Source organism: Loxodonta africana, chromosome 17 (assembly GCF_030014295.1).
Source record: "Loxodonta africana isolate mLoxAfr1 chromosome 17, mLoxAfr1.hap2, whole genome shotgun sequence".
NCBI lineage: Eukaryota > Metazoa > Chordata > Mammalia > Proboscidea > Elephantidae > Loxodonta > Loxodonta africana.
This window is the reverse complement of record NC_087358.1, coordinates 59,839,668-60,416,383: the sequence shown is the minus strand read 5'-3', so window position 1 is coordinate 60,416,383 and position 576,716 is coordinate 59,839,668. Positions and strand designations below refer to the sequence as shown.

Here is a 576,716-nt window from a genome sequence, read left to right as displayed (position 1 = left end):
ACCATGCAGGCAAGAAGACAATGGAATGACTTATACAAAACCTTGGGAGAAAAAAATTGACAGCCAAGAATTACATATCCTACAAAACTCTCTCTCAAATATAATGGTGAAATTAGGGCATTTCCAGATAAATAGCAGTTAAAGGAATTTGTAAAAACCAAACCAAAACTACGAGAAATACTAAAGGGAGTTCTCCAGTTAGAAAATCAATAAAACTGCTGCCATCGAGTCGATTCTGACTCATAACGACCCTACAGGGCAGAGTAGGGCTGCCCCATAGAGTTTCCAAGGAGCGCCTGGCGGATTCAAGCTGCTGACCTTTTGGTTAGCAGCCATAGCACTTAACCACTGCGCCACCAGGGTTTCCAGAAAATCAATAACATCAGACAACAACCCAAGAGTAGAAAACAGGACAGAACAACCAGATATCAACCCAGATAGGGAAGTCAAAAAACAAATCAAAGCTAAAACACTGAAAATGGAGAAACAGAGACCAATACTCCTCATGAACATAGATGCAAAAATCCTCTACAAAATTCTAGCCAATAGAATTCAACAACATAAAAAAAAAAATTCACCATGACCAACTGGGATTCATAGCAGGTGTGCAGGCATGGCTCAACATTAGAAAAACAATTAATGTAATTCATCACATAAATAAAACAAAAGACAAGAATCACGTGATCTTATCAATTGATGCAGAAAAGGAATTTGACAAAGTCCAACACCCATTCATGATAAAAAACTCTCAGCAAAATAGGAATAGAAGGGAAATTCCTCAACATAATAAAGGGCATTTATACAAAGCCAACAGTCAACATCATCCTAAATGGAGAAACTCTGAAAGCATTCCCCTTGAGAATAGGAACCAGACAAGGATGCCCTTTATCACCACTCTTATTCCATATTTAGCTGGAGGTCCTAGCCAGAGCAATAAGGTAAGAAAGAGAAATAAAGGGCATCCAAATTGGTAAGGACAAAGTAAAAGTATCCCTATTTGCAGATGATATGATTTATACACAAAAAACAGCAAAGAATCCACAAGAAAACTACTAGAACTAATAGATGTCAGCAAAGTATCAGTATACAAGATAAATATACAAAAATCAGTTGGATTCCTCTACATCAAAAAAGAGAACTTCAAAGTGGAAATCGCTAAATCAATGCCATTTACAATAGCCCCCAAGAAGATAAAATACTTAGGAATAAATCTAACCAGAGCTGTAAAAGAGCTATACAAAGAAAGCTACAAGACACTATTCAAGAAACCAAAAGAGACCTACATAAGTGTAAAAACATACCTTGCTCATGGATAGGAAGACTCAACATTGTGAAAATGTCATTTCTACCCAAAGCGATCTACAGATGCATTGCAATCTTGATCCAAATTCCAACAACATTTTTTAACCAGATGGATAAATGAATCACAAACTTCATATGGAAAGGGAAGAGGCCCTGGAAAAGTAAAAAGCATTACTGAAGAAGAAGAAGAACAAAGTGGGAAGCCTCACACTACCTGATTTTAGAACCTATTATACCACCGCAGTAGTCAAAACAGCCTGGTACTGGTACACCAACGATACATAGACCAATGAAACAGAATTGAGAATCCAAACATAAATCCATCCACCTATGAGCAGCTGATATTTGACAAAGGCCCAAAGTCTGTTAAATGTGGAAAAGACAGTCTCTCTAACAAATGGTGCTGGCATAACTGGATATCCATCTGCAAAAAAAAAAAAAAAAAAAAACAAGACTCATACCTCACACCATGCACAGAAACTAACTCAAAATGGATCAAAGACCTAAATATAAAATCTGAAACGAAAAAGATAATGGATGAAAAAATAGGGACAATGCTAGGAGCCCTAATACATAGCATAAACAGAATATGAAGAATTACTAACAATGCACAAACACCAGAACAGAAACTAGATAACTGGGAGCTCCTTAAAAATCAAACACTTATGCTCATCAAAAGACTTCACCAAAAGAGTAAAAAGACAACTTACAGACTGGGAAAAAATTTTTGGCTATGACATATCCAATCAGAGTCTAATCTCTAAAATCTACAAGATCCTGCAAAACCATAACAACAAAAAGACAAATAACTTTTAAAAAATGGGCAAAGGATATGAATAGGCACTTCACCAAAGAAGACAATCAGGCAGCTAACAGATACGTGAGGAAATGCTCACGATCATTAGCCATTAGAGAAATGTAAATCAAAACTAAAATGAGATACCATTTCACCCTAATGAGGCTAGCATTAATCCAAAAAACACAAAATATTAAATGTTGGAGAGGCTGTAGAGAGACTGGAGCACTTATACACTGCTGGTGGGAATGTAAAATGGTACAACCACTTTGGAGATAGTTTTGGCACTTCCTTAAAAAGCTAGAAATAGAAGTGCCGTACAATTCAGCAATCCCACTCCTTGGAATATATTCTAGAGAAATTAGAGCCCTCAAACGAATAGATATATACACACCCATGTTCTTTGCAACACTGTTCACAATAGCAAAAAGATGGAATCAACCTAGGTGCCCATCAACAGAGGAATGGATAAACAAATTATGGTATATACCCACAATGGGATACTATACAATGATAACGAACAATGAGTAATCCATGAAACATCTCACAACATAGATGAATCTGGAAGGCATTATGCTGAGCGAAATTAGTCACAAAAGGACAAATATTGTATGAGAACACTATTATAAGAACTTAAGAAAAGGTTTAAACACAGAAGAAAACATTCTTTGATGTTTAGAGGGGTGGGGAGGGAGGGAGGGGGAATTCACTAACTAGACGGTAGACAAGAATTATCTTAGGTGAAGGGAAGGACAACACACAATACAGGGGAAGTTGGCACAAGCAGACTAAACCAAAAGCTAGGAGGTTTCCTGAACACAACCAAACACTACAAGAGATAGCGTAGCAGGGGTAGGGACTGGGAACCATGGTTTCAGGAGACATCTAGGTCAATTGACATAACAAAGTTTATTAAGAAAGTGTTCTTCATCCCACTTTGGTGAGTGGCATCTGGGGTCTTAAAAGCTAATGAGCTGTCATCTAAGATGCTTCAGTTGGTCCCAACTCACCTGGAGCAAAGGGGAATGAAGAACACCAAAGACACAAGGGAAATATTGGACCTAAGAGGCAAAAAGGGCCACATAAACCAGAGACTCCATCAGCCTGAGACCAGAACTAGATGGTGCTTGGCTACCACCAATGACCACCCTGACGGAGAACAAAACAGACTCCCTGACAGAGCAGGAGATAAGTGGGGTGTAGAACTCAAGCTCGTGTAGAAAGACCAGACTTAACGGTCTGACTGAGACTGGAGGAATCCCAGAAGATGCAGCCCCCAGGCTCTCTGTTAACCCACAACTTAAACCATTCCCAAACCAATTCTTCAGCCAAAGATTAGACTGGACTATATAACATAAAATGACACTCATGAAGAGTGTGCTTCTTAGTTCAAGTAGATACATAAGACTAAACGGGCAGCTCCTGCCCAGAGGCCGGATTAGAAGGCAGAAAGGATATGAGCTGGTTGAAGGAACACGGCAAACTCGGGGTGGAAAGGGGAAGCGTGCTGTCACATTATAGCCATTGGAACTAGGGTCACATAACACTATATGTATAAATGTTTGTATGAGAAGTTAACTTGAGCTGTAAACTTTCACCTAAAGCACGATAAGTAAGTTAAAAAAAAAGAGAGAGATTTGAGAAAACACCAACAACACCTGGAAATAAAACAAAACTATTCAAGACCCAGCCCTTGCCTTGTGACCTACTTCTGGTATTGGGTCACTGATTTGATTTTCCATGTGGGTGTCCTTGTCTTTTTTTTTTTTTTTTAACCAGGATGTCAGTCCCTAAAGAATTGAGATTCTGCTTTGCTCTTGTCAGTTGTCTACTAGAGATGAAAACCCTGCATCGGAAGCTCCTTTTAGGTACCTTGCTACCTCGCTACCTCCTAACAGACTTCCCTGATGTCCACCTGGATCTGGAACTGTTTTCTGTACCTACATTTTGATATCTAGGCTTTGACTATATACTGGGATACTTGTTAATAATGTTGAATCCCATCCATACTCTTTGCATCGACTACTAGTTTTAGCCCTCATTGCTGTACACCGCTTTGTCTGCTGTGCTGTATTTACAGATGAACCGCTTGAAAACATGGATGGAATTACATATTATTCCTTTTTGTAACCTCAGGGTCTGTTACGATAGGAGCTTGATGCACACTGTGATGAAGATTCTCAAAGATTAGGGGACATAGTTCTTGTGAATGTAAAGGATACACTATAATTAGAAAAAGGAATTTAAGATTAGGGTAGAAAAAGTGGAGTGCAGAGACAGAGGAGATGTTTTTGCAATCCTGGGGGACAGATAAAGGAAACTGGTGGTGTTCATATCCTGGTTTTAGTACTATGGTCAGAGGAAATGCAATGCTCAGGTTATGGGGAGGAGGGAGCTTAACAGGGTCTGTGGCTTGGCATGAAATTATTAGGAAAGGTTATTTAACCCCTGGGTACTGGGGGGAGGCTTGAGAAACATCTACTCTGATACACTGACGTCAGCTACTGTAACCTGTAACCCATGCCAGAACCTCAAGTCACACAGTCTGCAGGATTTAGGAGACTGAAGGCAAGAGTCAAAGCCCCAGAGTTAAATGTTATAAAAATCATGGATAATTAAATCAGACCACACACACACACACACACACAGACACACACACACACACTCTCTCTCTCTCAAACTGCCCAGAAAACCCAGTCCTGTCGAGTCAATTCCGACTCATAGCACTGCCCCATAGTTTCCAAGGAGCACCTGGTGGATTCGAACTGCCGACTCTTTGGTTAGCAGCAGAGGAAGGAAATCCTTAAAGGTGTCTACTTAGCAGCATCTAGAGTCTTAAAAACTTGTGAGCAGCCATCTAAGATACTCCACTAGTCTCACCCCATCGAGAGTAGGAGAGAATGAAGAAAACCAAAGGCACAAGGGAAAGGTTAGTCCAAAGGACTAATGGACCACATCTACCACAGCCTCCACCAGACTGAATCCAGCACAACTAGATGGTGCCTGACTACCACCACTGACTACTCTGACAGGGATCACAATACAGAGTCCTGGACAGAGCTGGAGATAAATGTAAAACAAAATTCTAACTCACAGATAAAGACCAGACTTACTGGACTGACAGAGACTGGAGAAAACCTGAGAGTATGGCCCCCAGAGACCCTTTTAGCTCAGTAATGAATTCACTCCTGAGGTTCACCCTTCAGCTGAAGATTGGACGGGCCCATAAAACAATACGAGACTAAAGGGGCACACCAGCCCAGGGGCAAGGACTAGAAAGCAGGAGGGGACAGGAAAGCTGGTAATAGGGAACCCAAGTTCAAGAAGGGAGAGCGTTGACATGTCGTGGGGTTGGTAACCAATGTCACAAAACAATATGTGTACTAATGGTTTAATGAGGAGTTAGTTTGTTCTGTAAACCATCTAAAGTACAATAACAAAAAAAAGAAGAAAATGAAAAGGCAACCCATAGAAAGGGAGAAAATATTTGCAAATATTTTCTGATAAGTGACTAGTGTAAAAAAAAATCTACTTAGCAAAGGATGGCAAATACAAAAGCAGATTGGCAATTATTGCCACCTATGAAATTTTTTTTTTTTATGCTGAGAATGTCATTGTTACTATAGTTGGTAAACTGCTTCTATTATTGTATTTTTATGCAACTAATATATGCATTACACTTTTTTTGCAAACTGCACAAACCCCCACACTTTATTTTCATGAATGTGGTATATCAACATTTTTTTTACATGTTGCTGACTTCAATTTCGATTTTTTTTTTCTGTCCAATGAATTTAATGTTACTGGAATAAAACTGATCTCGTGGAAACTTCATTTAAGGGAGGAATTTTTCTAAACCAGGTGCAACCAATGTTGAACTGAATGGGCTCATGATGGAAACTGGATGCCACATTGAAACCAAAGAGAATGAAATGCACAAAGAGCTAGAAATTAGTAAGTGAGAAATGATCCTAGGACAAAAACTATAACAGCAAGATGTTTATATTTAGTGCTTTCATAAATCTTAAACTGAAACATAGTTTTTGATAATCAATGTCTTTGAAATTAAGAAATGAAAGTCACCAGAAGAAATTGTGTTTTCGTCTTAAATAGGCCATTTTAGCTGATTCATTCATTATCATCATCATCATCTGACTCCTGGAACCCTTCAAAGTGTGATTGCTTGTCACTATCATCATCGAAGTATCTCAGAGTTGCCTACGATGCTCTTCTGTAACTTCTGAACTGATGTCACTATCATCACTGCCTTTGGCATCTTCAACTTCATCATCAGTATTCTGCTGGTACACAATCCCAGACTTTCTGAAGCTGTTGTGGATGGTTTCTGAGGTTATTTTCCCCCAAGCAGAATCCACTCACTTGTAGACTTCCGCAACCATCGCCCACTTCAGTCATCCTGATGGTGTGAACTCATGAACCCTACACTGCATCCATTCATCCTGCTTTTTTCTCATGAAAGTCTTGGACAGGTGGTTGCCTGCTACATCTAGCAGCAGCAGCTTGCAGGTAAGGCCACTAGGGCATGACTGCACCAGCTGAGTTAATATAAATTTGAACTTTTTTGTCTTTGTGAGCAGCCATGACAATGAAAATTAGTAAAGACTTCTACAAAAAGCATCCCCCCCACCACCCAACCTGGCCCTATAACATTTATCTCCCCATACTTTGCTAATCACAGCCCATCCATCCCTTCTTATGACAGTGAACAACCACACTGATAGGTGCGATAACTCTCTTGAAAATCACCGTGGGCTTTAATTTCACCCCACTCACAGTGCAACCAAGGACTACAGTGAAGCAAGCCCCAGTGGTTGTAACAGCTACAGTTTTCCTACCAGAAGCAGCTACAGTCCTGGAAGTCAGAATGTTGAAAGACATTGGAACTTGTTCCATATTAATTACATCCATCGCAGGGACTGAGTTCAGAGACTTCTTTGGTGATGAATTCGCATAAGTTGACCACCTTTTGCTCCTTGTCATCCGGAAGTTGCTGGCCAACAGTGGTTCACATTCTCATGGAACTGCTGTTCCTTTTCATGAATTTAGAAGGCCAGGTGAAACCCACCTTGAAATCTGGGATTCCTATTTCATTCACCAGAAGCTTCACTTTGCTATGAACTTCGGCAGTAGAGACAGCTTGATTTTGTTCCCTTTGGGAAATAATCCACTCTTTCAAGTTGTTCCCCACCTCAGGCCATTTTGGGCCCACGACGTGTGTGTTTTCGAGGATTCATTTACTCCAGCTCTTTTTTCTCTTCTGTCCGTTTGTGAATTATGACTCTCCAACCTTGAACTCTCTTGCTACTCCTCTGTTGCTTGTTTTTTTCTCCCTCAGACGACTTTCAGTTTGAAGTTGGCTGGGTGGAACTTGTGTTTAATTCCTGCCATGATCCTAAAGGAATCTAAGATTTAGATATATAAACTGAAAAATGTGCACAGTATAGTCGATAACTGTCTAGTTGTAGTCAAGAGATCATAAAGTTCAAACGTGAGGTGTGCAAGAAGCAAAATCTTTTTATATACTCAAACATATGTCTAAGGTGACTTATGATCATTGATCAAAGACATTGGCAATAATAGGGCAGAATTAGACTATGAAAAAAGCAGACCTAACATAGCTTAAAGGTTTCACTTAAGATGATCTGATAAGGTTTTCCAGTTCAACTGCTGGGCCAAGATCGATGGTTGATCAGTTTTGCTTTGTTTACTCCTTCAATTAAAAGCCAGAGTCAGAAGAACACTGTGATAATTACGTCAGTGCAGATTGAATCGAGATTCCTGTTGAGAGCTACTCGATGGCATTTATGCTAATACAAACTTTGCTTTGTTTGTGCTTCCAGTTGGTAGCACGATTTATGGACACGCTTCAATAGGTTCAAAGTTTCGACTGATGGCTCAAAAGTGCTGGGGATATAACTATCGACTTAATAGAAACAAAAGCACAGTCTCAATTGTTTATTTTCTGATTACTGGGATACTACCAAACTCAATCCATGACTTCTTGACCACGGCTTATACCTTTATTATGCAAATATGATCAAAAGTAACATTTTTGGACTATTGAATGAGGGTGAATGAGGCTGAAATTCGTTTCTGGAAACGTCACAAGACATGTGCAGCATATGCATGGGCGCACTATGCCAGAACTGTTTAATGTCATTTATGCACATTATCTGTGTTTGTTTGTGTGGGCACCCTATTTGAGAAAAGTACAGTATTTTAGAAAATGTACAAATATTTATAAGGACTTTTATATATTTGTTGCCAACTTTAGTCCTCATAATCTAATTTTTTTCCATAAAGTCTTAGGGTTGTTAACTGAAAATTCTCCTGCCAGTGGTTGTTTTTTAGGATTCTTTCTAGTCATTATAGTCAGGAGGGACTAATGTACAGTAAGTTTTTCTAGGAAATATAGGGGTATTTCTTTTTTTAATTTTTATTGTGCTTTAAGTGAAAGTTTACAAATCAAGTCAGTCTCTCACACAAAAACTTATATACACCTTGCTACATACTCCCAGTTGCTCTCCCCTTAATGAGACAACCCACTCCCTCCCTCCACTCTCTTTTCTTGTCCATTTCGCCAGCTTCTAACCCCCTCTACCCTCTCATCTCCCCTCCAGGCAGGAGATGCCAACATAGTCTCAAGTGTCCACCTGATCCAAGAAGCTCACTCCTCACCAGCATCCCTCTCCAACCCATCGTCCAGTCCAATCCATGTCTGAAGAGTTGGCTTTGGGAATGGTTCCTGTCCTGGGCCAACAGAAGGTCTGGGGGCCATGACCACTGGGGTCGTTCTAATCTCAGTCAGACCGTTAAGTCTGGTCTTTTTACAAGAATTTGGGGTCTGCATCCCACTGCTCTCCTGCTCCCTCAGTGGTTCTCTGTTGAGTTCCCAGTCAGGGCAGTCATCGGTTGTAGCTGGGCACCATCTAGTTCTTCTGGTCTCAGGCTGAGGTAGTCTCTGGTTTATGTGGCCCTTTCTGTCTCTTGGGCTCATAATTACCTTATGTCCTTGGTTTTCTTCATTCTTCTTTGATCCAGGTGGGTTGAGACCAATTGGTGCATCTTAGATGGCTGCTTGCTAGCGTTTAAGACCCCAGACGCCTCTCTGGGGAGTATTTCTGATTGCAGTAATGCCTGAGATATGTCTTGAACACTAATAGCAAAGTTTGTCAGATTAACCAGATAAGAGGCAATACTTCAGGCAAAGAAATATGCACAAAGGTGCAAACAGAGCAAGCTCTGTTCAGCACTTGCAAGTAGATAAGTGTTGTTGGAGTATAAAACAGAATGTGGCACTCCTTGAGTTTTCTGTTGTTGCATAAAAAACTATTACAAACTTAGTGGCTTAAAGCAACACGCATTTATTAGCTCAAGGTTTTTGTAATTCACGAGTCTATCATGTTTTAGCTGGGTTCTCTGCTCTGGGTCTATAAGGCTGAAATCAAGGTGTGGGCTGGTTGAGTCCTCATTTGGAGACTCAACTAGGAAAAAATCTCCTTCCAAGCTCCCTCAGGTTATTTGCAGAATTCATTTCCTTGCAGTTATAGGACTAAGGCACCTATTGTCTTGCAAACTGTTGACCAAGGGCAACCCTCAGCTCCTAGAGGTCAATCTCAGGCACTTGCCATATGGCCTCCTTCATTTTAGCAGTGGAGAACTTCCCGCCTGTTGAATCCCTCTTTCCCTTTAAATCTGACTTCTGCAACCAGCAGGAGAAAACTCTCTGTTTTTAAAGGGCTTATGTGATTAGGTTAGGCTCCCCTGGATAATTTCCCTATCTTACAGTCACAGAATAACACCAGTAGGCAGAGGCCAGGGTGCTTGTTATGGATTGAATTGTGTCTCCCCAAAAGTTAGGTTGAAGTCCTAGTCCCTGTACCTATAAATATGATCCTGTTTTGAAATTGGGGGTTCCTTTTTTGTTGTTGTTGTTATGTTAATGAGGCCATAAAGACTAGGATGAAAGTTGTGTTATAAAAAGAGCAGAATAGATGCACACATACACATACACGGAAGAGACTGCATATTTACAAGCCAAGGAACCAAGAAACATCTGGGGCTACCAATAGAAAAGGATCCTCCCCTAGAGGTGATGCTCTGATTTGGACATCCAGCTTCCAGACTGTGAGACAGTAAATTTCTGTTCATTAAAGTCACCCACTTGGGGTATTTTGTAGTTGTTGTTATAGCAGCATTAGCAAACTAAAGGGCCATCTTAGAATTCTGCCTACCACAGGGAGGATATTGGGAAATGGCTCTGAAAAAGGAGAGTTCTAGATGCCTCATTTAAATGGATATTGACTATATAATGGATGTCTAAATTAAGGAAAATCGGATGGCAAAGGCTAGGAAAACCACGTTAAATAATGTATGTCACTGAAGCAAAAGTGAGGTGTTTTGCCTCCAAAAGATGAGACAAATTCAAATTTTGAAAGGCTTTCAGAAAGAATGGCTTGTATTTGTTTACAACAGAGGGCAGAACAACAGACAGTGGGTGGAAGTCACAGGTAGAAGCAACGCTGCCAAAACAAGAAGCATTGAAATTCTCTGCATTCTTTGTGTTTTAAAAAAAATGCTCTTAAAAATATGGATTCCTTAGGGGGCACTGAGCTTCTATTAAGGGTGATGGAAAAATCTAGATGTGGATAGTGCTGATTGATAGTTACATAACATGATGAATGTAATTAATGTCATTGAATTATACATGTAAAAAAAATGTTGAGATGGCAAATGGTTTGTTACTTATCACAAAGAAAAACAGTGTTCAGAAAAATATTGATTCTTGGACCTCACCCAAAACTGTGGAACCAGAGTCTCCGGGACCAGAGCTGGTGATCTCTAAATGTCTCTTGGTTGCATGACTCTTCCTGTGTATTATAGACGTGGTCCACCACTACTGCTAACACCGCTTTTTTCTGGATTTCTGTTAAAGGGGACTCAAATCACATTGCAGGCAAACTTTCTAGACTCCTTTGGAAGGAAATTGTTATGAAATATATGGATATAAGAAGATTCAGTGACTGGGCTGCTCTTTTTTTCAGTCATCGAAATGAGATATTGCATCAATTAAAAGAAAGGAGCACATTCTCTAGAAATTTCCTTTCTCTGAGGATTCCTGCTGTACCCTGATAGAACTAATGTCCTTTCATGGAAAAACTTCCTCAACTCAGCTTCGTGATTTTAAGAATTCATGGCTTCGTGGCCAGTGTCTGGAGTCTTAAAAGCTTGCGACCGACCATAGTGAGACTTCTTCCTCTAAAATAAATGGACAAACAAATATCAGAGTGCCAAATTCTACCTCCCTCCACATTTGCATCTAGGTGCTGTATTTGCCTTGTTCTAAATATAGGCCTGACAAGACCCATCTAGAAAAAAATGCAATTACACCTATAATGCTGTTCTTTTTTCCACATCTAGAAGCGATCCTATTTTATAGTCTGTTTCTAAACTACATAGACTGAGCTCTTTTTTTATTTTTCAGATTCTTATACACAATGCCGAATTTTTAGATTTCTACTTCTGAAGCAATTTTTAAAATTGACACTAGCATAATATTTGAGTTTTCATTCTTCCAGAAGCCATCAAATTACACGCACTGAAATTCTCTTGCCTTGCATCCTGTACTCATCTTTACAACACACAAAAAGATTTTTCAGTAAAGAATCTTATTTCCTTAGGTTACCTGTTTTCCATAATAATACTAAAAACAGTTTCTGTGGAGTCAATTCCAACTCCCAGTGGCCCCATGTGTGCAGAGTAGAACTGCTCCAGAGGGTTTTCAAGGCTGTGACCTTTTGAAAGCTGATTGCCAGACTTTTATTCCAAGGTTCCTCTGGGTGGGTTCGAACCGTTAGACTTTCAGTTTGTAGTCCTGTGCTCCAATTCTTGGGCCATCCAGGGACTCCTTTTCTATAATAGCCTCTGTTTTTTATAATAACAACAAAACAGCACCAGGGTGCGGTGGTTAAGACCTACAGCTGCTCACCAAAAGGTATGCAGTTCAAATCCACGAGCCGCTCTTTGGAAACCCTATGGGGCAGTTCTATTCTGTCTTGTAGGGTCACTATGTGTTGGAATCGACTTGATAGCAACGGGTTTTGTTTTGTTTTTTTTTATTTTGTTGCAACTAATGGGCAGTTCTGATTATGATATTAAGTAAAATTTGGCACTCTATTCTGAGAAATCTATCAAATTCTATAAATCCATAGAAAGTAAATAAGAAGTTTACATAAAATCATATATAAAATAGAATGTACCCTTTCGTTTTGGAGGCAGGAATTTAGAGCCATTAATTTTCTGATTAATCATTTGGGCTTATGCCTAACCCTGTCGTAGAGGCTGCTGATTCTCCACCCTCAGGTCAGAGAGGCTGCTTGCCATGAGTTAAATGTTATGTTGTGGTTACTTGCGAAATGCTAACAGCATTGCTGTAGGCCCTCCCTTCTTGTGTCCAACCTGATGGCACCCATGGGTCCAAGTTGTGGGTTTCAAGGGCATGGCTTCCACTGCTTTTCCAACTCCATCCTGAGGATAGCCATATTTGGCTGTTATCTCTGGTCCTCACTTCATCGCCATGACTTGCGTGTATGTGTGTGTGTGTCCACGATACAAAATTAGATCAGGCTTGAGGCACTTGAGAATGTCCTGTTCACTGACCATACATTTTAATGAAGCATATAATCCAAACTTGAGTTCTGCTCAATTATCTGGCTCCAAAAAATTGTTTACTTTTGTGGAAAATTGTCAGCAGTTACAATTCAATGGCTTTTGCTTTTTTTTTTCTCCTTGGCTGTATATCTAAGCTATTAATTTCTTTTTAGTTCTTATTAGCGGCTGTAACATTACATGCCTGGTTGTGGCATGCTTTAAAATAAATCCTTCAATTTAATTTCTTTTATTTTTTATATGCTACTACGTATAACTTTTTTCATATTATTCTCTCTCTTTGTGCAAATACGTGCAAAGTTATCTTCCTCTTTTGTAAGCAACCAAACAGTTCCTTATTTCAAAAGCTCTGCCACATATTAAAGGGGGAACTTTTTTTCCGCCTGAATTAATTTATGTGAATAAGAAGTTACATCAAGGCCTTCTTGTTCAAGAGAGAGTGTTTGTGTTAACAAATTTCAAGAGGGAGAGGTAAAAGGAACCACTTGGGAACATATTTTACTGCTAACATAGCATTATGTGTCTTATGTTATTGACATTTCACACTTGACAACTCAACCTGATGAGCCTGTTCGATAGCATAGCTAGAGTTTAACATAAGAGAAAGAGTGAGTCAGCATGTCCTAAAATGCATTCTGTAGAACTATTCCATAAGATGTTGTCTTAGTTTCCTAGTGCTGCTGTAACAGAAACACTGCAGGTGAGTGGTTTCAGTGAACGGAAATTCAGGGCACTAGCACTGGCTCTATGGGAAGCCTCTCTCTGTGGGCTCTGAAGGCAAACCCTTGTCTCGGGTTCTGTAGTGTTTGTCTCAGCTTTCCTTGGGGATCTCCATGTGGAGTGTATTCCCCCATTTGTTCTTGCTTCTCTGTGTGTAATGCGCCTTTTTATATCTTGAAAGTGAGTAGGTTTAAAACACACCCTACACTGACCTGGCCCCATTAACATAACAAAGAAAACCGTGTTCCCAGATGGGATTACATCCACAGGTATAGGGGTTAGGATTATAACACATATTTTTCAGGGGCACAATTCAATCCAGAATAGATGTTAATAGTTGCTATCCTCAAAGGGTTCTTTCATCCAAAAAATTGGGAAGGAGTGGAGTAAACAAAGTTAAACAAGTCACCTTCTTCTGAGGTACCTTGGGATGAGTCAAACCTCCAACCTTTTGGTTAGCAGCTGAGTGCGTTAACCGTTTGCCCCACCCAATGACTTAAAGTTTCTTTACAACATGACTTTTAAGAGCCTTTAAACTGCCAATACGTGCTATATAGCAGCATTTACAGTCCATGTTTGTTTTTCAGTACATCTGATAGGACTGGTGTTCTAGAAAACACACTTTGAGAACCTCTGGAGTAAGGGATGAATTCTTGGCCTAGAACATGGTGTAGCTTGCTATAAAGTTAGTTGGAGGAATGTTGAAAATATTTTAAAGTTGTATATATTTTAGTGGCATTCTCGGATCCACACTGAAAAAAACTTGATAAAAAGTTTTGAAGGCCTAAACTGTCCATTTAATGAGTTAGCTTCCAGTTATTGTTTAGACAAAGACAGGTGAGCCATGAAGTGTGTGGCCCATTTTGAAGGTGTGACACAAACCGGGTCAACAACAATCCTCCCAGCAGCTGCTGCCTGAGAATGTCTAATGAGGCTCACAGTGTCATTATGCTGTGTGTTAGTTTCCTACAGCTGCAATAAGAAATTGCCACAGATTTAGAGACTTAAGACAACAAATTTATTCGTAGGCCAGAAGTCTAAAATCAGTTTCACTGGACCAAAACCAAGGTGCCAACAAAGCCAAGTTTCTTCCAGAGAATCTAGGGGAGAATCTGTTCCTTGCACTTCCAGCTTCTGGTAGCTGCCGGCATCCTTTGGCTTGTGGCTGCATCTCTCCCATCTTTGTCTCCTCTTCTGTCTGTGTCAAACCTCCCTCTGCCTCTCTTGTATAAGGAACACTTGTGATTGAATTTAGGGTCCACCCAAATAACCCAGGATAATCTCCCCTTCTCAACTTCCTTAATTTAATCATATTTGCAAAGATCCTTTTTTCTATGCAGGGTAACATTTGCAGGTTCTAGGGATTGGTACCTGATATCTTTAGGAGCCACTATTCACCACCGCTACCAGTTACTGTTGAATTGAGTTCAACTCATGGCAACCCCGAGTGTCAGAGTAGAACTGCACTCCCTCCGTAAGGTTTTCAATGGCTCATTTTCTTCCAGAAGTAGATCACTAGGCTTTTCTTCCAAGGCACCTCTGGGAAGACTCAGGCCTCCAACCTTTCATTTAGCAGCAGAGTGCGTTAACTGTTTGCGCCACCCAGGGACTGTACTGCTAACATAATCCCATCTATGCCTATAAACTGGTGAAGCCAAGGTCATTTACGTTACAGAACGTGCAGACATGTTAGCCACACACTAAGCTTTTACTCCTTCACTGCAGCATCTTCTGGGATGTCTCTCCAAGGCTGAGGGCTAAGACACTTAGCAGGAGTGTGCACATTACAAAAGTCACCTTTCTCTCTCATTTGTTTTCCCTCTTGCAGAGTAAGGCATGGGCACATGTACCATTTTAGGAAACATCATTGATTCTGTAATTTTAAGAGGAAGTAGGGTAAGGTCAATGAGAGTGGAACGTAGAAGTTGGCTGTTTGGAGCTGGCCATGGGCTTCGGAAGAGGATATCCTGAATTTTAAGGGGTCTGTGTTCTCCAGTCTAGTTCAACGGGGTAGGAAAGCAGGCAAAGATGCAGAAAAGAAACTCTAGAAAAGCTTTTGACTGGAGTAACTCTCCGTATTTTCTTTTTTGCAAACCATTGCAAAGCAATAGGCAATAGGCAGGATTCAGATTCACCTAAGGTGAGAAAACTCAATAATATGTACTCAGATACTCAGAACATAAATGGGAGAAAAATTGAAGTTGTTTCACTTCTTTCTCCTTCCTCCTAATTCCACCTCCTAATACACATACTCACACTCACATACACTCACACACTCACACTTACACATTCACATACTCACACACACACACTCACACACACACCATCTCTGAACATTCCTCTGCCCTCCCCAGTAGCTGAGTGTCTATAGAAGCAGGGAGAAAGACTTTGGGGGGAGGGACAAGAACTACCTCCCAGTTGCTGTCGAGTCGATTCCAACCTATAGCGACCCCATAGGACAGAGTAGAACTGCCCCATAGTGTTTCCAAGGCTGTAATCTTTACAGAAGCAGACTACCACATCTTTCTCCCACAGAGCAGCTGGTAGGTTTGAACCACTGACCTTTCAGTTAGCAGCTGAGCACTTAACTACCACACCACTAGGGCTCCTTAAGAACTACCTAGAGAAGTAGAAAGCCCATGGACTCTAGATTCTTGGTCCTGCATTTGTTAGCCATCTGAATGTGAGTAAGTTAGATCCTGTGTTTAATTCTTAGTATCCTCATTTGTAAAATACTGCATGATCTACCTCATGAGGACATTGTGAGGAACAAATACAATATATGCATAATAAAGTACACTGTGAGCAATGCAATGCTACATGGATGTTCATTATTTGTGTTGAGTGGGCAAAATTTGGGGGCACCTGAACAGAGCGTACAGAAGAGGCCAGAACTTAGAATCCCCCTGGGTGTGGGAGATGCTGGCAGGAACTCTGATTGGAGAGACAGTGGCTGGTGCCAGAGAAATAGGACTGGCAGGACTGGAAGAATTAGCTGGATATTGAGAATCAGAGAGGCTAGATATTGAACACAGGACAGAAGTGACAGACAAATTACAGATGTCTTAAGTAGGCTGGAATCATTCATTCGTTTGTTCCACAGAAAGGTATTAGTCCAGAATCTAAGATTTCAAAGAGTCTAACGTGGAGAAGCAGTAAGAGTACAGTGGCCAGGAGCCAAGGCTGTGGGAATATACAGACCTGGGTTGAAAACCAGAATCTGTCACCTACTAGCTATAAGGGGCCTTATCGAAGCTGAATATTGATAGCTATAAAATTGGGATAACAACACTATCTGCCTCACAAAATTGTTTGAAGTTTAACTGGAACATATCCAGTTACCTTCAAGTTGATCCCAACCCATGGCAACCCCCTGTGCTGGGTAGATCTGTGGTCCCTTGGGTTTTCATTGCTGTGAACTTTCAGAAGCAGATCACCAGACCTTCCTTTCTCTGGGTATACTTGAATTGCCAACCTTTTGGTTAGTAGCCGAGAGCTTAACCGTTTGCACCACCCTAGGACTCCATCTGGAACATAGCAGGTGCTTAATAAAAATTTGCTAGTAGCAACAGCGGTGGTGAAGAGGAGGCCCTGCTCACACTTGTGTTCTGTGTTTGTGCGGCCAAGGCTACCAAGTCTAGGTTTGCCTCAGATGACTAGACAGAGTTTAAAATGTGCAAATAGCTTCTGATTAAAGCAGGAGCAGAGCGGGTAGGCTTCTTAGCATGCTTTTTGGAAGAAAATGGAAAGAGAAGATGGTGGAGGATTGAGGTTGGGAGTCAAGGATAATAGAGAGTGGTTTGCTCCTAAGTAGGGCAATAAAAACCAAAACCAAACTTGTTACCGGCAAGTCGATTCCAACTCGTAGTGACTCTATAAGACAGAGTAGAACTGCCTCAAGGAGTTTCCAAGGAATGGCTGGTGGATTTGAATTGCCAACCTTTTGGTTAACAGCCAAGCTCTTAACCACTGCACCACCAATGCTCTGAGTAGGGGTGTACAAGTTGCTAAAAGAAGACAGGGAGGGTTGCTTTCTCCCATTTCTTCCAGTCTTGCACTTTGGGCGTTGTGGACTATTGTATGGAAAGAAGGGAAGGAGGGAGGGAGGGAAGGAGAGAGAGAAAGAAGGAGGGAGAGAAGAAGGAAGGAAGGAATCAAAGAAAGAAGGAAGGAAGGAAGGACTCATGAGCCTATCCTTAGGATTCTAAAGTTGTTACTCCCTCCTTGGCTGTCTTCCTGCCTTGGAGTTTATTTATAGACACACATAGGAAATGCTCGCACACTTGACAAAGGTTCCCAATTTGACCAAGACACTGGCCCCTGCAGGCAGGTAGGCTCTATTCTATTTGATTAGTTTCTCTAGAACACATACAGGCCATGAAAATCTTTTTCTGCTGCAGGATGGCAATTGGTGCTGATGAGGAGACCGTAGGCTGGGAAACAGAAATGAATTTAGTAGTTTTAATAATTCTTTTATCCCCCCTCAGAAATAAAATGAAATCTTTGATTTCCCTTCAGTACAATTAATGATAAAGTATAGCTTTTCAAATTATAAAAGATAATGTTGGTCAATATAAACCAACATTAATATTTTATTTCTTAAATATTCCTTAAAGAATAACAGCCTGTGTGAGAATTTTGAATAGTCAAGTTAAAGTTATTTTAAGAAATAGTTATTTTCAAAAAAATACTCATTTGGTAGAAACCATTTTAGAAATACTGCTTAAAACTGAAAAAGTTTAAAAGTTTTAGCATCCTGGTAAAAACAATGCTATGTAATTGGTAAAGAATCATTTTACAGTGTAATAGTTCCCATGATGTGTTGTTGAATAATTCAGATAAAAATAAACATGAACCTTGTTCATTTAACTTTAAACTTTTAATCTCAGCTGGAGAAGTTGGATCCAAATGTCTTCATAAAGGAATGTTACATCATTCTCCCTCTACGGTCTTGACAGGTAGAAGGGAATTGCTAAATTGTCCCCGGAGCCTAACATCCAAGAATAAAACTTCTAAGAAACATTAGTTAAAATATTTCCTGACCCATGGCACAGAGAATAAAAGAAAAATTCCTCCAGACACAGAGCTTGGTGTAAAGAGCTTGAAGAACAATAAAGGTCAGCAAAATCATTGTCCATTTCCCTTGAAAAACACACAAAGCCCAGGAATAAATACCAGGAGAAAATTAAACATGAAAAAGAAATCAAAGGGTAATGATTCTTACTGTTATAAAGTGGACTTAGCAATAACCCTCACTTGCCCAGGGCAGCTGAGAATTTTTACCAGATGAACTAATAATAAAGAATTCTGGCTATTATTACTTTTATGGGAAGAGTTGATCAGTTAAAACAAGATCAGAAATTGGTAAGTGGTTTACATTTATTCTCATTTTTGTATAAGAAAGATGTGGACAGGAAAAATAAAAATCCTGAAGGGACCTAAAAAGAAAGAAAAGAAGATACAACTTTCCAAAAAACAAAACAAAAACCAGAATGAAGGCTACTAGAGTGCAGGATACATGTAATATTTCCAGGGCTTAGAACAGTGGAGATTCACCATATACATTCAAATGCAACAACAAAAATGGAGACAGTAGAATAAAGAAGTCGCCAAGAAACATTAGCATACTAATGGAAAAAAAGAAAAATAAGATGAATATAGCAGCACTCACAGAAAATGTACTGGAAAAGAAAAAGCACACAGGCTCACTTATATATAAGAAAACAGTAATTGTAGGAAATATTTAGTCTGAGGGGGAAATCCAGAGAATAAGAGATGAGAAGCTACATGGATCAAAGAAGAGGACAAATAACTGGACTCAAAAATTTTAGAATGAGTAGGAAAAATAATTCCAAATGCCAATTTCTTTTGAATAATTAAGATACTAGAGAAATATCTATATGTTTAAGTTTTTCAATAAAAAGTCCTGTCATATAATGAGTGAGAATCAGAAATAAAATTAGGAGAAGATGTGTAATTTTTTATACTAACACAGACTCTCATATCGCTCATAAAACCTACTGTGTTCTAGTTTAAACAAATAAATAAATTAAGACAGAACAACCAGAATGGAAATGATGAGCATGTTCATGCACTGTGAAGAATGTAACGAATGTCACTGAACAACTTGTGTAGAAATTATAGAGTGGGAACTTAAACTGCTGTGTAAGCCTTCTCCAAAAACACAATAAAATATTATTAAAAGAAAAAAAAATGTACTTCCCAGTAGCACTCAAGGCATCTAATAGGGAAAGGATACTATGGTATTGCTTTTTGAAGGACTGACTCCCACACCTAAAGCATTAAATTATTTCAGACCATTAAGATGCCCTTTTACTTCTCATGGACTCCAGACTTCCTGAAGCCATGAAGGTTGGACAAACCCCTGAAACTACTGCCCTGTGATAGTCTTTAAAACTTAAACCAAAACTCTCCCCTGAAGTCTTCTTAAAACCAAACAATGGTTTAGCTTAACTAGTAAAAAATGTCTACCTTGAGCATTATCCTCTTTGAGGAACTACCTATAGGGAATCAAATTAACAACAGCAGCTCGAAAGACTAGATAGGGACTTTAGGGGGCAGTGAATTTATGTTAATGGGAGGAACAACTCAGAAAAGGAGGGTGAGAGTGGTTGTACAATTCAAAGAGTGTAATCAATGGCACTAATGGGTACATGTAGAGACTGTTGAATTAGTGTGTGTGTTGCTGTATATGTTCTCAACAACAACAAAATAAGTTTAAAAAAAAAAAAAAGATGCCCTTTTACATTAAACCTGTTGCAGTCAAGTTGATTCCTTGTCTTAGAGACCCTATAGGATAGAGTAGAACTGCCCCATAGGGTTTCCAAGGAATGGCTGGTGGTTAGCAGCTGAGCTCTTTATTGCTGCTTCACCAGGCCTCCTTCTCTGTAGTGTGCATTAGACTAAGTTATTTAATAGGAAATAGTGAGGCAACAGCTACACTGTGTTGAAAAGGTGGAGGTTGAGGGTGGGGAGCAGTCATAAGTAGTGCAAAGAAAACCTAATTCTAGAATAGTGCCTCAATTTTTTAATCTGTTATATCAGGATAATAAAATCTATCCATCTCTTGGTTTCTCACTATGAAAATCCAAGGAATTGCGACCCAGTATTGATGGCATGGAGCCCTGGTGGCACAGTGGTTAAGCATTCAGCTGTTAACCAAAAGGTTGGCAGTTCAAATTCACCAGCCACTCCTTGGAAACGCTATGGGGCAGTTTTACTCTTTCCTATAAGGTCGCTGTGAGTCGGAATCGACTTCACGGCAATGGTTTTGGATTTTATTGATGGCATAACCCCTCTGGGCGTATAGCAGGGGCTGCCTGGGTATGCTCCAGATCTGGTGCCTCTGGTCCTCCATTCTAATCTCTTTCTTTGCCAAGCTTCCACGTTGCTGCAGCAGGGGTCAAGGCTCTCCTGAGATGCCCTCTCTCTGCTCTCCCAAGTGGTGGAGAGCTCCCCCTTACTGCTTACCACATGGTAGATACCAGCATGTGAATTTTAATGAGATATTCTGACATTTAAGGGATATTAGGAAGAAAACATGACTCTGAGAATAACGTATAACTACTGCACAGGTCCAGACCTATCCAAGAGCCTTCCTGGGATTACTCCCAAACTCTCTTCTAGCCATCCTTCTTGCAGCTGTCTGTGTCAGTTGAGTCCTCTAGGAAGAAGATGTGGAGATGGGGTTAGGAGTGCAAAAAGTTCATTGGGAATAAAACCAATTGCTGTTGAGTCAATTCCGACTCATGGTGACCCCATGTCTGTCAGAGTGGAACTTTGCTTCATAGAGTTGTTGATGACTGATTTTTTTCAGAAGTAGCTCACTAGGCCTTTCTTCCAAGGTGCCTCTGGGTGTACTCAAATCCAGGGAATGAGACCTGGGAAAAGAAAAGAGAGGAAGTGGGGTTGGGTTGAAGAGCCATCAGATTGAGATGCAAATCTGGCAAAGTCTTTCCAGTCCAACGGGAGCTCAGAGCAAAGTTAGCCTTGAGGGGAGTCCAACTTTGGGCAGAAACCACAGTCTTGCTTAATCCTTGGCAGGTCCACCTCCAAAAGTGCATGATCATGGCTCAAAAGCTGAGGGTGACTTGAAGGAGCTAACAGCTGGAAGCTAAATATACTCAGCTCATACTCACTCCTGCTCACACAGTTGGGCAATGAGTCTTTCTTGAAGGGGGTTCTGAATGATGCACATTCCCTTGTCTGCCACAAGGCTTAGCACCTCCAGGCACCCACTCCAAGATCATCAGAAATGCTTCAGCATTACCTTGCCTCTATTCTAGCCAAACTGACCTCTGGTCCCAGAGAAAGGAAAAGTCTGATGCCTGCTTCCCATGCCTCTCCCCCATATGACCGATATGTGGATGTCCATTTCCCTCAGAGGAAACCCTATTGCCACCCACAAGGATGTTGCCTGGCCTACAGCCCTAATAAGACAATCACACAAAAGTCTGATATCAATATATTTTCCAAATATGGGGCATATCAACAACTAATCCAAATGGCATGTTGCCAAACTTAGTAAAGTTCCTTATCAGTCTCTTTTCTTCAGGAAGGTAACAATCTTTAGAATCCAGTTGTACCCAGCAGCACCCTATTGAAAGAACAATGTAAGTGAAAGTACTTTGAGATGCATTTTCTGTGTAAATGCAGGACATTATCATTATCTATGTAATGCCAGGAAACCCTGGTGGCTTAGTGGTTAAGTGCTATGGCTGCTAACCAAAAAGTGAGCAGTTCGAATCCACCAGGCATTCCTTGGAAACCCTATGGGGCAGTTCTACTCTGTCCTATAGGGTTACTATGAGTCAGGATTGACTCGACAGCAAGGGGTTTTGGGTTTGTGTGTGTGTGTGTGTGTGTGTAATGCCAAATATTTATGGATGTATGAAAAAATGCTTGACTGGATTTCTCACTTTCCTTTTAAATATAACTATCATATACTTTCAAATAGTGAGTATTCCACAGGAACAAGCCAAAGTTTATGTACAGTTACAGCATTTTCTGATTGTTCCCCCGAGTAGTACATCTTTAATATGGATAATCAAAAACTCAAATATAGATTATTTTCCAAAAGGCTATTGTAAAACATTTGCTTGGAACTCAAGACATATTTCCTGTTGAAAGAGTAGCCTGTTAAAAACCCATTGCCACTGAGTCAATTCCAACTCATAGTGACCCTACAGGACAGAGTAGAATGGTCCCATAGAGTTCCCAAGGAGCAGCTGGTGGATTCAAACTGCCAACCTCTTGGTTAGCAGCTGAACGCTTAACCACTGGGCAACCGGAGCTCTAAACAATGCTATAGATGGTATTTACTTTCTTGGCTGAACTGTCAAAAGGCAAAGAACCTGGAATTATATGGAATTACTTTTCTTCTATTATAAAATACATTTAGAGATATTGTGCGTACCAAAACATTTTTAAATAGAAAAATGACTCACCACACATCCAATACAATTCAACACGACTATTTAAAATATTAAAAATGGCCCCCAAATGGAAACAAGAACTGTTTAAATAAATAAATAAAAGGAGGAGGCCAGGGGCTTAGAGGGTGGACTTGAGAAGGCTAGACAAGTCCACCTCCCCCCCGATCCTTACCAATTTCTGTTCTTCTGGACTTTCATTGTTCCTTATTTTTCCAGTCCCTCTCCATTGCCTTATGAACACAAACTCAGGCAAGTAGGGGAGTGGTGGGAAGAGCAAAGAAGCAATGGAAATTTCCCTTCTTTCTTTCTTCCCTCTCTTCCCTTCCTCCAGTTGCATCTCTCATCTCCATTTTTTCCTCCTCATTCCCCTCCATCCTCTAATTCTTCTCTCAAAAGCCTTTTTTATTCTTCTTCCTGGAGCCATGTCAACCCCAGGCCTCCCCCACCCCCCACTTAGCATCATTCCCTATGTCATGTTTCCATCTTTAAATTCTTCTCCAGTGTATCCTCTTTCTCCATCCCATGGCCATTGCCTGGATTCACGGCCTCTCACCATTTCTCATTTGCAACCCAAACGATTCTCCCCACCTCTACTCTTATATCCTCCCATTGATTCTCCATTCTGTAGCCAATGGCACATTTAATGACATTATTCTCCTGCTTACAGCGAGTTGCCCTCAAGTTAACCCCGACTCATGGCAACCCCATGTGTGTCAGAGTAGAGCTGTGCTCCATAGAGTTTTCAATGGCTGATTTTTTTGGAAGTAGATCACCAGGCCTTTCTTCCAAGGTACCTCTGGATGAACTCAAACTACCAACCTTTCATTTAGCAGATGAGCGTGTTAACCGTGTGCACCACTCAGAGACTCCACTTTCCAGCTTAAGGATCCCAGTACTTTGAGATCAAATCTAAGCTCTTTGTCTTGGGCTCCTGCCGACTTCCTGAAGCTCATCTCCATGCCGTCCCTCCATACCTTTCATCTGATTGATTCCTTCCTTCACCCTCAGCCTCGGTTGGGCAGCCCTTCAGGCTCCCTGCACACTCAGTGCATACCTCTAACGTATCAATTAATTACTGCCTTCTGTAGGGTTGCTATGAGTCGGAATCGACTGGACTGCAGTGGGTTTGGTTTTGGTTTTTTGGTTTCTCCCACTAGATGGGAGCCACCTTGAGGCGGACACCATTTCTAATATGTTGCTATTAGTTGCCGTTGAGTCAATTCCGACTCCAAGTGTGTGGGGTAGAATTGCTCCATAGGGTTTTTAAGGCTATGAACTTTTGGAAGCAGATCGTCAGGTCTGTTACCCGAGGTGCCTCTGGGTAGGTTGAAATTACCAATCTTTCAGCTCAGCTAGTAGTCAAGTGCTCAAGACTTTGCGCCACCCAGGGACTCCTCATCTGTAGTATAAACCCCTTGCCATCGAGTGAGTTCTGACCCACAGAGACTCTATAGGACAGGGCAGAACTGCCCCATAAGGTTTCCAAGGCTGTAATCTTTATGGGAACAGACTGTCACATCTTTTTCCCTCGGAGCCCGCTAACCTTTTGGTTAGCAACTGAGTGCTTAACCACTGCTCCACTAGGGCTCCTTATCTGTAGTACAGTGTTATAGAATTAAGTCCACTCCGTTGGCAGTTTCTGACCCAGTGACAAATAAAGAGAGGCCCTGGGACATGGTGAGTACTGACCAGCAATGACAAAGGGTAAGAAGCAGCAGTATATGTGAGAGATGTGTCACTCTGGATGGCAAAGGACCTTCATTAGCATGAGGGAAGGGGACCCTGAGGGGAAGAGGGCAACTCTCAGCAGCTGATGGCGAGAGAGGGTCACGCTTACAGCAGCCCTGCTGGTGCACATACAAGGAACTTGGGCTAAATAGGGCACAGATAAGCCAGGAACTTCCTGTACCTTTATTTTAATGTATCACAACCTAAACAAAAGCAAATATTAAAAATCAGTGTCCTGGCCCTAATGCCTTAGGCTTGCTTATAAGCACCTATGAAAACAAGTGCTAAATATATATCTTGTTTAAAACAAACAAACAAAAAACCATTGCAATGCAAATCTTGTGAGAGAAACTTCTTAGGATACCTTGCTAAATCAAATACATAATATAAATAAAATTATGGAACAAGCACTGCACCATCGTGCTTAACAAGGAGTATTAGTTAAGACTCCCTTTTGCACTGGAGACCTCTTTCAATCCACAAAGCTTCATTCCTTCCAGGCAAATCTTGCCCTTAAAAAATAACACCTTTGACAAGAGCTGCAAAATTAGCCCCAGATTCTCGGTAACACTTATGCCTGCCTAAGAATTTTTGTCCTTAGGAGTTGGTGGTGACCATGCGTTAACTATGTCAGGCCACTAGGGAAACACTAATTTACTAATTCTGGAGGGGAAAGTCTTTTTTGCTTTTTTCCCTCTAAACCTGCTGACCCACAGAAAGAACAACAACAAAAAATCAATTAAGGGCTACATAAATATGTAATTTAATATAGGTTTCAAAAAGAGAAATAGAAAATGTTCCATTTTGTACTTTAGTACAATGAATATTTAATAAATACAGCAAGGAAGACTTTTGTTCTTTCTTTTGGTGGTGAGAATGGCAGAGGATAAGGAAGAATGAGGAAAGGAATAGACCGAGGGAGAACAATTCAGAGACGAATAGCCACAGGGAATTTAATAATCAAATTGGAAGCTGGAGAAAGACAAAAGCAGAGCCCAAAAGTGTCAAGCTTTGGTGGTTCGCTGTCTTGGTTATCTAGTGCCGTTATAACAGAAATACCACAAGTGGATGACTTTAACAAAGAGAAATTTATTTTCTCACAGTCTAGTAGGTTACAAGTTCAAATTCAGAGCTTCAGCTCCAGGGGAAGGCTCTCTCTCTCTGTTGGTTCTAGAGGAAGGTCCTTGTCCTCTCCTCAATCTTTCCCTGGTTGAGGAGCTTCTCAGGCACAGGGACCCCAGGTCCAAAGGACATGCTGTGCTCCTGGTGCTGCTTTCTTTGTGGTATGAGGTCCCCCTGTCTCTCTGCTCACTTCTCTCTTATATATCTCAAGAGATTGCCTCAAGACACAATCCAGTCTTGTAGATTGAGTCCTGCCTCATGAACATAACTGCTGCCCATTCTCCCTCATTAACATCATAGAGGCAGGATTTACAACATATAGGAAAATCACACAAAAGGGGAATCATGGCCTAGCCGAATTGAAACACACATTTTGGGGGGAACATAATTCAATCCATGACAGTGACTAAATGTGATGTGAGAGAAGAGAAAGGTGTTGAGAATGAAGCAGAAGATTCAAATATCAGTAGATGATGGTGGTGCTAACTCAGATGAAAAGCACTGAGAGAAGAACAAGGGACAAAGGAAGAGAGAATACTGGGCTCCGTTTTGAATATGCTGTGTTTGAGGGACCTGCAAGACAGCCCCGTGGAGGGAGAGTTGAAAATACAAGACTCAAACCTAGGGACTTAAATTTGGAGGTCATCTCCTTAGCTATGGCAACTAAAGCTTTGTGAGTGAAAGGAAGTAAGTGTAAGGTGAAGTGCAAAGAAAGAAGAGGCCAAAAGTGAATGCTGGAGAGTGACTTCATTAAAGCGTTGCAAGAAGTTTTTAGTGAAACAATGCTCCATTATTTTGCAATATTTTGGTTTGACGTTTTGCGATACATTGATGCAAGGGTCTGTTTCTAATTTGATTTATAGCCCTCTGTTGTTGTTTTAATAGCAAACATATCTGACAAAAATGCACAGAATCAAATAGAAGGAGTGCATCACTGGCTGCACTATGAAACCATACTTGTTTTTCAATCCTATACATCAACTATGCAGAAGTTTTTGTTGAAATTCAACTGGTCAATTTCTGTCTTCCCTGATATCAATCAGTTGTTCTTGCAAATTAATTGGAAGGAGTTCTATTTTTATATTTTTAGCAAATGGGTTCAAAGCCCACTGTAACTCTCATCTGCATAACTTTTAAATTGGTTGGAAAATAATATTTCCAGGATTTTTAGATGTGTAGATATGAACGTTTTAGTAGATGTTGTGTTTACATTATCAGGCATCAAAATCACGTAACAGTGGGAAATATTGCCAAACTTCTGTTTTCAAAAATGCTCTCTCCATAATACAAGGTTCTTTTTGAAAGTAAGCAATTCTCACTCACAAGCTGACTTCATATTTGATTAGATGAGTTTCCGCTCAGACTGACAGAAGAGCATTTACTCGAAGATCGAATCTGCCATTTCATCTCCCTTGGCTTGCACTCCTGGTATCATCTTCAATCTGTAGCTTCTTTGCAGTGATTTTTAAAACCATTTGTCCAGTTTGCGCAGGTTAGTTTATTTAAAGCTAGATATAATCCGTAACTCCATGTAAACAGCAGTGTGTGGCAATATGCTGAAAGCCAGTGAATGAAGGAGACTACAAAAGGTCACCTTGCTCGTTATGGATTTCTCAGTCTTCGCCCAGAATGCTTCACATGCCTGACAAGACGCAGAAGGAGCAGCTTCTCAATGCTGGTGAGGTAGAATTTGGAGTTTAGGTCCTGTTAAATTAGGGGGCTTGGTAAACCTGTCTATATTTTCCATGTAAATGCCAGAAGAACAAATTTAGGAATAAAATCCATATCTGGTACAAATGGCTATGCTCTAGAACTAAAAGATGAAGTGAAATATATCTGCTATAACACAGCCTAAAACAAACAAACAAAAAAAGCATCTACAAAACCAAGGTGGTCCAGCAGTGATTTAACTGCCTGCCAGGACAAAACTAAATATTCTTCAGAGGAAGATAAGAGAATCCAAAATATCTACAATATATCTATAATACCCAGCATCCCATAAAAGATTACTAAATGTGTGAAGGAGCGAGAAAATGTGACCGATTGTCAAAAGAAAAACAGTCAATAGAAATAGACCTATGTTGGAATTCTTAAATTCTTTAAAATAATTTTAATAAATATGTTAAAGAATATATAAGAAAAGATGGTTATAATGAGTGAAAAAATGGAAAATTTTAGGCATAATATGGAAATATAGTGTCTGAAATTTAAAATTCATTGAATATGGCAACGTTGCTTTTTGAGATACTGATAATGTATTTATAACGTACCATAGTTTGCTGGGTTCTTCCTTCATTGTTGGGGCTTGTTGTGGATTGAATTGTGCTCCCCAAACTGGTATGTACTTGAAAAAGTTACCTTGTTTGGAATTAAGGTATTTGAATATGTTATCAGTTAACATGAAGCCATACTGGAGTAGAGTAGGGAGGGTCCTAATGCCATGTGAGTGGTGTCCTTTTTAAAAGAGGAGAAGGACAGAGATGGAGGAAAACAGCCAAGTGACCATGAAATTATGCTGCATCCACAAGCCAAGGATCACCTGTGGCTACAAGAAGCTGTGAAAGAAAGTATCTTCCCAAGAGCCTTTGGAAAAAAATGTGGCCCTACAGACCACTAGCTCTAGAACAGAAACCCTGGTGGCGTAGTGGTTAAGTGCTATAGCTGTTAACCAAAAGGTTGGCAGTTCAAAACCACCAGCTGCTCCTTGGAAACTCTATGGGGCAGTTCTACCCTGTCCTATAGGGTCGCTATGAGTAGGAATCAACTTGATGGCAACAGGTCAATGGGTTTAGCTCCAGAACTGTGTAACAATAAACGTCTGTTGTTTGAAGACCACCACCCTAAAAAAATGTAGTATCATGCAAAAAAAAAATTTTTTTCAGGGTAGGCTTATTGACATATTGGACACAATACACGGAAGGATCAGTGGCTTTGAAGAGAGGTCAGTAAAAAGTATCCAAACTAAGCACAGAAAAAAATTAAAATAAAAATGTACAGAAACTCATGAACAATGGGATCTTATCAAGCAGTTTAATATAGAAATATAAACATAATATATAAAGTTCAGCAAATCTCTAGCAGGATAAATGCAAAGAAAATTATTCCTAGGAACATTACAGTCAAACTGCTGAAAGACAAAAATAAAAAGATAAAGGGATAAAATTTTAAAGCAGTCAAAAGGAAAAAGACGTATTACACACACATACACACACACACCCTAGAATGATGTTAAAAACAATGGTAAACTTCTCATCAGAACCAACAGAGGCCAGAAAACAGCAGAATGACACCTTTAAAGTATAAAAGGAAAAACAAGCATACAAACTTTTAGCTAGAGTTCTAAATCCAGTGAAAATATCTTCCAGTTATAAGGAAGAGATTTAAACATTTTCGGATATATAAAAACTGAGAGGCTTATTGCCAGCAGACTTGTAGTATAAGAAATGCTAAATGAAGTTCCTCAAGCTGAAGTGAAATGTTACCAGATGGAAATCACATCTACAGGATGGAATGGAACATACTGAAAATGGTAAACATGTGGGTAAATATAAACGATTATTTTTATTTATTTCTTAAACTCTTCAAGCAAAAGGGGTGTGTGCTGGATTGTATTTGGTCAACATGGTACCACCACTCCCACGTGAAGCTACATTTCCTGGAGTCCCCTTCTCTGTGTGGTTCTATGCTAGAGACACACAAGAAAAGAATTTTCCTGAGATCTGGAAGGTATAAATAAAGCAGGCCATCACTCTTGAAAGGCTGTGGTGGTCAGATATGTTGACAGGTGCAGAGATAACTGGCAAGTTTCAGTTTGTCCTCATCCTCCTGTTCTGTGTCCAGCTCATCTACCCAATTGCTGGCCCTCCTGACCGACACTGGCCCCAACTCCAGCACCAAGCACTTGACTGTAGGCTCAACAGAGGCAGCAGCTGCCACAGAGGTGGTAATTTCTATAGAAGATCTTTTCACGAAATCCCTCTCTGTGGTCTCACTTTGCAAAGTGATCAGAAATGCATGGCTTTTCCGATTTTTCCGGAAGCTCCATCTTGTCCACCCACACCAGTGCTTTAGACAGACATGCTTAGTGCCTATTCTCTGATCCTCCAAACTCTCCCAACCAAAAGTTCAGCAGTTTGGATCCATCAGCCACTACTCCGAATCCCTATGGGGGCTGAATCAGAATCGACTTGACGGCAACAGGTTTGGGTTTTGTTTTGTTTTTAGATGCCTTTGGTTATAATTCCATTTGGGAATGGACTGTCTTCATTATGTTAATGATTAGTGTAGGATGTATGTTGAATCAATCTCTTTTGAGATATAAAAGAGATTAAACAAGCAAGCAAGCTAGCAGAAATGGGGTAAGATAGATGCCAAAACACATGGAGATCTCCAAGGAACCAGGAAGCAGAAGCTGAAAAGACAAGGGCCTGCCTCCAGAGCTGATGGAGAGAGAAAGCCTTCTCCTAGAGCCAGAGCTCTGAATTTGGACTTCTAGCCTCCTAAGCTGTGAGAAAATAGATTTCTGTTTGTTAAACCCATCCATTTATGGAATTTCTGTTATTGCAGCACTAAATAACTAAGGCAGGCTGAACTGGGAGCAAGCTGGATTCTTATCAATAATAAAACGCATGCATCTTCCTGTAGGGCACATTTTCCTGTATGTGGGAGGGAGCCAGCCTGGAGCTGTTTAAAAGCAGAGCTGCCTAGAAGGCCAAAAAGATCCCATATAGAGAGTATGTGGGGGTGGAATCCAATCCCAGAAGCTGAGATGAGACATTAAGTGGTCAGTTAGAAGGGAGGCTTTGGCATGGCTGAAGTCAAGAAATTTACAGTTAGAAGTCCCCAGCAAGAAGATCTTAAAATGTACCTGCAGAACCACTCATGAGACCTAGAGCCAGCAATTTGCCTCTATCAAGTCCAGATGGAAGCAACACCAGTTACAACTGCACCCTCCTTGTAAATCTGTATTCTTTCCCTCCTAATCCACTCTCTCCTGGGCTAATGAGTCAGTAGACCAAGGTGGACCAAGGACAGACGAGCCTGCCTGAAGGATATCTGAGCTGGGGGAGAGAAGATTTCACTTAAAAACATTTTGGAGTTTGGATTATTATCTCTTGTAATTACCGTAATGAGACAGATCCTGTGACTGAAAGGGACAGGAAAACCCATGCCTGAGATTTCTTTCATGGGCAGGGAAGAATTAGGCTGCAGAGCAGATACAAAGGGACAGTGTATTGGTCAGGGTCCAATACGGAAAATAAATATTCTACATATTTAAACCAGAGGCGCTTTATCAGGGAATTGGTAACATACATGACAGAGTTACTGAGAAGCCAAAGAGATAACAGTCGGGCAACCCAGAACTACCCTCTCCCCACCTAGCCTAGAGGGACAAAAAGAAAAAATGATGTTACTAGAGCCTGGTATGAACTGGAGCAGCCACAGTGGACTTGTCTTCTAGAATCTTGAACAGTGCAGGACATGCGCCTATTTCTGGAGAACATGCCTGAGGCGGAGAGAGCAGGAAGAAATACCCCAGATCATCCGTTTATCCAGGTGTCACTGTTCCACTAATGTTGTATATTGGTTCAGTCCAGCCTGAGTCGATTAGTAGCCTGGGAAATATGGCCTGAAGTGGTCAAGCCACTAAGAAATAGAGCAAATCTGGGAAACGCAAGTGTGGGTTTGAAACTAAAAGGACCAAGAACTGACACAGACAATGTGAGTAAAAATAAAGTTGTTAATAACTGTACTATATGCAGTCTAGTTCAAAGCATGAAAACGTATATTGTTGCTCTCTGTGGTAGGCAGAATACTTCCCTCCCAAAGATGTACATGTCCTAATTCCCAGAACCTTAGATGGCCAAAAGGATTTTACAGATGTAATACGGGTTATGGACCTTAAGGTGAGGCAGTTACCTTAGATTATCTTAAAAAAAAAAAAAACAACCCTTTGCCGTCGAATTGATTCTGACTCATGGCAACCCTGTAGGACAGAGTAGAACTGCCCTATAGGGTTTCCAAGGAAAGCCTGGTGGATTCAAACTGCTGACATTTTGGTTACCAGCCAAGCTATTGACCACTGCCCCACCAGGGTTCCTAGGTAGGCTCAATCTAATCACATGAATCCTTAAAACTGGCAAGCCTTTCTAGCAGCAGTCAGAGAGACAGAAATGAAACAGAAAAAAGAGGAGGGATTCAAAACATGAATGGATTTGAGGGTGGAGGAAGGGGGCCATGAGCCAAGGAATGCAGGCAGACTTGAGAAGCTGGGAGTGGCTCTCAGCTGATGGCCAGTAAAGAAACAGGGATTGGGAGTTGAGCCCAAGGTGGCTGCTTAGTCAGACACACCATAACGTCACCCTACAACAAAGACTTACGAAACCAATTGAAACAGATACAGATGACTATCTTGGAATCCTGATAATCAAACGGAAGAATGAAGAATTAGAGCACGGAGTGAAAGGAGGGATTAAGTGAAAACAGCAGACGAGGAGATTTATGGATCATTGGTACCTGGCCAGCTAGCCTGGCACAGTATAGCCATCTTGAGGCAAGGCAGGCAGTGTCCCTGGGTGAGGAGCACAGGAAGGCAACTCCGTGGAATTCACAACAGAAAATACAGATACTGTGTAAAAAAAAGAAAAAAACAACTTGGAATGAAACAAGGTGAGCAGGACTCGAACAAGATCTAAAAAGGGAAAGAGTGGGAAGGTGGATGAGAGCTCCAGTGATCAAGGTGACCACAGAGCAGGGAGGGAGCCAGGGACGGGACTATCACCAGTGGTCGTGCCTGATCATTTGGACAGGAAACCCTCACTGAATAGTAAAACCATAGACTAACAACTAGAGATCCCACACCCAGCCAGCTTCCATGTAGCTCTCCCTATCTCCTATTTAATCAGGCCTAGCCCCAAGTGCCTGGTGCAGGCTGACAGGAACACTCCCACATCCACACCCAGCAACAGTCAAGCCAGTTCACTGTGCCCCTGCCAGGTCACCAGTGGCTCATTCCCATAGCTCCCACCTTGTGACCACCAACACGCTCCCATTCCTCCCACCCAATGACCTGAGGCACATTGTCATGCTACTGAATTGGTGACTGGCAGCACACTCCCATACCCCCTGCCCAGCAACCAATGCCCACTACATGGTGACCAGTAGGTGGGCTTAATGTGCCTACTGCCTGACGACTGACCAGGTAGGCACATCCCCTTACCAGCAATTGCCTGGTGCATCCCGACAGGCGCCACCCACAGCCCTGCCCAATGACAAGCAGGTGATCCCTGTGCTTTCACCCAATGACTTCCCAGCTGCGACGTCACTCATCCAACACCCAGATGGGTCCCACAGGCAGATCTCACATGCACAGAGACCCCTCAATCTCCCCCCACCTACTGAGATGCCAATTCATTTTTGCACAGAGGGCCTATCCCATCCATTTGGGTAGCACTGCCTCCCTATGGCTATGTCTGTCCTACCCTGCTTTCCAGCAGCCACACTGGTAGCACAAATCTGGAAGGACTGTATGGTCCCACAAGAGCTGTGGAGGTACACTCACCACCCAACACTTGCCACCTTATATAAGGGAAAGGACTTGCTCTCACACAGCCACTCAATCCTGTAAAATCCTGTAAGATAGATATACCTAAGGACAGAGGACCCACATATAGGTGTGACCCACCTTGGTGAGAGGAGATCACACCCAGCCAACCACTAAAGTCATACATAGATTGGTACCACAAAACAACAACAACTAAAATAATACAAAGGAAGAAAGGCATTCTAAAGACAGAGAAGAAACAAAGCTCCTGATATACCAAAACAAAGCATAACAAAAAATCAGGACAAAACAAACACACAATCAATAAAGAAATATATAAATGAATCAAACAATACCTTAATGCCTCAGAGACAACAGAAATAACAAATTATATGAAGAAACACAAAATGGCTCAAGCAAGTGAGCAAAATAAAGGAACAGAAAACCTTCCTGAGGAATAGCTGATAATAGAAATACCTGATAAGGAATGTAAAAGATTTATATTTAGGCTCCTCAAAGAGATCAAAGAAAACACAGAAAAAAACCTAGAATAATTTGGGAAAACAACACAAAGCAAAATGACAAATTCAATAGACAAATAGAAATCATACAAAAGCAACAACTAGAAATTCAGAAGATTAACAATAAAAATATCAGAAATAAACAACTCAATGAAAAGGCACAGAGGTAGAATTGAATCCATGGAAGAATCAGTGACATAGAGGACAAATCCCTTGATACTAATTTTTTTGAGGAACAATCAGAAAAAAATATTGAAGAAAAATTAAGTAAGTCTAAGGGTTATATGAGACATCGTTAACAGGAATAATTTACACGTAGTGGCAATTCCAGAAGGGGAGGACAGAAAAAAAAAGTACAGAGAGAATTTCTAGAGATATAATGGCAGAAAACTTCCCAAATATCATGAAAGATGAGGTTTTCATTCAGGAAGTTCAACAACCCCACACAGGATAGACCCTGTCTTGGATATCTAGTGCTGCTATAACAGAAATACCACAAGTGGATGACTTTAACAAAGAGAAATTTATCCTTTCACCCAGGAGCCTAGAAGTCAGAAATTCAGGGTGCTAGCACTAAGGGAAGGCCTTCTCTCTCTTTTGGCTCCAGAAGAAGGTCCTTGTCATCAATTTTCCTCTGGTCTAGGAGCTTCTCGGAGCAGGAACCCTGGGTGCAAAGGACGCATTCTACTCACTTCTCTCTTTTATATCTCAAAAGAGATTGACTTAAGACAAAATCTAATCTTGTAGATTGAGTCCTGCCTCTTTAACATAACTGCCTCTAATCCTACCTCATTAACATCATAGAGGTAGGATTTACAACACATAGGAAAATCAAATCAGATGACAAAATAGTGGACAATCACACAATACTGGGAATCATAGCCTAGCCAAGTTGACACATATTTTTGGGTGACATAATTCAATCCATGACAGATCCCAAAAGAAATTCACCAAGTCATAATCAAACTTTCCAAAACCAAAGACAAAGAATTTTGAGAGCATCTTGCGAAAAGTGAAGTATCTCTTATGAAGGGCATCAGTAAGACTAAGTGCTGATTTCTCGTCAGAAACCATGCAGACAAGAAGGCAATAGGATGGCATATACAAAGTCCTAAAAGAAAAAAATTGCCAATGGAGAATCATATATCCAGCAAAATTGTCTTTTAAAAATGAGGGCAAAACTAGGGCATTCCCAGATAAGCAGAAATTAAGAAAATCTGTAACCACCAGACCAGCCTTATAAGAGATATTAAAGGGAGTCCTTCAGACAAAGAACCAACAACACCAGTCAACAACCTGAGATAAAGACACACAACAGCACCATCCAGGAACCAAGACAGGTAAAGACTCCACAAAAGAAAAATAAGGCTGCAAAACTGAACACAGAGAACCAGAGATGTTAAACTATAAACAATGACAACTTCAAAACAAAAGGGGGAATAAATGGTGTAGTTATAGAGAACTCCCATATAGAGAGGAAGTCAAGGTGATTTCAAGATGCAACAGACGGTTTTAGCACAGGAGGATAAAGGTAAACTCCAGGGTAACCACGAAGAAAATTAACAAATCTACTCACAAATATGAAGAAGAAGAAAACAAAAAATTCTCACTAAACACAAAAACAACAATAACAAATGGTAGGAAAATAAATCCATATACAAAAAAAAAAATCTCAGCACAGAAAATTAAGAGGAACAAAGAAACTGTTAACACTACACACACACACACACAACTATAACAAAAATGGCAGCAGTGTATTCATACCCATTGATAATCACACTGAATGTAAATGGATTATATGTACCAGACAAGAGGCAGAGAGTTACAGAATGGATTTAAAAGAAAAAAAAAAAAAAAAAAAGACCCATCAATATGTTGTCTGAAAGACACACATCTTAGAAACAAAGACATAAGTAGATTCAAAATCAAAGGATGGAAAAAATACACCAGTCAAACAGTAACCAAAAGAGATCAGGAGTGGCAATATTAATTCCTGACAAAATAGACTTTAAACCAAAATTCTTTATCAAAGACAAAGAAGTGCATTATATAATGATTAAGGATCAATTCACCAAGAAGACATAACAATATTAAATATTTACGCACCCAATGCCAGAGCTCCAAAATATGTAAAACCAACTGTAACAGAATTGAAAAGAGAAGTAAACAGTTCTGCAGTAACAGTACCAAAACCAAACACAAACCCAGTGCCGTCAAGTCGACTCCGACTCATTGCAACCCTATAGGACAGAGTAGAACTGCCCCGTAGAGTTTCCAAGGAGCACCTGGCAGATTCAAACTGCCGACCCTCTGGTTGGCAGCTGTAGCACTTAACCACTACACCACCAGGGTTTCCACAGTAACAGTAGGAGACTTTAACACAGCACTTTCAATGACAGAACAACTAAAAAGAAAATCAACAAAGATATAAATAACACTATTAATCAACTCTACCTCATAAACATATATAGAACACACTACCCAACAGCAGCTCAATACATATTTCTTTTCAATGCACATGGACCAATCTCTAGAATAGACCATATCTTAAGCCAAAAACCAAGCCTCAGTAAATTTAAAAACATTGAAATTATACGAGCATCTTCTATAAACATAATGCTATAAAACTAAAAATCAGTAACAGGAAGAGCAAGGAAAATAAACAAAATGGAAACTAAACAACACAAACTAAAAAACTACTGAGTAACAAAAGAAATAAAAAATTAAATTAAAAAATCTTAGAATCAAATGAGAATGAAAATACAACATACTAAAACCTTTGGGACACAGCAAAACAGTGCTCAGAGGGAAATTTATAGCAATAAATGCATGTATTAAAAAAGAAGAAAGGTACGGAACCAATAATTCCACCTGACAACTCAAACAAATAGAAAAGGAAAAGCAAAAGAAGATCAAAGCTACCAGAAGAATAGAAATAGTAAAGATTAGAGCAGAAATAAATGAACTAGAAAACAGAAAAACAATAAAAAGAATCAACAAGACTAGTAGTTGACTCTTTAAGAGGATCGATCAAATTGACAAACCACTGGTCAAACTGACAAAGAAAAAGAATGAGAAGATGCAAATAACCAAAATAAGAAATGAAATGGGTGACATTACAACAGATCCAACTCAGATAAAGAGGATCATAACAGAATATTATGAAAAATTGTACTCCAACAAATCAGAAAACCTAGAAGAAATGGGCAAATTTCTAGAAACACACTACCTACCTAAGCTAATAAGAATAGAGGTGAGGTAGAAAATCTAAATAGACCCATAACTAGAGAAGATATGAAAGGTATCATCAAAAAGTACCCCCGCACCAAAAAAAAAAAAAAAAAAAATTCTGACCTACATGGCTTCAGTGGGGGAATTACACCAAACATTCAGAGAAGAGTTGACACCAATTCTACTCAGTCTTCCAGAAATAGAAAAGGAATAAATATTCCCTAATTCATTCTATGAAGCCAGCATAAGCCTGATACCAAAGCTAGGTAAAAACATCACACACACAAAAAAAACTACAGACCAAAATCCTTCATGAATATAGATGCAAAAATTCTCAGCAAAATTCTAGCCAACAGAATTCAACAGCATGTCAAGTAAAACATCATGATCAGGTGGGATTTATACCAGGTGTGCAAGGGTGGTTCAATATTGGAAAATCAATGTAATTCACCATAAACAAAACAAAGGAAAAGACTCATGTATGCAGAAAATATATTTGATAAAATCCAAAGCCTTTTCCTGATAAAAATGCTCAGTAAAATAGGGAGAGAAGAGAAATTCCTTAACATAATTAAAAGCATATATGCACAACCAACTACCAACATTATTCTCATTGGAGAAAGGCTGAGAGCTTCCCCCTGAGAATGAGAAGGAGACAAGGATGCCCATTTTCACCACTCTCATCAATATTGTACTGGAAAATCCTAGCCAAAGCACTAAGGCAAGAAAGGGAAATAAAGGACATCCAAATTGGAAAGGAAGAAGTAAAACTATTCCTATTCACAGGTGACATGATCCTATACATAGAAAACCACAGAGATTCCACATGAAAGCTATTGGTTTTAATAGAAGGATTCACAAGTGGCGGGGTACAACATCAAAACACAAAAATCAGTTGGATTCCTCTACACTAACAAGATCTCTGAAAAGGAAATCAAGAAAAAAAAATACCTTTCACAATAGCCCCCCAAAGGGTAACAGACCTAGAAATAAACCTCACCAGGGATATAAAAGACCTATACAAGGAAAGCTATGAAATATTACTGCAAGAAACTAAAAGAGACCTACATAGATGAAAGAAAATTCCATGCTCATGGATTGGAAGATTTAACATTGTGAAAATATCAATACTATCCGAAGCAACCTATAGATATAATGCAATTCTGATCCAAATCCCAACAACAATCTTTACTGAAATGGAAAAACATACTGCCAACTTTATACAGAAAGGAAGGAGGTCCCGAATAACCAAGGCAATATTAAAGAAGAACAAAGTAGGAGGCCTTATACTTCCTATCTTGAAACATACTATACAGCTACAGTCATCAAAATAGCCTGGTACAGATACAATGACAGACACATAGACCAATGGAACAGAATTGAGAACCGAGAAGTAAATCCATCCATCAATGGACAGCTGATTTTTTACAAGGGGCCAAAGTCCATCCAATGGGAAAGAAACAGTCTGGCAAAACTAGGTATCTATTTGCAGAAAAATGAAACAGGATCTATACCTCATATCATCCACAAAAACTAACTCAAAATGAATCAAAGACCTAAATGTTAAAGCTAAAACTAGAATGTTCCTGGAAGATAACAAAGGGACAAAATTATGGGAACTAATTTTTTGCAGAAAAAGACTATCAAACACAATTACAAATGCATGAACAACAGAAGACAAATTAGATAACTGGGACCTCCTGAAAATTAAATATTTATGCTCATCAAAAGACTTTATCAAAAGAGTAAAAAGAGAACCTACAGACTGGGAAAAAAATATTAGGGAACGACATATCTGATAAAAGACTAATCTCCAAAATATATAGAAACCAACAACTCAACAAAAAAAGACACATAACCCAATCAAAAAATGGGCAGAAGACATGAACAGACTTTTCACCAAAATGGACATTCAGGGGCTAACACATGAAAAAATGTTTGCAATCATTAGCTACACAACCCCTTGCTGTCGAGTCAATTCCTACTTATAGTGAATCTATGGGACAGGATAGAACTGCCCTATAGCATTTCCAAGGCTGTAAATCTTTACAGAAGCAGACTTACCACATCTTTCTCCTGTGGAAAGGCTGGTGGATTTGAACCACCCACTTTTTGGTCAGCAGTCAAGCATTTCACCACTGCGCCACCAGGGCTCCACCAGAGAAAGATGTGGCAGTTTGCTTCTGTAAAGATTTACAACCTTGAAAACCCTATGGGGCAGTTCTGCTCTGTCCTATACAGTTACTGTGAGTCGGAATCAACTTGACAGCAATGAGCATTACCTATTAGACAGATGCAAATCAAAGTTTCATTGAGATACCAATCTCAAGCTTACAAAACTGGCAATGATCAAGGAAAAAGAAAACGACAAGTGCTGGTGAGGTTGTGGGGAGATTGGAACTCATACACTGCTGGTGGGATTGTAAAATGGTACAGCTACCATAGAGGACAGTATGGCACTTTGTCAAAAAGCTAAAATAGAAATACCTGATGATTCAGCAATCCCATTCTAGGTATATACCTTAGAGATCTAATAGCCGTGACAGGAATAGACGTATGAATACCTATGTTCATCGCAGCACTATTCACAATAGCAAAAAGATGGAAATAACCTAAGTGCCCATTACCAGAAGAATAGATAAACAAATTGTGGTACATGCATACAATGGTATATTATGCAGCTCAAAAAAATAATGATGAGTTCTCAAAACTTATTATAACATGGATGAATCTGGAGGATATTGTTCTGAGTGAAATAAGTCAATCACAAAAGGTCAAATATTACGTGGTCTCATTTTTTTATAAAAAGACAAGAATAGGCATATACACGGAAAGCAACATTCTTTGATGGTTACCAAGGATGGGGGGGGAGAGAGGGGGACTCACTTTCTATTGCCACTCCTGCTCTTTTTTGGTAGCTGTTTGCTTGATATATTTTTTTCCATCCTTTGATTTTTAATAAATTTGTTTGTTTTTAAGGTGTGTCTCTTGTAGACAGCATATTGATGGATCTTATTTTTTATCCATTCTGTCACTGTCATGGATTGAATCGTGTCCTGCAAAAATATCTGTCAACTTGGCTAGGTCATGATTCCGTTATATGATTGTATGATTGTCTACCATTTTATCTTCGGATGTGATTTCCCTATGTGTTAAAAATCCTGTCACTATGATGGATTAGTAGCAGTTATACTAATGAAGTCTACAAGATTAGTGTCTTAAGCCAATCTCTTTTGAGATATAAAAGAGAGAAGTGAGCAGAGAGACGTGGGAACTTCATACCACCAAGACATTAGTGCCAGGAGGAGGGCGCGTCCTTTGGATCTGGGGTTCCTGTACTGAGATGCACCCAGACCAAGGGAAGACTGATGCATCACAACGACCTTCCTCCAGAGATGACAGAGAAAGACTTCCCCTGGAGCCGACGTCCTGAATTTGGACTTGTAGCCTACTGGACTGTGAGAGAATAAGCTTCCCTTTGTTAAAGCCATCCACTTGTGGTATTTCTGTTATAGCAGCACTAGGTGACCAAGACAGTTACTCTCTGTCTCTTTATGGGTGCTTTTAGGCCATTTACATTCAGTGTAATTATTGATAGGTGTGAGTTTATTGCTGTCATTTTGTAGTGCTTTTTTTTTGTGGTGCTGATGTTTCCTTTGTTCTTCTTACTCTCCTGTGCTGAATTCCTTTTGTTTGTGGATATTTTTTTCATTTCTTTTGTTTTTGTAGATTTTGTTTTTAATGAGACTTTATGTTTTTGTTCTTTATTTCGATGAGTAGGTTTGTTAACTTTCTTTGTGGTGACCTTGAAATTTATCTTTAGCTTCATAGGTTTGAACCAGTCTATTATTACTTGGTATCATCTTGCCTTCCTCTCCATTAGAAAGTTCTCTACCCACACCATTTATTCCCTCTTTTATTGTCCTGACATTGATGTCACTTACAGATTAACCTCTCTGGTTCCCTGTTGTAATTCTTTTGGTTTTGGATAGTCCTTGAGAATTCATTTCCTAGGTTGATATCTAGCTGGTACAATCTTGTGCCCTAGATTCAGGCTGTGGTCTGATGTTGTTTGTTCTCAGACTGATGGACTCCCTTTAACAATTCTTCTAATTTTGTTTTGGTTTTTACATATTCCCTTAATTTCTGTTTATCTGGAAATCTCCTAATTTCACCATCATATTTGAATGAGAGTTTTGCAGAATATATTATTCTTGGTTGACAGTTTTTTCTCTCAAGGTTTTATATATATCATCCTGTTGCCTTCTTGCCTGCATGGCTTCTGCCAAATAATCAGAGCTTAGTCTTATTTCTTCTCTGTGTGTCACTTTTCATTTTTCTCGAGCTGCTTGCAGGAGTCTTTCTTTGTCTTTGGTTTTAGGGAGTATGATTATGATATGCCTTGGTGATTTTCTTTTGGGGTCTATCTTACATGGGGTTCATTAAGCTTCTTGGATGGTCAGCTTTTCATCTTCCATGATATTAAGGAAGTTTTCTGTTAGCAATTCTTCAATGAGCCTCTCTGTGTTTTCCACTTTCTCCTCCTGTTCTGGAACTTCGACCACTAGCAAATTTTTGCTTTTGATTCTCAGGGTTTCTTCATTTTTCTTCATTCTTTTTTCTGATTTTTACTCAGAGTTGTATCCAAATGTTTGTCTTCAACTTCACTGATCCTGTCTTCCATCATTTCAAACCTGTTCCTCGCCCTTCTATAACACTGTCCATTTCTGAAATCTTGTTTCTTTTTTGAATTTCTAACTGTTGTTTTTGTATGATTTCTAGTGAATTGATTTTGGCATTTTGTTCCGTATTATTTTCCTGAGCTTTCCTTTTTTTTTTTTGTCTGTATTTTCCATGAATTTGTCTATTTTTCCCTTATTTTTGTTTGCTTTTTGCTTCAACTGTTTGGATATTTCTGAATATTAGAGATTTGAATTCCCTATCAGGTCATTCTGGTACCTTTTCTTCTACTGGAAAGTCATTTGTTTTATTTTGGATACCTACTGGAATGATCCTGTCCTGTTTTTTTTAAATATGTTTTAATACTGTCTGCTGTCTTCAGGATATTCAGTAGTTATTTCCTTCTTTGATTGATTGATTTCTTTGTTTCATCCTGCTTTTTTTGTTTTATTTGGCTATGTTTCAGCAGGCAAGCTGTACATTCTTTATTATTTGCTCATCTGTAGGCACAATACTTTTCACCTCCTTGTCTAGTGGGCAGGGCCAGTTGCTCAGCTATAGTGCAGTAGGCAGGTCCAGCTGAAGGGGAGGGGCTGGGATAGGTTGTTTGTGGCACATAGTAGGGCCAACAGGGTGGGCTGGGAATCAGTGCAGCACAGGTTCTGCCTGTGCCGCTCAGCGGTGTGATGTTCAGCGCACAATGCAGATATCCAGGTAGGAGAGGGGAGGTTGTGATGTGTGGAGCTAAGATGGGTATGGGAGAGAGGAGAGAGAAACAGGAGCCAAAAACAAACAAACAAAAAACTGCTAAGGGAGCTTGTTGTTGGAGTAGAGAAATGAGAAACCGAGAATGGAGAAAAACAAAGGGGGGGGAGAAAAGAGAAAGAGAATAATAATAATAAATAAATAAATATTAGAAAGCCTTTCAAGAAGAAGCAAAGATGGTACATGGAGCCAGGTGTTTGACAGAAGGGAGGGGAAGGTGGTGTGAGGCACGGAAGAAACCCAAAGAACCTGAAAAAAGCAACACCAGCAACAAACAAAGGGAGTTCCAGGAGCCAGCCAGTGTGGGCGGGGCAAATCCAACTGGCAAGAGGCTGAAGCCAGTTCCCCTCAGCCAGAGACTGCAGCCAGCAGGAAGCAGAGGAGGCTGAGCAGCAGGGGGCAGAAGGAAAGGTGTGGGAAAGCATATATTGTTGGCTTCCAGGTGCTGTGACTTCTGCTGGGAGCTCCTGGAAGCTGCTTTCCTGTACTTCCTGTCTTAGTCATCCAGTGTTGCTATAACAGAAATACCACAAGTGGATGGCTTTAACAAGAGTTTATTCTCTCACAGTCCAGTAAAATTCAGGGCACTGGGTTCAGGGGAAGGCTTTCTCTCTGTTGTCTCTGAAGGAAGATCCTTGTGATACATCAGTGTTCCCTTGGTCTGGGAGCATCTCAGCACAGGAACTTCAGGTCCAAAGGATGCGCTCTGCTCCCAGCACTGCTTTCTCGGTGGTATCAGGTCCCCATGTCTTTCTGCTTGCTTCTCTCTTTTATATCTCAAAAGAGATTGACTTAAGGCACTATCTAACCTTGTAGACCTCATCAGTATAACTGCCACTGATCCATCTTGTTATATCACAGGATTTACAACACATAGGGAAATCACATCAGAAGGTAAAATGGTAGACAATCGTACAAGCAAATCATGACCTAGCCAAGTTGACAGGTATTTTGGGGGGACATAATTCAATCCATGGCACTCCCTGTCTGCTGATTTCCGATGTGGGCCAGGCGAATCCAAGCAGCACGGACCCTGTACTTTTCAGCCAGCCAAGCGACCCATAGTCAGCTATGACGTGGGGGAGGTCGAGCACGGGGGAGAAGGATGGAGGGTAGGAAACGATATATCGCCAGTTACCAGGTGTTCTGTCTCCTGCTGGGAACTCTGTGAAGCTGTTTTCCCGTTCTCCCTGTCCGCTGACCTCCGACAAGAGTCCAAGATGGCGAATCCGTGCTGTGTTAGCTGATAGGGAACCTCTGCACATATCTCTCCTCGCTCTCTTTTCTCTGTCAGTTTCTTATTCTATTTGGTGCTTGGCTGAGTTCTTTATCTCTTCATTTGATGCTTAGGGTTCAAAGATTGACATTTGTCTCTGTTTTACTCAATTTTTCAGGTCTTTGCTGTGGAAGGACAGCATCATGCTTCTGTCTATAGCACCACGTTGGCCAGAAGTGGGGGAATTACATTCTAGATAGTAGACACTTGATATTTTTGTGATGGAAAAGGCAATACCCAATATGGGTTAAGTCTGCACAACTTGACCAAGGTAAGTGATGACAGTTAGAAGTATACAAGGATAAGATACAATTTTGGTAAATGCTGTAACATACAGAATTTTGCAACAACAGTAACAACAATGAAAAAATATGTGTGTGGTTACATAAGTAGCAATGTATGCATGTATGTGTATAGGAAGGGACATGTGAGTATATGGGTGTGCATCTAGAGCCGATGTACATACATGTTATTGTATGCTGCTTATATATTCATATATATAATAAAGCACATAGGGGGCACAACTGTGGACACTTTCTGTTGTTAGGCATCATCGAGTCAGTTCTGACTCGTAGCCACCCTATGGACAACAGAGCACAACACTGCCTGGCCTTATCCCACCGTCACAATCACTGCTATGCTCGAGCCCCTTGTTGAAGCCACAGTGTCAGTCCACCTCGTTGAGGGTCTTCCTCTCTTTGACAGACCCTCTACTTTACCAAGCATGATGTCCTTCTCCAGGGACTGATCCCTCCTGATAACATGTCCAAAGTATGTGAGGTGTAGTTTCACCATCCTTGCTTCTAAGGAGCATTCTGGTTGTACTTTTTTTTTTTTTTTAAGTTTTTGTTGTTCTTTATGCAAAAGTTTACAAATCAAGTCAGTCTCTCATACAAAAATTTATATACACCCTGCTATATAACCTTCCTAATTGCTCTCCCCTTAATGAGACAGCCCGCTCTTTCCCTCCACTCTGTCTTTTGTGCCCATTCCACCAGCTTCTGACACCCTCTGCCCTCTCATGTCCCCTCCAGATAGGAGATGCCGACATAGTCTCAAGTGTCTACTTGATCCAAGAAGCTCATTATTCACCAGCATCTTTTTCTGTCCCATTGGCCAGTCCAATCCCTGTCTGAAGAGTTGGCTTTGGGAATGGTTTCTGTCCTGGGCTAACAGAAGATCTGCAGGCCATGACCACCAGGGTCTTTCTAGTCTCAGTCAGGCCATTAAATCTGGTCCTTTTAAGAGAATTTGAGGTCTGCATCCCACTGCTCTCCTGCTCCCTCAGGGGTTCTCTGTTGTATTCCCTGTCAGGGCAGTTATCAGTTGTAGCTAGGCACCATTTAGTTCTTCCGGTCTCAGGCTGATGTAGTCTCTGGTTTATGTGGCCATTTCTGTCTAATGGGCTGATAATTGCCTTTTGTCCTTGGTGTTCTTCACTCTCATTTGGGCCAAGTGGGTTGAGACCAATGGATGCATCTTAGATGGCTGCTTGCTAGTGTTCAAGATCCCATACACCACTCTCCAAAGTGGGATGCAGAATGTTTTCTTAATAGATTTTATTATGCCAACTGATCTAGATGTCCCCTGAAACCATGGTCCGCAAATCCCCACCCTGCTATGCTGGTCTTCAAAGCATTCAGTTTATTCAGGAAACTTCTTTGCTTTTGGTTTAGTCCAGTTGCACAACCTCTCTTGTATTGTGCGTTGTCTTTCCCTTCACCTGAAATAGTTCTTGTCTGCCATCTAATTAGTGACTACCCATCTGTCTCCCTCCCTCTCCACCCTCGTAACCATCAAAGAATATTTCTTTTCTGTTTAAACTATTTCTCAAGTTCTTATAATAATAGTCTCATACAATATTTGTTCTTTTGCAACTGACTAATTTCACTCAGCATAATGCCTCCATGTTATGAAATGTTTCACAGATTCTTCATTGTTCTTTATTGATGCATAGTATTCCATTGTGTGACTGTACCATAATTTATTTATCCACTCATACGTGGATGGACACCTTGCTTGCTTCCATCTTTTTGTTAATGTAAACAGTGCTGCAATGAACATGGGTGTGCATATATCTGTTCGTGTAAAGGCTCTTATTTCTCTAGGATATATTCCAAGGAGTGGGATTGCTGGATTGTATGGTAGTTCTATTTTTAGCTTTTTAAAGAAGCGCCAAATAGATTTCAAAAGTGGTTGTACCATTTTACATTCCCACCAGCAGTGTATAAGTGTTCCAGTCTCTCCACAACGTCTCCAACATTTATTATTTTGTGTTTTTTGGATTAATGCCAGCCTTGTTGGAGTGAGATGGAATCTCATTGTAGTTTTGATTTGCATTTCTGTAATGGCTAATGAGCGTCAGCATTTCCCCATGTATCTGTTAGCTACCTTAGTGTCTTCTTTAGTAAATTATCTGTTCATATCTTTTGACCATTTTTTAATTGGGTTATTTCTCTTTTTGTAGTTGAGTTTTTGAAGTATCATGTACATTTTAGAGATCAGGCACTGATTGGCAATGTCATAGCTAAAAACTTTTTCTGTCTGTAGGTAATCTTTTTACTCTTTTGGTGAAGTCTTTGGATGAGCATAGGTGTTTGATTTTTAGGAGCTCCCAGTTATCCAGTTTTTCTCCTGCATTGTTAGTAATGTTTTATGTACTGTTTATGCCATGTATTTTTTTTTTAATTATGCCATGTATTAGGACTCCTAATGTTGTCCCTATTATTTCTTCCATGCTCTTTATTGTTCTAGATTTTATATTTAGGTCTTTGATCTGTTTTGAGTTCGTTATTGTGCATGCTGTGAGCTATGGATCTTGTTTCATTTTTTTTGCAGATGGATATCCAGTTATGCCAGCACCATTTGTCAAAAAGACTCTTTTCCCCATTTAACTGATTTGGGTCCTGTGTCAAATATCAGCTGCTCATATGTGGATAGATTTATGTCTGGATTCTCAATTCTGTTCCATTGGTCTATGTATCTGTTGTTGTACCAGTACCAGGCTGTTTTGACTACTGTGGCAGTATAATAGGTTCTAAAATTAGGTAGAGTGAGGCCTCCCACTTTGTTCTTCTTTTTCAGTAATGCTTTACTTATCCGGGGCCTCTTTCCCTTCCATATGAAGTTGGTGATTTGTTTCTCCATCTCATTAAATTATGTCATTGGAATTTGGATCAGAATTGCATTAAAACTATGGATGGCTTTTAGTAGAATAGACATTTTTAAAATATTAAGTCTTCCTATCCATGAGCAAGGTATGTTTTTCCACTTATGTATGTCTCTTTTGGTTTCTTGCGAAGTGTTTTGTAGTTTTCTTTGTATAAGTCTTTTACATCTCTGGTAAGATTTATTCCTAAGTATTTTATCTTCTTGGGGGCTACTGTAAATGGCATTGATTTGGTGATTTCCTCTTCAATGTTCTTTTTGTTGGTGTAGAGGGATCAAACCGATGTTTGTATGTTTATCTTGTATCCCAATACTCTACTGAACTCTTCTGTTAGTTTCAGTAGTTTTCTGGAGGATTCCTTAGGGTTTTCTGTGTATAAGATCATGTCATCTGCAAATAGACGTACTTTGACTTCTTCCTTACCAATCTAGATGAGCTTTATTTCTTTATCTAGCCTAATTGCTCTGGCTAGGACCTCGAACACAATGCTGAATAAGAGTGGTGATAAAGGGCATCCTTGTCATGTTCTCAATCTCAAGGGGAATGCTTTCAGACTCTCTCCATTTAGGATGATATTGGCTTTTTGCTTTGTATAAATGTCCTTTATTGTGCTGAGGAATTTTCCTTCTATTCCTATTTTGTTGAGAGTTTTTATCATGAATAGGTGTTGAACTTTGTCAAATGCCTTTTCTGCATCAATTGATAATATCATGTATTTCTTGTCTTTTGTCTTATTTATATGATGGATTAAATTAATTGTTTTTCTAATGTTGAACCATCCCTGCATACCTGGTATGAATCCCACTTGGTCATGGTGAATTATTTTTTTGATATGTTGTTGAATTCTATTGGCTAGAATTTTGTTGAGGATTTTTGCTTCTAAGTTCATGAGGGATATAGGTCTATAATTTTCTATTTTTGTGGTGTCTTTGCCTGATTTTGGTCTTAGGGATATGCTGGCTTCCTAGAATGAGCTTGGGAGTATTCCGTCCTTTTCTATGCTCTGAAATACCTTTAGTAGTAGTGGTGTTAACTCTTCTCTGAAAGTTTGGTAGAACTCTGCAGTGAAGCCATCCAGGCCAGGGCTTTTTTGTTGTTGTTGTTGGGAGTTTTTTGATTACCTTTTCAATCTCTTCTTTCATTATGGGTCTATTTAGTTGCTCTACCTCTGTGTTAGTTTAGGTAGGTAATGTGTTTCTAGAAATTCATCCATTTCTTCTAGGTTTTCAAATTTGTTAGAGTACAATTTTTCAGAGTAAGCTGATATGATTCTTTTAATTTCAGTTGGGTCTGTTGTAATATCGCCCCTCTCATTTCTTATTTGGGTTATTTGCTTCCTCTCCTGTTTTTCTTTTGTCAGTTGGGCCAATGGATTATCAATTTGGTTGATTTTTTCAAAGAACCAGCTTTTGGTCTCGTTAATTCTTTCAATTGTTTTTTTTGTTTTTTCTTTCATTTAGTTCTGCTCTTTTTTGTATTATTTGTTTTCTTCTGGCGCCTGAGGGTTTCTTTTGTTGCTCTTTTTCTGTTTGCTCAAGTTGTAGGGATAATTCTTTGATTTTAGACCTTTCTTCTTTTCGTATGTGTGCATTTATTAATATAAATTGACCTCTGAGCACTGCTTTTGTTATGTCCCATAGGTTCCAATAGGAAGTGTTTTCATTCTCATTGGATTCTCTGAATTTCTTTATTCCATCCTTAATGTCTTCTTTAATCCAGTCTTTTTTTGAGCAGGGTATTGTTCAGTTTCCAAGTGTTTGATTTCTTTTCCCTGCTTTTTCTGTTATTGATTTCTACTTTTATGGCCTAATGGTGAAATATGCTTTGTAATATTTCAATGTTTTGGGTTCTCCTAAGGCTTGCTTTATGACCTAACATGCGGTCTATTCTAGAGAATGTTCCAGGTGCGCTAGAAAAGAAAGTATACTTGGCTGCTGTTGGGCGGAGTGTTCTGTATATGTCTATGAGGTCAAGTTGGTTGATTGTGGCATTTAGATCTTTTGTGTCTTTATCGAGCTTCTTTCTCGATATCCTGTCCTTCACCAAAAGTGGTGTGTTGAAGTCTCCTACTATTATCGTGGAGCTGTCTATCTCACTTTTCAATGCTGATAGAGTTTGTTTTATGTATCTTGCAGCCCTGTCTTTGGGTGCATAAATATTTAATACGGTTATATCTTCTTGGTGTATTGTTACTTTAATCATTATATAGTGTCCTTCCTTATTGTTTTTGATGGATTTAACTTTGAAGTCTATTTTGTCAGAAATTAATATTGCCACTCCTGCCTTTTTTGATTGTTGTTTGCCTGATATATTTTTTTCCATCCTTTGAGTTTTAGTTTGTTTGTGTCTCTAAGTCTAAGGTATGTCTCTTGTAGGCAGCATATAGACGAATCTTGTTTTTTAATCCATTCTGCCACTCTCTGTCTCTTTATTGATGCATTTAGTCCATTTACATTCAGGGTAATTATGGATAGGTATGCATTTAGTGCTATCATTTTGATGTCTTTTTTTGTGTGTTGTTGACTGTTTCTTTTTCCCACTTAATTTTATGTGCTGAGTAGATTACCTTTACCTATTGTCCATTCATCATATTTGTTGTTGGTGATTTTCTTTCTGCTGAGTCTCTATTTTTTTCTTGTATTTTATTTCGATGAGTAGGATAGTTTGTCTCCTTTGTGGTTACCTTATTATTTACCCCTATTTTTCTAAATTTAAACCTAACTTTTATTTCTTTGTATTGCCATATCTTCCTCTCCATATGGAAGGTGTATGATTATATTTCTTAGTCCCTCCTTATTATTCTAATGTTGTCTACTTTTATATAATAATACTGCTGTTACCCTGTTTTGAGCTTTTTTTTTTTTTTCATAATCTTGCTTTGGTTTTTTGGATTTCCCTGTCTGGGTTGACTTCTGGTTGCTCTGCCCAGTGTTCTAGTCTTGGGTTGATACCTTGAATTATGGGTTTTCTAACCAAAGAACTCCCTTTAGTATTTCTTGTAGTTTTGGTTTGGTTTTTACGAATTCCTTCAACTTGTGTTTATCTGGAAATGTCTTAATTTCACCTGCATATTTAAGAGACAGTTTTGCTGGATATATGATTCTTGGCAGGCAATTTTTTTCCTTCAATTTTTTAAAAAAGTCATCCCGTTGCCTTTTTGCCTGCAAGGTTTCTGCCAAGTAGTCTGAGCTTATTCTTATTGGCTCTCCTTTGTAGGTGACTTTTGGTTTATCCCTCTCTGCTCTTATAATTCTCTCTTTATCTTTGGTTTTGGCAAGCCTGATTATGTCTTGGTGACTTTCTTTTAAGATCTACCTTATGTGGAGTTCGATGAGCATCTTGGATAGATATCTTCTCATCTTTCCCGATATCAGGGCAGGTTTCTGCCAACAAATCTTCAACAATTCTCTGTGTATTTTCTGTTATCCCTCCCTGTTCTGGTACTCCAATCACTCTTAGGTTATTTCTCTTGAGGAAGTCCCACACGATTCTTAAGGTTTCTTCATTTTTTTTAATTCTTTTATCTGATTTTTCTTCAAACATCTTAGTGCCAAGTGATTTATCTTCAAGCTCAGAAATTCTAGCTTCTACTTGCTCAGTTCTACTCCTCTGACTTTCTATTGAGTTGTCTACTTCTCTAATTTTATTGTTAACCTTCTGAATTTCTGATTGCTGCCTGTCTATGGATTTTTCCAGCTTATTAAACTTTTCATTATGTTCCTGAATAATCTTTCTAATTTCTTCAATTGCTTTATCTGTGTGTTCCTTGGCTTGTTCTATGTAGTGTCTCATTTTCTTCCTGATGTCTTGAAGGGTTCTGTATATTAAACTTTTGTGTTCTGCATCTGGTAATTCCAGGAATCAACTTTCATCTAGATCCCTTGATTCTCTGTTTTGAGAGATTGTTGAGTTGACATTGGTCTGTTTCTTTATGTGATTTGATATTGACTGTTGTCTCCAAACCATCCGTAAGTCACTGTATTAGTTTATTTTATGTTTGCTTACTGTATCATAGCTTTTTGCTTTGTTTTGTTTTGATATGCCCAAATAAGTTGCTTGAGTGAGCTAGCTTGATTATTTTCGCCTTTGGAGCTCTGACATCCTGTCCCCAGATGACTAGAGGTGTTATTAGGTATATCGGCCTAGGAGTCCATTCACTTTTCTTGTATGAATTCAGCTCAGGTGCCCTAGTACCTGATCATCAAGTGTGTGGTATAGGCCCTGACCTACAGCCTTTGACAGGCAGGGGTGATTGGTGTACGTACCAGTGTCTGGTTCCAGCAGGGGCTCATGCTGTGAGCAAAGCAGGGGGCTGAGAATTGTCCTCCAAATGTCTCTGAGGAAAGCATGTCCCTCTTTCCTAGAGTGTACAGGTTGTTGGGTTCTGCAGATGGACCATTGGCACCCAATTCTTCTGGTTGTAAGGACTGGGAGGTACCAGTTATCCTTAGACCCCTGTCACAGGTGGGCTGGTGAACTGAGTGGAGCTACCAGTTCTTAGGCCCCTGATGTGAGTAGACGAGGACCCTGTTTAATAGGCAAAGCTGTGTCAAACATCAAACACCCACCTCTTCACCACACAGCCTAAACAGTTGTAGTCTGCCTACAATGGTCTATTCTCCTGAAATAGGCCCACACAGGTCCATGTAGGGGGGAAATTACTCAAAGTCCATGTACCGTTTATGGCTGGATAGGAGCCACCTCTGTCCTGAGCTCCCCTGGTTAGTGGAGCTGGCAAGTTATCTTTTCCCCCAGTTGTGAATTTATTCCTTCTACAAGGCTGGGAGGATGGCTCTAGGCACTCAACAGGGACTATCTCAAGCCCAGGGAAATCAACAGCCAGTGAAGCTGGCTTTGGGGTGGGGGCGTGGTAAAATATATGCAAGCCTTTAGGTTTTGCCGAGAGCGCCATTCTTCTTTGATTCTGGAAGTGTGAGTAGGCTATGTGGCTGGCTGCTTCCCCCTGAGGAAACTGCGGCCAAAAGCTAGTATCAGCCCACTGCAGCCAATCCCAGGAATGGTGCCTGAGGGCTCCCGGAGATTCAGATGCGGTAACTCATACCCGCTTATGAACCGTCTTTTCCTCCCCCTGCTGCTAAGTTTGTTTTGTCACTTTGGCTTTGATGTTCAGGGCTCATAGATTCACATAAATATACTCCATTCACTTGTTTTTTCAGGTCTTTGTTGTAAGAGGGCTTGCCAGAAGCGTCTGTCCATTCTGCCGTCTTGGCCCCACCTTCCTGGTTGTATTTCTTGAAAGACAGATTTTTTCCTTTTTTTTGGCAATCCATGATATATATTCTTCACCAACATCACAATTCAAAGGTGTCAATTCTTCAGTTGTTGATTATGGATCAGAGTAAAATGAAAGCCTTGATGACTTCAGTCTTTTCTCCACTTATCATGATGTTGCTTATTGGTCCAGTTGTCAGGATTTTTGTTTTCATGTTGAAGTGTAATTCATACTAAAGGCTCTGTTCTTTGATCTTCTTCAGTAACTGCTTCAAGTTGTCTTCATTTTCAGCAAGGAAGCTTGTGTCATCTGTATAATGAGTCTTCCTCCAATCCTGATGCCCCATTCTTCTTCACATAGTCCAGCTTCTTGGATTATTTGCTCAGTATACAGATTGAATAAGTATAGTGAAAGGATACAACCCCAATGCACACCTTTTCTACCTTTAAACCATGCAGTATCCCCTTGTTATGTTACTTCCCAGACATAACTAAACACCTTGTGGGTTTAGTTTACTGGGCTTGAGACCTTAGAACCGTAGTCTCAGGGGACATTGTAGTCAACTGGCATAACATAGTTCATAAAGATATTGTTCTACATACCTAGTTTTGTGTGTAGCATCTGGGGTCTTAAGAGCTCACGATTGGCCACTTAAGATAAAACTATTGGTCTCTGTTCATCTGAAGCAAAAGAGAAGAAAGGAAACCAAAGATTCAAAGAAGAAACTAGCCTAGGGAACTAATAATAGCTCACACAAATCACAGCCTCATCTATCCTGAGACCAGAAGAACTAGATGGTTCCCAGCTACTATCAACAACTGTTCTGACAAGGGGCACAATAGATGATCCCAGATAAAATGGGGAAAAATGTAGAACAAACCTCAAAGTTTCTTTAAAAAAAAAGGCCAAACTTACTGGATTGGTAGAGACTAGAGGATCCCCTGAGGCTTTCTCTCTCAGATGCCCTTTAAACTTAGAACTGAACCTAGTCCTGGAGGTCACCTTTCACTCAAATAATAGATTGGCTCATAAAATAAACACTTTCACCTGTGTGTACTGTGCTTCTTTAAATAATCATCTATATGAGACCAAACAGTCAACATTTGCCATAAAGCAAAGATGAGCAGGTAAGAGGGGGGAGGGAAGCTAGATTAATGGAAACAGAACAACTAGAATGGAAATAATGAGAATGCTGACACATTGTGAAAAATGGAACCAATGATGCTGAACAATAGGTACAAAAAAAAAAAAATAGAAATTATTAAATAGGAACCCAATTTGCTATGCAAAGTTTCACCAAAAATACAAAAAAAAAAAAAGAAAGAAAGAAAGAAACTGGGATTTCAGTCTATAAGCATAAAAAGCTGAATGAGCAAGGAAACAGACTCTCCTCTAGAGCCTCAAGAAAAGAACACAGCTCTGCTGACACCGTGATTTTAGCCCAGAAAGACCCATGTTGAACTTTTGACCTACATGACTGTAAAATATATATATATATATTATTATAAGCTGCTAAATTTGTGGTTATTTGTTATGACAGCAGTAGAAAACTAATGCATTCTCTGAATTAGTTTCCTAGAACTACTGTAACAAATTACCACAAACTTGGCAGCTTAAAACAACAGAAATTTATTTTCTCACAGTTATGGAGGCCGGAAGTCTGAAATCAAGGTGTCAACAGGGCACCACTCCCTCCAACGGCTCAAGGAGAGGCTGTTTCCTTGCCTCTTTAAGCTTCTGGTGACTCCAGGTGTTCCTTGGCTTTTGGCTCCCTAGTCTGATCTCTTCTCCCATCTTCAAATGCCTTCTCCTCTGTCTGTCTTAAATTTCCCTCTGCTTTTCTCTTATAAGGACAATTGTCATTGGATTTAGGACCCACTTGGATAATTCAGAATGATCTCATTTCAAGATTTTTAACTTAATTATATCTGCAAAGATTCTTTTTCTAAATAATGTCATATTCACAGGTTCTGGGGATTAGGATGTGGAAAAATCTTTTGGGGGTCCTCCATCTCATACACTATAGTCTGCCTTCTGGTCCCCCACAAATTCACATCCATCCTACTTCAAAATACATTCACCTCATTCCAACATCACCAAAAGTCTCAACCCATTATAGCATCAACTTTGAGTCCAAAATGTTATTTAAATATCATCAGCTCAAAACTCCAAAATCACTTATGACACCAAAAGCATGAGCAGCAAAAGACAAAATAGATAAATGGGACCTCATAAAAATTAAATACTTTTGTTCATCAAAGGACTTTATCAACAAAATGAATGACACAACCATGAATTTGGGATAAAATTTTCAGGAACCATATGTCCAAAAGGTTTAATATCTTGTATATAGAGAGAAAGAGACCCTGTTTCATGCACATATGAAGCTGTAGTACCTCACCTTCATTCTTCTCCTACTCTGTCCGTCACATGGTCTTGGCATAGTAACACTTTTGTCAAATTAGCACAAGCAGTAGCAAGTGCGACCAAGATGACTAAATGTTGGATTTGTCGATACATCAGAAAGCTACTTTGGCTTTATGTTCCTAACCAAGATAGGTCAAATATCTTTCACGAGTTCATTTACCTAGCTATAATTGGCTAAAGCATTTGTTTACTATTTTTGCCCAGGGAATATGGCTTATCGCCATATCCCTAAAGAGAAGGAGGGATTTATAGCCAACACAGCCATTATCAAGGAAGAAGTGGTAGCACTGTGTGTGGCTCAATTAGCAGTTGCTCAGACCAAGCAGAACTTGCCCCCTCCTCTCCATTGTCCTCAAAGTGCTGGGTATGGCTCAAGCCAGCCAAACCCAGTTTACTAACCTACACGCAAAAGAAAAAAAAAATGCAATTTGTCTTACTGTGCCTGTGCGCCATGTAAACTATATAGTCCATAACGTTTGTATGTACTTCCTTGTGGGAGACGGTATAAAAGGTTCTGCCTCCCTTTGTTCAGGGAGCTTGATTTGAGGTATATACCTCCTTGCTCCTTGCTTGCACACTTGCAATAAACACTCTTCTTTCCTCCTCACCTTGGTGTGTCTTTATTGACAAAAAGCCACACCAAGCAGGACCTGCTTTGGGTAACAATATGACCCAGCAATCCCAATGCTAGGTATATATGCAAAAGATTTGAAAGCAGGAATAAAACAGAATTCTGTGTACTAATGTTCATTGCAACACTATTCACAACAGCCAAAATGTGGAAACAACTGAAATGCCCATCAACAGATGAATGGATAAATAGAATGTGGTATATACACACAATAGAATACTAAACCAAGCCAAACTCATTGCCATCAAGTCTATTCTGACTCATAGTGTCCCTACAGGACGGCCCCATAGGGTTTTCAAGGAGCGGCTGGTAGATTCAAACTGCCAACTTTTGGTTAGCAGCCATAGCTCTTAACCACTGCACCACCAGAGCTCCAATGGAATACTACTCAGCCATAAAGAGAAATGAAGTCCTGATACATGCCACAATATGTATGAACCTTGAAAACATCATACTGAGTGAAGTAAGTCAGTCACAAAAAGACAAATGCTGTGTGGTCTCACTTCTATGAAATAGGTAAAAATATAGAAACAAAAGCTTATCAGTGGTTACCAGGGAGGAAGAAGGAGGAAAGGAGGAGTTACTGTTTAGCAGGCACAGAGTATATATTGATGGTGGTGGAATAATTTAGAAAAGAATAGTGACAATGGTCGCACAACATGAAGAATGAAATCAATGTCACTAAATTATACATGTAAAAATTGTTGAATTGACAAATGTTTTGTTCTATATGTTTGAACTACAATTATATAAAAAAAAAAAGTCCCAAATCTTATCACCTAAATCACGTATGAATGAGACTGGGTATGATCTATCCTGGACCAAAATTTATCTCCATTTGTGGGCCTGTGAAAATAAAAAACAAGTTATCTGCTTCCAAAATATAATGGTGAGACAGTCATAGGATAGGCAGTCCCATTCCAAAAGGTAGAAACTAGGAGAAAGAAAGGGGCCACTGGTCCTGAGCAAGTTTGAAATCTAGCAGGGCAAACTCCATTTGGTTTCAAGGCCTGATCCTCTATAGCTCAATGTTCTGCACTCTGGTCCCATAGAGAAGCTCTGCCCTCTGGGACTGTGAAAGCTCTATCCTCAGAGTCATTATTTCTTTTTCTTGAAGGTTAGCACATATTTCCTGTGAAACAGCTCTATCAGCCTGTTTCCTACCTGTGGGATTTTACAAGTTGGACAGCCCTCTTTCACTTTGTCTTGTCTCTGCCCCCTTCAGTCCAAGCTGCAAAGTTTCTACTCACAAAACATTCTCAAAAACATTGTAGATTTCCTGTGCATGTCATGGGTCCATGGGTCCTCCACAGATCTTTTCTAGATTACCCTATCTCTATTCCTGGCTTCTGCTGAGATGGTTGAGAAGATACATGAATCCTATGCCTAATCTCTTCAGCAAAATGTTCTCTGGCCATATCCTTGGCCCTCTCTCTAAAGTACACTTACCCAACAGTGAACTTCCTAATTTTATCATCCTTTGAAATGTGGATAGGCTAAGAACCTATCAAATCATCAAGTGTTAGTTGCTTTTTGCTTAAGAGTTCATTTTTCAATTCACCTCTTTCCTCTCACGTTTTACTATAAACAGCAAGAAGAAACCAGGTTGCACCTTCACCACTTTGCTTGGAAATCTCCTTAGCTAAACATCCAAACTCTGCTTACAAATTCTGCTTTCCACTCAACGGTAGAACAAAATTAAACCAATTTTCTGGTACTTTCTTAAAAGGATCATTTTTCCTTCAGTTTCCAATAACATGTTCCTGATTTCCTTTTGAGACCTCACCAGAAGCACCTTTAACATTCATATTTCTACCAATATTCTGTTCATAATAATATATGTATTTTCTAAGATAATAGAAGCTTTCTCTACTGTGTTCCTCACTCCCTTCTGAGCCCTCACCAGAATCGCCTTTAATGTCCATATTTCTACGAACAGTCTCTTCACGGCAATCTAGGCATTTTCTAACATGTTTCTCAAAATTCTTCCAGTTTTTGCCCAATGTCCAATTCCACAACCATTTCCACATTTTGTAGTATTTGTTTCACCCTCCATGACAAAGATGCAGTATGCTGTGTTTGGGAACTTGTTTGTTCCATAGATCAACTTGGGAAATATTGGTCTACAACCCCTCTCTCCATTTTTTAATCTTTCATTCTCTTTTCAATCTACTAGGATCTTACTTCTTTCCCCACTCTTGCATTAAAACTACTCTGGAAAAAGCCATCAGTGGCTACCTTGTTTTCTGATATATTGTACTATTTTAGTTTTCATCTTAATTGACTTCTCTTTGTAATATTTGATGACCCTGTTTTTGTTTGTTTGTTTTTGTTGTTTTTAAACTGTCTATTCTTGGCTTTGTTGACACTATGATATCCTGGTTCTAAATCTCTGGCTGCTTCCTAGCTCCTTTTATTCATCTCTCGACCCTAAACATGTGCACTCTGCAGAATTCTGTCCTAAGCTTTTCACTCTGCATGTTCTCTCAGAGTGATCTCCTTCATTAGTTCAAAAATCAAAAGCTGGAACTGTGCTACCCACTGGGGCTTCAGAGATTAAAGACACTGATCCTGCCCTCAAGATGCCTATAGTCTGTGGGGGAGACAGAATATTAATAGAAGGTTCTTTATAATATAGTGGAGTCAGTGGCAAGAGAAGGTCAGAGTCTATATAGGAGGGCAGATCATAAGGGCCTTCTTTGACTGTGAAGGAGCTTGGAATTAATTTTCAGAGTAGAGGGGAGCCAGTAAAAGATTTTATGCACTAGGGTGACATGATTAGATTTGCATTTTAGAAAGATCATCCTGGAAATGATGTGAAGAAGAGACAAGGGTGACAAGGTTGGAGAGCGGAAAGCATTAAGAGGTTGTTGTGGCAAACTGACAAGTTAGGATGGAAGTCTGAACTAGGTCAATGGCAGGTCGGGGTCGAGAAGAGGGAAGAAATTAGATGGATCTGGATATTGACAAGATTTGGTTATTGTCTGGATATTAACAGTAAAAGTAAGAAAAGACTTAAGGAGGATCTAAGGTTTCTAATTTGCCTAATGGGTTTAAATGGGTTACTATTTACTGGGGCAGGGCCCCAATGGCACAGTGGTTAAGCATTTGGCTCCTAACCGAAAGGTTGGCAGTTGAAATCCACCAGCCACTCCTTGGAAACCCTATGGGGCAGTTCTACTCTGTCTGATAAAGTTTCTATGAGTCGCAATCTACTTGATGACAACAGGTTTTTTTGTTTGTTTATTTGCTGGGGCATGGAAAAAACAAGTTTTTGAGGAAGAAAAGATGAATTCAGTTTTGAGTTTAAAAAAAAAAAGGTACCTGTAAATCATTTAGATTAAGGTTTCTCTACCTAGGTACTGTAAGAAGCCCGGGTGGTGCAGTGGTTAAAGCAGATCAGCTGCTAACCCAAAGGTCAGTGGTTCAAACCCACCAGCCACTCCACAGGAGAAAAGACCTGGTGATCTGCTTCCATCGTAGTCTTGGAAACCCTATGGGGTAGTTCCACCCTGTCCTATAGGGTCGCTATGAGTTGGAATCTACTTGATAGCAAAGGTTTTTTTTTTTTTTTTTTTTTTTAGTAGCTAAGCAGGCACATTAATTCTTTTTAGGACCTTAGGGAAATCTATGAATTCAGAAACAGACTGTTCAATTACTACCTGACATTGGTCAGATAATGGGTTGTTCTAAATTCATGGATTTAAATGTGTCAAGGAGAATTCATTCTTCTTGGTGGGACTAGAGCTGATGTCTTTTCCTACCCTTTTATTGTTTTCTATAATAATGAAACAAATGTATGCTTATAGTAGAAATATTTTGAAACATAAAAAGGATAAAGAAGAAATTTATAATTATTCATAAATTGACCACTCGATGTAACCTATATATTTGTAACCATATTATACACTTTTAAAAAGTTGGTATGGTGTTAAATATGCGGTTTTGTTTTCTAGCCTTTTACGCATCATACATGGAGGATTTTATCAATGTCCTATCATTTAATTAGTTTTCAATTAAAACAATTGAAAACAATTAGCTTTCAATATTATAAATAACGCTGCACATTCTTGTATCAAATCTCTGATAATGTCTGTCTATTTCTTCAGGCTAAAGTCCTATAGTCCCTGGGTCGTGCAAAGGGCTCACACGCTCAGTTGCCCACCAAAAGGTTAGCGGTTCAAATCCACCCAGAGGTGCCTTGGAAGAAAAGCCTGGGAATTTTCTTCCAAAAAAACTTCAACCATTGAGAACCATAGAGAACATAGTCCTACTCTGACATGCGTGGGGTCGCCAAGAGTCGGAGTAGACTTGAGGGCAACTTTTTTTTTAAAGTCATAGAGGGGTACCGAGTGATTCTAGGTCCTTGATACACGTTGTCACATTGCATCCCAGAACGGCTGTACCACTGTACACAGCCACCAGCAGTGTTTGAGAAGGAGCCTCTTAACCATATTCTTACCTTTAACTTAAATGTTTTTTTTAATCTCTCTGTGCAAACATGTGTTACTTCCGCCTTAAGCTGGGCAATAAGATTTGTGCATTTGGCCGTCTTCTAAGGGGGCAATGCCCATTGTTTCCGGGGGAAAGGAAACTGACTCTGGGCTCACTTGCTGCCAGGCCAGTCCAGGCCAGATCACTGTGGAAACGCTATGGAGTCGGCTGGCACCCCACACCACATTTATACTCAGTTGCCTCCCGCAATCGCCATTGCCTTAAAAACAAGCAAACAAACAAACCAGTCGTCTGAGTCCACTCGGGATCATGGGAATCCCCTGTGTATGAGAGCACAATGGTGCTCCAGAGGGTTTTCAACAGCTGTGATTTTTCAGAAATGGATGATCAGACCTTTCTCCCCATGTCGGGGGCGGGGGGCGGGGGGGGGGGGTTGGGAATCCAAGCAGCCAGCCTTTCAGTTAGTAGCAAATTGCTTAACCCTTTGAGTCACCCAGGTTCTCCTTTCCCTGCTTTGTTGTTGTTGTGTGCTATCAAGTCAATTCTGACTCATAGCAACCCTATAGTACAGAGTAGAGCTGCCCCATAGGGTTTCCTAGGCTGTGAGTCATAATTGACTCCATGGCAACAGATTAATCTTTACAGAAGAAGCCTTGGTGGTGCAATGATTAGGCGCTTGGCTGCTAAACCATAGGTCAGGGGGTTCAGAACCACAGGAGGAAAGAGTTGGTGATCTGTTCCTATAAAGATTACAGCCTAGCAAAACCCTATGGGCCTATTCTTCTCTGTCCTGTAGGCTCACTATGAGTCAGAATCAACTTGAGGGTACACACCAACAACAACTTTATGGGAGGTTCCCAAGTCTTTTCTCCTCCCTCCGAGTGGCTGGTGGGTTCGAACACCTGATCTCACGGTTAGCAGCCAAGTGCTTAACCATTGTGTCACCAGGGCTCATTATTCCCCAGTCTTAGGGGCACCCGAAAACAAAGTCATCTTTGTGCTTATCTCCCCCACTCCACCCTCCCACTCCATCAAATTTTGCTCTCAGGGAAGAATTTAGTAGGTGATGGATAAGGCCAAATTCCTTATCCACAGATAGACATTTTAATTTTGCTTTCTTTGTTTTACTCGCAATCACAATATGTTTCTTATAGCATACATATTCCTACACTTCTTGAGGTTACAGCTGACATCCCTGAATTGAAGGACTCCACTAACCAATAGTGAGAGGTGTGGTAGGTACATGCCTCTTCCTAAAACCTGAATGACCATGTAGGAACAAAAACCATTTGCTGATTCCTGAGGCACCTCTGGGTGGACTTGAACCTCCAAACTTTCAGTTAGCAGCTGAGCACATAACCATTCACACCACCCAGGGACTTCCTCAGAACACAGAGAGGGAGTAAACAGGTCCACCTCAGGGTGTCAAGCAAACCTGTACTTTGCTGAGAGCTGTTTGCTTTGCTTTGCTTATTTTTCTTGTTGGAATGGTGATTGTGGTGGTGGTGGAAAATATTCTTTCTCTTCTTCCGCCTTCACTCACATTTCTTCCTTCCTTTTTCAGATTACAAAAATAGCACGTGGTTATTTTAACCTGCTTTTGTTACAACAGACATATGTTTCTTTTGTAATATAAAATAATACCAAAGGAAATAACAAAAGTTTCCCTATTAACCCATGGCCCACCCCTCTGAGGTAACCACAGTTAACAGAATGGTATGTAACCCTCCATGCCTCCCTGCACTCACACAAAAGGACCAATGGGAGCACACGTGGGGGCTTGTTCCTTTCGTTTCCTTCTGGTATTATGCACATTACTCTTCCTGTGTTAACAACAGGTCAAGTCAGTGCATACAGACTAACTTACTCCTCCTCCCTTCTAAAAACAAACAGCTTTTAATTGAACAAAGTAATAGATGCAGCTGGTACACAGGGTAAACAGTGCAAAAATGTATACAGTGAAATGTTAGTTTACCCCCGCAACCTGGACTCTCAGTCCTCCTCCCCAGAGGCAACTGACTACAGAAACAGGATATTAAGAGGAATTTGTTCCCTCTCTCGCTGGAATTGGCAACTAGGACCCACAGCTTTGACTCCACATTCTAAAGAGTACTGAGAACATGCAGGGCTGGACACTGTCCTAAGAGCTTACCAGGACCGGCAGAAGGTGCCTTCCTATCAATAGCAGGCGCCTCACCTAAACACGCTGCCGAGGAGTTGATTCCAATTCATAGCAACCCCGTAGGTCAGAGTAGAACTGCCCCATAGGGTTTCTAAGGCTGTAATCTTTATGGAAGCAGACTCCCACATCTTTCTCCTGTGGAGTGGCTACTGGGTTTGAACTTCAGCCGAGCACTTAATCACTGTGCCACCAGGGCTCTTTAGCGCCCCACCTAACTCCCTAATATATAGAGAGGAGAGCTGGAGGTCACCAGTATTCAGGGCCTTGAAGGGGGAGAAGAGGCAATTTTCTCAAACATAACAGGCTCTTCCTACCCCCAAGAAGGGAGGTTCCAAGCCGGCACCACCTTTCCCCATGGCTGGAGTCCCCGTGAGACAGGAAGACTGTTGTGTACAGCCAGAAGGGGGCCAGAGGGCTGGAGCTGCAAGGCCCATTCCAGGAAACTGTGTGGCTGAGAGGCCATGTAGGGGGCTCGGAGAGCCTGGACCTACATCTCACGAAGACAATGTGTGACAGTGCCACACAGAGAACAGTAATGACAACCCAAGTCAGCCAGGGAAACAGTGACAAGCTACAAGGAAAGGATTATAATTGTGTCCAGGTAAGTAAGGAGATGTTTGTCCTTTTGTCCTTGGGTGGCTTGACTACTGGGTGCCTAAATGTTGGCAGTTTGAGCCTACCCAGTGGTGCCTCTGCAGAAAGGCCTGGCCATCTGCTTCTGTAAAGATTACAGCCAAGAAGTTCCTACAGAGCAGTTCTACTCTGTAATGCCATGTGAGTCGTAACTGACTCCACGGAAATGAGTTTACAGACCCTTTGCCTCAGACGTCCTCCCTGTCCTCAATAAGAGAGGATTGAAGGCAGTACCACCTTATAGGGTGCAGTTTGGAAATTCGTAGGGATATTTTTTTGGAGTTTTCACAGTGTAATGGGGGCATTGCAGGCACTTAACGGTCAGGCAGCAGGGACGCTAGAGGATTTACAGTGCACATACAATCTCTTACAACAAAACTTGTCCCACACAGTTACTCAGTGTTCTCCTCAGTCATGTAAGCGAGAAGACTGTACATAATTGTCTGAGAGTAGGATCTAACTGTCAGGACCCCTGGTGGTGCAGTGGTTAAAGCACTCGGCCGCTAACCCTTTGTTGTAAATCTGAACACAAAGATATTTTTCAATATTCTAATTACACACTGAATTTTCCAGGAACCCAATGTAGGGTGAGTCAACGGAAGATTTTAATTCTCTAATTGTTTGCATTCTGAACTTTACAAGAGTTGTTACCCATTTCACAGCAATGCCTCCCGTGGCCTGAGTTGCCAGTGCAACCCTCTGTGTCAATCTGCCTTTGTGGCTGTCAAAGTTGCAGGGATTCTATGTAGATACACAACTATGCTCATTTAGACCTTCTATCACCAAAACCCAGACCCACTGCCGTAGAGTCCATTTTGACTCATAGCGACCCTGTAGGACAGAGTCAAACTGTCCCACAGGATTTCCAAGGCTGTTTTTTTTTTTTTAATCTTTACAGAGGAGCCACTCAGTTCTACTCTGTCCTATAGGGTCGCTATGAGTCAGAATCGACTCGACGGCACTGGGTTTGGTTTTTGTTTTTTTTTTTTGGAATCTTTACAGAAACCACATCTTTCTCCTGAGGAACTGCTGGTGGGTTCAAACCACTGACCTTTTGGTTAGCAGCCAAGTGCTTTAACCACTGCGCCACCAGGGCTCAGGACCCCTTATCAAAATATTTAAAAATAATGTTCACCATATTCAGTTCAATTTTTTCTTCTCTTAAATTTATGCATATTGATTATTCCTACAGATATGCATCCGGGAGTCCCTGGGTGGCACAGTTAACGCCCTCAGCTGCTAACTGAACGGCTGTAGGTTAGCGTTCAGCCAGAGATGCCTCGGAAGAAAGTTCTGGTGACTTACTTTTGAAAAACCAGCCATAAAGACCCTGTGGAGCACTTACGGGATTGCCTTGAGGCAGGGTCGGCTTGACGGCGACGGGTTCTTGTGTGCCTCTGTTTTGTCATGTAGTGCTACCTAAGTGTTAAAGCCCTGGTGGGGTAGTGGTTAAGAGCTTGGCTGCTAACCAAAAGCTTGGTGGTTCGAATCCACCTGCTGTTCCTTGGAAACCCTCTGGGGCAGTTCTACTCTATCCCATAGGGTCACTATGAATTGGAATGGACTCCGCAGCAATGAGTTTCGTTTTGGTTACCTGAGCGTTTATATATTAAAATACATATTTTTAAAATAAATTACTTCCGTTTATATTTCCCTTAATTAAGGTTGGAATCCCTGATGGCATAATGGTTAAGAGCTATGGCTGCTAACCAAAAAGTCGGCAGTTCGAATTGACCAGGTGCTCGTTGGAAACTCTGTAACTCTATGGGGCAGTTCTACTCTCTCCTACAGGGTCGCTATGGGTTACATTAAGGTTAGGATATTATATTTATTTTTTAATTATGTATGTAGGGAAATTATGTTGTCTAGGAATTTCATTGGGGATGGTAAAGACAGCATAGGAGCCCTAATGTCACAGTGGTTAAGCATTTGGCTGCTAACTGAAAGATCGACGGTTCGAAACACCAATGGCGTTCAGGAAAAAGATATGGTAGTCTGCTTCCTTAAAGATTTACAGCCTTGGAAACGCTACGAGGCAGTTCTGCTCTGAACTATAGGGTCTCTATGAATCGGAATCAACTTGATGCAGTAGGTTTGGTTTTGATTTTTGAAAGGCAGCATTACTTGGTATTTGTTATAAAAGAGGTGTGCCGGGTGTGTGAGTCCCTGGGCTAAAGTGAAGGAGAGAGGGTGGTGGAGGGAGGAAAAGCCCAGATGGCTCACCCTTGGTTTGCCGAGTCCCTTTAGCATTCATCAAGAAGAGGGAAGGAGTTTGGAGGAGTTTTAAGTAGAAAAGATTTCAGCTGAAAGTGAATAGAATTCTCTGGAATCCTTCCACTAAGGAAGGGTAAAGAGCAATTCAACAGCATGATTGAAGGCAGTATTTGGGGAAAAAAAGCCAAAACAACTCTTTAAAAATCCGCTGAACTGATGGGAGAAAGGGAATCCTGGTAGTGTAGTGGTTAAGTGCTACGGTTGCTAACCAAATGGCAGACAGTTCAAATCCACCAGGCACTACTCGGAAACCATATGGGGCAATTCTACTCTGTCCTATAGGGCTGCTATGAGTTGGCATCGACTCCACAGCAGTGGGTTTGGTTTTTTTTTTTTTTTTGAAATGGGAGAAAATTGTGGAACAGAGCCTCAAATTAAAAAAAAAAAAGACCTAGTGGACTGGTTGAGACCGGACGACTCCCCAAGACTATTACCCTGAGATAGTCTTCAAACCTTGAGTATGTTGAATACGAAAATTAGCAACAGATAAAAAAAAAATTTTACTTTAATTTGAGGTTTTTCTTACCCATAAAAATCAAATATTCACTTTAAAGAAACCCTGACCCAAATCACTCCAGCTGCTTTTCTTCCCCCCAAAGTTGCAAATCCTTCCTTTCTTATTAGAAGCCAGGCTTAGTAAACTGGAATCTCCAAAGACTCAAATTAGAGGGGCAGAGACTGTCTTGTGAGCTGACATCCATTGATACCAGTAAAGGGGGAGAATGGGGTACAATCAATCATGCTAAAATTATCCAAGAGTTGTTCTGTATTTCTCACGCCTTCCCGCTAACCAAAAAGTCGCAGTTCGAATTCACCAGCCGCTTCTTGGAAACCCTATGGGGCAATTCTAGAGGTGGCAGAAGGTGCCTTCCTACCACTAGCAGGCACCTCACCTAAACCTGCTGCCTTCCAGTTAATTCCAATTCATAGCAACACTATAGGTCAGAGAACTGCCCCATAGCGTTTCCAAGGCTGAGTCTTTGCACAAACAGGCTGCCACATGTTTGTCCCATGGAGTGGCTATGGATTCCAACAGCAGTTGACTGCTTAACCACTGTGCCACCAGCGCTCCTTAGCACCCCACCTAACTCCCTAGTATATGAAGAGGAGGGCTGGAGGTCACCAGTTGCTTTGAGTTGAAATCAACTTGACAGCAACAGGTTTGGGGTTTTTTTTTTCCTTCTGTTCCTAAGTCCTACAGTACCTAGCTTTTTCGAAGCACTTGCTTTTTCTGGAACCAAAATGGCCTTCCTGTATGCATATAGGAAACCCTGGTGGCTTAGTGGTTAAGTGCTATGGCTGCTAACCAAGATATTGGCAGTTTGAATCCGCCAGGTGCTCTTTGGAAACCCTATGGTGCAGTTCTACTCTGTCCTATAGGCTCGCTATGAGTTGGAATCAACTCGACGGCAGTGGGTATATGCATATGGAATAACTGCTTCAGAATAAATTTTATGCTCCAATTTCATTGAACTTTGATTATTTTTAACAAACTGAAACTAACTCCTGAGGTCACCTTGTAGCTAAATAACAAATTGGTTCAAAAAATAATGAATATCACCTGTAAGTACTGTGCTCCTTTAAAAAATAACCTATATGAGACCAAATGGTCAACACTTACTTTAAAACAAAGACGAGACTGTAAGAGGGCAGGGAAACTAGATGAATGGAAATGGAACAACCAGAACAGAAATAATGAGAATGTTCACACATTGTGAGAACGTCACTGAACAACTTGTGTAGAAATTGTTTAATGGGAACCTAAACTGCTCTGTAAACCTTTTAAACTGCTCTGTAAACCTTCCCTGAAAACAAAATTAAAAAAGAAAAACAGTCGTCTGGTTCTCAGAGTTAGCTTTTGAAGCAGTTAGTAAATTTACATTTTAATATTAAATATATTTGCTAATATTTCTATTGCTCTAGTGATGATCAGTGAGTTTGTCTGACATTCTTTTAGGTGATGAGGAACTACGCTCTTTCTTTCCTCTTGGCTCCCACTGCCAACTATAAATATAAATGAGTGCTAATTATAACTACCACCAGCACCACCACCCACTGCCGTCAAGTCGATTCCGACTCAGAGTGACCGTATTGGACACAGTAGAACTGTGCCATAGAGTTTCCAAGGAGCTCCTGCAGGCATTAAAAAAACAACGTCGCCACTGAGTAGATTCCAACTCAGGGACCCTATAGGACAGAGCAGAACTTTTGGCGCCACAGTGGATGAGAGAGGGGCTATTAACCAAAAAGTGGGCAGTTCAAATCCACCAGCCGCTCCTTGGAAACCCTATGGGATTTAGAATATTACATAAACTTAGTTGATAAAGCAGTGGCAGGGTTTGAGAGGACTGACTCCAATTTTGAAACAAGGTCTACTGTGGGTAAAATGCTATCAAACAGCATCATGGGCTGCACAGAAATCTTTCATGAAAGGAAGAGTCAATCGATACCGCAAACTTCATTCTTTTCTTATTTTAAGAAATTGCCACAGCGTACCCAACCTTCAGTAACCACCACCCTGATTGGTCAGCAGCCATTGACATCGAGGCAAGACCCTCCACCAGCAAAAGGACTATGACTCGCTGAAGGCTCAGGTGATGGTTAGCATTTTTTAGCAATAAAGCATTTTTTAATTAAGGTATGTACTTTTTTTTTTTTTTTAGATATAATGCTATTGCACACTTAATACACCACCAAAACCAAATCAAGCCCATTGCTGTTGAGCTGACTCATAGCAACCCTATAAAACAGGGTGGAAGTACCCCATAGGGCTTCCAAGGAATGGCGGTGGATTTGAACTGCTGACCTTTTGGTTAGCAGCCATAGCTCTTAACTGCTGTGCTACCAAGGCTCCTAATAGACTACAGTATAGTGTAAACATACCCATCTGGAACAAAAGAGAATGAAGGAGGCTAAAGACTCAAAGAAGAAACTAGTGCACGGGACTAATAGCTCACATGACCCACAGACTCATCTAGCCTGAGACCAGAAGAACTAGATGGTAACTGGCTACCCCTACTGACCATGCTGACCAGGGACACAAGGTCCCAGATAGAAACAGAGAAAATGTAGAATAAAACTCAAATTACTGAAAAAGGCCAGACTTACTGGACCCGAAAGAGACCAGAGGTACCCCGAGATTATTGCCTTGAGACACCCTTTGAGCTTTGAACTGAAGTCACTCCCAGTGGTCACCTTCAGCCAAATAATAGATTGACGTATAAAACAAACAAGGTCATCCATGCATACTGTGCTTCCTTCAGTAATCAACTGTAGGAGACCAAACAGTCAACGTTTACCCTAAAACAAAATGAGAAGCTAAGGAGGGGTGGGGAAACTGGATTAATGGAAACAACAAAAAGAATGGAAATAATGAGAACGTTGACATATTGTGAAGAAAGTAACCAATGTCATGGAAAAATCTGCATAAAAATTGTTAAATGGGGACCTAATTTGCTATGTAAGCTTTCACCTAAGATACGTAAAATATTTTTTAAAAAAAGGTAATGGTAAAAATAATAAAAATTGATAGAAAGTGGCACAAAATGACAAAATTTTAAGTATAAAAGAAAAAGCCCTATCTCTTAAACACAACAAAGGTAGCAGTGATGCCAATTACCAAATATAACAGTAGAGCTGTCTTTGTATTATTTATAAACCTCCTTATTTTTTTTTATCCTTGGTTTGTCGTACAGAATCTGGTACTGGTGGTAGTAATGCCAGTTGTTACCAGTCTTGTCTAGTTGGAGACTTGTTAAGGAAGAATGTGGTAAAAAGAATATTACCATTCACTCAAAAAATACTTAACTAGCACTTACTTTGCCAAGCAGTATGCTAGGCATTTGAGATATAGCGGTCAGTCAGACAGTCCTCCTGAAGCCTAGGTTCCAGTGAAGGCAAACAAGTCCCTAGGTAGTACAGACAGTTAACAAGGTCATCTGCTAACCGAAAGCCTGGAAGTTTGAGTGCCTCAGAAGAAAGACCTGGTGATCTAACTTCTGAAAAACCAGCCTTTGAAAACCCTTTGGAGCACAGCACTACTTTGTCACAGGCGAGTGGCCGTGAGTCTGAATCGACTCCACTGGTTAGTTGCCATGGAGTCAATTCACAGAGTATAACTGCACTTTGTAGGGTTTTCAAGGCAGTGAACTTTTGGAAGAAAATCGTCGGGCCTGACTTCCAAGGCAGCTCTGGGTGGGTTTAAAATGACAAACTTTATGGCTAGTAGCCCAGCACTTAGCTGTTTGCACCACTCAGAGGCTCCTGTTAAAGGTTAAAGAGGTACTGTGACAGCAAATGGAAACCCTGATGGTGTAGTGGTTACGAGCTACAGCTGCTAAGCAAAAGGTCAGCAGTTTGAATCCACCAGGTGCTCCTTGGAAACCCTATGGGGCAGTTCTCTGTTCTATAGGGTTACGATGAGTCGGAATCGACTTGGCAGCAGTGGGTTTGGTTTGTTTTTGGTATAACAGTGATTAGTACCAAGAACAGCCAGCCACATCTCCCAGGCAAGAAGCTCCTGCAAGGCTTCAGGGATGACAGATTGCATGTATCAGAGCCCTTGCCATTTAGGGTGACAAAAAGCTAAGTTGCTTCCTTGTATACACTGAAAGGTGTTTACTTATCACGGATTTCCAAAGGATTAGCTCAGCCCTCACTGACTCAAGGGTTCAAACTAGGACTCTTTTTCTCTGTCTCCAACATTGGTTTTGATTTTCTTCTTGACTAAGGAAGTCTCTCCCCCCATGGTGGTGACCATCAAAGAATGTTTGTGTGTGTTTAAGTGTGTATGTAACCCTTTTTTTAGAGTAGTGTGGTCTCATTCAATATTTGCCTTTTTGTGATTGACTTATTTTACTCAGCGTAACGTCCTCCAAGTTCATCTATGTTGTGAGATGTCTCATGGACTCATCACTGTTCTTTACCATTGCTCAGTATTCCATTGTGTGTATGTACCATAATTTGTTTATCCGTTCTTCTGTTGATGGGCACTTAGGTTTTTCCATCTTTTTGCTGTCGTGAATAATGCTGCAATGAATATGGGTGCATATATGTCTATTCATGTCACAGCTCTTATGTCCCTAGGGTGGGATTGCTAGATCATATGGTATTTCTATTTCTAGCTTTTTAAGGAAGCAACACTCCGTCGTGATATACTTTTATACTACTATACTGTGCTATACTTTTCCTTTCCTAATATTTTGCTTTCTTTGAAATTAATAATTATCTTTTCTGCTTGTTTGTTTCATTTTCATACAGTCGTCATGAACTCAGTACATTCAAGCCCGGTAAGGGTTGTGTTCCCTCTCCATGATAATCCCTAGGGAAGTTTGTCTTCTTAAAGAAGTCTCTCTCTGAACCCTCTGACCAGCTCCCATGGAGACTGGTGGACTTTTGACCTGCTGCACAGCTGTCCCCTTTGTGTTTCTTTTTGCTGTCATTCTTGAATTCTTTTTCCCTCTCTTATATGTTGGATCTCCATTTCGTTCCAGGTCCCGTATTTTCCTCATTCTTGGTTTACTCCATTTCTTCTTTTTTTGATTGTGCTTCAGATGAAGGTTTACAGAGCAAATTAGTTTCTCATTAAACAATTAATACACATATTGTTTTGAGACATTGGTTGCCAACCCCATGACATGTCAACACTCTTTCTTGACCTTGAGTTCCCAGTTACCAGGTTTCCTGTCCCCTCCTGCTTTCTCATCCTTGCCCCTAGGTTGGTGTGCCCATTTAGTCTCATTTTATTTGATGGGCCTGATATTTGGCTGAAGGGTGAACCTCAGGAGTCTCTTCAGTACTGAGTTAAAAGGGTGTCCAAGGGCCATACTCTAGGGGTTTCTCTTATGGTCTCTGTCAGACAAGTAAGTCTGGTCTTTTTTTTTTTTGTAAGTTAGAATTTTGTTCTACATATTTCACCAGCTCTGTCTGGGACCCTCTATTGTAATCCCTTTCAGAGTAGTCGGTGGTGGTAGCTGGGCATCATCTAGTTGTGCTGGACTCAGTCAGATAGAGGCTGTGATAGTTGTGGTCCACTAGTCGTTTGGACAAATCTTTCCCTTGTGTCTTTGGTTTTCTTCATTTTCCCTTGCTCCAGATGGGTTGGGACCAGTGGAGTATCTTAGATGACCACTCACAAGCTTATAAGACCCCAGATGCTACTCACCAAAGTAGGATGTAGAACATTTTCTTTATAAAGTGTTATGCCAATTGAGTTAGATGTCCCTTGAGACTATGGTCCCCAGCCCTCAGCCCAGTAATTTGGTCCCTCAGGCAGTTTGGATGTGTCTATGAAGCTTCCGACTATAGGATCGCTTTGAGTTAGAATCGACTTGGCGGCACTGGCTTTTGGCTTGGTATGAAGCTTCCACGATCTTGCCTTGGTCAAGTTGTGTTGGCTTCCCCAGTATTGTGTACTGTCTTGTCCTTCACCAAAGTCATCACTTATCTGTTGTCTGTTTAGTGTTTTCCCCTCCTCACCCCTCCCCTCCGTCAGAAACATCAAAGATTGTTTCTTTTTGTATGTAAGCTTTTTCATGAGTTTTTATAGTAGTGTTTTCATACAGTATTTGTCCTTTTGTGATTGACTTATTTCACTCAGCATAATGCCCTCCAGATTCATCCATGTTGTGGGATGTTTCACAGATTCATCCTTGTTCTTTATTGCTGCATAGTATTCCATTTTGTATATGTACCATAGTTTGTTTATCCATTCATCTGTTGATGGGCACTTGGGTTGTTTCCATCTTTTTGCTGTTGTGAACAATGCTGCAGTGAACATAGGTGTGCATATGTCTATACGTGCCATGCCTTCTATTTCTCTAGGATATATTGCTGGATCATATGGTATCTCTATTTCTATTTCTAGCTTTTATCATTTTCTGAAATGTTGTACCATTTTGCACTCCCACCAGCAGTGCATAAGAATTCCATCTCCCCACAGCCTCTCCAAAATTTGTTATTTTCTGTTTTTGTTTTTTTTTATTCCTGCCAGTGATGCCAGGGTGAGATGGTATCTCCTTGTAGTTTTGATTTGCATTTCTCTAATGGCTTTTTTTTTAATGGCTACCGATCTTGAGCATTTTCTCATGTATTTGTTAGCCTTCTGAATGTCTTCTTTGGCAAAGTGTATGTTCACATCCTTTGCTCATTTTTTAATTGGATTATTTGTCTCTTTGTTGCAGAGCTGTTGGATTTTCCTATAAAAAAAAATTTTTTTTATATATAGATTTTAGAAATTAGACCCTTGACAGATTTGTCATAGCCAAAATTTTTTTCCCAGTCTGTAGGTTCTGTTGTTACTGTTTTGGTGGAGTCTTTCCGTGAGCCTAAGTGTTTAATTTTTAGAAGACCCCGGTTATCTAACTTATCTTCTGGTGTTCGTGTGTTTTTAGTTATGGTTTGTATCTTGTTTATGCCATGCATTATAGCCTGTAGTGTTGACCCTATTTTTTCTTCTATGGTCTTTATCATTTTAGGTTTTATATTTAGGTCTTTGATAATTTTAAATTAGCTTTTGTGTATGGAGTGAGATATGGGTCCTGCTTCATGTTTTTGCAGATGGACATCCAGTTTTGTCAATACCATTTGTTAAAAAGACTGTCTTTTCCCCATTTAATGGATTCTGAGCCTTTGTGGAAGATCAGGTGACCACAGATGGATGGATTTACATCTGGGTTCTCAGTTCTGTTCCATTGGTCGAGGTTTCTGTCATTGTACCAGTACCAGGCTGTTTAGACTACTGTAGCTGTGTAGTAGACTGTGAGGTCAGGTAGTGAGAGTCCTCCTACTTTATTCTTCTTCAGTAGTGCTTTACTTATCCAGGGCCTCTTCCCTTTCTATATAAAGTTAAAGATTAGTTTTTCCATCTCATTAAAGAATGCTGTTGGTATTTGGATAGGGATTGCACTGCATTTGTAGACTGCTCTGGGTAGAATTGATATTTTCATAATGTTGAATCTACCTATCCTTGAGCATGGTATATTTTCCCGTTTATATAGGTCTCTTGGTTTCTTGCAGTAGTGTTTTGTAGTTTTCTTTGTATAGGTCTTTTACGTTCTTGGTTACATTTAGTCCAAAGTGTTTTATTTTTTTAGGGACTATTATAAATGGTACTGTTTTCCTGATTTCCTTTTCATAGTTCTCTTTATTGGTATATAGAAATCCAACTGACTTTTTATGTTTATCTTCTACCCTGCTACTCTGCTAAAATCTATTAGTTCCAGTAGTTTTTTTGTGGAGTTTTTGTGTTCTCTGTGTATAGTATGATATCATCTGCAAATAGGGAGAGTGTTACTTCTTCCTTGCTGTGAAGGTTAAGATTGTGTGTCAGCTTGGCAGTGGTTTGGCAGTCGTGTGATGGTGTGGTTACTTCCCTGTTAAGATCTGATGTGTGGTCACCCCCGTGATGGAAACTGCTATGAGTAGCCTTGGTTGAAGGAGAATTTCCTTGGGCGTGTGGCCTGCATTGAGTGTAGATGGAAGTTTTGGTAGGGCACAGGGGCTTCTGCTCATTCTGGATCCTGTAGCTGGCTCCTGTGTGTCTGACCTCTGGCTCCTGATACTTGAGCTAGCAGCTTACCTGCAGTCTTGCCTCCCAATCTTGGGATTCATCAGTCTTTCACAGCCTGTGAGCAAAAGCCCTGCACTCTAACCTGACAATCTTGGGTTTGCAAGCCCCTGCAGTTACGTGAATCAGGAGAAGCCTCTATCTTGATCAACAGACTTGGGACACTACATCCTCTACAACCTCATGAGCCATTTCCTTGATATAAATCTCTCTCTCTATATATATTTATATGCTTTACTAGTTTTGCTTCTCTAGAGAACCCAGGTAAGACACTTGCCAATTTGGATGCCCTTTATTTCTGTTTCTTGCCTTACTGCTCTAGCTAGGACTTCCAGCACAATATTAAATAGAAGTGGTAATAAAGGGCATCCTTGTCTCATTCCTGTTTTCAAGGGGAATGTTTTTAGCCTCTCTCCATTAAGAATGATTTTGACTGTCGGTTTTGTATAGATCCCCTTCCTTATGCTGAGGAATTTCCCTTGTATACCTATTTTACTGAGAGTTTTTATTAGCAAGGGGTGCTGAACTTTATCAAATGCCTTTTCTACATCAATTAAGATGATCATGTGATTTTTTTATTTTACTTGTGTGATGGATTAAGTTGCTTGATTTTCTAAAGTGAAACCATCCTTGCATACCTGGTATGAACCCCACTTGGTCATGGAGTGTTATTTTTTTGATATGATGCTGAATTTTATTGGCTAGAATTTTGTTGAGAATTTTTGCATCTATATTCATGAGATATTGGTCTGTAATTTCGTGTGTGTGTGTGTGTGTGTGTGTGTGTGTGTGTGTGTGTGTGTGTGTGTGGTGTCTTTGCCTGGTTGGAAGTATTCCTTCCTTTTCTATGTTCTGAAGTAGTTTAAGTAGTACTGGTGCAAGCTCTTTGAATGTTTGGTAGAATTCTCCAATGAAGCCATCTGGTCAGGATACCTTTTCATTCTCTTCTCCTGTTATGGGTCTGTTCAGATTTTCAACCTCAGTTTGTGTTATTTTATCTAGGTAGTGTGTTTCTAGAAATTTGTTCATTCCCTCTAGGTTTTCAAATTTGTTGGAGTATAATTTTTCATAAGACTGTTATGATCATTGTTATTTCAGTTCAGTCTCTTGTAATGTCCCCCATTTTATTTCTTATTGGGGTTATTTGCATCCTCTCGTGTTTTTCTTTTGTCAGTTTGGCCAGTGGTTTGCTGATTTTGTTGATTATTTCAAAGAACCAACTTTTGGTTTTGTTGATTCTAATGTTTTTCTCTTCTCTATTTCATTTATTTCTGCTCTGATGTTTACTATATCCTTTATTCTGGTGGCTGTGGGCTTCTTCTGCTGTTCTCTTTCTATTTGTTTGTGCAGCTAATGTTTTGATTTTGCCCCTTCTTTTTTGATGTGTGCATCTGTTGCTAAAAATTGACCTCTGATTGCTGCCTTTGCTGTATCCCAAAGGTTCTGGTATGATGTGTTTTCATTCTTGTTTGAGTCTAGGAATTTATTCCATTTTTGATTTCTTCTATTACCCGGTGGTTTTTAAGCAAGATGTTATTCAGTTTCTATATTATTTGATTTTTACCCCTTGCTCTTCCAGTTATTTTTTCTACTTTGGTGGCATTGTGATCACAAAAGATGCTTTATATTATCTCAGTGTTTTAGATTTTGTTGAGGATTGCTTTGTGGCCTAAGATGTGGTCTATTCTGGAGAAGGTTTGTAACAATGTCTTGGGGGCAGTGTCTGACCTCTTCCAACCCCACAAGGGGGGGAGGAGAACCAAGGTAAATAGCTCAAGGCTGATCCCTATGAAATGGAGGTCAGATATGCCTCCTGTCTCTGCCATCCCTACCAATTTTAATACTAACTCTACAATTCAGGGTCAAGTACACTTAGGATACCATTCTTCCATCAGGATAGCCTCTTCCCAGCTGTACTCACGGGCACACCTCCCCCTTGCCCTCAGTCTCTACCCCAAGGCACTGAGCTTTCTCTCTTTATGGGCCAAGAAGCCCACCATGCCATACCCTGCTGCTGGGTCTCTCCTTTGGCGGTGGTGGGCCCTTCCTCCCTGCCCTGGAATTGGCTCTATTTTAAGGAAAAACTGACCAATCCCCTTGGTAGGCCACAATTACTCTATCACATAATCAGCTGGGTGGGAGTTACAAGCCCGTGGCAAGAAGGCCACACATAAAAGTAATTAATTGCACCGCAGGCTACCCCCTGGCTTTTCTAGCCATGGTTCTTTCATATTTGGAGGATAACTTCCCCCTCCCAATCATTTTAACTCTCCAAAACAGTTATTAACAATTAGTCCTGCAGTAGGACTAAAGAGTCCTAAGGGTGAGATTGCTTAGGTACCAGCCATTCAGGTCTGCTGCAGGTGTTCATCTGATCTGGTCAGCTTCTCCAAAAGTCATTTCAGCTTCACCCTTTCTGGCCTCTAGTAAAATAAACTGAGAGAAGATTATTCCTTTGCTCTGAGCCTCACGGCGTATGAGCACAGCGAAACTTTTAAGGGACTTTAGTTTTGGCCTTGTACTCTGATCCAGCAATGCCTCCCCCTTTGTCCACTCTTTTATACTTACAGCTTCTACAATTGCAGTTTTTATAATAACAATTAGCCTTACAACAATCAAGTCACAGCTGAATCATATAATTCTATCATCATCTTCCCCATCCTCTCTTCCCCAGAATCATCAGGAAAAGAGAAATCTATTCAGAGAGGATTGTCCCTTGTCCCCCTCATTTAAGTAAGCACACTCAGGACAGCTTGTAAGCCAGCTACTTTATGTCTTCATCTCCCCCCAGCCTCCCGTTTTAGATAGCCAATGTTTAAATTGCTTGTCCCTATCAAACCAGTTCTCTGAGGAGCCAAGTGTGTTCTTTGGTCTTGAAGAATCTTCATTTCCAGTTGGAACTTTGAGCATCTGCATCCACACAGTCCAGTCCAGAGCAAGCCATCAAATTGCAACAATTTATACCTGCTCATGGTGTCAGACATCTCTCTCTTCATTTGGGCTCTGGTCAGCTCATCCCTAGCCATCCAATCTAGGTAACAATAAGTAGCAGCCTTAGGCTGGAGAGTTCACACACACCTCCTGGCACTTCACACAACCCCTTCACCCACTTTCAACCCTTGCCCTGTTGGGCTAGCTCAACAGTTCCCCCCCCCCCACCGTAAACTTCAGGCGTCCAACTACTCCTTTTACTTCTGATCAGCCAGTCCTTCCACTCTCTCATCTCTAGCCCCCGTGGGCTGGGTGAATGGGTGCCAATGGAACATGTCTAAATTCAGCCCATCTCTTTATTGCTCCACTTCCCCCACTTCCACTTATTGAGTATACCCAGGTCTGCACCACAACCAAGCAGACCAAACTGTGTACTCACTGCCTCCCTTTAACTTCCAGTTCTGGAAGGGGACTCTCTTTAATGGACCCTGTCTTTTCCTGCCTTGATGCATCTAACAGCAAACCACTAGTTTGAAATTCAAAAAGCAAAACAGTCACCTTTTTTTCCTGTATGTTCCTCCTTCAAATGCAAATCTTTTGTTCTCTCAACAGTTCTGGGTGGTTCTGCATGTCTTTTCAAATGCAAATCTGGGTGGGACTCAGGTTTTCCACCTAAGCCCCCACTTTGCACACAGCTACCATCTTGAAACAAAAAACCTGTGTTTCTCTTGGGCAAATCCTAGTTCCCCTTTTAGCATATCCAATCAAGTACTGGCTGAAGGTAGAGTCACATGCTGTCTGTAATCTCTAATACTCAACATTCATTTCTACCACACATTTAGGTCTGCTTTACAACACTAAGCAGGAGAAATATTCAATATCCCCAGTACATGCAGTTAAATACATAATCCTAAACACATAACCCTTTTTAAAACATTCTGGTTTCCTCTTCTCTATTTGACTATCTTCCCATTCATATGCATATGGCCTTGGGCTTCTGGCTGGATGGAACCAGAATACCCCGGCCACCCATTAATCATCCTGTTTATCTGGCCTGGCTTTGACGCCAGGCCACTCCAGGTGGACCTTTTCTCCCCTCAGCTATATCATAATCTTATCTGGCCTAGCTTTGGCCCCAGGTCTCTCCAGCTGTAGCTTTTTAGCCATTACAGGTAGCTATGACCAAAGTAACCACTTAAGAATCAAAAGTTTCACTTCCCAAGCCCCTTCATTCTTAAAGTCCCATGCTTTCATGAGTCTGCTGCCATTGTAAAGAATCCCACTCCTGGCACAAACTGTAAAAGTTGCTTGGGGTCAGTGTCTGACCTCATCCAACCCCACAAGAGGGAAGGAGAACCAAGGTCAACAGCCCAAGGCTGATTCCTATGAGACGGAGGTCAGACATGCCTCCTGTCTCTGCCACCTCTACCAATTCTCACACTAACGGTCCCTCCCACAGCACTCTCTACTGGGTTCAATAATTCATTGCAATGGCCACACAGAACTCAGACCATACTCATAATTATTGGGTTTATTAGGGAAGTAACAGTTACAATTCAGGCTCAAGTACACTCAAGTACTCATTCTTCCATCAGGATAGCCTCTCCCCAGCTGTGCCTGCAGACATACCTCTCCCCGGCCCTCAGTTTCTACCCCAAGTCACTGAGCTTTCTCCCTCCATGGGCCAGGAAGCCCACTGTACCATCTCCTGCTGCTGAGTCTCTCCCATTGTTTTCTCCTTCTTTGGGGGTTGTGGACTCTTCCTCTCTGCTCTGGAATTGGCTCTCTTTTAAGGCAAAGCTGACCAATCCCCTTGGTAGGCCACAATTACTCCATCACACAGTCACCTGGGTGGGAATTACAAGCCCAGGTTAGAAAGACCACCCACAAAAGTAATTAATCACACCACAACTTTCCATGTGCATTGGAAAAGAATGTGTACTTAACTGCTGTTGGGTGGAGTGTTCTATGTATGTCTGTGAGGTCAGGTTGTTTGATTGTGGCCTTTAGATTTTCTGTATCTTTGCTGAGTTTCTCTTTAGATATTCTGTCCTTTACTGAGAATCATAAAAAAAAACTGAGAATCATGTGTTGAAAGTTCCCACTATTACTGTGGAACTGTCAATTTCTCTTTTCAGTGCTGTTGAAGTTTGTTTTATGTATTTTGGAGTCCTGTCATTGAGTGCATGGATATTTATTAAGTCTATGTCCTCATGGTGAATTCACCCTTTAATCATTATATAATGTCCTTCTTTGTCTTTAATGGTGGATTTTGTTTTGAGGTCTATCTTATCTGAGATTAGTATTGCCACTCTTGCTCTTTTTTTGGTTGCTGTTTGCTTGATATATTTTTTTCCATCGTTTGATTTCTAATATATTTATGTCTTTGCTACAAGGTTTCTTGCAGACCGCATATTGATGGGTTCTGTTTTTTAATCCATTCTGTCACTCTCTGTGTCTTCATGGTGTATTTAAGCTATTTACATTCAGTGTGATTATCGATAGGTGTGAGTTTATTGGCATCATTTTGTAGTGTTTTTTTGTACTGCTGATGTTTTCTTTGTTCCTCTTACTCTCCTGTGCTGAATTCCTTTCGTTTGTGGATTTTTTTCATTTCTTTTGTTTTTAATAAGACTTTATGTTTTATATTGATGAGTAGGTTTGTTAACTTTCTTTGTGGTTACCTTGAAATTTACCCATCTTCCTAAGTTTAAACCAGTCTTTTATTACTTGATATTACCTTGACTTCTTCTCCATTTGGAAGTTCTATACCTATAGCATTTATTACCTCCTTTATTGCTTTTGACATTGTGTCATTTACAGATTGACCTTTCCAGTTCCCTGTTGTAAATTTTTTAGTTGTGTTTTACCCTTGAGAGTTTATTACCTAGGTTGGTATCTGGTTGATCCTCTCCTGTGTCCTAATTTCAGGTTGTTGTCTGATGTTGGTTGTCTTACTGAAGGACTCCTTTGAATAATTCTTGTAAGTCTAGTTTGGTTTTTACATATTCCCATAATTTCTTTTTATCTGGAAATGTCCTAATTTCACCATTATATTTCAGTGAGAGTTTTACAGGATATATTATTCTTGGTTGGTGATTTTTTTCTTTCAAGGTTTTGTATATGTCATCCTATTGCCTTTTTGCCTTCACGGTTTCTGCCGATTAATCAGAGCTTAGTCTTATCGTTTCCCATTTGTGTATTACTTTTCGTTTTCTTGAGCTGCTCTCAGAAGTCTTTGTTTTTAGTGAGTGTGATTATGATATGTCTTGGTGATTTTCTTTTGGGGTCTATCCTATATGGGGTTTGTTGAGCTTCTTGGATTGTAGGCTTTTCATCTTTCATGATGTTAGGGAAGTTTTCTGTCAACAAATCTTCAATGATCCTCTCTGTGTGTTCTGTTTTCTCCCCCATTCTGGAACTCTGATCAGAGCAAATTTTTGTTTTTGATTGTATCCCATGTTGTTCTCAGGGTTTCTTCATTTTTCTTCATTCTTTTCCCTGATTTTTCCTCAAACAAAATGGTATCCAAGGATTTGTGTTCAATTTCACTGATCCTGTCTTCCATTGTTTCAAATTTGCTCCTAAAACAATATCAGAGCAAATTTTTGCTTTTGATTGTATCCCATGTCATTCTCAGAGTTTCTGCATTTTTCTTCATTCTTTTCCCTGCTTTTTCCTCAAACAAAATAGTATCCAAGGATTTGTGTTCAATTTCACTGATCCTGTCTTCGATTGTTTCAAATTTGCTCCTCAAACATTCTATTGCACTGTCCGTTTCTGAACTCTTGTTTATCTTTTGGACTTCTAATTGATGTTTTCTTATGATTTCTAGTTGTTTATTTTGACATTTTGTTCCTGTATAATTTTCCTGAATTTTTCCTTTGCTTTGCTTGTGTTTTCCCTGATTTTGTCTGTATTTTTCATGATTTTATCTATTTTTTCCTTATTTTTGTCTGTGTTTTCCCACATCTGTTGGGGACCCCTGAATATTAAAGTTTTGAATTTCCTATCAGGTAGTTCCAGTGCTTTTTCTCCTACCAGAAGGTCATCTGGTGTTTTATTTTGGTCGCTTTCTGGAGCTGTCCTGTCCTGTTTTTTAATATGTTTTAATACTGTCTGCTGTGGGACATTCAGGAATTATTTTCTTTATTGATTGTAGATTTGTTTGTTTTGTCTTGCTCTTTTGTTTTATTTGGTTATGTCTGGGCAGGTGGGCTGGGTGTGCTTTGTTGCTTGCTCATCTGTGAACATGATACTTCTCACCACCTTGTTCAGGTGAGCATGGCTGGTCCCTCAGCTACGGTGCAGCAGGGCAGGTCCAGGGGGAGGGAAGCACAGGGATGTGTCATTTGCAGTAACTTCTGGGACCAGCAGGGTGGGGTTGGGGGCACTGCAAGGTGAGGTCTAGTAGTCCGCGCCTGTGCCACTTGGGGTTGTAAAACTTGGTGCACAGTGCAGATAAGCAGGAGGGAAAGGAGAGGATGTGACGTGTGGAGAGCTGGCCAGTGGGGGCGGGGCAAATCTGGGCTTCAGTGAGGTGGTGTCTCTCTGGTCGAGCAACTGTGGCCTGTTGGAATGTGGCAGAGGCCGTGTATGGGGAAGAAGGGTGGGTAGATGGGAAACCGTGTATCCCTGGTTACTTGGTGCTCTGTCGCCTGTTGGGAGCTCTGTGAAGTTGCATTTCTGTACTCCTTGTCCACAGGCCTTGGTGGCAGAGGCCTCATACAGGGAAAAAGGTTCGGGGTGGCGGTAGGGGGGGAGGGGAGAAGCGTGCATCCCTGGTTACCGGGTGCTTTGTCTCCTGTTGGGAGTTCCTCGAAGTTATCTTCCCTGGTATCACCTGTCTGTGTTCTTTGGTGGCTGAGGTCCAAGATGGTGAATCCATGTTACACTAGCTGGTAGGGGACTTCCACTCTTTAGCTCTCCTCATTCTCTGTTCTCTGTCAGCTTCTTATTCCATTTGGTACTTGATCGAGTTCTTTATCCCTTCGTTTGATGTTCCAAGATTCACATTTGTATCTGTTTTACTTAGCTTTATGGGTTTTTGCTGTAGAGGGGCGGCATCATGCTTCTGTCTATAGCACCATGTTGGCTCTGCCTCCTACTCCCTTTCTTCCTGAGAAAGGGTGCATGGTAAGTCAATCGTTTTTTTAGATTTGTATGTCCAAAAATGTCTTTATCCTGCACTCACTCATAATTAATAGTTTGACTGGGTATATAATCATAGAAAATAATTTTCTTTCAGAATTTGAAGGTATTGTTTCATTGTCTTCTGGCTTCCACTACTGGTATAGGGAGGGCAAATGGCTTCCTGGGGGGAAATATAATATATAGCAAATATACTCCTTGTTATAATGTACCCAGATATAAATAAATATACAGCAAAAAGTGCCATTTTTATGCATAAGTGCCATTATGCATTCAACATTCATTTTAAATATCATAACTCAGTATAAAAATTAAGTAAAAAATTCCCATGTTGGTATCTTTATTATGTCCCAGGTGCCTGAGGTTATATTGTGTCTGTCTTTTCCCCTTAGCTATGACTTTGAAAGTTCATTGCCCTTCTGATTCTTAATTCTTAATATGAAGCCTGGTTTTCCCTCTGGAAGCTAACAAGTTCTGTTCTTTGTCCACAATTCATTGCCTTGGGCTGAGCCCTTTTAATCTGGGCACTTGCTTACTTCATTTCAGGAAAAATTCCTTGAATTTTGATAATTCACTGATTTCTGTGCTTTTTATTCTGTTCTCTCATTCTGGAACTCCTATTTTTCCATACGCTGGACCTCCTAGACCAATTCTCTGTTTTCATCTTTTCCTTTTCTTAGCCTTTTTGCTCCCCTTTCTGGGAGATTTACTCAAAATTATCTCCCAATCCTTCCATTAAGTTTTTTTTTTTCCTGCTATAATGATTAGTCTTTACAAATAACTAACTTTTCACTTTAATGATTCTGTTTGAATTTAATCTACTATTCTTTTTTATACTACTTTAGTTGAAAAATTAGCTCATTAATTTTCGCCTCAAAGCTCAGTATAGTTTTAGCTCCATATCACAGGCTTTATTTAATTATTGTTCAATTCCAAGTATTTCCTAATTCTCATTTTCTTTTTTAACACATGATGATTTAGAAGCTTATCTATTTTTTAAAGTCACAAAATTTTATTTTGCCTTAATTGCATTAAGTCAGAAAATGTGTTCTATATTCTTTGATATTTAAGGCTTTTAATGTAATTCATTTTTTAATGTTCTGTGTGTACTTGCAATAATCGGTACTCTGCAGCTGATTTTTTTCTTTTGTACTTTAGATGAAGGTTTACAGAACAAACCAGTTTCTCATTAAACAGTTAACACACATATTGTTTTATGACATTGGTTAACAACCCCACAACATGTCAACGCTCTCCCTTCTCAACCTTGGGTCCCCTGTTACCGGCTTTCCTGTCCCCTCCTGCCTTCTAGTCTTCTCTGCAGCTGATTTTTGCTGGGCTTTTGTTTTACACATTCATCAAATAGTTTTGCTGTTCAAATATCCTGCATGTATACTGAGACCACTTTAAATTAAAATTACTGGCATGCTTTTTTTCTTCATAACAAGAAAACAATGTATGTTCAAGCCTCAAACCCATCTGAGTTTCAGGTAGAAGCCACAAATTCTTAGAGGAAATAAAAATATTCTACCTGAATTAAGCAAACACATGTGATTTCCTGCTGTCTACCTTTGTTTTTCTTTTCCTAGTCCATTAAATGCGTAGTCATTTTTCAGTCCTAGCTTTATGCAGGGGTCTTCGATCCACTCCCCTGTCCTGTTTGTTCCCCCTACAAGCTGTAGGAAGGAGCTCTGGTGGTACAGTGGGTAAGTGCTTGGCTGCTAACCGAAGGATTTGCTTGCTGTTCAAACCCATTAGTTGCTCTGCGGGAGAAAGATGTGGCAGACTGCTTCCATGAAGATTACAGCCTGGGAAACCCCATGGGGCAGCTCTACTCTGTCCTGTAGGGTTGCTGTGAGTCAGAATTGACTCGCTGGCAACGGGTTTGTTTTTTTGATTTAACAAGCTGTAGATACCTCGGATTATAGATGCCCCCAATGCATCCAGCAGCTTGGTGATTCTTTACATTCCAGACTTTCTCCATCTTCATTCCCAGTTGTAGAGAAGTTTCTCTACTTTCTTATAAGCGTACACATTCATGTTAAAAGTTGCTTTAAAATATTTTGTCCAGCATTATTAGATGTTTTATTGTGGGAGGGTTTTGAGATCTGAAAGCCTTGTGTGTTTAATTCTGCTACTTCTCCTTTCTTCTCTCTTTTATTAAACGTGTCATTTTCTTGTCTTGATCTCTTTTGTTTCATGAAGGTTGGGTCTTCTTGCACCCTTCTTAAGCATGGCAAGCAGTATTTTTTTAACTGGTTGCTGTAGTAAATTTTCAGTGATTTTCTTACCTCCTGAACTGACAGGATGTTATTTTCTTTGTTCCACAGTATTTACTTAATAGACTTCCTTTGCCCCATTTCATTATCCTTGAATATAGAATGATCTATCTAGACCTGGTGGTTGCCAACAGACAGATGGGTCAAATCGTCTTTGGCCTTCTTGTCTACCCACTTGGGTGTGGGTTATGATCCTTTCACCTACCTTAAGGTCTAGCAGGTTTTGGCTCTTGTGGTTCTACTGGATTTAGAGGGAATATTTTCTATGAGTTGGAACCAACTCAACAGCACCAAACAACAACAATCACATAACTCTCCCATACTCTGAATAGATGGCATTCAAGAAAAATTACAATTCCAAGTCTTCTCAGGGCTGCTTTTCCTGCTCATATCCTTGTCTAAAAACATTCCTTGATGTAAAGGGGCCATCATCTGCTCTCTTCCTTTCTCTTTTGTCCAATTTCCTGCTCTGTTTTATTTTTGTGGTTGCTGTGGATGGGGGAAGTATCTACAAATTGTTTTACAAAGAGGTACTGAAGGGGGTGAAGAGGTAGGACAGCCTTAACAGCAAACAGAGAGGACTGTTGTCCATCTTTACAACTGGAATGTGTGGCTTGTTGATAATCTCCTTTGATTCTTGCTGAAAATGCATATTCTTGGGCCCTTTTCAGACCTACTGACCAGAAGCTGGGGTGATGAAGCCCAGGAATATGCGTTTTAACAAATTCTCCAGATGATTAGAATGCACACTAAAGTTTGGGAACCACTCGTATAGACCTCCAATTTTTTAGCCAGGGTAGACAGCAAGAAGGGATGAAGCACCTACCTTCTTTCAATTGTACATCTTGTGGATGGATTATTAATTGCTTTTTTCCATCCAGTTACATTAGTGTGGTAGATAAAAAATATTCCTCCCAGACTCTGGAAATACTTGACAGTCCCAGTTTTAGTTATGTGATTTTTTTTTTTTTTAAGTATGTGCACGGATATTTTGGTGAGAGTTTCGAGAATTATGTAGAGGCTGTGATGGATGTCTTTTTAAAACCAAATACTGTTGGTTCATCTTTAATAACACTGCCAATACCCGTTCTTTCTCATTCACTTCATTGCCACCAGTAGGGCTTCCATTATTTCAAGCAGAGGCTATTTTCACCACCACAAGCCCAACTAGGTTAGAAGTCTGCTTCAGCCCTTAAGTCCAAATCTTCAACAAGATGCACAAAGTCCTACCCAGCCCAGCTTCTTTCTCTTTCTCAGTCTCCTCTCCCATCACTTTCTTCTAAGCACCTATCACAGGGTTATACATATGGTGATCGATTTGTGTTTAAAGACTGTGGTCGTTCTAGAATTAGCAAGGCATCAAACAGAAAGTGAAGCCTTCTGCCTTCTTTTTTGTTCAGTGTTTGTTTTTCATAACTTGATTCAAGCTCTGGCTTTGTCAAATCACTCCTGACATTTTGGAGAGGCATATAATTATATTAGGCTTAGTAGGCTTTGTGGGAGAGCTACTTCTGCTTTTGGAACTTATGAAAGGGAGGCAGCCTTGGTCAGTGCCCTATTCTTTTCTCTTAACTGTTGCTGTTGTTAGGTGCTGTTGAGTTGGTTCTCTCTACTTCTCTGCTGGGTTCAATAATTCATTGCAAGGGCCACACAGAGCTCACAGACAATACTCATGATTATGGGGTTTATCAGGGAAGTAACAGGTTACAACTCAGATTCAGGAACGCTCAGGATATAGTTCTTCCATCAGGACAGCCTCTTACCAGCTGTGCTCACAGGCACACCTCTCCCTGGTCCTCTGCCTCTGCCCAAAGGCACTCAGCTTTCTTGCTCTGTGGGCGGGGAAACTGCGTGGTCTCTCCTGCCAGGTCTCTGCCATTGCTTCTTGCTGTCTTCAGGGTTACAGCTCGTTCTCTTTCTCAGCCTCCTGGTTCCAGGAGCTTCTTAATGCAGGGATCCTGGGTCCAAAGGGTACTCTCTCCACTGCAGGCTGTTCTTCCTTAGTGGTAGTGGGATCCTCCTCTCTTTCCTGCCTCTGGGATGGCCTATTTCAAGCCCAGGGGGATGGCAAAAACTGACTAATCCCCTTGATGGGATACAATTATCCTATCACATAGTCCTGCCTAGTCACTTGGGTAGGGGTTACGAGACCATGGCTAAAGAGGCCACTCGAAAGTGATCCATCGCAGATTGTTAATGAGTCTTCCTCCAATCCTGATGCCATGTTCTTGTTCATATAGTCCAGTCTCTTAGATTCTTTGCTCAGCATACAGACTGAATAAATACTGTGAAAGGATACAACTCTAATGCACACTTTTCTTAACTCTAAACCATGCAGTATCCCCTTGTTCTGTTCAAACGACTGCCTCTTAGTCTAAGTACAGGTTCCCTGTGAGCACGATTAAGTGTTCTGGATTTCCCATTCTTTGTGATGTTATCCATAATTATTATGATTCATAGTTGAATGCCTTTGCATAGTCAATAAAACACAGGTAAACAACTTTCTGGTATTCTCTGCTTTCAGCCAAGATTCACCTGACATCAAGCAATGAAATCCCTTGTTCCATGTCCTTGTCTGAATCTGGTTGAACTTCTGGCAATACCCTGTCGATATACTGCTGCAATCATTTTTGAATTATCTTCAGCAAAATTTTCTTGTGTGTGATATTAATGATATTGTGCAATAATTTCCGCATTCTGTTGGATCACCTCTCTTTCGAATGGGCACAAATATTGATCTCTTCCAGTTGGTTGGCCAGGTAGCAGTCTTGCAAATTTCTTGGCATAGACGAGGGAGCACTTCCAGAGCTGCATCCATTTGCTGAAACATCTCAGTTGGCATTCTGTCAATTCCTGGAGCCTTGTTTTTCGAGAATGCTTTCAGTGCAGCTTGGACTTCTTCCTTCAGTATCATCAATTCTTTATCATATTGGCTGAACACCAACCAATTCTTTTTGGTACAGTAACTGTTTATTCCTTCCATCTTCTTTTGATGCTTCTTGCCTTGTTTAATATTTTCCCCATAGAATCCTGCACTATTGCAACTGGAGTCTTGAATTTTTTCTTTAGCTCTCTCAGCTTGAGAAATGCTGAGCATGTTCTTCCCTTTTGGTTTTCTAAGTCTGGATCTTTGCACATGTCATTATAATACTTTGTCTTCTCGAGCTGCCCTTTGAAATTTTCAGTTCAGCTCTTTTACTTCATTAATTTCTTCCTTTTGATTTAGCTACTCAACCTTCAAGAGCAAGTTTCAGAGTCCCTTCATTTTTGTCTTTTGTTTCTCTCCTGTCTTTTTAATGATCTCTTGCTTTCTTCATGTATGATGTCCTTGTCGTTCCACAACTTGTCTGGTCTTCGGTCATTACTGTTTAATGAGTCAAATCTATTTTTGTGGTCTCTAAATTCAGGTGGAATATACTTGTCATGGATTGAATTGTGTCCCCCAAAAATATGTGTATCAGTTTGGCTAGGCCATGATTCCCAGTATTGTGGATTGTCCACCATTTTGTCATTTGATGTGATTTTCCTATGTGTTTTAAATCCTAGCTCTACAATGTTGATGAGATGGGATTATCGGCAATTATGCTAATAAGGCAGGACTCAATCTGCAAGATTGGATTGTGTCTTGAGCCAATTTCTTTTGAGACATAAAAGAGAAGTGAGTGGAGAGACAGGGGGACCTCATACCACCAAGGAAGCAATGCTAGGAGCAGAGCACGTCTTTTGGACTTGGGGTTCCTGCTGGGAGAAGCTCCTTGACTAGGGGAAGATTGATGGCAAGAACCTTTTCCTAGTGCCGACAGAGAGAGCTGGTGCCCTGAATTTGCACTTCTAGCCTACTGGAATAAATTTCTTTGTTAGAGCCATCCACTTGTGGTGTTTTTGTTTTAGCAGCACTAGATGATTAAGACAATACTCAAGGTCATACTTTGGCTCTCATAGACTTGTTCTAATTTTCCTTAGCTTCAATCTGAATTTGCATGAGCTTTTCCATCGTCTTTTTTCACACATGTAGTCAACTTGATTCCTGTTTATTCCATCTAGCAAGGTCCATTTGTACAGTGGCCATTTATGTCGTTGAAAAAAGGTATTCGAAATGAAGAAGTCGTTGGTCTTGTAAAATTCTGTCATGTGATCTCCGGCATTCTTTCTACCGCCAAGTCCATATTTTCAACTACCAGTCCTTCTTGTTTCCAACTTTCAAATTCCAATCACCAGTAATTATCAATGCATCTTGGTTGAATGCTTAATCAATTTCATACTGCAGAAGTTGGTAAAAATCATTAATTGCCTCATCTTTGGCCTCAGTGGTTGGTACCTAAATTTGAATAATAAGTCATATTAACTGGTCTTCCTTGCAGACCTATGGGCACTATTCTATCACTGACAACATTATACTTCAGGAGAGATCTTGAAATGTTCTTTTTTTTTTTTTAAAATAATTTTTATTGTGCTTTAAGTGAAAGTTTACAAATCAAGTCAGTCTGTCACATATAAGCTTATATACACCTTACTCCATACTCCCACTTACTCTCCTCCTGAGTCAGCCTGCTCCCTCCCTCCTTCTAATCTCTCATTTTGTGACCGTTTTGCCAGTTTCTAACCCTCTCTACCCTGCTATCTCCCCTCCAGACAGGAGATGCCATCACAGTCTCAAGTGTCCACCTGATACAAGTAGCTCACTCTTCATCACCATCTCTCTCCAACCCATTGTCCAGTCCCTTCCATGTCTGATGAGTTGTCTTCGGGAATGGTTCCTGTCCTGGGCCAACAGAAGGTTTGGGGACCATGACCGCCGGGATTCTTCTAGTCTCAGTCAGACCATTAAGTCTGGTCTTTTTATGAGAATTTGGGGTCTGCATCCCACTGATCTCCTGCTCCCTCAGGGCTTCTCTGTTGTGCTGCCTGTCAGGGCAGTCATCGGTTGTGGCCGGGCACCATCTAGTTCTTCTGGTCTCAGGATGATGTAAGTCTCTGGTTCATGTGGCCCTTTCTGTCTCTCGGGCTCATAGTTATTGTGTGACCTTGGTGTTCTTCATTCTCCTTTGATCCAGGTGGGTTGAGACCAATTGATGCATCTTAGATGGCCGCTTGTTAGCATTTAAGACCCCAGACGCCACATTTCAAAGTGGGATGCAGAATGTTTTCATAATAGAATTATTTTGCCAGTTGACTTAGAAGTCCCCTTAAGCCATAGTCCCCAAACTTCTGCCCTTGCTCCACTGACCTTTGAAGCATTCAGTTTATCCCGGAAACTTCTTTGCTTTTGGTCCAGTCCAGCTGAGCTGACCTTCCGTGTATTGAGTATTGTTCTTCCCTTCACCTAAAGTAGTTCTTATCTACTAATCAGTAAATAACCCTCTCCCACCCTCCTTCCCTCCCCCCTCGTAACCACAAAAGTGAAATGTTCTTTTTGATGATGAATGCAATGCTGTTCCTCTTGAACTTGTCATTCCTGGCATACTAGAACATGATTGTCCAATTCAAAATGGCCAATACCAGTCTATTTTAGCTCACTAACAGGATATCGATGTTTATGAGTTCCGTTTTATTTTCTAAGATTTCCAATTTTTCTAGATTCATACTTCATACATTCTACACTCATGTTATTAATGGGTATTTGCAGCTGTTTCTTATTTTGAGTCGTGACACATCAGTAAATGAAGGTCTCATCCATGTCATTAAGGTCGACTCTACTTTAAGATGGCAGCTCTTCCTCAGTCATATTTTGAGTGCCTTCCAATCTGGGGGGCTCATCTTCTGGCACTATATCAGACAATGATCCACTGCTATTCATAACATTTTTCACTGGCTAATTTTTGCAGAAGTAGACCACTAGGTCCTTCTTCCTAATCTTAGTCTGGAAGCTCTGCTGAAACCTGTCCACCTTGGGTGACTCTGCTGGTATTTGAAATACTGGTGTCATTAGCTTCCAGCGTCACAGCAATATGCAAACCACCACAGGAAGACGAACTGACAGACGTGTGGGGTTTTTCTTACTAACGACATAAATTGTGTTCAAATAACACTTGTTCTACAGAATAACTGAACAGGTGCTCGACTTGTGTTCTTTCTGACATCTTGAGTACATATACATACATACATGCATATACATACACACACAAACACATCTGTATATTCTAAGGTGAGTTTTCCATTTGCAATGTAGGAGATAGTAATAAAACATGTAGAAAAAAAAAAAAGACAAACGAAGAGGCTTTCAAGTACTGCTTGAAAACACTCATATGAATGCTGTGCGAATGAATAAAGGGGAAAGCTCCCGTAATCTCGTGTATATTTTCAGCTTCTGAAAAAGTATTTGAAGCAGCGTAAAGAGAACTGTATTATAATAAAACTGAGCCATTAACCAGAGTTCAGTTAAGGATCGGAAGAGTCACACCGACAAAGGATTTTACAGGGCCACTGGGGGACAAGTGGAGACAGGCCTGGTGAGTCCAGGTGAGCAGTGCGGCGTGGAGGGCGCAGGTGCAGGCGCGAGGAGGGCAAGGCGCGCACCCAAGCCGAGGGCCCTCCCAGCCCAGCGCTCGGCCGCGCCTGCCCCACGGTCCGCCCCGGCGCCCTCCGCCCCCGCGGGCCCAGCCAGGCCGCTCGAGACTGCTGAAGCGGCCGCTCCGGGGGAAGGAGTTTCCGGCGGACTCGTGCGGTGCCGCTTCCTGTCCCCCTCGCCGCGCTGCCTCACGCTGCTTGCCCGGGACGCGGCTCGTGCCCCGGATCCCTCGCCGTGCCCTGCAGCGCCCCCAGCCCCATGCAGTCCCGGCTCCTGCTACTCGGGGCGCCCGCCGGTTGCGGCGGCTCGGCCACACGGCGCGTGCGTCTGCTCCTGCGGCAGGTGGTGTGGGGCAGGCCAGGCGGCGATGGGCGGCAGCCAGAGATCAGAGGGCTGCACGCCGGGGCGGGGGCCGACACAGGTAACCCTGCCGCCCCTGCGGTCCCTGTCGCTTTCCGCGCGCCCTCGCGTCCCTTCCTTGCTGCCTCGCTCCACTTGGGAAGGATCGCTGCGCGGGAAGCCTGGATGGAGGTTCTAGCCCTGATCTCTCTGTTAAGTGCTGTGTGACTCCGGGCAAGACGCTTGCACTCTCAGGGCTTTTAAAGTCTCATTCTGTAACCCGTGGGGCCTGGACTAGGGTCCTAGACGACCTGGAATACTGCTTTTTTCGCTCCACCCTCCCCCTGCTACTTTCCCCCCCACCAGAATCCAGACCTGGGTTATATTACGTGCTGAAGATTACGCATTGGTCGTCGTGAATGGTTGAAAGTGCCCCCAGTCCTGTGGGCCTGGAAGCAGTGTCGTACATTGTGCTGGCCAGGGGTGTCTGTCTTAGAAGGGTACACACCAAAGAACCCATAGTGCACGGTGTTTTAAATGTCCACAGCCTTTCCAAGTTTTACAGGAGTTTACTTTCTTGCAGGTTCACATATCCTAAGAGCTGTAAATCGCAGCCTAATTTAGTTTAAACAAACAAACAAACAAAACCCTGACTTTACAGTTTGGGAAGTTAAGACCGAGAGGGAGAGTTGCCTTGCTGGAGATCACAGAGCTGATTAGTGCCTACAGAAAATCACATAGTCTGATTTCTAAGCTCAAGTGTTTTTTGGCTGTTTTTAGGAATCCTTTTGGTTGTGTGTTGGGGTTAGGACATGTGTGCTGGTTAAAGGATGGGATGTATGTTGTTGCTCTTGAATGAATGGTAAAGGGATTCTAGGCAAGATTTTGTCAATGTCATTGTTTAGAATAACAGGCAGGTTTTCACTAAGAAATTGTAGGCTCTGTTGTTCCTGTTGCCCACTCCTTTCCCCAATTCCCCAAATCACTTTCCTTGCCAAGAAATGAGTGAGTATAAATCACATGTATTTCATTCATTTGATCATTTCTTGAATACATGCTTTTTTCTGGTAAAGAGTTGTGATCTCAAATTTGCCTTTCTTGATTACTGTGATTTTCATGGTGTTTGTTTTTTATTCTTTGTGTTTTTGTTTGTTGCTCCTTTGTCCTTGAAGGCAGAAGTCAAGGACATCAATATACAGCAATCTGTAACTTAAATTTTGGGTTGAACTCTTTGGATTGGAGTCCACTTCTGCACTCTCTAGCTCTGTGAATTTGAGGGTAGGTTACTTTACTTTGTGTCTCAGTTTTCTCAACTGTAAAAGGGGAATGTTGTTGTTGTTAGGCGCCCTGGAGTCTGGACTCATAGCAACCATACAGGACAGAGTAGAACTGCCCCGTAGGTTTCCAAGGAGCAGCTGGTGCATTTGAACTGTAGACCTTTTGGTTAGCAGCCGAGCTCTTAACCACTATGCCACCAAAAGGGGGATCAGAAGAATATTATTTTATAGGGTTATTGTGAGGATTTAATTAGTTAACAGAGTCCCTGGCACATATTAATGTTCAATAAAAGCCTACTTTATTCTATATTTTTAGCTATGTGAGAGTTAATCTGTTTCCTTGGCTTTAGGAGAAATGAAACTAGTTCCTTTTAGGTTCAAATCTGTTAGAACTATCTGGTAGGCAGATGGAGCAGAGTTAATTGATGTGAACTTTTTAAAAAATAAAAATGGTTCTTCGTACTTGAATAATACATGTTGATTGTAAAAACATTAGAAATGCAGGCAGGTGTGAATTTTTAAGGCGGTCCTTGGGTAGCACAGATGATTAAGTACTGTGCTACTGACTGCAAGATTTGCGTTTCTACCCAGAGATGCTCTGGAAGAAAGGCCTGGCGATCTGATTCTGAAACATCAACAGCCGTTGAAAACTCTGTGGCGCACAGTTCTACTCTGAAACACGTGCGGTTGCCATGAATCGAAATCAACTTGATGGTAGTGGTTTTTGGTTTATTATATAGGTATTGGTGATTAGTTCTAAACGCCCCCAAAACTTGTGTTATGCCCAGCAAATCAAAGTAGAGGGTTTGCTTCAAATGTGAGAGTTATGGACACAGTCTGGACAACATATTAACTTCGACTCAATCATTGGCTCTGGTGGAATCAGATCACAAGGAATAAGTTATGTTAAACCTGTTGCACTGCTGCTGTGAAAATGCACAAGGTTGAAGATATGAGGATAAATGCACTTGGAAACTCACCAGAGATGTGAACTCAGATAAGAACAGCTGAGAGCCAAGTGAACAGAAGGCAAGCTCTAGGTTAGCATCAAGTCACACACAGACGAATTTAAAATAACAAGTAGCAGTAAATTGTAATGGATTACAGTTTATGTTGGAAAGATACCCTCAGCTGCACTCATACTTGTGACCAGTAACTCCCTGTTTTCTCTTTGCATGTAATTGACGTTGCGTTCTGTGCCTGTAATTGAAACTGTTGTCCTCCTAGTTTGGAAATAGAGCAGTAGGGTACATAAACAATACGTGCAGGTTACGTACTGTTCTTATCTGTCCTGTGTTGTATGTTCCCAGAGGGTAGATGTCTTATTTGTTTTTTATATTCCTTTTGGTGCCTGTCAGTCCTTTGCCCTAGTAAGCGTTCAGTGGTTTACTGTGTTAAAGTTCATACAGAGAAGGAATGGAGAGGCTGGAATTGCCTTGATGGCTCTCAAGATAGGACCTTTATGAAGCCTGATAAGCAGAAGGAAGAGAGGGTCCTTTATTAAAAAAAGCAAGCAAACAAACAACTAAAAATGCTTTTTATCCTTTGTTATCAGGTACTATCCATAACTTGTAAATTCTTTATATTTCTTTACACTTCAATTAAGAATCTTGTCTCTTGGTTTTAGGACTAAAGAGGTAAACAAGGAGGTTATTTACTGTAAAGAGTTTTCAATAAAGAGTATTGGAGTGTTTTCACAGATGGAGCCAGGCCAGTTGGGTCAGTAGGACTCTTGAGTTTAAGCAGATTCAGATATGCCATAGGTCAGATGAGAGTCCTGAAAACATAACTCCAGGTAAACGCACACTGGCATAGTTAGGCCTGTCCCTTAACACCGGTGTTATTAAAAGGGCTCACTGTTTTTTCTTTGACTCTTTTATGTAAAATAAATTTGTTTATAAAGGTGTTTTTAAATAGTTTTTATACAAGCAATCTATGTTCGTTATAAAAAAGTGAAAAATACAAATCCCCTAAAGTATAATCCTCCCACCTAAATTCATAATTTTTAAATTTTTGGTGTTGATCCTATCAGATTATGTATCTATAAAATATGTATCCTTTAAAAAAAAATGGGATCACATCTGTTTTATATTTTCAGCCATTATTGTGTGTATATTAACATGTTGATAAATACTGTTGTACATGATCATTTTAAGTAGGTATTAATTAGGTTGATATATTTATCTATATAACTTATTTTACCAATTTTCCTTTCTTGGATTTTTAGGCTGTCGAATATTAAATATATAACACAGTACAATAAATATCTAATATTTAAATATATAAACACAACAGTAATGTATTTTTTGGTGATTTTTAGATTATATCCTTGGGCTACAGTAGAATTAAATAGTAATAAGTGACTTTGGGGAGGAGTGACTTCGAAATGACATAAAGAAGAACTGTACAAGTCCCTAAATGGTTTAGATCATAGCTCTGTATTTACTAGGTATTGAACCTTGGGGAAATTTTTAACTTCTTTGAACCTGCAGTTGGCTACTTTTGACCCCGAGCACATTCTGAACCTGTTGCGTAGTATTAAAGAATTTAGCAGTAAAATCCTGGAACGGTTGTAACCTAATAAATTGTTTAGAAGACCTGTATAAGGGTACACAGACTAACATGGAAATTTCCAAAAGCTTTGGTATTTTGTATAAAAAGTAGTCAATGGTGAAAACTAAACCAGTGATTCTTAACTATGGGTGATTTTCCTTCTCTACCCGCCATGACCCCAACGGACATTTGGGAATGTCTGGAGACACTTTGGTTGTCACAGCTGGGAGGGAAGGGATGCTACTCCTATCAGTGGGTAGAGACCAGGGGTGATTCTAAATACAATGCACAGGACAGGCTTTCACAAAAAAGAATTATGTGACCCAAAATGTCAATAATGCCACTCTTGAGAAACCTTGAACTAAACCAACTATATTGTCAAAGCTACAGATCATTGAATTGTGAGTATATTTCACAGAGTTGAGCATCCCATGGTATGTATATTCATTAACAGAATCTGTAGTCTCTGATATGTAAAGGATTAAGAGCATTAAAACCACATTTTACGAGAAGGGCTTCCACAGGTGTGCCTGAAATATATAGTTGAGAATAGCGGTGTAAGGATATTGGTAACAGAGCAACCAAGAGTGAAATAAGACAGTCATATAAGAAGTCTGAAGAATTACTAGATATTATCAATACCAAATAAAATGGACTGTGACAAAGCTATATATTGCAAGGTTTGTTGATTAAACGTTGAAGAAAGAATCAAGTCTTCTTAGTATACGGCCTATGGCAATGGCCATAAAGGAAAAGATACAGTTGTAGAAGATATAATTGGTAAAATTGTATATGAACAACAGCAAAAAAAGTGATCGATGAATCAAATTGCACTATCAAATAATACTTTTGCATAAAATAAAAAGAAAAATTTGCTATATAAAAAAGTGATCAAGGAATTCTTTTGGCTTAATGAATTTTGCTCTGAAAACTACTTGTTTGATGAATATTTATGATTGTTAGTATTGTTCTGATTAAAATGTTTTCAGAATACCTTCAGGGTCAAAATGTCCTATGTTCCTCTCTGAGCTTGTATTTGTAAAATGGGGATGGCTACATTTGCTTTGCTTGCCTTTACCTTATAAGAATTGCTGTATTAGCAAACATTTGGTTATAAATGGCAGAAACGTGCACAGAAAAATGTATTGATTTGTTCACAGAAGTAGGAAGCCCAATGGCTTCGGATCTGGCTAGATCTAGGCAGTTCAGGTGATGACTTTAGGGCTTGGGCCCTCTCTGCCTTACTGAATATGCTTTTCAATGCATTGGTTTCAACGTCAGGCATGCCTTCTTTGGGTGGTAGCTATGATGGTTTTACCAACAGCCCCGGGCATTCATTGATCTTAAAATTCAGTGTCAGAAGACAAGGAACATATTTTCCTGAGAGCTCTGACAAAAATCCAGGAGAGACCTCTTGCTGGCCGGTCTTGGATCATATGTGTTGTTTCTGAAACAATAATTATGGTCAGAGGGTAGAGTGTTCTGGCGAGACTTGTGGAGGGGTTTGGTGCAGGAGTAAAGGTTGGTGTTGGAATGAGTGATATAAACTCTACACTCAAACCAAGTGGCATGGGTTCTCCTCAGGATAGAGGGATTCTACTATTAAAAGAAAGGGAAGGAACAATGCGCACATAAAACACAACAGCTGTCCACTGAAAATGACCTCAAATTCAAGTGAGTGATGTCTGAAGGGGTTTGTTCAAAATCAAGTGCTGTATAAGAGGTATTACTAATTTTTAACTTGGATATAGACATTACTTTTCTAGAAACTTTTGGGAAATTCCTTTAAATTAGTATTATTGCCAAGTGATAAAATTAAGCTCGGTAACTTTAAATGTGGCCTACGTTTAATTTCGTTTGGAGGGCCTTATTTTTGAATAACAAAATGCTATGTTCTTGTAGACTGAATAGTGGTCTTCAAATATTTTTCTCATTATCTCCTAAAAGGATTTTGCAAATATGTGTTTATAAAATTATAAATATTAAACTTATATTTATAAACTATTTCTATATAATTTATATTTTTGCAAATATATTTTTATAAAAATTCGTATATATTTTTAGGTTGATACCTAAAAGCTTTCATGATATGTATAAATAGAAGTTATAAAGGATATTTTCAATGTATCATAGATATTGACATTAAAAACAATTGTTATTGCTAGGTGCTGTCAAGTCAGTTCTGACTCATAGCAACGTGTATGTACAACAGAAAGAAACACTGCCAGGTCGTATGCCATCTTCATAATCATTGCTATGTTTGAGCCCATTGTTGCAACTACTGTGTCAATCCATCTCGTCAAGGGTCTTCCTCTTTTTTGATGACCCTCTACCTTACCAACCATGATGTCCTTCTCCAGGAACTGGTCCCTCCTGATAAACATGTTCAAAGTACGTGAGATGAAGTCTCGCCATCCTCTCATCAAGGAACACTCTGGCTGTATTTCGTCCAAGACAGACTTGTTCATTCTTCTGGCAGTCCATGGTATATTCAGTGTTGTTCTCCAACACCATAATTCGAAGACATCATTTCTTCAGTCTTCCTTATTCATTGTTACAACCCTCTTTTTAGTCTGTCTTTGAAATGGAATAAAATATCCTATTAATTTGTTAGCCACTGTCTGTTTTGAAAGCAGATAAAAAGCTCTTCACCTGTCAGAAAATTTGGATCGTTCCTTTGTCTCCTTGAATTTGTACTTCAGTTAAACACTTCCTACTCATTTTATCTTAATGTATTTTTATTCTTGAAAGTATTTTATCATACTTTTTTGCAACAGAAAAGTCTAGGTGATAAAATGTTTCTGTCATTACAATTATTAGTGTATAATCATCCAAAAGATCATCAATATATTAAAAATTTTGTTAAAAACTGTTATTTTGTAGAAACATACCTATTGACGGTATGAGTAGAATTTCTCCCAGCTGAATATTAATTAATATAGTTGGTATTTCCCAGTTGAATACTATTGGTAGACTCCAAGGAATTTTGATATAGCAGTATCACTTAGTTCTTTGTGCTAAGTTATATACCAAAAATAATATGTTGATCTATTATTGAAAGTATTGTTTTGATGCTCTATCACTGACAGCTTGATTAGGACCACCTTCAGTTTTCTTGGTAGCAGAGAATTGGAAACCACCTGTCTTACACAAGGATGTCATATCCAGCTGCTAGAGTCACTGCTGCCTCAATTTCTAGGAGGTTCACTTAACAGACTTTAGCAAAATTAATAAAATGGCTGTATCTGTTACATTCTTACTTAGAGGCTCCTTGTTTAACTTAGTGCACTCAGAAAGAGTTGGTAAAATAAAACTATTAATTTCAGCACACGTTTGTCAATAATATTTGCCAATTGTACTTGCCAATATAATATTGTTTTGAGAAAATATTTTTGCCTTATCACATGTTTAATTACCTTTTTGTTAAATTCTTAAAGTTTCACAATTAATAAAGGTAAGTCAGTATTGTCAAACCAATGAGCCAAATGAGACTTTCTGACAGAAAATGTATTTTCACCTTTTATTTCGTATGAGTGTGTTAGTATATGTTTTAAGAAATGTTACAAAACCATGGAAAAATAAAATATGGACCACATTTTGTAAGCTAGATTACTAAATTCAGTAAAGTCAAGAATAAAGGAATCTAGTCATTATATATTTACAGTATCTATTTGAAAATAGGAAACACTGGTGGCGCCGTGGTTAAGAGCCTCGGCTACTAACCGAAAGTTAGGCAGTTTGAATCCACCAGGTGCTCCTTGGAAACCCTATGGGGCAGTTCTACTTTGTCTTTTAGGGTCTCTATAAGTCGAAGGAAACCCTGGTGGCGTAGTGTTTAAGTGTACGGCTGCTAAACAAAGACTTGGCAGTTCGAATCTGCCAAGTGCTCCTTGGAAACTCTATGGGGCAGTTCTACTCTGTCCTGTAGGGTTGCCATGAGTCGGAATCGACTCGACAGCACTGGGTTTGGTTTTTGGTTTTATGAGTCAAAATCCTCTCGATGGCAATGGGTTTGGTTTGGCTTATTTGATAATATATAATAATGCAGTTCTTTCATATTATTTTTAATAAAGTAATATTAATTAAAGTAAGTTGTTTATGTAATGGGGACTATGATAGAAAGCATGGTTTTTTTAAATTAAGCGTGTATTGAGCTTGTTGATGGCATTAGGGAATAATTAAATCAAAATCAGAAATAAATTCATCAATTTCTTTAGACACTGAGCAAACTTTTGACATTTTATTTAGTGAAATTAAAAACTAATTGGTTCAGCAGCTGGCATATAATTTTTTTATAATAAGAGTTAGGAAGTAGAAACATCTTATAAGATGAGGAATGACTAATTGGAACACATATTTCATGGTATAATTTGTTTGAAAATGAGTTTTTAACTGTCTTATTGAAAGATACGTGTCTGATCTGAAAGAAACATTTAAATGTTTTCTGTGTGGTGTTTATCCAATATCTTGTGAAAAATTTGGTAGCACTGAAAACCATTTTAGGTATAGTCAAATAAGCGTCAATAAATGTGTACTGCTTGAGGTGTTCAGAGGTGCTTTTTTTTTTTTTTTTTCTTCAGCTAATGACATGTTCTCAAGATAAGAACTGAGAAAACCTGGAAGATTTGGCTTGCCTCTAAGTATATGAAAAAGCCATTTCTACCTCAATTTTTGCAGTTTTGCTTTGCTCTTTGAGCTCTCCCATCTTGGGTTATTTTGAAAATACTCTCATTTTCCCACTCTGCAAGATACTATACCTGACACAGGCCAACACAGACTAAAATATTCTAGTCAGTTCTAAATAGGTACACTTCACTTTATATATATACATATATATTAAAAAAAAACTGTTGCCATCAAGTCGGTTCCAACTCATAGTGACCCTAAAGGACAGAGTGGAACTGCCCTATAGGGTTTCCATATATATATATATATATATTTATTTATTTATATATAGAATTTATTTTACTTTTGTTGTTGAGAATATCCACAGCAGGACAAACACCAGCTCAACAACTTCTATGTGTACAGTTCAGTGACATGAATTATATTCTTCAGGTTGTATAATATTCTCACCCTCTACACTTCACTCTTAATATAAGTGTGTAAGACATGGAAAAATAAGTCCTAGGCAGGCTTATGTTGATTTGAATAATTTTTAAAGGAGGCTTACCCCAGATCATAATTTAATATGTCCCCTTGTTTGGTGCCCAGGAGCAGTGCATCAAGTTAAAATAAGTGAGGGAAGGGCTATCCTGCCAGTGCCTATGGGAATGGAGAAACTACAGGCCAGTTCTCGGTCAGATCCGTTTTAGGGAAGAACACATGGAAATGAGAATCTGAAAACTGACCCGCTTAAGACTGCCATACTCTTGGAAAGTGTTCAGGTACCCTAATTCAGAGACCACTGTTGTGGAGGAGACATAATCATTGTAACATAGTGTGAACAATGCTGTTACAGAACCATAAGCCAGGTACCATGCTAGCAGAAAGATGGGAATGGAGTGGAAGTGGAGATGGTGCTGAAGTTAAGAAGGGTCAGGAGGGAGATGAAGATATTTGGGTAGTAGTTGTGAGTTGTGTAAAGTGAAAATACTGTGAGAGATGTGGAAGGCCTTCTAGGATGAGGGAATAAAGTATCAAGACAGGAAAGAAACAAAACAACGTTAGGTTGCCGAGTTGAGAGGTAAGGCCTGAGAGGACATGAGCTAGACTGTAGAATCCACTGTGTCCAAGAGTTTGTCCTTTATCCTGTGTTTTTTTTTCAAACCTTTTAAAATCTCGTTTTGTACTACCATTTTGCTTAGTCTTCTGCATCTACGCCAGCTAGGCAGGTTTTTGTAGTCCTGTACTCTCTGTAATTTGTATTGTGTGTTTTCAAATTTCATAGTTTCTTTTTCCTTAAGGTTCTGGGATGCATCCCCGAGGAATGGGGTTGGAGCCCCTGCACTTGCCCTTCCCCTCACTGTTAGAAGCATTGCTGTAGGTAGTAGGGAGTTACACCCTTTAAGAGACAGAATGCAGTTATCAGATTTGCATTTCAGATTGATCACTTTGGGAGTATGTCGGCAGACTGATTGGTGAATACAAAGTTCAGGGAGAGAAAGTAGTTAGGATATTGTAATGAACCTGTTGCCCTTGAGTCAGTTCCCTCTCAAGGCAACTCCATGTATTTCAGAGTTCAACTGCTCCATAGGGTTTTCTTGGTTGTGATCTTTACAGAAGCAGATTGCCAGGCCTTACTTCTGTGCTGCTGCTGGATGGGTTTGAATCATTAACCTTTAGGTTAGTAGTTGAGCACAAACTGTTCATGTCACCCAGGGACCTTGGATATTGAAATAGTTCAGGTGAAAAATGATGAAGCCCCATAGTAAAGGAATTGAGAGAAAAATTAAAGTAGCAGAGTCTTTATTGTCTGATTGGATATGGAAGTTCTACAGAGTCTTGGAGAACGCCCAGGTTTCTGTGGCGGGGGGAACCTGGATGGGTGACGATGTCAGTTACTGAGATAGGAACACAGGAGGTGCAGATGGCAGGAGATAGTTGGACAACACGAAAGAGAGCATAGAGAGATTTATTTTTCTCATGTTGAAGTTGAGATGTGTCAGGAGTATCTAGGTAAAGTGTCCAGTAGGCTTCTGGCTGGTATGAAACTCGGGAGGCAGATGTGAGCCAAAGTAGACACTTAGAGGTAATTGCACAGAGGTCAGAGATGGGCCATTGTATGAATTAGGGGATGTGTAGCATGGCAATAGAAGAAGGCCAAGAGCATCACCCATTTAAGGTAGGGTTGGTAAATGCCCATATGAATGTCATGACTCCTCCCCATTGCCTACAGCACACATGGCTAATTGATCACTGACCTATTTTTCAAGGAGTCCAATTTCCATTGTGATTTCTTCTTTGGATTTTTTATAGGTGTGTTGCTTGGTTTCCAAATATTTGGAGATTTTCTAGTTACCTTTTTGTTATTGCTTTTTAATTGCATTGTGTCTGAACAGCATACTTTGTATGATTTCAGTCCTTTGAAATTTTGTAAGACTTGCTTTATGGTCTAGCCTATGATTTATGTTGGTGAATGTTTTATATGCATTTAAAAATATGCATTCTGCCATTGTTGGGTCTAGAATTCTACAAAGGTCTATTAGGTTGAGTGCTTAATGGTGGTTTTCGAATATTCTCTCCTTATTGCTATATCCTTTTCTTTCTTTTTTTTTTTTTTGGTCTTCTTCCACCATCAATTACTGAGAGAGGTATGTTAAAATATTTAGATATGACTGTAGATCTGTCTATTTCTACTTTTATTTCTGTCAGTTTTTGTTACGTGTATTTTGAAGTTCTATTATTAGATACATATACTTTGGGGATTGTCGGGTCTTCCTGATGAAGCGACACTTTATCACTATGAAATGTTTGTATTTATCTTTGATACTACTATTCCTTGTCTTGAAGTTGCTTTGTCTGATACAAACTTTAGCCTTACTAGCTTCATTATGATTAGTATTTTATAGTATTTTTTTTCTCATTCTTTAACTCTCAGCCTATCTGTGTTGTTGTATTTAAAGTGCATCTCTTGTAAGTGAGGTATGGTTGTATTTTTAAATGGGGTATTCAGGGTGAGCCAAATAAGCAAAGACTTATTAGAAGGCAAGAGAGTGAGCCATGTGGGTTATGCTGGTTATTTTCCATTCGCCTCTTCAGATCCTCTGTCTACCCTTCTTCACCCTGCTCTGTCCTGGGAGGGTGGACTTAAATGGATTGCACCAATGGGCTCCTGTGCCTTCTGACTTCTGGAAGGCACTGGAAAGAATTTGGAGAGTGGAAAGAGTGAGGTTGAGGTATTTACTCCTTCCTTGCCAGGCCTCCACCATAGATTTCCTGTATTCTGCCACAAAAGATCACAGGAGGCCTTCTTAATACAGTTATTCTCTGCTTGCCTTTGTCCCTTGCCCTGAAGCAGGCCTAGGAGCTGTAATGGCTTTCTGTTATCATTAGTCCCAGAGTACTGCACTATTGTTGGTTTTCCTAAATTCTGCCAAAACCTAAACCAAACTTACTGATGTTGAGTCAAATAGTGACCCTATAGGACAGAGTAGAACTAAGTAGGGTTTCCAAGGCTGTAAACCATTTTTTTAAATTAATCATTTTAATGCGTACAATTCAATGGCGTTTAGTACAATTCACAATGTTGGGCAAGCACCGCCTCTGTCAAGTTCCAAACCATTTTCATCACCCCAGAAGAAAATCCAATACCCATTAAGCAATTGCTTCCCATCTTCTCCTACCCCAGTCCCTGGCAACCACCAATATGCTTCTGTCTCTGTGGATTTACCTATATTAGATATTTCATATAAATGGAATCATAGAATATGTGACCCTGAGTCTGGTTTCTTTCGCTTAGCGTAATGTTTTACCATGTTGTAGTGTCTATCAGAACTTCATTCCTTTTTATGACTGAATAATATTCCACTGTATGTATGGAATGTATACCACATTTTGTTCATCCGTACATCCGCTGAGGGACACTTGGGTGGTTTCCACCTTTTGGCTACTGTGAATAGTGCTGCTGTGAACAATAGTGCTGCTTGTACAAGTTTTTGTTTGAACACCTTTTTTAAATTCTTTAAAAAATTTTTTTTTGTTATAATATAGATGAAGATTTATAGAACAAACTAGTTTCTCATTAAACGGAACATATATTGTTTTATGATATTGGTTAACAACCCCATGGCATGTCAGCACTCTCCCATTCCAACCTTGGGTTTCTTATTACCAGCTTTCCTTTCCTCTCCTGCCTTCTAGTCCTTGCCCCTGGGCTGGTGTGCCCCTTTAGTCTTGTTTTGTTTTATGGGCCTGTCCAATCTTTGGCTGAAGGGTGAACCTCAGGAGTGACTTCATTACTGAGCTGAAAGGGTGTCCGGGGGCCATACTCTAAGCGTGTCTCCAGTCTCTGTCAGGGTAGCAAGTCTGGTCTTTATTTGAGTTAGAATTTTGTTCTACATTTTTCTTGAGCTTTGTCTGGGACCCTCTATTGTGATCCCTGTCAGAACAGTCAGTGGTGGTAGGCAGGCACCATCTGGTTGTACTGGACTCAAGTCTGATGGAGGCCGTGGTAGACATGGTCCATTAGTCCCTTAGACTAATTTTGGTCTTGTATCTTTAGCTTTCTTCATTCTTCCTTGCTCCCGAAGGGGTGAGACCAGTGGAATATCCTAGGTGGCTGCTCACAGGATTTTAAGACCCCAGACACTACTCACCAAAGTGGAATGTAGAACATTTTCTTTATAAATGATGTTATGGCAATTGAGCTAGATGTTTCCAGAGACCATGGTCCCCACAAGCCTGTAAATCTTTACAGAAGCAGATTGCCAAACCTTTTTCTTGTGGAGCGGCTGGTGGATTTGAACTGCTTACCTTTTGGTTAGCAGCTGAGTGCTTTAACCACTACACCACCAGGGGCTCAAACTTTGCCCACATCCTTTTAAATTATTCCATTATTATAACAATAAAAACAAAAACCTGTTGCTGTCGAGTTGATTCGGACTCATAGCGGCCCAACAGGGCAGAGTAGAGCTGTCCCCAGGGTTTCCAAGGAGCACCTGGTGGATTCAAACTGCTGAACATTTGGTTAGTGGCCGTAGCTCTTAACTGCTGTGCTACCAGGGCTCCTCCTTTACTATACTCTCTTCAATTACCCAAATTGAATGTTCTACCTGTTTCTTGCTGGGACCCTGGTAGATAAATGAATATTTTGAGAAGAAGCATTTTAGTCAGTGGGACAATTCAGTGCAAAGGCTGAAACGGATGTGTGTTTGGCATATTCAAGGAACACTGAGGAGACCAGTGTGGCTGGAATAGAATAAGTGAGGGGAAGACTGTCAGTAGAAGGTGAGGTCAGAAAGGGAGCCAGATTAGGAACAGCTTGCATTTGAACAGAAGGGTGACGTTAGTGGATTCCTGTTTAATTAGGATCTCTACGGCTGTTTGGTTGAGAATAGACTGTAGGGGAGGAAGGGCTGAAACAGAAGATGTGCTAGGAGGTGAGAGATAACAGTAGTAGAGAATGTGGGGAGAAGTGAGATTATGTCTTAAAAGTCAGTGAGATTTTCTGATGGATCGGAGTGAGAGAGAAAAATTAAAAATGACTTCAAGCTTTTTGGTTAGAACAACTGGAAGGATGAAGTTGCCATTAGCAGAAATGAGGTACACTGCGGGGGGATTGCGTTTTGGTGGAAAGATCTGAAGTTCAGTTTTGAATACGTTAAGTTTGAGCTACCTATTAGACATTCAAATATCTGTTGGATATCCATGCTTGGAGTTCAGAGGTCTGGGTTGGAGATATATATTTGGGAGCCAGCAGTGTATTACAAAAAACAAAACAACAAACCCATTGCTGTCAAGTCGATTCCAACTTATAGCGACCTATAGGACAGAGTAGAACCGCCTGTAAAGTTTCCGAGGAGCGTCTGGTGAATTTGAACTGCCAACCTTTTGGTTTATAGCTGAGCTCTTAACCACTGCGCAGCCAGGGCTCCAGCAGTTTATTAGTTGCATTTAAAGACATAAGCCTGGGTGAACTCATCAAGGAGCAACTGCAGATACAGTAGAAAAGAGGTGTAAGAACTGGGCCTCAACACTCAGTGTTAAGAAGTTGAGAGAAGAAAAAAAAAACAAAGAAGTGGACTCATTGAGGATTCACCAGTGACACAGGAGGAAGACAGAGAGTGGTAAAACCCTTCATTGTGTAAGTCTTGTTGGGAGGCAGGGCCTTGACTGCACTAGACACCCTGGCAGTCAGGCTGTGTGGGTAATAACATAGACTTGGCCAATTAAATGCCCCACCCAAGGCTGAATCATGAGGGAGTTACGCAGAGGCTGCAGGAACAGTTTATTTATGGCAGTGTCCAAAGTCCAATGTTGTCAATGTCAAGAACAACATAAAAAGACATAACAACAAAATATAGTGGGAGAACCTTGACTAAATTTTGAATTAAAAAAAGCAACTATATAAGACATTTTTGGGACAATTGAGTAAATTTGAATTAATCCCGGAATTACAGATAATTTTCTTAGGTATCATATTGGTCTTATGTTCATATATGAGAATGTTCTTATTTATTATATGTTCTGATGTCTTTAAACTAAAGATGAAGAATCATAATTTCTACAATGTAAGATAAAAGTCAAGTATATATGTTTATCTAAAGAGATAAAACAAGTGTTCCAAAATGTTAACAGATAAAAGATATGTAAGTGTTCATTGTAGTATTTTTCTAGCTTTTCTGTAGGTTTGAAAAATATCAAAAAGTTCAGGGAAAAATACTGTCCACTGATAGTGGTGTCCTATGGTATGGATATAGTGGCGGCAGTAGCAGTATCTCAATAAGTTTTTTCTGGGCTGTGACTTTGACTTTGCTTCCTGTTGCTTTCTGGACTCTTTTTCTTTTCATTGTGCTTTAGGTGAGAGTTTACAGTACAAATTAGTTTCTCATTAAAAAATTTATACACAAATTATTTTGTGACATTGGTTGCAAGCCCTGTGTTGTGCTAGCACTCTCTTCTGTTCCCTTTCCACCTGGGTTCCCCGTGGCCATTCATCCAGTTTTCCTGTCCCTTTCTGCTAGTCATTGCTTTTTGGCAGGTGTTGCCCATTCGGTCTCATATATTTGATTGAACTAAAAAGCACATTCCTAACATGTGTTCTTGTTTTTTTTATAGGCCTATCTAATCTTTTGGAAACCCTAGGGTGTGGTGGCATAGTGGTTAAGTGCTATGGCTGCTAACCAAAGGGTCGGCAGTTCGAATCCGCCGGGTGCTCCTTGGAAACTCTATGGAGCAGTTCAACTCTGTCGTATAGGGTTGCTATGAGTCGGAATCGATTTGACGGTACTGGGTTTGGTTTGGTTTGGCTTTTTGGTCTAATCTTTTTTTTTTTTTTTAGCTGAAGGGTGGACTTCAGGAGTGGTATCAGTACTGAGTTAGCAGGGTGTCTGGGGGCCATAGTTTTGGGGGTTCCACCAGTTTTTGTCAGACCAGTAAGTCTGGTCTTTTTTGTATATGTATGTGGATTTAAATTTTGTTCTACACTTTTCTCCCGCCCTGTCCGGGACCCTCTATTGTGATCCTTGTCAGAGCCGTTGGTGGTAGTAGCTGGGCACCATCTAGTTCTTCTGGGCTCAGGGTGGTGGAGGCTCTAGTTTATGTGGTCCATTAGATCTTTGGACGAATATTTTCCTTGTGTCTTTGGTTTTCTTCATTCTCCTTTGCTCTGGATGGGATGAGACTATTAGATATATCTTAGATGGCTGCTCGCAAGCTTTTAAGACCCCAGATGGTACTTACCAAAATAGGATGTAGAACATTCTCTTTATGAACTGTATTATGTCAATTGTCCTAGATGTTCCCTGAGTCCATGGTCCTCAGCCCCAGCAACTCTGCCCCTCAAGGTGTTCGGATGTGTCTAGGAACTGTCTATGACTTTGCCTTGGTCAAGTTGTGCTGATTTCCGCTATATTGTATGTTGTCTTTCCCTTCACCAAAGTTAACACTTGTCTACTGTTTAGTTAGTGATTGTCCCTCCCAATCTCTCTCCTCCTTCGTAACCATCAAAGATTGTTTTTTTTCTGTGTGTAAACCTTTTCTTGGGTTTTTATAATAGTAGTCTCGTACAATATTTGCCCTTTTGTGACTGGCTTATTTTACTCAGTGTAATGCCCGCCAGTGTAATGCCATCCATGTTGTGAGATGTTTCACGGATTCATTATTATTTTTATCGTTGTGTAGTATTCCATTGTGTGTGGACTGCTTTTAGAATCTGGGCCTCTAAGTAACCCATGATTCCTGTGAGCTATTTCATATAGCTACTGTAACAGAGGTCCTTTAACCTGCTGTAAAGGACCTCTTTAAAGTGTTGAAAAGCAAAGATGTCACCTTGAAGACTAAGGTATGCCTGACCGAGGCCATGTTATTTTCATTCACATCATACGTATGTGAAAGCTGGACAGTGAATAAGGAAGACCGAAGAATTGACGTCTTTGAATTATGGTGTTGGCAAAGAATATTGAATATACACCATGGACTGCCAAAAGAACGAACAGATCTTTTTTGGAAGAAGTACAACCAGAATGCTCCTTAGAAACACAGATGGTGAGACTGCATCTTACATACTTTGGACATGTTGTTAGGAGGGATCAGTCCTTGGAGAAGGACATCATGCTTGGTAAAGTACAGGGTCAGCGGAAAGACCCTTCATGAGGTGGATTGGTACAGTGGCTGCAGCAGTGGGCTCAAGCATAACCATGATTGTAAGGATGGCGCAGGATTGGGCAGTGTTTGTTCTCTTGTGCGTAGGGTCGCTATGAGTCGGATCAACTCAACAGCACCTAACAACAACAACAATTGTAGCAGAAACTCTCCAATGTCCATTTATAAAGCTGTTTTGGGATGGGGTTTCTGTACAACAGTTAAATGAAACAGCTCATAGTATAGAGACAAAATTAAATGAAATAACATAAGGTAATGTGTCTATAACAATATTTGCCACATAACCAGTACTCAATAAATATTTGCTAATCACTGGACCGCTTCAGAGGAAAATTCCTTTGATTTGTATAGTTGAACTCTAAATATACATGCATTCTGTTTTAAAAATTATACCTGTGTTTTACATAGTGTTTCTATTTTTCTCTCAAATGTTTTTATATTTTGGTTTGCAGTTTTTACTTCGCTGTTTGACATTTACAAAACTGTCCTCAGTAAACAGTGATTGCTTGCCTGCTATTTAGCTGTCTGTCTTCACCTGAAATTTTCTGTTGGCTACATACCTTGTATGTAGGCTTTAGCTTATTTTGTGGAATAAGTTGAGGCAAAAACATGCCTTTGTATAGATAAATACTGTAGACTACCCCTTTATGAATGAAAACAAAGTTGGCACAGTGGTTTGGACACTGACTCTGGTATCATGTCAGATATTTTACCATCACCATTTTACATTTAGGAATTCCATTAGACAGAGTGAAGGGTGTCACAGTGGCAGATCTCCTGGCTCCTAAAACAAACAAAAACCGAACCCGTTGCCATCCAGTGCTATATTACTTTCTGGTAGTTTCATTTTATTATTCCTTACTGTCTGTCTCCTACATTTGAATGTGAATGAACCAAAGCACGAATTGTGCTTATATTACTCATCACTATGTTCCCAATGCCTACTGATTTGTAGGATTCTTTTGTATATTCTGAATTATAATTTTCTGTCTGTTACTTTTTTTTTAACTTTGTTTATTCTGTCTTATATACTACCACATATAGTAGTGTTAAGTTTTTTTTTTTTTTATTAATTTTTATTGAGCTTTAAGTGAACGTTTACAAATCAGGTCAGTCTGTCACATATAATCTTATATACACCTTACTCCATACTCCCACTTACTCTCCCCCGATGAGTCAGCCCTTCCAGTCTCTCCTTTCGTGACAATTTGGCCAGTTTCTAACCCTCTCTACCCTCCTATCTCCCCTCCAGACAGGAGATGCCATCACAGTCTCATGTGTCCACCTGATACAAGTAGCTCACTCTTCATCAGCATCTCTCTCCAACCCATTGTCCAGTCCCTTCCGTGTCTGATGAGTTGTCTTCGGGAATGGTTCCTGTCTTGGGCCAACAGAAGGTTTGGGGACCATGACTGCCGGGATTCCTCTAGTCTCAGTCAGACCATTAAGTCTGGTCTTTTTATGAGAATTTGGGGTCTGCATCCCACTGTTCTTCTGCGTTCTCTGTTGTGCTGCCTGTCAGGGCAGTCATCGGTTGTGGCCGGGCACCATCTAGTTCTTCTGGTCTCAGGATGATGTAAGTCTCTGGTTCACGTGGCCCTTTCTGTCTCTTGGGCTCATAGTTATCATGTGACCTTGGTGTTCTTCATTCTCCTTTGATCCAGGTGGGTTGAGACCAACTGATGCATCTTAGATGGCCGCTTGTTAGCATTTAAGACCCCAGATGCCACATTTCAAAGTGGGATGCAGAATGTTTTCATAATAGAATTATTTTGCCAATTGGTTTAGAAGTCCCCTTAAGCCATAGTCCCCAAACTTCTGCCCTTGCTCCGCTGACCTTTGAAGCATTCAGTTTATCCCGGAAACTTCTTTGCTTTTGGTCCAGGCCAGTTGAGCTGACCTTCCATGTATTGAGTATTGTCCTTCCATTCACCTAAAGTAGTTCTTATCTACTAACTAATCAGTAAATAACCCTCTCCCACCCTCCCTCCCTCCCCCCCTCATAACCACAAAAGTATGTGTTCTTCTCAGTTTATACTGTTTCTCAAGATCTTACAATAGTGGTCTTATACAATATTTGTCCTTTTGCCTCTGACTGATTTCACTCAGCATAATGCCTTCCAGGTTCCTCCATGCTATGAAATGTTTCACAGATTCGACACTGTTCTTTATCGATGCATAGTATTCCATTGTGTGAATATACCACAATTTATTTACCCATTCATCCGTTGATGGACATCTTGGTTGCTTCCAGCTTTTTGCTATTGTAAACAGAGCTGCAGTAAACATGGGTGTGCATATATCTGTTTGTATGAAGGCTCTTGTATCTCTAGGGTATATTCCGAGGAGTGGGATTTCTGGGTTGTATGGTAGTTCTATTTCTAATTGTTTAAGAAAACGCCAGATAGATTTCCAAAGTGGTTGTACCATTTTAGATTCCCACCAGCAGTGTATAAGAGTTCCAATCTCTCCACAGCCTCTCCAACATTTATTATTTTGTGTTTTTTTGGATTAATGCCAGCCTTGTTGGAGTGAGATGGAATCTCATCATAGTTTTAATTTGCATTTCTCTAATGGCTAATGATCGAGAGCATTTTCTCATGTATCTGTTAGCTGCCTGAATATCTTCTTTAGTGAAGTGCGTGTTCACATTCTTTGCCCACTTCTTGACTGGGTTGGTTGTCTTTTTGTGGTTGAGTTTTGACAGAATCATGTAGATTTTAGAGCTCAGGCGCTGGTCAGAGATGTCATAGCTGAAAATTCTTTCCCAGTCTGTAGGTGGTCTTTTTACTCTTTTGGTGAAGTCTTTAGATGAGCATAGGTGTTTGATTTTTAGGAGCTCCCAGTTATTGGGTTTCTCTTCGTCATTTTTGGTAATGTTTTGTATTCTGTTTATGCCTTATATTAGGGCTCTTAACATTGTCCCTACTTTTTCCTCCATGATCTTTATCGTTTTAGTGTTTGTTTTTAGGTCTTTGATACACTTGGAGTTAGTTTTTGTGCATGGTGTGAGGTATGAGTCCTGTTTCATTTTTTGGCAAATGGCTATCCAGTTATGCCAGCACCGTTTGTTAAAAAGACTATCTTTTCCCCAAGTAACTGACACTGGACCTTTGTCAATATCAGCTGCTTATATGTGGATGGATTTATATCTGGGTTCTAGTAGTGTTAAGTTTTAATGTTATAAAATATTTTGTCTTTTCCTTTTTTTTTTCTTATTTAAGAAGTCCTTCCTAAGGTCATCATCATGCCCTATATTTTTCTAATTATTTTATATTTATTTATTTTTTATATCGTTTTGAATTTATTTTTGTAAGAAGTGTGTGGTGGAGCTCTTACCTTGATTTTTTTTTTAAGAAATAGGTAGACATTTGTCAAGTTACCATGAATTATGTAATCTGTCCTCTTCCTCCATTGTTTGTTAGAAGGATGTCTATCAGACCCAATACTGAGGGCAAGGCTTGTAATGAGAACTGAAAATGTTCTTGTATTCAGTAATTACTACTCAACATCTGTTCTGTTAGGAGGCCAAGAAAATATAGTCCCCCTCTCCCCCAGGAAGAAAAATAACATGTATAAAGGCATTTTATTTGAAAATACGGTGCTGTAATTCTTCATGTTACAAACTATACTGTAGGGTTGGTTTTGGTAGTACATAACGTCACTCTTATATTGATAAGCAATGATACTACTAAAGAAAATCTCCTTTAGAAAGTAGCTAATTTATATTTTTCTGCATTAGTGAAATAGGGCAGGATCATCAGTCAGCCAAATACCTTGAAGTAAGTAGAGTTGTAATATGAGAACCTGATGAGCACCTGGTTTTTGAGGACATTAGGACTTAATGGACTAGTGATTCTCGAATTTGCATTGGAAATCACCCGGAGGGCTTGTTGAAACACAGTTCCTGATTCTGTGGGTGATAGTGGTGTGGTTATTTACTAGTGAGTCAGCCCTGGACTCATGGCGACCCCGTGCGCAACAGGGTTGCACCCTTGTGATCCACAGGGTTTTCACTGGTTGATCTTAGGAAGTAGATCTCCAGGCCTTTCTTCCTAGTCTGTCTTAGCCTGGAAGCCTCACTGAAACCTGTTCTACATTAGAGCAACACACAGGCATCCACTGACAGATGAGTGGTGGTGGTTGGGGCCCGAGAATTTGCATTTCGAGTCCCAAATGATGCTGAGGCTGCTGGTGTAGGGACTGTCCTTTTATCACTTCCACAGACTTTTTGGAGACAAAGAGTTGATAGGTGGAGGGGGTAAGAGTAGGTATAGTAGGCTATGGAGGAGGTTTGCAGCCCTTTGGATTTTTGTCCTCAATATGTTTTGCCTGGTCTTATTCTGGCTGCTAATTTTGGGCTTAGCAACAATTTTGTTTTGTATGTCTTCCTAATCTTTCTCAATTTACTACAAAAACCAAAAAAACCAAACCCACTGTCATCGAGTCGATTCCTACTTATAGCGACCCTACACATCTGTAATAAATTTCTTCATCTATAAAAACTTTTTCACAGATTTATAAATTTCCTCATCTGTAAAATATCTGTCTCATGGGGTTATTTTGGAAATGTGTACTTAGAAGATAGTAAGCATTAAACAAGTGTTGGCTGTCACTGTTATTCTTATTACCATCCTGATTTATGGTGTTAGTCTTACGCCAGCATACCTCATTAGCTCTCAGCTGGTGATGCCGAGAGATGTGTTTTGCACAGCTACTTTTTCTGCGTGTCTCTGAGTTCTTTCCAAGCATAGATCCAGGTGCAGATGGCATTAACCTGCCTTTTTTGCTGTTAGAGAGAGTAAAGCTTAGAAAGACTGTTTGGTTTAGTGTCTAATCTTGCACTTCAGAAGATCAGCTACAGATTAATGTTACTTTAAAAGAATTAGAGGCTTTTAGAGGTTACTGAGAATTTACTGTTCTGTTCTGCGTGTTTCAACTAGGAATTCTTGGCATATATGCCACTGGGAGTTTGTCCTTTTAATGTACCTAGAAATATTGAACTTTTAGGTAGTTTTCTGGAAAACTTGAAATTGCATATAATAAAAACAAAGACTGGTAAAGATGCAAAAAGTTTGAAGGTACATGTCAAAATTTCACCCTATTGATGCTTTGAATAGTCTTAAACAAAATGCATCCTTTTAATCGTTGTTGACCATATTAACATTATTGTTAATGAAAAAAAAAGCTGGATAATATATTTGATTGTATTTTATCTTTTTCTTTTTTCCTAAGCTAGCATTTAAAATGTGAATATCACTGATGCCTTGTTTCTCCTTTATATAACTTTGGATAGAAGTTTGAGAGCAGAGTCTCTGGTGCCTGACATAGTTAGATGTGTGGAGTGTTTTGGTAATATCCCCATGGGGTTTACATTAGCTTTACCTTAAGTAATTTGGTCTTTATATACTCTTAGAATTTCCTGAATAATTGTGGTGAAACTCTGGTGGTGTAGTGGTTAAGAGCTACGGCTGCTAACGAAAGGGTCTGCAGTTGGAATCTACCAGGCGCTCCTTGGAAACCATGGGGCAATTCAACTTTGTGGTATAGGGTTGCTATGAGTCGGAATTGACTGGACGGCAGTGAATTTTTTTTTTTTTTTTAATCTATGGAGCCCTGGTGGTGTAGTGGTTAAGAGCTTGGCTGCTAACCAAAAGATCGGCAATTCGAATCCACCCGCCACTCATTGGAAACCCTGTGGGGGCAGTTCTACTCTGTCCTGTAGGGTCACTGTAGGGAATTGACTCGATGGCAGTGGGTTTGGGTTTTTGGTTTTGTTACCTATAGGTCTCCAAGCCACACCTGAGAGTTTATGCTAATAAGATGACTCAGGTGGGGGCTGGCCAGACGAGAAAGACCACCTCATGATATCAGCTAACTTCAGAGGAGGGGGGCAGGACTCAATCAATCATGCATATATAATATTGTTGTCGTTAGGTGCTGTTGAGTCAGTTTCGACTCACAGTGACCCTCTGTACCACAGAACGAAACACTGCCCAGTCCTGTGTCATCCTTAGAATCATTTTTATGCTTGAGCCCATTGTTGCAGGCACTGTGTCAGTCCATCACGTTGAGGTTCTTCCTCTCTTCTGCTGACCCTGTATACTTTACCAAGCATAATGTCCTTCTCCAGGGACTGATCCCTCCTGACAACATGCCCAAAGTATGTAATACACACTCTTGCCATCCTTGCTTCTAAGGAGCATTCTGGTTGTACTTCTTCCAAGACAAATGTGTTCGTTCTTCTGGCAGTCTATGATATATTCAACATTCTTTGCCAATACCACAATTCAAAGGCATCAGTTCTTCTTCGGTCTTCCTTACTCATTGTCCAGCTTTCACATGCATATAATGTGGTTGAAAATACCATGACTTGGGTCAGGCACACCTTAGTCTCCAGGGTGACAAAAACCCAAACCCGTTGCCTATGTAATGAGGTCCCATTAAAGGCTCTGGACATATATGCTCTCTGGGTTTCCTGGCTGGTGTAGACATTGATACAGCTGGGAGGGTAGCATATTTCTTTCTGGAACATGGAAAATCTGCGTTGGAAACCCGTCCCAGACCTTGCCCTATGTATGTCTTCATTTATATCTTTTTTGCTGTAGTAAAAATGTAATTGTTAGTATAGTGCTTTCTCTTAAGTTCTGTGAGTCATTCGAGCAAATTATTAAGCCCAAGGGAGTAGTAGGAGCCAGCAGGTCAGAAGTAAGGAGGGCTGTTGATCCCTGACCTTGTGGATGGTATCCTGAGGAAGTAGAGGGAGCCCCTGAATTTGTAGTCAGCAGGTCAGAAGTGGAGGTGTTGCGGGGACTTTCACACTGTGGCTGGCATCTGAGGTCTTGGACAGACTTGGCAGTCCCTAGGACTGTGCTCTTTATCATGTGAGGTCTGACGTAGCCCCGGGTGGTCAGGGTCAGAGGAACAAGTGCTGCATGTGCAGCTGGTGTCAGAACAGAAGCGGTAGAGGACTCAAAAGTGGGGGTTTGATTTTTATCCTTGCAGTCCCTCTCTGTAGGGGTCCCTGGGTGGCGCAAGCAGCTAAGGGGTCAACCACTAACCAAAAGGTTGGCAGTTCAAACCCATCCAGAGGTGCCTCAGAAGACAGACCTGGCAATCTGCTTCCGAAAGGTCATAGCCTTGAAAACCCTATGGAGCGGTTCTACTCTGCACATATGGGGTCACCATGAGTTGGAATTTACTTGACTGATTGACAGTAGCTAACAACAAAAATCCCTCTCTGAAGGCCAGAAGAACCATTGCTGGGAAAGGCACAGTGTGAGGTTTTCTTTCTTGTCTCTTATAATGGTTGTGTTTTTCTTATTCTCTTTGTAGGTGATACAGTTAATATTGGAGATGTAACCTACAAGTTGAAAAGTCCTAAGAGCCCGGAACTAGTGCCACAGAACTACAGTAAGAAATATTCATTTATTTATTTCAACTTTTTTTGGGGGGGATTTTCAAACATACTCAAAACTAGAGAGTGTAGTATAAACCCCTGCTTCAACGTTTATCAACATTATGGCAATCTTGTTTTACCTGGCCCATTTTTTTTTTGTTGTTCTGAGGTATTTAAAACAAATCTCAGATGTCTTAGCACTTCACTCATAAATATTTCAGTAGAAACATTTATTTTGAGATTGAGAAACAGTGATTTTTGAGAATCATCCATGTTGCTCTATCTATCGGTTTTTAATTGCTGAGTGGTATTCTATTGCATACATATATCACAATTTGTATATCCATTCTTCTGTTCATGGACGTTTGGATAGTTTCCATTTCTTGCTGTTATAAATAAGGTGCTCTCAACATTCCTGTACAAGTGTTGTGGTCATAAGTTTTCCCTTCTATTGATTAAATAACTAGGAGTTGAACTGATGAGTCATAGGTAGATGCCTATTTAGCTTTATAAAAAACTGCCAAACAATTCTTTAATATAGTTGTACCATTTTATGCTGTGACGAACAGTATTGATCTATACCTTTGCCGGCATCAGTGTTTCTAGTCTTTTTCATTTTACTCATTCTACTAGGTTTCTGGTTACTAGGTGTTAAATGGGAACTCATTGTGGTTTTTTTAAAAACACTTTTAAAACCCTGTTGCTGCCGAGTCGATTCCAACTCGTAGTGACCCTATAGGACAGAGTAGAATTGCCTTATAGGGTTTCTACGGAGCGCCTGGTGGATTCACACTGCCAACCTTTTGGTTAGTAGCTGTAGTTCTTAAACACTACGCCACCAGGATTTCCAAACCCATTGCCGTCGAGTTGGTTCTGACTTACAACGACTCTATAGGACAGAGTAGAACTTCCCTATATGGTTTCCAAGGAGCCCTTGATGGATTTGAACTGCTGACCTTTTGGTTAGCAGCTGTAGCTCTTAATCACTGAGATATAATTCATACACCATAAAATTCACTTTTTAAAATTGTATAATTCACTAGTTTTTAATATAGTCACAGAGTTGTGGAACCGTCGCTACTACCTAATTTTAGAACATTTTCATCATTCCTCAAAGAAACCCCGTACCCATTAGCAGTCATTCCCCATTCCTTCCTCTCCCCAGTTCAAGGCAACCATGGAGCTACTTTTTGCTTCTATGTATTTGCCTATTTTGGATATTTCATGCAAATAGAGCAATACCTGGCCTTTTGTATCTGGCTTGTTTCACTTAGCATAATGTTTTCAAGGTTTCTCCATGTTACAGCATGTATAAGTACTTCATTCCTTTTTATGCTAGAATAATACTACATTGTATGGATATACTGCAAGTTGTTTCACCATTCACTCATTGGTGTACATTTGGGTTATTTCTGCTTTTTGGCTATTATGAATAATGCTGCTATGAATACTCAAGTACAAGTATTTTTGTGGACATGTTTTCAATACTCTTGGGTATACACCTAGGAGTGGAATTGCTGGGTCATATGGTAGCTCTCTGTGTAAGCTGTTTTCCCAAGCAGCTGCACCATTCTGCTTTCCCACCTGCAGTGTGTGAGGGTTTCAGTTTCTCCACATCTTAGCCAATACTGGCTGTTGTCTTTTTTCATTATAGCCATCCTACTGGGTGTGAAGTGGTATCTCTTTTTGATTTGCATTTCCCTAATGACGGCACTGGGGTTAATGACTGGCAGTGCTGTTACTTCTTTGCTCAAAATCCTGTTACTTCTTTGCTCAAAATTCCTTAGAGGATCTCTACTACCTTAAGAACAAAGATCACCCCTTAGCCTTCTTGATCTCGTCTCAGCCTCACCTCCTGCCATCTCCTTCTCCTATTCTGTGTTCCAGGCGTGGGGCACAACATAGAATAATTTCTGTTGATGCTTATGATTCTTTGGCTAAACTGTATGTTCCTCCAGAGAGACTTTCTCTTTCCTCTAACCTAAAGTTCCACTGTCTACCTCCCGAAATGTCTTTGTAATCTGTCCTCTCCAATTGGCCCATTGTTCCTTTTACTATATATGTTTTCAAATCATTTTCTCAGTGGTTGCCGCTATGGTTACAATTAGTACTTTAACCTAAAACCATCTTTTTCAGATTAATACTAATATAATTTCAGTAGTATACAAAAACTTTGCTCCAATAAAGCTCTGTTTTCCTTCCATCTCCTCTTATACTATTATCGTCATACAAATGACATCTTTATACATTGTATGCTCATCGACACAGTTTTATAATTATGGCTTTAATGACGTTTTCTTTTACATTAGATAGGAGAAGAAAGGACTTGCAAACAAAAACACATTTATTCTCTCTTTATATTTACAATGTGTTACCTTTACAGGTATTCTTTATTTTTTTGTGGATTCAAGTTACTGCCGAGTGTCCTTTCCTTTCTGCCTGAAAGAAGGACTCCCTTTAGTATTTCTTGTAGGGGAGGTGTGCTAGCAATTAATTTTGTCAGCTTTTCTGGGAATGTCTTACTTTCTCCTTTGTTTTTGAAGGATAGTTTTGCTGGATGTATGATATTTGGTTGACAGGTTTTTTGTTTTAGCACTCCAAATATGTCTTCCCACTGCCTTCTATCCTCCATAGTTTCTGGTGAGAAGTGAGCTATTAAACTTATCTGTGTATTTTCCGGAAACCTTGGTGGCGTAGTGGTTAAGTGCTACAGCTGCTAACCAAAGCGATGGCAGTTCGAATCCGCCAGGTGCTCCTTGGAAACTCTTTGGGGCAGGCAGTTCTACTCTGTCCTATAGGGTCGCTGTGAATCAAAATAGCTCGAGGGCACTGGGTTTTTTCTGGTGTATTTTCCTTTAATTATTTAGACATGGTTTCTTTTGAGAGATTCTTTTGAGAAGTTAGGGCCTTCTTAGTGCTTTCCTTGACATGGGGCCTCCTATATTCCCAAGAATATATTGGAGTTTTTCAAAGTCCTCTGTGGATATCTCATTCCCAGTTTTTCCTCTTTTAGGCTCCACTGACACGGTGTTTGGTCAGCCTCTTGTTAGCCCCATCTGTTACTATTGCCTTAGGTGGCTATGATGTTAAACAATTACTGCTGATTTTTTTTGACAAGCTCTGGGATAGTACTGTTTGTAAATGGTGAGCTCTTAGTTGGGTCAAAGAAAGAAAAACTCTGAGAATGGGGCATTTCAGGGAGTTGCCAGGCATGTCAAGTAGTGAGGTTTCTCTGGTGTGTTCTGTCTGACTGTCTGTCTGCACTGCACATGCAGGCAGAATGTGCCTTATACTTCCAGCCAGCCATAAAACTGCTAGGAATGAAGCACGTACACCCATTGACATCAACCATTCTGTGGGTGCTATGGTCATCTGTGATTAAGCCAGACACCTGAGACACTAACGCAGTGTTTGCAAAGTGAAAGCCATTAGCATTCTTTTTAGAAGGCAAACATTAGACAATAACAACAGATTCCCAAAGGAGAACTGCTTACCCTTCTCCAAGTTACCCATGTCTGTTCTGTGTTGCTGGGCCACTCTGGTTCAGGTCAGATGCTGTGTTTACTTCACCGCTGCCTCTGCTACCGCCACGCTGCTGGAGGGTCTGCAAGGCTCCCAAGGCTCGTGCTCTGGCCACTGGGTCTCACTGGCCTCTACGCACTGGCAGGAAGACCCCTGCACAGGATCTCCAAGCCGCTGGGCCTTTCTAAATCCAGCTCTTGCTATGTTATCCAGACCTGCAGGGCTTTCTTGCCATGTGCTACCCAGGCCCCTGCTGCCCAGGGTGGAAGGCATGCATCCCCTGCATGGGGCACACTTAGGCCTCTCTTATCCTGCACAAGCAAGTGTTACTGCTCTTTTAGCTCCACTGACACCTCTTACCCAGAGGCATCTGGCTCTGCCCTTCTGTAGAAAGATTCCTGCACGGGGCACGCTCAGGCCTCTGCCCTGCATGGATAAGTGTTATAGCTCTTTTAGCTCCGCTGGCAAGCCTCCTGTTCAGAGGCGCTCAGTTTCGGTTCTTGCTCTGTGGACCGCCAGGCCTACCTGCAGCTGCCTCGCTTTGTGGGCCCAAGCCCACCGCAGCCACCTTCCATCTTGTCCTGGCTTCTGTGCTATAACTCTCTCTTCTAGGTCTAGGAGGTTCTCAGTGCAGGGACCCTGGGTCCTTGGTCCAAAGGATGCACTGTATTCCAGAGTCTTCTTGATGTTAGTGAGGTCTCTCTGAACCTCTGTGGGATTGACACTTACATAAGGCTACTCCTTGTAAATTTTAAGGCATGGTCCATCCTCCAGGACCACAAACTTGTCAGTTCCCTTTGTAGGCTACAGATCACTCAATTTGCATAGGAAACTGACCAATCCCTTGCACGATTGTGGCCCAGCCAATCATTTTGTGGGAGTTACAAGACAATGGCTAGAAAGGCTGTATAATACTGATTCATTTTACTGCATCTGAGGTGGGCCTTTTGGGGAGCTACAACACTGTTCTGTCCCCTTCAGTGTCTTCCAGGCACCTGGCTTTCATCTTGATTGTGGGTTGTTAGTTTTTAAGATCACCTCAGAACCAAGGAGAAGGGGAGGGGAATAGGGCAAGGTGAAACTCCACAAATCCCACTGTTCTTACCAAGATTCATCTGTTTTTCTTGAATAAATGTTCCTTGGATTGTTGAATGCCTTTGATTAATTTCCAGAGTTCTGAAAAAGTTGATATTGACAATTTTTGCTGATGTTGTCATTGCTTTTATGGAGAAATAGATTTTCAGAGGTTCTCACTCTAGCATTCTAGTAGTTCTCTTTTCGTGTGGTTTTAATTTATATTTCCCTGATGAGTAATGATATTCAAGATCTTTTCTTTTGCTTATTGGGCATATCTTCTTTTGTGAGGTATTTGTGTGTTGTCCATTTTAAAAGATGATTTGTTTGTTTATTGTTGATTTGTAAAAGTTTTTTTTTTTTTTGTGTGTGTGTATGTTTTGGATATAAGTCCTTTGTCATATATATGCATTATGAATACTTTTTCTCAACCTATTGCTTGCCTATTCGTTGTCTCAATGGTATTTTTAAACCATGGTCTGTTAGATGAACGAACATATCTGTTTTGGAGGAAGTAGAGCCAGAATGCTTCTTCGAAGTCAGGATGATGGTGAAACTTTGTTTCACTTACTTTGGACATGTTAGTAGGAAGGACCAGTCTCTGGAGAAGGACATCATGCTTTGTAAAGCAGAGGGTCAGTGAAAAAGAGGAAAACCTTCAGTGAGACGGACTGACACAGTGGCTGCAACAATGGGCTTGAACATAGCAAGAATTGTGAGAATGGCGCAGGACTGGGCAGTGTTTCGTTCTCTTGTACATAGGGTCACTCTGGGTCGGAACGGACTCAATGGCATCTAACAACAACAAGATCCTTTGGTTAGAAGAAATTTTTTTTCTCTATGTGCCTTGTCTTTGAAATCTTTGCCTATTCCAATGTTGTGAAGATATTCTGCATTTTCTCCTAAGACCTTTTTAGTCTTGATAGATTTTTTTTTAGTGTTTCTCAGCCACAAGAGCCTCTTTTAGCGTTTCTTTTACTGTATGTCTGCTAAATACAAATTCTCTTGGTTTTAACCTGTCTGGGAATGTCTTTATTTTGCTTTTATTTTCAAAGGATATTTTTGCTGGCTATGGAATACCTGTTTTTACTTTTTTTTTTTTGGAGTACTTTAAAGATATTGTCCCATTATTTTTAATGAAAAATCGCCTGTAGTTTTTGTTGTTGTCGTTCCCCTGTTTGTAATTTGTCTTTTTCCTCTCTCTTCCTTTAAGATTTTGTTTATTTTTCCACCAGTAGTTTGGCTTTGATATACCCGGGTGTGATTTTCTTGGAATTTATCTTTTTTGGGGTTCTCTGATCTCTTTAGTCTGTAAGAAAGCCTGTTCTGTTGACCTGCCGCTGGCCTCCGGAGGCCACTTCAGTGGAGCCCAAGAATGCCTGAGAGGGATTTACTTACCTCAGCTCTCTTGGCCTAGCACCATTCTTGAGCACCTGCCACCTTCGACTAGATAAAGACCTAGATTGCCTTGGAGGAATTTCTGTTACTTCTTCTGTTTCACCTCTGCCTTCAGTGGGCTGTTGCCTTTCACTGAGATTAGATCCAGTGTGCTTCAGGAAGGATAGCTCTCAGCTTCTGCCTTGCCTCTGCTTTTCAGTATGTGTGCCTATGTACTCGATGAAGGCCAATGGGAAGGAGTAGGTGGGTAGGTTCAGATTTCCCTATGACTGGAACTTCGCAGTATACTGATCCATCCTGGCAACCTGAGCGTGGCCATTGTCAGTTTGTTAAAAGTTTGACTTGTCTAGCAAGAGGCCATCTAAGATGCATCAATTGGTCCCAACCCACCTGGAGCAGAGGAGAATGAAGAACATCAAAGATACAAGGAAAATATCAGCCCAGGAGATGAAAGGGCCACATAAACCAGAGATTCCATCAGTCTGAGAACAGAATAACTAGATGGTGCCCGGCTACCACCGGTGACCACCCTGACAGGGAACACAACAGAGAGTCCCTGACAGACTCCTAAAATTCTGGTAAAAAGACCAGACTTAATGCTTGACTGGAGAAACCCCAGAAGATGTGGCCCCCAGACTCTCCCTTAACCCAGAATTAAAATCATCCCTGAAGCCACCTCTTCAGACGAAGAATAGACTGGACTGTAAGACATAAAATGATACTCATGAAGAGTGTGCTTCTTAGTTCAAATAGATACATGAGACTAAATGGGCAGCTCCTGTCCAGAGGCGAGATGAGAAGGCAAAAACGGACAGGAGCTGGTTGAATGCACATGGGAAATCCAGGGTGGAAAGGAGGAATGTGTGGTCACTTTATAGGGATAGCAACGAGGGTCACATAACAATTTGTGTATAAATTTTTGTATGAAAAACTAACTTGAGCTGTAAACTTTGACCTAAAGGACAATTAAAAAAGAAAAAAAGTTTGGCTTACTTCTCACACATACATGTATAGCAGATTCTTCCCCTTTCTGCTGTTCCACCAGAGGTAAAAGTTAGCTGTGGGTCTCTTCCCTCCTCAGAAGGTCTCATTACTTTCTAGAATTTAATTCATTTATGTTTCTTTGCATCCTTAACTATGTGATGGGTTTTAAGAAACTGTGATTTTTATAAATTAACTGGCTTGTTCTGGTTGTTAGGGTGGAAGTGAAATTCTCTTGTGACTTTTCATCCTAACTAGAAGTGGGAGTCAGGAACATTTATTTTTAATGTCTGTTATTTAATGGCTATGCCTCATCATATTATCATAATAGGCAGGTTTCCTTTTCTGGAGGTGAGGTTAGTATCACAAATTCTTGTTATAATTCTCTGGAGAAAAATTTACGAAATGGATCTGTAGTATCTTACATGCCATGGGTATATGATAATTGAGAGAGAAAAAAATATAATTTTTCGTGATTTCTGGGCCTTTTCTTATTACGAACATAGCTAACTTTTTACAGTAAACTTCAGAGATGGGTAAGGTCCATGCTTGATAGCCAACAGCAAAACTCTTATGTAGTTTGAGTTCTTAGGGAAATCACTGCTTGGAGACAGATTATGTTTAAAATTTTGACTGTACTAATTTTTTGCTGTGTGACTTTCTGTAGGTTATTTAATGACTCTGAGTCTCAACCTTGTACATATATTGTATATAAAAGAAATAGCATATGTGAAACGTGTAGGATAGTGCCTGACATATTAAAAACAACAAGAGCAACAACAAAAAACCCATTGCCCGTAGAGTCGATTCCGAATGATAGCGACCCTACAGGAGAGTAGAATTGCCCCATAGGGTTTCCAGGGAGCGGATGGTGGATTCGAACTGCCAGGCTTCTGCTTAGCAGTCAAATGCTTAACCATTACAACACCAGGGCTTGTAGTGCTCGGTAAGTGTGAGTCCTTGCCACACCATTCCCCAAGCCTCCTGATTCCTGTTTCATTTCCCATTATTTAATGCCATGTCACTGTTGAGTTTGGGGATTACTGAGGGCTGCTGTGCTTTACCTTGAGATATGCTAAAAAACATTTACTCTTCATACAGTGTTGCCCTTATAGAATGACATCTACTATGCATTCCATCTAGATTTTATTTTTAATTTTCCATCATTTGGGTTGTTTGCAGGATCACAAAGAGCAGTAGGCTCTTCAAATAGGTTTCAGTTTCCTTTCGAAGATCAATCCTAGTGTGTTTCCATGGTGGAAAGAAGGTTGGTCTTTTCTGTCTCACTGAGACATGAAGCATAGTAATTGCCTGACATCTCCAAACAGGATAGCCCTGTCCGTCTCTTCTTTTAGCTTCTAAAATGGCATCATCTCCTATCTGGAGTCAGCTGAAATATTTTGTCATAGTCTCAAATGTTTAGTTATTTGGGGGATTTTCTTATCAAGTGGGAGAATTCACAAGAATATCTGTACTAGCTTTAAGGGTTCAAGGAATCTTAGGATAGCGTCTATTTTAAAACTTTTAAGTATAGACTTACAATGAATGTATATTTATTCTTTGCAAATTACTGAGGGACATTACAAAGACTGGCTGGGATCAAGTTCCCAAATGTTAAAGTTATCTGTTTCTAAATATAGCAAAACTCTCACTAATTGTCACCAGAACAAAACAAAACAAAACCCATACCCAAAACAGCAACAAAACCCACTGCAATGTTTTCTCGTTTACATACTTTTAGTTTTTATTACTGTTTTCATGCATCTTTTATGTAATAAAAATTTTTCTTTTCCTGTGTGTTTCGTTGTTAGTAGATGTTCCTTTGACATTTACCTGAAGAGAGCTTACATTAAATGCAGCTGGATGGGCTGTAGACTCCAGTTTGCATATTTTGTGCTTGCTATCCATTCATCATTGTTCCTACTATATTCATAATATCAAAAAGTATCTAACGTATTTTCTTTTGTATATGAAGATGATGGTACTGACCATCATCACTAGGATATGTTTTTCCCGGTAGTAAATTATTACATTGTCCCTAGTAGGCTTTCTTATAAGCAACCATATCTATCTTTACGAAAAAGACTGTTATGAGTTCCGTTAACTTGAAATGGGAGAAGAGGCTGAGCTAAATCAACCAAGGTCTGAAGTATCTGCATATACATTATGTGGTGGCCACATGTTGATCGGACAGATATTTTGTATTGTATAGTACATGTCTTTGTGCATTCCTTTACTGTATTATGTTCATGTAGTGTATCTGTTTAGCTTATTCTCCCTCTCTTAGGTACTATTTCCAAAATTAGAAAATTAAAATTGTTTGGCTTCACTCTTGCTGTAACATGTTTGCTTAGAGAGCATGGGTTTTGGTTATGAGGGAACTCTGATAGTTTTTTTTTTTTTATTTTCTATTTAGCACTCAAAAAAATATTTTAGAAATGGTGTTTGTTGAAGTTTGATACTCTATTGCTTTCCTTCCAGTATTTATGCCTCAAATTAGCTAATTCTAAAAGGATTTTTGCTTCTTGAGTATTTAATACTTTGAAATACAACATAAAATAATAGACTTTTGTTGCAGGAAGCAACTTGAGCAATTATTATTCTCATTAAAACCCTCATTTTGTAGCCAGGAAAGTGAAAGAAAGAGGCCAGAAGACAAATTAGTAGCAAAGCCCAGATTTCCTGACTTCTGTTTGGTTTTCCTTTTACAGTCGGCTACAGTGTCTCTGGCTACTTTGTCTTGATTTTTAGAATAAGTCCTGGAATAGAAAGAAGGATAGTATGAAAAATCTGGAGCTAGTTGAGGCATGGCAGTGCTATTTTATTCTACTGTTACCAAAGTTCTTACTCAGAGCACTGAAAATCACTACTGTCTTATAGCAGTAAAGAAATATAAATCATAATATTAAAATATAAACCCTGATATTCATATTTAACATCTATTTAATAGATTGGTAGAAATTCTGCTAACTGCCAGAAGCTATAGACTGGAAATACTCCTCAGTGAACATCTGAAATTAAATTTAAAATCACACAGAAGTAGTATTATCTCATCACAGTACAATGTCTTAATTCATTGAGAGTCTGATTGAGATAATGGTCATTCAACCTGTTTCTGTCTTCACAGTATCAGGCACAGCAGGACAGCTTTCTAGCTCACACACCTAGCCCAGCGCATGGGCCATTATAGACACAGGAGTTGGCTTGCTCTTCAGTTTTTCTGTTATCTAGATCTTGTCACCGCCTGCCTTCACTATTAAAACTTCCATTTATCATCTGAGTCCCAAGTCTCTCACTTGGCAGTGCTGAAGTGGATAATTGAAGCTCTTTTGCCTTTTTGTGTGAAAGCTGAATCCCCAGGCTTAGACGAAATTGGCAGTTTTTGAAAAGGGATTCTTTCATGTTTTTGTGCTTGAAGTGAAGCTATATTGTATCAAAGGTGGTATTTCTTCAAGGGTTTGCCGTGTGAGGTGGCGCTGCAGGCTAGCCGGTTTTCAATAGATGATCTCAGAGTGATATTCCGGCTTCCTTACATAATCTGTTGTAGTCAGTGGACCAATTAGATGTGAGGTCATGTAAGGTTTAGGGGACACACTGAACTCTTTTCCAAGCAACCAGGGCCCACAAAGATTTTCTGAGTCACCCCATTGTTGCTCTGAAAATGTTGAGTTTGGGCATAAAGTCAACAGGATGAGGGTTTTTTTCTTTTGGGGGAGAAATTTTCTCTTTCATTTGTAAATAACTTTAAGAGGTTTGAGAAACTTGTCAATGTCATAAATGACAGAATAGCCTGGAAAAACACTGTAACTTTTGTGTGAATATAGATAATGCAGAACAATCATTGCAGCTACTTGTCGCTTTTAATGAATTAGTGACAGAGGTTATAGAAAAGGGCCCTGGGGAGGTATTACCTAAGATGCCCTTACCTAACAGACTCAGAGCTTGGAATTAGTCTGAGAAGCGAGGCCCCCAATCCTTAAGATCTGCCTTATTGTCTGTAGTTGCACAATTTGCCTCTCGTTATTAGGGATTTTACGTTAATAAAAGGATAACCTTTGAGATTTCTTTAGAAGTGTTTTTAGGAATACAACTCTCAAAAGAAACAGCGCCATCAGCTTTTAAAGCAGTTGAACATGCCTGGAAGTCACCCATGGAGGCTCTACAGCAGTCTTTATTAAGTGCCTGATCTTAGTGAATTTAGTCTTCTTTCTCCCAGGCACTGTCTGCCAGATAGATTAAAATTTTATTGCTATTTTGTTTAATTACTATTGCTGCTTCCTGTTACTTTGTATAAAATTATTGAGCAGTGTCGTATGTTAAATAATCTTCTTTAGATCCACTAATGAAATTGTTTAAATGAGAAAATTCAAGTAGTAAATCCCTAACTTAAAAATTATATTTTTACTGTCTATATAACACATACACAGTGGTTAATGTGATTGACTGCTAACCGAAAGATTAGCAGTTCAAAACCTCCAGCGACTCTGTGGAAGAAGGATGTGCCAGTCCGCTTCCGTAGAGATTTACAGCCTTGGAAACCGTATGGGGTCGCAATGAGTCAAAACTGACTAGATGGCAGTGGGTTTGGGGTTTGACAGAGTATTAATAGAAGATTAATATTCTTAACATACATATTTATCTTACAAATTGATAAGAAAAATCACGTCATCCAGTAGAAAACTGGCAAAGGATTTAAATAGGCATGTCACAGAAGAGGCTTCCAAATGGCCAATAAGTATATGATGTTCTAATCCTATTTAATAGTTGTCGTGTGCTATCAAGTCGAATCTGACTTATAGCCACCCTGTATGACAGAGTAGAACTGCTAGGCTGTAATCTTTAGGGGAGGAGATTGCCAGGTCTTTTTTCCTGTGGAGTCTTGGTAGGTTTGAACCGCCGACCTTTTGGTTAGCAGCTGAGCACTTAACCGTTGTGCCACCAGGGCTCCTTGCTTAATAGTTGTTGTTGTTAGGTACCGTCGAGTCAATTCTGACTCATAGTGACCCTATGCACAAAAGAATGAAACACTCCCCAGTCCTACACCATCACCACAATCGTTGCTATGCTTGAGCCATTGTTATAGCCACTGTGTCAATCCATCTTGTTGAGGGTCTTCCTCTTTTTCACTGACCCTCTACTTTACCAAGCATGATGTCTTTCCCAGGGACTGGTCCCTCCTGATAACATGTCCAAAGTATATGAGACAAAGTCCTGTCATTCTCGCTTGTAATGAGCATTCTGGCTGTACTTCTTCCAAGACAGATTTGTTAGTTCTTCTGGCAGCTGATGGTATATTCAATATTCTTTGCCCATACCATAACTCAAAGGCATCAGCTCTTCATCAGACTTCCTTATTCATTGTCCAGCTTTCACATGCATATGAGGCAATTGAAAACACCATGGCTTGGGTCAGGCGCGCCTTAGTCTTCAAGGTGACATCCTTGCTTCTTAACACCTTAAACGGGTCTTTTGCAGCAGATTTGCCAAATGCAATGTATCCTCTGATTTCTTGACTGCTGCTTCCATGGACGTTGATTGTGGATCCAAGTTAAATGAAATTCTTTTTCTTTTGTTTTTTTTTTCTTTTTTACTGCACTTTAGATGAAGGTTTACAGAAAAAAGTAGTTTCTTATCAAACAGCACACACATTGTTCTATGACATTGGTTAACAATCCCACAACGTGTTAACACTCTCCCTTCCTCAACCCTGGATTCCCTATTACCAGCTTTCCTGTTCCCTCCTACCTTCCAATCCCTGCCCCAGGGCTGATGTACCCTTTTAGTCATGTTTTGTTCCATAGGTCTGTTCAACCTTTGGCTGAAGGGTGAACCTCAGGAGTGACCTCATTACTGAGTTGAAAGGGGGCCCAGGGGCAAGTCTGGTCCTTCTTTTTGAGTTAGAATTTTGTTCTACATTTTTCTCCAGCTCTGTTTGGGACCCTCTATTGTGATCCCTGTCAGAGCAGTCAGTGGTGGTAGCCAGGCACCATCTCATTGTTCTGGACTCACTTTGGTGGAGGCCGTAGTAGATGTGGTCCATTAGTCCTTTGGACTAATCTTTCCCTTGTGTCTTTAGTTTTTTTCATTCTTCCTTGCTCCCAAAGGGGTGAAACCAGTGGAGTATCCTAGATGGCTGCTCGCAGGCTTTTAAGACCCCAGATGCTGTTCACCAAAGCAGAACATAGAACATACTCTTTTTAAACTATGTTATGTCAGTTGAGCCAGATACTTCCCGAGATCATGGTCCCCACAGCCCGCAGCTCACCAATTTGGTCCCTCAGGGAGTTTGGTTGTGTCTATGGAGCTGCCATGACCTTGCCTTGTACAGGTTGTGCTGGCTTCCCCAGTATTGTGGTACTCTATAACCCTTCACCAAAGTTGCCACTTATCTATTGTCTATTAAGTGTCTTTCCATCCCCACCCCTCCTCTCCCTCATAACCATCAAAGATTGTTTCTTTTTGTATGAAAACCCTTTCATGAGTATTTACACTAGTGGTCTCATACAATATTTGTTCTTTTGTGATTGCCTTATTTCACTTGGCATAATGTCCTCCAGATTCATCCATGTTATGAGATGCTTCACAGATTCATTGTTGTTCTTTATCATTGTATAATACTCCATTGTGTGTATGTACCACAGTTTGTTTATCCATTCCTCTGTTGATGGGCATCTAGGTTGTTTCCGTCTTTTTGCTATTGTGAAAAATGAAATTCTTGACAACTTCTGTCATTTCTCCATTTATCAGGATGTTGCTTACTGGTCCAGTTGTGAGGATTTTTGTTTTATGTTGAGGCGTAATCCATACTGAGTTGAAAGGGGGTCTTTGATCTTCATTAGTACATGCTTCAAGTCTTCTTCACTTTCAGCAAGCAAGGTTGTGTCATCTGCATATCACAGGTTGTTCAAGTCTCCTTCCAGTTCTGGTGCCACGTTCTTTTTCATATAGCCCAGCTTCTCAGGTTATTTGCTCAGCATACAGATTGAATAAGTATAGTGAAAGGGTGCAACCCTGACGCATAGCTTTCTTGACTCTAAACCACGCAGTACCCCCTTGTTCTATCTGAACAACTGCCTCTTGATCTATGTACAGGTTCCTCATGAGCGCAATTAAGTGTTCTGGAATTGCCATTCTTCACAGTGTTAGTCATAATTTGTTACGATCCACAGTTGAATGACTTTTCATAGTCAATAAAACACAGGAAAACATCTTTCTGGTATTCTCTGCTTTCAGCCAGGGTCCATCTGACATCAGCAATGATATCTCTTGTTTCATGTGCTTAATAGTTTAAAAAAACCCAGTGCCGTTGAGTCGATTCTGACTCAAGGGAGATACAAATTATTAATAAGGTACCGTTTCTCATATATCAACTGGACCTGGGATTTTGGGACCCCTTTTGAGGCAACCTGATTGTGTAGCTCAGGGCTAAAATTAAAATGTATTACAGGGTTGCAGGGAAATGGGCATTATCATATGTTGCTGGTAGAAGTATGAATTCATACAATTTCTTTTGGAAAGTAATATGTTGTTGTTGTTAGGTGCCGTTGAGTCAGTTCTGATAGCGCAAAAGAACAAAACATTGCTGGATCCTGCGCTGTCTTCACAATCGTTGCTATGTTTGAGCCCATTGTCACAGCCACTGTGTCAGTCCACCTTGTCAAGGGTTTTCCTCTTTTTTGCCAATGCTGTACTTTACCAAGCGTGTTGTCCTTCTCCTGATAACATGTTCAAGTATGTGAAATGAAGCCTTGCCATCCTCACTTCTAAGGAGCATTCTGGCTGTACTTTAAAAAATATTTGTTCGTTCTTCTGGCAGTCCTTGGTACATTCAGTATTCTTCATCAATACCATGATTCAAAGGCATCAACTCTTCTTTGGTCTTCCTTATTCACTGTGAGGGTTTCACATGCATGTGCAATGATTAAAAATACCATGGCCTGGGTCAGGCACACATTAGTACTCGAGGTGACATCTTTGCTTTTTAATACTTTAAAGAAGTGTTTTGTAGCAGATTTGTCCAATGCAGTACATCCTTTATTTCTTGACTGCTGCTTCCACGGGCATTGATTGTGGGTCCAAGTAAAATGAAATCCTCGACAACTTCAGTCTTTTGTCCATTTATCATGATGTTGCTTATGGGTCCAGTTGTGAGGATTTTTGTTTCCTATAAGTTAAGGTGTAATCCATACTGAAGACTATAGTCTTTGATCTTCATAAGTAAGTGCTTCAAATCCTCTGCCTCAGCAAACGAGGTTGTATCACCTGCATATCACAGGCTGTTAGCCTTCCTCCAATTCTGATGCCGCGTTCTTCTTCATATAGTCCAACTGTTGGGATTATTTGGTCAGCATATAGATTGACTAAGTATGATAAAAGAAAAGTAATATAGCAATAACTATTAAATAAAACATAAACATACATTTTAATGTGGGAGTCTCTTTTTTAGGTTTTATCTATTTAAAAAAAAATCAGTATATAAGGGCATATGCACACAGTACTTGTTGCAGTCCGTGGGTATTTTTGGTAGTGGCAAAAACTAGAAGTAACCTGAGTCCATCAATAGGGGACTGATTGAATACATTATGACACACCCATATTATGGAATCTTCTGCTGTTATTCAAAAAGAATAAATTAGATTTATATCTATAGACCTAGAAGATATTCGTGTAATATTGTTAAATAAAAAGTGTAGATTGAAGAGTGATTCTTATTTTTTTTAACTTGGGACACTGTTACACGTGTGTTATATGTCTGTTTGTATACAGAGAAAAGTGTGGAAGGATACAACCCACGCAGGGCTTTTACTTTGACCTCCTTGTAGGGCCATTGGGTTAGAAGTGAGATTGAGAATGGAAGGGGTTGAGAAGGGAGATCATTTATTTATTTATTTTTTACAATTTTTCCTTAGTTATAGTAAGCATGTATTAGATTTGTAATTTATTTTGTACACCTACTGGAACCATCTTGGCCTTTTTTTTTTTTGTATGTTTTTGGTATTGTCTGCTGTCTTCAGGACAGTCAGTATTTTCTTCGTTTCTTGATTGTAGATCCCTTTGTTTCATCCTGTTTTTTGTGTTATTTGGTTATGCCTGAGCAAGCAGGCTGTGCATTCTTTGTTGTTTATTCGTCTGTAGTCACGATATTTTTCACCTCCTTGTCCAATGGGCAGGGCCAGTCTCTCAGCTGTGGTACAGCATGGCAGGTCCAGCTGAAGAGGAGGGGCTGGGATGGGGTGTTTGTGGCACGCACTAGGGCGGACAGGGCCAGCCTGGAATCAGAGCCAGGCAGGTTTCAGTAGGCCATGCCTGTGCTGCTTGGGGGTGTGATGTTCAGTGCATGGTGCAAGTAGGCAGGAGGGAGGGGGAAGGCTGTAATGTGGAGCTAATATGGGTATGGGAAGAGGAGAGAGAGGAGAGAGAAACAGGAGCCAAAAACAAAGAACCCCCCCAAAAAAAAGAGTGCAAAGGGAGCTTGCCATTGCAGTGGAGAGATGAGAAACTGAGAAATTGAGAAAAAAAAAAATAGAAAAGGGGAAAAAGAAAAACAAAGTAAGTAGATAAAAATTTGGAAAAAAAGAAATGAAAAGAAAACCCCCCAGGGGTCCCACTGGTGGGACACAAAGACCAGGGAAGTGGTTCCCAGACTGTGCAGTATAACCTCACTAGAGGGGGTATAGATGTCACACAGCAATAGGTATTCAGGAGACAGGAAAAGAATATAAGTATAGAGAGATGAGAACTGAGAAATGAAGAAAGACAGGAAGGAAAAAAGAGAAAAAGAAAGAAAAAAGATATGGCCCCAGGGATCCCACCCACACGGGTGTACAGATTGGGGGAGTAGCTCCTAAGCTGTGCAGTGCAGCCCTGCTAGAAAGGGCTGCTAAAAGAAAAAGAAAACAAACAAAACAAAACAGAACAAAGAAGAAGAAAAAAAAAAGAGCCCTGGGGATCCCACCAGCATGGTGTCGTGGGCCAGGGGAATGGTTCCCCAGTCTAGAAAGGCTTCACAACCTTTCAAGAGGAAGCAAAGATGGCCCATGGAACCAGGTGTTTCAGAAAAAGGAGGGGTAGGTGGTGGGAGGCATGGAAGAAACCAAAAGAAATGGAAAAAAGCAACCCCAGCAACAGACAGATGGCATTCAAGGAGCCGGCCAGTGTGCACCGGGTGAATCCAAGTGGTCCAGGACTGAAGCAGTTGCCTCCTGGCCAAGAGACTGTGACCAGCAGGAAGCAGAGGAAGCCAGGGGTTGGGGGTAGGGGTGGGGGTTAGGAAAATGGGTGCTCTGTCTCCTGCTGGGAGCTTTGTGAAGCTGCTTTTCCATACTCCCTGTCTGCCGATCTCTGATGTGGGTGGCATGAATCCAGGTGACATGGACACCGTACTTTCTGGCTGGCCAAGCCACTGCTGCCAGTCAGGAAGCATGGCGGTAGAGCAGTGGGGAGAGGATGGGGGTTGGGAAAGTGTGTATCTCTGGTTACCGTGTGCTCTGTTTCCTGCTGGGAGCTCTGTGAAGCTGCTTTCCCTCGTTTCCTGTCCATCAGTGGCTGACAGGAGTCCAAGATGGCGAATCCATGTTGCGGATGGGGAACCTCTGGACATATCTGTCCTCGCTTTCTGTTCTCTGTCAGTTTCTTATTCTTTCTGGTGCTTGTTTGAGTTCTTTATCTCTTTTGACATTTTGAGTTCTAGGACTGACGTTTGCCTCTGCTTTACTTAGTTTTTCAGGTCTTTGCTGTGGAGGGACTATGTGGTGCTTCTGTCTGTGGCGCCATGTTGTCCAGAAGTCCCTAGATTTGTAATTTAAATAATAACAATTAAAATGTAGAACCATGTTTAAAAATTCATTAAAATAAAGAATGCATCCCATTTATAACTTGTCAATTGCTTTTTCTGTAATCTGACTCATAATAATGAAAAGTTCATGCTTTGTGTTTAAAGAGTTTGAACTAGTTTGACAGGGTCTGAAAATTCTTGGTTTTTCTAAGATGCGTTTATAACCAAAGATCATTCCTTGATTTTATTTTATGTTTTTGGCAATCATTGTCTTGTCATGAATATAACTAGCTATACTAAGACCAACAAAGGTGTCTTCAGTAAATTTAACAACAGCCTTACAGATAAGCACTTTAGTAGACTAAGTTGCAAATTAAGTTCTGAGTGTTAAATTGTGGTCTATTGATCAGCAAACCTTGCTTGCTGAAAGTGAAGAGGACTTGAACACTCACTGATGAAGATCAAAGACTACAGCCTTTAGTATGGATTATACCTCAACATAAAGAAACAAAAATCCTCACAAATGAACCAATAAGTAACATCACGATAAAGGGAGAAAACATTGAAGTTGTCAAGGATTTCATTTTACTTGGATTGGCAGTCAACGCCTATGGAAACAGCAGTCAAGAACTCAAATGACATATTGCATTTGGCAAATCTGCTGCAAAAGACCTGTTTAAAGTGTTAAGAAGCAAAGATGTCAACTTGCTTACTAATGTGCACCTGAGCCAAGGTGTAGTATTTTCATTTGCCTCATATGCATTGCAAAAGCTGTACACTGAGTAAGGAAGACCAAAGAAGAATTGATGCCTTTGGATTATACCATGGACTGCCAGAAGAATGCACAAATCTGCCTGGGAAGAAGTATAGCCAGAACGCTCCTTAGAAGTGAAGATGATGAGACTTTGTCTCACTTACTTTGAACATGTTATCAGGAGGGACGGGTCCCCAGAGAAGGACACCATGCTTGGTAAAGTACAGCATCAGTGAAAAGGAGAAATACCGTCAACGAGATGAATTGGCACAATGGCTGCAACAAGGGGCTGAAACATAGCAACGGTTGTGAGGATGGCTCAGGACTGGGCAGTATTTTGTTCTTTTCTACATAGGGTTGCTATGAGTCGAAATCAACTCTTCAGCACCTAACAACATAACAATATTGATCAGCCAAGATATTCAAATATATGTCACCCATCATATTGCTCCTTCTTCAGTATGCCACAGTTCTTCTCTACTTCCAGTATAGTTGTCACTACTTTACAATGTGGTTTTTCAAAAAAATTGTTAAGTATAACTTTTTGTTCTCATTGTAAAAATAAAATATGATCCATGCAGAAAACTTGGAAAACACTGAAGAACACAAAGGATAAAACCCAACTCATGCATTATCTTAATGAAACACACTGTTAGCTCTTTAATATGTATTATTCTAATCTTTTTTAAAACAGTGTTACTGAATATAATTTATGTAAGATAAACTATATATATTTATTGTACAGTTTCATAAATTTTGACGTGTATACAACCATGAAACATCACCACAGTTAATATACTGATCAAATAAATTTATCACCCCCCAAGGTTTACTCATGCCTCTTTATGGTTACTCTCCTGGTTTTCTTACCACCTGGGAATCACTCATCTGTTCTCTGTCACCATGGGTTTATTTGGATTTTTTAGAATTTTATGTGATATATAATATGTATTATTTTGTTGTTGTTTAGCTTCTTTCATTCAGCTAAATTATTCTGAGATTCTTCAATGTTGTATGCGTCAATAGTTCATGCCTTTTTTATTGCTGAGTCATATTCCGTTTAATGGATATGTTACAATTCGTTTATCCGTTCACCCGTTGATGGGACATTTGGATTGTTACCAAGTTGGGGTTGTTGCAAATAAAACTCGTATAAACATTCATGTACAGGTCTTTGTATGAATATGTGATTTCTTTTCTCTTGTGTAAATACCTAGAAGTGGAATAGCTGGATAATACAATAGACGTATATTTAACTTTTTAAGAAACTGCCATTCTGTTTTCCAAAGTGGTTGTATCTTACATTTCTGCCAGCAATGTATAAGAATTTAGTGCCTCTGCATCCTTGCCAACACTTGATATGATCAGTCTTTTTAATTTCAGCCATTCTCATAGACCTGTAGAAGTCTCTCATAGTGGTTTGAGTGTTCATTTTCTTGTGACTGATGATGTTGAGGATATCCTGGTGTCACAGTGGTTAAGAGTTTGGCTGCTAATCAAAATGTCGGCAGTTCAAATCCTCCAGGCGCTCCTTGGAAACCCTATGGGGCAATTCTACTTTGTAGGGTCGCTATGAGTCGGAATTGACTTGATGGCAGTGGATTTGGTTTTGGGTAATGATGTTGAGCATCTATCTATTCATGTCTTTATATGCCGTCTGTTTATCTTCTTTGGTGAAGTGTCTGTTCATATCTTTTGCCCATTTTTTTTCCATTGGAATATTTGTTTTCTTACTTGAGCTTTGAGATTTCTTTAAATATTCTGGATATAATAACATCAGATATGAGTTGCAAATATTTCCTTTCCATTTGTGGTTTGTTTTCTTTATTCTCTTAACAATGTCTTTTGAAGAACAGAAGTTTTAAATGTGAATAAAGTCCACTTTATCAGTTTTTACTTTTATGGTTCATGATTTTGCTGTTTCTAACTCAAGGTCACAAAGAATTTTTCTTCAGTTTTTTTCTGGAAGTTTTCATGGTTATAGATTTTTATTTATGCTTATCATCCATTTTGAGTTAATTTTTGTATATGGTACAAAGTGTGGATCAAAGTTCCTTTTTTTGCATATACATGTTCCAGCACCATTTGTTGAAAAGACTATCCTTTCTTCACTGAATTAATTTTTGTGCCTTGTTCAAAAATCTGGAAATATTGTGGGTCTATTTCTAGACTCACTATTCTGTTTCATTGATTTATTTGTCTATCTATCTTGACGTGAACACCTCACTGTTCTGTTACTGATTACTGTAGCTTTATAATAAATCTTGAAAGCAGATAATGTTAGTCCCCCATTTTGGTTTTTTTTTTTTTTACAAAGTTGTTTTGGCTATTCTGAGCACTTTGTATTTTCACATGAGTTTTAGAATCAGCTTGTCAATTTCTACAAGAAAAGCCTTCTGGGATTTTGCTTGAAATTGTGTTTAATCTGTAGAGCAATTTGGGGATAATTGATAATAATATTGAGCCTTCTGACCCATGTACAATGTGTATCTCTCCTTTATTTAGACCTCCTTTAATTTCTCTCAGCAATGTTTTGTTGTTTTTGGTGTATAGGTTTTGCATGTATTTTGTCAGATTTATCCTCTGAGTATTTCATATTTTTGATGCTATTGTGGATAATATTGTTCAACTTCAAAATAGAAGTACAATTGATTTTTACATATTAACCTTGTATTCTGCTACTTGTTAAACTCATTTATTAGTTCTAGAGCTTGCTTTTATGATGTCACATTTTCTGTATGAACAATTATGTTATCTATGAATAAAGGCAATTCTAATTCTTCCTTTCTAATCTGCATGCTTCTTATTTCTTTTATATTTTGCCTTATTACACTCACTAGTACCTCCAGTATAATGTTGAATAGAAGTGGTGAGAGGGAATATCCTTGTCTTATTTCTGATCTTAGAGGAAAGCTTTCTGTCTCTCACCGTTAAGTATGATGTTAAAAAAACAGAAACAAAAAACCAAACCCATTGCCATCAAGTCAATTCCGACTCATAGTGACCCTATAGGTCAGAGTAGAACTGCCCCATAGGGTTTCCAACGAGCGGCTGGTGGATTTGAACTGCCAGCCTTTTGGTTAGCAGCCATAGCTCTTAACCACTATGCCACCAGGGTTTCCAGAGTATGATGTTAGGTGTAGGTTTTTCATAGATTTCCCCTTTCAAGTTGAAGAAGTTTTCTTCTGTTCCTAGTTTGCCTAGAGTTTATCATCAGGAAAGGATTTTGGGTTTTGTCAAATGCTTTTTCTATGTCTATTGTGGCTTTTATTTTTTAGTTTGTTAATATGGTGAATTACATTGATTTTCAAATGTTAAACTAACTTTGCATTCCTGGGATAAGCCCCACGTAGTCAAGATGTGTTATTGTTTTTATATGTTACTGCATTTACTTTGTGAAATTTTTGTTTAAAATTTTTACATATATGTTTATGAGGGATATTGACCTGTAGTTTTCTTGTAATGTGTCAGGTTTTGATATCAAGGTAGTGCTGGCCTCATAGAATAAATTGGAAAGAATTCCTCCTTTTCCGTTTTCTGGATGAGTTTATATAAAATTGGTATTTTTCCTTAAATACTTGGTAAAATTCACCAGTGAAAGCACCTTGTCCTGGAGTTTTCTTTGTGAGAAGGTTTTTAACTACAGATTCAGTTTCTTTCATAGATACAGAGTTATTCAAGTTATCCCTTTCTTCTTGTGTCAGCTCAAGAAGAGCTTATTCTTGTTTTTCAAAGAATTCATCCATTTTATCTAAGTTGTGGAATGTGTTGGCATAAAGTTGATTACAGTATCTCCTTATTATTCACTTAGTATCTGTAATATCTCTAGTGATATCCTCTCTTTCATTTCTGATGTTGATAATTTGTGTCTCTTTCCTGATTAGTCTGGCTAGAGGTATAACAATGTTATTGATCTTAAAGAACCAACTTTTGATTTTATTGTTTTTTCTCTATTGCTTTTCTGTTTTCTATTTCATTGATTTAAGTTCTGATCTATATCATTTCTCTTCTATGGGTTTTATTTGCTCTTCTTTCTCTAGTTTCTTAAGACAGAAGCTGAAGCCATTCATTTGAAACCATTTTTCCCCTGATGTAGGTGTTTAGTGCTGTACAGTATCCTCTTTAGTGGCATGATACAAGTTTTGATATGTTGTATTTCACTTTCATCCAGTTGAAAGTCCTTTATAATTTATTTTTTGATTTCTTCTTTGACCCATGTATTATTTAGAAGTGTGTTATTTAGTTTCCGAATAGTTGGTGATTTTCCAAAGATCTTTCTGTTACTAGTTTCTAATTTAATTCCATTTTGGTTAGAAAACATACTTTGTATAACTTGAACCCTTGGAAATGTGTCTAATCATTAAAAAAATGACTATGTATACACATATTATTTGAGAAAACATGATTCTGTATATACTATTTTTTGACCCTTTTCACAAAGCAATGTATTGTGGAAACTTTGTCGTGTGAAGTATTTCCTATAGCTTGATTTTTTAAAAAGTGATTTCATTTTTAGTACAAATAATACTTTTATGTGATTCAGAAATCAAAACAATATATATAGACATGAGAAATCATATTTTCACTCCTGTTCCCATTCATATTTTTTCCCAAATTATTGGTTTCAAAGGAATCTGTCCTGTGACGATGCAAATACAAGCAAATATCCATGTATACTCTTATTCTCACCTCCCTACCCGAAAAGTGTACAACTTGACTGTCAATCATTGTATATAGATACGCTCTAATTTAATTAATGTTTTTTATATCGATGTATTTACCAATTAATAAATAAAACCTGAATACCTGCTCTATGCTAGGTACTTTGCTGTCCAGTATTATACTTCTTATTTAGTTTTGATTCCAGCCATATTGGATCAGACTCATCAGCCCATTTCATAGATGAGGAACCTAAGTTTTTATATACATGCAGTCCCTGGGTTACGAACATCCAACTTACGTACAACCTTTAGTTACGAACCAACCCCTATAAAGCCTAATATATATAAAAGTCAAGGTACGTACAATGATTCGTAATAGCAAACAGGTGCTACTTGGTGACACACATGAAAACATTATTATTGCTGTATTATTGTGTTAAAGATGTTTTAGTGCATCTGAAAGTGTTTCTTTAATGTTTTTTATGCATAGAAAGGTACTTTATATACTGAGATGAGCATTTGACTGATGTTAAATACGAACCATACCTAACTGTTCCGACTTATTTGACTTAAAGACAGATTTAAGAATAGAACTTGTTCATAATCCAGGGACTGCCTGTATATGTATTGTTTTCCTTTGACATCTTCTTAATCATAAGGACCTTATTGTATTTGTTTTTGTGTTATTGGTGCTGAGCATATAGTTGATCCTCCATAGATGTAGTTGTGTGAATGATTTAATTTCTTACTTCAGTTAGCTTATGTTGTAAGTAATGAGGACTCTGGTTCCAGACCCAGTATATTTGGCCTGTGTTCCCATTTCCCCCCTTTGGCATCCAGTATGTCCAACTACAGAATGATACGGTATAGGTGACAGGTGACAGTTTGTAGGTGAACATGCACTTGCAGTGAGATTAACTGTGATTCTTTTGACAGCTCATGTTTTGATGTGGTAGACGGAGGGAATGTAGGAGAGTGTGACAAATCTGAATTCAGATACTGCGTGAATGATTTCGTAGGTGATTGTGGTGAATAATGGCAGCCCTGGTGGCACAGAGGTTGAGTACTTGGCTGCTAACTGAAAGGTCAGCAGTTCAAACCCACCAGCTGCTCCATGGAAGAAAGATGTGGCAGTCTGCTTTTGTGAAGATTACAGCCTAGGAAACCCTATGGGGCAGTTCTGTTCTGTAGGGTTGCTATGAGTTGGAATCTACTTGATGCCAATGGTGGTGAATAAATGAACTGTCATGGGAAAGTACCTAACACAGCCTGTTAGGAATATGGTAAATATTGGGTTCCTTTCTCCTTTATTTCTTCAGAGTGGGCATTAGGTCCAGCAGTAATTTGAGTGTAAATCCAGAAACCCAGCCGTGACTACCAAGTCCACACTCTGTAGCGTGGTGCTCAGGGTGCACACAGATAGCGAACTCAGGGCAAAAGTCATCTTTGCAGGGGGAGGATGGGGCTTTACTATACTTGCATACCTGGTTCTCATTGCCCAAGTAACTGAACAAGACACTTATAATCCTCATAATAACATTACTCAGTAAGTTTTATTACCTCTCTTTGGAAAATGAGGAAACTTAAGCCCACAAAATTCAGAATACTTGTCCAAGAATAAGAACACTGATAAGAGGCAGAATGAGGATTCACAGCTAGGTCTGTCTGGCTTTAAAGTCTTTTTTTTTTTTTTTAATCTTCCCATTTTATTATTTTGCCTCTTGGGATGCTAAGAAAAGATTGCTAGTTTTGAAGGATTTATTGTAATAAAATTTGAACTGTGCTTAATTTTCTGAAATTTTCATTTAATCTTTTGTGGAGAATTTGATTCTGTAAAGGGAAAATTATAATTTAGAGTCTTTTAATAAAATTATTTGAAAGCCCTTGAATATGCCTGGGCAAAAGTAGCACCTATTACCCTAGGGCTCTAAAAATAGCAACATGAACAGATATACGCACACCTACGTTCATTTCAGCACTATTCACAATAACAAAAAGATAGAAACAACCTAAGTGCCCATCAAAAGATAAATGAATAAACAAAATGTGGTGCATAAAACATACAATGAAATACTGTACAGCCGTGAAGAGAAATGAGTTCCTGAAACATCTTACAACGTGGATGAACCTGGAGAACATTATGCTGAGTGAAATAAGTCAGTAGCAAAAGGACAAATATTATGACCTTACTTTTAAGAAGTGAGAAGAATAGGTAAAGAGACCAGTGATTATTAATGGTTACCAGGGATGGAGGGGGTGATAGGGAGAATCATTTTATAGGTAATCCGTTGCTGTTGGGTCTGTTCTGACTCATAGCGACCCTATGACAGGGTAGCACTGCCCATAGGACAGAGTGGAACTGCCCCATAGGGTTTATGGAAGCAGACTGCCACATTTTTCTCCCACAGAGCAGGTGGTGGGCTCAAACTGCCAACCTTTTGGTAAGCAGCTGAGTGCTTAACCACTGCACCTCCAGAACTCCTCCCCTATTTTATAGACAGTAGTGAATTTTTGTTTATGGTGATGGGAAAGGTGGCATCGAATGTGGGTAAAAGTTGTACTACTTGACTAATGTAAGTGATACCACTAGGCTGTACATAAGAAAAAGGATGAATTGGCAAATTTTATGTATAATTTTCTAATAACAACAACAACAACTAAAAAAATCGGGAGTGGGGCTATAGCTGTTGCTTCTACTTAGGCATAACCAGCTATCTCACTGGACTAGTTTTCTTAAATGATTAGGTCATGGTCTTGTAGGACAATCCAGTCGGTTGGCATATCCTGTTTTTAAAGGTTCTATTCTCCCAGCTTGGTGAGTAATGTCTGTGGTCTTTAAAGCTTGTGGGTGGCCATCCAAGGTACAACAGTTTGTCTCTACTTGTTTGGAGCAGTAGAGGAAGAAGGAAAGCCAAGAATCAGAGAAGCACCTGGGCTATAGGACCAATAGCCTCTATGAATCACTGCCTCCTTTAACATGAGACCAGAACTGGGTGGTGTCCAGCTACCATTACTGAATGTTTCAGTCAAGCGACATGATAGAAGGATGCGGATAGAAAGGGAAAAAATGTGGAAAAGAATTTCAAATTCCCAAAGAATCCAACTTACTGGACCCATTGAGACTGGAGGAACCCCCGAGACTATTGCCCTGGGGGATACTTCAAACAAAAAAAGTAAAGGATCTCATCCTTAGGCATTGCACTTAAAAAAAAAAAAATTACTTGTATGAGACCAAAGGGACAACAGTAAATGTCAAGTATAGATGAGAAGTTTAGGGGGTAGTGACGCTAAATTAATGAGGGGGAAAAACTAGAGCAGAAATAATGAGAGTGTTGACACAAAGTAAAGAATGTAACCAATGTCACTGAACAGTATGTGTAAAAATTATTAAATAGGAACATGTTTTGATGTGTGTATTTTCACACACACACAAATAATTAAAAAAACATGAAGACTAACAAAAAATAGTACATATTTTTAAAAACAAATATTGGCTAGGAATTGAATAAGAAGTGTAGCTCAACATAAACCAGATGTTTTATTTTTTACATAGAAAGGGAAATCATGGAATATAGGATCAAGCTCTCTGGTATTATTTTGACATCAGTTTATTATTATGTGGACCTCTGAAAGGCAGCCTTTTGTGCCTGAAAACACTGCAGTCTTGGAGATTGCTCTCATGCACCCGGCCATGTTTATATGAGGCTATGCATGGCAGTTTGGCAGTTTGTTTTGCAGATGTCCCTAATGTACAGCCTTAAATCTTGTTTCTATTTCTGTCATCCTTTTAGTATGACTCATGTTTTCATGAGGCCATCCTAAAAATACAGGTAGTTTCAAGTATTAATGTGAAATACACCATAGATATCACGCACCCAGACCCGGTGCCGTCGAGTCGAGACATCACGCAGCACTATATAATGCTTTCTTTCAGTTGTTTAATGCAATTTCTTGACAAATTAAATATGGGGGTGCCGTTCATTGGTGAAATCCACTATGTCAAAATTTGAATAAGTGAAAATGGGATTATTTTGGAGAAATGAGTATTCTAGTGATATAATGTAAATAACAAAATGAGTTTGAAATTTTAGTAACAGGAGTAAAACATGCTATCGTTGGTATCACCAAAAACAAGAGCAATAATACGAATGGCCAGAAAAGACATGACTTATTTCAAACAAGTCCACTAAATTTGATGTAGCCCTGAATTAAGTAGGGTCCACAGTTGTAGGGAAAGTCTTGGACCTGAAGGTAGAAACCTGTTGAAAGTTTTTGAGTGGGCAATAGGACATAGTGGCTTGAGTGCAGGCTTTGGAATCGGGTAGCTTAGGTCCAAACATAAGCCCTTACCATTGTTGTTGTTGACTTCCAGTCGATTCTGACTCGTAGCACCCCCACGTGTACAGAGTAGATAGAACTGCTCCATAGGATTTTCAAGGCTGTGAACTTTTGGAAGAAGGAATCCAGGCCTGTCTTCCGAGGTGCCTCTAGGTAGGTCTGAACTGGCAGCGTTCTAGCTAGTACTTTTGTGCTTAATTGTTTAGACTCTTACCAGCTGTGGACAAATGATAATACTTTTACAACTTAGACTTTCTTATTTATAAAATGGGGGTAATGTGTATTCAATAAACTGGGAGCAACACTTTCTCTGGGCTCAGTCGTGACTAGGAATTGCTCATTAATGGTGTGCAAGTGGAAGGAAGATGTGGCAGTCTGCTTCTGTAAAGATTTCAGCCTTGGAAACCTTCTGAGGCAGGTCTTTTCTGTCCCGTATGGTCACTATGAGTCGGAATTGACTTGACTGAAGGCATTGGGGTATAATGGCTAATGATGTTGAACTCTTTTTGTGTGCCTGTTGGCCATTTGTATTTCTTCTTTGCTTTTAAGAGAAGCCCTGGTGGCACAGTGGTGAAAACACTTGACTGCTAACCAAAAGGTCAGCAGTTTGAATCCACAGGCCACTCCATAGGAGAAAGGTGTGACAGTCTGCTTCCATAAAGATTACAGCCTTGGAAACATTATGGGGCAGTTCTATTCTGTCATATAGGGTAGCTATGAGTTGAAATTGACTTGACTGCAGTGGGTTTGGTTTTTGGTTTTATTGTGAAACCACTTGATAGATTCCTCAAAGGTGCAGGTCTTAGAACAAGGTTTCTCAGTCTCTTTTTCATTATCACTCCCCTAAAGAGCCTTTTGGAAACCCTGGTGACATAGTAGTTAAGCGCTGCATCTGCTAACCAGAAGGTCGGGAGTTCAAATCCACTAGGCGCTCCTTGGAAACTCTATGGGCCAGTTCTACTCTGTCCTATAGGGTTGCTATGAGTCAGAATTGGCTTGATGGCAGTGGGTTTTTAAAGAGCCTTTTAGGCATTTTTCTCTTTAAATTTCCCTCCCCATCTCATGAAATTTTAATGCTGCAGATACACTATGTGTGTTTATGTACTTTCACTTTAGAGAACCACAATCCGTTGTAATATTTAAGAATTTTCTTCACAGCCTCCTCCAGGAAACAGTTTTTGCCCCATTGGGAGGTCATGCCCCTGTTAACACAGTCTCTGGGGATTCATAGAGGGCAGCAGATATGCCAACCTTGGTATGAGTCTCCTGATTTTCAGATGTGAAAACACTTGTTTTGGGGAAATTATAAGATGCTTTACTGTGACCTCAGTTCTTCCCACCACAATAAAGAAAATCAGAAAATTATGTTTTATTTTTTTCCAATGATTAGCTTTTTGGAGGGGAAAAAACATATTAGTTTTGTTTTATGTTTCTTCTTTTTTTTGTGCACAGTAGCATGCTGTCAGAAAAAAGCAACAACAAAGAAACAGAACTTTAGTCCTAGGCAAGCTTTCTTAGTTTGACCTTTGAATTCTTTTTATGACCTCTTTGGGTGATTAAACGAAGTTAAAAAATTATGGAATATTCAGTACATACAAAAGACTGTGATGTATATATTTGTGTGTGTGGTGTGTGTTTATCCCTCCATGCATATGTGTGTATATGTATTAAAAAAAAAAAAACAAAAAACCCGTTACCATCACGTCGATTCCAACTTACAGCGACCATATAGGACAGAGTAGAACTGCCCCGTAGGGTTTCCAAGGAGCGCCTGGTGGATTCGAACTGCCGACCTTTTGGTTAGCAGCTGCAACACTTAACCACTACACCACCAGGGTTTACAATGTATATGTATACATATCTGTGCAACATCATAATAAAACAGATAATGTAACCCACACCCAGCTTTAAGAACTAGAATATTACCAGTACTGTAGAAGCTACCCATGAGATTCTCTAGGTTCCGTGCCCACCCTCTCAATATTCATTAACCTGAATTTATCATTTCCTTGCTTTGTTCAAGCACTCTTTTACCATATATGTATGTATCACTAAAAAACATAATTTGCTAGATTCTGAGCTTTATGAAAATGGTAGCATTATGTGAGTTATTTTGCAATGTAATTTTTTCATTCAGTGTTATACCTTTAAGAGTTAATTATATCGTTAGGAGTAGCAGTAGTTCATTTTGTTGCTATGTAATAATATTCCACTGTGTGCATTTTATCCATTCTCCTGACTACAGTTTTATTTCGAGCAGTGGTGCTGTGACTGAACACTTTACCTCTCTTCTGATGTACAAGGGCGAGAGTTTTTCTTGTGTATAAAAAAAAAATATAGGGAGTGCGTCATCGAGTGATTTTTTAGGTGGCATCTTGTAAGATTTTGTTAATTCGAAGAACATTTATTAGATGCCTAATGGCACATACAACGTCTGTGAGGAGCTGTATTTTTTTTTTTTAATGAGACAAAATTTTTTGTCCTCAGGCATGAATGAAAGCTTGAATTTTTTTTTAATTGTACTTTAGATGAAGGTTTACAGAGCAAACTAGTTTCTCATTAAACAATACACATATTGTTTTGTGACATTGTTTGCCAGCTCCGTGACATGTTAACACTCTCCCCTCCTTGAGCTTGGGTCCCCCATTACCAGCTTTCCTGTCCCCTCTTCCCTTCTGGTGCTTGCCCTTTGGCTGGTGTGCCTGTTTAGTCTTGTTTTGCTGTCTAATCTTTGGCTGAAGGGTGAACCTCAGGAGTGACTTATGTGCCGAGTTGAAAGGGAGTCTGGGGACATACTCTGGGGGTTTCTCCAGTCACTGTCAGACCATTAAGTCTGGTCTTTTTTTGTGTGTGTGTGTGAGTAAGAATTTTGTTCTGCATTTTGCTCTGTCCTGGACCTTCTATTGTGATCCCTGTCAGAGCAGTTGGTGGTGGTAGCCGGGCACCATCTAGCTGTGCTGAACTCAGTCTGGTGGATGCTGTGGTAGTTGTGGTCCATTAGTCCTTTGGTCTAATCTTTCCCTTCTGTCTTTGGTTTTCTTCATTCTGCCTTGCTCTGGATGGGGTGAGATCAGTGGAGTATCTTAGATTGCTGCTTACAAGATTTTAAGATCCCAGACAGTACTCACCAATGTGGAATGTAGAACATCTTCTTTATGAACTACATTATGCCAGTTGAGCTAGGTGTCCCCCAAGACCATGGTCCCTACAGCCCTCAGCCCAATAATTTGGTTCCTCAGGGACTTTCGATTTGTCTGTGGTGCTTCCAGGACAAGTTGTGCTGGCTTCCCCAATATTGTATACCGTCTTTCCCTTCACCAAAGTTACCACTTATCTGTTCTCTATTTAGTGTTTTTCTCTCTCACCCCTCCCCTACCTCATAACCATCAAAGATTGTTTCCTTTTGTGTGTAAACCTTTTTATGAGTTTTTATAAGTAGTGGTCTCATACAATATTTGTCCTTTTGTGATTGACTAATTTCACTCAGCATAATGCCCTTTAGATTCATCCATGTTGTGAGACTGCAGATTCATCGTTATTCTTTATCGTTGTGTAGCTTTCAATTGTGTGTACATATCATAGTTTATCCATTCATCTGTTGATAGGCACTTAGGTTGTTTCCATAGTTTTGCTATTGTGAATATTGTTGCAGTGAACATGTGTGTGCATGTGTCTATTCGTGTGATGGCTCTTGTTTCTCTAGGATATATTCCTAGGACTGTGATAGCTGGATCATATGGTATTTCTATTTCTAGCTTTTTAAGGAAGTGCCATGTTGTTTTCCAAAATGGTTGTACCATTTTGCATTCCCACCAATAGTTCTTAAGAGTTCCAAACTTCACACAACCTCTCCAACATTTGTTATTTTCTGTTTTTTTTTGATTTGTACCAGTAATGTTGGGGTGAGATGGTATCTCATTGTGGTTTTGATTTACATTTCTCTAATGGCTAGTGATCTCAAGCATTTCCTCATGTATCCATTAGCCACTTGAATGTCTTCTTTAGTGAAGTGTCTGTTCGTATCCTTTGCCCATTTTTTAAATTGGATTATTTGCGTTTTTGTTGTAGAGGCTTTGGATTTTCCTGTAGATTTTAGAGATAAGATCTTTGTCAGATTTGTCATAGCCAAAATGTTTTTCCCAGTCTGTAGGTTCTCTTTTTACTCTTTTGGTGAATTTTTGATGAGCATAAGTGTTTAATTTTTAGAAGATCCCAATTATCTAGCTTATCCTCTGGTGTTTGTGTATTGTTAGTTATGGGTTGTATTGTGTTTATGCTGTATATTAGGGCCTCTAGCGTTGACCCTATTTTTTCTTTTATGATCTTTACAGTTTTTGGTTTTATATTTAGGTCTTTGATCCATTTTGAATTAGTTTTTGTGTATGGTGTGAGGTATCAGTCCTGTTTCATTGTTTTGCAGATGGACATCCTGTTTTGCCAGCACCATTTGTTATAAAGGCCGTCTTTTCCCCGTTCGATGAACTTTGGCCTTTTGTAGAAGATTAGGTGATCTTAGGTGGATGGATTTACGTCTGGCTTCTCAATTCTGTTCCATGGGTTACGAATGTTTTTTTAATGAGATAGAAAATATTTTGTCTTTAGGTACGAATGAGAGGAGTTTGAATACATTTCATATATATATGTGTATAAACTCAGTATGTGTATATATGTATATATATGCATATATATACACACACATATATATAAAACTGATTTTTGACTAAAATATTAGTAGTTCTTATTTGAATTCCTTGAAGCTTACTAGCTTTTCATTAGAAATTGGTTATGTATCTTTATCTATCAAAGTAATTTTTTCTCAGAATGCAGAAATCCAAATGGATATAAAACAATTTGTCAGAGACCCCAGGGCGGTGAAAAAAAACTGAAGTCTTATTTTCTTTAGTTTGGCTCACTGAGAATTTCAGCTGTGGTGAATTGGTAATCATTGGTAGTTCTTAGGTTTCAGTATTAACTATTTGATGCTATATGTCAACTTTCCTCTTTAACTAGCGCCTTTGAATCAGCTTTAGTAATGCACAGGCGAATTAGTTATAAATACGCATATACATACATACATGCACACATACAGATGATGAGGTGGGATAAGGGAAGATGTAAACTTTATCATGGGTTGGATTTGTTTGTTCGTTTAATTGGCAAATTGTCTGGAAGGCTACTTTCCAGCCAATTATGATCTTGAAAGTTGATGAATACAGGCCAGAAAAAATAGATAGACACATCTACTATATTGTATTAGTTCCTGGTAGTATTACATGACTTTCTGTTAGCTGTGTGAAGGAGGACTTGGTCCCTTTCAGCTAATGAGGAGTTGAAGGTCAGTTAAGCACATTTCTCAAAACTCTTTTTTTCCTGTCACAAGATTAAGTTATTAGTGCTGTTATTCAACTTCCCATCCAGGCAACCGGGTTAAAACATGAATATTTTTCTAAATACTATATAAATTATTGTTTAGAAATAACTGCCTAGGCATACTGTGAGCACTTTGAGGGCAGAGACACAGTCGTGTTTATCTTTGTATCTTTTATGCCTGGCGTGTTGTGGCTTCTTAATATTTGGTAAATTGAATATGCCTATTGAAAGACTGTTGGAAAATTTTGTTAAATGTGTTCTGAGAAGTGTTCCAGTGTACTTACTCTAAGTATTCCCAATGTGTCTCCTTAGAGAGTATAAACGTAATTCTAATAGTTTATGCTTAGACAACTGAATTTGAGGAAACAATTTACCTGCTTAATTTTTTTTAAGACTTAGTTCTACAGTGGTGCCAACCTACCCTTGTGAGAGCTACCTTGTGAAAGTCTAGATTTTAAGGGGGAAAATGAAGGAAAATTATGATTAATTTACATTAAAAAAATGTTTAGACAGAAGAGGAGCAGATTGACAGGTGATGTAATAGTAGCCTTAGAAGGGCATTGTGTGGAGTAGTCTTCTATTCCTAAAAGGCTTAAATTCTGAATTCTAAAGAAGTTGTTTAGGTCATTTAAATCCACACCGACTTTTCTCTAAAGTTTGGGAGATTCTACAACCCATTGCTAACTTAAGTTACAATATTGTTTTCTCTTACATTTTTAAAGACTACGATAATCATTAACCATCTAGAATGATTTCATGGTTTCCCCTTATCCCCTTTTTAGAACAAAGGGAGTGGACTATAAATCTGTGATAAAGTAATGATACCAATTCCTCAAGCTCCCTTGAAAATCATTTTTATTACTTCAATGACACTTGTAGGTGATTGTTAAATGTTACTTCCAAACTTTTAAGTGTGCGATTATGTGATTCTTTGTGATATTATAAACTTTGTCCTGTTTTAACATTGGTAGTAATGGTTTTATTGTAAAACAGTGTGAAAATTCTTTTTTTTTTTTAAATGTACTATCTACATTGTTTGTAGATGCATACTATAAGTAATAGTCTAACTTGCATTTTACATATTGTAAGTAATAGTCTAACTTGCATTTAATTTGATCTTTTTTCTCCCTTAAAGTTTCAGACTCTTTGGCTCAATCTGTAATTCAGCATTTAAGATGGATAATGCAGAAGGATCTTTTGGGGCAAGATGTCTTTCTAATAGGACCTCCTGGGCCTCTTCGACGCTCTATTGCTATGCAGTACTTGGTGAGCAATCAACTCTTGTGAAATCATAAGGATCTTAATTTTGGTGTTGTAGAGTAAATAAATTTAAGGTTAAGAATTTACAAAAACACTGTGATTAGTCATTATTTGAAAAAAACATTAATATCAAAGGGTGATTTATTTATAAGGGATTTGGAATAAGTCATTTGGGAAGCAAGTTTTTGCTGAAACTAGAAAGTCCTCCACTTCTAGTAGAAAAGAAATATAAATTCAGTAAATGAGCAGCAGATAGAATGAGCAAATCTGAGATCACGAATCAAAACTTAGTTTCATACTACTCAGGGAATGTTCTCTTGTCTCTGGTCCACATTTTAAAAAGCTAGCCAATTCTCTTGACTTTTTTTTTAAAATAATTTTTATTGTGCTTTAAGTGAAAGTTTACAAATTGAGTCAGTCTCTCACACAAAAACCCATATACACCTTGCTACACACTCCCAATTACTCTCCCCCAAATGAGGCAGCCTGCTCTCTCCCTCTACTCTCTCTTTTCGTGTCCTTTTTGCCAGCTTCTAACCCCCTCCACCCTCTCATCTCCCTTTCAGGCAGGAGATGCTAACATAGTCTCAAGTGTCCACCTGATCCAAGAAGCTCACTCCTCACCAGCATCCCTCTCCAACCTATTTGTCCACTCCAATCCATGTCTGAAGAGTTGGCTTCGGAAATGGTTCCTGTCCTGGGGCAACAGAAGGTCTAGGGGCCATGACCACCAGGGTCCTTCCAGTCTCAGTCAGACCATTAAGTCTGGTCTTATGAGAATTTGGGGTCTGCATCCCACTGCTCTCCTGCTCCCTCAGGGGTTCTCTGTTGTGTTCCCTGTCAGGACAGTCATTGATTGTAGCCGGGCACCATCTAGTTCTTCTGGTCTCAGGATGATGTAGTCACTGGTTCATGTGGCCCTTTCTGTCTCTTGGGCTTGTAATCATCTGTCCTTGGTGTTCTTCATTCTCCTTTGATCTGGGTGAGTTGAGACCAATTGATGCATCTTAGATGGCTGCTTGCTAGCGTTTAAGACCCCAGACACCACTCTTCAAAGTGGGATGCAGAATATTTTGTTAATAGATTTTATTATGCCAGTTGACTTAGATGTCCTCTGAAACCATGGTTCCCACACCCCTGCCCCTGCTATGCTGGCCTTCGGAGCATTCAGTTTATTCAGAAAAGTTCTTTGCTTTTGGTTTAGTCCAGTTGTGCTGACCTCCCCTGTACTGTGTGCTGTCTTTCCCTTCAACTAAAGTAGTTCTTATCTACTGTCTAATTAGTGAATGGAAACCCTGGTGGCGTAGTGGTTAAGTGCTACGGCTGCTAACCAAAAGGTCGGCAGTTCGAATCCGCCAGGCGCTCCTTGGAAACTCTATGGGGCAGTTCTACTCTGTCTTATAGGGCCGCTATGAGTCGGAATCCACTCGATGGCACTGGGTTTTTGGGTAATTAGTGAATACCACCTTCCTTCCCTCCCCCATCTCGTAACCACAAAAGAATGTTTTTTTTTTCTCAGTTTAAACTGTTTCTCAAGTTTTGTTTTTGGGGTCAAGTTCTTGTAATAGTGGTCTTATACAATATTTGTCCTTTTGCAACTGACTAATTTCACTCAGCATAATGCCTTCCAGGTTCCTCCATGTCATGAAATGTTTCACAGATTCCTCTCTGCTCTTTATCGATGTGTAGTATTCCATTGTGTGAATATACCACAATTTATCCATTCATCCGTTGATGGGCACGTTGGTTGGTTCCATGTTTTTGCTATTGTAAACAGTGCTGCAGTAAACATGGGTGTGCATATATCTGTTCGTGCAAAGGCTCTTATTTCTCTAGGATATATTCCAAGGAGTGGGATTGCTAGATCGTATGGTAGTTCTCTTTCTAACTTTTTAAGGAAGCGCCAAATCGATTTCCAAAGTGGTTGTATCATTTGACATTTCCACCAGCAGTGTAGAAGTGTTCCAGTCTCTCCACAGCCTCTCCAGCATTTAGTATTTTGTGTTTTTTGGATTAATGCCAGCCTTGTTGGAGTGAGATGAAATCTCATTGTAGTTTTGAACGGCATTTCTGTAATGGCTAATGATTGTGAACACTTCCTCATGTATCTGTTAGGTATCTCAATGTCTTTTTTAGTGAAGTGTCTATTCATATCTTTTGCCCTTTTTTTAATTCGGTTATTTGTCTTTTTGCAGTTGAGTTTTTGCAGTATCATGTAGATTTTAGAGATCAGGCACTGATCAGAAATGTCATAGCTAAAAACTTTTTACCAGTCTGTAGGGTGTCTTTTTACTCTTTTGGTGATCTTTGGATGAACACAGGTGTTTGATTTTTAGGAGCTCCCAGTTATCTAGTTTTTCTTCTGCATTTTTAGTAATGTTTTGTATACTGTTTATGCCATGTATTAGGGCTCCTAATGTTGTCCCTATTTTTTCTTCCAAGATCTTTATCGTTTTAGATTTTATATTTAGGTCTTTGATCCACTGTGAGTTAGTTTTTGTGCATGGTGTGAGGTATAGGTCTTGTTTCATTTTTTTGCAGATGGATATCCAGTTATGCCCTCACCATTTGTTAAAAAGACTGTCTTTTCCCCATTTAACTGTTTTGGGACCTTTGTCAAATATCAGCTGCTCATACGTGGATGGATTTATGTCTGGATCCTCAATTCTGTTCCATTGGTCCATGTATCTGTTGTGATACCAGTACCAGGCTGTTTTGACTACTGTGGTGGTATATTGGGTTCTAAAATCAGGTAAAGTAAGGCCTCCCACTTTGTTCTTCTTTTTCAGTAATGCCTTATTCATCCGGGGCCTCTTTCCCTTTCATATGAAATTGGTGATTTGTTTCTCCATCTCTTTAAAGAATGTCGTTGGGATTTGGATCGGAATTGCATTAAATGTATAGATCGCTTTTGGTAGAACAGACATTTTTATAATGTTAAGTCTTCCTATCCATGAGCAAGGTATGGTCTTCCACTTATGTAAGTCTCTTTTCATTTCTTGCAGAAGTATAGTGTAGTCTTTTTTGAGCAGAGTATTGTTCGGTTTGCAAGTGTTTGATTTCTTTTCCCTGCTTTTCCTGTTATTGATTTCCACTTTTATGGCCTTATGGTCAGAGAAGATGCTTTGTAATATTTCAGTGTTTTAGATTCCGCTAAGGCTTGCTTTATGACCTAATATGTGGTCTATTCTAGAGAATGTTCCATGTGCACTCGAAAAGAAGGAATAGTTGATTGCTGTTGGGTGGAGTGTTCTGTATATGTCTACGAGGTCAAGTTGGTTGATCGTGGCATTTAGATCTTCCGTGTCTTTATTCAGCTTCTTTCTGGATGTCCTGTCCTTCACTGAAAGTGGTGTGTTGAAGTCTCCTACTATTAATGTGGAGCTGTCTATCTCACTTTTCAATGCTGATAGAGTTTGTTTTATGTATCTTGTAGCCCTGTCATTGGGTGCATAAATATTTAATATGGTTATATCTTCTTGGTGTATTGTCCCTTTAATCATTATGTAGTGTCCTTCCTTATCATTTATGATGGATTTAACTTTGAAGTCTATTTTGTCAGAAATTAATATTGCCACCTCTGCTCTTTTTTGATTGTTGTTTGCTTGATATATTTTTTCCATCCTTTAAGTATTAGTTTGTGTCTCTAAGTCTAAGGCGTATCTCTTGCAGGCAGCACATAGATGGATCTTGTTTTTCAATCCATTCTGCCACTCCCTGTCTCTTTATTGGTGCATTTAGTCCATTTACATTCAGGGTAATTATGGATAGGTATGAATTTAGTGCTATCGTTTTGATGTCTTTTTTTGTGTGTTGACAGCTGTTTTTTCCCACTGGATTTTATGTGCAGAGTAGATTTTCTTTGTATATTGTCCTTTCCTCATATTTCTTGTTGTTGATTTTGTTTCTGCTAGATCTGTATTTTTCCCTTCTATTTTATTTTGATGAGTAGGATACTTTGTCTCCTTTGTCGTTACCTTATAATTTCCCTCTATTTTTCTAAATCTATAACTAACTTTTATTTCTTTGTATTGCGGTATCTTCCTCTCCATATGGAAGGTCTGTGATTACATTTCTTAGTCCCTCTTTATTATTTTAATGTTGTCTTCTTTTATATAATAACATTGCCGTTACCCTGTGTTGGGCTTTTCTTTTTTTTTAGTCTTGCTTTGTTTTTTTTTTTATTTTCCCATCTGGGTTGACTTCTGGTTGCTCTGCCCAGTGTTCTAGTCTTGGGTTGATGCCTGATATTATTGATTTTCTAACCAAAGAACTCACTTTAATATTTCTTGTAGTTTTGGTTTGCTTTTAACGAATTCCCTCAATTTGTGTTTATCTGGAAATGTCTTAATTTCACCTTCATATTTAAGAGACAGTTTTGATGGATATATGATTCTTGGCAGGCAATTTTTTTCCTTTAATTTTTTAAATATGTCATCCCATTGCCTTCTTGCCTACATGGTTTGTGCTGAGTAGTCCGAGCTTATTCTTACTGGCTCTCCTTTGTAGGTGACTTTTCTTTTATCCCTCGCTGCTCTTATAATTGTCTCTTTATCTTTGGTTTTGGCAGGCTTGATTATAATATGTCTTGGTGACTTTCTTTTAATATCTACCTTATGTGGAGTTCGATGAGCATCTTGGATAGATATCTTCTCATCTTTCACAATATCAGGGAAGTTTTCTGCCAACAAATCCTCCACAATTTTCTCTGTATTTTCTGTTATCCCTCCCTGTTCTGGTACTCCAATCACTCGTGGGTTATTTCTCTTGATAGAGTCCCACATGATTCTTAATCTTTTTTTAATTCTTTTATCTGATTTTTCTTCAAATATATTAGTGCCAAGTGATTTATCTTCGAGTTCAGAAATTCTAGCTTCTGCTTGCTCAGTTCTGCTCCTCTGACTTTCTAATGAGTTATCTAATTCTGTAATTTTATTGTTAATCTTCTGAATTTCTGATTGCTGCCTGTCTATGGATTTTTCCAGCTTATTAAGCTTTTCATTATGTTCCTGAATAATCTTTCTGATTTCTTCAGTTGCTTTATCTGTGTGTTCCTTGGCTTGTTCTGCATATTGCCTCATTTCCTTCCTGATGTCTTGAAGGGTTGTGTATATTAAATTTTTGTATTCTGCGTCTGGTAATTTCAGGAATGCACTTTCATCTAAAAGATCCCTGGATTCTTTGTTTCGAGAGCCTGTTGAGGTGATCACAGTCTGTTTCTTTATGTGACTTGATATTGAGTGTTGTCTCCGAGCCATCTGTAAGTTATTGTATTAGTTTATGCTTGCTTACTGTGTCGTAGCTGCTTGCTTTGTTTTGTTTTGGTATGTCAAAATGGGTTGCTTGAGTGAGCTTTCTTGATTATTTTCATCTTTGGAGCTCTGGTGTCCTGTCCCCAGGTGACTAGAGCTGTTATCAGGTATATCAGTCTAGGAGTCCATTCAGGTTTCTTGTATGACTTCAGCTCAGTTTTCCAGGTAGCTGATATGAAGTGAGTGGTACAGGCTCTGTCCTACAGTGTTAGAGGGGCAGGGGTGATTGGCGTATATACCGATATCTGATTGCAGCAGGGGGTCATGCTCTGAACAAGGCAGGGTGCTGAGAATCGACCCCCAAGTGTCTCTGAGGAAAACACGTCTCTGTTCCCTAGAGCGTGCTGGTGGGTCAGCTCTGCAGAGGGACCATGGGCACCCAAAGTTTTTGTTGTAAGGACTGGGAGGTACCAGTTATCCCTGGACCCCTGTTGCAGGTGGCTGGGCGACCCAAGTGGAGCCACCAGTCCTTAGGTCCCTGATGTGGGTAGGTGAGTACCTTGTTTAATAGGCAGAGCAATGTCAAACGTCAAGGAGCGATCTCTGCACCGCACAGCTGAAATGGTTGGAGTTTGCCAACAAGGGCCCATTCCCCTGAAATAGGCCCACACAGGTCCATGCAGAATGGAAGGGTGCTCAAGGTGCACAGACGGCTTATGCCTGGACAGGAGCCGCTTTTGTCCTGAGCTCCCCCAGTTAATGGAGCTAGCAAATTATCTTTTCCCCCAGGTCTGGGAGGATGGATCCAGGTGCTCACCAGGGTCTATCTCAGGCCTAAGGATTGAGCTACTGAAGCTGGCTTGAGGGGGCGGGGTGCGATAAAATGTAAGCAAGTACTTAGATTTTGCTGAGAGTGCAGCTCTCCTCAGGTTCTGGAGGTGTGAGTGGGCTGTGTTTCTGGCTGCTTCTTCCTGAGGAAGCTGCAGCGGAACGCTAGTACCAGCCTGCCGCCTCTGCTGCTGCCACTGCTCCAGGAATGGTGCCTGAGGGCTCCCCACGATTCAGGTCTGGTAACTCTTCTTTGCTTCTGAACAGTCTCTTCCTTCCCCTGCCCCTCAGTTCCTTGTCTAAGCTTGCTGTTGATGCTCAGGGCTCCCAGCTTGTCACAAATATACTCGTTTCACTTGTTTTTTCAGGTCTTTGTTGTAAACACGGCTAGATGGAAGTGTCTGTCTATTCCGCCATCTTGGCTCCACCTCCTCTCTTGACTTTTTGGTGTTACGCAGTCTTTAAAGGGAAACAGGTTTACAGAGCATCTCTTATGTGTTAGGAGAGCTCCTTTTTTTAAAAAAATAGAAGTTCACTGCCCCAAACTAAAACCATTCCCGAAGCCAACTCTTCAGACAAAGATTAGTCTGGACTATAAGACATAAAATGATACTAGTGAGGAGTGTGCTTCTTAGCTCAAGTAGACACATGAAACTAAGAGGACAGCTCCTGTCTGGAGGTGAGATGAGAAGGCAGAGGGACACGGGAAATACAGGTTGGAGAGGAGGAATGTGCTGTCACATTATAGGGAGAGCAAGTAGGGTCACATAACCGTGTGTGTAAGTTTTTATATGGGAAACTCACGTGAAATATAAACTTTCACTTAAAGCACAATAAAAAAATAAATAGATGAGAAGTTCAGAGAGATTAAATAACCTCACTCAGACTTTATCCAGTTAGTAAATGATGAGGCTAGACTTCAGATCCCTTATTGTTTTTCCTTTCTCCTTTCTGACATGCTATCCTCTTAAATGTTTGCAGTTTTCTGGAAATGTTGGAGTTATATGGAAATGTTCAAATCTCAACCCAAATACAAATTTTTCAAGATTTTCTACTACTTAATCAGCGTTAATAAGTACTGGTCTTATGATTTGAAGAAGAACTCTGTCAGATGAAATTGTTGTGTTCCAAAGATACCTTTAAGACAAAAAAAACCTTCCTTAGATCTTCCTTGTATTATGTGGTATTAAAGAATTGATTTCTGTACTGTTGAAGTTTACTTCATGCACTCTTTTATTTCAGCGGTGAGTTTATTTTGGTACTTTAAAAATCAAGAGAGCAGGAATGATAAAAATACAATGGACAAATCAGAGCCTAACTCCCACCAGCCCATGCCTTTCATATCTTCTGTTTATTTCAAGAACCAGTCTGGGAGGTATAATATGCCATTGTAGTTTTATCCTTTATTAATATACCAAGGGAAATGCCTTGTCTAAGAATGGAGTTAGCTAGACTATCTAGAATCTCTTTAGTTCAAAGATGTGCCTTCCCTACCACACTGGTTTCAGACATCACAATATCTCTCCAGGGCTTTGTTCTTGGCAAAGCACTGAGGTTTGTTGGAATGAGAGGGACTAAGAGATGATAAAGGTCTGTTGGTTAAAAAAGGTAGCACGTCTCTAAGTGTGAAGACCGTGTCCTTTAAAAAACAAACTTTAAATTGTGAGCCAGAGCTGAGGCATCTACTGACTGGAGATACACAGGATGAGAAGAACACTCAGTACTAGAATAAGCTGCCTTTCGCAACTCTGCAGTGAGTACTACTGCCGTGGGTATACGGTTCTATGCCTAGCAATAGCAAGAGTAGGCAGGGTCTTTAAAGGCAGAACTTTGGGGACAAGCCTGCTTGAAGCAATGAGAAATTAAATAGAAACAACTCGATAAAAAACCCATTAAAAACACATTGCTGTCGAGTCGATTCTGACTCATAGCGACCCTATAGGACAGAGTAGGACTGCCCCATAGAGTTTCCAAGGAGCACCTGGTGGATTCAAACTGTGGACCTTTTGGTTAGCGGCCATAACACTTAACCACTAGCCACCAGGGTTTCCAAACAACTTGATAGTTGTTTTTATTTTCTATTTAACTTCTATAAATGGGCTTTTGTAGATAGTTTAAAACAAACAAACGAACGAATGAACAAAAAAACACCTCAACAGACCACTGCTGTCTCCTCTGTCTACCACTCCTGGTGTTTGTTGATTTTTCATACCTCTTTTGTGAAACACAAACTGACGAGATCTTGGTGCTTGACATGCCTGATGAAGAATCCAAGGAAGCTGTCAGGACTGAGGATAATGATCACATTACTCTGAAGGTGCCAGTTCATGGTGTTGCCATGGTCGATTTAACAATAAGCTACATATTGCTTTGCCAATCACAGAAGCCTGTTGTGAGTGCCATAGTTTTTTAGTGAGACTCTGTCAATTAGTGAAACAGATATGAGGTATCTGTTCCATAAACAAGAAGGAGGTATCTGCAAAAAAGAGAACCTGCTGCTTTACTCCAAAATTGTGCTCCCACAGATAATTCATTCTTGGTAAGAAAATTGTGATGTGGTATCACATCTTCACCACTGTGGATTTTCTTAGTTTTAAATATTTCCTCCTTTCCAAACATACTTGAAGTTATGGGTTCATGGGAACAGGCGCTTTTTTTTTTTTTAAATACCGATAATATATTTTGATCAATGTCAAGTGAAGATGGAGTGGAGGGGGAAAAAAAAAAAACCTCATTCTGTGAAAATATCCCTTTTCTCCATTAATGGCATGCTCATTCAACTTTATCTTTAATTAATTTGCTCTCCTGATTAATAAAAGCATATCATATGCTTATAGTTTGGGGGAAAATCAAGTAGTAATATTTGAAAAGAATTCTACATGAGTCGTTAAAGTTTTCCAGATCTATTTTTGATTATTATTACCTTGTAGCATTTGGTTCAGTAGAAGTAGAGCTCTGAGAAGATATATACTTATTTTGATTAATGCTAAATTTATTGCATTTATTTCAGTGATGAGACGGAAAATATTTTAATCCAAAATTATATTTCGAATGCTATTTTCTACGGCACTTGTATTGTTGGTAACTTGGTCTGAGTCATATGTTGGGGATTTGATTTTACTTTTGGAATAATTTCACTCTTCCTGTACAGGAGCTGACCAGACGGGAGGTTGAGTACATTGCCCTGTCAAGGGATACCACTGAAACTGATCTCAAACAGCGTCGAGAGATCCGCGCCGGCACGGCTTTTTACATTGATCAGGCAAGTTCCTACCACACTCTAGCACTTGACTGTTGACATCAGGTCTATATGAAATTGTGTTTTAAAGTAGAAAGAGAGTACCCATGTAATAGTGAAAGCTAGATGTTCTGTGCTCTCTAGACAGATTTAATTTAGTCGTTTTGGTTTCTCTGTTCTCAGAAATGTCTTCTTTGTTTAGTACTAAATGAGAAACTCTGAATGAATCTAATGGTTCTAAAATGTTAGCTGAAAATCAATATGTTGATTTCTTAATTTTCAGTTGTGTCCTACTTCTTGCCTATAGAAATTTAACTTTGTTCTCCAGAATTAAAAATTTTGTTCTCCAGAATTAAGAAGATTTTAATATAAGAAATTCTCTAGCCCATTTATTAATGTCTTCTTGATTCAAAGGTCAGTTCAACAAAGGTGTGTTAAATGTAATGACACTAAATATATATTGCTAGGAACTGTGCCTTTTTGGAGAAGGGTAGGCCTTAGATATAGATTACCAACTAAAATAATGTTTTATGAATATTTAATGAAACTTAGTATACATTTTTTCTACTTTGTTGCTTAAAATATTGAATATTGCTCTTAGTTAGAACAACTAACAGGGATAAAAGGACAGAGACTATAAATAAGCAATTAATAGAGAAAAGATTTCAAATGTCCAATAAATTCATGAAAGATGCTTGACCTTCTTGATTACAAAAATAAAAATTAAAACAGTGATGAGCTATTATTTTGTCTCTCACCTCTCAAGACTGGCTAAGTTAAAAAAATGTGGTAATGTCCAGTGTGGATGAGGAAGAATGTATGAGGAAACAGAATTTCACCATTGATGTGAGCATAAAATAATGCCATTCTTGCAGAAAATTTGACAATATCTATCAAAAGGAAAAAAACTGCACGACATGTATGGACCCACGAGTTGTGTTTTGAGCAATTTTTCTTACAAATAGGTTCACACAAAGCAAACAGATTATACCTACAAGGATATTTACTGTAGCATTGTTTAAAATTGTATAAAAGTATAAATGAAAACTGTAATGATGGACATTTAGGAAATGATTAGATAAATAACGGCATGTAGAAGTCTCTGTAACTATTAAGCAGAATGAGATAAATCTATATGTACTGATATGGAAAGAAGTCTAGGATGTTTTAAGAAAAATGAAGTTGCAAGGTGGTATATATAGTATGATCTCATTTTGTGATAAAAAGAAAACAAATGTATACATGTTTGTGTATATACATTGAGAATTTCTGGGAGAACACACGGGAAGCAATTAAGAGACATTATTCCTGCAGGCGTGTGACTAGGAGTCTGTAGTGGTGTGAGGAGGGGACTTGTGTAGTTCTTTAAATCTGAAGCTTTTACCATGGGTATACTACTACTTTATAATTAAAAGAAATTTAATTGTATAAAAGCACTGAGTGAAAGGCTGGGGAACAGGATATTCACATAGTCTCACAGATTACTTACTAATTTAAAAAAAAAATTACAAAAGGAAAAATGTTCTTAAAACTGAGAGATTTGACAGCCACAACTTTAAGTAATGATGATCAAGTTCAGCACTGTATAGTGGGAAAATCCGAGAATTTCAGATTTCCCACAATTGAAGAGTAACTCTTTGCGGATGAAGCACAGAAGTAGGTTTTAAAGCAATTCGTTTTATTCACATGATGTCAAGATTTCACCTCATAGATTGCTTCAAATTAGAAATGGGGAAAAATTTACCTTTGCAATGGAGAGATCTGGCATTTGTCCCTTTAACCAAGTCATCACATCTTTAACCAAGTTGTCGATAGTGGGACAAGTTTACTTGATGTGCCTCCTGATGTGATTCAGTAAGAGATTTATACCACTGTCAGTGTAGTATTCTTGCCAGAAATGTTTAACATTAACAATCAGACAAAGCTAGAATGTGCAATATTCTATAAGACAACAGCTTGGATGCTTAAGAAAATTCAATGTCATGGAAAGAAAAAACAAGCAAGAACTGTTTCAAACTAAGAGGTTGGGAGGGACAATGAATTAGTCTTTTCTAGTGATAGAAGCAGCACCAAAAATCACATGATAGAATTCTACAAGTTAATAACAATGAGTTATTCATCAGAAATACCTTTTTCCCCCTGAGGGGCCAAATTACTGGGTTGAGGGTTGTGGAAACCATGGTCCCGAGGAATATCTAGCTCAAGTGACATAACATAGTTTATAAAGAAAATGTTCTACGTTGTACTTTGTGAGTAGTATCTGGGGTCTTAAAAGCTTGTGCACAGCCATCTGAGATACTCCACTGGTCTCATCCCACCTGGAGCAAGGGAGAATGAAGAAAACCAAAGACACAACGGAAGGATTAATCCAAAGGTCTAATGCACCACAAGTACCACAGCCTCCACCAGACACAGTCCAGCACAACTAGATGGTCCCCAGCTACAACCACTGACTGCTCTGACAGGGATCAATAAAGGGTCCCGGATGGAGCTGGAGATAAATATAGAACAAAATTCTAACTCACAAGAAAAGACCAGACTTACTGTCCTGACAGAGACTGGAGAAACTCTGAGTGTATGGCCCCCAGACATGCTTTTAGCTCAGTAATGAAGTCACCCCTGAGGTTCAACCTTCATCCAAAGATTAGACAGGGCCATAAAACAAAATGAGACTAAGCGGGGCACACCAGCCCAGGGGCAAGGACTAGAAGACAGGAGGGAACAGGAAAGCTGGTAACAGGGAACCCAAGATTGAGAAGGGGAGAGTGTTGTCATGTTGTAGGGTTTGGTAACCAATGTCACAAAGCAATAACTGTACTAATGTTTAGTGAGAAGCTAGTTTGTTCTGTAAATCTTCATCTAAAGTACAATAATAATAATAAAAAAAAGAAATACCTTTTTCCAACAACACAACTGACAAGCATACACTTGAGCATCCCCAGATGGCTCACACAGGAATCAAATCTACTATATCTGTGGAAAGAGACAATAGAGAAACTCAATATCATCGGTAAAGACAAAGCCAGGGACCTACTGCAGAACAGACCATCAATTGTTGTTGTGTAAGTTCCAGTTGAAGCTGTAGAAAATCAAAACAAGTCCACATGAGCCAAAGTATAGCTTTGAATACATCCTTCCTGAAATTAGTTGCCATCTGAAGAAGAGATTTGAGACACTGAACACTAATGACTAAAGACCAGAAGAGTTGTGGAAAGATATCAAGGAAATCATACATAAATAAAGTGAAAGATCATTAAAGAGACAAGAAAGAAGAAAAAGAGCAAAATGAATATCAGAAGAGACTCTAAAACTTACTCTTAAGTGCAGAGTAGCTAAAGTGAATGGAAGAAATGATGATGTAAAAGAACTGAACAGAATATTTCAACGGGCAGCTCGAGAAGACAAGATGAAATATTATAATGAAATGTATAAAGACATGGGGTTAAAAAACGAAAAGGGAAGGATACATTTGGCTTTTCTCAAGCTGATAGAACTGAAGAGAAAATTCAAGCCTTGAGTTGCAATACTGAAGGGTTCTATGGGCAAAAAATTGAACGATGGAGGAAGCATCAAAAGAAGGTGAAAGGATTACACAGAGTCACTGTACCAAAAAGAATTAGTTGACATTCAACCGCTTCAGGAGGTAGCATGTAATCAAGAATTGCTGGTACTGAAGGAAGGTGTCCAAGCTGAACTGAAGGCGTTGCCAGAAAACAGGGCTCCAGGAATGGACAGAATACCAAATGAGATACTTCAACAAACAGATGCAACACTCGAAGCGCTCACTTGTCTATGTCAAGAAATTTGGAAGACAGCTGCCTGGCCAACCGACTGGAAGAGATCCATATTTGTGCCCATTGCAAAGAAAGGCGATCAAACAGAATATGGAAATTATCAAACAATGTCAGTAATACCACATTCTACCAGAATTTTGCTGAAGATAATTAAAAAATGACTGAAGCCATACATTGACAGAGAGCTATTAGAATTTCAAACTGGATTTGGAAGAGGACTTGGAATTAAGGGTATTATTGCTGATGTCAGTGAGATCTTCGCTAAAAGCAGAGAATACCAGAAAGATGTTTCCCTGTGTTTTATGGATTGCTTGAAGGCATTCAACTGTGTGGATCATAACATATTATGGATAACGTTACGGCGGATGTGAATTCCAGAACACTTCATTGTGTGCTCGTGGAATCTGTACATGAATCAAGAGGCAGTTGTTCAAACCGAGCAAGGGGAATACTGCGTGGTTCAAAATTGGGAAAAGAGGGGAGCAGGGTTGTATCATTTTACCATACTTAAATTCAGTAGGTGCACTGAACAAATAATCTGAGAAGCTGGACTATGTGATGAACACAGCATCAAGATGGGAGGATGACTGTCTAACAACCTGCAGTATGCAGATAACACAGCCTTGCTTGCTGAAAAGGAAAAGTTTGAAGCACTTACTGATGAAGGTCAAAGACTACAGCCTTTAGCATGGATTGAAAATGAAAATCCTTACAACTGGACTGATAAACAACATTGTGATAAATGGAAAAGAAATTGAAGTTGTCAGTGATTTCATTCTACTTGGATCAACAATCAATGTCCATGGAAGCAGTAGTCAGGAAATAAAATGACATATTACATTGGGCAAATCTGCGTGGAGACCTCTTTGAAATTTCAAAAAGCAAGTATGTTACTTTATTGACTAAGGTGCACCTGACCAAAGCCGTGCTCTTTTCAGTTGCCTCATATGTATGCAAAAGCTGGACGATGAAAAAGAAAGAAGAAGAATTGATACTTTAAAATCGTGGTGTTGGTAAAGAATAATATACTGTAGACTGCCACAAGAATAAACAAATCAATCTTAGAAGAAATATAACCTGAACGCCCCTTAGAAGTGAAGATGGCAAGCGAAATTTTGTTTTGCTTAGTTTGGACACGTCGTCAGGAAAGACAAATTGCTAGAAAAGGACATCATGGCTGGTAAAGTAGGGAGCAAAACGAGAGAAACCTTCAGTGAGATGAATTGATGTAATAGCTGCAACAGTGGACTCAAACATACCTAAGATCATGAAGATAGTGCAGGACTGGGCAATATTTTGTTCTGTTTCATATAAGGTTGCCATGAGCCAGAGTCAACTTGAGGACAACGAACAAGTATAGATAGTCGGTTTTTTTTAAAATAATTTTTATTGTGCCTTATGTGAAAGTTTACAAATCAAGTCAGTCTCTCACATAAAAACTTATATACACCTTACTATATACTCCCAATTACCCTCCCAGCAATGAGAAAGCCCGCTCCCTCCTTCCACTCTCTCTTTTTGTGACCATTTTGCCATCTTCTAACCCCCTCTACCCTCCCATCTCCCCTCCAGACAGGAGATGCCAGCATAGTCTCAAGTGTCCACCTGATCCAAGTAACTCACTCTTTATCAGCATCCCTCTCCAGCACTTTGTCCAGTCCAATCCATGTCTGAAGAGTTGGCTTTGGGAATGGTTCCTGTCCTGGGCCAACAGAAGGTATGGGGGCCATGACCACCGAGGTCCTTCCAGTCTCAGTCAGACCATTAAGTCTGGTCTTTTTACAAGAATCTGGGGTCTGTATCCCACTGCTCTCCTGCTCCCTCAGGGGTTCTCTGTTGTGGTCCCTGTCAGGGCAGTCATTGGTTGTGGCTGGGCACTATCTAGTTCTTCTGGTCTCAGGATGATGTAGTCTCTGGTCATGTATCCCTTTCTGTCCCTTGGGCTCATAATTACCTTGTGTCCTTGATTTTCTTCATTCTTCTTCGATCCAAGTGGGTTGAGACTCATTGATGCATCTTAGATGGCCACTTGCTAGTGTTTAAGACCCCAGGTGCCACTCTTCAAAGTGGGATACAGAATGTTTTGTTAATAGATTATGCCAATTGACTTAGATATCCCCTGAAACCATGGTCCCCAAACCCCTGCCCCTATTTCGCTGACCTTTGAAGCATTGAGTTTATTCAGGAAACTTCTTTGCTTTTGGTTTAGTCCAGTTGTGCTGACCTCCCCTGTATTGAGTGTAGATAGTCATTTTTGTTTGTTTTGGTTTTTAGATTCTAGGTTCTATATTAAAAGTAATTAAAAAATTTAAAATAATTTAATAGTTAAGTTATAAGACAAGTAATAAATTTAGCAAACATATTTCTTCTGTGATGCATATTTTTTACAGGGGAGTTATTTAAGAGCTGTTTGTGCTCATGTAAATTATCTGTAAATGCCAATAGGTAACACTCATTACAGGTAGTTATTTTTTTTATCTTTCTTTCTAATCCTGTTGTAGAGATTTTTTTCTTGTAATCAAGGAATGGAATTGCATTCATCATTTTTTAAATTCCATGATCTGTTTTCTTTGTAAGTGCCTTTTTGAATATGAGCTTTAATTTCTATTTTGGTACTATTGACTTTAATTCTTAATTTAGTGATATTTATTTCAAACCACATAATATCCACATGATTAAAACATATTTACATTCAAAATATTGTATTTCTTTTTAGAATGGACAACATGCATTTTTCACTTGGTAAGAAAAGTAACAGGTTAATCCTAATTTCTCCTTTTAGATAGTTATCTGTAACAAATAATTCATCATATCTGAACTTTTTATCAAGCTCTCTGGACTAGTGGATAGAGTTGCTTGATCAAGCATGTTTAATTTTTTAAAAATTTCATATTGGATTGATTTTCAAAAATATGTGGTCTGATAATCCATAAGCTTTTTTTTTATATTTAATTTTATTTTAGGTGAAAATATACTTGGCAAACCCACTCCCATTTCACAGTTTCCAGATTTAATTTTCAGTGACATTTTGTTACATTCTTCACATTGTGTCAGCATTCTCACTATGTCTGTTTTAGTTGTTTTACTTCAGTTAAACTCCTTGCTCCAACCTTCTCATCTCAGCTTTAAAATAGGTGTTGACGATTTGGTCTTATATAGATAATTTTTTTGTTTTTAAACACAATACTCAAGGGTCACAGTCTTTACTCTTTGGGCTAAATTGTTACTTAGTTTGAAGTTGACTTCTGTTTGAAGAGCAACTCAGGACCATAGTCCTCAGGGAATCCTCTAGCCTCAATAGGTCCAGAAAGTCTGGATTCTTTAAGAATTTATAGTTCTGTTCCACATTTTTATCCCTTTTTTTATCAGGCCTCATCTATTGTATTCATGATTGGAATGTTCAGCATTGGTAGCGGGGCACCATCTAATTCTTCAAGGTAGAGGAGGCAGGGTCTTAGAGACAATTAGTCCTATAGTCTGGTTCCTTCTCGGATTCTTGGATTTCCTTCTTTCTCATTTGTTCCAGACAAATAAAGACCAGTAGTTGTAACTTAGATGGCTGTTTGTACACTTTTAAGATTCCAGACATAACTTACCATCCTGGGAGGTAGAGTATAAACTTTAAGGACTATATTATGCCAATTGATTGGATTATCTCACAAGACCATGGCCCTCAGCACCCAAACCAAGAGAACTAATCCCCTGAGGTGATTGGTTGTGTCTAATTAGTATCAGTATCTGTAGCCCTCCCCTACTTTTTTTGTTTGTTATTGTTGCAGACCCATACACAACCTAGCATTTGGCCATTCATGCCTTTTCCCTATGTGCAGTTGGTTGACATCAATTACATCAGTCATGCGATACAAATTTCACCTTTCCCATTTCTATAAAGTTCTTCTCTGTCTGCCCCTCCCCGCCATAACCACTAATGAATATTAGTTTCTGTATCACCTATTCATATCATTTCATAAAAGTGAGAACATACAATATTTGTCTTTTATGACTGACTTATTTCATTCAATGTAGTGTCCTCCAGATTCATCCACATTGTAAGATGTTTTGGGAACTCATTTTTTTTTTTGATTGCTGAGTAGTATTCCATTGTATGTATGTACCGCATTTTATTTACCCATTCATCCGTTGATGGGCACATAGTTTGTTTCCTTCCTTTTGTTGTTGTGAATAGTGTTACATTGAACATATAGGTGCGCATATGTCTGTTTGTGTCACTTCTATTAGATCCTTAGGGTGTATACCTTAGGAGTAGAATTCCTGGATCATATGGCAGCACTCCCTCTAGTGTTTGAGGAACTGCCAGACTGTTTTCCACAACACACAATGGCTGTACCGTTTTGCATTCCCACCAGCAATGGATGAGGGTTAGAATTTCCCCACATCCCCTCCAATACTTGTTATTTTCTCTGTGTGTGTGTTTAATCTTAGCCATTCTACTGAGAGTGAAATGTTATGTTATTGTGGTTTTGGTTTGCATTTCTCTAATGGCTAATGACGCTGAACATCTTTTCATGTATTTGTTGGCCATTTGAGTATCCTCTTTGGTGAAATGAACCCAGATGCTTTTAATGCTTTTTTAAGCTTACCTGAAGTTTTAAGCTACTAGACAAAAAACTGAAATATTGTAATTAATTACAAATGTTAAAATGTAAGATACTGGATTTTTGAAAATGCATACAGCTCTTAATCTTTTACATTTTTGCTCCACATGGTGTTTAGAAATACACAGGGGTTGCATAGCCCCATCCCCAAATGACAAGATTTTTAAAGAAATTTGCCCCTTCTTTCTCTGCTCCCTAAGAAGATAAGAGTGAGTAGATGGGTTAGTGAGTCGCTGGGGAGAGGGGGTTAGAAATTGAGATAACAGCTTCAGTAGAGGCAGGGAGATAGGAATATATTTAAATGACTGTGAGAGAACTGGCTTTGTTTTATAAAGTATGGATTAAAAAAATTTTTTTTAATTAATTTTATAGGTGGCTTGATTGCCTCAATGCAAATAATAAGGGAAAGAAAGTAGATTTTAGGTGTTCGTTATTAAAACTTATTATTGAAACAGATTAAAACTTGTGTTATTCAGAAATTTCGGAAATGGCCTTATTTTAGATAACTAAATTTATTGAGTAGCTAAAGATTTATTTATTGAAACATAAAAGCACAGTTAATTAGATAAAACTTTATGAAATGTTACATTCCTCTTGCCATTCTAAAACGCGTATTTTCTAATTACATAAATTTCACAATGTATAGAACAGTTGAAGTACTATATAAATATGTGGTAGGAGTTTATACTTTTATGTGTTGTCGGTGAATCCGGCTCATTATGATAAACATCACTTATTTCCTGTGCTGTAATACACTGAACCTTGGGGTATATACAGGTCCTCTCTCTAAATTGTTTCAAACTATTTTTTCAGGTTGCTTATCCATTTTCATATTTTTCCTTTCATCTTATTTCCTGGGAGTTAATATTCCTTACTGTGGTGTCCATAAGTTGATCGTGTCAGTCCCTTGCTTGAAGCCTTCCTATCACACGCAGAATAAAACCCAAACCCCTTGGTATGGTTTCCAGACCCTACAGGATCTAATCCCTGCCTACGTCATTGCCTTTCACTCCTTCCCTTGGTTTCTAGCTTCCAGCTACTCTGGCCGTCCTATTCTCTTAAAAATGGACCAAATGCTTTTCAGCCTCATAGCCTGTGTACTTGATATTTCCTCTGCTTGGTATGGACTTCTCCCAGTTCTTTATATTCCTGCCTCCTCATTATTCAGGTTACAAATTCTCTGAACATCTTAGCTAAAGTAGCTGTTGGCCATTTTCACCCCCTTTCCGCATTTACCACAGTCATATTACATTATGTAATCTTCTTCAGAGCACTTATTACTGTCTGAACTTAACTAATCATTTCTTTGTTTCCATGTTTATGATGTGTCTTTCCCAGTCAATGTAACTGTTCTGCTCCCCTCAGCACTTAAAAACAGGTGTCTGGAATGTAACTGGCACTTATATTTGTTGACAGATTTATCATTTGGATCATCAAGCTTGTTGTAATTCTAAGTAAATTAAGAATAAATAGGTTCTGGATAGGGCTAGGGGGCTTTCCTACAGAGAAGGTACGTCTTTTTGGCATCTATTTTTAAGGCATCAGAATAGGTGATTCCCATCTGGATTCTAAATAGATGAAGTTGCCAGTTGTTTACCAGCTGTTTATCCGTAGTCATGTGTTTGTTAGACTAAAAAGCCTTTACATGTATTTCACTTAGAAATTCTTTTTGTTTACTTAATATTCTTAACCACTGAATTTGATATCTGGGTTCAGGGAGAGGCAGTATCTTCCTTCACTGTCAGATGATGCTGTAATCTAGGGGCCAGAATGAAAAACCTAGGGGTAGGTGAAAAAATACCTGTGGCTGTCTGGTGGGCACGGGAGGAAGTGTGGGGCTTTCAACGTGCTTGACATCGTATGCACATGTGGCTGATGTCCAAGTTACTACTAATTGGAATTTCAGCTGGAAACCTTGGCACAGACTCCCAAGTCCAGAGTTGGGGGTCATGGCCTTTGATCTCTTCAATACTCTCATGTAGAACTAAGGATGATTGATGACACATTGAAGGCTTAAACTCAACTGCTACCCTTTAAGACCAGAATTGGGATAATAATAATACATAGTAGGAAATTTATTTGTATTTTCTTCAAAATAATATTTTTTCTGATTATGAAAGTCATAAATGATTTCATAGATATAAGTACATATGTATATTTATATTTATTAATTTAACAAATATTTATTGATTGCCAGCTATTATGTAGGTACACTGAACAAGAGGCAAAAAAGCCCCTGTCATCACAGAGCTTCTATTTTAGGGGACGAAAATAAAATAAGCATAACAAAGAAGGACAGTATAATAAATAATTGCTAAAGAGCATAAGAAAAAATATAAATATTACTTTTTCTTCCAAGACTGTCAGTATGAATATTTTCTGTATTTCTTTCTATGATGCCTATATGTAGATCTATTTATCACAGATAATAATTTTTACAAAAATGGTATACCATGTATATAAAGTTTTATAGCCTGCTTTTTTTAGAAAAAAATCTGCCGTTTTATCAGGTACATCTTCCTATGACATTAAATATTCCTCAAAACTATGATTTTTAATGTCATTACAGTATTTCATCAAATAAATATGTCATTATTGATTTAATGTTCCATTTGGTCCATGTTCTCATGTTTTTGGTCATTGAGGTCTTTTCTAAATTTTTGCTATTATAAATAGCACTTTGATGAATACCATTTTGCTTGTATCTTGTTATTCTCTCTGATGATATTTTCAGACTTGAATTCCTAGATATGTAATTACTAATCAAAAGGTGTAAACATTTTCAAGAGTCTTGATGTATATTGCCAAATTATTTTCCAGAAAGGGTTTAAAACTCACACTCTCATCAGTGCAGTATGAGTATCTCACGAAGTCTCACCAGTATTGACTATTTTCATGTCTCTACTTTGCCAAACTGAACAGCCAGTCTTTTGGTTAGCAGCCAAGCACTTAACCAGTGTACCACCAGCGCTCTTTGTTTTTTTTAACAAATTTATTTTTAGGCTTTTTTGTTGTTGTCGTGACTATACACAGCAAAACCTACACGAATTCAACAGTTTCTACTTGTATAATTCAGTGACATTGGTTATATTCTTCAAGTTGTACAACCATTCTTACCCTCCTTTTCTGAGTTGTTCCTCCCTTATTAACATAAACTCCCTGCCCACTAAGGTTCCTATCTAATTTTTCGAGTTGTTGTTGTCAGTTTCATCCCGTATAGCATAATGGTTAAGTGTTCAACTGCTAACCAAAATGTCCACAGTTCGAATCTACCACCTGCTCCTTTCAAGCCCTGTGGGGCAGTTCTCTGTTCTATAGGGTCGCTGTGAGTTGGAATTGACTTGATTGGGCAGAGGTTTTGGGTTTTTTGAGTTTTTAGATAGATCTTAAAAGAGCATAATGCTCAAAGAAGATATTCTTTACTAGTTAAGTTAAACTATTGTTTGGTTTGAAGAAGACTTCTGGGGATATATTTGGTTTAAGGTTTAAAGATTATCTCAGGGTTGTAGTTTCAGGAGTTCATCCAGCCTCCATGGCTCCGGAAAGCCTGGAGTCCCTGAGAATTCAAGATTCCGTTCTGTGTTTTCTCCCTTTCGATCAAGATTTTTCTATAGAATCTTTGATCAAAATGTTTAGTAGCCAGACACCATCCAGCTCTTCTGGCCTCATGGCAGAGGAGGCAGTTGTTCACGCAGGCAATCAGTCATATGTTCCATATCCTCCTCCTATTCTTGACTCTCCTTCTTCCTCTATTACTCCAGGGAATAGGAGTCCATGGTTTTAATTTTCATTAAAAATTACTAATCAGATTGAATCTTTTATTTTTATTGGTTATTGTACCTGTAAGATGTCAGTGAATTGAGTGGATATAAAAAAAGGACAAAGATATTGTTGAAATTAATAAGTTACAGTTTATCAAGAAAACGTTGAAATTTACACCATGCTTATCCATGTAAATATTTGCTGTAACTTATCGACTTCCTGGTATGAAAATACTTTTATTTTTTATTCTGATGTTTTGCTAGGCAGATCATAAATTATGCTTTTATAAAGAAGAATTGGTTAAAGAACAGGAATATGGAAATTTATCTGAGTGGTATTGTGACTCCTGTGGAGAAAAAAGGAGACTAAGATTTTTGCCACAACATTAACTCTCATTTGTCTTAGAAGATAAAACCAAAAAAAACAAACAAACCAACCAAACAAACAATCCCATTGCCATTGGGTTGATTTCGACTCTTAGTGACCCTATAGGACAGAATAGAACTGCCCTATAGGGTTTTCAAGGAGTGGCTGGTGAATTCGAACTGTTGACCTTTTGGGAAGTAGCCATAGGTCTTAACCACTGCACACCAGAAGATAAAGTAACCTGAAAAAATGCTAATTCGTTGGTATTGTAACCTTTTAAAATCAATCACTGTCCTTAGTTTATTTCTTAATTTGTTACCATTCTCCTCATTAGCTCTGTTTAATGCCATATGACTACAAAGAGCTCAAGAGGATGGCTGTGCAGTCAACATACAATTGCTTTCATTACTCAAATATGAGCCAATAGGAATTAATTAAGCTGCAAATAAATTCAGTTTAGATTCTGGTTGAGAGGAGATGAATGAAACCACAACCAAACCAGTTGCTATAAAGTCAGTTTTGACTCATGGCGAGCCCATGTATATCAGAGTAGAACTGTGCACCATAAGGTTTTCAATGACTGTGATCTTTTGGAAGTAGATTGCCAGGCCTTTTTTCCAAGGGGCTTCTTGGGCGGATTAGAACTGCCAACCTTTCAGTTAGTAGCTGAGCGCTTAACTGTTTGTGCCACCCAGGGACTCCTCGAGAGGCAATAAAGCCCCTCCCTTTTTTTAAAAACAAAAAGGTTACTGTTTTTATTTTTAGTAAATGATCTCACACTGAAGAGAAGAGATACTCTATTTCCAAGATAATTTGGAGAGTAAAACGCCAAGATGGAGAAAGTTCTTAAAATGATTTTCTTTAACTTTTTCTAAACTAGGAGCACTTTTCACATTGAAATCTTGTCTTAACTTGCTTGACACAATACTGTGAAGTTCTGTAATGTGTGATATACATATTTAACATTAAGTATAACATATATTTTAAACAATTAAATAATATCCTAATGAATTCTTTTCTGTTTTGCATCATTCATGATTCTCCCATAATTTTTGTAGGAAAAAAACCTAAGAGTTAACTCTTTTTTAATTTATAAACTTTTTTTTAAACAGTAAAATATATAATGAAATTTGCCATTTTAACCATTTTTAAGTATACAATTTAGTAGCATTAATTATACTCATAATGTAGTATGTCACTATTTGTTTCTAAACCTTTTTCATCACCTTAGCAGAAACTCTGTACTTGTTAAACATTAACTCCCCATTACCCAGTCCCCTTCCACTCATGGTAACCACTAAGCTATTTTCTATCTCTATGCATTTGTCTATTCTAGATATTTCTTATAAGTGGGATCATACAATATTTGTCCTTTTGTATCTGACTGATTTTATTAGCATAATGTTTTCAAGGTTCATCCATGTCATAGCATGTATCAAAACAAACAAACAAAACCTCAAAAAACCTGTTGCAGTTGAGTCAATTCCGACTCATAGCAACCCTATAGGACAGAGTAGAACTGTGCCATGGAGTCTCCAAGGAGCCCCTGGTGGATTTGAACTGCCGACCTTTTGGTTAGCAGCTGTAGCGCTTAACCACTACACCACCAGGGGGTTTCAGGGGAAAAAATTACTTGTAAACTTAATCTCATTTGTGGATGTTCTAATCATTTTTCATATGTATCCAAGGTTGAAATTACAAAGTTGTATTTTAGAAGTTCATCCATAAATTAAGTATTTGGAATTCAGAAAGCCTCTCCTTACAGAAACAAGGCTATAAAGACTGGCTAAAATTTGGTACTTGTACCAGATACTTTGTAAACTGTGGAATTATTAAAATATGTCCAAATTGCCACTTGGACAGTTAGAACAAGTCTTACTGTGTTTACTGTGGCCTTTGTGTTAGTCAGAACTCAGGCCTTGGCTTCTTAACATGTTGCCATCATACTCAGGCCAACTCTTATCTACTCACAAAGTCTTAACTCTGAATAATTTGTTATTCATTAAAAAAATCAAGGAAGGTGAAAAGAAAACTAGCTTTTATTGAGGAGACTTATGGCTTTCTAAGTGCTTTATATTATTGCATTTAATCCTCAAAACATTCTTAGAAAGGAGATGACTTCTACATCTTAACCCAAATCTGCATCTTACAGATGAAATATTCGAGGCTTAGGGGTCTGTGGTCATACAACTGATAATAGCAGAGGTGGGATTTGAACCAGAATCTTTCCAGTTCCAAAGCCAGGCTCTCTACTATATTGTTACTTTTCTGAAACACCACTGCTGCTGCTGTTGCTGATAGAATTTATATTATAACGGAAGCTAATGGTTTTTTAAAGGCTTATTAGATGCTCTTTTAATGTTCATCACAATCTAATTATCTACCATCATTAGCCCAGCTTTAGAAAGAAATGGAAGTTCAGAGAAGTGAACTGACCAACTTAAGTCACCCACAGCCAAAAATCAATCTGAGCCTATTTTGATATTTTCAGATAAAGAACTCAAAATGTAATTCTTTTTGATTTGTTTCTTTCCTTTTTTTTTGGCTCACTCAGTGCTGTTACATGATAGCCATTTTGAGTAAATTTGAAGCCCTTTGGAAGCTATTTTCATTAAATAGTGGCTACACTAACAGTCATTTACATTCTACTTTAAAGTTTTTTTCTAGTATTGCTTTGATTCTTAAATAGTCACATTGTACAGCATCCCTTAAGTATATTTTCATTTAGTAAATGAGGACACAGGCATCCAGATTGTCTGTGCAAGTTCTTATATGAAATCAGAAACAAATCTAGAACAGGGGCTTAAGCAGGTCTTGATTTTAGGTCATGCAGCTGCTTTTAGCTTGAAATTCTTCCTGTCCACGTGCTGAGTTGCTAAAACTGTGACATGACGTGGCTGGGTCAGGAGAATCTTGCTGCATTTTTTCTGATTTCTGTTTGAGAAAATTAGGTCTCTGGAAGTTCTTGAAGTAGCTTGAAAGACAGGAAAGGATCTAATGGTTGATCTAGTTTCGATTTTGAGGAATAATCACAACTTTTCATTCTGAATAAAATATCTGTGTCCTGTTTCCTTATTTTTTTTTTTTAGAATTGGAGAAAAGTTACACCACAGTTATTTAATAATCCATATAGAAAAATTAAAAAATATCTAGCTTAAATCTCTCATGCTGACAGTTAAACTTATTCTATTTTGTTCTTCTAAGAAGTGTAGGCATAGATAACTATCATCCTTCGTATAAAAGTTCTTCCTGAGCTTACATAACAGCATCATTTCACTGAGTGGTTGTATTTTTATTCCATGTACACTAAAACCTGCTGTGAGCCAGTTTTGTACCAGTAGGACATGGAAGACAGGCTTTTCATCCTTGAAGATCTTATAATCCTACTGGGGAGATGAAACACCTATGTGAGAGACCTGCGGAAATGTCAGTGACGTGGTTCCACCCTTAGATGCTGAGCAAACAGAGCCAAGGGGCATAGTATGGGCATCAGTACAAGGACAGTTAGATGCTTGGGCCTCTGTTTGGCACAAAACTGGTAACTTTGTTTTTTCCTCTCCACGGTCTGCAATTAAGTCTGAGATTTATAGTATGGTTTAATACATTATTAAATGTATTAGAGTACTTAATGGATTTACTGTTTGCTCTATTAAAAAAAATTTTTTTTTTCTATTCAGTTATTTCTTTTATTTTTTCTCCACAAATGTAATCAGATTGTATGACTAAAGTTTGACAGTACTGATTAAAGTATTTTAATCATTTTGCAGACTATTTTAAGAAAGAATCAGGAAGTAAGGTGATACTGAAATAGTAATTGGTATTATTCCTGCAAATTCAGTGTTTCAGGTTTTGTTAGTAAATAGCACTTCCTAAGGTGTTTTTTTAGCCAGTATTTTTATCTAAAAAAAAAAAAAAAAGTTATATTTAAATACATTCTGAGTTGATGATCATGTAACCAAGGGCAAGTAGGGAGGAAAATTAAAAATCTTGGAAGATTCTTTGCTTGCATTTTTTTTTTCTTTTAATCTTTTTCTAATAAATTATACCACTTGTAAGTTTGTAATCCTCTTTTTATATTCTTAGTTTTAGGTCTAATCATACCATAAAGCATCCATTCTCGTTGGCATTTAGATTGTATATAAAATTAATATATAATTTAACATTGAATTAAAAAAAAAGGTTGGGAAGATTTTTCTTTTTAATGTTTTTAATATTCTTAATGATGTTGAGATGAGTCACTTATTGTTGTAAGAAGCCTTAAGAGATGGCTTGGTTCAGCCTCCACCCTCTGGGAAGTAAAATATCATCTTGAAGAACACTGACAACTAGAGATACTGATATATGGTATGCCCCAGTTTGCTCTTTTAGTAAAAAAAATCAAGGAGTTAATGAAAGCTCCTGTTGGAGTGGCAGCAGTGAAATGGAAGGTAGGTGATGGATGCGTTAGGTATTTTAGAGGTCACATTTATGCTCTGTTAATGTACAGTATGAGGAGCGACTGGTGGATTCGAATTGCCAACCTTTTGGTTAACAGCCAAGCTCTTAACCACTGTACCACCAGGGCTCCAGCAAAGAGAAAGGAGGAGGTAAAATGTTTGCTGGACCTTGGGAAATGCATGCTTTTTAGAGAGCAAAAGGCAGAGGAAGAGCCAAGGAAAGACAAGGGGAAAACCAGTGAAGAGCCCTGGTGGCGCAGTGGTTAAGCATTTTCCTGCTAACCAAAGGGTCGGCAGTTTGAATCTACCAGGTGCTCACCAGGAAACTCTATGGGGCAGTTCTACTATGGGGCAGGAATCTCTGTGGGGCAGTTCTACTCTGTCCTATAGGGTCTCTATAGCAATGGGTTGGGTTGGGTAATGTCCATAGAAGACAAAGCACATGAGAGGTTCAAGGGAAGAAGGTTGGAGAAAAGGAAAAAATATCAAGAAAAGACCTTGATTCAATTACTGATACTTTCAAGTGAGCAGTTGCAGTGAAATAAGAATGATAGGGGCTAGATGGAAGCTTGTTAGAGGCAGAATATATGTGGATTATTTTTCCAAGAACCTTGCAGATAAGGAAAGGATAAAGATTACACTTCAACGTAAAGGAAACAAAAATCTTCACAACTGGACCAATAAGCAACATCATGATAAACAGAAAATATTGAAGTCGTTAAAGATTTTGTTTTACTTGGATCCACAATCAACACCATGGAAGCAGCAGTCAAGAAATCAAACAACATATTGCATTGGGCAAATCTGCTGCAAAAGACTTCTTTAAAGTGTTAAAAAGCAAAGATGTCACTTTGATGACTTAGGTGCACCTGACCCAAGCCATGGCTTTTCAGTCGCTTCATACGCATTTGAAAGATGGACAATGAATAAGGAAGACCAAAGAAGAATTGATGCTTTTGAATTATGGTGTTGGCAAAGAATATTGAATATGCATACCATGGACTGCCAGAAGAATGAATGAATCTGTCTCGGCAGAAGTACAGGCAGAATGCTCCTTAGAAGTGAGAATGGTGAGACTTTGTCTCACGTACTTTGGACATGTTATTAGGACGGACCAGTTCCTGGAGAAGAACAGCGTGCCTGGTAAAGTAGAGGGACAGCAAAAAATAGGTAAGGCCTCAGTGAGATGGATTGACACAACAGGCTCAAACATAGCAGCGATTGTGAGGATGGCACAGGACCAGGCAGTGTTTTGTTCTGTTGTACATGAAGAGAATGGTTTAGATAATCCTTTGAAGAAAAAAAGCTTGTGTAGAGGAGGAGGGAGAAACAAAACTATGAAGAGGAGAGAAGAATAAGGCCATGAAGATGAAGAGGGAAAGTCCTGTTACTAGACAGGGGGACTAGGCTTGAGGCAGTCTAGTGTCAGAAGTGAATTTTAGTTTTTTTTTTTTAATGATACAAAGGCTTGAGCATGCTTAAATGATGATAATGGGTTACAGGAAAAAAATGTTTACTAAAATGTAACTGCAGAAGTTGCTCTTTGATAGCATCTGTTTTTCTTGTGATGTTGGAGATGCTGTTGTTGTTGTTAGGTGCCGTCGAGTTGATTCTGACTCATAGCGACCCTGTGCACAACAGAACAAAACACTGCCCGGTCCTGAGCCGTCCTTACAATCGTTGTTGTCTGTGAGCTCATTGTTGTAGCCACTGTGTCAGTCCACCTCGCTGAGGGTCTTCTTCTTTTCCGCTGACCCTGTACTCTGCCAAGCATGATGTCTTTCTCCAGGGACTCATCCCTCCTGACAACATGTCCAAAGTATGTAAGATGCAGTCTCGCCATCCTTGCTTCTAAGGAGCATTCTGGTTGTATTTCTTCTAAGACAGATTTGGTCGTTCTTTTGGCAGTCCATGGTATAGTCAATGTTCTTTGCCAACACCACAATTCAAAGGCATCAATTCTCCTTTGGTCTTCCTTATTCATTGTTAAGCTTTCACATGCTTATGATGCGATTGAAAATACCATGGCTTGGGTCAGGTGCACCTTAGTCTTCAAGGTGACATCTTTGCTCTTCAACACTTTGAAGAGGTCCTTTGCAGCAGATTTACCCAAATGCAATGCGTCTTTTGATTTCTTGACAGCTGCTTCCATGGCTGTTGATTGTGGATTCAAGTAAAATGAAATCCTTGACAACTTCAATCTTTTCTCCGTTTATCATGATGTTGCTCATTGGTCCAGTTGTGAGGATTTTTGTTTTCTTTATGTTGAGGTGCAGTTCATACTGAAGGCTGTGATCTTTGATCTTCATTAGTAAGTGCTTCAAGTCGTCTTCACTTTCAGCAAGCAGGATTGTGTCATCTGAATAATACAGGTTGTTAATGAGTCTTCCTCCAATCCAATGCCCCGTTTTATTTTCATACAGTTCAGCTTCTCATATTATTTGCTCAGCATACGGATTGAATAGGTATGGTGAAAGAATACAACCCTGACGCACACCTTTCCTGACTTTAAACCAATCAGCATCCCCTTGTTCTGTCCAACAACTGCCTCTTGATCTATGTAAAGATTCCTTGTGAGCACAATTAAGTGTTCTGGAATTCCCACTTCTTCTCACTGTTATCCATAGTTTGTTATGATCCATGCAGTTGAATGGCTTTGCATAGTCAATAAAATACAGGTAAACATCCTTCTGGTATTCTCTGCTTTTAGCCAGGATCGATGTGATATCAGCAATGATATCCCTGGTTCCATGTCCTCTTCTGAAACCACCCTGAATTTTTGGCAGTTCCCTGTTGATATACTGCTGCAGTCACTTTTGAATGATCTTCAGCAAAATTTTGCTTGCGTGTGATATTAATGATATTGTTCTATAATTTCCACATTCGGATGGATCACCTTTCTCGGGAATAGGCATAAATATGGATGTCTTCCAGTCAGTTGTCCAGGAAGCTGTCTTCCATATTCCTTGGCATAGACAAGTGAGCACCTCCAGCGCTGCATCTGTTTGTTGAAAGATCTTAATTGATTTTCCATCAATTCCTGGAGCCTTGTTTTTTGCCAGTGCCTTCAGAGCAGCTTGGACTTCTTCTTTTAGTACCGTCGGTTCTTGATCATATATCACCTCTTGAAATGGTTGAACATCGACTAATTCTTTTTGTTATACTGACTCTGTGTATTCCTTCCATCTTCTTTTGATGCTTCTTATGTCTTTTAATATTTTCCCCATAGAATCCTTCACTATTGCAACTCGAGGCTTGAATTTTTTCTTCAGTTCTTTCTGCTCTAGAAGCGCCGAGCGTGTTCTTCCCTTTTGGTTTTCCATCTCCAGCTCTTTGCACATGTCATTATAATACTTTACTTTTGTCTTCTGGAGATGCCCTTTGAAATCTTCAGTTCTTTTACTTCATCAGTTCTTCCTTTTGCTTTAGCTGCTCGATGTTCGAAAGCAAGTTTCAGAGTCTCCTCTGACATCCGTCTTGGTCTTTTCTTTCTTTCCTGTCATTTCAGTGACCTCTTGGTTTCTTCATGTATGATGTCCTTGATGTCATTCCACAACTCCTCTGGTCTTCGGTCACTAGTGTTCAATGCGTCAAATCTATTCTTCAGATGGTCTCTGAATTCAGGTGGGATGTATTCAAGGTCCTATTTTTGCTCTCGTGGACTTGCTCTGATCTTCTTCAGTTTCAGCTTGAACGTGCATATGAGCAATTGATGGTCTGTTCCACAGTCGGCTCCTGGCCTTGCTCTGACTGATGATATTGAGCTTTTCCATCGTCTCTTTCCACAGATGTAGTCAATTTGATTTTTGTGTGTTCCATCTTGCGAGGTCCATGTGTATAGTCGCCATTTATGTTGGTGAAAGAAGGTATTTGCAATGAAGAAGCCGTTGGGCTTGCAAAATTCTATCACTCGATCTCTGGCATTGTTTCTATCACCAAGGCCATATTTTCCAACCACTGATCCTTTTTAGTTTCCAACTTTTGTATTCCAATCACCAGAAATTATCAGTGCATCTTAATTGCATGTTCAATCAATTTTAGACTGCAGCAGCTGATAAAAATCTTCTGTGTCTTCATCTTTGGCCCTAATGGTTGGTTCATAAATTTGAATAATAGTCGGTCTTCCTTGTAGGTGTATGGATATTACCCTATCACTGACAGCATTGTACTTCAGGATAGATAGATCTTGAAAGGTTCTTTTTGACAAGGAATACAACACTATTCCTCTTCAAGTTGTCATTCCCAGCATAGTAGACTATGTGATTGTCCAATTCAAAGTGGCCAATACCAGTCCACTTCAGCTTGCTAATGCCTAGGATATTGATGTTTATGTGTTCCATTTCATTTTTGATGTTGGAGATAGTTTGGTCTATATACTGAGTGGAAAAGCAATAAGGCCTGTAGATTCATAACTGATACGTATCAGGTTCTTCCATTTATGCTATTTAATTTAATCCTCATTATAGTCCTCTGAGGTACATGGTATTTTATCCAATTTTACAACTGTAGAAAAGTTACTGAGTTTGAAAATATCAGAGCTAAAATTTTAACCTAAATTCTTAGGTAGCAAGTCAAATGTTGTATTTGCAAGAGTTGTATGTAAACTTAATGCAAATAGACTTAGTTTGGACTTATGCCTTTTTATAAAAGAAGCATAGGTACTTATTACTTTAATTTTGGAACATAGGGGTTTGTAAGGAAAGAAAGCTCTGATCAATTTAAGTCTAGTTCTGACTAAGAGGAAGAAACTTAAATTAAAACATTGGTTAAAGTTATCTTCCTAACCAGTGTGTTCCATTCACAGCTTGTAGAGGTATGTAGAAAATGCTTTGAATTCAACAGAGCCATATTTTGGTATAGGCTGTGTTGCTGACTAAAGTTTATTTTTTTCTTATGCAGTATAATAACCCACTTTGTGATTTTGTATCTAAGAAAATCCTGGGAATCAACCCAAACTTAAAAATTTAAGCTTCTCATAATGTTCAACATTTTGATCATACCAACTTCTGATTTTTCTCCTTTCTCATGTAAAACAACCTTTCCATTTTCTAGGTGGCAAAGTCATTTTTCTTCCTTCCTTCAGTTCCTTTCTGGGGCTTGCTTATTCTGGGAAGCCCCTTTCAGAATAATTTTTGACCTTGGCCTTTGTTAGAGTGTTTTACAAGGAATTATTGAGCCCTCATATACAGGAGATATGGGTTAATTTTTGTCAATTAGTGATATACTTTATGGCACAGGGGTATATTCTGGAATGATAAAGGAGCTTTGAAGACTTGAGCTTTGATGTAGAGGTTTTGATTTTTTTAAACTTTTTATTTTGAAACAATTTTAGATTTACAAAAAAGTTGCAAAAATAGTAAGTAGTTTCTGTATAACTTCTGTCCACCTTCCCTTGAAGTTAACATCTTATGTAATCATAGTAAAATTATCCAAGTTAGGGAATCAATAATGATACAATACTCTAAAGTGAATATAGACTGTATTCAGATTTTGCCAACTTGTCCCACTAATACCCATTTTCTGGTCCAGAGTCCAATCCAAGATCCCACGTTGCATTTAAGTTGTCATATCTGCTTAATCTTCTCCAATTTGGGATAGCTTCTCAGTCATAATTTATAATTTGTCAGTCATGGTTTTCACACTTTGGAAGGCACTGGTCAGTTATTTTGTAGAATGTTGCTGAATTTCATTTTGTCTGATGTATTACATGATTTGATTGCAATTATGCATTTTTTGCAATATTACTGTAAAAGTGATGTGCATGTCTCAGGGCACCTTGTTAGAATGTGTGTGAACTCATTAAATCTCATTGCTAGTGATATTACCTTTGATCACTTGGTTAAGGTGGTATCTGCCAGTTTTCTCCACGGTCACGTTATTATTTTTTGCCTTTGTAGTTAGTAAGTATCTTCTGGGGAGATATTTTGAATCTATACAGATAATCCTGTTTTGCGTCATACTTTCATCCACAAATTTTAGCATCCATTAATGATTCTTGCTTGCAATAATTATTACTGTAGTGTTTGCCAAATGGGGATTTTCTATTTCCATCATTCTTTGATAGTAGAGGTTCTTACCTTGGAGGTCCCACTTGTATACAAGTCCCTGTGCACGTTTTAGTCTTGAAAAAAGATGCAGAACCGATCAGATTTTCAAGAGGCCTGTAGATGGTATTATCTTTTTCCATCCATCACTACTTTCTCTATTTTGTGGTCACAGCAAATCCATTAGAGTAGATCAAAGGAATTCTTTGTGTGGTTGGCTTCTGTTTCTGATCTCTCCTTTTAGCTTATTTTGAGTGCCTCTGAAAAATTCTAGTGCATAATAGGCAAAAGTATATCAGAGGTAAATAAAAGCAGATCTGCAATGTTGTCTTACATTGTCAAGACTGTCTTCATTGGGAAATGACTAAATTTTTCATCTGCATCATTCTAGTTTTATTTCTGAGAACATCTATTTTCATCCCTATGAAGTATATAAGGTGCCCTGGTGGCGCAATGGTTAAGTGCTTGGCTGCTAACTAAAAGGTTGGCAGTTCAAACCCACTCAGTGGCTGTGCTAGAGGAAGTCCTGGAGATCTGGTGCCATAAAAATTACAGCCTAGGAAATCTATGGGGCAGTTCTACTCTGTCACATGAGGTTGCTATGAGTCAGAATTGACTTGACAGCACCTAACAACAACATGATGAAGTATTTAAAAGTCAAATGCAGTATTTAATTTGGCTGGTAACAAAGACTGATAAAATTTTTAGCTCCTTTTTAGTAATCTTGTGACAAGTTATGATTATTTAATTTGATTTTGTTGTTGTTATGAATTATGCTTTCTTGGAGTAAATAGACTCTTGTGAAAGAAAGCTCAATTGAGACCATAGCTGAGACATGAGTTTTTATAAGAAGGCACTTCTGTTTTTAATTTTTAGTGGTTTCTGTTACAGAAACCATTTCTATGGGTTTGTCCTTGGCGCAACTAGCAAAAAATGAGATGAGATTCTTATTTTTTTGTTCTCCAGGAGCTCCTAAGTCAATTCTATCCGTTTTTTTTTTTTTTAAATAAAGCTTCTACAATAGGATGGCCGTTTAGTAGAAGAGAATCAAAATGTATGGATTAATGATAGATTTGAAGGACTATTCATGAATTGATCTTATTTTTAGAATAGGGTGATCATCTTGGGTGTAATGTGGTTTTCACAAAAGTTTATCTTTTTACGATAGCACATAATAAAAAAAAAAAATTTAAAAAACAAACCTGTTGCCATCCAGTCAATTCCGACTCATAGAGACCCTCTGGGGCAGAGTAAAAGTGCTCCATAGAGTTTCCAAGGAACTTCTGGTGGTTTCGAACTGCTGACCGTTTGGTTAGCAGCCATAGTACTAGACTACTACGCAACTGGGGTTTCCTCGATAGCACGTAGACACCTGTAATGACCTAAGCTCTGTGATATAGTGTAAGATTCAATAGTTTATAAGGAGACAATATGCAAGCTCGACTCAGCAGTTCCTTTTTTTTTTCCTTCTGTAATTGGAAAATCAATGCTTTGCTATTCTAGGAATTTCTTGGATGTTTAAGTTTTAAAAATATGCAAATAGCCCTTTTCCCTCTTCAGATGGTCAGATCTTTTTTGTACTAATTACTGTAGGAAAAAAAAAAATTAAGCAAGGGATCAGTATAGGGAAAGACAGAGATTTTCTAACAAAGCAGTGAACGTTATGTTCATGTTTAAGGGGGAGTCACATCCAGTTCATTGTTGGGAAAATCCCACAAGTGAGGCAGCTAATGTCTGGAGATGGGTGTTGGAGAGGTGGGTAGGTGCCATATTGTGATAGGTTTATATGCCAAATTAAAGAACTTGGATTTACTGTTTAGATCACATATGTGCTTGAAAGAAGAATGACATGGTCAGATTGGTGGTGGTCAGATTGGAGGTTGGGTGGAGCTTGAAGGGTAAAAAAGGGTTTATAATTTATAAGTTCAGGTAGCGAGGAGATATGAGAGGTGAGGAGGGCCTAAACTAGAGGGACTGGTAGAAGAGGATGAATTCAGGAAACGTCGTTGTCGTTAGGTGCTGTTGATTCGATTCCAAGTTAAAGGAAACGTTAAGGAGATTAAATCATCAGGATGTGTTGATTAATTAAATGTAGGAGGTGAATCAAGGGCCTGGACATGGGTGAAAAATAGAAAGTGTAAGAGGAAGACTAGGTTTTGGGGAAAATCCGATGTATTCAGTGTTGCGTGGGGTGGGGGAGGGAAACAGTAGGACTGAGGTGCTTATGTGCTCTGGTTGGAGACATCTGTTTGATTGGACTATATGATTCTGAAGCTTGAGGGGAACTCGAGATTGAGGAGTTGATAGCATGAAGGTTGGAACTGGGCTTTTGAATAGAATTACTTGGGAAGACCTTGTAGGGTAAAAAGAGCTGTGGGTATGGATTTAATTCTGAGTATTACCAAAAATAAAGAGTGGGCAGAAGAAGAGAATTTTTTTTCTAAGAGAACGTAGTGCCATGAAGGCCAAAGAAGGAGAATTTTAAGGAGGGAGTGACAGCACAAATTTAGCAGCCCTCATCCTCTGCCTATTGTTGAATACAGCAGGAGAAAAGTCATTGAGGCTTTATTTTTTTAGCAAATTGTCAAGATTTTGACTGACAAGTTTTTTTTTTCTATTTTGTTCAGGACCTGTCAGTTCAAGATAATTTTTTTTTTTCCACACCTTTAGTAATTTTTTTGTATTATAATTTTTCTCTCTCTTATATTTGGGACCTACTTTATTTCCCATTTTTCTCCATTGCTGATTTTCTTAAGCTTTATTTGGAAGACTTATGAAACTATGATTATATTCAGTCTGCTCGAGACCAATGTGAAACCTGAAACTTTCTGTTTTGTATGTATGTATTGTTGTCTGCATGAAACATCATAGTAAACCTGAATTCGTTTTGATGATGATTCTTGTTTATGAACCATTAAGTCTCCAAGCACTTTCACCCAGCTTACTTGATCTTCACAAGAAGTTTGTGGGATAGATAAAATACCCAGTGCCATTGAGTCGATTCCGACTCACAGCGACCTTAGAGGACAGAGTAGAACTGCCCCAGATAGGAGAGATATTATCTTCAGTTTTCTTTTCTAGTTAAGTAATCTGTTTCCTTGTTGAATTATGTTACCCTTTGGTGGCATGGTGGTTAAGTGCTATAGCTGCTGACCAAAAGATCGGCAGTTTGAACCTACCAGGCGCTTCTTGGAAACTCTATGGGGCAGTTCTACTCTGTCCTATGAGTTGGAATCAACTCAACAGCGATGTTTTTTTTTTTTTTTAAATTATTTTTTTATTCAAAGATATTTGCTAGTTTTCTAGCTCACTGGGTATATAATCGAAAATGCTAGTGCTGAAAGGAAACTTAGAGATCATCTGATCCAGTCATTTTAAAAATAAGGAACAGGCCCAAAGAGGTAAAAAATCACTTGCCTAAGATCACATAGGCAAACAAAGCAGAATCAAGATCAGGAAGCCAGCTTTCCTGATTCCTGGTCCCTATAATAAGAACTCCAGGTTTAACTTGCATTATGAGTAGAATCAGTCCGCTCTGCCATCTTTCATATCCTGACTTTGCTGTTGTGTTTCTTGGACATAGTGTGCAGTTCGTGCAGCCACAGAAGGCAGAACTCTCGTTTTGGAAGGTTTGGAAAAGGCGGAGAGGAATGTCCTGCCTGTTTTGAACAACTTGCTGGAAAATAGGGAGATGCAGCTTGAAGATGGGCGCTTCCTGATGTCTGCTGAGCGTTATGACAAGCTTCTCCAAGTAAGAGAAGAAAAATTATGCTGTTTTTGCTGTTGAACTGTGGGTAGCGCCCTTTTGTTGTATAAGATGTCGTTCTATTGGGATGAGGACAAATGAGAAAGTGACCCCTGTCTTTGGCAAATTGCTGGAGTAAAGTCAGTCCTTTGCAGTTTTGCAGATCTGCTGTTTGCAGGTCATGTTAGAAGACCTCCCAGAATTTTACTGTCTTTTTTGGCAGTCTAATACCAGTTCTCCCCCACCCCCCCTTTGTTCTCCTTTCCTTTTTCCCTCCTTTCCTATCTCTTTTTTCCTCCTTTCCCTTCTTTCTGTAACTATTAAAAGCCTAATGACTGCTAGGCAGTGCTGGGCATTGGGGATACAAAGCCGAATAAGTCTAGTTCTTGCCCTCTACTAGAATATCAGTTTCATAGGGGCAGGAGCTTTTCTTACAGGTATTGTCTCAGGGCACTAGAACAGAGCCTGGTAGCTGGTAGGTGGTCAATAACTACTTCTTGAATGAATGAATGAATAAGTACAATAAAATATGATACAAGTATGTATAAAGAGGACAACAATGAGGGAATGTGGGGCTCTTCAAAGACTCTGGAGAAAGGGTTTGTGTAATGACACAAATGAAGACAGTTAACCCTTGTCCATTCAGCTCGAGCTGCACCCCTGCTAGAGCTCCCTCCGGCTTACCCAGCCTTCAGTGACTCATTGCTCCGCTTCTGAATTCTAGAGCTGAGTCTCTCTCACATCTGTACTGTAGAGATACCTATGTGCTAATCTTAGTACCCCAAGTTAGTAGAAAATTTCTCAAGAGCAGGATCTCTGTCTTACCTTTCTTGATCCCCCTCCCAAGGTGCTAATACAAGCTTAGAACACACTAGGCACTCAGTGGTAAATGTTGGCTGCAGAGGGTCTGACTGAAATGATGCTCCATGGCTGGCAGGGTCAGAAGCATCTCTTTCTGGTTCCTGTGGTACACACCTATTTTCTCTGTAACCCGTCTTGCCATCCCTCTTAGCAGTGTTTATTGTTTATGGGAGTTTCTAAATGGTGTTTTTGTTGTACAGTAAAGTAGTTTTCTTTGGGATCTATCTAAAGATTATGTTGTTCTAATATATTTAAAAACCCATTGCCGTCGAGTCATTCCAACTCATAGCAATTCTATGGGACAGAGTAGAACTGGCCGATAGGGTTTCCAAGGAGCAGCTGGTAGATTTGGACTGCTGACCTTTTGGTTAGCAGCCAAGCTCTTGGAGTCCCTGGGTTGTGCAAATAGCTAATGCGCTCAGCTGCTGTCTGAAAGGTTGGAGAATTGAGTCTATCCTTGGAAGAAAAGCCAGGTGGTCTACTTCTGAAAAATCATCCACTGAAAACCCCATGGAACACGGCTCTACTCTGACACACATGGGGTCACCATGAGTTGGAATTTACCTGATGGCAACTGGTAAAAAAAAAATAAAAATTGAAGATTTAATCAATAAGAAGAAGTTAAATTCATTCATCCATATTGTTACAGTTAATTTATTGAAATGAAAGCTATGTTTAACTTCACTTTTAGAGATAAATTATGCAGAACATTTTTGACTGATAACTTAAAGCACAGTAATTACAAAATACTTATTTAGATCTTTGTAATTACAAAATATGTATTCGATTCTAGAGACAAATTTCTCTATTAGTTATTAGCCACCATTTTTAATAGATAATTTAGAAAAAAACTCATGAAATCTTTTGTTTAAGTATGGGAGTTACTTCACAACAAAAAGTTTGACGTATTCTTTATCTTTGCAGCAGAATTCTCTGTGAAGTTATTAAATATATTACTTTTGAAAAGAATTTGGGATATTGGGTCAAAAGGCTTTTAGTGTACCCAATCCAAGCCAAACCCATTGCCATCAAATCGATTCCAACTCATAGTGACCCTATAGGACAGAGTAAAACTGCCCTGTAGAGTTTCCAAGGAGTACCTGGTGGATTCAAGCTACTGACCTTTTGGGTAGCAGCCACAGCACTTAACCACTACACCACCAGGGTTTCCTTTATTACTGTTAAGTGACAAGGATCTACTACATTGTCTTTTCTCAAAGTAAATATCCATATAAAGATGTAAAAATATCAATATTAAAGATGTAATATAAAGATGTAAATGTGATCTCTATAGACTGTCTCATGAAAACCTCAGAGAATATAGGCAGGATTCCTATTACAGAATACCACCACCTCAAGACAATTTTTATAAAAAAGTTTCAGCATCACGATTTAATGGCACTGGGTTTTATTTCTAGCTAGATTCAATGGGCTATGTTTGTATATCTCAAAAATATTAATGGTTTCATAGGGGTAATTGTATAGAGTTTTGTTATTATGGAGAAAGATACAATCAGTTTGTGTAAACTCTTATATTCTTTTGTTTTTATTTTTATTGTGCTTTAAGTAAAAGTTTATAAACCAAGTCAGCATCTCATATAAAAACTTACATACCTTTGCTGTTTACTCCTAGTTGCTCTCCCTCTAATGAGACAGTAAACTCCTTCCCTCAGCTGTTTTCGTGTCCATCCAGCCAGCCTCTGACCCCCTCTGCCCTCTCATCTCTTCTCCAGACAGGAGCTGCCCAAAGAGTCTCATGTATCTACTTGATCCAAGAAGCTTGCTCTTCACCAGTGTCAGTTTCTATCCCATAGTCCAGTCCAATCCCTGTCTGAAGAGTAAGGTTTGGAAATGGTTCCTGTCTTAAACCACTTATATTCTTGTTATCATTTTTGGGTAAGTGGAGAATAGAAATATTCAGCTCACTGAAGATTGTGCTCTTGGTCTCTCAGACAGACTAGACTCAAACCCTTGTTGTTTTCTGGTGAATGTGACAAAATCCTTTGCCTTAGTTTCATAGTGTTAGCCCTATTATTTAAATGTTTGATTTGTGATTTTGCTTATAATTGAGTTCATTCAATTTATAGTGATTTTTAATGAAATCATATAGGCAACAGACATTTGTCTTATGTGCTAGAGGTAGTGGTAGTAAGTCCAATCAAGAACTTGGATCTAGCATGAGACAGTCATGATGTCGTTCCTCTGTGTTACTGACTAGATCTAGTTTCCTTTGTTCCTAGATTGGTCAGCTACTTCTTTCAAACACCAGTCTTCGTATTATGAGCCTCCCCTGGCATCCTGATCCTGATTTCACTTTATTCCCTTCCACAGCAGTTTGGCTTGGAGAGTGTCTTCAAGTACGGTTATATTTAACTTAATAGCAAGGGCCTAAGTTCCTTAGGCTGGCAGCTCTCAGAGTTTAATCTGCATCATTTATACTGTAGGTTTGATGTCTTATTCTTTTAGGATCATACCAAAACAGAGTTGGATGCTTGGAAGATTGTCCGTGTTAGTGAAAATTTCCGAGTGATCGCCTTAGGCTTGCCAGTACCTAGGTACTCTGGAAATCCGTTAGACCCCCCTCTCCGTTCTCGATTTCAAGCCAGAGATATTTATTATCTACCCTTCAAGGTAAGTATGAAGAAGTAGAATTTATTTTTTAAAACAGCTTTTCTATTTATAACAAGAAATTCTTTTGTTTTTTATTATACTTTAGATGAAGGTTTACAGAACAAACTAGCTTTTCATCAAACTGTTAGTACACATACTGTTTTATGACATTGGTTAAAACCCTGTGACATGTCATCACTCTCCCTTCTTGACCTTGGGTTTCCTATTACCAGTTTTCCTGCACCTGGGCTGGGGTGCCCCTTTAGCCTTGTTTTATTTTATGGGTCTGTCTAATCTTTGGCTGAAGGGTGAACCTCAGGAGTGACTTCATTACTTAGCAAAAAAGGTGTCTGGGGGCCATACTTTTGGGGTTTCTCCAGTTTCTGTCAGGACAGTAAGTGTGATCTTTTTTTGTGAGTTAGAATTTTATACTACATTTTTCTCAGTCCCTGTCTAGGACCCTTTATTGTGATCCCTGTCAGAGCAGTCAGTGGTGGTAGACAAACACCATCTAGTTATACTGGACTCAGACTGGTGGAGGCCATGGTAGTTGTGGTCCATTAGTCCTTTGGACTAATCTTTCCCATGTGTCTTTGGTTTTCTTCATTCTTCCTTGCTCCCGAAGGGGCAGGACCAGTGAAGTATCTTAGATGGCCACTCACAGGCTTTTAAGACCCCAGACGCTACTCACCAAAGTAGAATGTAGAACATTTTCTTTATAAACTATGTTATGCCAGTTGAGCTAGATGTTCCCTGAGACCATGGTCCCCACAGCCCCCATCCCAGTAATTCAGTCCCTCAGGAAGTTTGAATGTATCTCTGAAGCTTCAATGACCTTGCCTTATAACCAGAAACTCTTTTATTATAAAAATGTTACTGTGTTTTTAAATGTTCCTCCTTAATAGTTAATGGAAAGAAAAACAGAAATAGAGTGAAGAAACTCTTTGGACACTAGAAGAAAAATTACTGTGGTATTATTAGCCTGCAAGGTTAAAAAAAAAAAAAAAAAAGAAGCTGATTTTTATTTTAGAAAATGACTTGTATCAAGAAATTATTTTGGTATTGCTTAGTGTCTGCTTAGTTAAAAGGTTGAATTGTGTCTTCATACCATCTGTTATGTCCTTGTTAATTGATTTGATATGTTTCTGTTATTTTAGGACCAACTTAAGCTGCTATATTCAGTTGGAGCCAATGTTCCTGCTGAGAAGTAAGTATATCTGCAATGTTTATTGTAAATATCTGGATACTTGCATTGATTTTGTGTTGCCCATTTATTCATTCAACAACTATTCCTTGAATAATTTTTCATTCTTAGGACCTGCGATAAGTCCTGGTGATAGGATTAATAATTTATAAGGGCTTCACAAAGGCATTGGTATTTGAGAGCAGTCCTAAAGAATGAAGATTTTGCCAGCTAGAGAATAGAATTAAGACATTCTAAGAAATTTTTTTAAAGGCATGTGACGTGAGAATGTGTGGCTTGTTCTTGGTGTTGAGAGAGCTGGGAGATGAGGCTAACAGTGTAGATTTTGGCCAGGTTGTGAAAAACTTAAGATATTTTGGCAGATATGGAAAATATACCTTTGTATCTAATGAATTTATGCATTTTTAAATGGAATATCATGATATAGAATCATTGTTTAATAAGATTTTAATAATAGGTATTATCTTTTTAGGTTAATATTTAACAAATTTGTATATTTTAAAACTATTAAATAGACGGGCAAGGGATTGCAAATAGCTAGAGCAATTTTGAAGAAGGGTAAAGTAGGAGGACTCATACTTCCTGATTTCAAAACATACTGTAAAGCTACAGTAATCAAAACAGCCTTGTACTAGTATAACAATTGACATATAGATCAATGGAATAGAACTGAGAGTCCAGAATAAATCTGTGGACTCTCATGGTCAACTTATTTTAGTTAAGGATGCTAAGTCTATTTAGTAGGGAAAGAACAGTCTTTTCAACAAATTGTGCTAGGAAAATTGAATTTCTGTATACAGATGAATAAATCAGGATCCGTGCCTCACACCATACATAAAAACCAATTCAGATGGATCAAGGATCTAAATATGAAAATTAGAACCATAAAATTCTTAGAAGAAAATGTAGGGGCGAGACTGTGGGTTCTAGTTTTTAATGATGAATTATCAGATGTGGCACCAAAAGCATGAGCAAAAAAAAAAAAAAGATAAATGGGGGCTCATAAAAATTAAATACTTTTGTTCATCAAAGGATTTTATCAACAAAGTGAAGATACAACCTGCATATTGGGGGAGAATTTCGAGGAACTGTATATCCAGTAAAGGTATAATATCCAAAATATGTATAAAATGTCTACGACTTTACAACAAAAAGACAAATAACCCATCAAAAAATGGGTAGAGAACTTGAACAGACATTTCATCAAAGAAGATGTTCAGGTGGCCAACAAGCACATGAAAATGTGTTCAACGTCAACCATTAGGGAGATGCATATGAAAACCACAATGAGATACTACCTCACCCCCATTAGATGATTAAATTGAGGTAGCAATGACTAAAAACAAAACAAAACAACAGGTGTTGACAAGATTGTGAAGAAGCTGGAATCCTCATCCGTTGTTGGTGGGAATGTAAAATGGTACAGCTGACAGTTTGACGGTTCCTCAAAAAATTGAACATAGAATTGCCACATGACCAGTAATCTCAATCCTAGGTATATAGCCAGAAGAAGTGAAAGCAAGAACACAAACAGAAACTTATACATCGGTGTTTACTGCAGCACTTTTCACGCTAGCTAAAAGATGGGAACCACCGAAATGTCCATCAGCAGATGAATGAATAAGCAAAATATGGTATATACATACAATGAAATATTACTCAGCCATAAAAAGAAATGAAATCCTGATATATACCACCACATGGATAAACCTAGAAAACATCATGCTGAGTGAAATAACTCAGTCACGAAAGGACAAGTACTGTATGATCTCACTTATATGAAACAAGCAAATATATAGGAATGAAAGATTATTAGTGGTTAGCACGGGTGGGAGGAAGAGGAAGGGGGTACTTTTTGCTTTGCTGGCATTGAGTTTCTGTGAAAGATGGTAGAATAACTTGGAAAAAGATAGTGACAAAGGTTGTACAACATGAAGAATCTAATCAATGTTACTGAATTGTACACGTGAAAATTGTTGAATTGGTGAAGGTTTTGTTGTATATATTTTCACCACACACAAAAAAATTAGAATAAAAACGTAATACCATTTTTCCCCCTAGAGTTTCTCAGCTTTTGTCCTTTGCCACAACTCTCTGTTCCCAAGAATCTTCTACTCTTGGACTTCCAGATTTTCCTTTAGATAGTTTACCAGCTGCAGTTCAAATCCTGGTATGTATGAAATCAAGTAATGACTGGTATACCCAAATGTGGCCAAGAAAATTTGAAAGTGAATCATGGGGGATTAATTATTTCAGTTTGCTTTGTTATATTCCTCTGTAAATAATGCAAGGACTGAGATTCATTTGCTGTGTAGTGCAGTGAACTGTACAGAGACCAAGGACATGTTTTGAGCCCTTGAGAGCTTGCAGACTTGGTATGTAGGGGAGATAGGTATGCAGTCTCAGGTAGAAGTTCCGTAGAGGCAAGAAAGGCTTTATTTAGCCTGACCACATGGAAGTATGCTGCAGTGTAAATTATGCTCAGGGTTTCCCAACCTGAGGCAGGGGAGCTGGGGCTTTCATACGCCAGTACCCATCAGTCATTGATTAATGGTCACCCCAAAAACCAAAATCAAACCTGTTGCCATCAAGTCAATTCTGACTCATAGTGACCCTAAAGGACAGGGTAGAACTGCCTCATAGAGTTTCCAAGGAGTGCCTGGTGGATTCAAACTGCTGACCTTTTGGTTAGCAGCCATAGCAGTTAACCACTATGCCACAGGAGAGATAAATTCCTGGGCAGTTTTTCCTGGCCTGTTAGCAAAATAGGCTCCAGGAGCTCAAGGGCAGTCTTCTAAAAAGGACCTGCAGGATCTGGCTGTTGGAAGGGAAAGATGGGCACACAGAAAGGGTAAAAATGGACCCCAGAGGATTTGGTAAAGTATAGACATTGACCACTACCGTTTCATGAAAGGCGTGACAGTAGAGTCTGGAGGCACGGAAAGGTCTTCTAGGCAGAGGGAACCAACCCATTGCTGTCGAGTCGATTCCAACTCATAGTGACTCTATAGGACAGAGTAGGACTGCCCCATAGGGTTGCCTAGGCTGTAAATCTTTATGGAAGCAGACTGCCACACCTTTCTTCCATGGAACGGCTGGTGGGTTTGAGTCGCTGACCTTTTGGTTAGCAGCTGAGTGCTTTGACTAATGTACCACCAGGGCACCAGCATGTGCAAAGGTGTTAATTATGAAAGGACCTGGTATGTTTGGAGAATGATAAAAAGTATATCCCTGGAGCAAGTGTGTGTGTGTGATAAATAGAGAGGTTAGAACCCTATTGTGAAGTGTTTTGCAATGGCGAATGACGTCTGGATTTTATGCTATGGCAGAAGTGGACCATCAGACATTATTAAGTAGGTGGGTTGTGAGATGACCAGACTTAAACGTTTTAGGAAGACACCTCTGTTGGCAATGAGGAGGGATGGGGAGAGCCTGCATGTATGGGGAGAGGGGGAGCGTATGGGAGGCTATTCCTTCTAATAGTCAGTGAGAGATGCTGCTAAGGAGAGCTTGATCCCAGGCAGTGGGCATACCGGTGGCTTAGGCATAAGCTTATTTTTAAACTGTGTTTTTTTTATTTTCTCCCCTGTGAGTCAGTGAGTCAGGTTTCCCAGGTACTGTTTTAGGCTGCCCTATACATTTAAAAAAAAAAAAAAAAATTTTTTTTTTTTTAATATATCCAGAACATGTTTCTTCTCCCATTTATAAAATCTTCTACTTTTTGTTTTTTTGTTATTGCTGTTTTATTTTATTTTACTCAAAGCTTTTTCTTTGATAATTCTCAAATCTAAAAAAAAAAAAAAAAAGTCGAAAAATAGTAAAATGGACACCAGTGTCTAATCCCTCCACACAGAGTCACCAGTTATTACATACTGCCACATTTGTTCTCTTTCTACCTATATTTTTCTGAACTATTTAAAAGTAAGTGTATTCAGTACCCTTAAATATTTTAGCGTGCATCTTGTAGGAATTAAGAAATCCTTTTATGTAACAAGAATACCAGTATCATATTCCTCAGAATATTGACAGTAATTCCATAATTCCCTAATTTTTCCTTCCAATAGTCTCTTTAAAGTAGGGTGAACAGACTTTAGAGAACAGTTTGATTTGGGGGAGAGATTTGAGGCTAATGAACATGTTGTAACTCTGTAGTTGTAATGGTGAGGCTAGGTGCAATCAGATGAGATTAACTCAGGTTAGGAATAACGGAGGAGAAGGTAATCAGGGATGGGTAGAGTAGGGAAGTGCGTTCAGGTGCAGAGATGTTGAATGGAATAGTCACCTTTAATGGGTCATTAGGGGTTAAAGTCTAGAGATCAAGAGAGATCAGAGGTAGAAACAGAGATGTGGGAGCCATCACCGCATAGACAGTAGCTGGAAAGTGGGAGGGGGTGAGGTTACCCAGGAGAAAGATGTGGAACAGGAAGAGAAAAGAGTGAACATTTGCTTCTGTAGACTTCTGGAAAATTTCAGAAACCTATTGATTATTTTTTTATAAGGCTATTTTAATATCTATGACCATTTTAGATAAATTCTCTTTGATTATTTGAAATGTTCATCATTCCTATATGTTTTTGCTCCTAAATAGGATTCCTTTCCTATGATGTCAATTAAACATGCAATCCAACGGCTTTATCCATATACTATATTATTAGGACATGAAGGGAAGATGGCTGTTGAAGGCGTTTTACAAGTGAGTACCTGAATTCCTTTCCCTTCTTCCCTTTCTTTGTTATCCTTTTGCCATTTTCCCATCTCTTTCCTTTCCTTCCCATGTTCCCATCTCTCCCTTCCCTGTCTTTCCTCCCTTTCTCTCCTCCTCAGGTCCCTTACCTATCTTTCTTCCCTGCCCTTGCCTTTATTTCTCTTTTTTTCTAGGCATGGAGGCATTGGAGTGCCCATGATGAGGAAGCAGCGATTGGGGAGTGAGCATAGAGGTGGCTTGTGTGGTTGGGAGCTTGGTTACGTTGAACACATAAGGAAACAATTGCACAAATAAGTGAATAGATTGATAATAATAATAAGAGGTATGTTTCTCACTGTTGGAAAAGGAATTTATAAACATTCAAAGAGGGAAGGCAAGAAAGAACCCTGAGATGTTGGATTGGAATTGGAGATACTGGTATGAACTCCTGTTTTTTTCAGTAATACATAAGCAGATACATATAGATAGTGTGTGTTTGTACACACACACACACACACACACACACACAAACATTTTCTAGCTCCTAAAAGAGCCTAAAAACAATGACACCCCAGTAGCAGTGATTATACCAAGTACCTGGATGGATATTGTTTTCTAAATACCATGCTCCTCTGAAAGGAATCAGGATTCCTTGGAAGAAGAGTTAATTCGAGGTTTGGGGCAGGGAAATTACAAGATGAGCCTGGGACATCTTTTTGTATCAGAAAGTAAGGAAATGTTCAACAAATGATTTTAACATGTCATAATGACAGAGGAGCCAGCTCGACGTGGCTCCCACTGTCCCAACTCTGGAACAATTTGAGCATCCAAAAAAAAAAAAAAGATAAGAATTGATTATAATACACTGAATAAAATAGGAACCCATGAATAAATACATACATGGGGGAGAAGGAAAAACTCTTCCTTAGTATAGAATGCTACTAATAAATATAAAAGCAATTATAGAAATAGAAAAATCACCATTTGGCAACCATCAGAGTGGTGGTTAATTTAGGTGGAAGTTATCAACGGATATTAAGACTGGGGGGTTTATGAGGAACAGGAAGTTGGTATAATCTCAGGATGTCTTCTATGAAATATACAATTGATTGAAAAACTGAAAAATGGTGTTTTTATAGTAAACGACAACTTGACCAGGTGGTAGGACAAATGAATATCACGTATCTCCTGAGTGCTGCACAGAGAAAAGCTCTGCCTCATATCAAGAGAATTTCTGCTCAGAATTCATGGTGTGAGAGTGGCTATAAGGAAATAGTACATGGGCCTACATTGAGGGACATTGTACAGAGTGAAAGGCCTTCATTCTTTAAAACTGTCAAGGCCATGAAAGATAAGGGAAAACTGAAGAATTGTCCTAGGTTGAAGAAGACTGAAGAGATATAATAGCTAAATGCACCGTAAGTTCCTGGGTTGGATTCTGGACCAGACAGGAAAAAGTGATATTGTTGGCACAGTTGGCAAAACTTGAATAGAACCTGCGGTTTATCCAGTAGAATTATATCAATGTCGATTTCCTGGTTTGGAGACTTACTGAACGAGAGGGAAAGCATCAAAAGAAAATGGCAGAAATGCACAGAGTCACTGTACTAAAAAGAATTGGTTGACATTCTGCCATTTCAGGATGTAGCATATGATCAGGAGCCGATAGTACTGAAGGAAGAGGTCCAAGCTGCATTGAAGGAATTGGGGAAAAACAAGGATCCAGGAACTGACGGAATACCGATTGAGATGTTTCAGTATATGGACACAGCGCTGGAACTGCTCATGCATCTATGCCAAGAAGTTTGGAAGACAGCTACCTGGCCAACCAACTGAAAGAGATCCATATTTAAGCCTATTCCAAAGAAAGGTGATCCAATGAAATGCAGAAGTTATTGAACAAGAGCATTAATAGCACAAGCAAAATTTTGCTGAAGATCATTCAAAAGGGGCTGCAACAGTATATCGACAGGGAACTGCCAGAAGTTCAAGCTGGATTCAGAAGGGGATGTGGAACCAGGGATGTCATTGCTGATGTCAGATGAATCGTGCCTGAAAGCAGAGAATACTAGAAAGATGTTTACTTGTGTTTTATTGGCTATGCAAAGGCATTCAACTGTGGGGATTATAACAAATTATGGATAATATTGCAAAGAATGGGAGTTCCAGAACACTTAATTGTGCTCATGAGGAACCTGTACATAGATCAAGAGGCAGTCGTTTGAACAGAACAAGGGGAGATACCACGTGGTTTAAAGTCAGAAAAGGTGTGGGTCAGGGTTGTATCCTTTCAGCGTACATATTCAGTCTGTATGCTGAGCAAATAATCTGAGAAGCTGGACTATATGAAGAAAACATGACACCTGGATTGATGGAAGACTCATTAATAACCTGTGCTATGCAGATGACACAACCTTGCTTGCTGACAGTGAAGAAGACTTGATGAAGATCAAAGACTACAGCTTTCACTATGGATTATACCTCAACACAAATAAAACAAAAATCCTCATACAACTGGACCAATAAGCAACATCATGATAAGTGGAGAAAATGCTGAAGTTTTCAAGGATTTCATTTTACGTGAATCCACAATCAACATCCATGGAAGCAGCAGTCAAGAAATCAAACAACATATTGCACTGGGCAGATCTGCTGCATAAGACCTCTTTAAAGTGTTGAAAAGTAAGGATCTCATTTTGGGAACTAAGGTGTGCCTGACCCAAGCCATGGTGTTTTCAATTATCTCATATGCATGTGAAAACTGGACAATGAATAAGGAAGACCAAACAAGAACTGATGCAATTAAATTATGGTATTGGTGAAGAATATTGAATACCATGGACTGCCAGAAGAAGGAACAAGTCTGTCTTGGAAGCGATATGGCCAGAGTGCTCCTTGGAAGTGAGGATAGCGAGACTTCATCTCACATACTTTGGACAAGTTATCTGGAGGGACTTGTCCCTGGAGAAGGGCTTTGTGGTTGGTAAAGCAGAGGGTCATCAAAAAAGAGGAAGACCCTCGATGAGATGGATTGACACAGTAGCTGCAACAATGGATTCAAAAATAGCAAGGATTGTGAGAATGGCACAGGACTAGGCAGTGTTTTGTTGTGTTGTACATAGGGTTGCTAATGAGGCGGAATTGACTTGATAGCACCTAACAACAACAACACGTTGGCCAAAATGCTTGTTTTGGGGAAATACATATTGGTATGGTTAGAGATGATGGGACATCATATGTTCAGCTTGCTCTGAAATATTTCAGAAAAAAGACTAATGACTTTGTGTGTGTGTGTGTGTGTGTGTGTGAGAGAGAGAGAGAGAGAATGGGTAAGAGGAAAGGAACAAATGTGGTAAAATGTTAACAATTGGGAAATCTGTGTGAAGGTGAAATAGTTGTTCTTTGTACTACTGTCTTGCAACTTTCCTGTAAGTTTGAAGTTATTTCATATTAAACTTTTTAAAAAGTGAATATTCATTTTAACACTAAATTGAATTTTATCTACCTGTAACTTAAATTATTACTTGAAAAGCAAGCATTTTATGTAAAGCTGAAAAATGTTATAGTGATACCATTTAAACTAATGAATTTTTACCAGGAGTGGTTTATAATACATGGGGCATAGTTTTTAAATACATATGGGATAATGTCCTCATTACATAATTAACCTTTGTGTTTTCTAAGGTGCCAGTCACATACACTGTATCTTATAACTGTTTATTTAAAAGTGCTGACCCTTAGTGAGGTTTATTGACTCATTCAAATTAATTCCTTTTTAATGAAAGGAATTTTTTTTTTTCTTGTAGTTTTGCCTTTGGCTCAAAGTACAGATTTATTTCTAAGTACTAGGTAGAATGTGAACACTAAGGTATCTTCATTTTCTGGAGGCCAGGATTTTATAGCCTTAAGCATATGGAATGGCATTTCTTTCTCCCTTACCTTAAAATCTACACAGAATCTTTGGGAGTACAGAAATACCCTCTTTATAGCTAATAATAATGAGAAGAACTCAGAAGAATAGAACATTAGATTCTAGTTACTTCAGTGAGATTTTTTGCAGACAGCTAGCCAAAGAACCCAAAGAAACAATATTTTCATTGATTGGTGATGTTAATAGTAATTATAGCTCTTCCTCATATATGCTGAGAAGTGTAGTCAGGGACAGAAAAGCAGAAGCAAGGGGGAAACAATGGTCAAGAAAGAGGTGAAAGAAAGTAGAAGAAACAGCATAGAATAGAAGCAGGGCTGGGGCCAGTGAATAGCACGTGTGTGTGTGTGTGCGTGCGTGTCTGTGTGTGTAAGAGAGAAAGAGAAGGATAGAGGGAAGAAATGGGGGATAGAAGGGAGGGAACGCGGAAGGATGTTAAGGGGGTAGTGAAGAACCATTTGAAATGGGGAATGGAGAAATCGGTTCATAGGCCCAAGAAGTGAGGAAACTACCATCTTCTGATTATACAGTTCACTTTAAGTTTTATTCTAGGTACTGCAAAAAGTAGAACTAGAACTCATTTTAATTTAATCAACATCTGAGCTAAATTGCAACTGAAGTAGAGCACCTAGTGTTGAAGATAACAGGCTGTGATTCCAGGTGAGCTCCCTCAGTGCCCCACAGACATCCTGGAACAAGGGCAGATACCGAGGGAGGAAGAAACTGTCACAAACATCTGTGATAAAATGAAGCTATGTCAAGTTTTTATGACATAACTGAGAGAAGATATTCATTGTCTGCATAAGCCAGTTACAAACAAAGGTCTTTATTTTTCTGAAGAAAACCACTTTGATCGATGTGTTTCAGGTCTCTAATTTCAAAATTAGTTACACGAATTATATGAGGTTAGAGAACACCTTTAAAATGTTTAATTTTCTAAAGAAGGTAGCTGGTATTGCTTGATTTTGTTTGACTTATTTTGACTTAATAATGAAAGAAAACATAGGAAAATGACTGAGGGTCCATGTAACAAATATAAATTATTTTAAATTTGATTTTAAAGTAGAATTTATTTAAAAAGAAAAAAAGGAAAAACGAAGGATTGGTATTAAGGGAAGAAAAAGGGTCGTTGTCTTCTCTTGCCTTAATTATGTGAAGGGCTAGTTAATGCAGAATGCTTGCTCTTTTCCAACTCCTTAGTAGATAGTCAGATGGGGGGTTGAGTCTATTTGACTAAGTTTAATAAAGAACTTTCGTATTGTAAGAACTTTGTACACTGATACATACAACCAGATTTGATTGTTAAATCTCTCCTTTAAGAATGGAAAAGTCTACTGATTGGTATAAATCTTTATTGACTGTTCTGGGACAGACTATTACTCAGAGTTTCTAAAATTTCCTCAAAGTATTATTTCAAACTACTGTTCGTAGATGAATAAAATATTCCTTATCTCCAAATAATCCTGAACTAGGAAAGGCAAAAATTAGTATTGCTGATTTTGCAAAAAATGTGGAATTAAAGAATAGAAATATCTATTTAGTATAAGGAAATCCTGGTGGCTAGTGGTTAAGAGCTATGGCTGCTAACCAAAAGGTCGGCAGTTTGAATCTACCAGGTGCCCCTTGGAAACTTCATGGGGCAGTGCTGCTCTGTCCTGTTGGGTTGCTATGAGTAAGAATCGACTTGATGGCAGTGGGTTGGGTTTTGGTTTGATTTAGTATGACAGCAAATCATGAACGTATATATGTACATACAATAATTTTTCCTTGATAAACAATACCTATTGTTTTCTGACCCACATTGTCATGGAAATTACTGAATAGTTACATATGAGCTATGTATCTATTTGAGTTGCTGTGTAATCACTTAATTAAACTATTTTTAAGGAAAAATTATTACTTGAGGAGAATGCAGTTAGCTAAAATTCAAAAACCTTTTTCCTAACAAGCTATAAAAATAACTGAAATGACTTTATCCAAACAGTGCTCATTATGATGTTCTGTAGTTATAAGTTCATTTCTGGCTTTTAGTTAAGAGTATCTTAAAGAAAATACTCAGTTCTAAATTTGGTATACTTTGGTATGCTTTGTCACAATAGAGTAACAAATACATCTAGACTTCTAGTACCATGGAGCCCTGGTGGTGTAGTGGTTAAGAGCTCAGCTGCTAACCAAAAGGTTGGCAGTTCACATCTACCAGCTACTCTTTGGAAACCCTATGGGGCAGTTTTACTTTGTCCTGTAGGGTCGCTATGAATTGGAATTGACTTGACGACAATGAGTTTCAGATTTTTCTAGTACCGTATTTTGGTTTCACTTCTCCTTAGGTAGGACTCCATTATAACAATGGCTAAGTTAATAAATTCCCTTGGGGATTTAGAAAGAATTGTGTCTCTACTTATCCATTGATAAACTTGGAAGGATCTTGTGTTAGTGTTTTCATTTCAATTCAACAAGCATTAATTGAGCATTCAATATTTGGTACATGATTATATGAATGCAGTAATCTGGGCATACAGAACTGAATACAATCTGTTCTCTGCTCTTGAAGAACTTAAAGTCTGGTTGTACATCAGACATGCAAATAATTATCTATTTCGGTGTAATGATTTTATAGCAGTATAGCATAATGAATGGGAGCCCTGGTGACACAGTGGTTAAGCGTTTGGCTGCTAGCTGGAAATTCAGTGATTCAAACCCACCAGCCACTCTGCTGGAGAAAGATGTGGCAGTCTGTTTCCATAAAGATTACAGCCTTGGAAACCATATGGGGCAATTCTACTCTGTCCTGTAACAATACTGTGAGTCAGAATTGACTTGGTGGCAATGTTTTTTTTGTCTGTTTGCTTGTTTTATATCATAATGATGAATAACTCTGGTGAAAACCCATAAAGACCAAGAGTAGAGTAGGCAGTGAAAATAGGGATTGAATGGACATAAGAAATGTTTCAGAGACGGAATAATAGGCCTTATTAATGGAGAAAATATGGGTAGGATAGGTGGCTGTGAGAGAAAACACGAAGTCCAGAATGTTCATGAATCATACTGTGGACAACTGAGATGGCCATTAATTAATATGAAAACATGGAGAAGAGGAGCACATTTGGGGTGGGAACTCAATAATTCAATACAGTGTTGGTGAGCTGGTTTGTTGCACATCAGACATGCAGGCATGTGGTCCTTTTGAATCTCAGGTTCCCCGGTGGGTTTGTCTAGCAGACTTGCAAATACCGATTTGAATCTGAGACAGCTCTAGGGGCTCCACAGCAGGGTTTTGGGGTATCCCCTGTGTTGTCCTACATGAATGTGCCATATTGCCTCCACCCGAGCTATTTTGATATTAAAGCTAAATACTTGGGAATCATTAATGCCTAGCTGTTAGTTGAATTCATGGGGATGGAGGAGAGACCCTAAACCCACTGCCGTCGAGTCCATTCTGACTCATAGCGACCCTATAGGACAGAGTAGTACTGCCTCATAGAGTTTCCAAGGAGCACCTGGCAGATTCGAACTGCCAACCTTTTGGTTAGCAGCCGTAGCACTTAACCACTACGCCACCAGGGTTTCCGAGAGACCCTGATGGGAGCATATATAGTTACAAGAAAAACTGAAGACTGAGTCCTGAAAGCACTAGCATTTTAAGGAATGGACAAGTTGGGAAGGAACCTTCAAATTAGACAGATGGAAGGAGAACAGCAGAGAGTGTTATCAGTGGAGCATTGGCAGAGACAGTTTCAAGAAGAAAGTAATTGCAATAGTTTCAGATGCTGCAGAGAGGTCTTGTTGAATGAAGACTTTATTCAGTCAAAAAAGATTATCCATTCCATCCATCGATACTTCCATCCATTCACCTAGCCAGACACTATTGTGCTGAAGATACAGCAGTAAGCAAAGTGGACTAAAGCCTCTACCTTTATTTTTTTCGTGAAGGACAACAGTCAACCAATCAATCAATCAATGAAGTAAGGAAGTAAATAAATACTTATGTATGATGGTTAAGGTTGTGTGTCAATTTGGCTGTGCCATGATCCTCTGTGTTTTGGCAATTATGATGTAGTTTGGCAGCTAAGTAATGATGTCATCAATTCCATGATGCGATCTGCTAAGAACAGCCAGTCAGTTGAAAGGGAGTTTCCTTGGGGGTGTGGCCTGCCTACAGCATATAAATGGATGTTCCAACAAGGCTCTCACTCTGGATCCTGCATCCAGCTTGTCATCATCTGACCTCCAGTTCTTGGGACTTGGGACTTCTCAGCCTCTGCAACTGTGTGAGCCATTTCCTTGAGATAAATCTCTGTGTGTGTGTGTGTATAAAAAAACCAAACCCAGTGGCATCGAGTCAATTCAGATTCATAGCGACCCTATAGGACAGAGTAGAACTGCCCCATAGAGTTTCCAAGGAGCGCCTGACTGATTTGAACTGCTAACCCTTTGGTTAGCAGCCATAGCATTTAACCACTGTGCCACCAGGGTTTCCCTCGGTGTGTTTTTTTTTTTTTTTATGTGTAATATATATATTTCACTGGTTTTGCTTTTCTAGAAAACCCAGCCTAAGAAGGTAAGGCATATAGTATGTCAACTGAGACAAATTGAAAAAAAGATGCCCTCACTGAGAAGATGACATTTGAATAAAGATCTGAAGGAGGAAGAGTGAGTCCTGGGGAGGAAAACATTTCAGGCTGAGAGAATAAGAGTTCTGAGGCAGGAGCATGACTGGCAACAGCAAAAGACTGTGTAATGGGGACAGAATGAGTGAAGGAGAGATTAGTAGATGAGATAAAAAGATAAAGGAGGTCAGATGGTAGAGGGCTGTGTAGGCCATTGGGAGAACTTCTTTCAGTGAGATGGAAAGCTATGAGAAGGGTTTGAACAGAGAAGTGGCTTCTGTAGCTGAACAATTTAACAGGCTCACTCTGCCTGCTGAGTAGACAATAGATGGTGGAGGGAAAGGATGAAAACAGGGAAAAACCAATTAGGAGATTGTTGTTGTATTCTGATTGAGAGCTGGCTTTGACCACCTGTAAGGGTGATAAGATTTCGTTATATTTTGAAGTTAGATTCAGTAGAATTTGCTGAAGAATTGAATGTAGGGTATGAGACAAAGAGAAGAGTCAAGCTATTTGGACTGAGCACCTGAAATGATGAAGATGGAGATAGAAGATATGGGGAGGAGGGGAGAGAAAGACTGAATGTTGGACATGTTTAGTATGAGATGCCTACCAGCTGTCCAGGTGGAAGTGTTGAGGTGGTGGTTGCAAATACAATTCAGGAGTCCAGGAGAGAGATTTGATCTGGAGAGAGAAAATTGAGAGACAAGACATACAGATTTTTTAAAATAATTTTTTGTTGCTGTTGAGAATATACACAGCAGAACATACACGAACAATTTCTACATGTACAATTCACTGACATTGATGATGTTCTTTGAGCTGTGCAACCATTCTCATCCTCCTATTTTGAGTCATTCCTCCCCCATTAACATACACTGCCCCCTACCATTCCTGTCTAATTTTTCAAGTTGCTGTTGTCAGTTTGATCCCATATAGATAATTCTTGAAAGAGCACGATGCTAAAGGCAGATATTCTTTACCAGTTAAGGTAAACTATTGTTTGGTTTTGAAAAGACTTCAGGGTATATTTTTGGTTTGAGATGTAAAGATTATCTCAGGACAGTAGTTTCAGGGATTCATCCAGCCTCCATGGCTCCTGAAAATTTGGATAACATGAGAATTTGAAATTCTGTCTGCATTTCCCCCCTTTTGATCAGGATTCTTCTATGGACTCTTTGATCAAACCGTTCAGTAATGGTAGCCAGGCACTATTGAGTTCTGGTCTCATCGAAAAGGAGGCAGTTTTTTGTGGAGTCAATTAGCCACACTTTCCATTTCCTCTCCCTATTCCTGACTGTCCTTCTTCCTCTGTTCTTTGGGCAGATAGAGATCAGTTGTTATACCTTGAATGGCCACTTGCAAGCTTTTAAGACCCTAGGCACCTATGCAGTGAACTACGAGGTAGAACAGAAGCACCGAACATGATATTAGGCCAGTTAACTGGGATATCCCATGAAACTGTGACCCTAACATCCAAAGCAAAGAACCAAATCTCACAAAGTGTTTGGCTGTACATAAGCAGCCTCAGCAGCTACTCTCTTTTTTTCCTTTGTTGTAAATGTATCTATCATACAACTTTTGCAAATTCAACTTTTTACAGGTGTCTAACTTATTGACATCAGTTACATTAAGCAGCTGTGCAAATATAGATGGTTTTTAAAGTCATGGAACTAGAGGAAATTATTTAAAAAGCAAACATAGGTAGAAAATGGAAAAACTTTACTCCTGAACTACCTTAATGTATATTGTCCAGGAAAATGAAGAAGAACCTATAAAAGAAACTGAGAAGGGGACAGTGAAATAGGAGGAAAACGAATTAATTTGGCAAATAGGTTATTCTTGGTAGACTTACCAAGAGCAGTGCTAGTAGAGTGGTAGAAATGTAAGTAAAAGATCAGTGGGCTAAACAGTAAATAGAAGATGAGGAAGCTGAAGCTGTGATTGTATACTACTTGTAAAGTAGGTTTTGTGGTGAACAGAAGCAAAAAGATAGTGTACTGCTCAAAAATGATGTAGAATCAAGAAATGGCTTTTTGTTTTGTTTGCTTATTCTTTTGTAATAGGGAACCCAAACATCTTTATAGGCAGAGGGGACAAAATCTGTTGAATACATGGAAAATATATATGGAAATATGGGCTGGGGGAGGTGGGAAAGAATTTCCAGAGCACCATTGTGTCTTGGTTTGGAATGATGGAAAAACATGTTTTTTACCCAGCACTTGGAATGATGGAGTTGCTGTAAAGTGAGGTGGTGAAGGTGGGTTTCTAATGGCTTTCTGTCTGCTCATACTTAACACAAAAGGATTTCTGCTGAAACAGTGGGAAAATGAAGTAAGGGTTGATGAATGTATAGATAATTTTGAGAATGAAGGAAAAGGAAACCTTTATTGACCACTGACTTTGTGCCATGTGTGATTCTCAGTTCTGGAGAACCAGACAGATACATTTGGATATTGCCCTAATGGGACTTATATTCTAGTAGGGAGTGGAGGAGTTTATACCTAAAGGCTATATTGTAGGCAGGGGAGGTAGCTAGATTGCCTGCAGAGAGTGGGATGGACCGGCTCAGATTGACTCCTAAAGAGAGACATAATGGTTTGTCTGAGTCGCTGAGGTGCTTTGGGGAAAGAGCCCAGCATACTGGGGCCACATATTTGTTCAGTAGCCAGTCAACATGGCATGGAGAATTTCTCTTTTAGTGCTTGACGGCCTAAAGGTATGAAAAAAATGTATAGCTTGGTGGGACAGGATTGGGAATTATGAAGGTCACTGTGGAGGCCTTTGGAGCACGGGTGGCACAGTGGTTAACCGTTTGGCTGCTAACCAAAAGGTTGACAGTTTGAAGCCACCAGCTTTTCCTTGGGAAACGTATGTGGCTGTTCCAGTCTGTCTTATAGGGTTGCTATGAGTTGGAATTGAGTCAACGGCAGTGGGGTTTTTTTGTTTGTTTTATGGAGGCCTTACAGATCATTTATTTTTATTTAATTATAATTCACAGTTCAAATAATGTAAGTGAATCAAAGATTCTGTCTGTGCTGTTTGCTTAATTGTAGTTCAAGAATTCATAGAAAACACTCATTAATGAAAAAAATAATGGTAAGGTAAATAACTCTGATTTTCTACTTCATGATGTCATGTAGTCTAAAAGATTTAAATGTGTATTTTAGTCCTGAATTGCCTTTATGATGATCGGTCCTCTAAATTTCCTATGCCAGCAAATGGTAATTCATATTGCAACTTGAGTTCTTTTACTGTCTTAGCACATTCTAACTTACTATTTTTATTCTACTGAAATATTTTAGCTTTGAATTATTTATAAGGACATAACTAATATGGCAAGTGGTTCAGGGCATTAGTGTTCATTTCCGGAATACGAGTGCTCTGCATCAATCTCATATCAAGTTATACTAACATTACTATTGTTGGGATAAAAATTATACCTTCAAGTTCATATATTTATTTTGCTAGAATTTAACGGCTCTAATTTTTTTTTTTTTAATTATATGGCTAAGACCTTACTTCTCTATTGAAAAAAAAATTTTTTTTTTAAGCTCCCTTAAAATACAGTATAGCATTTTTTTTCCCATGAAATTAAGGTATCAGTAATTAATGGTCTATAGGGAATGTGCATACATGAATTGTATAAAGTGTAAAACTAAAAATTTTTTATGGTGGCACAAATAGACAATTTTTCCTAGGTTTGGGGAAAAGAGTAAGCAATTTGCCTTGAGTGTTTATGGCACCAAAATGAAGACTTGAACTAGGTTGTTAGTTTTAGAATGTTGAGGTTGAAGACCATTTTCTTCGCAGAAACCGGTTTTCTATAGTTATGTCATTTTGTTGAAGAAGTGATGATACGTTCTTTCACTGAGGTTCAATCCTTTTGCTATAGTGATACTGTTCCAAAATTGTTGTAGGAATTTTCAGGGGAGGGGCATAATTTCTAACTATTTAATACAAAAAATGAATTCAGCTTTTCCTGTTGAACAGGCTGCTATCAGTAGGACATAGGATTTAATTGATTTTCAATTAGTATTCACATTTTTCACATACTTACATGTGGTTTCTCAAGGCTTTTTTGATATAACTATTTTGAAGCTGGTATGAGGGGGTGTATTCAGTGTTAGAACATTGATAACTGGCCCACATTGAGAAAGAAACAATGGTCTTGCTCTTTCAAATTCAATTGGACAAATATTGAGAGACCCACACTGTGGAAGGCACTGTACCAAATGCTGTGCAAGATTGATTGTTAGAGTTTATTTTCATCAGTTAAGCTAACCATACACAAACTATAGAATGCTGTCCAGTAAGTTCTGTTTGCCTGAATTTCAGGCAATATATGGACTTTAGTTGGTTGAAGAAATCCGCTGACATAGGCCTTATTTTAGCTTAGCCTGTTTTCAAGGGTCTTACCATCCTTTTCAAGGAAACTGGAAACTTTGGTTCTCGAGAAATGTAGGCTAAGAACTTCTGCTGGATTAGGAATCCAGGAATTCCTTTTCATGTTATTTAGTAAATCTTGGGGACCATTTTCATATCACCTTTAGCAGATGGTTTTAAAGGATAGTATTAGGAGGAACAGGAAAAACATTTCTTTAATTTTTTCAACCTCTAATTTTATAATACAGAGTGAGTATCAGTTCTAATTAAATTAGAATCTTTTTTTCTCAAGATAACCACCATTAATACTAAAATAAAAAGTAAGTTACACGATTTTCTTGTAATTTACAGCGCTTTGAACTCCAGGATTCCAGAAGCTCTATACTTCCTAAAGAGATTGTGAGAGTGGAGAGGATGACTGAAAACCATGTCCCCCAAGCTTCTGTGACTGTCCAGATTGCAGAAAAAGAGGTAACCATTAAGGTAATGAATCACAAGTTTTTACTTTCTAAGACGTATTTTATTTTTCCATTTTTATGACTTAAATTTTGTTGATGATCCCCTTATAAGTTACCTTTAGCTCTGTAGCTCTGTGTCTGTACGTCTGTGGCTGCCTACACTAATCTTAGGCAGGACTGCACAGATGCTTCTGGAGCCACTGAGGGAATGCCCTGTGAGGCTGTTGCCCTACTCTGCAAGGGTACTGTTTGTGTCATGCCTGGGCCCAAGGTTGAGACTATTCCTGTGGTGACGATGGCGGCTGCCAGGCTTCTGGGCTGTAGCAGTGGTGGGAGGAGGAACAGGAAAGGTGGCTGGGGGAGGAGGTGGAGCAGGGGTGAGTGGGGCTGAAAGAGTTTAAAACCAGTTAAGGGGAGCAGGGAAGGTAAGCAGGGGGAAGGAAGCAGATGGTGAGTGTGCACAGTGGCAGAGACCAGGTGCAGCTCTTGGAGACCAGGTGGAGCACATAGGATTGGTGGCAGTGGAGCCAAAGTTTTTGTTTGTGCAGTCCTTCAGCACAGCAGTGGCGGCACAGGTCCCAGGCCCAACCAGTGACCATCCTGCACATCTCTTTCCTATATATAATACAGTGTTTCTACAACATCCAAATCACATAATGTCCTATTTCACAGTACATATCATGGATGTCAGTTGACACATACCTGTATGTTCAAAGGCGTGAAGTGTGAGCAAACTTTCATTATTTGCGTCCCTTTAGTAATGACTTTCTAGCTTCAGTGCCTCCAGTCCCTTTTAGTTTGTCTTCCATGTCACCACCAGGATGATCTTGCTTAAATGCAGATCTGATCTTGTCACTTCCAAACTGTAATTCTTTAGGGGTCGCATTGTGTATACTGTGATCAAGTCCAGAGCCCCCAGCACAGCATGGAAATCCTTTCCTGATATGGCCCCCGGGAAACTCATAAAAAAGGAACGGGAAGTAAACGGAGAAGTAGGTGTGAAGGGTGGGAGGAGAGATTTTAAGAGTGGATGCTTCTGAGTGGCAAACTAAGAGTGGAGGAGGTTTGTGGACATGGCTTTGAGAAAGCAGGAGATCGTTGTTGACTTTAGAGAGACTCAGTGGACTGACTTCAATGTTGCACTTATGACTGGAATTTGGAAAAAACTTCATTCTCTAAGAGTGATGTTGTTATTAAAAGTTATAAATAGTGTGAAAATGACCTGACTCTTAAGAAAATATCTGACAGAATAAGGATTTAATTTTAGAGGGATGGCTGATTTAGAAGTTCAGTGAAAATGAGCATCAGATCTGTGAATGAGAAAGAGTTATTGCTCTATAGAAATGTCACTAACAGTATAGAACTGAGTTCAGCAAGGAATGACTGGGGGCTTTTAAATGGCTATATGCTTTAAGTTACTAGTATTTTGAGAAAAACAAATGCTAATTGTATTTATCTGCTTAATTTTAGGTGCCAGCCGGGACCAAGCCATTAAGTCAACCTTGTACCTCAGACCATTTCATACAGACTCTAAGCCATAAGCAACTACTGGCTGAAATGATGCAGTCTCACGTGGTTAAGGACATATGCTTAATTGGAGGAAAAGTAAGAATGGCAGCATCCCTGCAAACTTCTGTTTCCTGACTTTTGGTTGTTTCGACATAGCCCATGAATGATTGTGTTTGCATTTGTAGGGCTGTGGAAAAACAGTCATCGCTAAGAACTTTGCTGATACCTTAGGATACCACATAGAGCCCATCATGCTCTATCAGGTATGGTGTTTATTTTTAGCACTTATATTATAAACGTATACATTTGGATCATCAGTAGAATTTCTAAGTGTCCTTCCTGTTAAATTATGACTTATCCAATTGTTGATGCAGATGAATACCTGAAACAACAAAAAGAAGAAACAACAAAGTAGAGTGCAATTATAATTATTTGGAACTTTTGAAAGTGCGTTCCAGGACGCCTGGTGTGGACTATGTTCCAGCGTTTGTTTTTCAGGACTGATGTCATATTATGCGCTTGTGTGTGCACGCACACAAATGCATACACGCACACACACCACTTATTAGCAATTTAGAAATCTAAACAAATTGGGTTTCAGCTGCAGTGAGAGGTAATAGTCTTTTGATAGATTATTTTGGTAGATATACATGTTAGTATGTATAGTATGTAAAAAGACAAGCTTAAAGCTCACATCCGTCAGTGTAAAATTTTCTGTCGTGTATTTTTTGTAATGGTCTCGTCTAAGACATCTTTATCCTGCTAATTTTTTTTTATTATTATATATGTAGTCTTGGGCTGTTTATGATACCCTCTTGTAGAAGAGTGTCTATTTTTATTCTTTGTCTGAAAGTCATTTTGGAAGTGGGCATAATACTGTTTGCTTACATTTTAGGATATCTTTGTTTTGTGCTTTTAGTGTATCCTATGGTTTCCCTTTTTTATTGTTTCTGACTCTGAATATATTCATATTAAGAATGGTCTTATTTCAGAACTACGACACTTAAACTACTGTTTGTTGTGACCTTAGATCATAGAAAATTTTATAAGCTGTTCTTATTTCAAAGGATTATGTTAAGATGATTCCATTTGTGCTGGCTTTTTTTTTTTTTTTAAGGTACTTTGTGCCTATTGGTTGAACTGGCCAGAGTTTAGAAGTACTTCCAGTCATACAGTATTGGTAACTTTTAGGCTATAAGCAAACGAATCTCTTCTAAGGGAACGTGTGAAGATTCTGATTATTTTTTCTCTCATTTAGACAATTTAATTCTTTCAGAGCACCAAAGTACCATTTAGGATTTTAAGTTTCATTGAAAAGGGTATTAGAGACAAAGTCTGACTTTGTAGAATACTGTGGTGGATCCATACTTCTATTATTTTGTATAGTTTTCATAACACATTTCAAGACAGACAGGACAGAGTTTGAAAAGGAGGTAAAGGTAATTAAAATAAGTGATTGAAGAGCTTATAAAGTTAAAATATTTGCTAAAAAGTATTCTAAGGTCTAAAAGACATGATATCTAAGAAGAAGCATGTGATCCAAGTTTATAAAACCACAAAGCACACGAATTAGGGTGAAGAGACTTAAATTGGTAGTGATACATTGAGTCTTGAAAAATATATATGGAGAGAAAGGAAAATAAATTTCTATATTGGCAGATCTTGGAACACACAAAAAATATATTTTGAAATGAGTTTTAGTAAACTGTTTCTAGATCTACGGGATTTATTTGAGGGAAATCAGGACGTTTTTAAGGGGATGTCTTAGGCTGGGTTCACTAGAGGAATTTAGAGAGATTTGCTGAAGTGATGAAGTTGGAGACAGAAAATACAGGGGTTAGATCAAGACTGAGTGTTTGGACATGTTTAGTATGAGATGCCTATCAGCTATCCAAGAGCAAGTGTTGAAGAATTCAGGAGTTTTTTTTTTAAATTTATTTATCATGCTTTAGGTGAAAGTTTACAAATCAAGTCAGTCTCTCATACAAAAAGTTATACACACCTTGCTATGTACTCCTAGCTACTCTCCTCCTAATGAGACAGCACAGTCCTTCTCCCCACCCTGTGTTTCAGTGTCCATTCAACCAGCTCCTGTCTTGCTCTTCTTTATCATCTCGCCACCAGACGGGAGCTGCCCATAGTCTCATGTGTCTACTTGAGCCAAGAGGCTCACTCCTCACCAGTATCATTATCTGTTTAATTGCCCAGTCCAATCCCTGTCTGGAGAGTTATTTTGGGAATGGTTCCAATCTTGGGCTAATGAAAGGTCCGGAGACCATGACCATCAGGGTCCTTCCAGTCTAAATCAGACCATTAAGCCAGATCTTTTTACGAGAATTCAAGATCTTCGTCCCACTGTTCTGCTCCCTCAGGAATTCCCTGTTGTGTTCCCTGTCAGGGCAGTGATTGGTGGTAGCCAGGCACCATCCAGTTCTTCTGGTCTCAGGCTGATGGAATCTCTGGTTTATGTGGTCCTTTCTGTCTCTTGGGCTCATCTTTACCATATGTCTTTGGTGTTCTTCATTCTCCTTTGTTCCAGGTAGGTTGAGACCAATTTATGCATCTTAACTGGCCGCTTGCTCACGTTTAAGACCCTAGATGCCTGTCACTAAAGTGGGATGCAGAACGTTTTCTTAATATATTTTGTTGGCCAAATGACCTAGATGTCTCCTGAAACCCTGGTCTCAAGACCCTTGTCCCTGCTACTCTGGCCTTCGAATTATTTGGTTGTATTATTTTTTTTTTTTTTAGGAAACTTCTTTGCTTTTGGTTTAGTCCAGTTATGCTGACTTCCCCTGTGTTGTGTGTTGCCCTTCCCTTTACCTAAAATAATTCTTGTCTACCATCTAGTTAGTGAATATCCCTCTCCCTCCCTCCCTATCCTCATAACCATCAAAGACTATTTCCTTCTGTTTAAACTTTACCTAGAGTTCTTGTAATAGTGGTCTCATACAATATTTGTTGTTTTGAAGCTGACTAATTTCACTCAGCATAATGCCTTCACAGATTCATCGTTGTTCTTAATCATTGCATAGTATTCCATCGTGTGAATAAGCCATAATTTATCCATTCATCTGTTGATGGGCGCCTTGGTTGCTCCCATCTTTTTGCTATTGTAAACAGTGCTGCAGTGAACATGGGTGTGCATATATCTGTTCCTGTAAAGGCTCTTATTTCTCTAGGATATATTCCAAGGAGTGGGGTTGCTGGATCATGTGGTAGTTCTATTTCTAGCATTTTAAGGAAGTGCCAAATTGATTTCCAAAGTGATTGTACCATTTTACATTTCCCGCCAACAGTGTATAAGTGTTCAGCCTCCCCACAACCTCTCCAACATTTATTATTTTGTGTTTTTTGGTTTAATGTCAGCCTTCTTGGGGTGAGATGGGATCTCATTGTAGTTTTGATTTGCATTTCTCTAACGGCTAATGATCATGAGCATTTCCTTGTGTATCTGTTAGCTGCTTCTTTGGTGACTTCTTCGATCAAGTGCCTGTTCATATCCTTTGCCCTTTTTTAAATTGGGTTATTTGTCTTTTTTTTGAGTTTTTACAGTATCATATAGATTTTAGACATCAGACACTGATCAGAACTGTCATAGCTAAAAACTTTTTCCCAGTCTGTAGGTAATCTTTTTACTCTTTTGGTGAAATCTTTGGATGAACATAGGTATTTGACTTTTAGGAGCTCCCAGTTATCTAGCTTCTCTTCTGGTGTTTGTGCATTGTTAGTAATGTTTTATATACGGTTTACGCCATGTATTAGGGCGACAGCACTGGGTTGTTTTGTTTTTAGCGTTGTCCTTATTTTTTCTTCCATGATCTTTATCATTTTAGATTTCATATTTAGGTCTTTGATCCATTTTGAGTTCATTTTTGTGTATAGTGTGAGGCATGGGTCTTGTTTCATTTTTTTGCAGGTGGATATCCAGTTATGCCAGCACCATTTGTTAAAGAAAGACTGTCTTTTCCCCATTTATCGGACTTTGGGGCTTTGTCAAGTATCAGCTGCTCATATGTAGATGGATTTATGTCTGGATTCTCAATTCTGTTCCATTGGTCTATGTATCTGTCGTTGTCCCAGTACCAGGTTGTTTTGACTACTGTGGCAGTATAATAGGTTCTAAAATCAGGTAGTGTGAGGCCTTTCCACTTTGGTCTTCTTTTTTGGTAATGTTTTACTTATCTGGGGCCTCTTCCCTGTCCATGTGAAGTTGGTGATTTGTTTCTCCATCTCATTAAAAAATGTCACTAGTATTTGGATCGGGATTGCATTGTATCTGTAGATTGCTTTGGTAAAATAGACATTTTTTAAATGTTGAGTCTTCCTATCCACAAGGAAGGTGTGTTTTTCTACTTGTATAGGTCTCTTTTGGTTTCTTATAGTTTTCTTTGTATAGGTCTTTTACGTCTCTGGCTAGATTTATTCCTAATTATTTTATTTTTTTAGGGGCTATTGTAAATGGGATTGATTTGGTGATTTCCTCTTCGACGTTCTCTTTGTTGGCGTAGACGAATCCAACTGTTTGATGTATGTTTACCTTGTATCCTGATACTCTGCTAAACTCCTCTATTAGTTTTAGTAGTTTTCTTGAGGATTCTTTAGGGTTTTCTGTGTATAAGGTCATGTCATCTGCAAATAGAGATACTTTTACTTCTTCTTTGCCAATTTGGATGCCTTTTATTTCTTTATCTAGCCTAATAGCTCTGGCTGGGACCTCCAGCACAATGTTGAATAAGAGTGGTGATAAAGGGCATCCTTGTCTGGTTCCTTTTCTCAAGGGGAATGCTTTTAGACTCTCTCCATTTAGGATGATGTTGGCTTTTTATAAACGCCCTTTATTATGTTGAGGAATTTTCCTTCTATTCCTATTTTGCCAAGAGCTTTTATCATGAATGGGTGTTGACTTTGTCAAATGCTTTTTCTGCATCAATTGATAAGATCATGTGGTTCTTGTCTTTTGTTTTATTTATGTGATGGATTACATTGATTGTTTTTCTAATGTTGAACCATCCCTGCATACCTGGTGTGAATCCCACTTGGTCATGGTGAATTATTTTTTTTTGATATGTTGTTGAATTCTGTTGGTTAGAATTTTGTTGAGAACTTTTGCATCTAAGTTTATGAGGGATATAAGTCTGTAATTTTCTTTTTTTTTAATGGTGTCTTTACCTGGTTTTGGTATCTGGGTTATGCTGGCTTCATAGAAAGAGTTTGGGAGTATTTCATCCTTTACTATGCCCTGAAATACCTTTGGTAGTAGTGGTGTTAACTCTTTATGTTTGGTAGAATTCTCCCATCAGGCCCAGGGCTTTTTTTTTGTTAGGAGTTTTTAAATTACCTTTTCAATCTCTTCTTTTGTTATGGGTTTATTTAGTTGTTCTACCTCTGTTTATGTTAGTGTAGGTAGGTAGTGTATTTCTAGAAATTTGTCCATTTCCTCTAGGTTTTCAAATTTGTTAAGGGTAAGAATTGAAGAAGTTTTGAGGAAATGTTGAGGAAGTGTAGAAGAATTGGTGGAATACCAGTTGAGATCTTTCAACAAACGAATGTAATGCTGGAAGTGCTTACTCATCTGTGCCAAGAAATTTGTATGACAGTTACCTGGCCAGCCGACTGGAAGAGATCCATATCTGTACCCATTCCAAAGAAAGGTTATTCCATGGAATGTAGAAATTATCAACAATATCATTAATATCACACATAAGAAAATTTTACTGAGGATAATTCAAAAACAGTTGCAGTGGTACATTGACAGGGAACTGTCAGAAATCCAAGCTGGATTCAGAAGATAGTGTGAAATGAACCATATCATATCTGATATTAGATGGATCTTGGCCAAAAGCACAGACTACCAGAAAGGTGTTTACCTGTGTTTTATTGACTGTGCTAAGGTATTCAGCTGTGTGGATAATAAAAATTATGGACAGCATAAGAAGAGCGGCACTTCTAGAATACTTAATTATGTTGATGCTGAACCTGTACATAGTCCAAGAGACAGTCGTTCAAACATAACAGGGGATACTGCATGGTTTAAAGTCAGGAAGGATGTGCGAGGGCTGTAATCTTTAACCATACTTATTCAATCTGTATGCTGAGCAAATAATCCTAGATGCTGGACTATATGTAGAAGAATGTGGCATCAGGATTGGAGGAAGACTCATCTGCGATATACAGATGACACAACCTTGCTTGCTGAAAGTGAAGAGGACTTAAAGCACTTACTAATAAAGCTCAGAGACTACAAAGACTACAGCCTTCAGTATGGATTATACCTCTATATAAAGAAAACAAAAATCCTCATAATTGGACCAAATGGAGAAAAAATTGAAGTTGTGAAGAATTTCATTTTACTTAGATCCGTGATCAACACCCATGGAAGGAGCAGTCAAGAAATCACCCCAGATACCCTGCTAACTCAGAACTGAAGCCACTTCTGAAGTCCACCTTTCAGCCAGTGATTAGACAGGTCTGTAAAACGAACAATAATACATGTGAGGAACATGCTTTTTAGTTCAGTCAAGTACTCGAGACCAAATAGGCAACATCTGCCCAAAAATAAAGACAAGAAGGCAAGAAGGGTCAGGAAAACTGGATGAATGGACACGGAGAACTCAGGGTGGAAAGGGAAAAGAGAGTGCTGACATATTGTGGAGATTGCAACTAATGTCACAAAAGAATTCATGTATAAAATTTTTGAGTGAAAAACTAATTTGGGCTGTTAACTTTTGCCTAAAACACAATATTAAAAGAAAGAAAGAAAGAAGTCAAATGACATATTGCATTGGGCAAATCTGCTGTAAAAGACCTCTTTAAAGTGTTAAAAAGCAAAGATGTCACCTTGAGGACTAAGGTGCACCAGACTCAAGCCATTGAATTTTCATTTGCCTCATATGCATGTGAAAGCTGGACAACGAATAAGAAGACTGAAGTATGATGCCTTTGAATTATGGTGTTGGTAAAGAATATCGAATATACCATGGACTGCCAGAAGAATGAACAAATCTGTCTTGGAAGAAGTACAGCCAGAATGCTCCTTAGAAGGGAAGATCACATGAGACTTCATCTCATTTACTGTGGACATGCTCTCAGTAGGGACCAGTACCTGAAGAAGGACTTCATGCTTGGTAAAGTAGAGGGTCAGTGAAAAAGAGGAAGACCATTGATGAGATGGATCGACACAGTGGCTGCAACAATGATGCTCAAACTAGCAACGATTATGAGGATGGCACAGAAACAGGCAGTGTTTCGTTCTGTTGTACATAGGCCCACTATGTCCACAGGGCTGCTGTGAGTCTGAAGTGACTTGATAGCACCTAACAACAAGAACATAGAGAGATTTATTTCAAAGAAATGACTCATGTAGTTGTGGAGGCTGTCAAGTCCCAAATCCATTGGTTAGGTGTCAGACCAGAGGCTTTTCCTGTCTTGTGGTTGCAGAGGCTGAGAAATGCAAAATCGGCTCGTCAGATGGCAGGCTCTTAGTTCACAGGGTTGCAGTAGCCTGGCGAGACCCTAAATCTGCAGGTCAGGCGGCCAGCTTCTGGCTCATATCCCAAGAACCAGGGGTCAGAGGATGACGAATTGGATGCAGGATTGAGAGACCAAAAGTATTGCCAGAACATCCATATATATATTGGATGTAGGCCACACCAAGAAGGAAACTCCCTTTTCAGCTCGTTGGCTGCTCACATCAGATCAAAAAATGGAGGATGATGACATAATATCTACCAAACCAGTGAGAATCATGGGCTAGCCAAGTTGACCTTGGCCTTAAACGTCACAGTGGGCATGTCTTTAATTAACTTTACTGAGGATGTTATGAAGAATACTTTGCCTTCTTATGTAATCCCTCCTGTTGGTGTCTTTGAGATCAGAAGCCAAATGGCTGCCTCAGTATGCTAGTTCATTTATCTTTACTCTTCCACAGTTCATACTCAAATTGGTCTGAGGGTGAGCAATTTATCATATCACTAATCTCTTCACCATTGACCTTATAGTTTCCATTGAAAATACTTTTCTACCAAACAATGGGGACAGAATTCCGGAATCATCAATATATTTCGTCAAACAAGTTAGATTTTAGCATAAATATCTTAGATTTCACGTAGAGCTTAAGGATAAATACAAGCATATATTACCTTCCCAGGTGCCATTGCTTTGAAATCATATGGAGAGCACCTGTTGAGTACAATATTTTTTTTCTCTTTGACTTATCCCAATTTAGTATAGTTTTATTCGTGAAGTTTTATATATGAATATTTTCTTTAGTATAAAAAAAATTACACTTGGATTCTAATGAAAATTGAAGATACTTTATGCCTCTTCAGTTTTTTTCATGCAGAAGTGTGTCTCTATCAGGTTTCTTTAGTCAGTTTATTGTGATTTTTAAACTGTAGTTGTAAAGTAGCCTGAGATCATAATCTTGAACTGTGGATTCTGTGTTAATCTCATCCTGCTTATGAGTTAAAAGAGGAACCAAGCAAGAGAATGTGTGTGGATTCATCAGCTCAGGTCTCTCAGCTCCGCTCATAAATCACTCAAAGTATCCTGCCTGGAGGATATTGTTATGGATTGAATTGTGTCCCCCCAAAATGTGTGTATCAATTTGGCTAGGCCATGATTCCTCGTATTGTGTGATTATCCACCATTTTGTCATCTGATGTGATTTTCCTATGTGTTGTAAATCCTACTTCTATGATATTAATGAAGTGGGATTAGCGGCAGTTATGTTCATGAGGCAGCACTCAATCTACAAGATTAGATTATGTTTTAAGTCAATCTCTTTTGAGATAAAAAAGAGAGAAGCGAGCAGAAAGACATAGGGACCTCATACCACCAAGAAAGCAGCACTGGGAGCAGAGCGTGTCCTCTGGGCCCAGGGTTCCTATCTTTAGAAGCTCGTAGACCAGGGGAAGATTGATGACAAGGACCTTCCTCCAGGGTCAATAGAGAGAGAAAAGCCTTCTCCTGGAGCTGGCACCCTGAATTTGGACTTCTGCCCTCTTAGACTGTGAGAGAATAAATTTCTCTTCGTTAAAGCCATCCACTTGTAGTATTTCTGTTATAGCAACGCTAGATAACCAAGACAGATGTTTTCTTAGTATGTGAAATAATTAGTTTAAGAGGCTGAGAATAGATTTTCTCATATTTTGGAGAGTGACAGTATGCTAACAAGAAAAATATTTCGTTGTAATGCTCTGTACTTTCCTGGTCGGTTTGTGGATGGATCAGCCCGAGGCGGAAGTTGCTAACGTTTGGCTTCCTGGTACACTTCTGCTTTATGAAGTTAGTCTCTTCTCTTTCTGCCGCAGAATAAGGTCATTTAACTGATCTATCTTATTAATCTTCCAGTTGAAAAACATGGGTGATAAGTGAAAGACACATAATGTTCCTGTAAGAATATTTTGCCTATCATCTGTCTACCTTGCAGATGTCCTGCACGAATTGGGAAAACTGATGCAGAGATAAGCAAACTATTCACTCATTTTGAAACCCCCTTTTCTTTTTCCCATTTTGCTTTTTGCTCGTTAATCTGTAGAGAAATATCTAGGAGAAAAGTGGTTTTTTGAAAGTACAGATTTGGAAAAGCATAGAGAACTGTAACTGTAGCATGTTTTTAAAGTGAGTTTGTTTCTCTCTTTACATGGCTTCCTTCCTTGAACTTCATCAAAGCACATACTAGGCCCTGTATTGACATTTGCAGATTTTGTAAACTGTTAAATCATTGGTTTTCATGATAGAAACTATGTTCTTGGGGACATATATAAGACTCTTTTTCTCAAAACTATGTATTTATTTATTTTATTGATTTACCCTGGAGCCCTGGTGGGGCAGTAGTTAAGAGCTCAGCTGGTAACCAAAAAGTTGGCAGTTTGAATCCACCATCTGCTCCTTGGAAACTTTCTGGGTGCACTTCTACTGAGTCCGGTAGGGTCACTATGAGTCGGAATTGACTCGACAGCAATGAGTATTGATCTCCCTGGGAAAGAGGAACTAAATTAATAGGATTGGCTAATGAGTTTTGTCATAATAATATAGCCCATATTAATGATCAAATTTCAAAGGTTTGACTCAACATAGAAAATTCATTGAGAATAAGTGACCCAACATCTGTTTTCCTAGAAGATGTGGAGACTGCCCTGTTATTTGTACATGTATAAAGCTACAGTTAATCTGTGGTTTTGGCTTATTTTTAGACTTGACTATTTTTAGAACTGGCTTTCATATGAAAACAAAACAAAACCAGAGCTTTAACACAAAATTGCGGCAGTACGTAAAATAAGTTTTATAATAGGTTATAAAAATCTTAAATCATTTGGCTGGAGTGTTAGGTCAGATTCTTTTAACCAGTTATTCTTTTTTTAGTGTTGAAGCCAATCATTTCATGTTATTGGAGAAATACAAATAGTTATTCTTTTCCTTCTCTACCAGATAAGGTCATATTTCCAGTTTTCTTTCTATACTATCATAAACATCATCAGGTCTGAGATCTCTTTATTCTGTTTAAGAACTAGTTGGATCAAAACTCAAGTTGAATACAATCAAAATTTTAAAATTCAACAAGTTTATGGGGCTTTTTTAATGAAAATAATAACTGTGTAAAACATGTTGAAGTCTTGGGATCATCTTTGACTCCTTAGCTATTCCTGTATCTAAATTCAAACCAAGTCCTTTCTCCCACTTCTGTCTAGTCTAAAACCTCCATTTCTTCATGTTTATCCAAATATAGTGAAACATCTTTCCTTCTTTGATTCTCTATTGTTTTCATTGCTCTACGTCTTGAATGTTTTCTCTCATGAAAATGTCAAGATTTCTGTATCAAATTAAGTAGTTTATAGTCAAACTTAGGAGACTGACTTTTATATTCTGTAGCTCATCCTGTTATCTTGCCTTTTATTTCACAATCTGCCCTACTCTCCGTCCCCAATATTTTTGTTTTCCCACATAGAAGAACATTCATAAGACTATCCAAGAATTTACTTCAACTTTTTCAAATTTATTTTATTATAAAATTTACTTGCAATAAGCCATCACAGAGCGTATGCCACTGGTCACATCAGATCTTTAGAAGGTTGACTGGAACAATCCTTTTCAAGGCTCAGGCCTACCACAGACTTCTGTCTCTATCTTCTTCGATTTCTCTATGATAATGGTGTTGCTTTGGCTTCTGCTTCCTCTATGTCCAATATATTTTACGTTTATTCCAGTCCATCAGAGTTTACAATTTAGTGCCTAAAAAAAATTAGCAGAATAAAATTTTCCTTCTAATTCGAAGGGACATTTTCATCATACCTGATTTCACATTTCTTGTCTGCATGTAAGAGGCATGCTAGAAGAGGATCAGTAAGTATTTGTAATGTTCTTTGGATAATTTTATAAGCAAGTGAAATTATGACATGTGATAGTATTACCCATCATAGTAAGATGTAAATATTGTACTTAGTATGGAATAGTTATCTCAGTAAGTTGTATTAGGCTACTAATGAGCGGGTATCAATTACCCATGCACGGAATTTTACGAATTAAATCATAAAGCCACAAACTTACCCCACTAAGTTGCCTCTCAGTTGTACTTTACTGAAAACAATAGGATATGGATGACTTTGTAAGGTGTCACCATTATTGGAAAACGTTATTCAAGTTTATGCTAATTGTAGGTCACCATTATAGTTGTGGCCTGTGTACATTAACACTTTATAACATTTCTGCACTTCTTTTTTATGAATGATAAAGTAAATAATCTAACATGTAATGAAGGAACCTCATTTAGGTAATTAGTTTAATTTCTTCTCTTAGCATAGCTGTGTGCTTTATTTATTTATTAATTTTTATTGAGCTTCAAGGGAACGTTTACAAATCAAGTCAGTCTGTCACATATAAGTTTATATACACCTTACTCCATACTCCCACTTGCTGTCCCCCTAATGAGTCAGCCCTTCCTGTCTCTCCTTTCATGACAATTTTGCCAGCTTCCAACCCTCTCTACCCTCCCATTCCCCCTCCAGACAGGAGATGCCAACACAGTCTCAAGTGTCCACCCGATACAAGTAGCTCACTCTTCATCAGCATCTCTCTCCCACCCGCTGACCAGTCCCTTTCATGTCTGATGAGTTGTCTTCGGGGATGGTTCCTGTCCTGGGCCAACAGAAGGTTTGGGGACCATGACCGCCGGGATTCCTCTAGTCTCAGTCAGACCATTAAGTCTGGTCTTTTTGTGAGAATTTGGGGTCTGCATCCCACTGATCTCCTGCTCCCTCAGGGGTTCTCTGTTGTGCTCCCTGTCAGGGCAGTCATCGGTTGTGGCTGGGCACCATCTAGTCTTCTGGTTTCATGTAAAAATGCCACAAACATTTTTATGTATATCTTTTAGTTTCAAGATAAAAGTGGGCCGTTCAGTAATCTCTAGTTATTGTATTTCATTGACGCCAAGATATCATTGATTGTAAGACACACCGTTATTTTATTTACTTCTAAGAAAAAAAGGAAACCCTGGCGGTGTAGTGGTTAAGAGCTCCAGCTGCTAACCAAAAGGTCAGCAGTTCAAATCCACCAGGCGCTCCTTGGGTACTCTATGGGGCAGTTCTAACTCTGCCCTAGAGGGTCGTTACGAGTTGGAATCGACTTGAGGGCAATGAGTTTGGTTTTTTGGTTTGGAAGAAAGAAAAAGCACTCCAATTAAATTATGACCTATGACTTTATCGCTTAGAATTTTTATTCTTATTGAAAGTGCTTTTTTAGACTTAATTCAGATCTTATATCTCTTGTATATGCGGAAAAAGAAAAATATGAATGTAATAAATGGCTGAATTATTTGTAAAAATTTTTTACTTTCAGAATTTGAATTTTCTGAGGCACTTTTTGACTCAGTCATGGATGTCACATTGTTTCACATAATATTCTGTGTGTCCCCTGTGCTTCATCAAGAGCAGAGTACTCTTCCAGGATTTTCTTCCTAGCTGCTGACCACCATTCCCCTGATTTTGATACTGGTATTTCTTTGATTTTAGCAGAAGGTATCAACAGAATGTTTTCAAGCAACAGCTAGGTCTCATATTCTTTCCCCAAATCGCCCTCAATTTGTTGACTAAAACATGAATGGATTACAATTTTCTTTTCTGCCAATTAAAACAACTACAACAACAACCAAGTTGACACCTCTGCAGGCAGTGATGACTGGCTGGACAGCAGCTGTTGTAAGACTCTGTCTATTAGAGGACCAGACTGGAGAAACCCAGAGAGTATGGACCCCAGACACCCTTTTAACTCAGTATTGAAGTCACTCCTGAGGTTCACCCTTCAGCCAAAGATTAGACAGGTCTATAGGGCAAATAGAGCCCTGGTGGCACAGTGGTTAAGAGCTATGGCTGTTAATCAAAAGGTCAGCAGTTCAAATCCACCAGCCACTCCTTGGAAACCCTGTGGGGCAGTTTTACTCTGTCCTATGTGGTCACTATGAGTCGGAATTGACTCGACGGCAGTGGGTTATAGGACAAACAATAACACACATGGGGGATGTGCTTAAGAGTTCAGCCATGTATATGAGACTAAAGGGCACACCAGCCCAAAAGCAAAGTCGAGAAGGCAGGAAGGGACAGGAAGACTGGAGGGATGGAAACAGGGAACCTGGGGTGGAGAAGCGGGGAGTGTTGACATATCACATGGTTGGCAGCCAATGTCACAAAAACAGTCCGTGTATTAACTGTTTAATGAGAAACTAGTTTGCTATGTAAACTTTCACCTAAATCACAATTAAAAAAAAAAAAAAAAAGATTTTGCCCATTAAAGACTTACCCTGATGTCAGAGATATAAAAATGTAAAAAGTATGTATCTTGGAATTGATAAATTTCAGAAATTTATTTGTCTCTCTCACCCTTATTTTCTTTTTGTATATTTAAAACATTAGCATAATTTAAAAGTCAAGATTCTACAAAAGATATGCTCAGAAGTGTCGCTATCCTTGCTCCCATGCCCTTCCCCTGGTTCCCACCCACTCCATTAATATCTGGTTATACTTTTCTATATTTTGTTTTGGAAAAATAAGCAGAGGTATATATATATATACCTTAAATAGAAGGTAGCATACTATATGTCGTCTTTTACTCTTTGCTTTTTTTCACTTAACAGTATTTCCTGGAAGTCACTGCATATGAGTTCATTGAAATCTTCTTCACTTTTTTTTTTTTTAATAACAGCTTATTTTTCCATCGTACGAATGTACCAGTATTTATTAACCCAGTGTACTGTATATGGGCAATTCGGTTGATTACAGCAGTTTGTAATTATAAACTAAGTTGCAATAAATAACCTTATGCATATGTATTTTCATATTATTAGAGGTATATCTTCAGGATGGAAACCCTGGTGGCATAGTGGTTAAGTGCTACAGCTGCTAACCAAAGCGCCAGCAGTTCAAATCTGCCAGGTGCTCCTTGGAAACTCTATGGGGCAATTCTACTCTGTCCTGTAGGGTTGCTATGAGTCGGAAGCAACTTGACAGCACTGGGTTTGGTTTATCTTCAGGATAAATTCCTAAAAGTGGGATTGCTGGGTCAGTATGTGAATGTATGCATAGTTTTGTTAGATATTGTCAAATATTCCCCTATAAGGTTTGTACCATTTTGCATTCCCCCCAACAATGCCAACAGAGAGGACTGTCGAAGTTTTAAGTGTTTACCAATCTGATAGTTAGAAATGGTATCTGTCATGGATTGAATTATGTCCCCCCAAAAATGTGTGTATCAGCTTGGTTAGGCCACGATGCCCAGTATTGTATGGTCGTCCTCCATTTTGTGATTGTAATTTTCTGTTGAGAGGATTAGGGTAGGATTGTAATACCACCTTCACTCAGATCAATTCCTGATACATGGTAAAGGGAGTTTCCTTGGGGTGTGGCCTGCACCACCTTTTATCTCTCAAGAGATGAAAGGGAAGCAAGCAAAGAGTTGGGGACTTGACACTAGCAAGAAAGCAGAGCTGGGAGCAGAGCACATCTTTTGGACTTGGGGTCCCTGTGCCTGAGAAGCTGCTCGACCATGCGAAGATTGAGGACAAGGACGTTCCTCCAGAGCCCACAGAGAGAGAAAGCCTTCCCTTGGAGCCGACGCCCTGAATTTGGACTTGTAACCTAGTAGACTATAAGAAAATAAATTTCTCTTTGTTACAGCCATTGCTTGTGGTATTTCTGTTAATGACAGCAGTAGATGACCAAGATGGTATCATATTATTTTTAATTTCCATTTCTTAGAATAGAAATTGAACATTTTTTCTATTTTTAAGGGTCGTTTTTATATCTGTTCTTTGTAAGTTACCTTTTTATTTGCCAACTTTATATTGATATTTCAGTCTTTTTGTTCCCTTTATTTTTAAGAGCTCAGTATATTAGGGAGGGTTTAACCTTTCTCTGTGATATATATTATGTATATTTTCTCTTGGTTTGTCATTTGTCTTTTGACTATTATTTTTTGCTGTGTAAAAGTTTTTTTTTTTTTTTAATTTTTATGTAGTCAAATTTATCAATTAAAAAAATGCTTTGGAATTTTGAGTCATGGTTAAAAAGTCTTTGTTTATACTACGTCATGGAGGAATTCACCCATGGCTTTCTTTTAGTACTTGTATGGTTTCATTTTTTAAATGTAGATGTCTGATCCAGTTGCAGTTTATTCTTGTGTATGGTGTAAGGTATGGATCTAACTTCATCTTTTTGCAAATGACAATCCAATTGTCCCAACACTGTTTATTAAAAAATTAATCTTTGTCCCAGTTATTTGAGATGGCACTTATATTATAAATAAATATCTATTTGGCTTTTAAAAACTTTGTTCCACTGATTATCCTGCTATTCATGTGTTAGTACAATACTACTTTAATCGTAGAGGCTTTATAAAGCCAAAAAACCAAACCCACTGCCGTTGAGTCTATTCCGACTGATAGCGACCCTATAGAACAGAGTAGAACTGCCCCATCGAGTTTCCAAGGAGCGCCTGGTGGATTCGAACTGCCGACCTTTTGGTTAACAGCTGTAGCTCTTAACCATTACGCCACCAGGGTTTCCAGAGGCTTTATAGGATGCTTTAATATCTGGTAGGGCTAGTCTTCCCTCATACTTTTTCTTTTGAATATTTTCCTAGCCATTTTTGCATGTTTATTTTCATATGATCTTCAGTATCAATTTGTCTGACACCATAAAAAAAAGCTTATATTGCTCCTGTCCGGAGGCAGAATGAGAAGGCAAGAAGGGACAGGAACTGGTTGACTGGACACAGGAAGCCCAGGGTGGAAAGGGGGAGTGTGTTGTCACATTATAGGGATTGCTACTAATACCACATAATAATATGTGTATAAATTTTTATGTGAGAAATTAACTTGAGCTGTAAACTTATCTAAAGCACAATTAAAAAAAAGCTTATTGATATCATACTAGGATCATGTTAAATTTATAAATGAACTTAGGAAAACTTTATGTTTTTATGATACTTGGTCATCTTTTTCGGGAACAAGTTTTTGCATCTGTTCAAGTACAGCGTTATGTTATTCCAGAGTCTTAAAGTTTCTGTTGTATTTTCACATTTCTTTTTAAGTTTATTCCTAAGTATTTTACCTTCTCTGTAATTATAAATGGGATTTTTTTTGTTAGACCTGCCAACTGATCATTGTGAATATGAAGGCAATTGATTTCTGTGTATTAATTTTTTTTTTAATTTTTATTCTGCTTTAAGTGAAAGTTTACAAATAAGTCAGTCTCTCATACAAAAATTTATGTACACCTTTCTATATACTCCTAATTGCTCTCCCCCTAATGAGACAGCCTGCTCTTTCTCTCCACCCTCTCTTTTTGTGTCCATTCTGCCAGCTTCTGACCCCCTCTGCCCTTTCATCTCCCCTCCAGAGAGGAGATGCCAACATAGTCTCAAGTGTCTACTTGACCCAAGAAGCTCATTCTTCACCAGCATCTTTTTCTATCCCGTAATCCAGTCCAATCCCTGTCTGAAGAGTTAGCTTTGGGAATGGTTCCTGTCTTGGGCTAACAAGCTCTGGGGACCCTGACCGCCGGGGTCGTTCTAGTCTCAGTCTGACCATTAAGTCTGGTCTTATTACGAGAATTTGGGGTCTGTTTTTATCCCTCTGCTCTCCTGCTGCCTCAGGGCTTCTCTGTTGTGTTCCCTGTCAGGGAAATGAAGATTCCGAAGGCATTACTCCATCTATATCATTAAGGTCGACTCTACTTTGAGGAGGCAGCTCTTCCCCAGTAATATTTTGAGTGACTTCCAACCTGCGGGGTTCATCTTCCAGCACTATATCAGACAGTTCTGCTGCTATCCATAAGGTTTTCACTGGCCAATTTTTCTCAGAAGTAGATTCCCAGATCCTTATAAAAATATTAGAAAACATTGAAGTTGAAGTTGTCAAGGCTTTCATTTCACTGAAAGCCGCAGTCACAAAATCAAACAACATATTGCATTGGGCAAATCTGCTGCAGAAGACTTCTCTAAAGTGTTAGAAAGCAAAGATGTCACTTTGAGGACTACGGTGCACCTGACCCAAGGCATGGTATTTTCAGTCACCTCATATGCATACGAACACTGGATGATGAATGAGGAAGACAGGAGAAGAATTGATGCCTTTGAATTATGGTACTGGTGAAGAATGTTGAATATATCATGAACTGCCAAAAGAATGAACAAACCTGTTTTGGAAGAACTACAGCCAGAATGCTCCTTAGAAATGAAGATGGCAAGACTTTGTCTCAGGTACTTTGGACATGTTATCTTGAGGGACCAGTCCTTAGAGAAGGCCATCATGCTGGTAGAGTAGAGGGTCAGTGAAGAAGAGAAAGATCCTCAAGGGGATGGACTGACACAGTGGCTGCAGCAGTGGGCTCAAACATAGCAACGACTGTGAGGATGATGCAGGACCAGGCAGCGTTTCATTCTGTTGTACCTAGGGTCACTATGAGCTGGAGCTAACTCGACAGCACCTAACAACAACGTGGCTGTATTTAAAGTTTAAAAAGAATAATTAAAGAATTTTTACAATATAAAATGTTGGAATTAAAGGGATCATTATAAAATATTATTTGTAAAATGGGGTACTAGGTCGTACAGAATTGAGAATCAGTGGGCTAGACCACAACAGACTGCTTGGCATGAAGCTACTCAGTTGAATATGCATCATCCTCAAGATTTGGGAAATCTTAAAATATTTTAAGTAGGATTGACTTTGTTTTAATCTGTCAGATTAGATAGGTATGATTATTCATACAATGTTGTTTCCTTCTCATCAAAAATACTTGAGAGCTTCTACTTACCGAGTTCTTTAATGTAGAAAAGCGATAGAGTTATTCTGGTCAAGTCCTGATTTCTGGGAACTGGTAACTTTTGTAGGATAGGGCAAGAGACCCTATTTTGAGACAGGTACATTTCATGTCTAGAATTGTAATTTTTCTATGTATTTTTTATGTTTTTCAAAAAATAAAGTTTTATGATAGTTTAATAATCCCTTTTTGCAACTTTTGAGGTAATCAGTTATTTACTAAAAGTCAAACTCCAATTAGTCTAACATAGGCCAGTAAAGTTGTGAGTATAAAAAGTAAGGATGAGAAAGGTTAAATGCCATAATACATACCTCAGAGTATCCAGAGCTGGTACAATAGGTCTTAGTGTGTGAATTTTCAGATCATCCTTGCCTGCTGCATCGTACTGCATCTTTAAAAACAATTAGCAGCAGACAGTGAGGCTCACTACAGAGAAAAGCCCTCTGGGTTGAGACCCTACAAGTACTCTTTCTCTTTATTTGGAATGTTTTCCTCCGCATTAGCTCGGATTGCTTTAGAATGCTAGTTTTCTTGTCACATTGCGGAAACCCTGGTGGCACAGTGGTTAAGAGCTATGGCTGTAACCAAAAGGCCGGCAGTTTGAATCCACCAGGCACTCCTTGGAAACCCTATGGGGCAGTTCTACTCTGTCCTATAACATAGCTATGAGTCGGAAAGGGTTTGATTTTTGCTTGTCCCATGGCACTTCATTTTTTAGTATTGGCCTGTATTTGTCCTTGCTTGTTTTTTAAAAACCATATAATAGAATAATGTAGGCATTTCCAAAAACTCATTATTGTTTTCATTTGCTAGAAGTCCATCTCAACAAGGTTATTTTTAATATTTAAAACTTTGTAAAGCATTATCTTAGGCTTTCATCTTGATAGAGAATCTCAAAAGTTGAGCTTGATGGCTGGCACGTGTTGTATTTTATTTTAAACTCACAATTAGAACTTCGTAGGGCGTTCATATAAGACACAGCACAGATTGATGTCTCGAAAGGGCAGGATATTTGCTGGTTTAACTCAATAATCCTTTAAACTTGTATATTCTAAAAATACAAAATATATTGTAAGATTTAACTGCTCACTACATGTTATAAGGCTTCAGTTTGAAGGAACTTTCCTTTGTGGCATAAATTTGTCACTTAAAAGGCAGCAAGTTTTACAAAAAACTACCCAATTTGATACTCAAATCTTTTATATACTGAATAACTTTTAAGGTATGTCTTGGTCTCCTTATTTAATTGAAACAGAGTACTTTTTTAGTCCTAGACAACATCTTTTTCTGTTATCTTAACCAATTTAGTTATCATGAGGTTTATTAGATTTATAAAAACACACTAGGAGGCCTTTGGGCATGTGTATAAAAATAAACATTACAGTAAAACCAAATCCATTAGCTCAAGGAGAAGAACAAAAGTAAAGTGACCAAGGAATCCTACCAAATAAGGAAGTCCAGCCTGGAAGGTATGTCTTTTACCATCCCTGATGACCCAAAAACATCAGCTCCATAAACTTGAAGGAAGAAGGAATTTCCAATTTGGGGATTCTCTGTGGAATAGCTCCAAACACAAGGACACTGTGCAGTGCAGTGCGGGTACTCTTGGTAACAGCTCGTTATTAGCTTGATCGTTTGTTTTAAATGTACTTTACAGTAATTTTGATTAGTCGTCTTAGGACAACTTTTTAAAGGTGCTCAAGATTTTACAGAAATTGAAGATCACTAAGGTGAGGAGTTTGCCAAAGTTTGATGAGTTTAATGCTGATGTCCTTGATCTGTAAGGATCTATTCTTGTGAGGAATATGTTGAAAAGAAAATAAAGGAAGATAATAACTTTTATTTGACTTTGGAATTAAAAGTTTTTTATAAGTATTATGTATTTTGTGAACATGTCTTAGTCTTGGAAATATAAAGTGAATATGTATTTCTCAACTTTATCAGCTAGTTGCCTTTATGATTCCTAAGTGCTTTGTTTTTCTCTTCTTCCCCTAATTAAACAAAAATGAATTACTTAGGATCCAAACCACTCTCTGAATGCAAAGAACTTTACTGCTGATTTGCAAGCCTGTCACCTAGTAGAAGCAGGGCTTTTGAAGCTGTTTGAAGCAAATGCAGTTTGGCAGAACCAGAACCATACAGATAGAACTAAAAAGGACAGAACAGGGACAGATGATCTTTATAGAGTTCAGCAAGTACCACTGGGAACATTGAGTTGAAGTCGCTTGGGAGTCGAGGCGGTAGAAGTAAGTTCACTGCTAAAATCCTGATTTTTCACTCTATTGACCACTGTTAAGCTTAGGGGGCAGTGACTTTACATTAATAACCAAGACAGTTTTGTTTGTTCTTCTGGTAGTCCATGGTACATTTAACACTCTTTGTCAACACCATAATTCCAATGCATCAATTCTTCTTCTCTCTTCTTTATTCATTGTCCAGTTTTTGCATGCATATGAGGCGATTGAAAATACATGCCTTGGGTCAGGTGCACCTTAGTCCTCAAAGTGCCACAAGGCTTTAAGGAGCAGAAATTAATTTTCTTACAGTTCTGGAGGCTATAGGACCAAATGAGGGCTTTGGCCATGTTGGTTCCTTGATTCTTTGGCGATCCTCACGTGATACCTCTCTTCCCTAGCCTGTGCCTGCCTCTGTGTTTAATCTGCTTTTTTTTTTTAAGTCACTGGGAAGTGATTAGGCTTAGTACACACCCTACGTTGGCATGACCTCATTAACGTAACAAAGAAAACCCTATTTCCAAACATGGTCACATCCACAGGAATGGGGTTAGGATTCTAACACATATTTTGGGGGGATACAATTCAATACACAGCAAAGGAATTTGAGTGGTGTTCAGTGAGGTCAAATGCCATATCTGCTTCAGGTGTCTTCACCAAACAGATAATTTCTACTTAACACTGAGCTTGATTTTATATCTTATTTGTTACTTGCTTTTAAAAACTAACTTATTATAAGGCAAATATTATTTCTAATGTTTAAACTAGCATTGATTGCTACTTTTCCATCTGTTTTTATGACAGTGTCAAACATTTATGATAAAATGTAGCAAGGTTTGCAATACCATTGGCGTAAAATGTGATTCTTTAGTTTGTGTGTGTTGAGGTTTAACGCTATAGCATCCCTATACTTTTGCCTTCTTTTTTGAAACAGTTCTTAACCTTTTTTAGGGCCGGGCAGGGTTATGTTCTGTTGTGTATAGGGTCACTATGAGTTGGAACCGACTCGACAGCACCTAACAACAATGACCTATGAACATTTCTTTCACAAACGTTAATGTTGATTGACTTTTCTAGTGTCGTCCTCCTTAAGCCATGATTTTTGTTGTCAATGAGAGACTCCACTGTGGTTACTTAAAGCTGAGAGGGAGTTATTACAGGATATTAGGTAGCTTCTAGAATTTCTGGCAAGGCCAGAGAATGGAGCTTAGATCATACCCAGTCAGGGATGACAGCACCAGAAGAAATGCCCAGACTCACCATAGAATATCAGCCATAGCTGCCCTAGATGAGAGCATCTAAAGAACATAACTGCCACCTCACTCTCTTACTTTCTTTGTCTCCCCTGTGTGATGCACGTGAGAATATTTGGTAGAACCTGGGTCCCACACAGAACTCTAGCTGCAAAGGCATCTAAGGAATGATGTTTCTAATTTTCTGGTACCTGTAGTGTCTCCGTTAAATGTGTATTACATTATTTGCACCTACACTGACTTTTATGCTGCAACTTTATTAAGATATTCTTTACTTCGATCAGTTGATGGCATTAGCTTTTAGTGAGATGGTGAGTTTGTCTTTTAGTTAGTTTCAACCTGGAGAATTTTGTTCTACGTTCATAGAGTAAGTCTCTAACTAGAACAGATCATGTTGATATAGATCCCGGTGATTACAATGAATAGAGCTATAAATGATTCAAAATCATGATACATTTGTAATGCTCTCACCCTATTCATAAAGGCAGTATTCATTATATATGCAACAGGTTAAAAATAGTTGTTTAAAAGATGAACTTGAGGAGAAGCATGGAAGGGCTTAGAAATAATTTTACAGTATATGTAAAATGAGAGGCCTTTTTGTTGGAGATGAAACATAAATGATGCTGAGGGATTTTGGCGGTATGGCTTGTGTTCTGTTGGCTGAGGATGCTTAGACTCCACAAATAATGAGTTTGTTTCTATTCAGGGACCAAAAAACTGTTAGCAGTCTGTGTTTATGCAATATTTGTGCAATATTCTGCCACTAATAGGTATGGACATAATTAATCCTTATTACAAAGTCTATGACTTACTCTTTTATTCACTTAAATCCTAAATTTTCTTAGTATTTATACTTTTGGTAGAATATTTTTGTTGTTGTTAGGATAGCTTTTGCTCAAATAAGCAAAACTTATTTGAGGTAGACCTGGAAAGTCTACAGAATTCCAGCTAGTTCCTTTTGGGGAAAAAAAAAAAAATTATTAATAGTACTTACTAGTATTAAATGCCCACTGTTTATATTTTAAATTCAGAAACAAGAAAATAATTATCTATTTTTCTCCACCTAGAGATATAATTACTGTTAACTAAAGCTATTTTTATTTCAATCTTTCGTGTATATATTTAATGATACTTAAGACAGCAGTAGAGACCACCTGCATTTAGAGGCGTTACGAGCAGTGAATGACGTCATAGTCACTACTACTCAGCTCTTCTTAAGAATCTGATTGAGAAACAGCATTTGTAAATGGTAGCCTGAGGGCTGTGCACTAGGACATTTCTCTGCTTAGACTTTAAAATCTATCTACAGATTGATTAATTCAGACCAGCTCTTTCCCTATGGAATTTCTTTTACTGAAATGTGTTGTGATATTTCAGGTAATAATATTCTTGAGGACAACCCAACTCCTCTGCTTACTAGCTGTGTCATCTTGGAATGCTATTGAACGTCTTTGTTCCTCAGATTTCTCATCTTTAAAATGAAGACATTAATAAATAGTACCTAAAAAAAATTTTTTTTTTTATTTTTATCTCTCTCTTAGGATTATAAGGATTATGTGAGTCATTTAGGTAATGCACTTGGAACCAAGTAAGCTTTTTATAAGTGTTAGGGGTTATAACTATTGTTACTTCATTTTTATCTCTTTAACACACCATTCTTTATATGATGCCTGACCCATTGAACAAATTTTTCTCAATCTCATTCTTAAGAATATTAGTGCTGTGTTTGATTAGGTGTCAATATTGTGGTTATTACGACTTGTGTAGCTTTTTTGTGCCACTCTTTTTATGTTGTATCTTAGAATGATTCAGTTCAAATTTTTTATCTTTCTTACAGTATGCATTTTGTGTACGATTTTTACCCTTCTTGGTTACCTCTCCCTTGCTTCGTTTTCTTTACTTATTTTTAATTTTATAATAAACGATAATCATACATATTTTTGCAAGACACCTTAAATAATTTCTGAAACTTTTCTGGGTTTGTGTATGTGGTGCAAATGTATGTATTTTTATCTGGTTAAGGTAACCTCTATATGCACTTCAGTATCCTGCTTTTGCTGTAACCATTTTAATCTCTGTCAGAAATATTATATATGCATTATAATATAAAATTTATTTCTTACCAATATTCATATTTTAATAGGTTGCTCACATGTCTTTATATACTAAAAATTTACTGTGTCTAGTTTTCTTTCTGAATGGTATTATACTCTACAACACAGTTTAAATCTAATCTTTTCTAGCCACTCTGCATGCAACTATTTTATGGGTTTATTTTATTGAGGTAATGACTTATCTTAGGGTTTCTCAATGGAATCTAAGAAAAATTAGCTTACACCATTCAAAGGTACTAAGGACATTTAAGGCATATAATTGCTTTAGGTTTCAAATCTATATTTTCTTACACATTCCATGCAGTTACAGTTTTTCTCATTTTTACAGGATGTTTTTATTTTCAGTAGTGTTTCTCTGTTCCAAATTAAAAAAAAAATACAAATGTCACAGATTCTTGAGAGATAATATGGCTGTTTTGCAGGGATCTGAACGAAGGTGAGGTGTTGAGGTTAGACAATAGTAGTCCTAAAGGAACTAGGTTTTATGTCCTGTTATTTTTAAGGTTTTTAAGGAAACGCAGAAGGAGGAAATGGTTCGGACTCTGTGATATCATTGGTGCTATTTTTATTTTCTTAAGTTCAGAGGTTTCAGGGCTAAGGAAAATACGTGCAAAAATGAGAACATTAATCATTGTTGATTTTTATCAGTGTGCTTTTGAAATGTACATATGGAATACACACGCATACATATATACACACACAAACATACATATATGTAATATACAGATACTTTCAAAATTGTGTATGTTTAAAAGTCCGTGTGTGTATATGTATGTGTATTTATTTATTTTACCTTTTTCCTTGCTGAATGGGGTGTGTATAAGTGGGAAGAATAAAGAAATGATATATATTTTTAACAATATCATAATATAGTATATGTTAAAATAAATAAAATGTTAAACAATGTTTTCATGGTACTAAAAACTAAATAGTCTGTTAACAGGAGCGCTTGAAAATGCTGTGAGTTCTTATATTTTAAAGATTAATCTATTACTTGAAATTAATTCTTATCAATGACCCATTCAGACTATGCTGAAAAAGTTCTCCTAATTAGATTTGATTAAGTCCAGGTCCCTGAAGGTTCAATTTTACGTTGGTATCCTTGTACTTTCACGTAATTGAAAACCAATTTCACATAACTGAAAATAACTTCTAAGTATAACTAATATTTTGGAAAGTAGGGCCAAGTATCTCCTTAAGGAAAAACTGGAGTTTTCATCTTATCCCCCAGCCTAGGATCATAATTAGGAAAACCAATGTTACCTTTTGTTAAAAGGAATGCTTTCTTAGGAAGGTTTTTATTTTGCTGCAAAGATATATTAGAAATGAAGAATGGCTCCTTTTATCATGAAAGAGTTTAGGTGATAAAACTGAACTGATCTTGTCTTCTGAGAAATGCCAAGTATTTTCTATTTTTTAACTCTCTGAAGACTGGAAAAAGGAAGAATAATTCAGGTTTGTAGTTGTGGCTGGCATTAACAGTGTTGAGCGCTGTTGATCTGTTAAAGCTTGTGTAGAAATAAATCATCATTTCGTTTCACTCCAGTACATATAAAAGAGTCTCCAACTGCTAGGTTTGAAAAGAAGAGCCCTATGTACTATTGCCTTTCTCATCATCTCTACTAGTAAATGTTTACTTTCTTGATTGATGCAAGTGGCGTAGATATTGTATGAATTAGAAAGATATAAAAGTACTTTGGAATCATGGCCAACTGAAATAGTGCGTTTTCTTGTTGTGCCCCAAACAAAACTAAACCCATTGCCGTCAAGTCGATACCGACTTGTAGAGACCCTATAGAACAGAGTAGAACTGCCCCATTGGGTTTACAAGGGTGTGATCTTTACAGAAGCAGACTGCCACATCTTCCTCCCATGGAGCTGCTGGTATGTTTGTACAGAGAAAGGTAACTCAGAATGTGTTGGTACGAGAATGAGGAATTGTCTCTGTAAATTGAAAGAGAGAAAAAAAAATTCAGTTGGTGTCAATTGGTAGCCTCAACTCGTTCAAGAGCCCTAGTGGTACAACAGTTAAGTGCTTGACTGCCAACCAAAATGTTGGTGGTTCAAACCTACCCAGTGGCTCTGAGGGAGAAAAGTCCTGGTGATTTACTCCCATAAAGATTAGAGCCTAAAAAAACCCATAAGGCAGCTCTGCTCTGTCACATATGCTCTCTGTGAGGCGGAATCGCCTCGACAGTGCCTAACAACAACAGCAGCCTCAACTCCTTAGGAGTCTGAACCTCTTATTCCAGAGTCACATTCCTTATCTCCTTTTACCGGGCCCAAGCAAAAGACTCCAGAGCTGAATTGGGCTAGAATCTCATGTTTTCAGTTTAGAGCTGGGCAGATTTATAGAAAACAAAATATTTTTGAAAGTTAGCATCCATCCATTTCTTTTAAAATATGGTATTGGTGGGATGCCCTTGCCAGGCTACCTCCTCTCTGAATACCAATAACCAAAAACCCATTGCTGTCAAACCAAATCCCACTCACAGTGGGAATATGAGTAGAATAGAACTGTCCCATAGAATTTCCAAGGCTACAGTCAAAAGCTGACCACCACATCTTTCTCCCATGGGGCAGCTGGTGTGTTTGAACCGCTGACCTTTCAGTCAGCAGCGAGTGCTTAACCACTGTACCACCAGGGCTCCTCTGAATACCAATAGGAGTGATTAAAGAAAATAAGGCCTACTCTTCCCTTTCTTTCCTTTATTTTCTTCATCTTTTAATTTATGCTATTTTGTGCATTTTGCATATCCTTATAAGATCTCTTAAGTCCTATTAGAATGAGGAAAGGATATAAACAACTAAAGATAAAGATTCACACTAGCTTAATGTCCCTTTTCTAAGGCAGTGTTTTCCACTAGCGAAGCATATCAGAATCATCTATGGAATTTTTAATAAAAAATTAGGCGGTAAGCCCCACCCCACATCTATTGAATCAGAATCTTCAGGGTGTTAAGGCCCAAGCATATGTATGTTCCAAAAGTGTCTGACCTGTTTCTGGTATCTGATTTAGAATCACTGTGCTAAAGCATATTTTCTATTTGTTGGTTTGCTTTTGCTTTTATTTCGTATTATGATATCTGATATAACTCTGTAGTGAATATTTTTCTGGAATGATTATCACCAAGGGTTTTTTTTACATTTACCTGTTTTTATACTAACTTTAAAAAGATCTTATATGTATACACTCACACTTTTTTTTTTATACTATGGTTATAAAAATGGCCCATAAACACATATTTTGGTTTTGTCCTATTCTTGCAAAGTGAACCACTTACTGTTCTATAGCACAGTTACAAGTGCTGGGTAGTTAGCACCATAAACTGTCTCATTTTAGTCTCAGTTTAATCTTGGCTGTTGTGACTCTCATTGGCAGTATAGAATGATTCTGTTCATATAGTTTGCATAGAATTTAAGATTCATAGTTAAAGAATTAAAATTATTAAAAGAGTTAAGCCAACTTTTGGTAATGTGCCAAAGTCAGCCCTTTTAAATCTGTGGAAACTTACTGAGTTTGAATATTGTTTCTCAAGTGTCCTTATGATTCAAAATAAGCATATCTGTATTTCTTAATGCAGTACTTTTTTTGGTAGTGAGCACATTGAAATAATTAACCAAAAACCAAACCAAACCCGTTGCCGTCGAGTCGATTCCGGCTCATGGCGATCCTATAGAAGACTTTCACTTTTATGTTGGTTACAAAACAGATTTGTTGCCATTATGAATAGAGGCAAATTTATAAGTTTTCTGTCTACGTAATACTTGGAGTGGGTATCAGAGAGTTTACAAAGGGTTTTTAAATTCTTGGATAAAATTGTCTATAATCATTTTCTTTAATTTCCTAGAAGTATAAAATGTATCTGAAATTGTTTGACAGAAAAGAAGCTATCATACTCAACATGAACACATGTAAGAAAAATGTCCATATTATATGGCCCCAAATTTTTTTTATAGTCAGTAGACTTTTATATCGCTACAACTATCAATGTTGTTGTTGTTGTTAGCTGCTGTGGAGTCACTTCCAACTCAGCGACCCTGTGTGCCATAGAATGGAACGCTGCCTGGTCCTGCGCCATGCTCACAATTGTTATGCTTGAGCCCATTCTTGCAGCCACTGTGTCTATCCATCTCATTGAAGGTCTTCCTCTTCTCCACTGACCCTGTGCTTTTCCAAGCATGATGTCCTTTTCCAGGAACTGATCCCTCCTGATCATAAGTCCAAAGCATGTAAGATGCAGTCTCGCCATCCTTGCTTCTAAGGAGCATTCTGGGTGTACTTCTTCCAAGAAAACTATTAATAGCTTGCTAAAATCAGCTTCAGTATTTTAGTGCTAGCCCATTGCATATGTGCTTTACAAATTTTCTTATTAAGTGCCATGCTATTGTTTCTCAATTCCTGTACCTCATGTGATGACTGCTGTCTTAGTTATCTAGTGCTGCTATAACAGAAACACCACAAGTGGATGGCTTTAACAAACAGAAATTTATGTTTTCACAGTTTAGAAGGCAAGAAGTCCGAGTTCAGAGCGTCAGCTCTAGGGCAAGGCTTTCTATATTTGTCAGCTCTGGAGGAAGGTCCTTGCCTCTTCAGTTTCTGCTCTGGTTCATTGGAGATCTCCATCTGTCTTGGCATCTGTTGTACCCTATCTCTCCTCTGCTTGCTTGTTTAATCTCTTTTATATCTCAAAAGAGGTTGTCTCAAGATCTACCCTACACTAATCCTGCCTCATTAACATAACAAAGATAACCCATTCCCAAATGGGATTATAACCACAGGCATAGAGGTTAGGATTTACAACACACACTTTTTGGGGACATAATTCAGTCCATAGCACTGACCTGCTCAGTTTCCTTCATTATCAAACCTATTTAAAATGATGATTCCCAGCGTGGCTTTTCAGGAGAACTCATCAACTGCACATTTTTGCACATTTTTGTATCGCCTGTCTTCCTCTCCATATGGAAGATCTGTGACTACATTTCTTAAAAAAAAAAAAAAAAAATTTTTTTTTTAAAACATTTCTTAGTCCCTCTTTATTGTTATAATTTTGTCTTCTTTTACGTAATAAAATCACTGCTTCCCTGTTTTGAACGTTTTTTTTTTTTATATTAACTTTTATTGAGCTTCCAGTGAACGTTTACAAATCAAGTCAGTCTGTCACATATAAGTTAATATACATCTTACTCCTTACTCCCACTTGCTCTCCCCCTAATGAGTCAGCCCTTCCAGTCTCTCCTTTCGTGAAAACTTTGGCATCCTCCAACTCTCTCTATCCTCCCATCCCCCCTCCAGACAGGAGATGCCAACACAGTCTCAAGTGTCCACCTAATTAGCTCACTCTTCAGCATCTCTCTCCCACCCACTGTCCAGTCCCTTTCATGTCTGATGAATTGTCTTCGGGGATGGTTCCCATCCTGTGCCAACAGAAGGTTTGGGGACCATGACCGCCGGGATTCCTCTAGTCACATCCAGACCATTAAGTATGGTCTTTTTGTGAGAATTTGGGGTCTGCATCCCACTGATCTCCTGCTCCCTCAGGGGTTCTCTATTGTGCTCCCTGTCAGGGCAGTCATCAGTTGTGGCCGGGCACCAACTAGTTCTTCTGGTCTCAGGATAATGTAGGTCTCTGGTTCATGTGACCTTTTCTGTCTCTTGGGCTCTTAGTTATTGTGTGACCTTGGTGTTCTTCATTCTCCTTTGCTCCAGGTGGGTTGAGACCAATTGATGCATCTTAGATGGCCGCTTGTTAGCATTTAAGACCCCAGATGCCACATTTCAAAGTGGGATGCAGAATGTTTTCATAATAGAATTATTTTGCCAATTGACTAGAAGTCCCCTTAAACCATGGTTCCCAAACCCCCGCCCTTGCTCCACTGACCTTTGAAGTATTCAGTTTATCCCGGAAACTTCTTTGCTTTTGGTCCAGTCCAGTCCAGTTGAGCTGACCTTCCATGTATTGAGTGTTGTCCTTCCCTTCACCTAAAGCAGTTCTTATCAGCTAATTAATCAGTAAAAAACCCTCTCCCTCCCTCCCTCACTCCCCCCCTCGTAACCACAAAAGTATGTGTTCTTCTCAGTTTATACTATTTCTCAAGCTCTTATAATAGTGGTCTTATACAATATTTGTCCTTTTGCCTCTGACTGATTTCGCTCAGCATAATGCCTTCCAGGTTCCTCCATGTTATGAAATGTTTCACAGATTTGTCGCTGTTCTTTATCGATGCGTAGTATTCCATTGTGTGAATATACCACAATTTATTTACCCATTCATCCGTTCATGGACACCTTGGTTGCTTCCAGCTTTTGCTATTGTAAACAGAGCTGCAATAAACATGGGTGTGCATATATCTGTTTGTGTGAAGGCTCTTGTTTCTCTACGGTATATTCCGAGGAGTGGGATTTCTGGGTTATATGGTAGTTCTATTTCTAACTGTTTAAGATAACGCCAGATGGATTTCCAAAGTGGTTGTACCATTTTACATTCCCACCAGCAGTGTATAAGAGTTCCAATCTCTCCACATCCTCTCCAACATTTATTATTTTGTGTTTTTTGGATTAATGCCAGCCTTGTTGGAGTGAGATGGAATCTCATCGTAGTTTTAATCTGCATTTCTCTAATGGCTAATGATCGAGAGCATTTTCTCATGTATCTGTTAGCTGCCTGAATATCTTCTTTAGTGAAGTGTGTGTTCATATGCTTTGCCCACTTCTTGATTGGGTTGTTTGTCTTTTTGTGGTTGAGTTTTGACAGAATCATGTAGATTTTAGAGATCAGGTGCTGGTCGGAGATGTCATAGCTGAAAATTCTTTCCCAGTCTGTAGGTGGTCTTTTTACTCTTTTGGTGAAGTCTTTAGATGAGCATAGGTGTTTGATTTTTAGGAGCTCCCAGTTATCGGGTTTCTCTTTGTCATTTTTGGTAATGTTTTGTATTCTGTTTATGCCTTGTATTAGGGCTCCTAGGGTTGTCCCTATTTTTTCTCCCATGATCTTTATCATTTTAGTCTTTATGTTTAGGTCTTTGATCCACTTGGAGTTAGTTTTTGTGCATGGTGTGAGGTATGGGTCCTGTTTCATTTTTTTGCAAATGGCTATCCAGTTATGCCAGCACAATTTGATAAAAAGACTATCTTTTCCCCAATTAACTGACATTTGGCCTTTGTCAAATATCAGCTGCTCATACGCGGATGGATTTATATCTGGGTTCTCAATTCTGTTCCATTGGTCTATGTGCCTGTTGTTGACCAGGCTGTTTTGACTACTGTGGCTGTATAATAGCTTCTGAAATCAGGTAGAGTGAGGCCTCCCACTTTCTTCTTCTTTTTCAGTAATGCTTTGCTTATCCGAGGCTTCTTTCCCTTCCATATGAAGTTGGTGATTTGTTTCTCTATCACATTAAAAAATGACATTGGAATTTGGATCGGAAGTGCATTGTATGTATAGATGGCTTTTGGTAGAATAGACATTTTTACTATGTTAAGTCTTCCTATCCATGAGCAAGGTATGTTTTTCCTCTTAAGTATGTCCTTTTGAATTTCTTGTAGTAGAGCTTTGTAGTTTTCTTTGTATAGGTCTTTTACATCCTTGGTAAGATTTATTCCTAAGTATTTTATCTTCTTGGGGGCTACTGTGAATGGTATTGATTTGGTTATTTCCTCTTCGATGTTCTTTTTGTTGATGTAGAGGAATCCAAGTGATTTTTGTATGTTTATCTTATAACCTGAGACTCTGCCAAACTCTTCTATTAGTTTCAGTAGTTTTCTGGAGGATTCCTTAGGGTTTTCTGTGTATAAGATCATGTCATCTGCAAATGGAGATAATTTTACTTCCTCCTTGCCAATCCGGATGCCTTTTATTTCTTTGTCTACCCTAATTGCCCTGGCTAGGACTTCTAGCACAATGTTGAATAAGAGCAGTGATAAAGGGCATCCTTGTCTGGTTCTCGTTCTCAAGGGAAATGCTTTCAGGCTCTCTCCATTTAGAATGATGTTGGCTGTTGGCTTTGCATAGATGCCCTTTATTATGTTGAGGAATTTTCCTTCAATTCCTATCTTGGTGAGAGTTTTTATCATAAAAGGGTGTTGGAGTTTGTCAAATGCCTTTTCTGCATCAATTGATAAGATCATGTGGTTTTTGTCTTTTGTTTTATTTATGTGGTGGATTACATTAATGGTTTTTCTGATATTAAACCAGCCTTGCATACCTGGTATAAATCCCACTTGATCGTGCTGAATTATTTTTTTGATATGTTGTTGAATTCTATTGGCTAGAATTTTGTTGAGGATTTTTATATCTATGTTCATGAGGGATATAGGTCTGTAATTTTCTTTTTTTGTAATGTCTATACCTGGTTTTGGTATCAGGGAGATGGTGGCTTCATAGAATGAGTTGGGTAGTATTCCGTCATTTTCTATGCTTTGAAATACCTTCAGTAGTAGTGGTGTTAACTCTTCTCTGAAAGTTTGGTAGAACTCCGCAGTGAAGCCGTCCGGGCCAGGGCTTTTTTTGTTGGGAGTTTTTTGATTACCGTTTCAATCTCTTTTTTTGTTATGGGTCTATTTAGTTGTTCTACTTCTGAAGGTGTTAGTTTAGGTAGGTAGTGTTTTTCCAGGAATTCATCCATTTCTTCTAGGTTTGCAAATTTGTTAGAGTACAATTTTTTGTAATAATCTGATGTGATTCTTTTAATTTCAGTTGGGTCTGTTGTGACGTGGCCCTTCTTGTTTCTTATTCGGGTTATTTGTTTCCTTTCCTGTATTTCTTTAGTCAGTCTAGCCAATGGTTTATCAATTTTGTTAATTTTTTCAAAGAACCAGCTTTTGGCTTTGTTAATTCTTTGAATTGTTTTTATGTTCTCTAATTCATTTAGTTCAGCTCTAATTTTTATTATTTGTTTTCTTCTGGTGCCTGATGGATTCTTTTGTTGCTCACTTTCTATTTGTTCAAGTTGTCGGGACAGTTCTCTGATTTTGGCTCTTTCTTCTTTTTGTATGTGTGCATTTATTGATATAAATTGGCCTCTGAGCACTGCTTTTGCTGTGTCCCAGAGGTTTTGATAGGAAGTGTTTTCATTCTCGTTGCATTCTATGAATTTCCTTATTCCCTCCTTGATGTCTTCTATAACCCAGTCTTTTTTCAGGAGGGTATTGTTCAGTTTCCAAGTATTTGATTTCTTTTCCCTAGTTTTTCTGTTATTGATTTCTAGTTTTATTGCCTTGTGGTCTGAGAAGATGCTTTGTAATATTTCGATGTTTTGGACTCTGCAAAGGTTTATTTTATGACCTAATATGTGGTCTATTCTAGAGAATGTTCCATGTGCACTAGAAAAAAAAGTATACTTTGCAGCAGTTGGGTGGAGAGTTCTGTATAAGTCAATGAGGTCAAGTTGGTTGATTGTTGTAATTAGATCTTCCGTGTCTCTATTGAGCTTCTTACTGGATATCCTGTCCTTCTCCCAAAGTGGTGTGTTGAAGTCTCCTACTATAATTGTGGAGGTGTTTATCTCACTTTTCAATTCTGTTAAAATTTGATTTATGTATCTTGCAGCCCTGTCATTGGGTGCATAAATATTTAGTATGGTTATGTCTTCCTGATCAATTGTCCCTTTTATCATTATATAGTGTCCTTCTTTATCCTTTGTGGTGGATTTAAGTTTAAAGTCTATTTTGTCAGAAATTAATATTGCTACTCCTCTTCTTTTTTGCTTATTGTTTGCTTGATATATGTTTTTCCATCCTTTGAGTTTTAGTTTGTTTGTGTCTCTAAGTCTAAGGTGTGTCTCTTGTAGGCAGCATATAGACGGATCGTGTTTCTTTATCCAGTCCGAGACTCTCTGTCTGTTTATTGGTGCATTTAGTCCATTTACATTCAGCGTAATTATAGATAAGTGTTTAGTGTTGTCATTTTGATGCCTTTTTATGTGTGTTGTTCACAATTTCGTTTTTCCACATACTTTTTTGTGCTGAGACGTTTTTCTCAGTAAATTGTGAGATCCTCATTTTCGTAGTGTTTGACTTTATGTTAGTTGAGTCGTTACATTTTTCTTGGCTTTTATCTTGAGTTATGGAGTTGTTATACCTCTTTGTGGTTACCTTATTATTTACCCCTATTTTTCTAAGTAAAAACCTAACTTGTGTTGTTCTATATTGCCTTGTATCACTCTCCATATGGCAGTTCTATGCCTCCTGTATTTAGTCCCTCTTTTTGATTATTGTGATCTTTTACATATTGACTTCAGTGATTCCCTGTTATAAGCATTTTTTTTTATTTAATCTTAATTTGTTTTTGTGATTTCCCTATATGAGTTGATTTCAGAATGTTCTGTTTTGTGACCTTGTGTTGTGCTGGTATCTGATATTATTGGTTTTCTGACCAAACAATATCCTTTAGTATTTCTTGTAGCTTTGGTTTGGTTTTTGCAAATTCTCTAAACTTGTGTTTATCTGTAAGTATCTTAATTTCGCCTTCATATTTCAGAGAGAGTTTTGCTGGATATATGATCCTTGGCTGGCAGTTTTTCTCCTTCAGTGCTCTGTATATGTCGTCCCATTCCCTTCTTGCCTGCATGGTTTCTGCTGAGTAGTCTGAACTTATTCTTATTGATTCTCCCTTGAAGGAAACCTTTCTTTTCTCCCTGGCTGCTTTTAAAATTTTCTGTTTATCTTTGGTTTTGGCGAGTTTGATGATAATATGTCTTGGTGTTTTTCTTTTTGGATCAATCTTAAATGGGGTTCGATGAGCATCTTGGATAGATATCCTTTTGTCTTTCATGATGTCAGGGAAGTTTTCTGTCAGGAGATGTTCAACTATTTTCTCTGTGTTTTCTGTCCTCCCTCCCTGTTTTGGGACTCCAATCACAGGCAAGTTATCCTTCTTGATAGAGTCCCACATGATTCTTAGGGTTTCTTCTTTTTTTAATTCTTTTATCTGATTTTTTTTCAGGTATGTTGGTGTTAATTCCCTGGTCCTCCAGATGTCCCAGTCTGCATTCTAATTGCTTGAGTCTGCTCCTCTGACTTGCTATTGCGCTGTCTAATTCTGTAATTTTATTGTTAATCTTTTGGATTTCTACATGCTGTCTCTCTCTGGATTCTTGCAACTTATTAATTTTTCCACTATGTTCTTGAATAATCTTTTTGAGTTCTTCAACTGTTTTATCAGTGTGTTCCTTGGCTTTTTCTGCACTTTGCCTTACTTCGTTTCTGATGTCTTGAAGTATTCTGTAAATTAGTTTTTTATATTCTGTATCTGATAATTCCAGGATTGTATCTTCATTTGGGAAAGATTTTGATTCTTTTGTTTGGGGCGTTGGAGAAGCTGTAATGGTCTGCTTCTTTATGTGGTTTGATATGGAGTGCTGTCTCCGAGCCATCACTGGGAAACTAGTTTTTCCAGAAAATCCGCTAGAAAAAAATGCAGTCAGATCCCTATCACAACTGCCTTTCGATTATAACCGCCGCCTTGTTCCCTGTAAGGATGAAAGTCTGAGATTTGAATCATATATGCTTGGCTGTAGCTGGTTTTGTGTTTTTAGTCCAATTAGGGACGGATTTTTGGTCCCTGGGTTTTTTGTGGTTCCTTCTCTCAGGCTGGAAGAGTGGGTTAGGAAAAGACCAAAAGAAAAAAAATAAAAAAAGGTTGGGGGGGGAAGCAAAGCCGCTGCGGATCCGGAGCCGTTCTCCCTCTGGCTCAGGAAATTCCAGTGTTAATGAAGCCGCCTGTGGAGGGTGGGGGAGGGATCAGAGAGGTAGGAGAATAGCATCTCAGAATATAGCCAGAGTTGCTTGTCTTGCTTGGAATGACTATTTTATCTGAGATTCCCGAGGGGCGTGTTGCCTACGTGTGCTGGCTGTGTGGAGATTGCCCCAGGGGGTCTGGCCCACTGAAGCCGCGGTCAGATCCTTTGCTGCCAGTCCCACGCCCAGCGTCAAGGTTCCCCTGCTGGGACGGTGCACTCCCGACTCCAAAATCCATCGCTGCCTCCTGGGGACTTCTCGTCCCGCCAGCCGCGTCGCCCTGCCGCCCTCGCAGACTGGCTGGGCCCCCTCCCGAGGTTAGTTCAGGGGATTGGAGCTGCTCCCCGTGCTTGTGCCGTGACAGCACCCAGTCAAAAGCCCAGCGGCAAGATTCCCCGACTGGGACGCTGCACTCCCAGCTCCAAGACCAGTCACTGCCTCCCGGGGACTTCTCCCACTGACTGTGTCGCCACGCCGCCCGTGCGGACCGGCTGGGCCCCCTCCCGGGGTGAGTTCAGGGGGGTAGGGCTGCGCCCCTTGTTTGCGCCGTCAGCTGCCCTGGGCCCTGCCCTAAATTGGGCGCCAAGGTTACCTGACTGGGACGCTGGCTCCAGGCTCCGAAAACAATTGCAGCTTTCCCGTATTTGTTCGTTTTCCGTCTCTAAATCTGTGTTTGTTGTTCAGGGTTCGTAGATTGTTATGTATGTGATCGATTCACTTGTTTTTCCGAGTCTTTGTTGCAAGAGGGATCCGAGGTAGCGTCTACCTGGTCCGCCATCTTGGCCCCCCTCCCGTTTTTTTTTTATCTTGATTTATTTTTGTGATTTTCCTGTCTGGGTTGACTTCTGATTGCTCTGCCCAGTGTCCTAGTCTTGGGTTGACACCTGATACTATTGATTTTCTAACCAAAGAACTCCCTTTAGTATTTCTTGTAGTTTTGTTTCGGTTTTTACGAATTCCCTAAGCTTCTTTTTATCTGGGAATGTCCTAATTTCACCTTCATATTCAAGAGACAGTTTTGCTGGTATAAGATTCTTGGCTGGCAATTTTTTTCCTTCAATTTTTTTTATATCAGTCATCCCATGGCCTTCTCGCCTGCATGGTTTCTGCCCAGTAGCCTGAGCTTATTCTTATTGGCTCTCCTTTGTAGGTGAGTTTTCATTTATCCCTAGCTGCTCTTAAAATTCTCTCTTTATCTTTGGTTTTGGGAAGTTTGACTATAATACATAGTGGTGACTTTATTTTAAAATCTACCTTATGTGGAGTTCGATGAGCACCTTAGATAAGTATCTTCTTATCTTTCATGATATCAGGGAAGTTTTCTGCCAACAAATGTTCAACAATTCTCTTTGTTATCCCTCCCTGTTCTGGTACTCCAATCACTCGTAGGTTATTTCTCTTGATAGAGTCCTACATGATTCTTAAGGTTTCTTCATTTTTAAAAATTCTTTTGTCTGATTTTTCTTCACATATATTGGTGCCAAGTGCTTTATCTTCAAGCTCACAAATTCTGCCTTCCACTTGCTCAGTTCTGCTCCTCTGACTTTCTATTGAGTTGTCTAATTCTGTAATTTTATTGTTAATCTTCTGAATTTCTGATTGCTGTCTGTGGATTTTTCTAGCTTATTAAAGTTTTCATTATGTTCCTGAATAATCTGTTTAATTTCTTCAATTGTATCATCTGTGTGTTCCTTGGCTTGTTCTGCATATTGCGTTATTTCCTTCCTGATGTCTTGAAGGGTTCTGTATATTAATCTTTTTTGTTCTGCCTCTGGTAATTCCAGGAAGGCACTTTCATTTAGAAAGAATCCCTGGATTCTTTGTTTTGAGAGCTTGTTGAGGTGGTCACTCTCTGTTTATGTGACTTGATATTGACTGTTGTCTCCAAGCTATCTTTAAGTTATTGTATTAGTTTATTTTATGTTTGTTTACTGTCATAGTTTCTTGCTTTGTTGTGTTTTGATATGCCCAAATGAGTTGCTTGAGTGAGCTAGCTTGATTATTTTCGCCTTTGGAGTTCTGACGTCCTGTCCCCAGTTGGCTGGTGCTGTTGTCAGGTATATCAGTCTAGGAATCCATTCACTTTTTTTGTATGAATTCAGCACAGGTGTCCAGGTAGCTGATCATCAAGTGTGTGGTACAGGCCCTGTTCTACAGTCTTAGAACGGCAGGGGCGATTGGTGTAGGTAACGGTATCTGGTTGCTGCAGGGGGTCACACTCTGAATAATGCAGGGGACCGAGAATTGTCTCCCATGTGTTTCTGTGGAAATCATGTCCCTGTTCCCTAAAGCGTACAGGTGGGTAGGTTCTGCAGACGGACCATGGGTACCCAAAGGTTTTGGTTGTAAGGACTGGGAGGTACCAGTTAGCCTTGGACCCCTGTCGCGGGTGGCTGAGTGATCTTAGTGGAGCTACCAGTCCTTAGGCCCCTGATGTGGGTAGGTGAGGACCTCGTTTAATAGGCAAAGCAATGTCAAACATCAAACACCACCTCTCCACTGCATAGCTGAAACAGTTGTAGTCTGCCAAGAAGGGCCTTTTCTCCTGAAATAGGCCCACACAGGTCCATGCTGAGGGGAAAGGTACTCAAAGTCCACGGACAGTTTATCCCTGGACAGGAGCCGCTTCTGTCCTGAGCTCCCCCGGTTAGTGGAGCTGGCAAATTACCTTTTTCCCCCATTTGCAAATTTATTCCTTCTCCAAGGCTGGGAGGATGGCTCTAGGCACTCAACAGGGCCTATCTCAGGCCCAGGAAATCAGCTGCTGAAGCCAGCTTGGGAGTGGGGGTGGGGGTGGTATGGTAAAATATACGTCAGTACTTAGCTTTTGTTGAGAGCGCCATTCTTCTCTGGTTCCGGAGGTGTGAGTAGGCTGTGTGGCTGGCTGCTTCTCCCTGAGGAAACTGCGGGTGAGTGCTAGTACCAGCCCACTGCAGCCGCTCCTGGGAGTGGTGACTGAGGGCTTCCTACACTTCAGGTCCATTAACTCCTCTCTGCTTTTGAATGGTCTCTTCCTCCCCCTGCCCCTCAGTTTGTTTTCTAAGCTTGCCTTTGATGTTCAGGGTTCCTAGCTTGTCGTAAATATACTCGTTTCACTTGTTTTTTTGGGTCTTTGTTGTAAGAGGGCTCGCTGGAAGTGTTTGTCTCTTCTGCCATCTTGGCTCCACCTCCTCAACTGCATATTTTTGATAAGCATCTCTGTGCCTCAACTTTGAGATTGTATGGCTCTCATTCTTAAAAAGGGATCGCCATATTTTGGTCCCTGCAGGACTGAAGATGATTGAGTTGAATTCAGTTAAAGTGGAAGTCACTGCCATCATCTGTGTAAATACCAAATGAACATTTTAAAAAGAGGGGGAAATTGCTAAATATAAAGAATGAAAACCAAAACAAAAACTCAGTCTTACTATATTGTGAGGGTGAATAATAAAAAACCTCAAGTGAACAAGAAGCTTTCTGAAAATCTTTCTCTGGTAGATTAGAGAAGATGACTTCCCAGCTGTTGTATGAAATATTGTGATCAGAGAGAGGTAACGGTATAATGCTAAGTAAGCTGCACTTCTCGTCTTAAGAATTAATTCCAGCATTTTCTTTCGGGGGTGTTGGATTGGCTTTAGGATATGACGGCACGGGATCTACTACAGCAGAGGTACACGCTCCCGAATGGAGACACTGCCTGGCGGTCCTCGCCCCTGGTGAATGCCGCTCTGGAAGGAAAACTCGTCCTCTTGGATGGCATTCACCGTGTCAACGCGGGCACACTCGCTGTACTGCAAAGGTTTGGACGAGTTACCTAAAACACCAGCTTAGGCAGTAGACATGTAACTCTCTCAATCTCTCTTTTTGTTTAAACTGGGTTATGTAGATCCTGAAACTCATAATTTTATATCCAAGTAGAATGATAATTTTTTTTGCTGTTGTAAACACAGTACCGTTAAACTTTGAGTAATGAACATTTTGGGAAAAGCCACTGCTAAAGCAAAGTTCTGTGTGAAAGAGCTGAAAATAGAAAAATCTTCACGAGTGATTTTGAAAGACTTTATATATGCTGATTATTGCAACAGGCACACAACTTAAATTTCTACAATTTGTCAGATTCTCAGCTTCAGTGTTACAACCTCCTTAGGAATCATGGATCTGTATTATTGGTTTATCCTGTTGGAGTCTATTTTTTTTTCTAAGAGAGAGAAAATGTATTTATTAGGACAAAATGTATAATTGTTGCCTATTTATATTTTATTAAATAGGCTAAAAAAATCCCACTTTGTGATTGCAAACTCGAACATTTGTGTAACTATCATTTTCTTATTTCATTTTAGGTGGGAAAAATCTCCATTTTCCTAACTACGCTAAAAATAATGTTAAGAGAAGAGCCTTCATGGGAAAATATTCCCATCCTGTATTATTTTAGGAGATTAATGGTAGTGATAATTTTTTGTTATGTGTGGTTCTTTAGCTTTGTAGATATTTGCTTTTTGACTTATCTGGAAAGGTCACCTAAGTAGATCAAACCATTTCTCCAACTATTCAAAGTTGTTGTCATTGACAAGATATAGATACCAAGTATAATAGAAGATAACAAATATATTGTGTTAATCCTGATTAGATTTGAGAGCATTTGAAAGTAATCATACACTTTCAGTGATTTACCATAAATATTCCATACATTTACAATATTTTTATCTCCCAAACTGATAAGTACAGACACGAAACAAAATGACATTTATATGCTCCTGCCCCCAGCTTTTTACTGAGTCTCTCATGCCTGTTTGGCCTAGTAGTAAAGGCAGCAGCTACCATTAAGTACTTAACTCTGTACTGGGCATTGTGCTGAGCCAGTGGTTCTCAGGCTCTCAGCTTTGGAATCACCTTGCTGGGGTGGAGTTTAAAAAATACTGATGCCTGGACTCCACTTCCGTAAATTCTAATGTCATCGGTCCAGGGTGATGGCTGAGCATTGGCATTTTTGACCACTTCCCAGGAGATTCCAAGACTGAGAACAATTATATTAAGCACCTGCCTTACATTAGCTGTTTAATTTCCAAAGATCTGTGTTGTTATACTCATTTTATAAAAGACTAAAGTTTAGAGAAAGAGAGTAACTCTCCCTCTTCTCCAGTCAATTAGCTAGTAAGGTGCAGAGCTGGATTTGAACCCAGGCCTGACTGACCTCACTATGTGAGCTCCTAACCTCTAGATTACTCGGTTTCTCTTCAGTGTCAATAGAATGGACATTGTGTGGGGCAATTCTAACGTGGGCATCTTGAGACTTACTGGTTGTAAAATCTGGTATAAAAAACAGCCTTGTTCATTAAGATGTACCTCGTGGTTATCCTAAGTCACTCATTCAAAAACCAAACCACACCCGCTGCCGTCGAGTCGATTCCGACTCATAGCGACCCTACAGGGCAGAGTAGAACTGCCCCATAGTTTCCAAGGAGCACCTGGTGGATTCGAACTACTGACCTTTTGGTTAGCAGCTATAGCTCTCAACCACTACGCCAGCAGGGTTTCCAGTCACTCATTCAGCTGTTGCTTTTCATCTCCCTCCTCCTCCCCTTTTCCCTTCCTAGCCCCTCCTCCCTCTCTGCTTCCCGTGTTCTTGGCTACTCTCCTCCGGTAAAGAAACCAAGTTTTTGCTGAGTGTGATAACAGCACTAGCCAATTTGGAATCTGAAAATCCCCATCTAACAAAATTGTTAGACTCCATTGCTAGCAGTAATAGACGTGATTAAAATGTTAACTGATTGATTCTACCTATAAGAACTTCAGCGCTCAGATCTGATTGATTTGTTTCCTGACTTCCCCGTACCTCATTAGGTTAATCCATGATCGAGAGCTGAGTCTCTATGACGGCTCCAGGCTGCTGAGAGAAGACAGGTATACGCGTTTAAAGGAGGAGCTGAAACTGTCTGATGCACAGCTGAGGAACAGGTAATCTCAGGCGCACTACTCGTCTGATTGTTAAGTGTACCTTTTTATTATTTTTCTACACCCAGAGTCAAGTCAAGATAACTTTGAACTGTTTATAATTTGCCATTTCTTAAAACCTGAGATTGCTGTCCAAGATATAGTTCATACTCTCAGCCTTACTTTTCAATGAATTTCTAAACATTTATAAGAACATTAATTTTAAGATGGTAATCCCTCCTCTGTTGTGCCAGCAATTCAGTTTTGACTCTGAACTTTGTATCGCCTTGGCGAAAAGTGAGCCCACCGTCCTTAGATGTCACCAGCTATTAATGGGGGATGCCACCTGATGCTGGATTACCCTTCGTGGCTTAGTTAAACATTCTTTCCAGAGACATGTCAACCAAATGCAATGCGTGATTGGATCTCGGGTCAGGAAACAAAATGAAAACAGCGATAAAAGACACTTTTGGGACAATTGGAAAAGTTTATGGACAATGTGTATTACATGGTGTTATTGAATTAATTTTCTTAAGTATAATAATGATATTGTGATTATGAAGGAGAATATTCTTGTTCTTAGGAGATGCATGCTAAGGTATTTAAGCGATGAAGTAAAAAGATATCTACAACTTAACTTCCAAATGGTTTAGGAGAAAAATGTATCTATGTGTATGTGTAACTGTATACAAACACACGCATGCACGCACACACGCACACACACACACATACACACACCAGGCACAGAGGAGGGTGGGAGAGAGAAAGAGTGAAAAAGAAAATGAGGTAAAATCGTAACAATTGGTAAAAGTGGAGTGAAGGATACATGAGTGGTCATTGTTCTATTCTGAGTTTTCTAAAGGTTTGAAAAATTTCAAAATAAAAAATTTGAGGGGAAATATTCCATTCAACTACATACTGTACTTTCCCTTAGAGGAGTTTTAGCAAATATAAAAATATTTCCTGTCTTATTCCATTTTCATGGATATTCTAACACAATTAAAGATTGGTACCTTGGGGAAGCCCTTGTCACTTAATCTGACCTTATTTAATTGGTGCCTCCCCTCCCCCACTCAGGGGTTTCCTGCCGTATTCAGAACTTTAAAATTCTATAAAAGATAATGAAGCATATTTCATATTGTGTTTATGGTTTAAGCAGTTTTATTTAAACTTTTTCTTGGAATTTTTTTCATAGAGGAGAATAGTTAAATTCCTTAGTATCCCTTTGTAAGTTATTAAAAAATTCATTTGATTATACAGCTGCTTATGCTTCTGGGGCTTACATTATCAAACTCCTCGAGCTGAGGGAGTGGTCTGGTTGAGTGTGAGGGAGGCAAGTTATAAAGACCTCTCTCATACCTTCAGTTTATAACATTCAGCTTTTATACATTGTTTTGCATGTGAATCACCCATCAGTGAACCATTTATATTTTGGGGGAGATGAATCAAAGCAATCGAGCAATAGCTCCCAGCAAGTCACCCTGTCAGTTTCCCTTAGAACATTGCAAGCATTGTACTTCTAGCCAAATATCCAGGAAATGACAGCCCTCTTCTATGTAAGTACTAAAGTTCTCCCTAATGGTCACAGGCAGTTTTACAAATGAAAACACTTTCAGGAACAGAGTGGCCCTGAGCATCATGTTCAGGGTTTGGTTCAGAGTGGCCGGTAGTACTTCCTTCTCCAAGTTTCCCATCATCATCGTCATTGATTTTTGTCTCTCTCATGAGTACAAACCAGGCTCAGCTCTATCTCCAAAGGTCACTCTGAGTAGGTGGAGAGAGATCATAACAATGTGTTTTTCCTTCCTTTATTTTTTATTTCTGTTTGAATTTTATCAATGTTACACATGCATGAAATTTTTGGAGGCAGAAGAATACCAGTCCCTTGTCATCTGTTCTCTGACACGCTCCCATTTTCCACTAACCCGGAGGTTACCGCTTTCTATCCTTAGCTGATTCTTTTTTTTTTAATGAACATTTTATTGTGCTTTTTTTTTTTTTTAGGTGAAGGTTTACATAGCAGATGAGTTTTCCAGTCAGTGATTCTTAGGCTAATTGTTCTGTGACACTGGTTGCAATCCCTACAATGTGCCAGCACTCTCCCCATTTCCTCCCTGGGTTCCCCGTTTCTATTAGTCCAGTTTCCTTGTCCCTCTCTGCCTTGTCGTCTTTGCTTTTGGGCAAATGTTGACCTTTTGGTGTCATATAATATAGTTGATTGTTCTAAGGAGCACATTCTTCACAGGTTTTATTGTTTATTGTATAGCTCTATTATTTGGCTGAAATGTGGCCTCTATGAGTGTCTTCAGTTTCAAGTTAGAAGGTTGTCTTAGGGCAACAGCCTTGGGGATTCCTCTAGGCTCTTTCAGACAAGTAAGTTTGTAAGTCTGTTTTTTTTTTTTGTTACTGTTGTTAATTTGAATTTTGTTCTACGTTTTTTACCCATTCTAAATGGGACTTTCTATTGTGATCCTGGTCACAGTGGTCAGCAGTGGTAGCCAGGCACCATCTAGTTCTTCTGGTCTCAGGTTAAACGGGGCTGTGGTTCATTAGTCCTTTGGACTGATTGCTTCCTTGAGTCTTCAGTTTCCTTCATTCTGCTTTGCTCCAGGCGGAAAGAGACCAATAGTTGCTTCTTAGATGGCTACTCCTGAGCTTTTAAGACCCCAGATGCTATTCACCAGGGTAGGATGTAGAACATTGTCTTTGTATACTGTGTTTTGCCAATTGACCTACATGTCCCCTGGAACTATAGTCCTTAGCCTTCAAGTCCAGTAGTTCAATCCCGATGTGTAAGTAGTCTCTATAACTGTGCCCGTTTTGTGCTCTATTATATGTATATGAATATACATGCATTAGCTGATTCCTTTGGTAATTATCTCTATCCCATTAAACAATATGCTTTCATTGATATTCTTTTATTTTTTAGTATTTGGCATTATTGATTGATTTCTTATTATAGAAAATAAAGATTTAGCTCTCTTTCACCATTTCGCTTCCTAGTACCCATACAAACTTGGCATCTCTCATCCTCCCTAAATAGTTATATACAGGTAATCCCTGATTTATGACAGGGTTCCATTCTGATGATTCCATCCTAAGTCAGTTCTGACGTAAGTTAAATACCTCTTTTTTTTTTTTAGTTTTCGTAGGCAGTGTTTTGGATAGTAAATCATAACTTTGAACATCTGCGAGTGAACATCTAAGAATGATAACATCAGCAAATTATGTACTGCAACGTTGTATGTAGTAGATATTACTAATGATAAGATGTAGGAAAAAAAAGGATGAAGGTTATAAGTGTGATTTGTCATAACTTGAATATATCCCAAGTTGGGGACTACCTATAATAGTTTTGCCTGGAGCTCTATTCAATGTTTATATTATTATGAGAATATAAGGACTCTCCATAGCCCAGCCATTTAGTATAGTTTAATCCTTATTCCCTTTCTTTCATAATGTTTTGTTTTTCCTAAAGTTAATAATTGCCTACATATGAAAAGAGACAGATAATGTAAATAAATAATTATGATGCAGTTTCTAAATGTTAGAATAAAAACCAAAAAACCCATTGCTGTCAAGTCGATTCCAATTCACGACCACTTCATGTTGTTACAGAGTAGAAATGAACTCTAGGGTTTTATTGGCTATAATCTTTATGGAAGCAGATTGCCAGGCCTTTCTTTCATGGTGCTGCTGTGTAGGTTCGAATTGCCAACGTTTTGGTTAGTAACCGAGCACTAACCATTTGCACTGCCCAAGGACAAATGTTAGAACAGAGGCGTGTAAAAGGTGCTATGGGAACGTAGAGGAGGAGACGACTATCTTCTGTGTTTATCACTTTTTCACCCTAAGTGCTTCACTTGTGTAACTTTCCTCTCATCACATTCGGGCACATCATATATTCTATCAATTTCACCCTTTTCCATGGTGTCTTCTGAGAAGACCTGATCTAAACTGATTGCTCTTTATACCTATAGCTAATGTGTTGTCCTGCAGTTCTCCCTCCACTCCCTACTCCCTCATTCCCACTGGTCTCTCTTTCTGCAACTTTCATTATTTAGATGTTGAACCTCCTGTGCTGAACCTGTAATTTCTTCTTCTTTCCTCTGTTATGTTTTGTCAATATATTGGGACTTCATTGACTTTTCAGAGATGAGTTCTAATAATTGATTCTCCTATCTTGTCTAAAACATTTCTGCTAATTGAAAGCCCAGTTCTTTCCTTATCACTGTTGTTCTTTTTCACCTGAGAAACACACCATTTTCTTATGATCATAAACAGTTTTTTTCTCTTTTTTTGTTGTTAAACATCATGTTATAGAATTCACTTCATTCTGATGATATAGATTATCGTTACATTTCTTTACCTTTTCCTGGTTAATCTTTATTTAGTTTTATAACCCATTTTTCTCTTTCTAAGGGTAAGTATGTTTTCTTTCAGGTCATAAAACAGGTTGTAATAGGTTAGGTTTGTCTTTTGGCCCTGGCAAAACCCAGTTATTTCTGTTTTGAATTTTTTGTTGATACCCTGTGTTTTCATTAATGGAAGCATGCTGAATCATTGAGTGTGTGTGAATTTTTATTAGATAGTATGTATATTTTGTTTTTCTTGCCCCCTTTCATAAGCCTACCCTCAGAGTCCAGTGGGGCAATACCTTGTCCCACTAATTCGAACCCTGAAAATCACAGAGTTCTACCAGAGTCCACTGGGTCATGTGTTTCCACATAAAAGTCTTCTGTTTTTCCTACCAAAAATGCACATGCCTCATACGGTACCCTATTAAAAAAAAAAAACAAAAAACCAAACCCATTGCCATCGAGTCAATTCTGACTCATGGTGATCCTACAGGACACGTGGCGGATTCAAACAGCTGACCTTTTGGTTAGCAGCTGTAGCACTTAACCACTGCACCACCAGGGTTTCCACAGTACCCTATAGAAACAATAATTTGTGGCACATGCTTGTTTTTTTTTTAAACATTTATGCTGCCTTGCAGCAGCATGCTTTGTCATTGGGAAAGTGGCTTCCCACAAAACCTGAGAGCTACAAAAACTGGGAGGGAAACCATCTCTCCCACAGATCCTGAAAGGGTTAAGTCAGTTGGAAGTATTCCTTTCATGGCTGTGTTTATTGGCTAAAGAGCTGGCAGCTTGTCTAAAAAGATGTAACAGCATAAAAAGCAGGAAATTTATACTCATTGAAGAACTTAATTTGTGAATTGTTCTTGTAAGTAATATAACTCATTATCTAGCATGGGTCGATCCTACATTATGTCCATATCCAATATGTCACTGGTGGCATTAGCTTTTGGTTGTAAATTAGAATCTCATGACCCATATTTTCTCTCTCTTCATCTCTATACCTAATCACAGAACTGAGATTCAAAGTAATTATTTTTTCTGTTAGTCTTCATCAAACTCAGCTATAAATGCCTTTTTTCCTCCTGGGATAGGTTAAAAAGGTCAAAGGTAGAATGACAGGGAAGCCTTTTTTTTAGGAGGGGGCTTAGGGGAGAGGTGGAGGGGAAAGGACTTAACAGAGGAGTGTATATTGGTTGCACCTACCTAGCAGAAAGACCAGCTTCTATAAAACCCTGTTGCCTTCGAGTCATTTCCGACTCACAGCAACCCCATAGGACAGAGTAGAACTGCCCCGTATGGTTTCCAAGGAGCAACTGGTAGATTCAAACTCCCAAATTTAGTCTTGCACAAATCAACAAATTTCCTACCTCTAGGGGATCAAGATTTCAAGACCAGATTCTGCTTATCTGCAGAGTAACACATCCTGAGAGTTGACTTTAAAACTCTTGTTCCAACTGCTTTGATTAAGCTCAGATATGATAATGATAATCCATAGAGTTAGTTACTTAGGCAGTGTATTAATCTCCTAGGGGTGCCATAACAAAATTTCACAAACTGGGTAACTTATGAGAAGATAAATTTATTGCCTCACAGCTCTGGAAGATAGAAGTCTGAAATCAGAGTGTTGGCATGATCGTGTCCTCCCAAAGTCTCTAGGGGAAGATCCTTTCTTGTCTCTCCCAGCTTCTGGTAGCTCCAGGTGTTCACTGGCTTGTAGATGCATCTTCACATGGCCATCTTTCCTCTGTCTGTCTCTCATGTGACTTCCCTCACTTATAGGGACAACACTCAGGTTGGATTAGGACCTAGCCTACTCCAGTATGACTTCATGTTAACTGATAACATCTTCAGAGAGCTTATTTTCAAACAGGGTCACTGCGTTAATAACTGACACAAGGCCAATCCCCAAAATGTAAAGATAATTTCCACCCCTGCTTTCCCACTTCTCCATCTCTGACAACAGCCACACATGTGGTATTTTCTCTCTCTCTAACCCTAACCACCCACAGTTAGGTCTTTACAAAATGACTGCCTGCACAGCCTTCTTCTGTCTACCAGCCACCCAAGGCTGCGGTCTTCACAAGTTAGAACTCGTTTTAATCAACTGCCAAATAGGCAGATGCCAAGTCCTGCTGGCCCTCACTGTCCCGGATGGGTACGATAATTTGCTAGAATGACTCATAGAACTCATGGAAAGGGGTATACTCAATATAACCTTCATAATATAACCACAAAGGATATATACAGATGCACAGGCAGGGTCTGGGAGAAGTTTTTCTGCAGGGAGCTTCATGTCCTCGGAGATGTGCCACTCCTCCCTCATGCATCATCAATCCAGAAGCTCAAAAGGAAGTTCCAAGGTCCACAGTCCTTTATAATAGTTATGGGAGCCTCAACTGTATATGTGTGACTGGGGCGTTAATGCATAGTCAATGATTGATTGAATCCTTGAAGATGTATTACTGACTCTATTACACCCTCTCCCCTTTTCCTGAAGTTAGTTCTCCAGTTTCGGTCCTTGGGCTCCTACCTCATTTGCACAGGTTTAAGAGTTGCCTTGCTGTTTTAGAAACCAATGACACCTTCAATTGCTGGGGAATTCCAAGAGCTATTTTCAGAAACCAGAGACAAAAAGGCCAAATTAGTCATGTTCACAGTCACAGTCACCTGTACCCTTGGCTAGGACTTCTGTTCATATTTTGGGGGACACAATTCAATGCCTAACAGGCATTGACTCTCAAAGGTGACAACACTTGAAGGACTTGAAAATCTGGTTTCCTGTACCTCATTTTAGGACTCTCTGGGGCCACAGAATAGCACCCAGGTGATTCTTATCTATACACTGATGATTGGGTATGACTGATTTGGAGAGTCTGCATGTTTATTATTGATCATCAGTATTAATTCATTTTTTCCTTCATGTTAAGTGTTTGTTGAGTGCCAGCCCGAAGATGGCATAGACCCTGCCTTCTGTGGCTTACTGCATGTGAAGAGATGCAGATATGTCCATAAATAATTACAACACATACTGTTGTTAGTTGGTATTTCCAAAAAAAAAAAAAACCAAACCCATTGCCATTGAGTCTAACTCATATCATAGTGACCCCGTAGGACAGAGTAGAACTGCCCCGTAGAGTTTCCAAGGAGCACCTGGTGGATTTGAACTGCCGACCTTTTGGTTAGGAGCGGTAGCTCTTAACTGCTATGCCACCAGGGTTTCCCAGTTTCTGTTTAGTCTTTTCCAGTTTATGCAGATCCCATGTGTGCAGAGAACAGCTTCATCACGTTTCCTTTTGGAAGCAGATAGTCAGGGCTGTCTTCTAAGGCACCTCTGGGTGGGGTTGAACTGCTGACTTTTTGGCTAGTAGCTGAGCACTTAAACATTTGCATTACCCAGGGACTCAGTGCTGTAGGAATGCAGAGGAGAAAGTGACTATTAATTGTGCCTTGAAAGGTTAGGAAAGGCCTCAGGATACTTTTGGCATCTTCCAGAGTTTTCTCCTTAGCCTTTTCTTGTCCTTTGCAGTATCAGTCACTCTTGTGTCTTTACCTTTCATCTATACACTCCCTATTCCTTAAAAGCTCTTTCCAGCTTAGTTTTCTATCTAAACTCCAAATGACTGCTAGATGTCTCTCTCTAGGTGCCGCAGAGAAACTTGGAGCTCATTTCACCAAACCTGCTGTTCCTCTCCAGCTCCTACGCTTAGTGACTAGAACCACTTACTCTCCACTCACCTATACTAGAAGTTTAAGATGTCTAATCCACAAATTTTATCACGTTCCTTTACTGTTTACATCTTTCCGGTGCTTCCATTGCCTGCAGGGCTCAGGGCCAACAACTGCGCATGCCTGCCTTTCCACCCTCACCTTTCACCTCTCGGAACGAGCAAGCAGACTTCTAGTATTTTTTCAAGCGCCATCTCCTCTGTGAAGCCTTCTCTGGCATCCCACCAGCCCTTCCCAAGCCCAGGGCAGATTTAAAAGCTTCTTTTTCTCTAGACCTAGTCTGGCAGATTTAGATACCTGCTTTTGGGTAGGAATGGTTTTTATGTTTATGTTTAGCAGGACTCTTTTCTTTACAAGTAACAGAAAACCAATTCAAATTGTTGTAAAAAAGAATTTATTGGTGTTGCATATATTCAAAGGAAGGACACGGATGCACTTGGGCCTGGAGCCTATGACTTGAATGTTGTCAATACTCTGCCTAGCTTCTCTACTTTCTCTCTTTGTGTCCAATATCACAATACTTGGCACAGACTAGACCACTTAGTAAATGTTATTGAATGAATGAATAAATGCTAATCTAGAACAAATTCTGGGAAACTCAAGGTAAAGATAATGTTATTAATCCAGTTTTAGGTGACCTTCTGAGCTAGCACCCTGGTGGTGTAGTGGTTAAGTGCTATAGCTGCTAACCAAAAAAGTCAGAAGTTCAAAGCCACCAGGCACTCCTTGGAAATTATGCGGGCAGTTTTACTCTGTCCTGTGGGATTGCTATGAGTTGGATCAACTTGACAGCAACAGGTTTTTTGCTTTTCTGAGCTAGCAGTGTTTTCTTTTATGAACCTACCAATTAGGAATACTTTGATGCCAGTCCAACTGGTTATCTACCTTTTACTGACAAACCTGATAGCATAATGTTCTCATAACTAATAGCTGCTAGCAGTGGGCTATCAATCCTTCCAACTTCTTAGTGTGAAACTCAGTTTCTAAGCAATTACATTTGACTCCTTGCCAACCTTCATTGTATACTAATTCTTTGCTAAGCTCATTACCTTGATTGTTTCCAGAGGGCTCTGTGGGCTTTCATATACTTTGCAAGTTATCACATGCCTAATATACCCTTAGAAATGGTTTCAGAAATGTTAGCTTAAGAAACATTAGAGACTTTCTTTCTAGTGTTACAAAGCACCAGGAATACCATGGAGTTGGTGGTTAGAAATAGCATGGTGGCCATGCACACCAGACACCATGCCTACATTTCTCACAGGAAATAAGGACCAAAATAGAACTACTTCCTTTGATGAGAAAAACTTCTTTGGGGAAAGGGGGATAGACTGCTAAATGTGTCCCTTCCTGCCGTTGGTCAGAGGATAGATGAGGAGGTGAGAGTTTCTGTGAGTTACCTATGGTTTATTTTGTCAAGTAAGTGCTTCTGGTTATCTCGGGGAAGCGATGAAGATTAGTGGCCTACTCCTAATTATAATTATATATCTCGAAGTGTTTTTTCCTTTTCATTGAATATTATATTTCTATTAGTTGCTATAGATCACTGAAAACAGTTTGTGTATAATTTCTCAGTCTTTGTTGATCAGCAGTGAACCATAACTGGACATTTGGATACCGTTCTTGGTCAGATTCTCTGGATCGTATTTACTCTTATTTTACCCATGTTTGAAGACAATTAGGATCTGAGTGTTCTCTCCTAACCCCCCCGAAACCTAAGTGTTTCTTTGCTAGCAAATTAGGCCGTGTAAGTTTTTCACAAAACTCAAGATAGATCCAGAATTTTACTCCCATATCTTTGTGTTCAATTCTCATAACAAAGAGCCTTGAGTAATTTGCAGTTTTCAAAAAGGAATTTAATGGTGTTGCATACATTCAAAGGAAGGGCAAGGATACAGTTGGGCCTCAGGAATAACTGCAGCCTGTGACTTGAATGTTGTCGGAACTCTGTCTTGCTAAGAGTAATTACGAGAACGTTTTTATGGTCAAGGTGCTGTTTTAAACTCTGTGCCCCTGAAGGATGTAATTACACTGTGTGTGTGTGTGTGTGTGTGTTGGATTTGTCTTTTTGATACAGGGAATACACCTCCTCTCACAAATTCATTTAACACACATTTAGACTAACAGCTCTACTTAAAGGTGGGAGACCATTCTTTTCAGTTCTTATCACTTCCTTTGTTTCATCCCTACCATGAAAGGCCTTCAAAAAGTTTCTTGCAGTGACAGTTATACCAGGGGGTATAACCACACAGTTATACTTGTGTGGTAGAAAGATGAATAAAGAAGTGTCCATGCAGTTTTTTATATTGCATAGAAAAAAGGGGGAAATATGAGCTGTGCACAGAGCTGTGTAACCTCTAGGTTCTGAATTGGAATATTAATATTGTAGTATGGAAGGTTAAGTGTAAAATCCTGTGCCAGTTCATGGTTGATGTCTTTGGAGAAACCTTCTATATCATTCTTTCGAGTTCCTTAATATACAAATTCAACAAAAATGTACCTTAGAGTTTATTAAGGCCTTTCTTTTTCTAATAGCTTTGTTGAAGTTTAATTGACATACAATAAACTGTACATATGTAAAGTGTACCATTGGATAACTTTTGACGTTTGTATACACCTGGGAAACTATCACCGTAATCAAGGTAATGAACACATCTATAACTCCTAAAACTCCCCAGGGACCCCTTCGTATGGGACCCCTTCCCCTGCCCATTTGCACCCTTCTCTGCTTTCCACAGGAAACCATTGACTGGCTTCTGGTCAGTATAGCTAGCTTTATTTTCTAGTTTTGTATACATGGGATCATACAGTAGATATGCTTTTTTGTCAGCATAATTATTTTGGGATTCATCCATGTAGTTGCGTCTATCAATAGTACATTCCTTTGTGTTGCCGAGAAGCGTTAGAAAATACTTGACTCTCTAAACACTTACACTTATTCCCGCAAAAAAATGATTGACCCTGATATTTTTATCTTTTAAATCTTTTTTAACCTTTAGAAGTCTTTTTCTTTGCTTTTTAAATCTTTGGAGGTGTATTTAGGAAATAATATCTATTTATCAGAAGTTAAGCCGTTTCTTTAGTTTCACTTGAGCGTGTTTTGGTTGTTATTAAATTCTAGTAAAATTAAAGTTAACCTTGGTTTTTAGTGTCAGCGGATGCTTATTTCCTAATTCTCAATTATTTACCAGTCCGTCAGCCTTTATATTGCCCGCTTTCTATGTCTCATCCCTCCAGAGTACCTGGTAGACCCTCAGGACTACTCTGCTCTCTAAGACTTAGGGAATCTTTCCATGTGACCTATTTATATGTAAGGAAGCATTTGGAGAGAACCTGGCAAACACAAAGGTCCTTCTCATCATTTTATTCAATAGCTTGGTGACTATTCTGAAGTCACTGTACACTTTTCTGTCCAACTCATCAGAAACTGTCTCAGAAGCCATGCCTTTAAATTTGGCCAGCTAACTCAGATAACCTGCTAGAGGTAATATCTAGAAACAAGCCACAGACCATGTATGTCCTAGGCAATGATCTTCACCTTATTTAAATTCAAACTACCTAGCTCACTCTCATGGTAATTGCTCTTCTCTTGGTAGCAGCACAGCTGTAGGACCAGCTTCTTGATCCTTTGGTTTAAGGATTAAATTGGACTCACCCTTTGACTTGTCTGTTGGATTTTGGCTTTATTTTCTGATTTGGTTCCTGTTACTATCTTGAGTGAGAAACTAATCTGTAGCTTAAATCTGTGTAGTCAAACCAGGCCCCGTCTCTCCCACCTTCTTCTGTCCCAACTAGAAGAGGAGGATCAGGAATGAACCCATCAACATCTGGTACTGGGCCATGAAACGGAGATTTCTGATTATAGCAAACGACTTGGCAGAGTGGAAATCGAATAAGTACCTCCTTTCGATTTCAGATCACAGGGTTTTCTGTGCCCAGTTTCTGGTATGTGACTGTTTAATAGCTAGAAATTCTGAGGGACTGTGCTAACCTCAGGACTTGGCAGGTACTGGCACTGTTGTTATCCTCCCCTCTTTTCCTAGAACAACTTCTTTGGACCCATTACTTCCTATGTCCTGCTTGGACATCTATAAATAAGCCCCTTTTTTTATACCTAGAGAAATGAAATCGTATCTGGTAGCTTTTGCCGATTCATTCAGGATTTTTGTATGACCGTTTCTAAAAAGTGCTTTCTCTAGCCTGTAAATTATGGTGTGGGCCTCTGAAATTACGGACTATGCAGTCAGGGACTAGGTGGATCCACCTACCTGTTATACTTATGGGACTTTTTCTCTTCTGAAATCTTCAGGGTATTTGTCTGATTCCACACATGTTCTACCTCCTGGTATTCTATCTACCAGATCACTTAATAGGTAACGATACAGATAGTCCATTTCTGATCTTTTTAAATTAAAATTTTAAATTTGTTGTAGTTTATATTAAAATTTGTTCAGTTCAATATTAAATATTTAATTAAATTAAGATTTGTTATAGTTAAAACCATTTGGCAACTGTTCAGTTATTTGCCTATATGTTTGTTTTTCTGAAGATCTTGGCAAGTGTTTAAGTTTTGTCCCTCTTCTCTTAGCAAAGACTAAAAAAAAACCCGTTGCCATCGAGTCGGTTCCGGCTTATAGTGACCCTATAGAATAGAGTAGAACTGCTCTGTAGGGTTTCCAAGGAGCAGCTCGTGGATTTGAACTGCTGACCTGTTGGCTAGCAGCTGAGTTCTTAACCACTGCACCACCAGAACTCTAGCAAGGACTGTATTATCCTCTAAAAACATATTTCTTCTAGTATTTGAGTAGAAGTGATAAAAACTGACAGTATCACCCACATGACTAGATTGGGAACTAAGGGTGTCCTAATCCCTCGTCCAAAACCAACTCAAGTCATTTCACAAACCATAGGAAGTCTTGTCTTATTCTTCTATGTGTCCTAGAATATTCGCATGCTTCCTCTGCATCCGTAGGAGAGATTTCTAAAAGAGATCATTTAAAAATCATAACATTTCATATAAAAATGACAGAAGAGTTAATTATATAAAAGTTCAATTCTTTTTACCTTTTTAAGACTTTAAATATTCTTATTGCCAATGTGCATTTTAAATTTAATCTAACTGCTTATGCTGCTCAATTTTCCTATCTTATAAAAAGCCTCCTCACCCTAAATCGTCCTTCTTGGTTTTTCTGTATTTGATATACAATGAATTCCTTGCAAGGCAGGAGATTTCGGGTGGATGTTTGAATAAAGAAGGGGCTCCATGTAATGAATACGAACTGGAAGAGATTTTATTTCAAAGGGCTATGGAGAAAATGTATTGTAGGTACAGCATACCAAATAAGCAGTGGTTTGTGCTAGGGATGGAGCTTCATCAGGGAATATGGTATAACATATATTAGCAGTGGGTGTTTCTTTTTTTTGTTTTACTCTTAGGTCTTAGAATGCTCTGATTTTTTTTCAAAGCTCATGCTTTGAATAATAGCTTTGACTATATTGAAAGTATGGTAATACAACTTATCATTGCCTAGGCTTTCGCTGCCATGACTCAATTTCTAATGTGAAAGATTGTTTTCTGATTTTTTTCTCTTACAGATCCATTTTTCCTATCCACCCATCCTTCAGGATCATTGCCTTGGCAGAGCCCCCTGTTATTGGAAGTACTACACAGCAGTGGCTGGGACCAGAATTCTTAACCATGTTCTTTTTCCATTACATGAAACCGCTTGTCAAAAGTGAAGAAATGCAAGTGATTAAGGAAATGGTAAGAGTGAGGCCAGCTCCAGCCTATCATCTTGAGCTGTTTTCTTTTTAAGGCGCTTTGTCATATGCTGAGGCAGAGTTGGGAATTTCTGGATCTTTCTCTCTGTTATTTCCCAGTTTCCTTGTATAATGGGGTAAACCAAACCCTTTGCTATCGAGTCTATTCCAACTTGTGTGGACCCTCTAGGACAGAGTAGAACTGCCACATAGAATTTCCAAGGAGCACCTGGTGGATTTGAACTGCTGACCTTTTGGTTAGCAGCCATAGCTCTTAACCACTGCGCCACCAGAGTTTCCAGTGGGGTAAGGTAGTGGTTCTCAAACTTTTATCATTTTTCAGAATCATCTGGAGAACTTGGTAAAACACAGATTGCCAAGCCCCATCTCCACAGTTTTTGAGTCAGTAGGTCCAGGGGAATTCATGATAATTTGCATCTCTAACAAGTTCTCAGGTTGTGCTGGTGCTCCTGGTCTGGGACCACATTTTGAGAACCACTGATGTAGGCCTTCTCTCCTTTTTCCTCATGTGGACACAGTTTTGGAATTTCTTTTCATTATGTATTCAGCCATAATAACTAAGGTACTGCGGTAAACGGAAGCCAGATGTATTTTAAATCCTTAGATTTTATAGAAAGTACTAAGTAGTCCTGGCCCCCTTGGGACTATGATATATCCTATATTACCTGATTAGTTGTCTGGTGGTTTGCAGTGATGCTGTAATTTATTATTTCAATGCCTGCCTTAACCACACATTGTGTTTGGCATTTTTAGAGTTCTGGATCTGTGCCATTCAGTGCAATAGCTACTAAACAAACAAACAAACAAACAAACCAAACCAAACCCACTGCCTGTCGAGTCAATTCTGACTCATAACAACCCTTAGAGGGCAGAGTAGAACTGCCCCGTAGGGTTTCCAAGGCAGTAATCTTTATGGAAGCAGACTGCCACATCTTTCTCCAGCGGAGCAGCTGGTGGTTTCAAACCACCGAAGTTTTGATTAGCAGCCGAACGTTTTAAATGCTGCTTCACCAGGCTCCTTGCAATAGCCACTGGCCACATTAAATAAAATAAAAAATTCGGTTTCTCAGTCGCATTTCAAGTGCTCAGTAGTCACGTGGGGGCTTGTGACTGCCATATTGAACAGTGTAGATACAGAACATTGCCATCATCACAGAAAGTTCTATTGGACCCTGCTGTTCTGGATCACTAATAATTAACATTTTACATAACCGTACTTTTAACCGCTTTGAAATACCTGAATGAACTGATTAATCTTAGGGCTCGTTATAAGCGTGGTTGTGGATAAGAACCTGTAGGATTTAGAGTAAAACAACTTGGCTCTAAATGCCAAATCCACTGCTTGACTTCTAGATCTTGGATAAATTATTTAACCATAGTTTCTTCAACTGAAAACCGGGATGATAATAACACTTCTTAATCACAGGATTGATTTAATTAACAAATGAGATAATGTATGTACTAAGTAGGGCTTAGAATTAAAAAAAAAAAAAAAAAGTTACACTCGTTTAAATGACCAGAGAAGGCCTGAGCAGTATACTTTTGAAATGGTCACATTATACTAGTCATTTCTCTAATATCTCTTTATGATCTTTTTAAATTAAAAATTTTAATCTATACCTTATATTAAAATTTCTTCTGGTTTAATTAAATGAAACATTTAATTGCACTAAGATTTGTTATAGTTAAAAACAATCAGTGTATGCTATATGGGCAGCTGTTCTTCAGAGCTCATTGATACGTTGGTCGTGCCACTCGAGTATTTTAAAAGTCTGTGAAAAAGGACAGCTTGAGTATCTGTTATTTCTACAAGAGTGTCTTATGTCACTTAGTGGACATATATGTAAGATTTCTATGAAATAAAGGAGTTTGAATTTCACAAGAAAACGCCAAATTTAGAGTTTTAAAATTCATGCTGAAGTTTTTTATGAATATATTACATGCCAGTTTTTAATTGAGTTAAAGGACCCTTTTTGTGTTATCCTGATAATGGAGTTATAACACAGAGAAGAGTGGCTTTGTTTAAATTTCCTGATTCTTAATGAGAAAGCAAAAAATAGATGTGTGGTTGCATATGTACATATGTATGTATATAGGTAGGTATATGTGTACGTATATGTGTGCATGTATAGGTATGTGTATGCATACATATACACATGTATGTGTGTACATGCATATATATATTTGTATATATAACAAAGCACATAAGGGGCACAGCTACGAATACTTCTTAGACATTACCATACACCTCACAGGAGTGGTTTACTGGGTTTGAATACCTAGGTCCATAGTCTAATGACATGACTTGGTCAGTTGGCGTAAAGTCTGTTCTGCATCCTAGTTTGGTGAGCAGTGTCTGGGATCTTAAAAGCTTGTGAGTGGCCATCTAATATACATCTATTGGTCTCTACTCTTCTGGAACAAAAGAGACAGAAGGAAACCAAAGACTGAGAGGAGAAACTACTCTGTAGGACTAATGGTCTACAAGAACCACAGTCTCACCTACTTGGAGACCAAAAGTACTAGATGGTACCCGGCTACCACTACCAACCATTCTGGCCAGGGCCACAATGGATGGATCCTGATACAATGGGAGAAGAATATAAAACAGAAATCAAATTCTTAAAAATTCAGACTTACTGGACTGGTTGAGACTAGAGGACCCCCCAAGACTTCACCCTGAGATACCCTTTAAACTTTGAACTGAAACTACTACCAGAGGTCGCCTATCAGCTAAATAACAGATTGGCTCATAAAATAAAGAATATCATCCATGAGTACTGTGCTTCTTTAAAAAATCTTTCATATGGGATGAAATGGTCAATATTTACTATAAAGCAATGATGAGACAGTAAGGGGAGGGGCAGGGAAGCTACAGCACTAGCTATGGAACAAATAGAAGTAAAGATAATGTTGACACATTGTGAAAAGTATAACCATGTTACTTAACAATTTGTATAACCCACTGCCATCGAGTCAATTCTGACTCATAGCGACCCTATAGGACAGAGTAGAACTGCCCGATAGAGTTTCCAAGAAGCGCCTGGCGGATTCGACCTGCTGACTCTTGGTTAGCAGCCGTAGCACTTACCCACTATACCACAAGGGTTTCCAACAATTTGTATAGAAATTGTTAAATGGGAACCTAATTTGCTGTGTAAACTTTTACCGAAAGCACACAGACACAGAGAGAGAGAGAGAGAAAGAAAGCAGTGGCTGAAATCCTTCTTGAGAGTTGAGTAAGCAACTTTATTCATGAGGTAAATGTGTTACCTACACTCCAGGATTTTCTAAAAATTTAATTCTAATATTGTTTGCTTAGTAGCCATAATTTCTGACAGATGGATCAAATATTTCAATTTATTCTTTTTGGTTTTCCTTAATTCCATCATAAAATAGGTCCCAAATATACCTCAGGAAGCTTTGGACAAATTACTATCGTTTACACACAAACTTAGGGAGACACAGGACCCAACGGTAAGTCTGAGTTTTTTTTCTTATAGTATATTCTATTGTTGACATGCTATTACTTTAAAATCTCTTCTTTAAGCTGATATTTTTATCCCTTATCCTATGCCTTCTGCTATGGATATGTTTTAATCTTTTAATGATTTTTCTATTTTCTCTATCTCCTCATGGCTGATGTCATGGAAACAGCTCTTTGCTCTAGAAGAGTGCTTGGTGTTCTGCTCTGTTCCCCCATCTCCTATACTGAGCACTGTCATCTATATTCACAGGTTCAACTACCACCTATAAGTTAATGCCCACGTTTTTATCTTCAGCTCATGACTTCTCTTTTTTGATTGATGATCTATTTCTAACTGTATTTTCATTCCAGAGTGACATATTAGAAAGATCAAGGGCTATCACTGCCTAACTCTGAGTCTCAGTTATTTTTTATTCTGTTAAATGGCAACAGTGCCATCTACTTCATAAGGAGGTTTCAGTGATTAAAAGCGAAAATGTTTAAGCCATTATTTTTTTTCATGATTTTTTTTAAGTAATGGCTTGAATTATGCTGAGTGAAATAAGTCAATCACAAAAGGACGAATATTGTATGATCTCACTTATAAGAATAGGCAGATGTATAGGGATCAAAGTTGATTAGTGATTTCCAGGGGGAGGGGGGGAGGGGGAGCCATTGTTTGGGAACAGTGAGTTTCTGTTTATGGTGTTTATTATGGGTGATGATTGCACAGCATAATTAATGTAATTATTATCACCAAATTGTACACCTGAAAAATGGTGAATTGGCAAATGTTGTTTTATGTATATATTTACAACAATAAAAATTAATGTATCTGGAAAAAAAGAAAATGTACGATGTAAAGACCTTTCCCCTTACTAAAAACCCAGCAACCCTAGTGCCCTCGAGTCGATTCCAACTCTTTGCGACCCTTTAGGATGGAGTAGAACTGCCCCATAAAGTTTCCAAGGAGCGCCTGGCGGATTCGAACTGCTGACCCTTTGGTTAGCAGCCGTAGCACTTAACCACTATGCCACCAGGGTTTCCTTCCCCTTACTAGATGCATAATAAATGTTAGTTTTTTTCAATTCTCAATAGAAATTTTCACTATAAATTCAACTTATACAACTAAGCTATATATTCTTCCTTTAAATCTGTTCCTATTTCTGGTTCGATTTACTGACTTTGTTAAAAATATGTCTGCCCAATTTCCTAAACCAGAAACATTGACATCTTATTGATTCCCTGCTTTCCCATTGTTTCCATTCAATCTGAAAGCAAATTTCATCAATTTAGCATCTTGATGTCTCATATGTTCTCTTACCTGTTCTCAGTGATGGTCTTGCTATTGAATTTCATTATCTTTTTCCTGGAATATTGTGATTTCCTCTTGACTGCCGTCTCTGCCTAATAATTTATGGACCACGTGATCATGTATTAGCTTCCTTTGACTGCTATAACAGATTACCAAAACTGGTGCCTCAAAGGAGCCCTAGTGGTTCAGTGGTTAAGAGCTCAGCTGCTAACCAGAAGGTTGGCAGTTTGAATCCACCGGTCGCTCCTTGGAAACCCCGTGGGCAGTTGGTTATGAGTCGGAATCAACTTGAAGGCAACAGGTTTAGTTTTGGTTTTAGTGCCTTAAAACAACAGAAATTTATTTTCTCAAAAGTTCTGGAAGCCAAAAGTCCGAAATCAGTATTGGAGGCTGTCTTAGTTATCTAGTGCTGCTATGACAGAAACACCACAAGTGGATGGCTTTAACAAAGAGAAATTTATTTCCTCACATTAAAGTAAGCTAAAAGTCCAAATTCAGGGCATCAGCTCCAGGGGAAGGCTTTCTCTCACTGTCAGCTCTGGAGAAAGGTACTTCTCGTCAGTCTTCCCCTGGACTAGGAGCTTTTCCACGCAGGAACCCTGGGTTCAAAGGACACGCTTTGCTCCTGGCTCTGCTTTCTTGGTGGTATGAAGGTCCCCAACTTTGTACTTGTTCCTCTTTCCTTTTACCTCTTGTAAGATAAAAGATGGTGCAGGCCATGCCCCAGGGAAGCTCCTTTTACAGTGATCAGGGATGTGATCTTAGTAAGGGTGTTAACAATCCCACCCTGATCCTCATTAACATAATCTAATCTTGCTTTATTAACCACAGGCAGAGATTAGGATTTACAACACATAGGAAAATTGCAGTAACAAAATGCAGGACAACTACACAATACTGGGAATCATGGCCTAACCAAATTGACACATATTTTTGGGGGACACAATTCAATCCATGGCAGAGGCTCTGGGGGAGAATCCATTCCTTTCTCATCCATTTTCTGATAGCTGGTTGGCATTTCTTGGCTTTTGGCCTCATCACTCTAACCTGTGTATTCATCTTCACATCAGCTTTTCCTCAGTGTGTCTGTGTCTAGTCTCCCTCTGCCTGCCTCTTTATAAGGACACATATGATTGTATTTAGGACCCCTGTTTAGGATAATATCCTCACTTTCAGGTCCTTAATTTACTCCTATCTGTAAAGTCAGTTTTTCCATATAGGATAACATTCACAGGTTCCGGGAATTAGAATGTGGGCATCTTGTGGAGGGTGTATTTTCCAGCTACCACAGGTCCCTTATTAATTATCTCTGGGATGTCGTCTCCACTACTTTCATCCTTACTCATTCTTTTCCAGCCATACTATTCTTTTCAGTGTTCCTTGAACACACTAGTGCCTGCCTCACAGTCTTTGCCATTTGGTATTTCTCCGGCTAGATTGCCCTTCCCCAGATAGCTGGATGTTTGCTCCCTCACCTCATTTAGGTTTGGCTCAGATTCTCCTTTTCAGTGAGGTCTTCCTGACACGCTCTATTTGGAATCATATTTCCTCCCCACTTCGTTCCTGTCAGTCTCTGCTGTAAGGGTCTTCATAGGGCTCTTTACTTTTGACATAATATATGTTTTACTCATTCATTTTTTGTTGTATATCTTTCCTCACTTAGCTGCTAGCTCTGTGATGGCAGGGGCTTTTAATTTATTTTGCTCCATACTATATATCCCCAACCCTTGGAACTTTGCTTGGTACGTAGTAGGTGTTTGATAAGTATCTGTTAAATAAATGAATGAATGAATCTTATATTGTCCCTGAGGGATATTTCTTAAATCCATTTCCCAAGTTTTTCCTCTCCTTTAAAAACTGTTGAGGGATTGATTCTTTTTTCTTACGGACTCGAGGACGACCTCCTAAGCACGAGCGCTGAGTTCCATCTGACCCTAAGCTGCTTTTCCAGCTGCATTTCCTGCAGCCTCTCTTGACGCACTCTCAGCTCTGCCCACACGTAGCTTCTTGCTGCTTTCTAACCCCAGCATACACTCAAATGTCTCTGCTTTAGAGAATGCCTGGAATGTGCTTTCTTCCATTCTACATACCCTCATATTTTGTCAGGCCTCTCTCAGCCCCTTTAGGCAAAAGTAACCACTGTCTTCACTCTGCCTTTCATAACACTTGGCATATACTTCTGATGTTGACCCTTTGCAGTTGTGTCTTATTTGTATCTTCCCCATTAGTATTTGGACTCCTTGAGGCTGGGTCGTGTTTATTTTATGGCTATTTCCCAGCCTGGTGCCTAGTACATGGTAGATATTTCACAAATGTTTGGTAATTAAATAAATAAATCGATGAATTAATTATTAATTTATTGACAGATTGTCCCTAGAGTTTTGCTCCCTGAAAACACATTACATTTTCATAAAAGAAATAATTCCTTAAGAGGAAGAAAAGAGAAGAATATTTTTAAGTAATTTCTGTTCTGCATTTTCATTTTTTTTAGCTTGAGGTATTATTGATCATGCTAAAACAGCATACCCTTTGGGGTACACTCTTGGTAAGCCATGGTAACTAAGGGAAGGTGCTTCACACCCTCATCTCTTTTGCAGCATAAAAATGGAGTTAGAAATTTGATGTTATAAATGTTATATACATTAGCAATATTTAAAGCCCATCCTCAGTTTAATTGATAATACTGTAAGAGCAGGCATAAGTGAACCCTTTACTCAACATTTAAATGGCTCAACGTAAAGCTTGGTTCTCGTTTTTTAACACTAGATGTTTTGCAGAGCGTTTTGGTGCTATCAGCGGAGAGGTGCTGTTGAGATTCGTGAGGAGCCCTTACTGGTCGCTGGAGTGAAGGGGGAAGCCTGAATTCAGTATCACGCCTGGGCTGAGACTGAAATGTCCTTCCCTAGAAAGTTGCCTTCGAGTTTAATAGGGCGTTTTTATGAAACTGCTTTGATTGGAATCATTTGTCATTTTCCATGGCTGAAATAGGAATCTTTCATGGTCTTAGGTTTTAAATGTACAAACTGCTGAGTCATATTTAATTTTTGATACTTTCAAACAAAAACCCCTGCCATCACAGGACTGACATCTGAGTGAGAGAAGATAGACAATAAAAATAAAAGAGCAAAATATATTATTATGTGAAAGGGCAATAGCCCATGAAGATCCTTCAAGCTGAAAGGGGATAGGAATGAAATGGGGAGAACATCTGACTCTAAATAAAGCGGCTCAGGGAGGCCTCGCTAACTGAGTCAGTCTTATCTTCAGTTCTTCCTTCTTTCTCATATGCAGCCAGTTGCCAAGTCCTTTGAAACATTTGTCTCATTCTTTCTCTCCATTCTTGTTGCCATAACCTTACTGTAGGACTCTTATCTTTTTATAGGCAGATTAATGAATTAGAAGCTTTCTATTTCCTATCCTATTTCTCTCTGTTCTTCAGCTACTTTATATTCTACTTCTAACTTAATCTTCATAAAATCACGTTACTACTTTGCATAAAACAAAGTGCTGTTGCCTTTAACCTACTATCCAATGCATAATTGGTCTCCATTTCACTGGAGCAACAGAAAAGAGAGTCAGGAATAGAAGCAGGAAATGGAATGTGTGGCTCATTGTCTCCACGAACAACTGGCTCCTTCATCATGACATCAGAAGAACTGGATGGTGCCTGGCTACCATTCCTGAACATTTTGAGCAAAGACTCTGTAGAAGAATCCTAATCAAAAGGGGGAAAATATAGAACAGAACTTCAAATTGCTTGTGGAATCGTGAGAATCATCAAACTTTCTAGAGCCAAGGAGGCTAGGTGAACCCTTGAAACTATTGCCCTGAGATAATTTTTAAATCTTAAACCAAAAATATCCTCTGAAGTCTTCTTAAAACCAAACAATGGCTTAGCTTAACTAGTAAAGAATGTCTTCCTTGAGCATTATGCTCTTTGAAGGTCTATCTCTATGGGATCAAATTGACAGCAGCAACCTGTAAGATAGGAACCTTAGGGGGCAGTGAGTTTATGTTAATGGTGGAGGAACAGCTCAGAAAAAGAGGACAAGAATGGTTGTAGAACTTGAAGAAAGTAAACAGTGTCACTAAATGGTACATACAGAAACTGTTAAATTGGTGTATGTTTTGCTGTATATATTTTCAACAACAACAAAATAGAATATTTAAAAAAAAAAAAAAAAGTCATATTGCCTATAGGAGTAGAGCCAAGCTGCTCTGAGTGTCATTGACAGGGCTTTTGTTACTTGAGAGCAAGCCTTAGTAAAGCTGCATGGGTTTCCTCATGTCATACAGGTATTTCTGTTCCTTTTGCTTCCATGCCTTTGTTCATAGAATTTTCTCTGCCCGCTTGCACATGTTAAGCTCTTGTAACAGTTGTCGATGCTCTGCTTATTTTGGCGTTGCATTATATGCTGTTTTGAATTGTAATTTACTGGTTCTTATATTCTGTACATGTCTACAATGCAAATTTGTTAAAAACAAGGGTGGACCAAATGTTTGCCTGTGAATGAGCACTTTGAAACTTGGAATGTGTTTTTTAATGGAAGAGAGAATATGTCATAAGTGGTGGTCATGCTCTCAACCTAGTCTTCACAGGACTGTTTAATCCCAGTTACAGCTGAAATATTATACTGAGAACAGCAGACCAAGTTCTCATGGAGCTGTGAAATACAGGGGGAAGGAAAAATTATCTGTTGTCTTCTTTGGGACATACAGAGATGATTTTACGCAAAACATTGAAACGAACAAATATGCAGTGTGTCTGGAGTCTTCCCATTATCCATTCCAAACATTTTGTTAATTTCATGGAATCCTCTCTTGTCTTAGTTATGTAGTACATCTATAACAGAAATACCACAAGTGAGTGACTCTAACAAGCAGAAATTTATTTTCTTGCAGTTTAGGAGGCCAGAAGTCCAAATTCAGAACACTGGCTGTAGGGGAAGACTTTCTCTCTCCGCTGGTTCTGGAGGAAGGTCCTTGTCTCCTTGACCTTCTGTGCTTCTGTTTCTGGACAATGTTCACGTGGTTTGGCATCTCTCGTCCCTCATCTCTGCTTGCTCAATCTGCTTCTTTGTTATTTTGTAAGATGTTGACTCAGAGCATACCCTATACTAATTATTCCTCATTAACATAACAAAGACAAATCATTCTCTAATGGGATTTTAACTTTAGGCATGTTGTTGTTAGGTGCCCTTGAGTCAGTTTTGACTCATAGCGACCCTATAGGACAGACTGGAACTGCCCCATGGGGTTTCCAAGGAGCAGTTAGTGAATTTGAACTGCTAACCCTTTGATTAGCAGCTGAGCTCTTAACCACTGTGCCACCAGGGCTCCATAGAGGTTAGGATTTACAACACATATTCTGTGGGACACAGTTCAATCCATAACATTCCACCTTTTGGCCTCCCCAAAATTCATATCCTTCCCACATGCAAAACATATTCACCTGATCACATCATCCCAAAAGTCTTAAATCAACGCCATGTCCAAAATCTCATCTTCTGAATCATCTAAATCAAATATAGGTGAGATTTTAAGCATATTCCATCCTAGGGCAAAATTCCTCTTCATCTGTGAACCTGTGAAATCTAGTATGCAAGTTATCTGCTTCCAAAGCACAATGGTAGAACAGGCACAATGTAGACATTTCTATTACAGATAGAAGAAAATAGAAGGAAAGAACGATAACCAGCAGGAAGCAAGTACAAAACCCAGCAGAACAAATTACATTAGCTCTGCAGGCTTAGAAATAATCCTTTCTTCTCTAAGACCATCTGGGCAATGGCCCCACTCTCCAGATTCTGGGTGTTGGCCGTACCTCCTGGATTCTGGGTAGAGACCTATCAGCCCAAGGCTTCAGCCCCACCTTCTGGGTTCACTGGGACAGCAGCTGGGCTCCCTTGGTTTTGGGCTTCTCCATTGTCCTAGTCTATCTTAATGACCCTCCACCCCCGAACCCTGACAGGCTTCATTTTCCTACCCCTTGGGCATGGCGGCCCCATTCTCTCGGCCTTCGGGCACAGCAGCCTCATACTCCAGAATTGAATTGGTGGAGATATGACTTACTGAAACCTAGGAGGCTGTAGCTCCACTCTTTCAAACCAAGGCAGCCCTGCTTCCCCATACTCCTTCAAACACTTATGCTGATCTCTGTGCAGCTCCAGGGATGGAGCTTTTCTTTTCTTGGAGGACAACACATGTAGCTGCTTTGGCCTATTTCCTGCCTGTAGAATTTTAAGAGGCAGACAGCTTTCCATCCTTTCATCCTAGCTCCGTCTCCTTCAGTCTAAGCTGATGGCTTTTCTAACATGGTAATTGGTTAGATCAATCAGTCACAGGCTTAATCTCTTTAACAAAAGATTGAGTAGCTGCATCCTTGGTGAAAATTCTAGAAACCATATCCTTAGTTGGTATAACAGAATCTTCTAAATCTTTAGGTTTTGTTTTCATTTTGCACGGTTCATTTTTAAGTGCATCTCTTTCTTCTCATGTTTTACTATAAGTGGCAAGGAGAGAGCATGCGGCCCCTTTAAGATCTTGCTTAGAAACGTCCTCAGCCAAATATAAGTTCATTACTTGCAAGTTCTACCTTCCACCAAATCTTTGAACATAATTCAAGCAAGTTCTTTGCCACTGCATAAAAAACATCACCCTTCCTCCATTGTCCAGTCACATGTTCATCGTTCCCTTTTAAAGCCTCACCAGAAGCACATTTAACATCCACATGTCTAGCACCATTCTGTTGATGATGTCACGTATATTCTCTAAGACAATAGAAACTCTCTCTATGGCTCTCATCACTTCTTTCGGAGCCCTCATCAGAATTGCCTTTGGCATCTATAATTCTACCAACCATCTCTTCAAGTCAATCTAGACTTGTACTATTAAAAAAAAAAAAAAAAAACTATTAGGTACCTTAAAATTCTTACAGCCTCTAGCCATTATCCAATTCCAAAACCACTTCCATAATTTGGGCATCTGTTAGAGCAGCACTCCTACTTCTCTATACCAAATTCTGTCTTAGCTATTGTCTTAGTTATCTAGTGCTGCTATAACAGAAATACCACAAGTGAATGGCTTTAACAAAGAGAAATTAATTTTCTTACAGTCTGGCAGGCTAGAAGTCCAAATTCAAGGTGTCAGTTCTAGAGGAAGGCTTTCTCTCTCAGCTCTGGAGGAAGGTCCCTGTCATCCATCTTCCCTTGGTCTGGGAGCATCTCAGCACAGGAACCTCAGGTCCAAAGGATTTGCTCTGCTCCCAGCACCGCTTTATTGATGGTATGAGGTCCCCGTCTCTCTACTCGCTTCTTTTATATCTCAAGAGATTGCCTCAAAACACAATCCAATCTTGTAGGTTGAGTCCTGCCTCAATAACACAACTGCTGTCCATCCTCCCTCATTAACATCATAGAGGCAGGATTTACAACATATAGGAAAATCACATGATATGGGGAATCATGGCCCAGCCCAATTGATAAACACATTTTTGGGGGTACATAATTCAATCCATGAAAGCTTTTTAGTGCTCCTCTAACAGACACTGACAGACGCGTCTGTCAGTTTGTCGTACTGTGGGGTCTTGCATGTTGCTGTGATGCTGGAAGCTATGCCACCGGTATTCAAATACCAGCAGGGTCACCCATGGTGGACAGGTTTCAGCAAAGCTTCCAGACTAAGACAGACCAGGAAGAAAGACCTGGCTCTGTACTTCTGAAAAGAATTAGCCAGTGAAAACCTATGAATAGCAATGAAACATTGTCAGATATAGTGCCAGAAGATGAGCCCCTCAGATTGGAAGGCACTCAAAAGATGACTGGGGAAGAGATGCCTCATCAAAGTAGAGGTGACCTTAAAGATGTGGTTGGAGTCAAGCTTTTGGGTCCATCATTTGCTGATGTGGCACAACTCGGACTGAGAAGAAACAGCTGCAAACATTCATTAATAATTGGAACGTGGAATTTCTGAAGTATGACTCTAGGAAAATCGGAAATAGTCAAAAATGAAACGGAACACATAAACATCAATATCCTAGGCATTAGTGAGCTGAAATGGATGGGCATTGATCATTTTGAGTTGGACAATCATATGGTCTACCGTGCTGAGAATGACAGCTTGAAGAGGAATATTGTTGCATTCATCGTCAAAATGAACGTTTCAGGATCTATCCTGAAGTACAGTGCTGTCAATGATAGCATAATATCTATTATGCCTACAAGGAAGACCAGTTATTACGGCTATTATTCAAATTTACGCACTAACCACTGAAGCGAAAGATGAAAAAATTGAAGATTTTTACTAACTTTTGCAGTGCTAAATTGATCGAACATTCAATCAGGATGCATTGATAATTACTGGAGATTGGAATGTGAAAGTGAGAAACAAAGGAGGATCAGTAGTTGGAAAATAAGGCTTCGGTGATAGAAATGATGCCAGAGATTACATGATAGAATTTTGCAACCAACGACTTCTTCATCGCAAATACCTTTTTTCACCTCCGTAAACAAAGACCATACATGTAGACCTTGCTGGATGGAATACACAGGAATCAAATCAACTATATCTGTGGAAAGAGACAATGGAAAAGCTCAGTATCATCAGTCAGAACAAGGCCAGGGGCTGTCTGCAGAATAGACCATCAGTTGCTCATATGCAAGTTCAAATAGAAACTGAAGAAAATTAAAACAAGCCAGCGAGAGCCAAAGTATGACCTTCAGTATATCCCACCTGAATTTAGAGACCATCTCAAGAGTAGATTTGACACATTGAACATTAATGACCGAAGACCAGACAAGTTGTGCAATGACATCAAGGACATCACACATGAAGAAAGCAAGAGGTCATTAAAAAGACAAGAGAAGACCAAAATGGATGTAAGAGACTCTGAAACTTGCTCTTGAAGGTCGAATAGCTAAAGCAAAAGGAAGAAATGATGAAGGAAAAGAGTTGAACCAAAGATTTCAAAGGGCGGCTCGAGAAGACAAAGTAAAGTATTATAATGACATGTACAAAGACGTGGAGATAGAAAACGAAAAGGGAAGAACGTGCTCTGCAAACTGAGGGAACTGAAGAAAAAATCAAGCCTGGAGTTGCAGTACTGAAGGATTCTATGGGGAAAATACTGAATGACACAGGAAGCAACAAAAGAAGATAGGAGGAATACACTGAGTCACTATACCAAAAAGAATTGGTGGACATTCAGCCATTTCAGGAGGTAGCATATGTGCAGGAACCGATGGCACTGAAGGAAGAAGTCCAAGCTTCACTGAAGGCACTGGCGAAAAACAAGGCTTCAGGAACTGACAGAATATCAATTGAGATGTTTCAACAAATGGATGAAGCACTGGAAGTGCTCACTCGTCTATGCCAAGAAATTTGGGGGGCAGCTACTTGGCATATGGAAACTATTGAACAATATCATTAATAGCACACAAAAGTGAAATTATGTGGAAGATCATTCAAAAATGGTTGCTGCAGTATATCCACAGGGAACTGCCAGATACTCAAGCCAGATTCAGAACAGGTCATAGAACGAGGGTCATTGTTGATGTCAGATGGATCTTGGCTGAAAGCAGAGAATACCAGAAAGATGTTTATCTGTGTTTTATTGACTATGCTAAGGCATTCGACTGTGTGGATCATAGCAAAATATGGATGAAATTGCAAAGAATGGGAGGTAGTCACTTGTACAGATCAAGGGAATGCTGTGTGGTTTAAAGTCAGGAAAGGTGTGCATCAGGGTTGTATCCTTTTACCATATATATTCAGTCTGTATGCTGAGCAAATAATCTGAGAAGCTGGATTATATAAAGAAGGACAGGGCATGTGTATTGAAGGAAGGGTCATCAATTGTTGTTATACTTGAGTTAATTGTTGCAGCCACTGTGTCAATCCATCTCATTGAGGGTGTTCCTCTTTTTCACTGATGCAAAACATGGTGTCCTTCTACAGGGACTGATCCCTCCTGACAACATGTCCAAAATACGTGAGATGCAGTCTTGCCATTCTTGCTTTCAAGGAGCAATCTGGATGTACTTCTTCCAAGACAGATTTATTCATGCTTTTGGCAGTCCGTGGTATATTCAGCATTCTTCTCCAACACCGCAATTCAAAGGTGTCAACTCTTTTTAGTCTTTCCTTATTCATTGTCCAACTTTCGCATGCATATCAGGTGATTGAAAACACCATGGCATGCGTCAGGTGCACCTTAGTCCTCAAGGTGACATCTTTGCCTTTTAGTGCTTTAAAGAGATCTCTTGTAGCAGATTTACCCAATACAGCGCATCTTTTGCTTTCTCGACTGCTGCTTCCACATGTGTTGATTGTGGATCCAAGTTAAATGAAATCCTTGACAACCTGAGTCTTTTCTCCATGATATTGCTTATTGGTCCAGTTGTGAGGATTTTCGTTTTCTTTATGTTGAGGCATAATCCATACTGAAGGCTGTGGTCTTTGATCTTCATCAGTAAGTGCTTCGAGTCTTCTTCACTTTCAGTAATCAAGGTTGTGTCATCTGCATAACACAGCTTGTTAATGAGTCTTCACCACTCCTGATGCCCCGTTCTTCTTCATATAGTCCAGTTTCTCGGATTATTTGCTCAGTTTAGAGATTGAATAGGTGTGGTGAAAGGATACAACCCTGATGCACACTTTTCCTGCCTTTAAACCACACAGTATCCCCTTGTTCTGTTTGAATGACTGCCTCTTGATCCATGTATTGGTTGCTCATGAGCACAATTAAGTGTTTTAGAGAATTCCCATTCTTCTCGGTGTTATCCATAACTGGTTATACTCCACACAGCCAAATGCCTTAGCATAGTCAATAAAACACAGGTAAACTTCTTTCTGGTATTCTCTCTTCCAGCCAGGATCCATGTGACATCAGCAATGATATCCGTGGTTCCACGTCCTCTTCTAAATCCAGCTTGAATTTTTGGACATTCCATGTTGATATACTGCTGTATCTGCTTTTGAATGATCTTCAGCAATTTTTGCTTGCATGTGATATTAATGATATTGTTAGATAATTAGGAGGCTAGAAGTCGAAATTCGCAATGGTGGCTCTAGGGGAAGGCTTTCCGTCTCTATCGGCTCTTGAGGAGAAGGTACTTGTTTCTTTTGAACATCTGCTCTTGAGTGATCTTCATGTGATTTGGCATCAGTCTTCCCCCATCTCTGCCTGCTTATCTGCTCCTTCACAATCTTTTAAGAGATTGACTCAAAACATACCCTACACAAATCCTGCCTTATTAACGTAGATAGCCTAATCCCAAATAGCGGTTAGGATTTGCAACACGCATTTTGGGTGACGCAATTCAATCCATCGCACTTTTTGGGCCCTCAGCTTGCCAGGGCGGCTTGGATGCCCCCGTGCCCTCTGTGGCATCACTGTGGCCTGTTCTGCCCTCCCAAAGGACCAGTTGCTTCAAAAGTGCTTCTCTCCTCTGGTCGTCAATGACAATTGCCATCTCCTCATGCTGATGCTGTTAAGTTAGGAGCACAACAGAAAACATGTGCCTTCTGCATTTGCTGGCCATGTTCCCCCCCTCCCTGAGGTATTTTCATAAGTGAGCTATGCTAATATTTTTTCCACAGGAGCATGTGGAAGAGGATTGGCATGGTGGTCCTTGTGAGGATGCCTCACAGGGGGAGGGTGCAACTGGCAAAGAGAAATATGTAAAAATGCGGTAATCTGATCCCTTGGATTCATACGAATATGTAGGTCACATCTCTTCCTCTGTAAGATTTTTCGTCTTGAGATACCTTGTTCGTTGTGCTATGTGCTTTAGAATCATTTTCTAATTTAATCCTCTTGACAGCCTTATAAAGTGAGGGCATTATTGTCTCCGTTTTAGAGATGGGTCAACTGCAGCTTGGAGAGGTTAACTAATTTGCCGAGGTCACGCAGCTAATAAATGGGACTCTGATTTGTCTCATTCCAAAGCCATAAATTTTATTGTTACATCATGCTGCCTGCCAGGATAACTTCAAGCTTAAGAAATGTTTTAGTATTTACTATGTCCTGAGCTCTACAATAGCAACTGTATTAGTGGGATCTGGGGAAGTATAAGAAAAAAAAAGTGAAATTATCCAGGCGGTATAGAGGAAGGGTTCCAAAAAGCAAACTGGCACCCAGTGACATGTTTATTGAAATCTCTGTGGTCAGCACGCTCAGTTGTCTACAGTTCCTTTTTTCCATTTCAGAAATTACATATTTGCTTAAAGCTCTAAGCATTTTCAGGATATCTTAACAGATTGGTTTTGTGTAAGAAAAAAAAGAACAAATAGTTAATTGTAAGGTCATTTGTACGTCAAGTGCAACCTTATTTTGTAACACTCTTTCTTCCTCCATCTAACCACGTTCTTCTTCCATCTCCCACAGCATGTACACAAGCACTTAGGATAATGAGAACTTTTTAATTGAATTTAACTGTTAAACATTTTCTAGACTGATCTTTTAAAAAAACTATAATTTAGGAGGATGCTTTAAGTGTAAATTGGTTTCTATATATTTTTACATGTAACTCATTAACAGTGTATATTTAAGTTTTGCCTCATCCTTCAGGAATAACGAATTCTGCTATGATAGCCATCCTTTGGGACTTTCAGCAAGTTCAAACAGGACTGTTAACAGGCTGTCTTTGCCTTTTGTCAGGCACAATCATTGGCAGCATCACTTTCTACCAGACAGCTGTTACGGATTTCTCGTCGGCTGTCTCTGTATCCTAATGAAAATCTTCACGGTGCTGTTGCTAAGGCCTGCCTCTCCAGGTAACTGTATTCTCCCTTCTCACTGAATTCAAGTCTTTATAGGGTCGCTACGAGTTGGAATCGACTCGACAGCAGCACGTTTGATTTGGTTTGGTTTTGAACCATTCATACCTAAGAAGGAACATAGTGTCAAAATATATAAGACAGAAGAAAGTAAGAATATAAGGGAAAATCAGAAGTCATGGTGGGAGGTTTTACCTCACTTCTTTCAGAAATTGATAGATTATACATTCTGAAAATTAATAAAGACAGAGAAGATTTGAACAACCCCATTAACAAACTTGATAAAATGGGACTTTGCCCAATGGACACAGAATATTCCATTCTTTTAAAGTACACATGAAATATTTGTGCCATGTGTCAATAATTGAGCACACACTAGACCAAAGTCAATGCTCATTAAATATCAAAGTATCTTTACCATAAAGATCATTTTCTGTGACTAAAAAGCAACAGAATTATTACCAATACCAAAAAATTCATTTAGAATTTTAAAACACTTCTATCTCAATCATACATCAAAGAATAAATCGTAATTAGAAACTGAACCTCAATATTTGAGAGAGACAAAATTCATGAGCTAAACATTCAGCTTAATTAAAAAAAAAAAAAGTGAGAAACTAAAGCCAAAGAAAATAGAAGAAATTGAATATTGAAGTAAAGGGCGCAGATTAATAAAATTAAGAATAAAATATCCATGGAGAAGATTAGTCAAACAAAAGCCTTCTTTGAAAATATTAGTAAATAAAATTCTGGTAAATTTAATCAACATAAAAGAGAGCAAACACAAACAGGTAATATTAGAAAGTAAATAAGTAACATCTACAGACACAGTCAACATTTACAAAACAATAAAAAAGGAGAGTTTTCTAGAGTTGTATATATTACCTAAATTGATCAAGAAGGAATAGAAAATTCAAATAGATCCATAACCATGAAAGAAATCATATTAGTAGTTAAAAATCTCATAAAAAATGCCATTCCTGGCTGGTTTAATTTTCAAGTTTTACCAATTTATCACAGAAGATATAATCTTTATCGTATACAAACTGTTCCAAAGAATAAGCAGTGTAAACTCTAAATCACTTTGAGTTTAGCATAATCTTGATACCCAAAGCTGACAAGAATAATTTATAAAAGGAAAGTTGTAAATTGAACTCAGGTAATGGATGCAGAAATCCTAAATAAAATACTAACAAATCAAATCTAGCAATATATATATTTTAAATCATGAACAATTTGAAATTATCTCAAGAATGTGAAGAAAGCTCAATAATCTATTACTGTAATTCACTGTATTATCAGATTATTTTTGTTATTACTGTTGTTAGTTGCTGCTTTGTCATCTAGTGCTGCTATAACAGAAATACCACAAGTGGATGGCTTTATCAAAGAGAAATTTATTTTCTTACAGTCTGGTAGGCTGCAAGTCCAAATTCAGGGCATCAGCTCCAGGGGAAGGCTTTATCTCTCTGTTGGCTCTGTAGAAAGGTCCTTGTTATCACTCTTCACCTGTAGTAGGAGCTTCCCTGCATAGGAACCCAGGTCCAAAGGATGCAGCCTGCTCCTGGCACTTCTTTCTTGGTGGTATGAGGCCCTGCTGTCTCTCTGCTTGCTTCTGTCTCTTATATCTCAGAAGAGATTGGCTTAAGACACTATCTAATCTTGTAGATCTCATCAATACAACTGTTGCTAATTCATCTCGTTAACAGATAGGATTTACAACATATAGGAAAATCACATAAAATGGTGGATAATCACACAATTCTGGAACTCATGGTCCAGCTAAGTGGGCAGATATTTTTGGGGGACACAATTCAATCCATGACATTCCACCCTCTACCCATACCACTCTCTGGCCCCCAGAAATTCATGTCCTTGCCACATGTAAAACATGTTTATTCCATCACATAATAGCAAAAGTTTTAAATCGAGTCCAAGTTAAAATCCAAAAATTCCTCTTCATCTGTGAAATCTAGAATACAAGTTATCTGTTTCCAAAGTACAAAGAACAGGCACAAGCTAGACATTTCCATTACAGATAGGAGAAATTGGAGGGAAGGAAGCATAACAGGCACCAAGCAAGTCAGCAGAACACATTACATTAGCCCTCAAGGCTTTGAAAATAATCCTCTGTTCTCTGAGACCATTTGCACAATGGCTTTTCCCTCCAGACTATAGGTAGTGGTCACACTCTCCAGATTCTGAGTGAAAGCCCCTTGACCCTGGGCTTTAGCTCCACTTTCTAGGCCCACTGGGATGGCAACTCTGCTCCCTTGGCTTTAGGCAAACCATTCTCCTAGTCCATCTGAGTGATGACTCCACCCTTAGAGGTCACAGCCATACCTTTTGAGACTGAGGCAGCTTGGCTTCCTGTGTCCCTTGTCTCTTCAGCTCCTGCTTCCTGGTTCCTTGGCCTCTCATCCCTTGGGCCTCATGCCTTCATCTGCCCCGCTGGGGCTAGTGTTCCAAAGCTCAGTAGCTCCACCAATAAGTGTCTGATGGTACCCCACTCTACTAGGAAGCCTCCTGTGCACAGGCACTCAGCTCTCTCGCTCCATGGGTTGGCTCCAGCACTGTCTGGCACTGGTCTCCTGGTTCTGCTGCTGCCAGTTCCCTGCTGCTGCTGGTTTCCTGCTGCAGCCAGTTCCCTGTTGCTGCCAGTTCTCTGCAGCTGTTTCTCACCATCTGTGCCTTCTCTGATGTTAATAGTTCTCCTCACTTCCTTCTGAGTCTTCTATCCATTCACAGTTTCAAAACTGCTTCTAGATTTTAGGTATCTGTTAGAACAGCACCCTACTCTCTTGGTACCAAATTCTGTCTTAGTCATCATCTAGTGCTGCTATAAGAAAAATACCACAAGTGGTTGGCTTTAACAAAGAGAAACTCATTTTCTCACAATCTAGTGTGCTGCAAGTCCAAATTCAGGGCGTCAGCTCCAGGAGAAGGCTTTCTCTCTCCTTTAGCCATGGAGGAAGGTTGTCATCAATCTTCCCCTGGATTAGGAGCTTCTCTGCACCAGAACCCCAGGTTCAAAGGATGCAGCCTGCTCCTGGTGTTGCTTTCTTGGTGGTATGAGGTCCCCCTGTCTCTTTGCTTGCTTCTCTCTTTTATATCTCAAAAGAGTTCGGCTTAAGACACTATCTGATCTTGTAGATCTCATCAGTATAACTCATTAATCCATCTCATTAACATTATAGTGATAAGATTTACAGCATATAGGAAAATCATATAAAATGGTGGACAGTCACATAATACTGGGAGTCATAGCCCAGCTAAGTGGACAGATATTTTGGGGGGACACAATTCAGTCTATGACAGTTGCCAGCAAGTCAGCTGTGACTCAGGGTAACTGTGTGTGTGCAGAATAGAACTGCTGCATAGGTTTCTCAAGGCTGTGACCTTTCAGAAGCAGATCACCAGGCCTGTCTTCTAAGGTCCCCCTAGATGGGTTTGAACAGCCAGCCTTTTGGCTAGTAGTCTAGCACTTAACCGTTTGCAGCATCCAGGGACTCCATTAAAATTAATGAAAAAAGTATAGTAAATGGAAGAAAAAAAAAGGATTTAATAAAATCCAATAGCCAAACCTAAAAAATAAAAACAAAAACATCTTTGTAAATCTGCGATACTCTTAATAAACCATGAATAGAAGGGAACTTCTTGATTGGCTACGTTAAAAAAAAATTTTTTTTTTCAAGAGAAATTACATCTAAATTATTACAGAAAATAGAGTTGAATGAAGTTTCTGATGTACCAAAATCAACGGCATTCCTATATTCTGGTAACAATGATCCCATTCAAAATAGCAGCAGAAAGCTTTTGGCACGTAGGAATATATCTAACAAGTGATATATAAAGTCTTTATGGAGAAAACTATTAATCTTTGTTGAAAAGTATATATGTATTAAAAAAAAAAAAGAACTTAAATGGAAAGCTATACAATGTTCATGGAAGGAAAGACTTGCTATGGTAAAACTATTTATTTATTTTTCCTCCAAAATAGTATATAGATATAATTCAGTCAAAATCCTCCCAAGGTTTTTTTTTCTTTTTTTTTTTTTAAATTTAATGAGCTGATCTCAAAATTGGCATGGAAGTATAAGGGATCAATATATAACCAAGGAGCTTTTGAAGGAGATCAAGGAGGGTATACTTACTATTAGATGTAAAGATCCATTGTAAAGCTGTATTCATTAAAACAATATGGTACTGGTGCTAGGAAGGGCAAGTAGACCATTAGAATATACCACAGAGCCCAGAAACAGACTCATTTATAGGGAGGAACTTAGTGTATGTTAGAGATAGCATTATAAATCAGTGTGGGAATAGATAGCTCTGTCAGTAAATAGTCAGAAATAAAAACTTTCCACTTTATTACATATAAAATCATATTTATGACAAAAAACATTATAAGCCACTCTCCAAGTTGTAAGCCACAAACTTGGAGAAAAGGTTTTACAAGATTTATAGTCAAGAAAGGATTGGTATTCAAGGACTATAAAGTACTACAAATTAATAGAAAAAAGAAACAACCTTAAATGGGCAAAGGATGAATATGCATGCACAGAAAAGTTAATTCCAGTTACCAAAAAAACATTTTGAAAGATTCTTAACCTCATTATTGATCAGGGAAACCAATTTTATTTTTTTACATGCAATTTTATTTTTTTTTTTAAATATACTATATATAGGTCTGAATCAACTTAACGGCACCAACAACATTTATGCTATGCCTCTTTAGAAATAATATATGCATTTAGTACATTTAAAATATATATCATAAACAACATTCTGTGACTTTTAGAAATTAGGAAATAATTCTGTAACTTGCTTTTTTTTTTCATTTTGTGTATTAGGTCAAAGTTTATAGTGCAAATTAGTTTCTCATTCAAAAATTTATACACAAATTGTTTTGTGACATTGGTTGCAGTCCCCACAATGTGTCAGCACTCTCCCACTTTCCCTTTACATTCTGGGTTCCCTGGGTCCATTCGTCCAGGTTTCCTGTCCCTTCCTACCGTCTCCTTTTTGCTTTTGGGCAGGTTTTGCCCATTTAGTCTCATGTACTTGACTGAACTAAGAGGTGTGTGTTATTGTCTGTTTTGTAGACCTGTGTAATCTTTGGCTGAAAGATGGGCTTCAGAAGTGGCTTCAGTTCTGAGTTAGCAGGTGTCTGGGGGCCATAGTCTCGGGGGCCTCTTCAGTCTCTGTCAGACCAGTAAATCTGATCTTTTTTTGTGAATTTCAATTTTGTTCGACATTTTTCTCTCGCTCTGTCTGGAAACCATCTATCGGGATCCCTGTCAGAGCAGTCAGTGGTGGTAGCTGGGCACCATCTAGTTCTTCTGAAAGCAGAACTAGAACCCAGTGGAGCCTGTGGTTCATGTGGTCCATTAGTCCTTTGGACTGATCTTTTTTTTGTATCTTTGGTTTTCTTCTCCTTCGCTCTGAACACGATGGGTCCGATAGGTATATCTTAGATGGCTGCTCGCAAACTTTAAAACCCCAGACGCTACTCACAAAAGTAGGATATAGAATATTTTCTTTATGAACTGTGTAATGCCAGGGTGTTTATCCCTGTGTCATCCCTCAAGGTGTTTGAATGTGTCTAGAAGCTTCTATGACTTTGCCATGGTCAAGTTGTGCTGACTTCCCCTATATTGTGTATTGTCTTTCCCTTCACCAAAGTTAACACTTGTCTAAGATTTAGTTAGTGATTTCCTCTCCCCACATCTCCCCTCTTGTAACCATCAAAGACTGTTTTTTTTCTGTGTGTAAACCTTTCCTGGGGTTTTTATAATTGTGGTGTTATACAATATTTGTCCTTTCGTGATTCACTTATTTCACTCTGTGTGATGCCCTCCAGATTCACCTGTGTTGTGAGATGTTTCTCAGATTCATCATTGTTCTTCATCATTGTGCAGTATTTCGTTGTGTATATGTCCCATAATTTGTTTATCCATTCTGTTGATGAGCACTTAGGTTGTTTCCATCTTTTTGCTGTTGTGAATATTGTGAATAATCCATGGACGTGTACATGTCTATTTGTGTCACGGTTCTTATTTCTCTAGGATATGAGATTACTGGATCGTGTGGTGTTTCTATTTCTAGCTTTTCATGGAGGTGCCATGTCGTTTTCCATAGTGGTTGTACAATTGTACATTCCCACCAGTGCATAAGAGTTCCAGTCTCCTCACAACGTCTCCAGTATTTGTCATTTTCTGTTTTTTTGATTCATGTGTGTATTTGGGAGGTGGGGGTGGTGGTGAGATGCTATCTCATTTTAGTTTTGATTTACATTTCTTTAATGGCTAATGATAGCCAGTATTTCCTAATGTGTCTGTTAGCTGCCCAAATGTGTTCTTTGGTAAAGTGTCTGTTTATATCTTTTACCTATTTTCTAGTTGAATTGTTTGTCTTTTTGTTATTGAGGTGTTGAAGTATTCTATAGATTTTAGAGATTAGACCCTTGTCAGATATGTTGTGTCCAAAAAATTTTTCCCAGCCTGTGGGTTCTCTTTGTATTCTTTTGGTGAAGTCTTTTGATGACCATAAGTGTTTAATTTTTAGGAGCTTGCAGTTATCTAGTTTATCTTCTGGTGTTTGTGCATTGTTAGTTATGGTTTGTATTGAATTTATGCCATGTATTCGGGCCGCTAGCGTTGTCCTATTTTTTCTTCCATGATCTTTATCATTTTGGGTTTTATATTTAGGTCTTTGATCCATTTTGAGTTAGTTTTTGTGTGTGGTGGGAGGTATGGGTCCTGGGGAAAACCAAACTTAAAACAAGAATTACCTATCATTTTACATCCATCAGACTTCAAAAATTAAATTTTTTATGAGTGGTAGGAAATGGAATTTCATTACTGTTATTGGGGTGGAAGCCTCATCACTTGGCGGTCAATCTCACAGTATCTTTATCTACTGACTATATTAATGCCCCATGATCTGACTATCCCACTGCTTCATATCTGTCTCAGAGATAGACTTATATATGTGTACAGGGAGGCATGTATAAGAATGTTTTGCATTGTTGTTTGTAATAACAAAAAAATGAAGACAACGTATATGTCCATTGGCATGGAATGATATGTAAATTGATATATTCATATAAGAAAACACTATCCAGCAATTAAAATGAAGTAGCTCTACGTGTATCAACAAGTATAAATCATGACAACATAGTATTGAGGGAAAAAAGTACATTGCAGTATAAAAAAGGGCAATATAAAAGTATGTCCATTGTTGTATATCCAAATATAAACATATGGACAAGAAAGATACATAGAAGTTTCAGGATAAAAGTTCTAGGAATGAAGAGAGACAAATAGAATGCTTAATATTCTCAGTGATTTTCTACGTGCTTGAAATATTTCATAGTTAAACATTGAAAAACAAAAACAAAATGCTTTCTTTTGTGAAATTCACAAGTATTTCACTGAATCAAATAGCCAGTCGATTTTTCCAGGGTTATCAGCTAACCACAATAAAACTCCCATTTCCTCATTACCTCCTGGCTCGTTGCAGAGCAGCTGTCTTGTTTATGTACCATCCACTGACTTTAGCAAAGCTACAGAGTCCAAAGACTTATCGTGAACCTCTGCAGGATAGCACAATGGCAGGAAGGAACCAAAACAACATCTGTGTATAAAGCGTTGTTTCTGTTTTCAATGCCCTCGTTCTATATTGAAGCAGTGAAAAGAAATGGAATTTTATGGAAACTTTTGAAACAAAAATTGACATTTGTATTCATGAAGTATTTAGCAGACAAAATCAAAAGAAAATCTCTAACCTAAATTTATTCAACATTTTCTAGTCTTGTTTCTTTGCCAGTATTAATTTTTGAAATACCCACTTTCCTGTTTATATCATTTGGGTTCAGAGTAGAAAATTTCTTTGTCTGAAGGAATGACTTCGTAAGCATTTAACTTCATAGCCCATAATATCCACATCAACTCTTTGAGCTAGTTGCATAATTTTTTTTCTAGGTATTTGAAAACCTTAGGGGCCAAAGGGAAGAAAATTTAGAAGATTAGGAGATCATTAGGTATTTTGCATTCCAACGATTCGTTTATTAAAAAAGAATTAAGTAGAGGGTCACTGTAATCGTATTTTGTGTTCAATTAACTTATTTCTGAAAAATGGTGATTATCCTTTGGCGCAGAAGTTTTAAGTAGAGTTATAAGAATTTAATCAGAAATTAAGATTAAGTGTCTCTGAAATTTAGGTAATGCAGAAATTATTCTATTCATGGAAAACTCAGTTTGTGTACAACTTTTGCCAGAAATTCTCACAATAGAAAATGAATAATATCTATGTAAGATTTCCACTCCATTTAAATTATTACCCATAACCCATTGCTGTCAAGTTGATTCCGACTTATAGCGATCCTGTAGGACAGAGTAGAACTGCCCCATAGAGTTTCCAAGGAGCGCCTGGTGGATTTGAACTGCCAGCCTTTTGGTTAGCAGCTGTAGCTCTTAACCGCTACGCCACCAGGATTGCCATTTAAACTATTAAGTGATTAATTTTTTAAAATCACAAGTCTGATAAAACTCATCATATATTGTATTACATGATTATTTTTTATGTGAATTTTTTGGTGTTCTCAAGAATGATTTTACTTCCAGAAAAGGCCAGTCACAGATTTATATTTGGTTTTAAAAACTAATATTCAATTTTTAAAACTATAGCTTACAAAAATCTAAATCTTCTTATGCTTTCCATTTTGTTTTGCTTATTTCTAAATATAGTAGATTTTAGCAATCACTTTTATAGGCCTTTGAAAGATGTTTGGTTCCGTTTATAAAACTTGGCTAAATTCAATACCTTCAAATACTTCAAATTGCATTCATAATTTTACATATCCTGTTTTCCTTTTAAAGTACTTTGGAAACCCTGGTGGCATAGTGGTTAAGTGCTACAGCTTCTAACCAAAAGGTTGGCAGTTTGAATCCACCAGGCGCTCCTTGGAAACCCTATGGGGCAGTTCTACTCTGTCCTATAGGGTCTCTATGAATTGGAATTGACTCGACAGCAATGGGTTTGGTTTGGTTTGGTTTGGTAGCAATGTTGTTATTGTCATTAATTGCCATGGAGTCAATTTAGACTCATGGAGACCCCACAGGTCTTATTAAGAAATAAGATAGAATTTTCTAGGTTGGTAGCAAAAGAAGATAGAATAAGAGCAAAAGATGTGCCCATATTACCAGCCTTGGGTGGAGGTGTTAACATTTTTTCAGTGTTAAAGAAAATTGAACATATCCCTTCAGTTAGAATGTTCAGGCTAAACAAAGCTTTTAAAATATGTTTTCACTCCCATTATATCTTTTCAAGATGTTAACCTGGTCATCTCATGCTAATTAGAAGACCTGCTGGGCAATTATAGATTTCCTTATTGAAAACCTGAGTAGGTTTTAGATTATCTTTCAATAATAAAGGGATTCTTGGTGAAAGGATTGGGAACTATGTGGTGCTTAGTGAAAATTTTTTAAATTAATGTTATTGCCATTTCTTTCTTAAATTCAACGTTTTCTCTCAAATAAATAGCAATTTCTCAATCTTTAATAAAAAGGAGGTGGGGAAGAATGAGAGAGAAGGACCAAGGGCTCAGTGGATATTAGGCAGACTTTCAATTTCTATTTAAAATATGTAACTGAGTGATTAATTTATACTTTTGATTTTTTTTTAAGTTGAAATCTTATATTTACATACACTATTGGAACATTTTGGCTCCATGGGTGGTGAAAACAGTGAAGCACTCAACTTAAAGGTTGGCAGTTTGAACCCACGCAGGGGCCTTGGAAGACAGGCCTGGCTATTTGCTCCTGTAAAGATTAAAAAAAAACCAAGAAAACCCTGTGAGGCAGTTCTATTTTGTTGCATGGGGTTGCTATGAGTTAGAGTTGACTCAGAGGCACCTAACAACAACACAGGCTTTGAAGGTCAGTCTAGAAAGGCTTCAGTACATGGGCAGTTTGTTGACAGACGGTATAGATGTCAGGAGTGTCTGCGCATGGTAAGTAAAGTCTGTGAGTAATGAAAGTGTCAGTTGTTATTCACAGAGGTCTGATAGGAGGCCATAGAGATGCTGCTGTAGGGCCTAATGTTTACAGGCTGGACTCTTGTTCATGGCATAGTGATGAGAAGAAGGTAGGGCAGAGTGCCAGGACAGGCACTCTGGAAGCAAGCTGAAAGCATGGTTACTGGATCTAGGAGATAAGGTGAGGGCTTGGTCATGAGCAACAAGGTAAGAATCTAAGAAGTGTGACGAAAGGTCAGAGATGAACACCAGTTAAAATGACTTGATGTTGTATCAATAGGCTTCTGGCCAAGAAACACATAAATTCCCCTACACCATAACCTAGGACCAAAATGAGGCGTAGGTGGGAGACAGTGTCAGAAATGTGGATTGGAATATTACTGGGACAGAAAACTCGGCAGTTCATTTCATCTTCATCCATTTGCCTCTTTTCTCAAGGTCAGTCATTGGTGGTTCAGTGATAGAATCCACACCTTCCATTTAGGAGAATTGGGTTCGATTCCTGGCTAATGCACTTCATATGCAGCTACCTCCCATCAGTGGAGGCTTACATGTTGCTATTATCCTAAACAGGTTTCAATGGAGATTCCAGACTAAGATGGAAGAGGAAGAAAGGCCTGGTGATCTTCTCTAAACCATATGAATCACAATGGCCTGATCCCCAGCCAATCATGGGGATAGCTCAGGACCAGCCAGCATTTTGTTCTGCCTGTGTTTTAGATGTAGAGATTTAGAGATGTGGAAAGCCTAAATTAGGAGGAGTATGTTCTTAATGGGGCCCTGGTGGCACACAGTGGTTAAGAGCTTGGCTGCTAACCCAAAAGTCAGCAGTTTGAGTCCACCAGCTGCTCTTTGGAAATGTTATAGAGCAGTTCTACTCTATCCCACAAGGTCTCTAAGAGTTGGAATCTGCTCAGTGGCAATGGGTTTGGTTTGGTTTATGTTCTTAATATGTTTATTTGGAACATTGTGGCTCATTGTGGTATGTTACAGATACCTATGGATTATAAATCATTTCTGTGGGCTCTCTTGGGATCCTAAACTCCCGATATAACTTTATTTGTGTCGTTACATCGTGTACCAAGAATGTGGTATTCAAACAGTTTATTTGTAGTTGGAGGATGCTTTTGTTACTCATCAGATGGTTATTTTGACAATGTACATATAGAATGGATAAGCAGGTTTTTTTTTTTTTTTAAACAGTGCTTATGCATTAGGACTTTAAAAAATATATTTGTAAGATTAATTACAAATTCTGTCCTAAAATACTTATGCTACAGCTAGACATATTGTTTTAATCTTTCTTTTTTTTAGAAAGTGTATTTTCTTTCCACAAGTTATTTCCAGGAAGATTAAAATATGCTGTAATTGACAAGGAAGAAACAAGCTGGATAATCTTATATTCATTCAGTAATTTGTGTTGGGAAAGTGAAGAAACACTCGTTAATCCAGCTGCACTAACATGGATTGGTGCTTGGCAACCTGAAGCAGGCTAAAGTGTTGTTTTATCTGTTAAGGAAATTTGACAAGCCAGTTCAACACATAATCAAGACTTAGGGGGTATATTAGAGTCAATTAAGAAAGCAAATTATTTTAAGTCTTGTTCTGCAAAATATTGTATATAAATACCCAAAAACCCGTTGCAGTCGAGTTGATTCTGACTCAGCGACCCTATAGGACAGAGTAGAACTGCCCCATACGGTTTCCAAGGAGCGCCTGGTGAATTCAAACTGCCGACCTTTTGGTTAGCAGCCGTAGCTCTTACCCACTATGCTACCAGGGTTTCCATTGTGTATCAATAAGCACTGCTAATTACAAATGGGAAACCCTGGGAGCATAGTGGGTAAGAGCTACGGCTGCTAACCAAAAGGTCGGCAGTTTGAATCCACCAGGCGCTCCTTGGAAACCGTATGGGGCAGTTCTACTCTGTCCTATAGGGTTTCTATGAGTCGGAATCAACTCGACGACAACGGGTTTGGTAATTACAAATGAGTTCTACTTATTAAAGCAGATTCAACAAACGTATGCTTAATATGTTCTGGGGGTTTATGTTTATTCTAAAACTGTGTTTGATTTGGATTTCACAGATCCAGACTGATCTCTCTTAATAGGATGAAAGTAGTAAGGGTGTATGTGTGTGTGTGTTAAAAGATTTTTATAAATCACAGAAAGTTTTGACTTTATCATTCTACCCCCTTCCTCCCTGCCCCCTGCCCCAGGTTTTTACCAAGTCTTGCAAGGGCAGCGTTAGAAAAAAATCTGGCAGATGCTGCAATAGAAAGGACAACTGCTGGTCACCTGGAACCCGAATTGAAGGATTACAGATGTAAGTGTTAGATTTATTTCTTTTGAAGTGAAATAATAATTTTCAAATGTTTGATTCTATTTATTATTTTAATTTCAATAATAAAATACTTTGTTTTTTGTCTGTTCTTCAACCACAGCACTTCTCCTTTTGTCTTTCCAATATATTGGGCTAAAGAAATGGATCTGTTATTTAAAAGGGTGTTTGAAAACCACTTACAAGTTAAACCTTAGAATATTCCTTTTAGTGCACGCTGGATACGGTCCCCCACCACCTCAGAATCACAACTAACAAATTAAAGGCTCTGAGAATTCCTGCTGTAAATAAACTTGCCTAATTTTGTTTTATCTAATATTTTCCATGTGTGTATAACTGCAGAACTGAGAATTTGATTTTTATTGTACAACTTCTACATTTTGAGAGCCAACCATGTCCTATGGGACACATTTGGGAAATTGTTCTAAGTGGATACAGAGTAAAATAACATTTAGCATACCATTTTATGCCTTCTTTCTCCTCCCACCTTTAGCATCTTTTGTGGTACTTTTCTTCTTGCTAGACATAAATACAATTTTGAGTTGTGGAGAGATGTATCTCTTCCTACAAAAGTTTTCTCTTCTTCACTTAGAGCACAATGAAAGTTTTCTCTATTTTGTAAGGTATTGTTTTATCAAAATATCCAATGTATGACACCTCTCTGAAGGGGACTATTGTGGTTCTCTTTTGTAGTAGATGTTGGTAGTAGTTGTGGCTACGCTGACACAAGAATTTGGTGTTAAGGAAATAAGATGTCTTTTTCAGAGTAAAATTATGAACTCAGTACACTGATGGATCTGAGTACAGACATGCAAAGGCAACTCAAAGAGCTGTAGATGCATATGTTGCTTAAATGAGTCTATTAAGATACCCAGAGAAAGATTGTGTCATTCAAACTGTAGATTGCCCAGTCTTGGAAATAGGCTGAACATCTAAGCCTTATATAGGGGATAAGGAAAGATAAGAGACTTTTTACTCATTTGGTCCCATTAGTCTTCCATGCCAGTGCTCTTGTGGAGAGTTGTTAGTCTGATGTTTCAAGTATTTAATTCATTTAATCCACTCTCTTTGTTCAGAGTCCATGCTCACCAGGCAACCTTCCTATAAAGATGTTGCTTTCCATGCAGGTCCATTCAAATGGGAATATGCTGTTCATGGCAGCCACTGTATCATAGTCTATGTGAAAGTTGAAGTGTTCGTTGCCAAAGTAATATTTTGCAATTCTGGTTTTATGTACCTGTCTTTAATATCCTCCTGAGGGTTAGATTAGCCCACATTTGTGATGACAAAATCAAGTTTTGAGCCTATCAGGCTGAGGACCTTGACGTATTTACCCAAATAATGCTATCCTGTGAGATTTCTTGAGAGAGAGAGCTTTCTCCCAGGGATATACTAGAATCACCATTCTCTGAGTGCATTTCTGTTTCTAGTTTGGAATTTTGACAATAAATATTGGTTCAGTTAAATTTTCCTAAAGCCCTAAAGCTAATGAGAATATTCCATCAACTAAACTGTAGATGATATCAGATGCTGTTTTGAACCTGAAATTACATATGTGTTCTCACTGCCACGCTCTTGCTCTTTCCCTTCACAGCTTTGTAATGGGCCTATTTCAGAGGTCTGATCGTAGTGAATACATGGTGAATTCTCAGCATGACAGCTCCTGGTTTTCCTCCCCTGTGGAACCTGTGAATCAAAGGAAAATGGCAGGGATCTGTTGTGGGGAAAGGTTACTCTTCAGATCTACGGTGCTTTGACAAAAGAAGTGTGTAGTACTCAGCAATCATTAAACAGAGTGACGGTTTAATTATTTTCTGCTCAAAAGTGTTCATGGTACTCCAATGGAGCAAATGTTAGTTTTCCCCCTTGTCTTTCAAAATACCCTAGAACAAAAACAACATTCTTGAGGTGAAAGAAATTGCAATTTTCTTATCTGAAGTAGGGAAAAAAAAAGATAAATTGTTTAAGATATTGTAATCAGCTATCTGCGTGCTAGAGTGTGTCCACAGGAAGGAATATTATTCGGAGTCAAGGGATTTGAACACACTTCACGTGGTAGAATGTCAGACTGTATTAAGTTCTGTTTTGAGCTATACCCATACTGACTAGACGATGTTAAGCAAATAATTTATGTTCTTCTAGTCCTTGTAATTCTTGTTTCATTGTTAAGAAAATTGCATGAAACTATATGAGAGAAAAATGAGATGAAGTACCTAGCTTGAGATCTGGCCATAGAAAGTCTTCAGTGAATGATAGCTTCTATTATTGTGATCGTCACTATTACTACTACTACTACTATTATTGACCTTGGAACATGTCAGGCAGTGAACATACGTGTCTGGTTGCTGTTGGAAATACACATGACATGTGTTCCCTGACTCTAGGGAATTTATTACTTAGTTTCCTGGCTTCAAGGTGCTCTTGATCTACTCTAAGACAACACATTTAAAGCAAATAAAGAACAATACAATGATAATTATTACAACTTGTGTAGGACTGAGATTCCCAATCTAGCTGGATGTCAGAATCACCCAAGGTGTTTATTTGAAAATACAGGTTTCCTAGACTATCCCTGAAAATAATAATTTAAGAAGTTGGGGTGGGTTGATTCATATTATTTGGTTGTTTTTTTGGTGGTGTCTTTACTTAGTTTTGGTATCAGGATTATTCTGGCTTCATAGATGAGTTTGGGAGTATTCCATCCTTTTCTGTGCTCTGAGATACCTTTAGTAGTAGTGGTGTTAACTCTGCTCTGAAAGTTTGGTAAATTCTCTAGTGAAACCGTCAGGCCCTGGGCATTTTATTTTGTTGTTGTTGTTGGGAGTTTTTTAATTATCTTTTCAATCTCCTCTTTTGTTATAGATTTATTTGATTGAAACACACTGTTAGGTAGTGCGTTTCTAGTAATTTGTCCATTTCCTCTAGGTTTTCACATTTGTTAGAGTATAGTTTTTCATAGTATTCGGTTATGATTCTTTTAATTTCAGTATGTCTGTTGTGATATCGCCCATCTCATTTCTTATTCAGGTTATTTGCTTCTCTCCTATTTTTCTTTTGTCAGTTTGGGCAGTGGTTTATCGATTTTGTTAATCTTTTGAAAGAACCAGCATTTGGTCTTATTAACGCTTTGAATTGTTTTCTATTTCATTTAATTCTGCCCTAATTTTTATTACTTGTTTTCTTCTGGTGCCTGAGGGCTTCTTTTGCTGCTCTCTTTCTATTTGAGTTGCAGAGTTAATGTTTTGATTTTGGCCCTTTCTTCTTTTTGGGTGTCTACATTTATTGCTATAAATTGACCTCTGAGTACCGTTTTTGCTGTGTCCCAAAGGTCCTGGTGGGATGTGTTTTCATTCTCATTTGATTCTGTGAATTTCTTTATTCCATCCTTAATGTCTTCTATAACCCAGTAGTTTTTGAGCAAGGTGCTGTTCGGTTTCCATGTGTTTGATTTTTTTCCCTTGCATTTTCACTTATTGATTTCTACTTTAATGGCCTTATGGTCAGAAAAGATGCTCTGTAATATTTTGATGCTTTAGATTCTATTAAGGATTGCTTTATGGCCTAACATGTGGCCTATTCTGGAGAACGTTCCATGTGCGTTGGAAAAGAAAGTATACTTGGCTGCTATTGGTTGGAGTGTTCTATATATGTCTGTGAGATCAAGTTGGTTGATTGTGGCATTTAGTTCTTCCATGTCTTTATTGAGCTTTTTTCTGGATGTTCTGCCCTTCACCAAAAGTGGGGAGTTGAAGTTTCCTGCAGTTGTTGTGGAGCTGTCTCTCTCTCTTTTCAATGCTGTTAGAGTTTGTTTTATGTATTTTGGAGCCCTGTCATTGGGTGTGTGAATGTTTACTATGGTTATGTCCTCCTGGTGTATTGACCTTTAATCATTATATAGTGTCCCTCCTCATCCTTTGTGGTGGATTTTACTTTGGTCTGTTTTGTCAGAGATTAATGTTGTCACTCCTGCTGTTTTTTGATTGTTGTTTGCTTTATATATTTTTTCTATCCTTTGAGTTTTGGGTTGTTTGTGTCTTTAAGTCTAAGGTGTGTCTCTTGTAGGCAGCATATAGACAGATTGTGTTTTTCATCCATTCTGCCACTCTGTCTCTTTATTGGTGCATTTAGTCCATTTACATTCCACATAGTTATTAATAGGTATGAGTTTAGTGCTGTCATTTTGATGTCCTTTTTTTGTGTGGTTGACAGTTTTCTTCTACTTAATTTTCTGTGCTGAGTCATTTTTCTTTATGTATTTTCTTTTCATCTTTTTCATTGTTGTTGCTTTTGTATTTGCTGAGTCTTTATTGTTTTTCTTGTTTTTTATTTTGATGTGTAGGGTTGTTAGTTTCCTTTCTGGTTAGCTTAGTATTTACACTGTTTTTCTAAGTTTAAACCAATCTTTTTTACTTTATATCTTCTTGATTTCCTCGCCATATGAAAGATCTATGACTACATTTTTTTTAGTCCCTCTTTTTTGATTTAATGTTGTCATTGTTTACATAATGATGTCTCCGTTTCCCTGTTTTGGGCGTTTTAGTTTTATTTTTGTTATTTCTCTATCTGGGTTGATATCTGGTTGCTCTGTCCTGTGCTGTAGTCTTGGGTTGTTATCTGATGTTATTGATTTTCTAACCAGAGGACTCCCTTTAGTATTTCTTGTAATTTTGGTTTGGTTTTTACAAATTCCTTAAACTTCTCTTTATCTGGAAATGCCCTAATTTCCCCATCATATTTGAGAGACAGCTTTTCTGGATATATAATTCTTGGCTGTCAGTTCTTTTCCGTCAAGGCTTTATATATGTCATTCTATTGCCTTCTTGCCTACGTGGTTTCTGGTGAGTAGCCTGAACTTAGTCTTATTGAATCTCCTTTGTAGATGACTTTTGGTTTAATCCCTAGCTGCTCTTAAAATTCTCTCTTTATCTTTGGTTTTGGCAAGTTTGATTATAATACGTCTTGTTGACTGGGGCTGGGTTGACTTTCTTTTGGGATCTGCCTTGTGTAGGGTTCGATGAGCATCTTGGATAGGTATCTTTTCATTTGTCACAATATCAGGGAAGTTTTCTGTCAACAAATCTTCAACAATTCTCTCTGTATTTTCTGTTATCCCCCCCTGTTCTGGTTCTGCAGTCATTCATGGGTTATTCCCCTTGGTAGAGTCCCACATAATTCTTAGGGTTTCTTCTTTTTTGTAAATTCTTTTCTCTGATTTTTTTCTCAGATAAGTTGGTGTCAAGTGCTTTATCTTCAGTCTCACTAATTCTGTCTTCCATTTCCTCAATTCTCCTTCTGTGATTTTTCTACAGAGTTTTCTAATTCTGAAATTTTATTGCTAATCTTCTGGATTTCTGTTTGCTATCTCTATATATGGATTATTGCAGCTGTTAAATTTGTCATTGTGCTTTTCTATAATCTTAAATTCATCTGTTGCTTTGTCTGTGGGTTCCTTGGCTCGTTCTGTGTTTTACCTGATCTCCTTCCTGATCTCTTGAAGAGTTCTGTACAGTAATCTATTGTATTCTACCTCTGGTAATTCCAGGAAATTCTCTTCCTCTAGAAGATTTTTTGATTCGTTGTTTTAGGAGCTTGCTGAGCCCATCATGGTCTGCCTTTTTATGTGATTTGATACTGACTGTTGTCGCTGAGCCATCAATAAGTTATTATACTTATTTATTTTATGTTTGCTTACTGTGTCCTAGCTTCTTGTTTTGTTTTGTTTTGATATGCCCAAATAGGCTGCTTGTGTGCACCAGTTTGACTATTGGTGTCCTTGAAAATCTCACGTCCTGTCAATAGGTGGTTAGAGCTGCTACTAGGTATATGAGCCCAGGGGTGTGTTTACTTTTCTTGTGTGGATTCAGCTTAGGTGTCCAGGTCATCAGTCACCAAGTGTGTGGTGCAGACTCTCATCTATAGTCCTAGACAGGCAGGGCTACATAGTGGTGATTGGAACAGGCCCAGGTATCTGGCTGTAGCAGGGAGTAATGTGCTAAGCAAGGCATGGGGCTGACGGCTGCCCTGAGTGTCTGGGAGCAAAGTGTGTCCCTGTTCCCTAGAGTGCGTAGGTGGGTAGGTTTTGCAGCTGGACTATGGGCACCCAGTGCTTTTGGCTGTAAGGACTGGGAGACACCACTTATTCTTGGACACGTGTTGCAGGTGGCTAAGTGGTATGGGTGGAGTCCTCAGGCTCCTGATGTAGGTAGGTGAGCACCCCGCTTAATGGGCAGAGCGGTGTCAAATGTCACAAATCTGCCACTCCACCATGTAACTGATACAGTGAAGTTAGGCTTCAGGTATATACCCTGTTGTACTGTGTTAATGAGGGCCTGTGCTGTTGAGATGGGCTCACACAGGTCTATGCAGGGGTGAAAGGGGCGAGAGGCATTCAAAGTCTATGGACCCGTTATGCCTGTGCCTAGGCAAAGGAGCCGTACCTGTCCCAAGTTTCCGGTCTAGGGGAGCCAGCAGGTTATTTTTTCCTGTTTATTAATTTGGTCCCTTTCCCAGGCTGGTAGAATGACTCAGGGGGCGTGATGGGCACTAATTCCAGCGCAGGGGAAGTGGCAGTTGACATTCACTGAAGCTGGCCCAGTTCCTGGTGCAGAGCAGGGAGAGAGGTTCTTCCCAAATGGGATGTTTTTTGATCTGGGCGGTAGGTTAGACACATGTACTTATCTTTTGCCAATTGAGGGCCACTTCTCACTGGTTCTGGAGGGCTGATCACACTCTCCGCCACTCACTGTCTCCCAAAGTGGAAAATGTGTCCCGAACTCCACTGCTTGTCTCACTGTGCTCATCATCCGATCTGGCCTGCTGGGTGCCGGTTGCCCCTGGGTCAGGTCTGGCAACTCCTTGCTGCTTCTGAACGTCTCTCCTTCCCCCTACCGCTTAGTCTGATTCCTCAGCTTTGCCTTTGATGTTCAGGTCTCCTAGATTGTCATATATAATTGATTCACTGATTTTTCCGGGTCTTTGTTATAAGAGGGACCACTGGAAGCATCTGACTACTGCACCATCTTGGCTCTGCCTCCTCATCTGTATTTTTGACTAGAGTTATAGGGGATTCTCTTGTGGAGGTTTTCAATGTGTGGGCCCTAAAACATTATAATCAAGGTACTGCAGAGCTTTTGAATGCATATTTATTTTATGTATGTGTTATAGTGACTCTGACCAAACAAACTTAGGAAGGCGGTTTGGCTGAGTTCTAATTCCCCCCACCCCTTTCAATTTTATCCATATGCTGTTTGCTGTATATACTGTTTAAAATCAGTTTTCTACATTTTGGAACATTTTAAGCTGTATATAGAGCTATGGTGTTTTATGACCACCTTCAAGCTTGTTTCTTTCAGGAATTAAAAACCTTCGAAGAGTCCACTAAGAATTACCAGTGCTACAGTGCATTCTGTGTCTGGTGGACTGAGTTCCCTGTGGACGGTGCTAGAAGTAATTCTCTGTCCCGTGTAAATGTTTAGGTGAAGTAGCATCTGGATCTCTGAGGATTGGAGCTGTCAGTACACCGATACATAGTGCCCGTGAGAAAATGAAAGTGCCTGATGTTCTGTTCTATGACAATGTTCAGGTAGGGTCTTTGTTTTGTATTCACAGATAAATCACCATTTACATTGTGGTAGTTAACACAGATTCAAGTGAGAATGATTTTTATTTGTTTTTATAATTTCCTAAATTCAATTAAGATGATGCAAAATGAAGAGATGAAACATTTTTTATTAAGGCATTGGAAAACGTAACATTCTTTCCAAAGATACTTGAAAGTTAGAGGAGTTTCTGCTATGATTAGGGTACTAAATTTTATACACACATGCACATGCACTTCAGGTAAATAAATTGAATGCATTATTAAGTTAAAAACAAAATAGAACTAATAGTCATCCTCTCTTTTGCTTGCTCGTTAGTTAAACCCTTTCAGTAGTTCCAAGAGGGACGTGTTTGATGCGTCCTTTTTTTTGCAAATCTTTTTTTTTTTTTTTTAACACTTTCTTTTCTTTTTCAAAGGGGAGGGTAGAGAATTTCTGATTTGTGTGCTAGCCAAGCCTTATGGACCATCCATTAACATAGAAGTAGGTTTGTACCCAGATGTTCACATTAGAGAAAACTACCTATAATAACCCATGATGTAAGAATTTTTTTTCCTTTTCTTGATTTTCTGCCAAGTGGCTATATATTTCTTTTATTAAAAAAAAACAACTTAAATTTTTCCTGTAATGCTTAATCACAAATCTGCATGTAAATAGTAACCTTACAGTTATAAATTAATAGAAATTCTCCTTACTATTTCACTATTATGAAGAAGTTAGGAAAACTAAAGGAAAATCTCTTTTTTATCTGCTATTCCCTAGCCCTACTTATTGTCCAATGACTACCGTATTTTTATCCCTAAATTGTATTGACAAAATAGGTATCTAGGCAAATTCTTCTTTCTCAATAAAAGTCTTATTTAATATTTAGAAATCTGTCAAAACTATAGTTACTTTCTGTGGCATAGCAAAAGAGATACCCTCATTTGGTTATATTCATGCTGTAGCCAATTAACTAATGTAAGTTTTATTTTGCTTCCTGCAGCTTTAATGCTCTTGTGCAGCAGTGAACAAATGAACAGAAAATAAAGTCATTTAATGTACATAAGAGGGAAAAAAAGTCTTGCCTATCAAATAAATACAGGAACATGATTGTAAGGAAATATATTATCTCCCAGCACTGATGGAATCACACTCTGCACATGTAGTAAAAGGGAACAAAGAGAAAAGACTTAGGAAACAATGTTATAAGTGACAGTTTGAAAAACTCCTTGGTAACAAAGGTTGAAAAGATGTTTCAGCAAGTAAGAACATAGGAAATTCAGTAGGAGGGAGGAGCATTGTTCCCTGAATGCAGTATCTGTTGCCATGGTGCTTATGACATAGACCTCGGGGGCCTCAGGGGTTCTGTGAACCTTACACAGTGGTCCTAAGGGACTTTTTGTAACCTGCCTCCAAATGTACCTTCTCTTCTTAAAGCATAATGAATTAATCATTAATGAAAAACATTTTACCTCTCTCCATTCTAGGGGCAGTGGCTTGATTAAATTTGCTTCTGTTGTCTGCATTACTCTTTCATCTTTGCAGCAGTAGTCTGAGTCCTTCTTGCCAATGTAGGTGCTCTATACCATCTTGCTGTTCTTTACCTAGGGGTCCCCTTACTACACTGTGTTGGAACTGGTTTTTTAAATACATGTTTTCACACCACTAAGCTGAGGCCCTGTGTTTCTTTATTTTGTATCTCAGCAAATACCACTGTGCCAAAAAAAAAAAAAAAATACCACTGTGCCTGTCACATAACAACTGCTGAGTAAACATGTGTTGAGTGGATTAATGATAGAATGAATAAGATTTGAAGATGTATAATCAGGAGTATTATTAGTTCATTAAGTCTTTCATTAAACTCTTTAAAGCCAAAAAAAAAAAAAATTTTTCATTAAGGAATATTATACTTGTAACAGAAAGGAGGAGAGGTTGGAGGAAAGAGATTAATAGCCTCTTAATAAGCTTAAGGAGCTTTAGATCTGAAAATGTTTTTAAAATACCTACAATGCGTCAGACCTTGAACCAAGGTATTGAGATGCAGAGATTTTTATATATATATATATCATATGGAGCGCTTATGGTACAGTAGTTAAGAGCTTGGCTACTAACCAGAAGGTCACAGTTCAAATCCAGCAGCTGCTCCTTGGAAATCCTATGGGGAAGTTCTTCTCTATCCTATAGGGTCACTATGAGTGGGAATTGACTCAATGGCAACACGTTTGATTTTTTTTTTTAATATGATATGTACCAAAAAACCAATCCTTAAATAAATCTTTTCCAAGGAGTAGCTGATGAATGGGAACTCCCCCCTTCTGATTAGCAGCTGAACTCTTACCCACTGTGCCATGAGGACTCCATATATATCCTATATATATTGACATGTACGCATATACGTTGTCTCTCTCACACACACACAAGAGCACATGCATGCAGGCGTAGAGCTCCAAGGCTCAAGTTGCTTATAATCTCACGAGGGAGACAGACAAGTAAGTACACCTGGTTATCACACAGTGTGATGGAAGAGAGCCTGAAATTATAGAAGCCAAATGGGCTGCTAAAAATCTAAGCCAGAGATGATAAATAACTGAAAGCTGTGGGGACAGAAACAAAAGGATAGATGCAGTTCACCTTTTGGTGGTTTAATTGTTAAGACTTGATGTGTAATTGAATCTCGATAAGGGAGGAGTGATGTGGGCAGCACGGTGATGACGGGTTTGGGCAGGTGGTAGAAAAACGATGCTGCTGGTTGGGGTGAAAGGTACAGAATAAGAAATGAAGTTAAGGAAAAAGTAATGAGACAAGTTTTGGATATGTTGAGTTTGAGGAGCCTGGGGAAAAACCAAGTGATCTGATAGTCACTTGGAAATACGGGGCTGGAGTTCAGGAGTAAATTCTTGCTATTGAGGATCAGCGTAGAGTTGGTAAGGAGTTCTGGTGGCTCAATGGTTATGTTCAGCTGCTAAATGAAAGGTCAGGGGTTGAAATCCACCAGCTGCTTTGTGGGAGAAAAAAACCTGATATTCTGTTCCCATAAAGATTACAGCCTAGGAAACCGTATGGGGCAATTGTACTCTGTTACGTGGGGTCACTGTGAGTCAAAAATTGACTTGACAGCACCCAACAGCAACAACGATATAGTTGGTAGTTGAAGCCATGAGGTAGATGAGATGACTAAAGCAGAGCAGATCAGAGGTGGCTCTTCAAGCACTGATGTACCAGCACCCAACTCTGCACACAGCCCTCGGTCGCCCCTCAGGTGGGTGTCGGTGTCTGAGTAAGCACAGCTTACATTTATACTCAACCTCTCCTGTGGCCCCAAAGGAAGGCATACGCCAGGGGACAAATCAGTATTTAAGGAAATCCTACAAGAAGAAGATTCAGCCAAGAAGACTATAGAAGAGAAATTGTTAGAGAGGTAGGAAGGGGTTAGGAGAGACAGTGAGACAAGGGAGAGAGGAGACTTTTAAGAAATTATCTGTAGTGCCGAGTAGGCAGAGAGGTTAGGAGAAGAATTAGGTTGATGACCTTAGAGTTAGCTAATGTGCACTGATTTGAATAATCTAATTAGATGTAATGAGGGCACAAAATAGGAGGACATGAGAATAGCAAAGAATATAAATACTGTTTGAATTACTTTGCAGTGTTTACATTGTTTTTTACTTAGCTATGCTAGTGCTTATTCCAGCTTTTTTATTTCTCATGCAGATTAACCCATTTATTACTGTAAAAACTGGAAATTGGCACTGATTTTTAGCACTTACATCTTGGCAGGAAGAGAGCCCTAGACTTAGATTATCACGAGAACCCGGACTGAAATTATGTCTAGAACTCCCTTTTAACTGGGGCAGTCAGATATCTCAGTTTGCTTATGAGAGTTCCTGTTTATACTTCTTGTCCCAGCATAACTATTAATAGTATCTCTTTTACTTTTAAAAGTGTTCCAGAATGGATAATAAATTGATATGGTCACCCAACTCATGGTACCCTGCATGTGTATCAGAGTAGAACTTTCCTCCATAGGTTTTCAATGGCTAATTTTTTAGAAGCATATCCCCAGGAAGGCCAGGCCTTTCTTCCAAGGTGCCTTTGGGTGAACTCGAACCACCAATCTTTTTTTAGCAGCGAGTGTGTTAATTTGTTTGTAACATCTAGGGACCACCTTTTATAAATAGGGAACCTCAGTAACTAAGTACTTATGAGTCTATCATTGACTTGATAAAGAAAAGCCAAGAGAAAGTAATAGGGATATTAACTGTGCTGGGATGTAATATAGGTCCACCCCGTGCCTACCCCATGATGATACTTTGTGACCTACTTATGGGAGTGCTATTTTTCAAGATACAAAATAGCAGTGTAATTTTTTCTCTATCATAAAAAAAAAAACTACAATCTTGTTCTTATACAGTTGTCATTTGAGTTGAAAAGTGTGAAAGGTAAACCATATATTTTTAAAATGATACATAGTTTTGAACGTAATGGTTAAGAAGTTAGTATAAAATGTTCCATGGAAATCTCCAATTCTTTGAGCAACTCATTGTGTGTTTACATTAAAACCCATTGCTCTCGAGTCGATTCTGACTCATAGCGACCCTGCAGGACAGAGTACAACTGCCCCACAGGGTTTCCAAGGAGTGGCTGGTAGATTCGAACTGCCAGCCTTTTGGTTAGCAGCTGAGGGCTTAACCACTGTACCGCCAGAGCCCCATATTTACATTAACAAAGGTTAATGTAAATATTGAATTACAAGCCAACTCTTCATACTTTAATAGCGGAAAGATATTTGAATTGAATTTTTAAAACTGAAATATTGGTCAGTGACTTTGTCTTGCTTAGGCAGATTATTTCTGGTTTTCAGCATCGGTGACCAATTGGTTATATAACTTACTTATAACCACAGCATTAGTTTTGTTGTTGTTCTTTAATCATATTGTTTGAGTATTGACTATCATAATAGATATTTTTTCCCATGATGATATTTTTATAGTAACGTCCTTATTTCAGTTTGATTATTCAAAACACTGTTAACTCTAGATCTCTTTTCTCTAGCACACGATAGTGATGGAAGATATGCTAAAAGACTTTCTTCTTGGAGAACACCTATTACTGGTTGGTAACCAGGTGAGTTATGGCTGGATCCCAGGATCTAGTGAATATATGATAGTAACAGTTTAAAAGCAGTGCGTTTCTTCTCCTTATTCAAATGAGCTTTTGGAAATAATTCTTTTTTTCCCCCAATTGAGGGACTGGTTTAATTAAAAGAAGAGAGTCTTCTGCCTTCTAAATTTTAGAATTACCTCAGAACTTAAATCACCCCACCTTCCCATTCAGTCAGTCATAAAATCCTGTTACTTCTACCTCATAAACATTTATTCTTCTTTCCCATGTCTGTCACCCCGTCCCAGCTCACCATCACCTGTCACCTGGGTTACCGCAGTAGCTTCCAACATAGCTCCACCCCCACCTTACTCCTATTCTGGTCTGCCGTGAACTCTGCAGCCAGATTGATACTTCTGAAACAAAATCTGATTAGCTCATTTTTGGTTTTGCTTAAATTGCCTCCCCCTTGTCCTTTTTTTTTGTCCTTAGAAAAAACCAAAAAACCCTGGGGGTGTAGTGGTTAAGTTCTACAGCTGCTAACCAAAAGGGTTGGCAGTTCGAATCCACCAGGTGCTCCTTGGAAACTCTTTGGGGCAGTTCTACCCTGTCCTATAGGGTTGCTATAAGTCAGAATTGACTTGATGGCAATGGGTTTGGTTTTTGGGTTTTTGTCCTTAGAAGGAAACCCTGGTGGCATAGTGGTTAAGAGCTATAGCTGCTAACCCAAAGGTCAGCAGTTCAATTGTACTAGTCACTCCTTGGAAACCTTATGGTGCAGTTCTACTCTGTCCTATAGGGTTGCTATGAGTCAGAATCAACTCGATGGCAACGTTTTTTTTTTTTGTCCTTAGAATATAGCGGAAGTCTTGTGTGTGACTTAAAATGTCCCGCAGCCTCAGACCTCTGACCACCTCTCTGGCCCAAACCCCTGGTCTCCTCCTTTCTCTCACTCCGTGTTAGTTTTAGCTACTCTGAACTTCCCTCAGTTTCTTATCTCCTCTCTGGTCCTTAGTGGGTGCTCTTCCCTCTCCATGGAGCACCCCTTACCCCCTTTCTACATGCCCTGTCCCTGACTTCTAGGGGGAAGGCCTTCCCTTGTCTCTGGCTGAGTTAGGTTTCCCCTGTTTATACGCCCTTCTTGTCACACTGGCCATGTGCTACTGTAGTTACACAGTGAAGGCCTGTCTTCCCACCTGTCAGTCTGGTCCTCCAGGGCAGGGACCACACTTCTCTAGTATCCTCAGATCCTAGAGCAGTACCTGCTACGTAGCAGATACTCAGAATATATATGCACGAATGGATGGATGTTTTCTGTTTAGAGGTCTCTGATAATTTTCCCTACATGAATCCTCAGACCCACAGCAAAGAGCACCTGTGTTTGTTTGTTTTTTAAGTTAGTCTTAAGAGCAACAAGCTTTCTGAAGGAGTTTATTTGGGCTCTTTTTTTTTTTTTTTTACTTGTAAAAGTGATACATTATCTTTGTGTATTTAGTGCCTGTCAAACTTAGCATTTTAAATACTGATTTTCCTTTTCTTTTTTAATAACAGTGGATCAGTTGTAAGGTTTAGTAGTTGAGCACAGACTTGGAAGATAGCTGCCTGAGTTCAGATAGCAACTTCTTCACATCTGGCTGTGTGACTTTGGGCAAATTGCTTATCTTAGCTCACTTTCATGATGTCTAGCTTGGGAATAAAAACAGCGTGCACCGTATAGGCCTAATATAAACATCAAATGAGATAATGCATGGAAAGCACTTTACACAGGGCCTGGCTCGTATGAAATTCCCTGTGCCGCCAGCTAAAAAGAAAACGTGTGTCTCACTGTGCAGTTTAAAAGGTATTTTAATATTCTCTTATTTCATTGTTTTAAAAGAAGAATAAAAAAGAATAATAAATTATGGCCTTTTCCTCACTATTTGGAAAGTTCTACCGACTTTCCTTTACTGAAAAATTATTTGTCCTGATGAATCTACATACCAGAGTAGGAGGATGAAGATGGATTAACAGTCCAGTATTTGGGCCATGATACTGACACCCAGGAATACAAGTTCTCGTCCTACTTTGAAGAATGATAACTACGTGGACTTTTAAGTCTTATGTAGCTCAGAGTGCTTCACAAACTTTACATAAGTAGTTAAACCCTGGTATACTTAGTGTGTCATTTATATAACTCCTACCATCTCCTGAATGGCCTTAACCACAGAATCTGCTGGCATCTCAGGTAGCAGCAGACCAGCATGGTGAAGAGAATAGACCAAGGATATACAGAGCTGGGGCTTGAATAATTTTGCTCAGAAGCAGCCTTAAAAGGAAGATCCCTAAAAGTCAAGTTGTAATGTCTAAGTGTCCTTGAAATATCCCAGATGGCACTGATGTCCCAGGGGTTTAGTAGGTGGGATGCATTAGGAGTTTCTTGGCAAGGGCAGTACTCACAGTCAAGTAGGTAATAGAGTCAGGGTTTCAGTCCAGGTTAAAACTGGAGCCTAGCCAGTGACCAGAGAGACAAGGGGTATAGTTAACCTCTGGGAGGTTGTGGGGAATTGTGCAGAGTGAGGGAATGGATGAGACAGACCTTTGCTTCTGCTTTATGATAAGTGAAAAAGAGGCTGTGAAAGTCCTTTGAAATTACTCTAGAGTGCTATACAAATGGTGCTGTGACATCTAGTATGCCACCTCCAGTCTGTTTCCTGTCCAGAGAAGGGAACAAGACACTAAGGCAGAGAGAAGATTGGGCAATGGAATGGGTGGGTGAGGGGAAGAGCAGCTAAAGCGCTGTAGGTACATGGTCGGACCCCAGCATCTGGTGAGGAAGGGAGATCCTGCTGACTTTCAAGCTTGGCCAGGATTGGCTCAGGAACCAAGTGCACGGAGGCTGTAGGTTGAAGATCCTCAGGAAGGAGAGACAGAAGATGTGGGGTATCACAACCTTCTGTCTGTCAGTGGTATCGCAGACTCTAACTGCAGTCAGCCTGTCACAGCGTCTTGCCTGCTTTTACACCTGTTCTGCCACCCTTCCCATTGGAGAATGGGAAGACAAAGACATTGCATTCAATGTGAGTTTGATACTTACAGAGGGCCTTTTTTATAGCAGAAGGGTTTTCTGTTCTTTGATTATAAACCTCTAGAACAGTCAGCATCATACAATACCAATGTTGAAGGAACTTTTAGATTTTAGATTCTGCCACCTGTGTCCTTTAAATTATCTAGTGAAAGAGTCTCTCTAGACTCTCTGTCATTTGATGCTCTCCATCGTCTCATCCCACCCTGCTTTCAGCCCAGTGCCTTAGTTGTCCTCTCAAACTCTCATCTTGGGCTAAATTCAACACTCTGTTCCCCAAACAAACCCTCTGTGTGTTTTATTGCAGCTTCTGATCTTTGCCACATGGCCAGTGTGCTCTCATTTCCCTGTCTTTACCCTTTGAAATCCATTCAGTCTTGGAGTGGTAATTGGTAGGTGTCGCAGGAGAGAAGTAAGCTGGGAAGCCGGAGTTCTGCCTTCTTCTCCAGTTGTCTTAGTCATCTAGTGCTGCTGTAACAGAAATACCACAGTGGATAGCTTTAACAAAGAGAAGTTTATTCTCTCACAGTCCAGTAGGTTAGAAGTCCGAATTCAGGGCGCCGGCCCCAAGGGAAGGCTTTCTTTCTCTGTGGGCTCTGAAAGAAAGTCCTTGTGATGCATCTGTCTTCCCTTGGTCTGGGAGCATCTCAGCACAGGAACCTCAGGTCCAAAGGATGTGCTCTGCTCCAGGCGGTACTACTTTCTTGGTGGTATGAGGCCCCCAACTCTCTGCTTGCTTCCCTTCCTTTTTTATCTCTTGAGAGAGAAAAAGTGGTGCAGGCCACACCCCAGGGAAACTCTCTTTATGTTGGGTCAGGAATGTGACCTGGGTAAGGGTGTTACAATCCCACCCTAATCGTCTTTAACATAAAATTACAATCACGAAGTGGAGGACAACCACAGAATACTGGGAATCATGGCCTAACCAAGTTAATACACACATTTTTAGGGAGACATAATTCAGTCTATGCCACTACGTTTTTCAATTCTGTATGTGATATTGGTAAATTGCTATTCCTTCTCCCAAGAATTTTCCTTCTTTTCTTTTTCTTATCTGTAAAATGATAGAATTGAAATGGGTGTTTTCCAAGGCGCTTCTTTAATAAAGCCTTTCCAGACCACTTCAGCCCAGAGGTTGATCCCTTCTCTGAACTATTTATAACAACAACAACAACAAAAAGCCAAACCCATGTGTTGAGTTGATTCCAGCTCACAGTGACCCTGTAGGGCAGAGTAGAACTGCCTCTAGGGTTTCCAAGGAGTGTCTGGTGGATTTGAACTGCTGACCTTTTGGTTAGCAGCCAAACAGATCATTTATAGCTTTCTCTTGGCCCTGTGTTAGACTTAAGTGTCTACCTGTGATCTGTCTACTAAAAGCCCCTGAGAAAAGTGTGTGTGTTATTTTTGCATCCTCCCTGATGCCTTGCATGTAGTAAGCATTCACCATATATTTGCTGAATAAATTACTGGTTATTAGAGGATTGTTGTTGTCATTAGTTGCCATAGGATTGATTCTAGCTCTTAGTAACCCCATGTGTGTCAGAATTGAGCTGTACTCCATGGGGTTTTCAAGGCTGTGACTATTTGGAAGTAGACTGCCAGTGCTGTCTTCCAAGGTGCCCACGGGTGGGTTCAAACTGCAAGTAGTCGAGCGCTTAATCATTTGTGCCACCCAAATTTACCCTATTAGAAGACTTGTTGTTAGGTGCTGTAGAGTTGATTCTGACTCGTAGTGACCCTATGAGACAGAGCAGAACTGACCCTTAGGGTTTTTGAGGCTGTGGTCTTTACGGAATCATACTTGCACATAGTTCTCTCATGGAATGGCTGGTGTGTTCGAATTGCCGACCTTTCAGTTGGCAGCCAAGGACTTAACCCCTGGGCCACCAGGGCTCTGTATTAGAGGACTAGTTAGAATAATTCCTAAGGCATGGTCGAAATGATTTAGATGTAATATGAATTTAAAATTTAGGCTTGGTTGGATTATTTTCAGGAGATCCTAAGACAGATTGACTAAGTTTCCTCTTCTGTATACTTGCAACTGTGAAGGAAACAAATGAACTAGGTAGACTCTAGGGACTGCCCATTCTAGAGAGTAAATAGTTATGTGGTTCATTGGCCTGGGTATGGTTATATACTGATAGGATCAGAGACTTGGCAGCATTATCACCAAGACACAATAATGAAATACTAATTACCTAAAATTTTCTAATACTAATTAAATGCTAATTAGTATTTAGCTAATTAAATGATGTATAACTTTGCCCAAGCTTATGTTTACCAGGGCAGGAAGTGAAAATTGGACCAAGATGACTGGTTAAAGTCTAAATATAACTTTTTAAATAACTTAATTGACTTCAGTTTCTTTCAAATATGTTTTCAAAAGCTGATGTCTTCCGCAGTTTATTAGCGGTTGCCTGGGGTGGGTGGGAGAGGGAAATGAGAGGGAGTTGCTGAAGCGGTACTCTTTCTGTTAAGGGCAATGAACAATATAGAAACGATGATTATTGCATAACATGGTGGATGTAGCTCTTGTCACTGAATTGTACATGTAGAAGTGGTTCAAATGTTTTGTTACATATATTTCATTGCAATAAAAAAAATTTTAAAAAGCAAGCTAATGTCTATGTTAAGTTCTGAGCAAGATTCTATTGTTAGATTCTATGGGTTCCATCTGATATGTATGAGGGAGAACAAAGCCACCTCCAGTATTTGTGAATGCAGAGCAAGCACCCACAGCAATGTGCTTTGGAGTGGATTGGTATTGAGATTATATGTTCTCTTTCCCTGAGTTTTCCTCAGAGCCTGATCCTGTGGGAGAGGAATGGCCCTTGTCCTAAAATGTGTATATTCTTGAGATCACAGTGACTCAGGTTCCTTTTCAGTACCTTTGAAAATGCCCTGCTTTGTTTATCAGCAGTATTTTGGTACCTCTTAGTTTTTATGTCTCTTCTCACCTTATTTCCATTTTATGACACAAAGCAATGGAGAAAAGAAAAAGACAAGCGAGCGAGGTACAAGGGGTAGGTTGGGACTGCCAGCTCTGACTCTCACGGGTAGCTTCACTGGTAGTTTCACCCAAATGCAAAGTGACAGCCATCTGGGAAAATGCCTATTTTAATCATTTGGTCTATTTTCAAACCAAGTGAACCGTTTGAAGCAGTTGATCAGGCTCCTTACTTTCTTGTTCTCTTTCTAAAGTATTAAATGATGACTGTTCAAAAAAAAAAATCACTATGGAATGAAGGTTTGAGGATTAAATACTGACAGAGATATCTGCAGTGGGTTGGTATGATTATACAATAAATTTGGAATGAATGCTCTTCCAACAAACTGCCTCTGTGGATACAGTCCACCCAGCCTTCTGTTTGCAAACTAGCGACTGGCTGAAGTCCATGAAGAAACTTTCTAGCAGTTAACATTGTAAATGTAGAAATGCTTTGGCAGGTTATTCTGTTACTAGTGACAGCTTTTATGATGAGGAAATTTAAGGGGATAACTTGATTTTGAGATATCTCAAGGTTTATCATCTTCATTAAGCTCAGCCCCACCTTTTCCTTCCAGATATTATTTTTTCTAAGGATCTGGATTATGTCAGATTTCACATCTGCTGGGAAACTTATAAACAGTCCCATAAATAGCACTTATCAAAATAAAGTAGCACATATCTTATTTTGGTGAAATTAAAAAAAAAATTTTTTTTAATCCTATTTCCTATGAGGAATTTTATGGCACAGCACATAGGCAAAGTGAAGCAGAATTGCTACCTTCAGCCAAAAGGGCTAGGGTACCCTGAAGTGATAGGTGTTTGGTGGTCACTTAGCATCTGCTGCATATTGTAGAACCACTTCAGTGTGCTGTGACATGTGTTATTTTCTCCGTGCTGTAATTATAAAATCATGTACACCTTTCACACAATTAGGACTTTCATGGTTTTTTTTTTTTTTTTAATCATAGCATGACTTTCTATTTATTTTAGCTTTCCAGAGAGAGAAAAAAAGAGAAATGGCTATTTATTTTCTAGCCAGTGATGCTTTTTCTGCCCTGGCTCCATCTCCAGAATAAGCTCCCTGCCTTCTCTTCCTTCCCATACTTGATTTGCTTTTGACTAGTATGGCTGCATTCCACTTGGCATATAAAATACTTACTGTGAAAACTTTGAGTTGTAGAATCAGCCTGTAATTGTGTCAATTCTTTGTGTTTCATAAAGTCCTTGAGAATAAACTTCTGTTTTAAAATCAGAATATATGAATTTTGAGCAACAACAAAATAAAAATTTTAAAAGATAAAAAATAAAAGTCAAGTTTAAGTAATAAAAGAAAAAAAGAAATACATGAGTTTTGTAAGGCAGTTGAATTTTATCCGATTAATTGTAGGGAATTTTATTTTAGCAATGTGGTGTTTTAAAATACTCAGGAACCTTTACGTAAAAATTCTTCTTAAACATGCAGTGTTTTCTTCATTTAATTATATTGTTTAGTTTCTGATATTAGACAAATTTGCACAGCAAGTCACCAAAATTTATATTTAATGACAAGCAAAAATTCATAATCACTTCTAAATGATTATAGTCCAGTAAAACACTTGCCAGGGTTTATTTACCTTTTTTTTTTTTCTTCCTTTGTATCATTTTACCAAATAATAGCAGTTTGGTGAAATTTTTAATGTCAAGTTTTCGTTCTATAGCCCATATTTTTTGCCTTTACCAAAATTCTGATACATTATTTCTTTATTATCAAATAAAAAGTGAGCTCTGGCTGATTTTCGTGTAGAATGCTTCCTCTATCTTGACTCTCATGTTCTTCATGCTTTTACGATATTAAATCTTTAGGTTCTCTTTTTCAATTTCATGGCAATGTCTGATCTCTCAACAGAAAGAGAAATCTTAAGAAAAAAAAAATCTTAAGAAGCATCTCTTAAAATCCCTTTTGAGGAGAGATGCTCAAAACCACCTATGACTTGGCTCCAAACTCCATTTATAACTCTAGTTCTTCCAAAGTGCAGGTTCTTACTCTGCCTGGGTACCACACACTTCTGCTGTCCCACCTTTGCTCCTGTTGTTTGCTTCATCTAGTGCCACCCTCATCTTGCCTATGCATATTCAGCTGGTAGTCAAGAGTGCAGATGGTTTCTTCTCTATGCAGCCTTTCTTAGGTTCTCCTAAAGAGAAGTGATCTTGTTTTCCTTCAGACTTTTATAGTATTTTCTCCTTGTTATGATTCATTTCTCTTTTAAGGTTGTTATGATATGTGTTTGATTTAATCTACAATTGAATTATAAATTTTTTATGAATTAGGATTAACGATGGTAATATTTGTACGTTTTACATTTTCAGCATACTTTTATATCATCTCATTTAGCTCTACAATAACTCTTTTGAGGTAAATATTTTTACTTTTTACATTTTACAACTGAGGCTCAAAAAGGTTAAAATATTTACAAGATCACATAGCTAGCTAATGGCATTTAGGTCTTAGACTGAAAAAGCTCATTGTTTTTTCACCATACCGCACTAATTCTTATACTAGTAGTAGTAGCAGAAATAATAATATAATGATAATATTATTCATAATATAATAAATAGAAATAACAATAATAATAAAATAACTAACTTGCTGAGTGTTTATAAAAGGTGAGAGCCTGCTGTACATACAAAGTACAGGACATTTAAAAATTTTTATTATAAAAAAATGTTACATGCTCTATAAAAAATAGAATATATAATGAACTCCCTGTACCCCTCACGCAGCTTTAACAATTATCAGTATTTTGTCCATTTTGCTTCATCTCTTCTCCCAAACATTTTTTTGCATGTCATTTTTAGTACATATCATATAATCTTTATGGACTTCTCGCTATCTCTAACATAAGCACAATTCCATTATTACACGTAACAAATTAACAGTAATGCTTTAATATAATCTGGTACCCCATCTGCTTTCACTTCTTGATTATCTCAAAAGTATCATTTTACAAGTGGTTTGTTCCAGTCAGCATCTAAACAAAGCCTGGCCATTCTATTTAGTTGTGGTACCTCCTAAGTCTCTTTGAAAGAGATCAGATATGCTCTTCTTTATTTTTTGTCCAAGAGTGTTGACCCATTTTCAGGAATATAAATATTTTATTTAGAATTGTACCAATATTGAACTTTTATTGAGGATGTGTTTTCTAGATTAATTTTATTAAACCAACTTAATTCCTTGATTTATTTATACAAGGACATTAAATCATATCCATTTTTCCGGGCTAGAAATAACTGCTTTCTTTTCTGAATTTTTATAGCATTTGGTTTTAACATGTCTTATGTGCTTAAGAAAATCAGTAAGCATGTATTTAATGCTCACTAAGCTGGGAGCCCTGGTGGTGCAGTGTTTAAGAACTAGGCTGCTAACCGAAAGGTTGGCGGTTCAAGTCCACCAGCCACTCCTTGGAAACCCTACGGGACAGTTCTCCTCTGTCCTATGCGGTCAATATGAGTTGGAATCGATTGGACAACAATGAGTTTGGTTTTTTAAGCAGAACGCTTTGTTACTTATTATTAAATAATTCTTTGTATCTTATCCTATCTATTTAATTATAAGCTTGCCGGTATCAGGGACTTAGTTTTTCCCCTGGTACGGGTTTAGTAAATATTTGTTGAATTATTTAATATTGAGATACTGTGAATATTTTATTGCCAAAATTAAAGAAGGTGTGAATTTTGCTAATTAATAATTTGAGCTGAGCCCTGGCAGTCTGCTACTGTGCACCATTGGAAATATCCCATGTTGCTATGCCAGCATAATTGTCTAATATCTGTAAAGAGACTGAACAGTTTGTCCAGAATCTTGCTTGCCTGTGTCCCCAGCTGGGAGTGGCAGCAGGGAATTTGATAACTAAGCATGCTGGAGGTCCTAGGCTGTGAAATACTTGGTTTTGTCAAATATAGTAACATTCATCTTTATTTTATATTATTATTTGTTCCTTATCAAACCCCTCCCTATGAAGTTGCCTGAATTATAGTCTGGAAATTTTTTGCCATTCTGCCACATTCTCTCTACCAATTTTGTTTGTCCATCCAGTATTTGTTAGTGACTACTTTCATATTTATTTTGAATCTTTTTTTTTTTTTTTTCCTGCAGACACATTGATTTTTTTTTCTTCTGTACAATATTTGTCATGGCTGCTGCGGTCGTACCTTAATGGCTGACCAAACTACCCAAAAGCATGTCTGTGCCATTTATAGCAATGCAGCATTTCAAATTGCAGGATGTAGATTTTTATTATTCCTGTTTGAAAAGGAGGCTATGACTTCGACAGGAAGCTTTGTTAAGTAAGTGTGTTTTACAAGTCATGCAAGCTTTTAGTGCCATTGAAATGTATGTCTTCTCCTCTGACTTCTGGGTCTTTTTTTACTCTGTTAATGCTCCTTGCGAATATTTAGTATTATTTACTCTTGAGCTTTCATGATTTTTTTTTTTGGTTACATAAGTTATGCGTGTTCATTGAGAGAATTTGGAAAATAGAAAATTTCTAGTGCTCATATAATAGCATCTCTTAGTTTGTGAAAGGATTAAATAATATCAGAGTGTAAGTTCTTAGAAACCAGCTGGTCTGGCCCCTCTCTTTGGATGAACCAATCTTGACTCCATCTGAGAGGGATTAAGCAAGGATTATAGCCTAAATCTCTTAGCCTCTGATCTAGTATACTTTGAGGCATTTTAAGGAAAGAGGTAGGAGGTTAAATATTTGATGAAAAATTTAAAGCTGAAAATAAAAACCAGCTGCAGTTTACTTCTCCTGATTTTCTGCAGTATTGGTTTCTGTATTTAACTGTGGTTGGTATATGTCTGTCATATTCAAAGAGCAGCTTTTCTACGAGGGAACAAAGATACGTTACAAAGGACGTCTCTGAATATTATACACACTGAACCAACTCTGTTCAACTGGAACTGGAAGGAATGCCCAAAGTAAAGGTATTTCAGAGCAGGAAGGAAAGTTGGACGTTGGCAGTGGCAAACACTCACCTGGAACCCGTTTAAAAATTACTACAGAAGAAAAGATACTGCTTGACTTCCTCACTGGTTTTCTCTCCCAAACCTTAGATACCATGCAGGGAGGTCCCAGATGCGGGTTTTAGGAGATGGGATAACCCTGGAATGACAGATCCCTGACTCCATAAACCCTCATGCAAATCAGTTCAGGGTGGCCACCTCCTGACGTTCTGTTGTGCAACAGGGCAAAATAGAAAACAGCCCCATCTGAGTCAGACAGATTTGCCTTCAAAATCTCACTGGTGCAAGATTCTTTCTTAACTCCTTAGAATTTAAGTTTGCCCCCCCCCCCAAATGGGTACATTCCCTCCCACTCACAGGGCTGGCCCGAGGATTAAGGTGATCTTGTACTGTACTAAAAGGACTGGTACACCTCCACCATAGGGCTCTGTAGGCAAAACTTCAGAGAAAAAGGGCAGCTGGCTGTCAGGAACCTGTTGGAGTGAGACTTGTAGAGGGCTGCAAGCATGGGAGTTTATTTGCTATTGAGGGGATCCTTCAACAGTTCAGTTGCTTCAGTTGCTGATCCTTCGATAGTTAAGTCCCAGGGCCATCACTCATAGCTCAAATCCTATTTCTAGACTAATTTTCTCCTTGCTTTCATTCCTCTTTAGCCCTTTTATTTCCTACTCTAGTGGTTGGGGTTTTCCTTCTCCTCGACTGAGGAGCCCTGGTTGCTCAGTGATTAAACACTTGGCTGCTAACCAAAAGGTTGGCGGTTCAAACCCACGAGCCACTCTGCAGGAAAGATATGGCGCTCTGCTTCTGTAAGGATTATAGCCTTGGAAACCCTATAGGGCACTTTTACTCTGTCCTGTAAGGTCGCTATGAGTCAGAATCGACTCAGTGGCAGTGGGATTGGTTTGGTTTGTTTCCCCTTTGACTGAATATGGAAGAAGTTTCTTAAGTTCTTTATTTTCTTCTTGTCCAGGAAGATAAGCCCAGGGCCCTTTTTCTTTAAAAACAAATCACTCTGAAAAAACAGGGTAATTAAAATTATAAACCTGAGGAAGTTATAGGAGTTCCAGAATCCTTCAGTGTTCTTAAAAGTCTTGGTCCCTGATCTTTTATCTCATAGAAACTGGAAGCATGTTTCTTTCCTGTCCTCAGTTTGATTCCTGGTTGTAGGATTTTACATATCCCCTACTTCTTCTCCTAACCATCCAATTAAAGGCCTCTGACTCCTCTCACTATGAGGGTCCTTCTTTCCAGTACATTGTCATGAAGAACACAGTGGGACAGAACAGTAATGATAAATGTAAGCACCATTCTCGCGAGATAATTTGTATTTTTGAGGATCTCGCATTCCTTCTCCCCTTTTTTATTTTCACTCCTTAAAAATTATCCATGATAAGAGTTAAAACTAATACAAAATTATTTTATTTTAATTTTTATTGAAAGATACAAATTGTATGTATACAATAATGGCCAGTAAGTAAGGATAAGTATGCACAGGGACAAAACCAAAATGGTAGCAGATTTTTTTTTTTTTTTTTTTTTTGAGCATTTGCACTTTGGGTAATGTTTTGTGTTCTAAAATTTCTAGTGAGAAAAATGAGTATGTATAACTTTTATAGTGGAAAAATAAGACACTATTTATGTATCCATTCAGTTAAAGTAATCTGGAGGATTTTCTGTTCCAGGGGAAAATTATGATTGAAAGAACAAATAACTATAACTGTTTCATTTTCTCAGGATATTTACAGAAATTCTTTCCTAGGTTAGGCTTCTAGCATTTCCTCAAAGCAACTATCAGAGCTTTAAAAATGAAGTCCGGAGTGACCTGATGAGATCTCTGTTTTAGAAAAATAACTAAACCAGTTGTGGATTGGCCTGAAGGTAGGAGACCAAATAGGGTCCTTTCCAGGAGTCTGGGGAAAGCTGGCTAGCTGCGTGGAGTAATGACAGTGAGTGGGAGATGGCCGAGGAGATATGGGAAATGGGCATTTCAAAGTAAACATTTCCAAGATGAAACTGCCTTTTAAAAAACTAAACCTCCCTCCCTTCCCAACCTAGAAAATTCACTTCACTTCCCCTATTTCTTACCCAGTAAAAGGCACCATATTCCACCCTGTTGCCCAAGGCAGAACTTTTACTTCATCTCCTTCATCCTCCACAACCAGTTCACCACCAAGTCCATTAGTTCCTTTTTCTAAGTATCTCTTAAATCCATCCACTTCTCTCTGCCCCCGAGATTAGGCCACCTGCCTAATCATCTACTGCCTGAATTTATAAAGGAGTTTCCAAACTGCTTTCCTTCTTCTCTCCACCAGTCCATTCCACCAGAGTGAGTTTCCAAAAATGAAAATCTGATACTGTTACTCCTCTACTTCAGTGACTTCTAAGTGCTTTTAGGAAATAGTCCAATCTCTATTACATGGCTTCCAAGGCTTCGTAGAGCTAGACCCTGCCTGTCTTCCTAGACCTGTTCTTACCGTGCCCTTCCTCAATGCCGCTCTAGCCTTTGACTTCTTGCAGACATTTCCAGCTCTCCTGCTCACTATTACATCCAAGTCTTTACACATACTGTTCTCTCTACCTGGAACACTCTTCCTTCCCTTTACCTCTTTAATTCTTATATCACAAACATCACTCTGGGCAGTAGGCCTTCCTCAGCCCTTAGGTTAAGTCTCCAAGCATGCTGAATGCTCCATAGCATAACACTCATCACATATGTACCTATTATATTTGCTTAATTGTCTGTATTTCCTATTAGATTATAAGCTGTGACTGTGGCCAGGGGCTGTACCTATCTTATTTACCATTGAAATCCTGCTCAGCTAGCTTAGTTCCTGTAATGTTGTTGTTAGTTGCTGTCAGTCGATTCTGACTGACGGCAGCTCCACGTGTTACAGAGTAGAACTGAGATCCGTAAGATTTTCTTGGCTGTAATCTTAACGGGAGCCCTGGTGGTGCAGTGATTAAGAGCTATGGCTGCTAACCAAAAGGTCGGCAGTTTGAATCCACTAGCTGCTCTTTGGAAACCCTATGAGGCAATTCTACTCTGTTCTATAGGGTTGCTATGAGTTAGAATCGACTCAAGCACAGTGAGGTTTTTTTTTTTTTTAATCTTAACAGAAGCAAATTGCTAGACTTTTTTTCCCGAAGTACCCCTCGGTGGGTTCAAACCACCAACCTTTAGGTTAGCAGTCAAGCATAAACCACTTTCATCACCTAGGGACCTTCCAGTAACATTAAGTGCTAAAATACTTGATGAATGAAACGAGGAAGAAAGGAGAAAAGGAGGGAAGGAAGAAGGAACGGAAGGGAAGAAAAAAAAACAAAAGCTTTACAGGTAGGGTCTACAGATACACTAGTGACCTTTTGAATGAAGTCAGAGGGAGAAATGGAGGAGCCAGAAGTTCTTCAGGGTTCTTACTTTGGGAAGCTGGGTAACGGCAATACTGTTATATTGAGGTTAAAAGAAAGAAGAGTAGAGTTGGGTGGAAGCACAAGGAGTTCAGTGTGAAAGTCTGGCGATGTCCAGCTGGCAATTATAGGAATAGGGAACCTCGACTGGAGCTTAGGAAAGAAGTGTGAGCCACATATGATGTCTGAAGTCTTACGAGTGGGTGAGATTTCCCAGAGAGAATATATAGAGCAAGGAGACAGCTGAGGTGGGAGGTCTAGAGACCGTAACATTTAAAGAACACACACCAAAAGCACTCCTTAGTGGCAGCTGGGGACTCAGCGTCTCATCCTACAGTTATGGAGCTTGTAAGCTCCTAAAACAGTGGTGTGCTCAGGAGTTTGAAAAAGCACTGCTGATTCAGTAACTTTGAAGGTGGGGCTCCCAGGAGCAGGAATTTCCCTAACAGTAGCTTTTCATAATTTGTTTCTTTCAGGAAACCCTTTGTATATGTGACGTGACACTACATTTATGCTACTCGCTTTTCTCTAGAATTGCCGAATTTAATTTGACAGCGCTTAAATATTAACATTCGTACTGCATTTATTTCAAATTTCATGTTTATTGCAGTATGCTATTGTTGTAATTGCGTGCAAATGTACAAATGTGACTTTCCTTCTTTGTGCTCCTGAGGTAGGCTTGAAACTATTTTGGGAGAAATCCAGTTAGATATTGAAAAGATCCTAGAAGATGAAATGATTCATTGTTCTTTAGTAAATTTGTCAGTTTGACAGTGGGCTCTGATAACCTTGAAGCGTCTGTAGGTGAAATGTACAAATTGGATTATTTGAAAAACTTGTCCAGTCCATAAGTTTGCAAGTCCATAGCTCATCACAGTTTCCATTATTCAGTATCCTTATGAGCACGATCACAATTTGTTATTTTACCCTTTTCAGTACTTCCCGAATGCTGTGCAGCTGTTCATTCATTTGACTGGTATTTATTGAATGCCTTTTTTGTGTCAGGCACTGTACTGTGAAACAGGCATCATCCCTGCCCCCATGGCATTTAGAGTTCATTGAACAGTGCACAGGAGAGACATTAAATAAGTCATCACACATGTAAATATATTTATGCTTAAGAAGGAAAAATACAGGCTTGTATGGGAGACAGTGTTATCAGGAGGAATCAGTCCCTGGACAAGGACATCATGCTTGGTAAGGTAGAGGGTCAGCAGAAAAGAGGAAGACACTCAATGAGATGGATTGACATAATGGCTGCAACAACGGGCTCAGGCATAACAACGATTGTGAAGGTGGCACAGGATCAGGCAGTGTTTCTTCTGTTGTACATGGGGTTGCTATGAGTTGGAACTGACTCAAGGGCACCTAACAACAACAACATGGGAGACAGCAGGGGAAACTTGACATAGAGTAACCAAAAAAAAAAAAAAACCATTGCTATCAAGTCAATTCTGACTCATAGCGATCCTATAGGACAGAGTAGAATTGGCCTATAGAGTTTCCAAGGAGCAGCTGATGGATTCCAACTGCCATCCCTTTGGTTAGCAGCCAAGCTCTTAACGACTGTGCCACCAGGGTTCCAGTTGGGAGTTCGGAAAACTTCTCTCTGAAAAAGTGAACTGAGACCTGAGGATGAATGAGAATTGATGGGATCATGAGTGGGAGAAGAGTTCTCCAAGGGGAGGGAGGTTTAGGCATGTGCAAAGGTGCTGAGGAGGGAAAGAGCTGGGAACCTCTGACTCAGGGAAGAGGAGTGTGGCTGGAACACCATTCAGGAGGAGTAGAGTGGTACGGGTGGGCTGGAGGGATGAGCAGAGGCTAGCTCATGTAGAGCCTTATAGGCCATCGGAACGATTTTCAATTTTATTCTAAATGTAGTGAGAAGCTATTGAATAGGTTTGAACAGAAAAGTGACATGATCTAATTTATCTGTTAAGGAGATAATTCAGACTGCAATGCAGAAAATAAGTCAAGAAATCCAAGAGTGTAGGGAGATCAGTTGCAAGACTACTGCAGTCATCTAGGTTATTGCTACTTGAAGTACAGTCTCTGGACCAGCAGCATCGGCGTCACCAGGGAACTTGTTAGAATGCAGAGTCTCAGTCTTGAAACCAGACTTACTGATCAATCCGTATTTTCACAAGATCCCAGAGGTAATTCATTTGCACGTTAAAGTTTGAGAAGCACTGGTCTAGGTAAGATGATGGCCACTTGGATTAGGGCGGTTCTGGAGAACTTGGACAAACTCGAGATATATTTTGAGGTAGAGATGATAGAAATTAATCGTAGATTGACTACAAGGGGAGTACAGAGGATGACTGAGGTTTCTGGCATAAACACCTAGCATTCAACGAATGTCTGAAGTACTACCTTGTGCCCAGCACTGTTCTAGGCACTTGGGATACCACCGTGAACAAAACATGCTTCTGAACGAGCTTACACTTCTAATGAGAAGAGAAGGATAATACACAAATAAATGGCTTAAACTGAGAATATTAAGTGATAGTAAGTACTTTGGAGAAAGATAAAGAGAGCTCTTGATTTTCCTCCTAAAACTTGGTCCTGCCATAGTCTTTCCTATATTCCTTGCTACAGGAAATATCTAGAAGATATCTTTTATCCTTCTTTTTCCTCATCCCCCATATCCAATCCATCAGCAAGCCTTGTCAAGTTTACTTGGAAAACATCTTGAATCTACCCTCCTCCATTTATACCTAATTTTTTTTTTTTAATCTAAGCCACCGGAGCCATGGTGGTACAGTGGTTAAGAGCTCAGGTGCTGATTGAAAAGTAGGCAGTTTGAATCCACCAGTCACTCCTTGGATACCCATGGTGCAGTTCTACTCTGTCCTGTGGGGTTGCTATAAGTTGGAATCGACTTGACAGCAATGGGTTTTTTTTTTTTTTCAATCCAAGCCATCACCATTTCTGCACTACTTCCACCTGGTTTCCCCGGTCCATTCTCTGTTAGATTACCAAAATAGTTCTTTTTTTATGATGTGTTCGTTCAGGCCACTTCTTTGCTGAGAACCTTCTAATAGCTCCCTATGACACTTAGAATAAAATCCCAGTTTTTCACTTGGGTTTACAAAGGTCCACTTGATCTGACCCTGCATGCTTCTCTGACTTCATCTCCTGTATTCGCCTTTCACCCACAACACATGAACCACACTGGATGTTCTCAGCTATCCTAAGCTTATTCCTACTTAGAGGATCAGAGGATCAGCTGTAGCAGTTCTGTCTCCTGGGATTTCCCTTTTCCTAATCATCGTAGTGCTGGCTTCTGTCATTCAGATCATCAGTTACCTAAGGAAATTTCTTCCCTTCTAAATCAATATTAAATAGCCATCCAGTCCATATTACTTCTCCCTGTCTCAATTATCTACAGAGAAATTATCATTACTTGATTTATTTAGTTGTCCGCCTAATTGTTTTTTACTACCTACCTTTCTACCTACTTTTCTAACTCACCTTCCAATTTCTCTGTCTCCCCACTTCTGGAATGAAAGCTGCATGAGAGCAGACACCCTATCTTTCTTCTTCACACCGTCTCTCCTGACACATGCCATAATCAGCAGATATTTGTTTATATGCTGAATGAATAAATAGCTGATCTCGTGGATACTAGTCTCTCCTCTTGTCAATACACCTTGCTTATTATCTCCAAATGGATCTTCTTTAAACATTGGTTTCATTGTTTCTCCCCAATTCAAGGATGTATGGTAGCTTTTCATTGCCTCCTACTGACTGTCCTTGTTTTGTACCTCAGCTGCCTTATTCATTAAGTAGTCAGTAATCTCTTCAGTCCCATCAACCTCTCCTTCCTCTGCTATCCTGTGGCATGTTTAATGTACCAAAGAGAAGAGAGAAAACTCTAAGGCTATTAGAACCTCTGTCACAGAATGTTAACACTTATTTATCTACACTGGTGACTCGTCTTCTAATTGCTCCATGTGTATATGTCTTGTCTCCCTTTGAGAATTATGAAGGATGAGACAGTGGTATACTATCTTTGTTTATCTTAGAGGGACTGTCACAGTGCTAGACAAAGATGATACTTGATAAATACCCATTCAATTTATTTGAACTTTTATTGTTGGTGCTTGTAGCATGCCTTTCTTCACAAGATATTTGGAAGAAAAAAAAAAAAAACATAATAATGCCTACTTTCCTCTTCGGGGCTTCTGCTATAGCTGTTAGGCACTGTGCCTTGCTCTTATCTGCCTAGTTATTTCTTTAGGATATATTCCTGAAAGTGCAGAGAGAGAGAGTTTAAGACCCAGATTACCTAAGTCAATTTCAAGCTTAAAGAGACATAATCCATAAGGAAGGGGCTGAAAGCGTGAGCACCAGAACCAGACAGACCTGGACTTGAGTCCTTGCTTATTATCAGCTGCGCAACTGTGGACGTGTTGCTCTGACACTTGGTTTCTTGATTCGTGAGGTTGGTAGTCATAATACCTACCTCATTGGACTGTTGTGATGATTAAATGTGTGAAAAGACTTAGCATACAGGCGGGGGTGCTTTGTGAAACGAGTGTTAGCTATTGTTGCTATCGTGTATGATAGAGAACTCAGCTTTTTAACCACTTGCACTCCTCCTATACAACCTACTTTGTAAAAGATTCACACCCCATTAATTGTATTCCAGAACCCTAGTGGCGCGATCTTTAAGAGCTATGGCTGCTAACCTAAATGTCAGCAGTTCAAATCCACCAGCTAATCCTTGGAAACCCTATGGGGCAGTTGTACTCTGCCCTGTAGGGTCACTGAGTGGAAATTGACTCAGTGGCAATGGGTTTGGTTTTTCAATTGTATTCCATCTCTAAGTGAAAACTTTAAATGGGAAAATAGCCTGGGGGTGGATTCCGTTTTCAGCAGTCTGTCTTCTACGAGAGGAAAGTGACCCTCTCAGCATGGGAGGTTTCCAGCGTTTTAAAGGACTAGAAAGTAGGATAAAAGAAGAAATTAATGTTTAATTGAAAAAGGAAAAGTACAGTATTTTAATTATCTTCCTGTCGAAAAAGTGAGTTTTGGTAAAAGATTCTTCTGGTTTGTGATAAACTTACCTCCAGATAAAAACCTTTTCATTTAACGTTATCTGTGTACTTACAGGGCGTAGGAAAAAACAAGATCGTTGACAGATTCCTTCACCTGCTCAACAGACCCCGAGAATATATCCAATTGCACCGGTAAGAGAATAAGCGCCTCAACCTCTGAAGGTCTCATTTAATCATTTTTTCTTCCCATTACAATTTAAGAGTACTTTCTTAAGACTTGCTTTATAAACCAGTTTCATTTGTGTTCCTCCTGCACTTATCTCTCCTCTCCTTAAAAGGTGAATAAAACCATGCAAAATTTCTTTTTAAGGTGGCTAACACTTTATACCCGCACATCTGTCAGTTTGTTGTACTGTGGTGGCTTGTGTGTTGCTGTGATGCTGGAAGCTATGCCACTGGTATTTCAAATATCAGCAGGGTCACCCGTGATGGCTAGGTTTCAGCAGAGCCTCCAGACTAAGATAGACTAGGAGGAAAGGCCTAGTGGTCTACTTCTGAAAAAACTGGCTAGTGAAACAGTGTGAATAGCAGTGGTACATTGCCTGGTATAGTGCTGGGAGATGAGCCCCTCAGGTTGGAAGGCACTCAAAATACTACTGGGGAAGAGCTGCCTTCTCAAAGTAGAGTCAACCTTAATGATGTGGACAGGATCAAGCTTTCAAGATCTTCATTTGCTGAGGTGGCACAGCTCAAAATGACAAGAAACAGCTGCAAACCTCCATTAATAATCAGAATGTCGAATGTAAAAGTATGAGTCTAGGAAAATTGGAAGTCATCAGAAATGAAGTGGACCGCATAAAGATCGATATCCTTGGCATTGGTGAGCTGAAATGGACTGATATTGGTCATTTTGAATCAGACAGTCATATAGTCTACTATGCCAGGAATGACAAATTGAAGAGGAATGACATTGCATTCATCGTCAAAAAGAACATTTCAGGATGTATCCTGAAGTACAATGCTGCCAGTGATAGGATAATACCCATAGGCCTACAAGGAAGACCAGTTAATATGACTATTATTCACATTTATGAACCAACCACTAATGCCAAAGATGAGGATATTGAAGATTTTTACCAACTTGACATCCCAAAAGAGAGGTTAAAGAATGGGACAGACAATATCTGAAGAAATAATGGGCGAGAATTTCCCAAATTTGATGAAAAACCTAAAGCGACCAATCTGGGAAGCTCAATGAACCTCAGGCAGGATAAACAGAAAACTACACCAAGGAACATCATAATCAAATTGCTGAAAACCAAAAGAGAAAATTTTAAAAAACTGCCAGAGAAGAAAAGATTTATTACATATAGGGGAACAGTGATAAAAATGGTCCCTGATTTCTCATGAGAGAGAAATACAAACCGCAATTCAATGAAGTGATTGTTTTTAAAGCGCTGAAAGAAAAAAGAAGTCAACATAGAGTAGTATGATGGTTAAGATCGTGTCTCAGCTTGGCTGGGCCATGATTCTCAGTGTCTTGGCAGTTGCATAATGTTGTGATCACTTCCTTGTTGGAATTTGATATACGATCACCCCCATGATGGAATCTTCTGAGTGGTATCAGCAGGGCTGGGGCCTGTGGTGGCTCATTGCCTCCTCAGCCTTCATCTCTCTGCCTTCCTCTGCCTATTTCCTTCCTGCTCGCCTTGTCAAGGTTTTTGGCTTGTTTTGGATCCAGCAGCTGCCTCTTGTCAGACCTCTGGTTCTTGGGACTTGAGCTAGCAGCTTACTTGTCCATCTTGGGATTCGTGGCTCTTCACAGCCTACGAGCAAGAGTCCTGCTCTTGGGTTTGCCAGCTTCTGCAGCTACGTGAATCAGGAGAAACCTTGCAGTCTTGTCTGCTGACCTGGGGGCTCCTTGACCTTCACAGCCTATGAGCAGTAGCCCTGCTCTCCATCCTGATGATCTTGGGTTCACCAGCTTCTCTGGCTCTGTGAATTGGGAAAGGCCTCTTTCCTGATCCATGGACTTGGAACGTCCCAATCTCTACAACCACGTGAGCTGTTTCCTTGATATAAATCTCTTTCTATATATATTTATATGCTTTACTGGTTTTGCTTCTCTAGAGAACCCAGCCAAAGACAAACTGTGTAACCAGCAAAAATATTCTCAAAAATAAAATGCAAAATAAAGAAAATTTCTGACAAACAAAAGCTGAGAGTATGTCACCAGTAGGCCTACATAATAGGAGAAAAGAAAATTACAGATAAGTATTTTCCATGAACATAGATATAAAAATACTTAACAAACTATTAACAAATTAAGCCCAACAATCTGTAAAAAGGGTAATGTGTCATAATCCAAGTGAGTTTTATCCCAGGAATGCAAAGTTGGTTTAACATTTGAAAACAAAATAATGTAATTCACTGTATTTACAGAATAAATGAAAAACCATATAATCATCTTAATAACTTTGAAAAAAGCATTTGACAAAATTCAGTGCCGATTTATGATAAAATGTCTCAGCAAACTACAAAAAGCAGGAAACTTCCTTACCTGGATAAAAGACATCTATGAAAACCTGCAGCTAACTTTATATTTAATCATGAAAGACTACTGTAATTTTACACAGATAATATGCCTGATCTACGTTTGTTTGCCAACCATGTCCTTCCCCCATGAGGTATTTTCCGAAGTGCACTATGGCAATTTTTTTTTTTACATGTTGCTGTAAAGAGAATTAGCATAGCATGCTTACAGAAATACCCTGTGGGTGGAGGGCATGCTTGACAAACCAACGTAGAACACACACATTATTTGCGTAAAAATACAGTAAATGCTTTCCTCCTTTGATTGTGAAAAAGGCAAGGATATTCACTGTTGTACATTGTTCCTAAGGCCCAAGCCAGTGCAATAAGACAAGAAAAAGTAATAAAGAGCATACAAAGTTGAAACAGAAGTAAAATTGTCATTACTTATAGATGACATGATCTTATATACAAAAAATCCTAAGAAATCTACGAAAAAAACTTTCAGAATTAGCAAGTGAATTGAGCAAGGCCATAGGATACAACATCAATGTATAAAAATCAGTGAGTTCCTGTATAGTAAATGTTGCGGGTTGTTTGTGACCCCCAGAAGCTATGTTGAAGCCCTAACTTTCGATACCTAGGAGTGTGATGTTATTTGAAAATAGTTTCTTTCCAGATGTAATTAGTTATCATGAAGTCATACTGGAGTAGAATCGGCCCTAATCCAATAAGGCTGGTGTACTTATAATGAGAGGAGAAGAACCACAGACAGACACAGAGGGAAGACAGTTATGTTGAAGATGTAAGCAGAGATTGGAGTTACGCTGCCACAAGCCAAGAAATAAAAAAGATTGCAGGCTGCCACCAAAAGCTAGGAGAGATGTATAGAACAGGTTATTCCCCAATACTCTCATAAGGATCACCACTTCTGAGACCTCGACTTCTAGCCTGCACAACTATGAGAGAGTAAATTTCTGATGTTTAAAGCCACCAGTTTGTGGCACTTTTTTACAGCGGCTCTAGGAAACTCATATACTAACAATGGACAATGGGAAAATAAATTTTTAAAAATGCTATTTATGATCATGTAAAAATGAAATATTTAATGAAATACAAAAATGTGTAAATTTTAAATTTGCTAATTTTAACAATGCATTTTTTTGTTAGCTCATTGATGGCTGTTTGGAATTGAACTGAAGGTCCCCTGTTTTATACCCTTGCAGTGCTGAGTTTCTGGCTTAGTAAGTCTTCCTCTCCTTTACCTGCATTTACCTCAGCTGCCACCTGCCTTCCTCAGTGTCACTGCTGTGTGGTGTAGTTGGGACGACATTATTTGGAAGTGAAGGGTGGGCTTCTTTGTTGTTTACAGTATATCTTTAATCCTGGTGTCCTGCTACCATCATCCTTGCTCTGTAGTGTCTCACACTGGTCTGCCAGTTAGTGTCAGAGAATACTAGTTAGGAAGCTGGATCCATTAATTGAGCAAACTGAATGCAGTCCTGATGTTGTTGTTTTTGTTGTGTGCCGTCCCACTTATAGAGACCCAGTAAGACTGAGTAGAACTGCCTCATAGGGTTTCCATGGCTGTAATCTTTACAAAAGCAAATCACCACTTCTTTCTCGTGAGGAGCCACTGGCTAGGTTCAAACTGCCAGCCGGTTAGTAGCAGAATGTGTAAACGTTGTGCCACCAGGGCTCCTTCTTATTATGTTAGGCATTATATTTTAAGAATCCTCCCCCTAGAAAGCCACCTCCTTGTTATTATTATATTACTTGTCCTCCACATTCCACCACAGCTTCCCGTGTTCCTTCATTCCAACGCCCATTCCTCTATCACCCCAGCACCTCAGCTCCCAAACTTCGTATTTTCAGAAAATTTCTAGCCTTTTCTTGTGTTCGCAGTGCACAGGTTCTCCTACTCCAGCTTCGTATTTTAACCATCCTATCATCACATCTTCTCGTGGTTCTTCTTTGTATGAATGATGCTTTATATGAGCCTAGAAATTTCCATTCATCTTTTCTGAAAAACATTTTCAGTGTCATGATTACAGTGCTAGGCGTTAGAGCAGACACAGAAATAAAAACATAATCCCCGTCTTTAAGGAGCTGTGATACTTTTCTTATTTGTACTTATGTTAATCTTTCATGTTCCACTAAATCTGAAAAACTCCTTTTTTTTTTTTTTTTACCTTTAAACTTTTCCACCAGTTTTTCTTTCCACATGTACAAAGTTTGGGTGGGGTGGGGGGGATGGAGAAGAATCAGAAATTTTAGCCATTTTTCTAGTTCTCACTTGAATAATTTCTGTTTGTAACATCACAGTTGCAGTTTTTGAGCCACAGGACACATGGCAAGATTATATATGTATGCACACACATATCCGTACCTACACGTACTTGTAGATAACTTCTGCCTGTGTACACATATATTATCACCTGTACCTACCTGTACACGTATATGCCTATGCACCTACATATGTGACCATGCACTTGTTTTTTGTTGTTGTTACCAAATTAATATATGTCACATTCTTTAGCACAAACATCCTTTTCTCTTGTGCACTTCTTGGTGGCATCGTTTACTTTGGTCACACTGTGCTCATTACACCCACGTTCTGTGCTACTACACTTTTCCCATCACCAAAAATAACAAGTATCTAAGCTCAACAGAGAGATTTTCCCACCCACCCTAACCCATCCCTGGTAACCACCACTGAACATTGCCTCTGTGTATCTATTCTTGTCTTCTTACACAAGTGGGATCATACAACGTTTGTCCTTACATGACTGACTTATTCCACTCAGCATTCTGTCTTCTAGATCCATCCATGTTATAATGTTTCACAGACTCATCGTTGTTCTTTATGGTTGTGTAGTATTCCATTGTATGTGTGTACCACATTTTGCTTATCCATTCATCCACTGAAGGGCACTCAGGCTGTTTTCATCTTTTTGTTATTGTGATTAATGCTGCAGGGAACATAAGTGTACATATGTCTGTTCGTGTCACTTCTTTGAGGCCTCTTGGGTATAGTTATAAGAAGTTTTGATAAATTTAGTTTTTCTGAGAATTACTCCCTGTCTTCTAATTATTAGCATAAAGTAGTTTGTAGTATCACCTTATATTTTTAATGTCCTTAGGCTCAATAATGATAATCCTCATTTTTATTCCTGATATTATTTGTGCTGTCTTTCTTTTCTTCATGATTGGTTTTGCCAGGGAGGTATCAAATTTACTGGTTTGTTCAAAGAGCCACTTTTGGCATTATTGAACCTCTCTTTTGTATGTTTGTTTTCTATTTTGATAATTTCTAATTTTATCTTTATTAAACCTTTTTATTTTCTTTAGGTTTAATTTGCTGTTCTTCTTAAAACTTTTTTATATGAATGGTTATATCATTGATTTTCCACCTTTCCATTTAAAATATACGCTTTTGAGTCTATTAATCTGTGAATCTCTCTTTGGATCTCAGTTTTTTTTTCATCTCTAAGAAAGTGGAGTGGACAAGATCATTTTGTAACATGTCTTTAGCCCTATATTCTGACTAGACAAGAAAGAGAACGTATTGAAGTTTCTTTAAAAAGTTTAGAGGATTAGAGATGTCATGTTGTACTTTCTGCCTAGAATGTCTTTTATGTTTTTTAACATACCAAACTATTGTCATTGAGTCACAAATGATCCGTAAATAGTAGTTAAGGAGTTACTTGCTACCAGTTAAAATTCTGTGATAATTCAGAGTGGCTGGATTAAATGTGTGGATATATTATCTGTGAAAAAGCTTACTGAATTTAAAATGTAGTAAAAATTTTATAGTCAAATATTCATATTACTTTTGTTTTCCAAGCTCTATGGTATGGAATATAACATCATACCTATTGCTGTATTATTGGTTGATGATATCATTATACATGAAGTGATATATATTTATTTTAAGGGGGGCTCTAGGTATCTCTCTTTTATAATATATGATATTTAATTTTTGAAGTACAGGGGGAAGTAAAAAGGCCCCATTTCTGTTTAAAAAATATAATATTCAGGAATTCTAATTAGACCAATGTTCCCACATATTTCAACAGAAGTTTTTTCTTTATTATGTACAGCTTTAAGAGTGTATTTGCCATATAATTTAAGATCATAAAATTGCTTTAGGAGAAACATGTTTTAAAAATCCTAAAAACAGCAGTCTAAATAAAATGCTTGGGATTTCTCTGATCTAAGTGTGACTTACTTTAGGTTTTTACCTTGTTTATTTTAGATTCCTTTTAATGGATTTGTGACGTTTCCATCTAAATAATCAGTTACACTCAGTTTATGGATGTCAGTCCAATAAAATAAGCTATAATATCTATTCAAAACATAATCTTGGTAACTAAAACCATCACCAAACACACATGAAGAAAACACACAACCAGTGTACTTTTAAGGATGGTGATTTTATGTTTTGATGATCAGATCTCATAAAGCAAAGAAGCTGAGCAATGTATGCCTTTAGCTGAAATCAAGATGTTGTCTTAAGGGTATGATTTAGGTAATTTAAAAAATCAGTGTATGTACTTACTTTTGATGGTATGTATTTCAAACAGAAGAGGATATTTAGCTCACGTTTGTGAAATACACCTATTTACTTGTTTTTCTATAATGTTATGTTAATTTGATAAACACATTAAAGGAGACATTTTAATATGTCAACTTCTGTAGCTATACTTCCTCCTAGAATAAAAGTATACATCTGTATTAAAATCAGAAGTATCTCAGGGCTTCGAAATTCTTATTTCACCAATTTTTTTTTTTTTTCCATTTCCTACCCTTCATGTATGGAGCCCTCGTGGCTCAACGGTTAAGTGCTTGGCTGCTAACTGAAAGGGTGGCAATTCAAACCCGCCCAGTGGCTCTGTGGGAGGAACACCTGGTGATCTGCTCCCATAAAGATTACAGCCTAGAAAGCTTTATGGGGCTGTTCTACTCTGACACATGGTGTCACCATGAGTCAGAATCAACTTGACGGCACCCAACAACAATAACCTTTCATACATGAAAATTGCAGCACAGGCTCAGTCGTTAATATAACCTGTGCTCTGGGTGTTGATTGTAAATACACAGTTGCTGGGGCCTCCAAGTACAGCCCCAGTCTTTCCTTCTAATGAGATTTTCTTCTTCTTTCCTCATGTATGTTCAGTATACTCTAGAGTGGACCATTCTCTGTCCTGCTCACGAATTTTGAACTTGCCTGTATCCAGGCCTCTCCTCATCTTTCCATCTAAAATGCACTCCATTTCTCCCCTAGTCCTTCAGGGCTTGGTCCACTGCCACATCTCCATGAAATCCTTCCTGATTTTTCATTTTGAGTATAGCTGTTCCTTCCTCTCGAACTCCATAGCACTGAATTTGTACCACTGTGACAGAAAGAACATAGGCTTTAGAGATGAAATTCTGTCTTTACCACTAACTTTTGTGTGGCCATGAAACTAGTTGGGTCCCAATCTCCTTACCTATCAAACTGAAATAATAATACTATGTAGCGTAGTTGTGAAGATTAAATGAGAGAATGTGCGCAAAGGACCAACAGTGTCTGGCTATTAGCACTTAAACATTTAGGCAAACAAGAGTCTGGTTTATACACTGTTAACTCCTTCATCTAATTAATAGTTGATTAATTTCCCATTGTTTGCTAGTAGCTGTTTTAGGCACTGATGATATATAGATGACAATATTGATCTTGACCTAGTGGTACTTGCTTTCCAGTGAGTGAGAATACATCAACATTTATAATATTGTTATCATATGTAAGTTATTGTATATAAGCTATGAAAGAAGCATGTGCAAGTGCTATGAGGGGGGCACCAAACCTCTCTGAGTGCATATGTGTGATATGATGGAAGACATCCGGAGAAGGTGACACTCAAACTGGGTCTTAAGTGATAAATAGGAGTTTTCTAAGTGGAGAACGAGAAAGGGGCATTACGGTCCTTGGGAACAGGCTATACAAAAACCAAGAAACAAGAGAGCGAGCATGGTGAGGCGTAGAATGTAAGTGTGTAATGCAAATTTGTGGGAAAAGAAGACAGGGGCCTTCTGGGGGCTTCGTAGGCCCTGCTGAGATTGGATTTTATCCTAAATGCAGTGTGATGAAGTTGAAGCAAGGAAGGTCATTATGGCCATAGTCTATGGGTAAATGAGAGGCAGATGAGATTTGGAGAACACAGAACACTAGGAGGCAGTTGCAGTAATCCAGGTAAAATTGTTGGAGCTGAACAGACTTTGCCAAGAAGATGGAATGGATTGAGACGGGTTTAAATGGCTAACTTTAGAAGCCTTGCTAATTATGTGGAGGGTGAGGAGAAAAGAGAAGTTAAGGGTGACTCCTTTTCGTATGGTGTATTAATTACGAGGCAGGTGTTTTATGTGGTTCTTAATATGGACCTTTAATGGGTGGATTCCATCTTGGCCTCCACCTCAGGCTCCTATGTGAGCAACCATCCCCAGTTAGAGGCTCTGAGAGCTTGTTTTAGGATTGAGAAAGATATCTTGTTGTTAGGTGCCATCGAGATGTTCCACATCAGCAACCCTACATACAACAGAAGGAAACACTGTTGGGTCCTCCACCATCCTCACAATCATTGCTATGTTTGAGCCCATTGCTGCAGCCATTGTATCAACCTATCTCATAGCACTACTTTACCAAGCATAATGATTTCTCCAGGGTTTGGTCCCTCCTGACAACATCTCCAGGCTACATGAGATGAAATCTCACCGTCCTTGCTTCTAAGGAGCATTCTGACTGTACTTTCTTCCAAAACAGATTTGTTTGTTCTTCTGGCAGTCCATAATATATTCAATATTCATCACCAACACCAAAATTCAAAGGTATCAATTCTTTTTTGGTCTTTCTTATTCGTTGTCCAGATTTTGTATTTGTATGAGACAATTGAAAATACCATGGCTTGTGTCAGGTGCACCTCAGTCCTCAAAGTGACATCCTTGCTTTTTAACACTTTAGAGAGGTCTTTTGCAAATTTTCCCAATGCAATATGTCATTTGACTTGGTTGCTGCTTCTATGGGCATTGATTTTGGATCCAAGTAGAATGAAATCCTTGACAATGTCACTGTTTTCTGCATTTATCATGATGTTGCATATTGCTCCAATTGTGAGAATTTTAATTTTCTTTATGTTGGCATGTAATCCATACTGAAGGCTGTAGTCTTTTGTCTTCATCAGTAACTGCTTCAAATCTCCTTCACTTTCAGCAAGCAAAGTATTGTCATCTGCATATCGTAGGTTGTTAATGAGTCTTCCTCCAATTCTAATGCCGCATTCTTCGTATAGTCCAGCTTCTCTGATTATTTGCTCAGCATACAGATTGTATATATGGTGGAAGGATACAGCCTGACACACACCATTCCTGATTTTAAACCACACAGTATTCACTTGTTCTCTTTGAACAGCTGCCTCGTAGTCTATGTACAGGTTCCTTATGAGGACAATTAACTGTTCTGGAATTCCCATTCTTTGCAGTGTTATCCATAATTTGTTATGATCCACACAGTCAAATGACTTTGCATAGTGAATAAAATACACAGGTAAACATCTTTCTGGTATTCTCTACTTTCAGCCAAGATCCATCTGACATCAGCAATGATACCCTCATCCCATGTTGTCCTCTGAATCCAGCGTGAATTTCTGGCAGTTCCCATCTCAGCACAGGAACCCCGGGTCCAAAGGACACACTCACCTTTGGGTGCTTGTTTCTTGGTGATATGAGGTCCCTATCTCTCTCTTCCCTTCTCTCTACTAAGATAGATGATGATGCAGGCCACATCCCAGGGAAACTCCCCTTATTTTGGATCAGGGATGTGATCTGAGTAAGGGTGTTGCATCCCACCCTAATCCTCTTTAAGATAACCTAATCTTGCCTTGTTAACCACAGGCAGAGACTAGGATTTACAACGCATAGGAAAATTACATCAGATCACAAAAGGGAGGACAATCACACAGTGCTCAGAATCCTGGCCAACCAAGTTAACATATATTTTGGGGGGACACAATTCAATCCATGATGGATACCTTATCTATAATATGTGTGTGTGTGTGTATATACATATATATACATATACACACCTGTGACTGCATTGTACGTGCTCTAACCATCTGATGTGGTTAAAATAATGCATTGTGGATGGTTATTGGTAAGTCATTTGCTTTTCCCCCTTCATATTTATAATTTTTTTTTGTCATTTGTGAAACCAAATGAAGTAAAACATTTAGTAAATGAAGTGCAAGACTCTAGCATTGGCCCTGTTAAAATCAAATATCCTGGAGTGAATGATGAGATCCTTTTAAAAGCACAGCTTACTTCAACATACAGTTCTTTACTCAGGCTGAAGAAAACTAAATGTGACAGGATACATTTGGAAATTCTTCAAGTCCCAGAAGGCAGATAGATATATATTGGTAGAAAATAGAATAAGTAAAAGCTTTTCTGAAGTCTCATGGAAAAAATTATTATTGAGCCGTCAAGACACTCTTAGCACTGATAACAGCAGTGGAGAACTGGAGAGATGTCGAATGTCAGCTGCTGCTCAGAAAACTCTGAGATGCTCTTTTGTCCCATCTTCCCTGTAATGAATTTAGAAAAGCTATTTTAGAAACATTCTATCAGCAGTCGAACAGTAGTTTTCCCACTAAGAATGCCTCTTACTGCCACTTTGACAAAGTGAATTATGTCGGTGCCTTTGACTTTTCTGTGTAGGCCTTCAGGGTTTTTCTTTTTTTAAATTCTTCTTTGGATGATCTTCAGATCCATTTAGATTCTTATATTAGTTTTATACCTTTATTTAACAAACACTCAGATAGCAGCTACTTTGAGCCAGGCACTCCTTTAGCCAGTTTTCAAGTTTTAACTCCTTACTCCTCACTGCAATCCTATGACATTGGCCTGGTTACTATCCCTGTTTTAATTTTGAGGACACCGAGTCACAGAGAGGTTAAATAACAAGGCCAGGATCACACAGTGCGGTTTATACACAGTCTGGCTTCAGCCCTGTGCTCTATTCATTACACTCTGCTGCTTCTTGACTTTATTGTGTTAAATTCAGTGAGATTTTAAAGAAGATAATGCTTTAATAGGTACTTTAACTCAAAAAGTACTGTCCATCTGATAGAATTGTTAGTCAACAGATTCTTACAGTCTATAATTCAGTTACTTTATAACAGTTTTTTCCTTTAATTTTTAAAAAATCTATTGTGAAATATATTAACAAAAAAATTGCCATTTTTACCGTTTTTAAGCAAGAACCATGTCTTAGTCATTTAGTGCTGCCATAATAGAAATACTACAAGTGGATTGTTTTAACAAAGAGAAATTTGTTTCCTCACAATAAAGTAGGCTAAAGTCCAAATTGAAGGCATCAGATCCAGGAGAAGGCTTTCTCTCTCTATCGGCTCTGGAGGAAGGTCCTTGTCCTCAATCTCTCCTGGCCGAGGAGCTTATCAGGCGCAGGAACCCCATGTCCAAAGGACGCGCTCTGCTCCTGGCACTGCTTTCTTGGTGGTGAGGTCCCCAACTCTCTGCTTGCTTCCCTGTCCTTTTATCTCTAGAGAGATAAAAGGTGGTGCAGGCCACACCCAGGGAAACTCCCTTTACCTTGGATCAGGGAGGTGACCTGAGTGAGGGTGGCGTTATAATGCCCCCCTCCCTGAATCCTTTTTAGCATAAAATTAGAATGACAAAATGGAGGACAATGACAGAATACTGGGAATTATGGCATAACCTAGTTGATACACACATTTTTGGGGGGACACAATTTAATCCATGACAAACCATTATTATCTATTTCCAAAAGTTTTTTTATCAACGCAGACAGAAATTCAGTACCCCTTAAGCAATAACTCCCATCTTCCCTTGCCCCTCCTCCCGTCCTTGCTAACCACTAATAAGCTTTTGTTTGTATGCATTCGCTTGTTTTAGATGTTTCGTGTAAGTGGGATCATACAATATGTGTCCTTTCGTGTCTGGCTTATTTTGCTCAGTATATTATTTTCAAGGTTCGTTTTATGTTGTAACCTGTATCAGAATTTCATTTCCCTTTTATGGCTGAATGATATTCCATAGTATGGATATAACACATTTTATTTACCCACTCATCTGTTGATGCACATTGAGATTGTTTTCACCTTTTAGCTATTGTGAACAATATTGCAATGAACATTGGTGAACATTGCTTTCAATTCTTTTGGGTGTATTCCTAGGAGTGGAATTGCTGGGTCATATGGTATTTCTAACTTCTTTTCTTAAATAATATTTTATTGTGTTTTAGGTGAAAGTATACAGAGCAAATTAGGTTCCCATGTAACAGTTTTCATAAAGATTGTTCTGTGACATTCGTTGCAATTTTCAGAATGTGTCAATATTCTCATTATTTCAATTCTGTTTGTTCTGTTTCCATTGATCTAGCTTCCCTTCCCCTCATTGCCTTCTCATCTTTGCTTTTGGGTGTTAAATGTTTCTAAATTTATCTTTTTGAGGTTAGTACCAAACTTGTTTCCACAGCAACTACACCATTTTACATCCCCACTAGCAATGCACAAGGGTTCCCATGTCTCCACGTGCTCGCCAGCACTTATTGTTTTCTGTTTTTCTGCTAATAGCCATCCTGGTAATAACTTGATTTTTTTTTCATTTAGCATTATGCTTCTAATTCTTTGCTGAGCTTGATCCCAAAAATCTTTTTCTATGTTATTTTCCCTTGGCCAGTTATTCCATATTTTTCCATTTAATTTCATTTTCTGTTTCCTTGACTGCTTCTCCGATTATTAAATTTACTTTGACTCCTTATCACACCTTCTCTGAGGTTTCCCATCAGCAAATGTATTAACCCTGTTTTCTGTCATCCAGGTTATTCATAAAAATATTAACCAAAATTAATTCCCATGGTCTTCTGCATGACACTCCTCCTGGACTGACGCTGTTTTAGTAATACCCTATCTTTCAGTGCCCCCACCAAATAGTTGTGTTCCTCTGGCTTCTAGTTTGTGGGTTGAAGAGTTGGTCAGTTAGAGCTGCTTACAGCGCTTGAAAGTGGCAATACCAGCAAGCAGCATGCCCTAGACTGTTTTGAAAGAGAAGCCTGGAAACAACGAGGATTCTATGGGTTACTTTTTCTTTCTTATTTTCTAAATCACAAACCTAACAAGCTTGGGAGCCACCAATGCAGTATGTGTCTTTTCTTAGTTCTGTTACAGATAACCCTTGCCGCTAGGGAATGCATGCATTCCTTTCAAGTTTATGTACTTTTTTAAGTCTGAGGAAATCTTTTAAAATCCAAAAAATGTAAATTCTGCTATGTAACAAATACCCATATTTATCACCCAAATTTAACAACTTTTAATGTTTTTTCAAATTTCATTCTGCTCTTCCTTTTCCAGAAGTAAAACACTGTAAATATAACAAAAGTCTCTTTTGACCATCACCCCCGATTTCATCTCCCCAGATAGCACAAATGGTTAACGCGCTGAGCTGCTAATTGAAAGGTTGGTAGTTCTCCTTCACCCAGGGGCACCTCAGTGAGTTTTGTTGAAAACATAACAATATAGCACTGTCCAATTAGCTTGCAAAACCATTGATTGATATCAGGAAAGGTGGAAATTCCCAAGCCTAATCGTAACAAGGAGTCCTGGTGGTGCAATGGTTAAGCGCTCAGCTGCTTACCAGAAGTTTGGCAGTTTAAACTCACCCAGTGGCTCTGCGGGAGAAAGACCTGCTAATCTGGGCCAGTAAAAATTAGCCCCTAGAAAACACTACGAGGCAGTTCTGCTGTGTCATATGGGGCCACTGTGAGTCAAAATCGACTGGACAGCACCACCACCAACAACAATTATAATAAGGCAGTTGTGAGTTTAGTAAAAGATACTGAAAAATGCAGGTCAAGCTCTAGGAAATGCTGCCATTGCACTTCTTCATTTGGATGGACTTCATTTTGTGAATTCCTTCTCGGCTCTGACAGCCATTAAAATGAAGTATCAGAGTGAATGGAGGTTAGGACTGGACCTTTAAATCACACAAATAATAAAGTGTATTAGTCACATCGCTCCCCCCAAAATATCCTTATTTAATTTTTAATGAGAACAAAAAAAAATTTGTGTTATTAACAAATAAAATCTAAAATTCTTCTTAATGTATTTCATCTTTAGCTCATGCATTTTTATTTCTGTTTTTGTATGTTTTAGAATGTATCTGCTTAAGAAAGCTTTTATCAACAGTAAGTTTAGAACCACTGACCTGGAACAGGCTCTGCTATTGTGCACGTCAGTCTGTGTCACAGTTATTTGTTCCTATCTCTGTATTCTCTGCTTGACAGTGAGCTTTCCTTAAGGGCTGAGATGTGCCTTTGAACTGCTACCTCCTGCATGGTGTCTGGAGTCTGGTGGATGTTCAATAAATATTTGTTAAACTAGTGAATAAATGCGTCTTTCCCATCCATCTTTGACACGTTCGTTTAGAATCCTCTTTCTGAAATGTATAGATGATTGGCCTTCTTGTGGCTTCACATTTTCCATGAAATGATGGTCAGACTTGATATTTAAGACCCTGTACATTTGGGCCTCACCCTACCTATTCAGCTCTGCTCCCCTCCACTCAACAGTATTCTAGATATACTGGGTAACTTCCCTTGTGTTTCCAAGCTTCTACATGTTTGTCTGTTCTCTGCCTGGAAGTATGTCCTTCCCATCCCTGCCAGTTAAAATCATGGTCAATCATCAGGACCCTGTTCTCCTCAGTCAGAATTAATTGCCTCCTCCTCTGTGTCCCCATTGAACTTTGTTTTAATCTCTATTATAGCCCGTATTACCTCTGACATAAATTATATTTAATTGTCAAATGTCTGGTTTCCTGTATATCATGTGAGTTTCTTGAGAGCACAATCTCTGAATTACTCATTTTATAACCCTTCAGACCTAATACTCTGCTTTATGTATTAGAAGTATGTAATTAATATTTGTTTAATGCACTCATTGGTTCATTTATTCTTTGGGCAAACATGTATTACGTGCCTGTAGAGTACTAGGAGCCCTGGTGGCACAGTGGTTTAGGTGCTCTGCCGCTAACCAAAAGGTCAGCGGTTTGAACTCACCAGCGGCCCCATAGGAAAAAGACTTGGTAATCTGCTCTCATAAAGATCATAGCCTGGGAAACCGTATAGGGAAATTCTACTCTCGTAGAGAGTCGCAATGAGTTGGAATTGACTTGAGGGCACACAACAGCAGGGTTTTAGGGATGGTGGTTGGCATAAAGTATATAAAAAAAGATGTTTGCCCTTGTGTGTCGATGAGACACCTTGTGAGTGAGACAGTCATATGGATACTTAAGAAGTTTCATAAGTGTGATGTGCTTTCTATGGAACAGTTAGTTCGGCTGGGATGATAGCAGTTGAGCCTCTAAGGAATGGGCCTTAATAGTTTTTCAGGCAAAAAGTGGGAGAAAGCAAGAGAAAACTTCCCAGAAAAGAGAAGAAGTGCTCACAAGTAAACACGAAGCTTCAGGAACTACCAGTAACTCAGTATGGCCTTAGGGTCCGTGATTGAAATAGCTAAAATGCATCCACTTCAGCAAACATTATTGAGCATCTACTGTACGCTGGTCACTTTTCTAAGCTTGAGTGATGATGTATCAGTGAGCCTTTTTATGTTTCAGTTAATGTGGAGGGGAGAAAGAGAGAGAAGGAGATCATTAAAATATGTAGTTTGTCAGATGGTGATAAGTGCTATGGAGAAAATAAAGCTGGAAAGGGGGCAAGAGCAAGGGCTACAATTTTACATAGGCTGGACAGGAAGGACTCACTGAGAAGGCTGACACTTGGAGAACACCGATGGGCAGTAGACTGTTTCCAATCTTTCACCTCTGAGAACGTGCCCTTTTTTTTTTTCCTTCAGTTTTACCTATGTATTAAGTATTGTTTTTCTTTTTGGTATGTTTTTTAGAGAGCTCCTAACTGATCATAAATAAATAGGACCAGTACCTACCCTCCAATGAGAGCAGGACAAATGAACCACATTACTTCATGTTCCTACTGAAACAGTAGACAAGATTGTCCAAGAGATCAGAAAATTTTTTACTTCCTAGATGACATAAATAGTCCCAGTTGCCATTGAGTTGACCACGATTCATGGCGACCCCATGTGTGTCAGAGTAGAGCTGAGCTCCACAGAGTTTTTAGTGGCTGATTTTTCACAAGTAGATGGCCTGGCCTTTCTTCTGAGGTGCCTCTGTGTGAACTCAAACAGCCAGCCTTTTGGTTAGCAGCTGAGGGCATTAACCATTTGCACCACTTGGGAAATCCCAAGATGGACATAAGCAACTTGATATCTCAGTATGGTGCAGCTGCTAAAATGTCCACTGGCAGAAGTAAAAAAATGCTGCACAAAACGCCTTTTTAGCATCATTCAGGAGGCTCTCCACAGTGATTACCCAGACATAGTTCATAAAGCAGGGAAAAAAACTGTCGTCCTTTACAACCACTGACTTTCTTAGTTTTGGGCACAAGGAATAATGTGATAGATACAGAACAGAAAAAGTGTCCCGATGCTGAACTTGCTGTGCAGTGTCAGCTGGCTACGCTTCATTTCCTGAAGGTGTTGGTTCAGGACAGTAGCACCGTGTTGCTGTTTTCCTAATGAGTGACTTAAACATTTTTATGTTGAAACAAACTAGATTGACTTTGGAATAGCACTTAAAATCTATATTAAATTTTAAGGTAAAACAAAAAAAAGGTGACCAAAAAAAGAAAAAAAATGCTTAGAAGGCAGCTTGCTCCTTTGCCCTCTAATTCCTCAGCAATATCTGTTCCTTCTCCTTTGCCATTAAAATAATAGTGGAAAATAGACCGGAGTTGAAATGAACTCTAACTTCTGATGCTAAAAGCAATACATACTATTGTTCTTATGGTACCCCTTTAAGAAAAATCTATAATGCAGACTTAATAAAATAGGTAATTTGCAGAAAACTTAAAACACAGGCATCCTTTAAGAATTCTCTGAAGGTAGTGCTTATTTATGTACTATTTTCTGTTTGACTCACATGGTTAAAGTCTGATAAATTTAAAAGCAGAACACTGGGGCTATGGCAGGAAAAGCATGGGCTCCAAAAACAAGATAGATAAGTGGGATCTCATAGAAATTAAATACTTCTGTTTATCAAAAGACTTTATAAAAAAAGCGAGAAAGCCTACAGAATGGGAGAAAATTTGGAAAACCACATATCCAATAAAGGTGTAATAGCCAAAATATATAAAATACTTCTATAACTTAACAACAAAAGACGAACAACCCTATTAAAAAATGGGTGAAGGACTTGAACAGACATTTCACCAATGAGGATATTCAGATGACCACCAAGCACATGAAAAGATGCTCAGAGTCATTAGCCGTTAAAAAGGAAGCCAAACCTGTTGCTGTTGGGTTGATTCTGACTCATAGCTACCCTATAGGACAGAGCAGAACTGGTTTCCAAGGAATGGCTGGTGGATTCGAGCTGCCAGCATTTTTAGCAGCCAGGCTCTTAACCACTGCACCACCAGGGCTCCCATTAGCCATTACCAAAAAAAAAACCAAACCCATTGCCATCGAGTCGATTCCGACTCACAGCGACCCTATAAACCAAAAGCCACATCCACTGCCATTGAGTCGATTCCAACTCATAGCGACCCTATATGAGATACAAATCAAAACCACAATAAGATACCATCTCACCAGCATTATTGATCACTGGATCTGAAAATACTAGGTGTTGGCAAGGTTGTGGAGAAACAGGAATCCTCATCCATTGCTGGTGAGATTGTAAGTTGGTACAGCCATTGTGGAAGAGTATGGTGGTTCCTCAAGTGGAGACTTCTGCTTAGAATGCATTAAACGTATGTGAATGACCGTGGTATAATTTAGAAAATCATGGCAAGAGTGGTTATACAACCTGAAGAATGTAATCAATGTCGCTACAAAGCGTACATGCAGAAATTGATGAAATATTGTATGTTTTGTTGTATGTATATTGCTATAATTTTTTTTTAAAACTCAGAACAGAAAAAATGTATTTTGGGTTATTCACCAAAAGAGACATGTCTAACTAGCTTCATAGAGAACATGCCTCTTTAAGTAACTTAAAGAGCAATAAGATTGGTTAATCATGTTTTTTGGTGATCAAAAATATTTATTTTATCTTAATTTTTTTGAATTGCTTATTATAAAGCATCTTTGGGCATTTAAACTCTTGCAAGATCTAGTTTATACTGTATGAAAGATGGTACATTATTGTGTAATAAGATAATTTCACTTAAAAATAATATGAATTTAAGTTCATCAAAGGAAGGAATTTTTTGCCTGTTTTGTTCACAGATACTTCTCCAGCACCTAAAATAATGCCCAATAGTCAATAGTCAATGTTCAATGACTGATATGAAAGAGGTCCCTTAATACTTTTTGACTCTTTATCATACTTTTGGTATCACAACTAGTAACGCTTTAAAAATATATAAATTACTGTATACCTTATTTTCTGATGAAGATTATCCCCTATGGACACAGTGTTCTCCAGACTCTCACACTGGATGCATCTGTGTATGCATGTTTGTTGATTGTTGTTGAGCTGATTCTGACTCATGGAGACCCCATACGTGCAGAGTAGAACTGACTCATAGGATTTTCAAGGCTGTGACCTTTTGGAAGCAGATCGCCTGTCATCTGAGGTACCTCAGGATAGGTTCGAACCACCAGCCTTTTGGTTAGTAGTCAAGCACTTAACCGTTTGCTCCACCCAGGGACTCATTCAATTTCCTATTTTTTACCTGCTTTCCTTCTTCCATTCCTTTTTTAAAAACTGATTAGAAAATAGGTACTTTTTTTAAGTAGCAAAGAAAGAGAGAAATAAAGGACCTGTATACTGTTTTTTTTGTTGTTGTTGTTGTTCAGAAAAAGGAAAATAAAGTTTCTGCAAAGAAATTAGGTAATTTTCTGAGTCCCTAAAATTTACCAAGTAGAAAAGCTAGTTTTCAGAGTAAAGATAAACTTAATTTTTTGAACAGTATGCCATTTTAGTCGATTTATTTTTAAAGACTGAACAACTTACAGTATTTTCAGGGTTTGTCAAAAGACTTGATAATCAGTATAGCTTTGATTATTGGAGGAATTTACTTCAAAATAGTGTTAATATTTAATGTAGTGCTAGGAGATGTGGTAGAGGTAGCTAGATTTTGAAGACTGCATATTATGAAATGTTTGGCTGTCATCAGATGATTGTTTTGCTGTGACTATTTTCTGTTCCCGGAAAGAACCTACCTCTGAAGAGCAAAGTGTTTCATCACAGTAGACTTCCTTCCATAAATATTATTCCCCTAATGTCTTCCTTTCTTTTATGGTTTGTTAGGATTTTTTACATCTGGGCATATTAGCGATGAGTGATTGACTACTAAATAAACTGTTTGTCCTCCAAAACAACTATTTTAAGAGCTGGAGCCTTTTCAGTCACTTCAACAGAAATAATATTTTGCTTATCTTACTAAAAGGACTTTTCACTCAAACCACTGTATAATGCTGTTCATATTCTCTCTTTCTGTCCATTTTTATCTGCATTGATTTCTGCTCTACTGTGTTCCCTCATATGTTCTATCTTAATTCCCGCAGTAAAGATGATTAATCTTGGGCTTTGGGAAGTTGAGTGATTGACCAAGCTAGAAGAAAGGCTCGGATTTAGCCCAGTGCTGTTTCTAACCAACGTTGTAGTAATCATAGCTCATTTGGGTCTTCCCTTTCTCTATTGTTGGTAAAACTGCTTATGGTAATGACTTTCTGCTTGAAAGCCTGAGGTAAATTTCTTTCCCAATATGGCAGAATAAATTTCCCGGTTTTATTCAGCAGAGAGCTGGGAATGTGTGTAATCATTGCTTAGCTCTTACACTTGTAGGTACAATGCTCTTTTTTTATTAGCGGTAATGATTTTCAGTGCTCTTTACCTTTATCCCATTGCTTATTTTGAAGTAAGTCTTGGGAAAATGATGGTTTGGATGATGCCATGAACCCTTCCTCACTTGAAAAATATCTTTAGATGGAATTTACTTCTCAATCAGTAATGTTACATTTATAGCTTATTGGTAAAAAAAAATTACAGTTTAATTCTATTTTTATAACTCATCCTTTTTAAAATGTTAAGCAGATATTTGTTATATGCTGTGTTACACACTGTATACCGTATTCTACCCTTTCTTTCTTGTCCTTGGTTTATATTAATGAGTGGACTATTCCTATTTTCTTTAATGAACTATAAAGTTACAGAGGTTTTTTGTTAGCTATTTGAAACTCTTGTGTGTCTACTTTCTTTCTTCTTTTTTTCCTTTAAATATTGTGTTTTGGTGAAAGTCTACACAGCAAGTTAGGTTTCCATTTAATGACTTCTATACATATTTTCCAATAATATTGGTTATTTTTTGAAATTGTGTTAACATTCTCATCTTCCTTCATCTTATGTTTAACTATTTGATTGTTTTTCTAAAGAAAGCTAACTATAAATCAATTCAAATGTAACTCATTAAAATATCGTGTTCAAAATAAAGATCACTACCATTTCTTTACACAAATTTGTGTTAAAAATATGATGTTTTGAAATCTTTTGCTCGTCAGTAAACTAGTGGATATTATCTTAATGTACCTTCACCAGCAACATTTTAGAAAAGATTGTGCTTGCTCTTTAGAAGCTAATTTTCTTTCCTTATTTTGAAAAAACTTGGTCTTTACACAGTTTTATTACTTTTATTGCATTTGAGATCATTTAAAATTAACTTTGAAACATTGATGACTTTCAATTTAAAAAAGAAAAACCTTAAATCACAGAGTTAAAAGGATAGAGTTCAGCACAGTATTTCTTTGAGTGGCCCTTTTATTGACACCAACTTTGATAGACAGCTTGAGTTTGTAAGGGAGTAAGAAGTGAGAACAAGTGGTGATAACATAAATGTCAGCAGTTAGCTGAACGTTCTAATTAGTTCATCAAACATTCCTAGTAACTGCCATGCACCGGAAAGGCACCTCTTTGCTAAACTCTAGGCTCAAGAAGTATGATTGAGGTGTGTTTTAACTTTTCTTCCCCCAGTATTGTTGAAATTGTTGCACCTAATTAAACTTTTATTAGTTTATATTTCAAAGCTGTTCTTTAGAAGAACAGATCAAACTAGAATTGAAATTGTAGCAAGTAAAATATTCCCTGGGGGTCAATTGCTTATTTATGTGGAGAATTAGTATCTTTTGGTCTAAGATGCTCATCAGTGAAGAGCAATGGGTTTTATCAGATACTTTCTGAAAAAGAATCATTGTATTGTCTTTAAAAGTTGATATGGTACGCTTGAAGAAAACTTCCATACATCAGAAAACATGAGTGAAAAAACAAGGCACACTGGGTAAAGATATTTACAGCCTAGAGAGACAAAGCACTAGTATCCTGAATATTGAACTCCTGCAAATAAGACAAAGACAAGTGATATAAAAAAAAAGTAATGGATAAAAGATATGACATGGGAATTCCCAGAAGAGGGACGTCAAATGGCTAATAGGTACATGAGAAAGTGCTCAACCTTACTTGTAGTTAGGGAAATACTAACTAAAATAATAAGGAAACACTATAGGGTTGCTTTCTTTTTTTTTTTATAGGGTTGCTTGGAGCCCTAGTGGTGCAGTGGTTAAGAGCTTGGCTGCTCCTTGGGAACACTATGGGGCATTCTACTCTGTCCTGTAGGGTGACTATGAGTCGGAATTGGCTCCATAGCAATGTTTTGGGTTTTTTTTCCCCCTTTTATACTTTCAATATGAGTCAGAATTGACTCGATGGCAACGGGTTTGGTTGTGCTTTAACATTTATCTGATTAGAAAAATTTAAAAGGCCGATATCACCTAGTATTGGCAAAGATGTTGAGCAACAGAAACTCCTCTACTGCTGATGCTAGTGGAAATTGGTCCAGTTTAGCAGTATCACTAAAGTCAAGGTTATCCAGCAAGTCCACTCTAGGTGTATATTCTAGAGAAACTCTTTTATATGTGCAATCAGGGACATGTTGAAAAATATTCGTAACAACAATGATTATGACAGCCAAAAATAGAAAAAAATAAAAATGTCCCTCAGGAAAAGAATGCGTAAATAAATCAATTCACTCAATGAAATACTATAAAGCAGTGAAAATGAGTGAATGAGAACTACATTTATTGACTTGTATAAATCGCAAAACAAAATTTGTGCAAGAAAAGTTGCAGAATGATGTGTACAATATGAGTATGACACTAATATAATGCTTAGAGCCCGTAACAACACTAGTTGTTGATTCTCAACCTTTTCAAACATAGAGAAAGCATGAAAAACACATTTGGGATTAATAAACCCCAAATTCAGGAGGGAGAAAGGAAATGAAATTGGAGAGGGCTTCAAATGCATTTGTCATGTATTCTTTTATTTGTTGAAATTATCCATTAAAAAAGGAGGAGGGACAGTTGATATGCAGCCTGAGACAATGGGTATTTCACTTTGTCACTTACTAAGTTGAGGCTTATAACGTAATAGGATACTTAGTATCTTGGAAAACAAGCTTTTGTATTTTATTTTTTATTTTAAGTACTATGAGAGGGTATTGGGTTTTTTTTTCTAATATATATAGGGAAACCTACAGAAAAATAAGCTAACCCCTTTTTTAACTCAATATAATTTTACATATTTTACTAACCTTTGCTTTTCCTTTGATGTGTAAGATGAAAAAATCAATAAGAACAGAACAATTCCATTTTTCTCCTTTCTCACAGAATACTCCACTGAAAGCCATGTTTCCCTTTTGTTATTTACCCTCATTTGTAGTCTTTTTCAGAAATCATCTGATTTTTGCTTGTTCCCTCAAAGCTATGGTTATTTCTAGCACAAAAGTCCCTTGAAAAATCTAATTTTAGACAAGATATGTACTATCAGAATTCAGGTGTCATAGAGCAATTTCATTTGCCTTTTTAAAGTTGGAACTTAGCTTGAAACTACTGTTCTTAATCCGTTTTGAAGGACTGTAATTATGACGGTAACAATTTCTCCTTTTTACTGACAATGATGCAAGAGTTCCTTTTTCCTTTTTGGTGCTGGAAGGTGTCATATTGTTGCCCATTAAATACGTGACAGCTGAGGTGAGAAGTTCATTGTGTTGCTATAAAAATCTGTGTGAACGCATCTTTTTTCCCTTTCTCGCCCACCCCCCTCCTCTATTGCTAGAATATTAACAGTGAATTTAAGTGAGACTAATTAAACTCTGTTCTTGATTTGTTCAAAACTCTTAAAACTTAATTTGCTAACAAAAAAGATAACATAAACTATGTCCTACAGTAAATTTACCAGACCCAGGAATACAGAAAATGGGTATATGACTATATGTCATTGTGTTGCATTAGAAACATTTCACTCACACTAAATGTTGATGAACCAAAAAAAAAAAAAAAAACACTGCCCTTGTGTTGATTCTGACTCATAGTGATCCCATACGGTTTCCGAGGCTATAACTGTCGATGGAAGCAAGCTGCCACATCTTTCTCCAGCAGAGCCACTGGTGGTTTCAAACCACCAACATTTTGGTTAGCAGTTAGTCACTTTAAGCACTGCACCACTAGGGTGGTCAAAGTTGATAAGCACTGATAAGTTGTCACAATATCTTCTCACTTTCCTTAATGTTTCCAAGGCTTTATTCCAGACACTGTTTGACTTTTGTAGAAGATGAAAGAATAATGTTGAATTCATTGAAAAAAGTAGCATAAGGGCCACAGAAAGCAGTAGATCATGGGAACAGGTGCCACGCCAGTGGGGAGCTTGGAAACAGGGATTAGGAATGGTTATAAGCCAGACCCCTGGGGGATTAACTAAGCAACCAGTCACCATTCTGTCAAGTTAGAGGGAGAAGCCTTTCAAGGTTGGTGCAAATGAGGCAACCAATCAGGAGTCTAGAAACTTCCAGTGTCAATAATTATATTGCCAACATGTCTGCTGAAGCCCTTGTGGATAAGGACTCTGCTGCAGAAGCCGCCTGCTAAATAAAAAATCAGAATTCTACTCAGTGGAGTCCATGATGGACAAAAACCATCTCCCCTTCAGCCTCATGACTGGTCAACTGAAGTGTACTTGCTGGATATGATGTACTTTCTGATACAAACTTATGGATATACAGGAAGATTCCTTACTTCTGAGAGAGTCAGCCTTAATCTAACCCAGCATTTACTAATGTGGGCTCTGTAGCTCAAGAAAAGGTTTACACAGAAAGAAACATTCTTTGATGGTTACAAGGATGGGGAAAGGGGGAAGGGAAATCACTAACTAGATAGTAAACAAGAGACAACTTTGGTGAAGGGAAAGACAACATACAATATAGGGGAAGTCAGCACAACTTGACCAAAGCAAAGTTGTAGAAGTTTCCTAGACAAATCCAAACACCTCGAGGGACTAAGTTGCTGGGGCTCAGGGCTGGCATAATATAGTTGGTGAGGAAAATGTTCTGTATCCCACTTTGGTGAGTAGTGTCTGAGGTCTTAAAAGCTTGCAAGTGGCAATCTAAGATACATCTGTTGATCTCATCCCTTCCGGAGCAAAGGATAATGAAGAAAAACAAAGACACAAGGGAAATATTAGCCCAAAGGACTAAAAGACCACATGAACCAGAGCCTCTACCAGCCTGAGACCAGAAGAACTAGATGGTGTCCAGCTACCACCACTGACTGCTCTGACAGGGATTACAACAGAGAGGTCCAGACAGAGTGGAAGAAAAATATAGAAGAGAATTCAAACTCATGAGAAAAGGCCAGGCTTACTGGTCTGACTGAGACTGGAGGAACTCCCCAAACTATGGCCCCTGGACACTCTGCTAACTCAGAACTGAAACCACCCCTGAAGTCCACTTTTCAGACAAAGACTAGACAGGCCTATAAAAACAAACAATAACACATGTGAGGAACTTGCTTCTTAGTTCAATCAAATATAAGAGACCAAACGGGCAACTCCTGCCCAAAAGCAAGACGAGAAGGCAGAAACAGGAACTGGACAAATGAACACAGGGAACCCATGGTAGAAAGGGGGAGCATATTCTTGCATTGTGGGGATTACAACCAATGTCACAAAACAATATATAAATTTTTGAATGAGAAACTAACTTGAGCTGCAAACTTCCACCTAAAGCACAATAAAATAAAGTACAAAAATGAGCGACAAGGTAGATATGATCTATACCCTTACATCTTTTAGTTTGTGCAAAAAGATAGGTATTAAAATAACTATGATACAGTTTGCTAAGGGCTAAGATAGAGGAATCCAGGGTTCAAAGGAAGCATATAGCAAGAGCACCTAACCTGGTCTGAAAAGGGGCAAAGAAGAGATTTACAAGAAACACCACTTATCTAAAACCTGAAGATCAATTAGAAGTTAGACAGGCAAGTAACTTTCAGTCATCAGAACAGCAACAACAACAACAAATGGCTAAACGTGGCGTGTAATTATGCTCCTACTGTCTGACAGGTACTATGGTAGATACTTTTTAAACATTATATCAGGGGACCTCCTGGGTGGGTTTTATTACTTGCCTAAGCTCATACGGTTAATAAGTGGCCAGAACCAGAATTTGAATCCTGATTGGTCTGACTCCAAGGTCCTCTTTCCCCTACCCCACAACAAAAACCTGCTGCCGTTGAGTCTATTCTGACTCATAGTGACCCTATAGGACAGAGTAGAACCTCCCCATAGGGCTTCCAAGGAGCAGCTGGTGGATTCGAACTGCCGCCCGGTTAGTTAGCAGCCGAGTTCTTAACTACTGTGCCACCAAGGCTCCTAGCATGCCACAGTCATCACCAAACTTGCAATCAAAATTAATTTTAAATAAGGTGTTATATATATGTATGTGTATTAAATTATTTATATATCACTCAGGAGATAATTTTGAGGAGTGAAATGGTCACAAGAGAAATTACCAGAAGGAGAAAGAGAAGAACCCGGATAATCTGTAAACCTGGGTTAATTCCCAAAGTGCTATTGCTGAATGGAATTTCAGCTGCTATTTTTATTCATCTTAGGAAAAGCAGGATGGTGAACAAGAAGAAAAAAGAAGTGCTCTTGTGTTATGTTTTTATTCATGATCAAACATCGGCCCATTTCCTTATTAACCATAAGATGTATTGGTTTAACTTTCAGGGACACCACAGTGCAAACCCTTACTCTTCAACCTTCTGTTAAAGATGGACTTATTGTGTATGAAGACTCGCCTTTGGTTAGTAATCCAATTATATGAATATTTTAGCTATATTTTTGGAATGATAGTTATATTTTAGCCTTGGAGAGGGAAAAATCTCCCATAAATTCTAATATATTTTAGTCTAACTGGAACAGTACTTGTTCATGTGTCATATGGACAGGAGATATTTAAATGTGGATTATTGTGAAAAGAACATGTTTTATTCTCATCTCTCTTCAGAATGAGAGATTCAGGGAATGACAGAAATCCTCTATTGATTTCTTTTGCTTTCCAGAATTTTTTTAAAAAAGCTTGCTGTTGTTTTGAAATGTGTAGTTTGAAATTAGGGAGTGTTTCTAGAATGCTTTTTAAAATGCTTTGTTTTGGGTAGCTGGGAAGATCCAGTCCTCAGGTTCCCCACATAAGACCCAAAGAAATCCTGGACACCCAAGGGTGTCCCTCTGTGCGGACAATTCCTTCACAGCAACAGCACAAATAAGCCATCATGGGAACCTCAGTGGCCCAGACTCTTTAGCATCTCATGTTTGAATTCTCCTAGGTTGGCTTCTACGTTACCTGAATAGAGATTAAAAGCTGGGGTTAGGACAGAAGCTATACTTTTTCTCTCAATATTATTTCAATTTATTGTTACCATAAAATAAAAAATATCAGCTTTTTTTTAGAAAGTGGAATACAATTCTTGTAGTAGAGGGGATCACCTATTTCTTACCTGTATTTCCATAAAATTACCCCCAAAACTAAGCAATCAGATTTTTTTGATATAGGCCACTTTATGTTATGAGATATCTCTTACTATTTAAAGCAAAGTCTTTGGATTCACATTTAAATTTATTGAGTATTCCCTCCTACTTACCTCTAGGAAATGTTTTAAAGAATTCTTGCTAGCTTTTTTTCTTTCCTTTTTTTTTTTTTTATAATGCCACCATTACCCATTCACCAAAGACCCAGGACTCTTCTTATTTTCTCTCCTCCCATCTAAGCAGTTGCCAAGACTATATATCCTACTTCTGCAGAACCCTTCATATCAGTCTAACCCTTTTATTCCATTGTTTTTTTCCATGCCCTCCCCCAAAAAACAGGTCCCAAACCACTTCATAACCAAATTATTATGATAATCCTTTCAGACTATTCAGCACGTTGCTACCAGATTAAATGTCTCAAAATATAGTCTAAGTACCATTTCTGTCACGTCAGAACTCACAGGTCCTTAACTGCATCCCATTACTTCATGAGGTGCAAGCCCTGGTGGCACAGGTTAAGCCACTTGGCTGCTAACTGAAACCTGGGCAGTACAAACCTACCTAATGGCTCCACAGCAAAAAGACCTGGCAATCTGCTCCTGTAAAGATTACAGCCTAGAAGACCCTATGGGGCAGTTCTACTTTGTCACGTGGGGTTACTATGAGTCGGAATCAACTCAGTACCCAATAACAACAAGAGCTTAATGAGGTAAAGTACGTATTTTTTGGTTTGCTAATCAAGTGGTTAGCAGTAGGGACTCAACCTACCTTCCAGTCCCTTTTTTCTCTTTTCTTCCATCTATACTTCAACCAGACTATTCATGTTCCCTTCTCCCTAAGTATGCCTGAAGGTTTATTGAGTTTGACATTTTACTCACGTTGTCTTGAATACCCACCTCTTCACCACTATTCATTTTTGTCTGTTAAAATCGTACATTCTTTTGAGAGTGGTAGCAAACGCAATGTCTCATATTTACAATTAACTGTGATGCCTTGCTCCTTTTAGCCCCATGGCCCTATAATTTCTCTATTTGTTGTACTTGTTTTAAATATTCCCTACCTGGCATGTGAAATATTATTGGTCATCACCACTAATATTAAAGGGAAATAAAGAGATTACTCTAGAGTTAGTAGTTTTGGGGAGTACATGAAGCTTATGATGGAGATAAGTTTTATGTCCAGCGCTCCCGCAGACTTTTTTTGTGATAGCGCACATAATGCCTTAAATAAAACCAACTATTATAAATCCAAAGCAGTAAGTGATGAAGTTTTAGAGATGATTCCTTTCATTCGTTTGTTTATGACAAACTTTCTGTCGTCGAAGGTTAAAGCAGTCAAGGTGGGCCATGTTCTGGTGGTGGATGAGGCAGACAAGGCTCCAACAAACGTCACCTGTATTTTAAAAACTCTAGTGGAAAATGGAGAAATGATTCTAGCAGATGGACGACGCATTGTTGCAAGTGAGTACAAAATAAGCAACTTTTTCCTTTAACAAATGAAAAATATTACATCTCTGGTAAGAAAGCCACAGACTTAGCTGGCACCTTATAATAAGCAACAAGCCCAGGTTCAATGTTACTCAAATTGTCTGTTTTGACAGTCATTTATAAAAACTAATACTTTTGAATCTAGCTTCATCAGTTTCATTTTTTGTAGCCAGAGAACATCTCTTAAAATTTCAAAAGTAGGAGTCAGACAAACAGCTTCATATTTTTTACTTAGAGAATACCAACACACTGGCCTTATTATGTTCTTCTTTCAGTTATTTGTATGATTTATTTTTTTCTTGCTGTCTGAATTTTTTTTAACATCTCTGGCATATTTTTAGTAAAATCTACTCATAATATTAAAACCAAGTTTTGGGGTACCTCATACCACCAAGAAACAAGAGCCAGGAGAATAGTGTGTCCTTTGGACCTGGGGCCCCTGTGCTGAGAAGCTCCTCTGCCAGGGGAAGATTGATGACAAGGACCTTCCTCCAGAGGCGACAGAGAAAGCCTTCCCCTGGAGCTGATGCCCTGAAATTGAACTTTTAGCTTACTAGACTGTGAGAAAATAAATTTCTCTTTTTAAAGCCAAATAAGACCAAACAAACCAAGTTTTAGTATTATGACATTTTATTGTATATTATGTATAGTGTGTATTTATATGCATATATATACACGTGTATGTGTATTTATACACATATACGTACATAAAAACATTACACATACATACCCCAGGAAAAAGTTATACTTGAATCATCCTGTGTTGTGAATTGTCTTCTTTCTATTCTTTTTGTGGGGCGGGGGGGCACGGCTAGGGAAAATGTCGATAGGTGAACCTCATCAGTCTATTTAACCTACAAAGGAAAATTACGTTTGTTGAATGCAATGTGAGAACATCTCTAGTTTTTAATTTCAAATTTTTGTGTCCTGAGAAGACTTGAAAATCTAGAACTAGCCTTTGAAAATATGTAGCCAATAGCAGGACAACCAGACAAGTTGAAACTGATAACCAAAATCTTCAATACTAAAAGAGCCATAAAGAGGGAGCCGTTAAGAGCTGGTGCCCTGAATTTGGATTTCTAGCCTACTAGTCTGTGAAAGAATAAACTTCTGTTTATTAAACTAAAAAAAAAAAAAGAGGGCTCCACTGAAAACATACCAGTGCGTCACTGCAGAGATGTCGCCCTTGGACACCATCATTGCAAAATTGCCATTTTTGAGCCTAGGAAACGAGTACCAATAAAAGTATTCTAATATTTCAGTTACACAAGTGAATTTATTGGAAAACGACAATTTGCGTTAGACAACCCTGAATGCTGTCTCTTAAAAGGCCACTGAGACCTGTAGGATTAGAATTCCATCTCCCCATTTTAGAGACAGCATGAAGACTGTGAAATGGAAAGGAAGAAAGAGTTGCTGAAACAAAATCGCAGTTAGGAGTGATTGTCTCTGTGTAACCCTCACATTCTCTGATACGATTCAGAAGGATAGTCCAGAAATAAAGGAGTCATCATAATTTTCAAAGTCAAGCGTACTTGGAGTGACATTTTAAAATGAGAACCTTTGATGTTCGTTTGAATGTGTTTTCCTAAACCATTACTTCTAGAGCTGTTTTTTATTTTCTTTAATTTTCATTTTTTATTGTTTTAATTAGATTTTGCCAGTGGCCACCTACCCTTCTTACTTGCCACTACTAAAATTAATGAGGGTCAAGCAGTAAAACTATTGGTTGTAGTAGCATATGAATACTTGGCAGGTTGAAAGATTTCTTTTTGGTGCCATAAAAATTACAAGTGTAGGTTTTTGCAGACTTACCTCAAATAAAAACATAGGTGTTTCACAACTGTCATTTTAAAAGATGTTCAACTTAAGGCTAGGATTTAAATAAACCCAGATGGCAAGTGTTTCTTCTCAAAAATTTTGCTATCTTAAGTTATTGTTTGAACTAGCAGTTCTATCTGAAAGATACACCAGTCATGTACACCATTACGTAAAATGTAATATCCGTCCCTTTAGTACCTTAAGCAATTGCACAAAGAAAGCGCCAGTCAACTTGAGATCCCTTATTTTTAAGAATTCAAATTCAAGTAGAAACCCTTGTTTGGAAATAAACTAACAGTGCCCAAGTGAGCTGCCTAGATTTTTAAGACCTTAATTCTATATGGTTAGGTCACAATGTGCACAGTCTAACCATAATTCTCTTCCTATCTGGACAATGGCAGGCTATGTAGAAAACGATACAGCTGATTTGATGAAAACTAGAGAATGTGTGGATTATCCCTTGGGTATTCCTTGGATTATTCCATGTTATGGAATCTTAACTTTTTTTTTTTTTTGTAAAGGATGACAACATCTCAAGCCAGGTTTAAGCATTGTATGACAAAACTTGGACATTTGCTTTTTAGATGTACATTGAATTTGCATGAAAATGCAAGTTGCTGTACAATTTGGTATATGCTGTATCAGTCTTTTTTTAAGCAAATAATTGTGCAGTGTGACTACGTATATTATTTTAAAGGCTGTAACTTGATATTCTTGAGAATGATTAAATATCAATAGAGGATAAATAGTAAGAAATTTTGTTTTCCAGATTCTGCTAATGTGAATGGAAGAGAAAATGTTGTCGTGATTCATCCAGATTTTAGGATGATCGTTCTGGCCAACAGACCTGGATTTCCTTTCCTAGGCAATGATTTCTTCGGTACTTTAGGTAAAAAGAACAATGATAGTAACAACAACAATAGCAATAACAATAACGCTGTTCTCTTTGTAACAATGCTGTAATGGCCATCAGTGAGTGCTTACCATGTGTTCTGCTGTGTAATCATCAGAACCACCTTGTGTGTATATTTGTTCCCCCCACTTTAGAGAAGGAGAGTGTCTGATACAGAGACTGAATATAGAGTCAAGGAGTATATTTTAGTGTTTGGTTTTTGCCACATCCCTTAATTATAAAAAGATTTGAGGTCAGCTCTGAGGAGATTGATTCACACTGATGGGAGAGGCCCTGGAATAAACTTACTCATCAGGAGACTTTAGGGAGGACTCTCATACTCACCATGAAGCAGGCCTGCTCTCCCAGTCTGACCCCAAAACCATGGATCTGTGCAACAAGTACTCATTGAGCAGCCTTATAGACTAACCCAGGTTAGTTTCTGTGTTTTTTACTAAAAGCATAAAGCATTATTCTAATAACAAGTAAAAATGATGATGGTGATGACAGTAGTAATAATAAATATAATAATAATAATACACATTGAGCCCCTACTGAGAGCTGAACACTGTTTTAAGCACTTCACATGGATTAACTCATATAATCTTGCCTTCATTTTAAGAGGAAGAAACTAAGGTACAGAGAGATTAAGTAATTTGCCCAAGATTGCAAAGCTGACAGGTTAACAGGGCTCTTTTTGAACCCAGGAAGTATGGGTCCAGAATCTTTGCTCTTTACCATTTCATTATACTATCTTGAGGAGTTTAAATGCACAGTGCACAGGTGTATGTATATCGTATGTAAGACAAACAAGACCACAAGGACATACTTGCGTATCAAAATGTACACTACAGGCACCAAAAAAAAAAAATCAAAGGAGTCAAGGCTTCATTGTGCATGGGTATTTTAATTTAATATTTTGAATAGTTAATACAGTCCCACGGTTTATAAAATAATAAATGAAAACCAAATACCCATTTCCGTCAATTCGATTCCTACTCATAGTGACCATATAGGACAGAATAGAACTGCCCCATAGGGCTTCCAGGGAGTGCGTGGTGGATTCGAACTGCCAACCTTTTGGTTAGCAGCTGAACTCTTAACCGCTACGCCACCAGGGTTTCCAGCGATCCTATAGGACAGAGTAAAACTGCCCCATAGAGTTTCCAAGGAGTGGCTGGTGGATTCGAACTGCTGACCTTTGATTAGCAGCAGAGCTTAACCACTGTACCACCAGCACTCCAAACAGTAAATGTGCAAAGTCAATGCTCCTGTATCTGATCCACATTTGCCCTCGTCCCAATCCCCCTGTAAGAGGTAACCTTTTTTTTTTATTGCTTCCTTTGCTTCTTTCTGCTTAATCAAGCAAATGTGAATGTAGATTCTTTTTTTTTTTTCTCTCTCTCTCTCTTTTCACACAAAAGGTAGCAGATTATACAGACTGTTACCACATATTTTTTACCCAAAAATATGTCCTGGAGAACTTTCTTTATCGGTGCATACAGCGCCTCCTTGTTCTCTCTCTCTCTTTTTTGATAGCTGTGTTTTATGGAATATAGGAAACCCTGGTGGTGTAGTGGTTAAGTGCTATGGCTGCCAACCAAAGGGTTAGCAGTTGGAATCCACCAGGTAGGTGCTCCTTGGAAACCCAACGGGACAGTTCTGCTTTGCCCTGTAGGGTCACTATGAGCCGGAATCGACTTGACGGCAACAGGTTTTGGTTTTAGTGGATATTTAGATTGTTTTCTGCCTTTCACTCTTACAAACAATGTGAAGTAATACCTTGTATATACATAATTTCTCACATGCACAGGTATGGTCAAGAGTAAAATGCATACCTGACTAGGTGTCCTCTTTTTCTAAAATGAACATATTAGATAATGCAGGTTTATTTTCTTTAAATTCCTTTGGTCCCTGGTCTCTTGGATTATGAATCAGTAGAACTATACAAACTTCTTTTAATTAAATGTTTTAACAGCTTTATTGAAGTAGAGTTTACATACAATAAACTGCACATACTTAAGGCATACAGTTTTGTAAGTTTTGACATGTGTGTACACCTATGAAATCATCACCATCGTTAAGATAATGAACATATTCATCATCCCAGGAAGTTTTCTTGTACACCTTTGTGAGATCCCTCCTTCTGCCCTTCCATGCCACTCTGCCTTTCCTGGCAACCACTGATCTGCTTTTTGTCACTTTAGATTACTTTGCGTTTTCAGTTTTATGTAAATGGAATCACATAGCATACACCCTTCTTTGTCTGGCTGCTTTTACTCAGCATGATTATTTTGAGACTTATCCATGTTGTTGTGTGTATCAATAGTTTGTTCCCTTCTATTGCTGAGTACTATTCCATCGTGTGTATACACAGCAATTTCTTCACTCACTCACCTGTTCGTGGTCAACAGTTCCTGGCTATTACAAAGGAAGTCTTTGTGAGCATTCATGGGTAAGCCTTTGTATGCACTTATGCCTTCAGTACTCTTGGGTAAAGATCTAGGCATGGAATGGCGGGATCAATATCTAGGCATGGAATGGCGGGATCATTTGGTTGTTGTTGTTAGGTGCCGTTGAGTCAGTTCCAGCTCATAGTGACCCTGTGTACAACAGAACGAAACACCACCTGGGCCTGCACCATCCTCATGATTGTTGTTATACTTGAGACCACTGTTGCAACCGCTGTGTCAGTCCATCTCATTAAGGGTCTTCCTCTTTTTCGCTGACCCTTTACTTTACCAGCATGATGTCCCTCTCCAGGGACTGGTCCCTCCTGGTAATATGTCCAAACTATGAGAGATGAAGTCTTGCCATCCTTACTTCTAAGGAACATTCTGCCTGTACTTCTTCCAAGACAGCTGTGTTCATTCTTCTGGCACTCCATGGTATATTCAGTATTCTTCACCAGCACCATAATTCAAAGGCATCAATTCTTCTTCGGTCTTCCTTATTCGTTTCCCAGCTTTCGCATGCATATGAGGCGATTGAAAATACCATGGCTTGGGTCAGGCCTTAGTTCTTAAGTGACATCTTATTGTAGGCATATATTTAACTTTTGGGGAAACGGCCAAACTGTTTCCAAAGCAGTTGTGCCATTTTACATTCCCACCAGTAGTGTATGAGAGTTCCAGTTCATGAGAAATTCACTCCTGTTTTGAGTATAGGTTATATTTTTTTAGTACATTATCAGTTGCCTAAATTACAGATGAAATATTATGTTTCCAAAATCCTTTTTCTTCCCTTTAATTCAGACAATGTCTTTGCAGATTTCTTTCCCAAAACGAACCTAAAGAATATTGTAGCAATATAAATTGTTTAGAGAATCATGATACTAACTCCTCTGTTTTTAGTATACATTAAGTAACATTCATATGAGATAGATGTATACAACTTCTGAGAATATTCAAGATTTGTTAAAGTTAAAAAGGCAGTCTCAGAACCATATGAATAGTATTTTCCCATTAATGGAAAAAGAATAAGTCACCAAAACTTTAAAAAAAAATACTAATACATGTTTGGAAGAATAAATACACTGAACCGTTAACACTGGGTGCCTGTGGAAGGAAGTGGTATTGGCAGAAACACAAAGGCAACTTCCCCTTTTTACTCCTTATATTTGAGTACCTCCCAGTGAGCGTATGTTTATTATGTTATTTTGTTTTCAGAAAAAATATCCATGCAGAATAAAGCACACATCACCCAGTTTCCTCTTCTTCTGCTTTCTTCGTTGGCGTTCTTCTCTCTACCATCCTGTTGTTGGATGAACTTCCGTGCAGTTTTACAGATGTAAAAATACAAGTGTTTTGATGAGTAACCAGTGGCTCTTTAAACCATTATTCCATTTTGCCCTTGGCGTTGTAATGGTTTAAGTTGCACGTTCAAAGTGAATCTTTATGTTTTTCAGGTGACATTTTTAGCTGCCATGCAATTGATAATCCCAAACCCCACTCGGAGCTTGAGATGCTCAGACAGTACGGACCAGATGTGCCCGAGCCAATTCTTCAGAAGCTCGTGGCTGCCTTTGGAGAGCTGAGGAGCTTGGCTGACCAGGGGATTATTAACTATCCTTATTCTACCAGAGAAGTCGTCAACATAGTCAAACATTTACAGGTATGGCACACACCTGTGCATAAAGCTTTCGAAGATGCCATCAGTCTGGCTTTCTCCAACTGTGTCATTTTCACCAGGTCTTTCAATTTCTATAAATAACATAATGGTACAGATGACATGAAGTGTTTGTGATCTAAATTATAAATCTGGAAGGCCGATGAAAATTACCTGTTCAACCATTGAATTGAATTTGACAAGGTTCTACTCCATGGCTGCTACCAAGGAGCTAAGATATTTAGTGCAGATTTTTATTTATTTTGGGGTTGGGGGGGCAGCAGGTGAGAGAGTGGAGAAACCTTCCTATTATTTGACTTTCTACAATAATCATATGGTATCTGTGTAAAAAATATTTTCATTTTGAAAGCAAAAGACTTGGAGATAAAAAGCAAAGTAGGAACTGGACTAATGGTATTGACTATATACCTGTAAATATTACAAAGAAGTTTTACAAGATACAATTAAGTGGGCATGAGAATGAAATTCCTTGAGGCCATGTACAGTGTGTAGTTTACCTTGGTAAACAAAACAAAAATACATGTAAATTCTACTTATATTGCAAATAATGGTCTCTAAAATAGTCACTTTCTAATGATTTTTGACATCTGGCCCATCCCCAACACTCTAAGAAAGAAAAATAGAAATCCTTACTCTGCATATAAAGCCCTGATAAATCCAGTTCATCCAGCTCAGATCACAGTTCCTAAAGAAAATCAATGCAGGGTCAGTAACAGATCCGGAGGACACCAGCAGTGTAAATTCAGCTGTTTTTTCCCCTCTGCTATTCCTTATTTCTCTATCCTCTGTGCTTTTGATGTTCTCCTTCCCTTCTTTTCTTGTTCCTTAATCTTTTTCCATTTATTCATAGATCTGTGACTTCTCTAAATACTTCTGTGTAAATATTCACCACTCTGCTTTACTGACATAGCATCTTTACATTGGTCCATCAGGTGTTCCTTTTAAAGGCAGGAGATTTCCAAGAGCAGTGGAAGTCACAGCTTCAACATTTTAAATAAGAAGCTGCTCTCCCCCCATCCCCCAACTCTAATATTTATTCAAAGAGGAAGATAGTGTTAAGTCATGTGAGCAAACGTTAAAAGAGAAAGATGTATATATTCCTACTCTCTGGTGATCAGATTTAAAAAAAAAAAAAACAACCGAAACCCGTTGCTTTTGAGTCGATTCTGATAGGCTAGAGTAGAACTGCCCCATAGGGTTTCCAAGGAGTGGGTGGTGGGTTTGAACTGCCAGCCTTTTGGTTAGCAGCTGAGCTCTTAACCACTGTGTGACCAGGGCTCCAGTTATCTGATAACGGCCAGTAAATTTCTACGAAAGCTCAGTTGAATATTATTGTTCTATCAATTTTATAAATCTGTATTAAATTCTGTATTTTATTGAAGGTGTAATGAGGAATTCTTTTTGTTTTTTAACACAGAAATTTCCCACTGAAGGTCTCTCCAGTGTGGTTAGGAATGTGTTTGACTTTGATTCCTACAACAACGACATGAGGGAGATTTTGATTAGCACTTTGCACAAATACGGCATACCTATCGGAGCAAAACCCACAAGTGTGCAGCTGGCAAAGGAGTAAGGCAAACTCGCTGTTGTTGATTACGTACTCTTATGAGCATTACTGTTCTGATTGTCAAATGCTGATAATTCTCAATCTACTGCTATACTCTATTAATAAACGGGGTTGATGTGGAAATTACTTATCTCCACAAATAAACTCTTCAAATATATTCTGCTATTTGCTGGCTGGTCTTCAGTTAAATAGCATTATTCATAGGCCCGTGAATTGAGAATTTTAATTATTTTGAATCTGCCACGAGTAGACATAATGTAATCAAATAAAGGGAAATATTTGTTGAACAGCCTTGGCCCTTTTGTTGAATTACTAGGGGCCCCATCATTTCCCAACCCAGTGTCAAATCACTGTGCAAACATGAAAGCTCCGTAAAGGGGTTGTATGCATTCAGTTAAGATTTTCTTATTTATGTCATCAGGTATTTTTCTTTGGTAGTTTGTTAAATTCATTACCCTGTTAACTTAGATTAGATTTTTGGTTACTTCTTTCAACTGGAAGAACAAATGGGTTTGATTTTCACTTGGGCCAGTTGCCTGCTTTTCGTTTTGTAATCACTGGCTACCTACTTATCCTACTAAAGAGTCTTGCAGATACATTGTTGACGAGAAAGAGTGCGCAAAGTTTACCAGTAAAGTGATTAAAATCAGTACAGATTTACTGCTATAACTGAAGAAAGAGTTTTATGTATGCATATGTTAATGATAAAACATCTAATGCTATCATTGTCTATACAAAATAGCCAATTATCACAAATTCCCAAAGGATAATTATTACCTTTAAAGTAAATTATTATTCAACTTTAACCTCATATAGGAGGAACTGTCTACTTTTCCTTAGAAGAAGTTTGTTCAATACAACTCATTATTTAGTTCAGCTGTTAGTTCACATAGCTTCTGAGTGTATACATCCTTATTTATTTATTCTTTGAAGTCATTGTGAAAACTTACCAGAACATATGCCAATAAAAATAAATTATTAAAGTATTATGAATTTCTTAAAGAGAAACAAATATTTCCCTTTTGTGGTAAAAGCATAAGATGGAGTTATGTTAAAAGTTATCAGTATTTTTGTTTATGTTATTAATGAATGAGTAAATTCTTTTCAAGAAGAGTGATTTGTTGTCATTTGCTTTTCTGTGTATAGTACTATTTTATTGACTGACTAGTATTCCTTATGGGCATTTTGAAATTAGGCTGATAATTAAATGGGCATGGCGTATCTTTTAAGGAGCTGTGGTTGCACAGTGGTTAAGCGCATGGCTGCTAACTGAAAGATCAGCTGTTGGAATCCACTAGCCACTTGGAGGGAGAAAAGACTTGGCGATCTGTTTCTGTAAAGATTACATCCCTGGGAACTCTATAGGGAGTTTCTACTCTGTCTTACAGGGTCACTGTGAGTCGAAATTGACTCATTGGCAATGGGTTTAACATATCTTCCAAGTTAGAGAGTTCAAGAAATTGACTTTAATATGCAAATTCTATTAGTACTCATGTTTTTTTATTTCCTTTTTGTTTTTAATTGGGATATAGGGTGGTTTTTATTACCACTAACAAATTTACAAAATTAGAGTTTTAACTTCATGGAAACCAGGCTTGTGATTTAAAATTAGCTTTTCTTGTACTCTTACACAACTTGAGATAAAACTTAAAATACATGTTGGTGGGTAAGATCAATCGTAAGAGAATTTGATAATTTTAGTTTCTAAAGAAGACAGATAAAATGGTTGAACTAGTCATTATTTCCCTTACTTTTAACTGAAAAAATCTTGTTAGGACATGCTAATTCTTGCCATGGCGGCTTAATTCCAACTCTAGTACTTACTCATGAGTGGAATCAAAAGTATATTGAACGTGGAAACAATATGGTCACACTTATGCCTAAGATGGGGCTGGAAACTAGTTGTCCACCCACGGCATCTAGCTAAAAATAGGCTTACAGCAGATGTGGATGATGAGTGATTTTCCCATCGAGTAGGGGTGATACTTGGCTATAATTTGTACAACCATCCAAAGCATTTTTCCTCATCTGTAGGTTGCAATGGCTTAGGCAGCTCAAAAGCAATGATGTCATTGTATTGCCCTTTAGTGAAATCCACGGGTTCCACACCACTATGTCTATCAAATTATCAGCCTTGTACTTAAGGTAGCGTCGTAAAGTAAAAAAACAATGGCCTGGGTATTTAGCAGTCCTGCATTCATCCTGTATGCATGTGACAATATGCTTTTGTTTGGGTATTTGGCCTGAGTTCTGTTACTTTTTTTTCCCCCCCCAACAATGACATTTGAAACCCATGAGCCCAATTTTTTTTTTAAGAGTTCAGATTTTAACTCAAGTCTTCCTATCTTTGCTTATAGTACTGCCTTCCAAGCAGATGAGGACAGAGGCCTGCCCTCAAAGAGCTCACAGTTTAACCTTGGTCATGTGATTTTGGACGTTAATTTAACCAAATGGGTGCCCCGCTGGTAAAATGAGGGCATTTTGTTATAGATAGGATAGCCATATAATTGACCATCCCAAACAGGACACGCTTGAGAATGAAAAAAGAGCTATTAACAATTACTGTGCAACAAGAGCTGTAAACTAAGGCTGTCCTAGGCAAGCTAGACTATATGGCACCGTCATTATAGAAGTTCACTAAGGGTCCCTCCTAGTCTAACATCTTTGCATTTTAAATGTGATTTTAATATTCCTCTCATCTGCAAAACAGAAACAAAGTAAAACAAAAAATAAGTGATACACTTTCCTTTTTCTTCTGCAGTCGCACACTGTCGATTGCAATCACAGAGACCTTAGAGGAGGTAAAGTTGTCTCCACGCGGTCTTATGATTTGACTTTGACTCTATCTTACTAGACCTTTTGCTAACCTCAGTTCTTCCAGGCTGGTTCTGCCCACCTCTGTGGACACTGTGTTAGTGGGGAAGATCCACATTGGATTTCAGTGCCTAAGGAAGAAAGATGGAAACCCTGGTGATGTAGTGGTTAAGTGCTACGACTGTTAAGCAAAAAGGTTGGCAGTTCGAACCCACCAGGCGCTCCTTAGAACTCTTTGGGGCAGTTCTACTCTGTACTATAGGGTCGCTATGAGTCGGAATCTACTCAATGGCAACAGGTTTTTTTTTTGGGGGGGGGTACGGAAGAAGATAAAATTGGTGTAATTGCTATTAATATCCTTTTTTGTCTGAATGAAAAATTCTTGCTAAACTGTTAATTTTCTTGTTCTCTAATCCAACTATCATGCTTATTGGATGGGAGCAAAATTACATGGACTCTGGAACAAGGCAGTGATACATTTAGGATGGAGATGGACAAATAATCAGTCACCCACTCCGTATAGCTAAAAAGAGATATAAGGCAGATGTGCCAGAAGGGAAGTTTTCACCTGGGCGAAGATGGTACCAGACCACTATTGGTACACTCATCTGCAGCATCATCTTCCTCAACTGAAGTCAGAATACGCTTTGGCTGTTCAGGACTGCTGGTGGCCTTTTAGTGCCTTTTCGTGAAATTTCCAAAAGAAAGATGCTGTCACTTTCCCTTTTGTTCTGAACAGCCCAGTATTGGTCGCTATCTCATAGGTCTCTGCACGTTTTAAAAAGGGCCAATGTGACATTATGATGTGAATTTGACTTGTCTTCTTTACTAACCCTTTGCTAAACCTGATTGTTTTAGGCTGAGTCTTATTGTGTAATTATTTTGCCTTGTTTGATCCTGCCATGATCCAGCTCTTCTTGCTGATCCACAGGTGTATTCCCAGATCTTAGGACTGGAATCAGAACTGGCTGACTAGACCCTCACACTGCATATACCTCTTCCCTCTAGCAGTTCCTCAGAGTATTGATTGGGCCCCCTTTTCAATTTCTACTACATGGGAAAAGACATGCCAAAGGGCTAGTGATCACAAGCACATAAAGAGACACACTGGGAGAAGTTATGCACATTGTGTTTAAAAATGTAAATAACATGTTTTATATGGGATTTGAATTTAATTTGTTGACATTTGTCTTATAGAAAAACAACTAGTTGAAACAACTGATGTGTGCACGGATGCTAATCTCATCTTCTTGGTACTGTAGGCAGAAATAGAAGGACTTGGGTTACAATCCCAACTCTTAAAAAAACTGGGCTCATGGACAGAGCTGGAGAAAAATGTGAAACAGAACTCAAATTCATGTAAAACCACCAGACTTTAATGGATAGACAGAGACTGAAGGAACCCCTGAAACTGTGGCCCCCAGATACACTGTTAACCCGGAACTGAAGCCATTCCTGAGGTCCACTCTTCAGACAAAGATTGGACAGAATTATAAAACAAAAAATAATACATGCAAGGAATGTGCTTCTTAGTTCAATCAGATACACATGATCAAATGGGCAGCTCCTGTCCAAAAGCAGGGTAAGAAGGCAGAAAGGGACAGGAACTGGCCAAATGGACTCAGGGAGCCGGGGGTGGAATGGGGGAATGTGCTGGCACATTGTGGGGATTGCAACTAATGTCACAGAACAGTATGTGTATAAGTTTTTGTATGAGGAAAAAAAAAAAACTGGGCTTATGAGTTTCAAATATCATTGGAAAAAATATATAATAATAGAAATTGGACCAAACACTTAAAAGTGGAGATAGCTATAGATAAAAATTTCAAAGCAACGTTTGCTTGTTTTTCCCTCTAGTGAACTTTTATCTGAACCTGTTTATAAATTTTGGAGTAAACATACTGCTAGCACATGAGCACTTAGAAAATAAAAAGTGCATTTCAGAATAATGTATGAACTCTGTCGTGCATGTTGTTTTAAAGGAAGAAAAAAAATATTTTCTTTTTCTGTACTCCCATTTTAAGTGACATACAATATTTTATCTTAAGTTTGTATGTCACTCTACTTGACAGTTCTGGAAGATGAGAAAACTGTCATTTCATAGATTTATAATGGAATGTAAGTACTCTCCTCCTAAATATAATAATTGGAGCCCTGGTGGCACAGTGATTAAGAGCTCAGCTGCTAACCAAAAGATCAGTAGTTTGAATCCACCAGCTACTCCTTGGAAACCGTATCTGGCAGTTCTGCTCTACCCTATAGGGTCTCCGTGAGTTGGAATCGACTCAACAGCAATGGGTTTAGTTTTTTTGGAAATACAGTAATTATGACAAACCTGCTGCAAAAGTCCTCTTTAAAGTGTTAAAAAGCTAAGATGTCCCCTTGAGGACTAAGGTGATTCTGACAGGAGCCATGATATTTTCAATCACCTCATATGCATATGAAAGCTGGGCAATGAATAGGGAAGACTGAAGAAGAATTGATGCCTTTGGAGAAGAATATTGAGTATACCACCAACTGCCAGAAGAACGAACACATCTGTCTTGGAAGAAGTACAGCCAGAATGCTCCTTAGAAGCGAAAATGGCGAAACTTCATCTCACTTGCTTTGTACATATTATTAGGAGAGTCCTGTCACTGGAGAAGGACATCGTGCTTGGTAAAGTAGAGGGTCAGCAAAAAAGAGGAAAACCCTCAATGAGATGGATTGACACAGTGGCTGCAATAATGGGCTCAAACATAGCAAGGATTGTGAGGATGGCACAGGACTGGGTAGTGTTTTGTTCTGTTGTCCATAGGGTCACTATGAGTTGGAATGGACTTGACAGCACCTAACCTAATAACATTAATAATGATGATGATGGTAACAGAAACACTTACAGATGTTAACTATGTGCCAAGCACATTTCCAAGCAAAATTGCATGAATTTATATAACGCTTATAACAAGCCTATAATATAATGTTATGATAGCATATTATAGATGAGGGAAGTGAGGCATGAGAGAGTACATAATTTGCCCAAGGTCAGCAAGCTAATCAGGGGCAGAACTGGGATATGTGTAATATTAATTCCAACTCTCAGAATAATATAAGCTGATTGATAAGGAGTGATAGGCAATTTCTAGTCAGAATTAATCTTTAGATACTAGAAGTTGCCAATAATTGTGGTTAAAAAGGCAATAGGGTTTTATGTAATCAACTTGGAAATCATTATTGACCATGATGTTGTACATTACACAGATTCTTATTCAGAGAGTCATGATAGGTTCAGATTCTTGGGTTTTGGTTATATTTCAAAATGAAAAATGAATTAATATAGAACGTTAGCACAACAGAGATCATTTTAGAGATAGCTTCATTCCCACTTAAGCTTTCCTTTTTTGTGACATGATAGGGGATCATGAGATACAACACAAGGCAATTCATTTAGAAAAGCAAAAGCCCTACAAAACTTCATATGGCTATCATATATGAGAAGCATACTAGCCATCATTTCTTCCTGATTTGGAACACAAAAGGAATTTATGGAATCATCTCAAAAGATCGCAGTCATTTTAAAATAGATCCAACTGCTGAAAAATTACCTCTATGCTTTGAAGTTTTCTTCCACGTGTGTCTTTTTTTTGTCCCTGCCTCCTTCAGAGTCATTCTTGCCTATAAAATATTTAAGTGGTCTTCCTCCTCTTTGTTCTAAATTCTTTGCCATCAACTCTGTTCATTTCATGTTTAACGCTGCTTCTTGTTGTTAGGTGCCGTCGAGTTGGTTTTGACTCATAGCAACCCTGTGCCCAACAGAATGAAACAGTACCTGGTCCTGAGCCATCCTTATAATCATTGCTATGCTTGAGCTCATTGTTGCAGCCACTGTGTCAATCCACCTCCTTGAGGGTCTGCCTCTTTTCCTCTGACCCTGTACTCTGCCAAGCATGATGTCCTTCTCCAGGGACTCATCCCTCCTGACAACATGTCCGAAGTATGTAAGATGCAGTCTCCCATCCTTGCCTCTAAGGAACATTCTGGCCGCACTTCTTCCAAAACAGATTTGTTCGTTCTTTTGGCAGTCCATGGTATATTCAACGTTCTTCACCAACACCACAATTCAAAGGCGTCAGCTCTTCTTCGGTCTTCCTTATTCATTGTCCAGCTTTCACATGCATATGATGTGATTGAAAATACCATGGCTTGGGTCAGGCACACCTTAGTCTTCAAGGTGACATCTTTGCTCTTCAACACTTTAAAGAGGTCCTTTGCGGCAGATTTACCTAATGCAATGCGTCTTTTGATTTCTTGACTGCTGCTTCCATGGCTGTTGATTGTGGATCCAAGTAAAACGAAATCCTTGACAACTTCAGTCTTTTCTCCGTTTATCATGATGTTACTCACTGGTCCAGTTGTAAGGATTTTTGTTTTCTTTATGTTGAGGTGCAATCCATACCGAAGCATGTGGTCTTTGATCTTCAACGCTGCTTAGTTTATCCTTAAACCAGTTTCTTCCCCCAAGTAATTTTTGCCCGTTTGTCACTGCAGTCTAGCTACTGTCTACCAATCATTTATTTGTGTCAATCAAGTATAATAAATAATTTTAAGAAATTTTAAGTTTTTTGTATATAAGCTTTCTTTATAATGTATATTTATGTAATGAAGAATGATGTCCCATTTATTTTTGAAATAGCTAAAAGGAAAAAAAACAAACCAGAATTCCACCAGCCAGTGATTAAAATTTAAAATTAACTGTTGTTAATTTCTTTGAGACCTTTTCCCACAGTCCCAAAAACCAAACCAAACCCACTGCCGTCAAATTGATGCCGACTCATAGCAACCCTATAGGATAGGGTAGAACTGCCCTATAGAGTTTCCAAGGAGCACCTGGCGGATTTGAACTGCTGACTTCTTGGTTAACAGCCATAGCACTTAACCACTACACCACCAGGGTTTCCTTTCCCATGATAAACCAAACCAAACCAAACCCAGTGCCATCAAATCGATTCCGACTCATAGTGACCCTATAGGACAGAGTAGAACTGCCCCATAGAGTTTCCAAGGAGCACCTGGTGGATTCGAACTGCCAATGCTTTGGTTAGCAGCCGTAGCACTTAACCACTATGCCACCAGGATAGCATGTGTTATTTCACCCATTGAAAAAAATATTTCTTTCCAGTCTTTTTTCCAGTTTTCCTTCCTGATAAAAGAGACATGTCTCTGAAACATGTATAAAAACAGTTCATTCCTAAGCTTCTTTGTTGAAAAGAAATTTATGTATAATGAGTCATATTTAAGCATATATGGCACTTTTCTCCCAGTCCCACTTTTTCCTCCATTCCCCTGCTTCTTGATATTTTAAGTTTAAGATATTTATTCTAAACATAAGGAACAGATTCATAAAATATGTGCAGTGCTTTCATAAGGACGAAAAACATTCCTGTCAACACTGTGTGTCTTCATGCATATGTTTAAATGTCATTATCTTTTTGTATATATAAAAATGCTGTCGACAGACAGACTGCACATCTAAAAATGACGGCTACGTGTTATTTCTTGGGACCTTTGCCTCCAGTACAGCAAAACTTAAATATATTGTAGTGCCTACTCTAAGGAGCTTTAACAGTAGCAATTACCTCAACAGGGCAGGAGGTAGAGAAATTCTATGGCATTTCAACACAGTATACATAAGTTTATGCCTTGGTAGGCATCAGCATAAAAGATCAAGTGAGGATAGGTGAGAGAGGAGCCCTGATGGCACAGTGGTTAAAACTCCTCAGCAGCTAACTGAAAGGTCGACAGTTCAAACCCACCAGGCTCTCCTTGGAGAAAGATGTGGCAGTCTGCTGCCATAAAAGATTTACAGCCTTGGAAACCCTATGGGGTGGCTCTACTCTGTCCTATAGGGTCGCTATGAGTTGGAATTGACTCTACAGCAGTGGGTTTGGTTTTGGTGGGAGTATAGATGACATATTTCTAAAGGGGTAAAAATAAAAACAGTTTACATTTACCAAGTGTTTACTAGTGTTCAAAACACTTCACAAATATTAACTTATTTAATCTATATGACAATTATGTTTTTCCTATTGGGCTAGTAATTTTTTTCTATTTTATTTTCTATTAGGAGTATGTGTGTGAATTTTGTTTTCTATTTTACAGATGAATAAATGAGGCTCAGGAGACTTTAAATAACTTAACAAATTATACAACTAATGAATGGCAGGATGGGGAATTCAACCACAGCTCTGTCTCGTTGCAAAGCCAGACTTCTGTGCACTTCACCATGTTGTCTCTGTAGTGTTTTGCCTGAGAAAAAAGTAATGCAACACAGCGTTGGATTTCAAGCTTTCAGAGACAATGGAAACTTTAGAGTTGTTTTCCAAATTTTCCTTTCTACCATTTTGAAACATATGTCAGGCATGATTTATATACAACATTTACACTAGTCACTAGGCCCATTGTTTAATCACAGTTTCCTTCAAATTAATGCCATTTCTCCTTGATTCCAGAAGTGAAAACTTAATGAAACATCCTTTCTGTGAGACACATGCCAATTCTCTTAAGTCTTTTCTTCTGCAGTAAGAGGAGCCAGGCGATTTGAAAAAACAAAATTGGTGGCCTCCATGAATGAATAGAATAATTGTTTTATTTGTGAAGTGTATTCTACATAGAACCATTTACTTAGTACCACTATCCTCAGAATCATGATCATTGATACAGTCAGCCTTAGCTGTGCATTTCTTATGAACTGCTTCTAAGTCATTACAGCTTGGAGTTGGCTTCTATCTTGGAGACAATAGCTCTATGTGCCAAGATGGAATGGACTGCCCAGGGAAAAGAGAGGGAGTAACCTCTGTGGCCAGGATTCAAACAGATCTGGACCAATCTTGTTGGGGAGGTCCTGTTATTACTTGCCATCAAGTTAGCTCTGACTCTTGGAGGGAGACCTCATATATAACAGAACAAAACATTCCTTGGTCCTGTGCCATCCTCAAAATTATTGGTATGTCTGAGCCCATTGTTGCAGCTATTGTATCAATCCATCTCATGGAGGATTTTGCTTATTTTCGCTGACCCTCTACCAAACATAATGTCCTTTGCTAGCAGTTGGTCTTTCCTGATGACTTCTCCAAAGTAAGCAAAACAAAGTCTCACCATCCTCGCTTCGAAGGAGCATTCTGGCTGTACTTCCTCCAAAACTGATTTGTCAGTTTTCTAGAGGTCCATGGTACATTTAATAGTCTTTGCCAACACCATGAGTCAAATGCATCAGTTCTTCTTTGATCTTCCTTTTTCATTGTCCACCGTTCACATGCGTACGAGGCAGTTGAAGACTATGGCTTGGATCAGGCACATCTCAGTGGTCAGAGGAACATTTTTACTTTTTAACACTTTAAAGAGGCCTTTTACAGTAGATTTTCCCAATGCTATAGATCCTTTGATTTCCTGACTGCTGCTTCCATGGACACTGATTGTTGATCCAAGTAGAATGAAACACTTGACAACTTCAGTTTCTTAGCCATTTATCTTGATGTTGTTTATTGGTCTAGTTGCAAGGATTTTCAGTTCCCTTATGTTCAGGTGTAATGCATATTGAAGGCTATAGTCTTTGATCTTTACTTTTGGCCAGCAAGGTTTTGTAATCTGCATATTGTAGGTTTTTAATGAATCTTCCTTCAATCCTGGTCCTAGAGGGGATTTAAACTTGAAACACTAGATTAAATAACCCTTAAAGTCCCTCCAAGAATCCCTGGTGGTACAGTGGTTAAGCACTTGGCTGCTAACCAAAAATTCAGTGGTTTGAACCCAGCAGCCACTCGACAGGAGAAAGATGTAGGGGTCTGCTTCCATAAAGATTATAGCCTTGGAAACCCGATAGGACAGTTCTAATGTCCTATAAAGTAGCTATGAGTCAGAATCTACACAACAGCAAAGGGTTTGGTAAAGTCCTTCCAACTTAGAGATTCTGTAATTCACTGTCTCTCATTGATTTGGGAAATGAATAAGTAGTCACTCTTCCTCCCTATATCAGTAACCATTCATTATTTTATCAGCTAGTCTTACAAACATATTTTAGCGGTACCCCCAATGAAAGTAACTAAGGTTTTTTCCTATTACAAGGGAATTTAGTAGTTCTTTAGGAACCCTCGTGGCACAGTGGTTAAGAATTATGGCTGCTAACCAAAAGGTTGACAGTTCAAATCTACCAGCTGCTCCTTGGAAACCCTATGAGGCAGTTCTACTTTGTCCTGTAGGGTCGCTGTGAGTTGGAATTGACTTGACAGCAATGGATTTGGTTTTTTGGTTTTTTTGTAGTTCTTTGTGTGTTACTGGATCATGTTTAGTATTTATAATTGTCTTCAAAGCAATGCCAGGGATGCATATTTGTGGACAGAACAACTTCATCTGTATTGAATGCATTGTTGAGAGGGTGTCATGAATTGGTTATCTACTTTAAAGGCTTATCCTTATAGTTGGAATATCAATAGCAACTGCTGCTTCTATGACAGAGACCAGTTGTGAGGTCCTCAAGTACCAGAAGCATCAAAAAGAACATCCCCAGTAATTTTCAGGAGTAATTTCATTAGGTTCATCCTTCAAAATATAGGAATGATTATCAGTTTATGATTTATCCCATTAAAGTAAAACACTCTCTGTTTACAGTTTTGTTCCTCTCAATCCTTTTGCCAAACTTTTATATAATTTTCTTTTTATAGTCTTAGTTTTTAAAAGTAAGTTCACACTTTGTCAATTGGCATAACATATTGCATAAAAACAATGTTCTACATCCTATTTTGGTGAGTAGCTTCTGGGGTCTTAAACCCTTGTGAGTGGCCATCTAAGATACAACTAATGGTCTCTTCCCATTCAAAGCAAAGGAGAGTAAGGAAAACCAAAAACTCAAGGGAGAAATTAATCCAAAGGACTAACAGATCACATGCACCACAGCCAGAAGAACTAGATGGTACCTGGTTACCACTACCGACCACTCAGACCAGGATCACAATAGAGGGTCCTGGACAAAGCAGAAGAAAAACGTAAAGCAAAAAAATAAAATTTATTAAAAAAAAAAGGCCAGACTTACTGACCTTATAAAACTGGAGGAATCTCTGAGACTATGGCCCTAGGATGCCCCTCTGACTTGGAACTGCAGCCATTCGCGGAAACCATCTTCCAGCCAAGCAATGGACAGGCCTATAAAACAAACAACATCCGAAAAGAACGTGCTCCATAGAAGAAACAACTATACAAGACCAAAAAGAGCAACATTTGCCAAAAGTAAAGATGAGAAGGCAGGAATGGGTAGGAAAACCAGAGAAAAGCAAATGGGAACACAGGGCGGAAATAGGGAGAGCGCTGACACAATGTGGGGATTGTAGCCAGTGTCATGGAACACTTTGTGTACAATTTGCTGAATGAGAAGCTAACTTACTCTGTAAACTTTCACCTAAAACACAGTGAAATATTAAAAACAGTAAGTTCACAGTGTTGTTCATGGAGCTCTGAGGTGTCGTATTTGCACTGCTCACAATGATTGACTGTCACGTCATAGAAGAGCTCTTAGCTTTCAGAAATAGTAAGGTCCATGTAATGTCATCTCAGAACTATTAGAAACAGAAGGGTGGTGTTGGGTTTTATATTTTTATAGTCTTTGCCTCTATTCTCTGTATTATGAAGCAGATTCATAGCCATTGTATTTGCTTTCAGCTCCTTTATGGGGATGCAGAAAAATAAAAATACATCCAATCTAATGTACAAATTTTTGAGATTTATGAATCCTCTTTCATGCTTGTTTTAAGCAGTCTCACAGAATTCTCCCTGATTCCTTAAACACCTATACCTGATGTTTTAGAAAAGCCTGTCACCTGGCTGAATGGAAATCCCCAGTCCCCACCTATAGCTAAATCTTCCAAGCATACTTGCAAGTAGACTGCATCAATTGTTCAAGGTCTTCTAAGTGGAGGAAATGGTAGGACATGAAGTCAGGATGTAATGAAGATTATCCTTAGTGGTTTACATTTGCCAGTGCGATGAGGATAAAAAGTGAGTAAAATGCTATCAGTCCTAATGTAGCAAAACATTTACTTAGCATTTTCAATAAAATCCAGTTGCCATTGATTTGACTCCGACTCATGGTGACCCCGTGTGTGTCAGATTAGAACTGTGTTCCATAGGGTTTTCAATAGCTGATTTTTGAGAAGTAGATTGCCAGGCCTTTTTTCTGAGGTGCCTCTGGGTGGACTCGAACCTCCAACCTTTAGGCTATTAGCTGAGTGCGTTAACTGTTTATACCACTCAGGGACTTATTTAACATTTGCGGAACATTTACTATGCAGTAAACACTAGGTAAAAAACTTGTTGAGGTCGAGTCTGACTCATCGCAAACTTACAGGACAGAGTAGAACTGCCCCATAGAGTTTTAGGTAGTGCCTGGTAGATTTAAACTGCCAACCTTTTGGTAGCAACCTTGGCACTTAACCACTACACCTCCAGAGTTTCCAAACACTAGGTAGTGAGTCAGAAATACAGAGGCAAAGAAGACTCCATACTTGCTTTCAAGGCGGTCACAATTAATTGGGAAAGCAGTCAAGTAGAGAATGGCAGAGACGTGGTTTGTTATTATCAGAGCCACGTGGGAGGAGCAGAGAAGTGGGATTGCTGCCATCTGCTCTAGGGCAGGGGCTGGGGGGGAATAGCTGAATCTTTAAAGGATTACTAGGTAAACAAAGGAGGAGAGACCACTTCAGGCAGAGACAGTTCTAAGAGAACTTGGTACATTTTAGAAACTGCAAGTAGTTGGATGACTAAATCTCAGGGTTAAGCAAGGGTGTGCTGGGTGGTGAAGTTAAGAGGGAGAGAAGAGCCAGAGGGGACAACAGTATGAGAGATTTGCATAGCAACATCAATGGATTCTGAGTGCCAAAAATTCAAATTAATAAATTGTAAGCCCTACCCTCAAGGAATTAACAAGCTAGTAAGGAAAATACATAAAACCAAAAACTTCAATATCCAAAGTTATATTTAAAGTAGTACATTCACAGTAGAGTTATTAACTTGTCCCATGAGTCCTTCTTGTATGAAAAAATGTGGAAATGTTTTTAACCATCTGGGAGAGTTTCAGTCCCAGTCATCCTTAGTGTCCAAGCCCATTTGTTGAGTCAATTCTGATGCATAGCAACCCCACAGGACAGAGTAGAGCTGCCCCACAGGGCTTCCAAGGAGCGGCTGGTGAATTGAGCCGCTGACCTTTTGGTTAGCAGCGGAACACTTAACCATTATGCCACCAGGGCTGGTGCAATGGTTAAGAGCTATGGATGGTAACCAAAAGGGTGGCAGCTTGAATCCACCAGCCGCTCCTTGGAAACCCTATGGGGTAGTTCTACTCTGTCCTATAGAGTCACCCTGAATCGGAATCGACTCAACAGGAATCCTTAGAGTGCATGATTAGAAAAGGAGGGGGCTGAAGAATTGGAAATACGGAGGTGGGGTTGGTAAAGCAGGTGGCAGATAAGCAGAGGAAGTTTTTGCAGTGAAACCTGAAGAAAGGTAAGGGGCAGAAACCTAGGCCCCAGAGCTGTACTCTGGCAGTTTTGTGAGGAGGAAGAAAGCCAGAGACGTGCAGCGCAAGCTGACAACATCCGCTTTGGCACAGAGTGACACTGGGCAGCCACACTAAGACTGTACAGTGTCATCCTTGATGATTGGGGAGCATAGATGAGAAGTGCCAGCCAGGAGTAATGTTTCCCCAAACCTTTTCCATCTTTCTCTTTTTTTTAATTACACTTTAGGTGAAAGTTTACAGCTCAAGTTAATTTCTCATACAAAAATTAATAGACATATTGTTTTGTGACATTAGTTGCAATCCCCACAATGTGACAGCATAGTCTACCTTTCCATCCTGGTTTCTTGTGTCCATTCAACCAGTTCCTGCCCCTTCCTGCCTTCTCATCCTGCCTCCAGATAGGAGCTGCCCATTTGGTCTCCTGAATCTGATTGAACTAAGAATAAGAAGCACACTCCTCATATGTATTATTTTTTGTTTTATAGGCCTGTCTAACTAGTCCTTGTCTGAAGAGTGGGCTTTGGGAATGGTTTCAGTTCTGGGTTCTTTTCTATCTCTTGCCTACAAATTCCTCTTGCCTCTGCATTTCTGGGACCCTTGCAAGGACCTAGGTGGCAGAGGTCCACAAGTCTAAGTCATAAAGTGAAAGCTATAACAACTGAAATACAGAACCAGCCACAGAAAGGGAAAGCACATACACAGACTCATATTGTGCATATCATTTGCCACAAGCAAATGTACCAGCAACATGTGAGACTGCTGAAAAGAAAGATCCTGAAGTTTCTAGCAAGCAAGGAAAGATAACTGAGAATTAGCAGTGCCGTCAAGTTGATTCCGACTCATATGATCCCATAGGGTTTCCAAGGCTGTAAATCTACGGAAGCAGACTGCCACTTCCTCCCACGCAGCCACCTGTGGTTTCGAAGCACCAACCTTTTGGTTAGCAGTTGAGCGCCTTAACCATTGTGCCACAGCGCTTCTTAGGGAGGCGATAGCAGAAAGAAATTCTAGGCTGAGGTAATGGCCTTGAAGCATGAGGATGCAGAGCATGTTCAGGAACGTCAAGTGGTGGTTTGATGTGTCCAAGGCACAGGCTGGCTAGGGAGTGAGAGGAAGAGGTAAGAGCTAAAGCTGGCAATATTGGCCAGAGCTATTCTATGAAAAGCTCCAGTGAACTCATTTGGACAGTCTGACTTAATTTTTTGCCAAAGGCTTGTTTTAAAACATTAGAAGCAAGTGAGGCCTGCTAAAATTGGAGTTCTTTTTCTTCTCAAAGATGGTAGTAATTGGTGAATTTTTGAGTCTGTGGAACTACCCTAAAGGGCTCCATTATTCCCATGAAAATTAGTAGTTCTTGCGGTAAGGAAATGTTTTAGGAATTGTTGATAATAGGTATGTCAACAACTTCCAATTGCATAATGCCCCTAGAAAGATCCAAATCTTTTTCATGTGTTTCCTTCATACTCCAGAAATAGTATTGGCAAATGTTTAGAGAAGGCAGAAATTTGCCAGAACATACTATTTAAAACCCTAGCTCACCTCTTTATGGAAACCATCTTGGACAAATCTCTGGCATGTCATCTGGACTCTATATTACTTAATTTTGGTGCCCATATGAATCATGTTATGAATTTTATGTGTATTTAGAAAAAAAAAACCTTCTTTTTCTTTTCTGTATCTTGCTCAAGTGCTATAATTTGACCTGAGTCATAATTTCAGTATTCATCTTTCTTTTAGTTAAAAGTTTTATTTCCAGATTTTTTATTATTACTTCCACAAGGGATTAAGAAACATCACAACATATGAATTGAAGTACTTTATTGTTTTAAAAAACATAAATTCATGAATGACATTGAGATAAAAAGTAGTGCTATTTATAGGCCTTAAGTTCATCTTCCTCCCCGTTAAAATCAAATCCAGACATCATTTCAGCTAGGACTTGACAAAGTTAATCTAAACAAGTGACAGGATCTTAGAAATGTGGAAAATACCATATTTCAGTCAAATCAGGTGTAAAAACTTAAGTGTAATCAGAGTTAGATGGCAGATTTTAATAATAGAACATAGGGCCTTTTGCGGGCTGGTTGTTGTTTGGGGTAACTAATCATAGAGTTACCTCCATTCATTATGTTTCAAATTCCAAAGCTTGCTAGTGCACCAAAATACAATACTTCCTCTTCTTTGAAATCCCTTTCCCCTGGCTGCGAACTTACTCAAGGGGAGAAAGTCGGTAATGGTCAAATTTTTCCATTTCCAGGGCTTGTTTGTAGAAGATAAATGAGGGGCTTTAATTCCTCTCAGTTGGTCAGACCAGAGCCCACAGGAAAGGTCTAGAAACAACACTTTGGAGTCAGTTTGATCGTGCAATTCCAGAACACCCTGTATATGTGTCTTTCAGTAATAGTTGTTACTGCCAATAGTATCTAGTTATGTGGGTCCATAATAGATTCTGTGTGGGGTACCTGAAGGTCCTTCCCATACCATGCTGACGAAACAGCTGGTGCTATTTTTAGATGGAGCCAGTCAGCCTGTAATTTCTTTGACTGTTATTTAGAATGAGTTGGCAAGTTCAAACCATATTTTAGGAATATCCCTGGCATTGTCAGTAAAGACTGGAAGTTGAGCAAAGTTACTTTTTCTTAAATGGATAGTTTTTTTTGTTTTTTAAACATCTATATGATATTGGTTTTATATGATATTTCTGTGAGATTATTAAAAGATGTATTAGATCCACTTTTTAGGCTAGGTATCAACCAAGGAAAATTTTTATTAAGCAATTCTTCACCTGTGATTAGGTTTTGAGATGTAAAACTTATTTCTGTTGTCTTGAAAGAGCCAATTTGGAACGTACTTAGTGCTCTTTTTTATATCCTTTAATGAAGCGTGTCTGTATATCAGGGCACCTATTCTCTTGGTAGGTATAGATATTTTCATCTCTATTTGCACCCCAGAGCTCCAAGGCAATGCAAGACTACTGAACCTACTACTGATGCTTCCTTCCATACCCTTCGGTGATAATCAGACTCATCAAACTGAGATTTGTGAAAGCAAGAAGACACAGATCGTCCGTTTCATTTCACAAGTGAAGAAATTAATGTTCGAAGAAATTAATTGACGTTACTCTTCTGAAGTTTGCATAGCTAATTAATAAAAGAGCTAGAATTAGTACCCAGGTCTCTTGTATTTTAATATACTACGTCTCCTATGTTAGAGGAGCCCTGGTGGCACCATGGTTAAGATCTCGGGTGCTAACCAAAAGATCGGCAGTTCAAATCCACCACCCACTCCTTGGAAACCCTATGGGGCAGTTCTACTCTGTCCTATGGGATCACTAGAGTCAGAATCAGCTCGAAGGCTACGGGTTTGTTTTTTGGCTTTGGGTCTGTGTTAGAAGGAAATTAGGTATGTCTCCTTCCTTTGCTTTTCTCCTACACTTTGAGGCCTAATCCTCCTTTGGTGAACTGCAGAAAGCAAGTGAAGAGTATACACTTCATTCCCTAAACAAGGAGAGAGAAGTCCCAGTCTGCAAGGTGTTTTCAAAATCTGCCCTTTAGGCACAGAAATACATTCTTATTCCATTCAGAGGAGAGAGAACATCAGAACAGTAAGCGCCCTGACTCAGGCCCCTGTTTCCAGGGAAAAGATGGAAGTAGTGGGCAACCAATGAGGATAATTGTCCAGAGACTTAAGATGTATTTTAGATTAGAGATACAAACACACACATGTCGTTTTGAATGATTTGTGTCACGTGGTTTGAAGAATGTCAGTGTAAATTTCATTAAAGTTTCTTTCATTTGGTTAATCATTAGCATTTCAGAAAGACAAAAAGAATATCCCACCAGAATGTTTGGATTCGTTTTACGCAAAAAATATTTAAGCCTAACAGGGTCTTATTAAACATATGGAAATACTGTGTCAGACTACTCTTTTACTGAAAATAAAATTCTTTCTAAATATAAATATGTACTGTTCCAATGATCATCAGACTCATTCCAAGCATCCATCTTAATTTGTATCCAAATTTTAAAAAACTTTTGACTCTGAGTCATTTTTTTTGCCTTAAGTTAGCATGAAATGAGAACTATATTATGCATTAAATGACAAATCAATGGTTACTTTTTTTTTTTAAGATTTAAAGAAAAGATAGTTCGATTTAAAAGTAAAGGCTTTACTCTCAGTAATTTGTCTGTGGTTTTATACTTCAGCATTGCCATATTTGCTTTGGCAAATCACTGTGTTTAAAAGTCAATTTAAAAGGGAATCTAAGCACAAAATGATTCTATTAGAAGTCAGGATAGTAGTTCCCTGTGGTGAGGGTAATGACAAAGTGGTCACGAGGGGCTTCTGGGTGCTGGTGGTCTGTTTCTTTAGGTACTGGTTACACAGGTGTGTTCAGGGATAAGAGGCACACTTATGTGAATGGTTAAGTGCTCAGCTGCTAATTGAAAGGTTGGAGGTTCCAGTCCACCCAGAGGTACCTCAGAAGAAAGGCCTGGTGATCTACTTCTGAAAGGTCACAGCTGTTGAAAACGCTGTGGAGCACAGTTCTGCTCTAACTCGGGGTCACCACGAATAAGGGTCAACTCAATGGCAACTGGCTTTTTAATGTGTCCTATTTATTATCTAACTCCAAATTTAAAAGAATAAAAAAAAAAACTTTTTTTTTTTAAAAGAATAGACTGAAAAAATTGATAGATTGTTCTAATATTTTTTCCAAATGTCTTTTCTATACTCTACCAGGAATTTCGATGTGAAATTGCTAAATATTTTCTCAATTCAAGGAAAAATAATGTAAACCTTAATTATTTTTCCTCTTAAGGTAAAAATAGAATAGGATCTTACCTTCTGAGTTTCTGAAATGTGAAATAGTTTTCTTCTTAAACTTTATTGTAAACATGATTTTGTAGACCATCTTTTCTGTTGTTCCCTGGTTTTTTTTTTTTTAAATTGTTGTAAGTATATACATAGCACAACATTTCTTATTTAAACATTTTTCACATGTCCAATTCAGTGACACCAGTTACATCAGTCATGTTGTGCAACCATCACCAATATTCTTTGCCAAATTTTCCATCACCATAAACAGAAACTCAATGCTTCGTCAACAATGACTCACCCTTTCCCCCTTGCTCCTGCCCCTGGTAACATTGTTAAACTTTGATGTCAAAACATTGCCTATTCTAGGTATTTCATTTAAGTGAGATCATACGATATTTGTCCTTTTGTGATTGACTTGTTTCACTCAACATAATATCTTCAAGGTTTGTCCATGTTGTATTGTGTATCAGAACTTCATTTCTCTTTATGGCTCAGTAAAATTCCATTGTATGTATATGCCACAATTTGTTTATTGCCCATCAGTTGATGGACATTTAGGTTGTTACCACTTTTGGCTATTATGAAACATGCTGCAGTGAACATTGGTGTATGTGTGTTTATTTGTGTTGCTGCTTTCAAGTCTCTTTTAATAAAATGAAGTATAACTCACTTTTAAGCAGAGCATTTTTCAAATTTATTTGTGTAGTTGATAACAGATAGCTCATTATTCTTTCCTTTTTTTTTTTTATGTCTTATAAACAGAAGAAATGTTTATTTTTCAAACCATTCTTGACAGGTTGCCTCTGCCAGAGCAGACATTCATGGGCTATTGGACAACTGGTCAGTCAAGAAGTGGAATGCAAAAATTTTTGTGCCCAGCTGAAACTCGTCATATAGACATAAAGGTTGACATCTTTATTATTTCTTCATTAAATGTTAACATTTTTCTCTATGTTCCCTGGAAAAAATCCATACCATCTCAGAAATGACTTGTTTTGATGTTGTTTTAGGAAAAAATTTAGTTTCTGCTCTCTCAAGCCAATCTGGTTTCTGAGGGGCTCATTGTGGGCTCTTCCTATTCCTAGCGGCCAGATAGAATTTCTTGTTTTTCAAGAGAGTTGGGTATGTTGTATATTTTCCTGGGACAGTTACTCCACGATAATTGCCTCCACTTTATATGGTTAAAATGTGATTAAAATGTTATGCTTTTTGAGTCTTCAGCCTCTGTTTAGCCGTACGTTGTTGCTAGGCTGTCTTCACATGAAAGTTAAAGGAAAAGAATATCAGCCACTAGTTGCAATAGAAACCACTCTAGGTACTTTAAACAGAAAGGGATTTACTATGAGAAATTAGGTACTTATAAAATAGTTAGAAAGGGCAGGAGGGGCAGAAGTCAGAGGGTTGCGAGCGAACTTCTAGATTCAAATCAGTGCTTAAGGTAGGTAGAAGACCAGAGTTGGCAGACTTTTTTTGTAAGAGGCCAGATAGTAAATATTTTAGGCTCTGTAGCTGTATGGACTCTGCTGCAACTACTGCAAAAGGAGCCATAGACAATACATTAAAACCAGAGTATGGCCGTGTTTCATAGTTCGCCAGCTCCTGCAGTAAGCATGGCATCTGGCTGCTCAGATTTGTCAGAGCTTCCTTGTCAGGTGTAGCTGCGGGAAGATGGCCACTGCCTCTATTCTGCCATCCAAATCTCATGCAAGTTCATTGGCAAAACCTAAATCACATCCAGGACCTTTGCGGCAAGGGAGCTGAGGAAAGTAGTTTTTAGATAGAAAGGGATGGGTAGAGATACCATCATAGTCCGTATCTAGCCCAAATATTTTTAATTAATTAAGGACTGTAGAGCATGCGAGGAGCCCTGGTGGTACAGTGGTTAAGTACTTGGCTGCTAACCAAAAGGTTGGCGATTTGAACCCACGAGCCACTGAGGGAAAGAGATGTGGCAGTCTGCTCCCAAAAAGATTACAGCCTTGGAAACCCAATGGGACAGCTGTCGTGCTTGTCCTATAGGGTTGCTATGAGTCAGAATCAACTTTATGGCACTGGGTTTGGTTTTTGTTTGCAGATCATTGGAATTTCAGTTAAATCTACATAGTTCTTCCAGAAGTGATATATAAGTACCCAATACTAATGTCCATAACATTATTGAATTAAATCCCTCTTGCTCATATTTAGATTGAACAGTTAGCACCATGTGTGAAATACTTTACCTTTAATAAGCAACACTAATGGTTATCATTTTTTTTTAATTCAAATGTTACATTTTCTACATTTTACTTCAAAGACCCAGGTTCAGCCCTTACATTTCTATATAATATTATCATATTTTTGAGTCTTATTAAAGCTGGAAAATAATCATCCTTCACAGTGAAATACATCAGGCCCTGGTTCATTCTTTTACAAATTATTTTCCTGGTTTGGACAGCTCTGGATCCTGGTACTTGGAGTTCAAAACTGGCTCTTGATTTAGGAAGGAATGAAGTAATGGTGTATTTTGTGAGTAAGAAGAAAAGAGAGAGAGAAATAAGATAGCACATGTGAAAGCATTTATAAACACAAGTATATGGTATTATTATAAGTAACATGCCAGAAAACAAAATGAGACGAGATATATCAGGAATGCTTGAATTCTGATTCTACAATTTGGAAGAACTTCAGCTTTTCTCTCTTTTGGTGACTACTCAAATTTTTTAACTCAGATAACTACCTTATTGTAGGGTCCAGTGCTTATAAACATACAGGAGTATCCAATAGAAAGACATGAAGAAAGGTCTCTCACTTTTACTGAAGAATGTGCCTCCTGGAAGTTACCGCTGGATGAAATTAACTTAGTCTGTGACATCGCTACATCGCAGGGTATGTCAGCTTATACTTTTGACTTTTCCTTCCTGCACAGATTTTTTTTCAAGGGATTAAAATAATCTCTAGGCATCCAGAAGTCTATGATAGACTCAGGGACTGTCATTCTCAGATCAGATAGCAATTATATATAATTTAGAACTAATTTCCTGTAATAACCTAACAAAATGCTATTGTAGAATCCGCATAAGCACGGCTGGGTTTGTGTGCATATGTCTGTTTCTCATTACTATTGTAGCACAAAGTTAAACACACCCAGCTGGGTGTTAAAAATAGAAAGAGGAAAGAAAAAGGAAAAACGTTGGATTTTTTTTGGCTGGATTCTGGTTTGGTGATTGCAGGGCTGGAGTGACTCAGAGTCACTAAAACTTCTCATTGTAAAGAATGCAAATAAAGGGTGTGGATTCTTGGCATCTACATCTCTGAACTGTTGCCACTACCCACTGATTCATGCAGGGTGCCCTGGGCGACTTTTGGCAGAAGTTCCTCAGTTAATGTCAGTTACCAAGGTGATATAAACAGAAGTGGGGATGGGGAGGTTAACAGGACTAAGATGGGGATCGTTTAGGGAAAAATCAGTAGCTGGCTTTTGTTCCTAGAAGTTCTCTGAATATTGTTTGTTCCCCCAAATTGCCTATTTTGAGTAAGAATTCGTGTTTTTTTTTAAAAAAAAAATTTACAAGTTTTTCCCTAACAGATTGGTCCTCTTTTCCAGATTTTTTACCTTTACTGGTAGAGAGAATGTATGCGACGTTCAGGATAAAGTCTGAACTTTGGTCCTTGTCTAGTATTTAGGGATTGTAAATAAATGTGAAAGACCTAGCAATCTGCTTCCATGAAGTCTGCAGCCTAGAAAACCCTATAGGGCAGTCCTACTTGACAGCACCTAACAAAAACAAAGTGTGCTGTCGTCCTCTGCCCCGTGTCTATGGCCCCATGTCTACGGCAGGCAGGGCTAATCAGTTGCGGCAGTTTCCTCATTAAAGCTGGTCACAGTCTGAGAATTCTTCTCAACACAACATTCCAGGCAGTTGCTGCTAGTCAGTCAGAGTGGGCACTGAAAAATGAAACTCATTGGCTGTCCTTGGTACAAATTTAATTCTCTACTTCAATACTGGCCACATTTGCAAGTTGTTTTTTTTTAACCTATTCTTTGCATTTATGAGAGAAAAGAGCATTTTGTTAGGTTAAAATCAGATATATATATATATATATAGACAGAGAGTTCATATTAGTGCTTCTTTAACTTTAAAGTGCGTAGGAATCTTCTGGAGTCCCTGAGTGGTACAAACGGTTGACATGCTTGGCTACTAAACAAAAGATTGGAGGTTTGAATCTACCCAGAGGTGCCTCAGAAGAAAGACCTGGCGATTTACTTCTGAAAAATCAGCTATTGAAAACCCTGTAGAGCACATGCTTTGCCATGAGTCAGAATCAACTTGACGGCAACTGATTATATGTTGTAAATAAATATATGTGATATAAATACATATTTATATATATATAAATATGTGTGTGTGTATTTTTTGGGGGGGGTGTATATATACACACACACACATAAATATATGGAGCCCTGGTGGCACAGTGATTAATAGCTCAGCTGCTAACCAAAAGGTTGACATTTCACATCCACCAGTGGCTGCTTGGAAACCCTATGGGGCAGTTCTACTCTGTCCTGTAGGATCACTATGAGTCAGAATTGACTCAACAACGACAGGTTTTGATATATATATATATATATATATATATATGTGTGTGTGTGTGTGTGTATAATTTTTTGTGGCCAAAGACTGAACAACACTTCATGCTTGCCTTAAAAATGATGCCTTGGTGCTGCTGACAGTATTTATGACACAAAAGCTGCTTAATTCCTTGCCTTAAGGTGTTCATATATAAAAATCATGGGACACATAGTCCAGAGCCTTGCCTTGCTCATCAAAGTGAAGGCCTCAAACCAGCAGCATCCAGCATGGTTGGAAATGCAGGCTCTGACACCTCACCCAGACCTACGGAATCAGAATCTGCCTTTTCATTGGATCCCCAGGTGATTCCTATGCACTTTAAAGTTGAAGGAGCACTTTTGAATAAAGAGTCAAAAAATGGGCCTAGGCAAGTTCGAAAAGGCAAATTTTATAATAAATTCCCAAATAACGAACCAAAGTTTGGAAAATCATGTCCACAGAGCTCGATTTAGAAAATGGAATTATTTGTGGTGAGAAAAGCCTAAAGATCTGGTAACTGCCTAGAAAATGACAGATTAGTGAGTAGAAGTTGTTGACCAACTGTTGTTGATCTGAACCAGCAACAAAACAAGAGAAACAGACCTTTATTGCAACACAAAGTACTTTGCTTCTGTATAAGGAAGAATTTCCTGACACTGAGGATTGTTAAATATTTAATGGTGTTATTGTGGAATTCGTTTGGGAACAAATAGGTACTTATTTTCCTAGAATAGATAGATGTGGCCCTTGCTTAGTTTAGGGCAGGAACTAAATGACCTCTCATGGGCTTTTTCACCCTAATCAATCCATCTACAAATTACCTTCTGAGTTTCAACTGTGTATTTAACCTCATGATTCAGTTTTTGCTGAGTCTTTTGACTTATCAGGACATCTGTTGCATTCCACAAAATTAACACCTTTTTGTCATTTCAGAAAATGATGAAAACACTCTGTATGTAGTTACATGCAATCCCGTTACTCTACACTTTATGGATATGACTCGGAAGAGCGCCCACTTTGTGGACCTTTATGACATCTTCCCAAGAACCGCCAGTGGAGTTTGGCAGCCATTTGTGACAGTGGCACCTCTGGGAAATCCCCTCAGAGGTCAAGTGGTTCTCCATGAACATCAGGTAACGCATACCAGGCTTACTCTTATGCTGCGATTAGAGGGAAAAGGCAAGGTTGATGTGCAATCTATATAACTGAAAATATATGCTTTCATAGAGATGGAGGAGAGAGGCTGGAGGGAGGGGTTAGGAGCTTTTTTAACAGTACTTCAAATGCAGAGACTTATACTTGACCTCTAAGTCTTGAAACATGTAAATCAAGGTTTCTTAACCTTGGCAATATTGACATTTTGGGCTGGATAATTCTTTGTTATGAAGGTGGCTTTTTTTTTTTTTCAAAGATAGACCACAAGTAAGGCAACAACTAAATAAGCCAATTTCAAATCTAGAAACGGGACTGGGAGTCCTAGGGGGTGATGGGCGTGAGGTGGGAAGAGTTGGGCAAATGAACAGTTTTAAAAAGAGGGCTGAGAGATCTCTTCTTAAAGAAGATGAAATTTGACCGGAGATCTGAATGACATTCTTTTTGTAGAGTCAGCCATGTAAATATACAGAGTGGAATGCACTGAGATCCTTTAGTAGCTACTGATACTCAAGTTCTATCCATCATGAATATTCCAAGACAGCACTCAAGAAAACTACAGGGGCCTAGAATCGGGCTAAAAATAATTCCAAACAGAAAGTATAGATCAAAAGACAGACTCTGTTTCAATTAGTCAGAACTCTAGAAGTCCAAGTGAGCTTGTACTATACCAACAGAAAGGAGTTGTGGTGGCACAGTGGTTAAGCACTCAGCTACTAACTAAGAGGTTAGCAGTTTGAATCCACTAGCTGCTCCACAGGAGAGAGATGTGGCAGTCTCCTTCTGTAAAGATTATAACCTTGGAAACTCTACGGAACTGTTCCTCTTGTTCCTGTGGGGTCATTATGAGTTGGAATTGACTGAATGGCAATGGGTGTTGGGTTTTATACCAATAGGAAAGGGTCTAATGTGTATGTGTATCTACTGTCTACCTAGTATCTACCAAGTACTTTACTAGGCATATTATTCTTTCAGTAAATATTTACATGTGCCTAGTGTTGGGGAATCAACTTCACGGCAACGGGTTTTAGTGTTGGGGACACTGCAGTTAAAAAAAAAACCCAAAATCTTTGTCCTCAAGAGATTATTCTGGTTGGGGATGGGGGTGGGGGTGGTAGACAATGTTGTTGTTGTTGTTAGGTGCCGTCAAGTCGGTTCCGACTTATAACGACCCTATGCACAGCAAAACGAAACACTGCCCGGTCCTGCACCATCCTTACAATCATTGTTATGCTTGAGCTCATTGTTGCAGCCACTGTGTCAATCCACCTCCTTGAGGGTCTGCCTCTTTTCCGCTGACCCTGTACTCTAATACCAAGCATGATGTCCTTCTCCAGGGACTCATCCCTCCTGACAACATGTCCAAAGTATGTAAGACGCAGTCTCGCCTTCTTTGCCTCTAAGGGGCATTCTGGCCGCACTTCTTCCAAGACAGATTTGTTTGTTCTTTTGGCAGTCCATGGTATATTCAATATTCTTCGCCAACACCACGATTCAAAGGCGTCAACTCTTCTTCAGTCTTCCTTATTCATTGTCCAGCTTTCACATGCATATGATGCGATTGAAAATACCATGGCTTGGGTCAGGTGCACCTTAGTGTTCAAGGTGACATCTTTGCTCTTCAACACTTTGAAGAGGTCATTTGCAGCAGATTTGCCCAAAGCAGTGTGTCTTTTGGTTTCTTGACTGCTGCTTCCATGGCTATTGATTGTGGATCCAAGTAAAATGAAATCCTTGACAACTTCAACCTTTTCTCCGTTTATCATGATGTTGCTCATTGGTCCAGTTGTGAGGATTTTTGTTTTCTTTACGTTGAGATGTAATCCATACTGAAGGCTGTGGTCTTTGATCTTCATTAGTAAGTGCTTAAGTCCTCTTCACTTTCAGCAAGCAAGGTTGTGTCGTCTGCATAATGCAGGTTGTTAATGAGTCTCCCTCCAATCCTGATGCCCCGTTCTTCTTCATATAGTCCAGCTTCTCAGATTATTTGCTCAGCATACAGATTAAATAGGTATGGTGAAAGAATATAACCCTGACCCACACCTTTCCTGACTTTAAACCAATCAGTATCCCCTTGTTCTGGCCAAACAACTGCCTCTTGATCTCTGTAAACGTTCCTCATGAGCACAATTAAGTGTTCTGGAATTCCCATTCTTCGCAGTGTTATCTGTGACACTGCGGCAGACAATAAGTACAAGAAATAATTAGATTATATATCAAGTTAGAAGGTGAGGAGCAAGGGTGAGTAAGACAGAGACTGGGAGGAAGACTGCAATTTTAAACAGGGTGGTCAGGGATTGGCTCACTGAGAAGCAAAGACTTGATGAAGGTGAGGAGAAGAGGAGGTATCTGGAAGAAGGGTGTCCCCCCTGCCCCCGCAAAGGGAATAGTAAGTGCAAAGGCCCTGAGGCTAAAGCATGCCTCTTCCTCTTTAAAGAAGTGTGGTGGAGAAGGCTGAATGAAGGAAAGATTAAGATGAGCTAAAGCCAAAGAGGTCACTGGGTGGGTTGGGGTAAGAACTAGATTGAAGCAAGAGAAGCAGACTGCACAGAGCTGTGTAGGCCATTGTAAGGTTCTGGGCTCATCCTCAGAGTGAAAGAGGAAGGCATTACAGGGTTTTGAGCAGAAGAATGATCTGATCTAACTTATATTTTTAAAAGATTACTCTGGCTGCACTGTGGCGAGTAGTCTGTAGATGCTAAGGCAAAATATGGGAAACTATTTAAGAGATTTTTGCAAAAACCTTAGCAAGAGATTGCAGGTTTGGGGTAGAATGGAGGGTGTAAGTAGCAATGGGTTCTGGTGCCCTTTTGAACATAGGAACAAAAGGATTTCCCAACAGATGAGATGGATGGAATGAGTCAAAGTAGAGGCAAAGGCAACTTCAAAGTTTAGGGCCTGAGCAACTGAAAGGATGGAGTTGTCAACTGAGATGGGGAAGGAATAGGTTTGGGACGGAAGAGCAGATATTTTATTAAATTTGCAATGTCTATTAAACATCCAAGTGGATGATGAGTCCAGAGTTCAATGGAGAGGTCAGAACAGGAAATGTAGATTTGGGAGTCATTGGCATATAAGTGATATTTAAAGCCATGAGATTAAAAGAGGTTACCTAGGGAGGGAATGTGGGTAGAGAAGGGAAGCCCTAGGGTACTAATATATTAAGAAGTAAAGGAGGTAAGAAGTAATCAACAAAGGGGATTGGGTGTGAGTGTCCAGTGAAGTAAATGGATAAACCAGAAGAACGTGGTATCTCGTAAGGCAAGTGATGAATTTCTCAAGTAGGAGGATTAATGGTTAAACCCTGATAATGTGTCAGTAGGATATTATGTACATTATTTCATGTTATTCTTCCAACTGCCAATGAGGCAGCTGTTAGCCATGTTTACATTGGAGGAAACTGAGGCTCAGAGGGTTGAAGTAACTTGCCCAGCAAATATGTAGTGGAACTGAGATTCAAGCCAAATTGGATTGGCCCCACCGTAATTAAACTTATCCACTCTCCCACCTCACTGCAGATACTTGGGGAAAAGCTTAGGATGAAAAATTTTTAAGTATTCATAATAGGAAAATGTTAAAGAAATATAGTGTTACTTACAAGTATTTTAAGTTACTAGGAAAGCAAAGTGTTACCAAGAAACAATACTTTTAGACTATAATTAATCAAGAGGAAAATATTGTATAAGTAGCATGTCAGTAACCCAAGGGTTGGCTGTTTGAACCCACCCAGTGGCTCTGTGGGAGAAAGACCTGGCACTCTGCTTCTGTAAAGATCACAGCTTAAGAAAACCCTATGGAGCAGTTCTACTCGGTGAGTCAGATTCGACTCAGTGGCACCCAACGACAACTATTATTATTTTTTATTTTTATTCACTGAGTCTCAATTTATCATAAATTGTGAGTTAAGATTTTTTTTCTGGCTTTATTTTTACTTTTTTTTTTTTCATTTTTACTTTCTTCTAGAAGCAGAGCTTATAAATATTCAGATATTGCTCCTAAAAACTTGTGTTCAGCAGATTGGAGTAAGAGTTTTTACCCTACAGGTTTCCAACAAAGTATCAGTGCCATTGGATTAAATTCTATAGCCAGAAGAATCTGCCATAAAAAGCATATATCTCAGTGAAATTTAGTTCAGTAAGCCAGTAAGATGTGGATGAGAATCTAAATTTAGCCTGTTTATTCAGTCAGTCCTGCCAGATTTTTAGCTATCAAATTAACTGTCGAATTTACATATACAAATTCTTTCAAAACACCAGATTATTACGTTCTCCGCAAGTGCTTTATTTTCTCAAAGGATTCAATTATTTGGCATCCTTGTTGATTAATATTGTTTGACCATAACGATTTCATCAAAGAAAATATACTTTTCATTGTAAAGATGTGCTTGAGCTCCATAGTCAACACCTTGCCACCCTGCGCACCTATTTGCTGCCTTACTAATGCTTTGGCCATAGTTTCAACAGTTTTCCAGAAAGCCACCTTAGTACTCTGAGCAGATGTACACAGCACATCTGGATACCTTCCCTCAGTACCTGTCCTCTGACCAGCTTCTTTTCCCAGAGAGGATATCTGAGCTGTGTATTTTATAGTATGGCCCTTTTGTGATCTAAGACCCATTTAATTCCAAATGAACAGGATGCAGCTTCAAAATTTACCAAATGATAAATAGTTTTAGGCTTATTTAAAAAATGAGCTTAATGCTATCGCTTCCTTCTTCTGCATGTTGCCCTGACTGAAAATGAAGCTGAAACACAGCAGAGAAGGACTTCCATTAATTCGTTTATCCCTTGCCTTTAAGATAAAGCTTTGCTACAGATGCCTTTCCGTGGTTACTTTAAGAAGTTGTTCAAAAATTCTTTGCTCAAATAAAGTCTTAAGTGAGGAAAGGGAAACTTTGCCATGCCTAAAAATAAAAAAAATAAAAACAAAACCCTCCCCCCATGAGATTACTTATTACATCTGTACAAAGTTTAGAATTTCAGATTTGGGGACATTGAGGTCATCCAGAGGTTACATTTCTCCCAGTCAGATACAAACATAATAAAATTGCACACTTGCTTCTCCTCCCTGCCCCCCTTAAAGAGATGCCAAAGCCACAGTTACATGTCCTCCTGTGTGACGCAAAATTCTATTTTTAAACTCAGACAAAATATATCATTAGTCATTTACAGAAGGAAACCATTAACATCTAAAAGGATGGAGCAACAGAACTCCCTCATGTTGCCAATTGCTTATAAAACTCATTCTAAATACAGCAATGGCTGGAAATTGTGTGTGTGTGTGTGTGTGTGTGTGTGTTTTCTATCACTTAGAAAGATAACAGCTTTTCAGTTCACTTATGCCAAGTTGTGAGTATATAAGTAATAAACCCTAAAAAAGGAAGAAAAATTTAAAACTGTACTGACTTATTTTTCTACTTAATCTTATCTGCTTCATCTTCTGCTTATTTTCTACTTAATGATCTTTTGGGATAAAACTTACTATTTTTAGTACTGTCTTTTGTTTAGAAAAATTGATATTATCCCAATTTGCTTAGCTGCCAGGAATTAATGATAATGTTGTACATATTTATTATATAAAAAATGCTTTTAGCCCATAAAAAATACATTCTCAATCAAAATAGATTTAATATGCTGTTGTTGTTAGGTGCCGTTGAGTTGGTTCCAACTCATAGCGCCCCTGTGTACAATAGAACAAAACACTGCCTGGTCCTGCGCCATCCTCACAATCGTTATGCTTGAGCCCACGGTTGCAGCCACTGTGTCAGTCCATCTCGTTGAGGCTCTTCCTCTATTTTGCTGACCCTATACTTTACCAAACATGATGTACTTCTTCAGGGACTGATCCTCCTAGATTTAATCTAGGTTCCTCAGAAAGTTAAATATAAAATTACTATAACCACCCAGCCCCCAAAATTACTGTATGACCCAGCAGTTCTACTCCTAGGTGTATATCCAAAAGAATTGAAAGCAGGAACTCAAACAAACACATGTATACCAGTGTTCATCACAGCACTGTTCACAATGGCCAAAATGTAGGAACAACCCAAGTGTCCATCAAAAGAAGAATGGATAAACAAAATGTGGTATATCCATACAATGGAATACTACACAGCTGTAAAAAGAAATGAAGTTCTAATACATGCCACGACATACATATACCTTGAAGATCCTATGCTGAGTAAAATAAGCTGGACACAAAAGAACAAATATTGTATGGTCTCATATGAAATATCTAGAATAGCCAAGTGCATAGGGACAGTGGTTATGAGGGATGGGTGGGAGGAGGAAATTGGAGTTACTGCTGAAGGGGAGCTGAGTTTCTGTCTGGGGTGATAAAAAACTTCTGGAAATAGCAGTGATGATTGCTCAATATGATGAATGTAATTATCTGTCACTGAATCATATGCTTAAAAATGGTTACCATGGCAACTTTTGTGCTATATACATTTTACTACAATCAGTTTTTTTTAAAGATTTAATCTACAATGGAGACTTTATGAATTAACCTACTAATACCTTTTCTTAAGGAAAACTCTTAAGATGTTACCAGTTTCGAACTTTTCAAATGCCAGTGAATAATGCTTTTTTTAAAATTACATGTTAATTTTTTAAGGAGCATTCCTAACAAATACTCTAAAGCAGAATTACGTATCATACGAAATGGTGCATTCTAAGGGTGAAGATATTTATGGAAAAATGAAAGCTTCGTCAACATGTTTAATAGAATTGTTTTTTTAACGCAGCCAGGACTCAGACAATGTATGTGACGGAAACTATGTGGGGTGACCACTGTTTTAATTCTCGAGCACTTCAATAAAATTAGCTTGTAAATAGATTTGAAACCACACTATGAGGTGCCAGACTTACAGGTGAAACTTTTTACATTTCTTTTTATTTCTCTCTAAGGAGATTATCTAATTGAGGGCAAGGGGCATGGTTAATTCATCTTTTTATTCTCCATTGTGCTTTAAATCTAAGCTGCCCAATAAATACCATAGCATAACTGAACAAACGGTTCATATTTTACTGTTTCCTGTATTTTGCAAAGTATGTATTAATTCTTTGGGTGCTTCGTGACTTTATTTTCCCTCAAAAGAGTGTTTTTTCTTCTTTTTGTAATGATGAGTTCATAAGGGCTAGGATTACTGGAGGGACCCCAAATTAAAAAAAAAGAAAAGATAATTGCATAACAATGAAGTCTGAAGAACAACTTGCAGATGTCACTTTGCAAACCGGTTAGTGTAATCTTCAAACAGCTTTAAAATTTAACTACATCAATTCCCTTGAACCCCTTCAAAAGGTTTTATCTTTTCTGGTTTTCTTCATTTGAAGCTTTTATTTTCTATGCTTCTTTTTATTTATTTAAAGGCTTAAGGTTTATAAGAATATTTTTCCCTTAAAAAATGCTCCTAATTAATGAGAAATTATTCCTTCATTTGAATAGCTGTGATTAATAATGTTGAAGAACTCTCTTGTTTGTACATTACACCACCAGCTACGAAAGCTCTTCAAGTGCAGTGAACTTCAAGATAAAGAAACAGGGCTAGGTTCTTGGAGGCCCATGGTAGTTTCTTACTGACCTTTCTTTATATCATGTACATACTTTCTGAATTGAACTTGGATTTGTGAAAAGGATAAATGAGATTTAATTCTGCACTATTTAAAAGAGCTTTCAATAGAGCATTCTCCAAGTTTAATTTCGATAAAAGTGAATGGACCCTTTTTAATTATCAATCCTCTTAATTTTTTTCATTCCTATATAATAAATATCATTAATGGTTCAGTGGTAGAATTTTTGTCTGCCACATGGGAGGCCCAGGTTTGATTCCCGGCCAGTGCAGCATGATCTTTCAGTGCCTCAGTGGTTAAGCGTTTGACTGCCAACCAAAAGGTTGGCAGTTTGAATCCACCAGCTGCTCCTTGGAAACCCTATGGGGCAGTTCTACACTGTCCTATAGGGTCACTATGAGTTGGAATTTTATATAATAGAGCAGAATTATGGTTATCCAAGCCTGTATTTAGAAGGGTAATATAAAATCTTCAAAGAGATTGCCTTTTGTATTTCATAATTTGAAATATCTTCATAAAACTGTCTAATACTTTAAATTCTGCATTAAGAGAAATCATTTACTATCTTCATGGTATCTGTATTAATTTCCTAGGGCTACTGTAACAAAGTACCACAAATTTGTTGGCTTAAAACAGCAGAAATTTATTGTTTCACAGTTCTGGAAACTAGAGGTCCAAAATCAAGGGGTCAGCAGGGCCATGCTCCTGCTGAAGGCTCTAGGGGAAGATCCTCCCTTGCCTTTTCCTTGCTTCTGGCGATCCTAGTAATCCTTGGAGTTCCTTGGTTTGTAGAAGCATCACTCCAATCTCTGCTTCTGGCTTCACATGGCTGTCGTCCCTCTGGCTCTCTGTGTGTCTTCTCTTTTTATAAAGACACCACAGAGACTAGATAGTTCATAATGGTCAGGGTAAGTACTCTACCCAAAAACCAAAACTCTAGTATGACCTAATTTCCGAACAAGGTTACATTCACAGGTGCAAGGGATTAGGACTTCAACCTATCTTTTGGGGGGACACAATTCAGTCCATAACAGTATCTTTTATTTCATTATTTTTGTCTTCCCTTTGGTTTATCACTGTAACCTTCATTCACAGGTTGCCAAGAGAATGCTGCTTTAAAAAAAAAAGAACACACCTTGAGCTTTTCACTATTATCTTTATTTCCAGAGTAATGTCATCCTGTTGTTAGATACCACTAGCCGCGCCCTTCGTCGCCTCGTCCTGTCTTCAGAAGAAGAGACTGCATCTAAGAGATCTTCCTGGTGGAACAAAGAGGAGGCTGTAAGGAATACCAGACTTGTCTGGCAGATTGCCAGGGGTCTTCTGTAGCTGTCTAACCATAAAGACGTGTGCCTGCCCATCCCTTTCAGGGGCTTTTGTTTGCTATAATGCACAAAAGAATTCTCTTATTATGTACTTTTAGATTTAATGCTATTCAGGTATTTATATTTAAATATCAGTGGTTTCATTTTGTATCTATCATACACACATAAAGACTTGCCAGAACTGATCTAATAATAATAAAACATTATGAGCTATTCAAGTATGGTATTCATAACATTTCTAATCTTGCAGTGACTATAACCTTTATTTATGTTTTGGGCTAATATGATGAGCCTATGAGCAAGACACCTAATCATATCTACTAAATAAAAACTGTAAATAAACATTTTTCAGCCAACTCAAGAGAAGTTACTCTATGATTCAGAAAAAGGCAATGGGCCTAAAGGGCAGCAGACTTAAGTCTTAAAAGACAGTGAAAAAAAGAGATTTTAAAATGTCATAAATGTATTCAGATTTAAGAAACAAAGTATCGCCTATGATTTATGTCTTAGGGAGCACTGGTGGTGCAGTGGTTAAGGTGCTCAGCTACCAAACAAAAAGGTCAGTGGTTGGAACCCACCAGTTGCTCCAAGGGAGAGAGATGTGGCAGTCTCCTCCCATAAAGACTTACATGCAGCCTTGGAATCCCTATGGGGCAGTTCTACCCTGTCCTATAGGGTCACTATGAGTCACAGTCCACTCGACGGCAATGGGTTTCGTTTTTGGTTTATGTTATGATGTAAATTCCACAGTCAATTCACCAAATAACATGTTTTTTTCTAACCAGCGTTTGGCATTATTTTTAAAACTTCCATTCCAAAGTGGTTTTAGTACATAATTCACTGCAAACTTTGAAGTATACTTTAATCCCTGTTACCATAAGAGTCTTGGTGTACATAAACAGTGACTTCTCTGAGAATTATATGTTCTACAGGTTGAAGAACTTTATTTAAGGGGCAGCAGCTGCAGAGGCGTGCCTGCATCTGACACATTTAATGTGATATTTGCTTTGTTTTGTCTTCAGGAAACTTATAAAATGTGTAATGAATTTTCACACAAAAACTGGCTAGTATTCTACAAAGAAAATGGGTGAGTTCTTTATTGTAGAAAATTTAAACTGAGGTTGCTACTTTCTCCATCCTATTTCCTGTTTTAATTATACTTGTTTATTATAAAGTTTATTATAATGAGTAACATGCTCAGCTACTCACCAAAAGGTTGGAGGTTCAAGTCCACCCAGAGACACCACGGAAGAAAGGCCTATGGATCTACTTCTAAAAAATCAACTATTGGAAACCCTATAGAGTACAGTTCTATTCTGACACATATGGGGTTGCCATGAGTTGGAGTTGATTCGACAGCAACTGGGCTGCTTATTAAAGCTAATGTAAGCAAATTATAAATGTTTACTATAAAATCAATTCATCCCACATTATAGAACAATTAAAAACAGACATAAGGAAAGAAAGTGCTCATAATTCCATGATACAACCACCACTAGTGTTGTAGGGTTTCGCTCCCTCGTGTTTCTTCTTATGCATACCTTCACAGAGTCAGATCATGTGTATCTGTTTTCACAGTTAGCTTTTTATCTGCTATTACTTAGTTTTAAAAACATTCTTTTTAAATATTGTGTAATGTACCACCAAGTGATCTTACCGTAGTTTACTCAACCATCATCTGTACCATTTCCTTTCAGTTTTCTTCTTTGCCTTTTACAGGAACAGCCTCACTGTGCTGGATGTTCTAGAAGGGCGAACTCATACCATCTCACTTCCCATCAGCCTCAAGACAGTCTTCCTTGTAGCAGAAGACAAGTGGCTTCTGGTGGAGCACAGAACAAATCAGTGGGTGGATCTACACAGTGTTTAATGGACTGTACTGTATAGCTCAGACTTCTCTGGTACCCAGTGTCCTTATGTTCTGTCTTCCTCAGGTCTGTCTTCTAACAATGCCTGTGTTTGGCACCGTCTCTGTAGATGAGACTTAGAAGGAGAGAGGGAAGAAAATGAAAATAAGTTAAATGTCACTTCTCAGAGTAATTATAAAAGTGTTTCAGAGGAAGAAGCTGAAATTAACAGTAAAAAAGGCAATAACTTTTATGTATGATCCATATTTATTCAAGCTTTTCCCTGTTAGCACATTGGGAATTTACTGCATTCTTGCCAAACTGGAGATACTTCAAAATTGGTTTTCAGCTTATCCTCCCTTCAAAGGGCCACAGTCTTCATTCTAGAACTGTTGTCTTTTGGTACCTTTACAGAATCCACCCCTTAGAAGTTTCTTCTTCCTTTTATCTTATGTGTTCTTATTGGGATGTGTTTACATTTGTGTTGCCTCCCCCATTGGACTTTACACTTCTTCATGAAAGGGCCATTATAGAGCACTTGGCACATATTTAGGGTACACAGTGAATTTTGAGTCCCCCCACCACCCAGTGTGCTATGTTCCATTAGCTAAGTGCAAACTCTTTCTGTCCTCTCTGCTGACAAGCAGAGCAGGCCTGTCACAAAAGATTTCTGGCTACTTATATATGCTTAGGGGAAACCCTGGTGGCGCAGTGGTTAAGTGCTACAGCTGCTAACCAAAGGGTTGGCAGTTCGAATCTGCCAGGTGCTCCTTGGAAACTCTATGGGGCCATTCTACTCTGTTCTATAGGGTCGCTATGAGTCAGAATCAACTCGATGGCACAGGGTTTGGTTTTTTGGTTTATATATGCTTAGGAACTCCCTGCTGGCACAGTGGTTAAAGCACTCGGGTGCTAACCAAAAGATCAGCAGTTCAAACCCACCAGCCGCTCCTCAGGAGAAAGACTTAACAGCCTGCGTTTGTAAAGATTTACAGCTTTGGAAACCATATGGGGCAGTTCTGCTATATCCGATAAGGTCGCTATAAGTTGGAAATGGACTCCACAGCCATGGGTTTGGCTTGGGGTTTATATATGCTTGTGTTAGAGGAACCCTGGTGGCACAGTGGTTAAGCATTTGGCTGCTAACCAAAAGGTTGGCAGTTTGAACTCACCAGCCACTCCATGGGAGAAAGATGTGGCAGTCTGCTTGCATAAAGATTACAGCCTTGGAAACTCTATGGGCAGTTCTACTGTGTCCTATAATGTCGCTATGAGTCAGAATCTATTCAACGGCAACAAGTATGTTAGGGATCTTGAAACTAAATAGATCAGGGAACTACAGTGATGAGGGGCTTCTGTGCTACAGCTGGCCACAAATCAGAGGTTAGGCACCCACTTACTGGCTGACCCAACAGTCACATCAAGAGAGGGTTCATTGATAACAGTGAGACGCCCCGTTAGTATTGCCTTTGTTTTTTAACAGCCCTCCCTCTTACAGAAGTGTTGGATTTTTAATTCACACGTATTCCTGCGTTGTTAGCATACACTGCTTTTTATATACAGCGCTGAGAAGTTGTTTGCTGCTTCATGAAGAAACTCTGAAACAGAAAATTCTACTCAGAATATAAAAATGAGACTTTGGGGGGAAGAAAAACTGTGATTAGTCTAGCCTCACAAATATTAGAAAAAGGGAAGCTTTTCACTTACCTTAGGTGTTCCATCTGTTTACAGGAAATACCTCTTAACTAAGCCTGCGCACATCGAATCTGAGGACAGTGGGGTTTGCCAGTTGCATGTGTTGCAGGAGGAGCCCGCTAGCACAGGGTTTGGAGTCACACAAGGTAAATACTGTGTTCTCTGCGCCGTTGGCTGTGTGGGTGTATGCTTTTAAACACACCATCCCCTATTCCTCTGATCACCATAGCATCAGCTTTTGTTAAGTTTATACTAAAAGAAAAAGCTTAGTCACCACCTTAACCAAAACCAAACCAAACCAAACCCATTGCTATCGAGTCAATTCTGACTCATAGCAACCCTATAGGACAGAGTAGAACTACCCCATAGGGCTTCCAAGCAGTGGCTGGTAGATTTGAACTGCTCACCTTTTCGTTAGCAGCTGTAGCTCTTAACCACTGCACCACCAGGGCTCCAGGCAGCACTTTAGCAGTAGTAAATACAAATCTACCATCATTCAAATCATCATTTTGAAACTCACTCCTGTAATCTCTGTCTTTGGTTTTTTTCAGCTGACAAATCACAGTTTTTATATACATTTAGATTCCATGTTAGTACAGTTTTCTTTTCTTTTTATATATTTAATTCATCACCATTTTAGGGAATGAACAGTACTTAGGAAAATAATCTAAAACATACCATTGCCAACACCAGGTTGAGTGAGTTTCACATCTCTTCTGCGGGGTGCTATTAATGATAATATTTGTTGCTAATAAAATTTTGAATTCCGTAAATACTTGGAATCTCTTTGGGATGATGCCTTTGATTGTAAAAACTGAGTTTTCTCAGATGAAAGCCCGGGATGGAGTACTCAATAAGCAAGATACGCATGGGCTTGCTTACTATAGTGCACAGTTTCACCTGCTTTGGAAAAAAACAGGTGAAATTGTGCACTACAGATAAGTAAGTAAGCACAAGTAAGCCTGTGCATACCTTGTTTACTGGTTAATCCACCCCAGATGAAAGCCCATGAAAGTAATTTGAAGTGTTTTTTTGTTTTTTTGCTTTTTAAACCTGGGGTTTTTCTCTTTGAGTTGGTGAGAATTAAAACTTGCAAAAAATTAATTCCTGGGGCATTTTAGGAGCATATGGTGTCCAATGCTTGTCTGACACTTTTCAGAAACAGAGCTCTGCGTGCCTCATAAAGTCTCAAGTGATCAACTTTCATCGGAAAATCTAAGTTCAGCTGTGGGACAAAAGATTGCCTCTCCTAATCGAATCCTCTCAGATGAGAATAGTTACGCTACAATAGTTGTTGGCTTCCCAGATCTCCTGGTAAGTACCAGTTTTTTTAATTTCTGAATAAATGTTTCTTCCCATCAATTTGACCTATAATCTACCTGTTTGCCAGGTAAAAATGTAGTAATTTTTTTTTGTAAACATTCAGATCAAGTCTGCATTCCAAGTCAGTCATAAAAAGAAATACTTCCTACCTATATAGTGTCATTATGGAAACCCTGGTGGTGTAGTGGTTAAGAGCTACAGCTGCTAACCAAAAGGTCAGCAGTTTGAATCTACCAGGCACTCCTCGGAAACCCTACGGGGCAGTTCTACTCTGTGCTATAGGGTCTCTATGAGTCGGAATTGACTCAACGGTAATGGCTTTAGTTTCATTACTTTTTTTTAAATGAACATTTAAAGTGTAGTGTAATTATATCATTTAATAAGAGAAAAGTAGTATTCACCATACCTAGGAGTTCCTGTGACACAGTTAAATGATTCACCTGCTGATGGTGATTCTACATCATGTTGTCTTAGTGTGAGCTCATGTAATCTGTCAGGGGAACAATTTGAAACTAATAATGTACCAAGTCTTCAAGAATTTTTTTGTTTACTTTGTTGGGGTGTCATTACTGTAGATTAAAAAATTCACTTTTCACTTGAGTTTTACTCTAATTTAGCATGTCTTTGCAGCATCCAGATTATACTAGAAATGGTGATAGTAGCAATAGAGTATTTCTCTCTTACGTGGCCCTTGTGCTGTTACCTGTAAAGGAAAGGCTATTTCCGATTGACATTGGATGCAACTAGGCACGTATTTCCTGATGGAGAAAATGGGAAATGAAGTTTAAGGTTATTTCAGTTCAAGTTACCATCTAATAACCTTAGATGTAACTCCCTGTGTTTTGATTAAACATTTAATTTTCATAATTTCCTTTATAGCTTTTAGATGGGATGATAAAATCATTAATGGATAAAAATATGGGGTCCGCCTCAAAATTTTAATGTAGTTAATGAACTGTGAGTACTTCAGAGCATGAGACATTAGAAATCCAGAACCCAGTGGGTAATATGTAGTTTAGGACTTTGCCATATGCTTTTCTAATTATCAAGTAAAAAGCAGTTGCTCTAGTATTATATTACTGGGAATGAGACGTGTTGGAGTACGATAGCTGCAGAAGCCTTGAGGGAGTGAAACGGATGTGTTTAATAGGCTTTCTACAATGCCTGCTCCTCAACAGAGAGAATACTGGAGCTGTTTTCCTGACGTTGAGCTACTGAAATAATTGATCTTCTGATCACTTTCTCCTGATTGAAGAAAGTAGTATAGAATATATGTTACTATAAAAGTTAGAAAGGAAAAGCTGAGTATAGGTCACCGGTTTGTATTAACCCTGTAGAAGTCCTTTATAACCTGTAAAAATAATGAGCTTACCTGATAAATTACAAACTATACCCCCCATGATTAGTACGGTACCTACCACACAGGAGACATTCGATGAATATTTGTTAAGTGAAGGATTAGAGCCAGATAGGCAGCCCTTTAGCATTTTATGATAGCAATCATATTTTTCAGGCCATAATGCAATAGTCAGGTACTGTGCTATTCTAAGCCCTTTCATATATTATAATTAAATTTTACAACAATTTTACAAGGTTTTACAGACGAAGAAACAGAAACTTACAGAGGTTATGTCCCCAAGGTCACAAAGATTATTGTGGGAGTTGGGATTTGAGCTCAAGCGTTACTGACCCTCAAACTTATATCTTTTCTATTATATCTTTCTGATTTTATGTGAATTTATTTTGGATTTTCATATTACTACCACTAAAGGGGTTGCTATACTTATTAACTTTTTTATAGAGGTATCAGAGGCACTTAAATTATTAAAAATTTCTTATCACTTCCTTAAGCTAATTCCCAATAACTACAAAAACGTACAGCAAATATTATCCTCAATAGTGAAACATTAAAAGCATTCCTTCTACTATTAGGAATAAAACAAGGATACTCGTTGTCATCATTTCTATTAAACACTATACTGAGTACCTTATATGATACGATAAGACAAGAACAAAGAAACTATAAGTATTAAAAAAAAGAAGAAGCAAGGATGATAAGATTGAAAACAGTATGAGAGAATTTAGTAAGAGAAATGTGGAAATCCTCCATAAGTTTGTTTCTTCTCTCCATTCTCCAACACTCAAGCACCCAAACAATTCCATGGTGATGGTGGCTAAAACAATTTTGATAAAGAAGAATAAAGTTAGAGGAATCACACTTCTCAATTTTAAGACTTATTATAAAGCTGTAGTAATCAAGGCAGTCTGGTATTGATGAAGGGAGAGACACATAGATCAATATAACAGAATAAACAGTCAGTAAATAGATGCACACAAATATAGCCAATTGACTTTTGACAAAGATACAAAAGCAATTCAGTGGTAAAGTGTAGTCTTTTCAATCAATTGTGTTGGAACAGTTGGACACCTATATGGGGGGTGACCCTATAGTCTCTGTATACTTTATAGAGAAATTAACTCAAAATGGATCATAGATATAAGACAATATTATAAAATTCATAAAACACAGGCAAAAACACTGATGATCCGGGAATAGGTAAATTTTTTAAACATGGTATCAAAGCACAATCTATAAAAGAAAAATTTGATCAGTTGCACTTCATCAAAATTCAAAACTTCAGCTCTGTAGAAGACTCTGTTAAGAGAATGGAAAAATAAGGTTCAGGCCGGGAGACAATATTTGCAAGTCATATAGCTGACAAAGAACTTATATCCAGAATACACAAATAATTCTCAAAACTCGACCATAAGAAAACAAATAACCCATTTTTTAAAAATGGATAAAAACTTGAACAGACACCTCACTGAAGAGATGTAACCTAACCTAAACCTAACCTGTTGTCGTGAGTCAATTCCGACTCATAATCAACCCTATAGGACAGAATAGAACTGCCTGTAGGGTTTCCAAGAAGCGCTGGTGAATTCAAACTGCTGACCTTTTGGTTGGCAGCTGTAGCTATTAACCACTGCATCACCACGGCTCCAAAAGAGGATAGAGGGATGGCAAATAAGTACATGAAAGGATATTCAACATCATTAGTCATTATGAAAATGCAAATTAAAACCACGATAGCTAAAATAAAAATTACTGACAATACCAAGTACTAGCAAGGATGCACTTTTAGGTATTTACCCTAGAGAAATGAAAACTTCTGTTCCCACAAAAATCTGTCTATGAATATTTATAGATGCTGTATTCATAATGGAATTTCCCAAATATCCTTCAACTGATGCATGGATAAGCAAACTGGTACATCCATACAGTGAAATACTACTCAACAGTTAAAAGGAACAAACTATTAACAGTCACGACAACTTGGATAAATTTCAAAGATGTTGTACTGAGTGACTGAGGACAATTTTACATGGTTACATACTGTCTGGTTCTATTTATTTGACATTTTCAAAAAGTGAAAGCAATAGTAGCGGAGCTTAGTGGCTGCCGTAGTTACAAGGAAAGGCACCAGGGCTCCTCATAGGTAGGGGTAGGGAGTGCTAATAAAGAGATAGCAGAAGGGGGTTATTTAGGGTGATGAAACTATTCTCTATCTCAATCATATTGATGGTTACCTGAATCTAAACATGTATTAAAATTCAGAACTACATATCCAGAAAGATTCAATTTTACTGTATGAACAATTTAAAAATTAAGAATTTAAAAGTCCATTGTGTTTCTAAATACCACTTTCAAACTTAGAAATCCGGTTATTTTTAATATGCCATTTACAATAGCAATGAAAATATAAAATGACTTAGAAATAAATCTACCAAAGTACATGTAGGACCCTTTTAGAGAGAAAATGGTAAAACCTAGTAATTGACATGAAAGAAATCCTAAATAAATGGAAAGACATTCCATGTTCATATGTAGGTAGATGTTCCTTTCTTCCCCAAATAGTTCTATGTATTTAATGTAATTCCAGTATTACTGCCCCAAAGTTTCTTTCTTTTTTTTTTTTTAATTTGACAAGCCAATTCTAAAATGTTTATGGAAGAACAAAGGGCAAAAAATAATCAAGACATTCCTGAAGAAGAACCAGGCAAAAGTACTTGCCCTACTAAATTTCAACGCTTACTTATAAAGCTGCAGTAATTAAAACACTGTGGTAGTGGCCTGGGGCAGAGGAATACCCAGGGGAACAGAATGGAGTGTCTAGAAGCAGATGCATGAATATACGGAAACATGTTTTATGAAAGCGTTGCAAATCAATGGGCAAAGCTAAATGATATTGGGACAATTAGCTCTCCGTATGAGAAAAGGGAGAATATGGAGAGCTAATTGTCTCAATACCATTAAGAAATTCCTTTCTTAAATAAGACCTCCCCCGCAAATATACTAACCATAAACAAAAAGTTTAATAAATTTGGCTACATTAAAATTAAGAACTTCTAAATCTCAAAGATACCACAGAGTGAAAAGACAAGTCGTAAACTAGGATATTCGCAACTCATAAAACAAAGGATTATTACCCAGTATATATAAATAAGTTCTATAAATCAGTGAGAAGAAAAAACAATCAAATTATTTAAAAGAGGCCAAATATATAAACATGTATCTCACACAGGGGAAAACAGAAATGCCAAATAAACTTAAGATGTTCAACCCTGGTAAGCATGAAGTTGAGTGGGGAAAAAAAAAAACAAGTCCCACATGAATAGACATAACCAAAGAGAGGGGGGGACCCATTGCCATCAAGTCAATTCAGACTCATAGGGACCCTATAGGACAGAGTGGAACTGTCCCATAGGATTTCCAAGCCTGTAAATCTGTACAGAAGCAGACCACCACATCTTTCTCCGGCAGAGCAGCTGATGGGCTCAAACCACAGACCTTTTGGTTGGCAGTCGAGCACTTTAACCACTGCGCCACCAGGACTCCTTTTATAACCAAAGAAGAAATACAAATGGCCAAGGAGTGCATGAAAAGATATTCATCGTCATTAGCCTGTTTATACCTCATTGCTGTCAAGTCGATTCTGACTCATATCAACCCTATAGGATAGAGTAGAACTGCCGCATAAGGTTTCCAAGGCTGTAATCCTTATGGAAGCGTACTACGACATCTTTTCCCCCGCAGAGCAGCTGGTGAATTCGAACTGCCAACCTTTCAGTTAGCAGCCGAGCTTTTTTGTTTAACTCCATAATTAATTTTATTGTTGTTGTTGAGAAGATACACAGCAGGACATACACTAATTCAACAGTTTCTACACATACCATTGAGGACATTGATTACATTCTTCTAGTTGTGCAGCCATTCTCACCCTCCTTTTCCAAGTTTTTCCTCCCCCGTTAACATAAAGTCCCTGCTCCCTAAGTTTCCTATCTAATCTTTTGAGTTGCTGTTACCAGTTTGATCCTATATAAATAGAGCTTAAAAGAGCACAGTGTTTAAAGCAGCTGTGCCCTTAACCACTGTACTACCAGGGCTCCTTTTCTGTAGCCATTAAACCAAAAAAACAAACCCAGTGCTGTCGAGTCGATTCCTATAGGATGGAGTAGAACTGCCCCATAGAGTTTCCAAGGAGTGCCTGGCAGATTGGAACTGCTGACCCTTTGGTTAGCAGCCGTAACACTTAACCACTACACCACTAGGGTTTCCTCTTTAGCCATTAGGGAAATGCAAATCAAAACCACAATGAGGTAGTACTTCACACCCACTAAAATGGCTATGACTGAGAAAATAGAAAACAACAGGTGTTGGTGAGAAGGCAGAGAAATTGGAACCCTCATCCATTGCTGGTAGAATTGTGAAATGGTATGACCACTGTGGAAAACAGTTTGGTAGTTCCTCAAAAAATTAAACGTAGAATGACCATATGATCCAGCAATTCCATGCCTAGATATATACCCAAAAGAATTGAAAGCAGAAAAGCAAACAGATACTTTACACCAGTGTTCACTGCAGCGCTATTCACGATAGCCAAAAGTGTAAACAGCCTGAATGTTCATCGGCAAAAGAATGGATGAATAAGATATAGTACATATGTAAAAGGAAACCCTGGTGACATAGTGGTTAGGAGCTACAGCTGTTAACCAAAAGGTCAGCAGTTTGAATCCACCAGGCACTCCTTGGAAATCCTATGGGGCAGTTCTCTGTCCTATAGGGCTGCTATGAGTTGGAATCGACTCCCTGGCAATGGGTTTGGTTTTTTGGTTTATATACCTACAGTGGAATATTACTCAGCCATAAAGAGAAATTAAATCCTGATGCGTGCTACAACCTTAACAACATTATACTGAGTAAAATAAGTTAGTCACAAAGAGTTAAAAACTGTGATTCCCCTTATAGGAAATATCTAGGAAAAGCCAGTGTATAGAAACCAAAGTTTATTAGTGGTTACCAGGGTTGGGTAAGATGGAGGGGAAAAGGGGGACCCACTGCTTAGGGGATGCTGAGCTTCAGTTAAGCTTGATAGGAAAATCTGGAAATGGGTAATAGTAAAAGTTGAACAACACAATAAGCAATATCACTGAATTGTTCATGTGAAGAATGTTGAAAAGACAAATGATTTTGTACATATATATTTACCACAATTTTTAAAAAATTCTTTTTAAAAACAAGTCCTTAGAAGAAACATAAAATGTGATTCAATTTATAAGAAGTTGAAAAACTAGCAAAATTAAACTATATATCCCTTTGTGATAAATACATATGTGGTAAAATTTTAAAGTAAAGCATGGGAATAATTAACACAAAATTCCGGAAGAGTTAAGTCTAGGGGTGACAGAAGGAGATTCATTGGGCAGGGGCCTTGAGGGATTTCAGAAGGACTGGTAATGTTCTCTTCCTTATTCCACATAGTGGATGGATAGGTGTTCATTTTATTATTTTTAAACAAACCGTATTATATTCCCTCTTCTTGGTTATGATTTATTTCAAAATGAAAAAATTTAAGTTGTTTATTTTGAACTTGTCTGAAAATTGTGATTATTGGCAAGACCATTGTCTCCTGTATCAAATTCAAAAAGGTTAAGGAATAATTTGATTTGCTTATACCTGTGGAATGTAAGTTTACCATTGGTATCTTGCTTAAAAATCTGCATTGTAAAAGTTGTAGTGAATGTAGTATATAGAACTTCAGTGCTTTAATATCTCTCTCTCTCTTTTTTTTTCCAGTCACCCAATGAAGTTTATTCTTGGAAAAGACAGTCATCTCTGAGTAAACCAAGTGTCACTGATACAGGATTCTATAGAGGAAAGAGGAAAAGTGTTACTCCAAAACAGACAAATTGTGTGACTCTTTTAGATACTAATCAGATAGTCAGGATTTTGCCCCCAGGAGAAGTCCCTCTAAAAGATATCTACCCAAAAGGTAAGAAACTTATCAATTCCTGACTTACCAAGGTGGGTAAAGATAGTTTGCTTTTGGTACCAAAAAAAACAAACTTCCACTGAAAACACAATAAAATATTATTTAAAAATAAAATTTTCCCAGGGTCACCCAACCAGTGACCAGCAGAGACCGGATTTGCACCAAGGTCTTCCAATCACAAATCTAGAGCTATTCTTACTGAACCATACTGGTTTTCATCATAACAGACGTTGTTGTTTTTGTTAGGTGCTGTTGAGTTGGCTCCGACTTAGCAACCCTTTGTACCACAGAACCAAACACTGCCTAGTCCTGTGCCATTCTTATAGTCATTGTTAGGTCTGAGACCATTGTTGAGCCATCCATCTCGTTGAGGATCATCCTTTTTTCCGCTGACCGTGTACTTTACCAAGCATGATGTCCTTCTGCAGGGACTAATCCCTCCTGACAACATATCCAGTGTATTTAAGATGTGGTCTCGCCATCCTTGCTTCTAAGGAGCATTCTGGTTGTACTTCTTCCAAGACGGATTTGTTCATTCTTTCGACAGTCCGTCATATATTCAATATCCTTCAGCAACATCACAATTCAAAAGTGTCAAGTCTTCTTCGATCTTCTTTATTCATTGTTCAGCTTTCACATGCATGTGATGCAATTGAAAATACCATGGCTTGGGTCAGGCGCACCTTAGTCTTCCAGGTGACATCTTTGCTTTTCAACACTTTAAAGAGGTCCTTTGCAGCATATTTGCCCAATGCAATACATCTTTTGATCTCTTGACTGCTGCTTCTATGGCTGTTGATTGTGGATCCAAGTAAAATGAAATCGTTGACAACATCAATCTTTCCTCTGTTTATCATGATGTGGCTCATTGGTCCAGTTGTGAGGATTTTTGTTTTCTTTATGTTGAGGTGTAATCCATACCGAAGGCTGTGGTCTTTGATCTTCATCAGTAAATGCTTCAAGTCCTCTTCACTTTCAGCAAGCAAGGTTGTGTCATCTGCATAACACAGGTTGTTAATGAGTCTTCCTCCAATCCTGATGCCCTATTCTTCTTCATATAGTCCAGCTTCTTGGATTATTTGGTCAGCATACAGATTGAATAGGTATGGTGAAAGGATACAACCCTGACGCACACCTTTCCTGACTTTAAACCACTCAGTATCCCCCTGTTCTGTCCGAACAACTGCCTCTTGATCTATGTACAGGTTCCTCATGAACACAATTAAGAGTTCTGGGATTCCCATTATTCACAATGTTATCCATAATTTGTTATAATCTGCACAGTCGAATGCCTTGCATAGTCAATAAAACACAGGTAAACATCCTTCTGGTATTCTCTGCTTTCAGCCAAGATCCACCTGACATCAGCAATGATATCTCTGGTTCCACGTCCTCTTCTGAATCTGGCCTGAATTTCTGGCAGTTCTAATGGATGTACTGCTGCAGCCACTTTTGAATGATCTTTAACAAAATTTTGTGTGTGATATTAATGATATTGTTCAATAATTTCCACATTCGGTGGGATCACCTTTCTTGGGAATAGGCATAAATGTAGATCTCTTCCAATTGGTTGGCCAGGTAGCTATCTTCCAAATTTCTTGGCATAGACAAGTGAGCACTTCCAGCGCTGCATCTGTTTGCTGAAACATCTCAGTCGTACAGTCTGTTATACTGGGAAGGACAACGTAAAGAGGAATTGCTTTGCATTCATCATCAAAAAGAACATTTCAAGATCTATCCTGACGCACAGTGCTGTCAGTGATAGGATAATATCCATACGCCTACAAGGAAGACCAGTTAATACGACTGTTATTCAAATTTACACACCAACCACTAAGGCCAAAGATGAAAAAATTTAAGATTTTTACCAACTTCTGCAGTCTGAAGTTGATCAAACATGCAATCAGGATGTACTGATAATTACTGGTAATTGGAATGTGAAAGTTGGAAACGAAGAAGTTGGAAAATATGGCCTTGGTGATAGAAACAATGCCGGAGATCCCATGATAGAATTTTTCAAGACCAAGATTTCAATATTCTATGGGGAAAATATTAAACAACTCGGGAAGCATTATAATGGATACATTAGGAATAATTTTGATCATTGAGACGTTGATTATTATTTGCGTCATAGTGGTAGTAATATAGAGCCCTGGTGGTGCAGTGATTAGGTGGGCAGTTCGAATCCACCAGCATTTCCTTGGAAACCCTATGGGACGGTTCTACTCTGTCCTATAGGGTTGCTGTGAGTTGGAATTGACTCGATGGCAATGGGTTTGGGTTGTGGTTTTGTAGTAATATGGTATCCTGTTTTTATATTCAACGTATTGTGAACTTTATGAATAATAGTCTATTCTTAGGTTTAAGGAGCTCTGGTAGCACAATGGTTAAACATGCTAACCAAGAGGTCGGCAGTTCGAACCCACCAGCCACTCCATAGGAGAAAAAAAGACCCAGAGGTCTGCTCCCATGAAGATTACAGCCTAGGAAACTCTATGAGACAGTTCTCCAGTTTCCAAGGAGCGGCTCATGGATTGGAACTGCTGACCTTTTGGTTAGCAGCCGGGCTCTTACCCACCGTGCAACCAGGGCTCTTCAACATTCAAACAGGTTTGAAAAAATCCTAGTTGTATATAGTATTTAAAATGAGTTCCTTCCAACTAAAAAACCATGTAAAATAAATCATCATTTCCCTAAAATATTTTTTATTTATTCATTAACCAGACATTTAGTGGGCTTCCACTGTGCCCCAGGCGCTGTGTAAAATGCTGGGGATGTAGTGATAGAAAGCAGTCTCTTCTTCATGGAGCTTTCAGGCTGATAGAGGAGGCAGAGGAATAAACTGATAGTTGTAGTACAGTGTAATCAGTAAGCGCTATGATGGAGCCCTGGTGGTGCAGTGGTTAAGAGCTACAGCTGCTAACCAAAAGGCCAACAATTCGCATCTACCAACCGCTCCCTGGAAACCCTATGAGGCAGTTTTACTCTGTCCTGTAGGGTCGCTATGAGCTGGAATGAACTGAATAGCAACGGGTTTGGTTTGGGTTTTTTATGATATGTGACATGTAGACACAAAGGAGATGATTACAGCCCAGACTGGTGATTATGAGCTGATTCTTGAAAGATGAGTAGGAGTTAAATGAAAGAGTTGTACTAGGCAGAGGAAGCAGCATGTGAAAGGTACAGGGACTTGACAGAACATTCCAGCAATTATAAGAAGTTTTGTACCACAGCCTGGTGCACTTTCATCTACCCAGAAACGTGGGGGTCGTTCTGATACCTTCTTCTCCCTCATCCTCCGCATCTAATCCATCGTCAGTCACTGTGTCCTTTTGATAGTTGTGGTCTAACTGGCTCCAACTCATTACAACGTAGGGACAACAGAACCAAACGATGCCTAGTCCTGCACCATCTCCGTAATAGTTGGTGTGTTCAAGTCCATTGTTTTAGGTAATATATATTTTGAGTGTCTCCCAACCTAGTAGGTTCATCTTCCAGCACTGTATCAGACAGTATTCTGTTGTCATCCATACATAGGGTTTTCATTTTGACTAATTTTCGGAAGTAGCTTGCCAGGACTTTCTTCCAGACTAAGTCTGTCTTAGTCTGGAAGAGCTGCTAAAACCTGTCCACCATGGATGACCCTGCTGGTAGTTTAAATAATGATGGTGTAGCTTCCAGTGTTGTAGCAACACGCAAGCCACCTTAGTATGAGAAACTGAGATCTTTTGGTTAGCAGCTGATATATCTTGTATTACACCCACTTGTTTCCATTCTGTTGCCAACATCCTATCTAGGTCACCACCATCTTGCACTGAAATATTTCCGTAGCCTCCTGGCAGTTTTCCCTCTTCCGCTGTTGCCCATTCCTATCCTTTGCCCACACATCAGAAAGAGTGATATTTTTAAAGTAGATATTTGTTTTTATGAAGGCCCAATTTCCGTACAGTAAAATTCTCCCTTTTAGCATGTAGTTCTGTGAGTTTTGACAAAAATATGCAGCTGTGTAACTCCCACCACAATCAAGATACAGAACAGTTCCATTGCCCCCCAAAAGCTCCCCCATGCTCCTTTTGTGATCAATCCCTCTGCCTACCCCTAACCAACCACTAGTCTGATTTCTGGCCTTATAGAATTGCCTATCCACAGTGTCATGGAAATGGAATCATGCAGCATATAGTCTTTTGAATCTATTGTCTTTCACTTAACATACTGCATTTGGTATTCACTTATGTTGTTGTATGTACCAATAGTTTGTTCTGATTTCTTGCTGAGTTTTAGTATTCTGTTGTATGGGTGGACCACAGTTTGTTTATCTGCTCACAAGCTAATGCATATTTGAGTTGTTTCTAGATTGGGGCAATGATAAATAAGGCTCCTATGAACATTTGCATAGAGGTGTTTGAGGGAACATATGTTTTTGCTTCACTTGGGTAAATAACTAGGAGTAGCAGTTTTGGGGTCAAATAATAAACATATGCTTAACTTTATACGTAGCTGCCAAGCTGTTTTTCCAAACTGGTGATACTATTTTGCATTCCTGTCAATAGTGACTGAGAGTTCCAGTTGTTTTACTTCCTTATCAACAGGTAAATTGTCAGTTTTGTTGTTGTTGCTGTTTTTAGCCATTCTGATGGGTGTGTAGTCATATCTTATTGCAGTTTTGATTTGCATTTCCTTTGGTGCCTAATGATGTTGAGCATATTTTCATGTGCTTCTTTGCCATTCATTTATCTTCTTTAGTGAAATGCCTCTTCAGAATCTTTTGCCCATTTTTAAATTGGGTTGTTTGTTTTCGTATTAATTATTTTTGAGTGTTCTTTAGATACTCTAAATACAAGTACAGTATCAGACATATGCTTTTCAAACATTTTCTCCCAGTCTGTTGTTTTGTTTTGTTTTATGTCTTACTGCCTTAAAGGACAGAAGTTCTTAATTTTGAGGAAGGGTAAATCTCTATGTTTCCATCTAGAAGTTTCATAATTTCAGGCTTTATGTTCAGATATTTATGTTTATTATCTATTTTTGAGTTAATTTTTCTTTTTTGTATGGCACAAGGTATAGCTTGAGGCTCTTTTTTGTTTGCACCCTAGGGATATTCAGTTGTTTCAGCACCATTTGCAAAAAGACTGTACTTTTTCTTTGATTGCCTTTGGACCTCTGCCGAAAATCAATTGACTACATATATGTAGGTCTATTTCGGAGTTCTTTATTGTGTGCCATTGATATATGTGTCCATCCCTTTGCCAGTACTTACTCTCTTGATTATTTTATAACTTTATGCTTCATAGTAAGTGTCTTAGGCTGGATTTTCTAGAGAAACAAAACCAGTAACACATATAAATATATATAGAGAGAGATTTATATCAAGGAAATGGCTCACACGGTTGTAGAGGCTGGAATGTCCCACGTCTGTTGATCAGAATAGAGGCTTCTCCTGATTCATGTATCCACAGTGGCTGTGAACCCAAGATCGGCAGGTCAGAGAACAGGGCCCTTGGTCACAGGCTGCAAAGATCAACAAATCCCAAGATGGGCAGGCAAGACAACAGGTAAGCTGCTAGCTCAAGTCCCAAGAACCAGAGGTCAGACTAACCAAATCCAGTTGCAGGATTCAGAGTGAGCAAAAGCCCATGAGCCTTGCCAGAATGTTCACTTATATTCAATGCAGACCACATGCCCAAGGAAACACCCTTTCAACTGATAGGCTACCCACAGCAGATACCATCACAGAGGCAATCACATCATATCAGATCTCATCATGGAGGTGACCGCAACATCATACAACTGCCAAACCACTGAGAATCATGGCCCAGCCAAGTTGACACACAACCATAACCATCACTAAAAGTCTTGAAATCAGGTAACAAAGAATCTCTAACTTTGTTCTTCATTTTCACAGTTGTGGTCAGAGGGTAACATTGTAAAATGACTCATGACATGTTGTTCTTAAGATAAAGTTTAGATATTTTAACTAGGCCTGATGAAATATCCAGCAACATGGTTTGCCCATCACGTATCTCTTTGGCTTTCTTTCAGTTAAAATAAATTAAAAGATCATTCCCAACTTCCTGCTGTACCTTCCCACCACCACCCAGCTGTGTCTTACCCTTTAGGTCTCAACTTAAATGTCACTTCCTCAGAAGGCCTTGTCCAAATCTAAATGAGATGCACTTGTTGTAGTTTCTCATAAAAAACCCCAAACCAAATCCTTTGCCATCGAGTCATTTCCAACTCTTAGCAGCTCTACAGGACAGAGTAGAACTGCCCCATAGGGTCTCCAAGGCTGTAAATCTTTGTGGAGGCAGACTGCCACATCTTTGTCCCTGGGAGCAACTGGTGGGTTCGAATCAAAGATCTTTTGATTAGAAGCCACGCACTTAACCACTGCACCATCAGAGCTTCTTAGTCTTTCACAGTACCTCCTATTTAGGGATGGCATGGGTGTGTTAATGTTTCTTTGTGCATTTAAATTTACTACAAAATATTTCAGACCTATGAAAGTAATAAGGAGCCCAGTGACACAAAGGTTAAGCACTTGGCTGTTAACCGAAAGGTTGGTGGTTCACACCCACCCAGCAGCTCCATGGGAAAAAGACCTGGCAATCTACTTTTGTGAAGATTACAGCCAAGAAAACCCTATGAGGCAGTTCTACTCTGTCACATGCAGTTGCTGAGTCAAAAGCAGTTGCTATGAGTCAAAATTGACTCAACGGCACCCGTTAATGACAACAGCATAAAAATTAAAAGAAAAATATAATGAACACCCTTAAACCTACCATCCATATTGCTAAATCATTGCCAATATAGTCAAAGACACCTGTGTAGTCCACTTTTAACACTCTAGAAATCCCCTCTGTCTTGGTGTTTATCGATCACAAAACAACATAAGAATGACAGTGAATACCAAAGAAGCGGCTTAAAAAGTTGACGGTGTTATCTCTAGGAAACAGGAAATGAGGAGTGACGGGGGGGGGGGGGGGGTAAAGCTGGGCTGACTTTTTTTTTCTAAGCCTATTTGACTTTTTAATCTATTTGCATGCAGGTCTCTTATGAACAATAAAACTAAATTAATTTTTTTTTTAAGTAAATAGAATCCAAGTAGCTTGTCAGCTAGGAACTAATGCATAAAAAATTAGCCCTTTATTACACAAATCAATAGAAACTGTAAAGATTAGTCTCCTGCTGGCTTTCACAAAGATGGTGTAAATTTGTGTAATGTACAAGGGGAGAGATTTACTGCTTTCTTCCCCTTGTTTTTTTTTTTTTCAGTCACAGGTCTCAGCTCATTTCACACAAAATAATGACCCTGGATTGAAAGCAGTACACTGTTTTTTGAACTTGGAGTAAAATCAAAGAAAGTTCCAGATTCTAGGGACAGACACAATTACAGAGCACGCATCACTCTTTTTATCTATGAACACAGATAGAAATGCATTAAACTGGTAGTTAACAGGTGAATATCAAAGCTCATTCCTATTTTTTAGTATAATTATATTCCCTCTGAAAATAGTTTTGGTTGTTTTGCTTGAACTCAGTTTTTATACCTCCTCATACCTTGGTACTGTGCATATAAACTGTTCCCACTGTTTGTGGGAACTCTGCGGTAAACACTGCCGCAATGACTTCCCTTTAACAGTTAGTGCACTAATCCCTAAATATAGTTTATACCTATCTTTGAAATCCACCTGGATTGTAAACGTAATGGAAATTTACTGAGCTTCCATCGTCTCTGCAATGTGCTGAAACATCTAAAATGCATGGACAAGGACTTGGCTAAATTTGAAGGAACACCTGGCACATCCTCACTTCCTTAATTCAATCATACGTTCAGTGCAAGGGTAGCCATCAGGCTATTTTCTGTAAATATTCATGCCTTCTGAGTTGATTTATTTTCAAATGAGTAAACATTCGTTTTTCAAGTGCTTAACGGCTACTACCACCACCACTACCAACACCCTTCATACTCTCTTAAAGTGCTTTGTAGCCACAAATATCCTTTCCTGATTCGTGAAAATATTTATTAGCACCAAGAGTAAAGTTCTTCCTTTCTCCTTCTTGAAATAGTGGAAACAACCATTGTTGCATTTTCTTACCCTCTTTATGCCATGGAGTTAATTTGCACAGTGAACGACAAGAAAGATGTAGAAAAAAAGACACTTTAAAATAAGTTGGCTTAGTTTGCTTTCACAGACAGCATGAAAGTGCTGATGGCAGCAGCTCAACTGAATACTACCGCTTATGAAAAAAAAATGCCGCAAGTGGCAAGGCACAATAGGAGTTGGTTAGCAAGGCAGCTGTGGTCATCCCAAATGCCTCAGGAACTGGCCATTTTTGGCAAAGAACCCAGGTCTATAAATAATTCAACCTACTCCAGCGAGGTCCTAGCAGCAGGAATTGTCAAAAATGATACACGGTACAAAACTTTATCCAAGATTGACCTAATATCCCTGTCAGCACTTCCCAGGGCAGGCGGTGCATGACTTAAGATAAGCATGTTCGTTTTATACAAATGGGACAGCCAATCTAGCTGGGTGGTCTAATTACCATAGTAACTCTGTTCTTTCCCTGTGCCATCACTGGGGTATCTCTTCACTTCCTTCTGAACACTTTCCCCCTTGGGATCAACCCTTGCCTTGTTCTGCAGTTTAAACTCGGCCCCAGGGCCGTGATTCCCATTGTGGAGTCCTTTCCAAGTCCCTCAGGTCCACAATGGTTAAAAAAATAAATAGTCTGTGAGCACCCCAAAGGCAGGGACCCAAAGACAGGGACTTTGCTCTCTGAATTCTCAAAGTTTAGTACCATGTCTGGCACAAAAAAAAGTTTAAACATGTTCGTTGAATAAATAAGAGATATTCTGAGTCTTTCAGATGGCCTATTGGAAATACTTTGACTACAAACATGAAATAAAAATGCTGAGTTTCCTGTTTTGTTTTTTAACTACATTTAGTAAATTCAGTATGGAAATCCTGAATATCTCATTCTAATCAGAAGCTGTAATAAGATATATATATACACATATCCATACATATACATTATATATACACAGAAATCTTTAAAAGCTGCGTTCTGTGTAGAGGAGGTTTTGTTTTTGTTTTGTTTTTAAAGAAGTCCTCAGTGGACGAAATTCAGCACTATTGCCCGAGGGCCAGATCGGGTACGAGAGTGTGGAGTGGTGCACAGAGCATAGAGTTCCCAGCCTGACAGGCCTGGTATGAAAACCATCTCCTTCACTGTGCACCTATGTCACCTGAAGCAAGTCACATTACCATTTTGCCTCTATAAGCCTCAGCTTCCTTCACAGTTCTTTGTTGATGTCCGTATTAAAAAATACTGTCTATGGAATACTCCCAAGTTCAATTCTATTAAGCCAGCATATCCCTGATACCAAAACCAGGTAAAGACACCACAAAAAAAGAAAATTACAGACCTATATCCCTCATGAACTTAGATGCAAAAATCCTCAGCAAAATTCTAGCCAATAGAATTCAACAACATATCAAAAAAATAATTCACCATGACCAAGTGGGATTCATAACAGGTATGCAGGGATGGTTCAATATTAGAAAAACAATTAATATAGTCCATCAAATAAATAAAACAAAAGACAAGAACCACATGATCTTATCAATTGATGCAGAAAAGGCATTTGACAAAGTTCAACAGCCATTCATGATAAAAACTCTCAGCAAAATCAGAATAGAAGGAAAATTCCTCAGCATAACAAAAGGCGTTTATACAAAGCCAATAGCCAACATCATCCTAAATGGAGAGAGCCTGGAAGCATTCCCCTTGAGATCAGGAACCAGACAAGGATACCCTTTATCACCACTCTTATTCACCATTGTGTTGGAGGTCCTAGCCAGAACAGTTAGGCTAGATAAAGAAATAAAGGGCATCCAGATTGGTAAGGAAGAAGTAAAAGTATATTTGCAGATGACATGATCTTATACACAGAAAACCCTAAGGAGTCCCAAGAAAACTACCGAAACTAATAGAAGACTTCAGCACACTATCAGTATACAAGAAAAACATACAAAAATCAGTTGGATTCCTCTACACCAACAAAGAACATCAAAAAGGAAGTGACCAAATCAATACCATTTACAGTACCCCCCAAGAAGATAGAATACTTAGAAATAAATCTTACCAGAGATGTAAAAGACAAAGAAACCCACAAGACACCACTGCAAGAAACCAAAACAGACCCACATAAGTGGAAAAACATACCTTGCTGATGGACAGGAAGACTCAACATTGTGAAAATGTCTGTTCTACCAAAAGCGATCTATAGATAATATGCAATTCAGATCCGAATTCTAATGACATTTTTTAATGAGATGGAGAAACAAATCACCAACTTCATATGGAAGGGAAAGAGGCCCTGAATAAGTAAAGCATAACTGAAATAGGAGAACAAAGTGGGAGACCTCACACTACCTGATTTTAGAACCTATTATACCACAGTAGTCAAAACAGCCTGGTACTGGTACAACAGATACAGAAACCAGTGGAACAGAATTGAGAATCCAGACATAAATCCGTCCACATATGAGCAGCTGATATTTGACAAAGGCCCAAAGTCAGTTAAATGGGGAAAAGACAATCTTTTTAACAAATGGTGCTGGCGTAACTGGATATCCATTTGCAAAAAAATGAAACAGGACCCATACCTCACACCACGCACAAAAACGAACTCAAAATGGATCAAAGACCTAAATAGAAAATCTAAAACAATAAAGGTCATGGAAATAAAAATAGGGACAACACTAGAAGCCCTAATACATGGCATAAACAGCATACAAAACATTACTAACAATGTAGAAGAGAAACTAGATAACTGTGAGCTCCTCAAGATCAAACACCTTTGCTCATCCAAAGACTTCGCCAAAAGAGGAAAAAGATTACCTACAGACTGGGAAAAAGTTTTTATCTATGGCATTTCTGATCAGTGCCTGATCTCTAAAATCTGTATGATACTGCAAAAACTCAACCACAAAAAGACAAATAACCCAATTAAAAAATGGGCAAAGGATATGAACAGATACTTCACTAAAGAAGACATTCAGATAGCTAACAGATACATGAGGAAATGGTCACGATCATTAGCAAATCAAAACTACAATGACATTCCATCTCACTCCCACAAGGCTGGCATTAATCCAAAAAACACAAAGTAATAAATGTTGAAGAGGTTGTGAAGAGACTGGAACACTTACACACTGCTGGTGGGAATGTCAAATGGTACAACCAGTTTGGAACCGATTTGGCGCTTCCTTAAAAAACTAGAAATAGAACTACCATATGATCCAGCAGTCCCACTCATTGAAATGTATCCTAGAGAAAGAAGAGCCTTTACACAAACACGTATATGCACACCTGTGTTCACTGCAGCACTGTTTACAATAGCAAAAAGATGGAAGCAACCAAGGTGCCCATCAACAGATGAATGGATAAATAAATTATGGTGTATTCACACAATGGAATACTATGCATTGATAAAGAACAATGATGAATCCGTGAAACATTTCATTACATGGAGGAATCTGGAAGGCATTATGCTGAGTGAAATTAGTCAGTTGCAAAGGACAAATATTGTATGAGACTACTATTATAAGAACTTGAGAAATAGTTTAAACAGACAAGAACATATTCTTTGATGGTTACGAGAGTGGGGAGGGAGGGAGACAGAGGGGTATTGACTAATTAGATAGTAGACAAGAACTATTTTGGGTGAAGGGAAAGACAAAACACAGTACAGGAGAGGTCAGCACAACTGGACTAAACCAAAAGCTAAGAAGTTTTCTGAATAAACTAAAGGCTTTTAAGGCCAGCGTAGCAGGGGCGGGGGTTTGGGGACCATGGTTTCAGGGGACATCTAGGTCAGTTGGCGTAGTAAAATCTATTAAGAAAACATTCTGCATCCCACTTTGGAGAGTGGCATCTGGGGTCTTAAACGCTAGCAAGGGGTCATCTAAGATGTATCAACTGGTCTCAACCCACCTGGAGCAAAGGAGAATGAAGAATACCAAAGATACAAGGTAATTATGAGCCCAGGAGACAGAAATGGCCACATAAACCAAAGACTACATCAGCCTGAGACCAGAAGAGCCAGATCATGCCTGGCTGCAATTGATGACTGCCCTGACAGGGAACATAGCAGAGAACCTCTGAGGGAGCAGGAGAGCAGTGGGATGCAGACCCCAAATTCCTGTAAAAAGTCCAGACTTAATGGTCTGACTGAGACTAGAAGGACTCTGGAGGTCATGGTCCCCAGACCTTCTGTTGACCCAAGACAGAAACCATTCCCAAAGCCAACAGACAGGCACTGGACTGGCCTATAGGATAGAAAACGATACGGTGAGGAGTGAGCTTCTTGGATCAAGTAGACACGTGAAACTATGTGGGCAGCTCCTGTGTGGATGAGAGATGAGAGGGCAGAGGGGGCTAGAAGCTGGCGGAATGGACACGAAAATAGTGGAGGGAAGGAGTGTGCTGTCTCATTAGGGGGAGAGCAACTAGGAGCATACAGCAAGGTGTATATAAATTTTTGTATGAGAGACTGACTTGATTTGTAAACTTTAAATTAAAGCACAACAAAAATTAAAAAAAAAAAAAAAAACTATAAGGAACCAAGGATAGTTCCTGGCACACAGTTGTGATGGTGGTACCCAGGGCTGTGGAAGACAAGTCAGTAAAACCCTGGAATTTTCCTGGAAACCAACTCCAGAATTGAGCATGGAGGCTCTAGTTCCTCTACCTCTTTGTCTCTTCTTCTCCCAAACTTTCCATGTTCCTCACAATCCAGAGTGCTCGTCCCACTGCCCCATCCTCACCCCACCTTTTCCTGTCTTGGAGGGAGGGCTCTAATAATAATAGTTACTGTGTATTGAGCAATTGATGACTTTGAATTATGGTGTTGGTGAAGAATATTGAATATACCATGTACTGCCAGAAGAACAAATAAATCTGTCTTGGATTACAGCCAGAACATTCCTTAGAAGCAAGGATGGTGAGACTTCATCTCACTTAGTTTGGACATGTTATCAGGAGGGACCAGTCCCTGGAGAACATCATGCTTGGTAAAATAGAGAGGTCAGTGAAAAAGAGGAAGACCCTCAATGAGATGGATTAACACAGTGGCTGCAACAATGGGCTCAAACATAGCAATGATTATGAGGATTTTTTGTTGTTGTACATAGGGTCGCTATGAGTCAGAACTGACTCAACAGCACCTAATAACAACACAACACTGAGTAACTACTAATTAGATGCCTTGCATTACTCATTAATTTCATTTAACCCTCAAGGTAATCTTATGATGCCTAGATGCTGTTGCTGTTGCTACCCCCATTTTACAAGTGAGGAGAACAGGCCTCAGGGGAGGTAAATGACTTGATCCAGTATAACACAGCTAGAAAATATCAGAGCCAGGATTTCACACCAGGTCAGTCTGATTAATTCTTTCTCCCACCGAAACTGCTAAGCACTGTTGTTACTTCCTAAGAAGGAAAAACAGAATTTAGATGATGAAGTATTTTCAAATAAACTGTAAGTGCTAAAACTTTGACCTATCTTGAGAAGCTATCAAAAAACAATGAAAAGACGAGACCAGACAGCCAACATTTACCCAAAAGCAAAGATGAGAAGGCAAGGAGGGGAAGGGAAGCTAGATCAATGGAAACAGAACAAACAGAATGGAAATAATGAGAATGCTGACACATTGTGAAATGTAAACAATGTCACGAAATAATTTACATAAAAATTGTTAAATGGGCGCCTTCATTGCTGTGTAAACTTTTTCACCTAAAACACAAGAAAATATTACCAAAAAAATGAAAAGAACTTAGGTTATTTTCTGATAATAAAGAAACATGATCCAATCAGCTTATTTTTGACAATTTGACAATCTTTGTGTTTTCCTGAGGGAAAAATAACTGAGTCTAGCCTTGAGGCCCACCTTGGCCCAGCACATTGTCAGGTGGGTCCCAGAGTTCCACCCAAGGCCACTGATAACTTCATTCTACTTTTAGGAGCATCCAAGCATTCTTTTGTTCCTATTTTGGTATCAGGTAGTAATTTAATACCCAGCTCATATCATTACTTGTTTGCAGATGTTGCCCCTCCACAAACAGCTGGTTATATAGAAGTTACTGACCTTCAATCAAAGAAACTCCGATACATCCCTATTCCCAGGTAATCCTTCTTCTCCTTTGTTCTTAGCTTGGTATGTCAGGGGCAAAAAATGAGTGAATTGTAACAAGCACTCTGAATAAATGTGTGCTTTTTGCTTCCTTAAGTAGAAAGCCCTTTTTTGGGTGGAGTTACAGTTGGTTTATAACTTGCTGTTCTTTCCCGTATTTTATTTGCATTTTGGAGAAAGGTTCAGATGCTATGTAGGTACATGTCTGACAGCTTTGATTTCAAGCTCTTTTTGTTTGATCTGTTCTGATGATAAATTTTCCTGTATCTGAAGCAAGATTTTTAGTATTGTAGAAAATTCAGTACTTATTAGCTTTATATATTAGTTTTCTGAGGTAACTGCATTCAAAATGTCAAAGGAATTTAGGACGTGTTTGTTTAATGTTGTTTTTAATCACGTTACTGTGCACCTGCAGTCGTGGAGGCCGTATGGTCGCCAGAGGGTTCCGGAGATTTAGAACGGAGCTCGCTACCACCCACTGCTCTCGTCACTGCCCAGCCGTGGGAAGGAGCGTTCAGACCAGCTAGACCAAGACACAAACGCAGAAACCGCGGTGGCGTGTCTCCGCCCTGTCACTGCATGCCCCCTCCCTTGAGGAATACAGGTGTCCTCCTCTGTGGCCGGTACCTTTCTGGGTGCATCCATCTGCGGCCCCATTCTGTCAGTCTGAGCGTGCACCTGCTTGGTTTACTCAGCCTGAACCCACTGCTGTCGAGCAGACTCTGGCTCGTGGTGACTCCACGTCATGGTGTCAGGATAGGACTGTGCCCCTCAGGGTTTAAATGGCTGCTTTTTCCGACGTAGATCACTGGGACTTTCTTCCAGGAGGCAGTGAACTCCGACCCTCAGCCTTTGATGAGCAGCAAAGCACCTCCCGCACCCCGGCCCCGGGCCAAAGCCCCTCTCCTCTCATCTTCCTACTCTGCTCTGATGGAGATGGAGAGCACGTCCTGTCTCTCCATACCCTCCCCCACAGGGCAACTGACCCTCAAACACACTCGCAGTCAGAGGAACCTGGAGAGCCTTCCCAAGTCGGCGGAAGGCCGGGGACACTAGGGGCACCAGCAGGTTTCCTTCCCCCTCCTCCAGCCTCCAGAAGGAAATAGCTCAATAAGCCTGGACCAGATTACTCAGAAACAATTTCCTTTCTTAGGACTTTTAATAGGTTCAAGAAATATGAAACTGTTATTCAAAGAAATATATTTATTTGTCTCAACATGTATAAACCACTTCCAGTGAGGTTGCTCCTGACTTCTGACCTCTGGCTGCCCCATGTGTCTCAGAGGAGAACTGCCCTCCGCAGGGCTTTCTGTGGCTGAGTTTTTTAGATCACCAGGTCTTTCTTCCGAGGCACCTCTGAGTGGACTTGAACCTCTAATCTCTCAGTTAGCAGCCAAGCACGTTAACCGTTGACACCACCCAGGTACTCCTTCAACATGTATAAGTATGCCTTTTCAGAACAGCCTAATGTGTTGGTTTAACGTAAAAATGACTTTTCGTCATTTGAAAGAAATTCCTTATGCTCTATCAATTGCATTCTTATTAAAATCTATTAATTCGAGGAACAAAAGCAAAGAACCTCTTCTTGTTTTATTCTAAAGCGTTAATTTTTTTTTTTTTCCGATGTCTCTCTTAATCTCTCCCCCATTAGTCCTCACATCTTATTTAGGTGTTTTTTATCTTTCTGTGTGAACCACACCTTCCAGGAAGGAGCCTCTAGAAGAGCAGCTGTATGTACAGCCAGTGCCAGCATGCCTTTGTGATCACTTGTTAAAGCTGTACTGTCCATAGCAGTACAATGCGACCCCCAGGGGTAGTAAATACGTGATTTCTTCAGCGTTGTTTAAAACATATTAAAGAAATTGCCCTTGTAAACTTAAAGTTTCATGGTGTAGACTTAAAAATGCAGCCAGTAATCATGCATTTAACATGCTCTCAGCAGACGTTCAACCATCATGGTTTCACATAGATACATTTCATCATTCTTGAAGAGTTCTTTATTTCATCCTTTGAAACTACTAACTTTTTTTCTAAAGACAGATTTTTTTGAGAGCACCATGAGATAAATCCTGTATTATATCAAATATTACCTTCTTTGAGTCTTCCTAGAAGAACTGTAAAGTGTTCCTTAAAACACATAGTCTCATCCTACTGTTCTCTTCCTCCTCATATAAACATTTTCTAAGATTTCTGCGTCCCAGGGTAGCCGGCGTTGTCACTCTGGGTTTAGTATCAACTAAGGCAGGCTGAGAAAAAGGTCAAAACAGTCTTGATTTATTCTTTAGTACATTATAAAGATTTATCTGATATACAGTGGTGTTGTCATTTTCCCAAATCTGGGTTGATAGTTCATTATGTTTCCTATTATCTGAACAGATCATCTCTTTAGGCCGCTTATTTCATACAGGAATTATAAGGTGCGTTTAGAGAGACAATACCAGTCATTAGAATTTGTAATCCGTGTTACTTTTGTATTGTCGTTGTTGTTGCTGTCAAGTGGATTCTGGCTCATGGCAACCCCATGTGTGCACACTAGAACTGCCCCGTAGAGTTTTCAAGGCTGTGACCTTTCAGAAGCAAATCGCCAGGCCTGGTGGGTTCGAACCACTAGTACCCAAGCACTTAACCATTTATGCCAAGCAGAGTGAGAGCTGTAGTTACGTGAGAAAGTATACAGTTGTCTCTTACAGGTAAAAATTGCATTCCTAGAAATTACTATGTGTGTGTATATAGGTAGATATATTTATGTGTAAACACGTTGCCATCAAGTCAGTTCTGACTCCTAGCAGCCCAATAGGACAGAGTAGAACTGCCCCATAGGGTTTCCAAGTAGCAGTTGGTGTATTCAAACCACCAGCCTTTTAGTTAGCAGCCAAGCTCCTCTTAACTACTGCACCACCAGGGCACTAAAAGATACTTATGTATTAAATGTGTAATGCAAGAAATATATAAATTTCTTGTCATAAATTCATAGACCTTTCTAAGTAGAAAAACCAAAATATCGAATACAAATGCAATTGAAACACATAAACAAGGCCTCAGTATTAGCGCTGATGCAAGTCCCTAGGGAGGAGCCCAGTGCTACAGGTGCAGGAGGTGTGAGTTGGGGAGAGTCCCTTTCCTCCTGGCAGTGAATGCTAGTGCCACCTGGGCTCCACAATACAGGAGAATGTGAATAACCAATAATTAACTGTGTATTTTTGTCCTTTACAGATGGACCCCTTGGTATCGTACCTTTTAGCATACTATTAAAATTCTTTATAGTGAGCTTAATGGGCTTATCAGTTTAAACTAGTTTCATTAAGTGGACTACCAATAGGTTGTATACTGTAAAATGGATCATAAAAATATCCTCCTTAAAAGAGTCTGTTTTTCATATTTGTTATTGGCCTACCGCATGTTTGCAAATTCCGTTTGTCCTTACGTTGCATTATCGCACGTAACACTTATCCCTAGCCTTCCTACGCCAGGAGAAAGGTGAAAGTAGGTATGAAAGAATGAAGAGTGTTTATGAAAAGGCTTTCTAAACTGTAAGCAACATGACAAACATAAAGTTGCAACCATCCTGCTTTATTTGTATGGTCTGTTATCTTCACCTGGGATTCCTTTTTCAGGTCAGAGTCTCTCTCGCCATATACCACATGGCTCTCCACTATTGCGGACACAGATGCACTGCTAGCTGAGTGGGGCCAAGCTGGCGTTGTTACTGTTGACATGGGAGGCTGCGTCAGGCTTTGGGAAACTGGACTAGAACATCTGCAGCGCTCGCTCACGGAATGGAGAAACCTGATTGGACAAGAGGGGGACAGACCTCTGCAGGTACCCTTTGAGCTGACCTCATCTCTTAGGATGTGCATTCAGGTGGAAATTTCATTCCAAACGCTGCAGTTGTAAAACCTCTGGCCTGGCAACTCAAATCTAATTAATGAAATGGCTAAAATGATTTTTGGATTCCTACTAAAAAAAAAAATATATATATATATATAGTAATCTACCTGTCTAGACAGCGAAAAGGTTAATAATGTGCCTTTTTTTTTTTTTGTCCATGCTTAAATATACAGGCTACTCACATCACAACATGTGGAAAAAAAAAAAATCATCTTTTATTTTTTAACCTTAAACATAAGCCAGTTTCCAGCACCGCCTCTGCGTCTGTTCTCGCTTTTACTACCACTCTTGTCGGCATCCCTGCATGCTACCTAGGCAACAGAAACACTGACGATCTAAAGTGCAGCAGATTATTATAAGGCCAGGACTTTAGACAGAAGAGGGAAGCAGAATTAACGCATCTAACGTGGTGGTTGTTAGGTGCCATCGAGTTGACTTTAGGGACTTTGTAGGGTTTTCTAGACTGTACTCTTACAGCAGCAGATCACCAGGTCTTTCTCCTGCAGAACTACTGGGTGGGTTCGAACCACCCTTTCACTTAGCAGCTGAGCACTTAACCATTGCACCACCAGGGCTCCTATGCATCTAGTAGAGATGTGTTTTTACCAACTCTGTTATTTCCAGATAATGCAAATTTAGCAAATCACAATACGTAGAACCAACCATATACTCAAGAAAAAAAAAGATTGCTGTCGACTCAGTTCTGACTCGAGTGACCCTATAGAACAGAGTAGAACTGCCCCATAGGGCTTCCAAGGAGCAGCTGGTGGATTCGAACTCTGACTTTTTGGTTAGCAGCTGAACACTTAACCACTGCTCCACCAGGGCTCCCCAACCATATACTAGAAATAAATATGGGAGCAGTGCCACCAAAATGAAAGGAAACCAACCACTCCAGAAATGATCCAGTCATCACCTAATCTAGTTGCTGCCTGGGAGTAATCTGAAGAATGAGGAAGGCTGTGTACCCATCTGTACTAAAGCATATAAGGAAAGGATTTATTTGCGATTTATTTACGTGAATCTTTAGAACAAAACTTCTCCATTGACATTTCATTTCTATCCAGCCAGTGGTTGCTCCACAAAGAGCCGATAAGCAAGATAAGAAATGTCTAGGAACTTTTCCATTGATCCCTGATTAATAATTACTATTTCGTGTGATTAATTTTGTGATTTTCCTTAAAGGAGAAATAAATGTATTTATGAATGATACATATTTCTCTTAGATTCTCACAAGTTTATAGGAACATTTTGTAAATTGCAAACCAAAGTAGGCAAGCAACCTCAAATCCTTTTGGAAGGATATGAATATGTTAATATAATTAAGACAAAACAAATACATTAAAATAAACATGTCAGTAAGTACAATGGATCTATCACACCAACAGACTGAAGGTGAGTCACCAAGCATAACACATAGAAAATGAATTAATTATGTTTCTGTTTCTTTTTTTACTGTAAACATTAGTTTCTTCTCTCTTTGAATTACCCTTCTTATGCTTAATAGTAAATACTATTGTGTTTGAATTGCCTACATTTTATTTGGATTTCTCATGTGTTGTAGAGATCAGAGGTCATGGTATTCACATACCAAAGCCTATGACAAGGATGTGTGGTCTACATTAAGTTTATCTTTCACAACAGAATTTTCAAAAGGATGTTGATTCATGATTTTGTTAACCATTCTTGACTGCTGCAAAAATTAACCCGTATTTGTGTTTTAACCCTGTGGTTATTCTCTTCTCCATGGCCTTCCTGACCGTATTGTACACGTTTGTCATCCCAGCTCCTGACATAATGGTTGGTGCACAATACCAAAAAAAAAAACCCAAACCCGTTGCCATCAAGCCTATTCCAACTCATAATGACCCCATAGGACAGGGTAGAACTGCCCCATGGGGTTTCCAAGGAGCTGCTGGTAGCTTCGGACTTTTGACCTTTTGGTTAGCATTCAAGCTCTTAACCACTGTACCACCAGGGCTCCATTAGACAGTTTGTTTACACTCACACCCAGAAGTATTAAACTACATTGGGAATTGAAGCTATCTGATAACAAATGGAATTCTTTTAAGTGATGACAAGTCATCCATTTGTTTTCATGTAACTGAGTATTTACTGAATGAATCAAAGTTATTTAAGCAATAAAACCAAAAACTCATTGCTGTCAAGTTGATTCCTACTCATAGCGACCCTATAGGACAGGGTAGAACTGCCCCATGGGTTTTCCAAGGCTGTAATGAATCTTTAGGGAAGCCGACTGCCACATCTATCTCCCGAAGAGCAGCTGGTGGGTTGGAACTGCGACCTTTTGGTTAGCAGCCATAGCGCTTAAGCACTGTACCACCAGAGCTCCGTTTAAGCAATAAAATCACATAATTCAGAATTGAATGATAGTTCCATTTGGAAAATTAGAATAGATGTTATCTAACATTTTACTTGTATCTTCAAGATTCCTTGACTATTTTGGTTGACACTGAAAGTGTGTACGTATACACGTACTCGAACTGAGGAATGAATTGTGAACATCTTTACGTTTAAACGGAATTAATTGTCCAAATAGTCTGCCACTGTTTTAACTTTTTGTCATATCTTTCCTCTTCATTCCCACAGTTTGCTAAATGAGAAAGCACATTTAATTGCCCTTATTAGATTAGTTGGTGTTATTGTTTACAAGGGGTTTGAACAACCAAACCTAAATAGAAATTATTCCAGGGAAAATAGTAGTAACAAGCAAAAATTTATTGTTTGCAATTCTCTTCCTGTTTGCTCCCTCAAGCTATTCCTCATTCACGGACTCTTTATTCGACATAGATCTGCTCATCATTGTGGAGCTTGGAAAATGCCTTCATGGAAGTATTGAGAAGAGAATAGGTTCTGTACCTATCTTTTACTGGCCAACAGCAGCTCCCCTTTTCACTGGCAGAGTAACCTGATCGCTCTCTAGTGGCCGAAAGGGCTTACTACATCGTTGAAATTAAAAGGCAGTTTGAGTTGAGTTTGAAGGTTTACACACTCCTGTCTGGTGTCGTTCCTTTTGGTTATGAGATGTTTCTTTAGGTCAGCAGTGAAGTGAAGACCCATCAGACGGCCCACCACACCTTCAGCCGCATACTGACCCCCATCTTTTCTTGATTCCATTGCATGGTAGCAAAAGAACAGTTTATATTTAGATAAGTAATATGAGTTACATGCTTTATGACACTATTTTATGTCTTTGCTGCACTTCAGCCTTCTGCAGTTATTGGCTTTGAAGCTGCTGTCGATTTGAATTTTTGTTTTTGTTTAATTAATTCATTGGTATTTTGCTTTAATGAGTACAGCTTGCAAGAGAGTATTGAACTCTGCATGTAAAATAATGTTCATTAATCTTACTTGCTTTGCTAGGATTGTGGTTTTCCCATAGTAAACAACTACAACAACAAGATCAAAGTTTTACTGTAGCTGTAGTTCTAAGAGTTCATTGTTAAGAATCCCCATTTATTACTTTTAGACTCCAAATTTTCAGAATCATGGTTTAATTATAAGCCAAAATTCTAATGATTATGATTCATGGTATTCTCTATACAAAGTATTTTTTATATCTTGATTCAGTTACATTTGAATTCCTTCCAGGAGGGCTGTTAAGACTACACCGCAGTTTTCCTCCTCAGAAATCTTTTCTAAAAAGCTTCTGGTGACCATTCTTACGGGAGCAAAAAGGCTAAAGGGTTATAACTTTCAAATGTTGTCTTCTAATTACAGTAGACCAATCAGGAGGTAGATCCCAGATGTATCACTGGTAGAATCTTTTTGAGGTCTTTGAATAGTACTTCCTTAACTATATTCTTTAAAAATGGTTAGAATCTTCCGAAACACAGTGTAGGACTGGAACTTGTTCATCCTTGTAGCTGACAGTGCCCAGTACACAGTAGGCACACAATAAATATTTGAAAACCCAAGGGATACAGGCGAAGAAAGAAATACATGGAAAAGTAATTAATTTATATTAATTAATTACTTTTCCATAATTTATATTAAGCACCATTAATTCATTCCACTTTTAAAGAAAACATTCAGTGAGTCATTGTTATAGAACCCAACCAACCCACACCTGTTGCCATCAAGTTGATTCCAACTCATAGCAACCCTATAGGATAGAGTAGAACTGCCCCATAGGGTTTCTGAAGAGCACCTGGTGGATTCGAACTGCCAGCCTTTTGGTTAGCAACTGAGCTCTTAACTACTGTGTTATAAAAGAGTCTTTTTAAATCCACATTTTGTAGAAGGACTGTAATATGTACATATGTCTTTGGGGTTCTCTCTTGGCTCAGAAAGGCAATGCCGTTTTTGAACTTTGATAATTTCTACCATATCTCTTAGCAATATGTCAGTAGAGCTGACTTCCAACAAGATAATCTAGCTGTTTGCTCATGATTTTTTCATCATTTATTCCTGTTAGAGAAATTCCAACCATAGAAATTCATTTAGAATCTTTAAGGTTTTCAGGAATACCTAATGCAAAGGCAAGACCTGATAGATTGGCCTTGAAGGGAGGGGCTAGGGAACCTGTTTGCAATGTTTTCCAATACCCGTGGTGTAAATACTCCCTCCATGGCTATGTTCAAGCTACCAAAAGTTAATAGCCTACTCACCAAACTGCTCAATAGTTAGCTCTCACATGTGGTACAGTCTGGCTCCAGCATACCACTGGTTTAGCCTATATCAACTAACTCCTCAGGGAAAGTTATGACAGTTACTCAGGAGCAAGGCCTATCAGAAATAGGGCAACGGAAATGTGGATAGGGAGAGAGAGGGGTAGAAGGAAAGGGATACTGAGAACATAGAGAAGAAGGTGTCAGGTCATCTCTGGGAAATGTTGGAGCCTGCAGGTGTCCCCACGACAGATGGGTAGTACTCTTCTTGCACCAGGAAAATGGTTGGAGCAAAGAAATAGAAGTCTGCACTCAAGTAGGTTAACACTGGTGAGTTCATGTGTAGGCGCCTTGTTTTTTAAAAAACATTGTATTTCAGAGGGAAATTGTCAGCTAGTTTTTCTATTCCTCCCATTGAATCACACTTTATCAGTGATTGCTGAGTACAACTAAAGTAAGATCAGCAGCCACATGCCTCGGACAAGCAGATCAACAAGTTAGGGAGGCTGTAAGTTTTTGTTAACCTTTTGTGCATATCCAACAAGACTGAGAGCCCTATACATTCCCAAAATGATGAGAATGATAGAATTTTCGACTAATATTAGAAGGAGAAATATCATTTTGGTTCCACACTTTAGGAAAAGCCTTAACTTGAGGGAAGTGGTTTTCCTAATAATTAGCAGGAATATTTCAAACTCCTTTCTCTCATGACAGGCTTTAAAATCATTATTTTACATGGTACTATAGCCCCAGTGCATATTATTTAGCAGTGTCATCAGCAAGTAAAGAGGCAATCTTAGTTATGTTTTTTTAAAAGTGTAAGGTAAGCAAGTATCACTTATATAAACTGGGATGTCAAATGCAATGAATCTGTTGACAGTCAGTAGCTCTAGAATATTTTTGGTTCTGAGCTCATTGTGTATATAATTATATATAATCAATACATCACAGTGACTGTAACCATAAATCCTTTTTGTTGTTATATTTATAGATAAAATGATAATTTTAGTCATGAGATACAGCTTATTATTTACAAGCCTAAAATTTGGAGTGGTTAAACCTGAGTTCAAATCCTGTTCCATCTTGTATATGATCTTTGGCAAATTATTCACTCTAAGCTGCAGTCGGCTCGACAGCAACAGGTTTGGTTTTGGGTTTGCCTTACAAAGTTGTTGCAAGAATGAAATGCATTCGTGTAGGTCAATCACTTAGCACAAGGCCTGGCACAAAGTAAGTACTCAGTAAAGAGATAAAAATTAGAAACGTAGAATTTAAATAATATCGCGTTACAGGATTCTTCAATGCTTATATGGCAGCGAGGCTAAATTAAGCTGAAACAGTGTTATCCAGACACCTAGCAGTAAATCATGACCCAGTAAACCAAAACCAAAGCCATTGCTGTCGAGTTGATTCGGACTCATAGCGACCCTATAGGACAGAGTAGAACTGCCCCATAGGGTTTCCAAGGCTGTAAATCTTTACAGAAGTAGACTGCCACCCCTTTCTCCCCTGGAGCAGCTGGTGGGTTTGAACCGCCGACCTTTTGGTTAGCAGCTGAACACTTTAACCACTGTACCACAAGGGCTCCCAGTCATGATTCAGTGAATTACATAATTCATCATCTATCCTAGTGTTAAAATGTGGGCTTTGTTTATAATCCTGTTTGGAAAAAGTTTTCTCAGGTCCAAAGAAGGAATTGAAGAAATGGCCTCTGCCTGAACTTGTCAGCTTGAAGAAAAGCAGGATATCAGTGATGGGACAATTGTCAGCAGAGGATTAAAGTGTTCAGCCTTATTCCAAAGACAAATCCGAACAGGCCCCAAAACACAGCAAAATACACATCATCATTTAGGCTGAGCCCCGAGAGCAGTAACTAGCAAGCTAAATTTGGAGCTGTCTTTCGTAGCTTTTCTGTTTGCAGTGTCCTTCTAAAAATGTCTCTCTTTTTATTTTCTATTTTCTTACAAGGCCAGACCTTAGTTGCCCAGGCAGCATTATCAACTTCTGCTATTTAATCAGGGGTCCTGGGTGTCCAGAAGCTCTCCTGCTCCAAAATCTGAAAATGCCAATAGAGTTAAAAAAAAAAAAAAAAAACCCTTTTTCCTGGTATAACCCCATCAGATCATGTTAGTTCCTGGGGACGTCAGTGTTTCCAGGGTGCCAGGTTATAGCACACAGCTCGGTGGCAAGCCGTAATAATTCTTCAGTTGTCCTTTACTGTTAATGATAGAAAACAGAGCTCTCAAACAGTGATTCTTATAAACCAGGTGCTGTTGAGTCGTTTCTAACGCGTGGGGACCCCATGTGTGTCAGGGTAGACCTGCACCCCACAGGGTTTTCAGTGGCTGATTTTTCACCAGGCCTTTCTTCTGAGGCACCTCTGGGTGGACTTGAAACTCCAACCCTTTGCACCACCCAGTGATTCTTGTCATTTCATAAAACCCTGACACTCTGTCCTTTGATACATAAATAAAATACGCAAAAAACATGGCAAAATTTCCATGCTGTTCAAGTGAGCAAGGCAGTAGGTTCTTAACTTTATTTCCAAAAGTGTGAGCTTGCTGAGAGGAAAGGGGTAACAGCAAGCACCATTGGGGTGGGGGTGACTGGATGACTAGAAGAGAGAGCTGATTAGCTATGCCTTCCTAGCCACTAAATAGCTGTTCGCCTATGTGGTTCTGATCTCATAAATCTTTCCTTCCCCAGCACTAACGAATGCTTAACCCTGGGAGTCCTCAGTCCCTGTTTAAGAAGCGTAGCATTGAAAGACAGCACCCACACATGATACTGCTCTTCCTGGTGGGTCTGGTGTAGTTACTGTGGAATGTTTAGAGGAAAACCGATGCCTCTCAGATTTAAGGATGGCAGTCATTACATAGTTCCAGCCTTCGTGGAAACACAGTGTGATTGTGGGAAGGCAAGATCCTAATCTTCCTATCTCAGTACCATTTTGTAAAAATGTTTGTGATGACGCAAAGGGACATCAAAAATGCAGAGGTCAAGTTGGCACCGAGAAGAGTAGAGAAAGCCTGTCATTCCTTGTTAGACAAGTTATGTGAGCTCTGTGGTCATTTCATATGCCAGGACCTTGCTTAACATTCAGAACTGTGTTCGTTCACTGTTTTCCCAGATCTCTGTGAGACATTTAAAAGTTTCTGATGAGCTATTTTATGAAAGCATTTCCAGAAGTCACAATTTGAACATGTTTTTGAATTCTAACAGAAAGCTTTTTTTTTTTTTTTTTTTGTAGTTACTTTCTCCTTTTAAGTATTCCTTTATCTATGTTGAGGTCTGTCATGGACTGAATTGTGTCCCCCCAAAAATATGCATCAACTTCGTTATGCCAGGATTCCCAGTGTTCTGTGCTTGTCCTCCATTTTATGATTGTAATTTTATGTTAAAGAGGATTAGGGTGGGATCATAACACCACTCTTATCCAGGTCACATCCCTGATCCAGAGTAAAGGGAGTTTCCCTGGAATGTGGCCTGCACCACAAAAGGAAAGGGAAGGAAGCAAAGAATGGGGACCTCATACCACCAAGAAAGAATTATCGGGAGCATAGCACATCTTTTCAACCTGAGGTTCCTGCGCCGAGATGCTCCCAGACCAAGACAAGACTGATGGCAAGGTCCTTCCTCCAGAGCCGACAGAGAGAGAAAGCCTCCCTCTGGAGCTGGTGCCCTGAATTCAGACTTCTAGCCTCTTAAACTGTGAGAGAATAAACTTCTCTTTGTTAAAGCCATCCACTTGTGGTAGATGACTAAGACAAGGTCAGAACTCTCTTACTAGTAAAAAAAAAAAAAAAAGTTACTAGTAGCAGCAGTTAAACCTTGCATAGAAAAACCAGGAAGATCTTCTGTTTGAGAAGACCTGGAGGCACAGACCCTGGAGGGAGGTGAAGGAGAAGACCAACACTCAGCAAGTAATTCAGTCATGAATGTGCTTTTAACTAATATTATTCTAATATCAGTTTAAAAAGAAGGAAAAATAACCATGACCGTAGTAGTAATAATAGCTAATAGTCACACATAATCATGTACCAGCACTGTTCTAAGCGTTTTCTATATTTAAACGCATCTCGTCATCCCAACAGCCCTTTGAGGTGAGTACTGTTATTACACCAGTTACAGATGAGGACACTGAGGCACAGAGAGGTTAAGGAACTTTCTTCATGATTAAGCGATATGTTTTTTAAATGTACCTGACCTTACTCACCAACATAGCCATCTTCTGACATGCTTCAGTCCTCGTAGGTAGGAGAAGAACCTGCCGTTTTGTGCCCTGTTGATACAAGGACATGCTAGGTGACATTGTTACCAGTTAGTTTTCTAGGGATTTTTCAAACCTTGCTCCTATTCAGTGATCTCTACCCTCAATTTAAGAAGGTGCTAATTTAAAAATTATACTAAAGTTTGTTTTTTTCTTTTTTTTACCCATATAGGTGTAATTAAATTTTAATGAAAGTTTATTACAAATGGTTGAAGAAACAGAAGGCCTGAAAGGGGCTAAAATGATTTTCTAGCATTGATTTCATCTGAACCTCAGTAGGACTTGCTGGTAGGAAGACAGGGTATGAAAAGGGGTCCTCCCCGACGTAATTACCACTCACTTTCCAGGCAAAGCATAGCCAGTATTCCCTCCACAATCTATCCCCCAATAGCTGAGCCATCGAAAAGTTCTTAGCTTCCATCAAAAAGCTGCTAAAAGCTTTGGATCCCAGAGAGAAAGCTGCACTATTTCTGGAATGGAAGTGCGAAGCCCTGGAGCCACAGGGCAGAGCAGAAGTCTGGCTGGGCCACAAAAGCCAGGGGAGCTTGCCTGGCTGGGGCGTGTCCCGGAGGAAGCTGGCATTTCATTCCCTCAAAAGTTGCTTTTCTTTTCCAAACTGCTCTTTTCCAGGATTTCATTTTAACTAGTCAAATATCAGTCTCTTCTTTCCATGTTTTTGTACCCAGGAAATAACCCGTCACTTCTTTGTAAGTGGAATTTTATGTAAGTGACATTTTTTAAATGAATCAGTTTACCACTGTGATTGGTTGCATATGAAAGGTCCCTCGGTGACACAAGCAGTTTGCACTCATCTACTAACATAAGGATTTGCCCACCCATCCAGCAGTGCCACAGAAGGAAGGCCTGGTGATCTGCTTCCATAAAGATTACAGGCAAGAAAGCCTATGGAGCGGTTCTACTCTGTAACACAAGGAGTCACCCTGAGTTGGAATCGGTTCAACAGCAACAGGTTTGGGTTTTGGTTTGGTTGTATATCAATAAAGTTAAAACTTTTAAATACAAGCTCAGTGAGACGTCTATACTAATGAACGACCTCCCAGTAGCCCCAATGTTCAGGCCACAATCAGTGCCTGTAGATTCAAGTATAATTACTTATTGGTCATCATAAATACTTTTTTGATGGGAAAGTTTATGTCATTTTGTTATATGTACAATCTAATGACTATTTCATTGAATCGCAACTCCTTGAACATCCTGTGGGTTTCCCCCAATACTTCTTGTTTGTTTTCATATAACAGCAGTGCTTATACTCTAGACCTGGCTTCAGGAAGGTCAGTGAACCATAACTTCCTAAGGAGATGATGGCAATCCAAGATGTAGAATTTTTTTGTGGCATTGGCAGGTTGTCATCTATTGAATCACAGAAGTTATGACAACAATAGCTATTTCAACCCCTTGAGAGTCAGCCAGCAAGTCTTGTGGAGGACTAACTTGGACCTTCTGGCATAGGCCTGTGAGGGATACTGAAACATGAAACACGGGTTTTACCCTTAGGGACCCTTTGCCATCAAGATGATCCCAACTCATGGTTACCCCGTGTGTGAGAGTAGAGCTGCTTTATAGGGTTTTCGTGGCTGTAATCCTTATGGAAGCGTATCGCCAGGCCTTTCTTCTGTGGTGCCATTGGATAGGTTTGAACTGCCAACCTTTCAATTAGTAGCCAAGGGCAAACTGTTTGCACTCAGGGAGCGTATACTGTATTACCACTTGCTGTCAAGTCCACTGCGACTCATGGCAACCCCATGCGTGTCAAAGTAGCACTGTGATATATTATTGAAGCAATAGGCTAATAATCAGGGAACAGCAGCAAGTGGTACAAGATGTATAATTCAGAGTTAAATTGGGCAGTTTGGGCCTTGTGATGTAGTGGTTCAGAGGAGAGGTATCTGTGCAGATGAAATTCATAAGGGAGGTCGACGGGGCTTGGGTTGCGCCTTTTAAATGGATGCGTTTAGATTGTTCAGAAGGAGGGGGAAGTGCATCCCACGCATAGATGTAGGCACGAACCTGGCGTGTTTTCTTAATAAGAGGAGGAATCATGCGGTATCCTTGGATCTCCACAAATCCCAGAGACCAGGGTGCAGATACCAGAGGAGCAACGAGCAGACATCACAGCCAATTTGAAATTCAAGTACAGAGCCCAGAGAGCAAACGCAGGCTACACCAACTGGTCCAAGGAGATCATCAAAGTGTTCACCAGAGCAGAGGCCGAGTAAAAGCTGGGTCTGGTGTGTAAAATGGTGTTTACTAGGAGCATTGAAAGTGACAGAAATTCAGCTCAAACTAACTTAAGCTACAAAAGAGAATTGACTGGCTTTCATGGCCAAGAAGTCTCAGGGCTTTAGACACAGCTCAAACCAAGGGCCCAACACATGTCACATTCCCAGTCTCTTTCCTTCTTCTGGCTCTGCTTTTCTTTGGGGTGGCTTCATTCTCACACAGGCCTTCTCCACTTGGTGGCAACACATGATCCTCATAGCTGGCAGCCCCAGCAAAAGCGACAAGTCTCTCTCCCGGTAATGTCAGCACCAATTCTCAGAGTGTTCTGATAGGTCTGCGAGAGTCACGCCCCTATCCCTGAGCCAATCACTGTGACCGAGAGGATGGTATACTCTTAATTGGTCACACCTAGGCCAAGTCTGTCCTAGAGTTAGGGGAGAGAGGAGACTGCATTGATCTCACCTGAAACAAAATTAGGGCTAGGGGAGATCCAATGATTTAATGAATAAACCATGTGATGTTTTTTTGGGTGTTTTGGGGTAGTTTCGACAGCTAGAGCCAGCCCTTCCAAGTGACCCCCAATGACCTTTCTTCTTGGTTAGGATGCCCTAGAGGCCAGGACTGTTGCCAGATTTGTTTTACACTCAGCACAGCTGTCATGAAACGCACGCTTACCAAATGCAATATGGTGATAATTAGGCCAGTGGTGAGATACAGTATCCATTAATTTTACCTTCCACTTAATTTCTACAGTGAATACCAAAGAAATACATACTTGGTTTTCTAAGTACGTTTAGAGCAGAAATAAATACTTGAGTTCAGTCTTCTTATGAGACTTCCTAGTTGTCACCATCCTAAAATTTGTCAGATCTTCCTTAACAGTGTTATGATGACATTCAGTGGTTTTTTATTCCCCCCAAAGAAAAACTTACTAATATTAACCCATGGCTATTGAGTTGATTCTGACTCCTGGTGATCCTGTAGGACAGAATAGGACTGCCCTGTAGGGTTTCCAAGGCTGTAATCTTTACAGAAACAGACTGCCACATGTTTCTCAGACAGAGCAGCTGGTGGGTTCAAACCACCAACATTTTGGTTAGCAGCCGAGTGCTTTAACCACTGTGCCACCAGGGTTCCTTACTAATATTGGATAATTTTAATTTTTTTTCTTTTAGATATTTCAGTTTTAAGAGGTGAATACAAAGTTATTAAAGGACCCATGTTTCACATTGCTGGCGTGGGTTGACTAATCCTTTCCTTAAAGAACAATGACGTATACAGAACTATCGAAGAAAAAATGAAACTTGAGTGGGTTTTGTGCTAGCCAAAGGGGAGACTGCTGCATTTGATTGTGAGTCACTGTTACCTCAACTGCTGTGTCTCACTATTTACATCTAAGTCATTGCCCAGAAAGAAAAAAAAACTGACAGTATCAGAAACAGGTTCATGTGCTAAACATAGAACTCCCCACAATGTAATATGTCAGCACCATTTCACAGCAATAAATAGTAGCTAAAAAAAAAAAAAAATTTTTTTTTTTTATTATTGTGGCTATTAAGACTATGGCTGTCTTATCCTTTTACAGAGCCCTGGTAGTATAGCAGTTAAGCACTCAACTGCCAACCAGAAATTCGGCAGTTTGAACCCACCAGCCACTCTGAGGGAGAAAGATGTGACAGTCTGCTTCCGTAAAGATTTATGGCCTTGGAAACCGTATTAGGCAGCTCTACTCTGTCCTATAGGGTTGCTGTTATGGATTGAATTGTGTCCCCCAAAAATGTGTGTCGACTTAGCTAGGCCATGATTCCCAGTATTATTTGATTGTCCACCATTTTGTCATCTGATGTGATTTTCTTATTGTTGTAAATCCTACCTCTATGATGTTAATGAAGTAGGATTAGCAGCAGTTATGTTAATGAGGCAGGACTCAATCAACAAGATTAGGTTGTGTTTTAAGTCAATCTCTTTTGAGATATAAAAGAGAGAAGTCAACAGAGAGACAGGGGAGCCTCTTACCACCAAGAAACAAGAGCTAGGAGAATAGTGTGTCCTTTGGACCCAGGGTCTCTGCACTGAGAAGCTCCCCAGCTGGGGAAGATTGATGACAAGGACCTTCACCCAGAGCCCACAGAGAGAGAAAGCCTTTCCCTGAAGCTGGCACCCTGAATTCAGATTTATGGCCTCCTAGACTGTGAGAGAATAAATTTCTCTTTGTTAAAGGCATCCACTTGTGGTGTTTCTGTTATAGCAGCCTGGATAACCAAGATAGTTGCTATGAATCAGAATTGACTCCATGGCAGTGGGTTTGATTTTTTTTTTTTTTTTTTTGGTTAATCTTTAGGAGAGCAGATCACCAGGTCTTTTACCCTTCGGAGCTCCTGGTAGGTTCAGACCTTTTGGTTAGCAGCTGAACACTTTAACCATTGTGCTGCCAGGGCTTCTTCTGTCCTCTGTAAAAACCCAACCAAACCGGTTGTCATCGAATCAGTTCCAACTCATAGCAACCCTGTAGCAACCCTTCCTCTATAGCCCGTAATTATTTACCATTTTAAAAATTAGCTGCACATCTGTCTTTTGCCTCTGGTTTGACTAATATCTAGATAAAACAAGAACAGACTTCAAGGTTTCTAATATAACTTTTCTTCTCACCCAAGTATAGCTCAAGAAATATTTAGATAGGTAGATTGTGTGTGTGTGTGTGTGCGCGCGCGCGCGCGCGCGCGCGCGCGCATGCGTGCATGCTTGCATGCACGTGCGTGCGTGTGCGCATGTGTGTGTTCTACTGCAGCTTTAGAAAGATATGTGATAAAACTCCCTTTTACAGCATAGGTCTTGATTCTTCAGCTTCACAGTTGTTCACTGTATCTTTTATCTCCTCAACTTTGGTGAGTCTAAAAGAAGCGTATATTCACCAAAGACAGCTGCTGATAAAAAAAGAAAATAAGCCAAAAAGAAAAAAAGCATTCCCTCGTCAGAGCCTTAAATCCAAGCTCTACTTATAATTTCTGTCCTTATGTCTAGACAAATAATTTAATCATTTTTTCTTTGCCAAATCTAGTTACATTTTTTAAAACATTTATGTTTATGTATTTTTGTCCTGACCCACTTGATAATAAGTTGTAGACATGGTGCCCCCCTACTTCTAAACACTTCAGTGAGTACTCTTTAAAACAGGAGCACCCTCCTCCATAACCACGGTATAGAGTTCAAAATCAGGAAGTTAACTTTGAGACAGCATTAATGTCTAATCCACAGACCTTATTCAAACTTCACAAGCCCCAGTAACATCCTTCAGAGCAAAAGGAAGCAATCTATGATCACGTGTTACATTTAGTTATCATGCCTTTTTGGTTTCCTTTAGTCTAGACTGCTTCTTCACTCTTTCCTTGTCATTCTTGATCTTGACATTTTTGAAGAGTGTAGGGCATTTATTTTGGAGAACGTCCCATAATTTGGGTTTGTCCGATGTTTTCTCATTTTAGATTCAGTTTTTCATCTTTGGCAGGAATATCACAGAAACGAGACTGGGTTCTTCTCACTGTATCCTATTAGGTGACACACGATGTCCAATTGTCTCGTTACTGGTGATGTTAACTTTGAACATTTGATTAAGGTGTTGTCTGCTGTATTTCTGCAAAGCTGCTGTTTTTTCCCTTTTTAATTAATGCATGTGTTTAGTGGGAATATATTTCAAGACTATGTAAAATCCTGTTTTTCATCAAACTTTTGTCCATGAGTTTTATCATCCATTGATGATTCTCACTTGAATCAATTATCACTACTATGGCTGCCAAGTGGTGATTTTCTAATTACATCATTCCCCCTGCATTTATTGGTTGGCATTCTGCTGTAAGGAAGTGCCCTCCTTCTCCCTTTGTTTTTGTTAGTTTGGTCCCATGGATTTCTATCTTATTTAATGGGTTGTAGTCCATTCTTGGTGTTCTTATTTATGTTGATGCTCAGATCGTTCCAGATTTGGCCGCCGGGAGCCTCTTCAAGCCAGTTCCCTTGACATGCCACGTCATTTTTTAGCACTTCCTTATTTTGTGCCACAAAAAGTAAATCCAAGTACTTTGTCATTGAGTTTCTGTACCGATATAAATATTGTTTCTGTGGGCAGTTTGTTGTGTTAGCTGCTGTTGAGTCAACTCTGACTCATTGCGACTTTATGCACAACAGAATGCAATGTTGCTCTGTGTAGAACAGAATGCGATGTTGCTCTGTGTAGAACAGAATGAAATGTTGCTTGTCCTGTGTCATCCTCATGATTGCTGGCATGTTTGAGCCCATCGTTGCGGCCCTCGTGTCAATCCATCTCACCCAGGGTTTCCTTCACCCTCGCTGGCCCTCTCCTTCACCACTAATTGATCTTTCCTGATGACATGCCCAAAACAAGAGAGTCAGACTATGTTCTGTTGTGATCCATAATGTCATCATTGGCTAATTTTCAGAAGTAGATGAGCAGGCTTTTCTTCCTAGTCTGTCTTAGTCCGGAAACTCCACTGAAACCTGTCCACCATGGGTGACCCTAGCTGGTATTTGAAATACTGGTGTCCTAGCTTCCAGCATCACAGCAACACGCAAGCCATCACAGTACAACAAACTGACAGGTGGGTGGTGGAGTTTACCACCGCCTATTGATTAAGGTCAATCTGTTAATACTGAAGAAGCATTCCAACCAACTTCCATTCAACCATCCCAAAAAAACCTGTTGACGTCAAGTCAATTCCAACTCATAGCAATCCTATAGAACAGGGTAGAACTGCTTCATAGAGTTTCCAGGGAATGTCTGGTGGATTTGAACTGCTGACCTTTTGGTTAGCAGCCATAGCACTTAACCACTAGGCGAGCAGGGTCCATTTAACCAGCTCACCAAATTAACCTGCCCTTTTGAATGAATGGCCAGAGTACCATGAACATGTGCGTTTCATCAGCTTCTCTCTAATAGGCCCTCATACTTCTCCTCCCACCAGTTATGTGCTTACCAAGTGTATGTTTGATAGGAGACTTTTCAGAGCAACTTCCACGGTAACCACTCCGGCTCCCACCCCCAACACATACCAGTTACACTCAGAGATCCCCAGGAGGTTCTATCATTCATAGTCATGCATGTTGGAGAAAAATCCACAAAGATCTAAGAGACCATAGCACCACATGTGCTGAATATGTTCCCTCATTGTAACAGGTGGTTGTATAGTGAACAAGGCCTAAGAAAAGCATCCCTTATGGTGGATCAGTCTCATTAAAGATTTGGTCAGAGATAGACAAATAATTTTTCCTTGTGCCATTGATCAGGGCTTAATATAATTATAGTGGCTTTTTATTATTTTGTTATTTGACACTTATCTACCCACCTTGTTATATTTAATCATTAAATAGCTCCAGATTTTTCTTGTTCATGTGATTTTCTACTGACCACAGGGGGGTGTCAGTGAGCTTAGAACAGGGGTATTTCAGATAAATAAGTATCAGAACGTCAACAACTAATAATTATCTGCTGTCATTTCACTATATTTGGAAGTTATTAAAAAGCATCATTAGGTTAGCCAGAGGACTTGAGTTAATGTTCTTTCCATTAGAAGATCTTTTGACCATCAAATGAAAAGTTTTCATGAAAAGAAGTCAGAACTTTTAGGGAAGTAGGATGGCACAGAGATATTTCCTTAAAACAAGAATTAAGAGATCCAGATTCTCTTCCTGGTTCCACCCCTGATGTATGGCTTTGGGCAGTCGCTTCACCTCTGCGGGCCTCAGTTTCTTTATCAGTAAAACGAGATAGATTGTAAGCTGATCCTTCAGACCCTTCCACAGAGCGTAACAATGAAGACAGCAGTTAAAGTAAAAGGACATACATCAAAGAACTTTTCCATCTTAGTGATTCTTTTTTTATTGAATGCTTACTGTGTGCTAGCTGCTCTCCATACATCTCTCATATAACCATTACAACAACTATTTCAGGTGTAAGTATTACTGTTGCAGTCTTGAGGTCGGGCTTAAGTAGTTTGCCCAAGGTCAATCTGATAATAACGAACAAAGCTGAAATGCCAGACCAGGTCTCTAATTCAGAAGCCATGGCTTCCTTTGGGCCAAAAGGCTAGTTTTAATGGAGGTTGTGCCCTTAAAGAAGAAAACATAATTCTCTGCTCAGTAGAGTTTAAGCCAAATGCTTATTCGTGCCAGGTAGGTAATGTGGATGGGGGAACCAGTCCAGGGAGACTAAGGTGAACAGGAAGTCATGAACCACCTAAGAGGGCAGTCTCTAAATAGCTGTTACCATGTGGAAATGTGAGCCCAATTTGGCCTTTTCCTCCCAATTTTAAGAGAAGGCCAAAATCTCAATTTTTAGATGAAATCTCGTGAGATTTTAGCAACACATTCAGATCAGAATTTCGCAGGGCAGAGGGCAGGGGGTGTGGTAAAACGGTCTAGGTCCCACCAGTTTCTTCGTCATCTCTCCAAGGGGGGTAACAGGGTCAAGGGAGGCAGCTCCACTCTCCCCTCTGTTTCTTCGGGTTACTTGGCTATGTTGGCACGTTCTCTTACTCTCTTCATAAAACTCTTTTAGGTTCTCCTAAAGGCATTAAGCGTTTAAAACAGGGGTCAGCAAATTATACCACATTTTATTTGGTACGACTCCTAAAAAGCCAATTTAGAAATGGTTTTTACATTTTTTAAATGATTGGGGAAGAAAATCAAAAGAACAATATTTCATGACATGAAAATTATATGAAATTCGAATTTCAGTGTCCATAAATACTTATTGGAACACAGCCACTGTCATTCATGTATGTACTGTCCGTAGCTGCTTTTGCGCTACAAAGGAGTTGAACAATTACAACAGAGACCAGATGGCCCACAAAGCCTAAAATACTTGCTACCTAGCTCTTTACAGAAAAAGTTTGCCAAAACCTGGTTTAGAATACAAATGCCACGAAGTTAGGCAGGCTACCTCTGCTTTCTGCCCTGTGACATACCTACCCTGAGACAATAAAAAATGAAATCTGCATAAATCAGAGGGAAAGAAAGGGGGAATATAAAAGGAGAAAAATAAATATAAATATTTCACAATATTACCCAGGCATAAAGAGAGAAAAATTGTTTCTTCTCCCTAAGTTATGTGCATGTTTGCTAACAAAAAGCCATAGTACGTCAAATGTACTTATACTTGTATGCTGTTTAAGTCACAATTATACAATATAAAAACTAAACCCTTTTCCCTCAAATCAATTCTGACTCATGGTCACCCCATGTGCTGCAGAGTAGAAATGTTCCATAGGGTTTTCTTGGCTGTAATTTTTTTTACAGAAGCAGGTTGCCAGGCGTTTCTTCTGCAGCACCGCCGAGTGGGTTTGAACCACCAACCTTTAGGCTAGTAATTGAGCACAACTACTTTATGAGTGGTTGTAGGAAGAAGGAAGCTAGAACACGCTCCATCATACTCTTAAATCTGGACTTTTGTGTCCCATGCCTTCCTTCCTGTTGTCCTCTGCCTGGAATACCTGCCACCGACTTGGTGCTCATCATTCAAAGCTGAGTGCAGAGGTCTCTCTGAGTCCCCAGAAGAACTCATCCTTTGCTCCCTGGCAGTGCACTGCCCTAGTCAAAAACAAGCTTCCCAAGAGGAAAATTTCTGTCCCATTTAGGCTGGTGTCTCAGCATCTACCTGAGAGCCTGACACCTGGTCAGAGCTCAATAAATTCTTGATGAACTGGTGAATTAATAAATGAATGGGTAATTAGTCTGGTCATTTAATGCTTTAATGAGGCCCCTCAGAGGGGTGATAAAAGCTGGAACTCCTTTGGTGTTTCCTAGAAGGCTGAGTCTTTTGCTTCTGTAGGTGAGCGGACTGTTCTCTAGCTGATGGTTGCCTACGCTGGCAAAGAGCCAAATAGTGATGAATTGCCCCTCTTTACCGCCACCCCTCCTTTTTATGTAGACTTGTTAGTTTGTGGTTACAGAATGAATACTTGTGAACAGTGGGTGACATTGTTTCAAAGAAAAGAAGCGAAGCAGGTAGCTAAAACCAAGTTTTTTTTTTTTTTTTTATTGTACTTTAAGTGAAGTTTACAAATCAAGTCAGTCTCTCATACAAAAACTTATATACACCTTGCTATATACTCCTAGTTGCTCTCCCCCTAATGAGACAGAACACTCCTTCCTTCCACTCTCTATTTTCTTGTCCGTTCGGCCAGTTTCTGACCCCCTCTGTCCTCTCATCTCCCCTCCAGACAGGAGCTGCCCACATGGTCTCATGTGTCTACTTGATCCAAGAAGCTCACTCTTCACCAGTATCATTTTCTATCCCATAGTCCAGTCCAATCCCTGTCTGAAGAATTTAGCCAAAGCCAAGTTTGACTGCCAGTTCCATCCAGTGATGATCTTAGGGGAATCACTTAACCTCTCTGAAGCTCCTTTCCCCATCAGTAAAATGGAGCTAATCATAGTGGCTGCTAATCTCAAGATTGTTGAAAAAGCCAAATAAGATAACATATGTTCAAGTACTCTATGAACTGTAAAGCAGTATGTAAACATGAGACATTACTTATGATAACAAGTCTACAATCAATGCGGGAAAGACTGTAGAGCATAGGGAAACCAAACCCCCAACGCTTTGCCATTGAGTTGATTCTGACTCCTGGTGACCCCATGTGTTACAGAGTAGAACTGCTCCATAGGGTTTTCTTGGCTGTAATCTTTGAAGAAACAGATCACCAGGCCTTTCCTCCACAGTGCTGCTGGGTGGGTTCAAACCTCCAACCTTTATGTGAGTAGTCAAATGCTTAGCCGTTTGTATCACTCAGTGTACTAAATTTAAAGTTTATAAACAGCTATTAAATTTGATAATCTCAGGAAGTTTGTTGAATATGTCTAGTAGTCATTTTGGGGGGTATAATTTTTTATCATAACTTATATAGATTAGGTGCACCCCCCAAAAAAAACCCTCTGCCATTGAGCCAATTCCAACTCATAGCGACCCTATAAAACAGAGCAGAACTGCTCCATAGGGCTTCCAGGGAGCAGCTGGTGGATTCAGACTGCTGACCTTTTGGTTAGCAGCTGAGCTCTTAATCATTGCACCACCAAGGCTCCTTACCTTACATTCTAGCCAAGCTGGAAACCCCGGTGGCATAGTGGTTAAGAGCTATGGCTGCTAACTAAAAGGTCAGCAGTTCGAGTCTACCAGGCATTCCTTGGAAACCCTATGGGACAGTTCTGCTCTGTCCTATAGGGTCACTATGAGTTAAAATCGAATCTGTGGCAACAGGTTTTGTTTTTTTTTTAAAAGATGTATTAGCCCTTTGATCAAGAGCAGGAATTCCAGAACACTTAATTGTGCTCACGAGGAACCTGTAGGCATTCTTTGGAACAGAACAAGGTGATACTGTGTGGTTTAAAATCAGGAAAGGTATGTGTCAAGGTTGTATCCTTTCACCATGCTTATTCAACCTGTATACTGAGCAAATAATCCTAGAAGCTGTACTGTATGAAGAAGAACATGGCATTAAGATTGGAGGAAAACTCATTAACAGCCTGTGATATGCAGATGACACAACCTTACTTGCTGAAAGTGAAGAGGACTTGAGGCATTTACTGATGAAGATCAAAGACCAAGCCTTCAATATGGATTACACCTCAATATAAAGAAAACAAAAATCCTCACAGCGGGACCAATAAGCTACATCATGATAAATGGAGAAAAGATTGACGTTGTCAAGGATTTCATTTTACTTGGATCCATAATCAACACCCACGGAAGCAGCAGTCAAGAAAGCAAACAATGTATTGCATTGGACAAATCTGCTGCAAAAGACCTCTTTAAAGTGTTAAAAAGCAAAGATGTCACTTTGAGGACTAAGGTGTGCCTGACCTAAGCCATGATATTTTCTAACACTTCATATGCATGCGAAAGCCGAACAATGAATAAAGAAGACCGAAGAAGAATTATCGTGTTGGCAAAGAATATTGAATATACCATGGACTGCCAGAAGAATAAACAGATCTGACTTGGAGGAAGTACAGCCAGAATGCTCCTTAGCAGCAAGGATGTTGAGACTTCATCTCACATACTTTGGACATGTTATTAGAAGAGACGAGTCCCTGGAGAAGGACATCATGCGTGGTAAAGTAGGGGGTCAGTGAAAAAGAGGAAGACCCTCAACAAGATGGATTGACAACAGTGTCTGCAACAATGGGCTCAAGCTTAACAATGATCATAGGGATGGCGCAGGACTGGGCAGTGTGTCATTCTGTTGTACATGGTGTTGCTATGAGTAGGAACCAACTCGATGGCACCTAACAACAGCAACAATTGCTGTCTGTAGTTATTCCCTTTAACCACTCCTTTGCTCCTGTTTCTGCCCATCACAGTCATCTACAGCCTCAAAAGTCCTTGTCAAATGCCTCACACTACCCCCAAGCTAGAGTTGTCCTCTCCCTCCTTCTGACACCCCCCCATCCTCCACCACACTGCTTTGTTTTTACCTTTCTTGTGGTACTTATCAGAACCTGCATTGAATTAAGTGTGTGACTACCTGTCTTAGTCTCCTTTACAAAATATGAAAATATTTGAAGCCAGGAACTACATTTTATTTTCCTAGATCCTGACTCAATGGCAGCAGGTTTGGTGTTTTTTTGTTTTTTGGCTTGGTATGTATTAGGAACCCTGGTGGCACAGTGGCTAAACATTTGGCTGCTGACCAAAAGGTCTGCAGTTGGAATCCACCAGCCACACCTTGGAAACCCCATAGGGCAGTTCTACTCTGTCCTGTAGGGTCGCTATGAGTTGGAATAGACTCGGTGGCAATGAATTTGGGTTTTTTGGTAATCTTTTCAGGAGCAGGTTGCCATGTCTTTCTCCTGCAGAGTCACTGGGTGGATTCAAACCATTAACCTTTCAGTCAGCAGCTGAACACTTAACCGTTGCACCACCAGGGCTCCTTGTGGAATATATTAAGGGTTCAGTAAATGTTTGGTATTGTTATTAACTTTAGGAACCTCAGATCACAAGGCAACTCAGAGGAGTAATCTAGTTGATTTACCTCAGATTATACGTTTACTTCATGACAGAACTAGAAGTAGAACTTGGGAAGACAGTTCTGCATTTTTAGGACTCTGCCTTTCCTTAAGAAAGACGTTCTGGGGAGGAGTGAATTTGGGGGTTCATTCTTTCTTACCATTCTTAGATCGTGAAACTTGATTCCTCTGCCTAATTCAATCCTTTCCAGGAACCTGAAACTCATGCCCCTCCCTCAGAGAAGCACTGGCTCCATTCAGGCAAGGGATGGCTTCCAGGAAATTCCATTGCCCTCTCTCAATGTTACACCTTCTTTCACGTAAAATAAGCCATTCAGAAGACCCTCTTGGTCTTCCCTATCCCAGCAAGCTCTTTTCTCAAGGACTTGTCTAAATGAAACATTGCTTTGATGACCGTGCCCAGATCAGTTTACCACATGGAAGTGGAAGGATAAGAGGGAATGTTAACATGGGTAGTGGTCTCTAAGACACAGTACGCCAGCCACTGCACCCTGGTATCTCCCTCACTATCTCAGCCTTCTCCGCAAGGTCCTGGAGGACAACACCTCATTCCAATTTTATATTATTTGAAAATAGAAAACCAAAAATAAAATCTCAACATTCTCTTTTCTTGTAGCTTTACTCTGATTTCCTAGAAATTGTACAATCCTTTTGTAATAATGGGAGACCCAAGAGACAGAAAGAGCCACATAAATCAGAGACTATGTCAGCCTGAGACCGGAAGAACTAGATGGTACTCGGCTATAACCGATGACTGCCCTTACAGGGAGTACAACAGAGAATCCCTGATTGAGCAGGAGAGCAGTGGATACGGACCTCAAATTCTCATAAAAAGACCAGACTTAATGGTCTGACTGAGACCAGGGAGACTCTGGAGGTCATGGTCCCTTCTGTTGGCCCAAGACTGAAACCATTCCCAAAACAGACAGGTATTGGACTGGACTATGGAATAGAAAATGATACTGGTGAGGAGTGAGCTTCTTGGATAAAGTGGACAGATGAGACTATGTGGGCAGCTGCTGTCTGAAGGAGAGATAGAAGGCAGAGGGGGACAGAAGCTGGCTGAATGGACACGGGAATACAGGGTGGCAAGGTTTTTTTTTTTTTTTAACTAGGAGTACATAGCAAGGTGTATGCAAATTCTGTATGAGAGACTGACTTGATTTGTAAACTTTCACTTAAAGGGCAAAATATATATGTGTGTATGTATATATATACACACACATTGTTTTAAAAAGAATAATAATAATAATAATGGGAGAAAGAACCCCAAAGGTTGGGTGCAGCAGGATTTGGGCTGATAATGGTATTAATAAAATTATGTGTAGAATCTGCAGATGGAGGAGAAAAGATCTTTGGTATTTCCATAAATAAAAAAAAATTTTTTTTTTATATAGTAGCCATATAATTTGGTTCATTAGCATATAATACTAGTAAATATTATAATTTACTAGTGTCAAATATAATTACCAGTATCAAATTTAAGTTTATTAGAACCCAAGGGTTTGTGAGGAATAAAATTTTAAAGTAGGAAAAGTTAACTATTTATTTTAGTCAACTGAAATCTTGTAATTTCTTTCAGTTTAAAATACTAATATTCCTCTTCTGTGATCATAACAAAATCTGTTTTAAGATCTATTGCTTTGTAAGTTTTCAACTTTTATGCTAAAGAGAAAGCATCAGCCTAATATTTTAAACTATCTCATAAAGCATTTTTTTATCCCTGAAAACTTGAGGTCTAAATGGTGTTACTTAGTTATTTATGACATGAGCTGCCTTCAGCAGTACTCTGATCTACGTGGTATGGTTGCAATGATGAAGGTAATTATAATTGCATATCTCCTGAGAAGATAAAAAAGTTTTTGGAGGTCTGTATGCAAAGTATTTGAAGAAAAGATTACTTTACAGCCTACCAAATGTAGCTCCAAGCAAGAGCTATTGTGCGGGACCTTTTCTAGACATAGATGAAATTCCTTTTGCCATTGGAACAGTGTTTACATTCAGGAAAGTTCACAGTTAAGTCTTTGACATACTGTGAAAGGATCTTTTGTTCTGTAGAAAAACAGACTTCCTCATCCTTTGAGTCACCTTGTTTTTATTCCCCTGTTTACTTTTCTGGGAAAATAATGCCCACCTCCCAAGTGATGTCAAGGGAAGAACTGTTTCAGAAATCAAGGTTGCTCTCCTGAGGAAAGGGGCTTGCTTGTTAGCAGAAAATATCACAAGGATTTTTAAAACCTGAACCAGAGAAATAATGTCATTTTCAGCTTCCAAAAAAAAAAAAGAACAATGTGTTTGGATAGGACTTTTTCCAAGGCTAAAAAAAGGAATCTTTTTTTTATCATCATAATTAACAATGATTAGGCTCAGGAGATGTGAGCCAGCCACCCGGGGCTGCAGACGCAGTCCAAAGGCATTTTTCTGTTGTCTTAGGAAAGCACTCCTGTGCTAACTGTGTGAATTTGCTAAAACATGCATAGTTTAATTTTTTCCCCTGGTTGATGGGATCTGGGATTAGTTTGTGGTGATCTCAGACTTTGGTCAGTCAGATCTGCAGTCTCTTAGTAATATTTATTGATCACGTGGGGCTTCAAAACTGGTTTTGAAGGAAGAAACCATTGCTGTTTGCATAGTGCCCTGAAATTACTAGACACGCAGTAAATATTTGTTAAATCAATAAATGAAATTAATGCACATACTTTCAGGGTAACAGTTTAAAATGACATTTGTTTAAAGAAACATGTTCTCGTGTGTTTGTTTTTAAAAAATCTTATTAGTCTGTATATGTATTCAGTATATTAGTGTAGGTGTTTATACGGTCAAACCTGTGAGAGCCAGAACTCAACGGGACTGCTTTGTTTTTCTAGGTCTTGCAACTTTTCTGCCTCTGCCTCACCACTTTTCTGTCACTATTTAGTGGAAATTATCTGAGTTTTCCTTCTCTGACAGATTTCTGCCTTATGCAGATTCCGGCTTTCGCGGATTTTACTGTATACCCTTACCTAGTTTGCGTAAGTGGAAAATTCAAACCCCTCCTCAATCACCCTAAACTTGAGTAACTGAAAAAGTATGTCCTAAAATCTGCTAATCCTCATTTATATCCTAGGCTTTTTTTTTTTTTTTTTTTTACCTCAAGCAAGGCTTCAAAATCAGTGATCTTCAGGCTTCGGGACAGTCCCAGGGAAGCTGTTTTTTGTCTGTAAATGCTAAACAGAGACATACTTTACTCCCATTGTTAGAAAAGCTGGGCGTGTCGTACGTGGGGGAAGAGCAAAGAGATGGATGTCTGCCCGTCACTGGTAAGCGTTTTAAATGCCTTCCCGCATTCACTCTTTGTAGCTCTCCAAGTGATGGATGATGGTAGTCCATTTTCCATATGAAGAAACAGAATCTCAGAGATTAACTGATACACCTGTGTCCTGTGGCCCGTCAGTGGCACTTTCAGATTTGAGCCACCAGGGCAGGTACTGAGTCTGCAGGTCATGTTCGGGGTTGCCTACTGTATGTAAAGCTAGTTCAGACGCTATGTGAACCAAACCAAACCCATTGCCCTCAAGTCGATTCTGACTCATAGCCAGCAGAGTAAAGCTGCCCCATAAGGTTTGCAAGGCTGTAACCTTTTTTTTTTTCTTACTTTTTTTTTTATCGTGGTAACAATACATGTAGCAAAACATTTGCCATTTCAATAATCTTTTTTTTTATTGTACTTTAGATGAAGGTTTACAGAACAAACTAGTTTCTCATTAAACAGTTAGTACACATACTGTTTTATGACATTGGTTAACAACCCCACAACATGTCAACACTCTCTCTTCTCAACCTGGGGTTCCCTATTACCAGCTTCCCTATCCCCTCCTGCCTTCTAGCCCTTACCCCAGGGCTGGTGTGCCCCTTTAGTCTCGTTTAGTTTTATGGGCCTGTCCAGTCTTTGGCTGCAAGGCTGTAATTTTTATAGAAGGAGACTGCCACATCATTCTCCCACAGAGCAGCTCGTGGGTTTGAACTGCCAAGTGCTTAACCATTACACCACCACCGGGCTCCAGACCCTATGTAGATACTGTATTTTACTAGCCTTCTAAAAGAAAAGGAGCCCCTGGGTGGTGCAAACAGCTAACACCCTCGGTTATTAACCAAAAGATTGGAGGTTCAAGTCCTCCCAGAGGTGCCTCAGAAGAAAGGCCTGACAATCTACTTCCAAAAACTCAGCCATTGAAAACCCTTTGGAGCACAGTTCCACTCAGATATACATGGGGTCACCGTGAATCAGAATCAGCTCAATGGCAGTTGGTTTTTACTGGTTTCTAAAAGATACATTAGCCCTTTGATCCAGGATCCTATTTATTGAGGTACATTGCTCTCTATAAATCTGATATTTATAGATAAAAGGGGGAAAATAATTGCTTTCCAGAAATATTCCTTGCTTTTTAAAACCATGATGTGCTTTAAAAAACATTGAATTCTGTCATTTTCAAGAACGTATTTATCATTTGAAGCTAGTGTGCTGTCTGTAGTAAAAAGAGTCTAATAAACTTGGTTTTGGAGTGAGATGGACTAGGATTTGAGTCCTAGCTCCACCAATTAATAGCTGTTGACAATGAGTAAGTTACTTAACTTCTCTAAGCTTTAGTTTCCTTGCAGAAATAGCAATACCTAGTGTGGAGAATTGTGAATATTAGCAAAGTGCCTAGACTGTAAGCAACGTGAGGGCAGGATCATGGCTGCATTGTTCCTCTTATTTTCCCAGTGCAGGGCACAGCACACAGTGCTGTTAAAAACAAGATTTTCAAATATTAAATTGACGTATGAACTCATTAGCTTTATTTCTCAGTCCATGAACCAGGGAACATCTGGAAGTCAGGGGAGTTCCAAAGCACGGTACGTAGCAGAAGGATTTAGTAAACACAGACAGGAACAGAGAAGCTATGCTGGGCAAATTGAATTGGTTGGCAGGCATTATTTTCCTTATTTGGGATTAAGGAGACATTTGGAACCAGGTTAAACTAAGCAGACAAGTCCTAAGTGGTTAGCTTGGGTTTCTGTTTCCCGGAGAGTCAATTGATTGACTTGGATTTTGGCTCCTGGGAATTTTAGGCATTTTCAAGAAATAGAAACTTAGGTCTTGGTTTGCTGATATGAGGCAAAGCCCAAGTGAATCCGCTTGGGCCTAGTATAGTCGGGTTAACAGTAGGCAGTCACCATCAGTATTCACTGAATGAATGAATGAAAGAGCGAGTGAATGAGTACGCCTCAGCGAATTAGCTTCCGTTGTTACAAGTTTGCACATAAAAATCAGGAAAATTCTAATGTGAAGCTTTAGTGAGAGGAAAAATAGTACACATTCCCTTCTTTGTATTCTTGCAGATACCTTTCTTCTTTCAGATTCTCTCAGAAAAATATACCATCTGTTATGGATTGAACTGTGCTCCCAAAAATGTGGGTCAACTTCATTCGGCCATGATTTCCAGTATTGCGTGATTGTCCACCATTTTTGTCATCTGATATGATTTTCCTGTGTGTCGTAAATCCTACCCCTGATGTTAATAAGGCAGGATTAGAGGCAGTTATGTTAATGAGGCAGGACTCAATCTACAAGATTATGTCTTGAGTCAATCTCTTTTGAGATATAAAAGAGAGAAGCAAGCAGGGAGACAGGGGGAACTCAATCACCAAGAAAGCAGTGCTGGGAGCAGAGCTCGTCCTTTGGACCTGAGGTTCCTGTGCTGAGAAGCTCCTAGCCCAGGGGAAAATTGATGGCAAGAACCTTCCCCCAGAACAGACAGAGGAAAGCCTTCCCCAGGAGCTGGTGCCTTGAATCCAGACTTCTAGCCTCCTAAACTGTAAAAGAATAAATTTCTTAGTTAAAGCCATCCACTTGTGGTATTTCTGTTACAGCAGCACTAGATAACTAAGACATCATTCTTTAGATTAAAAACAAAAGTAGATGGAAAACTCACATTTGATGTCTGATTAAAAAATTGTTCAAACAATCTGACAAGTGAAATAGACTGAACCACAAATCCAAACTAGAAACTTGTCAGCAAAAAACTGCCTTTTCCATCTGGGGTCTTAAACACTAGCAAGCAGCCATCTAAGGTGCATCAATTGGTCTCAACCCACCTGGATCAAAGGAAAATGAAGAACACCAAGGACACAAGGTGATTACGTGCCCAAGGGACAGAAAGGGCCACATGAACCAGAGACTACATCATCCTGAGATCAGAAGAACTAGATGGTACCCGGCTACAACTGATGACTGCCCTGACAGGGAACACAACAGAGAACCCCTGAGGAAGCAGGAGAGCAGTGGGATGCAGACTCCAGATTCTCATAAGACCAGACTTAGTGGTCTGACCGAGACTAGAAGGACCCCAGTGGTCATGGCCCCCAGACCTTCTGCTGGCCCAGGACAGGAACCATTCCCGAAGCCGACTTTTCAGACATGGATTGGACTGGACAACGGGTTGGAAAGGGATGATGGTGAGGAGTGAGCTTCTTGGATCAGGTGGACACTTGAGAGTATGTTGGCATCTCCTGCCTAGAGAGTGGAAGAGGTTAGAAGCTGGCAAAATGGACATGAAAAGAGAGAGTGGAAGGAGAGAGCGGGCTTTCTCATTAGGGGAAGAGTAATTGGGAGTGTGTAGCAAGGTATATAGGGGTTTTTGTGTGAGAGAATGACTTGATTTGTAAACTTTCACTTAAAGCACAATAAAAATTATAAAAAAACAAACAAAAAAAACTGCCTTTTCCTTGGCATTTCAGCATATTTTATTCTCATTTTGTTAAGGTACCTTAACATTTCTCTCAAGTCTTGGCTGGAGCAGCCATGGGGCTGGAAATGTTTTGAGTCCCCATCATGTCACAGCTTTTACAGCTAAGAAAAAACATGTTTCCAGGAGCTCAGAAGTAATCAAGCTCCCAACTCCAGCGCATTCTGGGCAGAGCGCAGTGGTAGGAGACATCCGTTTGGTGTTTGTGATATCTGCAGCAACACTGAACTTCCTGAGTGAGGTCAGGAGTGAAGAGCAGACCGTGAGTATTGTTATAAGAATTGGACAGAGTGTGCCGTTCCTCTATGCTCAAAATTTCAGAAAATATCCTTGATTAGAATCCTGAGCTATTTTTTCCCTAGTACTGATAGTAACATGATGTGTACCTGGCACATCTCTCCTGAAAAAGGGGTGTTTTGGACTAAGCAGTACCTTCTTCACTCCCAGGAAAAAAAAATAACAACAATAGTTATAGTAATAGCGAGTGTGGCAGGGCACTGTTCTAAGTACTTCATGTGTATTCTTAGCCCTTTTTTACCCCCATAGTGACCTCATAAAGTAGTAAGTGTCAAAAGCCAGGATTTGAATCCAGGCAAACTGCTTCTAATGTCTGTGCTCTTCACCATCCCTTTAGAGGGTATTTGGAGTAGCAGTAATACATGCATCAAGGAGCCCTGGTGGCACAGTGGTTAAGTGCTTAGCTGCTAACCAAAAGGTTGGTGATTTGAACTCAGCCATCCTGTGGGAGAAAGATGGGGCAGTTTGCTTCCATAAAGATTTCCGGCCTTGGAAACCCTATGGGGCCAGTTCTGCTCTGTTCTCCAGGGTCGCTATAAGTCAGAATCGACTGAATGGCGATGGCTTTTTTTTTTTTTTTTTCTTAATAGATGTACCTATTAAGATTGAAACACAATGCATGTTTGATCATGCTGTTGTTGTTGTGTGCCATCAAGTCAATTCTAACTCATAGTAAACCCATGTGACAGAGTCAAACTGCCCTATAGGGTTTTCTTGGCTAGAAACTTCCCTGAGGTAAAGATCACCAGGTCTTTCTCCCATCGAGCCGCTGGGTTGCTTCAAACTGCCCACCTCTCAGTTAGCAGCTGAGCGCTTAACCATTGTACCACCAGGACTCCTTCTTGATCATACTAGAAAAGCGCCTATGGGCAAGGCAAACCAACTCCCTATACTGTTTTTTCTCACAGTTTCACAGGCCTAGGTTTCACCTGGATACTAAAGGGTAATAAGAGGAAATCCTCTGAGAGAGCCCCCCAGAGGGTCTCCCCAAGGCTATGAGCATTCGCCTCCTTCCCTGGGAAAAGTATGCTTTAATATCCTGGCAAAAGAAAAAGCATCTGAGTTAATCAGCTAAAAAAAAAAAAAATCAGCTACCATACTTAAATTCTTGCCTTTAAATTCTGATTAGATCAGTCTCTGTGAACTTACAGGAGAAAGATACTGGGTTTCATCTGTAATAATAACCAAGAAAAGAGATAGTAGATTTGCTACTCCTCAGGTGCTTACTTCTTAAGACCAGCACTTGCCAAAAACTCACTTAAAACGTTTTCTTGTGGAAATGATAGCCCTTTGAGGGTCTCTCCCAGCTCACAAGGGCCAATCAATGGAATAGAGAAAGGTTCTCCCACAGGGAGGATGGATTGCGAAAAGGGCCCTCTCTGGGCAAACTGGTCAGAAAAAAAGAGCCCCTTTCTCCCAGCTTCCCTCCCCGGAGCCTAATGCCTGTCATTTGAGCATTGTATGGATTGAGCCCCACTCACACGGCCACAGCCGAGACCCAGTCTGTACAACTCTGTGCAGCTGCCTATTAGGGACATACCATCTACCCGATCCCCAGTGTTCTTTAAGCTCTGTGCCTGTGTTAATTCATTCAAGAGTAGTATATTTGAACAACACTAGCTCTTTAAGCCCTGTTTGGAGTCCCTGGGTTACACCAACAGTTAGCATTTCAGCTGCTAACCGAAAATGTTAGCAGCTGAGTTTCGAACCCACCCAAAGCTACCTTGGAAGAAAACCCTGGTGATCTACTTCTGAAAAATGAGCAACTGAAGACCCTACAGAGCACAGCTCTACTATGATACACACAGGGTTGCCATGAGTCAAGGTCGACTCAGTGGTAACTGGTAAGCCCTGTTGACAGTGGAGAGAGTCAGGGCAGAGGTGGCACTGGGGAGGAAAGCCAGCTACAGTCAATGAAAAGGTATTCATTCATCATTCATTCATCGAACAACTGTTTGAGAATCTTCTATGCACCAGATGTTGGACTAGATGCCAGCTATTCGAAGATTAAAGATCCTTAATGTCTATCCTTCCTGTCAAGAAGAACAAGCAAAGTAGAGAATTAGGAGAGCGTGATGACTGACAATGGCCGGAGTCCAAGCAGGAAAGGTTCAGGATCCGAAAGCATAAAGGGTTCCTAAAGCTTCAGAGAAAGGACAAGGCAGGCAACCAAAGCATGGACTCATACAACAGAGCACCAAACTGGGACCCAGTTACTAGAAGATAACTGGGTGATCTCAGCAAAATAGGGAAAGGTAGGGCCTTGTCTCAAGGGAAAAGGCAAGAGGTCAGCTTAGACTTCCGGTACAAAATGAGAGTGGGACAAGCCGCAGGACTGACTTGGGGCACAGCAGCATTTGGGTCTCGGTGGCCACAGTTGTCAGGATTACCTTAAAAAGCTGAAAATGTTCTATTATGCTCTCGTGTTTAATAAAAAGCCACTTTAGGAAACAGATACCAGAAATATTATCTGTGAATTTTGAAGATAAATTTCAAAATTCAAAAAATTTCATATTCAAAAGATTGCTGCCAATATAGGCTTGGAATAAACATATCTTTATAGACAATTATGTATGCTTCCTTCTATCAGATGACTTTGGTGTTGCCCGTGGAGATTGCTGCTAAGAAACAGTTTAATTGAATGGCCAAATGAAGCAATAAACTCAGACTCCTGCAAGGTGCTGGGTTATACCTACATATAGAGCTATTATAGGAAAAATCATAATTCCACGTATAAGACTGAAGAGAATGCTGTTAATAATAACACTGAGACAACAGGCAGTAACTGGGACTGTCCTAGGCACAGTGGGCATGTGATCAACAGGTCATTAGTCATTTTATTTCCATTTGTTCTGTTTTATTCAGAATGTAGTTTTGTACATTCTCTGTGTACATACAGAGCATGTGTAAATACCCTGGTGTTTTGGAAGTATAGATCCAGAATATATGATCATATAAATCATGTGTGTGCCAAGAAAATGTTATGCTTAGCCTGCTCCTCCCACTTACTGTTTTTCAGTAAAAGCCTTCTATGCATTATAAAGGTATATTGCATTCTAGAGCACCACGCGGTGTGAATGCAGATTAGCCTGGCTTGCTTAGCTTGCTATCTAAGATGTGTGGTTGCCAGAGGAGACATTATTTTCGCGGTCAGAATTTCCCAAGATTAATGGAAATTTCTTTCTTTTGATAAATAAGAAAAGCATAGCAGGAGCCTTAATACTAATACTCAGTACCACAGCTATACTGACTTCTCACTGGCAAGTGGACATTTTAATAGCCCTCTACAAAAAAAGCCGAGCTAGTACACATAAGATTTGGAATTCCAAAGGAACTCCAGACATGCTATTACCCAAGCAGGTCTCTAAAACCAACCATTAAATTACTACAGGGATTTCAAAGTGAAATCGTCTACCTGACTCTAACTAAAAAAAAAGCACTATAATTTTCTTAAAAACCAGTGTATCTCTAAACCCTTAAAAAAAAAAATAGAAACTATTTATTCTTCGTAGAATTAATATTTTATTATTTAAAATGAAATAAACAAACAAACAAAAAAAAAACCCAAACCCTTTGCCATTGAGTCAATTCTGACTCATAGTGATCCTATATCAAGTGTATAGGACAGAGTAGAACTGCCCCATAGAGTTTCCAAGGAGCACCTGTTGGATTTGAACTGCCAGCCTTTTGGTTAGCAGATGTAGCTCTTAACCACTATGCCGCCAGGGTTTCCAGTGGGTAGTTTTGATTTGTCTTGTTTTATTACTTTTTAAGATTACCTCTTTTCTATAAGAACTGCTTTTCTGGTTCTAGGTATTCACTGTCATACATTCCTTCCCTCAGAAAATGCTCGCAGCCCTTTTATCCATATCTTGGGCCACTTAACTCCCCTGCCTGTCCTTCTCATCCTTGTCTTCATTCAAGTGAGTGCTTGAAGATTTTTTTTAAAAAGCAAGAATTATCATTGAGGAACAAAACAAGAGTTATTTAGAACAGAAAGTGTGCTATTGTTTTTCCTTAGCAGATGGTTGACAAACCGCCTGCTTCTCAGAGATCAGGACAGGGTCGGAGGACTTCTCAGACTGATTCACCAACCTGCTTCTGTTTTAGTTTATCTTGTCCTCTTTGATTGTTTTTGTGTTTTTTCTTTTTAAATGGAAAAAAGCTCTTAACTGTATGGCCCTTTGCTTTAATAAATTGGAAAGATCACTTTCAAAAAAAACTTCCAAGAAACTGACTCAAAGATCGGACTGGGAGTTATGTTTAGGGTAAATCAGTAGTTGGTTTAATTAGTCTTCATGACGGTGTCTTGAAATACCTATCTAATGTTTGTAATCAAGCTCTCACCCTCTTACTATGCAGAAAATTATGTACCTTAAAGAAACCAGGTTCTCAGAGGAGATCAACCTCATGGCTCAGACTCCATTTTGTCTTAGGTTCCAATTCTGCTTCTGAGACAGTGTCCTATGACTGTTAATAGGTAAACCAAGGAGGGGCAGCTTGCCCTTGGGAAGAACACTTAGTATATTTTAAAGAGATTAACTGAAGACCTCTAACGGGAGAGGTCCATCCTATATTATCTTGCTAATCATAAATTCTCTAATGGAAACTTTGTTGTCACGTAATTTTTTCTATACCTTCTGTTTCCTCTAGACAAACTTTGTGCGCTGTTTATGGATATGCTTTTGTGTGGTAGATTCAACTACACTAATTTAGATGATCCTTTCCCAACTGACAGTGAATTTACGTGGGCAATCTCTTGTTTAGATCCCTGGCGAATGCATGGGCAGTGCACTTTGGGAACTTTAGGATTATCTTTAGATATTAATAGTAATGATACTAGTAAATATTAGAAACCCATAAAAAAAACCAAACCCATTGCCGTCGAGTTGATTCCGACTCATAGCGACCCTATAGGACAGAATAGAACTGCCCTATAGAGTTTCCAAGGAGCACCTGGTGGATTCAAACTGCTGACCTTTTTTTTGCAGCCAAACTCTTAACCACTCTGCCACCAGAGTTTCCAAATATTAGAAAGGTAATGTTGAATTGTTACACATTGTAAAATGAAAGTCAGAAGAAAACTCACTGGTCCAACACTCAGGGTATGGTTGGTAGCTTTAATTTCTACTTATTGTATAGTTGAATTGAAGAAATCTTTAAGAAATTTATCAATCATTCTGGGACTAATAGCAGACAAAGTTGCTGAAGGGGATGGAAACACAACAGCGATCTCTGACCCCATAAACCAAGCTGACGTGAGATAGCAGAATAGCCTTAGATTTTTTATCAGTCCAAGAAGATAGTCTGTGCTGTAGTAAATACCTCTTGTTGCGTTTAAATAAATAACAGGAGAGGTAGAACAGGATGTACATAGAATTAGACAGCAAGCTACTTGGTTACATACTGTAACACCCTTGCAAACACCAGCAGGAATAAGTACCTGGAGCTGGAACACTACTACTACAAGGGATGGTAGTATTCTTAGTCTGCATTCTGACAGTACTAGGCATAATAAAACTTATCTTCTATTGTCTTACGCACCTAAAAGGCAAAAAAAGGCCTTGGGCTAAAATGTTGTACATGGTGTCTGCTCACTCCGGCAATGCGATTGATGAGAACACTGCACTTACTTAAAATCCTGGTGAAGAACTGAATGGTATCCAGTGGAAAACCACCATTGTGAGTTTAAAGAACTTGCAATGGCTGCCATTTAGGCGCTCGACTAAGTCCAGGTATTGATCATAGATGTGTTTTCTCCAATCTTCTATCAAAAGGAGGAAATGATTTATAAAATAATATTGGAATCACTATTCCCTGTCCTCGAGCATAGAGAATGGGACCCAGCTGGAGCTGGACTCACAAGGACACATCAACTGAGGTATAAAGACAACAGCTGGGATCATCTTGGAAAACATCTTTTTGGGAACCTTTCACATGAGCCAATCAGACAGAACAAAAAAGACTTTCTACTCTTATCTTTTTCTGGTAGCATTTAGTGATTGGAAAATTTGTTGGACTAGTGAAGACCCTCCTGATTGTCGTTACTGAAACCTGTACCAATGATTGTTAAGAAAGACAATTCAAAATGTAGAATCGCAGTTTCTAGCCAATCTGTGAAAAGGTGAAGCTTTCAATGGTTTTGCTCGTTTTGTAATGTTCCTATATACTGATGATTCTGGAAGGTTCCTTGGACTCAGGCAGGCATAGCTGTGGCAGCGTGCTTGTCTGCTTCCCACTTCTGCCTTTTTGAATATATGCTGAATAAAACTTTCTTTTTGCTTTAAAAAAAAGCATCCAAGGATTCATCATCATCAGAATGTTTGACTGGATTGCCTTATTACCTGGTAAAATACTTTTTTTTTTCTAATTGCCGTAAATGATAGATAAATTTGTAAGAAGCTTCAGGCTTTGAAACGCATTGTATCTTTTGTTTCAAATATTATAAACAAGTCAGAGATTGGATAAACTAAACCCAAACCAAACCCTTGCTGCTGAGCCAATTCCTACTCACAGTGCCCCTAAAGGACAGAGTAGACCTGCCCCATAAGGTTTCTAAGGAGCAGCTGGTTTATTCAAACTGCCTACCTTTTGTTTAGCAGCCAAGCTCTTAACCACTGTGCCTAGAAGCCCCAATTTTAGCATTATGTAGCTCAATCACTAGATAAAGCCCTTGAGTGTGCTTAAAATGAGGACAAAAGCTAGAAATGGAGATTTTTAACTAGCATGCATATGATTTTTAAATCTCCGAACTCCATCTCCTGTATGTTTCAGTTAATCTACCAACACTTAGAATGATTGCTTTTTCATGCCAGATTGATTTATTTTTCATTTTAGTCTAGCCATCTTTTAGGTTAAAAACATTCAAGTTTATTGAGCAGTGGGAGTAACCTAAAAAAAACTCACTGCATCTTGGTTTATATAAGTCTACCAGCAGGAGAATTTTATCACTCCCTAGGGGTGACTATGAGCCATGCGGGCTGGCTGCCTGTTAAACTATTTCTCTTTATTTATGGTCTGTGCAACATGAGGGAGAGCCAAAATTGACTCCTGTGAGCATTCTCTAAGCCTGGCCATGGCTTGGCTTCTGCTGAAAACACTGACGTGAATAGACTCTTTTGCAGACGCAAATGTCACTTTTTCATCTTGTTCATATTGAGGAATACTTTAGATAATTATCGGTCTTTTGTATCTAAGAAGAATAGGAGCGGGGGAGGGGGTTGTCTCATTTCCTTGAATTTTCTTTGTGAGGCTACATTGGGCTCTTTGAGAATTGTAAGATGGAGTAGAGATGTGACCCACATAAAAGCAAGTTGCTTCCAAACGTGGCCCACCCAATTGTTGATATGTTGCTGTTTCTGGAAACCCTTTGTTCTCACAGAGATACATCACTTTATGCCAGGAGTCTTCTTCAAAGTATATAAAGCCAATTAGTATAAATCAGATAACATTTCCTCTTTGGTTTATATAACTATTTCAAAGGTTGAAAATATTTATTGAAAGACACATTGTACAATTCAGCTGTGGGCTATGGGCTTTTGCCTTTAAGGTGCTTAGAGGTTGTTGTTGTTCAGTGCCACAGAGTCAGTGACTCTTGGTGACCCCATGAGACGGAGTAGAATTGACCTATAGGGTTTTCTAGGCTGTAATCTTTATGGGAGAAGATTGACAGGTCTTTATCCTGCAGAGGCGCTAGGTGGGTTCCAACCACTAACTTTTCAGTTAGCAGACAACCAGGGCTCCTTACTTAGAGTTTAAACCAAAAACCAAACCCTTTGCCACTGAGTCTATTCCGACTCATAGCGATCCTATAGGGACAGGGTAGAACTGCCTTGTAGTGTTTCCAACGAATGGCTGCTGGATTCAAACTGCCGAATCTTAACTACCGTGCCACCAGGTGGGTTGATAATGCATAAATGTGTTGATAAAGAGCCCTGGTGTTGCAAAGATTAAGTGCTTAGCTGCTAACGGAAAGACCCCTGTATCCCTCTATTCATCGCCTCTACTTGGATATGTCACAGACTGCACATATGAACAACGGTCTCCATCTCGGTACTTGGCACTTCATTCACTCAGATGCTCATGACAGAATCCTAGGAGCCTTCTTTAACAGCACTTTTTTTGTTTATGAACATCAAGTTCATCATCAACCCTGTCAGTTTTACCTCTCAGATATCCCTTTAGCCTGTCTACTTCTCTTCACACCATTACCATCATCCAAGCCACCACCATCTCTCATTTGGGCTAGCGCTGTGCTCCTAACTGGTCTCCTTACGTTTACTCTTACACTCATCACACTCCTCTTCAGATAACAGCCAGATGCAGTCTTTTCAAAAGCATAATAGGATCATGCCATTCTCCCGCTTAAAGTGTTTCTGTGCCTTCCCAAGGTACAAAATCCCTAATACGGTTGGTAAGCCTGAACGGTTGTGTTTATGACTGCTTCCTCATTAGACTTTGGGTATAGTGAGACCAGAGACCAGGACTGTCTTTTTTATTCACTATTTATTCCCAATGCCTGGCACACAGTAGGTGTCAATACATATTTGTTGATTATAATCTTTGCTTATAATTTCAGTTTTTAATGACAGTCGTAAAGTAAATTTATTAAAGCTATGCAAGTGTAAGAACATAACATAAAATAAAGAATTTTGAACCCAAACACAGTGAAATACCAGTTTGAGAACATGTCTCAATGTTGTATAAACAAACAAAAAAAAAAACTTGTTGACATTGAGTGCAGTCTAACGCGTAGTGACTCTATAGGACAGACTAAAACTGCCCCATAGGGTTTCCAAACAGCTGGAAACCAAAACCTAACCATCACACTGTGTGAAACATTATCACCCAGCAGAGCCATGCAGTGTACTTGGATCACTTTTCTACAATAACATTTTATTTTCTTCTTTTTAAAAAATGTCTTAGCTTTCTGAGTAGTTATCACTAATTCAGTTTCAAATTCTCCCCCAGTGGTGTAAACCTTATCACAGTGTGTTTTTAAATATTAGGTATTCCAGCAGTTTTGTCTTCTTCGGGGAATCGTGCCAGGAGTCTCCTGACTGGCTCCGGTCTGGAGTAGTTCTCTACACCCTACATCTGTCTTCTAGCAGTCTTTCTTCACCATCATTCTGGATATTTCTCTGAGGTTGGAGCTCCTGCTTTCTGTATCTCATTTATTTCTCTTCTTTGTTTTGCTTCATTTTGATGGAAAATATTCTTCCAGTGCATTGGAAGTAAGTTTTTTTTGAGACCTCACACTTAGTTACTAGATTTGCTGGGTATAAAATCATTATCCCTCAGAATTTTAACAGTATTGCTCCATTGTCAGTTGTCAGTTTTACTCCCTGGAAGCATGTAGGATCTTCTCTTTGGCCTCACTGTCCTGAAGTGTTCTTCCACTTTCTCCACAAAACAACATCCAGGCTTCTGTCAGAATAAGTCGAAGTAGGGTATAAAGTTTGTTTCTTAAAACCAGAGCTCTGTTAAGCTATCTTGCATGGATGCACAGCTGCATGGATGCACAGCTGGAATACTGCAGTTGCTAGGACGTGGGGTACAAAGATGTCAGTGGACAAGACAGACAGAAGTAATTCCTAAGTGTCACAGAGAATTGTAATGTTATAACAGAAGACAGTACAGACACAGGGAGGTTACAGAGGAAGGCCTAGCTGCCCCCTCACTCACCTCAATGTAGCCCCAAGACTGTGGATTAATTTAGAGTCTCCTTGTATGCCTCCTCTCCCCTCTGCATGATCCCCTTCATTGCCTAGTGACCATGTCATGGTTCCTTTGGCCAGACGCATATAGCTTTGTGTCCCAGAATTTCTGCTGTACCATGCCCTTGGCATCCAGAGCCACACAAGACTGGCACTGCTGTAGGAATCCACAGACTAGGGGCACAGAGGGAGATGAGTGTGATGAATATGGGGAGAAAGAGGAACCATGGAAGGCAGAGGTAGAAGGAACCTGTTGGAATGGTATCCAGGGCTTGCCTCTGTGTGTGTGTGTATGTGTATATGTGTGTGTGTGTGTGTGTGTGCTTTAGATGAGGGTTTACAGAACAAATTAGTTTCTTATTAAACAATTAATACACATTGTTTTGTGACATTGGTTGCCAACCCCTCAACATGTCAACACTCTCCCCTTTTCTACCCTTGGTTCCCCATTACCAGCTTTCCGGTCCCCTCTTGCCTTCTCGTCCTTGACCCTGGGCTGGTGTGCCTATTTAGTCTCATTTTGTTTTATGGCCCTGTCTAATCTTTGGCTAAAGGGCGAACCTCGGTAGTGATTTCAGTACTGAGTTAAAAGGGTGTCCAGGGGCCATACTTTCAGGGTTTCTCTAGTCTCTGTCAGAAAACCAGTAATCTGGTGTTTTTGTTTTTGTTTTTTTGTAAATTAGAATTTTGTTCTACATTTTTCTCCAGCTCTGTCCATGACCCTCTATTGTGATCCCTATCAGAGCAGTCGGTGGTAGCCAGGTACCATTTAGTTGTGCTGGACTCAGTCTGGTGGAGGCTCTAGTAGCTGTGGTCTATTAGTCCTTTGGAGTAACCTTCCCCTTGCATCTTTAGTTTTCTTCATTCTGACTTGCTCCAGATGGGGTGGGACCAGTGAAGTATCTTAGATGCTGCTTATAAGCTTTTAGGACCCCAGACGCTACTTGCCAAAGTAGGATGTAGAATATTTTCTTTATAAACTATGTTATGCCAATTTATTTAGATGTTCCCCGAGACCTTGGTCCCCAGCCCTCAGCCCAGTAATTTGGTCCCTCCAGGGCTTGCCCTTTAAGAAGTAAGAGTTTCAGGGTATAAATGGGAAACTGACAAATTCACACTATTGAAGATCCTGGAGAACAAATACAAAGGAGAAAATGACAAACTTATTTATATTTAACTATATAAACCCCCGAATTATACTCATTATCCAAATTGTTTGCATCTAATTATCATATTGCTCAATATCAATGATACATAAATTTGTATCATATACACTGGCTCCTAAATTTAATTAGAAATCTTTACTCATTGTTATTTGGTGTTCTTATTTTGTTGCTCACAGAGCAAGAACCTTCACAACCTAAATATTAAAAGAATGTTTCACAAAGCAAGAGTCAGTAGACTTCTCCCACCCCAAAGCTCCTGCTTTCTAGCTTGCCTCCTTCAGTTTGAGGAGAGCAATGATCAGGATTCTGTATACTCTGGGCAGCATATATACCGCTAAAGGCACCCTGCAGCTCTGAAATGGCCACAGTGGCAATGCCAGTCATTCGGCCATTCACTTATTCACCAGTCGTTTACTGGGCATCTGCAATACACCAGGACTGTGTTGCATGCTAGGGATGATAGGAAGAAAAAGACCCAGTCCCTACCCTCTGGATGTTCACAACCTAGTAATGATACCAGTTTATGTATCTGGCCACATAATCTTACACACCCCAGAGCACTGATTCATTGCAATGATACTTACACCTGAAATATTTTCTGTAAGCAATTTATAAGTGCATGTGTATGTATGTGTGTGTACACATAACATGCATTGTACTGTACTAAAATAAAAGTATACATTGTTGTTGTGTGCCATCAAGTCAATTCCAACTCATAGCAACCCTATAGGACAGAGTAGAACTTCCTTGTAGGGTTTCCTAGGCTGTGATCTTTATGGGAGCAGATTGCCAGGTCTTTTCTCCCATGGAGCCACTGGTGGGTTCAAACTGACAACCTTTTGCTTAGCAGTGGAGCGCTTAACCATTGCGCCACCAGGGCTCCTTAAAAGTATACATTATAGTTCACTTAATATTGTACTTTTTCCCCATGCTCTAAGTGCTGTTTTATACTCTCCACCCATTTGAGCTGGTGCAGCAGCCTGGAAGCTTCCCTCACACGGTGAACCTTGGATCACAAGACTGTGAGCGCTGTCAGCTAAGGAGCGGGGTACCAGGCTCTCCTGAGTTGTGTGTGTGTGGGTCTGTAGTTTACTACTGTATGGACTCTCCTCACACTAATAGTTTGTGTTCTGATTAATAGTTTCGACCCACGGTAGCTATCAAAAGGTGTGTAAGGGCCTGTCGGAAACAAAGGAAGTCTGTATCACTGAATGTTAAAATTCGGGTTTTACAGAAGCTCCAGGTAACCTGAGGAAATGGCTGAGTAAATGTCAGTAGGTAGTGGCTGGCTTCATAAATACTATTGTAGCTTGAGAAAGTGAACCAGCACGTGTATGAAGGACAGCTGGAAGAAGTGATGAATAGCCGCATGTGAGGACTTAGGGGAAATAAAGAAAGTGGAAAACCGTTGTCAGTTGCTGGAAGTGCCTTTCCACAGGGATAATGTCATGATAGCCCTGCCCAGCACTGATTCAGTCAGCATCCCCATTTTCAGAGAACAGCAGTCCCCCACAGTGGGTTTGCACAGTCAACGCGTCCAAAGGATTTTTAGAACCTGGATCAAGACCCCCTTTTATATCTGCCCACTGCGGTGGTGAGTGTGGCCTTTTCCACCACCCTTTCTTGCCCTAGCTACACTTAACACCTCAGAGAATCCTGCTGTCTTAGTCATCTAGTGACAGAAATACCACAAGTGGATGGCTTTAACAAAGAGAAATTTATTCTCTCACAGTAGGCTATAAGTCCAAATGCAGGGCATCAGCTCCAAGGGAAGGCTTTCTCTCTCTGTAGGCTCTGAAGGAAGGTCCTTCTCATCAGCCTTGCCTTGGTCTGGGAGCATCTCAGCGCAGAAACCTCAGGTCCAAAGGAAACTCTGCTTTCTTGCTGGTCTGAGGTCCCCCTGTCTTTCTGTTTGCCTCTCTCTTTTATATCTCAAAAGAGATTGGCTTAAGACCCTATCTAATCTTTTAGACCTCATCAATATAACTGCCACTAATCCATCGTATTACATCACAGTGATAGGATTTACACATAGGGAAATCACATAAAATGGTGGACAATCACCCAATACTGGGACTCATGGCCCAGCTAAGTTGACAGATATTTTGGGGGGACACAATTCAATCCATGACACCTGCTGACATGAGAAGCACAACAGCATGTACAATGCCAACATTCCCAAATAGGTTATATATTTTGGAGAAAACACAAGACTTCGGTATGAGACTGAAGTCACCTGTCCAGGAAATGCCACAGAGACCAGTTAGCTTTGATCATAATAAAAGTACACAGCAATAGATGTATCTTGCCGGGACCACTTTGTATATAACAGAGCCAATGCCTTCACACAGCGTTTGCTGGAGTTGAGGTTGCCTTATGTTGCTGGCCTTTTCTTTGGATGTGGAGGTCTGATGGCTGGGCTTTAATTTACTCTAGTGTTGAGTGGTAACCTTTTGAAGGCTTTTAAAAATAAAGAGGCAAGAATACAAAGGGTAGAATCTAGAAAGCCCTGACAGTTTGTCTCTCCCGTGCTGTCTCTGCGTGTAATTAGCAGTTGTTTTGTCTGCGTGTTTGGAATACTGACTGCGCTCTGCAGAGTGCCAGCAGGAGGGCTGTGTCTCCGTGCCGCAGACTGACTGTAGCTGTGCCAATCAGTTCTGGTTTTTTAGCATGTGTTTTTGACGCTCACCTACACATAGTGATAAAAAATTTGGTTTCCCTTAAAGATTTGTTTGCAGTTACAGCATCTTATCCCACAAAATATCTTCTTGATTCCATCATTCTGCGTTTCATATTGCCAGATTTTCCTAAAATTCTTCGTCATTTTTGTTCCTGTTTGAATTTAAATATCAGGGAGACAGTAAATAAATGAAGTACCCTGAGTAAAGTGAGCAATGGCTTCTAATGGATTCTGCAACCCCATTACTGTGTTTTGGTCAACCGTTCAAACAGCTCTCAGAACCGGGAGCAAGGAATGAGGCCACTACCCAAGGCTCGAGGCCCATCCGGAGCCCAGTGAGGGGTCTGGCCAAAACTAACCGAGCTGAGGCCTTCGTAGGGACCAGAGTCTAGCTGACAGAGACAAGAACCAGGATTTAAGAAGAGTCCAGAACCAGCAAGGCAGCCTGTTTCCTGCCTCTGTTAGATGGCTTCCTGCTGGCCAGTGGTGGGCCCCATGGTGTGCTAATTCTGAGCTTGCAGGCAGAACCAGGAAAGGTCTCAGCAGGCTCTACCTGAGAGCTCATTGCGGGGAGGACTGTGTGCGGGTTAAACTCTTAGGATTTTGTCACTGGGCATCCTGCCACTCATTCACATAATGCACATGCATTAGGCACCTACTACCTAAAAGGGTCGCTATGAGTCGGAATTGACAGCTCTGGGTTTGGTTTTTTCTTTTTTTTTTGGACATAAAAGGCATCAGTTACACACTCAGCTGCTAAGTGAAAGTCCACCCAGAGGCACCTGAAGAAAGGCCTGTCCATCAGCTTCCGAAAAATCAGCTATCGACAATGCTGTGGAGCACAGTTTTACTCTGACACACATGGAGTCGCCACAAGTCAGAGTCAACTCCATGGCAACTTTTTTTTTTTTTTTATGTAAAAGGCAGTACACATAAACCATTCTTATATAATAGAAGGTAAAGTAAAATATTAATAACTGATATTCTGCCCTACTTTTAGCCTGTCTGTGAAATCGGTAATTTTTTTTTGCTCATTTTAATTGAACTGGGTGTTTTTGTTGCATAGCAATGGCTCTTAGTGAAGGGTCATTGCAGTGAGAAAGTTCTTTGTCAGAATCTTTATAAACTCAGGTAGGGAGTAACATAGGATGCACATAGGGAGGGGTTTGAGAACATCGGATAAGGGAAGGGGGTGTTTATAGTTACAGTTTCAAATATTTTTGTGTATTCACCAAGTGTATCACTTGTGCCAGAAACAAATCTGCTTAAGCCTCTAGAAGTATTCAGACAGACAGGAGGAGGAGGAGGGTACAGCAGAGATGGGCTGAGTTGGGAGAGGTGGGCAAAGGGGTCCAGCTCAAAGTCAGGCTGGGAAGGGCTGAGGAAGATGCAGAGGGAGGGGCCAGGAAAAAGAAAGGAGCCTCTTTTATCCAGCAGACTGCACCCACCCCACTGAAGCAAGGACTTCTACAGGACAGTCCCTGGACCATCCATGATGCTTCTCACCTGTAATGTCGCAAGTCCCTAATATATGTTTGTCTTCAGGGCCAGTCCAGCATGGTCCCCACCCCACCTCATCCCATCACCTCTGCCTCATGCTGATTCCTGGACTTTCTAACAAAAGAAAAAAGACTGACTTCTCAACTGGTAATAAAAGGACTCAAAGCATGAATGCCCTTTGGGGTTGTTTAGTATGAGTGAATGTCAGTTAGAGTGTAATTTATCAGTTTTCATGATCAAAAATTGTTGAGTGGTTGAAGGCCACTGTTCTCACCAAGCAAGGAAAGAATAGAGATAAATTGCACACTCGATGGCTTTGCCAGAGGACAAAGTTGGAACACATAGAAACTACCTATAGGCAAAGGTATTTTTATCATGTATTATCATTGTAAAAGCTACATGTTATTTATGAAAATTGGTAGTGGTTGGCTTTTTTTCTTTTAAACCAGCTGACTTTATATGAAAGACCGTCATTCTTCAGGGATGTACTAATGTGACTTTCACTGTATCTATTTTTTTTATGAAAGAAATAAGTATAACCTCAGACAACATTTCTCAGCAGATGTTTTCAGTACTTTATTACGACCCGATCACAGTGTGCTGTGACTTTGCCTGCTCCTCTTTACACTCTGTTCTCTCAAGGCAGAGATCCTGTTTCATGTATTTCTGTATTCCCAGTGGATAGTAGATCCGTCAAAAACATATACAGAACTGTGTGAATGAGAGAAGGAATGAATGAATGATTCAGTTGCCTGCTAACCAATCAAGAAAATAGAATAGGTAGCTGTAACAAGTAGGTAGGATTTCTGTGCTGAAGTTGCTGCAATTTTTAATGTCAGAAAATTTGAAGCGTGTCTTCTTGTTAGGAGGAAGACTCTTCAGTAAGAAGTAGAGACAATAACTTCTCTTGCCCCGCTGCCTCTCATTCATCCCTTTACTGCATGAGTCCATTAAGTTGCATGCAGTTGACTCCAACTAATAGACAAGCCAACTGATAGTGGCTTAAACTGTAAGGACATTTATTATAGTTCTTAGGTGTTGTTGAGTGAGCTCCGACACATAGCAACCCCATGTGTAACAGAACAATTTTGTGCCATCCTCACAATCGTTGCTATGTTTGAGCCCATTGTTGCAGTCACTGTGTCAATCCATCTCGTTGATGGTCTTCCTCTTTTTCACTGACCCTCTACTTTACCAAACATGATGTCCTTCTCCAGGGATTGGTCCCTCCTGCTAATGTGTCCAGGGTAACCAAGATGTGGTCTCGCCATCCTTGCTTCTGAAGAGCATTCTGTTTTGTAGATTGAAATTAAGTATCTGCAGGACTGGCTCAGAAGCTTAACAATGTCACTGCGGTCACAGGCTCTTCCATCCTTGCTACCTTCTTCTTGTTGCCACATGGTCACCAGATGGAGGATACGGCTTCCTCCATCACATCCTTACTCAATTGTGTCCCAAGGCAGGAAATGAGGGTGGGGTGGGGGAGGGTGTGTCTGTGTCTGTGTGTTGAGGGAATGTATCCAAGTCGGTGAAAGAGCTCTCCTGGTGACCTTCTCTTCTTTTACCTGGGAGGAAAATCTTTCCCAGAATCCTCCTAACAGGCTTTGTCTACATCTCAGGTCACATGGTTTCCCCCAGACCAATCACTAGCAAAGAGTAATGGGATGACTGTGCTTAATTTTAAAAAGTTAATTTTAATTTTTTAATTAAAAAAAAATACCAACCATAATTCATTTGACTTCTGTTTAAAAGAAAGAAAGAGGGAGTGGCTATTGGATAAGCAACTAGAAATGTCTGCTGCACCACACTTAGTCTCCAGGCGGAAAGTGGTGATTTTTGTGTTGTCCAGTCATACCTCCGATAGCTAACTTTTCTTCCAAGAGTATACTCTGGCTATTTATATATTTTACAGATGACCATTAAGAATCATGAGCTTGAGCAGAAGCCTCGAATATATGGGCCTCGTCAGAATTACAGGGCTTCATGAGTCATGGCCCCTCCCTGCCCCAGCTTTGGGCTGCTTTGCCCTGGAACATCTTTAAAAAGAAGAGTTATAATTTACAAGATCCATGTTTTTTCCAATTTATTTCATAGGTAAGAGGAGAACAGTTCTTAGGATTACAGTACACTTTACCTAAAAGGAAGTGGAGTTTGTTGGCTGTGAGAAGCCCATCAGGGGTCTTGGCGTGTACATCAGGTTGTATCAAAAATGTAAGGGTTCACGATATTTTGTGGCTTGGGAAAATGTTTGATCCCTTTAATGAACATAATAGTGTCTGTCTCAGTCCTTGGAATGACTTGAGCTCCTTCAACCCTCAGAGAAAATGCAGTCCAAGCACTTCTCCACACACACGTGAAAGCAGACAGCAGTGTGGCAGCTTTTCTGAAGGACTGGTGGCTCTTCAGCACACTCCTGTCCCTGGGAAACAAGCCTTTTCAAATGAGAGGCCTTCCCTGGTCTCTGTTCCAGTTCCTGGGTTAGACTGTTCTGTACTTCCTGCCTGGCACTCGTTATGAATCCTTGTTAGTTCATGTCAGAGATGCCTCCTTGGCAGATGTGCTGCTTCCATCCGTCTAGACAAATGTATTCCCATGAGTGAGTATAATGACATCCATTAAATGACGCAAAATTAGCTCAACTCCCTGTGCTAGGGCTGTAATAACAAAATACCACAAAATGGGTGTCTTTAAAAAACAGACATTTATTTTCTCACATTCAGGAGGCTCCAAGTCCGAATTCAGGGTGTCGGCCGTGTCGGTTCCTTCTGTGGGCCTCTCCTAGGTTTTGGTGGCTGCTAGCAGTACTCAGTGCCCCTTTGCTGCTTATAGGTGCACCTGCCTCTGTTTTCACTTGGTGTCCCCCCCCCCCATGTGTCTGTCCCCCTGTGTCCACATTTGCCTTTATAAGACACTATTAGAAGGGATTAGGTTTAGGACCCACCCTACACCGATATGATCTCATGAACATAACAAATGAAAAGCCCTACTTCCAAACAGGATGCCATTCACAGAAACAGGGCTTAGGACTTCAACATGCCTTTTGGGGACACACAATTCAACTCCATAACACTCTCCCAAATACCTTGCTTTTAATTAAATATCCCTAGTATTTTATGTTATGTGTTTCTCTGGAATAAATCAGAATTTGGCTGGTGATTGTTTTTGTCAAGAATTTGTTGGTTTTTAAACATCTCTAGATTTTTATTCAGGGTTGACATGGGGCTGCCTTGTTGTTGGTAACATGACCAGAGTCATTTCCGAGGCAGATGGCCTGGCAAGACACAGAGGTGGCAAAGAGAAGCCAGTTCCCTTCTGCCCAGAAATTTCACAGCCCGTTTTCTGCTGGCTTCTGATGGCCCATGTCTTAGTTATCTAGTGCTGCTGTAACAGAAATACCACAAGTAGGTGGCTTTATCAAACAGAAGTTTATTTTCTCACATATTTGGAGGCTTGAAGTCTGAATTCAGGGCACTGGCTGTAGACGACTCTCTCTCTCTGGGCTGTGGGAAAGATTCTTGTGCCTTTTCAGCTTCTGCTCCTTTGTTCCTTGGTGATCCTCATGTGGCCTGGCACATCTTCCCCCATCTGTGCTTGCTTGCTTGCTTGTTTAATCTGCTCTTTTATGTCTCAAAACAGATGGATTTAATACACACCCTACGCTAATCCTGCCTCATCAACATAAAGAAAGCCCATTCCCAAATGGGATTATAATCACAGGTATAGGGGTGAGGATTTATAACACTGGGGGGACACAGTTCAATCCATAATACAATACCCCATTATAGGTGTCTTTGCAATTTCAAGAGCTAGATCTTTGGAGTAACTCAGAGGGGCTCTTTTAGAGGCTTTCTTTCTTTTGCCTTTTGCCATCATTTTTAGTAGCTGTTCTTAAAAGGCTGTTCTCTTAAAGTAGAATAAATGGGTTGTGTGAAATGTCTGAAGAGAGATCACTAATGTTTGATGAAAATAAAGTTGTGGTTGTTGGATGCCAACTCATACCAACCTTACAAAACAGTAGAAGTGCCCCATAGGGTTTTCTAGCCTGTAATCTTTATGGGAGCAGATTGCCAGGTCTTCCTCCTCAGGAGCCACTGCGTTAGTTCAAACTGCCACCGTTTGGTTAGGAGCCAAGCACTTAACCATTGCGCTACTAGGGCTCCTTGGAAGTAAAGTTACTAAAACACATAAACATTTTCTTTTCACACCTCTTCCAAAGCTCTTTTATTTATTTTTAAATGACGTAACAGAATATATATTAAAAAGTGAGGATTAGTGTTCGGAGCAGTTATTCCAATAATGGTGTCATTTTGCAAACCATTTTTAGAACTTCCCTTTTAAAATTGGCCCGTGAAAGTGTCACAACCCTTAAAAGCAAACTGGTTTAAGTATTGTATAATTGCACCTGGGTTTGACGAAAATCCCAGTCTGATTGCCTTATGTACCAGATTTGAAATCATTGAATCAGGCACAGCTTGTCAACGCTGGATGGAATGGTAGAAAATCATTTCGTTCAAACCTCTTTGTTTCTTAGGAGAAAGTTTAGGCCCAGAGAAGTTAAGTGACTTCCCAAAGGCTACACAGCAACTTAACAAATAGCCTATACCAAAAATCAACTCCAAGTGTCCTTTGGAGGTTTATTAAAAAATCATATCCATTTTTAAAGAGAACATAATTGACACCATTGAAGATATTCCAAAAGAACCTTCCATGGATTCTGAAGATCCTTCCAGAAGTAGTCCAGAAGTGTTTAGGAAAATGCAACATTATTATAATAATGTATCTTTATGTATAAAAACAAATGTATCTTTTTATTGTAATAAAGGTATCTTTATGTATAAGTTCAATTATGTTTATTTTTTAAAAAACCTTTTAGACTGTAGTCATACTGCTTATATAGATTTTTTTAAATTAGCAATAGGACAAAATCCTATCCTGATTTTGAGATGTTTCTTTTTTTCCTTTTCCTTATTTCTCATGGAGAGCTTCTGCAGGATGGTGCAAAGATCTCCAAACAGCATCGCCAGGGCTGAGGCAACCTCGTCCCTGTGTTGCAGTAGAACTGCACTGAACCACCAGCTACGTATGGCTGTTTTAGTTTAACTAATCGAAATTAGAAACCCAGGTCCTCAGTTGCACAAGCTGCATGGCAAGTGTTCAGTAGCCAAATCGGGCTAATGGCTACCATATTGAACACCACAGGTATCGAACTTTTCCATCATCACAGGAAGTTCTGTTGGCCAGGCCGGTCTAGAATTCTTGTACTCAGTTGACATATTTTAATAGGCAGCATATCTTTTACAGTACCTTATGGGCAAATTGGAAACCCTGGTGCCGTAGTGGTTAAGACCTACAGCTGCTAACTAAAACGTTGGTAGTTCAGATCCATCAGGTGCTCCTTGGAAACTCTATGGGGCAGTTGTACTCTTCCTGTAGGATTCCTATGAGTCAGAATTGACTCAACAGCAGTAGGTTTTTTTGTTTGTTTGTTTGTTTTCAATGAGCAAATTGGAAAGTGGTGGCATGTTCTAGAGAAGGTATTTTACATGGTCATTTATTCTCCAAATATTGCTAGCATAGTTTAAGAAAAAATTTTTTTTTATTTTCACTCATTTTTAGCATGATTATGTCTATGGGATTCATATCAATTGTAATGTCCTGGCTGCTAAATTCTCTTGGTATATACTGAAATTACAGCAAAACCTTTGTTAATGCTGCCAAAGCCATTGGCAGAAAAATGCAGTTAATTAAAATCTCTTTATGATGTCCTAACATTTCAAGTGAACTAATCTGGACATAAGACAATGGAAGTTGTGTTGAATTCATTTTTAATAACCATTTTATTTGCAAAGACGTCAAATTACCTACCTACTTTCATTGATCCCAACGTCAAGAATGAAGAGCCCACATACTAGCAAGGGGTGGGTCCTCTCTAAAGACTGACCTAGCTTCAGGCCCACTGCAAGCTCCCCTGTTTCACTGTCAGCAATTTGAGGACAGTGACCATTCCTCCATGGCTTTGTAGGCTTCACTCCATGGGGCTTCTCATGGTGCCCCCTACCTATAAAACATTCTAAGTCTTATTTGAACAAATAAATGAATATTTGATCTGCTCTTCCCTGAAAATCATTACATTTGAGCACAGGCTCGTGCTGTATATGAAATACGAACGTTTTCAGTTGTTTTTATTGTGGAGTAGTATCTACAAACTGACTACTAGAATTGGAATTCCTAAGTGGTTTTCAATCCTTTTGGTGAATCTGTGTTGAAAGAAATTGGGGACCTGTGAGCCACATCTTTGCTATAGGCTCTCACAGAAGAGGGCTAAAGTGTAGCTTAGGCTGTTTCAATTGCAGGTATAGTAAATCCAGTTTTAAAACAAAGATGAATTGGGAAAGCTACAAAATACCATAATAAAATTAGAATAGCCTCAAAAAATAAGTCGTCGTGTGTATGTGTGTGTGTGCGTGTGTGTGTGTGTGTGTGTTGTACCATTGTTAGTTGCTGGCCAGCTGGCTCTGACTCTTGACGACCTTGTATACAACAGAAGGAAACATTGCCTGATCCTGTACCATCCTCATAATCATTGCTGTGTTTGAGCCAGTTATTGCAGTGATATATATATCACTGAGATATGCATACATTTTGGGTTTCTTTTCATGTATTTTATACAAAATGGCATTTCTCAGAGTAATGGGATTTCTTTGAGAATAGATAGGTAACAGAGAATAGGTAGTAGATACATGTATATCTACTGTGGCTCGGCTGGAACAGCTGGGCAGTGATTCTTTGAGCCACTGAGAAAGTGTCAGTCTCTGGTAAGATCCACTTTCTCTGCTCTGGGTAAGTCTGATCAGTTGTGTAAATAGGTGCTGGCGACATGTTCTACATCAGGAGAATTCTGAAGCTGTAACCTGGGTCAGCTCCTTTTCTTCATGTAATTCATCCACTTTCCAACTAAATGGATCACGAATCTGATGACATGTTTGCCAAACACAAGCATCTGTTGTGTCCTATGTGCTGAGGTTATGGAATACCTTGAGGATTTAGAGGAATAGAAGTCTTTCTGTCATGCCACTCCTGGCTTTGATCATGGGATAGTGACAATCTCTCACTTCTTCACTTTTAGATAACAGTCAACAGAGACAGTGGTGAAGATGTCAGCTCTCCCAAACATGGGAAGGAGGACCCAGACAACATGCCCCACGTGGGTGGCAATACGTGGGCTGGTGGAACAGGTTGGTAACATGGGCATTCTCCCGGGTTGGGCTTCACAAAGTCCCACAAGCCTGTGTAGCTAGCACACTGCCATGAGAAGGCTCCAGGGAACAGCCTTCCTCTCAGCCTTTAGTCAGTCGGATTGTCCTCTTACCCTCTGCCCCAGCTCAACATCAAAACATGGGAAGAGCGTGGCATTTCGTGTCTGGTAGATTCTACTGCCTTATGATTTAAAACTATTCTTACCCTCCCTGGGTTGTTTTATCAGTAAATGGAGCATAATATTAACTGCCTCACAAGGTTATAAAACTGAAAAAAAACACAGATCTATTGCCATCGAGCTGATTCCAGCTCATAGCGACCTTACAGGACAAAGTAGAACGGCCCATAGGGTTCCCAAGGCTGTAGCCTGTATGGAAGCAGACTGCCACATCTTTCTCTCACGAAGCAGCTGGTGGGTTTGAACCACCGGCTTTCCAGTTAGCAGCCAAGTGCTTAACCGCTTCGCCACCAGAGCTCCTTCAGGTGATGGTGAAGGTTAAACGAGATTATGATCGTAAAGCACTGAGCACAAAGTATTGCAGAATGCATGTGTAATATATTCATTAAAGTGTTAATCCCTTCTTTTAAATTCCCTGCCCTGGGGATCATGCCAGAAATCCTCAGTGAGTTCTTTCTTAGCCAACTGACTTCTCAAAGAAATGGTCCCTGTCTCCCACATCTCAAGAGTGAGTGTGTTGAGGATGCAGGATCTTGAGATAAGAGAGTTGATGGCGGTGGTTCACTCCTTCCTCTTGGCCGCCTTACTAGCACATTGTTCCCATGACTGCCGTCTTCCTCTTTCCTCTGTGGCAGCTGGAGCAGACACATCTGCTGGGCCAAAGGAATAGGGCCAGACTGTGAGAGCACCGTCTGATCTTATCTCCACTGGGAGTGCTGGCACGAACTCCCTACTTCACCTTCCCTTGGTTTGGTCTGTGCCTTTTGCCCTTGGCAGCCTCAAGAGGAAATGAGTTTCTGTGCTGGGACAATGCACTACCAAATAGGCCTGTGGACTTCTTGCCTACTCTGTTTATTCATCAAGCATCAGCTTTAAAGAAAAAGTATTTTTAGACATGCCCTTTGATCTGGAAATCAGTGTCAAGCCAGCAAGATTTAACCCATATGGAATGCCTTGTGGAGCACGCCGGCCAGATGTAGGTTTGTCAGCAGTGGACTGCTTTGGAGTGGAAGTTTTCGCTTATTCTTCAGCTTGAATCCACCAGCGAGCTTCTCTCTCCAGACTGAAGACCCTGCTTTTGCTTCCCTCAGCCTTAATTGTTCCAGCTATCAAGGCTGATTGCCTCAAACTCTATTTTTCTCTCTGTAATTCTCCCCCCTCACAATTCTCTACTTTGTACTTAGCTCTCTAGGTCATTTGACTACCTTTTCATCATCAAAGTCCCTTCCTTCCCTATTCTCACACTTATCTTAAGGAGCCCTGGTTGTGCAGTGGTTAAGCGCCTGGCTTCTAACTGCAACATCAGCAGGTCGAACCCACCAGCTGCTCTATGGGAGAAAGATGTGGCAGTCTGCTCTCATAAAGATTACAGCCAAGAAAACCCTATGGGGCAATTCTACTTTGTTTTATAGGGTCACTATGAGTCGGAATTGACTCAACGGCACACAACAATCTTGTGAACTGATTGTGACGTCCAAGGGTAGCCTCAAGATTGTGCTTTGCAGTCCTAGAACCTCCAGGCGAGTATTTTCATTTAAGTAGTGCATATTAGGAGCCCTGGTGTCACAGTGGTTAAAGCGCTCAGCTGCTAACCGAAAAGTTCAGCGATTTGAGTCCACTGGCTACTCCATGGGAGAAAGACATTGCGGTCTGCTTCTGTAAAGATTTACAGCCTTAGAAACCCTATGGGGCAGTTCTGCTGCATCCTATAGGGCTGCTATGAGTCGGACTTGACTGGACAGCAGTGGGTTTGGGCTGGGTTATTTTTGTTTTGTTTTTAGTGCAAATTAAAGGCTCTAGGAAGTGGCTGCAACCCTGGTGGCCTAGTGACTAAGGGTTACAGCTGCTCACCAAAGGGTCAGCAGTTCAAGTCCACCAGGCGCTCCTTGGAAACTCTGTGGGGAAGTTCTACTCTGTCCTGTAGGGTCACTACAAGTAGGAATCGACTCCACAGCAACGGGTTTGGTTTTTGATTTGGTTAGGAAGTGGCAGTCACAAGGAACTCTCTCCTGTCACCCCCCGCCTTCATCCTAGTATGACTTTCCCAAGGGGCCAATGACTCATGCTGAACGACTCTCACACCAACCTGTGAACAGTTGTGGGCCCTTTCCTCCTTTCACTACAATGATGCCATCTCAGTTGCAGGGAAGTTTGAAACTCAAATTCATCATCCACTCATGCCTAAGGACAACCTCCTATAGAAAGGGAGTCAGGTCATAGTTCATTGTTATCGTCCAGCTACTGGTTCCCTCCCCTATAGGCTGCCCATCAGTGACAGCCAGGAATCACACACGTCCGAGAAAGAATTTTCCACCACCAATTTCTAAATAAAAATGAAATGATGTGCACAAGCCAAAGAGCAAAAACACTGTAGTTAATAGGCTATGTTCATGGTATTTCCCAAAAGGAAGTGACCTACCTGGACTTTCATAAGTCCATACTGAGTCCTCGCCTTCATTTTATTAGACCAATTAAACTTTCGAGGGAGAAAAAAAAAATGTAAACATAACTTAATCAAAGTCTAAAAGTTTCCAAAATTTCTGCATTATGGAACTAGAAATTACCTCATTCTGTGTGACTGGGAATTGCTTAAATGTAATAATAACAAGAGCAATCATATATAGCTCTTATTATGTGTCAGATTTTAGCCTCATGACAGTCCCATGAAGGAAATAATATTACTATCTCCATTTAACAGACATGGAGACTGAGACACAGAGGAGTTAAGTAACTTCCTTGAGGACACATGGCTAGTGAGTCAGAGCCAGGATTCAAACTCAGCAATCTAGCTTAACTGCAATACTATGCCACACCTCCAGTACTGGATTATCTTCTAAATTTCCAAGTTCTGACGTGTAAATGAACAAAAGAAACTGGTTACTAGTGCTTTAATCAGTATAAAGCCAAATCAAACCACACTCATTGCCATCAAACCAATTCCAACTTATAGCAACCCTAATGAACTGCTGACCTCTTGGTTAGCAGCCAAGCTCAAGACCACTGTGACACCAGGGCTCCCATCAGTATAAAGCAGGGGTAATAAGCTGGTAGTCCAGAGGTCAGACCTAGTCAGCAAATGCATTTGAATTTGAATGTATTTATATAAGTCCTCTCTGGTAAGTCAAAGTCCTCATCCCTTCTTAATAGTATCACACCCAGCCCACTTGACTTGTTTACATTACTTACCTGGCCTTTTAAGGATTTAATTTATATTTATAATATTAAAAGTTTATATAATATATATATAAATATGAACTTGGCTTTGTATTGGAAAACTGTTCTGAAACTGGCGATGTTTACCTGTTGTACATTTTTCTAAGCTAAAAGTCAAAGTTGGTATAGTAATTGGCTTTTAATCTTGGCTTAAAAAAAAAGTTGCTGTTGAGTGGATTCCAGCTCATGGTGACCACATGTGTTTCAGAGTGGAACTGCTCCATAGGGTTTTCAATGGCTGTGACCTTTAGGAAGCAGATTGCCAGACCTTTCTTCCAAGGCACCTCTAGGCGGGTTTGAACTGCCCGTTTGCACCAGGGACCTTCATCTTGGCTAAGCCACTAATATTAGGTCATGAATAGGTCACTTAACTGCTCTATGCATCATTTTTTATAATTTGCAAACAGTATCTATAGCCTAGTTATCTCTCAGTGTTCTAAGGAAAAATGAGGTAACATATGAGGGAAGAGAAGTTTTGCTCATTTGGTTAATAGACACACTAGTAAAAATGTGTACAAAGTGTCTATGACGTTCCAGGCCACTCTTGTAGGTACAGAGGTACAAAGATATATAAAATATGATTCCCTCTAGCATACAGTTAGTAAGAAAAGAAAATCAATATTGAAAAGTAACCAATAGTGCACAAGCACATTGAACTGTATGAGGCAGAGCCATCGGGTGAGGTGTCACAGAGTTTGGACTGAGCCTTGGAATGGTTAGGGTTTGGATAGGTGGAGAAAAGGAAATGTATTTCTGACTAGGGAAATACCATATTTCCAGAAGAAAAGTCATTTGGGTGTTTAATTACAAATTAAGTACAATGAATATACCTCATAGGACTATCTTAAAGGCATGGTCTGACATTTTTTTTGTGTTCAGGTTCAGAATAACCATTGGGATTTTCGTGTTTTCCTTCCAGGGGGAAGAGACACAGCAGGTCTTGGTGGCAAAGGAGGCCCGTACCGGCTGGATGCAGGCCATGCGGTATACCAGGTGTCTGAGGCTGAGAAAGATGCAGTTCCTGAGGAAGTGAAGAGAGCTGCGAGAGAGATGGGCCAGAGAGCCTTTCAACAGAGGTGAGTGTTCCCCCGGCCCATCTAGAGCAGTGGTGGCCACTGTGGTGAACTGTCATAGCAGACTGTGCATGTTCCCAGATCTGTGTGACTCTCCACCTCATTCGGCAACTCAGACCACAAACTGAAATCCATAGCCACCCTCCCTCTTCAGTGGAGTTAGCCAAATGAACAAAATCACCTGTTCTTTCTAGTCAGCAACTCTTATATTTATGGATTGTGTGCGACTGTGGAGAAGAAAGAATGAACACATTAAAAAGTAAAACCAAAGAGATTTCTCTTAAGAGAATTTTTTTTTTTTTTTTACCTTTTTTGTGTGTGTGTGCTTTAAGTCGAAGTTTACAGCTCAAGTTAGTTTCTCATACAAAAATTTATACACACATTGTTACGTGACCCTAGTTGCTCTCCCTGTAATATGACCGCACATTCCTTCTTTCCACCCTGGATTTCCTGGGTCCATCCAACCAGCTCCTGTCCCTTCCTGCCTTCTCATCTCGCCTCCGGACAGGAGCTGCCCATCTAGTTTCATGTATCTGCTTGAGTTAAGAAGCACACTCTTTACAGGTATCATTGTATGCCTTATAGTCCAGTCTAATCTTTGAAGAGTTGGTTTTGGGAATGGTTTTAGTTTGGGGCTAACAGAGAGTCTGGGTGCCATGTCTTCTGGTGTCCCTCCAGTCTCTTAAGAGAAATTTTTAAAAACTCAGTTGCCATCAAGCTGATTCCAACTTATGGCGACACCATGTGTGCCAGAATAGAACTGTGCTCTACAGGGTTTTCCATGGCTGATTTTTTGGGCGTAGTTTGCCAGGCCTTTCTTCCAAGGCACCTCTGGGTGGACTACAACCTCCGGCCTTTTGGTTAGCAACCAATCATGTTAAGTGTTTGCACTACCCAGGGACTAACTGAAACTGACATCACTCAATTGACGTCTATTCCTAGGCCACATGCGGAATTCAGAAAACTGTAAGTGATGGTTCATTCTTGCTCACAGATCAGTGTGGAGACAGGACTAGTACACACCACACGTACATGCACACATACACACACACCTGTAAAGTGAAATGCTAAATTCACTTGGCACCGGGGCTATGCCCTCTGGGAGTACAAAGACAGTGAGGCCAGTGGGCTGATATGAGGTGGGGCCAGAGCTGAGTCTTGAAGTTCAGCCAGGATTTGGAGAGGGGGAAGGGACAAGACAGGACAGTCCAGGAAGGGAGAAGTAACTGAGCAGAGGCACCAAGGTAGGATGGGCATATTGTCCGTGGAGGAGAGAGCCAGCTGGTCTACCAGGAGAAAGCTTACCAGCTGAAGAGTAGGATATGAGGCTGGATGGGGAGGCCCTTGTCAGTAGGTGGAGGCCTGGAAATCCAGGCTGAAGAACCAGTGGCTTTCACGTAACCCAGGGCTGTTCTGGGCCACTCTGATGGGACCCCATCTAAAAAAAGAACCTACATGATGCTTTCGTTAGACAGCCACATATATTCTTCGGCCAAAAGTAAAAAATGCCAAAGGACCAGCAATATCTCCTTTAGTTCGAGTTGAGGGACTTGGTAGTGGTGTGGGAAGCAGATTTGCATTTTTGTGCTCAATTAAAGGAGCTGGGTGCAGTTAGAAAAAAACATGCTGGAGTGTATGTGAGTTATGAAATCCCTCCTACGCAGAACATCTGCTGTTGCTACAGGACATGCTGTGCTTACACATCCTGCAAGTAAACAGAACAAACAATGGAGACAGAAAGCACACCCTCAGGAGAGCCTGCGAGCCTAGGGCCTCAGGGGCCAGCAGGTAAATAACCCCACAGCGGCAGAGGCAAGAGGGTTACTGGCAGCCCTTCTGCTGGCTTCCTTAGTGACCATAAGCAGTTTATTTACCTTCTCAGTGTCCACATTTGCTCTTCTTTCCCTCCTTACAGAGAAGTTATGAAGACAGATATTGTGTTAGGGATGAAAGCAGTTTAAACTTCTCAAAAAAAAAAATAGAGAACTACTATAATGAAAAGTCTTTTAGGAGGAAAATATTGCTGTACATTTGATATAAACAAGAAAGTGTCCACTTAGGAAAAGAACCAAACAATTAGATAGGGGTCATTCTCCCCTCCCCGACTAAAGAGTTCCTGTTGTTGCCAAGCTCAAAGCCTCGCCAGCAATTTTCTGGCCTGAATTCTTATATAAGCAGACAAGCGGATAGATGCCTTGACACACAGGTAGTTCCGGGGGGAGGAGGACAGGGGGCAGCAAGGCTCTCAATAAGGCCTGGACACAAGTCTACAGCCTCTTCTCCGATTCCCAGAATAAGGGTAAGAAACCTGTTCTACTAAGGACCATTGTCCCACAGGGGAAAGAAGTCAAGGGGCATCTGTGAAAAAGAGGCAAGTGTCACTGGATGGTGCAAATGGTTTATGCACTTGGCTGCTAATCAGAAGTTTGGAAATTCAAGTCCACCCAGAGGTATCTCAAAAGAAAGGCCTGGCAATCTGCCTCCAAAAAGTCAGCCATTTTTCTGACACACATGGAGTCACCATGAGTCAGAGTCAACTCGATGGCAGCTGGTTTCTGGTGGTCATGGATTAAATTTTGCCCCCCCCAACACATACAAAATATATGTTTGAATCCTAAACCCTCTGTATCTGTGGAATAGTTGTTTTAACTGGTCTTCCTTGCAGGCATATGGATATTCTTTTATCACTGACTGGCAGCACTATATTTCAGGATAGATCTTGAAATGTTCTTTTTTCATTTTACTTGGATCCACAATCAACACCCATGGAAGCAGCAGGCAAGAAATTAAACAACATATTGCATTGGGCAAATCAACTGCAAAAACCTCTTTAAAGTATTAAAAAGCAAAGATGTCACCTTGAAGACTAAGGTGTGCCTAACCCAAGCCATGGTGTTTTCAACTGCCTCATATGCATGTAAAAGCCGGCAATGAATAAGGAAGACTGAAAAAGAATTGAATTCTTTGAATTATGGTGTTGGCGAAGAATATTGAATATACCATGGACTGCCAGAAGAACAAAGAATTCTGTCTTGGAAGAAGTACAGCCAGAATGCTCCTTAGAAGCAAGGATGGCAAGACTTCATCTCAAGTACTTTGGACGTGTTATCAGGAGGGACCAGTCTCTGGAGAAGGACATCATGCTCAGTACAGTAGAGGGTCAGCATGAAAAAGGAAGACCCTCAGTGAGATGGATTGACACAGTGGCTGCAACAATGGGCTCAAACAGAGCAACCATTTTGAGGATGGTGCAGGCTCGGGCATTGTTTCATTCTGTGGTACGTAGGGTCGCTAGGAGTCAGAACCGACTCAACGGCACCTAGCAACAACAACAACCATTTGCAAAATTGATCAGCTGTACACGGTGGATCTCAGCTTATTTTCCTCATAAGTGACCCAAAATTGTAGTGTTTAAGTCTGACCCATATGAAAAAGTAAATTGAGAACTTAAATTCTCTCATGTAACAAAAAATATACCCTTTACAAATATACAGTGCCGATCAAGTACAGTTAGCCCACATAGGTTACTGGAATGTGATACAGCTGTGCCCTGCAGTTTTGATCTGGGCTAAAGAAGCAGAGAGACACATTTTCACGAGATAGTGTTGTGGGCTTGAGAACATTAGCGATGGAAGGTCATCTGATCCAGCGGCTAAAATATCCTGTTTTCCTTTCCCATTCCTGCTTTAGTCTTCGAAGATCTTTCAGAATTTGTTATCAGCTTTGAATACCTTGTCGGTGAGCTTTCTGAAAGCTCACACAACCTGGAATATGATTTCCAGGTTGCTTCATAATCAAAACGGCATGTCATACATTTTGGGGGGCAACATGATCTCACCAGAGGTGGCCCTGTAGCTGGAGTGAACTCTGACCACTCTCCAAAGACCAGTCTGCTGAATGAGACTTACCAACCGCTTGACTCCTTCAGTTACCTTCACATTTTATTTATATAGGTATATGCTTTGTCTCCATTTTTTCCCTAATCAGTACTAATCTCCCTTCCTTGGGGAAAAGCACATGGACTGCATAGGTCTGCAGTGGGTGAGTGGTAGGGCACAGATGCTGCAGCGTTCAGTGTACCCAGCTTCTGTCAGCTTGATACTTGAGATATAACTTAATCTAATGAAAATGTACAGAGAGGCTTAAGAGACTTTGAAAACTAAGCACAAGAGATATTGTTAGGAGTCCTGTATACATACTTGTATTTGTTCTTCAGCACAGAGAATAAATTAGACTTAGAAGGGCACCATGGCACATCACTTTGGGAAACAACCGTTTTGGTATTACAGTGGCCTTGCCTGTGTGTACTTTTGCACAGCCAGTGTTTTCAGTGCACTATCAGAAGCATTTTCTGAGTGCCACTGTGTACAGGCATTGTGCTAGGTACCGAGGATTTGAGTGAAAATAAGACTTGACCCTCCTCTCAGAGGAAGAGAATAGAAAGTATCAGAGTGCATCCCATGTGATAAATGTATTTTTCATTAAGCTTTTGATCCAGTTGTACATACACACACATATAAATTTGTGTGGACTGGTTGTCAGCGTAAAACATATTTCCTACTGCGAGTGATGATCAGAAAAGTTTGAAAAATGCTGCAGTAGAGACAGGCATATCCCTTAAAAGCAATTAAGTGTATAGGTTCCAGGGTCGATGTTTGGATAAGGTACATGAAGACAGGAAGGGTCAGTTTTACCCCATGGGATCAATCAAGACTTCAAAGGAAGTGGCCTTTGAGCTGGGAAAGCTGAGTTGCTATTAGCTAACCCAGCTGGGTGGTGGGGCAAGAATTGCAAATCTGCCCCATGGTGGCAATGGTTGTTAGGTGCCCTCAAGTTGGCTCCAACTCATAGTGATCCTACATACAACAGAATGAAACGCTGCCCAGTCCTATGACATCCTTACAACTGTTGCAATGTTGGAGCCTATTGTTGCAGCGACTGTGTCAGTTCATCTTTTTGAGGGTCTTCCTATTTTTCGCTGACCCTCTACCAAGCATGATGACCTTCTCCAGGAACTGGTCCCTCCTGATAACATGTCCAAAGTAACTGAGAGGAAGTCTCGCCATCCTCGCTTCTAAGGAGTATTCTGGTTCTAAGTCTAACTTTATGTGATTCTAATAAACTTCTAGCACTCTGCCCTATATGAATGCTTTCTTCCTAGTACTTGGCCTGACAAGGAGGAAGAGACAATTTTCCAGCATTTGAGGTTTGTGTTCCAGCCTATTGTTGTATTTGTTTGTTGCCCTCAAGCTGATGCCGACTCATGACAGCCCCATGTGTGCAGAGTAGAACTGCACCATAGGGTTTTCAAGGCTGTGACCTTTGGGAAGCAAATCACCAGGCCTGTCTTCCAAAGCACCTCTGGGTGGGTTCAAAATAGCAACCTTTTGACTAATAGTCAAGCACGTAACCATTTGAGCCAGGGACTCCTCTGTTCCAGCCTAAGGTGATAAAAATATAATTTGGGTAAGAATTTCAAGGTACACTGGGATTCACACCTCCCAGCATTGTGTGCTTCGGATGTGTGCTAAAATCCAGGTCTTCCAACATTGTATATGCATGCATGCACACATGTACACGCATGCACGTGCACACACACACAGCAGTTTAAAGACTATGTGCTTAATTAGGCTTTTGAAATATGTAATCATTATTCCCTGTCCTAGTATCAAAAACCCATAGTATCAAAAACCCCCACGTGTCTGTCAGTTTGTCGTACTGTGGGGCTTGCATGTTGTTGTGATGCTGGAAGCTATGCAACCGGTATTCAGATACAAGCAGGGTCGCCAATGGAGGACAGGTTTCAGCTGAGCTTCCAGAGTAAGACAGACTAGGAAGAAGGATCCAGCAGTCTACTTCTGAAAAGCATTAGCCGGTGAAAACCTTATGAACAGCAGCAGAACATTGTCTGATATAGGGCTGGAAGATGAGCCCCCCAGGTTGGAAGGCACTGAAAAGATGACTGGGGAAGAGCTGCCTCCTCAAAGTAGAGTCAACCTTAATGACGTGGATGGAGTAAAGCTTTCGGGACCTTCATTTGCTGATGTGGCACAACTCAAAATGAGAAGAAACAGCTGCAAACATCCATTAATAATTGGAACCTGGAATGTAAGAAGTATGAATCTAGGAAAATTGGAAATCATCAGAAATGAAATTGAATGCATAAACATCGATATCCTAGGCATTAGGGAGCTGAAATGGACTGGTATTGGCCATTTTGAATCAGACAATTACATAGTCTACTGTGCTGGGAATGATAACTCGAAGAGGAATGGTGTTGCATTCATCGTCAAAAGGAACGTTTCAAGATGTATCCTGAAGTACAGTGCTGTCAGTGATAGGATAATATCCATATGCCTACAAGGAAGACCAGTTAATACGACTATTATTCAAATTTACACACCAACCACTAGGGCCAAAGATGAAGAAAGAGATTTTTATCAGCTGCTGAAGTCTGAAATTGATCGAACATGCAATCAAGATGCATTGATAATTACTGGCGATTGGAATGCGAAAGTTGGAAACAAAGAAGAAGGATCAGTAGTTGGAAAATATGGCCTTGGTGACAGAAACAATGCCGGATATCGAATGATAGAATTTTACAAGACCAACGACTTCTTCATTGCAAATACCTTCTTTCACCAATATAAACAGCGACTATACACATTTATGGACCTCGCCAGATGGAACACACAGAAATCAAATTGGCTACATCTGTGGAAAGAGACAATGGAAAAGCTCAATATCATCAGTCAGAACAAGGCCAGGGGCCGACTGTGGGACAGACCATCAATTGCTCATATGCAAGTTCAAGCTGAAACTGAAGAAAATCAGAGCAAGTCCACGAGAACCAAAATATGACCTTGAGTATATCCCACCTGAATTTAGAGACCATCTCAAGAATAGATTTGATGCACTGAACACTAGTGACCGAAGACCAGACGCGTTGTGCAGTGACATCAAGGACATCATAAATGAAGAAAGCAAGAGGTCACTGAAGAGACAGGAAAGAAAGAAAAGACCAAGATGGGTGTCAGAGGAGACTCTGAATCTTGCTCTTGAGCATCGAGCAGCTAAAGCAAAAGGAAGAATTGATGAAGTAAAAGAACTGAACAGAAGATTTCAAAGGGCCTCTCAAGAAGACAAAGTAAAGTATTATAATGACATGTGCAAAGAACTGGAGATGGAAAACCAAAAGGGAAGAACACACTTGGCGTTTCTCAACCTGAAAGAACTGAAGAAAAAATTCAAGCCTCGAGTTGCAGTAGTGAAGGATTCCATGGGGAAAATATTAAACGACGCAGGAAGCATCAAAAGAAGATGAAAGGAATATACAGAGTCATTATACCAAAAAGAATTGGTCGATATATAACCATTTCAAGAGGTGGCCTATGATCGGGAACTGATGGTACTGAAGGAAGAAGTCCAAGCTTCTCTGAAGGCATTAGCAAAAAACAAGGCTCCAGAAATTGATGGAATATCAATTGAGATGTTTCAACAAACAGATGTAGCACTGGAGGTGCTCACTCGTCTATGCCAAGAAATATGGAAGACAGCTTCCTGGCCAACTGACTGGAAGAGATCCATATTTATGCCTATTCCCAAGAAAGGTGATCCAACCGAATGTGGAAATTATAGAACAATATCATTAATATCACATGCAAGCAAAATTTTGCTGAAGATCATTCAAAAATGGCTGCAGCAGTATATCAACAGGGAACTGTCAGAAATTCAGGGCAGTTTCAGAAGAGGACGTGGAACCAGGGATATCATTGCTGATGTCACAGGGACCCTGGCTGAAAGCAGAGAATACCAGAAGGCTGTTTACCTGTGTTTTATTGACTATGCAAAGACATTTGACTGTGTGGATCATAACAAACTATGGGTAACATCGCGAAGAGTGGGAATTCCAGAACACTTAATTGTGCTCATGAGGAGCCTTTACATAGATCAAGAAGCAGTTATTCAGACAGAACAAAGGGATACTGATTGGTTTAAAGTCAGGAAAGGTGTGTGTCAGGGTTGTATTCTTTCACCATACCTATTTAATCTGTATGCTGGACAAATAATATGAGAAGCTGGACTTTATGAAGAAGAATGGGGCATCAGGAGTGGAGGAAGACTCATTAACAACTTGAGTTACGCAGATGACACAACCTTGCTTGCTGAAAGTGAAGAGGACTTGAAGCACTTACTAATGAAGATCAAAGACCACAGCCTTCAGTATGGATTACACCTCAACATAAAGAAAACAAAAATCCTCACAACTGGACCAGTGAGCAACATCATGATAAATGGAGAAAAGATTGAAGTTGTCAAGGATTTCATTTTACTTGGATCCACAATCAACAGCCATGGAAGCAGCAGTCAAGAAATCAAAAGACGCATCGCATTGTGTAAATCCGCTGCAAAGGACCTCTTCAAAGTGTTGAAGAGCAAAGATGTCACTCCGAAGACTAAGGTGCGCCTGACCCATGGTATTTTCAATCACATCATATGCATGTGAAAGCTGGACAATGAATAAGGAAGACCAAAGAAGAACTGACGCCTTTGAATTGTGGTGTTGGCGAAGAATATTGAGTATACCATGGATTGCCAAAAGAACGAACAAGTCTGTCTTGGAAGAAGTACAGCCAGAATGCTCCTCAGACGCAAGGATGGTGAGGCTGCATTTTACATACTTTGGACGTGTTGTCAGGAGGGATGAGTCCCTGGAGAAGGACATCATGCTTCGCAGAGTACAGGGTCAGCAGAAAAGAGGAAGACCCTCAACGAGGTGGATTGTCACAGTGGCTGCAACAATGAGTTCAAGCATAACAACGATTTTGAGTATGGCGCAGGACCGGGCAGTGTTTCATTCTGTTGTGCATAGGGTTGCTATGAGTCGGAACCGACTCGACGGCACCTAACAACAACAAAAACAGTATCAAAAATAAAAATAAAAACCCTGTTGCTGTCGATTCGATTGTGACTCTTAGTGACCGTACAGGACAGAGTAGAATTGCCCCATAGGGTTTCCAAGGAGCGCCTGGTGGATTTGAACTGCTGACCTTTTGGTTAGCTGCCGTAGCTCTTAACCACTACGCCACCACGATTTCTGTCTTAGTATCAGTGCCCTTTATATTTATAGAAGTTTTAACTGTGTGATTACATCAATGCTCCTTTAGAGGGATGTGGATACAATACTATAAAACCCAAGAGAGCTTCGCTAGGTGAGTGAACCTTCTACTTATTTAAATAACGCTGGGTCATCTTTATTAATTTTGGTCATTCGTTTCAATTTATTTTGAGCACCTATTATATACCAGCTTTTTTTCATCATGCTAAGGCACTGTGCGTATAAGACGAAAAAGACTCAGCCCTTAACTAAAGGAGCGTGGGACCAAGTTGGGGAGGTAGGTGGCAGACGATAGCACATTAGTAAATGCCCTGATAGTGGTCAACAGGAGGTGATATGAGAACACAGAAGCAAGACCTGGGGATCAGAGCAGGCTTCCCAGGGGAGATGATCATGGATTTGTCTTGAAAGGTAAGTGGAGGCTAGTAGGCAAAGAGGCAGGGAAGGGACACTCTGGGCGGGTGGGGGAGAGGCCTGCACAAGGGCACAGAAGTGGGGGCGCATGCCGTGTTCAGTGGGACAGCAGCAGGAGCAAATGATGAAGAGGAAGAGAGTTGGACCAAGAGCTAGGATTTCAAAGCCACAATAATATTAAAACATAATTATCCTGTAAAAAGTATATAGTCAGCAGTTTCAGAAAACTCTTGCATATGGACACATAGCATACATTAAATTACATTCTTTGCTATCTGGGCCAACCAAAGAGATGGCCTCAGTCTTGAAAAGCAAACTGTGGGGATCTCTAGGAATCTGCCATGTGAACTGATAGCTGCCAGCATCACAACATGTCTTTGGAATACTGCAGGAGTGGGCTATAGAGCCAGCCAGGCTCATGAGAGCCTAGTCCAGTGTGTACATTTCTTACTAACTCCATGTTCAGCGACCTCACTGTTGGCAGCTTAAAATCGATCATGATGGGGGTATTTACACTGTGGAAATCAGCAAATGCTACAAGTCAGGGCTTTTTTTTCATCCTGCAGAGTCACTTATTAACTGTTTACCAGCACACCACTGGACATTTCCTTCCTTTGAAACTCCAAACTGGAGACATCATTTCTTTCCTTTTCTTTACAAGGCAACCCGAGTTACCAAGCCAGTTTGCTACAGCTCTACCAATAGATGAATGGAAGTAAAAGACCCACAGTTATGTGAGTTAAGCTGTTGGCTTTCTCCCGCTCTGTTTCAGGCTTAAAGAGATCCAAATGAGTGAATACGATGCTGCAAGCTATGAAAGATTTTCAGCTGCTGTTCGTCGACAGGTACACTCCCTCCGAGTCATCCTGGATAACTTACAGGTAATCTTCCGTTTGTGGACCAAGAAAATAATCTCACACAAAGCTGGACCCATCCCAAAACTACCCTAATCCGCCAGTCAGAAAAAATCAATCAATCAATGTTGGTATAAAACTGTGGACTCCCCATGGCTTTTTAAATTGAGAATGGTAAGAGAAAATATTTGACTGCACCTTCCGTCCTGTCCAGGAAGCAGTAATTTTACCAGCAACCTAGCAGGCACCAAACTTCCTGATTCCCCCACAAAAGATCTGTGAGCACCCATCTCTGTGAGAAATTCGCAAATAGAATTCTCTCCCAGCACATTGTTTTACTGGCATTCACTGGAGGAACAGAGGAGCGTTTTGGATTATCTAGGGTGTGCATTCGCTATGACTCCAGGCTTCTTCCCTTCCTGCCCCCTCCTTGGTGCCAGCCTTTTTGTAGTTTCACAGAACCAGTTAATATTGCTAAAGCTTCTAAGATATTGGTTAAGATGCTTTAATATTTCCTAAACAATGACTTGACATTGGGAAATTTTACATTTGAAATCATGTTCTGGTCAATTCTCACAGATAATTAAGGAAGGGTACTAAGTATGTTCTGGAATCCTTAAAAATAAATTTTTTTTTTTTTTAAATAGTTAACATGAAAGGTTGACGGTTTGAGTCCACCCACAGGCATCTCAGAAGAAAGGCCTGTCAATCTACTTCCAAAAAATTAGTCATTAAAAACCCCATGGAACACAGTTCTACTCTGACAAACAAGGGTATTTTTGTTTGTTTGTTTTTTAAGGATTTTCTAAAATCACGAAAGAAGTAAGATTATTTCGCCTAAAGACAGAGTAAAGCTTTATTTCAGGGAAGTAGGGGCCACGCTGTGTCTCCCCACTCTACTCTGGAATCTTCTGTTTCCTGTTTGTGAAGTGTTTGAAGCTGATTCCTTCAGTCTTACCCTTTACCTCTTTGGTTCTTGTTTTTAATTCTCTTTTGGGAGAAAGTTTTATTATTTTTGGTAATTATTGGGTGTAAGAAGTCCTATGTTGCGGTTTCAATCCACCATTATTATGGATTGAATTGTGTCCCCCAAAATATGTTTTGAAATCCTAACCCCTACACCTATGGATGTCATCCCATTTGAGAATATGGTTTTCTTTGTTACATCAATGAACCCATATTGGCGTAGGATGTCTTTTAAAGCTAATCATTTTTTAGATGTAAAAAAAAGCAGATTAGACACAGAGAGGGGAACATAAACTGGGGGAAGATAGACACCACGTAGAGATCACCAAGGAATAAGAAACAGAAGCTGAAAGAGACAAAGACCTTCCCCTAGAGTTAAAGCCCTGAATTTGGACTTCTGGCCTCCTAAACTGTGAGACAATAAATTTCTATTCTTTGAAGACACCCACTTATGGTATTTCTGTTATAGCAGCACTTGGAAAGTAAGACAGCCATCTTAACCCAAAACTCTGGGAATGTCTCCTTTTTAAAAACATCGTTACTACGTTGGGAGATAAGGAAAAGTTCCATTTCCAGGAGGAACAATTTTTATAGTGATTAACTAGATGCCTAGTTTCAAATTCTGAGGAATGTAAAAGTTAAGCCATTTGCTTAAAAAAAAAAAATCCACATGCAGTTATTTAGAATAAAGCAGCATAAGATTTTATATAAAAAACCTGTTGCTGTTAATTCCAACTCATAAAGACCTTATAGGACACAGTAGAACTGCCCCATAGGGTTTCCAAGGAGCACATGGTAGATTCAAACTGCTGACCTTTTGGTTAACAGCTGAACTCTTAACCACTTTGCCACCAGGGTTTCCAGATTTTATATAAACAAAAAACCAAACCCAGTGCCATCGAGTTGATTCCGACTGATAGTGACCCTATAGGACAGAGTAGAACTGCTCCATCGAGTTTCCAAGGAGCGCCTGGCGGATTCGAACTGCCGACCCTTTGGTTAGCAGCTGTAGCACTTAACCACTACGCCACCAGGGCTGCTAACCAAAGGGTCAGCAGTTCGAATCCGCCAGGCGCTCCTTGGAAACTCTATGGGGCAGTTCTACTCTGTCCTATAGGGTCACTATGAGTCGGAATCGACTCGACGGCACTGGGTTTGGTTTTTGATTTTAGTTATATGAAAAAAGTGACATTAAATTACCAAATTTTCTTCCATAGTCACTCACTTAATAAGTGTTCATCACCCTGGGCATGGGAGGAACTGCTGGGTGAGCACAAGTCAAGTGGTGAGCAAGGGCCAAAATGAGTGATTCAGAGGACGTGAGGGTAATGGGGAGATAGTGCTTGTACTGAGGCTGAAGAATGAGTATAGTTCAACCATTCGTTCATTTCTTAAGTTCTTGAGGCATACCCAACATTAGGGACAGAAAAATAAAAGATAGCCCTCGCCCTCAAGGAACTCAGAGAAGACAAATAGCAAACAATTCATGAGTTCTACAGAGACATATGCGTAAGATGCTGTAGCTTGCCATCTGGGGGATGAGTGATGAAGGCCTTCGTGGAGAACGTGATGCTTCAGTTCACTTTTGAAAGATGCTGAGGAATTTCCCAGGTGTTTGGGAGTCAGGGCATCCCAGACACAGGAAACAGCATGTGCAAGTACACAGAGGTATGGGTGAGAGCATGGTGGGTTCTGAGAAGAGCGAATTGTTCAGTATGGCTGAGTAGAGCGTGTTCGTGGTGGGAGGCGATGCGAAGAGAGGAAGCTGGAAAAGGAGGTGCAGACCAGATTATGACTAACCCTGTATGCCAAGAGAACATTCAGACAACACTGGGTTTTACCCTGTGGACAGAGGCCGTTAGGGATACAAGAATACATTTATAATTGAAGGGATTGGATTCCTCATCTGGTATTAGTTAACGTCTTGATTGGTATTCATTGGGCACCATGCTATAGTTACTTTAAAAACATCGTCTCATTTGATCCTCACATCAACCTTATAAGAAGAAAAGTCAGATCCAAAATTCACAGTAAAACACAAATTATGCCTGGGTTAGGGTTGTTGTCATTGTTAGGTGCTGTTGAGTCAATTCCAACCCATAGTGACCGTATGTAACAGAGTAGAACTGTCCCATAGGGTTTTCTAGGCTGTAATCATTATGGAAGCAGATCTCTAAGTCTTCCTCCCAAGGAGCAGCTGGGTGGCTTCGAACCACTGACTTTTTGATAGTAGTCCAGCAATTAACCGTTTGCACTAGCATTAAGGAGTGACTCTTCTCCTAAATGCACACGGATGAAACCAGTATTAGAAAATAGTGTCCAATTTTGTTTCCAGCTTTCAAGAGAGAAATGAAAGAACTGTGAAAGGCTCAGAGAAAAGCAACAAATAAGATTAAATGGATGGAAAACAAGAGATTAGCACCTATGGAAAATCCTTAAAGGTTTTGAGATTCGTAACTTACTAAATATCCTCAGATAGAGTAATTAATCATTCCAGAGAAGTTTTTATTCTCTTCTTTACTGGGATTTCAAAAAAGAGAAATTAGGCTTAAATGAAAGCAAGAAATAGTTAAAATATAAAAAAGGGGATAAACCAGTTGCCCCTGAGTTGACTTGACTCCAACTCATGGCATCCCCATGGGTGTCAGAGCAGAACTGTGTTCCAAGGGGTTACCAGTGGCTGATTTCTCAGAAGTAGATCACAGGCCTTTCTTCCAAGGCACCTGTAGATGGATTTGAACTGCCAACCTTTCAGTTAGTAGCCGAATGTCTAACCTGTTTGTGCTACCCAGGGACTCCAAGAAAGGGGATAAAACTGATTTAATCCTTGAACAAGTACCTAAAATAGATGGGTTAGGGTTTGTAGAACTTCCATCTCTATAAGTCTCTACAAATAATACCATCATTATAACAATAGCAAGCATTTCCCATGTGCCAGGCATTCTACTAGGTGCCTTACATGGTCAGCATTATCAGTAAGGTCTCCTCCTCCAGTCCATCCTCCCCCTCCTCCTCCTCGCTTAGTGGCTAAGAGTGTTGGCTCTGGAACCAGACAGCCTGGGTTCTGTAAAATGGGAGTGATAGATAATAGGGCAGTTACAATGATTAATTAAGGTGATACATGTAAAACATTGAAAACGGTGCTTAGCATATGGCATTCTCTACAGAAGGATTAGCTTCATCATTATCTTCATTGTACTTGTTACTATTCATTCAACCTGGACTATAGGCCGGGTACTAGGTCAAGTAGTTTACATTCATTATACTATTTAATCTTTACAATAACCAATAGGTTTTATTTCTGTGTTTGACAGATGAGAAAACTGAGGGACTAGGAGACTAGACAATGGAAGTGGAAAAATGCCGAGAGACCACTTACTTTTACTGTGTGTGTACCCTACCTATGGAGTTCTGGTGGTGCAATGGCTAAAGAGCTCAGCCGCTAACCAAAAGGTTGGCAGTTCGAATCCACCAGCTGCTCTTTGGAAACCTTATGGGGCAGTTCTTCTCTGTCCTATAAGGTTGTTATAAATCCGAATCAACTCAGCAGGCAATGGGTTTGAATTTTTTGCTTTTATGAATGAGTGACCTGAAGATGAGAAAGATGACATAACCTGTCCTGGGCCATGAGTCTAGTGAAGCAGGTGTCTGAGCCCAAAGCTCAGGACTCTGTTACGTGTTGTTGTTGTTAGGTGCCCACTGGTCGGCTCTGACTCGTAATGACCCCATGTAACAACAGAACGAAACACTGCTGGTCATGCACCATGCTCACAATTATTTCTATGTCTGAGTCTGTTGTTGCAGCTGCTGTGTTACTCCATCTCATTTAAGGGTGTTGCTCTTTTTCGCTGATCCTCTACTTTACCAAGCATGATGTCCTTCTCCGGGACTGGTCCCCCTGATAACATGTACAAAAATGAGGCAAAGTCTCGCCATCCTCACTTCTAAGGAGCATTCTGGCTGTACTTCCAAGACAGATTTGTTCATTATTTTGCCAGTCCATGGTATATTCAGAATTCTTGCCAGCATCATAGTTCAAATGCATCAATTCTTCTTCAGTCTTCCTTATTCATTGCCCAGCTTTCGCATGCATATGAGGCAGTTGAAAATACCATGGCTTGGGTCAGAGAAACCTTAGTCCTTAAAGTCACATTTTTTTTTTTTAACACTTTAAAGAGGTCTTTTACAGCAGATTTGCCCAATGAAATACGTTGTTTGATTTCTTGACTGCTACTTCTGTGGGCATTGATTGTAGATTCAAGTAAAATGAAATCTTTGACAATTTCAGTATTTTCTCTGTTTATCATGTTGCTTATTGGTCCAGTTGTGAGAGTTTTTTTCTGTATGTTGAGGTGTAATCCATACTGAAGGCTGTAGTCTTTAATCTTCACCAGTAAGTGCTTCAAGTCCTCTTTACTTTCAGCAAACAAGGTTGTATCATCTCCGTATCACAGGTTGTTGTTGAATCCTCCTCCAATCCTGATGCAGCATTCTTCTTCAGATAGTCCAGCTTCTCATATTATTTGCTCACCATACACATTAAATGAGTTATGGTGAAAGGATACAACCCTGATGCACACCTTTCTTGATTTTAAACCACACAGGATCCCCTTTTTCTGTTTGAACAACTACCTCTTGGTCTATGTACAGCTTCCTCATGGGCACAAGTGTTCTGGAGTTCTCATTGTTTGCAATGTTATGCATAATTTGTTATGACCCACAGAGTCTAATGCTTTTGCATAGTCAGTAAAACACAGGTAAAATTCTTTCTGTGTTTTCTTCTTCAGCCAAGATCCATCTAACATCAGCAATGGTATCTGTCCAATGTACACTTCTGAATCCAACTTTAATTTCTGGCAGTTCCCTGTCAATGTACTGCTGCAACAGTTTTTTGAATTATCTTCAACAAAATTTTACTTGCATGTGATATTATGACATTCAATAATTTCCACATTCTGTTGGATCACCTTTCTTTGGAATGGGCACAAATATGGATCCCTTCCAGTCAATTGGCCAGGTAACTGTCTTCCAAATTTATTGGCATAGACAAATGAGCATTTCCAGCAGTGCATCCATTTGTTGAAACATCTCAACTGGTATTCCGTCAATCCTTGGAGACTTATTTTATGCCAGTGCCTCAGAGCAGCTGAGACTTCTTCCTTCAGTACCATTGGTTTTTGATCATACCTCCTAAAATGGTTGAAGATCAACCAGCTCTTTTTGGTACAGTGACTCTGTGTATTCCTTCCATCTTCTTTTGATGCTTCTGGTGTCATTCAGTTTTTCGCCCATAGAATCCTTCAGTTTTGCAACTCTAGGCTTGAATTTTTTCCTTCAGTTCTTTCAGCTTGAGAAATGCCGAATGTGTTCTTGCCTTTTGGTTTTCTAACTCCACGTCTTTGTACATTTCATTATAATACTTTACTTTGTCTTCTCAAGCCACCGTTTGAAATCTTCTGTTCAGCTCTTTTACTGTATCGTTTCTTCCATTCACTTTAGCTACTCAACATTGAAGAGCAAGTTTCAGAGTCTCTTCTGACATCCATTTTGGTCTTTTTTTTTTTTCTCTTTTCAATGACCTTTTGCATTCTTCATGGATGATATCCTTAATGTCATCCCACAACTCACCTGGTCTTCAGTCGTTAGTGTTCAGTGCGTCAAATCTGTTCTTGAGATGGTCTCTAAGTTCAGGTGAGTTATATTCAAGGCCATACTTTGACTCTTGTGGACTTGTTTTAATTTTCTTCAGCTTCAACTTGAACTTGCATATGAGCAATTGATGGTCTGTTCCACAGTCGGCCCCTGGCCTTGTTCTGACTGATAATACTGAGCTTTTCCATTGTTTCTTCCCACAGATATAGTCGATTTGATTCCTGTGTATTCCATCTGGTGAGGTACATGTGTGTAGTCGCCGTTTATGCTGGTGAAAACAGGTATTTGCAATGAAGAAGTCGTTGGTCTTGCAAAATTCTATCATGTGATCTCCGGCATTGTTTCTGTCACTAAGGCCATATTTTCCAACTATCAATCCTTCTTTGTTTCCAACTTTCACATTCCAATCTCCAGTAATTATCAATGCATCCTGATTGCATGTTCGATCAATTTCACACTTCAGAAGCTGATAAAAATCATCAATTTCTTCGTCTTTGGCATTAGTGGTTGGTGCATAGATTTGAATAACAGTATTGACTAGTCTTTCTTGTAAGTGTATGGATATTATCACTGACAGTATTGTACTTTAGGATAGATTGTGAAATGTTCTTTTTGATGATGAATGCAGTGCTATTCCTCTTCAATTTGTGTTTCCCAGCATAGTAGGTCATATGACTATCTGATTCAAAATGGCCAATGCCAGTCCGTTTATGCTCACTAGTACCTAGGATATTGATCTTTATGTGTTCCATTTATTTTTGACAACTTCAAGTTTTCCTAGATTCGTACATTGTGCATTCTACTTTCTTTGATTATTAATGGATATTTACAGATGTTTCTTCTCATTTTGAGTCATGCAACATCAGCAAATGAAGGTTCAGGAAGCCTTACTCCAACCCCATCCTTAAGGTCAACTCTACTTTGAGGAGGCAGATCTTCCAGTGCTGTATCAGAGGGTGTTCTGCTGCTATTCATAAGGTTTTCACTGGCCAATTTTTAGAAGTAGATTGCCAGGTCCTTCTTCCTATTTTGTTTTGTTTGGGAGCGCCACTAAAATCTGTTCACCATGGGTAATCCTGGTGGTATTTGAGAAAAACCAGTAGCATAGCTTCCAGCATCACAGCAACACGCAAGCCACCACAGCGTGACAAACCAACAGAGGAGTGGTTAAAGCCTGTCAGATCTCTGTTATCTTTTTCCAACTCTACAATTTCATAAAAATGGCAGTCTTTCTCTATACTACTAAAATATTTTGCATCATTATCCAAATGCCAGCCAAGCATTTTAAGTGTTTTTATTACCAAATCTTTATTTTTAATCCACCGAAGAGTTATTCCCAGATGGATCTTCTAATCCTCAATTTACGGAGACAGAGCTAGTTAAAAACATAGCTCTGGCCAAGGGTAGACAAGGCGTCATGTGTAATAGGAATCCTTAGATTGTAACCAAAACAAGAAGGCTTTGATTTGGTGCCCATTTCGCCATCCTCCTGCCAGTCCTATGTGGCTTTGATTGACTAATATCTTCCAGCTGTTTCAAGGTTGCTACGTAATACCAGTAACCATGGGAGTTTCCTTGGTGAATAGCAGAAAGTCTGGCTAAGAACTAAGAAATCATCATTTGAGATGACTTCCCAAAGCGCAGCTCGGGCCCACGCACTTCTTCCAGGTGTCTGTGCTGAGATTCACGGAAGAGGAAATGCTGTTGCTACCCATGTTAACATCTGCTTCAACATGTGCTGTGTTGTAGCCTGTCTCATTCTTCTCAATTAAGATAGCTGTCACCAGTGACCTTCTTTTCCTTCTTGATTGAATTCTATATGGAATATCATAGCGTCCTGAGAGTACTAGACATTTTCTGAATCGATAGCAAGAATTGTTTCTCAATAGAAAATAGAGTCTATAAGTACTTCAGTTATACTTAGTTCAGAATCTGAATCTCTGATCCCAGCATTCCCTAGCAAACAGAATATCAGTTCCCATACAAAAGCCACTGATTTTAATCATTTCTTCTCTCCAGTGTTTTTCTGATCCACAATCAGTAATTTTATTCTCCTCCTAAACTAAATTAGCGTATCTCTGATTGCTTTGACTAGCATAATGTCTCCAGAAACCAACAATTATGTTCCCTTTTCTCCTTTAGTGCTTCAAAATGAGCTTGCCTTCAGATAAATAGTGTTTTCGAACACTGACTATGTGGCATCCACTATGCTTGGCACTGAGAGTATGCAGATTACTAATAAGATATTGTCCCTGTACTCAAGAAGTTTACAGTCTCGAGGCATGGGGGAAGACAGAACGTAAACAGATAATTTCAGTTTAATATGGTAAATGCCCAGCTGGGAGGATGCATAGAATTCATAGAAGGCCAGAGAAACGGATTCAGGATAGATTTTGAAGGAAAGGCTGCATAAGATGAGTCTTGAAGGACACATGAGAATTAACCAGACAGAGAAGGGTGGAAACGATGTCCAGCAGAGGGCACAGCATGGACAAAGGTGCAACTGTGTGATCTCAGGCAGGAGCTGAGGGCAAGGCATAAGGGTCCCACACAAGTATGAAATGCAAACGAACAGATGAGGCTGAGAGGCAGGTAGGTGCCAGGTAAGGAACTGAGGTATTACTCTGAGCACCCACTTTGCTCACACACACAGAGCAGGACGCGTTTCTCTCTTCCCTTTATTTACTCTAGAATAACTGTGTTTCATTCAGAGACATTTACTGATTATCTGTTTTATCCAAGGGCTCTTGCCTTTAAAGCACTAGCCTCCTAGAGAAGAAGACACATCGGTGGTTGTAATGCAGGACATAATATGTCTAATGCCACAGAAAAGTTTTAAACAAAGGGGTATGTTTACGTAGACAAATGTATGAGTAATTTCTAGGCTGAACAGTTAGGGAAAGTTTCACAGAGAAAATGTCACTTGAGCTGTACTTTGAAGAATGGGCATAGTTTCAACTGGTAACTCTTCTGAGGATGAGGCTTGAAGGACAGTCTTGATCAGTGGTTCTCAAACTACCTGTGGGGTGAGACCAGTTTTTTCGGTGTTTTTGTAGTTGTTTAATCCAAAGTAGACTAATGCTTCTATAAAATACAGTGGATATGAATTACTAGAAAAATGACATACAAATACAAGCTCAAAATTTTTAGTATAGGATTCAATATAAAATTACTTTTTGAAATTGCCATACAAGTTTCTAAATGCTTATTGTCAATTTCTATTACTTATTTCATCCTGGACATGTAACAAACACTGACAGACTGACAGCAGTACATGTAGCTTTAACAGAGGATGAAGACTTGAATACAAGATGGTTTGGAGAATGAAAACAGTCTGGAGTGACTAGAATTTGGAGTTTGGGGATGCACTTGGGGGCGGTGGGTAGTGAGAGAAACAGCTAGGGAGAATGTGCGTCCTGAAGGGCCTGGAGCACCATGCCAAGGAGGCTGACTGTATTCTAAATCAGTGAGGAGCTATGAAGGTATTGGAAGGAGTGGTGTGGCTGCGTCTTCTTTAGTAAATTTCATAGCTGTGGAAGTAGAATATTTTAGAGAAGGGAGAAGTAGAAACCAGGATATCAAATCACAAATTTATCACTCAGGCGAGACTTGATAGGAACTTGAACTAGGTAATTAAAGTGAAAATGGAAAGAATGGGACAAATTTAAGAAGGAATTTGGAAGTAGGAGAAGATAGTAACTATTTTACACCAACATATTAGATAATCCAGATGAAATGGACAAATTCCTAGAAACACACAAATCACCTAAATTGACTCAAGAAGAAAGAGAAAAGCTCAACAGACCTACAACAAGTGAAGAGATTGAATCAGTAATCAAAAACTTCCTAACAAAGAAAAGTCCAGGACCGGATGGCTTCATTGGTAAATTCCACTAAACATTTAAAGAAGAATTAACACCAATCCTTCTCAAAATCTTTAAAGAATAGAAGAAGACATGGACCTTTCTCATTCATTCTTTGAGGCCAGCATTACTCTGATACCAAAACCAGGTAAAGACACAACAAGTAAATAAAATTACAGATCAATATTTCTTGTGAATATAGATGCAAAAATCCTCAACAAAAATACTAGCAAACTGAATCCAACAGCATATTAAAAGGATTGTACACCATGGTCTAGTAGGATTTATCCCAGGAATGCAACAGTAGTTCAACATAAGAAAGTCAGTCAGTGTAATAACTCTTTACTAGAATAAAGGGGGGAAAAAAACAAATGATCATCTCAATTGATGCAGAAAAGGCATTCGACAAAATCCAGCATCATTTCATGATGAAAAAAAACACTCAACAAACTAGGAATAGAAAGAAAATTCCCCACTATTATAAAGGACACCAATAAAAATCCCACATCTGACATCATACTCAATGGTGAAAGACTGAAAGCTTTCCCCCTAAGATCAGGAACAAGACAAGGATGCCCATACTCATCACTGGTTTTCAACATTGTACTGGGAGTTCTAGCCAGAGCAATTAGATAAGAAAATAATAATAGTAAAAGGCACCCAAATTGGAAAGGAGAAGTAAAGCCATCTCTATTCACAGATAACATGATTCTGTATATAGAAAATCTCCAAGATTCCACAAGAAAGATACTAGAGCTAATAAACAAATTCAGCAAAGTTACACCTGAACATTGGCAGATCACATTAGTTTACTTGTTGACGACAAACAAAAATCTAAACCAATCATGTCATGAGGAAGTGAAAGGCAGTATTCCATGGAATGCCTCTTCAAACCTTGGGCCTAGAGAATGATAATGTAGCTTATAAAAAGCTGAATGGTATGAAGAGAAGAACAAGGAGGGGGAGGGGGAGGAAGAGCAGACAGTGACTCATTGAAGGTGGGAAACTCTTTTTTTTGGTGAAAATATACACAGCAAAACCCTCTGCCATTCCACAGTTAACAGACATAATGGTTAGTGTCATTAGTTACATTCTTCACATTCTGTTCTAGTTGTTCACTTCCTGCGCTCTAACCTTCTCATCTATGCTTTAAAATAGCTGTTGACTCTTTGGTCTTTTATATATATATATTTATATACATATTTATATACTTATATATATACATATTTATATACTTATATATATACATATTTATATACTTATTTATATACATATTTATATACTTATATACATACTTATATACATACACACACACACTTTTTTTTTTTTTTTTAAATGCAATACTCAAGAGTGACAATCTTTACTCTTTGGGTTAAACTGTTAGTTTAAAGGTGACTTCAGGAGAAAGTTTCCATTCAGGCTTTGAAGAGCAACTCAACAGCTATTGTCTCGACAGTTCCTCCAGCCCCAATAGGTCCAGTAACTCTGAATTAGAACGGGGAGCTTTGGAAGCCCTAGAGGAGGACAGAAATAGGAGACACAGGGAGATGAGAGACTTGTGAAGAAAAGTCTTTGTTTTGGATGTTGGTAAGTTTTGGCACTACTGGGATATCTATGTAAAAATGTCAAACATGATATTTAAAGTTTTTAAAATGTGAATCTGGAGTTCAGCAACCAGATTAGGACCAGCTAGAGTTACATTTCTATATGTGTATTTTTTATGGTCACCTGTATAGAGGGAAGCCCAAGCCAAGAGAGATGTGTTCACTACGACGAGAGTATAGAGCCATGAGAGAGGAAGAACGAAAGCAGCATCTTCAGGAAGATTTCAGGGGGAGCAGCAAAACATCAGTGAGCCCTTCTTAGCACATGGCTGGCTCGTCACTGAGCACGGCATCAGCTGAGCTTAGAAGTATAGCCTTGCTTTCCAGGCTGCACAAGAATAGGCATCTAACTTGATCTTTACCAGATGACCGTTAAAATTACTAAAGCAGTAAAAAGCTATAGACAGTGAGAACCCTGTAGTACCAGTAGAAATTAGGCAGGGGTGCTAGTGACATGCAAGAAGCTTTAAAGAATTTTTTGGTAAATATAATGCAGTGGGACCCCTATGAATGATGGCACCAAGGACAACTCAAAAATATCCCTAAGAAACGGTATCTAGCAAGTAAGTGCCTGAGCCCCAACAGAATCACGTTAACGTCCCTTAATTGGAGAGTCCCTGTGTGGCGCAAATGGTAACGCACTCGCTGCTAACTGAAAGATTGCAGGTTGAGTCCATCCAGAGTCACCTCGGAAGAAAGCCCTGGTTATCTACGTCTGAAAAATCAGCAGTGGAAAATCCTATAGACGGGAGAGTAATTAACCAGTAAGCAAGATAGGTACCAGTTTACATTAAGCAAGGTACACATGGGCTTACTTGTGTTTACTTACTAATCTGTAGTGAACGCTTTCACTACAGGTAGTAAATACACACAAGTAAACCCATACATACCTTGCTTGTTGGGAAATCCAGCCCTGCCTATAGAGCACAATTTTACTGTGATACATGTGGCATTGCCATGAGTGGTATTTGGCTTCACCAGAACTGGCTAATCAGAGAGACAGGGAGTAAAAGAGAGAGAGCCCTAGAGCTGGCAGGAAACAGATTACTTGACCTCCATTTTGTCATTGCCAAGCAGCAGCATTTGAAAGCAGCAGCATGGACGAGGAGTAGGGGTGGGGAGGTCTAGGTTTCAAGCAGTGGCTACAACAAGCAGAAGGCTGGAAGGGAAATCGCACTAGGAAAGAGGCCAGGCTAGCCCCAGCTTATACGTGAAGACTAGATTAAACAAAAGCCAAATGCCAAAAGTTGGCCCTTATGCAATGGCTTTTCCAAACAAAATAAGAAATGATGTGGAGATAAAGTTCTCATGCTAGGACTGTCCACAGTCCCAACTCCTTCCCTGCTGAATTCTTGAGCTGGTAATACATATTTACTTCAACTAATAAAACCAGTTTAAAATCTCCAAGGACAATTCTAATAGCAACTAAGTGGAGAGTGAACGCAACCAAAGAGAATCCGTCCAGTCTGTTCCTGAACAGAGTTGTGTAGCTGTGAAGAGATTCTCCAATGAGGCATAGCAACAAGCATTCAAGGTGCTGCTAGTATGACAAACCACAAGATAACTGGCTTTTTTCCAAGTTTTTACTCACACACATATGCATTCACATGTGTACACTTAAATATATATCTATAAAACAAAAAATAATACACGTGAGGAATGTACTCATGAAAAGTGTGCTTCTTAGTTCAGTCAGATGCAAGAGACCAGATGGGTGGCTTCTGTCCAACTGCACGATGAAAAGGCAGGAAGGGTTAGAACTGCTTGAATACACACAGGGAACCCGGGGTGAAAGGGAGAGTGTGCTGTCACATTGTGGGGATTGCAGCTAATGCCACAAAACAGCATGTGTATAAATTTTTGTATGAGAAATTAACTTGAGCTGTAAACTTTCACCTAAAGTACAATAATAATAATAATAGTAATAAAACTTTCCAGAGAAGAATCTATCGTTATTTTACACCAATAAAGATTGGCTATCCACCAGTAAAATGAATTATCCACCAGTAAAATGAAATATCTAGAGTTTTCAAGAGTTACTAGGTATTAGTTTTGAATGGATACTAAACCCCAGTGCCACTGAGGCCTTCCAGTCACAGTGAATGCTTATGAAGGTCATGTGAGAGATGAGTCTTGGAACGAGTCTTTCTCACAGTAGGTCTAACCGAAAAAAACCCAGTGCCATTGAGTCGATTCCGACTCATAGCGACCCTATAGGACAGAGTAGAACTGCCCCATAGAGTTTCCAAGGAGCGCCTGGCGGATTCTAGTGGAACTAAAAGCCTCTTGTTATTTTCCAGCCCCAGAATGTATAGAGGGAATACATAGGTTTACAGGATAACTGGCCCATATGGTGAGCACTATTAGGGTACGAAGGGCCAGGCGCAAGCACCTATTGTTCCTGCTCATGAAAAGTAGTAGAGAAATAGCATGACCGTGGGAGGATGTTTTATTTTAGTGTCACTATTAAAGATGTGAAAGATGCAGGGCTGGAGACTACTCCACCATTCAGCTAATTGGAGAATGGCCGGATTTTCAGAGTTAGTCAGGTGGTGATGCTAATCGCAATAGTAGTCTTAGATGTGACGTTATTACCAAAATAAACCAAATAACTACTCGCAAGTGGGCTATAGCAACTGCCCTAGCAAGTGCTTTCTTTTTCTCCTGCCATCCCTATCAGCAAAGATAATCAGAAGCACTTGCCTTTCACATGTCAAGAACAACATTTCACTGCGTGACCTCAAGACTGTGACAACTCTGATTTTCTCTCCCATGACAAATTCCAGAGGGGTGTTCCACAGAGCATCTTGATAGTCCGTTCTATTCATATTAAAATAATTAAACTTGATAGGTAGAAAGTAATGAATACCCTACTTGTGTTAATAAGAGAAACATAGGCCTGAGGAAAGAAGATACTGTTGTCAGGTGCCACAACAACACGATAGGCGCCACAGTAAAAGCATCGCCTGCTGCATTGGTGTAATTTGTAGGGGCCCAGCAGCCTGGTGAACATTTGCATACCCATTCTGCAGTGAGTCACAGTGATGAGCCTTGCATCTCAAAATATGACATACAAGGGAAATTTCTTTTGGTGGGGCTTTTTGGATTTTGGAAGCAAAATCATGTTGGCTTTTTTTGCTGTGTCCCATTTTCCTGGTAACCCATAGTGTTGCCAGTTTTGCGTAGGGGTGGAGCAAAAAAAAGCTTTGCAGCAGGTCCAGGCTATCGTGCAAGCTGCACTACCAGTTGGGCCTTAGGATTCAGCAGACCCGGTGAGCCTGGAAGTGCCTGTGGCAGAGGGAAATGCTATGTGGAACGTTCAGTGAGCCTTAATAGGAAAAATCAGTGCAGATCCCAAGGTTTTTCATCTAAGGCTATGCCTCCTTTCACCAATAACTATATTCCATTTGAAAAGAAGTTTATGCCTTTTTGATACCGAGCCCTCATAGACCCAGAATGTCTGATCGTAGGATGCCAGTGTCTGTGTAACCTGAACTATGCGTCATACACTAGGCATTATCTGACTCACAGAATTATAAAACTGAATGTGTACAGCAGCATTCCATTGTAAATTAGACAATAGTGTATATAAGTTTGTGCCCCTGGAAGTCCTGAAAGCACAAGTAAAAAAAAAAAAAAAATTATGTATATATATATATATATATATATATATCTGGCTAACCAACTATTTCCCAGAAAAAGAATTAACCAGAATACGTCATTCTCTGAGCATTTCAGTTAGCCTAAATGTTCTTTACATAAGAGTAATAGAACTATATTTCTTTTTTAGAAAGAGTCTGTAACATAGACTTTTTACTAGGGCAAGCTAGCTTTATATATGAGTTCTCATTAGTATGACTTTATTGTATAATACAAAACAGATGGGCATATTTACAAGGTTACCTTGTTTCATGCAATAGGTTTATACAGTAAAGAACATATTTATAACACCTTTGTTATAAATAAAAGCATGTATTTAAACTCAGTAGTAACTTACTATCTAAAGAAGTAGTTCTGTAAATCCCATAAAATACAGAAGCTTTTATATACACAGTCTAAAATAATAAATATTTATATTTCATCCTTTGGTAAATTTTTAAAGAGTTCCCCCTCTAGCCCATTGCCCAAAGAACATCCATTCTGACAGACCTCCTCCTGTTCTGAGCCTCCAAATATTGCCAGACTAGCTGGATGATAGATAAAAAATTATCAGCCAGGTGGCACAAGCACTTAATCGCTAGACTACTAGCCGAAAGGTTGGCCCTTTGAATCCACCCAGAGGCAACTCAGAAGAAGGTCCTGGTTATACACTTCCAAAAGGTCAGAGCCTGGAAAATCTATGGAGCAATTCCACTCTGTACGTACGGTGTCGTCATGACCGAGAATCAGCTCGAAGCATCTAGTAACAACAACAACATTTATTGCAAGTCGTACACCTGAAAACAAATGAACTGTGCTATGATTATAAAAATGCCTTTGTGCCCAGTAGTTTTGAATCAGACAGCTGGTACGTTCTTTCACTTCTCAAGACTGAAACAGAAACTACTGGTTTCATCACTGACAAGTAGCACCAAAATAATTCATTTATCTTAAAATAGAAATAAAATCAAAGAACATATACTACCATCTACGGCACAACAACTGGTCTCTATTCACCTGGAGCAACAGAGGAAGAAGGAGCATCAGGAACAGGAGGAGGCTATGGAATGTGTGGCTGATGGCCTCCATGAAAAACTGCCTCCGATGCCACAAAAGCAGAACTAGATGGTGCCCGGCTACCATTACTGAACATTTCTATCAAAAACTCCATAGAAGAATCCTGAACAAACAGGGGACAAACTCAGAACAGAATTTCAAATTCTCACGGACTCCATACTTTCTGGAGTCATGGAGGATGGAGAACCCCTAAAACCATTTCCCTGAGATAATCTTTAAACCTTAAACCAAAAATATTCCCTGAAGTCTTCTTAAAACCAAGCAAGAGTTTGACTTAACTAATAAAAAAAGGTCTGTCTTGAGCGTTATGCTCTTTTAAGAACTATCCATATGGGATCAATTTGACAACAGCAACTCGAAAGATTAGATAGGAACCTTAGGGGGCAGCGAGTTTATGTTAATGAGGGAGGAACAACTCAAAAGGAGGGTGACAATTGTTGCACAACTCAAAGAATGTAATAATTGTCTTAGTCATCTAGTGCCGCTGTAACAGAAATACCACAAGTGGGTGGCTTTAACAAAGACAAATTTATTTCTTCACCGTAAAGCAGGCTAAAAGTCCAAATTTGGGGTGTCGGCTCCAGGGGAAGCCTTTCTCTCTCTGTCGGCCTTCTCATTAATCTTCCCCCTAACTGGGAGCTTCTCCACGCAGGCACCCCATGTCCAAAGGACACGCTCTGCTCCCAGCACTGCTTTCTTGGTGGTATGAAGTCCCCATTCTCTGCTTGCTCCCCTTTCCTTTTAGGGCTCAAGAAATTGCCTCAGGACACAATCAAATCTTGTAGGTTGAGTCCTGCCTCACTAACACAAATGCCGCCCATCCTCCCTCATTAACATCATAGAGGCAGGATTTACAAAATACAGGAAAATCACACATACTGGGAATCATGACCCAGCCAAATTGATACACACATTTTTGGGGGACATAATTCAATCCACTACACAATGTCACTAAATTGTACATGTAGAAACTGTTGAATTGGTGTGTTTTGCTGTGTATATTCTCAACAATAAAATGGTTTTGTTTACTTACTAATCTACAGTGAACAGTTTAACATGGGTTTTGTCAAAGATGTGAAAAATAAAATAAAAAAAAAAGACAGTATACTATACACTCACAGAATGGCTAAAATTTTCTAAAAAGAAACTATCAATATCAAGTGTTTGAGGATATGAGCAAATGAAACTCTCCTACACTACTGATGGGAATGTAAATTGGAAAAACTACTTTGGAAAACTGCTTATCAGTGTCTGCTAAAGGTGAACATATCCATACCATACCGTGTGACCCAGAATGTTCAGGAATATTCATAGTGGCATTATTTATGTTGTTGTTAGGTGCCATCGAGTCAGTTCTGACTTGTAGTGACACTATGCACAACAGAATGAAACACTGCCCAGTCCTGTGCTATCCTCACAATTGTTGCTATGCTTGAGCCCATTGTTGCAGCCACTGTGTTAGTTCATCTCATTGAGGATCTTCCTCTTTTTCACTGACCCTCTACTTTACCAAGCAAGATGTCTTTCTCCAGGGACTGATCCCACCTGAGAACATGTCCAAAGTGTGAGACACAGTCTTGCCATCCTTGTTTCCAAGAAGCATTCTGGCTGTACTTCTTCCAAGACAGATTTGTTCGTTCTTTTGGCAGTCCATGGTATATTCAATATTCTTTGCCAATACAACGATTCAAAGGCATCAGTTCTTCTTCGGTCTTCCTTATTCATTGTTCAGCTTTCACATGCATATGAGGCAATTGAAAACATCATGGATTAGGTCGGGGCATCTTAGTCCTCAAGGTGACATCTTTTGATTTCTTGACTGCTGCTTCCGTGGATACTGATTGTGGATCCAAGTAAAACGAAATCCTTGACAACTTCAATCTTTTCTCCATTTATCATGATGTTGCTTGTTGGTCTAGTTGTGAGGATTTTTGTTTTCTTTATGTTGAGGTGTAATCCATACTGATGGCTGTGATCCTCGATCTTCATCAGTAAGTGCTTCAAGTCCTTCCCTTTCAGCAAGGGAGGTTGTGTCATCTGCGTAACACAGGTTGTTAATGAGTCTTCATCCACTCCTGATGTCCCATTCTTCTTCATATAGTCCAGCTTCTCCGATTACTTTCTCAGCATGTTACTGATATCCAGTTGACACAAAGTCCTTGTCTTTCCCCACGTAGGAATACATGAGGGAGACAGAGTTGGTCATAACTTTGGCAAGTTTATTTCACTTGTGTAATAAGAGTCAGCGGGGGAATAATCCTCTCCAAAAGACTGACTCACCAGAGTCAGGGAGGTTACAGCTCTTATAGTTTAGGGTAGGATAATCGTGTCATCTTTATTCATAGTTTCCTGGAAATAGGCATGATCTTCTAGGAAGGGGTATGGTTTATTATAATGAGGTGCATGCACATTATTTCTTTCAAGATGGAGTTGCTCTTGTTCAGCATAGCACCTGCCACGTAACTTTTGCACGTGCCTAGTTAAGGTCTTTTTGTTAAGATCATAGTTCGATTCCCTGAGAGGAACTTTTGCTCACTTCTGCCTCTGGTGGAAGGTCATATAGCGGTCATCCCCTTCTTTAGGCGCATGCTCACCACTTGGTTGCTCAAGAAAAACAGCCTTGAGGTTGAGTGAGCTAGGCAAGCCCTAGTTAATACTGCTGATAATAGGTTCTTTTCCAGGGTGTGGTGTTCTGGCCTTTGCTCGAGGCTCATGATGTTCCCTCACGAATATCTCTGTCACTCCACCCTGGTCTCAAGCATACAGATTGAATAAGTGTGAAAGGATACCACCCTGATACACACCCTTCCTGACTTCAAACCATGCAGGATTCCCTTGTTCTGTTCCAATGACTGCCTCTTGATCCATGTACAGATTCCTCGTGAGCACAATTAAGTGTTCCGCAATTCTCATTCTCCACAATGCTATCCATAGTTTGTTATGGTCTATAAGGTTGAATGCCTTAGCATAGTCAATAAAACGTAGGTAAACATCTTTCTGGTATTCTCTGCTTTCAGCCAGGATCCATCTGACATCAGCAGTGATATCCTTGCTTCCACATCGTCTTCTGAGTCCAGCCTGAATTTCTGGCAGTTCCATGTTGATATACTGCTGCAGCTGCATTTGAATGATCTTGAGCAAAATTTCGCTGGCATGTGATATTAATGATATTGTTCAATAATTTCTGCATTCGGTTGGATCACCTTTCCTGGGAATAGGTGTAAATCTCTTCCATTCGGTTGGCCAGGTAGCCGTCTTCCAAATTTCTTGGTATGGACAAGTGAGCACTTCCAGTGCTGCATCTGTTGTTGAAACATCTCAGTTCGTATTCTGCCAGTTTCTGGAGCCTTGTTTTTCGCCAACACCTTCAGTGCAGCTTGTAGTTCTTCCTTTAGTACCATCGGCTCCTGATCATATGTTACATCCCGAAATGATTGAACGTTGACCAATTCTTTTTGGTATAGTGACTCTGTGTATTCTTTTCATCTTCTTTTGATGCTTCCTGAGTCATTTAATATTTTCCCTATAGAATCCTTCAGTATTGCAACGTGAGGCTTGAATCTTTTCTTCAGTTCTTTCAGCTTGAGAAATGCTGAGCTTGTTCTTCCGTTTTGGTTTTCCATCTCCCGGTTTTTGCACATGCCATCATAATACTTTACTTTCTCTTCTTGAGCTGCCCTTTGAAATCATCTGTTCATCCTTTACTTCATCATTTTTTTCCTTTTACTTTAGCCACTCAACGTTCAAGAGCAAGTTTCAGAGTCTCTTCTGACATCCATTTCAGTTTTTTTTTTTCTTTCCTGTTTTTTTAATTACTTCTTACTTTCTTCATGTATGATGTCTTTGATGTCATTCCACAACTTGTCTGGTCTTCAGTCGTTAGTGTTCCATATGTCAAATCTATTCTTGAGATGCTCTCTAAATTCAGATGGGTTATACTCAAGTTCGTACTTTGAATCTCGTGGACTTGTTCTAATTTTCTTCAGTTTCAGTTTGAACTTGTTTATGAGTGATCCACAGTCAGCCCCTGGCCTTGTTCTGACTGATGATATTGAGCTTTTCTGCCATCTCTTTCCTCAGATGTAGTCGACTTGATGCCTGTGTGTTCCACCTGGTGAGGTACATGTGTATAGTCACCGTTTATGTTGGTGAGAAAGGTATTTGCAGTGAAGTCATTGGTCTCACAAAATTCAGTCATGCGATCTCTGGCATCGTTTTTATCACTGAGGCCATATTTTCCAACTACCGATACTTCTTATTTGTTTCCAACTTTTGTATTCCAATCACTGGTAATTATCAGTGTATCCTGATTACTTGTTTGGTCAATTTCAGACTGCAGAAGTTGTTAAAATCTTCGGTTTCTTCATCTTTGGTCTTAGTGGTTGGTGTGTTAATTTGAATAATAGCTGGTTAATAAACTGGTTTTCCTTGTAGATGTATGGATATTGTCCTATCACTAATAGAATTGTACTTCAGGATAGATCTTGAAGTGTTCTTTTTGATGACGGATGCAACACCATTTGTTGTCATTCCTGGCATAGTAGACCGTATAATTGGCTGATTCAAAATGACCAATACCGGTCCGTTTCAGCTCACTAATGCCTAGGATATCGATGTTTATGCGTTCCATTTCATTTTTGACAGTTTCTAATTTTCCTAGATTCATAGTTTGTACGTTACAGGTTCCAATTATTAATGGATGTTTGCAGCTGTTTCTTCTCATTTTGAGTTGTGCCACATCAGTAAATGAAGGTCCTGAAAGCTTGACTCCATCCACATCATTAAGGTCGACTCCATTTTGAGGAGGTAAATCTTCCCCAGTCGTATTTTGAGTGCCTTCCAACCTGGGGGGCTCATCTTCTGGCACTATATCAGTGTTCCACTGCTATTCATAAGGTTTTCACTGGCTAATTCTTGGTTTACCAAAATTAAAAGAAGAACATAAAGAAAGTAGCAGATTTATTCAAAATTACTTGCCCCTCTCCTTTATTCTCACCCCAGACTTTATGAAATCCTTTTCTTTTATTGGAGTATATAATCTTCAAGCTAGAGAGTACCTTAAGGGGTGATAATCATATATAGGAAAGGAAGTAATATCAACATGAGAAATTAAGACCAGAAATCCCTAGGTTCTTACATGATGCTGAATCCAGAGACAGCAGAAAATTTTCTAAGGAAAATGTAACTATTTTATAATTCTGTATCCTCCTTATCCAGGGCAATAATATGAACATGTCCCCTTTTGCCATTTTTACAAAGTGTTAATTATCAGCGTGAACACCAAAAGAAAGGAGCCGTGGTGGCATGACAGTGCTCAGCTGCTAACAGAAAGGTCGCGGTTCAAACCCACAAGGCACTCCTTGGGAGAAAGATGTGGCAGTCAAAGGTATTGCAAATATATTTCACCCTTGTCCCACTCATTCCTTCTCTTTTGCAGTAGTAGCAACAGGAAATGAGACCTTTCACAATGAAAACTGTGAACTTTACAAGAGAAAAAGCTCAAAGCTATGGTATTTAGGCCTCTTATTAGATCCTTGAAAACCCTGATGGCATAGTGGTTAAGAGCTAACCAAAACATTGGCAGTTCGAATCCCCCAGGTGCTCCTTGGAAACACTGTGGGGCAGTTTTACTCTGTCCTATAGGATCTATGAATCAAACCGACTGGACAGCAACGGATTTTTTTTTTAATGATGTTAATGAGGTAGGATTTGAGGCAGTTATGTTAATGAGGCAGGACTCAATCTACAGAATCACTATGAGTTGGAATCAATTCCACGGCAGTGGGTTTGGTTTTTTGGTTTATTAGATCCATGATACCTTGGTCAAGCATTTATGGCTGCTAGCCAAAAGGTTAGTGGTTTGAATCCACCAGCTGCTCCTTGGGAACCTTATGGGGCAGTTCTACTCTGTCCTACAGGGTTACTATGAGTCGAAATCAACTCAACAGCATCTAACAACAACGACATCAGCAAAAGAAAAATTCCACAGTGTTGTTGGATTAGTCGTTCAGCATCCTTCACTGGGTCAAGGCTCTACTGCTTCTCCTCGCTTGTGCCTCTTCCCCTCAGAGTCCCCAGATTCACACAATACATAATCCCCTTCTTATGCCTTACTCTGTCACAGCACCTCTGGATGCTAAGCACAGACTTCCTCAGCCCAAATGACCAAATCCAGTTATGGAAAAGGTACCCACAGGCCCAATACCAAAAGCCCATTGTTGTTGAGTCAATTCCAACTCATAGCAACCCTATAGGACAGAGCAGAACTGCCCCATAGGGTTTCCAAGGAGAGGCTGGTGGATTCCAACTGCCAACCTTTTGGTTAGCAGCTGAGCTCATAACTACTCTGCCACCAGGGGCCCTTACGGTTCTAATGAAAAAACCAAACCGGTTGCCATTGAGTCAATTCTGACTTGTAGTGACCCTATGGGACAGAATAGAACTGCCCCATAGGGTTTCCAAGGAGCAGCTGGATTCAAACCACTAAACTTTTGGTTAGCAGCCAAGCACTTAACCGCTATACCACCAGGGCCCCACTGGTCTAATAAGAAGCCTAAATTCCATAGCTTTGAGTTTTTTCTCTTTTAAAGTTTACAGTTTTCATTGTGAAAGTTCTCATTTCCTGCAGCTACCACTACAAAAGAGAAGGAATGAATGTGATAAGGGTGAAATATATTTGCAGTGCCTTGACTTTGCAGAATTCACCAAGCCAAAATCCCACTGTTTTAGAAGACACCCTGGGTCATTTGCACTGTTCCTACAGAGCAGACTCCATGGTGGCAGTGAGCTTTTTCACCTTCTGAAAAATCTCTACATCCTGAGCCATCAGAGGGCTGCTTTCTCTTCTTGCTTCCTTTGTATCTTTTATGATGGACCAATAGGAGGTTGCAGGGACATAGTGGTATTTTTTAGGGTGGATTTGGGATTTGGGGCTTTGTTATTATCTTGTTTGGACAGACAAGAAAAGACTATCTTCAAGGCTAGAGCTTGGCTGCTAACCAAAAGGTTGGAGGCTCAAGCCTACCCAGAAGCTCCTCAGAAGAAAGCACTGGAGATCTCCTTTTGAAAAGCCAGCCGCGGTAAACCCTATGAAGCGCAGTTCTACTCTGACGCACATGGGGTCGCCGTGAGCTGGAGTCAGCTCAGTGGCAACTGGTAGCTGTCGGAGCCAGGGAGAGCTCGGGCCTCGAAGCGGTGAGGGGCCCAGCCTCTGGTAGCCGGGGAGGAAAGCCAGCTGGCCCATTCCTGTGGCGTTCCAGTGAGTACACTTGGGTTACCTGTAAAACCTGTTGCCATAGAGTCAATTCCAATTCGTAGCGACAGTAAAGAACGGAGCAGAACTGCCCCATAGGGTTTCCAAGGAGTGCCTAGTGGATTCGAACTGCCCACCTTTTAGTTAGCAGCTGTAGCTCTGAACCACTGTGCCACCGGAATTTTCACACTTGAGTTATGTGACAAATATTCTACATCATAGATTTTAGCTCAAAGTAGAGTATCCATTGTTGTGTCACTCAAGCCATCAACCTAACTGTTGCTCTGTCAATGTGATTCTAACCTTCTTTGGAAAATACTGGAAAGGTACATAGGCTGTGGAATTACACCTAGGTTCCAAACCCGAGCTTTGCTATTTAGTAGCCCTGGTGGTGCAGTGGTTAACCACTTGGCTGCTAACTGAAAGCTTGGCAGTTCAAACCCACCAACCACTCTGTGGGAGAAAGATGTGGCAGTCTGCTTCTGTAAAGATTACAGCCTTGGAAACCCTGTAGGGCAGCTCTACTCTGTCTGACCTTTAGGGTGGCTATGAGTCAGAATTGATTCAAGGCATCTGGTTTTGATGGTGGTAGGAAAATCTGTAAAATTTATCACACAGTGCTGTTGTGAGAACTAAACAAATTAACACAGATAAAGTAGAAACCCTGGCAGCATAGTGGTTAAGTGCTACGGCTGCTAACCAAAAGGCCGGCAGTTCAAATCCACCAGGTGTTCCTTGGCAACTCTATGGGGCAGTTCTACTCTGTCCTATAGGGTTGCTATGAGTCAGAATCAACTCGACAGCAATGGTTTTTTTTTTTTTTTTTTTAAAGTAAAAGGGTTTGGCAGACATGAGGAAAAGCCAGGGATAAACACTGAACCTCTCCCTAGAGCCTCAGGGTTTTTTTTGTTTTGTTTTTTGTTTTGTACTTTATTTTCATCATTATTGTACTTTTTAAAATTAATGTATTTATTTGTTTATTTTTATTGTGCTTTAAGTGAAAGTTTACAATTCAAGTCAGTTTCTCATACAAAAATTTACACACACATTGTTATGGGACCCTAGCTGCTCCCCCTGCAATGTGACAGCACACTCCTCTCCACCCTGTATTTCATGTGTCCATTCAACCAGCTCCTTTCCCCCTCTATTATTGTACTTTAGATGAAGGTTTACAGAACAAACTAGCTTCTCGTTAAACAGTGCACATATTGTTTTATGACATTGAGTACCAACTGTCTTAGTTATCTAGTGCTGCGATAACAGAAATACCACAGGTGAATGGCTTTAACACAAATTTATTTCTTCACAGTAAAGTAGGCTAAAAGTCCAAATTCAGGGCATCAGCTCCAGGGGAAGGCTTTCTCTCTCTGTCGGCTCTGGAGGAAGGTCCCTGTCCTCAATCTCCTCTGGTCAAGGAGCTTCTCAGGCACAGAGATCCCCGGGTCCAAAGGACGTGCTCTGCTCCCAATACTGCTGTCTTGGTGGTATGAGGTCCCCAACTCTCTGCTTGCTTCCCTTTTATCTCTTGAAAGATAAAAAGTGGTGCAGGCCACACCCCAGAGAAACTCGCTTTACCTTGGATCAGAAGTGAGGGTGGTGTTACAATCCCACCCTAATCCTCAACATTAAATTACAATCACAAAATGGAGGACAGCCATACAATACTGGGAATCATGGCCTAACCAAGTTGATACACAAATTTTGGGGGGGGGGGGGATATAATTCAATCCATGACACCAACCCCATGACATGTCAACACTTTCCCCTTCTCAACCTTGGGTTCCCTATTACCAGCTTTCCTGTCCCCTTCTGCCTTCTAGTCCTTGCCCCTGGGCTGGTGTACCCCTTTAGTCTCGTTTTATTTTATGGGCCTGTCTAATCTTTGGCTGAAGGGTGAACCTCGGGAGTGACTTCATTACTGAGCTAAAAGGGTGTCCAGGGCCATACTCTCAGGGTTTCTCCAGTCTCTGTCAGTAAGTCTGGTCTTTTTTCCTTTTTTATGTGAGTTAGAATTTTGTTCTACATTTTTCTCCAGCTCTGTTCAGTACCCTCTATTGTGATCCCTGTCAGAGCAGTCAATGGTGGTAGCCAGGCACCATCTAGTTGTTCTGGACTCAGTCTGGTGGAGGTGGAGCCTCAATTTTATTCTAAGATGGGGTAGAGGAATCCCATTATATTTTTATTAAAACACTTATGGTCATACTACACAATCAAGCGTATGCATTCTTATGAACCGTAAGACAAAATTCAGCCTTTTGGCAGGCACTTCAGATTCTGCTTTAGTCCTCTCTCCTCTGCCTTTTGAAATGCTTTGGTGGAAAAGTTTCAGAGACACTGAAGTACTTAGAAAATTGTATTTATAAATTGTTAAATAGTTTTTACTTCCTTTGGGGATATAGGATGGTACGGTAGAAAGAGTCCAGGCTTTTGGACTAGGGTAGACCTTCTTTCCATCAACAAGTGTTTTTGGAGCCCATCATGGGGTGCCAGACTCTGTGCTGGGCTCTGAGGAGACAGGTAGTCCCCATACTCATCGAGCTACAGTCTAATAAGCAAAGCAGACAGCCACACTAACGAAGATAGAACTGTAAGCTGACGTAAGGGCTGCTAAAGGAAAGGAACACATTTCTATGAAATCACAGAAAAAAGGAAGCTGACCTTGACCAAGGGATCAGGACAGGCTTCCCTGAGGAAGTGGCATTTGAGATGAGACCTAAAGGATTCAGAGGAAGTGACTGAGGGATGAGGACAGGGTTCCAGATGGAGGGTGCAGCTTGTTCAAAGGCCCTGTGGTAGGAAAGAATGTGATATAGTAAAGGACTAAAAGGCCCAAGTGGCTGGAGCACACAGCCAGGGTGAGGGGTCCAGGATGAACTGAAGGGTCAGTCTTGTAGGTGACTGAACTTTATCCTAAGGTCAGAGGAGACCATTCAAAAGTTTTAACCTGGGGAGCAAAATGACCAGATTTGCACTTTTAAAAGACTCCCTCTAACTGGAAAGGGGAGAGTGGCTTAGGAGGGATATGGGGAGGCCATTGAAATCCAGGGCAGAGATGGTTGTAGAAAGCAAGGGGTTGGCCACAGGGATGGAGAGACGATAGGACCAGCAGGACAAGGAGAATGGCATAGTTTTGGAAAGTGAGAGAGACTGGCAGGGTTTTGGCTTGAAAATGCCATTTATTGAAAGAGAGAACAGAACAAGGGAAGGTTTTGTGGGGAAGAGCATGAGTTTGTTTTTTAATTCTTGGTTTTAACTTTCACTATTTACTGGGGGTGGCCTTGGTCAAGTTACTTAGCCACTCTGAACTTCAGAGCTGTCATCTTTAAAATGAGGTTGATATTGCCTACTTTGGAGCCCTGGTAGCACAATGGTTAAGCACTTGGCTGCTAACCAAAAGGTTGGCAGTTCAAAACCACCAGCCACTCCTTGAAAGAAAAGACCTGGTGATCTGCTCCCGTAAAGATTACAGCCTAGGAAACCCTATGGGGCAATTCTGCTCTGTCCTGTAGGGTCACTGTGAGCCATAATTGGCTCAAAAGCATACAACAACAACATTACCTACTTTATATAGAGTAATTATAACAATTAAATAAAAGTACGTATATAAAAGCCTAACATAGTGATGTTCATTAAATCATAGTACCTTTAACTGATAGTGCTTTCCTTCATCCCCTTTATGTATATATTTGGAAACCCTGGTGGCATAGTAGTTAAGTGCTATGGCTGCTAGCCAAAAGGTCAGCAATTCGAATCCACTAGATGCTCCTTGGAAACTCTACAGGACAGTTCTACTCCCTCCTATAGGGTTGCTATGAGTCGGAATCAACTCGGTGATTTTTTTTTTAAATATGTATTTATGATTTAAAGAAAATTTACAACTATTTTTAACTTTTATAGGGAGGGCGTTAATCTTGGCAGGGTTTTTTCCAGTATGTTTTCCAATTATTTTTCCATTATCTCAGGTTCAGTTTTGAAACAACCAATTCTAACCAAGAAGAAAGGCCCTTCAGGCCCCCAGCTGACACTATACTGTCTTCTGATAATTTTATTTTCCAGCTGGTTCTTAAGCATATTTTTTATAATTGAACTTTTGTGACTTAAACCTGTTACACAATTTTAATGTGACAGAGCCCCACAGCTTGAATAAAGGAATTCAATCTTATCTCCTTTTCTCTGGGGAAAGTCAGAATATCCTACTGTTTCCTGACAATATCTTGGAAATTCCTAACACAATGAACTAACCAGGGAGACAGGCTACAAAATAGCTTTTCTATTGCATACGATGCAAAAACAAACCAATTTATCTTTCAAACATTGATCAGAAATTGATACCAATAAGGCAGGATTTTACAAACCTCTCATAAGGATTTAATATGAAGACCTGCCTTATAATCAATTGGTTTTAAAAGTTAACAACTAGAACAAGCCAATAAAACATACTAAACCTACTCAATAGAATCAGAGAAAAACTCCATTCATTCCCCTGGTAAATGATAAAGGCACTAGGACACTTTAGTCAAATATAACCAAAACCAGTTGCTATGGAATCGACTTCAACCCATGGAGACCTCCTGAGTGTCAAAACAGAACTGTGCTCCGTAGGGTTTTCAATGGCCGATTTTTCAAGAGGAGATCACCGAGCCTTTCTTCTGATAGACTTGATCCTCTGTCGTTTGATTAGCAGCCAAGTACATGAACCATTTCCACTACTCAGAGACTCTAGTCAAATACAGAAATATCTAAACTAGTAAACCATAACCACTCCAGATTATTTTATTACAGTAGGATCTTTATAAAATTATTTGGAGGATAATTCACTAAATAATTTTTTATGTATTAAGATCATGCTCATATCTGATTGGCATAAAGCGTATAATTGTCTGTGGTATTCTTTGGCAGTCTGAAATGTAAGCCTAATGGAATGCTTTTCTGGATATGGCTTTTAGTAAAATTTTCACCATTTGCTATGGTCTTTTGTTTCTATATTTTATTTAAGTATGTTTGCATGCTTATTAATGCTCTTTTTAGATACTTTTCAAAGATGTATATTCATACCATAGGATGTTTCTGGTATAATTGTGTTTAATATTTTTTGGCTCTATCCCAATCTCAATTTGGAGGACAATATGAATTGCTGAGAATCTAGAACAGCTGTTTAGGAGATATAAATATCCCCATAACTCTGGGCATGAAATGAAAGATTTTCATCAAGTTACATAGCTGCTAGGTCCAGATGTTTTGTGCTTTCTTCTGAGTACTGGTAATTGGGTAAGAGACAGGGTAAAGTTTGAAGAGCAAAGACAATTGATTTCCTGTAACAAATTGTCCACCCGAGCCTCTTAATTTGTTTAATATGAATAGCAAACTAGCTTAAACAAAACTGCATTAAGACTAACCACCAAAAGAAGCATGGAATAAACTGTTTTCCTCAGAAATTATTTTTCCCATAATTTGTTGCATCTTATGGTCTATTGCCTGCTACATATCAGGCAGAAAGATCTATTAGTGGAAAACATATTGCATCAAAGTCACTATTCACTATCTTTTAATGGTTTATTTCTGAAAGTTGGAAGCAATTCCCAATTATTTGAGAAAATGTTACTGTCCTTACCATTTATTTTGTGATATAATTAGGAAGAGGCAAAGGTTAAAGATTAATTGGGAAATCATTCTCTAAATACTAATGAGTTTCGTTAATAAGTATAAACTGTTAAACACCTTGAATGGACCTTCCTTATACAGCACTTTCTCATTTTGAAAATGGGACTCCAGAAGCCCAGAGGATGTTATGACTTGCCCAGAATGAGCCTAGATTGTTGTTCTGTTGTTGTTAGCTGTCACTGAGTCGTCCCCCTCCCCCCCCCCTTCCAATTCATGGACATGAAACACTGCCTGGTCCTGGGCCATCCCCAAGAGCAGTTGTGGGTCAGACCGTTGTGATCCACAGGGTTTTCACTGACTGATTTTTGGAAGTAGGTCACCAGGCCTTTCTTCTTAGTCAATCTTAGTGTGGAATCTCTGCTGAAACCTGTTCAGCATCATAACAACACACAGCCTCCACTGACAGACGGGTAGTGGCTACGCATGAGGTGCACTGGTTGGAGTCGAACCCAGGTCTCCCACATGGAAGGCGAGAAGCCTACCACTGAACCACCATATGCTGAATCCTAATTTGATGTTGTTTTTCTTTTACCCATGATTAATTCTTTGTCTTGATGATTACATTCCTGAAATGAAAGTTGATTTTTCATAGTAAAGAGCTATTTATATTATATAATATTTATAACTAGATTTTTTTTTTTTTTTTCAGTAAGATGATATTTGGTATATATTCCACTAGGGGAAAAGTAATATTTGCAGCCATCACTGTGAAAATGACGAGACCTCATTACCCTTTCAGTAGTTTGCCTGTGGTAGGAGCACCTCAGAGAGAGGCCAGGGCTTTGCTAGTCCACATCTATATGGCAGTTTTCAAAGAGCAATGCGTAGGGCACTTACAGTCCCCAGGAGTCCTCTAGGTCCCTGCTCCTGAATGTGTGGTCCTTGGTTTGGCAACATTGGCATCACCTGGGAGCTTGTTAGAAATGCTGAGGCCCAAGCCCTGTCCTAGACCTACTGAGTCAGAAATTGCATTTTAACAAGATCCTCAAGTTATTTGTGTACACATTAGTGTTTGAGGACCATTGCTGTCAGTAACCTGCAAGCTGGTCTCTAAGGTATGATTCACAAAAATATGAAAGGATGTTTTAAAAATCTCTATGGGAAAAGAAAGAAAAAAAATTCAGTTCTCATTATAAAAGTAATAACCCAAGTTCACTATATGAAAATTGGAAAATACAGAAAAATAAAAAGAAGAAAACAGTATCACCCACAACACAAGAAAAAAAAACTACTGTTAGAATTTTAGCCTTTTTTTCCCATGTATTTTCTTTGTATATATGTAAAATACAATCGAGATCAGACTGTACATGCATACTTTTATATCATACTTTTTTCACTTAACAGTTTTGTTCAACAACTTTTGTTCAACAACTGTTATTGAACACCTACTCTTTATCAGGTGCTATTCTAACAATTGGCTTAAAACAGCAAACAAGGCAGGTGAGGGCTCTGCTCCCATGAACCTTACTTTCTAACGGAGCAGGTAGATAATAAACAGAGACATGTCGATAAGTAATACATTTGTAAATGGTGACAAAATGAAAAAAAAATTAAAAATTTTGTATAACCTTCTTAAGTTCCTCTGTTGCTTTGTCTGTGTGTATTCTTTGGCTTGGTCTTCATTTTGCCTGATCTCCCACCTGATTTCTTGAAGAGCTCTGTATATTAATCTTTTGAATTCTACCTCTAGTAATTCCAAAAAATTCTCTTCCTCTAGGAGGTTTCTTGGTTCTTTGTTTTGGTCACTTGCTAAAGCCATCATGGTCTGCCTCTTTATGTGATTTGATATTGACTGTTGTCTCTGAGCCATCAATAACCAAAACCAAAACCCATTGCTGTCAAGTTGATTTCAATTCATAGCGACTCTACAGGACAGAGTAGAAGTGCCCCATAGAGTTTCCAAGGAGCACCTGGTGAATTCAAACTGCTGACGTTTTGGTTAGAAGCCCTAACACTTAATCACTACGCCACCAGGGTTTCCTAAACCACCAATAAATTATTATATTTATTTATTTTATGTTTGCTTACTGTGTCCTAGCTTCTTGTTTTGTTTTGATATGCCCAAATAGGCTGGTCATGTGAGCTACTTTGATTATTGGCATCTTTGAAGCTCTCACATCCTGTCACCAGGTGGTTAGAGCTGTTACTAGGTATGTGAGCCCAGGAGTCCATTTACTTTTCTTGTGTGGATTTAGCTCAGGCATCAAGGTCGTCCATCACTGAGTATGTGGTGCAGGCTTTCACCTACAGTCCTAGACAGGCAGGGCTGAGTGGAGTAGGCACAAGTATCTGGCTGCAGTAGGGGGTCATGTGCTGAGCAAGGCTGGGGACTGATGGCTGCCCCTGAGTGTCTGGGTGGAAGGTGTCCCTGTTCTCTAGAGCACATTGTTGAACGGGTTTTACAGCCAGACTATGGGCACCCAATGCTGTTGGATGTAAGGACTGGGAGGCACCACTTATTCTTGGACACCTGTCATAGGTGGCTTTGTGGAGTGGGTGGAGCCACCAGTCCTCAGGCTCCTGCTGTGGGTAGGTGAGGACCCTGCTTAATGGGCAGGGCAGTGTCAAATGTCATGATTCTATGGCTCCCACTTAAGAGCTGTCCAGTTGAAAATAGGCTTCAGTATACCCTGTTGTACTACCCTAATGAGGGCCTACACTATTGAAATGAGCCCACGCAGGTGTAGGCAGGGGTGAAAGGCATTCAAAGTCCATGGACCCCTTATGCTTGTACCTTGGCAAAGGAATGAAGCCTGCCCTAAATTCCTGGCTTAGGGGAGCTGGTAGATTATCTTTTCTTGTTTGTTAATTTGTTCCCTCTCTAAAGCCCAGAGATTGGCTCGGGGAGGTGCAAGATGGGTCCTACTTCTGGTCCAGGGATGCAGCAATCACTGAAGCCAGACTAGGACCCGGAGCAGAGTGGGGAGGGGCCAGATAAATGGAGAGAGGTACTTCCCAAGGGCAGGAAGGGATTTTTTTTTAAACCCACACAGTAGGTTAGGTGCTTGTACTTATCTTTCTTTAATTCAGTGCCACTTCTCCCTGGCTCCAGAGATTTGAGCAGACTCTCCGCCACTGGGTTTCTCCCGATGTGGAAAACATGTCCTGAGCACTACTGCTCACCTGAACCCACTCGCACCAGCTGATCCAGCCAGCAGGGTGCTGGCCAGGTCAGAACTGGCAAATCCTCACTGCTTCTGAACTGTCTCTCCCTCCCCTTGCTGCTCAGTCCAACTCCTTGACTTTGTCTTTGATGTTCAGGGCTCCTATATTATTGTATATAATCGATTCATTTGTTTTTTGGGTCTTTGTTGTAAGAGGGATCACAGGAAGTGTCTGACTGCTCTTCCATCTTGGCCCTGCCTCCCCATCTTTTTTTTCTTTTTCTTTTTTTTAGTACATGTTATCATTAGTAATATGTATTACATACAGTCTTGCAGTGCATAATTTGCTGATGTTATTATCAGGTGTTCACTCATAGATGTTCAAAGATAGAATTTATAAAGATGCTAATAACAACAGACAATAATAATGAAAACTTAAAAAAAAAGGGTATCCAACCAAGTTCAGAACTGAAATACAACAAAGTTGTCAGAACAGAACCCAGTTGAAGTCAGGGCCTACCTGTATAGTAATACTGAGGGTTATATTGTGTCGTGCTTCTTTGTATAATGGCTGGTCTATCCCTTAAATAGACACTGGCTACTTGAGGCTTGGAGTCCTTGGGTGGCACAAACATTTAACATACTCATCTGTTAACCAAAAGGTTGGAGGTTTGTGTCTACTAGAGGCACCTCAAAAGAAAGGCCTGGTGATCTACTTCTGAAAATCAGAAGCACAGTTCTGCTCTGACAAACATGGGGTCACCATGAGTCAGAATCGATTGGTTGGCAAATGGCCTGAGGCTTGGCTTTGTATTTTCAGTGGCAATTCTATCACACAGCTACCTGCAATGAAACAGTGATAGAAGCATGCCTGAATTTGTGTTGATTTGGTTGTCCATAATATGTTTCATCTGATGATAATAATAATTATTATTAATCATGATAAAAAATGGATTGTTATAATTAATAATAAAATAATGACTATTTTATTTTGATTATAGCAGCTATCATATATTGCTGGGCTCTTAGTCCATTCCATGTAGTATCTCAATTACCCTTCAGAGTAGCTCGCTACAGTAGATACTGCTGTTCCTTTCATGTTATAGATGAGGCGACTGAGATGCAGACAGGTTAAGTAACTTGCCCGAGGTCACAGCTGATAAATGGTGAAGGGAGGGTTGGAACCAGACTATCTGACTCCAGATCACATGCTCTTACCCACTAACTCTTTTTTCATGCATAAAAAATTTTAGCTATTCTTCCCACCTCTTGATATGGCTGTCATAAATATATATGCCTGGATTGGGCTACTATAATTTTTTGCTATCTTAGTCTACCTGGCATATTTTTAAGTTATTATGGGAAGGTATTACGTGGAAATACCTGTAGAAAAGCAATTCAGAAAGTTTCTTAAAATAGATCAGAGGGACAGGCAGTATAAAATGTTCACGTTCTGTGGCTTTCAGCTGTTTCCGTTTGCTCTATAAGTCACGGAGACCTTGAGTAACAAATCATTTTGCAAAAGGAAGAGTTCTGAAAAATCACGTTTCCTCTGTGCTTGCAGACAATGTTAACATTCAAGCTGATTGTTTTGTTACCTAATAAATTTTCTCAAGAGGACTGGGACAGAAAACCTGTAAGAACTGCATCATCGGTACATTTCCAGATACTGCGTATGTCCCCAGGGGTTCATTTGCATACTGTTTTCCTATTGATCTGTGCTTTAAGTGAGTGCTTATTATTGTTCCATATGTGAAAACAATTAAAACAGACAAAATCTACACAAAGGGTATTTCTTTGTCAACAGAGCAGAAACCAGTCCACTTATGAAACTGTTCATGCAGAACCATTACTTATTGAAAAAATCTCAGTGTGTTTCATATAGGGAGCCCTGGGGGCACAGTGGTTAAGCGTCAGATGCTAACCAAAAAGTCAGCGGTTCAAACCCACCAGGTGCTCCACAGGAGAAAGATGTGGCCGTCTGCTTCCTCAAAGATTACAGCCTTGAAAACCCCATGTGGCAGTTCTACACTGTGTCCTATAGGGTTGCTATGAATCGGAATCAACTCAACAGCAACAGATTTGGATGTTTTTGTTTGTTTTCTGGTGTTTCCTGTTATTTGTGCATAAAATATGTCAGAGACCCTGCAGAACTGATTAAAACATGTGCGTGTCGTTGTAGGCTAAAGGTAAAGAAAGACAGTGGCTACGACACCAAGCTACTGGGGAACTAGATGACGCCAAGATCATTGATGGGCTCACTGGAGAAAAAGCCATCTACAAACGCCGGGGTGAGCTGGAGCCACAAGTAAGTCATGGTGAACCTCAGAACTGCATCGTGCCGCCTTCTTTACAGAAACCTGCTTTCTCGAGTTGCTGACTTTCTCAAAACACCATAAACCCTGAATATGGCAACTAAGGAAAGCGCTATAGAAAAAAATATATATGTATTATACTATGTATCATACAAATCAAGGTCCCAGCAACAAACACATGGCATGCTCAAATTGGGTAATTTAAAGAACAGTTAATAAAAAAGACTGTTTACAAAGGTAAATGTAGGGCTAGGAAAACCAGAAATAGTGCAGTCTTCTAGGGCAAGGAACAGCAGGGATCTAGCGCCACTCCTAGGCCTGAAAGGGCAGTGGGAACAGCCATTACAGGAACCTGGAGAAGGTAATTGTGGAGATGGCCGCCTGAGCAGAGGTCTGGCCTTCAGTCGAGGGAGAGCCAACCATGGCAACAACAGAGAGGGGGCCGAGGGAACAAATATCCCAGCCCGACCCTCTGATCTCCAGCCAGTGCTGCCCATCCACAGAATGTACTGGAAGCCGGCAGCCTAGAGAGTGGTTGATGCTGTTGGTACAGATCAGCCTCCCAGGACACAGAGCAGGGAGTGCAGGAGGGGAAACTGAAGACGTCCAGCCTGTCTGTGTCTATTAATCCGAAAGGGTTATTTCAAGTGAAAACACCAGAGCAATCTTAGTGGTTTTCTGTGGTTCTGTTACTTTGAAGATCTTTGTCTATCATACAACTAAAGAAAAGTTTTTAGAAAAGAAGGAATTCTCCCTGAAATTACTCTAATTGGACTATGTAAAGTTTTAGATAGCCATAATTTTAAAATATTTGCCATATAAAGCCAAAAAAAATGGAAATAAAGTAAAACATGTAGTCTCCTAGGGAGATCTGTGATTTCATATATCCCTGAAAAACCAGAATTGCCATGGAGCCACTGAGAGCTGGGGGCGCAGTGACTTGGGGAGGGGAGTCATGTACCTAATTTAAATGTTTATTCAGAGAGGATCTGTTAGTAATTTGAGGGGTTCTCATTTCTGTGTCCTTGGTATGAGTCAATGACTCCTTTCTTTACTGACTCATTGTGGTCAACGATTGTATTTAGATACAGCTGAAATTGTGAGTAGTCATGGAAGCATATGTGGCACTGTTCTTAATTTAGGGCCTCAACAAGCTTTTAAGAAATATATTGAATTTTTTTCATACCGTCGCACTGTAATACCCATAGTGTTTTTAAAGTCTTTGAATTTGCATGTCTGCAAATTGGCAGACATGAGTCCGAAATCAAACTGAATCTCATGAGAGTTTCACGTTTTAATTAGCAGTTGCTGCTAGACAGATACCACTTTAGTGCCTTTGACTGCCAAGAAAAGAAAACAGAAGTAGTAGTTCAGTAGCTGGAAAGGAGAGAGAGAATTGAAACCTTACTCAAGGCAAAAGGCATTTTAATAACATTTTCCTAAAGTTCTTTGCCAGACTCCCTCTTGCACGACCTTGTTTTAGGAAGCTGACATTTCTTGTGGCCTGCGTGCAAAATGATTTTCAGGTCACTACACAACAGATAAGGAGCCCTGGTGGTGGAACAGTTAAGCACTTAACTGCGAACTGAAAGGTCGGCAGTTTGAACCCAGCCAGTGGCTCTGAGGAAGAAGACCTGCCAATCTGCTCCTGTAAAGATTACAGCCAAGAAAACCCTATGGGGCAGTTCTGCTCTGTCACATGGGGTTCCTATGAGTTGAAATCAACTCGAAGGCACCAAAAAACAATACACAATAGGTACAAGTAAAACCAGTGTGGATTTTTCCCTCCAAAATCATGCAAACTCTTACTGGAGTCACAGACTCTAAATGACAAGTTGGGGATCAGAAGGCATCAGCCTCTGAAGGCAACTTTCCTGGGCTAGGTTGGACCCCCTTGAGAGGAACATGTTCCAAGGGCAGATCTCTCCTGTATTACCCCAACTACCAGCAGAAATCTGAAGTTCCATTTGCTGAAATAAAATCCATAGACACCTTTCCACCAGAGTAGCCTTGTGCAGTGCCGAGCCTCCCACTGACCTGCCCGCCTGGTGGCTGCACTCCTGGGCCCATGTGCATCCCCAGGACAGCAGCCAGCAATGCTCTCCTAGTTCAGAGGCTTTCTTGTTGTCCCCTCTCTCAGCTAGGCAGCCTGCAACAGAAGCCCAAGCACCTGCGCCTGGTGGTGGATGTGTCTGGCAGCATGTACCGCTTTAACGGAGTGGACGGCCGGCTCGAGCGCTCGATGGAGGCCGTGTGTATGGTCATGGAAGCCTTCGAGAACTATGAGGAGAAGTTCAAGGTAATGGCATGAGCTAAGGATGGTGATGATGGGGCCATTGCCCACAACTGCCCAAGAGTCAGCCCAGAGTTAGGGGATGATGGATGGGTGAATGCAGCCTCCCCCAAGAGTAGACAAGAATCTCCATCCTTTCATCAGCTCATTTATCAGTGTAGAGAGAGTGAACCTTTTGTTTTGTCTACTGTGAGAATCAGAAAAGGATAGTACCATGATTTCAAGCATCAGTTATTACAGAAGGAAGCACTGCACCTCACAAGTTTTTTAAGCATTCAGAGTCCCAGCCATAATGTTGGAGGGGAAAGCCGCCACTTAGAAGCACCACGAGCCTGTTCCCAGGTTGCTCAATGTCTTCACCCTCATTCCCCCACCCACCGCCTCTCACCCACTCACCAGCCAGGCGGCCTACACTGCTCACGAGGGCTTGAGTACACCCTCAGAGCACACTGTTCTCAGCATTGCATTGCCTTTCCACATGGGTGAGGATTACATAATCATAGCTGTCTCCCCAGCTGACAGTGACTGTGATTACCCTGGGACAAAGGCAGCCTCTCATTTAAACGGTTTCCGTTTTGCTGTTGCTCAGCTTACTGTACACCCTCCATTTCAGAGGTCTGACCATGGAGAAGGGATCCCCCTGTACTGCTGTGTCACTGCCCAAAACAAAAAAAACCAAACCTGTTGTTGAGTTGGTTCCAACTCCTGGTGACCCCATGTGTTACAGAGTAGAACTGCTCCATAGGGTTTTCTTGGCTATAATCCTTACAGAAGCAGATCAACAGGACTTTCTTCACTGGTGCCACTGGGTGGGTTTGAACCACCAACCTCTAGGTTATTAGTCAAGCACGAACCATTTGACCATCCAGGGACCTTACTGCCCGATATGGGCCCATAAATCCGCTCTTTATCAGCCATACAAAGCACCTGCCCTTCTGGCGTCGAGCAAATAACCTTGAAAACAATCACAGGCTGTGTAATGATTATAAAAACTCTAGTTGAAAGACATAATACTCATGGAGACATGTTTAAAGGATACACAGGCCATCCATAGATATTCTAGACTTTATTCTGGATCAAACACATCCATCAGAAATAGGCGATCTTACATCATTTTAGCTTGCCATCCTACCTGCGCCCCAGGAGTACTTTCCTGAGTTAATCTCTGTTACCATGGATACAGCAAGAAACACATTGATGAAACCCAGCACTTTAGGCCTGTTATTATGGACCCTGTCCTCTGAATCTCCCAGGGTCCCTTGTTTGAAGCTCTATGAGAGAAATTTCTTTTAAAATTGTCATTAATTTTTAATCAATTCGGCTCCAATTCGTGGTAACACCACATATAATAGTTGCTTGGTCCTGCACCATCTTCATGATCATTGGTATGTTTGAGTCCATTGTTGTGGCCATTGTGTCATTGTGTCAACTCAGGGTCTGCCTCACCTTTGCTGACCCTCCACTTTACCACACATGATGTCCTTCCTTCTCCGGTTCCTCCTGATGATGTGTCCTAAGTAAGTGAGTCAAAGTCTCAGCCAATATTCTGTGATCCATAGGGTTTGCATTGACTAATTTTTGGAAGCAGATTACCAGGCCTTTCTTCCTAGTCTGTCTTAGTCTGGAAACTTCACTGAAACCTCTCTACCATGGGTGACCCTGCTAGTATTTGAAATACCAGTGGCATAGCTTCGAGCATCACAGCAACACATAAACCACCACAGTATGACAAACTGACAGCTAGGTAGTAGCTTTTAGAATTCAGTGGTAGGAAAAGGGCATTTTAAGTCAATGACAGCTGTGGGTTGCCAGAGCAGATGCAGGTTATAAATACGAATAAGATGTAGACGTCCAGCGTGGGGAGTAGCTTTGTTTCCCTGAAGAAATGGAATGTATTTCCCCTGCAATTAATGAAAATCATGCAGCTAGTCAAGATTCCCTCTTGGCTTTGGTTGCCATGAAGTTCAAAACCTAAATCAAAGACCAGCCCTGACAACTTCGTCTTGTGGCTTACAGACAGGTGTTCAGCTTTTCCTTTCCTTGATCCTCCCTCCCTTCAGATGTAAGTTTTTCTTGATTATGATTCTCTACTTTTATGGATTTATAGAAAACACTTGCAGTAAAACCTGTGGAAGCTGGAACCTGTGTAAGGTGGGAACCTATGCAAGAAGGAAAACTCAAATATTTTCTACTAAAAAGAGTGATAAAAGAATAGTAAGACTGCACCCTGTCAAAGGTGGAAAACTTGTGAGACCCAGAAAAATAGGGCAGTCCCGTCGAGGTCTGGCCTTCACAAGTTTCACTGTATTCTAAAATATTTTATATACTTTCTTACAAACCCATTGCCATCGAGTTGATTCCAACTCATAGTGACCTTACAGGACAGACTAGTAATGCCCCATAGGGTTTCCGAGGAGTAGCTGGTGGATTCAAACTGCTGACCTTTTGGTTAGGAGCCAAGCTCTTAACCAGTGTGCCACTGGGGCTCCTTTTCTGGTACAGGGTGGAGTATAATTAATTCTTAAGCCACTTGGCCCTCTGATGACTGATGGATGGTTAGACAATATATCAGCATAAATACCCACATTCCACCTAACGTTTTAAAACCTTTCGGTTCTGATAATATCTGGATCAGTCCATTCACCTCTCTTGTGGGACTTGAAGGCCAGTGTTCACTGTTCCCTTTGAGTTACATGAAGATTTTAATCCATGGTAGACTATAGAAAACATAGATAGATGGATAGATAGCTGCCGTCAAGTTGACTGTGACTGACGGTGATGTTATGAACAACAGAATGAAATGTTGTCCTGTCCTGTGTCATCCCCACGATTGCCAGAATGTCTGAGTCTATCACTGTGGCCATTGTGCCAATCTGTATCACGAAGGATCTCCCTCACGCTTACTGACCTTCTACTTACATAGCAGAGTACTCTGTACAAAGCAAGCAAGTCCGACAGTGTTCATTATGACCCATAAGGTTTTCATTGGCTAATTTTCAGAAGATCACCAGGCCTTTCTTCCTAGCCTGTCTCAGCCTAGAAGTTCTACTGAAACCTGTTCACCGTGGGTGACCCCCACTGGTATTTGAAATATCAGTGGCCTTGCCTCCAGCATGACAGCAACACACAGGCCACCGCAGCACAACAAACTGATAGATGGGAGGTGGTAGCAAACATAGCACTATTAGAATCAGTAAGAGTCATAGTTATCCAGAATAAAATTTCCAGTTAAGGAGAGGGTTTCTATTTCTTTAAGAGCAGAACTGCTCTGATATTGAAGCTACTTCTTCCAAGTTTTTAAAAGGAAGATTTATTAGGAGTTAACAAAAAAATTGGTTGACACAGCTCCCCCAAGACTTAATAAAGCATTAGATGGAAGACAGAGGGTAGCAGAGTTAATGGGGAGTTCAGAGACTATGTTGTGTCTCACGCAGTGGGGTGTATAAAGAAATTCGTATTTATCTGAGTCTCACTGTTAAAAGTCTGTAATCTGAAAGAACTGCTAACGAAACTGGACCCATAGCACAAAAAAGGAAAAAAAAGGAAGAGTAACAGGGAAATTAGTGTTTCACAAAATGTGACCATTCACATTAATAAGATTTTAGTTTAATTGATAGTTACAAACCACGTTGTTGCCATATGACCAACTGGGTTTCAGTTCAATTCTACAAAATTATAAACATGAACTGAGAACCCGCTAAGAGCAAAGTACTCTGCTAGGTAGAGTTCTGAGCTATCCTTGAGCTTACAGCGTAGTGAGGGAGACATACGTAATATAACCATACAAAATGTAATGCATAAAAACAACTAAATTCTGATAGGAGAGTCAGTGAGAGACATGCAGTAGTAGAGGTAGAAAGCACTCTATCTAAAGGACCCTCCCCTTATCATCCTACAGCAGTATTTTGCTGATATTTTCTCTGAATGCCACAAGGAATTCCTTCAGTCTTAATCCGTAAAACCAAAACCAAACCGTCAAGTCAATTCCAACTGACAGCAACCCTGTAGGACAGAGGAGAACTACCCAATAGGGTTTCCAAAGAGTGGCTTGGCTGGTGGATTCAAACTGCCAACCTTTTGGTTAGCAGTAAACGCTTAGCCGCTGTACCACCAGGACTCCTTTATCAGTAAAACCACAGATGTGTTGAGAAGATAACCATAGTAAATACGGCTGACAAATCCAGGTGAGATTATAGCCCTACACTAAAATAAAATAAACCTTGCTTAAAGGCTTGAAGTAGCTTTATCATGTTTTATGCCATTATATTTTCACAGGCAGTACTTGAAAGGTTTGGTGCATTGTCCTCAATACAATTTCTTATACTTATATCTCCTTATATTCACTACACTTCCTTTAGAACTTTTTTTTTTTTTAAGGCCACAGAAAGTCCCATGAAACCAGTGCATTAAAATCTTTCCAATAAAAAGAAAAGATAGTAAGACTTAACAAAGCAAGCTCTTTGAGCTTCTGTTAGGAAAAGTGGCCCCTGGGTGAATATCTGGGGAGGAGGGGTGGGCCCTTTAAGTGAGGCTCTGCTGTGAAGCTGCGGCACCAACTGCAGCCACGTAGGTCCTGTTCCTGTGACTCCTTACCACCTCCAAGTGAACTGGGGTCAGTCACTTCAGAGGTCATTTACTCCAGCTTCCTCCTTCCACAGACAAGAAGCCGAGACCCAGGAACATTAAGCTTTTCCCCAAGTCGGAAAGCTACGGGAAGGCAGTGGCATCCAGGATTCTTTTTCTGCTTGCTTATTTTCCCTTTTTTGTTTTTAAATTTTCCTTTTTATTCCTCAACTTTTTTATTTTGAAAATGTTTTAACCTAGAAAAAAAAAGTTTAAAGGACAGTAAAATGAACACCTATCTGCCTTCACCAGTTGTTAACACTTTGCTTCATTTGCTTTATCATTTTCTTTAAAAATATGCTTTTTGCCTCCTGTGAATCATTTGAAAGTAAATTTTAAACATCATAACACTTCACCTCTAAATACTGTAGCATGCTTCTCTGTAACTAAGGACAGTCTCTTACCTCACTACCATTATCACACATACGAAAATTATCAATAATCCCATAATACCTTCCAGTGTCCAATCCAAATCCAATTTTCCCGGCTTTCCCAAAAATATCTTTTGTAGTTGGTCCCCCCTCCCCCTGCCCAAATCCAGGAGTTAGTCAGCGTCCACACACTTTATATTTGGTCGTTATGTCTCTTTAACCAGTAGCCAATTGCTTTCCAGTCAGTTCTGGCTCATGACGACCCCGTGTGTGTCAGAGTAGAACTGGCTCCATGTGATTTCAGTGGCTGATTTTTCCGAAGTAGCTCAGCAGGACTTTCTTCTGAGGTGCCTTTGGGTGGACTCAAACCTCCAGCCTTTGAGTTAGCAGCCGAATATGTGACCGATTTGTGCTACCCAGAGACTCCTTATGTCTCTTTAGCCTCTTTTAATTTGGGTGAGCCTCTTACCTTACCACTACCTTTTTTGCTCTTCATGATATTCACACCCTTGAGAGCCTAGATCAGTTTGTCATGTACAGTGTCCCTTATTCTGGATTTGTCTGTTTTCTCATGGTGCCATTTAACTCATCCAGTTATCCCCTGTATTTCCAGAACTTCTAAAAGACTTTCTCCTCACACCAGAGACATGAGACACTTTGTATCTTCACCCTACCACCCCTGCCAACATGTCTGAGCTGCTGAGTGATAACAGGCCACCCAATCTCTACCCAGATTCCTCAGGCCCACTCTAGAGGGAGGTGTCTTAGTTACACAGGGCTGTCATAACAGAAATACCACAAGTGGAGGGCTTTAACAAAGAAATTTATTCTCTCACAGCCTAGTAGGCCAGAAGTCTAAATTCAGGACATCAGCTCCAGGGGACCGCTGTCTCTCTCTGTCAGCTCTGGAGGAAGGTCCTTGTCATCAATCTTACCCTGGACTAGGAGCTTCTCAGTGCAAGGACCCTGGGTCCAAAGGACACACTCTGCTCCTGGCACTACTTTCTTGGTGTTATGAGGTCCCCAGTCTCTCTGCTCGCTTCTCTCTCCTGTATCTCAAGAGAGATTTGCTTAAGACCCAACCTGATCTTGTCCGGCCTCATTAACGTAACTGCCGCTAATCCCACCTCATCAACATCATATAGACAGGATTTACAACACATAGAATAATCACATCAGATGATAAAATGGTGGACAATACACAATACTGAGAATCATGGCTTAGCCAAGTTGACACATATTTTGGGGGGACACAATTCAATCCATAACAGAAGAGAAGGAGGTGGGATGGAGCCTATTTATAGTCTGTGTGAGCTTTTTCTGTTTATAATTAAATGTTTCAGGGGATAAGTAATAGGTGCACACAGTACAAAATTTAAAAGATGCAAAACGAATGAGTGAAAAGTAAGCATCTACCCACCCTCTCTCCAGCTCCCTGTTCTCTTGTCTGGTGCAACCAGATTTTTTTGGTATCTTCTCGGAGAGATTTGATGCATAAACGTGCATGTATGTATGGATATACATATATTTTTAAGCCAAGTGATAGCAAACCATGCACTTTGTTCTGTATCTTCAAGCTGTGATCATATTCAACTCATTTAATATCTGCTTTCATTTTCTCGTTTGTGAAAGAGGCTTAAGGACGAATGAAAGTATGCAATTTACTCAGCAAATATAAAAAGGATGCTTGAGTATAACCCACAATTTTAGAAGCTCCTAATGAAAAAGTTACATTGCATTAGCCCAGGATGACATCACTTGCTGTGTCTTTAGGAGATCAGCAAGCAGTGCTCAGAGACACCCCATCACCTAGTCCCAGACAGTTCTTAGCGTCATCTTCCTGCAGCTATCCTTCGGTTGTAAAGGTGTCTAGTCTGTATTTACTTTGAAACCTTCAGCAGCCACTGGCCTGCTCTGGCGATCTGAGCTCTTCCCTGAAGCCTCGCTTGTGGCATCTGCTTTGTGTTTGCTTTGGCTTGAGCTCGGCTCTGAGACATTTCTCTTTAGAGCAGGTTTGAGTCATTACTGCCCAGGTCCAGGAGGCTCATATGGAGTTTGTCTTCACCTTCTACTCCAGATTAGCATGACCCATGCCAAACCACAGGGACCCTTGGCAAGAATTATTGAGGAGGAAGGGTAATTTGGTGGCAGGACACATTTCAAAGCCTTCTGGAGTTTTCAAAGTTTCTCATAATTGCTGTGCCAACAGAATTCAATTATTGTCAGCAACAGCATTCACAGCAGGTCGCTTGAGACAAGAGCAACAGTATTTGCTTATAATCAGCATAAGTTTCTCTAATCTTATAATCACAGCATGATTTTTAGTGTTCGTATCGCACGTAAACACTGGAGGGAAAGGTGAAATAGTAATGATTTGTTGTTGTTGTTAGTTACCATCAAGTCAGCACCTGCTCATGGCGACTTCATGTGTAACTAAACAAAACATTGCCTGCTATCAAATCGTCTTCATGATCTTTGATATGTTTGAGCCCATGTTGCAGCTAATGTGTCAATCCATCTCGTGGAGGATTTCCTTCATTTTCACTGACCGTACTTTTTTTTCTACACTTCACCAAACATGATGTCCTATTCTAGGGATTTCTAAGGATTCATGTCTTTTCTTATGACGTGTCAAAGTAATGGTCATGTGAACCACTTTATTTAAGTCAGAAAGTATTGTTTCCTTTATCTTCATTCCAGTTTGTTCCTTATGATTTCTCTAAACCTTTAGGATTGTTTTCACTGTAATCTTAAAGTACACCTCCTTTTCAAAAGTTCTTAATGCTTTAATTTTTTTCTTCCAAGTACTCAGTAACACCAAAGTTAGTGACTATTTCTTCATTAAACACTCAGATAGTAATATCAGAAAACAGATAGATTTATTCAATTATTGAGAAGTTGGACCTTAAAAAAAATAATAACCCAAATTTATTGTTCCTGTGAAGATGTAAGGTCGGTCCCCAGGTGGTGCAAGCTGTTTGCAATTGGCTGCTAACCAAAAGATTGATGATTTGAACCTACCTAGCAGTGCCCCAGAAGAAAGGCCTGGTGATCTGCTTCCATAAGATTACAACCAAGAAAACCCTATGGAACAGTTCTACTCTGTAGCACATGGGTTGCCGTGAGTTGGAATCGACTCAACAGCAATGGTTTCTGAAGGCGTATAACCATAATATAAGGCTGTGGTTTTTTAACAGTGTAACAAGGAATTCTTGAAGGGGAGAGCAAAGGAAGGGCAGCACTTTTTACCCCTTCTCCATCCATCTCCAATTCAACAAAAACAATTCCTCTTATATCTGTATTGCACGTGTCATGTAGCGGTGGTGGCAGCGTCAAACGTCATCTAACTTCAGGAGGAGAAGAGAGAATCACCAGCAGCCCAAAGCTGATTCCCATGAGGTGGAGGTCAGACATACCTCCACTCTCCAACTTTTTTTACCAATTCTGACCCCAGCTATTCTCCCCACGGCACTCTGACTTCTCTGCCATGGTTGATAATTTCGTTGTAGCGGCCACACAGGACTCACAGACCATACTCACAGTTATGGAGTTTATTCGGGAAATAACAGGCTACAACTCAGGATCAGAATCGATTTGGAAGTAATGGGAAACAACTCAGGAGACAGGATACTGTTTGCCAATCAGAACGGCTTCCAGCGAAGACAGCTCTCAGCTCCTTCTTGGCCATACCTGCAGGGAGGCCTCTGCTCAGGCCTCTGCCTCTGGCCCCCACTTGGGCCCTGGCCTCTGTTGCTGGCCCCTGCACAGGCCCTGGCTTCTGCCACTGGCCCCTATTCAGGCAAGCATTACAGCTGTTTTGGCTCCACCATACAGTGCCCAGAGGTACCCCTCTCTACCAGCAAGCATCCAGCCTGAAGCTGCTCAGCAATCTTGCTCCATGGGTCATGGGACATTGAGCCCACTGTGCCATCTGCCACCGGTCTCCTGATTCTTTCCACTTATACTGTCTTATTCCATGTTGCGCTATCTTGTACTGTCTCTGCAGTCTTCAGCGTTATAGCTCCCTCTGTCTCCTGGGTGTAGGAGGTTCTCAATGCAGAGACCCCCAGATCTGAAGGACATACACTGCTCCCAGCTCTTCTTCTTGATGGTAGTGAGCTCCCCCTCAACCCTGTGGGATTAGCCCTTATAAGCCTATCAGGATGGCAAAACTGACCAATCCCCTTGGTAGGCCACAGTCACCTTATTTGCATAGTAAACTGTCCAATCTCTGTAAGGGTTTTACATACCTTATTAGCATATTAAACTTTCAAATTCCTGTAAGGATTTTATGAACCTTATTTGCATAGTAAACTGCCCAATCCATTTGCAAGATTATGGCCTAACAAATCATCTTGGCAGAACTATAGACCCAGGGCCAGAAAGGCCATATATTAAGAGCAACCCGTGGCACTGCACCATGGCATTTTACAAGCTAGCTTGTCATGTGTAGAAAGGATTCCACTGCTAAATTTAAAGGAAAGAATGAGTTACAAAACTGCGATCCTAGACCCAGTATTTAATCCATTTCTTATAGACTCTGAGGCTATCTTTTTGGAAAAAGCTTCATCAATCCTCATTCAGATTTAGATCATTCATCACTCCCTTGATAGGAGAAAACAAGGCATAAGGTGTTTCTAAGAAGAAGAGAAGTAGGCTTTTTTGTTTCCTGGTTTTGTTTTGTTTTGGCATACCATTGAGATATAGAACCTCGGGGACAAGAATGATTTTCACCAACTCTCATTTACAAATGAGAAAACCAAGATGCAGAGAGGTTAAGTGCTTTGCCAAGGTCACACAGCTAGACTGTGACAAGCCAGGACCTCCGACTTCCGCTTCAGGACTCTTTCTTAGTTTATGTTTTATTCCTATTCTTGCAGCCATTTTATTTTTGCCCAATTAGTGTTTTTTTTTTTTCAAAACTATAAGTCAGGAACAAATGTACCATTATATAAAGTAGTCTATCTTCCTCTACCTTCAGTATCTCACCGTCTAAAGGCGGTATAAGAGACATACTTTTCTCAGACATCTTGGTCAGAAAGGCTGGATTAACTCCCAGAAGAATGTGGGAAGATGTGACTTACAAACCAGCACCTGCTGGGAAAATGCTGTCAAGACCTTAGTTCAATGTTTCTAATTGACTTTTTCCCAATGGCCTAGGAATGTATTCCAGGTTTAGAAATGGATACCAGTCATCATATCAGGCTCAGGCCTTCCCATAAATTCTGCTACATGGAGGTAGGGCCAATGAAGGAGGTATAGACTTTTCTGAGTCCATTCAAAGTTAAACAGAAATTCAGAGTTGATTCAAACATTAATGTAGAAATGTCCAAGCCAACCATTCAGAAAGCTTAAGCAGAAATGGGAGGGGAAGCAGATGGGGACATGGTTATTTCCCTATATAAAAACAATGGATTTAGAGTCAGAGCACCTGGGTTTGACCATCACTGATCTGTGACCTTAGGAAGTCTCAATCTCTTTAAGCATCTTATTATGGGGATAAAAACACCTACCGCATAAGGTTGTGGAGAGAATCAAAATGAGATGAGATATATGGAAGCACTTTGTAAATTACACAGAACCATAGAAATGTTAAACATTATAGTCATTAAATGTATTATCCTATCAGTGACCCTGTGACATAGTAAAACATTCTATTCCTATTTGTCAGAGAGGGTAAGTGACTTAGAAGCATATTAGAGGTGATCTAAGCAGCCTACTTACATGGTAGAAGTTAAGTTTGGAAAGGTTAAGAATTTAGCTTGTTAATGTCAAAGCCAAGTCTTGACCTTCAAACTTTTTTGCACTGACTTCTATGATATGAGGAAAAGTTAGCTAGCTAATACTATATAGAGTATTAACTAACTGACCCTAGGGTTCTATTGGTGCTTCTCTGGACCTTTTAATCATTTATTTTCTAATCCTTTTCTCTTCACAGTCAGTAGTGTCATCTTAGAACGGAATGTTTGGATTTCTAGAAGGAGGTTAGAATTTCACACATCATCAGTCCTCAGGATAGCCTTAGACCATTGTCCCATACACCTACTTATAATGTGGGTACGTAATGAAGCATGGGCGCTTCTAAAGGTAGCAGATGATTATCCTTCCTGGTAGACATTTAAAAATAAATCTTATTCATAAAAATGCTAATAGCTCTTCTTTGCTCTAAGCAGAGCTTCCTCCAAGTATTATAAATCACCCTTCCTACTTCATAATAGGTCTTTGTGTCCTGGATTAAAATTCAGGATTTGTTTTCGTTTGTCATACCTTTCTCTCAATGAATGAGATTTCCGAAAGAAGATATACCAAAGGGCATTTAGCCAAGTTGCTAAAGCAAAGAAGTGTTTTAAAATTATTCTCTATTTGAGAGAAGGCCTTTGTTAAAATATATATATAATATATAGTACATATGTTATTTTATATGCTATGTATTATATTGCTATAGGGAGTTCATAGATGCTTTGAAAATTGGAGAAATCATAAAAAATTTGAACTACTCAGAAGAAGTTACAATTTGAATATTAGGTAGTCTGATAATGACTGAGGTTTTTGTGTATCGAATCTGGTACACTGGGTGAATGGCAGAATTAGGAATTAGTGAATGGAAATGAATGAGTTTATATACTTTTTCCTTTTACTCAGATATGTTTGAGAATGAGCAAATTACTGTTTGTAAAATGCGTTGGGATCCTTGGGTAGCAGACACTAGATAATTATAACATGGAAGAATTGTTTTTATGGAACTTTAAAATGATTTACAGTAAAACCAGGGAATGCTCCAGTTTGGATGTACTTTGGATTCCTCTCAAGCATTTTATTTACTTTGGGCATAGAATAATCCCCAAGCATCTCTGAAAGATGAGAAACCAGAGCTTGCAAACCATTTTGTAAGCCCATCCTTAAGGTGTGTCTTCTCAAGCCTTTGCAATACAAACTAGACACAGAGAAAAGCAGAGGAAAGATGGAAAGAAGATAGGAAGGAAGAAAGGGAGGCCTGCAACCCACCTGTCTTTATTCCGTTTGCCTGAAGAAGTATGCTTTTTTTTCCAGGGCAAATAACTAAACAATAGCTAGATGGATTCATTGATTAATCGATCTTTCTGTTGATAGGTGAATAGTTGCTAAAATATTTCTTTAGGTTTAAACCAGCCAGTATCATCTTTTTTTTTTTTTAATTTTTACTGTGCTTTAAGTGAAAGTTTACAAATCAAGTCAGTTTCTCATACAAAAATTTATACACCCATTGCTATATACTCCTAATTGCGCTCCCCCAATGAGGCAGCACACTCCTTCCCTCCACTCTCCCTTTTCATATCCATTCGGTCAGCTTCTGATCCCCTCTGCCCTTCCATCTCCCCTCCAGACATGAGATGCCAGCATACTCTCATGTATCTACTTGATCCAAGAAGCTCGCTCTTCACCAGTATCATTTTCTATCCCATTGTCCAGTCCAATCCCTGTCTGAAGAGTTGGCTTTGGGAATGATTCCTGTCCTGGGCTAAAAGAAGGTCTGGGGACCATGATCTCTGGGGTCCTTCTAGTCTCAGTCAGACCATTAAGTTTGTTCTTTTTATGAGAATTTGAGGTCTACATCCCATTGCGCTCCTGATCCCTCAGGGGTTCTCTGTTGTGTTCTCTGTCAGAGCAGCCATCGGATGTAGCCAGGCACCATCTAGTTCTTTTGGTCTCAGGCTGATGTAGTCTCTGGTTCATGTGGCCCTTTCTGTCTTTTGGGCTCATAATTACCTTGTGTCTTTGGTGTTCTTCATTCTCTTTTGGTCCAGGTGGGTTGAGACCAATTGATACATCTTAGATGGCCACTTGCTAGCTTTTAAGACCCCAGATGCCACTCTCTAAAGTGGGATGCAGAATGTTATCTTAATAGATTTTATTATGCCAATTGACTTAGTTGTCCCCTGAAACCATGGTCCCCAAACCCCCACCCCTGCTACGCTGGTCTTCAAAGCATTCAGTTTATTCAGGAAACCTCTTTGCTTTTGGCTTAGTCCAGTTGTGCTGACCTCTCCTGTATTGTGTGTTGTCTTCCCCTTCACCTAAAACAGTTCTTATCTACTATCTAATTAGTGAAAGCCCCTCTTCCTCCCTCCCTCTCTCCCCACTCTCGTAACCATCAAAGAATATTTTCTTCTCTGTTTAAACTATGTCTCAAGTTCTTATAATAGTGGTCTTATACAATATTTGTCCTTTTGCAACTGACTAATTTCACTCAGCATAATGCCTTCCAGATTTCTTCATGTTATGAAATCTTTCATGGATTCATCATTGTTCTTCATCGATGCATAGTATTCCATTGTGTGAATATACGATAAATTATCCATTCATCCATTGGTGGGCACCTTGTTTGCTTCCATCTTTTTGCTATTGTAAACAATGCTGCAATGAACATGGGTGTACATATATCTGTTCGTGTAAAGGCTCTTATTTCTCTAGGATATATTCCAAGGAGTGGGATTGCTGGATCGTGTGGTAGTTCTGTTTCTAGCTTTTTAAGGAAGCACCAAATTGATTTCCAAAGTGCTTGTACCATTTTACATTCCCACCAGCAGTGTTTAAGTGTTCCAGTCTCTCCACAACCTCTCCAACATTTATTACTTTGTGTTTTTTTGGATTAATGCCAGCCTTGTTGGAGTGAGATGGAATCTCATTGTAGTTTTGATTTGCATTTCTCTAATGGCTAATGATCATGAGCATTTCCTCATGTATCTGTTTGCCACCTGAATGTCTTCTTTAGTGAAGTGCCTGTTCATATCTTTTGCCCATTTTTTAATTGGGTTGTTTGTCTTTTTGTAGTTGAGTTTTTGCAGTATCATGTAGATTTTAGATATCAGGCGCTGATCGGAAATGTCATAGTTAAAAACTTTTTCCCAGTCTGTAGGTAATCTTTTTACTTTTTTGGTGAAGTCTGGATGGGCATAGGTGTTTGAGGAGCTCCCAGTTATCTAGTTTCTCTTCTACATTGTTAGTAATGTTTTGTATGCTGTTTATGCCATGTATTAGGGCTCCTATGTTGTCCCTATTTTTATTTCCATGACCTTTATCGTTTTAGATTTTATATTTAGGGGTTTGATCCATTTTGAGTTCGTTTTTGTGTGTGGAGTGAGGTATGGGTCAAGTTTCATTTTTTTGCAGATGGATATCCAGTTATGCCAGCACCATTTGTTAAAAGGACTGTCTTTCCCCATTTAACTGTTTTGGGGCCTTTGTCAAATATCAGCTGTTCATATGTGGATGGATTTATGTCTGGATTCTCAATTCTTTTCCATTGGTCTGTGTAATCTGTTTTTGTACCAGTACCGGGCTGTTTTGACTACTGTGGCGGTATAATAGGTTCTAAAATCAGGTAGAGTGAGGCCATCCACTTTGTTCTTCTTTTTCAGTAATGCTTTACTTATCCGGGGCCTCTTTCCCTTCCATGTGAAGTTGGTGATTTGTTTCTCCATCTCATTAAAAAATGTCGGTGGAATTTGGATTGGAATAGCATTGTATCTATAGATGGCTTTTTGGTAGAATAGACATTTTTTGCAACGTTAAGTCTTCCTATCCATGAGCAAGGTATGTTTTCCCACTTATGTAGGTGTCTTTTGGTTTCTTGCAGTTTTCTTTGTATAAGTCTTTTACATCTCTGGTAAGATATATTCCTAAGTATTTTATCTTCTTGGGGGCTGCTGTAAATAGTTTTGAATTGATGATTTTCTCTTCGATGTTCTTTTTGTTGGTATACAGGAATCCAACTGATTTTTGTGTGTTTATCTTATATCCTGATACTCTGCTGAACTCTTCTACTAGTTTCAGTAGTTTTCTTGACCATTCCTTAAGGTTTTCTGTGTATAAGATCATGTCATCTGCAAATAGAGATACTTTTACTTCTTCCTTACCAATCTGGATGCCCTTTATTTGTTTATCTAGCCTAATTGCTCTGGCTAGGACCTCCAGCACAATGTTGAGTAAGAGTGGTGATAAAGGGCATCTTGTCAATTTCCTGATCTCAAGGGGAATGTTTTCAGGCTCTCTCCATTTAGAATGATCTTGGCTCTTGGCTTTGTATAAATGCCCTTTATTATGTTGAGGAGTTTTCCTTCTATTCCCATTTTGCTGAGAGTTTTTATCATGAATGGGTGTTGAACTTTGTCAAATGCCTTTTCTGCATCAGTTGATAAAATCATGTGATTCTTGTCTTGTTTTATTTATATGATGGATTACATAAATTGTTTTTCTAATGTTGAACCATGCCTGCATACCTGGTATGAATCACACTTGGTCATGGTGAATTATTTTTTTGATATGTTGTTGAATTCTATTGGCTAGAATTTTGCTGAGGATTTTTGCATCTAAGTTCATGAGGGATATAGGTCTGTAGCTTTCTTTTTTTTGTGGTGTCTTTACCTAGTTTTGGTATCAGGGATATGCTGGCTTCATAGAATGAGTTTGGGAGTAGTCTGTCCTTTTCTATGCTTTGAAATACCTTTAGTAGTAGTGGTGTTAACTCTTCTCTGAAAGTTTGGTAGAACTCTGGGCCAGGGCTTTTTTTTTCGTTTTGGTTTTGGTTTGGTTTTGTGGTGTCTTTACCTGGTTTTGGTATCAGGGATATGCTGGCTTCATAGAATGAGTTTGGGAGTATTCCATCCTATTCTACACTCTGAAATATTGTTAGTAGTAGTGGTATTTATTCTTCTCTGAAAGTTTGGTAGAACTCTACAGTGAAGCTGTCCGGCCCAGGGGTGTTTTTTTTGTTGGGAGTTTTTTGATTACCTTTTCAATCTCTTCTTTTGTTATGGGTCTATGTAGTTGTTCTACCTCTGTTTGTGTTAGTTTAGATAGGTAGTATGTCTGATATGATTCTTTTAATTTCGGTTGGGTCTGTTGTAATATTGCCCATCTCATTTCTTATTCGGGTTATTTGCTTCCTCTTCAGTTTTTCTTTTGTCAGTTTGGCCAATGGTTTATCAATTTTGTTAATTTTTTCAAAGAACCAGCTTTTGGTCTTCTTAATTCTTTCCATTGTTTTTCTGTTTTCTGTTTCATTTAATTCTGCTCTAATTTTTATTTGCTTTCTTCTGGTGAGTGAGGGTTTCTTTTGTTGCTCTTTTTCTATATTTGTTCAAGTAGTAGGGATAATTCTTTGCTTTTGGCCCTTTCTTCTTTTTGGATGTGTGCATTTATTGATACAAATTGACCTCTGAGCGCTGCTTTTGCTATGTCCCAAAGATTCTGATAGGAAGTGTTTTCATTCTTATTGGATTCTATGAATTTCTTTATTCCGTCCTTAATGTCTTCTATAACCCAGTCTTTTTTGAGCAGGGTATTGTATTGTTCAGTTTCTCAGTGTTTGATTTCTTTTCCCTGCTTTTTCTGTTATTGATTACTACTTTTATGGCCTTATGGTCAGAGAAGATGCTTTGTAATATTTTAATGTTTTGGATTCTGCTAAGGCTTGCTTTATGACCTAATAAGGTGTATTCTAGCGAATGTTCCATGTGCACTAGAAAAGAAAGTATACATGGCTGCTGTTGGGTGGAGTGTCCTGTATATATCTATAAGGTCAAGTTGGTTGATTGTGGCGTTTAGATCTTCCGTGTCTTTACTGAGCTGCTTTCTGGGGTCCTGTCCTTTACCAAAAGTGGTGTGTTGAAGTCTTCTACTATAATTGTGGAGCCGTCTATCTCATTTTTCAATGCTGATAGAGTTTGTTTTATGTATCTTGCAGCCCTCTCATTGTGTGCATAAATATTTAGTATGGTTATATCCTTAAAAAAAATATTGTCCCTTTAATCATTGTATAGTGTCCTTCCTTATCCTTTGTGGTGGATTTAACTTTAATGTCTATTTTGTCAGAAATTAATATTGCCACTCCTGCTCTTTTTTGATTGTTGTTTGCTCGATATATTTTTTTCCATCCTTTGAGTTTTAGTTTGTTTGTGTCTCTAAGGTTTGTTTCTTGTAGGCAGCATATAAACGGATTGTGCTTTTTTATCCATTCTGCCACTCTCTGTCTCTTTATTCATGCATTTAGTCCATTTACATTCAGCGTAATTATGGATAGGTATGAATTTAATGCTGTCATTTTAATGTCTTTTTTTTGTGTGTTGTTGACAGTTTTTTTTTTCTCACTTAATTTTTTGTGCTAAGTCATTTATCTTTATATATAGTCTTTTTCTCTTATTTGTTGTTGTTGATTTTGTTTCTCCTGAGTCTCTGTTTTTTTCTTGAGTTTTGTTTTGATGAGTAGGATAGTTAGTCTCCTTGGTGGTTAGCTTAATATTTACCCCTATTTTTCGATGTTTAAACCTAACTTTTATTTCTTTATATTGCCTTGTCTTCCTCTCCATTCGTAAGATCTATGACTACATTTCTTAGTCCCTCTGTCTTATTTTAATGTTGTCTTTTACGTAATAACATCGCTGTTGCCCTGTTTTGAATGTTTTTTTAATCTGGATTTATTTTTGTGATTTCCCTGTCTGGGTTGACCTCTGATTGCTCTGTCCAATGTTCTAGTCTTGGGTTCATACCTGATATTATTGGTTTTCTAACCAAAGAACTCCATTTAGTATTTCTTATAATTTTCGTTTTGTTCTTACGAATTCTCTAAGTTTCTTTTTATCTGGGAATGTCCTAATTTCACCTTCATATTTGAGAGGCAGTTTTGCTGGATATATGATTCTTGGCTGGCAATTTTTTTCCTTCAGTGTTTTATATAAGTCATCCCATTGCCTTCTTGCCTGCAAGAAGTCTGAGCTTATTCTTATTGACTCTCCTTTGTAGGTGACTTTTTGTTTATTCCGAGCTGCTCTTAAAATTCTCTTTTTATCTTTGGTTTTGGCAAGTTTGATTATAATATGTCTTGGTGACTTTCTGTTAAGATCTACTTTATGTGGAGTTAGATGAGCATCTTGGACAGATACCTTCTCATCTTTCATGATATCAGGGAAGTTTTCTGCCAGAAATCTTGAACAATTGTCTCTGTATTTTCTGTTATCCCTCCCTGTTCTTGTACTCCAGTCACTCACAGGTCATTTCTCTTGATAGAGTCCCACATGATTCTTAAGGTTTCTTCATTTTTTTAAATTCTTTTGTCTGATTTTTCTTCAAATATATTGGTGCCAAGTGCTTTATCTTCAAGCTCACCAATTCTGCCTTCCACTTGCCCAATTCTGCTCCTCTGACTTTCCATTGAGTTGTCTAATTCTGTAATTTTATTGTTAATTGTCTGAATTTCTGATTGCTGTCTCTCTATGGATTCTGTGGATTCTTGCACCTCATTAAATTCTTTGTTATGTTCTTAAATAGCCCTTTTAGTTTCTTTAACTGTTTTATCTGTGTGTTCCTTGCTTGTTCTGCATATTGCCTGATCTCCTTCTTGATGTCTTGAAGGGTTCTGTATATTAATCTTTTGTATTCTGCTTCTGGTAATTCCAGGAAGGCACTTTCATCTAGAATATCCCTTGATTCTTTGTTTTGAGAGCTTCTGAAGCGATCATGGTCTGTTTCTTTATGTAATTTGACATTGACTGTTGTCTCTGAGCCATCTATAGGTTATTGTATTAGTTTATTTTATGTTTGCTTACTGTGTCATAGCTTCTTTGTTTTGTTTTGATATGCCCAAATGGGTTGCTTGAGAGAGCTAGCTTGATTATTTTTGCCTTTGAAACTCTGACATCCTGTCTCCAGATAGCGCTGTTATCAGGTCTGTCAGTCTAGGAGTCCATTCCCTTTTCTTGTATGGATTCAGCTCAGGTGTCCAGGTAGCTGGTCATCAAGTCTGTGGTATAGGCTCTGTCCTACAGTCTTAGAGAGGCAGGGGTGATTGGTGTATGTACTGGTATCTGATTGCAGCAGGGAGTCATGCTCTGAACAAGGCAGGGGGCTCAGAATCATCCCCCAAGTGACTCTGAGGAAACCGCATCCCTTTCCCCTAGAGCATACAGGTGGGTGGGTTCTGCAGATGGACGGTGGGCACCCAGTGCTTTTGGTTGTAAGGACTGGGAGGTACCAGTTATCCTTGAACCCCTGTCGCAGGTGGCTGGGTGACTTGAGTGGAGCCACCAGTCCTTAGGCCCCTGATATGGGTAGGTGAGGTCCCTATTTAATAGGCAAAGGGATATCAATCATCAAACACCCACCTTTCCACTGCACAACTGAAACAGTTGCAGCCTGCCAGCAAGGGCCTAGTCTCCTGAAATAGGCCCACACAGGTCCATGCAGGGGGCAAAGGTACTCAAAGTCTACGGACCATTTATGCTTGGACAGGAGCCTCTTCTGTCCAGAGCTCCCCAGGTTAGTGGAGCTGGCAGATTATCTTTTCCCCCGGTTGCGAATTTATTCCTTCTCCAAGGCCGGGAGAATGGCTCCAGGCACTCAACAGGGCCTATCTCAGGCCCAGGGAAATCAACAGCCTCTGAAGCTGGCTTGGGGGTGGGGGGCACAGTAAAATATACGCAAGTACTTAGCTTTTGCCGAGAGCATCATTATTCTCTGGTTCTAGAGGTGTGAGTAGGCTGTGTGGCTGGCTGCTTCTCCCTGAGGAAACTACGGCTGAACACTACCACCAGCCTGCCACAGGCACTCCCGGGAATGATGCCTGAGGCATTCTGACGATTCAGGTCTGACAACACCTCTCTGCTTCTGAACGGTCTCTCCCTCTCCCTGCTCCTCAGTCCATTTTCTAACTATGCTTTTGATGTTCAGGGCTCCCAGCTTGTCATCAATATATTTGTTTCACTTTTTTGGGGGGTCTTTGTTGTAAGAGGGATCACCAGAAGCATCTGGCTATTCCACTATCTTGGCCCCGCCTCTAGTATCTTGTTTTGATGAAGAGCTTCCAACAACTTATTTGACTGCAATTTGTTTAATACCTAACAATGTTTTTCCTTGCAGTACCCAGTTGTGTCATCCCTGTGAGCAGACTACATGGTCAAAAATTTATATAATCTTACCTGATATCATCTGATTAGTAAGAATTTTAACCATCAGTTAAAAGGAAGGAAACAGTCAATTATGTTTATAGTCTTCTTCCCTCAGCCAACTACAAGGAACTAGTTCTGTTTCAAGGAACTGGTCTTATGCCCTCATGTGTAAGATCCTGTTTATAGAATTACTTCACTGGCCTCATAATGGAAGCAGTCTGGCTGGCATCTCTCTGGAGCTTTCTTCTTGTTACAGATAGTTCCTGCCATGACCATTGTCAAAAGAACTTGCCAGGGTCTCAAGCATGCTTACACAGAGGGATTGGCAGGCTGTCCCCCACACCTATGCCAGTCCCAGCTCTGACATCGGTGACCTCAGTCAGGTGTAGGCTGATGCCAGTAATTTCCTATAGTTACTCATTTCCAAGAGCTGTACAGCTTTGAGGTTTCAGTTTTTTTGTCGTTTTGCTATCTATGTTGATAGCAAACTATGCTAGAGAATTTTTTTTCATATATTGAATTTATTACATCTTTGGAAAGCATTTATTGCCAGCATTTTTTTAATATATTGTTGTTTTCCTACAATTCTTTTTTATCATCCTTAGTATATAAATGTTGTTGTTGTCGGCTCCTATCGACTTTCCCCCAACTCGTGGGGACCCCATGTACAATGGGATGAAACACTGCCCAATCCTACACCATCCCCATGATCCGCTGAGGATCAGACCCATTGTGATCCATAGGTTTTTCACTGACTGATTTTCAGAAGTAGATTGCCAAGCTTTTCTTCCTAGTCTGTCTTATTCTGGAATCTCCACTGCTAAAATCTGTTCAGCACCATAGCAACACTCAGGCCTCCATTGATAGATAGGTGGTAGCTGCAGATGAAGTACATTGTCTGGGAATCAAACCTCGGTCTCCTGCATAGAAGGTGAGAATTCTACCACTGAACCACAAATTTCTCCCTAGTATACAAAGAACACCTTTTAAACGAGACATAGAATAAACTTCCAAGCCCAAGGCCCCACTCTGACCCTCCTCTGTCCATCCCCATGAAGTCAAGAGTCTATGGGGTCAAGAGGGCATGCCCACTTAGACCCTGTTTCTAGATCATGTTCCTGGTACCTGGGATCCCTGACCATCTTGCTCAAATGACCCCAGCATATTTCCAGGGCCTGCCTGGGCCTGTCTCCTAGGTTCATCTTCCTAGGGCAGACTGGCCAATGGTGTGAGCACCCCTAGGTTTGAGGGGTGGCCAAAGAGCACTGTCTGGAGAGGTGTGAATGGAGTGTGATATGATGACTGGGTGTCCAAGGGGCGTAGGACAGAGCCAGCTGTGGGAAGAGATGGGAGGGGGGCACAGGCAAGGGGCCAGAACTTCCCACATTGCCTTGTTCTGGCACAGAACTTAAAGAAATCCAAAAATTCTGTATTCTAGCCCTTCCACTCATTATGAGGTATGTTTATCAAAGTAGGACATATTTTGCTTAATAGTCTGTAGCCTGATTTAGAATTTTTAAATATTCAGTGTTATATGTGCCTCCATTTGTACATTTGTCCTGGGTCCTGCAAATGTTACAGGTGGACCTGTTCAAATAAGTTCTCCATTTTTTTTAGATTCCTTCAAGCCTTTGCTTTCTTTCTTGAACTCCTCCAGCCCCGTTCTTTTTTTTTTTAATAATTTTATTTTTGTTATTGTTATTGTTGAAGATATACACTGCGGAACATACACACATTCATCAATTTCTACATGTACAATTCAGCGACACTGATTATATTCTTCAAGTTGTGTAACCATTCTCACCCTCCTTTTCCAAATTATTCTAATTCCATTAACATAAACTCAGTGCACCTGAAGCTTCCTATCTGTTCTTTCGCGTTGCCATTGTCAGTTTGATCCCATATAGACAGTTCTTTTAAAGATCACAGTGTTCAAGTCCCCAGCCTCGTACTTGGTATATAACCTCACCACCTGCTTTATAGGGGAGCCAACCACCAGAGGCTCCTATCTGTAAAATACTGTGTTTTTTACTTCAAATGCTCTCTGTCTGTTCTCATTCTCTCTGTCTTCCTTTTACTCCTTGAAAAAAAGAGTGTCCTCCCTCCTTCTAGATTCTCTGACTGTGACCCTGATTTTCTTCACCCCCACTTTCTGGGGGACCTTATTTTTTCTCTTGCCATACCCATCATCTTATGGCTCTCCCTTCCCACTGCCTCCACTCTTGTTGTTGTTGTTAGGTGCTATTAAGTCAATTCCAACTCGTAACTACCCTAAGTACAACACAATAAAACAGTGCCCAGTCCTGCGTCATCCTCACAATTGTTGCTACATTTGAGCCCATTGTTGCAGCCACTGTGTCAATCCATCTCATTGAGGGTCTTCCTCTTTTTTGCTGACCCTCTACTTTACCAAGCATGATGCCCTTCTCCAGAGACGGATCTCTCCTGATAACATGTGCAAAGTACGTGAAATGAAGTCTCGCCATCCTTGCTTCTAAGGAGCATTCTGGCTGTACTTCTTCCAAGACAGATTTGTTCATTCTTCTGGCAGTCCATGGTATATTCAATATTCTTTGCCAACACCATAATTCAAAGGCATCGATACTTTTTCGAGTCTCCCTTATTTGTTGTCCAGCTTTCACATGCATATGAAGTGATTGAAAGTACCATGGTTTGGGTCAGGCATACCTTAGTCCCTAAAGTGATATCTTTGCTTTCTAACACTCTAAAGAGATCTTTTGCAGCAGATTTGCCCAATGCAATGTGTCATATGAGTTCTTGAGTGCTGCTTCCATGGGCGTTGATTATGGATCCAAGTAAAATGAAATCCTTGACAACTTCAATCTTTTCTCTGCTTACATGAGCCTCCACCCTGCTGCCTAGAAAATGCATGAACACCCAACACCCTTTCTAGGCACTGCTCTTTGATTCCTTCCTTTCCCTACAAATCTTCAACGAAATTGTTCTCCCAAAGGTCACCACTGATGATGAGAGCTAGAGGTCATTCATCAGCAGTCATTCTCCCTGAGTGACGTGGTTAGTGTAGCTCAACACAGTTGCACAACCTCTTCCTGAAGCCCTACGTGCCGATTTCCCAGAGCTGTCTGGGTTCTCCTGTTTCTGCTACTGCTCATTCCCCATCTTCCTTATTTAGCCCTGTGCATTTGTTCCACCCTGCAGAAGGGGAAACTCCCCCAAGGTTCTGCTGAGGGCCTTCTCTGACCTTCTCTCCGTGTGCATTCACCCTTGTCAGTCGTGTGTTACTCCATCACTCCCTTTCTTGGGATTGACTGGTAGGTCTTTACCTCCAGCCACATCTCTGATTACCTGAAGCAGATTTCCACCCTGATGCCTCCCCAAAAGCACAATTTCAGCCTGACTAAAATGAAACTCTCTTCCCCCAAATACCCCACTTTGCCTTCTGATTTCCCATTTTGCATAATAACTAATTTCAACAGGAAATTTTCTACTTTTCATTTTAAATATGATTGTTTCAGTTTTGTTATGGGTTGTTTTTTGCTCAGCTAGCTCAGGCTAACCACCATTTATCACATGATAATTTTTGAGAGGAAAAATGCATTCCAGCTTCCAAACAGCTTATTTATAAAAGAATGTAGCCCACATTTGAAAGGAAAACGTCTTAGTGCACTGATTTGATTGCAAACTCTCTGTCTTAGTCATCTAGTGCTGCTATAACAGAAATACCACAAGTGGATGGCTTTAACAGAGAGAAATTTATTTCCTCACAATAAAGTAGGCTAAAAGTCCAGATTCAGGGTGTCAGCTCCAGGAGAAGGCTTTCTCTCTGTGTTTGCCTTCTCATCAATGTTCCCCCAGACTAGGAGCTCTTCTGCACAGGAACCCCGGTTCCAAAGGACGCTCTCTGCTCCCAGTGCTTCTTTCTTGGTGGTATGAGGTCCGTTCCTCTGCTCGCTTCCCTTTCCTTTTTATCTCTTGAGAGATAAAAGATGGCACAGGCCACACCCCAGGGAAACTTCCTTTACATTATTGGATCAGGGATGTGACCTGAGTTTGGACGGTGTTACAATCCCACCCTAATCCTTTTTAACATAAAATTACAATCATAAAATGGAGAACAACCACACAATCCTGGGAATCATGGCCTAACCAAAAAAAGTCAACATATATTTTGGGGGGACACAATTCAATCCGTGACACTCTCTTAAAGCATTTGTGCATTAAACACACCAGGCACTCATAAGCACTAAAAATACAAAGATGAATAAGCATGGTTTCTGCCCTGAAAGAACTCACCATTTAGAAAGGAACAGAGAGGAAACAAATAATTGCATTCCCTTACACATGGGGTTGCTATGAGTCAGAATCGACTCAATGGCACCTGATTTTTTAACTAATAGAGCACCTGGAGTAGTGTTTTAGATACAGTAGGTGCTCAGAAAACACCTGTTGATTGATAATTGGTTGGTGGATATCATTGATTCCTTTGTTTTTTTAACAGCTTTATTGAGATATAATTTCCATACCATATAATTCCCTCATTAAAGTACATAATTTAGTACTTGTTAATGTATTTGCAGATGTGTGCAGTCATCACCACAGTCAGTGTTAGAACATTTTCATCATCTCAAAAAGAAACCCTATATCCTTTAGCTATCACCTCCTACTCCCCCTCCTGCATCTCTCCCAGCCCTAAGTAACCACTAACCTATTTTCTGTCTCTACAGATTTGCCTATTCTGGACATCGCATATAAGTGGAATTATATAATATGTGGTTTTTGTAACTAGCTTCTTTTACTCAGCATAGTGCTTTCAATGGTCACCCATGTTGTGGCATGTATCAGTACTTCGTTCCTTCTTATGGTCCTTCCTCCCTGCTTTTCAAGGGCTTATGTGATTAGGTTAGGTCCACCCAGATAATCTCCCTTTTGAATAACTCAAAGTCAACTGATTAGTAACCTTAATTACATCTTCAGAATCCTTTTTGCCCCATACCCAAACCCACCCAATGCCGTCAAGGTAACATAATTACATGAGTGACATCCCATTGTATTTACAGGGCCTGCTCACACTTGACACAGTGGCTACAACAATGAGCTCAAGCATGCCAATGATTGTGAGGATGGCGCAAGACCAGGCAGTGTTTCGTTCTGTTGCACGTAGGGTCGCTATGAGTCAGAACCGACTCGACGGCACCTAACAACAACAACGACAAGCTCACACTTGAAGGGAGGGGATTGTATAGAGTGTGTACACAGGAGATAGAAATCTCAGGATCAGCTTAGAATTCTGCCTACCACTACATATGTATATATAATTTATAAAACAAAAAATATCTCCTGAAAGTTAAGCATGGAATTCTTGGCAGCTTTGGAAGCCCCCATCACATTTTCTACCTCCTGCTAGAGAGTAGAGGTCATAAAAAAAAAGAGGTCATAGAAGAACATAAATCAGAAGTGAAAGAGCCTAAAATTTGGTTTGCCTTTATAATAACATCCGTCTCTCTGTACTTCTCTGTGGTCATGTGCTGAGCACCACTGAACAAACAGAGTCCAGATGGTTAGAGATTTATGGTCCAATGACAATTCTTTAGTGGAATCTAACTCTGATCCTCCTGTATGTAGTATGACATCGTTGGACACTCTGGAGATGGCTACAACATTAGCCTAGTTCCAATGAACAAAATCCCCAAGGACAACAAACAAAGACTAGAAATTCTGAAGGTAATTCATTCATTTCCTCTATATTCTGAAAACTTATATCAGATTAAATAAAGAATCTCCTAGGCACTGAGAAGATTCACTGAAGAAGCAACAGATAGAGGAAAGAGAAAGACTTTCTGTTTTGTAAACATTCAGGTATTAAACTGAGAAAACTTACACATCCTGCCTAACTAAAATTCTTTCTTCCACTCTACAAAATTTAAACTTTGTTCCTCAATTAATTTTCGGGTATGGGTTCCAGCTTCTATAACTTGGGTCCCGTCCTGTGTCCTATACAGTTCTTTTCAGCCCATAGATGTTTCATCAGAAGGAAAAGAATGACTCCTTCGAGCGCTCTCTAACCCCAGTTTTACATGTTTCTCAGTATTTTCCAATGATGTATTGAATTTCTTATACTTAGTTCTACAATAGAAACAAAAAGCCCCGTTGCTGTTTAGTCAATTCTGATGCATAGTGACTAGCATACCATAATTTTAAAGTAAATCTGCGCCATTGCTATTGAATAGTGTTTAATAGCATAACCCTATTTATTGGAAACTCAACTCCAGTCCTTATTTTTCTCTTGCATCATCTCCATCCTCTAGTAGTGATGCCAAGTTTTATATTTTCTCCCATTTCCTCACTTTAAATGGCAGCTTGAATTTAAAAGTGCCAACTGTGATCGTTTAGGAATGCTTCCTGTGTTTACTGAAAGTCTGTAACAAACACAAATATCACCACGTACCGTTGTTACTCTAATGTGCAAATTAAATAGAACTTACTCAGATATTGCTATTCATGTGTAACAGTTGGTATTTCTGCATTCTCGCGGTCAATAGAAAAATTGCGTTTCCTAAAAAAGAAGTTTCTCAGCTGTGGCTTTTGTGCAATGTCTCTTGCCTCCAGACAATGCATGCCCATGCTCAGTTCTGCATGAGTGGGGACCATACGCTAGAGGGGACAAAACATGCCATCAAGGAAATCACTAAAGAAGAAGCTGACGAGTACTTTGTCATAGTCTTGAGTGACGCAAATCTGTCACGATATGGGATACATCCTGACAAGTTTGCCCAGATCCTGACAAGCAACCCTCAAGTAAATGCCTTTGCCATTTTTATTGGATCCTTAGGTGATCAAGCAACCAGGTAAGTGTCACTTCAGGAGGTGATTACCTACAGATTCTTGAGTACCTGACACATGACATTTCACAGGCTCAGCATGGTGAAGGGCATTAGGGAGAATGGAGGAAAAGCGGAAACTGTAGTCGCGCCCTCAAGCTGAGAGGATATGATGTTCTAGCTTGTGGCTGGACGAGCAGTAATCATTCTAAATTAATCATTTTTCATTTATATTTACACCAATAATAAAACAAGTAATAAGTTGATTTGTCCACTAATAAATTAGATAGTATTTTATACACTTGGTACTTTATATCAGGTTCCCAAGCTCAGTTCCAATCAGTTCGTGTTCAAATCTTATTCACAGTAGTAAAGGTCTACTGATTTTCCTGTAAGAGTATGTGTGTGTGTATCCTTTCTTACTGAGGAAGACAAGGCTTACCCAGGTGAAACACTGGGAGACAGTGTAAGACAGTATATATTGTAAGATTCTACACTGAGTATACTAAATTTCAGTAGAGAAATTTATGGTCAGACAATAATACCATTGGCGATAATAGGAGAGATCTTTCATTACTCAAACACACTGACTTTTATCTTTTGGAATTATAAACAGAAAGAGCTCATGGTTTTTCTCTGCTTGAGAAATGTGGAAGAATCAGAAAACACAAATGAAAGTATATCTCTTCAAAACAAAACAAAAATTGCCTGCCTAAAACACAAAGGGCCATGAGACTTTTCATTGTTCCGTCTCTTTTACCTGCCATACCCTGGTACAAAACAAAATCAAACCCGTTACCATTGAGTCAATTCCGACTCATGGCAACCCTGTAGGACAGACTAGAACTGTCCCCACGGGGTGGATTCGAACCAGGGCTCTCATACTCTGTTAAAAAAAAAAAAAATTTTTTTTTTTTTTTTTTGTCCTGTAAATAGACTAGGAAATATTTTAGTTTCTAAAATGCTGACTACTCCCTTATCCTTGCTGCAGGCTTGCAGAGTAAGGTTGAGAACAGACTTAATATCATGTAATTACAGTAGCTTTATTACAAACCGACTTTGCATGTTTCTCAGTTTCACGTGTTAGCCTCTTCCGGAAGCTCGGTGTCCTAGAAAACTAAACCTCTCTGCCCGGATTTCCTCAGCACAGCCCAGTGCTAGGCAGACAGAAGGCAAGCTCAGTGGATCCTGCTTGAGCTGAAATGGCTATTTTTTCTTTGTAGTGAACAGAATACTTCTGTTCACTACTGTTTGAATACTTAAAAAAGCACAATAATACCCTTGTGGTTTCCTAGGGAAGTGGTCCAACATCCACTGGCAGAAGATACATTGCAGAATTAGCTGGTCTACCGGGCATGCCAGATGTATGATACCACACGGGACGGTGGACTTTTATTAAATGTCATTCCAAAACCAAACTTTGTTGGCACAATGAAAGGAGGCGTTCTTTTGGGGAGAACTATGTCTTGCCAGTTTACTGCCTTCAAAAATGGCCCTTTGTTCCAAATGATAAATTGGCATTTTAAAAAATTACTGTAAGCCTATATAACCTCAGTGTCATCAAAGCAGCAATTGGGTAATACAGATTGCATTTCACATTGTGTAATGTGGAAAAAAAAAGAAAGAGACTGAACAAGAACCACTTGGGGTTTGGCAGGCAACAGTTTTGGAAGCCTGTTTTCTAAGGAAGGAAAAGTACTTAGAAGTGCAGTCCAAGGCCAACACGTTCACTGGACCCAGGTGAGCTAATCCCAGATTGGTCCCTTGGGGCTCTCTTCTACCCAGGGAATGCAAAATACCAGGAAATGACAGTCATAAAAGGAAGAAAAGTCTTTTCACATTGACTGATTTTCTCACTGAAAAGACCCTTCTTTCGGTTCACTGCTTTCAATGTGTCCTTCTTCCCAGCCTTTCATTGCCTAGTGACAGCCAATTCAATTGCAGGCCCCCAGCAAGGTATTAGAAAGTGAAAACTTCCTTTCCGAAGAAACCACTCAATGCTGTGGTTTGCTGGGGCAGGAGGTGGAAGGGGAGCTCCAATTAGCAATGGTAACTTTCTTTCCCGTTCTATCCTTGCAGGCTTCAGAGAACTTTGCCAGCAGGCCGGTCCTTCGTTGCCATGGATACCAAGGACATCCCTCAGATTTTACAGCAGATCTTCACCAGCACCATGTTGTCGAGTGTTTAAGAAGTGCCCTTCCTCACCCCAGCGACCCTGGCATCTGAAATAAAATATGAATAAAGAGTACTCTGAAGAAAAGAAGGCCTCTGTGAACTGAACCCATGCAGTGACTGTCCGATGTTTCTGCCACTCCTGGGTCTGCCAACACTTAGCTTGCTCTGTAATCCGAATTCAGAAAAGCAGCCAGAGTGGGCCTTGTGTGTCGAAATCCACAACCATAGCTGGATTTATAAATCATTAGAAGCGAGTTGACCTGTGTTCTGTAAAGGGTCAGGGTTAAAGGAAGGTGGTTTAAGAGCTATGGTACTTGGTCTCTTTCCAGGAGCCTGGGGCACAGAAAGTACCTTGCTTTTGCCTTAATGCATTATCTGGTCATCTAAGATAACGAAAGTGGCCCCATGAAACCAAGCCTTTGATGCCACATTTTGACATTCAGATACAAGTCTGTGCGAACCCACCCAACCTACTTCTACCCAATAATTATTTTTTATTTTCTCACCCACTCTGTTGCCCAGAAAACATTGATTACATAGTGTTAAACTCACTGAAACCCTTCCAACAGCAGTGTTTTATAAAAGGTTGAACTTTTTTCAGTAATTCCATTTTCTTGGCCAAAGCCAAGAAGAATCAAAGAACCTTAGATTGCCTCCCATCTCACATGACTTTTTAAAGGTTCTTTAAATGCCAGGGCGGAAGGATAAAGGGTGTCTTGCCTTCCTGTTTCTTCCTGTTCTTCTAGATCTTCTCAAAAGCTCACACTTTTCCGTTTTGGAATCCATAATGTAATGCTCAAGTAATAAATGCTTACCAGAAAAAAAATATTTAATGAGAGTATTCACATAAAAATTACTTAGTGCAAAGTAAAGACAAGACAGTATGTTTGAACTGAATGGTAATTGGATATTCTTTAGCTATCAAAAAATACTTTTTTTTCCCCCCGAAGCCTGATTCTTCCTTCTTTCCCACCATACCTTATTCCCACCCACTGGGCTGACCCTTATTTATCAATAGGCCCGATGTCACTTTGTTTAAAATCAAATGCTTCAGCAGGAGTCAGCCCCTTTCTAACCATATAATAAAAAGCTCTTCTCCACCACAGATGGCAAAGTCACAAAGGCTGGTGCACCAGTGTGTGTGCATTCCTATCAGGCGCTGGAAAAGCGAATCTTGTTAATAATGTTACCTCATTCACCCATGTGTATTGAAATTGCATAGATTAATAATTTCGTTTTAACTAATTATAGGACAGAAGAAAAGATAACACCCATTTGCCCTACCACCCTGCCTCCTTGACATTAACTGTCAAATAATAAAAGCGATTGATTTCCAGCGCAGGGAAACTTGCATGGCTTGTCTTGTTTTTCTAGCCAGATGATTACTCTGCATATCGGCTCATCCAGTGATGCAAGCAATTTCGATCCAGTAAGTGCCTTGCATGGAAACCCTGGTGGTGTAGTGGTTAAGACCTACAGCTGCTAACAAAAAGGTCAGCAGTTCGAATCCACCAGCTGTACCTCAGAAACCCTATGGGGCAGTTCTACTCTGTCTTTTAGGGTTGCTATGAGTCAGAATCGATTCGATGGCAATGGGTTTGGTTTTTGGTTTTTAAGTACTTTAAAAGAAGCCCTGGTGGCGCTGTGGTTAAGCACTCAGCTGCTAACCTAAAGGTCGGTGGTTTGAATCCACCAACTGCTCCATGGGAGCAAGATGTGGCATTCTGCTGCCATAAAGATTTACAGCCTTGGAAACTCTATGGGGCAGTTCTACACTGTCTTACAGGGTTATTAGGAGTCAAAATCAACTCCATGACAACGGACTTTAAGTACTTTAAAAATGTAACTACATTAATAATAACAACAGCAGCCAGGTTGTTGGGTGCTGTCAAGTTGATTTTTGACTCATGGGGACCCCATGTGACAGACTAGAATTGCACCATAAGGTTTGCTTGGCTGTAGTCTTTATGGGAGCAGATACCAGGTCTTTCTCCCACGGGGAGCTGTTGGGTAGGTTCAAACCACCAACCTTTCAGTTAGCAGCTGAGTGCTAAACCACTACACCAGCAGGGATCCTTAGCCAGGTGCTAGGTCAGTGATGTCACAAGTTCTTTCATTCAATCCTCACAGCAATGCAGGTACATTAAGTATTTTTGACCTGATTTTACAGATAAAGCCAGACTCAGAGAACTAAAGTCACTTTCCCAAGATCTCTGGTATTAAAGTATTGACTTACTACTGAAGGCAATTAGCGTGCTCATTTTACAAATAAAGAGACTGAAGCTTAGAGAAGCTCAATAGCCCAGCTCACACAGCCAGGCAGAGGCAGAGTTGGAATTCTAACCCCACGACTGAGCTGGGCCGCCCCTCAGCCCATACCTCACACTGAAGAACCGAGAAGTCAAGCAGTTGTCTTCTTCTCTTTTCCTCCAGTGCTCTTTCTCCTCTCATAAACTGACTACATTTCACAGTACTCTCTTCCTCGCCCTTCTTGTCCTGGGAAGCTCTACCTGCACGCAGTTGGGCGCTCAGAAAAGAGAGGACCAAGGACCCTGGGCACTGCTGGGACACACTTCCAACCGCAGAGAGCTGAGAGAAGGCCCGTCCAAGTGGCTCAGCACCTCAAGGTGCCCCTGTGCTAGTGGGTCACTGCCCCCAGAGCCTTTGGACATCGAATCCAAGAGTGATTGATGAAAGGAAAGGCCTGGGAACAAATCCTCACCATACATAACCACCTAAGTAGAAGCGTTTTTTTTTTTTTTTTTCTAAACGTGGAAAGAATGTTCTCAAGTCATTTAATTTCCCCTTCCCCACTGACCAGACATCCTTTGCAATTGTTATTTAAAAAAAAAAAAAGTATAACCCTTGGCTTTTCTTATTTGTAAAAGGGAAGGATGGTGGGGGTGGGACTTGGAGAGAGAGAAGGTGAAGGGTTTGTTTCCACTTCTTGCAGTACCTAAGAAGCCTGTGCATTTATTATTAAATGTACTTAATTATAGGCCTCTCCAAGCTGTTCCCAGGCCCTTCTTGGGTCTGGGAGGTTATAATAAAGGCATTGTGTGCCTCAGGGGGGGTCTTAGTGAAAGGAGTATAAACCCCATCGCTATAAGCAGTGAGCGCATGTAATGCTGAGAAGATTCATTGTTACCCGTGAAGGGCCACAAGGAATGAATGTTACGAAGAGCGGCATTACAGGGTATGTACTCCTCCAGAATCATTTGTGGGCCCCACCGAGATGACGTCATCCCGGAAGGGGCAGCTAGCGAGCCAAAAGAAGCGGATCAGAGCAGAAGTACTTGAGCCATGCTCAGAATGAATCATTTAATTCTTTACACCCTTTCCTGTGAGCCATCAGAGGAGGAGAAATCTGTCAATGCCAGCAAGATTTCCTCTAAACAAACCCTAGGGCTTTGAAAGCCATTTAGTAGTGGCTTTCTGCAGACAGCATCGTTAGATCCCGAAGGGCCAGCTCCGGAGACTTCAACCCTCCCTCTACCTAGGCCCTTCCTGTGCCTGTGGGTCAAACAAAATTAAATTCCTCTTTGAATACAGCAGAGAGATACTGGCTGAGGGAGCAAGTGGAATGGCCATGTATTTTATTGCCTTTCTCTCGATCGGTTTCCAGCAATAACAATTACAAGAAATAGTCCAGAAATTCTAGGCCGCTTTCTTCTGCCTGGACAGTGCTTTCTCTGGAAGAGCACCTCAGGCATAGTTAAATGTCCACTTGTATTTAGTAAATTGAACGTAACTTTTCATCTCATTATGAAATAAAATGCTCACTTTTTAGAAAATTCCTCTGACCAGTAACATACTTGTAAAATACTTTAAAAAAACCTGTTGTCCTCAAGTCGATTCCGACTGATAGAGACCCTATAGAACAGAGTAAACCTGCTCCTGTAGGGTTTCCAAGGAGTAGCTGGTGGATTCGAACTGGTTAGCAGCCAAGTAAAACACTTAGATGAAGTATAATTTACTACCAATTTCTAGTCAGGGTTATATCACAAAGTTCCTACCTATTAACTTGCTGTGTCAAAAGTACAACTGGTAAAGAAAAAGGAATTCCAATTTTCCATCTTGTAGTGGACAGAATTTATAAACTCTAGGTAGAATTGTCCCTGGGTGGTACAAATGGTTAACATGCTCAGCTGCTAACCAAAAGAGTGGAGGTTTGAGTCCATTTAGAGGTGCCTCAGAAGAAAGGCCTGGTGACCTACTTCTGAAAAATCAGCTATTGAAAATTCTGTGGAGCACACAGTTCTACACTGATACACATGGGGTTACCATGAGTTGGAACTGACTCAACGGCAACTAGATTGTTTTTTTGATTTTAGGTAGAATCAATTGGAAGGAAGTTCTCGACCTGCTCAGTCATTAACTGCCTGAGGAAACTTGGGCTCATCACTCTGGGTAGCACCAAATGACCCCTGATGCTAAAGTCCTGTGTTCTTATATCTCATTCAGGGAACTGACTTTGTTCCTTGTATACCTTACAAGAGCCACATAATTTCCGTGTAACTTCTGTCCCAGAACTCTGTGCACATATTAAAAACCAAACCCGTTGCCGTTGAGTTGATTCCGACTCATAGCGACCTATAGGAAGGACAGAGTAGAACTGCCCCATAGAGTTTCCAAGGAGCACCTGGTAGATTTGAACTGCTGACCTTTTGGCTAGCAGCCATAGCTCTTAACCACTATGTCACCACGGTTTCCAAAAAGAACAGCTTCCCTGACCAGGAAACGAACCTAGGCCACAGCAGTGAGAGTGCTGAATCCTAACCACTAGACCACCAGGGAGCGTTGTGCACATATTAGGGAGGGATAATCTCTCTCAGGTTGTGCAGAGGATTTTGGCACCTATACCAATTATTCTAACAAAATAGTGTTACTTGCTGAATATGGCTTTTAAAGTTATGCAAGTGTCAGGAGAACTGGACAAGAAGGGTTTTCCCCATCAGCTGACCAGGTACTGCTGCTGGATAGTCCTCCACAAACTCTCTGCCCATTGTCTCTTACTTGGCTGTCTTAAAATACGATGACGTATCTGTTTATCTGCATGGTGCCAATCCAAAAGAATCAGGAACTGGAAAACGACTGTGTGCCCAGAATGAGGACTGACCTTTGTGCGGCAGCTGAACAATGCACAATTGTTTTGTTTTTAATTGTTAAGTCCCACTAAACAAAAACCTCCTCCAGAGAGGGGAAAATGCTTGCCAAGCAAAAATCTGAAGTTGAGAATGATTGGACACTCTTTTCAGACTAAGCGCTGTCCAGGGCTTTAACCTTCAAACAGAGGCCACATCTGTTCTTGCGCCGCCACGCACATTGGCTTTGGAATGCCAGGATTACATAATTGTAAAATCGAGTGGTGCTTGTGGTATTTGACCAGTCAGAGCAAAGTGTGACACTCTTTTAAGGTGGTTTGGATCCAGGGGGAAGAGAAGCCATCATGTTCTGCTATAGGACCTCTTACCAAGGGGACATGTGAACGCTAAGCAGCAGCTGTCCCCTCATAGGGGTCCTCCCTCTCAACAGGCACCAGGGGGACCATGAGTTTTCCTTTCTCTCACAGGCTTCAGTGGAAGCACCTTGGAGGTGCCAGACCTTCCTCTGCAGGAACAATCAGAAGCATTTGCCAATAAACTCAGACTCCAAATGAGTGTCAGATTATAAAGTTTTATTAAAACTAAATGCAACTCTAGAACATTCGTAATGGTAGCTGGGTTTTGACCTGGAAATGGAGGAGAACAGTGTTTGTCTGAACAACCTGTGGGAAGTTTGTCTCCTCTGCAGGCCAGAATGTGACAAGAAAATAATAAGCCTGCCAAGAGTAATTTGGGTAATTGGACCCATTACTTTATTGTCATACATGAAGCCCTGTTGAGTGAAACTTGAAGAAAAATAAATATATTTACTCAGGGTATTAAAGTTGGTTTTTCAAGTGCAATATTTTTATATCAATAAATACTGATGCTAATTTAACCAGATTCTGACCATTTCTTCATCCAGGCACTTATTAGGAAGTCTTCCAGCATTGGGGCCCCTGGAATAGAGCATGTCTCAGCAAAACTAGAGTTGATCTGTTTTCTTTGCAAGAGATTTTAGGGTCCCTGGGTGGTGAAGGAGCCCTGGTGGTGCAGTGGTTGAGAGCTTAGGCTGCTAACCAAAAGGTCGGCCGTTATAAGAGTCCACCAGTCGCTCCTTGGAAACCCTATGGGGGCAGTTCTACTCTGTCCTGTAGGGTCACTATGAGTCAGATTTGACTTGATGGCAACGCAGGGTTGGTGTTTTTTTTTTTTTTTTTGCGTGGTGAGAATGGTTTGTGTTCATCTACTAAAGGTTGGCAATTCAAACCCACCCGGCAGCACCATGAAAGAAAGACCTGGCAATCTGCTTCCCTAAAGATTACATCCAAGAAAACCCTACAGAGTGGTTCTACTCTATAACACACGGGGTTGCCATGAGTTAGAATTGACTTAATGGCAAGGCTTTTTTGTTTGTTTTAATTTTTATTGTGCTTTAAGTGAAAGTTTACAAACCAAGTCAGTCTCTCATACAAAAACTTATATACACCTTGCTTTTTGGGTATATACTCCTAATTGCTCTCCCCCTAATGAGACAGCACATTCCTTCCCCCCACTCTCTCTTTTCGTGTCCGTTCCGCTAGCTTCTGACCCCCTCTGTCCTCTCCTCTCCAGGCAGGAACTGCCCACATAGTCTAGTGTATCTACTTGATCCAAGAAGCTCACTCCTCACCGGTATCATTTTGTATCCCATAGTCCAGTCCAATCCCTGTCTGAAGAGTTGGCTTTGGGAAAGGTTCCTGTCTTGGGCTAACAGAAGGTTTGGGGACCATGACCTCTGGGGTCCTTCTAGTCTCAGTCAGACCATTAAGTCTGGTCTTTTTATGAGAAATTGAGCTCTGCATTCCACTGCTTTCATGCTCCCTCAGGAGTTCTCTGTTGTGTTCCCTGTCAGGGCAGTCATCGGTTGTAGCCGGGCACCAACTAGTTCTTCTGGTCTCAGGATGATGTAGTCTCTGGTGTATGTGACCCTTTCTGCCTCTTGGACTCATAATTACCTTGTGTCTTTGTCATTCTTCATTCTCCTTTGGTCCAGGTGGGTTGAGACCAATTAATGCATCTTAGATGGCCACTTGCTAGCGTTTAAGACCCCAGATGCCACTCTCCAAAGTGGGATGCAGAATGTTTTCTTAATAAATTTTATTATGCCAATTGACTTAGATGTCCCCTGAAACCATGGTCCCCAAACCCCTGCCCCTGCCTTGCTGGCCTTCGAAGCATTCCGTTTATTCAAGAAACTTCTTTGCTTTTGGTTTAGTCCAGTTGTGCTGACTTCTCCTGTATTATGTGTTGTCTTTCCCTTCACCTAAAATAGTTCTTATCTACTATTTAATTAGTGAAAACGGCAAGGGTTTTTTTTTTTTTTTTTTTAGGTCCTGTGCAAAATTCAGTCCTGCAGGCACCGGTCCAGAAAGGAACACTGTGGGCCCAGCAACAATCAAATGAGGAAGCAGTGTCAGGGGCCAGCCTTGGCTTTGCCCCCTGGGAGTGGTTCCCATAGAACCCTGGACTGGTCATAGAGTCTGAGGGTCCCACAAGCCCAAGCCAGGATGCTTGGATTCCAGAGCGTTTGGCACAAAAAAAAATAACACGGCAGATGATTATGGGTACTGGAGAAAGGCCAGGGCTTAGTTAATGGCAAATGGGTTGGGAAATTAAACAAAAAAAAAAAACCCACTGCCATCAAGTCGATTCTGACTCACAGTGACACTGTAGGACAGAGTAGAACTGCCCCCTAGAGTTTCCAAGGAGCACCTGGTGGATTTGAACTCTGACCTTTTGGTTAGCAGCCGTAGTACTTAACCACCACACCACCAGGGTTTCCAGTGGCCAGTGAGATGGGAAATAAAGCTCTTTATTTTGCAGCTGACAAAGATGGGCTCTTTATCTGAAAAGTTTCATTTTGGTCCCTGACGCTTTTTTTTTTTTTTTTATAAAATTTCAAACTTACAAGAAGCTGCAAGGAAGATATAGTAACTCCCACACACTCAGTTTACCAGTTGTTTACATTTTGCCCCATATCCTCTATCATTCTTTCCTATTCCATTTTTTCTGAACCTTTCGAGAGTAAATTTCTGTCACCATACTCCTTTCCTCTTAAGTCCTTCAGTACGTACTTAATAAAAATAAGAACGTTCTCTTTCACAACCACTGCACCATTACCATGTATTTAATATGGATTCAATAAAATTTTCTTTCCCACCCATGAAAAACGGGATTATATCAAGATTGCAACCTCTGCTTTTTTATTGTTTCCATTTGCTTAGAATACCTTTGCCCAATCGTTCATTCTTGGCCTTTGTGAACCACTTTGTGTTAAGTGCATTTCTCATATAGAACGTATGGCTGGGTCTTCCTTTGGGAGCACAATCGGAAATCTTCTAACAAAAGAGTTGAGCTTATGCGTATTTATTGACGTGCCTGATGTGTTTGGTCTCAACTCTGTATTATTTTATGCTGTAATTATTTTGTTCGTTATGTTACATTTGCTGTGTTTCTCTACATAATTTGTTTTCTTTGGTTTTTAATTATTTTGGCATTAAGGATGTATATAGAGGTTAACTTTTTTGTACTTATACCTTTTAAAAATGCCCTTTGTCCCCTGGTATTTAATGAAATGTTTTCTATCTGGTATCCTTTAGAGTATAAGCTTTAAATGGTATCCTTTGAGTCCCATCTATTAACTGTACAATTGTCCATAAGCTTATGTATTGGTAAGGTCTTTTTTTTTTTTTTTTGTCTTTTATGACAATTTTTTTCCCTAAACTAACATTCTTGCACTGTAATTCACATTATAATCCTAAAGGCTCCTTTACATTTGTTTTAGAATCTAGAACAGTTCTTTCACTTTTTTTTCTATAATATTGATTTTTTTGTGCTTTAGGTGAAAGTTTACAGTTCACTTCTCATTGAAAAATTTATACACGTATTGCTTTGTGACATTGGTTGCAATCCCCACAATGTGAGAGCACACGCCCCCTTTCCTCCCTGGGTTCCCTGTGTCCATTGGACCAGTTTTTGTTCCTTCCTACCTTCTCATCCTGACTCCAGACAGGAGCTGCCTGTTTGTTCTCATAGATCTGATTGAACTAAGAAGCACGTTCCTCACATGTATTATTTTTTGTCTTATAGTCCTGTCTAATCTTTGTCTGAAGAGTGGGCTTCAGGTATGGTTTCAGTTCTCGGTTAAGAGAGCATCAGGGGTCATAGTTTCAGGGGTTCTTCCAGCCTCTGTCAGTCCATTAAGTCTGGTCTTTTTACGTGAGTTTGAGCTCTGGTCTACATTTTTCTCCTGCTCTGTCCTTTTTTTTTTTTTCTGTCCAGGACTCTCTGTTGTGTGCCCTGTCAGGGCGGTCATTGGTGGTAACTAGGCGCCATCTGGTTCTTCTGGTCTCAGGCTGGTGGAGTCTCTGGTTCATTTGGTCTTTTAGTCCTTTGGGCTAGCATTTTCCTTGTGTCTTTTGTTGTCTTCATTCTCCTTTGGTCCAAGTGGGATGGGACCAGTAGATGTATCTTAGATGGCCGCTCACAAGGTTTTAAGACCCCAGAGGCTACCCACCAAAGTGGGATGCAGAATATGTTCTTTATAAACTGTGTTATGCCAATTGATTTAGATGTCCCCCGAAACTATGGTGCCCAGGCAGGTCCCTGATGCTTTTGACCAACTCTTTTCAAGGTGGATGGAATGTGCACGTGCATACATTGCAGGCTCCTAGTTCAAAGATTTGATGTTAAATATGTACTGCCAGAATGAAAAGAATCCCTTTTCCTCTCTGTGACCTTCAGTGGAAGAACCAGGGGTGTGCTGTGCAGAGATGCCAGGTTGCGGCAGCACCACAGCACCGCTTGAAAGCAGATCCTCAGTCACTTGGCTGCAAGACAGCTCCATGCAGCTGGCCTGGCTCCTTGCCCTCTCACATCTGAAGTCTATCTTGGCAGTGGTTTTTCTCCAAAAGGGGCTTCTCTTTTATGATGCAAATAGCCCTGAGAGGCTATCCATCATGCACGTCTTGGTTTGAATTCTTTCATTCACATGCTTTCCTCCTAACCCCAGCTGAGATGAAGGGCCTCAGACAGAGGGACTATGATGAAGGTGAGGAAGGAGAAGGTGGGAGGCCTTTGCAGCTTGGACCATCACCCCGGCAGAGTAGGACTGGGTCTGAGACACAGAGAGGTTGTCTCTGGGCATCAAAGAGCAGCGCAAGGCACAGAGAAATGGGCACATCTGGTGGGACAGATATGTCTTGGTTTACGCTCTACCTCCGTCCTCCTTGAGTACTCTGTGGAGACTGCAGCAGGTTTGGATAGGTGGTCGCTTGGTTCTCTGCAGCCTTGCTTCTTTAGAGATGCATCCAGACACACTTATATTTTTACCCTCCACCTTAAGGAAACTGCTGTTCTTAAATCAGAGTTACCAAGGCAGGCACAGCCTGCATGCTGCTGTTCTTACCTGCCATCAAGTTGACCCCAACTCATGGCAATCTGGACTCATGGTGACCCCATACGTGACAGAAACAAACACTGCCTGGTCTTACATCATCCCCACGTTTGGTTGCAGATAAGACTGTTGTGATCCTTAGGGTTTTCACTGGCTGATTTTCAGAAGCAGATCACCAGGCCTTTCTCCTAACCCATCTCAGTCTGGAAGTGCCACTGAAACCTGTTCAGCATCGTAGCATCACACAAGCCTCCAATGACAGACCGTGCATGAGTTGCATTGGCTGGGAATTGAATCCAGATCTCCCACATGGAAAGCGAGATTTCTAGAACTGAACCACCATTAAGGGAGGTGATTTCCTGCCTGCAATAAAAGACCTCCTGCCTAGAGGAAGGGGCAAGGTCTTTCAACACTGAACGTGTACCCCACAGCCCCTGGGCCATGTCCTTGGTGAAGTGAACAAAATCAGATTATTTTTTGGTTTCTAGTTCTGTTTTCCAAGAGAAGAATGCTTGCCCCATGCTGTGGGCCTCTTAAAAGAAAACCTATACCCCTAAGAGGCCAGAAGCCTATCGGACGCCTCTTCCCTTCCCCAGCAGAAGCAGGGCCTTCTCAGGCCTGATCTGACAGCATGCCACGCCACAGGGAGGTTCTTGTGGAAAGAGCTTTGGCGTTCCCAAGCTCTACCCTGATGAGAGCTGAAATGAGAACAGCATGGGCCTCTTAATCTCAAAATCGAAATATTTTCTTTCTGTTGAGTGTGTATACTTCAACAGAGCCTCCTCTGCTCCGAAGTTTTCTAAAGTGTCTGTAAGAAGTCATTATGTAACCATTTCTAAAACCCCTTCAGTACTATATCCTTAGCACTAAGAAGATTAAGTGCCACTGAAAAATGAATGTGGCCTCCTAAAAAAAAAAAGAAAAAAAGCCCTTGATTTTCTTTAAGATGGTCCTCTTTTTCCCTCTTCTAATGAAAATCAGTTTTGAATTTCCTGATCCTTGCTTGGCCAACTACCTCCCTTCCAGGACTGCCACCCAAAGTGCTCATAAATAAAGACCACGATAACATCAGTTTCCCCTTAAACCCACTTCAGCTCCTCCCAGTGACAATCTAATTTTTCCTCTGATTTGGACATCATGAAATCAGAATGTGCCACCCTAGGCCTTCTGTGACTAGAGACCACATGACTGGCACCCTGAAAATACTGCATAGGTCAGACCAGCGGAAGAATGAACACAGAAGGAAGAGAGAAGTTGAAGCTTGTGAGGAGGGGAACCACCCTAGTTTCTGTTCTCAGATCCATCACTGCCACATCATGGACCCCAAGAAACCCCAAACTCTACATGTCTTCAGAGTCAGTAGGATCTGGGTGGAATCCTGGACCTGTTCTCCCACTGGTGCCATGACTTTGAGCAATTTGCCCGATCTCCCTGATCCTTGGTTTCCTCACTGCTAAGTGGAGATAATAATTGCCATCTCTCCGGGCTCCTGAGAGGATCCAAATAAAATAATACAAACATCTGGAAAGGGCCGACCAGCTCAAGAGGCATTTGGTCTTAGACCAGGAGAGGGAAGTGCCCCTCAGGAGGTAAGAGTTTCTTTGGTCAATTTTGTTTGAGGACTAGGACACCCTTTGGCCCAGCCAAACACCTCAGAGCAGGCACAGAGCCTGGAGCAGCCTCTCCCACAGGACAAACAATTGGGGACCAAATAAAGGAAAAGCTGGTAGCAGGGCAGAAGTTGAGGCCACCCTGCTCCCCGGACTCTACATCCCTCCAAGACAACACAGAGCCCATGATCTCTGCCTTATTTGCCGGCAGAGTTGTGATCACCAATGGCTGCGCGGTGAGAACGTGTTTTCGTGGGCTCTGCCACCACCTGTCTCTGGCTGAGATGAAATGGTGGTTCTGAGGAGTGCACCAAGCAATTTACACTGCAGCTGCCTGCACTGGAACTGTTTTAAAAATAAAGACAATAGAAGAGTCCACTTGGGATGTCTTCTTCCTAAGCTACACCCCTTCCTCATACTGAGGGGAGAACTCCTGACACAAGCTAAGTATTCAGATTCTCCCCACAAAAAGTGGTCCCTTTAGTCAGTGCTTGATTGAGGGGTCTTAGAAGGCTAAGCCTCAAGGCCCTTTTCTGGCATATGCAGGAAGATTAAAATTATTATTATATAACTAAATAATATTAACAATAGCTAAGTCTCATCTAGAGCTTCCATGTACCAGGCACTTTACAAAGATTAACTCGTTGAATCCTCTAAGCAACACCATTAAAAGGTATTATTCTTATTCCTAAGGAGCCCTGGTGGTGCAGTGGTTAAGTGCTCTGCTGCTAACCAAAGATTGACAATTTGAACCGACCAGCTGCTCCACAGGAGAAAGACGTGGCAGTCTGCTTCTATAAAGATTTACAGCCTTGGAAACCCTATTGGGCAGTTCTACTCTGTCATATGGGGTCACTATGAATCTAGAATCAACTCGATAGCAATGGATTCTTATTTCTAAGGAGACCTGGTGGAACAGCCCTCAGCTGCTAACCAAAGGTTGGAGGTTCAAACCCACCAGACTTGGCAATCTACTCCCATAAAGATTACAGCCTAGGAAACCCTAAGGGGCGTTCTACTTTGTCTTATGGGGTCACTATGAGTCAAAATCAACTCAGTGGCAACAGGTTTGGTTTGTTTGTTTATTTTTTGATATTCTTATTCTTGTCTGTGGGTGATACAAATGGATGAGCACTCGGCAGCTAACCAAAAGTTTGGAGGTTCAAGTCCACCCAGGAGAGGCTGGATGAGTAGCCCCAGGGGCTGTGGAGGGAGCGCGAGAGTTACTTAAGCTACCTTGGGAACCCGGCTGAGTCACTTATTGCTCGCTGAATATCCCCACATTTCCCTATTCCCTTGGAATTAGGTTGAGGTCATGTGAGCAGTTCTGGCCAATGGGCTGTGAGCAAGAGTCGTGTGTGTCAACAACAGCTGAAGCACTTAAGAGCCAGTGTGCAACTCTCCAGCTTTTCTCTCCAAGCTTGGGTGAGTGAGAAGGAATATGTTTCAAGATGGTGTAACCCTAATGGCAGAACCCCTATGAGCCTGGGTTCTGGTAATGAGTGAAGCAGAGACTCTTACCAATTTGCACTGAAGATGTACCATGTGTGAGCAAGAAATAAACCTTTGAGGCATTAAGTCACTAAGGTTTCAGGTTAATTTGATATAAGAGCATAACCTAACTAATACCAGAGGTTCTGTTTGTTCTTTTTCTCATACCCTAACGTACTCAGATTAAAACAAAGACCAAGTAATCAAAGTAAAATTTAGATTGAAGAAAATAGCTCTTCTCTACTAGACAGCTATTTAATTCAGCAAGAACATATTGAGTCACTACTATGAAATGTTTTCAGGACATGAGAGAAGATATTTACGAGCCTGCCCTCTAGGTGCTTATAATCAGCTGAGGGATTGGCCATATCATCCTGAGAGAGTAAGAAATTACTCTCAGCAACTTTTGACACCAGCCTCCATGGGTAGTGGGGGCAGTAAGAGTAGTCATGGATGCTTAGCACACTGTCTCCTAATTAATTGTTTCCATGTCTTCCTTCCTATTGTGTGTCACATAGCCACAACAATGGATTCAAACATACGAATATCCATGAAGATGGCTCAAGACTGGATGTTTTGTTCTGTTACACAAAATTTTCTGTTATACATAATATAAAGTTACCACGAGTCAGCGCTAACTCAACAGCAACTAACAACATTGTAGGTCAAGGGAACAAAGACAAGAATCAGATCTTGTCTGTCTTTGGCCTGGCCCAGAAAGAATGGTCAATAAATTTTGCTGGATGGATAGCTGTGGGGTAGGCAGAACTTGTGCTGGTTCTGAAGGATATACAAGATTCACATGAGCAAAGAGGAGTTAAGAGAATCCCAGAGGAAGATAGAGAATAAAAGCAATTTGAGCAAAAGCTTGAATTTGGGATGTTCCGAAGGGAAGCTTAGGTAACAGGCCTGAGAGGACCATTCTCTCCCTCTTTGACTGCCAATGACCAGTCAATAATTTCTAAGTGAGGCCCAGCCCTGCAAAACAGCCTTCTCCTCAGAGCCTCCAAGGTGGCCATGTGGGGTGCTCAGCTGCTGGCCTCAGCCTTGAATGGCCAGGGGTGAAGTGAGAGGCTGGCTGAGCAGCCCAAGGCTTCCTGGAGCTCAGAGTAATGACAGCTCAACAGTGCAAGCCTTATTGTATGGAGCAACTTCATGATGTGGCTGGGTTGTTTTGTTTTGCATTTTTTTCTCTTTGGAAATAAATTGAGAACCGTCTTTTACCCAAGATTACAAGTTGGGTTAGTGATGAAAGGTCTCTGCAGTGCAGACAGAGCTCTCAGGGAGGAGTTTTCATATTTGCAGCCCCTTTTATTGCAAATGGCTTGTTTTATACACAAACACCAGAAGATAAGCTAGATAAATGGGATTTTCTAAAAATTAAACACTTATGCTCATCAAAAAAAAACCATTGCCATCGAGTCAATTCCCACTTCACCAAAAGAGAACCTACAGACAGGCGAAAAATTTTGGGCCATGATGTATCCAACAAATGTCTAATCTCTAAAATCTATAGGAAAATCCAACACCTCTACAACAAAAAGACAAATAATCCAATTAAAAAATGGAGAAAGTATATGAACAGACACTTCACCAAAGAAGACATTCAGGTGGCTAACAGATACATGAGGAAATGCTTGTGATCGCTAACCATTAGAGAAATGCAGATCAAAACTACTATGAGATACAGTTTAACCCTGACATTATTGACATGAATTAATAAAACAGAAAATAACAAATGTT

General features: G+C 39.5%; 1 protein-coding gene and 1 non-coding gene across 5 annotated transcripts; one reads left to right on the top strand and one right to left on the bottom strand.

Moving 5' to 3' along the window:
- The first annotated feature begins 90,482 nt into the window (after positions 1–90,482).
- On the top strand, positions 90,483–564,090 carry VWA8 (von Willebrand factor A domain containing 8). 4 transcript variants are annotated; one of them, XM_064270072.1, is made up of 46 exons: positions 90,483–90,688; positions 115,035–115,112; positions 149,106–149,236; positions 158,462–158,572; positions 185,150–185,317; positions 188,639–188,803; positions 189,940–189,989; positions 192,048–192,156; positions 194,575–194,679; positions 207,943–208,074; positions 209,520–209,654; positions 209,744–209,821; positions 248,834–248,994; positions 251,037–251,150; positions 264,812–264,980; positions 268,397–268,474; positions 282,437–282,552; positions 294,814–294,920; positions 302,411–302,517; positions 307,565–307,636; positions 327,194–327,270; positions 353,830–353,905; positions 355,955–356,090; positions 358,708–358,827; positions 362,738–362,943; positions 364,376–364,527; positions 384,496–384,604; positions 386,426–386,564; positions 389,222–389,421; positions 398,179–398,292; positions 399,359–399,423; positions 400,056–400,181; positions 401,915–402,024; positions 403,038–403,192; positions 410,340–410,535; positions 415,992–416,087; positions 424,650–424,731; positions 428,353–428,557; positions 480,055–480,163; positions 484,496–484,652; positions 494,954–495,062; positions 530,036–530,161; positions 532,309–532,467; positions 557,981–558,079; positions 558,965–559,203; positions 561,256–564,090. In XM_064270072.1, the coding sequence occupies exons 1-46, from the start codon at positions 90,526–90,528 to the stop codon at positions 561,362–561,364; spliced, it is 5,820 nt and encodes a 1,939-aa protein (XP_064126142.1). In that variant the 5' UTR covers positions 90,483–90,525; the 3' UTR covers positions 561,365–564,090. The 4 variants fall into 4 exon arrangements, 3 of the variants coding, with proteins under 3 accessions (XP_064126142.1, XP_003412650.2, XP_064126143.1); XR_010318190.1 differs by lacking the exon at positions 561,256–564,090 and having other exon boundaries at positions 532,313–532,467; positions 558,965–559,096; XM_003412602.4 differs by lacking the exon at positions 415,992–416,087.
- Positions 564,091–566,076: 1,986 nt separating this feature from the next.
- On the bottom strand, positions 566,077–566,148 carry TRNAE-CUC (transfer RNA glutamic acid (anticodon CUC)). The gene has a single exon. It is a non-coding gene; the product is annotated as a tRNA-Glu (tRNA).
- Positions 566,149–576,716: the final 10,568 nt, after the last annotated feature.

Coding starts and splice junctions, on each gene's coding strand:
- VWA8 (XM_064270072.1), top strand. CDS start 90,526: ATGCAGTCCCGGCTCCTGCTACTCGGGGCGCCCGCCGGTTGCGGCGGC. Junction 194,680..207,942: donor CTGTTGAAGGCGTTTTACAA/GTGAGTACCTGA, acceptor TGTAATTTACAG/CGCTTTGAACTCCAGGATTC. Junction 416,088..424,649: donor ATGGGCAGGCAAGACAACAG/GTAAGCTGCTAG, acceptor ACTTGTTTGCAG/ATGTTGCCCCTCCACAAACA.